Source organism: Strigops habroptila, chromosome 4 (assembly GCF_004027225.2).
Source record: "Strigops habroptila isolate Jane chromosome 4, bStrHab1.2.pri, whole genome shotgun sequence".
NCBI classification, from domain to species: domain Eukaryota; kingdom Metazoa; phylum Chordata; class Aves; order Psittaciformes; family Psittacidae; genus Strigops; species Strigops habroptila.
Window position 1 is genome coordinate 52,188,381 of NC_046358.1, and position 481,157 is coordinate 52,669,537.

At 42.0% G+C, this 481,157-nt stretch overlaps 11 protein-coding genes and 6 long non-coding RNA genes across 68 annotated transcripts; 10 read left to right on the top strand and 7 right to left on the bottom strand.

Annotated features, from left to right (window-relative positions):
* Positions 1–11,377: 11,377 nt before the first annotated feature.
* Positions 11,378–85,088, bottom strand: PTPRJ (protein tyrosine phosphatase receptor type J). 6 transcript variants are annotated; one of them, XM_030482750.1, is made up of 24 exons: positions 84,821–85,086; positions 36,079–36,097; positions 34,761–34,928; positions 34,060–34,326; positions 33,236–33,502; positions 32,342–32,608; positions 30,952–31,218; positions 29,531–29,797; positions 28,361–28,627; positions 26,284–26,571; positions 25,899–26,033; positions 23,027–23,234; positions 22,765–22,883; positions 22,089–22,176; positions 20,963–21,004; positions 20,133–20,141; positions 19,954–20,041; positions 18,702–18,792; positions 17,913–17,986; positions 17,635–17,769; positions 17,069–17,188; positions 16,150–16,310; positions 15,501–15,636; positions 11,378–14,706 (listed from the first exon to the last, which is right to left on the bottom strand). In XM_030482750.1, the coding sequence occupies exons 1-24, from the start codon at positions 84,872–84,874 to the stop codon at positions 14,548–14,550; spliced, it is 3,696 nt and encodes a 1,231-aa protein (XP_030338610.1). In that variant the 5' UTR covers positions 84,875–85,086; the 3' UTR covers positions 11,378–14,547. The 6 variants fall into 6 exon arrangements, with proteins under 6 accessions (XP_030338610.1, XP_030338612.1, XP_030338611.1 ...); XM_030482752.1 differs by lacking the exon at positions 33,236–33,502 and having other exon boundaries at positions 84,821–85,087; XM_030482751.1 differs by lacking the exon at positions 20,133–20,141 and having other exon boundaries at positions 84,821–85,087.
* A 46-nt stretch (positions 85,089–85,134) lies between these two features.
* LOC115606587 lies at positions 85,135–88,337 on the top strand. The gene is made up of 2 exons (XR_003990937.1): positions 85,135–85,441; positions 86,542–88,337. It is a non-coding gene; the product is annotated as an uncharacterized LOC115606587 (long non-coding RNA).
* LOC115606586 lies at positions 88,015–133,640 on the bottom strand. 3 transcript variants are annotated; one of them, XR_003990936.1, is made up of 4 exons: positions 133,368–133,640; positions 132,160–132,291; positions 89,439–89,536; positions 88,015–88,293 (listed from the first exon to the last, which is right to left on the bottom strand). It is a non-coding gene; the product is annotated as an uncharacterized LOC115606586 (long non-coding RNA). The 3 variants fall into 3 exon arrangements; XR_003990935.1 differs by lacking the exons at positions 132,160–132,291; positions 133,368–133,640 and adding an exon at positions 124,514–124,779 and having other exon boundaries at positions 88,015–88,136; positions 88,233–88,293; XR_003990934.1 differs by lacking the exons at positions 132,160–132,291; positions 133,368–133,640 and adding an exon at positions 124,514–124,779.
* A 2,944-nt stretch (positions 133,641–136,584) lies between these two features.
* Positions 136,585–219,797, top strand: PTPN5 (protein tyrosine phosphatase non-receptor type 5). 7 transcript variants are annotated; one of them, XM_030483419.1, is made up of 15 exons: positions 136,585–136,864; positions 140,408–140,553; positions 141,522–141,682; positions 184,679–184,857; positions 185,806–185,925; positions 187,826–187,909; positions 190,807–191,045; positions 194,367–194,556; positions 197,637–197,721; positions 202,026–202,105; positions 202,603–202,740; positions 205,956–206,066; positions 210,286–210,446; positions 213,872–213,985; positions 217,735–219,797. In XM_030483419.1, exons 4-15 carry the CDS (start codon positions 184,699–184,701, stop codon positions 217,826–217,828), a joined length of 1,575 nt encoding a protein of 524 aa, XP_030339279.1. In that variant the 5' UTR covers positions 136,585–136,864; positions 140,408–140,553; positions 141,522–141,682; positions 184,679–184,698; the 3' UTR covers positions 217,829–219,797. The 7 variants fall into 7 exon arrangements, with proteins under 7 accessions (XP_030339279.1, XP_030339282.1, XP_030339283.1 ...); XM_030483422.1 differs by having other exon boundaries at positions 136,586–136,992; XM_030483423.1 differs by lacking the exon at positions 136,585–136,864 and adding an exon at positions 137,181–137,387 and having other exon boundaries at positions 184,694–184,857.
* A 2,184-nt stretch (positions 219,798–221,981) lies between these two features.
* On the bottom strand, positions 221,982–228,671 carry LOC115606859. The gene is made up of 3 exons (XR_003991030.1): positions 227,625–228,671; positions 222,753–222,832; positions 221,982–222,664 (listed from the first exon to the last, which is right to left on the bottom strand). It is a non-coding gene; the product is annotated as an uncharacterized LOC115606859 (long non-coding RNA).
* Positions 228,672–238,134: 9,463 nt separating this feature from the next.
* On the top strand, positions 238,135–274,774 carry LOC115606858. 2 transcript variants are annotated; one of them, XR_003991029.1, is made up of 6 exons: positions 238,135–240,859; positions 241,766–242,056; positions 258,505–258,571; positions 263,704–263,894; positions 264,890–265,045; positions 267,848–274,774. It is a non-coding gene; the product is annotated as an uncharacterized LOC115606858 (long non-coding RNA). The 2 variants fall into 2 exon arrangements; XR_003991028.1 differs by having other exon boundaries at positions 238,135–242,056.
* On the bottom strand, positions 250,011–280,155 carry TMEM86A (transmembrane protein 86A). The gene is made up of 3 exons (XM_030483433.1): positions 279,820–280,155; positions 261,177–261,441; positions 250,011–256,940 (listed from the first exon to the last, which is right to left on the bottom strand). Exons 1-3 carry the CDS (start codon positions 279,838–279,840, stop codon positions 256,513–256,515), a joined length of 714 nt encoding a protein of 237 aa, XP_030339293.1. The 5' UTR covers positions 279,841–280,155; the 3' UTR covers positions 250,011–256,512.
* Positions 279,612–308,576, top strand: LOC115606862. Its single transcript, XR_003991032.1, has 2 exons — positions 279,612–279,745; positions 306,425–308,576. It is a non-coding gene; the product is annotated as an uncharacterized LOC115606862 (long non-coding RNA).
* Positions 308,577–311,260: 2,684 nt separating this feature from the next.
* SPTY2D1 (SPT2 chromatin protein domain containing 1) lies at positions 311,261–331,078 on the top strand. Of its 5 annotated transcripts, none has more exons than XM_030483414.1 (7): positions 311,873–312,456; positions 313,128–313,199; positions 320,416–320,530; positions 321,981–323,642; positions 324,448–324,610; positions 325,260–325,337; positions 327,448–331,078. In XM_030483414.1, the coding sequence occupies exons 2-7, from the start codon at positions 313,128–313,130 to the stop codon at positions 327,542–327,544; spliced, it is 2,187 nt and encodes a 728-aa protein (XP_030339274.1). In that variant the 5' UTR covers positions 311,873–312,456; the 3' UTR covers positions 327,545–331,078. The 5 variants fall into 5 exon arrangements, with proteins under 5 accessions (XP_030339278.1, XP_030339275.1, XP_030339274.1 ...); XM_030483417.2 differs by lacking the exon at positions 311,873–312,456 and having other exon boundaries at positions 312,775–313,199; positions 321,981–323,330; positions 323,364–323,642; XM_030483418.1 differs by lacking the exons at positions 311,873–312,456; positions 313,128–313,199 and adding an exon at positions 311,261–311,359.
* A 6,909-nt stretch (positions 331,079–337,987) lies between these two features.
* On the top strand, positions 337,988–363,534 carry UEVLD (UEV and lactate/malate dehyrogenase domains). Of its 7 annotated transcripts, none has more exons than XR_003991024.1 (18): positions 337,988–338,069; positions 340,206–340,290; positions 340,930–340,992; positions 341,750–341,913; positions 342,915–343,050; positions 344,393–344,517; positions 345,135–345,240; positions 347,779–347,949; positions 348,083–348,160; positions 348,893–349,066; positions 349,656–349,740; positions 350,358–350,481; positions 351,818–351,978; positions 357,015–357,099; positions 358,914–358,979; positions 359,556–359,719; positions 360,687–360,813; positions 363,488–363,534. XR_003991024.1 is itself a non-coding variant. In XM_030483427.1 (14 exons), exons 1-14 carry the CDS (start codon positions 338,028–338,030, stop codon positions 357,031–357,033), a joined length of 1,533 nt encoding a protein of 510 aa, XP_030339287.1. In that variant the 5' UTR covers positions 337,988–338,027; the 3' UTR covers positions 357,034–357,754. The 7 variants fall into 7 exon arrangements, 3 of the variants coding, with proteins under 3 accessions (XP_030339287.1, XP_030339289.1, XP_030339288.1); XR_003991025.1 differs by lacking the exon at positions 337,988–338,069 and adding an exon at positions 339,047–339,558; XR_003991026.1 differs by lacking the exon at positions 348,083–348,160.
* Positions 353,879–372,866, top strand: TSG101 (tumor susceptibility 101). Its single transcript, XM_030483430.1, has 10 exons — positions 353,879–354,078; positions 357,015–357,099; positions 358,914–358,979; positions 359,556–359,719; positions 360,687–360,813; positions 363,488–363,554; positions 365,191–365,282; positions 369,472–369,674; positions 371,117–371,356; positions 372,529–372,866. Exons 1-10 carry the CDS (start codon positions 354,037–354,039, stop codon positions 372,616–372,618), a joined length of 1,176 nt encoding a protein of 391 aa, XP_030339290.1. The 5' UTR covers positions 353,879–354,036; the 3' UTR covers positions 372,619–372,866.
* A 1,679-nt stretch (positions 372,867–374,545) lies between these two features.
* LOC115606855 (L-lactate dehydrogenase A chain) lies at positions 374,546–381,186 on the bottom strand. 2 transcript variants are annotated; one of them, XM_030483431.1, is made up of 8 exons: positions 381,090–381,186; positions 379,428–379,562; positions 378,549–378,666; positions 377,637–377,810; positions 377,006–377,179; positions 376,070–376,187; positions 375,525–375,648; positions 374,546–375,349 (listed from the first exon to the last, which is right to left on the bottom strand). In XM_030483431.1, exons 2-8 carry the CDS (start codon positions 379,551–379,553, stop codon positions 375,185–375,187), a joined length of 999 nt encoding a protein of 332 aa, XP_030339291.1. In that variant the 5' UTR covers positions 379,554–379,562; positions 381,090–381,186; the 3' UTR covers positions 374,546–375,184. The 2 variants fall into 2 exon arrangements, with proteins under 2 accessions (XP_030339291.1, XP_030339292.1); XM_030483432.1 differs by having other exon boundaries at positions 379,428–379,559; positions 381,090–381,171.
* A 24,006-nt stretch (positions 381,187–405,192) lies between these two features.
* Positions 405,193–430,471, bottom strand: GTF2H1 (general transcription factor IIH subunit 1). 8 transcript variants are annotated; one of them, XM_030483441.1, is made up of 17 exons: positions 430,174–430,428; positions 429,545–429,666; positions 427,132–427,205; positions 425,922–426,090; positions 423,550–423,742; positions 420,906–421,068; positions 419,145–419,238; positions 418,301–418,450; positions 417,168–417,247; positions 415,694–415,821; positions 414,453–414,540; positions 413,051–413,136; positions 412,105–412,222; positions 411,142–411,232; positions 409,531–409,646; positions 408,537–408,629; positions 405,193–407,938 (listed from the first exon to the last, which is right to left on the bottom strand). In XM_030483441.1, the coding sequence occupies exons 3-17, from the start codon at positions 427,138–427,140 to the stop codon at positions 407,852–407,854; spliced, it is 1,665 nt and encodes a 554-aa protein (XP_030339301.1). In that variant the 5' UTR covers positions 427,141–427,205; positions 429,545–429,666; positions 430,174–430,428; the 3' UTR covers positions 405,193–407,851. The 8 variants fall into 8 exon arrangements, 6 of the variants coding, with proteins under 6 accessions (XP_030339301.1, XP_030339297.1, XP_030339299.1 ...); XM_030483437.1 differs by lacking the exon at positions 430,174–430,428 and adding an exon at positions 429,124–429,214 and having other exon boundaries at positions 429,545–430,035; XR_003991033.1 differs by lacking the exons at positions 429,545–429,666; positions 430,174–430,428 and adding an exon at positions 409,983–410,075 and having other exon boundaries at positions 427,132–429,528.
* Positions 430,472–430,773: 302 nt separating this feature from the next.
* HPS5 (HPS5 biogenesis of lysosomal organelles complex 2 subunit 2) lies at positions 430,774–457,377 on the top strand. 12 transcript variants are annotated; one of them, XM_030483444.1, is made up of 23 exons: positions 430,774–431,271; positions 432,525–432,691; positions 433,451–433,561; positions 434,255–434,319; positions 434,957–435,149; positions 436,397–436,530; positions 437,733–437,948; positions 438,279–438,350; positions 438,560–438,648; positions 440,282–440,460; positions 440,686–440,844; positions 441,975–442,134; positions 444,175–444,298; positions 446,077–446,223; positions 447,385–447,459; positions 447,961–448,568; positions 450,109–450,232; positions 450,410–450,565; positions 451,122–451,241; positions 451,572–451,685; positions 452,013–452,119; positions 452,796–453,081; positions 454,132–457,377. In XM_030483444.1, exons 2-23 carry the CDS (start codon positions 432,584–432,586, stop codon positions 454,190–454,192), a joined length of 3,408 nt encoding a protein of 1,135 aa, XP_030339304.1. In that variant the 5' UTR covers positions 430,774–431,271; positions 432,525–432,583; the 3' UTR covers positions 454,193–457,377. The 12 variants fall into 12 exon arrangements, 7 of the variants coding, with proteins under 7 accessions (XP_030339304.1, XP_030339305.1, XP_030339303.1 ...); XM_030483445.1 differs by having other exon boundaries at positions 430,774–431,268; positions 432,522–432,691; XM_030483443.1 differs by lacking the exon at positions 430,774–431,271 and adding an exon at positions 431,317–431,826 and having other exon boundaries at positions 432,522–432,691.
* LOC115606870 lies at positions 442,521–462,055 on the bottom strand. 2 transcript variants are annotated; one of them, XR_003991041.1, is made up of 3 exons: positions 461,822–462,055; positions 446,241–446,363; positions 442,521–444,285 (listed from the first exon to the last, which is right to left on the bottom strand). It is a non-coding gene; the product is annotated as an uncharacterized LOC115606870 (long non-coding RNA). The 2 variants fall into 2 exon arrangements; XR_003991040.1 differs by lacking the exon at positions 446,241–446,363.
* LOC115606869 (serum amyloid A protein-like) lies at positions 459,188–461,801 on the top strand. Its single transcript, XM_030483459.1, has 4 exons — positions 459,188–460,155; positions 460,502–460,620; positions 460,947–461,085; positions 461,577–461,801. The coding sequence occupies exons 2-4, from the start codon at positions 460,518–460,520 to the stop codon at positions 461,716–461,718; spliced, it is 384 nt and encodes a 127-aa protein (XP_030339319.1). The 5' UTR covers positions 459,188–460,155; positions 460,502–460,517; the 3' UTR covers positions 461,719–461,801.
* A 65-nt stretch (positions 462,056–462,120) lies between the features above and the next one.
* On the top strand, positions 462,121–472,243 carry SAAL1 (serum amyloid A like 1). 8 transcript variants are annotated; one of them, XM_030483458.1, is made up of 12 exons: positions 462,121–462,292; positions 462,575–463,246; positions 464,006–464,089; positions 465,550–465,629; positions 466,022–466,081; positions 466,256–466,371; positions 467,463–467,646; positions 467,905–467,987; positions 468,132–468,320; positions 469,174–469,370; positions 469,910–470,002; positions 470,574–472,243. In XM_030483458.1, exons 3-12 carry the CDS (start codon positions 464,051–464,053, stop codon positions 470,664–470,666), a joined length of 1,134 nt encoding a protein of 377 aa, XP_030339318.1. In that variant the 5' UTR covers positions 462,121–462,292; positions 462,575–463,246; positions 464,006–464,050; the 3' UTR covers positions 470,667–472,243. The 8 variants fall into 8 exon arrangements, with proteins under 8 accessions (XP_030339318.1, XP_030339311.1, XP_030339312.1 ...); XM_030483451.1 differs by having other exon boundaries at positions 462,133–462,370; positions 462,575–462,688; XM_030483452.1 differs by having other exon boundaries at positions 462,133–462,370; positions 462,575–462,688; positions 467,466–467,646.
* Positions 472,244–481,157: the final 8,914 nt, after the last annotated feature.

Genomic DNA, 481,157 nt, shown 5'->3' on the forward strand with positions numbered 1-481,157 from the left:
TGGTCAGTGTGGAGACCACTGAAATCTTACCTTTACTTTATCTTCCAGAGCTGGACCTGCTGCAGTGGCAGCATGAAGCCGTCCTGTCCCCAGAACTACACGTTCGTCCTGGACTTCATTGCCCTTCAGAGGAGCCCTTGATTTCACCCTGCCAGTCCTACGGCAGCAGCAAGATATCCCAGCATGCCACAAGACTTTGCAAAGGTGGCAGTCGGAGCTGGCTGACATCAGGGAGCATCCAGGAAAGCTTGGGTTTTGCCTTTACTAGGAAAAACAAAGAAATCAGTCTCAGTATGTGTTAGCCAAACTTCAGTAAATCCTAAAGATGACAAGGCAGTTGTTGCAGTTCTGCATGTTAGCAGGTCAGGAAAGGCCTGATAGGCCATCACTTCTAAGTTAACCAGGAAGACCAGGCCTAAGCATCACCAGTCTGAAAATGTGTATTTTGACAGCAGATGACCCATTTTGCTATGAAATCCTAATAGAGATGAGGTTGTCTCTGCACACCGTCTTACTCCCTGGCTGGCATTCACCTCTCCTTTGAGGTAAGAACTATTTGAATTTGTTCCCACAGAAGTTTTGCTCCAAGGTGCTTCATCTGCAAAGCTGACTCACCATCCAACCTGAGGGCACTCTAGGCTAAAGCCCACATTTCCAGCAACATTTATTTCAGTCTCCCGACACAAGTGAAATGCAAACACCATCTAAACTTCACCGGTAACATTACATACACTCACCTGCACGTATTAGAGGACAAAGTTGTCCATAGTGCAGGCAACTCCTAAAAAAGTTAAGACTTTGCAAAAAGCTATACCACACCTTGAAATGGGAGGGCTTCTTAATAAAAAAAAAGTGTTATATTAGAATAGGGTCAGCAAGACTGTCACTAACAATAACCACTTTTCCCTTTCATGTGCCATTGCCTTTAATCTCCTGTTCTGGTATGGATGTGTTTTCTCTTATTTATGCAAAACAGCGCTACATCTGCTCTCTTCATATGCTGATACTAGAGCCCTTTGGAGGACCACAAGCCAAACATCTTACCCCCAGAACTCTGAGGCTGTGTTACTCTGGAGGAGCTGGAAAAGAGGCTCCTGAAGAGCCATAGTATGCTAAAATCAAGCAGCACAGAGGAACAGCCTCTGTTGAATTCAACAGACTGGACTTTGCGCCCTGATCTTGAGAAGCTACATGTGCAAGAATTTACATGATCTGGATTTTCCTTTGATGTAAATTGGCATAGACTCACACTGATTCACACAGGCTGAGGATCTTCCAGCTGCGGATCTTCTGCTATGTTTGGAAAACTTGAGGTTTCATTTGAAACTACTGTACACTGCCATATTGCCCATTCAATGGCAATTCACCACCCTGAAGGCAATTACATGCTGGGTGCTCCCTCAAAGGGGGCCTTGGTGCTGGGGGAAGAGGCTTATCGAGTAGTAGCTTAGGAAAATAGTGTCTTGGCTGCAAAGAGGAGCTGGACATATACTGGAAGTAGCTATCTTAAGGAAACTAAGGGAAACATGACGAGTGAGGAGCCCCCACACCTTTGGGAGTAGGAGAGCACAAAGCCAGCAGCAGGCCAGGGCCCACGTCAGCGGCACAAGAAAGAGGGGGATGCCAAGCAGGCTACCGCAGCAGTCTGCCTCCAGGACCTTCTTCATTTTCATATAGCTGATAAAAGAAAACTCAGTCAGCCAGGCAGCTGTGCTGGTATTCCGTCCCACTGGCAAGCACTGGGTTGATTTATTCTGCCAGTTGTGCACATTGCCCTAGAAACTTGGTAAATACCTACATTTTCTCCTTCTGTGTATTTGGAGTGTGGTCAAACTGCACAGAGAGCTATTGATGCAGGGTTTGGTTTATTATTCATCATAAACTTTAGTTTCAGTGTTTAAATGCAGTAATGGAGAGCATTTTCTAAGCTGCTTTCAACACATATTTGAGGTGGTTTTGGCTCTAATTAATTTGGAACAGGGCAGGGAGTTCGGAAATTTTCCTTTTCTCTCTCACATCCCTGTGTCCCACTTTACTTTTAAAGTGGTAAGGCTCATCTAGATTAAGGAACCAGAAGGAGAAGGGAGACAAAGAAAAAAATCTAGCTGAATTAAAGACAGCTGACAGGGCATTTCATCATCACAGTCTTGTGCTCAAAGCTTTTCAGAAACCATCACATGAGTGGCCATGCAAATCAGTGAGTCACTGCAACAGCTGAAGGGGAGAAACCTTACCAAGACCAAAAAGACAAGAAGCAAGCAAATTCTGCTCACCTGCTGAACCTGCTCACTGAGGAGTTTCCATAACATGCTCTTGCTTTGACTGGCCATAGCACATTTTTATTCTCTGTAGCGCAGTTACCCTTAGGATGGCTTTGTGAAGTAGGACGTTACTTCTGGGAAAGTTACATTAGTTTCTTACCACCAGGAGAGTCCAGCAGCATGCAGGAAGCCCACGACACCTTAAGGATCTAAAGCATATCTTTGTGGTTGTGGCTAAGGCTGTTAAAACTGCATTGGACTTCTCTGTAAAGCAAGATCAAAAGCTGCTTCCCTCTTCCCCATCTCTTCCAGCACTTGAATATGCAGGTGCATCTGCATGTCCTCAGAGAGGAGGTTGTGCAGTCTTAGCCTTTTAAAGGCAGTCTTCTGGTTTTGCATATTTTATAGGCTGAATATTTGCATGGAGTTTTTAATTTTTTAATTTTTTTTAATATAGATGACCTCAATATTTAAAGAGAACATACTGAATTTGGGGGGACAGCTGTATTATATTCAACCCTTCACACCTACTTTGTGCACAAGTGACAGCGGGACAGTGTCACTTTGCATAGCTTCACCGTTTCTAGCAAGGAATGACGAAAGACCACATATAGGAAAAAACAGTAAAACAATCAAAGAACTCAGACTAGATTTTCCCTTGCCTCATGTCCAAGCAGTGCCTGCTTGAGGGAACTGTTCTGTCAATTCCAGAAACATGGAGAAATCTAAGTACAATCAATTCACACAATCCTACTCCACATGCAGCCCATGCTGAACAAAAGGGATGAAGCCAGCTGGGGTTTTGTGTGTGTCAGAGTAGCTGTACCAGCTATCTGTAGTGAACACTTTCTGTGTATCGCGTCCTGTGATCTGTCATGACAAATACCTAGCTTATTCATTAACACAGGAAAGGAGACCTGAAGTGATTCATAGTGGGGGAAAAAAAGTCATGTTGCTCAAAACTCACTTTGTTTCAGATGAAGCAACTTTGCAAGTCTAATAGTGCGGCTTTTGGCCTTTAGTGTTATTTACAGGAAAACTGAACTCGAACAGACCTGCCAGGTTTGCTTAAAAAAAGGGACTGGGGTTTTATTTACACACACATGCACAATCTTAAATCAGTTTGACACTGCAGCATAGAGTCAATGCCCTCTGGTTGGCAGCCTCATTACCATCTCTAAGGAATGTAACATCTTAAAATATAAATAATTTATGTTGTAATAGCAAATACAGTTTGAAAGGAAGACAACTGGGGAAACTGGGATCAGGAAAGGCTAGCATGGGTCAACACAGGCCGCTCTGTTTCCATGGAATGACGGGCATTACCCTACCTGCCTTCACAGCAGTCAAACTGCACAGCCCAAATGACTGGGCCGACTCTTAGCACGGGAAATATTGCATCGGATTCTTTAATAGGGAAGTCTAATACTAAGCACGGGGGGAGGTCTCCCAGGCGGGGAGCGTGCTGGACCAGCACCCCGCAGGAGCCAAATTACTTTCCAGCTCAGTTGCGGATCTCTGTCCCACTCTGGGCAGAACCCCAAACTGCGAGGCGGAGGGATCTGTACAAATAAATGACAAACTTCAGCAAACAGCTGTTCTGGCATAAACACCTTGTCACATCCTTGAAATAAACTTGTTGAAATAAACTTTACCCTTGCCTCCTCTGCTGCGCTTGGGCTAATTTATCATGCATTATGTATGTTGCTCCATCTCAGTGTTTAATTATTCATGAATTCCTCCACCCTTGCCCCTTTTCCCCTTCTACTTGCATGAGGATCAATCAGCACAATTCATCAACTCAAGCCCTTCATCACCAGCGCTCTCAGGGGTGCGAGCCTGCACCCCCCAGCTTGGCTCAGCTTGGCTGAGCTGAGCATCACCTCAGCTTGGCATCACCTGAGCTGGCATCACCTCAGCTTGGCTCAGCGCTGAGCATTGCTAGCGTCTGCCACAGAAACCAGAATCCTGCCTTTACTGACCAGCGTGCTTCAGACCTCGGGGAGGTGTCAGGGCGCTGTGAGAGACGAGGAGGCTGATGAATGGAAATGTCAGCCTCGTGTGGGCTCCCTAACATCCCTCCAGCGCCCCAGGGCCGGGTGACAACCACAGGGCTGTGCCCGTCCTGTCCCCAGCAATAGACTGGATGTGACGGGCAGGTCAGACAAGGAGCTTAATGGCAGTGTGGTGGCAAGGAAAAGGTCGGCACTGGGTACTGGTGCTCAGGGAGCTGGCAGCTAGGGAGCTGTGGGGCAGCCGCTGGGAGGAGAAGGGCCAGCCGGCTCCAGCCGGTTCCTCAGCGGCCCCACCACAGACACCCCCAGCCCGACGCCAAACGTGCTCCAGAGCGGGAACAACCCGCACAGCCAGCGAGGAGCGAGGGAAGAGCGTGAGGAACGGCCCTGCCGGCAGCCAGGCGGAGCGGGGCGAGGGGCAGCTCGGCCACCAGAGCAGGGATCCCCCTGCTGCTGCCCGGGAAGGCGTGAGGAGGAGCGAGGGTGGGGACGGACCGACATGGCTGGACACAGCCCCGGTCACCTTCACCCTGCACTGCCCCGGGCACAGGAGCTGGGAAGGAAGGAGCAAAGCTGAGCCCGCGGTGAAAGCAGGTGGTGGTGGGGTGTGTTTCAATTTGTCTTTGCTTCTTGCTATCGAAACCTATTTTAATTGTCCCCAAGCCGAGTCCATTTTGCCCATGATGGTAACTGGTGGGCAGTCTGCCTGTCTTTGTTTTTACCCACAAGCTTTTTTATCTTATTTTCTCCCCATCCTGTTGGGGAGGGGGGTGAGAGCAGCTGAGTGGGGGCCACCAGCCAGCTGAGGTCAAGCCACCACATATTATTATTTATTAAACTTGTTATTTTCTCTCCTGTTAACTTTATGGTTGTCTTTCCACTATTTATTCTTCTTTAGGTTTGCTTTACATGTTTTTGTGGGCAACACGGACAGTTTCCCTGTGTGTTTTGCTCTCTCCAGTGCACTTGGGTTTCTCCACATCTCTGTATCTCAAGGTACAAACCCACAGGGTGGCAGCTACATCTTTGCTTCCACAGTAGGACCACCTCTGTGTTTAGTCAACTGTTTTCGGGACATGCTTATGCATAAATCCATGGAATAAAATATTATGTACAGCACAGTAGCTTTTTCTGTGAGATAGTATCATCTTAAAAGCTGTTCTCAACTACCAGTAGCACAGGATTCTTGCTTTAACTCACATCTCTCTCAACAGGATCATTCATGGGAGCCATGAAGCCTTCCTTAGAAGAAAACCATTGATGCTAGCCGGGTCCTCCTGCGTCAGCTCCTCAGCATGCAAGTCCATAAGCACAGGCAAACAGAGGAAAAGTGAGAAGCTATTACTGGCTTCTGTAATTTAAGCACCAGATACCATTGCTTGCATTTTATTCCAGCCCCTAATTCCAAACAGCACACATAGATTTACGTTTTAAAAAAACCCTTTCTCCTCCTTTTAGTAACGGTGATGTACTGCATTGTAGAAGAGGTATAAATCTGTTGTCACCACTGTTCTGCTGGCCCAGCGCCCTCACCTGCACTGTGCTGCAAGTTCATTTAGCACAGAACACCTCAGTCAGCATCACCGGTGAGTGCATCAAGTATAATGTGCTTTTTTTAACTTTTAAGGCTTCCCCTCCAGCTTGCATAATATTACTCAGCTGATCTCTTAATTTCCTACATGCGAAAATGGAGCTCTTTGTTCTGAAGGCGCATGGCTTTCATCTGCTGCCAAATGGGAATCCATCTGGGTGCCGTGACTTCCACCCTTTGAAATGAGTCCTCCCCACGCCCGTTAGCAGGCAGCCGGCCTGTGGCCGCATGCAGGATGCCTACCTGCTTTTGGTTTATGGTTTACCAGCAGAGCAGGGAGGATTCAAGGCAGCAGACATACTCGGGCTGCTCACAATCCCCTCCTTGCAACTAGAACAGTCAGCTTCCAGGGCACAGTGATTTGCTCAGGTATGGCAAGACCCTGATCACTGTGAAGTTACTTAGGAGTAGTTGGCATTTCATTTAGCTGTATGAGTCATTTTGGGTTTTCCCATGCATTGCAGTCCTATTGTATCTCCTGCTTTCTTGTGTTGTGCCTCTGCTTGGCGCAGAGGGCCCTGGGCTGCTCTTTGGGGCTGGCCCACGACAGGAAGACAGAGCCCTGCCAGCAACTTTGCCAGACTGGCAAGGCACCACAGCGAAATGCTGCTCTGTCCACTGTGACTTCTTGGGCTGGCCCCTCAGCTCCTTTTGCATAGCAAGAACCAGATCAAAGAGCCAGGCACATCTTCAGATAGCTGATATACCCCAAACATCTCTTCCCCCACCCACATTCTTTAGCACCGGCAAGTCCCCTCAGCCTGGCCACCCTCACACCTGCTGCCTGGGACTTTACACAGCTCTGACACTCACCTTATGTTTCAGTTACATTGTTGAGGTTATTTATTGCTGTAATTAGTCAGTTGATCCCCCATATGTGAATACTGAGCCATCCTGACTAATACTGTCGCTTCAAAGGACTTTTGTCAGATTTGTCACCCATAAGTAAACTGTCTCCACCCAAGCAGACTGCGCTTTTGATCAAGATTATGCAGTTTGTGCCTGACTGTGGGCCAAGGAAAGCCATGATTTGATCACAGTGCTGGCAGCTATCCTAGGGAGCAGGGGACGCTCACTTTGTTATGCTCAGCAGCTCCTGCCTTTCAATCACGGGAAATCATAATTTAACTATTAGCATGTAAGAACTTTCCTTACATGCCAGCAAAGTTAAAAGGCTACTGTCACCTTGGAGCATGATGCCTTCCCTACGGAGGCTGATGAGAGGTTCCACACTAATCTCACCCTGCTGTTTGCCTGCCGGTTTCTAGTACAGTCCCAGCTTATTAAGATGTTATATTTGCTGCAATGGAATTATTTAATTATGTGGAACTGCTTTATTTTTCCCCTTCTTGGTGGTGTGAAACAAGAAGAAAAGGCACCACAGCCTCACTTTTGCAAATATTTGCAGCATACACCTGCAGCGAAACACACAGGTTTTCCCCACCGCAGCCCCTCAGCTCCAGCACAGGAGTGCACTCTGCTTCCCTCAGCCCAAGGGACAGTGCGTCAGCCCTGCAATGCAGCTGCAGATGAAGATGTCAGTTCATTTTGCCAATCCTTTTTGTGGTATTTCTTAGGTAATTGTGTGCCTTTGTTAATGATACCAACGTTCGCTGTCCAGGTTTTGAATCACCCACACGCAACTCTCTGATTTTATTCCCACTCCATCCATTTTGCTGAAAGGAAATAACTCTGAACATTTTTCAAAATTGCCTTCAAATGTCTCCTAAAAATTTCCTATCCAAGAAGTCCAGAAAATGGTAGACAATTCCAAATGCTGCTTATAAGGGTGACCATTGTCATCATGCTGCTGTCCTGTGCCTCACTCAGCCGCTGGTTGTATTTATCTCCTGCCTTTGGTCATACCACTGATTGCAAACTCTCATCAGAGAGATGGTCCTTCCCTCCTCAGCAGCTCTGTTCTCAGCCCAGAAAGCAGCCAGCTTGACTCCTTCAGAGCCATCCTGCCTTTTCTAAAATAAACTAAGCAGCAAAGTCCTTGAAAGTTGAAATGTCCACTCAGTGAAAGCCCAATCCCAGGAAAAACTGCAGAGAGAAAAGCCTCTGCAGACTGTGGTGCGGGTGGTTGAGTTTTCACATAGATTCTGGGTCTGCCTAGGAAAAGCTCTTACAACATATTGATTACTTTATATAATAAATTGGTCTGAGGTACTGCAGGAAAGCTGGGCCCTTCTCCAGGTCTCCCTCTGAGCACAGTGAGGAACGGCTGAGGGAAGTGGGGGAATTCTTTAGCCTGGAGAAGAGAAGGCTCAAGGGGGACCTTTTTGCTCTCCGCAACTACCTGAAAGGAGGATGGAGCGAGGAGGGTTCGGCCTCTTCTCCCAAGTAACAAGTGAAAGGACAACAGGTAACAGCCTCAAGCTGCCCCACGGGAGGTTTAGGCTGGGTATTAGGAAAAATTTCTTCACCAAAAGGGTGGTCAGGCATTGGAACAGGCTGCCCAGGGCAGCAGTGGACTCACTGTCCCTGGAAGTGTTCAAAAAACATGTAGATGAGGCCCTTAGCGACAGGGTTTAGTGGTGGACTTGGCAGTCCTGGGGTAAAGGTTGAACTTGATGATCTTAAAGGTCTTTTCCAACCTAGTTGATTCTATTCTGTTTTGTTCAAAGAAGAAGATAATCAGTTTGCTTGAGGCAATACTCTGGGTGTGACTGCGTTCCCTCTCTTCTGCCTTGCAAGGGTAAGGGAGCAGAGATCAGGTCACATTCCACACGTGACTAAAATTGGTGCCTTCTATGGCTTTCTCACTATTTCAGTCCTCTTGACTACAGAAGACATTTTAGAGAAACAAAAATGGAATATACTTTTAAATCCTGATTGAAACAGTCAACATTCATCTTTAAATTGCTTTAAGAAAATACCTAAATAGTGAAAAAATAAAATGAAAAGAAATGCCAGAAATGCCCAAGAAAGATTTTTTTCAGGTACTGTGGAACTGCTCAGGTCTTTGGTTGGTGGCATTGTTCAAAGGCAGTGCTTTCCAAAAACGCTAAAAAGCTCATTTTCAAAATACCAAGTGGCAACATCAAGTGACTTAGCAGAAATAACATGGCTGGTACTAATGTGCTGGCAGTGAGCTTGACAAATGAAAATACTGATGGTCTCACTGCAGCTAACACTATGAAATCTATTTTGCTGGCATCTAGTCATTTTTTGAGATCATCATGCAGAGGAAAAACAACTGAATAGCCTTAGACATGGCTTATTATTAAATTAAAATGGTTTTAAGGGGTTGATTGATTGTTATTGTTCAGGATTTTTCCTCAGTATTTTGGTCGCTGGCCTCCAGAGCCCAGCTTTCCTCCAGCACTTGCCAGCCTGGCTTGGCCTGTCACCCTCAGTGCTGGGAGCATCGCTCAGGGCAGGGGCAGCAGCTGAGAGCGGCTCAGCCTGGCCAAACCCTGCTCAGAGCAGGTCTTCCACAGGACCGGTGCTGACAGATGAGCACAGGAAGTTTGGATGTGAAGTGTTTTTTCTAGTTCTGATTTATTCCTCATTTTATTCCTCGTTCAAAGGCAGAAGGGTTTGTAAGCAGCTGGTTAGTTGTAGATACATCTTCCAGTAGATTAGAGCATTTGCTGAAGCTCCCTCACACACCCATTATAGCTGTGCTGGTACAAAAACCTAGCGCTAGAGCTTTGCATTGAAATCTCGCTGTATTTCAGGCTGGAGATGGAAGAAGCCAAAGTAACTCAGCAGATGTTGCTGGATGCTTTAAAAGGTGAATTTAAAACCTCCCCAAGGACCTATGTAGAAAGAGGCACAGAAGAATCATGGTTAGTGTTAGACACACAGACATAAACAGATCCATTAACTGAAATAGCCTTTTAACTGTTATCCATATTGAGCAGTATGAGCAAGCGCATTGCTGTTTGCCATCTTTATTGATGTATCTGCACTGTGTTCAGTACTCCTATAAATCTGGTATTGCTGAGAACAGCTGTGGAGCAGACTCGTAAGCTGGGAAACGAGCACACAACCAGTAATGCTGAATAACCAGCTCCAGGCTGGTCCCAGCCAGAGCCCTTGCACCTTGGACTACACGCACCATCAGAAAATGTCTAGGTATCAGCAAGACTCAGGCAAAGGGCACTTCCAAGAAAGCAAAGGATTATTTGGCATTGGCAGGCTGCTGCTGAACTTAAGAGTTTCTGAAAAGTTATCTGATCAGGTGTACAGCACTCTATAGCTGTGGTAGACAGCCTTTCACAAGCACAGCAGTCTGGGCTGAACCACTGACATGGGCCAGGGCCGGAGGCGACATCAGACAGGGCTGAGGAGACAGGCTTTGCACCGACACCATGGGGAAAGGGAAGGGGAGACAGCAGAAGGAATGGAGAAAGGTTATCGGGATCTGGGAAGGAAATGAAAAAGTGAGCACGCTGGCAGGAAAAGCTTTCCCGGGAACGAACAGTGGTATCATGTGCCATCTGGAGGCGTAAAGCAGAAACGAACATGGTGTATTTCTTTTCTGGAGAGACAGCAGCCATCTCTTGGGTACATACATACTTTAATCAGGCCTAACATTAGATCAGCTTTTATCACAGACCCCGTTTTCTTTCCAACAAGACATTCCCAGCACCTGGAATCACCACAGCGCAAAACTGCCAGACTGAAAAAACAAGGCAAACAAGTGTCCAGATAAACATCTTCTTGCCCATCCTGCCTTGCATTGAAACCAGGGGAAAGACATGGCATAGCGTCTGAAGAGTGCTCTGTCCACAAATACACTAGCATCACATCCAGAACATTGTTCCAAAGAATCTGGCTTTTCCCTGCTCCCAGTGGAAGATGGCGAAGTCAATCCCATCTCACCACACTGTTTTTGCCAAAACCACAGTAGTTAATGTGGAGGGTCACAAGATTTTAGAGTGTCAGCACCCCGTGATGAACTGGAGAGCTGCCGAGTGCCAGTATCACCCCCCAGGCATGTGATCCTGCTTGGGAGCAATTCAGATGGCAACCAGGAACGGAGACTAAGAATTTTAGAAGAAAGTGGCTTAACTGAGGTAATCTGATATGCACCTACAGTAAGGTAATCTGTAATCAAGAAGCCAGCTATAACATTACAAGGATATTTCTGCACCCCCTTCTATCAATGCCCCCTAACAACAGAAAATCTCCTTCAAGGGCTGAAATAGTCCTCTCTTGTTTTTCTGGAAGTAAATGAGTCCCAGAAACACTGGTCCTTCCCCAAGGCTATTTTACTGAGTGGAAATCTTTTGATTGACTTTGGACGAAGGTATTGTTCCTTAATTGGTACAAAGCTCTTCATTCAGAGAAACCGCCTCAACCACAAATTAACACCCTCGAAGGGAGCCCCAGTGATGGTAATACACATCTGCCTCAAGTGTCTGCCCAGGGGATGGGAGCCCACTTTCATTATCCATTATAAAGCCCTTCTACATGAAATAGGTATTTTGGCAAATTAATTTTATTCAAAATTACCTGAAAAGAAAACCCTGAGAAAGGAAAAACAAGACAGAAAGTGCTCTAGGATGATGCATTTTAATTGTTATTTTTATATCTTTAAAAACAAATCAAACCATTAAAAACATTATAGACATGTGCTGAAATTTCCTGTACAACAAATATGAAAACAATAAAATTTGTACATCATTTCAAGATATTTGACAGTCACTTATTTGAAACACATTGTTTCCCTTCTTAAGCAGGCCCCAAATGGGAAAGAGAGAACAGAAACACGGGAGACATAGTTGCCACACAGTGAGGCTTTCAGCCTGGAAAGTGGGTAGCTTTAGATAAGCAACAGTGAGAGAAAACAGTGACCAAAGAGACAGACCTCAGCAATTATAATACAGAGAACATCAGAAAGCAGGGAAAAAAAGTATTTGCAGGAATTCAAGTCGCCTTGACCAAGACAGATCCACAAGGCAGTAAAGCATTACCTGTAATCCTTCTGCTGAGACATCCTATGAGGCACATCCTGCTTATTCAAAGCAACACTATGGCCACCTTTGTGATTACAACATTTTAAACCTTACCAACTTTTTCCTCCTATACCTGGGATCAGCAGGTCATTTACATCTAACTTCAGTCTCTTTTCACAATGAGTCAGTTTTGGGAAAACACATGTATACAGTTGTATTAAAAATGGATACTCATTAGATGATGACACAAGTGAGAATCTGGTGCCTGCTTCCAACATCAAAACAATGAGACAGATACATTTGTTTTCTGTAAGAGTATCTGGGCAGTGGTTAGGTAGAAACACACACCATTCTAGCTAGTTTTCTGATGTCCTGCTGTAATATAATGCAAACACATGATCTAGCGTAGGCGATTCATCTCCCTCTCTTCTGTGCTATACACAAGGGCCTTCTGAAGCAAGAGAGTATTCGCCACCCTAAGGCAGCAAATTCTTGGGTGACCTGGATTAATGAATACTGGCTCTGTGCTCTGCACAGATGTGCAGTAACTGAAAGATAAAGAGAGGAAAAAAACATAAGGGGCAGACTTTCCTCCCTCCCAGTTCCTTTGGAATGCTTCTGTTTGGTCCAAGTGGTTTATCTTTGTCATCTGACAGCAGCTTAAGAAGAATGCCGGGTGAGAGATCCACTATGTGGACTGCCAGTTTGGATGGAGTTGGGCAGGATCATTAACCTTGTGGGTTTTTTGGGGTTTTATTTGTTTGTTTGGGGTTTTTTAGATTTATTTTTTAAAAGGTTTCAAGGAAAGGAAAAAAAAAAAACCAAAAAACAAAAACCCACACAAGTGGCTGCTACAAAACCAAAAAAACCCCAAAAAATCCAAAACCAACACAACCCCAAAAAACCACCAAAACCCTCCAAAACCTAACCCAAAACCAAAGCCGAAGTACACTGTGGTTTATCCTCCAGTTTTGCTCACACACAGCACACCACAATTTCACACCAGGTTGTAAAAATTTCCTCTGGTTATCTGTAAAGTTACAGTTTGTGCATCAGGAATCCTACATTTTCCTTCAGCTGACAGCGGATTCTGTGAGGTTGCCAGGTGCCACTAATGCCACATATACTCCTAGTATTTGTAGCTTTTCCTGACAACTCTGCTAAAACAAACAAAACGAAACGAAACAAAACAAAAAAGCAGCAGAATTCCAGGGACTCTGGTTATTAAACCTTCATAAGATTTTCACCGCTTTAGAGCTATTCTATAGCATTATTCATAAACTTCATATTCCTCTGCAATGCAGCCAGTGCAATGATCCGAAGACCAAAAAAACACCCCCCACCCCCCAAGCTACTCAAGAGGTCCTTCATTGGCAATGCCTTCGTAAGTCTGACAGTTAGGTACCAGCAAAATAAATCCCGTCTGATCCTTGACTCGTAAAATCAGCGACTAGGGGCTTTCTGCTTGCTTGATCTGTTTTCAAAAGGACCAGTTAAACCAACAGCAGCAGTACATTGCAAATAATTATAAAACAATTACATTAGATAAATGAGATGTAGGCAGGTAAGATGTGTCTCAGTTTTGAATGGCTAGAACAACCAAGAAATTGGTCTCTACAGCAGAATTTTGTGCCATTTGTTTTGGTAGAAACAGTAAAGCCAGTCAATCTGTTTGGGAGTGCTTGGACACTTGGAACCTTGGTTTTGACATTTTCACAGATTTATATATTTGAGGAAAAACAACAACAATGATAAAAAGACACCAACCTGAGTAAAACTCTATTAGAATAGAGTTATCATTATTCAGTAAATCATATATTGCACCTTTAAATAAATCATTATAAATTGTATAAAAACAGGAATTCATCAGCCAGGAACAGGGAGGAGCTATTCTGTCCTTCATACACACCCACATGCACCCCCGCACACACATTCACATATTCACTTGCTCAGGTTTTTTTTACTATAGTTAAAGCTCGGAGTGACACACCACACTCCTTTTCCTCTAGCAGAGGCACCGAAACATTAAGGCAGGGGATATTTGTGGTGAAATGCAACAACAAAGCTCACCTCCAAACTTCTGGAGAGTCCTGCCAACAGTGCAACTACAGTTCAGTTTGACACAAGCCTTATTTAAAAATCTGTGTTCTCATTAAGAGTTTCAGTACAAAAATAGAATCTCTGCTGTTTTTTTTTCTAGAGTATCAACTAGAAAAGGCACAATTTCCAAGTATAAACGTCCATTTGAAGGAGCTGTTTGTACTCCTTTTTTAAATAAAAAGGAACACAGAGAAAAAAAATCACAGAGGCACATACCTATTAGCTAAGTAACCAGATACAGTAGATAAAATACGTTCCTGAAACTTATAATTAAATATATTAAAACAGCCCACAAGCCTGGTGTCTGTAAATGAAATCATATAAAATTGTAATAAAAAGCTTGTGTTATTATTTTAATATTTAAATTCTAGTTCACTGTTCATTCTGCAAATGCTATTTCACCTATCAGTACTGTTAAATTCCCAAGAAAAAGCAAGATTCCTCTGTTAACTTTAAATAGTTTTGCTTGTTTTTCTGTCTTTTTTAATACCAATCTGCGGCTCCTGCCAGCATTGTGTTTTTCCTCCTGCAGATCACATCTTCGAATGTAGACAGAACCGGAGAAGCCAGACACAAGACACTGCACACAATCCCAGAGAACATGAGTAGAATATCTCCCTTTCCTCTGCGCAGGTAACACCTCCTGGAGACACCACATTCCTCCCAGGCTATGCGTGGTAGCCATTGGCCTTCCCAAAGCCTGGCCCAGGTGTGACGTTTTCATAGATTGCCATTGCTGTCATGTTTTGGTAAATAAGATCGGTTTTCCTGTCTTTCAGTGATCTAATAATATCCATAACACACTGGTTTAGGAAGACATACTGGTCCTAATGGAAGGAAAAGAGAGAGTAATATATTTCTAGCAAATACCTGATTTTGCAAGTAATTCTGCCCCTGAATATAACCCATCCGGGGATTTGGATCCACTGCACTGAATGTTATCACAAAGTACTTTTTAGATGTTATATGTTTTGGTATATATATATATATATATACACACACACACACACACACACATATATAGAAGTTCATAAAAAAACAGGGCTGGAAAGGACCTCATGATGTCATCTGATCAACCCCCTGTAAAAAACTAGAATCAAGTTCACCATCATGCCTAACACCCTCTTAAAAGACTTTCATGATGGAGCTTTTACAGCCTTTTTCGCATCCACTGAATTAGTCCACACACCTTTTTGGACCAAAGTGATAACTTCAGCAGGAACATGTGTGTTCCTGCAGAACACAAAAGAAAAGATGCACACTGAGACCGCTTGACTCAAGATAGTTCTGGCTCACAGCTGTAAGGATAAAACTCACATGAGTAAAACAAGCTGCAAAAAAACCCCACCCCATTTTTTCAGGATTTGAGTCTTTCCAGTTGCAAATGCCAGTCCTACAAAGCACTCTGTAAAGAGATTGCCTGGACTTAGTATGGCCCCTGGCTGCGGCTACTTTTGTGGGAAGAGCTGAGGCAGGAAAGAGGGAAGTTAAATGAAGAGCAATTTCCGATTGCTCCTTAATATCTTACCTTCCTGCAATTCTGAGCTACATCTTGAGTCCACCCTTCCTGGATTATTAGGCCCAGTTGAAAAACATGCTGCTGGATGGAAGACAGCCTTACCTCAGTTTGCACCATTAAAGGCCGGTGCATGCGAAGATCATATACCACTCCATACACATCCACCGTATTTTCCATTTCAATCTGCTGAATCAGGCGGTCAATGGCAATGAATGTCCCTGTCCTCCCGACACCAGCACTGCAATGACACAGGGAAGCCATTTACTGCTTTCTCACAACCACCTGGTTGTATCGATGGTGGCCTGATAAAAAGCCAGCAAGGCAGTAAGATGGTTTCTGTTATTTCAGTGGCACAGGTATTAAAAGTCTCTGCAGCCCAGAGGGGTAGTTCTTACCATCACCAAGAGGGAGGGAGGACATGCTTCCAGGCTTCCCAGTCTTGCACTTGCACAAGGTTGCATATAAGAACACTTGAAAAGGCAACTATTTCAGTTAAGTTTTCCAGGCTAGGAGAGATTGTCTATTCTAATGTAGTTTTATGTCTGGCACTTTTTTACCTATGTAGTAGCATTGCTATGTTTCTGAAGCACAGGGCAAAGGTTTTAATTTGGCAGGGTAAACAGCCCATGTCTTCAAGCAGAGACATATTTTTCTTTTTCTTTTTTTTTTTTTTAAAATCACACTGAAGAAGAATTGTTCTTAAAAAAGCCACAAGACACAAGTGTGTCTATCACAACCACGTTCTTCTTACCTGCAGTGCACCAGAGTAGGAGATTCGATTGGATTTTGACTGCTGTACTCATGAACAAGGTGTCGAAAGTTGATGAGAAGCTCTGTTGTCTCTGGCACTCCGTGATCTGGCCAGGAGGTGAAGTGGAACTGGCGCACCGTGTGGCCCTCTGCTGTGTTGGACTAGAGGAACACACATTAAAAAATAAGAAAACTGGCTTCAGAGGAGCAACATTAGAGCTTCCTGATGCACGTACTGGGCAAACTTCAGCTTCGTTAAAGAAGCCTGTTACAGACTGCACAATAATTTGATCAATGGTATTTCAGTTTCCCTCTTCCTTCTGCTCTGGTAGAGAATACTTTGAAATAGTTTTCTTTCACTTTTCACTTTACTCCAAGATCATCTCTGCTGCATTAAAATTGCTGAGAGGGAGCTAAGTGTTTTCAGTCCAGCAGATACTACAAGTATCTGCATGAGCACAGGTTTTGGTACAAGTCTGAGGGAAACACCAACTGCAGGATCACTGAAGGGGCAATCAGGAATTCCCATGAGCAGGCCGGATTTGCTGGCAGATCCTTTTCTGCCACTAGAAGGGTCTTACTGACAGTCAATCCCACCTCTGGATTTGTTACTAAAACACTGTTGTGAGAAGCCAGGGCTTATGAACAAATGCATGCACATCACAGGAATCTCGTTGTCAGTAAGAAGGGTGAAAAATTTTAAAATCAGACTGTTGGCAGAAAGCAGATCAATATATTCAAAGCCTCAAATTAAAATAAACCACTTTTACTCTTTTCGCTCAGATAACTTTGAATTTGTTTAAGTTTTAGTGAAATTACTGTATTCTTTCACTTCAGTGTTGCTTGACATGTGAAGTCACAGTGATACAATAAACCATACCTACAGATACTTCACTAACAGCGACCAAGGCGGTACTCACCTTTTCTACAGTGAAGTCCCTTATTGTCCATTCTGGAAGGACAACCTCTGAGACCATTGTCACAATGATGTCACCATAGCTCTTGGGCTGTTTGTCTGGCCAGTATTGCTCACATTTTGTCTAAGAAGAGAATTACAAGGTTAGGCACATTACACACAGCAATGCTGGCTCTGAATGACACCACCTGAAGCAGGGCTAGAAAGCACATCACCCTTCCCAATAGCCTGGCCCAGGGCAGGAAAAGCTCTCTCAAAATCATTCCTTAGGGAGAAGAATCAATCCTTAAAGATGGCGATTCCACAACCCTCCTGAGACAATCTATTCTGGTAGTCAGCACATATTAAAAATGGGAAAAAGCAAAAAAAAAAACCAAACCTAAAAAAAAAAAAAAAAAAGAAAAAAAGAAAAAAATATTAAATTTGGCTTATTTAATTTAGGAAACAGCCATCCAGTAAGAGGATGGTTGTTAAAAGACAGTTTTCAGTCTCCAACCTACTAGGGTAACAAAAAAATTAGAAGAGATACAACTGTCTTCAAGAGACAGTTCAGTTTTAATAAAAACATACCCGGGCTTGTTCAACACATTTTGTCAACATAACAATAGAGTAGATATTCTTTTCCCAAATCATGGACCAGAAGTCTTCTATAGTATTGGGTAAAGGACCCTGTGCAGCAATAAACGCCTTCTTTGAGTTATACCCCTAAGAAAGAAAAAAAAAAAAGTAAAATATATACACACACACGCAGAGGCACAAAAAGTGGATTTTAAACATCATTATGAGCTGTTAAGGCTATATTGTAAAATTAAGTATTATATTTCATTTCAACTCATGAAGCAACTTACAGGCATATAGTTTGCATTAATATAATCATCAGATGCAGACCTCTGGTCTGAAAGTTTAACACGAGAAATATCATCTGCAGAAAGAAAAAAAGAAAATGATGAATTTTAGAACTAGAACCTTTCAGCAAAATACTGCTTATCTAATGCATGGTTTCTAAATAAAAGGCAATTTAAGAATAAGAATAAAGTTTTAGGAATCATAATTAGCAGTAGTTCAGAATTTTTATCATGAAAGTCTTCAGAAAAATGACTGGCCAAGATAAAGATTGGGAATACTCAATCACAGATTTTATTATTTTTTAAAAATGGTTTGGTTTTGCATATTTATATATTTTCAATCCAACATGGAATTTACTATAGTTTTAATTACTGGAGAAAAAATGGGTAATTTGTCTCCTGCTGCCATTGCAGCTGATGTTTTCCTTCCAAAGCATCCCCACGTACCCACCACTGTTTGCTTCCAATTCCTCCTTACACTCAGCTAGGCAGGGATGCCTGCAGACAGCCCGGCTGGGTTTACATTCTCAGTTCACCTGCAAAGCTGGCCAGCAGGGCCTTAGTATTTTGCATAGCTCTGCACATCTATCTGTCCGTAGCCAACAGTTAACCTCTTTTTCAATCTGGACTGCAAGTTTCTCACAAATGGAAAATTAAAATTATTTAATTACAGGAAAGTTCTTTAAGGAGCTTTCTTCAGGGAAAGCTCTTTGGGTTTGCTTACACTAACTCAAGGTTTTCCATCTAAAATCTCAACCAGTAGCACATGCAAAACCAAAGAGAGTAACTCACACGGTAAGACGTTGTTGTATCTATTTTTTCCCCTGTTCTCAGGAAGTTCAGCAGCAAATTTGGGCTGATGAACACCAGCAGACTTGAGTTCCTACAATGAAAGGAGGATTCATGAGCCCCTGGGTCCTGGTTTAGGAATTATACAGAAACACTTGACCGAAAGACAAATACTCCGAACACTTTCAGCCTCTGCTGTAAAAGAAGGCGTGGTAAATGGGATAAATGATGATAAAGATCATCTACTCTACTTCTGTAGAGTAGAAGAGTGACAGTGGCAAAGAGACAGATAAAGGATTAATGCAGAATGTAGGAACAGTAGCATGTTTAAAATCCAGAGATGGGCTTTAAAGGCCCAGAAACAGTTTTGCAGAAACACAGGACACTGGTATCAAGGGCACTCTCATTCTGACCCCAAGACAGGGAACTACTTAGCATAAGCTTTGCAGACATTACAGGGAGAAAGGGACCAAGTACATCAGAAAAGGACTGCAGGAAGCAAAATCTGAGAGGAAGGCAAGGCGAAGCACCAGCCTGCAAAGCAAATGAAAGGGACAGAATTTGATCTGGAAAGAAGAAGGAAGTCAATTAATAGCTTCAAGGAGATGGAAACAAACGAACGAATGAACGAACAAAAAAAAAAAAAAACCCCAAAAAAAAGAGAGATTCTTTAACAGCAAACATGACAACACAGAATCCTTACTGACACTTGACTCCTGTCTTTTGTGCCTTATAACAATTGAGCTTTAGCACATTTCACAGAAAAACATCTATGTTTTTCATAACTGCTGTTTCTCTAACTGCTCCTTCAAGCTATTCCACAGGTGTGGTTTGCAAATCACACCTACACACTAAAGAAGTCAATGACATTAGCAAGAAACCTGTCTTGCTGTGTAGAAAAACAAAAACAAGATTAAAAAAACCCAAAGTGCAGAGAGGCGAAATAGCTTTCCCTAGGCTGTGTCATGTGACTAGGGCAAGGGCTCAGGAGATCCTGTCTCTGGCAAGAGCTTGAAACAGCAGGCCATGCCGTAAGCTCACAGGTAGAGACAATAGTTCAGGATGTGAAGTATTTGTCATGCACTTCAACTAAATTTGGAGTTGAATGAGGGAAGGCTGTACATGCATCTTAATAATCTCTGTAATAAAGGTCCCTTCTCTTCCCTCCAGTAAGCCTCACATATGCTCCATAAGAAAGCTGAGCTGCCTTTCCAAAAATATTTGTCATGAAGTGCTCTCTACTGAGGGCACATACCTCATATTCTTCAGCAAAACCACAGTTGGAGTCAGCTTGCTGCTTCTTAAAGTAGGACTCAAAGTTCTCCACTTTAATCATCTTTGATCTAAAATGAGAAAAGCCATGTAATTGGTAACTGGTACTACGTAAATAAGCCATGAATTCAGTTAATGTGTTAGAAAGTGCGCTTTACTTACTTCTTGACTCTTCAGGGAAGGGTGGGGGGAAGAAAAAAAGGTTGATTAGACACATGCAGCTGTGGTTTTCACTATGTGAATCTAAGAATGAAAGCATGACTGTAGTAGCAGCCACAAAACTGCATTTAAAGGGGACAGGATACCAAGCATAGCATTTGACTGATCTGTTAAACCAAGGAAAGAATAGCACATCCTTCAGGAGAAGGTTATCACAGCAGGTTTCAGTCAGCTACTTCTGCACTCCCATCAGATTAGCCCCATTCCCTGCTATATTTTGTGGGAACTAGCAAAGTCTGCACAGGTGGGACTTTATGGGATGCTCCAGCTATGCCTTTCCATCAGCACAAAAATTGTAGCAAGAAACCAATAATGTGATTCGACCGCACTGCCTGTGACTTCCAATATATTACGGTTACCCTCCCACAGTCAGCTTTCACAATCTCAACATTATCTGAACTAATGGTTCAGCACAAAGTAGTCATAAAGCAAAGGAAAATTCAGGCCACGGCCCTTTATCAACAATTTGAATTGTTTCCTCAGTGTGCACAAAGTCTGTATTTCATTCAAACATCCTGGTTTTCAAAACTACATGGAGCATTTCTGTGTCTAATGGTGATTCATGAAGCAAGCACTCAAAGCTCTGTGGCAGCTCTAGAAGTCTTGATCATACTGATTTTTAGTCTGCAGGCTGGAGTCTTTAAATTCCGCAAGAAATTAATACTGCAAAATTCTATATAAAACCACACAGAAAATGAGTATCGGGGTTCAGAGCAAGTTTTGCAAATATCACTTGAGCTCAGAAGACAATGTGTGAAAGAACACAGACTTACTTAATTGGAGAAAAGGACACCTCGGTATTTCTTTTATCTTTCCTATAAGGCAAAAGAAAACAACACAATAGGTTCACAGCAGAATTTAATGGAATGCGGATGAGATTCCTGATGACAGCTATTTCCTGTGCCTGTTCAGAACAATTTCGTTTAAAGCATCTCATTTGGTGGAAAAGAAAACCCTCCCGAGGCAAACCTTACACCTGGAATAGAACTAAAATACTTCATCCTTCCTCCAGTGATGTTGTGCAATGGGACTGTTTCTTTCAGCTGGGACCAGAGCACAACACAGAGTACAGAACAAAAACCACAGTTTGGTGAAATAAGTACATCTGAGGGATCTGCATCGCTAGCTAACATCTCAGGAGAATTGCTACTAATCCCAGAATATCTACGTTAAGAGTTCAATAGTGATGTGTCAGTGGTACTGAAAGTGGTAGTTGAATGAAAGTAAGTACTTCCAGCTTTAAAGGAAGCTCTTGTCATTATTGTCCACAGTTATTAGACACACTTGTAAAAATAACAGCAGCTCATCAAAGAAACTAAGAAAACTGGACTAAGGGCCCTGAGCTAACTCTTCAGAGAGGATGCACCACACGATCAGAAGCAGGAAAAACCCTTTATGGATTCTTAGGTCCTAGATTATTTGGAAAAGATTGGAGATTGAGACCCCAGCTCAAAACCTAGGCAACTCATCAGCTTCTGGGAACTCCAGAATGGAAGTTTTATGTGACAGGCCATCAAGCAATTAACAAGTGTGATTAATGGGCGATTTAAAATAAAACCACTTAAGATATAATTATATATGTCTTTTAGCACTATAACTTGTGATGGTTGCTCACTTCTGACTGAATTACTTCATCAGCATAAATGAATTCAGAAGAGAAAAGCAAAACAAATCTTAACTCATTAGTTTGTAACTATGGGGTTGAACAAAGTCATTTAACTAGTCTGATACATCAACTCTAATCTGTAACACAAACAAGATTTTTAACAAATGTATTTCAAAGCATGTCTTTAAAATACATTCTGTATTTTAAACAGAGAGGCCTTTTTAGAAGAAAGATACAGAAGTGAAATACTGGTGTTCCTTATCACAACAAATACAGTAATGAACACATATTACCTTCTCCTTCTCCAGAATATGAAACCCCCTATAGTGACTACAGCCAATATAGCTAAAAGGCATCCAATAATGGCTCCAGCAATAACACCTGATAGGAGAGAACAAGTGTTACTCATTACTGATTTACCTTTCTGGCAATGATCTAACTCAATCAACATAATACAAGAGAACCTCACAAGTGACAGAGCATACTCCACTAAATGTCTTTTCTTACTGTGTCCTTTGGCAGTACCAGTATTGAAAGCTCACAAAGAATAATAAACCAAGGGTGATAAATTAATAAAAAATTGGGAGCAAAGGACTGGTATTTGCATTCCAATGCATCTGCTTTTAATTTACCAGAACTGTTAGAACATAAGCTGGTTTTGCTACTTGTTTCTGTACCAAAGTCTCACTGTGGCATCCAATCCCTTTCAGCATGCCATGCGTAGCACAGCTTTTGGTTACTTCCGCAGTGGAAGGCATACATGGAAAAAAGAAGTCACTCACAGAACTAGCAAGGTGTGAATTTACAGAGCAAAGTCACTGTAAATTGTCACTGCGAAGCTGGACGGAAATAGTCCATCACAGAGAAACCAGCAGGCGTTTTGTTGTTATGAAACTCGCCATAACTAAGGGATCTCCACACAGTGAGCATGTGCCAAGCTGCCAGTTCTATACTTGACATTAACTATACCTGGATCCTGCGGTAGCAAAACTGCCTCAGAACAGGGTGTAAATGATACATAACTATCTTCTGCCACAATGATGCCGTCCATATTAAAGATTATGTTAGTGAAACCTGCAACACTTGCCCTGTTGATAAGGGAGAAGAAATAAAAAAGTAGTACATTACATGGTTTTAACAACCTTAAGCAAGATCTGTGATTTTTTCTTAAGATAATCTTTTAGATTTCAACCGCAAAAAAGTTTACCGAACAGTGGTTTGAAATAAATACCTGTATGAACGAAGAGGAATCAATGGTCCATTTTTGTAGCCACACACTTTCTCTCCATTGCCTACGTTAACGTTTAATGTTTCATTCTGAGAATGAAAAGGTGATTTTGCCTGCTCTGTAGCTACAACATATGTTACATAGGTGACTGTGATCTTCTTCTTGAAATCTTCATATGTATTGTTCAATTTAGACTTCAAAGACCCACAACCTTCAGGAAAAAACAAGGATATATGTGGTATACACCATCCGCCGATTTTTTACCAATCGTCGCAGTGGTGAGATGGTCACATTCACCACAACTGTCATTACTCCATAAATGCCTGAAACGAAAGGCTGAGTGCAACAATCTTGAATCTCATCTGCTGCAGTGCAATCTACCGAACTACCTCCCTACCCCCCAGCGTTATTTGGTTTAATCTCCTTTTGGTTTTATTTCTGCCATGTGTAGTGGAGCTTCTCTGTAAGGATACATTAGTGGTTGATTCTGATGTCCCCCTGGACAACCTTCACTGGGCAAGTCAGTCGTATCCATACGCACTTTATCAACTATCACATGTAGAGAGCATGACGCGAACTGGTATTTGGTAATGTTGTGCTACCCAAACAGCATCAAACCTCATTCAGGGTGACACTAAACTCGTGCTGACCTATACTTCCTTGCTGTGTCTTATAAGAAGTCACACACTCAAACTGCAGGAGACCAAGGAGTTAAATTCTGCCTTTTCTTGACACAGACAGAAGATTAGGAAGAATGGGCTATCACAGTGAGTGACCAACAGGACACCACCTGCAGAAGAGCATCACTTTACAGTGTCTTTTGTTAGAAGATGAACCCTAGAAACTTCATAGAATCAAAGAATGGTTTGGTTTGGAAGGGACCTTAAAGATCTAGTTCCAACCCCCCTGCATGGGCAGAGACACCTTCCACTAGATCAAGTTCCTCAAAACCCTATCCAACCATTCAAACTTGAGCCAGATTATACAGTTGAGGCACATACAACCTAAGAGGTAATAAAGAAGCTCAAATTACCAGTTGTCCAACAACTCAAGAGCAAGCAAACTGATGTTACATATTCAAAGTATTACAGGAAGAAGAAGAATCTTTCTCATTTGAGTGAAGTTTGCATAAATTGTTCTCTACTGACTGCCTTTGCAAAACTAAAAGCTCCTTCTAAAAGCAGTATATCTTGAATTCACGTTTAAAAAGAAGCCTTGCAGGAGCTCTGAAAAATGGAAAAGCTCTAGCAAGTTTTCTACAGTTATGAAGACAAGGTTTGATCTGCCACCAGTGAGCTGGTGGCTCACTGTCACCAGTAGCAAAGCTCTCACCAACTTGTAACTGTGCAGGAACAGGGTGCAAGACAGCTCTTCTAAAGCACTAGATCAGTTATGTTAAAAGCAGCTGAGGTTGCAATTAATTCAGTTGCCTAGAAATGGGTGTTCAGTACTATCTGAGATGCGTTATATGTCTGTCTGGTCCCTATCTTCCATTCCAAATTGATGTAAAACCCAGGTTATATCTGCAGCTCGTTGAGGATATCTTGGGTATCACCCTTGGACATCTCAAACAGCCTTAGACACCATTGCTTCCACAACTGAAGAAAGTCCCCTCTGTCTATCCTAAAGGAAATGATGTCTGTTTTAAGAGAGAGAAACACACCTCAATCATATTAATGCTATTTCAACACTATAAAGCTGAAGTGATGCTTGGCTGTAAGGATAGTTTTCTGCTCCTATCAAAGTACTCAGACTCTATATTATAAATACAGGAGATCTTCTTTCCTTCTTTCTGTCAATCATATCTTGAAAACCTTGCAATCAAAACCACATAGAAGAATGTGCTGAATCTCATCATGACTAAACAGGACTGGCTGAAGGTACAAGCAGAGTTGTTACTGCATGCAAAAGACTGACAGTCAAATCAGCAACTCCAGGGCAGCTGAGCAGGCATGTGAAAACCAGGAATTTTCTGCACTGGTGTACTACATATATATGGACATTTCTTGGTTGTATATTGTATGGAAAACCACAGAAGAAAGATCCACAGTCTAACTGCTACAAGATGAATTTCCAGTGTTAAGACAAAGGATAGGCATGAATGTCAAATCTTGCCTGGGGAAAACTATCTCCATGAGCTGCTCTATTCCTCCAGTGCGCTGGCAGAAATTAAATGAAGTTCAACTGGAACCTACACTGCAAAGGTAAGTTCCTTAACGTCCTAGTTTATCCCTGGACATTCACCGATTAAAGATGTATCTCTGTTCTGATGCTTTAAAGATGTGAGTTTGATAGACCACCCTCTAGCTTTCATGGTGTTCAACCTCCCATGGCATGTAATGCTGAGAATGCTGTTCAAGCCTTCCATCTGTACCCTATTTCTCTCAGTTACTAAAGTATTTTAAGCAAAATGAAGGAAGGAAAGCTCTCTTCCTTTTTTTTTTTTCTTTTTAAGATCTTATTGCAGATATCTTACAGCTGAAGAAGGGAGGGGGGAAAAGCATTCCACATTCCAAAGCTGCTTATATTAGTAGCTCTGAAAATTATTCTCTGTGGAAAAAAGGGATACTACGCAATCTTGTGGCAGGAATCACTAGCAAATCAAGATGGCAACAGCACAGTGGCAACACATATGAGACTTTTATACAAGGATAAGGCAGGGTGGAAAAGGTTGAATAAAAACAGTGGCTTTCTGAAAACAAGGAGTGATCTGGCTTAAAGCAAGCAAGGTATTTGCCTCATGAGTTTTGAAAGGTGACTGAAAATAGTGAGTCAGCTTTTTCTCTATCCATTTAACACCTGTTTAGAGTTTAAAACATAATGCTGTCTGATAAATTATTTCACAAAACTACAAGATAACATCATAACATCTTACCTTGTTCTTCTGTTGTGATCATTACTGCATAGGCTTTTAATGGTCCATTCACTGACTCAAAGTCAGAGAATTCTACAGACAACGAGTTGTGACTGACTGCCTTGACTAAAGGAGCTTTGCTTGGAGCAGGTGGATCTATAAACAGAAATATGTTTCAGTACCTGACTGGTAAAGAAGAGTTTTCTAACCAGTAAAATGCTGTAACACTGATGCTATTCATACAATGCATATTTATTGTGCGTCACATTAGACTTTGCATGAACGTTGTATTTTATGCATAATGTGTAGGATGATAACGTACTGCATTCAAGTTTGCTGTTCTGCAATCATGAAGTTAACATTTTAGTCCTATGAATATCTTTAGTTCTCAAATCTTAATGCTTACCAGTAATGCTTGTATTACACATTTTCTGCACTGGATCACTTTCAGAACCATTTGAAAGAGTTGCAATAGTAACAGCATAGGTGCGGAAATAATCTAAAGATGATGTTGTGAAGGTTTCTGCTGAGCCTTCTCCCGTGCAGGATGGAGCCCATTCTTCTATTTCCCATGTATCATTAAATATTTTAATTTTGAAGCCAGAATTGTTACCAGGAGGACATTCCCACTTCAGCATTAGAGAAGACTCCTTGAGCACTGGTTCACATTGAAATGAATTCACTAAGGCAGGAACTGTTAAAAAAAGAAAACAAAAAATAAAACCAAAAAACCCAAGAGGAGTAAGAAGTCAAGTATTGTAGTATATATAAAAAGCTGTCAATATTTAAGTTCTGTGTATAAATGTTTATAAAACTTCAATATTCCTTTCCACTTTTAAAAAGACAAAGCTACTGCACACAGGGACTTGTTACCCTATAAGGAAGGGAAGTATTTAGCATATTAAGTACGCTGACCTCTTCTGTGCTCTGTAACTCCCCTGCAGGCAGGTTTACTGAGAAAATTTAGGTAGAGTATGTGTCAAGATGAGCAAAGCTTTCAAAATACTGTTCAGTCACTGAACATAGCACTCAAAGAACATTTTTAAAGTAGTATGTAAATTGACACTAACTTACTGTATAATTACTTAAAACTCTTAGGTGCCAACAAATACAATGAATATAAGCTTTGTGCATCAAGAGCAGAGGAGTAGCCATCCTTAAGAGCAGCAACTACAACATGTCAGTCTGTGTGACATTTCTATAGTACACTATTAAAACTGCAACCTTATGACCATACAGAAAAAGTTATTAAAAAAGTTAATGTAACAGTAACACCAAGCAGAAAGGTCCCTCTAAACTAAATACCTTCTAAAACTTGGCCTTCAAGACCAAAACTCTTATAGCTTCTACAATTGTAACACACAGCAAATTTATTTCCTCTCTTGATGAAGAAGTATTTGGCACTTCCAAATACAGGGGTTAAAAGGCTCATGGATGAAATTATTTTGTTATTAAGAAGGGATATTATTTTAAGAAACTAAGGAGAGGTAGAATTGTGTACCAGAGGAAAGTGATTTATTTAAATGACAAATGTGAATGACTGGGACTTATTTCTACTGCATTTTATAAATATTTCTTTTCCTTCAGTAACACTGTCAGCTAATCCTACAAATAAGGTGAAATTATAGAAGGTTCCATGGTTTATGTCTGTAAACAGCTCTGGTGATACTGGATATCTGGTTTCTAGAAGAGGAACCACAACTTTGGATGTCTATCCTGTAGGTGTAGTGAGAAGTAGTATCACCTGTGCTCCATGGCAAAAATCAGAGACCAGCACACTCCACCTGGATACGGAAAATGGAGCTGGGCTCTGTGAAAGTCAAGATGAGACTCTTCAGCACTCACAAATATTTGCTGACAGAGACAGAAGAAGCAGAGGCACAGCCACACTTCCATGTTTTGATCTGATTAGGCATTATGAGTAGCCAAGCAGCACTTTCACAGTACAGAGACTCTCTTAACAGCTTCATCCTGGGGCACATCTGGAAACTGTCCTGAGGAGCTCACCTCAGACAAAATGGGACAAAACAGAGGAAATGACACAGCAGCTCATATTCGCAGTAAGGGGCAAAAATGGTCACAGTGCCCAGCACGAGGAACACAGGAGTACCTCAACCTTCTCCTCTCAGCTGTTAAGCTGAGCAGAGCAGTGTGACCAAGAGCTACACAGCACAGTGCTGGCCAAAGCCCAGCTGCAGCCACAGGCTGCTCCAAAGGGGACATTTCCAAGGCACAATGCCCTCTCTGTGGGACCCCTTTGAAATAAGGACTTGAGGGCCTCATCCACAAGGAGTGAAGGCAACAAACCCCCCCCACAGAGCCCTCTTCCACACATTAACATTGCCGACTGCAGGCAGGCTGTGTGCAGCACTTCTGCCTGAAAAAATACTGTTATTTCAGCCCTCAGGCAGGTAGGCAGAGCCCTGTGCTGCACAGGAAAATACAGATCACCAGGAAGAGGGCTGCAAGAAATTGTGACTTACTTGTATACAGGCTTATGGATACTCCTTCTCCTTCTGTCTGACCATCAGCTGCTACTGCAAACACTGTGAAATTGTACATTGTCCCAGGGATTAACTCCGTAATTTCAGTTTTGGTGACATTGGACATCAGGTTCCTAGCAGAGGTACCATTTACAAACTCTATCTTGTACGTGTAGGAGTCGGAAGCAGTGTCGTTCACTGCCCAGGATAAGATGACCGAAGTCACACCAACATATTCCGCCTTGAGATCAAGCACTGGGCTGGGCTCTGTGAAAGGCAAGACAACATCTGTCAACCTGCAAGAGCATCTGTTCACATACATGGACAGAAGAAACACAGGCACCACTGCTTCACCCTCTTCACATCACTCATTGTTCAGAGTGCAGGAGCACCCCAGCAACATCACCAGATGCTCCGGGAGGCTTCTGCGCCAATGAGCAGCTACGAGAAAACTGAAGAAAAGTCATTCTGAGTGGGACTGATCTCCCTCTGGCACTCCAAGGCAGTAGCACAGGTTGTGGTGCCAGCAAGCCCACTATTTTGCTTCTGAGTTGTGGTCATGAAAGATACAAGGTTGCAGGGGAAGGTGTGGAAAGCAGTTGGTGGTATATCCATGCACAGCAAAGGATTAAGAAACACACCAGATATCACTGGCAAAGGAGCAGAGGTGATGACCAAGGCACCCTGCTCCTTCATCACCATTCATGTCCTGAGCTCACCCCTGAGCTTGTGCTACCTAAAGTTCACCCTCCTGCTGCAGCCCAACGGCAGCCACAGCCCCCTCAAGGTCCCTGGGCACAACCACCTTTCTCTGTGTGGGAGTCCAAAATAAGGGCGTAAGGCCGCCATCCTCCATAAAGCAAAGGCAGCAAAACTGCCCACAAATCCCAGGCCAGGCAAGCAGATTCTCAGTAAGTGTTCCTTCTTTGTGCCACAGGCCTTGGTGACCACCTTCAACAATCACTGTTTTTTGAGGAGGGCTGTTTATTTTTTATTTTTTAGAAGACTATGTCTCTTCCACACAAACAACTCTGCCTGCAGACAAGCAAAGCACATCACCTCTGCCTGCAACAGTATTACATTTCAATCCTTGGGCAGGTAGGCAGAGCTCTGTGCTGCACAGGAAAATACAGACCACCAGGAAGAGGGCTGCAAGAAATTGTGACTTACTTGTATACAGGCTTATGGATACTCCTTGTCCTTCTGTCTGACCATCAGCTGCTACTGCAAACACTGTGAAATTGTACATTGTCCCAGGGATTAACTCCGTTATTTCTTTTTTGGTGACATTGGACATCAGGTTCCTAGCAGAGGTACCGCTTACAACCTCTATGCTGTACGTGTAGGAGTTGGAAGCAGTGTCGTTCACTGCCCAGGATAAGATGACCGAAGTCACACCAACATATTCCGCCTTGAGATCAAGCACTGGGCTGGGCTCTGTAAAAGGCAAGACAACATCTGTCAACCTGCAAAAGCAACTGCTCACATACATGGACAGAAGAAACACAGGCACCACTGCTTCACCCTCTTCACATCACTCATTGTTCAGAGTGCAGGAGCATCCCAGCAACATCACCAGATGCTCCTGGAGGCTTCTGCATCAATGGCTGGGTAACAGAAAAATGAGAAAAAGTACAATTCATCTTACTGTCACAATCAAAAGCAAAAAGCACAGATCACTACAGCAGCAGCACTTCCAGAGTTTCCCCCCGGCAATCCAGAGAGATGGTTAGGAAGGAGAGAAGAATGGAGGGGAAAGACAGCGGTGGTGCATTTCTGCACAGCAAAAAGTAAGGAATATCAAATATCACTGGAAGAGAAACAGAGGTGATGACTCAGGCACCCTGCTCCTTCTCCAACCTTTGTGCCCTGCACTCACACCCATGGCAGAGAGACTGTCTCCCAAGACCCTCTCTCCAGCCCCCTATACTCCGTGCATCTTCAAAACAGGGCAACTAGCCATCACAGTCAGGTAGCACAGGAGAAACTTGTGGGAATCAACTGGAAAGGTAGGAGCACACATGCAGGTACATTTCAGGACAACACAAATGACAAACATCTGTTTCTTTTCAAATACACCCTGTAGAATGACCAGGCTGGGCTACAGCCCTGCACGCCAGCTCCAAAATGGTCCCTCCAACACCAGGTGTCAAGACTTCTGCAACTCAACACGGCAAGGCGTGGAATGGCCAAAGCATGTCTCCGGAACTAATGCTACCTCCTGATGGCAGCTATGGGCCCCAGATAAAAGGATCCCCTGGCACAATATGCTCTGTCTGGAAGCCCCTTAAAATAAGAATCTGAGGCCCCCATCCTCTAGGAAATTAATGCAACCCCCTGTCCCAAATTTAGAAGGGAGGTCTCTGTATTGCCAGCCTTGGGGACAAACTTCACCAACAGCTTTCACCAGGGCAATACTTCTTATGCACTTTAACATCCCATGCTTGGTAGATTGGTCATCTCCAGGATCAAAACATCACCTCTGCCTGCAACAGCATTAAATTTCAGCCCTCAGGCAGGTAGGCAGAGCCCTGTGCTGCACAGGAAAATACAGACCACCAGAAACAGGGCTGCAAGGAACTGTGACTCACTTGTATACAGGCTTATGGATACTCCTTCTCCTTCTGTCTGACCATCAGCTGCTACTGCAAACACTGTGAAATTGTACATTGTCCCAGGGATTAACTCCGTAATTTCAGTTTTGGTGACATTGGACATCAGGTTCCTAGCAGAGGTACCATTTACAACCTCTATCCTGTACGTGTAGGAGTCGGAAGCAGTGTCGTTCACTGCCCAGGATAATTTGACTGAAGTCACACCAATGTATTCCGCCTTGAGATCAAGAACTGGGCTGGGCTCTGTGAAAGGCGAGACAATAATCACTGAAGACAGAGAAATGAAGAAACAGCAGCCACAGCGAAATTTCCCTATTCTACATAGAATGAGCATTATTTGTAGCAAAACAGTACTTCTGCAGTATCAATGTTCATTTTCAGACATTCATGCTGAGGGATCTCTTGAAAGGCCACAAGACTTTGGGGGTTATATTCTATTTCATTTGATTTCACATGCTAGAATTAGTTTCCACAGTGGGTTTCCAGAGAGCGAAACAGACGGAAATCACGGAAGGAAGCAGAGTGAGGGTGATCTTGGTCTATTAATTCAAAATTGTGCCCATGAATCTTAATCTGAGCCTTCAGACAGCCTCTCCTCAACATCAGCAGAAGAAAATGGGCTCCTTGAGCAGGTCCAACAGCCCTATATCTGCAAGCTTGATTCAGCATCAGCACTGGGCAGACAAGACTCACCTCAGGCAGCTTAGACAAGCTCATCTACTCAGTAGCAGATCCAGGACACACTGCTCCTATTTGCTCTGTAGGGATGTTACCTGTTCCCCTTCCACTTCAGAGCTAGATACAAAAAAAAAGATCTTCTCCTCCCATCTGTCCCCCTCTGATCTGGGAAAAAGGTGCCATAGCACAAAGCCAACAAAAATGGCACCACATTCAATGATGTGTCCCTACGCACTGCCACAGACCACAGGAGCCCCAGGACAGGGACTTTGCAAAGAGCTCAAAACAATCTTTAATAACAAGAAGGCCCTGTGGTCCTAGCCAGAACGCTGCACGCCATGTCGTTTGGTATGAGCTCTGATAACCTGCTCCCAGAAGTATTGTAGGGTGCCTATTCAGCCCTCAACTGTAGAAAAAGTCATATTGCGGCAGCAGCTGGATATTACATAGTCTAGATCAGTGAAGCTAATGAAGCAACTGCTTAACAGGCAACAAATGACCTCACAGTGACACATGCAACCCCAACCCTTTTCCCTTTTACCAAAGGCCACTTGCATTCATACCTGCATGAATCTAGCACAAAGCAACATCACAATAACAGCACAGGGTTGGAAACCCAAAGTAAAAAAGCAGCACAATTTGGTACAAACTACACATTCAGTGCAATTGAGAGGCACCATTTCCTTACTTGTATACAGGCTTATGGATACTCCTTCTCCTTCTGTCTGATCATCAGCTGCTACTGCAAACACTGTGAAATTGTACATTGTCCCAGGGATTAACTCCGTAATTTCAGTTTTGGTGACATTGGACATCAGGTTCCTAGCAGAGGTACCATTTACAACCTCTATGCTGTACGTATAGGAGTCGGAAGCAGTGTCGTTCACTGCCCAGGCTAAGTTGACTGAAGTCACACCAACATAGTCCGCCTTGAGATCAAGCACTGGGCTGGGCTCTGTGAAAGGCAAGACAACATCTGTCAACCTGCAAGAGCATCTGCTCACATACATGGACAGAAGAAACACAGGCACCACTGCTTCACCCTCTTCACATCACTCATTGTTCAGAGTGCAGGAGCACCCCAGCAACATCACCAGATGCTCCGGGAGGCTTCTGCGCCAATGAGCAGCTACGAGAAAACTGAAGAAAAGTCATTCTGAGTGGGACTGATCTCCCTCTGGCACTCCAAAGCAGAAGCACAGGCCATCACTCTGACAGGACTCCCAGGGTTTTCCTTAGGAATCTAGAGGTGGGCAAGAAAGGGATGAGTATGGTGGGCAAGAAAGGGGATTTTTTGGCTGGTTGGTTTTAGTTTTGTTGTTGTTGTGGGCCATTTTTTGTTTTGGGACCAGGTGGTGGTGGTGTTAAACAGGGTTTGGTGTTTTTTTAAAAACAAACAAACAAAGCAACAACAACAAAAAAATGGGGCTATGTTTCCTCAACACATTAACACCTTATTCTTAGTAGCCAGCCCAGGTAAGGTTTGTGTTGTATTTCAGCCCTCAGGCAGGTAGGCAGAGCCCTGTGCTGCACAGGAAAATACAGATCACCAGGAACAGGGCTGCAAGGAACTGTGACTCACTTGTATACAGGCTTATGGATACTCCTTCTCCTTCTGTCTGATCATCAGCTGCTACTGCAAACACTGTGAAATTGTACATTGTCCCAGGGATTAACTCTGTAATTTCAGTTTTGGTGACATTGGACATCAGGTTCCTAGCAGAGGTACCACTTACAACCTCTATGCTGTACGTGTAGGAGTTGGAAGCCGTGTCGTTCACTGCCCAGGATAAGTTGACCGAAGTCACACCAACATATTCCGCCTTGAGATCAAGAACTGGGCTGGGCTCTGTGAAAGGCAAGACAACATCTGTCAACCTGCAAGAGCATCTGCTCACATACATGGACAGAAGAAACACAGGCACCACTGCTTCACCCTCTTCACATCACTCATTGTTCAGAGTGCAGGAGCACCCCAGCAACATCACCAGATGCTCCTGGAGGCTTCTGCGCCAATGAGCAGCTACGAGAAAACTGAAGAAAAGTCATTCTGAGTGGGACTGATCTCCCTCTGGCACTCCAAAGCAGAAACGCAGGCCATCACTCTGACAGAACTCCCTGGGATTCCCTTGGAAACCTAGAGAGGTAGGCAGGAAAGAGACAAGGATGGAGGGGAAAGTGAGGAAGGAGGATAATTAGAAAATAAACAAAAACATTAAGGCTGTGCTTGTGTTGCACGCTAACACCTCATCCTCTCCATATAGCCCAGATCAGGCTCTAAGACTAAAGTATCAGGTCTATACGCAGTAGTATTGAATTAAAATCCTCACACAGGTAGGCAGAGCCCTGTACTGCACAGCAAAATACAGATCAACAGGAAGAGGGCTGCAAGAAATTGTGACTCACTTGTATACAGGCTTATGGATACTCCTTCTCCTTCTGTCTGACCATCAGCTGCTACTGCAAACACTGTGAAATTGTACATTGTCCCAGGGATTAACTCCGTAATTTCAGTTTTGGTGACATTGGACATCAGGTTCCTAGCAGAGGTACCATTTACAACCTCTATCCTGTACGTGTAGGAGTCGGAAGCAGTGTCGTTCACTGCCCAGGATAAGTTGACTGAAGTCACACCAATGTATTCTGCCTTGAGATCAAGAACTGGGCTGGGCTCTGTGAAAGGCAAGGGGAAAAGCATTTTAAAAGATTCACACAGCTCTCCCCCCATATACATGATACAGCACCTTCTAAGCTACGTAGAGTACTCCAGCTGTACTCTTATAAATTTCAAATCTATATGTCCCAGTATGTTTGAACTGTTGCAGCTGTAAGCTAAAAAGCCATAATAGCAGGGAAGGGAGCCCAAGTCTAAGAGTGGTAAAAGTACTTCAAGACCACGCGCCAATCACGGTGTTAAATTGCACTCCCATTCAGCCGCGCAGATACATTTATTTGGCTCATTCCCTGCTCCAGTAAGGCAGTTGGATCCATACCCCTGCAATGCTCTTTGCACTCTGGACTAGAGTCCAGGTTGAAAACGCTAAGTCAGCCTAAAAACAGAAAACAGCCTGACAATTCACATCCCAGTCACATTCCAAACCACTTACGTGTTACATTGTTCAAATCATTTATTGCCCTTTTGAACAGTGACACATTCCTGGTCCATCTTCCACCTCCATAGGTTTTGTTCCCACTTGTAGAGTTTATTGATAAATTATCATTACTACTGGTTCCTCTTCCTGCAGTTTCATTTGTTGAGCTGCAATCCTTAGCGCCTGAACGAAAGAGTACAAAGCAATAAGTATCTTTACAAAATTTCTGAGTTTCCCATTGGCAAAAGTATAATCATTTATAGATCTCATGCAGAGACCACAGCCACTTCTGTTTTTCCAGTTTGTTCTCCTGCAGAGATTTTACTGCATGTTTCCTGGTTTTACCATGTTTAACTTCTTTGAGATGATATAAATTAGATTAAGAGATTGCCACTTTATTTCAGCCATTCACTAACTCTACTCATGCTGTGGATGAAAGCTACCATTATCTGCTCTTTTATCCCCCCATGCAGTTTTCTTTGAAAGGAACTGAAGAGACTTGCAGCCATATTCTGCATGTATTTTCTTCATGTGCTATCAGAAGCTAGCTGCTTCACTTAACCTGGCATGGCAATTTTGTCTCTTCCTCTCAGTGTACCAACAAAAAAGTTCTTCTAGTCCCACAGTGTGTTCCCACAAGTAAGGGATACGTGGTATACCTACTGAAAACAAATTTATGTTGATGGAATACTAACAAATATAACAATATATAACAAATATATAAACAAATATAACAAATAATACAGCCCAAACTGTGGAGAGAATCGATTCAGGCCCTAAAATTTCAAGGCTAATTCATGCAAGTCCGATGTTCAGTATTAAAGTAGAACTCAGCTGCAAGCACTTTTGAGAATTTCTGCCAAATAATGTGTCATCTAGCAAGTACAGCAGTTGCTATAGAAAATAGTTGCTTCAGAAAATCCTTAAAGCATCACTTTGGGGTCTATCTTTGCTTTGTATTGCCTTTAAGTATACTTTCCGGTCTTTCTAAGCACATTATATCTGTACTTGACTTTACCAGAACTCTTTACAAACTGAAAAGCAAAGGGATTAAAGTACACATTTGTATCTTTAAATATCTTGAGATGCACTACAGGAATTACAGTCACTAAAATAAGCAAGTTTACATTTTTTGAATGAAATTTCTAAATTTTTTTTCAGGCACGTTTGGTTTTGGGTTTTGGTTTTTTTTTTTTATTTGTTTTGTTTTTTGTTTTTTTTTTTAAATCCTTAGATGATACTGTTCAATTTTTCTTGAAAGAAATTAAGATAACAAGAGCTCTAAAAAAAATAAAAAAATAAAACCATGATTGAACAACAGTACGATACTTACAGGCAATTGTACATCTGACCTGGAAAACAAAAATAAATTATAGAAATTAAAACTTTAAAACTATTGGAAGCTCAAATAAAACAAAGACCAGTTTAATTAATGCTTGAGGGATGGGACAGGAGAAATCAGTTTTTAAAAAAAATCTAGACTTTTCAACCTGCAAAAGAGACACCTAAAAATCTATTGAGGAAAAAAAAAAAATGTATACCAAACTATTAGAGAAAACCAACCAACCAATCAACCTATGCTGGAAAAATGTTAGTTTTCACTTTTTTATAAACTAGTTTCTTTTGTCACAAAACCCAGCCTGCAGAACATATGCTGATTATTTTGCACATATAAACTTAAAACAAAACCTACAAAAACTTAATCAAAAGACACTTTAGTTAGCACCTTCAACACCATCCCACAAAAGACGGCAGATGTGCATTAGGTCTTTTTTCATTGATAAGCTTTTTCCTTTCATCCTATTGCTGTGTAAATGTTCTTATTACTTCTCAGAAAACAATATTCTTTCAACTTCATGCTTTTACTTACAAATAAACCATTTCCCTTTCTGCTAGTGGGCAAACTGGCCTGTGAATTGTTGTGTTCATGTCCTTCCAGGTGGCAGCACAAAATGCCCCTGTAGGAGTGAAATAAAAGCCCTGGCCTGAAGTCTGCAGGCACTTGAGAGGACAACCATGATTTCCTGGGCCTCCACTAGCCAGCTGATGCCAACTGACGGCAGCAGCCACTCTTGTCACGAAACAAATAGATTACTTCGGCAATTGTACCAAGGATTAAATACAACTATTCACCTTGCAAAGCTACACACGACAAGGCAAAACCAAGCATGCAGAGATATGTTTACATTTTCACATTTTACCAGACCCAAGGACTGGTAGGTCCCTAGCCTGGTGCTGGAGATGCACAGGTCACATGCCTTGTACCAGCTAGGCTTGCAGGCATGGAAGTTTTCTGCCATGCACCTCTGGGTCTGTTTTTGGCATCACGGTACAGGCAGAGGCAGTCTCCACCCCAGCAGCTCTAACATGACCTGCAGAAGGGCCAGTCTTTTGGTTGGACCTTATACCGTGTGGTTCCTAAAAAGCCCAGCTTAGCTTTATGCCAAATGGTGCATTAGCCACGCAACGTACCAAGCTTAATGATTGCAGAGGTTGACACATTTATCTAAAGCACTTGCAATTGTCTCATTTTCTCTTTCCACCATTTTCTTAGACAGTTTCTTAGCTGCTTCTGTAATTCCACAAGCTCACTCAAAATAAGCAATTATATCACAAGAACGGAATGCAAAGCTTGAACCCCAAATCATTCACACCTCCAGCTCTCAAGTTGCCGGTGCCACAAGTAGCTCCATCAGCACTAGTTCCTTGCATTAGGCATGGGCCCAAGCAGACACACCCTCAAAAAGCAGTCAGAAGACACCATTAAATCTTGTTCTCCATACAAAAAGCATTCTCCGCAAAGATGAGGCAGGCCAGCTGACTATAAGCAACCCCTCCAGCTTTACAGTAAGGAGAAGTGCAGCAGAAGGAAGCTACAAGCCTTCTACTCTGCTTTCATGAGATGCTACCTGGAGTACTTATGCTCAGGTCTGGGGCCCCCAACGTAAGGAGTATGTGGGCCTGTTGGAGCAAGTCCAGAGGAGGGCCACAAAGATGATCAGAGGGCTGGAGCACTCTCCTATGAAGACAGGCTGAGAGAGCTGGGCTTGTTTAGCCTGGATAAGAGAAATCTCTGGGGAGACCTTCTAACAGTCTTCCAATACCTCAAGGGGGCCTACAAGAAAGCTAGTGAGGGACTTTTTACAAGAACATGTAGTGACAGGACAAAAAGATTTAGATTAGATGTTAGGAAGATTAGATATTAGGAAGAAATTCTTTACTGCGAGGGAGACACTGGAACAGGTTGCTCAGAGAAGCTGTGATGCCCCATCCCCGGAAGTGCTCAAGGCCAGGTTGGACAGGGCTTTGAGCAACCTGGTCTAGTGGAAGGTGTCCCTGCCCATAACAGAGTGGTTGGAACTACATAATCTTTAAGGTCCCTTCCAACCCAAACCATTCTGTGAATCTGTGATTCAAGTAGAGAAACCCCCTTCAGCCCTGTGATGGTCTCGATGCCACAGCAAGTAGAACTTGGGCGCACTTCCCAGGCAAAAGAGCACTTGTAAGCATCAAAGAACTAACACCTGGTCTTCTCTAGCACAGCTCTACTGACAACTCAGCACACAAAGGACATTTCTTGGGATACAGGTATCCTGTGTACAAGCATGAGGCTCCTCTTCAATCTTTCTGAATATTTGAGCCCAGCCAAACTGCAAGGCCATTAGGAAATGAAGAAACATTCGTCTGCACTCAGGTTCTAGAGCCCTTCCATATGCTTTCGCAAAAAGGTGGCCAAGGAAGAAGAGGCTGTAAAGGAAAAAGCCGCTCTTAAGGCAGGAAAATGCTACTGTGTAGCATTCAGAGAACTGCTAAGCTATATGGAAACAGCTGCTGAATGATGAGCAAGAGGTGACATTCCCTGAAAAGCAGAGGTACCTAAAAGCAAAGCCAAAAAGACTATGTTTAATAAGAAAGGGAAATTGCAAAAAGAACAAAACCAAGAAACACTACAGAACTGAGTAAGTCTCTGTGATTTCTGCAGCCCTACAGACAAAATAGCAAAAGCCTGACACCATTCACAACCTGGCCTTCAGTTACTTTATCTTCTGTAAAACTGCATGAAGATGACAAAGTTTCTTGTCATCTCCTCCCCAGGTTTTGAGCCCAGGGGCACAGCATCCTTTCCTAGCAACAGGAACAACAAACATCATATAACTGAGGCTCAAATAAGTATGCCACTACTTATTACAGTCCCCTGCAATCCTGCTTTTCACCTCTCCATCTCTTCCCTACCGGCTCAAACAAGAAGCACGCTGATTCCTTGTTTACCCCCAGCTACAGCCATCTAATCTAACAGCAAATTATTACCAAGCTGGAGAAACTTGTTTGTACTGTCACCTGTGGGTTTTGTTAATAATGCTCAAACAACAAAAGGAAAATTATGCTGAAACTCCTTTCGCATGATGAATGAACAGCTTCCCATCTTTTTACTTGCTTTTGTTTACCACACACTTTGGTAATTCCCCCTCACAATACCACTCGGACTTTCCAGAACCCTATGTGCAAACCAAATTCAAAAAAAGCACATCCTGTCAGCAGCAGGCAGGCCTCCTTCTGAAACCCAAAACCGCGCAAAACAAATGATCCCATTCCCAAGCGTCAGCCTGCCTGACTCAGTCATTCCGTGCTGTATTTTTCAACATGAGCCATGAACTGAACTGTTCTCCAGCCTTATGTTATTACTTAATGAGATGCTATTTATACAAAACATTTGTTTATTATTTCAGAGGATATTTGTACTGAACACCTGATTCTCCTTGTGTTTGTATCTAATATATCAGGAGCCCTGCCATCTCCGCTTCTCTTTTCAATGACACAAAACTGTATTATTCATGCATAGAGTTGGGTATTTTTTTTAACCAAAAAACCTGGAACTTGGAGTAGGGGTGGAACATCATTCCCCAAGAAAATTAAAGACAGTAAAATGCTGAACATTGAACATTTCAACTGAACAACAAGAGAGATGCATATATACAAACTCATCGCTGTCATCAGCAAATGAATCTTAATGTGTCACACAGTACATTCCAGAGACACCAAATAATTCACCTGCACTCGCACAAAGTCTGTCCTGCGCTCCCTATGCATGCAATTTATTACTGACCAGGAGCTGGTGCAGTGTAATAGATGCAGGATTCAGATTCATCCTTCTCAGGTATACAGTGAGGAGCAGGATTTAAAACATGCCTCAGGGGAGCCACAGGAGCAGGTCAGAAGTGGGGAAGACAGCAGTGCCTCCCCTTCTGCTAGCCGCAAGACTTCAGGTCAGCTTGACTCTGCTGCCAAACTGTACCCTCTAATGATGTTAGGGTTCCTGCACTGGGGGGGCAGTGGGGGTGGGGGGGGAACCCTTGTTGATAGCAACCCGTCTGCCTGGGGTGCTCCAGTTTCCAAAACAAACAACGTGGTTTGGTTCATGTAAATACAAGGTTAAGAAGCTGGCTAAACAGTCAAAGCGAGCAAACCAAAAAATCCTAGCAAAAAAACCCCTTGGCCACAAATCCCTTTTGAGAAGGCTACTTGAGACTGCTGCTTACTATATCTTGTGTGCTCACCAGTGCATGCCTTGTGACTCAGATGCAAAAAGCCAGGAAATTAATCACGCCCCTCTCAAAGTGAATAATCTCTCACGTCTTCTCCACCTACCCATCCTTACAGGTTTGAGGACCTCCACAAAAACACCACCAACCTATGACAGTAGTCCCCAAAGTCATAGAATGGTTAGGGTTCAAAAGGACCTTAAGATGATCTAATTCCAATCAACCTGCCCAATTCTTTCTCAACACCCTTTCACAAAAGCAGTAGCATAATTAAGAACACTGGTCTCACTTCCTTTTTAATTCCTGGTATGCCCAGTTCCCATTAGTTGACCCACACTCATAACTATGGGCTTTAGAGCAAGCCACCACACTAAAACCATCATAATGGTTTTAAGAGTCCAGGCTTTGCTTTGCTGATGTTATCAGTCATCACCACTCAGCTGACAAACATTAACCAGCAAAGACACAGTAACTTGGCCACTTGCAGACCCCTGTCACCTCTGATATTTCATACATGGCATAGGTTTATTCAGAAAGCAATCCCACAGAAAGGTCTTATTCAAGGTTATGCAAAGTAAGTGAAAATTAAACCCTGGAATGCCACTGGGAAGCCCCACAGTAATGGAAGTGGGATTGCCCAGGTATTGCATTCACAAACTGATATAACCTAGGATTTCCTAGAATTTGTAAGGCATTGACTGCTACCCCAGCTGGTGACATCTTCCCACTTCACTGGGAGTGTGAAGTCTAAATCAGCAGGGAGTGACATCTTCCTGCAGGACACAACAGTCTCAGGAACAGGACAGGTCTGGAAAGATGTAGTATATCGGTCTCTTGCGCCCATCTCAGGGCTGTTTCACCTCATTCCTTTCCACATTATGTCCAAACTAATGAAGTTTATAGGCTTGTACTGGACAAGAAAAATGAGATCACCTGAACTAGGACATAAAAGCATTTGCCTAAACCTCTATCAACCTAGTTCAAGTAACATGGCTTTGGCAATTTCTGCATCGGGAGGGGGACCAAAAAAAAAAATCAAAAAAGAAACCAATCATACTGGAACTGAGCTAAAATGTACTTGTGTAATATTTAGCTCTATCTTACAACTTCTTCCTAAAATGTCGTCAGTCTTCAATTGCAAAGCATTTCTCTGCATTTAAGCAGACAACTTCTAAGCATAAATTGTTACACTATTGTAAAATGCATAGAAACTCATACACAATTAAAGATATGCCAAGCCAAGAAAAGCAATGTTTTCCCTGTACTTATTGCATGACAAGAAAAGAGATAACATAGATTAAGCCTGTGTGCTTTAGACTTGCTCCAAGCTACACCAACAGTCCAGTTATCAATTTCAGCAGTATTTGTAAACATTAGGCCCTCCTGTATCAGGTCCTTACTACTTGAAGGTGGAAATAGTCAACAGAAGGCTAAGTCAAAAGCTAACATTTAATTATGTTATATAGTTTCATTTAAGATTGATTACTTTCTGGATTTGGTGCTAAAGTTTGGAGGGTTATGTGGGTGGTTGTTTTTGTTCTGTTTGTTTGGTTGGGTTTTTTTGTGGGGTTTTGTTTGTTTTTCCTTTCTCCTTTTCCAGTATATATTTACTGTGCCAAATGCTAAATTTTAACTGTAAACCACAACAGGTTTTTTGATTCAAATTAACTCTTGATGATCTCAATAATACGATACATTCATTTCCCATGAAAACCTGATAATATGCTGTGGCAAGTGTCAGCTCCACATTTTCCCTCTGGTATCTTTAGGCAGGAACTCACAGCCCATCCACAAAACACCATTTCACAGAACATTTTGGTTAAGTGGGTTTACCCTGAGAGGAAAAAAACCCACAAACTAAATCTAATTTTAGATGTGCCACTAAATTTTTGCAAGATCTTTGAAGTCTTCTTTTAACCCTAAATGAGCAGCTCTGCTGAGACTCCATGGGACCAGATGGAAATCCAGAACCCAGAAGAAAGAAACATGATCTGATGGTTTTTATTAATTGGGTAGGGTTGGACCCTCTTAAGACACCACATTGTATTAGGAAGCTATGCAAAAGCTTAAAGCAGCCAACAGTCATACACAATTCTGCACAAGCTATTTTGAGCTATTATGCAGTTACGTGAAAGAGGAAAGACCATTTCCACTTAGCATGTATTTATGTTTTACCCCTGATATTTCTAAATTCTGTCTTTCCTGAAGCAAGTTTTTTCCAAAGAGGGACCAAATATTATTTTTTCCATTGTTTTTTATGAAAACGGATGAGGAGATTCTGGTTTGTGCAGCACCTCCAGAAAACTAAAAATGCTGTGGGAGAGAAAGCCTTGTAGGAAAGCCAAGATGAGACATCAAATGAAAATTTGTGCTGAAAGATACTGGGCAAAATTCTTTCTTCCTCTCCCAATTTTTCTCCAAATTTTATGTGTATTTGCTTCTCAGATTGCTAGCCTAGGAGTGAGGAGGTTTCTGGGCAACATACCCACAATAAAGAGAAAAATATAAAATGGATCTCATCTGAATTGTACCTGTTCGATCTCTTTCCCGTTCCTCAGTCCTACCTTCAAGAAAAGATTTCTCAAATATGTTTTCCTGAGGTTTGGTACAAGGAAGTGATTTACCTACTTGTTCACATAACAAAACAAAAAGCAACAGAAATACCTAAGACCAAGCAGCACAGATTTTGGTAGGAAGCAGGCTGACAACAGTTCCACACACCAAACACAACTACATCGCAACTCTCTCACCACAGACCCTAGGAAGCACCATTAGACTTTTTTCCAATGGCTTCTAGAGCAAACATCAGTTTAAGACTTTCCCACACAACCCAGTAGTTCTTCTGTCTCCCCCAAACCTGCAGAACCTGATGAACTACGGGCAGAAGGTGCTGCAAACTACCTCACAGTTCAGTAGTATCCCTCCAAGCACCCTGAAGGATGAAAAGTTTCAGTAAGTTTAAATTATTGTAATGTCTCTTCAGAGATGATTCTGCTGAAAGAGTTTATGTCAAGAACTGTGTGCTTATTTGACAATGGCAATGAGTAATATTTAAAACAACTACTTACTAAAAACCCTAATTGTTATCCTACTTGAGCTGCATATCATACCGACATTGGTCGTGTAATGAGCAATGCCTGTGAAAAACCTCATCTTTTAATAATAATTTTCAGTTAACACCGCCAGTCATTTTCTTTCAGAACTAAGAAAGCATCACTTTATGCGAACAAGGCGCATTCCTGCATGTAGCCTAACAGCACTATTTTTTCACTGTGAGTCATTACTCGGGCACACCCTGGAAGGACGAGGATACAACAAAAAAAGGAGCCAGAGAGAGACTCCTGTGGCAATGACACAATGCTAACTGTCCACAAATCAGCAGGGTTGGCCACCCAGGCAACATGGAAAACATACTACAGCCAGCAGCCACCCGGCCTTTGCAGCACAGTCATGAAAATGAGGGACACTTCCTGACAGGGCCCTATTTCAGATCTGCTTAACTGAGAGCAGTTGAGACTCTCAAGTTTCTCTGTTATCACAAGTAGATCTCACTGTCCTGAGCTGGACACTTTGGAGACGACAGTCTTTTCTCAGGAAAGTGTTAAAAAGATACTTTACAAGGAGAACAACATTGAGCTGGAATTGGGTTGAGAGTTTTCCAAGCAAACCTAGGTGTAAAGGGATTTAAAAACTTACACAAAAGCTGTAATACAACATCAAGAAAGATGATTTATATTGAAAATAAAGACCAAATTTTTGATCTACAACACCCTGCCTGAGGGCAGGAGAACCATGTCCTTTGAAAGCCTCCAGCTTGCTCACGCAAAGCTCAAAACTGCCCTGCTAGACAGAAAATCCTTTTCGTATAGCAGTCTTGATGCTGATACATGAAGGGGTTGTTGTTTCATGCCTTACTTCTATACTTGGAACAGTTTATAATCTTTTTGACCTTACCGGGATCCCAAAAACTTTCTAATTTAAAACTCAATGAGGTGTGCAGCTGGGAGAAACTGGCCTGTGGCTACTGCCCAGCACAGTGACCTCCCAGGCTAACCTTCATCTCCTCCTTCACGCTCTGTTAATGTTCATTGCCATTTATTTATACTCCTTCATCATGTTTGGTTCCACCTCCACATAAAATGCCCCACAAGAATGCAAATACATCATCTGTGTGGCACTGCCCTTGCCCCATTGCTGGGTAAATGTACTCAAACGGAGGAAGAAAAGCAATCCTTCCCCACCACCACTCCCAAACAGCAGCTCCGGTTTGGTAATGCAGCCTCGAGACCACTAGAGGCCCCAGTAAAACCATCAACCTTCAGCCTGAGTGACTAACAGCAGTGAAATATGCCTAAATTCCCATGAATTCTGACATATTCTGGAAAGTACAAGGCTGAGGATGACCACACTAGATTGTGAAGTGTGGAAGTAGATGTAAACATCAGCTCAGATGCAGAATATGGGAGCAAATGACACCATGCCAAGCTGGCTAAGGCAGACTCTGTGCATCTTCAAGCATCACAAACCTGCCACAGGCAAATAATTTTATACAATAAATTACTGGCTGGACCTCCGAATTTCTTCATGGTGCTTATTTACTGCATCTCGCATCTTCAGCTGCACTGTTTTGTAGTGAATCTATATTTTTTTTTATGACCCCTAAAAGCAAAGCACATTTCATCAACTTCTTCAAAACAAATGCAAATTGCCTCACAGCAAAAAATGTGCTACTAAACCTTTTCCAACTCTAAAATAAGTCAGAGATCTGGCTGATCTACAAGGATCAGATTATCACAAACACAAACAATGTGATTAAACAAACAATGTTTTCCCATATGCGGCTTTCACACACAGCAACATAGGGCTGAAGGAACACTCTTGAGGTTTGCCTGCAACTGTCAGCCCATTTATTCCTTTAAGGAATTTAAACTGTAGCAAAAGACAAATGGACTGCAAGTGTTCAAAACATGTAGTACTCCTCCCAGGAGGGAACAAAAAATCTCATTGTGTGGCTCCAGTAAGTTCATCTAGGGCTCTGGTAGAGTCTCTCTTTTCCTCCTCTTTGAACAGAAGCTGAATAGAAACAGGAATGAGAATTGGCTCTGCCATCACCCCATCACCAGACTCCCCTCTATGAATACACTGAGGCTGCATGAGAAGTTATTCACTGACAACAGCATGGGCTCTCTCTCACTTACCAGTCAATAGACATGTCTATCAAAGGTCAACTTCATGGCCATCTGGGAGGACCAGCTATGGTGGAAAAAGGCTGCATAGTTCAGGGTCAGAACTGGAGATCAAACTGACACTGCAGCCTGACCAGCTGCAAAACTTTTTATTCTAGAAAAATAATATGCATGGCTTCTTTGTCCTTCCAAGATACATGAAGGAGTTCCTGCTGATGTGTATGTTTGGCTTAGCTCTGATACAGATTAAGTAGGTAGTAGCTCATTTCAAGCTCTTATATTTAAGAGGAAGACACGTATATATTATTTGAGTCTTGAAATATGTAATTTCAAATAAATTTTGCAGTGTTTGCTTAGCCTTGTACATCACTTGAAAAAAAGAGGAAGCTTTTAAAACTAAGAGTCAATTTTTACAACATTATTTTTACAACATCATTTGCTTAGTGCAGTAATACCACTGATATGGCTTCCCATAGCCTTTGCTATTTTCATGCAATTACGGATTTTCTGTTAGCCATATCAGCAGAATACAAAAACATACCTCTTGCCATTGCATGGTCTTAACAGATGAATATGAAGTTTTCATAAATGATTACTGAAAACAATCTTTAAAAAAAACCCCACAATTAGGTGGAAAACATTCCTGAGTTTACCAAATTTTATCCCAACTGGCTGTGTTACCACTAAATGCAAATCCACTACCAGCAAGTTTAATGATGAAGCACAATTATTTCAGTCAGAAATTCACATTCCACTTGATGATGGTCCTTGCAAATTTTAAAAACACAACATTTAAAATAGAAAATGTCTATGATATGCTCCTGAAAGCATACATATATATATTTTATACTGGCAGCTTTCTGTTTAACAGCTTGCTTTGGAAAAATATTATAAGGCACTTTGAAGATTTATTAGAAATAGTGGTGCACTAGTAAGAATAATTTCATCAGAGTTCTCCAAAACATTTGACAGTGTTACCCCTAATGGAAAACCAGGAAGAGGCAGCAACAAGCGCAGCATCATCCCCCAAGCACTTCCACAGAGTCTGCAGTAGCAACTATTGCCTCAACTGTGGCAGAAAAAAAAAAAAGTGAGATATTATCAAGGACTGACACTAGTCAGGCACTAACACTGCAGAAGAGACTGGGGGGAGGGGAGGGCTTCATCAGTATTCTCTGGTTTTCTTATCTCTTATTAACCCATTTAGTCAAATTATTTTTAAAAAAACCATATTTGGGCCAGTTGAAAATTCAAGCCGAAAGATGTCCCCCTGATATCCTCAATGTGTTTTAGACAAGCCTCTTAATACTTACATAAAAAAATGGCAGGACGAAAGAAGATTAGCAGGTAAGAAAATCAATCGCAATTCCTCATCCTGTTTCATCTTCAACAACAACTAAACAGTTCTTTCAATTAGTTATTCTTTGACTCAAACTGAAAGTGACAAGAGTAGATTTTATTTTATTTCACCTAGATTGTACGTTCAATGCCTTTGAAACATTAGATGTATTCTCTTCTGCTTCTATGTCCTCAAAAAAAACACAAACAAGAAACTGAAAAATATCACTAGTTCTTACCTAGAAGCTTTATAACCTTGAGTTAAAATGTAGAAACAGTTTCCCTGCACCACCACAAAATGCCTTGGAAGCCAAGAAAGACATGAACTTTATGATTTATATACATACAGGTTTATATGGATTTCACATGTTAAGGATGATGAAACAATGCCTTCAACAAACAGCAAAGCATTTCCAACCAAGAGAATAACAAATGGTAGTAAAACATTTCCATATCAGAGACATTTCTTTCTGGCCTGATATTTAGTGTTTAATTTTTTATACTTTGCAATAGCAAAGTATAACATCTCTATCATTTTCAGGAAAGAAACAAAGAAACCAGCTAGAGCACAATCACTGCTATTAATTATTTAGGGGCGGGGGAATGGCGGAGGGAGATAATGCTCAAGTATTGCATTAAATTGTATCATCTAGTCCACCAATGGGATTTTGACTGACCTGATAAAACACGTCTCTAAACTTTCTAATGTGCATGTTTAAGGCTGACAAGTACCAAAGCTTTGAATAAAAAAGCCATGTAAATGTGTCCATATGCTTGGGGAGCTATGGAGAAGGGTAAAGGAGAAACCCTTCAGTTCCCTGTGATGCATTTCACTATGCACACATGGGCCAAAGCTTCATCTTTCCACTAAAATACTAAAAGCCACAGCAAACTACCATTAAGACAAAGATGAAACTAAATCCTCCATGCCTGCATCATATTTTATGTGCGTGTCACAGAACACTAAGTCATTTATAGTGTTTGCTCATGTAATAACCAGATTTCCCGCAGATTAGGGGGATAACATACATATTTGTAAGTATCTACAAACTGCAGCTTGCCAACAGTGAAGCCTGTAAAGCAGCAATTTTTTAAAACAGGAGTTAACCCAACCTTAAGTGCTCTGCATCACGCTGCTGGGCAGGGTCTTCTTAGGTCTTTAAAGTGTAGCACATTAAAAAAATACACAAGAAGTCTGGGTGCTGACTCCGAAGTCAAAGCCTTGTATCAGATGACATAAATAATTAACCTTTGCTACCTGCCACGTGGCTGTTCACCTGCACGAAATGTGCAGGTAGGGGAGAGAGATAAAAATGAAGATGGAGTTAATTGCATTCCAGCTGCTAAAAACTTACTATCTTGTACCTTTGAATTGATGTGGTTGTGCAGACTTCCACACTGCCTTCCCTGAACTGCTCGCTTAGTGGCTTCATGCTCTTTCCCCACCTTCCTTCCAATAAGGGTTAAACCAGGAGTGATTCACAAACTGGATTCCTTTGCACCTCTCCTGTCTCTGACAGAGATAGTCAAAATGTCACAGAGTTATGTAATGCTGACAGAAACGTGACTAACTGAAAAACAGGTTTGAATACAGAATGTAAAACTTTTGTAAGTATGATCACATACTAGAACAAAGTAATGCATCCTTCTCAGGCTACGGCAGCCTTTCATCGTCTCCAGGAGGTACCGTTTATCACCGCTTATAGCAACTACATTACAGAAGTTCAGCTGCAGAAAACAAGCTAACAACAAAAAGCACTTTGGATCAATTTGGCTTATCAGCAAGAAGTGCCAGCACAGCTTGATCCCTTGCTTACACCGCAGAACCCCCACCCTGTGTTTCAGCATCAGTGAGGAGGCATCTTGCAGACACTAACTGGGAAGAGTTTTATCAAGATTAAAGACTCAGCTAAGAAGACACATACAAATGAGACCAAAGGCATACCAAGCCAAGTCAAACTAAAGACTACTGTTCACTGTGCCCAGACTGCCCAGTGCAAAGCCAAAAGACTTTTCAAATGACTGAGAAACACATTAGCTTGAATACACCAGTGCAGACAAGGCCCTAGTTTAGAAAGATGCCTGATCCATCACCTAACTCAAGCTATGAAAATGGAAATGTACCCGCAGACTTTTTTCTTTCTGTCAAGGGAATACCATATATTGGGACACATAAGTCTCCAGATGCCAAAAGGAATGAAGGCAGATGTCTAGACGACTCCTAAGGGCTGAACATCTTTATAAAGACATTTTCTCCTTTTCTTTTCCAGTGATATATCCTGCCTGCATGACTCATAACCTTTTAAAATCCACTGTTATAGCACCTTCTCCCCTGCACCGTACAGTGAGTTTTATGTCTTATGCTACTTCTAACAGCAACTGCATGTTGTGAAGGCTGTGTTCAGAGCCAGCTTTAAATCCAGACTTCAAGATTTAGCCCCTGCTCTGTCTCTCAAAGGCACTTACCAAAGCACATTCCTTACAAGTAATCCAAACAAACAGAAGAGTGTTTGGGTAACTAAGGGGTTTCCTTGTCTTAAAACAGAGGGGAGACCAGCAAGTGTGTGCCCTTGCACTGTTCGGGCATTCAGATGCAGGCAGCCAAAAAGATGAGCTCTGATCCTGTATGATATTGTGGCACATAACAGGAAAGACATAGCATCACCCGTTCCTCAAGATCATGGTTTAAAAAAAAAAAGAACCCAATAAAACAATCAAAAAAACTCCAACAAAAAAAACCTCCAACAGACCAATCAACCAATCAAACTAGAACGTCTTATCTGGAGATAGCTCTAAAATCAAGGATATGTTTATAGAAAACATCTCAAGATGAAAGCATCCTATAAGAAGCAAGTAGGTAGGGTTTTGTAGGTGTCCCCCTCTTCCCTCCAAAAAAAAAAAAAGTACATTGCACTACACATACTTCAAACAACCATGTTTCATCATGCGAGAACACGAAGTTATCCACCTTCATTCGTTCAAACACTACTAGTCTGGAGACAGGAATCTAACATCAGCAGAAAAAACCCAACCACAGAAGAAACTAAACACCAAAGAACTCTCTCTTTACTAACAGAAGTAGATGGCATGGTCAGTCATCAAGGCCAGGGATAATCCTGCACTCAAAGTCACAAGTACTACAAAAGGCAGTAATTAAGTGGGAACATTTATTACTGAATATTTCCCAGACAATTTCTCAAAACCTGAAGTTAGATGATATGACTTATCAGAATTTAACCTTCATATTTAAATGAAAAAAAAAATTAATGACACTTGTGGTGTTGTTAACTCTCACTCAAAGCATTTATATTGCAGGTTCACTATAACTGTCACCTTGAATAACGTCCTTTGTACCCTACATTCGAACTACCTGCATTGGAGACTGTAGAGTGAAAGAGCTGAAGGGGATAATATTTTATTCTTTCTACCCCTTATCCTGATTTAGCTAGAAGTTCATCCCAAAAGATAGTGCCAATTTTCCTAATACCTCCCTCATCCCATTTCAACATATGCTGTAGGAAGATCCCACCATCTCCAACTATTAGGACAGTAACGTTTTAAGCTCTTACATTGTTCTTTCACATACCTCTACCAAGTCACATGAACACTTCATGTATCTACCAAGTCTTAGCTCCTATAATATGCAGCCCATGAGGTTTCTTTCATTAATTTCCTCTAGCATAAATTTTATTGAAATTCTGTCAACAGAACACGGTGTATTTACAGATACTATCAGAAAAGATGGGTTTAAATGGTGGCTCAGTCACCCCAGAAATGCAGTGCCTGCACAGCTACGCAATCCAAAATAGACTGAAACATCATCTTCCAACTGAGCTGATGTTCTGCAGAAACAAGCTTTCCAATAAAGCACCAGAGCTTCCTCCTTTATTCCAAACACTGAACAGACACCCGAGAGCCAGAACAGCTTTGAATAAGAATGAGTTTAAAATGACTAATCGTTTCCTCTATTATTATAGAGAGTTTATGTTGCCTCTTAGATATCTTGTTTGTGTTACCATGCGAGCTAGTTCCTTCTACTGCAGTACGAGAGCTTTTGGTGCAAAGCTCTGGTTTTAAAGCTATAGGCTTATTAAAAAAAACAAAAACCCAAAAAAACCCACACCATCAAAACACACAAAAAACCAGAAATCACAACTAAACAAAAGCCCTCACTTGTCTGAGGGAGTCAAGTTTGCTTAGAGGCTAAACTAGATCCACACCACTCATGACCAGCCCAAAGACCATAACAATAAAGAAACAGATCTAGCGGATTTTAATACTGCTGTTTCTGGATGGAACTTTTTTTTTCCCTTGCTGAATAATTTATTCATTAAAGAACACAGTTTCAGGGAAGACTAAACTATTCATGAATTTGGGCTGAACTTACAGAAGAGTTCATTCAAGGACAACCCCCTCTGACTTGCATCAAAATGAACACGGAAGATCAAACTGAACTATTTTGATCATGACAAAAACATTCAGATGCTGGGTGCAGGGAATAAAAGCCAATGCAACAAAGGGCTACATTCAGCCATAATACGGTGAAAGTAGTTCCCAATAGCCAAATGGTTACAGCACTCTGCTGGCATGCGGTAGATTCAGGTTGAAATCTCCTCACTGCCTGGCCAACAGACTAATCCTTCTTTATGCAGGTTTACATTTTGGACGGGCATGCTGAGCTGGCTGCAAGGCCACCCGCCCACTGGCCCACAGAGCCGATGGGGAAGCGCAGAGCAGGGCCACAGTTTCCTCTCCAGGAGCCATCAGCGTGGCTTAGACCAGTCCTCCACCGTGTGCCTGGTTGCCCTTAATTACTGCTGAGCTTGAAACACGTTCCTGCTCCAAGGGAGACCTGAGGTCAAGCCTCAAAGAAGAAAAAGGGGTTCAACAAAAGGCGCACAGGGACACGCCGCTGGGGAAGAACACAGGCTGCCCTCCTTTCACACTGCCTTCCCATCTCTTTCCCCTGTGGCTCTTGGTTTTAAAAACACAAACCACACAGGCAAGAAGCCGAAGCTAAACCACTCAAATATGAGGTCACACCAGTCAAATTAGCTTGAAACCAGCCAAATGGGGGTTTTCTGTGTTTCTGTGCAAGACAGTCGTCGTTTCCCCCACAACACTTTGTTAAATTGCCACATTTTTTCTTAAAAGAAAAAAGGAGTATTCCCACATGTGTGCCACCAAATGCAAAAATAAAGATGTAGACTTTTTGTTTCTTTTTATGTTATTAAAAAAATTAAAAAAAAAAATAAATCCAGTCACTGCAGAACTTTGGGAGAGGGCATGTCTGGGCCACATTCACATTTTATTAGCACCTAAAAGCCAACAGCCCTGGGAGCAGAAATACTGTAAAAACAATAAATAAATGTTAAAAAGAAGCACCAGGGAAAGGCATCTGTTTGCACACTGAGGTGGGGAGGCAGCAGAGTACAAACAACAGGCAGAAATTGTTCTTTTTCCTTTCTGTTTAGCTTTCTGCATAATCCCATTGAACAGCAGTAATTCGGAGAACAGGGTTAAGTTCCTCCAGCACAAGCCACTTGGTACATTCCCCTCATTCAAAAGCAGTTGGAGCACAATGGTAGGAACGTTATTCATTATTTCCTATTACTTAGGGTGGGACTAAATGCTACTCAACAAGCCTGTATATCAGATAGAGACAACTACAATATGTTCACTGAAATTAAAATCCAGGGGAGGAAGGGGTTTGAACCATTTAATGCCAGTTTTGTTTATAAGATAAAATAGTAAAAAGTTAGACCCAGAAGTCATCTAATTAATCAAAGTTACGGGCAGGAGAACACTATGAAGTGACAGCAGTGAGATCATGATGCAATGCTCTGATTAACACCAGTAAAGGCGAACCTAGGTATGCACAGCAAAGCAAGATTCCCAGCCCAGGGTATTTTGGGAATCCATGTTCTAATACATGCTCTAATTGCAGCATTCCAAGCCCTCAGAAGTAGGCTCAAACAGCTCCTTTTATTACGTAATCTTTATTGGAGAGAAAATACTGTGTTGTAGGTGTAATTTCGTACCTAGAAAGTGGCCATTCATACATAACTACTCTTTTAGTACACACACAGCTTTCATGAGGCGTTATACCCAATTATGTACCAGCAGGGATGCTGTTAGTGATTACTCAAAAGACTGGATGTTTTCAGCTCTATGGCTTCAGACACAAACTTGCAATCAGCTGAAAACGCTGCCCCATTTACCCAAGCTTGTCCATCTCTTGCACCTTTCTGATCAATCTGCAAGTTTAGACCCCCGGATGACAATGAAAAATAAATAAATATAAAAAAGGAGCCAGCCACTACAGTTGAGCTGAGTTTTGCATTTCTCCCATATGACGGTTTCTGTGAACTGCTTTTCCCACCCACCGCTGACGCTGGCCAAGCTGGCAGGACCCCCAGCCACATCTCCCAGTCCCAAGTGGGTGCATCAGCAGCCGCTTTGCACACGAGAGAAGGCAGAAGCAGAGGAAAGCCTCCACCCTGCATCACAGCTTTTTCAATCACCAGCCAGCATCAAGACTTCTAAAAACAAGATTGAGACAATGAAAGATCTCAGTGATACGATAGGAGCCAAAATTGCCCTTTTTTCTGTGTGTGTGTGCGCGCACGCAAATGAATCCAAAGTTCCTGTCTGATAATGTCTTCCAGCACACAACTCCCAGCCAGTGGCACATGCCAGGCTGGGGTGGAGAGCTGCAGGCATTCACAGCTCTAGCTGGAAGGACACTCAGTGCTTGTCAGGATCAGTCTTACTTCCCAATTTCCACTCTAGTAACAGCTACTGCAGAAAGAGATGGGAGAAAAGAATTTTATATATATGTTTATTCTTACTATGCATAAGAAAATTTGCATGGTTTAGTAAAAATCAGTATTTGAGGTACCTTTACTGCTGTTGATTCTGGATTAGTGTTCTGCACAAGCAGCAAACCTGTTTTTTGCAGGCACAGGGATCTCTCATTCCTCGGTACAAAAAAATCAAACCAAAAAAAACAACACAAAAGAGAGCTGCTTTAAAATAATAGGGGAAGAAAAAAATGACGACTTTTAGCATTTTTTCCCACAGTTCCCCCCCAGTAAGAGCATGGCTCTAAATATATAAATAGCCTGGCAAGTGTGTAGTATAAACCACACCCCATCTCAGGGCCACTGTCTTAAAGGAAACTATTAATATTGAAAAACCCAGGGAAGTGGAGAATGCGATAAGGCTTGCACTTGACATATTTCTGTATCTACTTTCGAAGGGCACCAAGTACCTCTCATGAAAATGTTGTACCAGTTGCTTCCCCCTATTTTATTTTTCATGGGCAGAGACTTTTCAACAGCTCTCCCAGCCCCACTATTATTTCGCTCCTCCTGAAGCCATGACAGTTTTTAATGAGGAACAGTGGCTAACAGGACATACACCCTGGGGGTTTGGGAGAGGAACAGTTCCCCCCAAAAAGCCCCATACACAGAGAATTCCAGAATATTAAGGCACGGAGATGCACAGAGCACATCTTTTTGCGTGACCCAGGTCCCATCCCACTGCAGAGGGGTCCACTCCAACCCAAGAGGTACGTGGCTACCCCAGCCTCAGCTTGCTCCAGGTTTCCAGAGCAATGGTGCCAGCAGGAGCTGCAGTCTCCCCTTGTGCAAGGGGACATTTGACATCCAGAGGGTACCACACACTATTTCTACAGAGCTCACTATTATAGTTATAGGAAGTTGCCACGAAATAAGATCTCAGGAAGCTGAGAAGAGGAACCAGAGATTTGTGGGACTAATAAGAATCAGAAGAGTTACAAGACTGCTAAAAAAGAAAGAACAACAACAACAGAAAAAAAAATCCCTTAAGGGCAGGACTAAAGCTTGCACTTGAGCTATAAAGACAATCCGTATGTTCAGAAAAGATGGGGAACTAATACAGAATTTCTCTCCATAGCTGAATTTTAAGTTTCTTTGTTCTGCCAGAGCTGGATATATCTGCCTTTCACCGGCACTTTCTCCTCTTGCTGCACAGTTTAACAGATGGGTGAATGCCAGCCTCAGCACCCCCATAAAAGCAGTTAGCGTTTTGCTGTGCATTGAGTGAACGATGGGAAAATAGAACAGGACTCCCCAAGAAGCCACGACTTCACTAGCTCTGCTGAAGCTGAAAACTACAACCTCAGCCTGTGCTGTTCTGTGTCTGCCGAAAACCTTTGAAGTAAATTCTTTGAAGTTGGCCAGAAGCAGCTCTAAACTGGAGAGAGCGATGAGCAGGGTGGCTGGGGGGCCAGCTGGGGGCTCCAACTCCCACACAGTCGAGTCAAAGTCAAGCTTGGATTTAGCAGATAAAATGTGCCCCCCCCCCCCTTTTTTTTTTAAGTAATTGTTCCTTTTACAGGTAAAAGGAGACTTAAACCCTAACTTAGGTTCACAAGATGACCAGTGGGTCAAACTGCAAGTTTCAACAAGTGTAATGACACATGGAAGTGTACACTTAGTTCAGTCTCTCCCACTACTGCAAATATCATCTCTTGAAAAACCACATCTATGACTAGGCACCAAAAAATTGTGCACTGTACATATTTCTGCAGAAATGATTGAAACATCCTCTCTCTCCACTTCCAAAAAAAAAAAAAAAAGCCAAAAAAAGCCCTCCCTGCAGCATTTCTGCTACAAGAACAAAAGGAACACTTCATGCAGGTTTGATTTTCTCAGTGACAAGTAAGAGCTGGAGCCATTTAAAACTGGCCTTTTCTGGGATTTGTCTGCAAAGGACATCTCTGATCCTCGCTGTCAGTATGTAACCTACCACACAGTCTGTAGTCTTAAGGGTTACAACTTTGGAGAGCCGAAGTAAGAAGTCTGGCTTAAAGTAACAGCCTGCCTGAAAACAACCCCGACGCACTGGGGCCCAAGTGTGCATTATCCCTCTGAGCAAGGGGCAAAAGAATATGATGATAATAATACAAACATCTGAAAGTATTACACATTAGAAAAATTTCATCCTCCTTATGATGGCTGAGAACCAAGGGAATGGAGGCAGGAACTGCAGCGCTGAACACACACAGGCAAACAGTTTTTCAGCAAACTGATGGGAATTAGTGAAGTTTCTCTTGCACTGAGTAAGGAATCAGGCACAGCAGGCAGTCAGGCTTTGGCCAACAGAATGATGAAAGCATTAGACACATTTTGATTCTTTTTTAAAATAAATTACAAAAAAATAGTTAAAATGAAACCAGTTGCATGTAGAAGACTGCACCAGGAACAAAGTGCAGGAGATTTCAAGACACTGGGTTTAGTAATACTCAAGTATTGCTTCTGGTTTTCCTTTCCCAAAAGCTATATATTCTTTAATGCAACTCATTTCCCTCTTAATTTAGGGCTTATTACAGAAGTGTTTTCCATTCAGTCCCCAACCAGCTGCATGTAAGAACCAAGAGGAGAGATCAAGATTTTTTTTCCCAGTGTTAAGGTTCTCTTGATGTGTTTTATAACCACTACTTACAGGCCATTTTACAAGCCAGTATTTTTAATAATTATGGTAAGGAAGAGGAACCTGTCAACACTACTTCCTCTTTATTTGCTATGCTAGTTTTGTGGCTTTCCACAACAGTCAAAATCAAATCATTTTCAATTTTGAAATCTAAAAAAGTTTTGGTTTGTTTTTTTTTTTTCTTTAAGGTCTGCCATACAACATATTAAGCTTTAGAGTACACTATTATTCAAAACATCAGAGCATAAAAAGCAGCAAAGTTTTGTAGTGAAAGGAAAAAATTTCCCTGTGATAAAAAAAACTATGCTGGATTTGTTGTACAGCCCCAAATGTAAAGTTTTTGTAAGGCTGCTACAAACAGTGCAACAAGTTTCTATGTTATTGTGGCTTGGCGATTTGTACATTCATTTTACAGAGTTTGCAAGACAAGTTGCCAGTATTACTCCATTTAACCTCACTGCTTTGTTTTTTAATTACTTAAGATCTGCAATTTGAAATGACTTAACAGTTCCACTGAGCTGCTTTTAGGAACACTTCTTCTCAGTCACCTACCTACAGAAGCATGACTTGTGAGAAATTACATGAGGAAATATTAGTGTTATATTGCAGGAAAAAGAGATTACTCAAAATAAGCACAGCAGCATATAAGTAAAAATATGTTTAACTGGCCTGCTGAACACAGCCAGATACTAAAGCCACAGAGATCTTTATGCAAAATAACTTCAGTTAACATCACATTAAAACCACCTAGTACTATTTTAACAGCTTTCAGTTTCAACAGTGTTTAAAACATGGATCTTAGCATTAAGGTCTCCAAGACAGCCTCCAGACATAAGAACTTATTTTCCTTAAGGACACTATTACACATGAATAAAAAGACTTTGAACTAGACCCTGAGCTAAGCCCTCCGAAGTCACTTCCTCTGCGCTTGTGTATTTAGCATGTCATCAACACAATGAGCCAATAAATTGCTACCCCTTCCTTCCATGCTTTGTTTTTAAAAGCTTCATTGTATTTTATTTCAGTTTATTTAAGCAAGATTTCTATCACTGCTGGTAAAGAAACAAGCAAATCTTGTTATCTTTGCAAATATTAAAAAAGTCTCTGAAAATACATCTATGTGTGTTAATTGCTCTGACCTTAAAATTTAACAACTTAAAACTTGTTTGTTCACTCTAACCAGCAACCACCAATCAATAAGCCTTTAAGCCTTGACATGTTATGGAAATTAATGACATCATCAGGAGCAGCACTTCATGTTTTCACTTTTTTCCTGACAGTCTCAGAGATCAGCGATAAAGCCAGGCAAAACCTCAATAGTAACACTATTACTGAGCGTGCAGCGCTTTCCTGAACATGCAGCCTCCGGGAAAACCTTCACACAAGAAGAAAAAACTTCATGTTAATGAAAAAGTTGAAGTCGAGGGGACTTCCTGCAACCCCGCAGACACTGCAGTTGAAGAATAGATCTGACAGTAGCTCCCAACCATTTTTTGGATCAGCTGCCCAGGCTCCGATGCATACACCAGAGTCAGCAAGAATTGTTTTGACAGACTTTCTCCTATTGCATATGCTTTCTGAATTACCCCAGGCACCCAAAATAAAGACGTGTGAGATTTTCTCAACCAACTGCTTACATGGATTATTGCTTTCACAGATCATTAGATATGTTCCTGCCCTTTTTCACTGTTTCTGTTGCAGAGTGGGGATGGTAGTTCAGCACTTCCAAATTAATTTCGAATTTAAGAGCAATGACAGAGGAGAAAAAGGGAAAAAAAAGGGGGGGGAGGATGGGAGGGGGAGCAGAATACCAGTAGTTTTAGCACAAGTATTCCCAAAATACAGAGGAATGCCAAGCCACCCCTCTTCCCAAAGCACCATAAGGCAACAGCAAACAAGAGGAGGAGTTGAGTTTGGTAAGGAAAGAGCTGCAGCAGAGCTGGGAACTGTTTGCTGTTTGCTTCCCTGGTTGTGGGTAAACATCCAAACATTTGTATGACTAACTGAGCCTCATCATTAGAGTTGTATGTAAACTTCCCTATATCAAAACATTTCATCTGCATATATTTAGAAGAGAGGTTTTTGCTGCCTTTTTTTTTTTTTTAAATTTCCTTCATAAGCATAAAAGAAAAGGAGCACAGGTTACTTTTATCCTCCGATTACTTTTTTCAGGTATAAATTCATAATTATAATATGGTCAACAATACCTCAAATAAATGAAAATAGGTTTAATACACCTAACCTACATCCAACTACAAACAAAAGGCATGCTTATATTATGAACAACTGTATACTATCCTTTTCTGCATCAGCTCAGTACTAATAGTTTGGCAGTTCAAGCAGGAAGAGATGGCACGTGGCAATGGGAGGACAAAACTTCTCTTTAACTTTGTTCTTCCCACTCAAATTTGTGATTATTATTTTGGGCGTTTTTAAAGGACCAGGTCTGCATTTTGTGGTCTGCTCTACGTGAATGGATGAAGCACCTGTCTCTTTAGGAGATTATGGACAAGGGGCAAGCTTGCCTGATTACACATAGCACTTCAACGCCTGTCATTGCAGCCAGCCTGGTGCCCCATCAGCCAGGTCCAAATTCCTGCTGTCTCGGATGGTGCCTCTTGCAAACCTCTGCTCTGTTCCCCTGCCACTCTGCTTTCAGGTGCTGGATGTGAGCAAGCTGAGAAGTGGCGAGTTTCACTGTGGAAATTTACATGTTACTGAGCCCAGCTACCAACCTGGCCCCTGACAGGCAATGTAGTAAAAAATTATCACAGCAAATTTTGTGAAAGGACATTTCATATCCTTAGGAGAATCCCTTCTGCATCCCATCTCTGACCACTGGAGCCCAAACACAAGTCCCAGCTCAGAAGCCACCCGCAACAGCAGCCTGGGAAAGGAAACTACACCACAAAAAGAGCCCCAGGTTCACCTCATTTAATATCCCTCCTTAACCATCTCCCACCAAACCAAGACACAAAAGCCAGACTGGGTTTTTCCTACTACTTTTGTTCAAAAAGTTGCTAGGATCACATTGCAAATGGATGCTGTTTCCACAAAGAAAAATTCAAGGATAAAAAAAAAAAAAAAAAAAAACCACCCAAAAAAAAAAAAAAAAAAAACACCAACAAAACACCAACCCAAAAAACCCCACAAAACACACCACACTGAAGAAAATTTACACTATCTCCATTAATTTTTGCATAGCACTTTTTCATAGGTACAGATAAACACAAAAGAAAGGTGGAGTGGACCCATATGGATATAACATTTACAAGTGAAAACATCTGGAAACAGTAGCTTAAGACTGTCAGAGCTGGAGAGAGGACTTCAGCCTGCTTCATAGTTTTTACTAACTGGTAAAGACTAAAAGGCTTTAAACTCTGTCTCCTAACTAGAAATCCTTGCCAGCAGGACTACAAGAAAAGTCTAAAAAGCACTTTTTTTTTTTGTTAAAATGTGTAATAAATGTCTCAGACAACACGAGTATTAAGCCTCAAAAGAAACAAAATGTGTTTGGGGAAACAGATAAGAGCCTTCGGGTAAAATAAACAACCAAGAAACAAAAATTAATTCCCTAATGTAAACTGAAGGAAGAAGAAGAAAGATTTTGCCAGTAGATTCCCATGTTCTGACCTCTGTGTGAACCCTAAGTAACCAGTCTGCAATTTCTAACAGCAACAAGAATGTAAAGTGCATAAGAAGATACTGAAGGATCCCAGCCCTTCCAAGGTTTACTAAGCAGTCAAGGCACAAGTCAACTGAAGAAAAACACACTGCGCAAAGTTGCAGTCCTCTGTTGCAAATCACAGAAATACTTCACTGCAAGCATTACAGGTGGAGAAACACAAGTCACAGACCTTTATATGCCTTAGAGCCCAGGGCCTGATTCCTTCTGCAAAGATTTCTGCCAAAAACCTAAGCTGTGGAGTTTAGCTAAATTACAAGGTCACGGAAAAAAAGTTTGATTTAGAAGTGCCACGAACTGGAGAATCTAATGCACCCCCATGTTAATGATTCCACAGCTTACTCAGTTTTAGCATAATCACCTGTATCTACCCCAAAAGAAAATGTGTTGACAGTCAAATATTCAAACTATTTTAGTATACTTGAATGCATGGATTTTTTTCCAGCTCATGCTGAAATAAAGAACAAAGCCCATCACAGGGACAAGCTGGTGTTAAATAGAAGTGGGATAAATACTGGAATAAGGTAAAAGTTACAACTACAATGTCTAGATTACACTATACTCTTATTAAGGGAGTTATTTCTAAACAAAGAAATTAACCATTGCCACTAATCTCAGGTTTAGCAAGGCACGAACACATACTAATGCTTGCTTTCTCAATACCACATGGCTAAGAGCAGCTAACTCTGCAGAAAAAGCTGGTAAATTCACTTTATTTTGGCTGATAGGAAATACTTGCTTCTACTACAGAGGTGTGCAACGCTGCCACCACATTATTTCTGTTTTCCTCCAAAAACCAGGTGCAGAAATTATTTTGAATAAAACTGGTTTTTATGCTTGAAAGAGCTTCCAGTCTTTGCAACTGTAAGGAAAAATCTGAAGACTGAAATAAACTCATTGATCATCAGCATATTGTCATTACCATCATACTGAGCTTTGATTTGCTCTATTAAAATGGTTCAGGCATCTAGCTCCAAAATTGGCAATTGATTCTAGGTTTATGGAGATAGTTTCTTATGTGGTGCCATATCATCTCAAACATTATGAAGATAAAACTTTACTACTTCTATTACAGAATGTAGCTGACTCTATCCAATTTTGGTTGCTGCTGAAAGGCGCAAGCCTGCCTCCTGTGCTCAGGCTGCCCTTACTAAGGCACAGTCACTCACCTGACTGCACAGTGAATTTGTTTAAGGAGATAATTTGGCAGAGAACTTCCCCGCCAGAATTACGGGAATAGCTTTCTGCTAGTTTAGCTATCTCACCCAGCCCAGCATGAGGTCAGACATGGGTCAGCAGAGTGAAAGGGAGCAGCTCACGTCACTGGATGACAGCAAGGAAGTAGATGGCCATTAGATTGGCTCAGCTGTTTCGTAAAGCCTCACCCTCTTACAAAAATAAAGGAAAAGATCTAGAGCTTATCCATCTGAATAGCAACTGAGGTGGGAAAATGTTTACCTTCCAGCAGCAATATACATTTCATAGAGGTGACAAATATTTCAATGAGGTAAAGAAAGTACACGGAACAATTTGCCTCTCTTTCTGCCTGATGAAAGCTCTACCAGATGCCTACAAAATGAAAGCATATTCTTTACTGACCAGGAATCTCAAAAGCATCACTTCTACAATACACTCATCCCCTGTCTGCCTTACTTTTCCTTCTGTTGCCTGTGTGGCACAGTTGAAGGCCTCGAGAGGTACAAGGGACTTCTTTAAAAGTCACACAGATCAAGGTCCTTTTGCTGTAACAGCGTACATTTCTCAACACGAGCATATGATTTTAGAAAAGCTATTATCAAAAGCACTCACTATTCCAGGCACACTAGTTTATTATTATCATTACTAAGATGCACAAGGTATCCGTGGAGGGATTATTCTCACAGCAGAGGAACAACTCATCTTTCAGCCAGCACCAAGAGTGAAATGAGTGAACCAGTTGGGAACCACATGATGCAAAATATTTCATTAGATAACCTGCACTACTCCTTAGTAGAGCTTAGTAGCTTTTATTCACAACAGAAAAGGTATCATGTGTTCTTCAAGTAATTGCTATAAATACTGCACAAATTAACTGCTGTGAAATACTTGTTTTTAAATAAACTGTCCTCATTCCTCTGTACAATACTATTAGCAGAGAAGACGAATACAGCAGCTTGAAATAGCAGAACTTGAAGAAAGCAGGAGGAAATTCAACACTCTTTATTTTAACTCCTAATGCAAATTGCATATATCTGCACTTGAGTAACACCTAGAAACAGCAACCAAGGCCCTGTTCTGCTGAGAACCATGCTCACATCTAGCAAAACCAGCTCCTGCCGATTGTCCTTCCAACCTGACTACAGTAATATAGCAGCGTCTTTCAGGTTGTTGGCATTTGCAAAGGATTCCTCCTTTCCCCCAGAGGAAAACATTAATTCTATTTCTAGCAACACATTTTTGAAAGATGAATCTACAGCATTCACCAGACAAATACTTCATGGTCCACCAAAGGCTCAGCAATGATTAACCTTTTGTGGAGCACATGGAGGGTCCGAAAATGATTCTTCGGTAAGAAGACTCAAAAAAGTTGCTAAGATTCAATGGACCAAGCTTAAGAATGAAAGAAAACCCAGCTTTGCAAAACAGAAAATTAATTCACATGCAGAGATGCAAAGCTAGCAGAACCAAAAATAATAATAATAATAATAATAATCTCATTTCCTTTGGCATAGAAAGAGAACAGGCAAGTGAGATGTCAGAAGAGCTAAGTGCTCACAGGCTGCAACTCCCATTCCCATCATCAACACCTAAACGTGTAATGGTTCATTTCCCTAGACAACTAGACCTCCAGTCTTCCACTAGAAAGGGAGGAAATTTCAGCCAGGGCAGGTGGTGAGGCCAAAAATATAATATGAATTCTAAGAGGAAGGACGCAGTAAAGAACTAAAGCCCTTTTGAGACAAATGAGGGAGTCAGAAGAAGAGCCAAGGAGAAATAATGACTCTGGAGCTCTTCACAGCTTTGTGAGACATTTTATGAAATAGTAATTGAACTGTACACAGCCAGTCAAAAATGCATAACATGCTTTTAGTGAGATACTGAGAATATTTTCCCTATCATTTTAATAAAGTGAATGAAAAAATACAAAGAGGTCATACAAGAAAAAGAAAAGGAAAGTCGTGATGTTCAAAACAAATGCAATGGCATAACCAGTATTAAGTGTGCTTCTTGATTATAATAGAACCTTATTATGTGTAATCACAGAATATATTCAAGCATTGCAAAATGCCACACATGCATTTAGACAGAAAGCTCAGTGCAAAACAATATCCTGTACACTGAGCCTTTCTGATGATCAGTAGCAGAATTTCTGTCCCTGTACATGCCAAACAAATTGTACTAACATAATCTTTTTTTCCAGCATATTTGTAAGTTCTCTCTATTGGTAGAGGGAAAAATACAAGTTAGCCCTTCATTCACGGAACTTGACATAAACAGAATTTTAGCTTAAAATTTGCACTACTAATTAATTTCTTTTTCTCTCATTTTAATCAGTTAAGACTACTTTCAGGAACTGTATTAATTCCTGATAATCTACAAAGACTTCTTGGTTTACAGACGTATCTTACTGTTTCTTACAGGACTTTTTCCTTCCTTGTTTTGTGCCCAACACATGCAACATGACTGAATACACAAGGCAAAAGTGACACTGACTTGGCCAAGGTGCTGCCAAAAGCTCCAGAAGAATCTACATGTTTTGAGGTTGCTTTGGTTTTTAAAGAACTTCCAGTAATCATCATGCTAGTGGTCACAGCAGTAGAAAAGCATCATAAAAAGTAAAATCAAAAGAGATGCTGCTGTATGACTTCATAATATCTGCTGGATTAGGTGCTAGAGCAATTAAGACTGTTACTGATTAAACCTGCCCCAAAAGAACTCCCAACAGACTACACCAAGTGGCAATTTTTAACTCCCAGAAGCTGTAATTGTTCTGAGGTGGATCTAAAACTTCTACAAGAACATGAAGACAAGTTACAGTCACCAACACCTTTATTTCCTTTTCTGTATACACATTTGTACTAAACTAACCTCTCAGGACCAGGGTGGAAAACTGAACTGGAAAAGTAAAATAGAGAAGAACTTCTGAGTGTATATTCATACATCCAAAAGGAAGGTAAGGTTACTAAACATTCATAAGCAACACTGAAACTCTGAAAGCTAGAGCATATACCCCAAGCTGAATGACACAGTAAGACTGGAGTATGCCTTACTCTGCAGTTTAGGTTTTATTTCATAAAGATTCGTAAGAAAAACATGTATCTCAATATTTAAGCTTTCCTTAGTATTTAAGGAAAACAAAGAAGGAGATTAAGCCAGATCTACAAGAGCTCAGTGAACACACGCAGCTCTGGTGAAATGAAGAAGAAGGAGAGGTAAGAACCATTAGCCCCACCATTAGCACTGGTGAAGGCACGGGAAAGGATGAGGCAGTGATTTCAGCCGAGAAGCTTCCAGCTGTCATTTACACCAGCATTGTCCACCATGAGGTCAGCTGGACTGTCCTTGGAAATAAGTGTTAGGTGAGACATGGAGAGGTTGCAGAATTAGAACACCACAGCACACAAAGCCTCCAAATCCAGAATAATCTTATTTTTGTAGGTTTGGTATGCTGAGAGCTTCTCTGTGGCTGATGCAGTGTGTACTCATTGCAACCCCTGGTTATTACAGAGTACTGCACGACAGGTGCTACTTTGAAGGACTAAGGGAAGATAAATGCTGGGGGTTGTTGAGAACTTCTTCTGTTTAATGAGTAGTAAGTAGTCCTTCCCTAATTCCTTCCACAACTGAAAAGCCAAGGAAGAAAAGCAAACACTAAGTAAGGTTACTGTTTTCCAATTCACCTGTGCGTCTTCTAGTTACTCATTAACTTTCACACATACTAACCAAACACTAAAAGAGAGACAGAAACTGGGATGTTTCTCCCTTCCCACCAAGAAGCAAATGAGGCAAATGGTAGGTTCAGAAGAAGCAAAATTGCTCAGGGGAGACGCATCCTTCTATGGACAACAGCAGTCTAGCCCAACCCCTGCTGAAAACTCAATGATGAAACCTTACTATCAGCATGGGGCCATAGAGGCAGCAAGCACACAGTCCCCGAGCCAAAGTTTTACTTGAAAATTCACATTCTGTAAGGTAGTCAGATACAACACATCAAGTGATGCCCAGAAAAAATAAAACTTAAAAGAATTGGGTATTGCTGACCACCCGTTCTAACAATTTCATAGCCAAAGCTCCTGCCACATATGCTTCAGAAGCCAAGATTACAGAAGAACCCCAACCCAAACAAAACAAACTCACCACACACCATAAAGCACCAGTTAGCTGTCATTTCAAGCACCTGACCTATGAAAGCATTCTTGCCTGTTTGTAATGCAATCCACTACATCCAAAGCAAGAAGTCACAAATAGGTTTAAGGGAGGCTATGCCAATGCCTAAATTTTGATACTAGATTTTTGACTTTAGCAGCCCTCAGGATTTAGATTTTGCTCTAGGCAGTATGTGAGGCTCCAGTGACAGCTTAGGGAAGACTCTGTGAGCAGTGCCGCAGGTAAGAAGCCAGCTAAGAAAAGAGCAGTACTATGATGACTTCTACAGGGTCAGCACCCACCTGAGAGAGATGCCAGCATTGCCACTGTCCAACAGCGCCGGCATCCCTACAACTGCTATCAAGCAAAATCACAGCAGGTGCTAGAGGATTTGTCCCTATGAAAGGGCTTTCTTTATATTAGCAAAGAAAGATTAACAAAACCAAGACCACGAAGCACAAACCCCCCTGTTGTGACCCCTAAAATGATGCACAGTCTACAAAAGACAAACTAAAATGGACAGAGCAATGGACCTTTCACTCCCCTTAATTCAATTCTCTCCTTTAAGTCAGTGCACTGTTATTACCCTAGCAATGAGACTGTAACACTGGAGTTTTTCAGCTTGATGGTAAAATCACGTAGTGTCCATCCATCTCCAATAATAGCAATATTGAGACAATGAACTCTATTGAGGCATCTAATAAGGCAGATAGTCATTTGCATAGTACACTTTCTGTGACTCTCTGTAATACATCTCAAAGACTCAATTCAGACTATTCTCCTTTCCCACAGACATTTTAAAAAAAGGATTCTTTTACTAGAAAAAGAAACAATAACTCCTCCCATAATAGGAGAAAGCAAAAGATAGGATTTTCCTGCCCATGATGGGTGCATACTTTTGGCTGTGTATTTTTATCTGGTTGGGCTTGCCCTTTTTTTTTTTTTTTCCCCCAAAAAAAAAAAAAAAAAAAAAAAAAAAAAAGAAAACCTCTGTGTGCTTCTCAAGTCCATTGTGAATTGAATGCTCAGAAGTGTACTTCTGATTTTGTTCTAACAGGCTCCTGAGCAGGAAGCACTTTGGGATCCCCATCCACCAGCACAGGCAAATTTCATCTTTAATTCCTGTGGCACAATCTTTTCCTTCATCTCTCCACACACTCCTCTCCGATGTGACTCCTGAATTATTATTTGCTGGACAGACCTGGGCATACCTTGGTTCTGTAGATACACTGGCCTGCTTATGAGTCCCAAGTTTTAGGATGAGCTCTGCAATGTAGTACTTGGGTAAACTTGACAAATCAGTTCCTCTCCAGACTGTAATGGCCTTGAAGACAATGTACATGCATATAGTGTATTCTGTGCCTCAAAGTTGAGCTCAAATAACATCTCCGTACTGCCATATGCAGTTATGATTGTGCCCTTCCTCCTCATAGCCCTTCTACTTTCTCTCTTCCAGTAAGTAAACCTGAACTTTGTCAGTGTTTTATTTAGCACAAAGACACACATATATTACTCCTGGAGGTATCTAAGCTACCCTCTACAGGAAGGACACACACTCAAAATACCATTTTCACTATATTCAGCCAGCTCCCGCTAGTTCCTCCTATATTCAATCCAGTCTGCTCTGCCCTCTGTCCCCCAGTATAGTCACAGGCAAGCTCCAGGAAATTTTGCTAAGTGCTCCATCCCATTTCCTCTGCCAGAGCCCACAAAATGAACAGCAGGAGGGAACACACATCCATAACTCATCACCCCAACTCCCAGGCTGTGATACAAACATTAATCCATCTTCAGTTGTGAACACAAGCTCTCTGCGTTCCCCTGGCCAGGGTGCAGAGGAGACGGCCACCAAGCTACCAGGGAGCCCTTGGACACTCCCCTGCCACATCCCACAAAGTCAGTAGTGACATACTCTCCAGATAGGTCAGGCATGAGAGCCTCCATGCAGAAGACCATAGCACTACTCTTAGGTTAACCTTAGGCAACTCCATGCCAGGCCTCTGTGAAAACAAAACTAAATGGCATTTTTGGCAAGTCAGAGAAGGTCAGCGGAAAGGGAGAAAAGCTGCCATACACCAGCGCCAGTGAGGAACAGCTCTGCACTCTTTGTCCAAGTTTCTGATTTTATCAGATTATGCCACAGTGTTAACATTGTTTATGGCCCTATTTTGTGTCTGTGAATCAGCCACTCCCAAAGACTCTTCCCTCCACCCCAGTTTATAAATAGCACTACATACAGAACAGAGTTTGTAAAGCAAAGACGACTTGCTGAAACAAAATAATGTATATCACGCTGACCAAAAAAAAAAAATCTTTCAAAAGCCTCTCTCGTTTATTTATAGTGCTGGCTAGACAGGCAGATTCCCACATTTTGTAAACCCTGTAGGTCACCATCTCCATTGCTCATTCACAAACAATTCTGCTAATAAAAAAAAAAAAAAAATCCCTCCGGTTACAACCGAACTTATTCCCCAGCACACTGCTTCTTGGCACATGCCTTTTGAAAAGAAAGATTTTAAATAAGCAATATTATGTATTTTTCCTATTTGAGGGCAACATGAGCCTAGACCATGATAAGACAATGCGACATTATTTATGTATCTGGAGACATTCAGACTTTGCAACCAACCTCTTGGAGCTCTATCAGTACAAGATAAGCCATTTTCTACCATGTCATAGCAGACTGTGACTTAAATTTCCATAGATTGTATTTTCATAGGAAAATACATCTCGATTGCACACATAAAACCCATCAAGCGTTTTTTTTTAATCCCTCTTTTCTCCAGGAACCATTTGCTTGCAGTGGGAAGTTCACAGCACCATCATCCAGATAAAGCAGACAGAGATACGCAACCAAAAGCTTCAGAGAAGAGTTTCCTGGAGCCTGAATGCACATGACACCTTGTTGAGCCAACACATAATGAGCCATAGCTCCAGGGACCCAAACAAGGAGAGCCTGGGTATTAGGGAAACCCAAATTTCCCATCCCCAGATGGGCTGGGTGGAAAGCGAGTTACCAAGGCTTCACTTTGGCAATGAAAACTTTCTCTGGTGATACTGAACCCCAGGCAATTCATCCCATTTTTCTATCCCCACACTTGGGCATATTTGCAACGCATCAACTTGACACCAGTGAAGGACCTGGACTGGAGACATACCAGCCTAGCAAGGGACTCCTGAGCTCATGGACACCCATGTCAAACCCACACTTGCAAATAGACACCACTACATCATCCCCAGCAGTTCCCCAGCCCTGTTTCCCAGGCAGCTACATCAACACTAAGGATGCTGGGGCTGAAAGAAGCTCCTGATTTTTCCACCAATTTACAGAGATGTGGGTACACAAAATGCCTCTGAAGAGACATTCTGCTCAAGTCAAATTTAACAGAAACAGAAGAGCTACTGAAATAACACTGGCATGTTCTATTGATAGAATTCATTGTAAGTGCCTAAGGTGAAAGCATTCAAGTACTTCTCTATTCAATTCACCAATCTTTTTCCCTGCAATTAATCACATGGTTATTCGTCAAGCTAATGGTTCCTTAATCAGTTGTAGAAGTTAAAACCTGCTATAACAAGGCTCCTCTTTAAACACAAAGGACGAGTAAAACAGCGCATTCAAACGTGTACTTCAGGAACAGTATTAAATGTATTAATATTGTGTTTCGTTTTTGTTATTTTGTAGACTCAACAAAAATCAACTGTTTATCATCTTAATAAAAAAGGAAAATACCAGTGCCTGGAAAATATCACAGTAAGTCTGGACATCACTTAAGCCAAGTACGTATCTTTTTTTTATTATTATTCCCCTACTGCTTATCTCAACACACAGTTCCTTTTCCTTTAGCCCCTTTCAAACAATACTTGATATTAAACAAACAGAACTAAATACCAAAATAAATTATTTCTCACTAAAGGCTCACTTCTTCTCTCCTGTTCCATATTCACAAATATATACGTGTGTGTGTGTATACACAGCCATTTAGATATACACACACACGTATATGCTTACTAATGTTACTAAAAGTATCCTATTATCTTACAGTTACACAAAAGCTGACTAGCATTAAACATGACTTTCTGGCAGAAAGAGAATACAAGAGCAGGGTCCTTTTACAATTAGATAGCAGCACTGAAATCCAGAAAGTCTGAGCTGTGCGTCATCAGTTCGCTGTGTTACTTCAGACCCCCATGCCTTGCTCTCCACATTTATGAACAGAAGCTTTCCAGGGGGGGTTCAAAGCACTAATCCTCATTATCACTCTGAAATACTCACCAAAGGACTTACAGAATTAATATTTAACCTACCATAATGTCTTTCCATATAAAGAGCTTGTTTGTAATCACAATCTTTGGTACCATGTCCAATTAACACAGAGGGAACTGTAAGATCACAAAAGAGGACCATGACATGATAACAACGAAGGGGATCTCCCACATTAAGTTCTCACTTATGCACACAAAGGGGAAACAACTCTAAATAAGGGAGGGAAAAGAAATTTAATTAGAGCTGACTGAAAAGTAAGGCATATGGTTCACAGGAATTTGTACTTTCAATTAAAACACCCTCCTCCTCCTCAGCAAACTAAATAAATACAAATTAAACCAAACCATTCTGTGACATGTGTATGCAAAACTGAACAGAAGCATGACAGAAAATTTGGGTGGAAGCTGCACCATATACCACATGCAATTACAATCCAACTGCGACAAACATTTTGTCACGATATTACACAGCCTTTTGTCACGATATTACACAGGCATTTCTCCTTCTCATCATTGCTGCATGTAACCATCCGTTTCCCCCACATTACTAAAACCCATTCCACCCACGTACCTAAAATTTGACTTGAGGTGTGGGCAGAAGAGGAAAGGGGGAGAAAGAAAGGTGTAAAGAACAGGACTGAATTTTGGAAATAGACTTTTTAAAAGATAAATCATACTGTGAAGTTTCAAATTGATAAAAATGCTAAAATATGAAAACAGCCATATTTCTAAAGTAACATATAAAAGGGAGCAGTGTATAAGATGGGGCCATTTGGGAAGGAACTGCAATCAAAATGACTGACAAATTGCAATTGCAAAGAGAGAAAACTTCAGGAAACTGGATGCGTTTGATTTAGAAATGAGGAGATCGCTATGAGAAAGACCATCCACACTTGCATTAAGAAGACACAAAGATTTTACAGAATGGATGGAGCTTTCAGCTATTCTAAGTTATAACAGGACTATTTGGCCCAGAGAAGGGAGAATTTAGGGAGGGATGCTTACAACAGCAGGCTGTGGCACAGCTCTGCTGAGGCAGCCCCTCTCAGGTGTGCTCAGAGATTTCACCAAAGCATCACTGTAGTGATTAGTGTCGCTGAGGATGCCCACGCACACTGTGCATCCAAAATCATAGAGCTCAGCTGGGGACAAATGCCTGCAGCAAGACAAGAGGGAAAAGTAGGAAGAACAGTTTTATATGAAGACACCAATGCTCTGAAAATCAAGGTCAACTAGTTAAATGAAAAATCTGAATGGTAATAGCACAGGGTGTAATGTGACACTGCCCAGGGTTTCCTAGCAGAAGACCCCTTTTCATTTGCTCAGTCTTACCCAAGTGCTTCAATTTGGAGAGAATTTTTAAGACGTATTTAGCCAGATGCTGGCACATAATTTGCTTAATTATGACATGTTGCAGCCAAAATGATTCAAAGCATTAAGAAAATGAGAATGAAGGAAAACACATTGCTGTACCATTACTAAACACCCCGGTGACCTTCTTCCTTCTTATGGTCTGCCACTAAATGGACTTCCCCCAACCCCCTCAGTCTCCCCTTCACTAAGTCAGCCTTTGCTGTTGCTGGGGAAAACGTACATCAGAAACACTTGGGATATCAAAATAAAAAGTCCAAACTGATTTGTGCCTGATGGAGCCTTTGTGGAACTGCAGCAGAAGGGAACAAATGTAGCATAAAGCTACTTGCAGAACAACTAAGCTAAATCAAGCATTGAAAGATGCTCTGTAAGCAATCCTAACCATCCTACACATGGAAACAGAAGAAGAGTCGGGAAGAGGAAAGATGGTTTAAAATTAGGCGAAATAACCAGAAGACACATGCAAAGGTAGTACATGGGGAGGCAGGGAAAGGGGAGCAGGGAGCCAAGCAGGATAGCAAAGCTGGAGGTAGAGGCTCTACCAGCCATAGGTGCATTACCATGGTACCCACGTATGGCAGGCCCTGCAGTGAATGGTACCCAGGCTCAGGCCATGGTTATGATCACCAGCCATATCTGTAGAAATGAGATGGGTCCAAGGCCAAGCCAGGAAGTTGATCCTATGGGACACGATCCCAGTCAGCAGGGCACCCAGTGGGTCACCTCTGGTACCAGGCACCCTCTCAGCTGCAATGCCCCCACATCCCAGTTGGGCAGGCTCTCACCGCATCTTAAAAAGCTGAATCAAAATTGAATTGCGGAAACATGCTTCTTGGCAAGGCTGTATAAGGGGACCTGCACAGCACATCTTCCATCTTCATTGCAAAATGTATCCTGGTGAGCTGAAGCTTCTCCAACAGCTCCTTCTGATGAGGGGGCTGGCACTGAGCAACAGCAGCTAAACATGGTGAGGGGGAGAAGAGCATACACTCTGGACCCTGCCTCCATCTTTTGGGAACAGGCAGATTAAAGTCAAATGGGCTGCTTTAATTCCAACACTTCCTAGCTTTTCAGAGATGTATTTTGCAGCCGTAGAGATGTTCCCTAAATACAGACTGTGTTTGTACATGTGCATGCTTAAAATAACCTGCATTGGGGCATTTCAGAACAGAGACTGTCTTCCTATGCATTTTCTCAACAACAAGCAAGGTAACCCCACTCCTAGCTAGGGAGCTTCAAGCAATAACCTGAAATATATATACAAGCAGACAGTAATACCTATCACATCCTCCCCTCAATAGCCGTAACCGTAGAGACCGGAGACCTTGCTACTGTGTAGTGCAGCAGATGAATCAGACAGGCTCACTCCTCCTTAAGCTTTCAGATGGTCATGGTTTTGACCATCAGCAGACATCATTATCATCGCCTCATTCAAAGCAGCATACAGCTGGTAACCTCATGCAGCAAGCACCTGCAAGTTCAACACTAGCTGTCTAGAAATGCCTTCTACCACCTTTAAGCAGTATCCAAATTACAGGGGATAGTGTCATGTTATCACAGCTGTCAAGTGTGCAAAGGTCTGAGGGCGGGTGGAGTGAATTTTATCTTTCTCTCATTTCAGGAAGGGACGTCTCATCCCGAGAGGGTCTAATTAAAAAGAAAGAGGCGGGCTGGTCAGTTTTATTTCAGAGATGAATACGGATCAGCTCTGTGCAATGACAGAGCACAGACTTGTGCGCTGCTTCAACAGTTGATACATGCTGTTAACTTAAGCAGGCTGCAGCAGTCTTCCTCTTCGTATGCACTCTGTGTTTACTCATCGTCCTCCCCAACAACCTACTTCCTCTTCTGAAGGAACTTGTCTTTACTTTTGGTTTCATGGAGATGGTCATGATGAAAGAGTGCTTACACCCAAAACTCAGTTAGCCACTCATACACTTGCTCTTCCATGTCCTCCTCAGCTGCACCCACACACTGTTCTCTTTTAGCTCCCTTCATTGCATTAAAGCAGGAATAGGAACATCTCAAACTAGAGTCCTCCAAACACTACCCAATACTTACAAACCACAGACTGCCCACAGACTAGTCACTGCACTACGGGACATCCAGAAACACACTGTGGGTTTTCTTCCTCAGCAAAAAGAAGGATTTGCTGTGTAATCAAAGGAAACAACCAGGTTTGTTTCAGTTATGTACAATACACACAGTTTGGAGCTCGAGCAGCCGGATGGTAGCCGCTTTCTGCACCATTTCAATACAAGGGGTGTTATCTTTAGCTCTGATTTCTCAACACAATCTGCACAGCCATATACAATCCTTTCACAGGGTCAGTTTGCTCCCTACCATCCCAATCCCACTTGCTGCCCCCACTTGCTCCAAGTAGCTGTTTCACAACTTGGACTTGCTCCATGACACATCGAGAATCCAGAATGAAATTTGCTGTCCTGCTAAATGCCTGCCAAGGTTTTGTACTGCCTCAGTCACACTCCTACCCCCTTTTCCCAAGCACTTAAGTGGTTTACCACAGGCTGCCCTGTGTCTTGAGGTGAATGTCTATCTCACAGCACAAGAAACCCTTCCCCATCTGTGCCTGATGTAAGGAATGCCTTTTCCCATCTACTAACCCACTAAGAATTGACCAATTCACTTAGAGAAGAAAGGGACGAGACCCCACAACCCAGCTTTTGTCTGATTTATAACCCATTCATGACCAAAAAGGAATACTGTATTCACAAAATACAGGATGTTGTGCAAGGGAAGTTATTTTTTCCCTTCAGCTCTCATTATTGACACAGTTTGTGAGCAGAAGTGAATCCTGGCGAAGACAGGTGTGGTGGGGCACTATGTTGACTGCCTAAATGCGTGTGGTGACTGAGAAAGATTGCTTTTTCGAAGTCATTGCCAGGGGTCCTAACCCCATCAGGATTCTTTAGCCCTGTACAAACGCACAACATCCCATGGCATTTACAACCTCCAGGTCACAAACACAACCAGTGCAAGAAGAGCGAGGAAAGGGTAAAGAGAAGATAAGAGGGGTGGCAGGTGAGCAGCTCCTGTGTCTTCAGACAAATCTCAACAGCACAACCTACTGCAAGTCCTAAAACTCCTAATGAGTACAAAACTCATTAGCTTAATCTTCTGAACTCCAGCAGGGTTTCAGAAGTCCTACAGACTCCCTGGAAGATGGAGCAGCAAATGTCTGACTTCAGGACAGCAAAAGTAAAAGGCCTTTGCTCAAAAGGGAAACTGAAGTTTGGCAGTAACTTATCTCCTAACTTTTCCACACATTTCTACAGGAGGAGACAAAAATATTCAGCTGACCAGTTTTCACTGTAAATCTCAGATTACCATAGCTGGAATTAATTTTGATGCAAGCTGAAGACAATAGTGACAAATACTGCATGTAGCAATGACTGAGTAAATGTCTGCACATGAGGCATAGATTTCTTTTTCACTTCCCTTCCCCCTCCCCCCTCCCCCCCAAAGGAAAAAGACATCATTCAGAAGAGAAGGTAGTCAATTTGCAGGAACAGGAGTGCAGGACACTCACATCACCTGCAGCAACTTTGGCAGAGTTGGGCATTACAACTTACTATTCTTCTTACCTTGAAGATGAGCTGGTAAATAAATAAAAAGTAGCAACTGTGTCAGTTGTCATGAATAGCCTTAAAATTCGGGCATAGGGAGAATCACTGCACACACTGCTTACAAGCCAAACCATAAATGCACTGCACAGAATTTTGCACATAAGCATAACCTATGAGGCACAGAGAAGGTTATCAGAAATGACCTTTCGGCTGGTAACAGCCTAGCAAGCAGGCAATGGGTTTGCTAGGATGGAACAGGGGCTGTTCTGTGAATCACCCAGAACTGCTGCTGGAGAAACAGCAGTCCCTTCCTGCAAGTCAAAAACCAAAGCAGTGCAAGTGAATAAAAAGGAGAAATGATTCTGGGTTTAGGTTTAGTTTTGGGGTTTTTTGTAGGCTACTCAAACTTTCAGAATTTAGAAGAGAACCATTTTACCTGCACCTCTCAGAAGACACCCTCACCAATTTCACCATAAAGAGAACTAGGCTCAATTACCAGGAGACCGCTGGGGTGGAGAAGAGGGAAAAGTACACTCTGCATAGCAGCTCTGGCTTTCTGCTCACTGAACCAGGAAATAGTTGAACAGATACATTCAGAAGTATGAAGACTGAGTCAGAAGACAATAGTTAAATAAATACCAGTTAAACCGCATACCGTAGTCCTGTCTTGTAGTACTGGGAAATGAGTACTGCTTAAGGCTGTTCCAGATATTGCATCCACCTGCAAATATTTGCTGCTGGCTAGAGCTCAGCACATATACTCTTACCAGCACAGTCAGTACTTCGCAAAACATTACAGACAAGAAAGAAAAAGAAAGTTAGCTTAATACAGAATACAATAAACTAAGTATATGCTTTAATCATCAAAAGCATATAATGCCTGGTTAGGGGATTATTTAGTTTTGATTATTTTTTTTAAAGCAGGTTATATGATTATAAAGTTAGTTGAGGATATAGCTGCTTTTTTCAAACATTTTAAGCTTTCAATTTCACGAACATAGAGTGCTAATTATTAGCTTCTTTAATGTGGATCTTTTACTACAAGTGTATAGCAGAGATCAGAAATTAGAACGTTACAGAGGAATTGGGCATGCATTCACAACAAAAGCACAGAAGCAATTACACTTGCATTACATAGTCTCAAATCCACATAAAAAAATTACATTGTCTTAAGACATTTATATTTTAGATCAACTATCTTTCAGCAATAATGAAAAATCATTACAGCTGGAGAAAGAGACAAGAAGAAGAAAAACACACTGGCTTGGTGCTTGAGGACATTGCCCATTAAGGTTTTGTCTTATGAAGAAACAGCTAAACACTTTATAACAATATTTGATCTGTAACTGTTAAGCTGGAAAAGATACCCATTTCCAAATGGATTCGACACATAAAAGAATTATTTTTTTATTATTTTTTGCTTCTGTTAGCTGGCTAGCTTTTTTATTTGTAACTATCTCCCAGAAATTTTAACATCTCCAAATGCAAGTCCTTGATAAGTCACAGACAAAGGAAAGATTTCTTTTCTTTAATAGGGACAAAGGAGAGCATTGTTGAGATTTGTTATATACATACAATTACCTACATTGTTATGGAGATTAAAGGACAAAGAGCCAAGAGATCTAATTCCAGATTTTACAGCCTTGTCCTTTCTCATAATTATGTCTTAAAATTGAAATTCAGTTAACACGTTCACAATACCAACATCTACCAATGTTTTCATGTACTTAGAGGTAATTTAAATTCTTTTAACATGGGTGTGGCAATACAGTTAATTTATCATTGATCATGCAAGTGAACATGTTCAATTTAATAGTACCACAGTGCATTTTTTCAGCTGGTTGTAAGAAGAGTCTTAAAACTAGTACAAGATTCATTAGAAGAACAACTGGCTAGTCTATGAGTCACTTAAAAAAAAAAAAACTAAACAAACTTTCACAAAGATCTTCCCATTTTTTCTTTCACCTCAGAAATATTTCCAGAAATAGGATTTTGAACTGCAGAGAAACATTGAAAAAAGAAAGTATTCTCATTCTGCAGATGTTAATGCTGCCCCTTTATATCATGTGAGAGTATGTCAGCCTCCTTTCTTCAGCTGTCAGATACAACATTTATTGGAAATTCCAAGTTTAAAATATCAGGCTTGTGTCTGTGGCATCCACAGTATGCCAGCTAAAAAGGCCAGATCCTGACCTCAAAGCTGGACTGCTTATTCCTCCCTGATGCCCAGCTGCACGGAACTAGATCTTAGAGGTGAATTCCCCTCAAAGAATTATGCAAACTGAATTAAAAATAATGAACTTCCCCAAAGAAAGAGCTTGCTTTTGGTTTGGGTTTGGTTTTTGGTTTTTTTTGTTTTGTGGTTTTTTTTGGGTTTTTTTTCCCCCCAGTTTTCTTGAAGATACACATTTACAAAGACTGTGGGAACAAAACTGTGGCTACACTTCTTGTATTTCCCCTGTACAAAAAAAGGTATAAATCCATAGAAGGCGAAACCACCAAACACCTCAGTTAACCAGACACAGCCTACTTTTCAAAAAAATTAAATTGCATTGGAATTGACCAGAACAAGTACATTTTAATAAGTATTGAAACTGAAGCCAAGTGGTAGAAGTGGCTGATCCTACCAGAAGACTGAAAGAACACTAGAATTAGAAAGCATAATTCACATAGCAGGAAAGCCATGAGCTGTCGATTCCCCCAAATCCAAATTTGGTTATAAATGGGTGATTATGATGTGTGCGGCACCAAGATTATATTAGAACTCCCATATCTGCTTTCACTGGAGAAAAATAATTAAAGAAACCAAAATTTGATGACCTAAAAGGACCCTACCAAATTATCACCATTCATTTTATTTCCCCCTCAGTTTGAAGCATTTATAGGTATATAAAGTTCCCATGGGATTGGAGAAAATAACTGAGCATGATCACAAAAAGAGGAAAACCCTAAACTCCCTTAATTAACATAATACAATTTTGCATATGTAAATTGGATGCCAGCCACAGGCACCCATTTTTTCCCTTCACACTAGTTTTCAGAACAAGTCGCATTTTAATGTTTAAGAAGTACATTGAAACCATGTCATGCCTAATATTGTAATAAAACCAGTGGCAAGGCTGAGTCAATCTCTTTTGATGGTTCTACACTGCTACTTTCTGCTACAATGGAACTACTAATGTGCGCTTCTTTCGCCTGCATCCCAGAGGGTAACGGTGGACACCCTTCTCGTTCTCAGCCAAAGCTGTATCTTGGTCTCACCCTAGCATCCTCCCTGCCCTCTCCACTTCAAAACACAAATCAGAGGGGATCAATTGGCTAAGCCACTTCAGGCATGAGGAAACCCTGGGGAGGAAAGGCAGCAAAAAGAAGCAACCTCCATTTATCTGCAGGAACTATTGACATCGCAGGCAAAACAAGCACTAGAGGGAGGCAGCAGGAAGCTTTCAGAGTCTGCAATATCGCAGATGGTCCCATGCGTTGCTGCATATGCAGGCTGGCCTGCCCCAAAACGAAGCTGCACCTTTCTCTGGCCACAACCTGCTGTCCATCTTTTGCAGCATCCTCCTGTCTCGTGAGGCAGTACAGCACTCCAAAGCCAACACTCTGGCTGGGCACCCACCCGCCCTTTGCCTGCCACTCTCCTTATTTCCGGGGACAAAGCTGGTAGAAATTGTAATTGGAAAATGAGGACTCAAACTCAGATATTAGAAATAACAGGTCACTGCTGGCAAGTCTATGTGTATATATAAGAAAATAAACAAGGAAGCTTATTAAAAATGCTCTAACTTAACAGAATCCAAGTGCACAAGAGGAAATAATGAGAGAAGGCTCAGTCTAAGCTCCACCATGACGGGGAATACAGAAACAAAAGTCACTGGCATTCCTGTGAGAAATCACCCTCCAGAACCATCTCCCACTGCAGAGATGAACCATCAGCAAAAAAAGCAAGATGCGTAACATCACAACCTTGGCTAGGAGTCTCCCTGGAGGTATGTAGAGTCCCCCATCTTACCACCCACCCACCAACATGTCCTGAGGGGGAAAAAAAAAAAAGTCCCACTGAACTAGTAAAAGCAGAGGCTTCAAAATATGCATTTAAACCCATCGGAACATGCCAAGCTACAATCTGTCAATGACCAGGGACGGGCTGGGCTTGTACAAAGCTGATCTGCACAAATAACCCCTCTTTAGGGAGCAGTGCCATTCAAGCTAGGTTAAACCCAGTTCTTTACAAGCTGGCAGACAAAAAAACTTTTATCAAAATATTACCAAAAGGAAGTAAGGAATTAATCTGAGAATACACCTAATCACAGAACCAGCTGTGTTTTAGATACAAACTGTAAAATCCTAACTAGGAAAAGCTCCCAACCACGTAAGTCCGTCGTCTCACCTGGGCTGTGACAGGAGAGAGGGCTCCAGCACCTTCTGGCTCAGAGGAGAATTACTCACAGAGCACGGGCCAGATGTCACCCTCGCCCTTTCTCAAACACCCACAGCCTCCAACATGGATATGCTAAGAGACTGCATCTGCTTACCAGGCCACAACAGACTAATTTTCAATAAAGCTCCAGACCTGATGTTCAAGTCTTCACTTGATGTTTTTGCAGTCTCAGAAGCAGAAATTTCTTACCTTCAACAGGGGAAAGAGGTGAAGCTCACACAAATTATTCCTCAATCCCTGGCCCATATGGTGCACAGTAAGCAGTATTACGGTACATAGCATTCTCCTGAACACCACAAAGCCAAACCAATCAACCAAAAAACCATGAAGTCTTCCCAATAAACAAACACCCAATCCAACATTTAAAACCCCCCACATTCTAAAGCTTAAAGTAGAACTCCAGATGCAGTACACAACAAGAATTTTGCATGCATTAGGAACTTACCAAATACTACATATTTCTTTTATTCATTTGGTTTGGCTAAGACTGTACAAAACAATGAGAAAAGTTCAGAGCATACCAAACAAATGGGAGGTACAAGAAGAATAGGAAAAGGAAACTAAGAACAAGCAGATGTGTAGCACTGGAGAGGAAGGTATTTCTAGTTGGCTAGATCTTAAAGGTAATGCTTCTGGTGGTCACTTATCCTCTACAAATTAGGACTCGCATCAAAGACAGGCCTTAGCCCCCTTCTCCACACAAACCAACTGGGTTTGAAGCACCATGCAAAGCCAAGATCAGTTACAGACTCCACAGGGCTGGTACCAAAGCAGATGCCAGCATCACTCCTTCCCCTGTTTGTATTTGTAGGTGCAACTTCCTCTATTCTCAGACACAGTTTAAAGCACAGTTTCCTTTTCTCCCATTACATTTCTACAGGTGGAAAAAGAGGCTTTTATATGTTGGCCCTAGGTGTCTCAGGGAAAAGAGCGATGGTTAGACTGTGTGGCTTCTAATACCAAGGGATTCTTCCAATTCCCTGGCGACAGTAGGAAAATAATCTTAACTACATTCAGTGACACGCCAGATATTGACAACATTTATGGAAAGATATGGACATTACTCTGTTGCCCTGCCTTTCCACTGAGTGCCCATGAATGGCATAGAAGATAACTAAACGAGGCCACAAGTTTATCAATCCAGCTCTGGTTGGACCACATGTACATGTCCATTTTTTGCTGGATTACAGAAATACCTTTCCCACTTAATCTTGGATTTTCTCCTGGAATTTTGGATTAATAGACCCAGGAGGCCTGTTTATGCGCAGATACATTTGGGAACAGCTGGAAAGCACTTCAAGAAAAGCCTTGGTGCAGCCTTCCAGAGAAGTGCATCTGTTTTGTTCTTTTCTTCCTGCACATGCCTGATCATTCTTTCCCCCCACACGCCGCTTTCTAACGTTTCATGTTAGCACATGCTCACCTACACTTAGTTGTCTTTTACCCCCCATAATTAAAGTCCTCCCCTGCACAGTCATCTCCTGCTGAAAGTTAATTTCCTACTGATGGTTCCATTTAAGGCATGGTTCTCTTTCACTCTCCCCTTTCTACACAGCAGTAGGCCCTCTGTGCTACAGAAAATTCAACTAGCTCCTCCTACAGTTCCAGCGACCTTTCATGATGTTCAAGGTACTATTTACATTCAAATTTTGGAGTCTAACTAAAAGCAGTGACATCAGGCTAACAACCAGATGTGCAGCCAGTGACTGTTTTAATAGCTTCTCTCTCCTTTGCTCATATCAGGAATCTTCTTTCAATCAATCAAGCAAAAACCCCAAATTAATGACATGAGACAGGTTTCATACCTACAAACATCAAATTCCCAGTCCCCAACCACTCTCTAACGTTGCTGAAACACTCGCTCTATGATACGTTGTAATTCTAGTAGGAAGAAGGAAATGCATAAATTAAAATGATATGGATTATGCCCTAAGCAATAAACAACCAAAGATTTTTCTAAAACAGTAGCAATTTCTCTCTCTCATATTTAAAAACTCCAACCAAAAAAATTTACATGCCATGAAAATCCTCAACAAAGACTTGCATGTAGCTCACATAATTGAGGAAGTACTAATAATAGCGCGGCTGTTTGCACAGACAACATTTCCACTGTGGGCCTGAATTCTGATCTCAAACATGGAGAAGAAGATATTTTGTTGTGTGTTGCTGGCTGAAGACTAAAATCAAAGTATTGGAAACCATCTGAATGTGCTGCAATGTGCAGTCGGCCTATGCAGCTAAGGAAGTGCTACGCACATCCATGCCACACTGAAACAAAGCATGTATTGAGCATGGCAGAAGGTGCTCCTGTTGTGTACAGGAAAGTAACCTGTGCTACAGCTTTAAACAAAAACGAACGCCTTTTCATTTCAGCATCAATTGTCAGTCATCACAGAAAAATAACTTGTCCTGACAGGTGAGAAGTATATTTCTAAGTTCCTCCGACACAAGCAAACAGTTCACAGCCACAGCTTCTCCTTGTGGCCTATGCTATGTAAGCCCAAGCCTGCTCAGGCCTCCAGATCAGTGAAGGTATTTGTTAAATGGTACTTAAACCTTTTTATTTTTATTTCATGTGCTAAAGATTACCCAGAATAATTTCACAAATGAAAATTTAGAGTACCATACAAGAGAAGAATCAATGAGGATGATTAACAGTGACCAATATATAGCAGAAATTAACTGACATGCAAAATACATACATGGCAAGCCCTCATTTCAGATATGATGATGCTTCATTTAAACTCCTTAGCTGGAAATTTGGTTCAGTAATTAAGTCATAATCCTATATAATTGACTCTCACAGTATCAGTATGAGTTCTGTGCACAGAATAAGCTGTAAGAACAACCTATTAGGTCCACATAAAAGGCATTTATAAATATAAGGACCAAAACCCTTGCGTAGTAGATGTTACGTTGTCACATCACTAATACCATCATCATCAAGTCAATAGCTCCTATAAAAAACACAGACCAAGGTTTGTTTTTTAACAACTCCAACGTTGCCCACTATGTTGTAATTCAATAAAAATAAGGAAGATGCTTATTCTTGAGTAAAGGACACCACAGAAAGATCATATGCCTGTCACGCCACCCAGGAGCTGCCATGACACAGCCGTTCCACAGCTCGGGACGCTTCCCAGCCCTTGTGTGTGTTCGGGCGGACAATGCTGTCTGTGTTAGAAGCACTGTCCTTTTACTGACTCCACAATCATCTGAAGGGCAATGTGGAGGCCAGATCCAGCCAAGAGCCACTTCCACCCACCTTGCTGCCTTTTCTCTCATGAGCTAGCAGGGAGACAGTAGACAAGAGGCAAGAGATCTTACTGGTAATGGATGAAGTCCAGATCATGCCACATGCCAGACAGTCTTGTCAGCTGCTGACATCTTACACCAGCTAAATACCTCACCAGGTAGTTCCAGTCTGTGTCCCACACCTGCACACATGCCACACCATGACCTACAGTGGTCAGCTCTGACATCTGCGTTAACCTGAGCAAAGAACCCACCACAAAGCAAAACTGTTCCCTATTAGAGACCATCCTGATTTTCAGGGGGCAAGACCACAGGAACACTACTTGGAACAGGCAACAAGACTTTTGTTCTTAGGGCAAACACTCCCCCCAAGCAAGGCTTTATTCTGCGTTCTTACTGCTGACCTTAATGAGCTATATAAACAAACCACAATTTTCTCACATAAGTGAACACACCAAAATTTAGTGTTTTCAAATGAATGAACAATTTGCAGAATCACACCACCAGTGACAACTTGGTTTGCGTCCTACTCCTCTGAGGAAAAAGCTCCGAAGGGGCCTTTCCCCCCAACGCCTCTCTCTGTAAAGATCAAGTGCTCCTAACATTCAAAACTCCACAAGGTGCTGATCAGCACCAGTTAAGAGGTCTGGTGAATGAAGTCCTCCTTGCACCAGCCTTCACATACAGAGGTACACCTAAAGTCACAACTGAGGCTATCAAATACTGCAGTCTTCCAAATTTTCAGTCCATGACCCCATGAACCGGGGAGCTCCCATGTAAAATTCTGAGCCACACCAACGTTAGCAGATCTGACTTGTGTGCTGTAGCACGTTAATGGGAGCTCTGATACTATCAGTGGATGACAGGACCTACTCTAGCGTCCCACAGGGAGTCAGTGGTGTGCACAGCTGGGCCCCAAGATAGTGAATATATAAACGTAACAACATGTAATTGAGGAGAAGGTCTTACTTTTTTTATTATTATTAATCACACATCACACCAATAACGAGCCAGTCTTAGAGGACAAGTAGATCATTATGTCACAAGATTTCATACCCTGCTTGAGAAGAAAACCTAAAAACAATAGAGGTCATGGCTGGCAGATCCTCACGATCCTCACACGAAGGCTCCTCTGCTTCAAGGATGCCACATAAGGTTCCTGTTGCCTGGACAAGCCTGCAAGGCTATACCCAAGAACAATACAGGCCTTCCCTGAGCTTTTCCAAGATGCTGGAGTACTTTGATTCCTGAGTCAGTCTTAGCTCTTATTCAGAAGAGATTTTTAAACCTAGGCTTGGTACAACAGCAAACAGAGATGGAATGACAAAACACTGCAAGGTACCCCAAACTCAATGAGACATAAAAGGAAGAGGAGCCAAAGTTTTAGAGTAGCCATTGGCTGTAATCACAAGATGATGGCAATGTAAGATAAGAAAACGAATAGTTAAAAATCCAGAACAGTGGTATAGTTCTGCTCTGCAGCTCTAAGGGTGGGACTGAAACACAGACCAGGAGGAACTGTCACTCCTGCAAATTACTGAACACCTTGGTCCATACCAACACATGTTCACACTTCTGCAGTGGAAACCATCGAGGCAGAGAGGCCAAGCAGGTCCATCTGAAAACTAAAGTTCAGCAAGCCCCAAAACATTACAATTCACAGCAGTCACAAAATCTTCCTATGGGAATGTGAGGAAGGTATCAGCAGGGAGAAACCCGGGGTGAAAGTCTATGCCAGCACACAATCAGTAGGTCACCTGGCAAATGATTCTGATTTACATCACTCAAAGGTGTTCTTGGAAGAGTATCTGCAACACACCCGGGCAGGCACAGAGGGAGGCTTGAAACAAAGTGTGCCGGCAGAGGCCTCCTGATGACCTGCAGCCCTACATCCCCAGATCTGCTCTCTCTGCACCACGGTGGGATTTTCCCGTGAAAACTCCACACAGCTCCTGAAGGTTGTATCCCAGTGAGCGATGTGCACCACTAGCACGGGCAATGTACAAATAACGTATTACTAATTAACCAGCAGCGACACGACGAGGGCAGGCTACAATAATCAGTGAGGAGACAGAAGCCGTCCCGGCTCTACCTAAGGCAGCTTTCAGCTAGGTAAACAACCGGGGCAGCCCCATGCCCCGAAAGGAGCCACACGGCTGTACCACAGGGCCGTACCCCCACCACATCCCCGCCGCTGCCGGCCAGCGGTCGCCCCACGCTGCTGGCAGGCGGGGCTCAGACAGACCCCCGAGCAGCAGGCGGAGAGCGCCAGGGGAGGCCGAGGCCGCGGGGATCCCGCCGGCGGCCCGCCCAGGTGAGCGCCGCCTCCGCCGGGCCACGCCGCGGCACCCCCCACCTCCCCTTCTGTGCCCGTGCGGCCGGGGCAGCGCCGCTGCGGGACAAAGCCCGAGCACAGCCGCACACCTGCCCCGCCGGCTGCACACCTCTCCGCGGAGCAGCGGGCACCGCCGCCGGGGCAGCTCCCGGCGAGGGCAGGTGCGGCAGCCAGCGGCCACGGCACAGCAGACCCCCCGCCTCCCGCGCCCTAAGCCGCCACCCGCACCGCGCTCTCACCTCGGCCAGCAGCAGCAGCAGCAGGCAGGGCAGCGGCAGCAGCAGCCGCCTCATGGTGGCGGAGAGCGCTCGCCGCTGCGCGCACGGCCACTCAGCCCTACACCGCCTCCCCCGGAGACATGGCCGGGCTCCGCGCCCCGCACCGCCCGGCGACCCACCCCTTCGCCGCCCTCAGAGGCGGCGGCGGCGGCGGCGCCTCAGTCTCCCACCGCTCCCTCTAGCGCTCCTTGACAGGAAAGGCGGGTGGCTTGGAGCCGCCGCCGCCGGGAAAGCCCTGTGCGGGGCGGAGTGAGGGGCGAGCAGCAGAGCCGCCTCCGGAGGGCCGGGCTGGTCACCTCCCTCCGCCGCCGCTCCCGCCAGCCTTTCGCCCAGGGCATAAATGGCCGTCTTGCAGCGGGCGGGGGGGCTGTGGCTGGCGCTTCCCCGCCTTCAGCCCTCCCTCTCGGCATCTGACATCTCCTCCCGCCGGGCTGGGCGAGAAAGTGGCTGTCTGCGAAAGTTAACCGGCCTCCCTGCGCACTCTGGAGAAGCGGCGCCGCGGGCCGTGCCCGACCGCCCGCCCCGGCGTTGGGGTGGTGCTCAGGGACGGGCGATACGCAGAAGGGTCGGTGGTAAAATGAAGTAAGTCCTGGCCTCGGGGTCCTCTACCACCCTCGCCTCCTCCGGCGGGAGGGGAGCGCGGCAATGGCCGCGGCCCCGCACCGCCCCTCGGGGTCCCGGGCGGGTGGGGGGCAATGAGTGGCTCCGCGTATTGCGCCATTCATCACCGCCAGGCAGTCGCCCCGAAAAGTCCTGTCCCTCTCCAGGCACTGGTTTATACATGTTTTGTCCGTGTCATCAAAAAGGACATGACAGCATGAAACGCAATCACTTTTATAACTTGAACTTACTTCCCAGGATAATGCACTGTTTCACATTTCATTCATCTTGGGTAAGGGAAAAGGAGAAACAGGGTCAGCTTACATAGCATATCTTTAATTATGGAAACACTGGCAGTCTTCTTTTTCTCAAAAGTTTTGAGCTCACGTGTTTGTAATTTCCCTGTCTTTCCTGAGCCCTCAAAACATATGCATAGTATTAAGGAAGCAACTATTTCCACAGGAGTTCACGGGAAGGCTCACAAGAATAAGGGCATTGGGGTTGTTCAGCCTCAGGAAGGCTCCAGGGAAACCTTATTGTGGCCTTTCAATACTTAAAGGGAGCTCCTAAGAAAGATGGGGACAGACTTTTTAGCAGGGGCTGTTGTGATAGGGCAAGGGGTAACGGGTTTAAGCTGAAACAGGGCAGATTCAGACTAGATGTAAGGAAGAAATTTTTTACAGTGAGGTTGGTGAAGCACTGGCACAGGTTGCCCAGAGAGGTGGTAGATGCCCAATCCCTGGAAACATTCAAGGTGAGGTTGGACAGGGCTCTGAGCAACCTGCTCTAGTTGAAGATGTCCCTGGTCATTTCAGGGAGGTTGGACTAGATGACCTTTAAAGGTCCCTTCCAACCCAAACTATTCTATGATTCTGTAAGCACATACCTTGCTGCTTGGGAAGCCAAGATTTACATTTGGAGTTAGATAAACAGTGTGGGGGCATCTCTTCATATCAATAAGATTTGTGGGAAATAATTATTTCAGAAAAGTACTTTTAAGATGTTAGGGAGCATTCAAATAAGGAAATAAACACTATACAAAAACCACTAATAAATTCACCTTTTCTACACTTTCCATTTAGCACAAAGCACCTGAGAATTATTTTCCAGTGAAGGCTCCTCCTGGTAAACCACACACATGCCAGAAGTCTCACCGGCTGCAGTGAAGTTATTACGCTGAGATACGTTCTGCAGACCAAACCATACCATTTGGAAATTACAGCTCTGACTCTTAAAAAAAAAAATTCCTTGTTGCGGCTCCTCGTGCCTGGGCAGAGCCCAGTGGGTCTAAGTTGCCAAACTGCAGCTTCTGGCCAGGCAGGGTTTCACTTGCATCTAAAATGCAACCAACTACCTTTGTGGTGGCAGATCAGGGTTGCACTGCACAGCTGCACTTGAGCAATCATACTTGGTCATCCTTGGCTCCAACTCAGTGAGAACAACATGGCTTTTTTAGTTGCGTGCCTTTCCAGTACAACAACCTAGTAGCTACTCCAGTTACCCCTGAAATTCAGTGGGAATCTCTCCAGTGATTTAAGCAGTAATGGCAGCCAGCCCTGAGAGAGAAAATCTAAATTACAAAAAAAAAAAAGGGGGGGGGTAAATAAAAAAGAAAAATGCACAAAAATGCACTGAGACAGCCAGAAATGGGATTCTGACCTTTCTGACCTGTTGAAATTTGTAAGTATCTTCAAGCTGATGTTGCCATCCCCAGACTCTATATGACCCTGGACTCTCAAGTTCACTCATTCTTCTTTCCTTAATAGGCCACATGACCCAACTCAGAAGCAAGGGCATTGTGTTTCTCAGGCTATGTTAATTCCTTGCTCCAGAGAGGAACTGGGCAGCTACACCAATATTACAAGAAGCTAAACTTCTTTCACCACACCATGTCTGTCTGGATCCGGTATAGCTGGTGGGGCTTTTCACATACAAGCGACATGGAATCTGCCATTTATTACTTTTTCAGACAACACTTGTGGCTGAGTCGTCACAACGACTCATATGTCAAGTACTTGAACCAGGAGGTCTATGAAGTTCTGGGAGACAGTCTCATTTCTGAGGCATCCAAAATAGTACAGGACTGCACTACATTTGCTTGTAGAAATATCTACAGAGAGTATGTCTAGGACTGTAGTATAAAATGACCTTAATGCATATCTTTAATTATAACCATAACTAATGCCAGTCACCAGTAGGATTTATACATCATAGGTTAAACTGGCACAAAGAGACCACAGGAGGTTTGTCACTGGTTTAGGGTACATCTCCGACTATTACCAGACCTCAAGGAAAGGACTAACTCCTTTCCAGAGATGTTTCTAGGGTGCAGGAAGTATGCTTATATCAGGGACATAGCTGTGTCTGCACTGAAGGAGTGAGCTACCAAGATTCGTGGATATTTGAACAAGCTCAGATATGCTGAAGAGGATGGTCACAAAAAGAGAAAAAAGTGCCAAGAAACACAGGGCACTAAAAAGTGTAATTATTTTGTAACGTAACACAGAAGTGTGATTTCCATTTGATTCATTGAAAAAAACAAAACCAACCCAACCTAGTAGCAATCAATTTATTTTTTTGTACATTCAGATTCTGATGAAATGTTTGTCTTCTCCAGATTGTTTAAAGTTCTTGGAAGAATGTTCCAAAAAGCTTTTCTGATTAGATTTTGAGAGCTCTGTGGAGAAAGAATCACACATGTACCTGATTGCTTCCTTGGATCAATGCCCCTGCCCTTTATAGCATGCTCTGGTTGACTGCTAGCCATGCAGACCTCAGGGAAGAGCTGGATGGCACAGAACTGTGATTCATGCCAGAATCAGAGACTTCACATGCTGAAAATAGAAAAGAGAAATTAAAAGCCAAATTTTTTAAAGTCTTCCAGGTGTTAATTGTTCAGCAGCAACAACCATCACAACACAAATAATTTCCTAGGAATTAGAGGCTCAAGGTTGCATTTCAGGCCACAGGCTCTTCACAGCTTGTTACTAATCTGCTGAAAATTTCCTGAATTACAACTGCTTTTGCCTGATTGTTTCTGTAGGTAAGTTTTGTTTATTCTACAGCCTTTTATTAAAGCTCTATGTGTGACAGGATGATAAAACCAGGTAGGTGTTGCTCCTGGGCTAAAGCTGCTTCTATACTTTCATCTGGAAGTTAATTTGTGCATCTGAGTCATAAAACTTCTTCAAAAGGAAGCGTCAGAAAGAAGTGTTTCCTCATTCTTATAATCGAGTTTTTGAACAAGAGACCTAGGTTTAAAAATCACCTTGGGCTCTTGGACGCAAATACAGGAAGAATGTGCAGGCACATTACTTCATGGGTGCTCTCATTTATGCAGTAATGTATATATTGCTAATGCTCTGGGCAGAGAGAAAGGGGAGACTTCAAAAATAGAGTGGCCCAAAGCTGTCCAATTTGGAGCAGTTGCCCTGGCTAAGAATATTTTTCTTTCACTGAGACTGGTAATTAAATATGGTTTCTAAAAAAATAAATAATAAAAGCATTATGGCTATATTTAACTGCATACCACAGCCAGCCTTGATCACAATAGTATATTCTCATTAGTTATTCACAGTTTCACTCAGCAGCTCAATGAGCAGTGTCAGCCAAAAGAGGCATCAAATTGTTGAGCATCATCAGGAAGGGTGTTGAGAACAATGCAGAGAGCATCATTTCGCCAATGCCTAGAACCCAGGTGCACCCCCATGCTAACGTGTGCCACTCTGCTCTTAGCATTGCAAGGACATAAGGGACTGAGGGAAGGTACTGAGAAGAGCAGTTAAAATGATGTGGATGTGGATGATGATGCAGCTGTCTTACCAGGGGAGACTTAAAAAGCTGAGACTTTTCAATTGAGCAAGGAGGCTACCTGGAATGAAGTGAATTAAAAACTTGTTCACTAAATCCCATCTAAAACTAGGGATCACTAACACTAGTAAGAGATTTGTTTGACAGATACAATAAAGTGCTTACTTACATAGGTAATGAACTTGTGGAATATGTAGTCACAGCAGATTTTAAAGGCAAACAGTATGAGCAGTAGACACAGGGTAGACAAATTCACAGACAGCATGTCTAGAAATAGAGAAAAGGCAGAGATGAGTCTGTAACATCCCTAAATGAGGACTGTGGATGATGGGAATGGGCCTCAGATAGCAGTCAGGTTTGTTTGCTCTTCCTGAACAGAATCTCATAATGTCACTGCTGGAGACAGGATACTGGGTTGCATGGATTCATGGCTGGTCCGACCAAGTAGGGCATTTCTTAGCTACTTACAGTAACAAGGTTCAAAACAGAGCTTCACTGTGCAAAGTACTGTATCAGCATATAGCAAGAAACAAGTTTGCTAGGATCGGCTTGCTATTTCAGTAAGACAGGTAAAGTGGCAAGGAAAGTATATGTTACTATTGTCATTCGTAAGAGAAGCAGCACTCTGTATTATTGTTTCAGACTGAGGTCCCAAAAGCACTGTGTGTTTTTGCTTGCCATTGTAAGTTCTCAGATTCAGACAAGATGCGATCTATGTCACTCACTCAGAATGACAAATAGACTTCTGTCCTGTCCATCATTGCTCCACACCCTGAAGTTACGTAAGCCCAAAGTGCTCTTTCTGGTTGACATTGCTCTGGTTCTTATTTACACCACTTCTTCCAACCCCAAAAGGGTCCTTCAGGTTTCCATGTACTACTGAACTCAGAGGTGAGTCTTTTGGGAACAACTCACAAACAGAACTACAAGTCCCTTTTACATTGCAACAGAGGAATAAGGGGAGAATAAACTGTACATGAACACAATGTACAGTGTTGCCCCAGGAACAAACACAGTTCTACTACTTTTAAATTAACCTTGAAATTAAAAAGATTGACTGAAAGGCTTGTAGAAGAGATAGTAGAAGAGATTTTTTTTGAACATATACACAAAAGCAGTAATAAAAGAAAACAAATTGGCACAAATATATTCTGTTTCTTATGTTCTTAGTTCAGATGGAGATCACACACAATTCCATCTCTTCACCTGAGCTCATCAGGGACATGAAAAATACTGGACATTAAATTAGAAATCCTCCTTGAGAGCAGAGCAGTCCATGGGAAAGATGTTACGCTCAGGGAAAGGTTATTGAGATGAATGTCTTCATGAGTGCTGAGCGCCTTCCTGGGGTGTCAATCTGCAGGCAGAAATTGAACAATTTACAACAAACGCTACATTAGCCTCTGTAGCAGTTTGGTGGAAAAGCAGAAAGTGGCTAAATACTGCATCTGTGGAGAGTCCTACCACTAGAAGTGATGCAGAAAGGTTTCAGATGTTGGATGTGGCTCTGCTGGTACAAGCTTTCCACCGCCTGTAGCTGCAGGAGGCACTGGCTGGGAACTGCTGTGTAGTATTTTAACTCCTAAACAGTACCTTCCCCCCCCCCATTGTTCATCACAAGGAATTAAAGGTGTATTGAGCTGCTGGCAGAGTCATCTTTCAGATGGAGGTTTAAACATGAGCAGACAGGATATTCAAAGAAAACATGCCACTTTTTAAAACAAGAGGAAAGCTAACTTGAGTTCTGGTTAGGCTGGGTTTGGGATGGTTTTATTTTGACTGAGGAGGAGGAAAACGACAGTTTTTGTTGTGGTGGGGGCTAGCAAAGAGAACAAATTGAAAACAAGCTTTTTTGGGGTTTTTACCCAACTTTCAATGAGACTTCAAAGTACAGTAACTGAAAATGACTTCTGGAGGTGGGTAACACTTTCAATCTATTACATTCATTCAGTGGCCAGTTTCCTCTGTGTGGGAAGGCAGGTGGGTGGGAGGGTATCTTATACATAATAATTGAAGGGAAAATATGCACTAAAACCCCACAGACTAGCATACTTCAAAGCACCTGCAGCGCCTGTGCTACTTCCAACACAACAGAACATTTCTGTAAGTGACTCAAGTTCATAGAGACACCAGCCTTTTAAACAGGTCATCTTCTACACAGCAACAAATGGCCTATGTTTCAGTGGGAGCAGGGAAGATGTCATGGTCCTATAGCTTGTCTCACAAATGCAAGGTCCCATGTAATCACTGGGCTTCTGCCAGGAGTAATTTCCTGGGTTACAAAAGGCTCTAGCACAATAAATATACATCAGAGTTTTACTCAGACCTGTAGAAAGGACAGCAGGAAGGCAGTGTTCATGACAGGCAGGCTCTGTAGGGATTACCAAAGGGCACGTCCATGGCTCAGCTGCCCCACACAGGCGAAAGGTCTGCAGTGGCATAGAGAGCAAGAGAAAGCAGTGACTGCCAGGATTCTGGGAAATACCAGAAACTGGCAGCCTGTGTAGCTGGCAGAAAGATTTCCTTCCATCTGCCAATTTTTTTTGTTCTTGGCTCCCTGCTCACTAAAGAAATCCATAGATGGTATTCAGCATATAAAACTTCAGTGGAATCACTTTCAATCAGTATTTAAGTCCCCCAAATTAAACCGTATAATCAAAATGGAATAACAGCAAGCCAATTTCTAACTCATGCTACAAAACATTACAATAGCTGAGACTGCTCTAATGAATGAATGGAATCACCTGTCTAATGTAAACTAGCAGGTGTGTTTATGACTGGGGACCTCTATCAAGGGCAGTAGAAAAGGGAGTGGCTGGACAACTTATGTTGTCTGGAAGTCCCATCTTCCATGATCTCCTACAACACATCCTGCCACTTGTAAGAACTGACACCTGAAGAAACTTATCAGCAAAACCATGGTTCTGTGACAGCCCTTGCAAAACCGCTGATACTTTAAGAGCACCAAGATTTCCACATCAGAGGATCATCTTTTCTAGAGTCACAGATGACCGCTCAAATCCCAAAGTGACAGATATCCATTAAAGAAGAGGCACATTAAAAGATTAAAAATTAAATGTGTTGAAAATTTTCATAAAATGACTAGGCGTCCTTTTACCTTTCTTCTGACATTATGAATTGGGGGGTGGGTACAGTTTGAATGCTGAGCTTTTATAATGTCTTTTGCTTATCCTCCCCAAGAAACATAAATAATAATGTGGAGAAATGATGCAAAATTGCAGGTGTCTTCCAAGCATGATGCATATCAACTATATAAGGAAAGGACCATTTATGGACATCCTAGGAAAGTAATGAGAGTCTTCAGGGCCATTTGACTCTGCTCCATTGCAGAGATTGCCCCTAAAGGCAATGTAGAGACATCTTCTTGTATTCATTTCACACATGGTACTGATGCATGGACTATTTTCATAGTAATCTACATTTGGCAGTACTGTAGTAAAGTGGGGGAAGCAGTTATTTGAACAATAATAACTGGCCTGTTTTACATATAACCAGTATTCTCCTGCACAAATACCTGCTTTAAGCTAAATATCTCTTGCTTTGTACAAAAGTATGCAAATAATGTCAGGAAGCAAAAAGTAAGAGGTGAGATTGAATCCCTGGAGTGTTCATATCCATCACTTAGAGACCAAGATTAGCATGGTATCCTGGGTCTCCTCTCAGGTCCTATTTACTGTGCTCAAACTGCTGTGGTTGAATTGGGATGGTTTCAAGCATCTTGGCAGTAACACCTAGCAATTGAGCTAGAAAAGGAAGATGGCAAGAAGGCTAGGAAGACATCTGCCTGGGAAGAAAACAAAAGCTGACATCAAAGAATTATCAGTTCGCATTCCAGCTAGCATGGCTGAACTCCCTGGCTCTGAATTTACATCCCTGCACTTGCAATTCTAATGCCTGGTGATGTGCTCTGATCTTTGTTCATTTACTTGTCCTGTCTGACTGGAAATGATGTTTTCACAACAACCTGCTATTTACTGTGGCACCACAGCCCTAAATATCCTTTAAGACTTGCTGAGGCTTAGCTGGCCAAATTCTTATGCTGGCCTTTCAACTCTCAGTGACAGCTGAGTGCCTGGCTTGCATATATCCTTTTCAAAAATACCAGGTTCTGTTTTTCAATAGCATCTTTATAAATCTATTTAAAAAAAACCCCCAAACAAACAAAAAAACCACAACCAAAACCAAAACCCCAAACTTCTTGCTATTTACCTCTTGAACAGTCAGTGCTATACAGCTTCCTGATGCTACTGGGAAAAGCTCTTATGCTCACTGAAATCTAGTAAATGAATTAATAAGCTACAAATCAAATAATGAAGTATTCCTATTGATCTTCCTACATGTTGTAATACTATGCACTTGCATAAGAACAAAAACGATACACCAGCAGATTGCTCTTTGGATTAAGAGTTTCCATGTGTGATGCTTCCACCTGCAATTCCTCAGTTAAACAACAGGCTGTTCTGAACAGACTTCTGTTCCCCAAGAAAACAAGAATCCAAATGGCAAAGAAGCCACATCAACAACTAACAATAAACCCTGTGTGGGGTATAGAGCATTTTAAAAACTGATGGATTAGATTCAACCTGCTTCAATAGGTGCTCACCAGCAATAGTTCAAGTTAATTTTACAGCTGACAGCTTAAAAAGGTTGGGTGAATAATCTGTTCTCTTAAAATGGAAAACTTCCATTTTCCTTAATATCTTGAACTTCCCAAAGCACATCTGAACAGATTCATGCTGTTGCAGCAGCTTTGCAGGATATGAAAACAAGCAATCATTTGTTGCTTTCTATACTTGTCCTTGCAATTAGCTGTGGAGTAGGGTAACTCCAAAGCGAGTTTGAGCACAGAAGAGCTCAGGCTCTACAGACTGTATTCTCTGCCAGAGGTAATGTGGGCTTGTTCTCTCTTTTAGCCCCCATGAGTGATTGGCTAAGGAGCTATACCTGTTGCTTCTGTTGCTAGTTGAGAGATTAAGCACATAACTCCTTTCAAGTATATAACTATATATGGTTCTACAGCAGTACAGCTACTTAAATTAACTGTGTCACTGTAAAAACATGTATTTTTGGCAAGAAGTAACTTAACAGTGGCCAGGGAGAGAGGAAACCATTAGAGAATAGGGTGAGGGGGAAGCATATCAAGGGCATGGCAGAAAATTACTGCCTTATTTCTCCACAAAACTCATACTGCCAGGTGATACCAAAGCAAGGAAATAAAGATTTGAAGAGCTGATCAGGAACAAATCAAAAAATTCAGAACCCCAACGTGAAAGCAGCAACTCAAAAGCAGGAAAACACTAAAAACTAGGGGATTTTTTCTGCTGAAGGAGCATTGCTGCTGCTGCACCATCAGCCTAAGTAGAGGTAGGACTCAATCTGTGGCTGCAAGCGCTGCAGAAGTGGCCACAAACACATTGCATGGGTTTTCTGGCAGACTGTCCTGTCATATTCCACAGATCAGACAGCGCTGAGGCTTTCTGCTAGGACTAATCTCTTCAATTCCAGTCGCTGGCTTTCTTGCTCTAATGCACTCTGAGACAGTCAGCAACTGATACAGGGGAAATATCATTGTCATGAGAATACTCACTATGCCTATCTCACAAGGATTTGACCAGCCTTGCCTGGGTCCCAGGCATGAGGGTGTCTTGTAGTTTCAAGGTGGTATGTCCTTTTGAGAGATTTATAATCCCTGCAGCTCAGGAAAGCAGGAGATAATGAAAGATGTGCTTGTGCTTCTTAGTGATTATCAGAGGGAATTGTAATGGAGCATTTGCACAATTAATTCATTTCCTATATCCAGCATACCTAATTAATCTAGGGAAAAAAACTGATTATGTTTCTCTTCTAGAACTCAATCTTGCCTTTATTATTAATATATGGTTTGGTGAGTTAAATGCCATCTTTTTTTTTAGTTATTTGTCCCAGCACCAGTCTTACCTAGTCTATTAGTTCTGATTCTACAGGGAGTATGTAACTCCAGGATGCAACAATTCTTTGTCTAAAGATGGAAGTTTCAAAGTTAAAGTTAAAACCACAAATGTGTTAATCTCAGTAACCAAGTTATTCTGCTTAACTATTAAAACTTCTATTTGCTTCTCTCCTTCTGAAGAGGTCCTCAAGCTTTAGTTTATCCACGTCTTGAGAGACCCAAGGATTAATCTTGACTGCTGTCTACATGCTTATTGAATGTTTTGATTTTCTAAACTAGCCTTATAGTTAAGAGAGATCATTTAAATTTTTCTTTACTGGATTTAAGATAGGAAGGTAAATAATCTACTTAGTTTGGTGCAGTAGTTCTTCCCTTTCTTGTAGGAACTGTGCTTAATGGTGTGTCTTACTGGAGTTTGGGACACTGTATACAAGCACGGGCTGAGCTAAAGCTTAAGGCATGCATAGGCAAAAGAAAGAGTAGCTAGAGGAGAAAAACAGAAGAGATGGGAAATTTATTTAGCAGTCAGTGGTGGTGCTATTCCTTTCTAGAGGGTATTTGGCAAGTAGATTCCCTAATTTCTCTCCCTTTGTTCCTCAGCCCTCTTTTTCTGGACAGCGAAGACTGCTATATATGGCCTATTAATTCTATAACTCATTTATCCACAAATGAGGGCTATATTCCTTCCTGGTATCCCACTAACTACAAAACACACTTTAGCCATGCAAGCTTTACTGCCTCATCTGTCCTCTGGCAGAATAAGCTGGAAGACAGCTGTTAGCCAACAGATAACCTTTCTCTCAGGATGCCCTGCCAGTCCCCATTCCCTCCCCAGACACTATCAGTTAGACACCGTATTTTCTAAGAGACAACTATTGGCTAGTAAAGCTAGTAAGGAAGTAGAAGCTGCCTAAATGCAATGCAAAGTCTGATCTTGCTTCCATCCAACTATAAATAATTGCAGTCATTTCAATTTCTCTGATTTAATTTTGCTTTAAGTACAGCATCACCACCTTTAACAGTTTGACTGTCAACCTCACGACATGGTTTTTCTCCTTGAAGAAGGCCCTGCATTTGCATCACAAGCAGGAAAGACTCCCAGCTTTTCTTTAAAATGAAATATGGTTGGATTCCTTCGACTGCAGGAGTAAGCCTGGAAAGATGATCCAAGAGCCTCCTAAAGGATCATAATCCAGAAGAGCTGGGTTGTTTGTTTTGGGTTTTTTTGTTTTGTTTTTGCATTGGGTTTTTTTTTTTGTCATTGTTGTTTGTGGGGGGGGAGGGCAAGAACACATGATTTTTAAGTTCATCTTGTGATCTCTGAACACCTGGCAGAGCCAGAATGAAAGTCTGTCTTTTAAGGAGCTTGTGACACTTTAGAGGTCATGGACTGTCATTCAGTCCTTTATCATCTTTACCTTGGATTGCAAATGGACATTCAAGATGCATAAGGTAAAGAAGGAGCACCTTGAATTCCCATGTTCCTGCCACTGCTAAAGGCATTTAGTATCTGAACCCTTGACCCTAAAGGCTTGGCCTGGCCAAACAGTGCTGTTTGGACAAGGAAATTATGCCCAGGTGCTTTTAATTATTAGGAAAGTAGTTTTCCAGAAATAGCTTGCTGGCTATTTGCCAGATCTATGCTTTCCGACAGGAAAAGCGAGAAGTAAATGACCGGCACTTCATAACAGATCACAGAAGTCTCCCTCCAACTAGAGCTGGATGCTGGAAAGACTGTGCTATCCTCTCACCTCTTTTACAAAACCCTGGGCTAGCTCATAAGCAGAATTATCTCACATACCTTAGCAAATTGCTATAGGGAGATTCTGAGAGCTACATCAAACTGCAGGAGACATTTAAGTGCTGAAGAAATCTCCTGAGTCTTAATACAGAAATGTTCCCTGGGGGCTTGTGAGAGTAGGGCAAGTCAGGAACTGGTGCTAAGCAAACACTTATAAACCCTTTGGGTAGAGCCAAAAGAGACCAGTCCCACCCAGTTACCTACAAGGGGCAGAAGTGGGCCCAATTAAAACTGATTGAGAAGGAAGGTTAGTGGAGATATATGTCTGCTCTCTTTTGTTAGCTTCTTCAGCATTTATTCTTCTTCATATTCAATATGGCTACTGTCAGATTTGCCTGAACTTCAGAAGAACTACTTTTTAGTTACATGGCAGTGTGCTTATTGATGACACAGACATAGAGGTACCTCATGTGTTGTAACCTTTCCCAGGCTCCAAAGATAACTCTTTAGGGAGTATTTCATCTTCCTCTACTTTGATCTGTAGCTGCAGATGTCTTACAGGAGGCAGAACCTCAGGTGCAAATCCAGTACAAAAAAAAAGTATTCCCTAATAACTCTAAGCATGACACACATGGGGAGGCAAGAAAGCATATTTTCTGGGTTCTGCCACCTATGCACAATACTCTGGCAGGAAGAAAATGAGACAGAGAATGTTACAGTGAATAAATAGAATTTCATTCTTTGCAGTAACTGCCAGGCAGCTCATGGCTCCAATTCTCCCTTTGCAGCCTTGTTCCCCACCAGCATAGCATCTGTGCTCAGTCTTTCAGCATTCAAAGTTCCCTATTTTTGGAACCTGTAGCCAAACTACATGACAGAAGATACATTCTTATTAGTGCTTTAGTTCCAAGCTTGGCAATTTTTAGAAGACATCCAGAGCACTTGTTTAACATGGACTGTAGGCTTAAATAAGGAAATGGCATGCTTTGATTGCTGAGATATTACTACTTTACTCTTCATTCCAGCAATGCCTAGGGATTACCAGGAGCAAAGTTCCTTTGCTGGTAAGTGCTATACAAATATGTCAGATAACATTTGCAATAAAGAGGTGATGGATAAAGTAGGAGACACAGAGAAGGGAAGTTTTTTACAGATGGCACAGTAGGCAATTAAGTAGCTTGCCCAACGTTGCAGAAAGAAATTGCATGAGAGCTAGAAACTATGTCTGCTGAGTCATAAAACGTAAGTTTACTCATCTGCATTTCTTCCCATTGCATAAATGCCAAAGGAGCTTGAACGTGATATAATACATATAAGTTGCTTAAATGTAACTGAACTCAGTAAGCAGAGAGTGATTTCATTAGCTTTAAGAAAAAAAGACCTTTGTCTTACAGAGGGTGAAAAATAAACTACTCATTTGCAAGAAAGGCAGTGGCCCAGTCTTCTGGGTCACTGCTGGCCAGTGTCACCATTGTGCTTGGTTCCAACAGGGAGATGACTCACTAGGACTGACACTGTGGCGCTGCTGTTGGTCTCTCTTGCACATCTGACTTCCTTGCTTTGGGCAATTTTTATAGATGTACCCATCCTCCACAGTTCTTCAGCTCATTCAAAGTTTCCATAGCCAAACTCAGGTCTGGAGGGAGCTATATGAAAATACTGCCTATTTGCTACAGGTACAGGCAGATGCCAAGGGAGGCTTGCAGCTAAATGGTGACATCCTTGTAATTTACAGCAAAGAGAGGAGGGAAGAGGGCATAAGGAGGGAATTGCACTGCAGAGTGAATCAAGAATTTCTCCCCTGGAAACTGGCTGTGAAAAAATACAGGATCATCTTGCTTCCTCTTCACAGGAGGTCAGACAAGGCAGAGAGCTGGTGTCAGCCCCAGCCAGCTGAAATTAGCAAGAATTAGCAAGAAATAGTGTCCAAAAGTAACCTTTATAAAAATTAAGACCCTTATATGGCACTAAAATAATGCAAAGGATAGCTTCCAAGGAGAATTGTGGAAACATCAGCACTGTCCCATTACACAGCCCTTTGCATCTGCCTACAAAGCAAACAAATACCTAATTCAGTCAATAAAGAGATTTGATGCTTTCCATGGGGGCTTTGAGAAGTGAACAGGGGGGTATGACACAGGATGGTAAAGAAAGAAATAAAGGTGGGGCAGAAGGTCCCACTGTGTAGGAAAAAGCCTCCAGTTGGCAGGTGTTTGACTGTCTGCCCTGACTGTCAGCCTCTGATCTGGCAGGTAACTCACAGCTATTTAACTTGCAGTACTTAAGCAGTTCATTGAAGGAAATGTGGCTGCATCTGGGCTTGGAGTGTAACACACAAACTGATGCTCTATTACATTGCTGTTGTAAACTACTTCCTGAAAATGTAAGAATGAGCCTCTCTGGCATTGCCTAGGCTAGATTTTTGCTAAACATTTCCCACCACTCCACATCAGTTCTGATGGAGAGAGAGCAGTAACATGGACTCTTGAGCAAAGCAGACTTTGCACTGGAATGTTAGAGGTCTGACTTTATGAGGAAGGGTTTTTATAAGGCCTAAATGCAGTAGGAGCTCAGATAGCATTGATTTTGAACATTCCAGAAAGAAAATCTGTACCTCAAAATCAATATATAAGTTTCTAGAAAAGTAATTTTACTGTTGTCATCTGAAATGGGATTTACACATGCCCAGAACTTATGAAAAAGCAATATATTCCTCTGTGGGAGGCTAAACCTAAACATTTATTAATATAACTTTCAACATTCCCATTTGCAAAATGTTGACCTTCCTCTTAAATAGTGTTTTACTAACTGATTTTTCTCATTCTCTAGAAGTTGTACTTGTAGTGCTTTCTAACTACACCGATAGGTGGGGTGTGAAATGAAGACGATCTGAAAACAAAACTAGGAAAAAAATTCTTGAAAATTTGGGGCTGTTTGGGTGGTTCCCGCAATTTGTCTTTTCATAAAATGGTCTCTTTTGCCTGGGGAAATATGTAAATGCTCTTAGTTTTTGAATGTTGTCCAATGAAAATTTCTGAAGGTTATTTTTTTCCATTTGAGAACAGAAACATGTCTGCTCCATGCTCCCCTGCCCACAGCTGTTAAAAGATATGTAAAAGCCCAGAAAAAAAGCCCAACCCAAAACATTAGTTATTAAATTTCCCCCTTCCTCTTATTTTGCAATAACAGTTCAGAAGCATGCACAGTTAACTTTTCAGCATGAAAACTATTCTCATCTAGGTTGCTAATACACCCATAGAACTGATAAGCTAAGAATATTTCCTGAATCTTTTTTTTTTAATTTCCACTTAGTATATATTTCCATGCCAAGCAAAAGTGTGTTCTCTACCCACTCTGAATTCATACCCAAAGACACATTGCCTGCAGAAAGGCAGACTTTAGGAGGCTTATTTTCTTGTCTATTTTTTCCTATCTAATGCTTTTGCTGTTAAGGAAAGTTGTTCAAGACTGATCACTCAGAGTGCTCTAAAAGAACTTTTTTTAGTAACAACCAAGGCTAATACGCCAATGCAGCACATAAACAAGAGGTTTCTTCTTTTAATATCAGGATTCCTAAACAAAAGGATCTATTGATCTCCTAAACCATAATGCAGACCACTCAGCTTTCTATATTTTGCCTACAAAAGCTGCTCTAACTTCCCGCCAGGAAAATGATGCCAGGCTGACTTCATAAAGCACCCGAAAAAGGTTTGAGCTCTTATGAAAACTGGAAATTCTACAGCTATTTTTAATCCTCTTCATAAATATTATTAATATTCCCTGATTTTCTGTTAAGAATATTCTGTTATCTTCCTCTATGAGTTTTTACTGAAGTAGCATTATACACATCCTTACTACATAAGCACACTTGGGTGGTGGCAGGAAAAGAATTTTGAGCACCTGAGCACAGACACTCACACTACTTGTCACAGGACCCTAAGATGACCTCAGTGAGTGGGAGCTGTGTTTCTGCCTGAAGGGCAACTCTGCTGATCTTTAGTCTCATTGCTAGTGTTGGACTTGCTTGAGTAAACTGTCCACGTGTTCACTCCCTGCTTTTAAGCATCAAGCCGGCTAGCCTTGCTAGCCCAGGCACAGTGTTGTGCCACCTCAGTGATGAAGTGCTTGGGATTTGAGAAGTTTGGTAGGACTGGCCACACTAGAACTCAGGTAAATAGTGAGAGCTCTGCTAGCATGGCAGGAGCTTGTGTTATGCAGGAAGTGAGACTTGACAGATGATATCAAATCTCCTATTAGTCCACTATCCTGTAAATGACAGTGGCCAATAGCAGAAGCCTAGGGAATAAAAGAAGAGAGTAACAGCATGCTAAGCATAATAGTAATGCTTTCCCAGGGTCTCTCCAGCAGGTTTTCTCCAGCATCCAGCAATTTGCAGCTCAAGGCTCTAGGATGTAAAGGTACAGGAATCTGTAGTGCATCTACACAGTTAGACCCTGACATTGATGCTTTTTGTGGGAAAGAACACAATTCATCAAGAATCAAAATACAGCTATTTCTTTCCTCAAAAGTTAATTCAGACTTATAAACACCAGAATCATTTTATGGAAGCCTGGAGAATTTTATACAAAAAATAAATTAAAATACAACAAAGAGGGTCTCATATACCCTTGTCTGCACCCCACCCATTTGGTCCTGTTGAGCTAAATTGGTATCAGTGATATGGAAAACTGCAAAGTAAGTGGAGTTATGCCAGTGGTACAGTCAGTCATCCTGTCTTAGCTAAACCTTTTTCAGAGAAGCAAGAGGAAGGACTAGGAAGACCTTTGTAATGTGCACAAGTATATCAGTGCTTTTATGGCCTGCTGACTGGAAGCCCTACACATGTTTCAGTCGATAAGGTGATCACAAGGTTTTCATTCTCATCTGAATAAGAATATTTAATCTTTGCAGCATTAAGTCCTATGTGCTAAATTAAATTTCCTGCAAGCTCAGCAAACAGTTTTGATACTTTGAACTGCATTGTACATGCTTTCCTTTCATCACAGGATGCATTTTGTCTCAGCATCAACAGCCAAGAGGAGAAACACCCCTTGGGCCAGGGAGCCAAGTCTGCTTCAGCATAAGTACTGATATGCTGTGTTCAGTGAGCTGTGGTATTCAGAACTGCCATCAAACAGCAGGCTGTTGGGGTGGGATTCAGATGACCAAGCAGAGGTTTCTGCAGTGGGGGCAGCTATGTCTGAACTAGTCATTGCAGGCTCTTTTAACTGTCCACCGAGATAAAAGGCTAGTTGGTTGGCACAGTGCAGCTCATTTGATGCAAGCAGCTGGGCAGACAGCATCCTAAAGGTGCCTTTTGCTCTGCACTGATTTTTAAGGCTGTACAGAGAATTAGCTTAGGTGTAAACAAGCCACACTGCAAATCTCTGTGATCAGCAAGGAAGAATCTGAATTTTAGTTCCTTCCCAGTTCTAAGCTAATAAAAGTCTTTGCCACAGTAGGTTTGGGGAGGCTTTTCTATGCCCCCTGCTGCAAATCACTCATCTGTGAGTATGCTTCAAAATGCTTCATTCTTATAGGCTAAATTTTGCATCTTGGTCAAGAGTCGCCTAAAGCAGAGAAAGCTGGTTATATTTTTCTTTCACGGGAACAGAAGGAAGAGGAAGAGAAACTGATGGCATTATTGAAAAAGCAGAGGATTTTTTCACATCATAAATTCTCAACAAGTTTAAGACATTGCATTTTGGTAAAGCGCATCAAATACTTGTGCTGCTTTTGTAAACAAAGTTTAAACTATTTTAAATCTTTGTTAAACTTTCCTTATTTACATTTTCACTAAATAAGAGTGGGTGATGGTTGTGGTTAAGAAGATTTTAAAGAAACAAAAGTTCTATGGATGCTACAGCATCCATACAGTACAAAGTAAAAGGTAGACTGGGGGAACAATACACAGTGGAAAAAAATTGTTAGGGGACAGAAATTTAGATGTCTTTTGCTCAGCTCTATTCAGAGCTCAGTCCTTTCCCAGCTTTTCTTGCATCATATGGAATTCATAGCATTTTAAAGATTTGCTGGCACAGGTTCAGAAGTATAGGGCGTTTAAGCTATTAAAACCAACTAAAAAATCCACTTTTCTTTGTTACAGCAGTGAAATGTCACAGGAAGTTGAGTTTGACCTACAAACCTCAATTTCCCAGTACCCCAACCTCTAGCCTTACTTGATCAGAGTAACTGAACATGCCTGAAGAAGAAAAGCATAATTTGCTATAAGATGGAATTAAATGTGTATAAACAGAAACTAGGTTTTGGCAGGCTATCCTCTTTCCTAATGCCTCAGTATTTCCCCAATTACTACACAGCCCAATCATTCTACATAAGTTGTTTTTATTAACACTACAAGAGGCCATCTGTCTACAAATACCCAGTCAAATAATAGAAACCAACACAAAAATAATCAAATTCAGCTACTGACAGATCTAAAAGATTTGTATGCAGAATAAATATTTACTTTTTAGGCACTTCAATAACATTCTGGGAGTTTTCCAAGCAGTTATCATTTTAGGGTGGCAGGGAACTGTAACAATTCTTTCTCCACCCATTTCAAGAATTTTTACTTTCAATCACCAAATATGATGTAACATTAGGCCTTTCCAATCTGCATCACCCTTTTATCACACCTCTAAAATACTGTGAATGTTACAGCTTATAGAAAACATAGCAGCACATTCTGATCCCCAAAATTCTGCCTCTCCTAGAGGCGTCTATTCTGAAAGATCTGAGTTCCTCTACAAAACTATGGGTGTAGCAATGGGTGGGTCTTCTGGATGGGTCCCCTGAATCAGTTCAGGTGGATTTGGTTTAGTAATCTAAACTAAAATACTTGGAGTAGTCAGTTTCTGTTGAGAACTATTTTAGATTTGTTTTTAAATACACCAATGTGCATGGAAACTTCCTTTAAAAGCTTCAGTTTGAAATCAGCATTGTTTGTCATATTTAATATTCCTGTTGAAAAGGAGGGAGAAGAGGAAGAAAAATGGGGAGGCTGCATAGAACTAACCTGCTGGCCAGCACTAGCAAATATAGCAACTTGTATCATATTGTGCTGTTATTTTCTGCTATCCAAAGTTTCCATGGGAACAGAAGAGATTGAAAAGATTAACTATGAGTTGCAATACATCTCTGAGCAATGAACATAATAAAATTCGTGCAAGTGTGGAAGAGGGTGGTTTCCCTTCCTGTTCAGCAGTCTAAGATATGACAATGATCCAGTAGTGTGTAGCTATTTTTCAGCTACTTCTCAGCTTCCATGTTTCACCACTGCTCATCCAGATGCCTGAGAGAGAGGAATTCCTGCTCACCCTATGAAAGAAATACCCTGGTAGTTACAGTGCCTCCCAGGGGAGGCTGTTGCTGCAGTGTACAGCTTTGCCACATGTAGGCTAAAGCCTCCAGCCTGTTAGTAGTGCAGTTACTTGTGTCTGGCCCTGATGCTGGGAGGTAAAAATTCAGAAATGTTGCAGGCACATATGATCCCTCTGTTTATATTGATTTACACCAACTTGCCTCAGAACTGAATTTGCCTCGGAGGCCATAAGAATTCTAATCTGTTAATTGTAGATTTTAAAATATGTGTCAAAAAACCCACCAACCAAAACAAACAAAAAGCCCCAAACAAACCAGCTGATCACAATGAAAACAAATTTAAATATGATGGAGAAAGATCAAGAGAGTTTTACAGAAATGGACTAGATTGCCTCTTGAATTATTGCCTCCGCTTGAATACACAGACACTTTAAATAAAAGCCTGTCTTTCTTACAAAATCTTGCCTTCAAAATATATCCTGGGATTTATAGTTCTGAAGATAATGAAATATACATGAAGGATGTCTTTTCATAACCACTTTATGTGGTAGTTATGATATACTGAGAACAATGACCACAGTAATTAAAAAGGTACACATACAGCAGGTTTGTGTAAAAAAATTAACATAAATGTTTGCAATATGGTCCAAAGTATTATCATTACTGCTTAGGAAACTAAAACATTTCACCAGGGATAACTACAGCAGCCAAAAATCAACTATTATGTAATAGCTGAAAAGAAAGAGGGAGAGGAAAAAAAACCCAACCAACACTCTGCATCTCCTCATGGTCCCTTGGGGTATCTATCCAGACCAGATGTTAGGAGGGAAGGATGTGCTTGTGCAGCCTGCTGAACAACAAATGACACAAGGACTACACATTTTGCAACAGGGTAAGTAAAGAGGTGTCAGAAATGCTGAGGAATTCATGCTCATGGAAGGCAATGGGGAAGAAGAAACTCCAGTGCTCTCACCTTCAGAAAATGAGAGGCCAGTTCCTGGCCGTGATGTTTGATAAATCAACTCATCTCTTTTTCTGCCTTGGCCACCCATATGATAGCTTAAGCCAAATAGCAATTTTGTATCATTGAGAGGCATGTTAAAGAAAGGAATCATTAATTTTAAAATCAAATAGTCATACTAATAGATACCAGTTACTATATGTTGCTGTACAATAATATAGTTGTTATAAACTATACTTGTATCTATCTTGCAGATAAAACAGTACATTTGGAAAACAGCTCTTCAACTATGAAAACTACACTAATAAAAGGTATTCCCCTTCCTGCATAAGCTACAATGTTACAAGGCACTTACCACCCACATAACTGTGGCCACATTCAGTAGGATTTGTTTCTTTTTCTACTGGCTCACTGGAGTGAACGCAGTATGAGTTCAGACCACAGAAAGGACCAGCAATAAAAAAACGTTCCTCAGCTGTTAAACCCACACACCATTTTGCTGGGCCTGAGAAGAGGATGGACAAGTAGCAGGAGAGTTAATGTCAGGAAATAATAATAACACTAATACTTCACTAATTACTCTTTTCCTCTGCACTCGATCAAAAGTGAGATTAGGACTGCAGCTAACCAAAAAATAAACCCCCAGAATTTATGTTAAGAATAAGAGGATACATCTGTTTCCTGTCTTAGCCAGATCTACTCACCCTTGTCATCAGAATAGCTGCACTGAGATGCAAAGTTCTGAAGATTAAAGCTGAGGGTCACTATTTTTACCCAGAAGAGCTCAAGAATATGCGTAAATGTAGTTCATTATGTCATCTCTGCCTGTGACAATGCAGAAATACTGCCAAATGGGGAAACTCCTAATTGTTAAAAGCTCATCTGAGTGAATGCAAGTGAGAGATTAAGGAAATATCTGGCCCAAAAGTGAGTTTTACTCCATTTCTGGAAGTCCAAAAGACAAGCTTAATATGGATTTAACTAAGCACAGCACTGACATTTGGCTTAGGCAGGGCTTTGCCAGTATGTCCAGTGTGTCTCAGTTCCTACAGTGGGAAGGCCTTTCTGTATTTTAGAGCTGGGAAAGAGATATTTAGAAAATGGGCTCCTTCAGTGAGTTTTTCTTTTACATACCTCCAGTTTTGGCCTCTTGGCAGGGTTTTTTAAAAGATGAAATTTGCTACAAAAACTATCAGAGTGGGAATACCTGGTCAAACTGACAACTGACTACCATCTGTTCACTGGTTACTCATGAGTGGTTGGAGTCCCCTTTGTGCTAAGCACTGCATGTATGCATAGCAAATGAGAAAGTGCATGCCCCAAATAGCTCAGAATAGACAGAGCAAAGATTTGCCCAAGACTGCAAGACGTACATGGCAGAGCTGGCTCTCTCATTTCAAATCCAATTCCAATTAATCTTTCTTTCTGAAATGGATTGGAAACTGTGCTATGCCTGTAAGGAAAAAAGGTCCGTATCATTAATACACACAGGAGTTCAGTAGTCTGTGGCTAAACACAGGAGGATGTACAGATGCTGTGAATGGAAAGGCTAAATTATTAAGTTGAATGAAGGTGGAGATTTTGCTACAGCCTTCACTGTTCAGAGTGATAGCAGCAGAAGTAATCACTTTGTTTCACAGACTTCTCTCCCTGAGAAGCCTCCTGTCCTAGAGGAAGTAATGGTTTGGTTTTTGCCATCCTTTTTCTCTCTTCCCTAATATAACCCCCAACTTACTGTCCTTCTAGAAGCCTTCTATCTTCAAAATGCCTGAGCCAGGTTTCTACAGATCTGAAATTTACAAAAGAAAAATACCTTTGGAACCCTTTTTAGTTGTCTTGTTTGTCTTTTTGTGCCCAGTATCTCAAGACATAGTTGGGAGATCTCAGCAGAGAGGAAGAAAGGGAGAAAAGATCCCTGCTCAGATAAACGGCCTGTTCCTGCTCTTCACTGGTCCCTTGCCCAAAAGATCTGCTAACATCACAGAATCTATGTTGTAGAAGATTTTCATGACATCTTAAAATCATAGAATCATAGAATGGTTAGGGTTGGAAAGGACCTTAAGACCACCTGTGGGCAGGGATGTCTCACACTAGACCATGTCGCCCAAGGCTTTGTCCAACCTGGCCTTGAACACTGCCAGGGATGGAGCATTTACCACTTCTTTGAGCAACCTGTTCCAGTGCCTCACCACCCTCACAGTAAAGTTCTTCTTTATATCTAACCTGAACTTCGCCTGTTTAAATCCATTACCCCTTGTCCTATAGCTACAATCTTGAACCATTAACCTACAGCACCTGGTGTTACTGCACTCCTAACCCAGGCATTCAGCTAGATGGAACATATCCCAGTCCAAGTATATGCCTGGATTACTGGTGTATTGGAGCCTCAGAACCAGGGAGGTGCAGAAGGCCAGAGAAGCAACGTGTGGAAAATGTACATATTCATGCAGCAATTCCTTCTGTAGCAAGAAAACAGCAAAACCTGTCATGTGCCTAAGGAGACAGGTCTGTGTTTGTCCTACTTATCTGCAATGAGGTCTGTTTCTCAAAGTCCCTCCATACAGGAACATAGACGAGGCCAAAGCTACTACTGCAGCCAGGGGCCGTGGTGATGACTATGCAGCTGCTCTATGCTATGTCTGCAATAATATACCACCACCAATTCTGAGCCCAGGAGATCCTCGCACAGAGCTCTTTTACCATAGCTTTGCAAGGAATTAGTTTTTGGACCAAAAGACACTTAATTATAATGTAAATGAAGAACTATAGAAGATGATGCCTAGGTTTTTGACAGCATGATTCATAGTGGTTACTTTTGTCCTTTTAATGAAAGCAATGTAATTAAGGAAAGCACAGTCAGATAGAGTTTGCCTTGCAGAAGGAGAAAGAACTATAGTCACTGAAGCACATAACAGAGTGATGGAAAATCAGCACTCCTCCACAGTTCATGCAAAGAACCACTCACAGTGCCAGCTTTGAACTATTCCACAGTGTATTTTGAATAACACATTAGTTATATGCCTGGAATAAAACATAGGAATCTTAACACTACATTGATTTGACTTTGTAAGTGTTTAACTCATAAATATTCTTAATCAAACAAATGCATCCAGATTTTTTTTTTTAGGATTTTTTTTTTTAAGTCTCAAATTTCAACTGTAAGGGAAGGTATTATATGTGCAGTTTCTAACATTACTGCTCAGCCTGCAATGAGATTATGTTATTGTTAAACTGAAGGAATTCCTGTTCCGTGGTGTTGTTTTTGGCTGATCCAGTATTGTGGGTTAACTTCATGTGATGTATTTTCTTCAGAACAAATTTCCTTCAATTCATCTGCAGAGGTTCAAGCTGCTCTGCTAAGTGTTCGTGACATTTTTTTGGAAGTAGCTATGAACATGCCAATGAAAAGTTAACAGATTGTCAGGAACACTCCCTTGGGAACGATGTTTCTAATTTTTCTTTATTCTTTATCTTTTGTTTATCCTCTTTTGCCTTTCAAGACTGTATCTTTCCAGCCCAGCAAAACTGTTGTGTGGAGCTGTCTACTTATGACACAATCCTGGAGAGCTGCAGAAGAACCCAGATCAGGGAAGAACAATCTAATTATCTGCTAGAATGGAGGCCTGGAGCAACAAAGATTCAAGAGCAAACCCGCAGTTAGTGGTTACTGTAGACTCTCTTCCTGGCTTTCTCAGCCTCATTGGATAACTACTGCCGATTGATTACAATCAGGTATTTCAGACCCAGCCATAAACATCAAAAGGTTAGCAGTGATGCAACTGGTGCAGAACCACCAGCAGGTCACCTGTGGAATTTTCTCTAAACAAAAACGTTTTCCTATGTTTCACACAGGACAGAAGCAGCCAACACACAGAGTAAAACTGGAATGAACTCTCTGACAGAGTCATCTGGATCATGACAACAGTATACCATTAAGTATTTAGTCAGTGGGAAGGGGCATGTGATTGTAACATAGCTAAGTCATCAGTCTTGGTAATTACAGGTAAGAAACAGAATACTCAGGCAAGCAGTGGAGAAAGATGGGTTAAAATAATATGATGTCAGTAAAGACGGGTGGGGACAAATTCTTTTGCTTTCAAGCAAAAGAATGCTTACTATTTATTTTCCTCTGAAGTTCTTTATATTTTATAGAAACGGACCATTTTGAAAAATTCTCATTGGCTCAAGAAATATGCCTGTCCAAGCCTCCTTAAATCCATTGAGAAGCAGAGAGGACTATTAAGGAGAAAGAAACAATTAATGAATGACCCTTGTCATATAGCCCTGTTCAAACATACACTTTCCTCAACAAGTGCAGTAAACTGCAGCTTTGAATTGGATGCAAAAAGAAATATCCCCCCCAAAAAAGTCATATTTAGCTCAGCCATGAAAGCTGCTCTCTTTAATGTGGCAAGAACAGGAATACAAGAGCTTCACATTCCCCTTTTATATGTTTAACCTTTGACAAGAAGGTTAAACACTTTCCTCATAACTGACTCACATCAGGAAATACAAGAACTATATTCTCCAGATGAAGCCTGGCTAGCTGCAAAGTGCAATGTCAGCGTCTGAAGTGGAGTAAAACAAGGATTCCTTGTGCAGTTCTTAGTACTTCTACAGGGGCAGGAAGTGGGTCAGCAAAAGGGTCTTTTCCAGACAGGAGAAAGCTAAAATGGTCATGAGAACAACAAGGAAGTTCAGCGCAGGGGGAGAATTGGCTCCAATTTAAAACATCTCACTGAGACCTATTTTAAATGCATTGATGTATTAAAATCCCTCCAGCAAAATAGCAGGAAAGTTTACAAAACATTAAATGGAATATCTATGAAAGCTTTCCGTGTTTCCTGTTCTTTGCCTTACAGATATTTTAGGGCCAGGTTCTCATCTGGTGTCAATGCACCTAACTCCCTTCACTTGGCTGATGAATGTGAGCTCAGGTTTGGCTGGATGTGTTTGTTTATTCATCAGAAGACTGGTGGCCAAACTCCTGAACCATAGCAGCTCCAAGCAAAGTCAATCAAATTTGCAAGTACTTAGCACTTCTGAAATTCAGGTCTGGGGACCAGACAGTGCCACTGATTCTTACTTAGTGCCCTAACTGGCTAGAGATGTACTTCAGGTTAAACACAGGTCCTGTGAGGCAGGGCAGAGTTCTTGTGGAGTGCTGAGGAATGAAGGCTGTAGGGAACAAGTGAGTGCTGAGTAGTGACCTCTCCCCAGGATAAAGCATAAAGAAACAAGCACAGGTGAGTCTAAGGGTGACCCCCCTCTTCTGCTTAGTATTTGGAGGGGACCACCCATGCAAGTAAGAGTGAGCCCGCAGGGCCCATCATAGGAAGACCCATGAGTGCAGTTCCTCTACCCAGAGTATGTTGGGGAATAGGAAGAGAAATCACTATGAACATGGCAATCAACATTTCTGCATCCATGGCCAGACCATAGCTGATATGACAGCTAAGCAACAGAGATCCTGAGAAGGTCTTGGTGGGTGTGGATGGTGCTACTCCCTTTCCCCATGGCATACTCTGGGAAGGATAGGGAAATGTAGGATGTGAAGAACCAAGCACTTTTTTCAGGAGCAGATCCTCCCTGAGGTGTCCCCTAAGCACTGAACTTACCATCTGCCCCGACTTAATCCCTCTCCTACACCCCCCACTGCTCTGATCAGCCTTCTTCCTTCTACATTTTAATTTGACTTTGAGACATTCTTCTCTAGCAGGAGAAAGCCCACTAGAAAAAGTCATAGGCTCTAGGACTTCTTGCTCTTCCAGGCTTCCTAGCTGCTGCATCTTCCCTTGCTGCTAGCAACCAAGCCACACCATTGCTCTGTTCATCCCTCTCATGACATCATATGGCCTCATGCTTTTGGTGGTGGCAGCAGGAAGACAGACACAGGAGCCTTCTCTTGCCTGAAGCATGCATTTTTGGGTAGAAGGGTGAGCTGGCACCTCCGCTTGGCCCAGGACACAACAGCTCTTGCAAACCACAGCACAGTGTAAGGAGCTTAGGAAATGGTTGTGGCAAAGTTCCCGGTTCCCTTCTGCACAGTAAGGCAACTGTGAAACTCTCTGTAGCACAGAACAGCATGGGATGGTGTCCGGGTGTTGTCCAGAAGTATTCCCTTCAAGACAATGTGCAGAGAGGATGTGAGGAAGAGGCCATTCCGGGACACTCTTGATTGAGAGGGAGCAGAGTTGCCTGTCACAGCAGCACAAACCCCTTCAGGCGAGTTTGTGTGGATGCAGGCTTTGCAGCACATTAGGGCATAGAAATGGAGACTTCTCTGTATTAAGCCTGGAAGAAAGTGATCCTAAACCATGAAATAAAATTATAGAATAAAATCAGATCTGTAGGTGTGATCTGTCCAGCATATATAGAGAGTGACAATGCTCTACTACCTGATGTCCTGAAGGTCTATCTCCTGCTTCCTTCATTGTATGTGCAGTATAGCAAAGGGTAAATCTGAGCTCTGGAACCTTGGGGGACTTCTCCCATGATCAAGAACAAATTCATTTTAAGGGAAGCAGATATTGTCCCTTAATTAGTAATTCAATTTCCCTCCAACACCAAAGCTTAATAAGAGGAAACTCTTCTGCATTTGAAGAGTAATCAAAAAAATCAAGAGTTTTCTTGAACACTGGGATAAAGAGGGTGAAGAGGTATTGCCAATGCACTGATCTGCAGCACATGTTGTACTGCACAGTGCTAGCAGGGGATGCAGCCACCACCTCAGTGTCCCCCCCAGGAGACCCACCCCTGAAGTAAACTATGGGGTTACACTAGGTTTACAAATGGCAGTGAGGACTATGTCAACCAGCACATTCCAAAATCATCAGACACTCAGGCCCCAGCATTTTGGTATCAACCGCGGCCATCCTGCCCTTCTCACAAGAAACCTTTCAAGCCAACATTTTACATCAAATCCACAGCATTTGCTACAGAAATTGTCATAGAAACACTGCATTTTCTGCAGCTTGGTATGTGATGCTAACAGGCACCAGGTGGCGATGTAATTTCAAGATTAGTAGTGGTATCCCAAAATCATAGAATAATAGAATCATGTAGTAGAAGTGTTAAAATTATATTCTAGACACTTTCATATATCATTATTGATCCAAAATGAAAATTGTATCACTCTCTATCATGTCAAATCTGACTGATTTGACATACACTGACTCTCTGATCCTCTGTAACAGGATAGATTTGACCTTTAAAAGACTAAAAGGAAGGTTACCTCAATGTGGAATAATCAACAGCTTTCAGCAGGAGTTTTTGCAACAGATCCTGAGTGAGTTTGTGCATATTTTTTGTATGCATGTGTGTTTCAAAAAGCAGGAATAACTTGTGAATGGGCAGATTGAACTCCTGCTCTCCTCATGGAAATGGCAGACACTCTGCATCACTGTACTTTACAACGACTCTCCACTGGGGGAGAAAGAGGGAAAAAAAGAAGTGGGCAGAACAGGCATGTAAAGGCTGACTCAGTGAACAAATGTTCACTTAGTGGAACAAACAGAAGAAAGTAATAAGACATTAACGAACATCCCAGCTTGCTGACTGGAAAAGTTGGCACTAAGTGCTCAGACCTGTAGCACTAACGGGCTTCCTGATTGAGGATCAGGAGCAAACAAACCTCGGGCCTATTTTTCCTCTCATCAGGAGTAGCACATTAAAGTCAGCAGAGTTATTCTGACATACATTCCTATATCTGGATGCCAGATGGGAAATAAGTAACACATTTTTAAGAGTGAGAGTGACTAACCATTGGAACAGACTAGCAGGGGAAGCAGCAGATTCTCTGTTTTCTGAGCCCAGACTGGATGTCTGCTTTGTGCAGGCTGTGTTTTAGTGAGACACACAAAGCTCTCTACAAGGACAGGAGTCTACAGTCTGTGATTAGAGAACATACTATTCAATTTGGCTCTTAATTTTATTAATCTGTAACAGTCAGAGCAAATGAAGGGAGGATTTGGCCCTATATTATTGTTTCTCCAGCGAGTGCACAAACCAAGCTTCTGGTGATATAAATACTTGCAATGCAGGATGCAAAGGTTCTTTTTTTTTTTGTAACTCAGCTGCTGGTATAATCACATTATTTGAAATTCACATTAGCTCATCTAAATTGGTTATAATACAAGTGAATTAGTTTCCTTTTTGGAATGAATACCTTTGCTCTGCATTGTGATTTTGGATAATCAGGATCAAGCCTAATTTACAGACAAAATCTGTGATTCCAACACTTTAGTTTTACTATTGCATTTCTGCTGGTAAATCCCACTTACAATTCAAGCTAACTTGCAAGAAATGGACACATATCATTCAAGTAGAATTTGCCTCTCTCTGCAATAAAGTACAACCTTGGAACTTCAAAATAAATAATAGTGATATCAAAGATTCATTTGTACTTAATCTCTTCCAGGCAGCAAAGCCTGTGAGATAGTTTAAAATTATTTCTCATCAAAAAGACATGTATTTCTCTCCAAACAACTAATAGAGTATTTAGTTTGGCTGTGCGTCCTGAGACACACACATTTACGTCTAATGAACTGTGCTATGAAAGTATCCAGTGAAGATGGATCCATGCTACTGTAACTGGCCATTGGCAAAAGTGATTTGGAAAACTTCATCAGCTGAGTTTTGTAACAAGCTCTAGGTGAGCCAGCTTTTGGTAACTGGGCTAGATTGTGCCTATGCTTTAATTTCTTTTAACAACAGTGAACATGCCTCCAGCCATAAAGTTCTGCACTCGTTTAATTAATTCTGATAGTCTAGTACATGGAAGAGCTAAGATACCTCTAAATGGGGACGTTTCATTCTTGGTGTTCCATTATTTATTCAGTATTCATTGCAATGCATCTCATCTTGATTAATGCAGTGGATATTCCTGTGGAACTCCCTTCAGTTAAAACTGTGTTTTAATTCATGTCTGGTGTAACTAATTGAAATAATGCTTCCTTTTTCAATCATGTAATCTACACATTACAAAAGCATATAACAGTGGTTTTGTCTGCTCATTAGTAAGTTTCATAAAAAGAATAGACCAGAACTCTCTTTCTTGAGATAAAGGAGATGAAAAGCTTATTTTCTTCTGCTGTTTAAATATGTAGATGGCTATGAATAATTTGTGAATTTCCTGTACACGTATGTGCCCATCTCCAAACATCGCTGCACATAAAAAAGGAACAATCCTGTTCAGAAAGCAGTGACTCAGAATAGTCCCAAGACACCTCCCTGGACTGTATGCAAGAGAACACAGCAAACTAGCTCTTTGTGGCTGTCCATCAACAAGCTCCATTTTCAGTCACTGTGCCATTCTGCCCCTAGTGTAAACCCACTGAAACGATTTGGGACCTCTGCTGCCTTTCACCTTCAGAGCTCACCATAAAAGACAACTTTGCTGCTCCCAGGCAGAAAAGCCCGAATCCCAAAAGGACTGGCTGCAGTGGAACAGGACAGCCCTGCCTGGCTTCTCCCTACCAGAACAGGGCCCAGCCTGCCAGTACTGGTATTCAGGTAAAGCTGACTCCTTCTAAAACCCTAGGTTTGGGTCCCAAGGCATTAGTGCTTTTCCAGATTTTGAGATCAGACACAAATCTCAATAATAGAGATCAGACACAAATCTCAATAATAGATATCTTTTGAGGATTAAGTTATGTGTCACAGTCAATATGGTGAATAAGCCTATTTTTTTGGTGCCCATTTTACATACTGCTGCAGAAAATGGACTCTTCTGCTGTTCTCATAATTTTAAATCATGCCTACACATTAGCAGTCTTTTGGGTCATTGCCCTTTTTCTTGAACAGTGTGTTTTGTTCTGCATCAAACAATAAACCAAACTAAGCACTTCCTCACAGTACTCTTCCACTTCTTCATTTCCCTTTCATTCAAAAGGATTTTAAAACATTATTTCAAACCCCTTTTTGACACACTCTTGTACTGCACCAAAGTCAAATGGTACATTCTCTGGGGTAGACAGATACTTGTTCTCTCTTCAGTTAGTAGTGCACTTTGTAAAGCACAAACAACAGCCAGCTATTGCAGTAGACCCAAGCTTAAGCTGTGTTTTCCTGGAAAAATATATTACCAAGTAGTAATAAACACAGCTGTCTGGTTTTTGTTTTGGATCAGGTGGTAGGAGATCTGAAATTAATTCAATCTCCAGGATTCAAATCCTGAATGAACATAGATAATATGAAAATCTACCACTGAGGGAATTAGAATATATATTCATTTTTCACTGCCTCTATTTTAGGGACAAAGCCAACTTCCTATTACACCACATAAATGCATAGCAATAGCACTGGTATTGGTGTTCTTGCACTGAGATATACCCTTGTATATCAAATTAGAGTATGGTATTCCATCCAAAGGTGGAAGGAATGGTGTGAAAAATGCTGATTATTTATTAACAGTGGAGTGCCTGCAGTGTCTCATTACCAGCTGAGCAAATACGTCTTTTCAAATTTTTGAGGATCATTTATGAACAAAACTTTAAAAAATATTTTAAGATACGAGTTTAAAAAATTGAAATCACGAAGAAAGCATGCATTGGTTTTTAGTATTTCTCCTCACTACTCTGAGAAATTTGCTCAAAACTCAAGAGAAAAGCACTGCCCTGCTCTGTATCCCTTCAGATGCACTACTATGTGCTGGCCAACTGACAACCCACTGGCATGGGGGTTCCAGCAGCCAGACCCTGCTGCCTCCGCTACCATGACCTGCCCCTCTCCTAACCTCTGCCTCTGATCTCTCTATCCTGCTCCCTGCACCTATATTTAAACTTCAAGCTGGGAAAGTATCACTGTTTGGGGCAGTCTTGAAAATAAGTCTCGAGAACAGATTGAACGAAGCCTGTGCGGAAATGCTTTCTGGGGACTGATGAGTGTATGTTTTATGAGCACAGCCTGTTTGGCCACGGCCTGCCTCCAGGAGCCATGGCCAAGCTCTAGCTATGCTGGCAAAGCCCCTTGCAGATACTTGTCATGCAAAGACTAAAGGAGTTTCTCTAACACCATTGCTACATCAGGGTACCTTCCTCCCCTCCTCCCCACACCTCCAGCTAGCAACTACTCTAGCCAAATACTGTAGTACAAACCTGACCTCAACCTATCTGCTGCTTCTTATAAGCACAACAGCAATCAGTTACAGCTTTTCTCCATTGATGCAACAGAGATCAGTTGTGCTCAGAGCCCTAAGCAGGCATCTGATCACAGGAGGCAATAGAAACTCAGTACCACACCGAGTACGTGTGGGTGGTGGCACAGCCAATGCACAGCCACCCTCCCCAGTGCAGCTGCTCCACTTTGGACTCAAGCTGAAATCTTTGGCATGTTGCTGTAGAACATCCAAATTGAGTTGTTAATTAAAGACTCTATGTTATGCTCCAAAAACCTCACCTCAGCAAGCAAACCCATCTCTTTGTTCTCCTCCCACCTTGCCCTATCTTCACACCTTTGGCTCCTTATGTGAAGTTAGCACCTAAGCCATCCTCTGTGATAATCTAAAGGGGTCATTTTCCTTCTGTACTGTGTTTTTGGCTCTTTTTTGGAACTGCCCTTGCCATTTTGCAGACAAGTTCCCAGCTCCAAGAGAACAGTGCATGCCTGCTGTGGGTGTTATGTGAACAGAAATTATGTGGTTTGGATTTTTACGTGAGAATTCCTGGAGAAGGCAAAATGTTGCAAATAACCTCCATAAATCATTTTAAACAAAGCTCAGGAAATGCCATAATGATTTAGCTGGTAATATCTAAAAAGAAGTTCACACTGTTCTCTGACTCCTGGTAAGTATGTTTGCTTAAGATGTAATTGAAAAAGTACTATGTTTCTGCTTACATTTTCCATTTTGTATCTCCTGTCTAGGAACAGCTCACTGCTGGCAGCTCTTAATTTGTGCTATGGAGTATTTCATCAACCAAACAACAGTTCTTCTGGGGCTACAAAATAAATGGCTGGAGGGAGATAGGTACCAACCAGAAAACAGCTGGGGAAGTCTGGAGTGAAGAGCTGGTGACATCTATAGGCTGTGGAGTTCTGCCATTTCCTTTGCCCTTCACCTTCCTCAGACATTCAGGCTGATAAACGGCAACCCTTTACTCAGTGTGGGATTCCACACTTAAAGCACCAGTCTAGTTATTTATTGTCCTGTACTACCTCACACATTTTTTTATGTCACTGCAAAATCCTGCCTAACCACATTGCTGTTTTTTAAGAAATGCTCTTTGCAGGTGAATAGCCAGACTGAGGAACCAGGCTAGTTTAGGCCAAATCAGTGATGAGTATTGGGTGGGGAAGAAGATATATTCTCTACTGTAAAATAGTAGTTTTAATAAACAAGTATAAGGAAACAAAGTTAATATTACTAACCAGAGACATAGTTTCAAGACAGCAGCAGTAAAATCTGTGAACATTCCCCTTACCAATCTTCCATTATCCTTAAAGCTAGGACAGTGGACAAGCTGTTTTGAAGGTGCATGCAGTTATAGAATTCTCTCTTGCCTCATTGGTTTTGTATGAAGAAAATAGTTGCCTACAGTCAAATCTACTTACTTGATGTCTCTCAGGTAAATTTATACCATTCAATAAAAGCTCACCTGTCTTAATACACAGATAAATATTACTTATTTAGTATATAAAAATCAATACCAGGACATCTCACATTAATTCCAAGATGTTAGAAATCACTTATTTACCCATTTTCTACTAGGTTTATTTCTATTTTTATTGCTTAGCTGGGGTTCAAATGCATTTAGTGAAAAATGGCCTCAGTCTGGTACTGCAATACAAGATAAAGACGGAGAGAAGAAATATCTTTTTCCTTTTTTTTTTTCCCCCTCATCAGTAGGAACTGAGGCACATGGTAATTTGCTCATACACTCCAAAAGTCTGTGTCAGAGCTGGAATTTTAATTTAGATCTCCTGAGTCTCTGCAGTGCCATTTCTAATGTCTCAGTGAAAGCAGACTTGAATTTCTGTCACATTTCTAAAGGCAGCAGGCCTCAAACAGGGCTCCTTCACCTTCCATACATGACTGCAATGCCTCAGAGAGTTGCTCTGACTGACAGGAGGCACTTTCTTTCCCAGCTGGCAAGGTAAGCATGTTTATTATTTTCTCAACCTGCGTTTTGGAAGGTTACTTATACAGGCTTAGAAGTTCACGTGTGACTCTTCTGTGCCAGTCTTCAGAGTCATGATCCCTGCTGCTGAATATTTGCAATGCTCATTTGATCCACAGCTTTGAAGAGAGATCTATCAGAGAAGAGAGAAAATTGCCACAGCTGTCTTTTCTATAAGTTATTATTTATGCTTAACAAACCAGATGGGAAAGGTGCCCATCCTATACCCTAGGCACTCTTGATGATTATTTAAAAGTGCAACATAACAGAAAACCAAAATCAATAGACATACACACACAGCAGCAAACTTTGCTTACAGCCTACTTCAAAAGTGGGAGAGTAATAGGAGAAAGGAAAAACATCCAGACCTCCAGGGTGAAAAAAAACCAACCCAAACAACCCAAACCACCACACTCCAAGAAACAGCCATGTTTCCAAAAGCCCTAGAATTTGCCAAGTCCTAATGTGGGACTGAATCGCAACAGATTGGGGAATTTTGCACAGAGATGGGGTAGAAGTACCCAGGTCAAGCAATATGACCACCACAGACCAGGTGCCGAATGAATCCAGGATATGATTTATCTATGTAAAAAAAAAAAAAAAAAATCAACCAAACAAACAAAAACCAACCAAACAAACAAAAAAAAACCCCCAACAACAACAGTAATTTTTCTTGAGCACTGAAGAGCTTCTAAGAAATTCTGACCTAGAAAGCTCAAGCAATTTGCACATGATTGGTCATGAGTATCGACGACTTTATAAAAATCTATCTCTGGCTTCTCTCTCGCTCATGCTCCTAAAGGTACCACAGATAAAATACAGCAGCTTCACAGTCTCTGTTCTGATCCAGTAAAACAGCATTCAAACACAGGATGCAACCATTTACTTTAATGTCACTCGGGAAAAAAAAAAGCTAACAATAAACCACAAAAAACCCATTGACAAATGTCTTTCCCCACCTCCCTCTCCTTCTGAGGCTTTTCTAATCACTCAGTGCCATTCACTGGAGGCTGTTGTTTTCTCCCAGGAGGTGACAGCTGCCTTGAGAGAGTATTTCTGAAGTACCTTAAGTGGCTTTCAGAGGAAGCCGTGACATTTAGATGCAGGCAGGACAAACCAGGAGGTTTAGAACACCCCACCAGCAGGGTAGCTGAGAGCTGGGCACAGAATGCCTCAGAACACAGAATTACAGCCCTCCTCAGCTACCAGGCAGGAATTGAGAACCCTTTTTCAAATACCACTGAAATCTCAGCCACTCCAGTTACAATTCTTTTCCTTCCTGCAGCTGAGTTGGCAGCCAAAGACTAAACCTTGTACTGCAAGAAAATATGCTATTATTTTCTTAAAGAATCATGTCCTAGTTCATATTCTCCTTAGATGTTCACCTTCTAGGAGGTCCAGATTGGTTTCTGTGGGCTCTGTGTATTCTAAGCAAGCTTTTTGAAACATCTCCGCATTTGACATGTTGCAAAATATTAGGACAGCATAAAGGTTCACTGAATTTACACTTCTTAGAACTATATAAACATCTCTCAACTGATGACCATATCCCCTTAACAGGATGGGGACAGCTTGCTAAAGTCACTGGTTTAGGTTTTGAAAGGCATTCTCCTGGTAGGAATACAGAGTAGCTTCAGGCATCATGAACCACTTATGCCATGGGTCTGTACCAGAGCCTGTGACAGAATTGCAGGCTTCTGGAATTTTATGTTAACCATTTTTTCTTCCACAAGGCACAACCATTTCACCCCATCCAGGTTTCCAAACTCATATTAGCACTGTTCTTTAGTATTCTGTGTTATTACATTTGTTCTGCCCCATGTTCTATTGGATTCCACCCCGATACATGATATACCCATCATGGTTTATGAAGGGATTGCTTCAGTCTTCCGACGCCACAAGCCCTGGTCTTTGCTCCTTCTCACCAATAAACTTCAGGTTGCTGAGCCAAACCGGAATGGTTCCAAGTCACATCAATATTAGTTTGCACATGTGTCCGCTGCTGTGGTGCCTCATGAACTGCGGTACAGCTGCCTTGTGCTTCTTTTCCCTTTGGTCCCAGCTATCTGAGAAATCCTGTTGATACTGAATGGGCACAAGCTTGGGCAACTAAAAACTAGGCCCTGGGACTCACCCGGCCCTAGGCGACCCAGTGGGTTGGCATGACAATCCCAATTTATTTAGATGACACAGAGACAAGTCAAACTGAATTCAAATAAAAATGTACCTTTTCTGCTCAGGAAACTATAAAAGCAATTCATTTCAAGGCTACAGAAATATCTGAAGACTCCATTTCCTAACCAGCATTTATTGGAACTTTTCAACCCACAGAAAGAAAAACATATCAATATTATTATGTTTGGCCCAATTCCTGATAAACACAAATTTTCAAATACCAGAATTTCACGTGGGACAAAATGCTTACATTTATTTGCTCTTTTACTGCAGAAAGTGGGAAAGAATCCTAAGCATAAATAGATCAACCTCCAAATTGTTTCTGCTTTCAGACGGAAAGATGGAGGCATAAAGTGACTGAACTTTGACTGATTCAAGAACAAAAAACAACAGTAAATCATCCAAATTACTCTCAGGAGCCAGGAATTCTGACTCTTTGTCCACTGCTGTAATGATTAAATGATGATGCCAGTCATGATAAAAACCATCTAACAGGAGATGGTGGGCGTCGGAACACCTGTAATTGGCAACAGCTAGGCTAATCATACGTAGTCTGTGTAATCCCAATACTTAAAAAAATACTTTCTCCAGCCCACACAGGAAAACTGGATCACTCCATACTCCTACGAAGCATTGTACTATATTTCTTCTTGTTAAAACTGTATCAACAGTCTGTGTAACACTCTTGCTAACATAGTCTTAAGTTAGAAATAGGAAGTGAGTAATAACGCAAGCAAGAGCATCTCTGGTTTTACTTTTGTGTGTGCATGCAAGATATAGTGGCGTCACTACTCTGAATCAACAAGAGTGAGATTAGACTGCTTGATTCCTGGGTGGCATTAAATTAAAACTGAAGGTGACCCTTTTGTTGCTCTCCTGCTTTTATGGACAGTGCATCAATAAATATAAACAGGACTTCCATGTCATAAAAGAGTTTATGTCTAGAGAATTGACATTCAAAGGAATTGATTAAAATGCTGTCATTTTAACAAGCAAAGTGGATCTCGGATACAATTTACTTTGAAATATGGATCTAGTCATGCGTTAGTACTGCTTTAGGCTAGTCTCTCACCATCACATTGCAATGAAAACTGGAAAGGGAACTTTCAGTTGATACTTCAGCAAACACACAAAAACTTATTCTTAAATCTTTTGTTTCCTAGTTGTTGAACTGTTTCCAATAGCTACTTGAATTCAAACAGCTCTGGCCAGGCATACAGAGAACATGGAAAGAGAAAAATCAAGCTTTAGACCTTTTAAGACTTAGTCCACCCTGGATTTAAGCACACAGAACTTGATACAGCTTCAAAAAGAATTGCCCTGGCTTATACCATGGACAAGCGTGACCTTAGTATATGTAACAAATCTGCTCTAAGTCAAATATGTGCAGGTATGAACTCAGAATAGCACCTTTGAAGTTAGGGCCTGAGGGCAAGAGGTAAAGGAGGCTGTAAGGCAGGCTTTGTCCACAGCCACACCATCTTAATAAATTACAAAAGTTCAAAGTAAAGTAAGCTCTGAAGAGTTCAAGAAAGAAACTCCAGTATTTAAAAGTTTTGACCAATCATTTAGGTATAGAAGGGATTTTCCTACTACTTCAGCTAGGATTGCTGATATATTTGAATCTTCAATGACACTAATACTCAAAATAGTACTTCAGCCTCATCACACAATGCCTTGACCCTCCAGATCAGGAATGAGACAATCTCCAGGCTGTGAGGATTTTTATTTCCCTCATATACCATCCACTCCACAGAGAATTGATCTCGCTGGAAGCTGAAATCTCCTCATCCAGAATTTTAGCACAATGACTGCATTGGAGCTCCTGCTTCCTTAGACATTGTGCTTCACCACAACCCTCCACCCTGCCTTCGTTTGTGACACCCTGGCACCAACAGGTAGCTACTGCCCCAGTAGGTATAGAAGCTCTGGAACTTCACTGAGAAGACGGAGGTACGTTCCATGAAAAAGAGCCATTTCCAGTTCCTTCACCACCTTGTTGCTAGAGCTAGGAGGCTACCTTGCTCTCTTGAACAGTCCAGAGCAAAAACCTAGGCTCTCGAGAGGAGTTGTGGGGAGGTAAAAGCAAGAGAACCTGTAAAGGTTCAGTCAGAGCAGGATCAATACGGGTCATGCAGAACACAATAAAAGGATACTAAAATACTTAAGAAATGCTGTCACCTTGTCCTTTTGGTACCACTTTAAATCATGTGGATTTAGACTCAGGATACTGAACTCCCACCATTTACTGTTGACTACCTCATATACCTTCTCTTGCTTCTGCTATTACGCTTAATGAGACTAGAAGATCCATGGATAAATGCTGCTGTTTGCTACAGCTGTGTAATCCTACTGAAATCAGCAGGATTGAAAGCATTCAATTAAAAGAAGAATTAGCCCATTTTATGCTAATATAACGAGAGTCACACCTGATGTTGTATTTTATTGTCCTGCTTCAGTTTTGGTCTCATATTTCACTGCAGCTGAGCAATCCAAATCCATGACAATGACAGGGGAATAAAAATATAACACATTTTTAAATCATAAACTGTGGTTCTTTTCCTTCTGTGTTTTGCTCCCCAAAGACTCAGACCAGGAGAAAAATTTATTTTTACTTTTAAAGTTAAGATTTTTATAATGTAGCTATGGTTTAGCCGTAACAGCATTAAATGCTGCCAGACCTGCAGCAAAATGTTGCAGTTTCTTAACACTGCCTTTGAACACTGTCATATCACAAGTACTGACTCATGGAAATGCCTCTCTCCCAGTCAGTTCCTGTAGGATAACAACCTCCACACAAAGATTCCTTTCACATCAACAGTTAATCAATGCAACACTTTTCTGAGCTAAAGCTTCATCAGTATTCCACAGTCAAATGATATGCTGAGAGATTAAGATTCAAGATCATTTCCCCTCTCCAGACACAAACTTTGGCCACCTCCTGGCTGAGTTGTTATCTGGGCAGGTGCTGTTTTCCACTATCCTGCTTACCTGACAAACTGATTTATACGGAGGAAAAAAATAGGCAGTCAAGCTTAAGGAAGGACAGAAGGATTTCCAGTCGGGTCCCCTGTCTGGGGCCCTCTCTGGTAAACACTGAGAGTACACCAAGTCATTAAGCACCCTTTGCTATTTGTCTGTCTTCAGAAGGATTTGGTGGCACTATGTGAGGAAGTCAAGCTACATTTCCAGAGACAGATTGCTAGATTTGCAGCTTGTCCCCTTGACAACTCCAGTCAGAAGGAGACTTTTCTCAAGAGGTAATAGCTAAGACGTACAGTACTGAAATGAATCCCTCCCCTTTCTCCTCCAGTACTAAGGTATTAGGTGGGCATTAACAAGCCAGGTAAAAAGTTTTCAACAGCCCACTTTCAATTAACAAGGCTCCATTTCCTTGACAAAGTAGCACTTTGCTATAGGCCCTAGTAACGACCACTCACAGATCTCAAGCTTGTTTATTGCTTTGTTCTGATGACATTGGTTTATATAGAAAATAGATAGAAAGATGAGATGTAACTATTGCCACTCAGGAACAGAGCAATAGTCCAGTTTGCTCTGAACCCTGTCTCTGTATCTGGCTTATACAGAATGCTTAAAAAGAGGACATGACAGAGAGTTTAAAAACTAAAAAAAAAAAAAAAAAAAAAACCAAACCAAAAAACCCCCAAACAAAAAAAACAAAAAAAAACCACAACCCAACCCCAACACCCAAACCCCACCTTCTTACTCTCCTTGGTGCCAGGGCCTTAGCCACTTCTCTTAGAAAACTTTTTATCTGACCCCACCTGGTCATGAGCTGGTACTGCAAAACACAATGACCACTGTTGTGGCTGACAACTACCCCACACAGCCACTCGCTCACTCCCAACCAGTGGGATGGGGAAGAGAACCGGAAGGGAAAAAGTGTGGGTTGAGATAAAGACAGTTTAACAGGTAAAGCAAAAACTGCATGCACAAGCAAAGCAAGGAATTCACTCACCACTTCGCATCAGCAAGCTTGGCGTTTAGCCACCTCCAGGAAAGCAGGGCTCCATCATGTGTAACAGTTACTTGGGAAGACAAATGCCATCACTCTGAACATCCCCCTTTCCTTCTTCCTCCAGCTTAATACTGCTGAGCATGGCATCATATGATCTGGAATACCGCTTTGGTCAGCTGGGGTTAGCTGTCCCAGCTGTGTCCCCTCCTAACTTCTTGTGCACCCTCAGCCTACTCACTGCAGTAGGGGCAGAAGGGAAAGCAGAAAAGGACTTGGCTCTGTGTGAGCACTTCTCAGCAATAACAAAAACATGCCTGTACTATAAACACCATTTTCACACAAATCCAAAACATAGTCTTGTACTAGCCCCTCTGAAGAAAATTAATTCTATCCCAGCCAAAACCAGCACAAACAGTAACTGTCAGAGCTGTATAGCCTGGAGTAAGTGCACTTGCTCTCTTGAATAATAACTGTTCACTTTTTACACCTCCTCCTCTGAAGGACTGTGATAGTCTACCCCCTGCTTCATTTTAAGAAGATACAGCAAGATACCCTACCTTTAAGATAGGTACAGGGTAGGGTTACAGATGTTATACCACTATGTATAGTGATAAAAAATTACTTAAGATGACGCTCACCCTTCAGTTTAAGTTTGGATGACCTTTCAGTTTCTCTCGCTGAATTCTGTGCTAGAGCGCCATATGGATCCTATGTCAATTACTCCTACTGTATCATACACATCAACTGGCATGCATTACCCAAGCTCTAAATAACAGAAATTGTTTATGACTTTCTCAAATGTTTATTACAGAAAATTAAAATTCTCTGTTTCTTGAAGTATATAAATTTTATCAGCATTCATATTTTGCATGTAGAGAGGTACTAAATTACATGGCAGATGGTACTGTTTAGCAATAGCAATAAGGCTTTTCAAAGACAATTACTCCCAACTGGTTAGTTTAGGTAAAGAAGACTCAAATCAAGTATTCTTGGAATTGTTTTATTGCTTGTTTGTTCTTTGTGTTTGGGTTGGGGTTTTTTTTCCCAACCAAAAGTAAGTCAGACTTATATTATGGTTATTTGTGCAGAAATAGTTTGTGTAATGGCAAAAACAGGCTAAGAATTAAAAATACATGTATGCATTAAGACAGATGACATTAACAGTGGGTTCTTCCACATATTCTGTAAAGCATTCTAGAGAAATGATCAGTTCCATCTTCTGCAAAAGGAGTATCTACCCAAGAAAAAGGCCAAAGTTGTACTAGAAAACTTTCACCTGACATAGGCTATTGCTACTCTTTTTTTTCTTACTGTCATTATTTATTATTAATACTCTTCAAAAGGAGAAAACTTAATTCATAAGCTCCCATATGTCACAATTTGGAGTAACTTTTGAGCACTGCCTGATGAACTAGGCTTTGTCACAACACGCAGAAAGAAAGGCTGCTGCTGCTGCTGGCAGTTCAGTAATGCTAAGTGACAACGAGACTGGGAACGAATACCAACTAGAAGAATTCAAAGAAAAAGCTTGAAAACAGCTTCAGGTGCCAGACAAAGCAGTCTTGCAGAGCATATGCCAACTTCTGATGACTGCATACAATATGCAGGTCCTTGGTTTCTTAATCAAGTTATTTTCAGCAAAAGGAAATATATATATCTCTTGTCTTTATGTTACCTGCCATGACATGCAAGTTAAAATTCTTCGCTGATTATATGCACTGAAACCTAATTCAACCAGAAACAAATCTCGTCTTTTTCCAATATACTGAAGGCATTTTTAAAGCCATCAAGATACTATTAAAACCAAAAAAGTTACTTTCTATGCTGGCAACCTCTTAGAAATATAACAGTGAACTCTGCTCAAGGTATTGATCATAAGGCAGCCCTAATCAGTTTGTCTGCCCTGGCGTAGATTTTTGGCGTGTCTTATGGTGATCCCTTGGGGCCACCATTATTCATATACATGTCTCTGTACAGCCGTAATTGCTGGTACATTCTGGTAATGAATGAACTTCAGCAGCAAAGGGTATTTATCCCAGACACATGGAAAGCTTAGGAAGTATCACTGAAATGATTCTTTAATGAACGAGTTATCTGAAATCCCATGTTTTCAAATATTTCTGACCTTGGTAGGACTATTCCAAATCAGAAGATACTTTTTATGAGACGTTTTTCTGTGGGACTCCTGGACCAAATGTGCATGCAGTCTCTTGCTACCAGAGCTTGTATTTATGTACCCAAGAAGAATTTTTGACATTTTCTTCAATCTGGAGCAAGTAGACTACTAAATCAGAGAGATAAACAGGTAAAAATCTTTAGCCATACCCAGCTATATAGACTTCAGCTATCTCAAGTGTCTATCAATTCTGCGTAGCAGCAGTGTTTACTGTGAAATGCTTGTTTACTAATATTTGCAAGACTACAACAGATGTACAAAATCAGGTAGGCTACAGAGAACATTAAGAAAGGGCAGATGATAGTTTAATATACATAGAGAGAGAATTTGTTAGAAACACCACTAGCTGTTTGCTGACATGGGATTTTTTGTAGTCAAGAGGCAACATTCTCTACAGTGACAGCCTTCCCTCTCAGATTTGTGCTTTTGCCCCCTTTCATTTCTCCTGAAATCATAGCAGCTGAAGCCAGACTGTGGATTTTTACATATAGGGAGAACTGGCTGGTGAATACTGTTGCTTTTGGCAAATCTTTTGTGATTTGACTATTTGTATGTAAAATATGCTTTTTGCATTCTTGCTGTAGCATACAGAGCCAATGTTTTGAATGCTAGATGTGGACAGAAGGGATCCTGCAGAGGTCAAATTAATCTAGGGATAACTGGGGTGTTTCAATGCTTTGGGAAGCTTGGCATGTATTAAAGGGCAACATTTTAGAGTCAACTCCATACATCTCATTGATTTCTTTATGATTAAGCTTCCACAGCAGCCTTTTTCTTGCTGGCTAATACAAGAAATTTCATGGGCTGTGAGTATATATAATGCGACATACTGTACTTCTCTATGGATTGCATTTCTGTTTGCAAAAATAGATGTCTTTTAAGCATCTAAAATTCAGCCTGTGTAGTTTCATGCTTTTGTAAGAGTCTCACCTGCTTTGTTATGATTCAGCCCTGTTGAGTTGCTGTAGAAAACTGCAATCCTGACCTCAGGAATTTACTGTCTAATTTAGAATAAGATAATTCAATCAGTGATAACAAATATCGGGGGAAAATGGAGGAAGAACAATACAGGCGATATGATCAAGCAATTACAGAAGGTAAATAAAATTATTTTGATTTTAGAATTTCCCCATCAGATCTTACTACATAATATTTTGTTAATATTTTTTCCTACCTTTTCAAAGTCAGCTCTGCACAAACTGAGCAATCCTGAACTCACAAGAGTTCCAAAAGTGAATTTGAAATCTTAAATGTCTTGCATTTGTGGATTCTGTCTTGAACTATCTCCCAGGACCTGACACTGACAGCGCACAGAATGCCCACCAATTTCCTTAAGCAGTCTTAAGATGAGTAGTTACACATACCAAAGGTCCCATGAACACCAGCTACTTTTGAAAATACATGCATTGTCTATTTTATTTTTGTTCCTTCTCATATTCATACATAGAATGATCTAAAGCTCTTCCACTTCCCATTATCAGACCATTTTCAAAACTGTACAATCTCACAGTATCAAAGCACATGTTCGTTCTCTCCTTCAGCAAAGGTATCTTTCATGCTATACCCATAGAGGTCTGCAGGCATGATCCCATGAAATCACACTGCCATCAGTGCACTTCTTGTCCTCAAACAAGGAATAGCAAGCTGCCATTATGATTTCCTCTGAGCCATATGCTTGGCCATCCAAGCCAAGACTTCTTTTGCTTTTCTTGAACCTCTAAAGTGAGATAACCTCACAGTCCCAATCTCAAACTTTGAGATTTTTCATTTCTGACTTTTGTGCAAATAGAGGTTTTTACCTCAACCAGAAATTATGCTTCCAAAGTTTTGAATATAACCATGTTAGACTTCTGCAGTATGTGTTTATCAAAATAGCTGCTGGTGATACAAGCTGAGAGAGGGGAAACCCCAGGACATGCACCATATGGTGACAGGGACAGCAGCAGAAACAGCAATTACTAATTAAAACAGTTCTTCATGGTTTCAAAATGGCTTTTGCATGAAGCATTAACAACTGCTGGTTAATCCTTCCTTATGACTATTTAATTCTGAATAAACACATCTCTTTCTTAACTTTGGTTGAAGTTGGAAAAAGTTTCTTTCCTCCTTCTCCCTTTTTTAACATTTGAAATATAAGTATTATAGTAACCATGGTATCCTGATGACATAATGGTTACCATGAGAACAAAGCTGAAATAGTGTCATCAGAGCCCCTTCTCTCTACTGTCTGTTGAGTTTTATATTTAATAGAGATAGCCAAATCGCTGCCATCCAACCTGGCCAATTCTATCCTGCTTCACTTGGGTTTCAAAGCTTCTAAAAGCAAACCTGTGCTGAGCTGCTTCCTTCCACCTTAGCACAGTTAGTTTTGCTTCAGGGCAGCAGTACCACCAGCTTATAAAATAAGTCAGCATAGCAGCTAGGTAAGAGGGTAACTATGTTGCAGCAGATTCCCCTAAGACAGTCATGTCCCCAGGGCACACAGTATAGCCTTTGGCCCTGTGTAAAATGGCAGTTCTTGCTCTTTGCTTGCCAGACAAACCCGATTTTAAATCACATTTCCTTAACTGGAAGATTTCTTTGCTAGGTTAGCAAAGGGTCTCTCAATGCATGATTGTGTATGGTCCAGTCCTGCAATAATCACTGCTCAGAGTGCTTTGTACCCACAAAGGGATACACTGGCTTCAGGGGGTACTAGCTAAGTGCAGAGATGCAGCCTGTTACAGGACAAGAGAGCTGAAGCAGGCACCAGGACTCAAGACAACACTGACTCAAGTTGGACATGATTCATCTCTATGAGTGCTCCTGTGTGCTGGCAATTCAGAAACCAGTTCAGATTTTGTGTTACCACCAGTCTGATTTGCTGTGAGCACCAAGTGCTACGCTCCCCTGGGGCCAGCACATCCTATTGCTACAGGGCAAATAGGCACTGCCAAAATGCTGTACCCAGAGGGTAGCTCCAGCTCCAGATAAGCAAAAGCTATCCCCAGTTAGTTTCCTCAGAGAAGCTCCCCTTTCTTTTATTGCAAGAACCGCTGGACATGACTCACTGCAGATTGTTTGTTCATTTTGCTATATATATTTCCCAAATGCTATTTTAAGTCGCATTTCTCCCTTATGCTCCTACCAAGTTTACTGCATGAAAACAGCTCCCTAGTTTTAATTTCATATTTAACCAAAACAAATGTGGTGTGGTTCTGTTCAATTCAGTAAAGATATCTTGATTTGTATCATGCATACAGAGATAAGAAAAGTGGTCGGAGGGGAAGACATGAAGGGTACTACAAAACAAAGGGGTCAACTAAGCAGGCAGCATACAAAGCTCCATGCATTTTGCCTGTTTAACAAAATGTTTCCACATCAACCCAAGTCAGTTCCTGCAAATGGCTCACATACATTTCTTTCCTCCTCTGACCAGAATCCACTGCACAGGCTCTTCCTAAATCTTCTACCTACTACCTGACTTTTTTACCCCACTGTTTCACACAGTTCTTTCTGTTCCTTTGCCTTAACCTTACACACCTTTCTTGGAAAATCAAAATACAGAGTCATTGTCAAAGACTAACTGCAAAGATTCCCTCTAAAACCACAGAATAATTCAGGTTGGAAGGGACCTGTAGAGGTCATCTGGTCCAATTCCTACTACAAGCAGGACCAACAAGAAAGTTAAATGAGGTTGCTCAGGGCATTATCCAGCTGAGTTATGAGTACCACCAAGTATGAAGATACCACAGTCTCTCTGGGCAGCCTGTGCCAGTTGTTAATCATGCTTACTGTGATAGTCACAATTTCCTTGTATCTGAAGGCAGCTCTTGCTACAACTTAAGAGCGCATGCCTCCTGCCTCCAGTTCTTTTGCAATGCAGAGTCTGATTCTGTCTTTATTACTCACTGTTAGGTAGGTGAAGACAGCACTATGATCCTTCCCCTTGCCTCCTCTTATCCAGGTTTGGGGAAAAAAAAAAAAAGAAAAAAAGAAAGAAAAACAAACCAAACCAACCAAAATCCACCTCAAAAAACCCAAACAACAGCCAATCCTCAGCGTTTTCAACCTGTCTTTGCAGCAGTGTGCTCCAGCTCTAACCATCTTAGGGAATCCTCCACTATACTCTCTCCATTTTGTTAATCTCTCTCTTGTGAGGCTGCATCTGGTGTTACGAGTTTCCCTATACAAATACCGTACAGAGGGCAGAAATCCCTTGTCTCAACTGCTGCCTATGCTTTTTCTAATATATAACCTGGTATGCAGTTGGCCTTCACTGCTGCAAGAGCACACTGCTGATTCCGGTTCAACTTGTCATACACTGGGACTCCCACATCCTTTCCTGCAAAGCTGCTCTCTGGCCAGATGATCCCTAGCTGGTACTGTGTCACATGGGATTACCCCAATACAAAAAAATATAGGACTATACAAGACTTTGCACAAAAGCACAAAACTCTACATTTGCCTCTGAACATCACGAAGTTTCTGCCAGCCCATTCCTCAGTTTCTCAACACCCCTCTGAACTGCAGCCTCAATTTTGTTTCATTCGTGAAATGAGGGTATAGTCTGTCCCCTCATGTAGGTATTGATAAGGCTATTAAACAGCAACAGCCCCAGAGAAACATCACTAATAACCAGTCACCAGGTAAATTTTGAATTGTTGACCACTACCCTTCAAGCCCTGGGGCTCAGCCAATTTTTCTCCCATCTTGCAGCTCACCTATCATTCCATACGTCTCCAATTGTCTACACAGATGCTATAGGAAACTAAGTCAAAAGCCTTGCTAATGTCAAGGTAAACAACATATACTGTTTTCCTTTTGTTCCCTGAACTAAACTTCATCATACAAGACAACCAGACTGGACAGGTATGGTTTGTCTTTGGTAAGCCCATTTTTGATGTTCCCAGCCACCATCTTCTCTCCTTCATGTGCCTAAAAATTACTTCCAGGCAAATCTCCTTCATAACGTGCCCAGTGACTGAAGTGGAACTGACGAGCCTGCGGTAACACAAATCTTCCTGCTTGCCCTTTTTTGGAGATGGGCATCACACTTGCCTTTCTCATGTCACTGGGGACCTCCCCTCACAACCTTTGCCACAACCTTTCAAAGATAAGAAAAAGCATCTTTGTACTGACATATTTTTAGAACAGCCTTTCGTAGAAACAAACAAACAAAAACCACCAAAAAAACCCAAAACAAACAAACAAACAAAAGGATAAAGGAAAAAAGAAACAAACCCCCAGTCAAACAAAACAAAACACAACACAACTAACCCTCTATCACTGAAGGATCTGCCCTCGGTAGTTTGAGGATACTTGCACAGAGTAAGCGCACCTCCATCACTTCTTCCTTGCCTTACCTCAGGACAAGAAAGAGATGAGGAGATAACACCTGACTTTAAAGCCAAATGTAAGCTGGCCCTAATATGGTTTGGAGAAGCCTTAAGGAAATGTGGATATGTTCATTTTGTATGACTTCACATACCTGATGCAGAACTATTGAGCTGGGCTGGAAACATTTCTCTCATCAGTTTACAATGGAGCTCAACAGCTCTCTCTGCCATCTCTGGTTAGCCTTCTGGTTCTTTTATTCCACCATCTCTGTGTAAGATCTGTCCTGTTTAAAAGATGACCATAGCTGAAGTAACCAAGAGGGGGAAAAGAAATACAAAAGCCTGCCAGGTTTCACTGGTCTCTTCCCACTAGAAGCAGGATTAATCTTCTCCTTAGAATACAAAGTGAAAAAAAAGAATAAAAAGGATGCAGCCCATATGTAGCAACATGGCCAGATAAATGCAGCAGATTTGGCTAATTTGAAAGAACTGATCCATTTGGGAGCAAGGCCCAGAGGTGTTGCATTATTTATTAACTGCTACTTCGCTCCCTTCCCCCAAGACAATGCAAGTCCACTGTGACGTTTTATCTGCTATGTTGTCAATGGGACCCTCCTCTTTTTAAAAATAACAACTGAGTGGCACATGAAGCGTCAAAGCTACAGCTGAACAGCTCATCATTCTTCTGAAGGTGTCACCTTGGTGTTTGGAGAGGGTTTTCAGTGGAGAAAGCTGCTCCTACTCTCTCTGCCACAGATCCTCAAAAAAAAAAAAGAATTACTGACAATGGTGCCTGTGATTCCACAAGGCTTGCTCTTACATCCAAGAACTGGGCTGCTGTTAGGTCATAGTTGCTAGTGCAGGTCAGCTGTTTTTCTGCAGATGAAATGCTGGGAAAGGAAGCAACCTCACCAGTGCACCCCATGTAACACTTTGACCTCTGTAGGTCTATCTTGTCATAAAATTAAAACCCTCATTGACTTTTTACCTCCAGAAGGCTGATTTGCTTGTGTGAACCTGAGGTTTGAGGTTTAAAAACAAAAATAAAATACCTCTGTAGCAAAGGCAGTCCCAAAGAGCAGCCTCAAGTCACATGCCTCATCCACTAACAGGAATTTCACCAAAAGCAGCATGTCGTGAGGGCCTGACTGCTCTTTGCTGCAAGTAATTGGAAGGTCAAAAGGGAAATAAAAACCAAAGTCATTTAGAAACCAGCTGAACTAGATTTTCAATGACTTTCTGAGCCACAAAATCAAACGGACATACAGATTCACAAGGACACAAATACGGCAGTGTACGATCTTCAAATGTTACAAATTCCCAGCTGTTCCCACCTTAACCCTTACCCAGGATCCCTTACCTGGTCCAACAGCAGCCCCAGACCCAGATTAGCGTAAGTGCATGCTTCACTCTCAGCAAGATCAAGCTTTAACCCAAATTGCAGCTACAGCCTCTGCTCCACAACCATACAAGTAGATGCCTCAAAATTATTCAGTGCTGAAACACTATCTCAAACCTGGCTCATCAGCTGTGCTTCACCAACAGTTCAATCCTGATCCCTCAGCTGTAACCCTAAGCCAGCAATCTCTGCTGCCTAGCAGAAAGCTGCTGCCAGAGTCAACAGTGAAGTCCCTAGCATAGCTGGCAATAAACCCAGCTGACTGGTCACTAAATCTCTAATCTTCACCCTCTGCCTCATGTCTGGTGCTAGCCTCACCCCAATCTCACACTTAAATCCTTCCTAATTGCAGCAGCTTGTGATTTTGGCTTTCCCCACCCATCACTCCTTCTCACTGCCCTCCGCAGACTCAAGCTAGGACCTAGCCCTGCTAGAGCCTGACTGGCTGGGTGACAAACCTTAATGCCAGACTGCAGCCAGCCGAAATTCAAGCTAATCATGCCCTAATTGCTTCAGCCATATACCCAACCCTAAAGGTTGGCCCCTTCTGACATAATTTTAACAGAGTAGCTGATTGACCAATTCCAACATGCTCTCTGCAGCAAACAGTTGGCAGCTTACAGGGTACCCAAATTTTGCTATCCAAAACCAGCTGGGGCAGATTTGGGCTGTTTTTCAGAAACCAACCAACCCCAAAACCCAAATGAAACTCCCAACCCAGCGTAGAGAAGCACACAGCAGTAGCACGTGTGAGTTTAATGTCATACCTCCTGCACTTTGGTAGGCCCAAGAAGCAAAACGGTTCCTCAGAGTAAAGCAGAGAAGCCTTGCTGCCTCCCAACTATTCACTGTTCTGGCCGCATTCCCTTGCAAAGCTACTGTGCACCCCAAAGCAACAAGCAGCAGATGGCTGGTACAGTAGCTAAGAGCATTTGGGACCGAGGAGAGCCAATTCCCTGGTCCATGCAGTCTTTCTGAACTCTAAGAGGAGATCCCATCACAGGCTCATTCCAGGTTTTCATGCCACTGACTTTTGAAGGGAAGAGGATACTGAGCTAGTCCTGTAGTAACTGAGGAGTCCAGTTTTGCCTCTTACATCAAATTCTGACTCACCATGCACTGATACCAAGTCGCAATTCTCTCCTAATTGGGAAAATCACTAGGATAGTACTCACTGCCAGAATTCTGGGTCATAAAGTCATTCTCTGACTCAGAAAAAGGTTTACAACAGCTGTGGCAGTGATATGTACTGTAGGTGAGTCATGTTGAACTGCTAGCACAAACATAAGAACCTTATAAAACAAATACATAATGAACTGCATTGCCCCATCTAAAATATAATCTTACATTTGTTATTCTATAGCAAAGGACCTGACAATGTTTTATTGTGCACTCAGTTTTCAGAAATGCAAAATTTAAAAAGTAAACTTACTAAGACACTTCTCATCATATGAATCCAAAGCAGCTTTTTAAATTCAGAGGCTAAAATTCTAGCTGATATAAATTTCCTGGCAGGCATTAAATTTGTGGAGGCATACAGATTTAAAACAGCTCAGAATCTGATTCTAGATTCATGGGATGAAAACCAATGTTTATTGATTATGTAACTGCAAATGCAGATATGTCTCAAGTACAGCATGCATATAATGTCTCTAACACTATATAACAAAATATTCCATGCATATTCCGAAGTGGAACATGCCCTGTTCAATTTAAATTGTAGGAGAGATTTAGATAGATAAACACTCATGGGTTTTCCAATCAATAATTCCAGTAAATAAAATTAAGAAAATATATATGAAGTAACTCAGTGGAATTACTGACCTTCAGTGAATGGACACTGAGGTAATTTCGCTGACCTGGTAGGCCCCCATTACCTGAACATTTAATGCTTTGACTCTCCAGTAAATTAGGCTAGTAAAACTAACATCACAAATGAAACTGTATGATATTCACGCCAAAGCACTGGGAAAACCTCAGATCCCCAGCCAGAGGTTGTGAAGTATGTGTTTAACAAGTTACAACCTTTATATGGACAACTGATCTGAGGAACAAAAGGATTACAAGGCTGCCCCACAGAACCAAGTAATCACTCGAAAAAAACCCCAAAGGGGCTTAAAATAGTCTTTGAGATCCTTTCCTCCCTCCTATTTCACAACAAGAGTTCTAGTTCAGATACCAGGTGCTGGGGTTTTAGCAGGACAAAATGGGTTGCCTTTGGTCAAGCAAAGTAGGTTTATGGGAGATGAGGAATCAGCCATGTTGCCTACATATAAGGCCACAGTCATAGCTCTGGTTCTAGAAGGCAACAACCTTCCACCTTCTGACCTAAGTTTTTTCACCCAAACTTCAGCTGATGGGGGGCAGACTCTTCATCTGCTTGAACACATAGTCAACCATGCTAGCTAATGCATTTGCACCAAGCCACAGGGACCCATGTGCTCTAGCCACTGTTCAGATGCAGGCCCAGGAACGTGGGGACTGAATCAGAGAATGGTTTGGGTTGAAAAGGACCTTAAGATCATCTAGTTCCAACCCCCCTGCCATGGGCAGGGACACCTTCCACTAGACCAGGTTGCTCAAGGCCCCATCCAACCTGGCATTGAACACAGCCAGAAATGGAGCATTCACAACTTCCTTGGGCATCCTAAATGGTAGGAACAAACCCCTGAGGAGGGACAACTGCGTCTTAAAATGGCCTCTCAGCCCCCTCTGAGGAGGGAGACAGGAGGCAGCCGCTGGCAGCCTGCCGCAGCCGGTCCTGAGCCCTCAGGAAGCGGCAGCAGCCCACAGGCGAGGCTGGGAGCACGGCCGCCCCGCCGCAGCGCTGCCTGCGGCACGCCGCCCTACCCACCCGGGCCTACCGGCGGAGCCCACCGCCCCCATGGGGCCTCGCTGCGGCGCTCCGGGGGGCGGGGGCCGCCTTCCCTCCGGCCGCCGCTGAGCGCTCCCGCTCGCCGCCTGTTTCATTCATGCTTTCTCCTTCGCCATCTCCCTCTCCGACTGAGGGGAAACGGGAGCGCGCGTGGGCGGCCGCTGGAAGGCTCCCTGTCAGTCAAACGGCCGAGCTGAAAAGAAGGCGAGCGAGGGAGAGGGAGGGAGAACAGCCTTCCCGGGGGCGGGGGTGGCTGTTGTCGCTGCCGATGCCAGCCTCGCAGCCCTTCCCGGGGGCATCCGCAGAGACGGGGTGCGGGGAAGGCGGGAGCGGGTTTGCACCACACACCTTCCCGCCACTGCGGGGGGAGCACAGTGGCGGCTCTCCTCTTGCTAGCTCATCACCTGTCCCCCCTCCACCACACACCCCCACTCGACGGCGGCGGGCACTCCGTCTGGCGGGAGCGCTGAGCGGGAGGGGTCGCTGCCTCCGGTGAAGGGGAGGCAGGGCGCTGTGGTGGTCAGCCGGGGGCTGCGGAGGAGAAGGATCGCCTGCCCCCGCCGCTCGCCGGAGGGCGACCCCGGTGTGTGTCAGTGGCGGGGGGATACGTGGGGTGGCAGGTCGCGCTCGGCTCTCCCCGGGGCTGTGGAACTTCCTCACAGGCTGAGGGGCGCTTCGTGGTCCCGGGTACCGACCAGCAGGGGGTGCAAGGTGTGCGAGGGGAGGTTTGCGGAGAGGCTCGGGGCAAGTTGTAACGGTTTCAACGGTCGTAGCGGTTTCGGGGGGGGAGGACGGCCAGCCGGCGCGCGCGCCCCGCAGAGGGCTGAGGTGGGCAGGGCGCTCAGTAGCGGGGAGGGGAGGAAAGGGTGCGGGAGGCAGCGGGCGGCGGGCGTGGGGGCGCCGGTGCAGTGCGCGGCAGGGCTGGGGGCTCGGCGGGGGAGAGGCGCGGCGTGTATGGCCCCGCTGCCCCCCCGCAGCGGGCGGTGCTGCCTTTGTGCTCCCTCCGCACCTGAGTGCGGGGCGGGGAGGGACGGCGCAGGTGGGGGCGGGCACGGGAGGCGGCGGCGGCGGCGGCGGATGATGATCCCCGGAGCCAGGGAGGTGAGGTAAGGCAAGGCTGTGCTGTGCTGCAGCGGCCGCTCCCAGGGCTGCGGGGGGCGGCTGCACACCTCGGGCTGTGCCTTAGGCCGGTGGCGGGCAGGGCAGGTCCCTTGCTTGGCTTTCCCTGCGTCCGCTTCCCATCGCGTCCCGCTGCACAGAGAGGCATGCAACAGCGGCAGCCCGGTCCCCTGGGGAAGGACGATGCTCGGAGGTGGGCAAGCCGCAGTAGCCTGGCCGATGCGCGGAGGGGCTGCTGGGCGAGGGGCTGGGGCGGGGGAAGCCGGCGGTGGTGCTCCTGGAGCTGCGGGGAGCGCTGAGCCCGTCTCCGCCCGCTCCCCTCCCGTCCCTGCCCCCGGCAGCCGCTCGCCGGGCCCGGGGCGGGGGGCGGCGTGCACAAGGTTGGGCGCTCGCAGTATGAATGTTCATGTTTTCCCCCGCCGAAGAACACGCCAAGACACGCGAAGCAGATGCTGGTGTATGCGCTTAGCGGATTTCGGCTGGGAAGGACAGGGGGATTTGGGGGAGGCTGCCTTCTGACCGCTATAGTCAGTAGTTAACTACTGGCTGCAGTTAAAATTTTAGCAGCAACAGCTTTCGGTTGCTTTTCGGGAATATTGCTGCCTTTGAGCTGATGTGACAGGCAGCCGTGGTGCACTGCCACTTTCTACTAGGTGGCAGTGCTGAGATCAGGATAGTTGGCGTTGTAGGTAATAGTGTTGGGAAGCTGGAGACTTGAGTGCAGCTGGATTTTGGTGGAGTTCTGGGTGGAACAGCAGAGGCTTCACATATGCCCTGTTGAGCTTATTTGCAATTTTATTTTTGTTTTTCAAACTTTACATAAGATTATCTTGTTACGCAGTTACGTTCTAGTGAGAATGTGATTTTTACATGATATTTTGAAAAGAAAAATAGATTTAGTAGGTTAAGCCTTTGTATTACAGCATTATTTACAAAGTTTCTGGGGTTTGGATCCAGCTCCACAGGCTACCTACTACCTGATTGGCAAAGATTTACAGATGAGGATCAAATTCTGTTGCTTGTGTGAGAGCAATAACTGATGAGAAAGAAGTGTGGCTGCATTGGCCTCTTTATTTCATGAGTGTTGTATATAGTGAGGAAGCAGGTTTTTTGTTTGAGTTTGATTATAGTGTTTTGTTAGACAGTTTGAGTGAACTCTTTTGTTTAAATAATTAATGGATCAAGTTCAAATCTTGGTTAGACCCAGAGCTCACACAGACTTCAGCAGAAGTTGTGAGGTACATGACAGAGTGCTGAATTTTACTGTATGGAATATCTGAAGTAAAAAAAAAAATTCTCTCTGCTTGCCCTATGCTTGTTTTGCAATTTTTTCCCTTTGGAGTAGCAGAATGTAGTGCTTTTGTCAATGTTTTCATTGCTATATTTGAATTAGGGTTGTATATCCAAAGCCAAGGATTGTTCAGGGACTCAAAATGCATTCATTGAGAGAAAGTTTAGCCTATTGGTTTGAGTGTGAATAAGGTGGACACCATAACTCTCATTTTAGATTTGCATATAATGAGTCCCAACATTTTCAGTAGGTATGTTCAGGAAAGTAAGCACGTGTTCATTTGTTTAATTCATTTTGTTGTAATTGAATAGGCTTTATTCTTTGTAATATTTCATTGATGGTTTTGTTGTTTGGATTTTTAGGGTTCTTGTTGTTTTTTCTTTTTACTCCTCATTTTGCATTATCCTTGTGGTTTAAGGGCTAAGCTTTAGAGTGTTTGTCACTCCACTGGAGACAGAGTTGCCACCTGAATGTTGTGCATGTAAAACAAGAGTCTTTAAATAGCAAGACCATTAGTTTAGTAACAATTTAATATATAAATGGTAGAATACACAAGAAGAATGCAAATCTCGATGATTATAGCATGCATCTTTGGATATTAGTATTGATAAAGTACAAAGCACAAAAGCAAACACATACATTCAGCTTTTAAGGACCTAAACTGTTTTGAAATTAAAGAGCTGTTTTCTATTACGCAGCTTATGCTTAAAAAGGGAGAGGGGGCCCCTAGAAAAGTTATCTGTGAACATTTATTTTGTTTTATGGATCTCAAAATCCATGTAGCAGGATGCTTTCCAGTATCTGCTTTCTCAGTATTTGTAAAGGCAGATGTTGCTGCAGAAGGAGCAATTACACTGATTTGCAGCACGGGGTGGGGGTGGGGGGAGGAATCGTTCTAACTTTCTGCTTCTTCCTGAAAAGATCAGCCATTTAGCTGTTTTGGGCTTGGGAGAGAGATGAGATAGGGAAGTTAATGTACAAATTAGGAAATTTCTGTTTTGAAAATGAGTAAATTTGCCTATGAGTTTACTTTAAAGAATGCCACTTGCTTGGCTTTACCTCCCAATTGTCCACAAACAAACCCTCATCAGAAGCAGGTTTTGTTGGTTGTTAGTTGCTTCACCAGATCACTCTGTTATGTGGGATGTTAAGTCAAAAGGCAGAAAGAGGCAGTGAAGACTACAGCCCTGTCGGCTTTTGCAGGGGAGGCTTTCTGAATTGTAGCTTTTTAAAAGGTGCTTGATAAAGTCCCATCTTCACTAAAATAACTGAGAATTTTGCTATTGGAGTTCTCTTTCAGTTTGCTTCTTAGCCTGTGTGAACCACAGCAAAGTGTGACTGATGGGACCCAAGATTTAACCTGCGACAGGGCATGGGTTCTTGGTTTAAGCTGACACTTCAAAGAGTTTATTTTTAGTTTTCAGATATAAAGAGTTCCTACTTTAGAGGATATTTGAGACTCCCTGCCAAAAAACCCCAACAAAACCAAACACGTAAGTGAAAGTTAAGAACTGAAGAGCTGATTTGTACTAAAGCATCTTTAGCAGAATAAGGCCAGATGAGATGCAGAGTATGTGTATGCCGTATGTATGTGTGCTACCACATAGCGAGCGAGCTATGAGAAAGGCAAGAGTCTTGGATGTCTGTGGAAGGTGGCAGATTTTTTTATCTCACTATGGGGCTCAGGCACAGTAACTCTTTTTTGGCTCTTTTCAGACTCCTCCCTTAATGGTATGGAACCAACTTGACCTGTGATCTTGAGCGGCATTTTAAAGAGCTAGTATGTAATAATTTGCACGTTAGAAGTCAGAATTGATCTCCTGTGTTCTAAGACTCCTGATTTGTGACCAGCTAGAATTACAGTAAGTGATACTGTATGTTCTTGGTTTGTATCTTTTTTCCTTTTAGTCCTTTCTTGCTTAGAGTTCTGCTGGATGTAACCTGACTTTTAACCTGTTCAGGGCAGGAGCAGTCTTTCATAATTTGTTTCAGTGCGGCTCAAATCCTTTTTTGCATGTCTAAGAGATGGTTGAAATGAAAAGTAACAGACTGACCCTGGTTTAAGATCAAGGGTAGCTGCCCAAAATATTTAGTATTTTTAAGAGGCGGACCTCTAGCACAAAAAAATTGTTTCTTGTTTTCTTTGTGATTTGGTATCATAACTGCTTTCATTCTGTGTTTTACTGCTGTGCTTATGGGTATAACAGCTAGATAGTGCAACCTGCATTTTTATAGCAATGCTGACCTGTGGACACAATAGCATGTGTCAATGGGAACTCTTGTTTTTGACACAAGCTCATCCTTCAAGTCTAAGCAACTCACTTAAGTTACGGAGAGTCTCTCTTATCTATTGTCAGATAAACGCCTTCAGAGTAGCCTTGTCAATTATTGCAGTATAATAAAGCTATTTAGACCATCTTTTCTAAAAGAATTGAATAAATTATGCTAGGCTCAAATAGTAATGAGTGCAAGAGTGACAACAGTATGTAATATCTTCTATGTGCATGAATTTGTTCAGGATGATAGCTATCTTCGTAATCCTGTGTGCGCAAACTTGGTGCTTCCAGGTGTGCCAGATGTTGAGACAGATTTTCAAAGTTTCAATAAAAAGTTACTAATAGCTGCAGTGTGCAGAGCCTGCTTGCTAGTTTTGCACTCTGTCACACAGCTAACATGTCACTATCCAAACTGATGTCTGTCTGCATATACCACTTCATTAAACAGCATAACCTATGACACAGCTGGTCTTAATTATACTGGGTTTTTTAAATCATTCAAATGTTGCAATTCATATATCACTAGAATTGTTCTATCGCTCGTTTGTCCACAGGTCATGTTTCATTAAAAGTGCTGATGAGCACCCAGGACTCTGAAGACAGCAGTTTTGTGCAAGATAAGAATGTTTCTTAAAGAAGCTGATGGAGGATAGAGCTCAAGAGTTCCTGGCAGACACTGACAGCATAAGATGGCACCATAGTCTAGTCTGAAATTGTAAGTCTTAAGAAGGACGAGATGTCCTTGACTTTACAAGAAGTTATTGAACTGATGAAACTTAATAGTGGGCCAGAGTCTGCTTTCAGGACCTGTGCAGATGTGTTTGTTTCTGTTCAGTTGCACTAATGTGACCGTGGAGCAATTATTTTTTCTCTACATGTGAGTGTGAATTTAATCCCTCTACATTAGAGGAAGTAGTTCTATTTACCCTGGTGAACCATGAGATCTGCACCCATCATTCTTGAGCTACTTGTTTCCAGAACTGCTAGGAGATCTAGGAAATGGTAGTGTAAACTCACAGCATGACTGAAACCAGTGGTTACAAAGGAATCTTTATTTTGAAAGCTGTGTGTTCTGAAGATCTCAGTTCATTTGCAGAAGGCTCTTTGAAACCTGAACCTGACAAAGTTCATGAAATCACTGATGGCATGAAATAGGCAAAATATTTCATATCAATGATGTCTATATCCTTGCAAAGTCTTTTTGACCGCTGAGGCTTTTTGCAATATAGGGTCCTGTCAATAGTAAACAGGATACAAGTCAGGAGACTAGGATGCTAACATTGCGTTGTAAGTGTTATGTCTTGAATACATTACACAGTTGTAACTCCAATATTAAATACAAAAATAACACTGCTTGGTAGATACAAGATTGATAACTGCTCCTGCAGGAGGGGGGGAGGTAATCAATGTTAGTGGATATTTTAGTGGACAAGTCCAGCAGACTTAGATTTTCCATTTCAAAAAGTGAAAGAATCTCCAACTTCCATTTCATTTCACCTTCATTACAGAGTTCCTGTAAGAAACACTAAATGCGGAAAGTGAAGCATTTTTTTACTTGTAAGTAGGCAGTGATCAAATCCTGTCTTTCGTTCCTCTGTGACCCTGAGAGATGCAGGAGACGGATGTATTTTGTTGGGAAACGGAAGGCTAATTTCCATATGGAAATTTGCTAACATTAGTGTACCAAGCTTATTTTCCACACATGCACACCTTTTACAGAAGCAGACTATGTACATGGAAATGTATATGCCTAAATATTCAGAATGGCTGTTCTGGTAGGTAGTCCTGTGTAGACAGACTCTTAGATGTAAATTACTATCGCAGAAGTTCATGAAATCACATCTAAACTTAAAGGGGAATAAAACGAAAAAGGAGCCCAATAACAATGGAAGTTGAAGTGTAACAAAAGCACAAAGATCTTCAAAGTACACGTGCTTTGGTAAAAATGTGTATTTTCATCTGTGAACTCAATATGAAAAGTCAAGGTTAAATATCCTCTTAAGATATCCGCTCCTTTGTTCCATATCTATAGTGAACAGAACACTTCTATTTAGAAGAATGTTTTCTGTTTACAGTCATAGCTGTTTATTCAGGTAACAGTGCATCTTGTATTACTAGTGCAGCAGAGAAGTGACTCTGTGACATTCATTACTTCTTGAAATATATGTTTACTGAAATAAGAATTAGAACTAGAAATAACAGTCTCCCTAGATCCTGAGAGTTGTGTGTGTCTGGAGATGCATATACCCTTTATTCAAATGCAAGGGGTACAGGTAAAGATACCTTGTGTTATGTGTCATTAAAAATTATATGTTGAAAGTGGGTGTAGAATAGCACTAGTCTGTAAACTTAAGTCAGTAAAGTATAAAATTGCTTGAAATAAATGGCAGAGGAGCAGTCATGGGACAGCGGGGGCTGTTGATGCATGCAAAGCAATAAACGGGATGTGTGAAGGAAATAGTCTTTTAAAACAGTAAATTATTTGTAGAAATTTTGGTTAAAATTGATAACTTTTAAATTTTCATTGTAGTACACAAGTCGTAAGTTATGTTTTTAATGTCAAGCTCCTAAGTATTTGACGGTGGAGTATTTGCACTGTGGGACCATGTCAGCCTATGAAATCATTGCGAATTAGTCTCAAAAGAAGTATTGCAACAAATTCAGTGTTGTCCTGTGACTTAAAACATGTTCTAAAATTGTGATTGAACTTAAATTTAAATTGAAAATCTTTTAGAAAATAATATTTTTAATTGAGGTGGAGGAGAGATAATTTGGAATGTTCTGATTACCTTCAGTTAGTCTATATTTCTTTTGGGGTCTTTTTTTTTTTTTTTTTTCATATCCTACCTATATTGTTTCTAACATTTGTAGAAGCAGAAACTTGAAACTTTCGTATCTTTAAAACAGGACCATTTGTAAATACTAATATTAGGTTTGTGCATACCTCCTTTCATACTGAAACTACAGCATACAACTTACATTACTGTTTAATGTATAGTTTAATTCTCTTCTGACTTCACTTCTTAGCAGAGGTGATCTAGATGAATTTAGATGATGAATTCATTTGGATGAATGTAGATGTCACTTTCAAAATGAGGTTGTATCTCATTTTTTCCTGAATTCCACGCCCCAGAAAGTAGCAATCCTTGTGCTTTCTACCCCGAGATAAACATTTCCTTTTCCCCTGTAGGTTGTTGCTACTCCCATTCAGTGGGAAGACATATTCAGTTTGTAACACCAGCAATATCATGAGCCTCTAATCTTATCTCAGTTTGCTAGGAAATACAAATGCTAGTATTTTGTAAAGGTGCGTAGAGCTTTTTCAAATATCCTTTAATAACCAAAACTACTAAAAAAAGCTCAGAATTTTGTAAGGTGACGGTATTCTGAACTATGTCTATCAGGTGCTATAAATAATAGTTTTCATAACAGATTACAGTCTGTAAAAGCAGGTCATTTCAATTGCTATGTTCTTTCTCTTCCTGCTGCTTCAATGGCAGGAGATTTTTAGCAACCAACAGCATTGCAGACTGTTTTAGGGTGCAGTTGAATACTTTATGGAGGTGGGATAAGGGAAAGACTCTAATGGAGTATAGCAAGCTTTGGATCCTTTTGCAAGGCAGGATTCAAAAAACTGAGGTGTGCTAAACCAACAGAAATTAGCCCTTTTTTGTTTGGTGGGTTTTTGGGTTTTTTGATTAGTTTGGTTTGGGTTTCTGTTTGTTTGTTTTTGGTTTTTTTTTGGTATGGTTTGGTGGTGTTTTTTTTTTTTTTTTTTTGTAGCCCCATTCCTACCTCCTACCAGCTTGCCAGGATCAGAGTTTTACTTCATGTGTGTAGAATGACTGTTGTAAGTGGGAGAGAGGAGTTGAAAAGTTTCTTCTTTAGCTGGGAAAAATACAGGGGAACAGAACAGCCGATTGAACCTGCTCACTGATCCCAGCTCAGCTTCAAAAATTGGGTTCTCGTAAGCAGTGTGTGGGTTGTAGGTTGGCAGTTGTCATGTGCAGCTGGGGTGACAGCATGCAAACACCACAAGTTTTTCCACACAGCCACTCTGGAGACCTATTCTTACAATTCTACTACTAAGTAGCTACTTACTCAGAAGGCAAGCAGCTGGATCTCCTTGGATGCATTCCATGTGTTTCTCAATCAGTAATGAAATTTTGCATCTCAGCAGTGTCTTGGACTTGACCAAACTTTGGGTATTTAAAATTCAGGCATATACTCCCATAAAATAATACGGAAGACAGTCTATTGCAGGCCTGCTAATGGCAGTGAGAAAGAATCTTTATGGGCTTGAAGTTTCATTTTTCTCTACTCTTGCAAGATTTAGGTCATGCTGTTTAGGTCAGGACACTTAGAAGCAACCTAGGCATGTTGATTCGCCCTCTCTAAGACAGTACTTGTTTTGCAGGAGATGTTATTTGAAGCGTTCCCTTGGGTATATGATACCACTTTTGAATTTTCTGTCAGCTCACTGAATTACACTTGCCTGTTTGGTTTGTTTTTTTGTTCTTGGTTTGTCATGGGTTTTTTTTGGGGGGGGATGGTGGTGGTGGGTTTTTTGTTTGTTTGGAGGGCAGGTTTTGTTTGGTTCATTTGGGGTTTTTTTGTGTTGGGTTTTTGTTTTGGTTTTGTTGTTTGTGTTGTTTATTTTATTACAGGTAAATAAAATATGCTTCATATTTTTTCTAGCATCATCCAGAGATTCTGGAAAAGGGAATCCATTTTATTCATCACACTGTACATTTTTTCTGATGGTTCCACAGAGCACTTGTTACTTCTAGAAACAAAGACTTGCTGCTTCCTTCCTGTACCTTGACTTGTTGACTATGGCTAGATTTGTTTATTTTCTTTTCCAGAACATCTTCCATTTGGTGCTCCAACAGCATCTGTTCCCTTATTTTCAGTAACAGTGCATATTACCAGCCTGGGGCTTGGCTGTAGCTGTCGTCTTTTGCATCAGAGCCTCCCTTGCCAGTACAGATTACTGACACCATTCCATTACAATGACCAAAGCATTTGCTCCTTAAGATTGAGAATAGCAAGACAGGGAGGTGGAATAATTTAAGTAGTTGGCTTGTTTCAGTCCTCTTCTAAACATGGAAATCTGAGCCTGCAAACATTCATAAGATGAAACATTGGCACAGGCATGATCATTTCTGTGAAACTGCAGATGTGACTACTTTGTTATGAAACTGTTGGGAGCTTCATGAATTATTGTAGCAAATCCTGTGACTAAAAAGCATGTAATAGCTATTTTATTCTGCTGGTGATTGTTTCTACGTTTCAGAGCCCATTTAGAATGCCCACATAATTAAAATAGTTAACATTTTCTTTTAAATTAGAGGGGGACTTCTGACATACTTACATGATGCCTAACATACTGAAATACATAAGGAGTTGAGTGCCCAGATGCTGTATTTTAGCCCTTTATTTATTGTTTTAAACATGTTTCAGACCCTAAGTGCTCTGTTCTTTGAGGTAAATTACTGCAAGCATATGTAACATTCTCAATGCTATGTGTATTTTATAACATCTCTGGTTTCTGAATTATGTATTTTTTCCCTGAAATTGGCACTTCCATTTTTTTAACTTTTATCTCTTTTGAGCTTTGAGCATCATTTACAACAGTGTATGTCCTGAAATTTTGGGGGAAAAATATGGCCTATGTCCCTTTGAATTGTGTATGTTCTCTGGCACTCTGACCCATTAGAATCCTGATTGGAAACACTGTAGATCTTGATACTGAATTTAGTTTTGGCTCTTTGTCATGGTTCTTCATGTTGCCAGTGGGTAGCAGATCACGAATGGAGATACAATGCTCTATAATTTTGTAGTGATGCTAGGTCATATCACAGAACCCTAGAATGGTTTGGGTTGGAAGGGACCTTAAAGCTTATCTAGTTCCAATCCCCTGCCACAGGCAGCGACACCTTCCACTAGACCAGGTTGCTCAAAGCCCCATCCAACCTGGCCTTGAACACTTCCACTGCCACAGCTTCTCAAGGCAACCTGTGCCAGTGCCTCATGACCCTCATGGTAAAGAACTTCCTAACATCTAAATCTACCCTCTTTTGTTTAAAGCCATTACCCCTTGTCCTGTCACTACATGCCCTTGTAAAAAGTTTTATCTGCAGTGTATTGTGTGCAGCCTGAAACATCAGTTTTCAGGCTCTGAAACATCAGTTTTCAGACTCTGTTATGCTTAAGTGGATTAGATTACGTTATATTAGTTTACATTAGATGAAATTGAGAAGCATTGCTTCATGTTAGTTGTGGGCATGACTTTAGTGGTACATAAAGAGATTTTTAAGCCAAAAAATTATGCCGGTGGCAAGATGCTGATTCAGGCATGGTGTTGGTTTCTCTGTTTGGACAGAGGAAACCATTACCTTTGTATGAAGGATTTAGAAAAAGTTTCTGCTTGGCAAGCTTGCTTAAAAGTCAGGTCCTGCTAATACTGTTTCTGGCTTTACTGTGTTCTGTCACAGCTTAGTGGCATTTATCTGGTGCCCTGGGATTTGTAAAGCTGTGCCTATGAGATTGCTGATTATGCTGGGAAGAGAAGGCAGTCCAAGGCTAGCTGGAATATGAAATAGTTTCTGTGGTCATTTGGGAATTTGCTTTATTAAGCCATCCTACTTACTCCCTTGGTTGCTGATACTGAACAGAAGTAGAAATTGAGAGCAGATCTCTAAGCTGATTTACTGTCCTTGAAACTGGATGTTTATTCCAGCTTGGAACATAGTTTTCTATCTATGCCTACAAGCTTTTCTTCCTTTGGTTTTTTTTTTTTTCCCAGCTGATACCAATCTCTGCTGCTCTATGCATGCCTCTCATCCTTTTCATCTGTGTCTGTCACTTCTCCAGCCCAAGTGTCATCTCCTAGCTATGTATGTTTTTTCCCTCTCTCTCTCTCACAAAGAGCTGAGTAGCCTTCTGCCACAAAGGCTTCAAACCAAGGAAGCACATACTGCCCTCTTTGTCCACTACATCCTCTTAAATTAGGAGCTTCTGTTTTATGTTGTCAAGGTATGAAAGGAGCAGCTTTCCCCTGGAAGCTACAGAATCCCTTATTTGCGAGGGACTTTGTCATGGACTGAAATGAGCTGATGGCCACCACTAAAGGATACATAAAAGAATTGTTTGGTTCTGGTTTTTGTTCCTCTTTTGCAACTGATTGCTATGGACATCATGCTCTGTGATTCTAAGAACACAGTGGGTATTTGGAAATACCATCTTGAAACCAGCATTGGTGCTGGAAAATGCCGTATCAATCCATCCAGCCGTTTCTAGGCCATTTCCTGAAATATTGGAGCACTTAATCATTCTGCCTACCTGCTTGTGATTGCCAGCTTTCTTGTTTGGTTGCTGCATGATTTTAGGAACTGATGCTTCATAAGTTACCAGAGCTAGAGATGAGCAGATATCTGAGATCCTGCTAACATGCCGAGCAAGATAAAGCCTTGCTTGCTAGTGATAGTGATTTACATGATACTGCTTCTTTGTCCTAGAGGAGCACTTTTTTTCCTGTTGTTCAAGAACTTATCTCAGACCTTAGATCAGTGTAAATTTTAAAGCTCCTTTTCTGTGCTAATCCCTTCTTGTGTCATTTTGGAGCCATTAATTGGTTATAATTCTTAACCCATTTTGAGGATTTCTAAACCTTTTTCTGGTAAACTATTTCTCAGTGACACTGTTTGATGTGGAGAGTGGTTTTGGGGAAGCAAAGGGATTGGAAGGCAAAAGAAGCTGTTTTATTTCTGCATCTTTTGTGTGCAGTGATGGCATGAAAAGCAGGGGCTGGAAAGGATGAGAAAAGGGTTGTTCCTATACCCCTCTGCAACTGCCAGGCATTTGCATTTGAAGAATATAATGCATAAGCAGAGCCCCATCTGCTGTTGTTCCCCTTTGTGTGAGATAGTTCTTTAAAGAAGGGGCCTTACATAAATGACTGCTGTCCTGTGTATATGCCATATCATATCTGTGGGTGTGTTAACTACTGCACAGAAAAGGAAAAGTGAGAAATCAAGTTAGAGCTGGAGAAACTAAGCACCCCCTTCAGTTGTTTGCAGGTCGTTATTTCTAAGTAAGGTTTAGCATCTTCACAAAACTTGGACCAAGATAACTTCAGAAGTTATCCCAAAATGAATTTTAATTTCTCTTCATGTTGAACTTGATGGCAGAAATCCCCCAGATGGCAAAGGGAATAAGATCAGACTACATGGTGATGGCTTTCAGGTTGTGAAATTTCAAGGCCTGTCCACACAACCATAGGTATTTTTTTCTGTCAGAAAGGATCCTGATACTCTGCTGAGGGGCAAAAGCTGCCCTTCTGTTTTTGACTTGATGTGGTGTCTAGGGAGAGGAAAACAGTATTGGCAGCAGCTTTTTTTGCTTTGAGCATTATGTCTTTATACTCCCTAGAGAACTCATTAGTTTTTAAGGCTGTGTCAGCAACAGGCTAAATGTATATGGTAGTGATACACTGATGATTTGAGGTGCTGAATTCATCATTTTGGAATAATCAGTTTTGCTTTGTTCAGTGATGTGTGGCACCCCAAGAGCAATGGGGCAGTTCAACCTGAGAAGGTGGCTATTTAGCAAGCAGGAAGATGCCATTTGGTACAGTGGTGGAAACAAGAAAACTGTTCTCTTTCTAAAGCATTGTCAGCTCTCTGTTCTATTCTTTCTTAAGACTGACTTACCATGCTAGTAAACTCAGCCTGTTCGTGGAAAAAGAGGAATTATGTAAGAAGGTCAGGCTCACCATAGTTCATGCTGGGGAGACAGCAGTGTGTGAAGGCAAGGTTCTGAGTCACAGTATGATTTCTAATCAGTAATTGCTAGTAAGATGAGTGTCTTGATTGTTCACTTATAGGCTTTTAATGTGGTGAATGGATAAGCTTTTCAAACCTGGGTACATTAAGGTGATCGTATTGCATGTACATGTATATATATAGCCCTTTTGTAGCTTGTAGTATCCAAATAATTAAATAACATTTAGACAATACTGTCTTAATGTGGGAAGTCTTATACTGGACAGGGTGGGTAGCTCCTGAGTCCTGACCTAGGACCTGAGTTTTTATACTTGGCTTCCTCTCTAAGCCGAGTCATAGCAGACTGCCACTGCCTTTTGAGCTACAGCCTGGGCTTGAGAAGAAACGTAGTGTTTTTAACATGGGTAGGTGCTTTGAAGGGGTAGTAATCAATGCTGAGCTGGTAAAGCCCAAGCAGGGGAGGCTGTGACATGGGCCCGGGGCCCTGATACCATTTTGCTGTCACCTGGGCACAGAGCCACAATGCATGCAGCAGGATAAAAGGGGGATCTCCCATGCTCCATTGCCACTTGGCTGGGGTTCACAAGTGGTTGCAGCCAAGGCCTGAGGCACTTTGGCCCACGTGCACCTCTGTGAAGGTAACAGAAATATTGAAGGATACAGAGTGGAGTATCACAAGACATTTAGGGACACCAGTGCCTGGACCTCAGGACAATGAAGGATGGGAGCAGCCAGCAAGTGGGCCTCTGTTTGGTACTGAAACCACTTACTGGCTTTACTTTGGCTTTACCATCCTTACTTTTAAAAAGACCCTACTGGCCTTACTTTGGTACTGAGATCACATACTGCAGACTTGGGCATGAAGTGCCTCCGCTCTCTCCACTCTCTTAAAACTGTCTAATGCTGCTTCCCCTCCCCACTACTGCCGTCCATTTCCAAGAAGTAGAAGTCAGAGGCATGCACTCTGCTCCAGCTGATGGGTTTGGAAGCTGTAAGAGCTCCAAATCTGATTCTGTATATTATCTATTTAAAGAAACAATGCCGAGATATTGTGAAATATACCATATAAACATCAAGGGGAGAATAATGCTCTATCTAATGCAAAGTATATTATGTGCGTAAAGCTCTTCTATATACTGCATATTTCATCATGTTTGAAAGTTTCTAGTGCTCACCTTCCTGACATCAACAGCCCTGGGGTGGAAGCAGGACCAAGCACTCTAAACTGAGAATAACAGATCAAGTACAGATAGACAGTGATCCAGACCCCAGAAACAGCTATGTTCTTTAGCACCCATTGATAAAAACAGGTACTAGACACTGGTAATCCCTCATATGTCCCACTATGATTAGATTCAAGGGCATTTACAACCTCCAGGACTTGGCCTTAAATGCCTGCCAAAATGTTCTCTGCTTTTGGAACTTGAAATGTTTCCAAGCTTCTCTCTCTCTTTTTTATTTTTTAGTTTTTATTATTTTCAAATAAAACATGAAATCCAGTCTACCCTAGTTACGAACACTTTTTCCTCACCTCCCTCCCAGAGTCTGTCTTCCCAGACTGGAACCCTGTATATGAAGTTTCAGTAAGTTTCGGGATTGTTTTACTAACATATAATTAGGGATTTATAATGTAGATGCTGACACAACCTTAACTGGCCTATTCCAAATGTGACACTATTCATTAAGGACTCTCTAGGGTGCAGTATGCTCCTTGGTGGATTAGCTTCCTGGAAATTTAATGGCAGTTTGCAAACTGGCATTCAATTTTGGTTTTAGTCTAGTTTTCATTCTAGTTGGTTTTAGTCTGTTTAGTCTTGCTGCTGTACAAAGCAATTTTCATTCTGATAATATGAGAGATTCTGTTTTACTTTGGTTTACTTCCATGCTGTACTTCAGGCAGGAGGATGAGTCAGCTGAGGAGATGCCGGAGAAATGGTACAAATGCTTTGTGTCCAGTTAGTCTTCTATAAATTAAGCAGGATATTCATGCCTAGCCCTTAGTAACCAACTGAATTCCTATCTCACCTGTTGGTGAAGCTCAGATTCAGAAAAGGCACGTGAGATGTATATGTAATTCTAGTTTTATTTCCACCCAATATTTTTATGGAAGTTCAGATAAGCATTATAGGGCGCTGTGAGATTTGTTTAGTTCTTGGTATATCTGGAGGCTAGGTTATTTAGCTTCATCTTAGGAAAAGGTTGAATTGTTTTTTATTGTGAGATGCTACAATAGTCTGTACTATTTGCAGGTTATCCATGTAACATAACGTTCTAAACAACTTCACATACATCCTCATTCCGGAATAGGTATTCTTAAAACACTCGTCCTACTATACTGTGATATAACTTGGATCTGTGGACAAATTCATAAAAGTTTAAGAGTTTTTGGGAGGTCTAATTATAAGAACCAAACTGGCCTATGTAGAGGAAATTCTTTTGTGTAGAATTGTTAATCTAAAATGTCAACTTTTTTTAAAGATCAGCATTTATTTAGCTATCATATACTACCTTTCAAAGTGTGACACCCTGGAAATTGCCATTTGGTTTTCAACTTGATTGCCAAATACTTTTCAGCCACTTCATTTAAATACTGAAGTGAGACTTACTCTTTCTTGTGAAAAAACCTGGCTACTTATCTCTCTTTTTCATTTATTCTTTTCTTGTTCTTGAGAGTAAATGAATTAGTGGGTCCTTTAAAATGCTGCTTCCCCTTTCAAGCAATTTTATGGATTCAAAATATGTGCCTCCCCCAATCTAATATTAACCATGAAAATAGCCTTTTTTTTATTTTTTCCTTTTTTAGTTTTTTTTATTTTAGAATACTACTGAAGACAAAAGCTTATTTAGTGATGGTATTTACATTCTTCTGTGTATTCTGCTGTGGGCTGACTTGTGGATGTACTTGACCTACACTGTTTGAACTCTACAGATGCTGGGAACCATGAAAATTTTGACTACCTTTACTTATGCCATATGCTTTGCTAGTATGATGCTTGCTCATAAGCTGATCAGACTGTTTTGATGGAGACTCAATGCTGAAAGATCATGAATCCACACTAATATTGAATGATTAAACATTCTTCAGAGTTATATTTTATGTGAGAGAAGAAAAAAATATTCCAAAATGAAATACAGCTCTGAAACATCCTTATGAATGCATGAAGACCATGCTTTGAGTTTGCTGGATCATCTTGAGTAACCCTATAAACCCCACTTACAGCATGAAACAAAGGAATATCAAGCAGATTCTGGGCTCTTTAATGTAGCCAGTTCCTGCAAAGGATAAATCTAGATGAGGCAGTTAGGATCTGCAGTGCTAACATAACCATCACTGGAATGGGGGTAGAAGTATGTCCAATGCTTTCAAGTTAGGCTGGTATGGGGACATTTATAGTTTGCTTAAAAAAAATCCTCACAGGAATGGGTTTGATGCAGGTTCTTAATGTGAATTTAAGATGTCTAGCAGAAGTGGCTCTAAGTATCTCTCCATGTTTCCACAGACCATTTGACAAGCTCCTTGGACATACATTGAATTCAGAATTACAGCGCTAGCATCTGTATGTTGCTTGTGATCTGTTTCTTCTCTTTCTTACTTATGACATGTACTCTGGCTCACCCAGAAGCATACAAACATTTCCTTATCTGAATCAACTTAGAATTTCATGAGCAGTGCTGCACTACTTTTATTGAGATTCGTGTGGGTGGGAAAGGGGCATTGTATCATTTTAATCCAGCGATTAGCTTAAGGGGGAGCTGATGGCTGTGCAGAGACAGGGATGCAGAGCTGAGTAGAGTTGGTAGGAGGGTGAAGGGCTATGTGGCAGGACAGTAACTCCTTTTTCATATCAAGTTTTTGATGCAGCTGAAGCATATAGCACATGGGGTAGTTCTAATAGCCAGAAGGTGTTTACCCCCTCTTTACCATTTTAAAAAGATGACCTTGAAAGACTTCTGTGGATTTTGGTAGGGTTGTGAGGCTGGACTCAAAACTGTGCACTCTGTGGATCTGGTATTCATAATACTCATGAGAGTTCCAGGCATGGAAGAATGTAGTAATCCTGATGCTTGCTGTTGCGCTTCATGAAATCCAGTGAGAGGGAATTATCCTTACTGCCCGAAGACTTAAGAGCTGAGAAGCACATTGTGACCACATGTAGTGGCTGGTTCTGTAGCAGGGTTTTGTCTGTTATGTGGGAGGCTTAGGTTTCATCAGAGCAGAGAATTTAATTTCCCCATTTCACTGAGGTTGGATTTTTACAGAAATGTAACTCTGTGTACCTTGAAAAATCTGCAGGAGAGCAGAGCTGATTTGTGTTGAGACAGATCTCCCACACGGCTGTGAAAACAAGTGCACAAATTCAGAGTAGCTGGGTGTAAATCTGAAGTAACTGTCATGGAGATTGATGTTCTCTCTAGGAGTTAATATAGATTTACATCAGAGTAACTGTGACCAGAATCTCTCAGGATTCATTTTTGTTAGACTTTAGTAGCTCACTAAATTAATTGCTAATTAACTTGATATGGTTGATTATTGTGGATGCTTCCCACATATTTCTTCTGTCTTACAATCATAGAATTTAAAGACAGAGCTCCACTACATCAGACCAGATCTTACCTATTCTGAACTCTTGCTTGTCAAAAGCTGTTCCTTTCAGCTAGATACTAACACACTGAGTGCAGTCAGCACATATTACACCAAAGCATTGCAGTCTTCAGGAATCCAAACTTGTGCACATTTGGGGCAAAAACAGCAGAGGCACAGCAGCCCGTGTTGCTGAAGGCACTTGGGCAGTGTCTTCATAATAAAGGGGTTAGAAGAGGTCCTGCAAAGCAGTCCCAGACTGCCCTTGAAAGGCTGGCCTTGCCAGTTTCCACAGTGGAGTGGGACAGCATGAGACTTCTCCTTGTCATAAATACAGTAATCAGTGTTAAGTGGGTTCACAACTGAGATACGTAAGAAACAGTGTGAGCTACTTCCCCTCAAAGCACTTCTTCCCTCGTGTGTCAGAAAACAGTTGAATTGGTGCTTTTTTAAATTCTATACAAAGAAGGTTGTAAAATGAAGTATCTCATGGTAAAAAAAGTAATTTGCAGCATCCAGGGCCATTGGGAGGGGGAATGGCCGGAGTCACTTCTTCAAGGTCTGACAACATTGAGGCACCTGGAAGTTCTGCCTCCTCCACTTCCTCTTCAGGTTTCATTGTCAATGTTACAGTAAAAAGGTGTCTACCTTTCTTGTATGTGTTTTGTATGGTTTAAATGAAATTGGGGTGCCAGAAGGGTGGGATCTATGTGACCCTGCTATAGTCTGGGCAAGGAGGTCTTACGACAGCCTTACTTGAAAACTAAATTCAGGTTCTGCTCCAGGTTCCTCCAGAATGGAGGCAGAGAAGGACAGTTAAAGCAAAGAACCTGAGAACCTCTAATGCCCTTGAAGACAGTAAAAGGATCTGTGTCGGGGTTGAAAGCAAAACTAAATTAGGCTTCTGTTCAGTAAAAGGTCCTTATTCTCAAAATAAACATTTTGTTAGGTCCCACCAAAACATGTGTCTAAGCAGCATCAAACTAAAAGTCCCCCTTGTCTTTATAGATGTGCTTAACAACCTTCCAGTCCTTGGGCTTCACTTTGAACTGGTCTATCTCCTAGCAGCTTGTAGTTTGAACTGGGAAGGCCTGGCCATACCAACTGATGAACATGCAATGAAGATGTAAGAATACAGTAAACTGATGATCATCTTTCTTGCCTGCATGAGAAAGTAGAGGCATTATGCCAAGCAAATATGCGCATTAGATGACTAACAGAGCTCCCACACTGTCAGTGTAGGCAGGGAGTATGCAATGCAGCCACATATGTGTCTCAGAACCATACTGAGTGCTTTTTATTCTTAATGTTTGGTTTTGTTTTTAAATAGGAGTTCAGATCCTTGAGCAGGATGTTTATCTCTATGCACAGAAAACAATATTGGTCATAGTTTTTAATATATAATCAAGTTTTTGAAACTACCAGATGATGGATCTATTGCAAATGACATTAGAATTTCAAGTAACTGTTATAAATGTGCATATTGTAATTACCCGAGTTTACCCTTTTCTTTTTTTTTTTTTTTTTTTCAGTGGCTGGAAAAAAACTTTTGTTTTTCCAGTGGGATTGTTGTTGGAAAGTTTTGTATTTAACTGCTCCGATTGAGGTTTGATCTCTTTTTGATAAAATTAATGCGAGGTTTTTACAAAAATTAGTATGCTGTAACAAAGGAGTTGAATTCCATTTGATACTTGCTTAGCCATAGTTTTAAAATATCCGTGCAGATATTACTAACCTGAACACCCAGGGAAGTTCTGTAAATCCCTGTCAGCAGAATGCAGTTCAACTCTGCATTTAATCTAGCAGTGAGCTTCCACAGAAGATGGTCCCCTTTTCACTCCTCCAATGATGAGTAATCCACCCTCCAAATTAATTATTTTTCCATCAATTCTGCAAGCTGAAGCAGCAGCCTTGCTGCTGCATAGATAGATAAGATAGCTGGGTGTGATGCAATAGAGAAGACTGAGCAGGATGAAACAAACCATCTCTGCAGCAGTATAAGATTAGATCACTTTAAATGCAACATGAAGCTAAATTAAGTGTTGGTTGTTTGGATGCTAGTCTCATTTAAATTCCCCAAGAGAAATTGAGGCCCCTGAGCTAAGAACTCTGCAAACACAGAATGCAAGACAGTCTCTTCAGCCGAATATTAAAAAAATGGAGACACTGGAAACTAAAGACAGAACCCCAAACCACCAAGTTACATTTGTGGCCTTCAATGGACAGATCTTGATCGTTCACAGAGCTAAAATTTTCCAAGTTTATCATGCTTTTCACTGTCTTATCTCATAAGCATACAGTATTTCAGAAAGCAGGCTTCCAGAGTACAGGTAAACAAAGACAGAAGTCTTCAGACTCTTTCCAGGACTGTGGCAGAATCTGTCAATATCCTTTTAGTGTTGAATAGTTTTCTATCTGATGAAAAACTAATTTCTGTGAGTTAAAGAAGCTGTATTTCCATTACAGAACTATTTAGCGGCCTGTGCAATATGGATTGCTCTCTATTTCCTCTGTTTTAAAAATCTGTTTTTTCTTTCTTGATCTCTGTGAAAGTTGGAATATAAATCCCTCATGCAATTATTTTATTTTTACCAGGAAAAAAATGTTATTACATGGAGTAGCAGTTACAAGGGGTTGTGTGGAATGACTGGGGTGAGAGTCCACAGATAGTCTGCATTATATAAACTGTGCTTTCCATTCAACTGGTTAATTAAACTTGGTTTCCAGATTCCAAGACAGAAACCACTTATGTGCACGCTTTATTTTAATACAATATTTCTGTTCCTTTGCCCCAGGAGACTTGGCCCTGTCTTCAGGTTTGTCCATTCTTAAGACAGAGAAAAGGGAATATAAGGATGAAACGAGAGTGTGTGGCCCTGAGTAGTCCCTTTTCAGGCTACTGTAATTGCAAACAACATTATGTTAAAAACTAAAAAGTGTGATCAAGTTACCTTGTGTCAGCTGAACCACATTAACTATGTGTACGTATTCTTAGTCTGCTTTTGTAAAAGCACTAAGCACTTACTACTTGAATTTTAGCAATACTCTTGTCTGATTTGGGGTTGTAGATGGAGTGGGGGAGCATCTTGCAACATGTTACTACAGATTGCCGGGATGATGTGTTCTTTGGATTCTACGTCCTTCTAAGAACAGAGAAAAGTGAACAGTAGCAATAAACTATCTTAGTGTTTTGTGTTATACCCTCTGGATTCATTTTGCTGTTCTATGATGACACTCCTGCACATTAACCTGCTTTGCTGCTCTTTCAGTGCCAGGCTGTATATTCACGTAATTATGTGCACAAGTTTTGTTTGTGTCTAGGCAGACAATGACAGTTATTTCAGCAACAATTAAGCTGGTAGCTTAAAAATATGGGATTTGCTCATACAGAGCACAAGATAAAGTCACTCTGCTTCCAGGAAGTAGTCTGAATGTGCTTCTGAGTACTTGCTACCAGAAGTTTTGCAATTGTTTATCAATCCTCTGTGACACATCCTCTAGGGGTTTCACACGGAGCAAAATGAAGTGCTAAAATCTTAACTTGGAGCCTGATTTTGCTGGCACTTACGCATTTGGCTAAGTACCCCTATGAATGGTTTTAGCTGCTCATGTTAGTATAAAAAAGGACATGCAAGAGTTTAAAAAGGAAGGTCATGCAGTTGTTTCGCCTTTGTTGTTTAAGGTGACTGGCTTCCTGTAAAACTACTCTGCCTTCAATGATTTCCTCACAGTCATGGGCACAAGGAAGCATATTTCTTCTACATCAGTATAAACTAGGTGCAAAATGCTATCGAATCTGAACATTGTTTGCACATCAGCTGCAAGATGTAATGTAATTGAGAATAAGGCTGTATACATATTCGGAGATAGGAGTGATTCCAGACTATCCTTGCTTTACTGGTATTTTCTTCTGATCGTTCACATGCTGTTGGAGAGACAGAAAGATGGTGAGTGTTAGGCAATAGATGGGCTTCAACAGTTTAAAACTACTGCCTAAGTTTCATGGTGGGAGAGAGAGGAGGCTGAGGCAATGTAGAGGAGGGGATTAAGTGTAGAGTCTGGCAAAGCACTTATACTGAAGGCAGGCTACAACAGTTGCATATAGCTTAAGAAGAGGTAGCTCCTTCCTTCCAGAAGCTACAAGGACCTAGAAATACAGACCTTGTGGTTGCGGTTTCAGCATTAATTCTTATTCATTTGGCCTTTCTGGAAATGTCATGTTACCAGGTTCCTTCACAGCAGCGTGTGTAAAGAAAACCCTTTTATTACCAGCATTTGGACATGTGGTGCACTGTAAGCACTAAGGGAGGTCAAAGAACAGCATTTGGGGTTACTCTTATTGCAAAAAGTATTATGTTAAAAACTAAGAAGCATGATCAAGTTACCTTGTGTCAGCTGAACCACAGTAACTATGTGTACATGTTCTTAGTCTGCTTTTGTAAAAGCACTAAGCACTTACTACTTGAATTTTAGCAGTCTTGTCTTCTGTTTGCATTAGACTGAGAGCATGCGCAGTCAATTATACTTCCACTTAACAGAAATAATAACTTTATATACTGGGCAAACCTGTTCAGATATCAGAGCCCTTCGTGTTAAGATAAGGTAGCATAGGGAGAGCTATACAGAAAAGCATAGCATCTTTTATTAGACCACTTGATGTAGTTTGGGAATGTAATTGGCCTTCAGTAGTGAGTTAAGAGGCACCAATTCCTTTTTTTCCAGTGACATTCACTTACAAAATCCAGTTACTTCTTGGTTGTATTCTTTATGGGCATGCTGCTGGACTGGAGTGAGTGCCTTGTGAAGCTTGTTTCTTGGGAGCTGTTGCACAGGGCTGGCGATTAGGTCATTGGCAAAAGTTTCAAAGGAGCAGTGAGGCTGCTGATAGTGGGCTTGGAACTATCCATGGTTTTTTATAGTGTTTGTTAGTTGTTTTGGATGGTACCTGCACTGTAAAAGAAGGTTGGCTCCCCCTGGGACTTGCTTCCCCTTGGGACTTGCCTGCAAGACATCTTTTCTGTGTTTGAACTTTGACTTAAGAAAACAGAAAACAAACAATAAAAACATTTAGCTGAAAATAATTGGTTGTCATCTTTTCTGGTGAAGGAGGGAGAGGTGTTTCTAAAGTGGCTGTAAAAGTATAAATACCATCTGTATGCTTTATGCCTGATTTTTCTAGTTTTAAGAATAACTTTTTGATTATGTTTTGACACACACCATGTACACAGGCAGTATTTCTTATTCTTGGACCTACGTAGTTCCTCTATACTATGTTTGTATTACAAGTGAAAGATGCAGTACGTATCCAGGCATTTACAGGAAGTTTTCTGCCTTGACTTAGTGGTCCCTTGTCCTGAGTAGCAGAGGATTGTTTAATGCTAAGATGTGCTGTATTGATTGATGTGATTTTTGGAGGAGTGCCTCGCACATGACTGCCTACTTGCTTTTACCTGGATGCTGTCTTGTATCCTGGTGTCTTCCAAGTATGTGACTTGCTTTAAAATATGTTTTTTCTTGAACATGTAGATGTGCTAATCTATATGTAGTGGTCACCTCATGTCCCAGTGTCAGAGTCTGAATATCTAGGTGGTCTTTGATTTAGTAGCCTGTTCAGAACTGGAAAGATAGTTTATAATGAAATGAGATCTCTGTGATTTCAACAGGACATCTATAGGAGAGGGCACTTTCGCTGTTTAGTCCTTCATACTTCTTCAGGATTGAGCCTTTGTCTCCTAAAAGCTCCTTAGAAAGTCCTTTAAAATTCAGCCCATAGCTGTCTCAAACATGTTTTTTATTTATTTGTATTAAGCTGTAAGTAAAATCAAGGAAGTGGATGTTTTCAGCTCATTCTGGACTTGGTTCTAAGCTTATTCTGTCTCTTACCAGAAAGTCTTGTTTATCTGTGCAGTGAGGGCTCTTAGAGCTACTGGTCTCTGGACTTTCAATTATGCAACTGGTAAAAACAAATCTTTCTTTTCTTTTTATTGGTTAGCTGATCTATTTATTATAGCCTAAATAAGCCTTAATGCTGTATTGGACCAGCCTTTCATACCATCTTGCAGGTATAGATGTCTTGCAGACTGTTGCAGTCTGTGGTTGTTTCTACAGTACCAAAGCCAGTTAGTTCAGCTGATGAGAGTGTACCTTTGGAATCAACTTCACACAGTGAAGGAGGCTCAGCTTATGGAAAGAGGATGCTGAAAGCCTTTGTTAGAGAGTGTTTGGAGGGCAAAACCATGTTCTGAATGCAAACAAGCTGTAAGGTGAATGAGTTCATTTCATATGCTGTATGCTTCTGAAAAGCCCTTTAGGAGCGGTGACCTTTTATTACTTACGTAAGAATCCCGAGAAACTTCAGGTAACCTTTCTCCAGGGTGTTGACATTTTCTTTACAGATTAGATACAAGTGGTCAGCTTTGGCCAGCTGGTAGTCGGTGCTTGCCCCTTATTTGATGACTACAGAAAGGATGCTCTTTCTATAAGCTCAGAGACTCATGCTAGTGTTACTTACAGCCTTTGTGTTACACAGTCTTGTCCAGATTCTTTGAGGCCCTTGTAAGCCTAGGCCATAAAACATCAAGATTGTTTACTTTTATACTGAGGCGGTGTGAGGTGTGCCAGGTGATTTGAAGCCTTTTAATGTTAGGACATGTACAGACATGCAGTAAATGGCAAACATACACTTTTTGCCTCAAAGCACTTACTCTTGATAGTTTGGCATAAGTAAAAGCATAATATTGTATATTACCTGATCTTTACAGTCATATATTAATTTCAAAGCAAGATGTAAATGCCATTCAGCTGGTTATACAATATAATGAATTTAGAAATAATTTTGCAGAGTTTATCAAATTTATCCCTGCACTGAAATTTGTAGTAAAATGTAGTTAAAAGTATGGAGTTAAACCAGGAGTGAATTTGATCCAGTCACCAATACAGAAACACACACATCCTATTTTTACTGGGTAGTTTTAAAATATATATATATATGTGCTATGAATCCAGTATATGATTCTTATGGATACTGAACATGTTCAGAGGTCTCTCGCATTTCACTCTATTTTCTGTCCACCGCTATGGCTGCTTTGGGGGGAAATGTGTGAATGGTTGTGTCAGAGTAATGCTTTTTTTTTTTTGTTTGTTTGGGTTTTTTTGTTTTTTGGGGTTTTTTGGGTTTTTTTTTTTTTCTTCCCCTTCCTACCTCCCCCCCATTTTGTATGGGACTACTACTTCTCCTTGTGTTTTCACTTAGGCTTTGACACTGCCCTAAGAAAAGTGTTCCCCTCTTTGGTTGCTTCTCCTCATCTCTATTGAATTCTGCTTGGCCAAAGTATCGTGTGTTCATGTACATAGCTTGCAGGTTGTTTGTCAAAAAGATCTTTAATTCAGCAGCGATACTCGCTTAATTTTATATGTGGGCAATACAAAGGGAAGTTTTTCAAACAGTTTTGTTTTTATTGCGTGGGTAGTTCTGCCTTGCAGAAAAGCTTAGCCTGGGAAAACCTGATGTGGGAGGGGAGGAAGAAAAGATCGGCAATCATTTATCGTGTGACATCAAAGTGGAATAGTTCCAAGAAAAAGACTTGTGGTAAAGCTTTTCAGCTGAATGTGAGCTGAAGGTCATACACTTGCCTTCATTTTAACATAGTAGTATCAGCATGGAAGCATTGGTAAAATATCATGGAAGACAGTCTGTTTTCGTAGGCTGCCTCTGGCAAGTGTGCTTGCTGAAAATTTACCCTGGAAAGACCTCAGTCTGAGGTGGCTCAACAGACTAGTTTTGGCACAAGAGGCAAAGACCAATGTTAGAGTACTAATGATGCTAACTTGAGGAAAGGGTCAAGAAATGATGTATGAAATGCAAATTTATGTCTTTAAAGTTGACAAAAGATGCTCCAATAAATGTTTGAAGTAAAAGTCATCATCCAGGCATTGTCACAGACTGTAGACTGGCCCTTGTCTCAAATTTGGCTAAGAAAAGGGTATCGTTATGTGCCTCAAATGCGCTGATAAACTTCAATATTGCAGAAAATGCTATGTAGAATGTGGCCGAAGGTTTCCAGTGTTTTAGTGCTTAAGTTAAGCCATGAGTACAAAGCAGATATTACCATTTTCATTGCAGGGTGTGTGAGCTAATGAGAAACTTCTAATGCCTTACTTGGTTAGGGTAGATTGTTAAACCAGTGTTCGCTTTCAAATTCTGAAAAATGCCTTGGGAAGCTGTTAGGATGTGTTTGTGCCAGCCAAAGAAAAGGGATAGATTGAAGTAACCAGCAGGCTATTTATTTCACAGAACTGCCTCGTAAGATTTTGCATGTACTTGCATCCAGTGTAGCATATGAAGCAAAAAGTGTGCAGACTGAAATAAAACTCACTGGTGTTCCCAGAGGCTTGAAAAGTTTTGCTGTAGCTGTGTGACATAGCCATGAGCTGCTGTGGTGCAGTGGAAACCAAGATACAGATAAAAGAGGTCACATGAGTCTGTGGGGATGAGCAAAATTAACGTGCTATTTCTGAAGGAGTGTGCGCTTGGGTTGACAGTTTGATGTTGAAGTCTTTCAGTTAAATCTTTGTTAAAGCAAGTTTTTTCTGCAGTCTGTACACAAAAGCACTGTAGAAAATTAAACTGATGAAAATCTCGGTCCATCTCTGAACAGCATCTAAGAATCAGAGATTACGAACATGAGGGAGTTTGCAGTGCCAAGGTACACTGCATCTACAGGGAGCCTGATTACAACAAAGAGTTAAATTAAAAATCAGTCCGTTCTTTTTGACAAGTATCTATTTGGTAAATTACCATGTGCCAGTTTTAGTTCTACAGTCCTTATTGCTTTAGTAAAGTTTCTTTCAGAATTATGTAAGGCAGTTTGCCTTCAAAGAACTTTACTTTAAAAAAGGTATTATTATCTGCAATACATGGGTGTCATTGTTTGTTTTTTTCGTTTGTGGGCCAGATTGTAATCCCTGCTTCATTTGATGGTGTTGCACAAATAATCCTGATGACTTTGGGGAGATGTCTCGCAAAAAGAGTGAAGTGAATAAGAAAGCCTTAGTCTGGCTCTGTGTGGTGTATACTGCTGCTGTTTGAGAAATAAAATATAGCAATATACCCTCAGTGGAAAGAACGCTTCCCTGAGAACGTAGTGGAAGGAAGAAGAGATTATTTTCTTTACTTAATGGTTTGACAAATACAAGTTGAGAGACTGTTCATTTAACATTGAGCTTCCTTTACATGGACATTCCATGATTTCACTATAGTATTTATAAACAGTAGTTGGCATTTCTAATGAATGCTTGATTCAGAAAGAGATTTGTGTGTATGAAATGTTTGTATAGTAACATAAGCAGAGCTTAGCTAACCATATGTTTGCATGTGGAATGCAAATAGAACCATGAAAAAAGCCACTATGACTTTGCCATGAAAAAAATCCCACCCATTTTCTTGTAAGGTTGTTTTTCTTCCTGTTCCATTACAAATCATGAAGAAGTGGCATTTGCAGCACACTAGGTAAAAGTGGTGAAAATGTCAATTGCAACAACAAGGAAAATCAAAAGAAATATAACCAAGGTTGGAAAACTTAGTATTTACCAGTGGATTAAATACATGGGTAATTTGTATCTACCATGTGTTATATGCTATATGGGTAACATGGGTAAATACTCATAACAATACTTTGTCAAGATCTTAAAGGAAAAACAATCAGTGGGAAAGTAATGTTTGGAAGATGTTTTTTTCTGTGTGGCATACCTTTATGGCTGGACAAGTTCTTAGTGTTTGGGGCTTTTTTTAATTCTTCTTGGACTTGATTCTTTCTCAAGATGGACAGGTGGCAAGTGAGTTGACTTGATGCTCTTCCCTCTCCTCCTATGCTGTGCATAAAATTGTTTTCTTGCTTCATACCAAGTAAGGGATATAACTGGCATTTGTAAGTTACAGAGTTGAACCTGTTGTTGCTGTCCCCCAGTGTATGTTTATTCCTCTGCCAGCTCCATTAGCCCAGCACAGCAGTCAGGATATCAAAGGTATCTTTTTGTCTCATGCGAAATATACTACTCTGTTATTCAGACTGGGATTTTATGAGCCATTTAAGGAACTGATTATTTGTTTTCCACTGAAGTTTCAGTGGAAGTTGGAATCCTTTGGTCACCAGACATTCTGCATGAAAACACAGCAGAATCCATTTGCTGGTAGATCCCTGGGTCTCTGTGTCACTAAGTGACTTCCTAGGTCAGCATGAAGAGATTGCCATTCATCATGTCACTCTAGGAAACTGAAGCTGGCTGGTCTCTACCAGTGCTGACAGTTTGGTATTAGTGGAGTATGCATTTCAAATTATGAATTGCTACAAAGGTTTGAACTTCAAAATGCCTAGCAGGCCACATCAACTGCATTAGAGCACACATGTTTCTGCAGGCAGCAGTTTGTAGTGGTGTGTGTTGTCATTTTTCAACCTAGCAGCCCAAGCGAAAGATATCACAGGCTGATCTAGCACAGTGTTTTAGTGCAAAGCTCCAGCTTGTGATTTGGGTTTCCACAGCAGGGTATTCTAACCACTGTGCTACTGCTTCTCCAGCAACCAATTTTTTTTCTTGATTTCAGCAAGGATGTACATATGTGTTCCTCTGGATGCATTCTACGCTGCCTCTTTCTTTCCCAGATAAACAGTCCGTTTCCAATTGCAGTGCAGAGTCATTTAGATTTTTTTTTCCCAAATTTATAAGATGAAGCTGTCTCTTTTTTGCTTGATAATGCTTGCAATTTAAAAATAACCAAATGAAGTGGAATGCACCTGAGTTTGGGCTCATGTATTCATTTGACCTTACCAGTTATTTGTTCTGGATTCAGACTTTGGACCTTAATACGAGAATGTCACTTGAGAACTTTAAAGATTTATCTGGAATCACAAGCATATCCTGACAGCACGTTGGGGCATACTTAATATGATCTGGTGCAGGAGTGCTAGGCCAAGTAGGAAGCTGTATTTCAAAGGTGGATCATGGAGTTTGTTTTTTATAACAGTTTCTGGTAGTCCCTATGAAGACTGGGATCCTAAGTCCAAGGTAAGAGTACATTCTACTGTATCTCCGCTACTACACAGGCAGCAAAATAGTATATCCGGGCTATCACTCTCCTCCAAGGATTATTCAGGACTTTTCTGACAGTTATATCATAGAATCATAGAATGGTTTGCGTTGAAAGAGACCTTAATGGTCGTCTTAATTCCAACCCCCCTGCCACGGGCAGGGACACCTTCCGCTAGACTGGGTTGCTCCAAGCGCCATCCAGCCTGGCCTTGAACACTGCCAGGGATGGAGCAGCCACAGCTTCTCTGGGCAACCTCTTCCTGTGCCTCAGCATCCTCACAGTGAAGAACTTCTTCCTAATATCTAATCTAAATCTACCCTCTTCAAGCTTAAAGCCATTATCCCATGTCCTGTATCTACATGCCCTTATAAAAAGTCCCTCTCCAGCTTTCTTGTAGGCCCCCTTTAGGTACTGGAAGGCTGCTCGGAGGTCTCCCCTGAGCCTTCTTTTCTCCAGGCTGAACAAGTCCAACTATCTCCTTCACAGGAGAGGTGCTCCAGCCCTCTGATCATCTTCATGGCCCTCCTCTGGACTCACTCCAACAGGGCCACGTCCTTCTTATATGGGGAGCCCCAGAGCTGAGCACAGTACTCCAGCAGATGAGTCATGAGAGCTGAGCGGAGGGACAGAATCACCTCCCTAGGCTTGCTGGTCACAATCCTTTTGATGCAGTTGGCTTTCTGGGCTGCAGGTATACACTGACGGGTCATGTTGAGCTTCTTGCCCACTAATACCCCAAAGGTGGTGTTCTCCTAAGGGCTACTCTAAATCCATTCTCCACCCAGTCTGTATTTGTGTTTGGGATTGCCCCACCCAGGTGGAGGACTTAGCCTTGTTGAACTTCACAAGGTTCACTTGGGCCCACTGCTCAAGCCTGGCAAGGTCCCTCTGGATGGCATCAACTGCACCACGCAGTTGATGTCATTGGCAAACTTGCTGAGGGTGTGCTCAACCTCACTGTCCATGTTGCAGACAGAGATGTTAAACAGCGCAGGTCCCAGTACCTACCCCTGAGGAATGCCATTCGTCACTGGTCTCCACTTGGACATCAGGCTGTTGACCATAACTCTTTGAGTGTGATCATCCAGTCAATTCCTTATCCACTGAGTGGTCCACCCATCAAATCCATGCTTCTCCAGTTTAGAGACAAGGATGTTGTTCGGGATGGTGTCATATGCTTTGCACAAGTCCAGGTAGATGACATCGGCCACTCTTCCCATACCCACCAGTGCAGTAACCCCATTGTAGAAGGCCACCAAATTTGTCAGGCATGATTTTCCCTTGGTGAAGCCGTGTTGGCTGTCACCCATCACCTCTCTGTTTTCCGTATACCTTAGCTTTGTTTCCAGGAGGATCTGCGCCATGATCTTGCTGGGCACCGAGGTGAGACTGATGGCCCTGTAATTCCCTGGGTCTTCCTTTTTTCCATTTTTAAAAATGGGAGTTATATTTCACCTTCCACTGGACTGCCACAACTTCTTAAATATGATGGATAATGGCTTGGCAACTTCATCTGCCATTTCCCTCAGGACCCATGGATGTATCTTATCAGGTCCATGGACTTGTGCACTTCCAGGTTCTTTAGATGGTCTCAAACCTGATTTCCTACAACAGGCAGTTCTTAGTTCTCCCAGTTCCTGCCTTTGCCTTCTGTGACTTGGGTGGTGTAGGTAGAGCTCTTGCTGGTGAAGACGGAGGCAAAAAAGTCATTTAGTACCTCAGCCTTCTCCATGTCCCAGGTAACCAGGTCTCGCATTTCCTGCTGGAGACTGCCCACATTTTCCCTTGTTTTATTTTATCCCCAATGTACTTATAAGTGATTTTCTTATTGCCTTTAATGTACCTGACCAGATTTAACTCTATGAGGGCTTTAGCTTTCCTAACCTGATCCCTGGCTCCTCAGACAATTTCTCTATATTCCTCCCAGGATACCTGTCCTTGCTTCCATCCTCTGTAGGCTTTCTTTTTGCGTTGGAGTTTGTTCAGGAGCTCCTTATTCATCCGCGCAGGCCTCCTGCATGATGTTCTTGCCTGACTTTCTCTTTGTCAGGATGCATCAGTGCTGAGCCTGGAGGAGGTGATCTGTGAATATTAACCAGTTTTCTTGGGCCCCTGTTCCCTCCAGGGCTTTTTCCCATGGTACCCTACCACACAGATGCCTCAAAAGGCTGAAGTTGTCTCTCCTGAAAGCCAGGGTAGTGAGCTTGCAGCACACCCCCTTGCTGCCCTGAGGATCTTGAACTTCATCATTTTGTGGTCACTTCAGCCAAGACTGCCCTTGAGCTTCACATTCCCTACCAGCCCCTCCCTGTTGATGAGAACAAGGTCCAGCATAGCTTCTCTCCTCGTTGGTTCCTCTGTCTCTTGAAGAAGGAAGTTATCATCAACGCATTCCAGGAACCTTCTTGTTTGCTTGTGCCCTGCTATGTTGTCCCTCCAACAAATGTTGGGGTGGCTGGAGTCCCCCATGAGGACCAGGGCTCCTCAGACTGCCCAGTCTGTAGTATTTGATGTTCTAACAACTGCAACATGTTTCCTTAATTGTGACTGACAAATGTGTGTTTTATTCACAGGCACAATTAAAGGAAGTAAAAGCATATGGTAGGCAGCAGTTTGAAAAGCATGCCAGTCTGTTTCAAAAGCAACTGTGCAGTATTGTCTCACTGTCTTTCAGTGTGAAACGGACTCCATATTTTTAAGCCACTTTTGAAAATGGAACTCACAATGGCAACTGGGAAATGGCAATCACAGAGAAGTTTTACTAGATTTTTTTTTTTTCCTTCATTAGAGTTTAAAGCAAGGTATTCTAGAGAGGGAGGAAAGACTCTGAGGTTACTTAATCCTGCAGAAGTTTTCAGTGTACCGCACTTCTTGCATATGGTGCTGTGTTTGATTTGAGCTACTGCCAGATGCTGTTTTTAGTCTCCACTCAGTCCTTCTGCCAGGCTTTCACATTCCTCCTCCTCCTCCTGTGGGCTTCTCTTCTATGGCCTTGTATTTATTTTTCTTCTTTCATCAGATATTCCCATTTCCATTATTCTCAAACAAACTCACACATTCTTTTGTCACTTTTGTCATCTGTATTTTATCTTCCCCCTTCTCTGCTTGTTGCTGCTAGTCCATTGTCTAGCTTAACTTTTATCTTGTTACCTGATGAGAGTGATTTTGCAGGCCCTGGTTTAATGTCATACAAGAGATATTTTTTTAGAGATGAAAAATACCAAAAGGCCTGTTTCAGCGATGTGGGATCCAAAATGGTACAGTGTTTTGAATTTGGCACGTTGTTACATATCAAATTTTGTGCATGCTTCCTGGTCACTATTTGGGTTGGTGAACTGAGTGATTAGTGGGCTAAATAATCACAACTACCTGCTGAAATAAGCTGAAAATCAGCCTGGTGAAAATGCTAGTAATTTTTGAGAACAGAACCTTGCTGACATGTGTCTGCAGAAGTCTTAAACTTATTATAGCTGAAGCAAACCACCCTGTAGAAGTCTAATGCCTGTTGTCACGGTGTCTCAAACCTCTACTTGAGGTTTGCTTTCTAGACCTCTGCCTTACCAGTTTTCAGTTTGAGGTTTCATGCTTTCCTTATGCCTGCTGCTGACATCTCTGTCACCATGGGAAAATGCAAGAAACCTCAATGAGAAAAATATTTCAGTAAAGGTAGCGTTAAGAAGAGAGTAGGAGGGGAATACCATCCCCAAGAATTAGAGGTTTTAATGATGGAATGTTTTCTTCATTGTATCACAGTTCTCTCTCAGAAAAGAAGTCTTGGGAACCTGAGACTTGCTTTATCTTTGTGCATTTTATATCTTTCCACCCACTCATGATCTCTGATCTTTGTTAATCTGGATCTGCTCTGCATGTTCACAGAGAAAAGTTCTTAAAGGAAAGAGAAGGGACTGCAAGGACTGAGAAGTCAGCAAAACTGATGGAGAGAAGGCATTGAGTCATGCTCAACTGTCCAAAAGCAGTGAGGAGCAGTCTCCCAACCCTGCTGCCTAAGAAGAGCTGTCAAAGCAGGGGTGACCATGGCATGGTCTCACCTGGTTGTTAGATTTCCAGCTGCAGTGTGTTGCACTAGGAAATCTGGCTAAATGCAGCCTAGAGTTCCCCATGGTCCTTTCACCACAAAATGTGCCTTCCATTTCAGATCTGGCTATGTTGCAAAAAAGAGCCATATGCAGGCATGTTATTGAAGGAAAGAACAGGAAGGGAAGTCTGTCTTGGGGAGCCTTCCTTTAGAGCATTCAGAGTGGAACTGAGGACCTTAATCTCTCAGATTTAGTGGAGAAATGAGAGATTCTGGCACTCAGTGAGAAGAGCTTTTGGGAGAACAGAAGAGGAGTTGAGTAAATATTGATGCATTTGACTTTTTTTGGGGTGTATTTGAGCAATGTCTATTAAGCTTCCTTTAAAAATATCCAGCCAGCTGTGGCTTAATTGTGGGCATTTTCCATACTTAATTCCCAGTGTAAAGAATTGACATTTTAATTTCACGAAGAAATCTATTTGCTTATTAGATTCATCCACCCTCTCATGGAAATGGAAACCCAGTAGGTTGAGTTTCTTCTTATTTTCTGTCATAGCTTTTTGGTTGTCATCTAAGCTTTTCATAGTCTATTCTGTTCAGGTTTTGTGCTGCTTTGTATTCTATATAATTTCACCCCTGAAATTGCCCCCACCACTGCAACACATGCTAGCACTGGGTTGTTAGACTGTTCTCACCATGAGATCTGAATGCCTCTTCACTGTGGTCTATCTGGCTTCTTGTGTGCTGCACCCCATGCTGTGGTAGCAAGCTGCCTGGATATTACTATATTGTGGTTCTTTGCACCTACCAGAGAGCATGAATGCTTAGCTAAAAGAATGTGTTATTTAAAAGAAAAAAGCAATTTCACCTGAAACTAAATGGCCAAATGGAATTTTATTTAGTCCTGACAATAGAGGCCATTTGCTGTTGCTCATTGCCATCATGGCACACTTTAAGTGAGAACAAACATGCTACCCCCCTTCAATACACACGGGCCTTTTTTCCTAACAGATTTATTCATTAAGCATATGTTCAAAGACTACAGCTATTACCACTTTTAAATAGAACCATTTTTTCATTGCTTTTCGTAGATACAATGCCAGAGTGTTATGAAAAACCTATTAACGTTCCAGATTTAATTAACATATTCTGTTAAAACTCCTTTCTACTCCAGCAGTTGTTTGACAGTAGGCAGGTAAATAGTGCATGTTGGAGACTGACCTTCAAATGACAGTCCAAAGAGACTTGCCTTCAAATGACAGTCCAAAGTTGCTACTTTGCAAAGTCTTTAGCTATTTGAACACCTTCGTCTTCCCCATACATAAAAAAAAGTCTCTTCTGAGGCCAGGAATTGGAGGGGAGGTGGTGAGGCTGCAAGACTTGGTCCCAACTCCCCACACAGGTACATTCCTGCTGAAATAGGTAAAAGTTTCATCTTACCAATTTTGCAGGCTTTCACAAAGAGAGATGGCACTCCTGAAAGACACTAAATGCCTTCCATTTCATATGCCTTCAGTGGGAGACAAAGATAAATACAGAAAGCTTTTTCAGAATAGGTCATTTTTCTTTGTCATGTTCATGCAGGAGCTTTCAAAATGGCCCCTTTTAGCACACTGTGTGCTCACTGGTACTGGCAGGTTCTGAATATCCTTTGCCAGGACATTGAAGAGCCTGTGCTATTTTCTATAGGGGAAAATGCTTGTGCAACAGCTCTTAGGTGAAGCTTCCTTTGTTCTTGAGGTTTTTCTGCATGCTGCTGAAGTGCTGTTCGTATTGAATGCATGTATGGGTTCAGTGATGCTATGTCTTTTCAGTTGGTAAGACCATTCCAAGATCTGTAGAGAATGAAAGGATGGACTATAATGTTATAATTATCCCCCAAAATTAGGACTAGGTATTTTCTTGATTTGTCTTTTTGTCTTTGCTCAGCATATCTGAAGTAGATGACAGTGCTTCTATCTGAGCCATGCATAAAACGTAGCTCTTGTCCATTCTGCTTAAGATCTTCCCAGCATAATTAATGCTATCTTCAGGAAAAAGGGTATAGTTATTGCTGGGAGTTGAGGGGTGCAACGAAAAAGATCCTCTGCTAGAATCTGGTCTCTGTGGAGGAAGACAGGTGGGGTGGGTTGGAAAGTACTGCGTTGGTCCTTAGAAGCTAAGAACGAGATTTACAGGATTATTCAGTGCAGGTTTAACTTCTTCGTATTGAAGTCAAGTGTATACCTCTGTGGGAAGAAACTTGGCATTTCCTGTTAATGCAGATGAAGTGTTCTGGATAGCATAGCAGGAATATAGCTGTGTAGTTGAAATTTTACTTCCAATTGACATATTCTGTCACCCACAGTTCATAAGAAACATGCAATGGAAGCGAATTGACTACCTGTATTTCAAAGTAGCTTACATACACAGTAGTGTTTCAGCATGGAGACTGAACAGTAGAACTACTAGGAGTCCATAAGGATATGTTTCTTGCCTTTGTGGTGACCTGAATTGTAGATTAGAAAATCAGGAGCTCCTGAGAAGGAAGAAATGCTTTCATCAAGGCCTAAGAAAACAATGTTTTTGAACAGCCACAATTTGTGTGGCATAGATGAGGCAGTAAAATAACTTGCTTTCTTTTCATCCTCAGAATAGAAGATACTGTGAGACTATTTATACCTGTTGCAATAGGAAGTTTAAAGTGTGCCTCCTTGGCAGGAATGCCTCCTACAAATGCAGCATACCTGCCACTTGCTTCCATTAACATCAGATCATATTCAAGTCCTCTCCGTAATGGCCTCAGTCTAAGGTATCAAAGAACATTTCTGTGCTGTTTGCTGGAGTACAGAATGAAAATCCCTAGGCCAGCTAATACCAAGCTGGCCCTGGAGCTGGAAGTGCTATGCTAATGCAGGATCCAGAAATGGTGTCTCCACGTCACCTTTTGCTAGGTAATTCAGCATAAGGATGTGTGGCATGAGGTACAGTCACCTCAGATCAAGTGGAGCCTTGAGATGCATGCGTCCATGAGAGGTTTGTTTCTTGGGGCTGTTTTGTAGAGTGAAGCTCATGACTGCAGGCGAGTGATGCAAAATCCTCCCAGAATAATTGCAAAGCTCATCATCAGTGTGTGCTTTTTTTATCTCACCTTCTTTGACATAGATCCATAACAACTTGTGCATGTCTGCTTATCTATCTAGACAAAACATTGCTCTGTGCATCTTCCCTCACTGGGAAAAGGATGAGAAGGCAAGCTGTTGTATTTTTTTAGTTCACTGCTTAAGGCTGTGTAACTTTTGTTGATGAGCACTGTACAGGAACGCATGTAGACTACATCTAAGGAAACAAAGTGGACTGTTACCTTCTACATGCACTGTTCATTTTTGTGCTGCTATGTGGTTAGCTTGGGAGAAGGAGAGATTGAGACAGTTACACTTACCACATTTTAATAATTTAAGCATGCCTCTAACATGAGGGGACTGCAGTTAGAGGTAACAGAGCACTGAACTGAAAGCAATGATATTTAGTTGTGCAGGCTTTGCATTTGGGCCCATACTGGAGTAGCCCTGGGTGGAAGTAGCACTTCAGTACTGAGAGAAAATTGAGCATGGTCATCCTGCTTCGAGATGTCCACACCCTTATATATACAAGTGCTTACTCTGGAGCCTAAGTTACAGCATCTGAATTGATGCCATTGCTTTTCGAGGCAGTCAAGCAGTGCAAGTATAGCCTTTTAAATACATAAAAGAAAGCAAAATGCTTATACTTGGGATAATACTTTTGAGGCATGTGTCAGGTTTGTGGCTGAAGATGGTTGTTGAGACTGGTCTTGATATAATTTACTTTGCTCAGGAAGGAGAATGTCTTTGAAATAAATGTTGAATGTGATAGTGGCTTTCCGAAATGTTTTTGGTGAAGGCTCCAGGGCATAAGATTTTAGTCACTTAGTAAAGCAGGCTGTCCCCAAATGAGTGACATCAAAACATTCACATTTGAACCTGGCAGGAAGCCAGCATATCACCCGTTTGCTTTAGGGTGCAAACCCTCTCATTCACCAGAGCAGAAACCACATTTAATACCTACAGGACACCAGGCTGGTAAGTCACTGAAGAGAAATTAGAAACACATAATGGTATTGGTATTGGAGCTGTAGAAGTTATTAATTTATGAGAAGAAATATGCTTTTTTCAAGTATGCTAACAGCAATTGAGATGGTAGTAGTATGAATAGTAAATACTTTCAAAAGTGCATGAAACCAGAATGTGCTTGTTGCTTTTAATTATCAGATTCACTCTTGTATCACTGAGGCCATTTGATGGGTTTTAAATTATTGCTGCTATTTTTTGATTATGACTTCAGGCATGTTTACGTATATCCTGTAGTTACAGGCTAAAGGCACAAAAAGTATAATTTGGGTTTGGGAGGGAGAGTTGGTTATCCTCTTTCAAGAAGACAGTTCAACCCTGTGCATCTGCATCATTGAGCTGTTGACAGTCCTCCCTGGCTATGTTGTCTGTGCAGAGCTGATTCATGAGCAGTCAAAACCATATCTCTTTAACTGTGGAATTACAGAGCTGCTTTGTGGGTTTCCATTTTCAGTGTTAAAGGGAGTTTGCAGCCTGGGAATCATTTGGGGCAGCTAACTCCACTGAAAGTCAACTTGCAGTATGTTTACAAAAGCTCAAGGCACTTCCAGAATTAACACCAGACACTGGAAAACTTTCCCTGAAGAAAACAGCGTAACCAAAAATAAGTGCTCTTTATTAAAAAAAAAAAAAAAAAAAAAAAAAAAAAAAAAAGAGGCATTTCATTGTTAAGCTGTAATGAGATGGACCTTTTCTATGGGGTTTAATAGGAAACAAGGAAAAAGCCTTATAAAAATAACAAACAAAAGAAGCTTTGAATAGAGCCCTGATTGAAAGATGGCAAATGGTAATTATGTGTGGGTGTGATAGAAGTTAACATTCGCTGTCTCTGCCCGCTGAGGGTCTCCATTCACTTAAGAGCTGTAATTTGATACCATATTTAATATTTTGTTTTGAAGCAAACGCTGCTCTAGGGGCTGTAGCTGCCATGAGAAATAGCATATCCTTTAACTGGACATGTTTCACCAGAGAAAAAGAAAAAGGGCAGTGCCTAACAACACATCTTGTGTTTAAGATCCATAAGCATTAGTAGAGCCATGAAGAATAAACCTCTTGTGTATTTGATTTAGTAGTGGGAGTACTATTTAGATGTGGACAAGAGCATAACTAATCTCGCATTGGAAATTAAGAGCAACTCCCCCGTTATTACTAGAGACACAGCAGTTTATAGTGAGTATTGGAGGAGAACCGGACCCCAACAGATGGTATGGTAGCTCTTATGCTTCCCATATGGTTGTTTTTCTGACAGTCCCTTGCTGCTTCTGATGGCTCCTAGCAGTTCATCTTTGCTGAGCTGGGAGGCCTGTCTTTCTAGAACGGAGAGCCTAATGATTTTGTTTTCTTCTCCCTCTCATGTAAGTGAGGCTTATACCTGATTTAGAATGGTGTCAGCCAACTATTGCCTTTTGTATTATACTTTAGTTATTGGACTGTTCTTACCTCAACCTGTGGGGTTTACATTCTTTCTTTAATGTGAACAGCTGCTTTGCCCTTGCAACTCTGTTTCATGTGAATTATTATGGACTAGAGATTTGGTGAGATGATTGTCTGAGTTACTTTCTCTGCTACTAGATGGGCTAGGTATGTGAAGTAGTCAGTAGCACTGTGCAGGGCTTCAGGTCTAGGGGGAGCGCTGCCTGGAGCATCTGGTTTCTTCCAGGAAGGAAGGGTTTGACGGCAGGTCGAGTGAAGTCTCCCAGTCTCTTCAGTGAAACAAAGCCTCTGGTGGCAGGCTGCATCCTTCTCTCTTCAGGGATGACTTCATAGGCTGGAGTCCTGTCTTGTAAAATTATGTTTTGCAAATTCTTTTGATTATTTGGAACGAAAAACTGTATGGAGCCAGGGAAATTTGAGAAGACTTTGAGTTTTGCTTACATCTTTTCCATATTTATTTTCCCCCACAGTTATATTCTTTCATGAACTATTTCTTGAGCAACATGATGATGAGCCACTCTAGAGGGTGGGGAGTGGAAGTTATATTAATGTGACATGTTAATGTGATCTCATCAAACTCTTTCAAGACCAGAGTCTTTGCACTCCAGGCCTGTAGAGCACAAGCACATTTTCAAGCAAACAGATTTGCACCAGAAGAGTTACTGAGAAGCAAGGGTGAACATTACCTAAGAACAGACTCCTTCTCACAGGATAAAGCAGGCTTACTTTTAGAATTGCTAATTCTGCTTAATAAAACAAAATCCTTACTTAGTTCCTAATAAGCCCTCAGTTTTTCTACTGAATACTGACAGTAGCAATAGGTTAAGAATTAGTCTGAAAATTAATCACAGTTGTCCTGCTTTAGTCTGAAAGTCGGTTTCAGAAGCGCTTTTTCAGACACTGATTTCATAAAATACGATGCCTCATGGCATTTATTCTTGTCATGACCTATAAATTGTACTGTCCAGAAATCTAATTACAGAAAAAAAAAAAATACTACCTTGTAATTTAATGAAACGTATGTTTCTGTATGTACAGGCTAACTTAAGAGCAATCTGGACCCTTTGTAAGCATGCTAAACAAGTATCCCACCACTGATACCTGAGTCTCTTTTCTATATAAGAATTTAATAGATAGTACAAGATGTTGGCTTGTGTTTTGGTTGGGTTTTATGAAAGCTGCAAGAAAATGGCTATGATTTTTTCTCGATCTGGAATGGTGAAAGTTGGGGTTGGTGGACGTTTCCACTGCAGCAACTCAGCTGGAGATGCCCTTAGGAACTGCATCTGTCCAGATGATATTGGTCCTTATCATTGTGGTACTTTCCTGTGGCACCCAGTCAATTACTACACAGTACCTGTTGGTAGCATCTTGAAAGCTCCTCTAAGCCACAGAAAAGAGGGAAAACCTCTGATCTGAAACCTGAAATTTGCAGAACATAACAGCAAGCACATCACCTCAGTGACTGAGAATCAGATAAAAGTTTGCAGCTTGTTTGATGGCCAGTCTCTTCTTGTTGAGTAAGAGGGGGAGGCAGTTTGTCTTGGAATCTTCTCTTCTCCGTCCCTCTCTAGCAGCTTGCAGACTTGCTTTTTTATATGACCCTGCAGCACTGTAATAATGGACTTGGGTGAACATGAACGTTTTTTCTGACTTCACCTCTTTCTCTCCTCCCACCCATCCCAGATGAAGTGGCAGGTGGACTGAGTAGGAGTAGTGTGAAAATGAATGCAGAGAAAATGTGTGACTCAGCAGTTCAGTAGGGAGCTGCTGAGTGGAAAGGCACCTATTTTCCTTGCACACTCCGGCAAGGAGAGTGTGCCAGAGTTCCCTCAGAGATGAGAATAGGCCATTTATGGATGGAGCTGTGCAGCCCACCAGTAGGGAGAAGAGGTTGCATATTCTTTTCAGGAGAACTTAATTCAAGTAGAGAGGAAAGTTTCCTCTCCAAGTTTTATAAAAATGTTGCCAGTTGAAGAGGAGAAGGACTAGAAACACGTAGACCTTGGTTTGCTGCCTGGCTTGCTCACGGATTCTCTGCATGACTTTCCTCCTTGCTTGCTTGCTTTCTTGATGCATCTTTCCATTTTGGTAATCAGAGCTTGGCTTAAGCAGTAGACAGCCTCTACCAGCGGAACTTGAGAAGTGCAAGTCTCCAGTGCTTTCCTTGACTAGTAGATGACATCCATTTCCCTCTCTGCACTGCCCTTTCAAGAACGCCACAGAAAAAGCTTGCCTTTCTTAGGATGAGGCTGCTGGCTATAAGCATGCTAACTAACACTGATGGACAAGCAAGTGCAAAGGAAAATTAATATCTGTGGGCTGTCCTCTGCCAGATAATCATAAATTAACCTGTTTCTCACTCAGTATTAGGGACGGGCCATTGCAGTGTCTTTCTAAGCAGTTTTGTAATGATTCAAGAAGTGGTATTTTATTATCAGGTTCTGTATTTTTCTCTCAGAAGGTAGGACTGAAGCAGATTTTTCTTTGCAGACTAAGTAACAGCAGGTAGGCATTTTTATATTTTATATGGTTATACTTACTACAAGCTCGGTTTTAAAATTGTAGTGTGCATCGTTGTCACTGAATTTTCCAGACTTGTGTTCCAGAGTTTGAGCTTTCAGATGAAGTTTTTCCCTTTCAGCTGATGTCGCTAACGTGCAAAAACCTCCAACACTCCAAACCACCTTAAAGGCACGGGGTGGTGTTCTCTTGAATGTTCAGAGAGCCTAAAACAGTGTCACTTGAAAGCTCCTGGGCAGCTGAATTCCTTGATAGGTGTATCAACGCAGGAATCGGAGTGCATTAAACACCAATATTCTTGGCAACTTTCAGTGATCATTTTAGCAAAAATATCCAGCTTTCCCAAATGGAATCCCTGAGTCTTAGAAATTTTGTTTGTTCCTCACACAGCTATGAATACCTGTAGCTTGGCCCAGCTAATTCTTATGGTCCAGGATAGACACACTTAGTGCAAACTGAAAACATTAGAAATTGTAAGCTGAAGTTCATCTCAGAATGAGTAACATGGGAGACTGACAACCAAGTTGCTGGTATGTAGGCCGAGTCTTGGTGAAGAGTTTTCCATTGCTCTGTAATATGTTGGAGATGGTAGTTACAGTTGCTTGGACCTCTTAATTGGGTTGGTGCTACGTCAGGCTTATTTCTTCTTTAAGCTCTGTTACACAGAGGAGAATTAAGGCTGCAGTTACAGTTTGCTGTCCTACAAAAGACCACTAGATAATTTAACTGCCTTACGGTTAGGTGCCAGAGTGATTTTTAGAATTGCTTTGGTACAGTGTTTAGTGGTCAACTTAGTGGGATATGTGGATCTGTCTGGGTTGTTGCTAATGTTTGAATTAAGCTGGCTGGTATCTTCTGAAGTAGCTCTCTATGTGGTTGTGCATTACAAATGCAAGATCTAGCAACCACAAGATCTTGGCAGCTAAAACTTGGACTTTTTCCAGAGTGGATTTGGAAGTATGGAGGCGATTACATTGTTGTAAATCCCTTCTATCTCCAGTCATGCAGTAGTAGGTAGCTGTAGGGTGCATTGGGGAATGTTTTTCTTTGCAGCTCTTAATCTGGGTGCTTTTAGGGATGAGATACTCTCTTCCCAGTCAGTGGTTTATTCATCCATTTGGAAAAGGTAAATGTATCAAACTCTTATAAACAGAGCAGGTCAGGGATCAAGTAGAGCAGAAGTAATCACTGCTGTGCCATGACTGGAGGAGCCAGAAAGAACAAGATGCATTCTTAAGAAAACAGCAAGTGTTGGAAATAGCATTCCCAGCTTTCAACACAGCTCATTAGATCTGAGTGTAATTTTTAACATAACTTGTCAGATGAGTTGGGAGTGCAGAGGGTGTCAAGAAAAAACAGACTTTTCTAGGTGGTGAATTGTATCCCTCTGTAAACAGTAATGATGCAGCTTCTGTCATCATGCTTAGTTCCTTAGTATCTGAGAGTACTCAATTACAACGGTCAGGGAAAGTTTCCGAGTTGTAGAATGGTGACCCACCAGTTGGTTTCCTGCAGAGAGAGTAAGTGTAAATAGTCAGGTTGTGTTTGCCTTGCAAGTATGAAAGGTCCCCTTCCTCTAGCCCACTCCTCTCATACCACTGAGGTGCAAAAGAAAGATTGGCTCTTAGTCCAAAAGATAATTATTTTGTTTCCATTCTTCTCATGTTGCAGTGGCAAGCAAAAGAGAGAATGTCATCTTAGCCAGTACCTTTCTCCTAAAGCTCCGTTCTTTAATTAGATGAGCTGTCTTTTTACCGTCCAGCACAACCTACCTCTCATTCATGTGCACTCTTAGGCACTCCTTCAGCTTTGATGCAATTAATGTGTCTTATGACCTGCAGATTTAACAAGGTCTTGACCAGATGCATGAAATACAATGCCAGGGCTATCCTGCATATGCAGTTTTTTGATGTGCGTGAAAATAAGCAGTTGATTTGCAACCCCCTATCAGTAGTATACATTCATCTACTCTTCTCTAATCAACAGCAGGTCTCCCTGGCGTTTAGATGGAAATCAGTGACAGTGATTTCAGTAGGCAATTGCTTTTTGATATCTCTGGTGTGAAGTGTGGGTAATCTTGATGGATGTGAAGCGTTGCTGGTATGTTCATACTTTGCAAAGCTGTATGCCATGCACAGCTATCATAAAGATATAGTAAGGTTCAGAGGGATATGGATCTCCGCAAACATAAAAATGTGGAGACAACACAGCTGAGCTGCTGTGGTGTGTTGACTGCTGCAGCTTGAGAGTTGGCGGAACAGGAGAGGCCTGTTTTTTCCCTCCTATCTTGTGTGTCTGTCAGGTAGTTCCACAGAGCTCAGGGATTCCACCATGAATGAAGAAGCAGCCACCATTAAAAAAATATGTATTTCCCAGTGAAAAGGCAGTACCACTCAATTCCCCAGAAGCATAATTCCCACAGACACAGTGTGATGAATGTAAGGAAAAGTCTAATAGCTGTATGAGTACTGTATTTTCATTGCTGGGATACATTTTGTTTCCTTTTGGTAAGGAACCAGTCTCTTTTTCATCTCAGTAATACATTGTTAACTTAAGTCTGCCAACAGAGCTGTGTCAACTCCTTGGGCATTGCCACCCGTGCACAAAAGAGGACACAGGTTCCTTTTAAAGTGCTAACTTCATTAGGAAATACAGCCAGGATTCATGGTCCTGCGGACGTGGTTTTGGTTTGGTTTTTTCTGGAAGCTCGAAGTATGAATCAGTTGAGTTAGAGAGCTGCTGATGCCTCGCCCACAGCAGCATTTCAGAATCACAGAGTCGCTAGGGTTGGAAGGGGCCTCTGGAGATCATCTCGTCTGACCCCCCTGCCCAGGCAGGACCAGGTTACACAGGAATGTGTCCAGGTGCGTTTTGAATGTCTCCAAAGAGGGAGACTCCACAACCTCCCCGGGCAGCCTGTTCCAGTGCTCTGCCACCCGCAGTGCAAAGTAGTTCTTCCTCATGTTGAAGTGAAACTTCTTGTGTTTATGGGCATTGCTCCTCATCCCGATTTAACTGGATCATGGCATATTTGTTACTCTGAGGCATTGTTGACTTTACTTATCACTAGTACAGTGCCTTTTGGTGTTTCAGTTAAGTCTAATACTCAAAGCATGTGTTTCTCTGAGAGTGTATATGGGCATTGTTTCATTCTTCTGCCTTTTATGCACCCACATAAAGTCAGGAAAAGAAAGAGATGGAGGCACAGGGGTTGTCCGAATTACGGAAGTCAGCTGTTACCTTGTGAGTGGACAAAGATGTTTCCTTGTATAGATTATTCCATAGCAAAGTGTTGTGCCATTTATTTTTGGCAACTTGTACTGGTGGCTGTGTTTAAGGGAAGTATATAGGATGAATGGATCACTGGCTTGTTCCAGAAAGTTCCTTTCCCTAAACAGCAAGGCTGAGGTCATGGTGGTGTTTTGAAATTTCAAGTTGCTTTAACAAGCCATGTGGCTGCTACAGATGTCAGACCTTTTAATTCTTCTGCCAAATGGGTTTTTCTAGCAAGCATAGTCCTGTGTCAAAGCGGAAGTACTTGTGTAACTTGAATCCCAATCTTCATGATGCAGGAATTCATGAGGATATTACATGGATGTTAGATTTTACTGTCGGTGAAATCACTAGCTGCAGAGAGGCTTCATTCACTCCTCCTGCATGTAATCATCCTTGTCAGCTGACTCAAGACCTTCATGCTGACCTTGACACAAGAAAACTTTACTGGTGTCTCATTTATTGCCTAATCTGTGCACTGAAATAGTCCAGGGTCCATTAGGGCAAATAGTACAGGAATATAGGATTGCACAATGAAGCGTGAATGGTAATTGAAGTATTGTTTAAAGCTGAGATAGTTAAATCAATACAGAACCCTAGGTGGGCATCATGATGTTTGCTAAAATCTAATCTTTTGTGATTTTAAGACTTTCCTTAATTCAAGGCACTTTCTTTGTATACCCAACACCTGAATCATGATCTGTACATCTGTATATATGAATACAGACAGTTCTCCATTGTTTTAGTTCTTGCAATCATTATCTTTTACCATATTAGTGAAAATACCTGTTGATAACAATATCAATTCAGCAAAGCTGGAATCCTGGGCTCCTAGGTCCATAGGTAAGATCCCTACCTTATGCAGTGAAAGTAATTGAAAGTAGATATAGGCTGTTGTCCTTCATATAGGGCAGTTATAAGAAGGAGAATGCGACTTGTACGATTGTACAGCTGTTGCTAGACAACACTGGAATAGTGGGAATTGGGCTTCTGGGGTGTGGAGAGGCATAGATCCCCATGGTGACAGACTCAGCAGTCCCCTAACTTTGATGTCTTTGTTCCAGAAAGCATGTGGTTAAGTGGCCTTCACGTCACCATATTAGTGTCAGGATTCTGTTTCCAACCCAGACAGAAGTGACCTTGTAAAATTTCAGGCTGTTATAGATATGAAACAAAGAAATTCTGTTTATGTGCTGCATAAGGCAGGTGAATGTGCTTTTGGTCAGTTTAAAACAACAAAAAAAAGGCTTTCTGAAATATGAAATATTATGACTTAAAAATAACTGAAAGCTGAGCTTGAAATCTGCATTCCCTGGCTTCTGGTTCTGGTTGTCTTCTCAGAATGTTTTAGTTCTGCTCTGTGTGTACTTTATCTTTACTTTGGGAGGAGTATCCAAGAAAGGAAGTCCTTAGGTTTTGGAAAAACAGTAAATAGGTTCATTAGCCATTCTTAGGGACAGACATGCATTATTTAATACAGATAAAGAAAAAGTAGAACTTAAAACATGATTGGTGAAAATGAAAATTTAGAGACTTAAGGAAGCAAATCATAATAAACTATATGTTAAAAAATACTTTTGAAGGTTTATATCTCAGCCACAGGTGCGTGTCTTTTTGCATGGGTGGCAAAAATAATTCCTGACATCAAGATTCTGTTCCTGCTAGATTTCAAATTCCTGTTCCAAAACACAGCATAAGCATCCCACAAAAATAGCAGGAAAAAAAATGGCAATCACTAACAAGGGCTTTCTCCTCAATTCCTGTCCAAATCCAGCGAGACATGGAGCAGTTTGGAAGCTTGAAAATTTTCCGCTTTAACTGCTTAGTTTTAGCACATTATAGAAAATGGAAACAAAGGTGAGCATTGAAAGTATTTAGGCAGCTTAACTGTGGCTGCTTAATGTGTCCACTGTGTTGTCTTCCTGGAGAACTTTGAGTCCAGCTCCATGCTCATGGTATCAGAAGTCAAGGTGTTAATAATATGGTCGGTGTCCAGGGACACCAAAGACTGCATGTGGTTTCTCTGTTTTTTGGAGGAGATAAGGGGGACATTGTCATGGACTGTAGATTATCAGTTGGAGCCTGAAGGACAAAAAGGTAGAGCTCCCATGATTTCTTGAGCTATATTCTAGAAACTAACTGCGTTTCTTTAAAAAGTGCTGTTTTCAAGCGGTTGTCTTCTAGGTTTAAAGATGAGTTGTTTTATCCCTGTGAGAAATAAAGGCTGGATTGTTGACACTTCTGATTTTACCTCTTTAGTTCCATATTTTCCTGTTTTATTGACCTTAATATGTACTTACTATGAAATTTTGATAGTGTTTATGCAAAAAGTACAGAGTCCTTCCTGGCAAATAGTTAATTTCAGCATATACCTGTGGTATGACACATATAGGTGTATGTCTAGATGCACGTTCTCTGTGTTTCCTGAGAAATACCTGTGTAACGACAATGAAAATAGCTACATATAGCCAGTTACACCCAGCATACCCTGCTGAGGCCGCTACCCCTCATAAACCGACTGTAGATATTTTGAAAAAGAGCAACCAGTAATCTGAGCTCCTGGGAGAGTACCCGGCAGTACCTTGCAGGTGCTCTTCCTTCTCATTGCACAGTGATGACCCTCTTGTTCCTGGGCAGCTGTGGGAATGGAGAACCTTGTAGAGGAAGCCATCAACATTTCCCAAACACCTTGTTCTTTGATACAGGGGTGGATGTCCTAAGGTCTGTTTCAGTGAGGGGAGGAAGAACAATCACAGGTTGGGAATAAACATCTCACATTCACATTCCCTCTCGCGTCTGTGTATTTTAGAAATCATAATGGGATATTTTCATGAATCCTTACTGTAACAACGGCCAGACCCTCAGCTGATACACGGATCCTATGTTTCATTTGCCTCATGAGAGCTGTGGCTAGTTAATGGATGCTTACCTGACTTAGGGTTACTATTGTGAGGCATTTAGAGAAATGTGAGGAGAGGAGCATTTTGTAGAAACTAACCTCAACAGACCATGGAAGGGCCAATGACGTGGCCATTCCCTGGAGCACAGGTGGCTGGTTTAGGCTTAAGGCTGGTGTTGTACATAGGACAGCCCAGCCTTGGGGCTTTGTTCATGTAGAAAGATGGAAATAAGCAGTACTTCCATGAAACCGATTTGATTTTTCACTCCTTTTAGCTTGTAAACTAATTTATCTCTACACAGACTGTGTTCAAAATACTGTTAGTGAGGGACTAGCCACTCCAGTGCATATTTCCCCTGAATTGAATAGCATTACAACATTATTAAATAGTACTTGAGTATGAATTCATCCAAGAAGTAGGTTGTTAGAATAAAGTCTATTTTATTAGTGCCTTAGGACACTCAGCCAAAACCCAGAGCCCTTGAGCTCTATTCAGGCACATAGCATGAAACAGTCTCTACCTCAGAAATTTATAATCAAATTAGACAAAGCAGACAAATAAGTGAAAATAGACGAATTGAGGCAGTGAGGGACAAAACATTTTCTCTGTCACCATGTAGCTGGGAATGTGGAGCTAGGAAATAGCACAGATGGTTCCTTTTAACAAGTAAAACCGAAAAGGTGCAGTGATGTAAATGTGAATTTATTAACAACAAAGCCCAGAATCTGCACCTCCGGAAAGAAAGGAAAAATAATTTATCCACCCACACTCACTTTTTTCTGACGAAGGCAGGTGAATACAGCTGCACTAATAGAGTGTGACGCTCGCAATCCTGAGCCGCGCTTACTGATGCAGAACTGAGAAGTAACCATCGTCTCTAGCAAAACAATAGCCCTTGCAGCCTCTGCGGTGGCTGCAGGGTTACATGCTATTCATTCCCTGCATATGTCGTTTTCACGTGAAGGTCTTTCCAATCCAGCTGTTATGGAGTCAATGGATAAAGCTGAAGGACAAGGGCAGCTGAACAGGAAGGAGCGGTACCTGAAAACCTCCCAGAAAACAGCACCGCTTGGTTGGGCTGCATGGTGGAATGGATTAATGCCTGGAGACAGCATGTATCTGTTTGTCCTTTCACAGATACTGGTAAGGCAGCTTGTCGTTGCTTTGAAATGCTAGGACCCTTCTCTTAAGTTTTGTTGGCTTGGGAGGTTTTCTCCTTGTTCGTTATAAGTGGAGCAACTGGCACAGCTGCAGTACTCTTGTTTCTGGGACCACCTCTTACAGCCTTGCTTTGCAGACAGCCCCTGCCTTTTCATGTCCCAGACTTCCATCCTGTTTATTCCCTGCCTCTCTCTAAATGCCTCCCTCTAAATGCCTCCTTTGCCAAATGACACATCTCCCAACAAATCTGTATTCTGCAGCTGAAAACGTATGGGGGTAAATAACTATCTTGTTAACAAGTCAGTTGAGAGGTATATCCTTTAAAATTGCAGTATGCCCTTTATGGTCAGGGTGCGGGTGTACCTCTCTGTGAGGGTGATAAATATAGATAGCATCATTGCTTTTGTAGTGGTGTAGTATGTGCAGCAACTTTAAGTGGTTCAAATGAAATGTTTCAACGTGTGCATGTCCCTCTGTATGTGTTTTTATAGGGATGCCTATGTGAACATGTCTATTTGTGAGAGGTTTGCATAGATGAGATAGGCCTTATTAGTCTTCTAATAATATACAAAGTTCATTGAATTACCAGTTTAGATCAAAAAGTAGTAATACTGAAAGCTTGGAAGTCAGAGGAATCTGTTGCTTTTCTAATGTACAGGCTACCATGGGTAGTCCTTTTACTTGTGTAGATTAGAGTAAGCTTGCTTAACTCAGTGATACGTATGGAGTTAATGGTAGCTGAGCATTTAGCCTTCAGTCTTTTTGTTCTTGTTCATTACAGCCTAGAAAATACCTGACTTCTTAAAGCAAAAATTATTATCAACGTGAAATCAAAGAGAACTAAATTAGTTAATTATGCAGTCTTGAAATGAAAATGAATGTTTGTATAATGAGAGATGCTCATTATATATTTTCTGATTGATTGCACAGCTTCTCGGCACGATGCTGTGGTACAGCACTTATGGGACCATCCCAGCAGCTCAGAATGCATTCGACCTGCTGTCTTACTTGCTTACTCCATTTAAGCAGTTTTTGTCAGATCAAGGAGAGGTAAGACCCTGTACTCCTTTCTGATTATGTAGTTGATGTCAGTAACCTTGGGTGGTGCTTCTAATATCTCTTCTTATTAAAAGTATAATACACATGTACTTCATATAATATAGTGGTTGCTGCATTGTATATGTGTCCTGAAACAGTGAAAAGAGTTTTCTGAAAATAGGTCCATATTTTATCTTCAACATACAGGGCTGAATTTTTGGCTATGATGTCAGATCAGCACAGCAGGGTTTTTTTATGATGTGCAAATGATTGCAAATGAAACAAAGCAATAAGAAATCAGCCTACTAAGGTTTAGTCCACAGTAAAGGGGGAGCTGGAACTGAATTTATTAGGATGGATAGAAGCTTACATTTTGGAAGAACAGATCAACCCACATAAAGGGTACAAAATCACAGGATACTCAGTCACAAAATTCTATTTTTGTTGAGTGTGTGCATTATCTGTGTGCAGTAAAAGTATTTCAGGTATACTAGATGTACAGATTCAACGATACCTATAAAGCTACCCCAGTAAAACCGCCTAGCTTCTCACTATGACATAATGGCATGTATACCAGTATGATTCATTGGATAAATTACTGGGGTAATTATACCCAGTGCAAATTTCTCAGGTGTGGACAGAACCTTGATTAAATGGTGAGCAGCTACTTTCAAAAATCAGGTGAAATATATTTGTTATCAGACTGGTTGGATTCATTGTACATAGTCTTTGTAGCAAAGGCTATGCAGTACAAATAGGAAATCTGACTCAGTGCCTCTTGTGGCTGAAGTACAATGGAGACTGTTTTCTGTGTTCTCTCTACCAATGTTTGAGCTGCATGTCACCTGCTCTTTTGTTTATTTGAAAGAAGCACTTTTTCTTTGCCCTTTCTCAGATGGATTTATTATGCATAATCAGGGCTATTCATAGAGTTTTCAAGATACATTGCCTGTATCTTATTTATAAGGGGTCAATTATTTACAAATTGTTCCTTGCAGAAAATCCCTGATATATAGGATTTTGACTTAAAATAAGTGTTCAGCGTGGAGGAAACTGATTCTTAGAATTCACCACAAGAACGCTCCAAGTATGACTCTGTGCAGATGTTCATGCATCTCTTTGAGGACTTCTTATTATAGCAGTATTTATTGTTCAAAGTTAGGCTTGAAAACAATAAAGTAAAAAACACAAAACACAAAAGCCCCACTCCAGTTCTGGCATTAAAATAAGCAAATGAAAGGTTTTAATTCTGGATTTCTCTTTGGCTAGCTGTACTAGTGGGTCAGAAACAGGAAAATTCCTTGCCCACTGAAGCCCATTAGAACTGAATTTTGCACCTACTACTGAGAATAGGCTGAGCTCTAAACTACTTAAATATGCTTAAGACATCAGAGGGAATTTCATTGCCAGTGCTGTGAATGAACCTGATGGTATTTCACAGAATGTGCAGAAAACATAGGAAAGTCCCTTGTGGCTGGGTTTTATGTAAGGACCCACAAACACGGAAACAGTACTAAACTTTGTTCAAAGCCGTTTGCCATAGTATAAAATTACACTGCCTGTGGCAATGAAACATTGGTCCAGGCTGCGAAATGGAATCGTGGATCCAGATGTCAGTTTTGGCAATGCATGAGGGTAGGAAGCAGATTTCCTGTTTGCCTTCACAGTGAAATCTGGTTTTTAGACCTTCTGAAAAGCTGGGGCTTAACGGTGGTTTCAGTTTCAGTCTTTTCCAAAGCCTAGCATTTTTTCTGGTGATGGTGGTGTCTTTTCCATGGACAAGTGTATGGTATGGCTAAACCTGCACGGGAAATCCAAGAATGAATGCACAGTTTGCCCAGAACATGCATGCAGATGCTATACTGTGCCCCTAAATACTTTATGAATCATTGCCAATTCTGTTGTTTCACAGGACCTGACTAGAATCGGGAGCATTGTGGTATCATACATCCTGCTGTCTTTAGCTTCTCTAGGACTGCTATTTGTAGGATCTCTGGTAAGTTATGATACTGTGCAAACTATGTTTATGGCCTTTCTCAGTGAATTTTGATAAGATGTCTAATTTACCCAAAGTTGTTGAGGTTATGCCCAAGTTGATTGTAAGAGAACATTTTTGGGGGCTATTTCTATATAATTAGCTGCTTGCTTTTATGTAAAAGAATCACAGCTACACTTACCCTTACTCAATTTCTTGATGAATTGGGGATTACACTGATGGTTTTTATGCTTTCCATCCACAAACGGGATAAATAGAAAGGATATGGTCCAATAACGGGACCATCTAATATTGCTGCCTTATGAATTGCTGCAGAGCATCCATTGGCTTACGTGGCAGAAAGAGCTGTTCCAGAGCACCAGTGTACTTAAGTGTAATGCCCTTGTAGATGTAGGCCATGAAAACAGATTTCTTTATTTTCCCTCTTCCTCTCATGGGCTTTAAGCAATGTGCTGCCTAGAAGGGACCATGAAGGGGTATTTTACATCAAGGATGCCTTTATGTACTAGGTGGTATACCAGTTGAAAAGCAGCTTATGCATTGTTTTTTATTCAGCAACTGTGGTACTAAAAGTAATGCTTTGGGAGTTCCTAGGGGAAGGGGAAAACGTGCCTGTTTATACAGGTGCTTTGTTGCTTTAATGTAGAGCAATAAGTGTTGGTCCATGTAAGAAGGCTGAGAAATGGTGATCAAGTGGATTCTTAGAAGTGATACCAAGAGAACAGAGCCCTGTCTGGTCTGTGCGCATGCTAAAGTCCAGCTCATTCTTGTATTGGGGAGTTTGCAACTCTAACACATGTAGAGCAAATTTTTCAGGAGAGCAGACCTCAGCTGATATTTGAAGCACTTGGCTGAGAATACCCAGGTTCCAGAATGCATTGGGAGGCTAGGTTAGCAATTGCAGTGAAAATAAAAGGCTGATAGAGTGCTTGAGGCTTATAGTAGTAGTGTTGTCTGGTTTTTGTCTCATGTAATGGTGTGTCAAGACCCAGGCAGCTGCAGAGAACCAGCATTGAGCTGTCTAGTCTTCCTGAACTAGATTTTCAGAGCTGACTATTTTTCCATTATTTAGTTTAACCCCTATACTTGTAAGTATAACTTAATTTCTTCCCATGTCTTAGGCAGCTCCTTATTTACCACACACTTCTTCCCACCTAAAGAAAAACTGCTTTGTTTTTAGGGTGAACTTTTTGTTCCTTTGGATTTACAGTATGTTAAGTCACCAGCTCTAGAATCTGTGATATTTGGTACCTAGACCTTACCCTTGGCCCTCAGCACAAGTGTTCATTTCAGTAACAACAGGACTCTCCAGCAGTACAATGTAGTTGAGTGGATATGTTTCACTGTGAACTGCTCAGCTATTACAGCCTTGCAGTATTTGAGAGAACCATGGCTAGTACTGTGGGACTGTCAAGCTCTAGAAGCCATCTTGGGAAATGAAAATGGAATCAGACCTTCAAGCTTCTAGCTTGTCATCCAACAGGCTAGGCATGTAGGACAAGACTCAGTTCAGACTTGGCCCCAAATTTGTGTAAAATAAAAGTCTAATAATCATGTTCCTGTTTGCTTTTGTAATTACTGTGTACTCTGATTAACTGAAACAAACAAAAAAACCCATTTTGTTTGAAGTAACTGTGAAATGAGAACTGCTGCTTTGTGAGAGTCTAAAACTCGCTAAAGCTGACTGTGGACAGAGATTAAAGCCTACCTCACTTCCTTTCGTTCTTTAGGTCCAGAGAAATGAGAGTACATAAAGATGCACAGGCACAAGAAAAGTTGTGTAAAATCCTATACAAGCTAATGTGCTTTAGTAGTCTAGGAAGAGAAATTTGGCCTCTTTTAAATGGCATGTTTTCCAAATTCAGCTGCCTGTTTCAAGCCAGATATGAAAAGGACAGAAGACGCTTTACTTTGGGGAGGAAAAAAAGACCTGTTCCTAGTCTCAAAAGGATGCATGACAATACAAGATAGTTCATATACCGTTTAACCTGTTCAATATTGCTCCTAATTCAATGCTAGAGCAATGAAGTTGGCCTAGGGTTCTGGATCCTGCAATTCAGAGGTAGGCTTGAAATTTTTAAGTGAGGTCTGTGTGGAGGATTAAACAGTTTACTGATATAATCTCCAAATCAGCTTGTCTGCCCAGTATCCATGCAAACCAATGTGATGCAGTCATTTTTTAGATTCATGACATTTCAACTTATAGATTTTAATATTACATTTATGTCCTAGGACTTCACAGGATTGATTATTTAATGTCTACACCATGTTTAAATCAGATAATTAGGTTACAAAATGGTCTGTGTCACTGGCCAAAAACTGATATGGGCATTCTGAGCCTCAGAACCAGGATATCCAAATCAAGGCCTCTTAAAAAACAAAATGATTGATTTATGCATTAATTCAGGGTGCAGTGGCAAATTATCAAAGATACGCATTTCAGGAAAATTGTATTTATTTAACCCAGCTATATCTAAATTTTAGATTGAAAAACAACTAAGTCAGGAGAGGTTCTATGATTTGTAAAGTAGTATAGTAGAATGTTATTTTGTAAACAAGCTTAGGAATGGTAAGAAACTGAACAAAAGGACAGGAATATCACATTGACTTGCATGTGATGGTCACAAGCACATTCTGCTTCCCCTGTATCCACAAGTTAAGCCTGGACAGCTCTGTGGAAACCTCTGTGGCTGAAAGCACGTTTGAATGGGTAGATGTGAATCCTTGTAACATGCACCACAAAGCTATTTAGCATGGAACGTTCCTGTCCTCTTCAGTACTCTCCAGTTCTAATATATGACAGTGAGCTGGGATGCTGCCCTAAAGACCCATCCTCTAGGCTGTGTGGAAGGGCTGGCAACAAACCAAAAGCTTTTTCAAATGTTTGTTTCCTCCAGTTTTGGCATCTACTCAGAGCCCGTCCAGACCCTGCTTTTCCACTACAAGAGGACAGACGCCAGTCTGTGAGTCGGCAGCCTTCATTCACATACTCAGAATGGACTGAGGATAAAAATGAGGATGACTTCCTAGATTTGGATCCTGTACCAGAGACTCCGGTCTTTGACTGCGTAATGGACATTAAAGCGGAGACAGATCCAGCTACTCTAACTGTTAAATCCGTGGGCTTGCAAGAAAGGTAGGGTAGATGTGACTAATAGGAGAAAGTCTGGTCCCAGATTTTGTGGATGTAGGAGTTCTGTGCCTAGTAGGAAACTTTATTGCCTTCCGAATGTTTTTGCCTTTATTTCTTGTTGTGTTTTCAGTCCACTCATAAATATAAACATATTAGCCAAAATTCCAGTTTCTAGATAGCTGTCCTTTGAAAATCCAGTTGTGTTTGATCAGTCTCTTGCCATTCCTAAAGATGGCAACTGCACAGCATGAAATCTGCTATGGGACTCTGAAAGCTTGTAATTCTGAAAGAGGTGGATCTTGTTTGTTTGGTTTTTTTTTTTCTGTCACTCATGCTGAAGGATCAGTCCTTTCTCCAAAAGCAAACCATAAGACAAGTGGTAATCTTCAATAATTCTTATATAAATGGGTTAGTCCAAAAGTAAATTAATTCCTTTGAAATTAACACAGTCGTGAAACTTTGGGGTGAGCTAGTGTTCACTGCTTGAACCATCAGAGCAAAGGAGCTTCTCTAAGAGCTTCATAGATGAGAAAAGGCAGTTTTAAGATGATAAAAGGAAGATATTTTTCTGATTTGTGTTCTTTCAGTTGTCTTAGTGAAATAGAACAAAGATCTTGATCATAGAAATCCTGTGAAGAAATTCTACAAAGGTGATGGTCTTATGAATAAGAATGAGGTTACTGAAGGGCCCAGCATGGCAAAGTATCACCCTTCTTTCGATTTTCAAGCTAAATTGGAGTGCTAACCATAGTTAATTCTCATATCGTAACTTAAAGTGCAGAACTTAGATTTTTAAATGTATGATTCTGAGTTTCCAAAGCTCCACATGACACAGTAAAAAGGGAATGTATCAGAAGAGGCTTCTATTTTGCACAGAGGTGGTAACCTCTGTGGCTTGTCCCTGAACCTGCTGCTGTCAGTGAGTTTTGCCATTGTTTCTTATTATGAGCAAATTGGGCTTGAAATGCATCAGTCATTTGTGCTTTTCACTATCCCTGATTTCATTGCATCTCTCTCATTTGCTGACATTTCTTCTCAGGTGACTGCTAGCCTGTAGGAAAGATAATCACTATTTCGAGAAAGTTGGGGAGAATCAGTTGGGGAGTATCAGTTGGTTCAAGTAATCATAGAATGGTTTGGGTTGGAAAGGACCTTAAGATCATCTAGTTCCAACCCCCCTGCCACGGACAGGGATGCCTCACACTAGACCATGTTGCCCAAGGCTCTGTCCAGCCTGGCCTTGAACACTGCCAGGGATGGAGCATTTACCACCTCTTTGGGCAACCTGTTCCAGTGCCTCACCACCCTCACTGTAAAGAACTTCCTTATATCTAACCTGAACTTGCCCTGTTTAAGTTTGAACCCATTACCTCTTGTCCTATTGCTGCAGTCCCTGAAGAAGAGTCCCTCTCCACCATCCTTGTAGGGCCCCTCCAGCTACTGGAAGGCTGTGAGGTCTCCATGGAGCCACTTTTTCTCCAGGTTGTACAGCCCCAACTTCTGAGCCTGTTTTCCTATAGGAGGTGCTCCAGCCCCCTGATCATGCTTGTGGCCCTCCTCTGGAGTTGCTCCAACACCTCCATGTCCTTCTTATGTTGAAGACACCAGGACTGGACACAGTATTCCCAAGTGTTTGACCTGCTGGTCTCGCTTCTTTTGGTGCAGCCCAGTATACAGTTGGCTTCCAATGAATTACAATTAAAAAAACTGTCAAAGAAATAGAGATGGGGGTGGGAAAGAAAGAGAAAGCAATTGCTTGACGTTTTCACACTTAGTAGAACGTGTACACTTAGGATGTAAAATAAATTTGTTTTCAACATACATGTGTGCTTGGGAAGCCGGACGTCATTTTAGGTTTGGGCTGTGCTCTGACAGATTTCATTTACACCACATATTGGTCATTTTTCCTTTGCTTGATATTGTATTGAATTGTCTACCTATCCCTCTTTTGCATCCATTCTTCCTCTCCATCTTGCTTCCCCCTCACTCTTTAACCACCTATGCCATTAGAAGCATTCAAACAGCAATTCTTACAAAGAAACAATCTCATTTCCTCATGCTGAAGAACTATTAATACTGTTAAGTATGTAGCCTCTTCTACCTTAAAAGAACCAAAAGCATTTGTTATCAAATGTAACTGTTCTTGGGGAGGAATGTAGGAGCTATTCAACAGCACACGGGGTCAAAGTCCCTTGAAAGGTGTCACTAAAGATGCAGTGTCTACCACTAGTGATCATGTTTTATGCAAAATCACTTCCCCACAACTGTGAATAATAGCAGAAAGCTCGCTGCACGTTGTTTTGGAAAAAATCCTGAATCCAGAAAAGGGCTGTGATCCCAGTGACAACTTCTACTGTCTTCTCTGTGAGCTGGTCATGCCTGCGTGTTTACTTGGTTTTTCAACAGCTTCTGCAAACACCTCCCAACTAGACTTTGCTGGTTCAGAGTCATCAAAAATAGATTTACTGTGTGGATGCATAGAATATTACACCTAGCAATCATCATGTTGTGTGCTTTTATCGTTATCTTAAAGGTATTTGGCATTTGACTCTTACTTATGTCTGTGGTACAAGATTGACAAAAGCTCACAAATGCTTTAAAACTGCATTCGGTAAACAGTGCAGGCATTTTGAATTTTATGTTTTGATGTGTGGCTAACTTACAGTAAAGCCACTAAAAATTCTATGCTCAACATCATTGGTGTTTATAATGTAACTGTTAAAATATTGAGACCTTCATTTTATCCTTCCCAGGATGTACTGTTGTGGAAAGCAAGTTTTTCAGGCAGAAAAATGAACTGTAGTGATTGGCTTCTCATGTCTTTATTAATGTTGAACTGGTAATGTTTATCCCAAGATCTTATCCCACTGATGTTTGTGCTACTTAAAAATGGTTATTCAGTAGGGTCTGGCCTGATAAGACCAAGATTTTTACCTATGGTGTCTAAAATGTAAGTCCATATTAAGGCATCCAAAAGCATGATGTGATTGGCAGAAGTATGAAAACTTTCCTGCAGTTGCCTGCTCAGCACCTTTGACAAGTGAATTTCTTCTATTTAGGTGACAAAGTAGACAGTTACCTCACTACAGGCAGTACTTTGAAAGTGTTGGCCTTCATATTCTAGTATACAAAATCAGCTTCTGGTCTTCTCTATTCAAGAAGCATCACCCATTTTTTCATGCTTAGTGACCCAACTGTACACAGCAGAATGAGCTGGGTGCTTTTCTAAAGCTGGTGTTTATCTGTCATTGGGACTGTGTCCATTGCTGACCATGGTGGGTCAGTCTGTTCTGTTGTAAGCAAACTTCAATCGCTGTTTTGCAGGAGAGGTTCAAATGTTTCACTCACACTGGATATGTGTACCCCTGGCTGTTCTGAGCAAGGTTTTGGCTATGTCATGTCACCACGGGAACAGTCGGCCCAAGAATACCTTCAGACGGCATCAAACATCCTTACTGAAGAGGAACTGCACAAGAAAGCATTGGATCCTTTCATACTCCAGGCAGAGTTCTTTGTGAGTGTTTGACCTCTCTCTTCTAGGAGCATCAGAAAAATTGGATATCGTTTCTCTTCTATGAACATTGCTATTATTTTCTGCAAATCTCTAATTAGTTCGTACAAACTCCACTTCCGTCAGTGAAGCATTTAATGCAATTCCCAAATTTGTCATCTCCTGAAATGGCAATGTCTGAAAGCTTTCAGTGATACTGTCACTTGAAAGCTAGAGAATTGGTTCTGGTAACCAGAAAAAAGCTCTGTTTCCACGAGTTTCTTTTTTCTGTCAGCATGCCACTTTTTAACAAAAACAAACCCGAACTTTTTCATTAGACTAAAGAAGAAAACCCAAGTTTTCTGTAGGCATAACTTCTGGATATGTGTCTGGAGTTGCCCTAGGAGTGAAATCGGTCCAAGTGCATGCTCTTTGCTGTTGAATGCTTGGCATGGGCCTACTTTCCAAGCTTGAATGTTCTCCAATTGACCAAAGCACAGGATGGCTATGTCACTCAGCAGAAGCTGTAGAAAGTATGTCTTGCTGGGTTTTCTTCTGGACAAAAAGTATTTACTAATTGTAAGCTGCACTATCAGTTGCTTTCAGGGTTCTGAAGTATGTTTCCTTGGCTCACTATATCCACTGTTGTTTTGGGAGAATTATTCAACTAATTTTGGAAAAAAATATACATATGCAGATGAAGCAAGCAGTTGAAAATTGGATTTCTAAGTAGCTTAGGATAAAGGCCAGATACATTTCAATGTAGTGAGTACACTGGCTTTTCAGATATTTGCATTATCTGAGTCTCTTCCCTAAGTGCCTGAGTGTCCCTGATAGGCATTGTCATATATGTTATATCTGGCAAAAAAACCAACAACAACCAAACAAAAAACCCCAAACAAACAACAAAAAAACCCCAACATGCAAAAGGCTGCAGTGGCTATAAGTATGATGCCTACTAGGCAGGACTGTAAGTTTGTGCACAAGATAGGAGGTAACCAGGGTACAGTTTTGCATTCTGGAGTATTTCAGGGCAGTTGAAAAAGTTAATGCTGCCAAGACAAATACTCTCTTAAGCATGCAATCTCAGCAGAACAGGAGGAAGATGATGTTTTGCAACGCAACAGCCCTTTCAGCCTGTCCTCTTTATGACCTGAATGGGCCTGAAAGGGTAGGAGTAACACTTTGATTATCACTTGCTGTCATCCCTTCTTGTGCAATTTCAGGGCTGTTGTTTGGTTTTTCCACTTTACAAGCACAGGGGGAGATGAGATAGTCTGGACTTCTGTTTCAAAACAGGTTGCCAGATATCTATGGTCCTTAATTCACTTAGTGCTGTACAAGTTGGAAAAGAAGGCAGCTTTTGTATAGGCATACCCTGATTCTTTTAAAGTCAAGCATATATTGCTGTTGTGGGAAGGAAACGTTTACTTGCTGAGTGTCTGAACTGTCTGCTGAACAAGTTGACATACAGTTTCATCAGTCTCTGAGGTGCAGTGTAGCTTTCTTTCAAGCAAAGAAAATAATGTCAGAAGTAGGAAAAAAATATGCTTCATTTCTCTAAAAGGTTTTTGAATTAGTTTTCCTGGCATTTAGAAAATCATTCAACAGCCAAACTATCCCAAGGCATTTCCATTCTTTAATGAAAACTGAAAAAGCATAGATAAAAATGCTGTGTAATCAAAATGTCATTTCTGTAATTAAAAATTGTAAACCAGTTATTATTTTACAAAACAGTTATCACCAGCTAGCTCTGCATCATATATTTTCCTTCTGTCTAACCTACTTGGTTTTCAAAGTCCAGATCCATGATGAAGCAAGCAGCTGTGTTTCATTTTGCAAGAAAAGTCAGAGGGAACATCACTTGCATGGCTAAGCCCTGAAATTCTTTCAAAATTTAGAGTTTTTGCTCAGACAGACCTGCTGTTGATTTCACCAAGAATTTGCTTGAGCAGTAATTGACTAAGTCCCCAAAACAGACTGCGGAGCTTGGCTCAAGAAGAGTTTTGGGTGTCTAAATACCAAGTAATTGAGGAAAACATTAATGTTTCATTCCCATGCAGTTCTCCAAATGGATAGGAAACTTCTTCAACAAAACGTTTTTATCATTAATTACCTCTGGTTAAGCCCATTTAGTGCTATGTAAGAGGCAGAATGCAGATAGTCGGTATTCTGAAGCTCCAGAATTTAGTATGGTTCATAGCTCTGCGCATGTTAATTTCTTCCCAGAGTGAGGCTTGTTTTACTCAACCCTGACTCCTGTTACCAGTATTTCTGGTACTGGCCACTCAAATCCAGTGTGCAGCAGATGGGATGACCAGCTCTGCTCCCATGAACCTTTTCTCTGCTGAGGCTGGATAACACATCCTGTCTCATCACATGCCTACTGACTCCAATTGGTGGGATGTTCCTGTTTGTTCCTTGCTGGCATTGGCCACTTTCTTTCAGGAGATGAGTAATGGAGAATAAGAATCCTCTCCATTTTTGTGCATTCTTTGCATCAGCAGTGTAGAGAGCAGGTAATCCCTGAGCACCTGTTTGATGTCCTTGCCCATGGAGCTTTAAAGTGTGCTGAACAAAAAGAGTGATGTTCCCTCAGCTCCACAGAGTCAGGTCAGTACACCAACCTGTCATAATGTGTGTCATAATTTGTTGCTGATGAAAGTCACTAGAAAATTACTTCCTTCCACCCTCAGAGAGGAAGGAGGAGTGTGAGTCAGAAAGGATAGTGTCTGAGGTCCATCACTTTTGGAGCAGAGTATCTTACGTACCACCTTTTGCTTAGTTCTGTGCCTACACTTGCAATACAGTCCTAGTAATACTAGGAACTAGCATAACGCTGTTGAACGTATTACTCAATGAATTAGTCACCCTGAGCATTTTCATTTTAAGGATTTCAGAAAAGAAAGCCAGTGATAGTACAAGGAAACATCAATCATGTTTTGGTGGTAAATTGCTGTAAGTATTGTACCATATGTCAGTTGACTTCATCACTTTGCCTCCATCACAGGCGGGACGTAATGGGCGTGGGGTTTTTTTATTCCTCTTGTGAATCTAATAATACTACCTATTGTGTTTTGTGGTTTTGTTTCTTTTTTAAACAGGAAATTCCAATGAACTTTGTTGATCCAAAGGAATATGATATTCCAGGCTTAGTGCGTAAGAATCGCTACAAAACAATTCTTCCAAGTAAGTTTCTGCTTTTTAAGTCACTGATGCAGGATGGTTTATTCCACATGGTGAAGGGCCTTGGACTTTCCTTTTCAGAATGCATGAAATGCGCTGTCACTAAGATGTATTGTCCAAAGGCCATATTTATGAAGCAGCAACATGGCTTCAAAGCAAAAATCAAGTTTCAAAAGAGGTGCAGAGCACGAAGAGCCTAAGATTCACCGAACAGCAGCAGCACTTAAGTTTTAAATCATTAGAATTGCATCATTTGATGCTGCTTAAAAATTCTACCCAAGAACTCAGTGTGTTTATTCAGATGTTAATTAGTGGTTTCTTTGATTAAACTCCATTAGAAGGACTAAATTCTAGCGATGTTATTTTCTTGACTGATGTTATTCTTGAAATCATGCCTCAAATGCAGTCTGAGAATATTGGGAAACTATGGTCTGATGGCATTAAGATGATACAGAAAATCAAAATCTCTTTCTTTTCTCCTACACTGTTTTTATTTGTAGCCAAGAGCAAGAGTTTTGAGACACATTTTGGTACAAATTTTTACAAGTGTTATCATTTCCCCTCTGTCATACTTGTATCACTTTTCAAAGTAACTTTAATTAGATGTCATGCTTTTAGCTCTATATTTGCAAAGCCCATAAGGTTCAGTGTCAGGTTAGCAAAGATAAGTGCAGAGAAGTAAAAAATGTCCTCAGCTATACCCATCATTTCAGTCAATAAAGCCAGGTTGGAAGTGGTTCCAGAAGAGGTTTATTAATCTAGACTTACAACTGTGGCAGTTGCAGACAGTGATCCAATGTGCACAACTCTTCTGATGACTTTGTACTCCACTTTAGACCAGAAGTGCAAAAACATTCAAATGCATTTCACTATTGCTGTGCTAATGACTGAGGTGAATCATTCAAGTATTAATTCACTGGTTTTGCTGTAATAGAAGATTGTAAAAGTGTCTAGTGATTTCACATGCCCAAACAGCTAGGTTTTAAAGTGATCTGTATGTTCTGAATTTGGTATCTGATGTGTCCTTTTAGAACTGGATCCATTTTAAACACCTTGTATTGGATGTTTAAACTGAAAATGAGAATTTCTACTGTTTTGAACACCCTGTTCCAGAGCTGCAAACAGATTTGAATTGGTCCATGCCATAGGGACCGCCATCATATATTTTTAAGAATCATCACTTAATTGATTTATTATTTGCCACAAACTTCATCTCAGTCATATGGGTATCTGCTAGCAGCCATTGGTTTGTCACATTGACCTCTCCAGAAAACTAGTTTCTACCCTACCATGCCTCCAAGGGTTAATAACCTTATTCCAATCTCACTTGATCTGGAGGCAAGATGAGGGTGACTCTGCTGCTTTTCAGGCTTTGATCATCCACTGACTTCTGCTTCTGAGTTGACCAAACATAGCCTATGCTACCTTGAGTATCTGTCTACCTAGCATTCCTCCAGGTTCCAGCTTTAGAAAGCAGTAATGACAGGAACTGCTGAACAAGTTGCAGTACAGCAGACTCAGACGACTCGTTATCATAGGGAACAGCAAAAGCTTGATTATCAAACTAGAATCAAACCCAAAATTGGAATTTGAAAAGTAAGTAAAATTCCCTTACAGCTGTATCACCAGAAGCAAACTAGACAGTTATCGTTAAAAGGTAAGGAGTCATGGTAATATGATAATCAGTTACTTGCAACCCTAGAGTTGATTGTAGTAAGAGACATGATAATAGTCTATAATTCATCCTATTTGTATTTCTTTTGGAGAATCTGCAAGAAGAATTTACTACAATTTTGCTGTTAGTAGTAAAATGGCTTAGAAGGTGGCTTTTTGATGGGAGAAGGGTGTTTCTGGGAAGATGCCAAGCTAAAGAAGTTGATTGGGATATTTCATAACTACAAATTTGTTTGTTTGTAGGTAGTTCTCTTCTGGGGATGAGTCCTATGGCATTTTCTGGAAAATGATGTTTTTTCTCTAAGATACAGGCACTTTTTTAATATATAGAAAAGAAAGTTCTTGTTACAGAATTCTAGAGGTGGCAAGAACTTACTATAATGTTGTATATCAATCTCATAGAATCCTTTTCGGAAGAGTGATGTCTAGACAAGCTTTTTAGATTTCTACATAGCTCTGTTGCTTCTATACCATTTTAAGTTATACAAAACATTTCAGTTAAGTCTACTGAGTTCCTCTTAAGTGTCAGACATAGTATAAACACAAAATGGCCATCGAAGAGGCTGTAGAAAAAGTAGCTGATATATCATTTGGTTTCTTAATGATACAGACTGCTGCTGGTTTTTTTAAAGGTGTGGTGTCATCTTGGACCTGGCCTGTGCACTGGTTTTGTTCTAGGATAAATGTTTTCAATAAGACTAGGATCTGGTTTTGCTTAAATGCCTCTTTACTGAAAATTTGAAATTCATACTGCAAACTCTTACATTAAAAGTCTTATGACTTTTTTTTTTAAAAAGGAGGAGTTATTCCTGTGTATATATTTCTAAGAGATGCAATTCAGCTTCAGCTACACTTTCTGCCAAACAGCGTACATTCTTGTATTGACAGTGTGTTAATAGGCCTCTCTTACATGAAATAAGATTGAAACTGTTCACTAACGCGCTACCACAACAAATGTAAATACTACATTAAAAGAAAAATCACTTGCCAAGTATTATAATTTAAAATAAAAGCATATTCTGAATAATGTTTCAATATTTGTGGATACAGCAATAAAACAGTCCACAGTGAAAGGTAACTTAAATTCTAATGCAGTTGAAGAATACTAAAAGAAGCCTAAAAAGTCATCTTAAAAGTCTCACAGTGCTTAAAAGTCTGTGGCACCCATTGATAGAGTTCTTTTCTGTTTTATTTCTCCCTAAAGAGCCATTGTGAGATGGACAAAGTAGGATTATTTCAATTATTAGTAGGACAAAATCATGGAATTGTTACACAAACTTCAGCAGACCCCATGGATGACTGCATAAAACCCAGGCAAAGGGGCTTCATGCAAGGTGTCTAACTACCCTGTCCAGTGACATTTGAATAAACATCTGGCAACCAATATCATTCATCTTTTTAATGGTGTGACATGTTGCAGGCTATCGGAATCACTGATAAAAAAGCAGATTTTATCTCTTGTCTCACCGTCTCTCCAGTACTAGAGGTGTGAGCAAAGTTGAGCGGGAGAGAACTGTATTAGAGAGGAACTTGCTGGTTTCAGTACTTCTGTACTATAAAACAGTATCTTTGTTAATATTTTTGCTTTGCAGATTGCGATTATATTATCACATAATAGATAACATGAATCTGCTCTTAGGACAGCGTTTCATGCTGAGTCTGTCTTTGTAGTGCTGTAGAAATTACTGTGTGCTTAGACGTTAGTGTGATACTGGCTAAAGCGCAATTTTTTGCATATTTTTTGTTTTGTTCTGGTTTATAAGCAATCTGGATATTTTTTACGAAGAAGTCATCTGTGATTTGTTTTTAATATTCTGGTGATATACACTGTTGCTGTTTGCTGAGGCCTCCGTCAGGAGAATGTTTCTTGTTGATGATAACAAACTGTGTAGTAGTGATGAAAGTGGATGAACATGGGCCTGTGTCAGCTCGATTAAAATCGGTGGAACAGCTCCCATTGACTTCAGTGGGAATTGGACTGAACTTCACAGGTGGAATAATGTTTTCATTTGTTGTCTTATTCAAACAAGAATAATGCTTCATAAACAGCCCCAATGTGGGAAACTGAAGTACTGAAGAGACTTATGCAAAGTACAAGAGACTGTTAATGTTCTTTAATTTCTCTTTAACCATTAACATTTATTAATAGCACATCTTGGAGTTTAGTTCACTAAAAGATGAAACAGGGAAAGAGTTATTGTCATTTGGCCTGCCTGTGTGCAAGAAATGTGTGTTTATGGTTTGGGAGAAAAGTTGTTTGTTGCCATTTCACAAACTATATTCTAATGTCTTACAAGCCAGAATGAGTCTGTTGACCTAACAAATTGAGAAATAATTTCCTGGAGCAGAAAATTGCTTTTCCAGAGTCACTCTGGGACACTGACTTTGCAACAGGAACAATTAAGCAGGCTTCAGAGAGTAGATAAAACTACCAGAAGCAGCCAAATTACCCCAACTATCCTTTCCCCTTTTTTTTATGGTAAGGTTTTAACATGGGGACTTTCCAAGGCCACTCGCATCTGTTCTGATGGCCGTGAATGCATGTAGATGTTTCGCTGTACAAAATAATCTTTTGAGTCTCTTTGTCTCCTGAGCAACTGATGAATTATTGCTTATCTCTTTACCCCTTTCAGATCCTCACAGCAGAGTGTGCCTTACCTCAGCTGATCAGGATGACCCCCTCAGCTCTTACATCAATGCTAACTACATCAGGGTAAGAGCTCAGTAGTCTATTGTGTCTGCCTAGCCTCTATCAGCCACTGTTTATATTAACAGAATTGCAACATCCACTGGCTTTTAAAGGCATCCTAGCTGAACTGATTGCTCTGCTCTCCTGCTTACATTAACTGAAAACCAAATCTCAAGGTGCAACTGTACAGGTTCAGACCAGACAAAACCACATTTCTGCACTTCTTGATGCAAATTGCTTGTCAGCTGGCCTGACCAAGGCACTGGATAATAAGTCTGAATAAGGCTCTTGACCTAGCCAGAGTCACCTCAAGGTTGTTGGGCACTCATTGCTGGAATTACGTGAGTCCATCTTGTGCCTTTGCTCCATGTACACATGTGCAGGAGAGATATAGAGAGGGGAAGAACTGATGCCATGAAGTCACCATTTCACCCAGTGGTAGCTCTCTGTTTAAAGACTGAACCATCATGGCTGTGGTGGACATGCCTGTTAAAATTGATCTCTTGTTGTTTTGTTGGCAGGGCTATGGAGGAGAGGAAAAGGTATATATTGCTACTCAGGGACCGATAGTTAATACTGTCAGTGATTTCTGGAGAATGGTGTGGCAGGAGCGTTCCCCCATCATTGTCATGATTACCAATATAGAAGAGATGAATGAGGTAATGGTGTTACATATAGTGTCTATTTTTATCTGTACTCTAGCAGGTATTTTCGGCATAGATGCAAGACAGCAATCAGAAGTTAGTTCAGTGGCCTGAGCAATCAGAGCCAGATTAAATTCTTCAGGACCAGAGACGACATGGGCTTCTCTTCCAGTTCAGTTTAAGTCTTGTTTTGTTGTCTGACTTAGCCTGCTGTTGGTTTTGCCATTTTAATTCTCCCAGCTGTCCTAAAACCTCTCCAAACCCAGCTCTATTTGCAGACACTCTTTCAAGTTCTCTGTAAAGGAATCAAAAACAATAGTACCCCATAACTACTAAGGTTGAATATCTTTAATCAACAGAGTTGGTGCAGCTTTATCTTGCATTACTGTGATTCAGTGTCTATATCCACATTTCAGTGAGGCTGTCCCTGGCTTGTGAAAGATGTTAGTTACAATAATCAACAACTAGAGCTGACTTGGGTATGGAGGACCTTTTTCTGAATGTGTCTAGAAAATGCTTTTGAAATATTGAAATTGAGATGCTGACAATGTCTATTCACCACCTACTTCCTGAATGTAAACTGTTATGGTGTTTCTGCTAATCCACCTAACATGATCCTTGTTTGCAGTTTAAAATACTGTTACCCTCCAGCTGTTCATTACTTACCTGCTGAATTATTTGCCCCATAGCAGAGTTGCAAGAGCCATGTGCCTGGGCTTCAGTTCACAGACAGGTAGCTGAGCTTACATCTGCTTTTATTGGCAGTGTAGGATGTGAGAAAGTGATCTAGGCATGTGTTGGCTCTGCATCCCCCTTCCCGCTGGCAGCAAGGTGTACTGGAGAGATCCAGATGGTGTTTCTTAAGCTGCAGCAGCAGCATTTGTCAAAGCTTTTCCTGGAGAACCCATTAGTAATTTGGGTGAGAGAGTTTCCTTTGGGGAAGAGGCTTTAGACACTTAAAAGCCCAAGAATAGGGGCATACCTCCATCATACACGCAGAATTATAATGGCTTAACTGTTAGCTGGAAGCTTAGTGCCCATAATTATGCATGTGCGTAAACCTTTAGCTTTCCCCAGTTGTGAAGTAAATACATTTAATCTTAAGCTTTAGTCGAAAAAAGACATGAACAAGACAGACACAGAATTATCGTGATTTGTAAGTTAAAAATTGTCCGTTGTTACAACTGGCTGATTGGACACATACTGTCAAGACATTGCTGATGCAAAATACAGCATGCTGCTGATATAAATGTTTTGTTTGCACTAAGATTTTAAACTCATGTCTGCCACTATCTGAGAGGCAGCACTGAAGTAATAACTTGCTCGTTGATCAGTTGCCAGTTTGTGGCAAGTAAGATGTTAAAATGTTGTGACACAGTGTACCAGAATCATTTAAAGACTTTGAGGTTTAAAGAAGGTAATGCAGAGGAAATATTGGTCCTGGATGACATATCTGCTGGTAAGTTCTTCCACTATAGTCTTTGTAGCAAGGTTGAATAATAGGAATGTAAAATAACCTTTTACATCTGAATTTCACCCATTGTATCAGCCTATGCATCGTAACAGAGCTGCTGAGTCTTTTCTGATACCTTTTTGTGTCAAAAATTAAATGGTGTCAGGAATCTCTGCCATAAATATAGGGTAAGTCCTTTCATGTAAATGTTTTCTATATTTGTTTCCTTTCTTCTATAACACATATATGAATAAGAGGACTTAGAAGTACATAGATTCAAAACCAAAACATTTGTTCAGCAATGGTGCTGGTAACAGAGGCTCTGTGTTCCTCGTCAGTGCAAGGACTTTGCTAATGTGCGTATTAAAAGCTCTGTATCTCAGCCCTCTGTCACATCTAATCTGAACTGACAGCCTACAGAAATGAGTGGGCAATCTTACTCCACTCCTTTAGCAGAGGAGCGTCTGTGCTATTGATAGCTGCTAGCGCTCTTGAAAATTTTGACAATGGATTCTGCAGTTTAAGAGTAGAGGAATAAAAAAAACCGCAAACTGCATAAATAATTTTACAGAGACACAGTGGGCCACACTACCAGTGGGTTATTAACTGATGCACTATGTAGATAGAACAACACTGGTTCTCCCACACAAAAATTTTGACTCAGTAACTTTGCAAGATACTTTTCTGTTTCCACTTTCTCCTGAAGTGGAATTATTTTTGGTGGGGAAGAGCAACTTGCTTCTTTCAAGGTAGCATATAGTTATGTAAAAGAGGAAGCTTAAAAGCATTGTCTTTAACTGGGTTTGTCCAATAGCAGATTCTTATTCTCCTGTGATAATGAGATTGCTTCTTCCATTATCACAAGGGAGCCTTTTTCTCAGACCCTGCCTTGTTCATGTCATTCCTTGTCCATGAACTAGTTCGTGCACTGTGTTGAAGTGCCTGCCTCTTCCTTTGCATATTGATTAGTTTAAGGAGAAACTGCACACAAAAAAACAGTCTGTCAGCCTTCCTTCCAGGATAGGAGTGCTTACAAATTCTCACCTACTCATCTCTAGTGTATCAGTACCACAGTGTACATTTGCAAATGGACTGTAGTTTCTGCTTCTCTAATTGTCAGGTTGTGCTGGCTGCATCTCTGACTGGTTTAGGGCAAAATCAAATGTAGTGTCTAAGAGCTCTCACAGCTATTGCTTCCTTTCAGTTCCTTAACTTTGAAAGATTCTCAGTGTCCATTTGAAGTGGATTTTGGTACATAATCTAATTCCCAAAGCACCCGCAGTCATGTTCTTTTGTACAAAAACCTATGCAAATTATCATCTTAGAGAGCATTGACCCATTATAAAAAATAGAAAAGATGTATTTTGTTTCATATCAGTATACACACACCACAGAAATATTGATTAACTAGTGTATATTATACTAATCATTATTATATTAAGAAAAGGATTAATCTAAAAACACAAGCACATTGCCACTGGCCTTTCTAATGAATCTTCAAAATGCACATCAGTTGCACAAAGATAAATAAGGATGTGTGTATTTAAATCATTGGTTTGTCATTACTTGATTTATGCATTTTTAATCACGCAATCAGACTACTATGAATGCAGCAAAAATCAACTAAAATATGGTCTCTGTTTAGAAAGTAAAAACTTATTATAGAAACAAAGTTTGTTCATAGTCATCTATGCATGTGCTACATCTAGTTTCAGAGGAGTAAAAATGAACCTCCCTTGATATCTGCTTAACTAGATTTATTTTATATTGCACACAGAAATGTACAGAATATTGGCCAGAGGAACAGGTCACCTACGAAGGAATAGAAATCACGGTTAACAAAGTCATACAAGCAGACGATTACCGTTTAAGGCTCATCACCCTAAAGGTAAATCATCCCAATGTACTTACAGTAGTTTAGCTGTCTAAACCCTTAAATAGAGATGTTCATGGTGAGTTGCTTAGAAATCTTCTGTGCATGTACTGCTGTACAAGTACTACTTTTCCTTACTGAAGTCATTACAGCCTTGCCCAGTTCACCAACATACAAAGAGTGCAGTAAAACAAGCAGTCAGAGATTTAGACTGGATATGAACAATCTGAAAGCTACCAGGCCAATTGTAGTAGTATGGAGTTTGCTCAGTGGAAGGAATCAGTGACTCATTCTGTGCCTGTGTCGTCTGCATTCACTGGCCATTTAGAGTGGCATGTTAGCTCACAGATGGCTTCTTACCAGTCTTTGTAAGTCATACCACAGCACTTGTGGAATAATCTGCTAAACTCTGTGATGGTGTTCTGTAGAATTCAAAGGCTTTTTTTATTCTTTAGGCCATGGGCTTAGGCAAACTTATTACTAACAGGGAACTTTTACTTGCATGCCATCTTAGACATTTTGTAGTATGGGGAGACCCCTAGGAAATTATTAGATTGTGCTTGTCTTTTTAGGGTTGTTATTAGGATGCTGTCAGACTGCTGGATACCCATCACCTCTTTGTACCTAAGATGACTTGTGCCACTAACAAGAAGTGGGACAGTTGAGAACTGAGTAAAAGGCATTTTAATTTTGCTTACCTGTCTTCAGTTTCTCTCAGTGCGACTACTGGTCTGCTTGGCACTTGTTAGTGGTGTAGTAGCACCACTTCTGTTCGCTATGACTGAACTCTCATGCTAATTTATTCCTAGTGATTTGGCTGACATGACTTTGAAGATGCTTTAAGGGATCATCCCACTTCAACACCCTAAAACTGTTGATGACCTTGAAAAACACTTTCACTACAGCATTCTCCGTGCTTACATTTCTAAATATTAGTCTCTTTCTAACTACCTGTATGTGTAGTTTTACGTACCATAAACCATTCTATCATCTTGTGGATAGAAAGCTTAAACACAGGTTTAATTTTCTAAGTACTTAAATGCTACTTAGTCTAAAGTAAGAGTCCTGTTTTACAGCTGTTTTCATTTCTAGGTTCTAGAATCTCAAGCTACATTCTTTAATAAGAATAGTCTATTTACATAAATTTCATACATCTTTCATCTGCTGTATCTACCCCTGACCTCAGTATAACACCACAATTTATTTCCAAGCTGAAAAAACTCTCCTTTTATCCAACCAGTTTCAAGTCTCTTCAGCCATATGTTAATAGGCAGAAAGCCAGCATATGAAATCCCATATCTGGATTGAGAGTGTGGAAAGTCTGTCGCTCGTGCTTTTGGCAAAGGCAGCAAAGAGAAAATCACGCTCCGTAACAAGTAGGAAGTAAAAAATATTTACAAGTGTGTTGCAGGCTTGCAGCTCATCCCAGTTTGTTTTTAAGTTAAACAATGTGTTTGTTTTCAGTACTAGTGGGGTAACGTCTCTTTTCCCCCACCCCCAAATGACTTGGTAGTGAAAACTAGAGAAGCCATAACTTGACTCTTGTTTTCCCTTAGATATGAGCTGTCAGAAATATATGGTATCACCACCAGCAATATACGATTACTGCGTAAGTTACAGGGTGGACTGTCATACTTCTCTCAGAATAGGGGGCAGGATTTGGCAAGCTTTAGGAATTTAGAAAAATCTGAGGCAATAGGACAAGGCTTGTTTTCTTTTTTTCAAAGGAACCTGGAGTGTCTAGCCACCGATTCATGATCTCAGCCTGTCATGGTTTAACCCCAGCTGGCAACTAAATACCACACAGCTGTTCGCTCAGTCCTCACCCCTGCCAACCCCTGGTGGGATGGGGAGGAGAATTGGGAAAAAGCTTAAAAACCCATGGGTTTAGATAAGAACAGTAGAAATAAAGTAAAATATAATAATAAAAGGAAATAGAGGAATAACACGCACACACACAAAAACCCCAAACAAGTAATGCACAGTACAATTGCTCACCACCTGCTGACCAATACCCAGCCCAACCCAAGCAGCGACCCGGCCCCTTCCCGCCAACTCCCCCCAGTTTATATACCGAGCACAACGTTCTTATGGTATGGAATACCTCTTTGGCTGGTTTGGGTCAGCTGTCCTAGCTGTGCTCCCTCCCAACTCCTTGTGCAGCTCCTGGCTGGCAGAGTATGGGAAACTGGCAAGTCTTTGATTTAGGGTAAGCATTACTTAGCAACAACTAAAACACTGGTGTGTTATCAGCATTATTCTCAGACTGAATCCAAAGCACAGCTCTGTACCAGCTATTAGGAAGAAAATCAACTCTATCACAGCCAAAATCAGGACACAGCCTCAGCTACAGCATACGTGATGGTAGACTTCAAACCACCAATTAAATCTTGCTTCCTCCTAGGTGTTCCAGAGTCTTCTCAGTCTCATGGAAACACCAATAGAGAATATTTTGTTAAAGTCAAAGCAGAAGTCTACAGAATCACAGAAGTCAGGCTTCTCTAAGCAGAAGCATGAAACTGGTAACAGCATAGACAAAACTAAAGAAATGCAGAGTTCATCATTAGAACTTTGTCTGTTTTCTGTTTCTGTCAAATGAGTGACTTTGTGTAGCGATTAATGTTTTTCTTCAGATGACTTATGTTTTACTTTTCTCTCAGTATTATTGCCAACATTTTAATTATAATTTTTCACAACTTAAGAATCCAATGGCCCACACGGTGTCACACATTCAAAAGCAACTGTGTATGTTCATGTTTCAGAGCAGTGTTGATCTGATTTACTCATAGCAGATCAGTAGTGAGCTCAAATACTATTCATGGCAACTAGTTATGCTCTTGTAACTAGAATATCTTCCCACTAGGGTAAATAACCTAAGGCCAGGCTCTGTGCTATGATAATAAGCCTCTCTTCTTAAACTGTACTTAAACTGAGCTTAAGGTTCCTATAGCTGTGTTTCAGTGAGCACTTTAAACCTAGTATAAGCTGGAATAGCAGTTCAATGAAGACCAGCCTCCCCTTGTCCGGCTCTCTTGTTCCTATGCTTGAGCTGTTTCCCATGTGCCCATACAAGCGTGTATGTGACTGTGTGGTAAGCCAAAGGGGGCAACTGATCAATCCATCTGAAAATTAATCTAGTATGAGAAAGAAAATAGATTTTTCTAGATCACTTCCCTAGTCTAGTTCACTGTGAAGCTATGCAAAAGCCTTGTTGACCAAAGAAAAGGATGGAAAGTGGCACAACCACAGAGCTCTTTTAACATCTGGTGGCTGTCATAGGGGCTTAGAAGTGTAGATGACAGAAACTATTTCCAGATTTTTGTATCTGGTTCTTTAGAAAGAACCAAATTTGTTCCATTTTATCTCCCCTCTTAAACTCAGCCAGCCAAGTGTTTAAGAGAAGGTTGTGGAAGCTAACACTTCTGTTCCCAGACCTTTTGAAGACATTTGCTTAGCCCTATGCCAGCTGGCTGATGTAATGGCTGAAAGGGTAAGGCCAGTTCCCTGAGCTCCGTGTTAACTATTTGGCTCTTTTAGAAATCAGGCAGAAGGATGTCACTTTGAACACACAAAATCAGAAGCACACAGTACTACTTGGCACTCAGAAAAGGTAACAGCTTATTTGCTATATTCATAGCCATGCTGAGACAAAGAGAATTGGAATTCGTGTCTCTCAAAAGCCCTGGACTGCAGCTAGATACAATTCCCACCTTCCATAGTGTCTCTGAATTTCTCACCATGTCTAAGAGAAGAGTAGAATTGACAGAAAACTGATATGAGTCTGTCTATCAGAAGAGATAGAAAAATAAGCTCCTATCTATCTATCTATCTATGACAGAGATATGGCTCCTGGCTCTTTGTCTGTCAAATACTTTATGAAAGCAATTATGTCACAAGCACAACTCTGGCTTTGCTGAATGAATCTGTCAAGAGAGAACAGACTGCCTGGAGTGTTTTGCACACAGTTCTTGGCACTAAAAGAGCAGAATACTTGGCAGTGGGGAAGGGGAGGAAAAGAGGGGAGGAATTACATTTTTTAAGGCAGTTTACTGAAGTGGAGACATGATACTTGAAATCCAGATTCCTGCATTTTGTGGCTTGCCATTTGAATCTCCTGTTCCATTAAGCATTGACCTAGTCATCTCATTCTTAAAGGGAAGGCCAGGTTTTGGTATCAATCTGCAACTAGAAGTTATTCTAAAACTTTGTGCTGTTTATTTTAACTGGATTGCAGAAAGGAGAAGAAGTCAGAAACTTGAAACATTACTGGTACACATCTTGGCCAGACCAGAAGACACCAGATCAAGCCCCTCCTTTGTTACAGCTAGTACTGGAAGTGGAAGAGGCCATGCAGAGCGCAGAAGAGAATAATGCACCAGTGATTGTTCACTGCAGGTAAATAAATATTGTGTCTGACTTCTAAGGGCTTCTTCACATACAGTGGCATAGTGCAGATACTGTCATATTGGCCATCAGTCAGACATGGGAGATCTTGCCCAACTGCTTCTGTGAAATGCTTAGAACTTCTAAAGTTTAATGACAGTAATTTTCTATTAGCAAGTGTTGCATTCAGATACAGCCTGAGCTGAACACATAAGCTGGTGGTGGCTCAGTTACCTGTAAGAACAGTCTTGTTTCATTTGCTTTACTAGTAATATATGCCTTTAATGATCCTAAAAGGGCCAGGTTACCAAAGATTAACGTGCTGTGAGTGAAATTGAGTTGGAAGACACATGCAAGCAGAAAAATGAGACTTTCAGCCTCAAAACCCCATTTTGTAGATTCCTTCTTTGATTTTAAAAAACCTTTATTAGGCTGAAGACAATAATTTAAGTTTAATACGTAAAACAAATGAAATAGCAGCAAAGCCAATTGCAGCAAGTACCAATCAACCAAGAGGAAATGTATGCAGTTGATAGTAAAACTAAAGTATCCGTGAAAAGGCCCTGGCAAAGATGAAAACTTTTTAGATAAAAGAAGCAAATCTTTGTAGTCACTTGAAGCCTGATGATAAAATTGTAATTACCAATCATAGAGCAGGAAAAAAAGCATGTAGGTAGATACTTCTGTCTTCAGAAAGAAGTATGTGCTTACCACTTGTAGACACGATTGTACATTCTTTTGCACTGCTAACTAGGGATCATGTTAAACGACTGCTAACCATTATTAAATCAGCTATACTGGATGATTTTCACCCAAGAGTGTTCAAAAAATTTGTCCACACACTCTGAAACATTAAAGTTTAGTATAGCTGAATTCTAGTTCTTAAAAAATTGGAGAAGTTCCAGAGGTCTAAAAGCAAGTCCTGTTTTGCAAGTGTTTGGAAAAGTTAAATGTGATTACTTGAAAACTACGAGTCAGTTCTCAAAATAATTCTTCCAGGTAAGTAGCGGAAAGCCTGATGAGCAATGCAGTAATCTTGCCAGGGTAATTTTCCATAATTTCAATAACATACATTTTGCCAAATTTATCTTTGTGATTTTTTGTAAGGAATTTTACTTAGTTTTGCATAACATTTTCTAGGAAATGGCAGATGGTTGCTATCCAAAAGCCATAGTAAATGGGGTATTGTCATGCACTGGAAATGTTTTTAAAGAGAGTCTTGGCATGAATGGTTGGTAGCCCGGTGTCATCAAAGATCCACCTATAAGCTAATATGGAGTAATCGCTAGTAAAATGTTCGTATGATGCCACATGTCCAGTTTTTCTGCCTGTTTTTTAAAACAGATTTTGACAAATTGGGGAGAGTTCAGAGAAAAATAAGAAATGGTTTGTAAGAAGGTCCCCTTTGTCCTTGGAAATCTGTGACTCTCTAAGAGCTCCTTGAAGTATTATGGTATTTGCTGCAGGTAAAGATTCTGGTCACCATGTCACTCTTGCTTTGCATACTTGTTTTGTCCTCTTGTATAGTGTCATCCCCATGACACAGTAATAATTTGGGGGGAAATGGGGCATTTTTATTTGAAGTAATTACTAAGAGACATGGTGATAGGATTATAAAGTATTATATGTGATAAGTGTGGACCAAAGCCCTTTCAGATTATTCCAGTTGCAATCACTTTTATCTGAAAAAGGAATTTAATGCACTGCCTCTATTTGAGAGTGGTATATGCAGCAAGCCATTAGCCAAGTCCCGTGTTACACCGAGTAGCTGCTTTGACCTTTGTAGGATATCCTCGGTAGAACATAATCACTGTGGTTGAGGCCTTCAGTGATGTAATGTCATGCACCTTAAAGAAAAAAAGATACAAACCTCATCATGAAGCTATTCTTAAAAGCAGCTTCATGTTAGAGGCAGGCTAATAGTCCTGTTAAAGGTCCTGTGGGTAATGTGCCACTCTTGGGCAGTCTTGGAGGGATTATGATTTTATCTCAGCCACTGAGAGGCCTGCAGCTTGTCCTAGGACAAGTGCTTTGTCAGTGCTGTTTGCTTTATCTAAAAACAGGTGGTGTTCCCTCCCTTTGCAAAACACACTGAGGTCTATGGATAGGAAACAGTGTACAAGAGGTGTGTACTGTGACTTGGGTTATGGCATCAATTAGAAGACATTCCCCCCCCCCTTTTTTTTCCCTCCTTTTTAACTGCTGATGTACATCCACATGCAGCAAAGAGTCCCCTGAAATATTTGAAGTTATAATGAACAAATTAGAAGTAGTAAAGAAAAGAGTCAGGACATGAAGTATAGAGAGCTTTGGGGACAAAAATTTTATGTCAGGTAGGTTCCTCCGTCACAATTATTTGAAGACTGAGATGAGTTCTTAATAAGACCATCTCCCAAACTTGCATTGTATTGCCTTGATCATTCTGTACTAGAAGTTAAAATGATTCCAGTGTAGCTGTTTTCCCGAAAAGCATAAACTCAGAGTAAAAAATGTCTATACAGTCAAAGAAGCAGTATTAGGACTTTGCAAGTAGCAGCTAACTGCAAACTCCATTGTTCCTTGTAGACTTGTTGCCAGTGTTTTTGTATTACGACTTCGGCACAATTTAAATGGAAGCAAGATTTCTTGCAGTTGTGTCAAGTAATTATTCCTGAGTATGCTCACTTAATTATTTAACGCATAAGAAGATGTTTCAGCTTTTGCTGCTGTTTTTTTATTAAGTGATAAGAAGAATTCACAGCTTCAATAGCACTGTGCCTTTGAGAACAAAATCAATTTTGGTCATTAAGCAAGGGCTGAATCAGATATAAAGGTGTTCAGGAAAGACAGAAATTTCTTTAGTAGTGAATTTGTTGTATCCTGCACTAATTCAGATAATTACTAGATTGTAGATCTGATCGGCAAATGACTTCACATTTGCCATAGTGCTGTTAACTCTAATTATTTAAGCAAGGGTTGTTGCTTGGTTTTTGTTTGTTTGTTTTCTTTTTTTTTTTTTTTTTTTTTTTTTACTCTACATGTGAATGAAAATAGCTTTCAAAGAAGCTATTAGGATTAAGAGTCTCAAAGCAAAGGTTGTCTTCAAAGCAAGATTTGCCCTCAAACTAAGTCTAACTAAGAAATACTGTTTAACTGCTTATTTACAGTGGTTCAATGACATATTGGGTCAAATGATACCCATTAATATTCCATTTTTAGCACCGTATGTGCAGTGTTCACTCTTTTGCTGTGAGTGGCTCATGCTTAATTCTGTTCTCCCGTTGAAGTTAGTATCTTTTCCTAGTTACGGGTTTATATTTGAGAGTATCCTGGCAAAGGCTGGTGGGAGGAAAGGGATGATGGGGTTTGATTGCTGGTTTAATGGCGCTCATTTAACAAGAAAGTTCCAAAGCCATTCTAACATCTCCACTGCCTCTCTCTGCTTTTCCTTCCCTTAGTGCAGGCATCGGGAGGACTGGCTGCTTTATTGCAACTAGTGTCTGCTGTAAACAGCTGAAGAGCGAGGGCATAGTTGACATATTGCGAACAGCCTGCCAGTTACGGTTAGACAGGTAAGAAAGCCTGTTTCCTTTCCAGAAAAATAAAAAGAAAAATGGTAATCTTTCCCTTTACTGAAGGAGAAACAAATGGGAAGAGAGGAGGAACAAACATAGATGGAGGCCAAGAGAGAATGTTCCTCGAAGGATGTTCTCGTGTTCCAAGCAGTTCTGACTTGTAATCCTTCTCTATTTTATGAGCAGTAAGCCTTAATGAATAGCCGTAGAAGTGAGCTAGATTCACAGGTGGCATCAAAATCAGCACAGCTGCACAGCTCGGTGCAGCAAGGGATGATCTTTCACCAGCTGAGGAATTGGCCACATGTTCATACAGAAGCAAAGGCTCAAAGGTCTTCTGTACTTAAGTTCAGAGCCACAGATCAGCATTTTGTTCCCAGGGGGAGTAAAGAAAATGGCCTTGCGTATGTGGAGCTGTGAGCATTGTTGGCAGGGCATGGCTGCTTGGGACATTGTGAGGAGAGGAAGAGTATGCACAGCCTGGAGTGTTTGCATACATACGAAAGGAGCTGTGAAATTCTCCAGAAATTCAATGGTTTACAGTTAAGCATTTCTTAACACACCACCTTGAGTTTGATTATAAAGTAAACAGACTTGAATTTTGCACCAGAGATGTTATTTTTCCTCTCCCACTGATTTCAAGTGCCATCAAAACATGTCTCAGTGCTCTCTCTAATGATAATGATAAATGTAGTTGGGGGAAGAGATGTCACGAAAAACATACCAGAAATTTTTCTGAGGGGAAAAAAATAAAAAGAACCTCAACCCCACGCTGAACTTTATTTCAGAGGAGAAATTATGCTCAGTGGGAGGCAGAAAATTAAATGCTTGCCGCCCTGCTGAGGCTCTGATAGACAAGGACCTGCAGGGGCTTGGAGGTTTGGCTCTTTCAGTGGATTTCAGGCCAGACAAGGAAAGGCTTCTTGAGAAGAATACCAGAATATGAATATTGAGTGCTGATTATCTATGGCCCAGTGAAATATTTGTCTGGATCTGGAATATCTGTGTATCTGTGACTAATGTTGCAGAGAAAAAATAGCCATACAAGTAAGGGTTGAAGACACCTGCCTACAAATGTGCGTGATACAGACTGCCAATTAAAAATACTAGCTTTGCAGGGTGAGGGGAACTGGCAGTCATTTACAGAGGCTGAAGAAGGGAGATCACACTTCAAAGAATGCTGTGGAAGGAAAGAAGTACTACAGGGACCTCTGTAGCACTTCTTAGGAGTGGGATGGGATAGGAAAAAGCCATTTGAATGTCATGGGGAAAAATACTCCAGCTGGAAAGCAGTCAAATCACCATCCTTGCTACAGAAGAGCATGGTTTCTTCAACATCTGGAAAATGGGCCTTGTAATTTCTTGGCAGTCATGTTGCCATCCACCTTCATTTCACTAACCACCCCCCAAAAGCTCTGAGTGAGTTCAGAAGCAACAAGAAAGGACAAGGCAGTATTCGAGCAGCTATAGGGAGGAAGACCCTCTCTGTCTCGTCCTCTTGTCTTGTGGTTACTAGCTTGAGAAAATACGGTGGGTGGGAAGGAGTCACTAGAGACTTAGGCAAAGAGGACTGGGTGTAGACCAGAGCAGATATATAAAGGAATGTACCTCACTGCTTCACAGCAGTACTGGGGTTGACATTAGCCCTGAGAATCACCTTTGAGATTGCTGTGGGGGTGAAGATCCCTTGGAAGAATTCGATGCACTGGGCTTTGCACCAGTGGCCAGCAGTTGGTCCTAAAATAATCCAGTATTGACTAAGGAGAGGAAGAGATCATTCCTGCATCCTTCCCACAGTGCTGAGAGACATATGCTGTCATTTCCCACAACGCAACTCAGGTGTGAAAGGTTTCTGTAGCAAGTAGGGGTGAAAATATAATTTCTCGGTTCTGTGCCAAAGCCTGGACAGCAAGCACGTGCCACGATGTTCATGTGTGTGGGAAGGGGAGGAAGCCACCACGTAGCAGGAAACCAGATAAAAAGGAAAATAATTTCCTGTGGTCTGAAACTCAGTGGCCACCCTAGTGCTTCTGTTGCTACAACTTCAGGGTGCAACCCCACTGTTAATGGAATTGCATGGAAAGTAATTGCCAGATATGACTAACGTTCCTTGTGTGTCATGGACTCATGTAAATGTATTTCAATGCTGTGTGCAGCACAGAATGGCTCAGAAACAGCTTGACTGTGAGCTTGTAGTAAGTAGAGGAGATGGGAAGGAGATGCTCAGCTAAGAAATAGTTTCTTTTGAAACACAATGTATGTTTCCTACCTTTGCTTGTTGATGAGAGGTTGGAGCATGGATTCCTGCCCTTCCCTGCTCATTGTCAAGCGTTACTTCAAGCAGCCACTTAACAAAATAACTTCAAAAGGCTGAAGGAGGAGGTCAACTTGCCCACTCATCTACACCTTACTGGTATGGTTATTGTGTGACCCACAATTGTGAAGCTAAGCCCTACAGAAAAAGATAGTCCCCAGGGAGGCTGCTAGCAGTCTGCTATCCATTTGGCCCAAAGGAAGCAACTTTTCATTCATTTCCTCTGGTGAAGGTTTCTGATGGAATGCACCACATGGTTTCCCTCAGACTGACACAGTCTGGTTGGCTTTGGTTACCCATGGGTTCCCATGTTCCTCAATCCTACTTGTTTCAGCCTCCTTTGGCATTGTGTTCTTGGCATATGTGCACCAGCACCAATGCTGGCACAATTCTACATACATCTTCTGTGAATTTGAGTCATGGGGTTTAATTATAATGGGTTATCAAGAGATCTTATCACTGTTGCTGAGGTACTCTTTGCAGAATTTTAAATGTTAGTAAAAATCTGCTTAAAATGGACAACTTTATCCTAGTTCTTTTTGTTCATTTCTATTTCCAGTTGTAGTACTCGTGTTGATTAACATGCTACTTGCAAATATACAGAGGCTAATATATGGAAAAGCAGACTGTTCTGCTCCTGCTTGCATTTCCTTTCATGTTTGCAGTTTTAAAGAGAACAGCAAAAGCTGAATTAAAAGCTGAACCAAAAGCTGAACCAAAGCAGCTTTCTGTGCTGGAATCTTTTACCGATCAAGATGTGCATAGCAGTCAATTCAGTTACAAATCTGAGTGTCTTTCATGAAAGTTCCATTGTCTGTTCCAAAACCTGCTGGCCGGCCCCTAGTTCCCTGGTGAACTTGCCAAATGAACAGTGTAGGATGGCATGGAGAAAAGAACCCTCATTCCAGAATGCAGAAGTTGTATGCTACATCAGTTGTCTGAGCTGGCCTGGCCTGGCCTGGCCTTCTATGATCCTGAATTTAATCCTAATACAGCCGTGAAGTCTTGGATAAGCTACTTGCCCTCTTTATTCCCCCTGCTCCCATCTATCTATCTAGAGCATTGAGGTGGGATTGCTTTTCATGGTGTTTAAGATGGTGCTTGGACTGTAGGTGCTCCAGTGATATGAATGTAAATGGCAATGGTGTTGCCTTACTGGATGAGGGCCTCTGCAAAGAAAAGTGAAGGTAAAGCTCCATTCCTATTCTGACTACCTTCTGTTCCTTGGTTAGCAGAGACTTTCAAAATGGAGCTGGAAGTCAGACTGTAAGCTGGTTGTAATCAATGAATGGGCACTTCTCACTTATTTCAGGAAGCTTTGGAAGAGACCTTTTGTGTGTAACACAAGCTTCATTTTAGCTGTGCCATTTCCTCATATGTTTGCATGTAATAAGGCTACTGTTTCCCTCCCCTTTTTTTCTTTCCTTTTCAGGGGAGGAATGATCCAGACTTGTGAACAGTATCAATTTGTCCATCATGTCATGAGCTTGTACGGAAAACAGCTTTCTAGAGCTGCAGAAGAATAAATGTTCATGATATTCCTAAAGGCTAAAACCAAGAGAACTTTTGACTGCATTCAGATATATTTCAGATCTGATAAGAGACATGTGGTAACCTGGCTGTCTTAGCTGGAAAAATATATTATTTTACTTTGATATTGCTTTTATGCTCTTGTTTGCATTGACATTTAAGAGCTGAGGTACACCTTGTCTTAAACATATGTGACAGGACATGATCTTCACCAAAAAAGGCTTATTTATACTGTAAATAAGAATAGTAGCTTCATTTGTTACAAAAGCAAGAAAAAAAATCAGAAAAAAAAATCCACTGTCTTCAGTTTGCTATTTTTAAAAGATCATTGCTAATATATTCAAATACAGTGTGAAACTTTTTGAATTGTCATGCTGAAATGTGGTGTATATTGACTAAGCTTGAAAGTAACCTTTTGCCTATTTCTGATTGTTTTTACATATAAAATTACCGAATACTGTGTATATCGTAAACCTTCTGAGCCTCTGCGTTGAAAGATTCAAGTAGATTCACATTGAAATGATGTTTCACACATCATCTTTGCTTGTTTATTTTTTCTAAAGCAGTCCGCCACCAGTGTTATCAGAACTAAAGGGGAGAGGGGCGAATTTTCAATGATATTAGTCTAATTCTTACCTCTAGTTCTTACCAGCAATGTGCCCCAGTATCATGACAGCGGGGCGAATCTGAGGAGAATAGTAGAAGTTAATCTGAACAGAAATTCTTCATGCTTTACCGGTATTTTCTTTGTCAATATTTTGGCATCTCATTCTGCCACCAGATTTGATTTTTGCAAATAGTTGCTCTTTTTACGTAGTCAGATGACAATCCGAATACAATTTCCCCTGAAATTTGAGGTTTAAAATTGGATGAGGAATTTTCAGAGTTAAAAATTAAAATAGTTTCAAAACTTTGAGGGTGATCAGGTGCCCAGTGCGCATTAAAATTAATGCAAATCCCATAGGGAGCTTTAAAAAAAATAATTGTGAATGTGTGGGCTGCTTTCTGATAAATTTGCCCATAAATGAAATTCAGACAATCATTAGCCCATTCTAATCACTAGTCTAGGCAGCAATGTTTCCTTTTCAATAATACAGACTGCTGCCCATGCTTTTCTTTTCAGACCTCAATCAGGCTGCGAAGACTTCAGTTTGTGTTTTTTACTTAGAGGTAAGCACATGTTTAAGTGCTTTATTGAACACAGAAAAATGGAGGTACATGGACGCTTAAGATGAAAGATGAGTGGTTTGTGAATAGAAGCTATAATGATCTACTAAAAATATTTTTGCTTCTCTTTATTTGTAACAATAACCAAAACCCACTGCTTTTATTAGTGCAGGAGATTCTGAGAACTTACTGCACTTCCTAATCAGGAGAAGGTAAAGCAGCTCTCAGAACAATAAGGGCTGATCCTGCTCCCACTGAGATTTTGCCATTGACGTCAATAGGTGCAGGGTAGGGCCTGAAATGTTATGCCTACAACTTCATCACTGTGGGGAAAGTTTCCCAGAATCTCAGTACACGTTTGTGTTTATTCTGTATCCATGAACCTGTAAAAAATCCTGTCAGCAGGGTTTGCATGAATGTGTGGCAAAATGTGTTATCTTTAAACCACTTGATTTTATTGCTGTATTTAAAATATTTCCTTCAGTGACAAGCTAGCAGGAAGAACTGGCATTCTTTTTAAAAATACTGGTGGTACTCATTAAATAGAGCAATAAACTTAAGCTTTTGAGCATAACATGACTGTTAGTTTTATGTAAACCTTGCTAGCTGTATTCTCCCCACTGCTACTGATTCTTTCAAAGGGGTAACACTATTCCGTCTAAGTACTCCTTAGAAATAAAAGAGGCACCACTGATCTTCTGAATAACATTGTAAGTGGAACTCCCTACAAGCATTTTCAGCTGTTCAGTGCCCTTTAGTGTCATAACTCAGTGAATAAAATTACTTGTTCTGTCATCAGCTTCCTGCGCATCTGCTAAATCATATTTGTTAATGATTGATAGGAGTGTGCATATAGGAGCGAAGTTCTATGTATAAGTTGCCTCCTGTATAAGGAGACTGTCTAGCAGTGAATTGCTTTATGGCAAACAAAGCATGAAGGGCTCTAAGATAAACTTTTAGAGGTCCTTGCGCAGATGTTCAGCAGGTATTACTTGGCAATACTTCACTGATTTTAGTAGAAGTGAATGATTTATACTGATGAAGGAAATTTAGCCTGCTCTCCACTCCCGCTTTACATATGTGGAATGTCCTGAGCAAGTGGCCATTGATAGAATCAGGCTGCTTGGCATTCATTCACTAGTACAAAGCAAATGTCAGCCTAGTTGCACAGTCTGGTTATGAGGGCTGTGCTGCAGCCATCTCACACCAGGCAAGAGCATGCCACTTGGTCGGGGTCAAAATATTGAAGTGCCTTGTTATTTTGTCTAACAGATTTGGAACTAATCCTCCTATTTACTCTTCAGCCTTACTGTAAATAATGTATTCTTCTCTCTCTGTTTTTCTTTTTTTTTTTTTTTTTTTAATAGAATTTAGGGTCTGAAGGACCTTATATCAGCTGTTCTCATCTGTTCTGACAGCAGAGGTAGTTTTAAGAAGTGCTTAGGATTAGCAGAAAGAAGCTGTGGCCACGTAGAAGCACTTGAGATGAGTGAGGCTGCTGCTTCTGTAATCAGTAGGTTTGAAACTGAGCTGGCAATAGGAATTAAGTGAAGCTATGTGTCTTATTAGACTTCTCTTTTTACTGGGCACTCTTTCTCTGTTAAAAGAAAATTCCTAGCACTTAATTCATTCACTATCTTCCACTCACTGCCTAGGCCTCTTTGTTCCGGAGACTATAGCGTTAATGCCTACAAAGTTGTTTCCCAAAGGACTGAATTCCTCTCTCCAGGTGGGTTAGTATATAACAAAACTTGAGATTATTTTATTTAGAATCAACTGTGATGTCTTCTGTTTCATAAGCTTTTTCATACTTTGTGAACTAGGCAAAGCCTAGCTCAGTGCCTCACTTGTTTGCTGGTCATTTGGTCATTGGCCATCACACTTAAGCAGTGTTACCCTGTTTATGCTTCTGTCATGGTAACAGACTAATGATACACTCTGTTCTTTTGTAGGTACTCCGAGATCAGCAGATAGAGAGTTATGTAAGAACAAAAACTAAGATTGCACTTGAGAGTAAGAGCTGTCCCCAGGTAAAGCTGAAGGATCCTTCATGTCTGACTGAAGGATCAAGATAAAGATGACTTAGTCAAATTATTCTGAAACATCAACTACCTAGCAGTCATGTATAATAGAGTGTCATATTTACTTGCAAGACTTTCAGAAGTAGCTAATAATTCTGCACATTTCCACTACCATTAGTCGACTTTGGAAAATCTTAACCTGTGAACAAGGGCTTGCAAAAGGGCTTGAGGCTGAACATATCACTAAACAGGACCTACTGTCTTTACAGTGGAGGAACCATGCAGCTTGCACACATGTGGTCTTAGAAAGTGTATACCTCTTGGTTGGTGAGTTTAACAGGTTTTAGAGGTAGACCTGCACTATTATTTTTTATGTGTTCTTTCCCTGGAAACCATTTTAAATGAAGAGAAATGGTAAATTTACAGTTTGTTAGCCATCACTGTGTTTGTCTCTATTCTTGACATGAAACATGCATTATACATTTGCTAGAGAGAAAAAACATAATGCTTTGAGATACACTGGGGATAACTTTGTTTCTTCTGCCAAGTCTGTAGATGTGTATTTGCTGATGTCTATGAGAGTGACTATCAACTCAGGATAATGTAGGGCAGCTCAGGAGTCCTGTAAGGAAATAGCTCCATTCAAAAGCACAGAAGAAATATGTGAATGAAAGCAGCTTTGTGAGTAAGGGACAGGCAGAGAGAACTGTGTGCTCTAGACAACACAACCATTGATTTCTAACATCTCCAAGTGAATTTCAGATATTAACAAAGAGGTGAATTCCTTCTGCTTCAGGCAAGGAAAGAGAAGAGTCCACTCTCCTCTGAGTACTGATACAGACCACACTCCAGCACCTGAATACAACCAATGCCACATCCTCATGGCATGGTGTGAAAGTCACAGAAGGGGATACAATTAACTTTGGTTCAGAAGATCTGCCTAAGCTTGTGCACCATATAATTCTCAGCAGGGCAGCAGTGCCAGGTTTATTCAGTTGATAGTAAAGATCGATGCAGAAAAAGGCTAAATTATTTACTCAAAAGCTGTGTGGGCAACAGAGCTAGCCTTATGGCTCATATCAGAGAAGATAAAGCTTAAACAGTCTGGCAAAAGACTCAGGTATTGCAGTTCCTGGCCCTTTCACTCTATGGGATCATGCTACTCAGCTTGTGTTCCCTATTGCTTCTTCATCACTTAATCTGCATATTGCTTCTTAGGCTTAAAATTAAGTTAAATAAATCACTTTATTGCACTAGTTTTAGTCCAAAATGTTGATAGCCAGTGTTTTCTGGGGATCATATCTTCCCTTGAAGAGAGCCTGTCTTGCTAGATGCTATTCAGACGGCTCAGCCTCTTCTGCCTACTTTTTAACCTCAATACATCTCAGAAGTTTTGGGACAGAGAAGTCTGCAGTGCTGTGCATCTTACTAAAGGCATTTATCCTTTGGGAAACAGTAGTGTTTGCCTGAGTCAAAATTTTCTTATTATGTCTGACCTTAACTCCCCTAGTCCCAGTAGCAGCCACAAGGTGTCTGCTTTCCTCTAAAAAGGCAAAGGAAGCACTTCTCTCCAGAGAGCAGAGGGAAAAAATCCTGCATAGGTCCTTTTGCTCTTTCTTCTTTGCATGCTTAGCTTGTTTGTCTCTGTAGTGGACACAAGGAAGACTGTCAGGAATTAAGTCAGAACTAATAAGTCACAACACAACAATAGAAACCTCCTCATGTAAATTACCTTTGACTCCTGTGTCAGAAGAAGGAAAACCAGATGTGATTAGTTTCACTACATCCACTGTTGTCTTCTTGGTCTTCAGGCTGTTGTGAGGAATATGGAGAGCAAACACTCAATCACCACAAAGGTCAGGGTAATGAAAAGGTCATCCAGAGTCACTCCTCCCCTTTTTGAGGTCTATGTCTGGCAGTATGGCCAAACTTAATAATCCAAAATGAAAGATCATCTCATTCATATGCATTGGTTTTCCCCCACAGCAGGGTATGTGCGTAAGCACATGCCCACTCAACCTGCCACAGTAGCTGGAGTAAGAACAGAAGCATGAGGGAAGATTCACAAGCACTGTGAAATGAACATAGAAAAGGGCTGCCTGGGTTTTGAGTCAGTTTGGATAGTGGGAGGAATTGGATTGGTTTGGCAGTGTTTTGTTTTTATTGGGAAAAATGTGACTTCCAGCCCAGATACCAGGTTTCTCTGTATCTAAGCTGGGCTTTTGTTCCTGAATTAGAATACTGAAGAGGTAAGTGAAGTTTTGTTCCTTTGTAGATTCATTAGACAAGAAATAAGAAATACCTTATCCGCTTTACAGCATTACCAATCCCATTTCCACACACTTGTGATTTGATAAGTGCCTCTGTGTTAGTAAGAACACTAACTTCTAGAGAAGGGAGCACAGAGCCTCTGTCTTGCTGGAATCCTTTTGCCTGTGAACTACAGCATGTATTTATTTTGGCTGTCTGTATATGGGGGTTTTTTCTCACTGGAAAAGTTGATGATGTTTCAACCCTTGCACTTTTTTTTTTTTTTCATCGTTGTTGGTTTTGTTTTTATTTTTTTACCTTTCCATTTCTTTCCTAGACTAGAAGAAGTCATTTTATAATCATCAGGAAAGATGGCATATTCCTAGAGGGATAAGAGGGGGGTGTTGCCATTGCTTTTCCCCAAGTTTACCCCTAGCATTATTCCTGTTAGTCTGTGGCCAGATTTTTGTGTTCTTTGGTTTTCTAAGATCCTGTGTTTTGCAAAGCATAACCCATGTGCTTAATGCACTAGACTCCCTCTTCACTTCACTCTAATTTAATAAAAGTACAGAATAGATAATAGCAGTCTGTTCCAAACAGAAATCACATGGTCAGTTCAGAGAAGCAGTTCATTGCCACTGGTTTAGCCTTTTTTGCAAGCAATATACGTAGTTTGTGTCCTTCAGAGTGGATAGACCAGTATACACATAATGCAGCCTCCTGTACCTGCACTATTTCGGCACTGCTGCTGTTTACACTTGTAAGAGAGCTAAATACACAGAGTGGGACCTGTAATTCATTCTCTTGAGAAGTACCTTACTTGTTGGGAATGAGGCCCTTCTCCATATGACAAAGGGTGACAGAATCTCAGACTTATCAAGGAGTAAACCAGAATTGATTAAAGAATGACCTCTGTAATCTAAAGTTGTGAACTAATACCCTGAAGAGCTTAGTCCCTGACTGAGTAACTGAATGAACTGGCTGGATTTGGAAATGGTGGCAACTGCTGCCAGTATAACTTAAAAATAAAAAAAGCCTGGCCGTTTCACTGAGGTGTGAAAGGAGCACGGGGGACTGACTTAAACACCAAAGCGGGATTTGCTGAATGTTTAACTGTGTGAAACCTGGACCCACATATTTTTCTTCTAACATGACTGGTAAATTGTTTAATAGTCTGCCTTTGATCAAAGTTTTGAAATGGTGTCACAATCAATTGTAACAAAATCTGGGCTTGGGGAAGTAATGTTTTTTTGGTTTTTTTGTTTTTTTTAAAAAAAGGTATCCTTTCAGCCTACGGAAGGTTTATTCCTTTTAGGCTCATACTTGAAGTTTTATCATCCTGTAATTCCAAGAATGAGAAACTGCAGAAGCCAGTGCGAACAATGAAACAACATAGCCCAGAAGAGGCCAGTACGTATCTAAATTTTGAACTACTTGAAGCCATGTTTGTCCAGTGTAAAGGAAGCCAGGTATCTTCCTAGGAATGCAACAATCTACAGGACTTCGTGTGAGCTGAGAACACATAAGGGTCACTAATGGCCTTGAAAGCTTCTGTCTTTTTGTAGGAATGATCAGGACCTTAGCAGCTGGGAAAAAAAAGGTAAAATATACATAAGCCTATATTCTTAAGAATGTCGTAATACTTCATATTCTATGGCTGTGGGCGGACAGGGTAGAAATTGGCTGTGTGAGATGAATAGCTTTCATCTCATCTGCTTTGCTTTTCCATGCCTTCCTTTCCAAGAAAGGAACCTTGTGAAGTACCGCTCTCAAGTATAACTCCTTGAGGCACTTAAAACCAAGAGTAAAAGAGCTGCGAAAAGAATGGTGTAGGGAGGATTCAGTTAGCTACGAAAGAATTAGCCAAACTTGTCAAACTCTGTCTTCTGTAACTGAAACTAAAATTACAATTCACTTGCACCAAGTCTCTGTTGTGTGTACTTCAGTGGTACTGACAAGCCTTTTCTTTCTTGAGATCTGGTTTGCCCTGTAAATGTGCACAGATTCTGTTAATAGCACCCATAGGAAATACAGTGCAATAGCCCCATCCTATATATATGTGTTATGAGTGAAGTTAATCTTTCTTCAGGGTGCCTGTTGTATCTGTGTTACTAAGCACAGAGCTTTGCATTATCATTTTGTTTTCTTTCTTGCCCACAGTCAAGGTATGGGCGCGTTGAGTCACGGTGATGGGAAGTAAGAGAGTGTCGCATCCTTCAAGCACAACCTTTTGGACTCTTGAAGTTGGTTCCAGTCTCATCAAGAAACAGGAACTCTTGTAATTTGACAAGGCTTCCAAAAGCTCATCACTTACTCTTAAGGGCAATTTTTCAAACAGAGTGCTTGCTTTCCTGACTGAAGGATAACGAAAGATAATAGCCAGCCATTTAGAAAAAATCTGTTTCTTACCAGCCATTTCTGCTCCTTAGCTGGCACAAACTACTGGATCTTAACCTGTAATATTTTCATGTTCAGAAAATCTGTGGCCAAGGATGAAAATGTTGATTGGGCGAAAGAAATTAGAAGTAAAGGGAATTCCATTTTTAAGATGAAAGGAGAAACTGTTGAAATGGCGGGTCCTTATTGATTTAAATACAGCAGTTCTTGTTTCTGCAAAACTCGTGATCAAATGATTTGGCTGGGGCTGGAAGAGTTTGACCTTTAATGCATATGTAAATAAGCCTTTCAATCATGTATAATCTCTCCCATATGACAGATTTGTGACTGTCTATAATGACAGAAAGATCATATGAGTCTTTATTATATATCACAAAAAATCACAGATCATTCCTGTCATTGTGCAGAGTGCTGCTAATGAACAAACTTCATTCCCAAAGTACTATCTGTGATAGAGGTAAGGTTGTAAGAAGTACAGTAAGTAAAATAAACCAAGGTTAATCTAATCTCCTCCATAAGGCAGACAGGAAAGAAACCATGTATTTAAAGTAAATGTAGACGAAGTAGGTAACAGGCCTCTGTTCTATTTCACGCATTCATTCATTAGTTCCAAAGTTTCTTCTTGAATTTTAGGAGACAAAGCAATATTCTGAGCTGAGGTCCAATGTAAACCAAAGCCTGATGTAACATGGGAAAGAGAGAGTGGGTACCAATGGCATGTATTTTAAGAAGTATGTGCTAAGGTAACACACCTTTTTTTCTTGCCATTAGCGCTTTTTTTTTTATTCCCACAATAAAAACTGTAAAAAAGAAAAACTTAAAAACTTAATATATTATTCCTCAGCAGTAATAAAAATATCCCTGTTTGCAGTCAGTCTACTGCAATAATTCTACTTTAAAATAATTTTTTCAAATACTTTTTTATTTTCAATCTAAATGCTGCTTCTGAGATGAGACAGGTAACTACAAGTGTGTAGTGTCCACTGATGCCATCTACACTGTGTCTTGAGTAAAGGTAAGCTCTAGAGGTCTGGCTTGACTAGTGACTAATAAATGAGCTTGGAAGAATTTTGAAGTTAGACAAAATTGAGAGTCTTTGCAGGGCAGATTTGCTGCAAGTAGAGTGCAAGAAGAGCCTTTGTGTTCCTTGTATTTGATGAAAAAAAAAAAAAAGATATGAAGTGTATGGCTATGAAGTACATGGCACCACCAATGTGAATGGGAAAGACCTCACACCTACAGACCTCTTGTGGCTGACAAACTCTCTATTAGGCTGAGAGTGATTGGTAATCTTTGTTCTCAGATACATGAGGTTCTGTATACAACGTCAACATCTGAAACAAACATTCAAGGGTCAAAATTGGTGGGCCAAACTGTGACCTACTTTCTTTTCTTATATGTCTTTGCAAGATTCGTGATTCACTGGTCATTTTAGGCTCAAACAGAAACACAATATTGTGCAAGTCATGGACCAACCCACAATTATGAGAGTACCCATGTGAAAATACCTTTCATGAGATAGCAGTTTTCAGTTTGAAGCCTAGTTGTTACACGTAATAAGCCAAATTCTCCACTGACGTCAGTGTGGCAGGGGGGTGAGTCACTACTGACTTTGGACCAGTTTTAGTGGAGAAGATGGGAAAGATAAAATGCACCTTGGCACTGTTCTTTTAGTGGAAGTGAGCTTTGCACAAACAACGCTCCAGGACTTGGGAGTGAGCGGATAGGCCTGGGCATAATGACGACATTCCTTATTCATCTGCATATGCTTCCTACAACCAGCCAAGTGTGTGTAAGCTGTCTGAAAGAAACCAACCACATTATATACAGCAAACTTGCTTTAAATTGATGCCAGGTAAAACTGATGCTGCCCACCTGCCTTACCTTTCATTGCAGTAGGACCTTTTCTTAAAGATAAGCTTTGCCATAAGTACCATTTTTTAAGTATAAAACTTACCTTTTTAATAAAGCCTCTAGCAGGGCTTGGGCACAGGCTGTTTGGTAGTATGGTAGATCACCTTACGTAAGCCAAATAGTGATCCTGTGCCAGGCACTGCAGCACTCTTGATGGATAACGCAGGAAGATGGCAGCCCTCCTTCAGCTTGCCAAATGGTTCCAGGTATGCTTATAGAGATCATCTGCAGTTGCCTGAAACCATTTACTTTACAATGACCTACAGCAAAGGAGAAGAAACAGCAGAGCTAAGACAGAAGAACTGAACAGAAAAGCAGTGTGTCTGTTGGTAATTAGCTTTGTGGGATTATGTGCAACTTTTATTGAAAATAATGAACTGTGGCTTAATTTCCACTGAAGTTGAAGGAATAAATTGATCTTTCTGCTACCACTCAAGAAAGAAAGCAAAATTACTTCATTGATGTCTTTCTATTTAGTGTAGGAAATTTGAGATCAGGAACTAAAAATAGTAGAGTGAATGTTTATCTTTTTGGTATTTTAGCAGGTGGGCCCCTAACTCCTGACAGAACTGAAACCACTGAAAGTGACTGAAAGACAGACAGCACTGTTTGAAATCCCCCTGCCAAATAAAGTGCAAAACTTCACACAGAAGTTCAGTGGGAAAGAGTTGAAGTTTGATGATAAATATGAAATTACCACATCTGGTGATGGCTTGACCCACACTGTGAAAACTAGGAGTTTTCAGTCCAGTGACTTTGAAGAACCCAGTGTTGAGACTGGAGATCTAGTGCTGAACACTCTGCTCTTCATAAATAATGCAGATTAAGTATCTTTGGGCAGTTGGTGGATCAAACACAAGATAGCAGGATTTGAGCTGCAAAATCCGTAAAGCTAAAACACAAAACCCCAGAGACTGGGCTGAGAAAACTGGAAGCCACAGTCTCATAAAGCTAGTCTGTGGACTAGCAAGCAGAGGAGCATCAAGACCTTTTCACACTGGAAGTCCCAAGCCTGGAATCTCTCTGACACAGAAGCCCATGTTATATCTTGCAAAAGCAAATCTATTTGTTTTGATCTATAAAGTGCTTACTGGTATGTGTCATTTTTTTCTTGCCAACCCCTTGCCCTTTTCCAGGGTTTCTAATTCAGTTTTTCAGTGATATTAAGAATACCCAAACAAAAAAGAAGGGAGAAGCCTGGCTGGAGTGTGTGCTGACTCCTGAAGAGGATGAAGAATGGACAAGTGATTGAGAGGTCTCCAGAGTACACCATGAAGCATGAAGGGAAGAGAGGAGAGCTTATCGTTAATCTGCTGAGCTGAGTGACTCAGGAGATTAGCACAGGAGATCATAGGCTGTGCAAGACAAGTGACCCTGATGAGCAGTGCAGCAGTGCCAGTGTAACTGTGGAAGGTAAGTGTGAATGACTCGAGGAAGAGTAGGACACTGAAGAACAGTGTAGAGAGACTGCTCTTCAGTGAGCTCTGTAGGCAGAGGAGCAGTGCTGCTTTGCTATAACAGCTAGGAAACTGATGTGAAATAACACTACCCTGTAGTCTATTTATTGTTTAACGTGGAATAAGCCCTTAGTCTGTGCCCCCTCTTGGTAGCAGGAAGGTAATAATTAAGGACTTCCCTTTGCTGTATAAAGTGGTAAAAGCATAAAGCAGTAAATCTTCCATTTAAGTCCTTGCACGTCACCTAAACCAGCCTAGTAAAGTGCCATGTGTTTTATTTTGATCAGGGTTGTCCTAGTGAATTCTTATCCTATTCTTTAAAGTGACCAATGGGACATTTGATTGCAGTCTGCTGAGGACCAGTAGCACCACGTGAGGCTGGTAAATATTTAATATAACATTTGTTTGGGGAATTAATTTTTCAGTAGCATTATTTATGTTGTAAATTTAAGTCCATGATTTTTACAGAAAGACATAAGGCTATTAAGATCAGGAAGAAAAGTTGGAAAGCTTAGCTTCATTCTGTAGGCTGGAGGAGAATTTCAAAGTTAGGGCGTGGATTTCAGTGGCTGTTAGTATTTGAAGTTACTTCTGTTGGCTGCGGACCAGCTTTGGACTATACCAGAAAGTTTTTTTTATTATGTAAAAAGTGCAGCATTTTAAGAGCATTTTAAAATGAACTACGTGGAAGGAGGATAAAATGGTACTAGTGTATCATTCACAGGTTCAGGAACAACTGAATATTCATAAGTAGGTTCATAAGTATGAAGGAAGCTTCAGGGCCAAAAGAAGTTCAGCTGTGAGGTCAAGCAGATTTTCTCACATGGAAGATTAACATGCCCTCGTGCCCACTCCTGACAGATGTCTCTGTGAGGCTGGCTCTTCCTAATAGTGCTGCATTTTCTGTGACAGGTGATGCCCTGCAAACCCTGTCCTGGTGTACAGACTTGGGTGGAGGTCACTCTGTTACATTTTGGCCATGTATTCCTCATTTTCTTAAAACAGGCCAGAAGGGAGTGGCTTCCCAGTGGTATCCCTTAACCCTGGCTTTCCAGGTGTGAGGATTCTGTGGCCAGGGTTAAGTGTGGCTGGTGGTGGTGAGCAAGGAATCCCTGACTCCTGGAAGATGGGTACCAGGCCTGGTGTGTGAGTGCCCTCTGTGAGCCATGGCCAAGGTGGCCTGAAGGGACAGTGTGAGCAGGAACCTTCTCTGACTGCTCCTCTGGGACAGAAACCACTTCAGTGGCACAGGTAACCTGGAAAGCTGTGGCTGAGCTGCCTGTGACTCCTGTGCACACTGGAATTGCAGCCCAGTGCCTTAGTTTTATAGATTCATCTTTACCTATGCAGAGTTCAGGTTCAGATACCAATATTATATAGGCAGTAGAGGAAGTGTGCAGCTGGTTTGACAGCTCCTCTGGACCAGGTACGAGTCTGGAGCAGTGCCAAGAGGCTGTCCTCTGCTTCAGCTTTTGGGTTCCCATCGCTGCATTCCCTCCAGTGAACACACATAAAGAAGGGTAAAAACTACTTAGGAACAGCCTTTCTCCATCCCCTGTTCTTCCCAGGATGTCTAATTTATTGAACTGCTTTTTTGAAGGCCTGTCCATTTTGTTAGGAGGTCTCCCTGCCATTAAATACCTCCGTGATGTTTGAAATGCTCACCTGACAATCATTCTGCACAATGTTTCTGTTCACATGCTTCCACCAGGATTTCTTCTAGAGACATTTGCAACCATGAAGAGTTTGTGTATGATGTTCATGCTCTAACTGGAGGATCCTGCCGAGCTCTGTGTTGTCCCAAATGATGTGAAGGTGGAAGGAATGTGACTCAAGGATGGTAAATCGTCCTTGAGTCATATTCCTATCCTGATGATACCATGGGTATGCCATGCCCATAGTAACATCAGTAGGGTTGCAAAACCCTAGTGGGAACTTTCCTCCGAATAGCTACTGTGAGGCTTGGACTGGTGTTAATAAAGGGCTTCTGACTAAGGACAAACAGATGGACAGCTCAGACAAGAACATATCTAATCCTTCCCAGTCTACTGCAGCCTCAGTCTTACTATGTTTTCGCTTTGGATCTTGGCTTTTTCAAAATTTTCCTTCCCAGTCTCCTGTAAAGACACGTTCACATTTGCTGACCCATTTTTCTTAGCCGATAGACTCGAATTCTTTCCCACAAGGTTGACTTCTCACCACCCACTGTTCTCCCTCTTCCAAGTCTCTGCTTTTCAGAGTAATGAGTAACTGTGTCCTTTGCATGATAAAGCACACCCTTCGTTACATGCCATGTGGCTCATCTAGTCAGGTGCACAGATGACTTAACACTGAATTTGTTTTATCCATAGATCACACAGCATTTTACCAGAACAGGAGCTAGAAATCCTGACCACTTAGTCATTATAGTAGGAAATTGATCAGAGAATTCAGGGACAGGGTTGGAAAGAGTATTTGTTGCTTTCTGCCTCAGTCTTCTTGTCACATTATGGACATGAAAAGCATCTGGGTAGTGAAGCAGCGAACTGGATAGTGAGGCAGGGAGCCATTCACAAACTCATCATTGACAGAATGGGAGAGGAGTGTAAAGGGAGGTAGACATTCAGAGCCAAGGGGACAGTTGCCATTAGAGATAGCCACCCCATCTCCTTTACTGCTTTTTGCCAGGTGTACGCAAATACATGCAGAATCAGTGCTTCACCAGGTCTCCTTACCTGGGCCTGTACCATTTTACTTGCTCATCTATGTGCATGAGCAAAACCTCTTCTTTCTGCTTCTTTGTTCCACACAGGGAGAAAACTGAACAGTTGTACTGATTGATTTTAAGTGACTAAGCATAGGTTTCTGTGTTTATAAATCAGTGATCAAGAATTTTGGCCCGAGCCTTTACTTCAAATGTCTTGAGCAACAAGAAAAACACCTTTTCTGAAATTACATTTAGAAATATATAAATATGTGTATTACTCAGCTCTTGGCAGCCAGATGGCGCCAGATGGACTTTCAGACTCGTCTGCAGCGTGGAAATAAGCCTCTTTCTGTCTGCTCGATCAAGGCAGGGTGGATAGATACTGCTGGTGGATAGATACAGCGGGACAAACACAGCAGTAAGGATGCTGTGTCTGCAGCACTGAATATTTATTATACCTGTGTTGCAGTAAAAACCCATCCACAGCCTCAATACAGGGAGGGTTAATTTTCCTGCATTCAAAGATATTTTTCAATGCCTTTTATGACTTTCAGTAGAAGATTTTAATTTCTAAACATACAGGTTGTGTAACAAAAATAAAAGGAAAAATGCGAATTATGTTTAGGAAACTAGTTATATAGCAGAATGTTCTTATCATTTTCCTGTACTACTCTAATGAATGAGGGAGCATTTTCTTCAGCACCAGTACCTAACCTTGACTCTACTGTCTTTATGATGAGCATAGATATATATCCCAGTGTGGCCTTAGGGAATAACAGCACAAAGGACTGCTTCTCGTGCCTTGCAAAACTGAGAAACTGCGTGGAGTCAAAACTCCAGGCACTAGGGAAGTGAGGAGCTCTGGGGCTTGCTATTTCCCAGAGGTCCCTCTTGCTCTGCTGAGCTGAACAACTAAAGGAGGGCAGCCAGCTCCCTGTACAAGAAACAGAACTAAATTAATTGAGGCAAAACATACAAAGATTTTGAGTGTCCCCAAATAGTTTCACGAAATACAGAACTTGTACTCCTTCATGGTTTTACTGTAAATGAAGGGCCCAACTTTAGACACCCTTTTCTGGGAACTCTCAGACACAGGAAAGATGTTAGGCTATATTTGAAGCTTCAGCTTTCAAATGTCTTCTTTCCAGATTCTCCTGTTATTGAAGAATTTGTCCTCAAGCTTTTACTGCACACAGCCTTACTGTGAAGACTAGCATACAGCAAGCATCAAGGTGCCTTTCAAGGCAAAGCCAATACCCAAAGTCACATGGTTCAACAATGGTGTTGAGGTGACAGAGGAAGAGAAAGTGGTGATGGAGAAAGCCACTGACTGTGTTAAAATCAAAACCAGAAGACATTGCAGCCATTATTCTGAATTTGAAAAATCACTGTGGCTTGGCTTCTGACAACCCTTACCTCAGCTTCACTGGTAAGTCCTAAATTAATCATTTTATAACAGGACAATCACTGGTAGATATGTTTGGTTACACACACTGCAATTCAGACTTTCTATTTAGAAATCTTACAGTAGGGCAGAGACTGAGTTATCAAATCAAGTTATTCAAATCAGTTTAGTTTTGTTGTAATCTACACTGATTTACCATGTGAATCTACCATGATTCACCGTGAGAGGGTATGACCCTCTAAGTAATAGCACACCCCATGTCACTCTGGTCAGCTGCTCACACTGCAGACAAACCAAAACCCCCACAGGGAAAAGCAGAGTTCCTGCAACACATGGGAAAAATGTGAAATGAGATGGAAAGCACCCAAAGGCAAGGGAGGAAAGAAGGTGACTCACTTCATCATGGAGAGGAAGATGGCTGGAGGAAAAATTGTGGATCGAAGTAGGGGTGGTGGAAAGCAACTACACCACATTTACTATGGAAAAGGTGGAGGAAGGGAAAGCCTAATAATTCAGAATACGTACTATCAACTCTGAGGGCCTCATTGAGCCCCTCAAAACAGAAGATTTTTTTCCTGGAGAATCTATTAGCCAGCTGGTTTTTAATGGGGTTTCACAGTCCTCTTTCCCATAGTTTTTGTCCTTTTCCTTCTTGCCAGTCCCCAAAAGAGCACTGTCCCCTGTGCTTCAGGGGACAAGATTTCAAGGACAGAGCTTAGAGGCTGCTTTGTGTTTGGGCTGATAACCAGGATCATAGAAATACCCAGGTCCTTTCACTGCAGGTGTTTGTGGACTCAGACCCCCCTCAGCATGGACTGGCCACAAAAGAGGACTGACTGACACACTGTTTTAATGTCAATTCTGTAAGCTTCGTAGAGTACAGCAGAAATGAAAAGTGTCTTTCTCTAGAAAATATTGTGGGGGAGGAGAGAAGATAATTTAAAAGAGAATGCTCAAAAACATCTGGTTTTATGTCAAAAAAAAAAAGAAAATGTCAGCAAAAAACTATCTTGGTTAGAAAACGCTGCTGAGCTATCTTCTGGGAGTTATAGTTTGGGTACCTCTTGTTCCTATTTTTCCTTTTTGGACTGGGATCCCCAGTGAAAGGAGATTTGCAGTCCCCTTTCCCCAAGGCCAGAATGTAACACAGAAGATACAGTGCAAAAGCAAGTCTGGCCTATTGAAATTACCGACTTGTAGTAATATATATATATATAAAAAAAATTTTTCACCTGAAACATTGCATTTCTGTCCAAACTTCCTATGGATTAGGGAAGGCGTTTCTGAACTGCTCTGTAATGCATTGCAAAAAGAGCTAATTTTGGAATAAGTGCAAGAATTAAAATGTTTCAACATTTGAAATGACAAAAGCAAAGAAACAGTGTTTAGAAAAATGTTGTGGCCATGAATAAACCAAAACATGCAAGTTACCTTTCTTGGCTTCTTGGCATACATACATACATAGATACTTATACAGATACACATAACACATCACACAATTTGGAGTCAATGAATTCTGATTGTACTCTGCTAATTTGATTTTCTTCCTTTTGTAGACCCTCTGAGACAGGTGTCTCAGCCTCAAGTTGTAGATGTCAGGAAAGAATCTGTCACCATCACCTGGAACTCCCCAGCCCTGGATGGAAGCTCCCCAGCGAAAGGTTACATCATAGAAAAAAGGAAGAAGGGCAGCATCTTTATTTCCCAGCCACCAAAGCGCTAGTCCAAGGTCAGACCAAGATTACTATCTGTTTTATGTAGACAGAAGGAAAGTTAGATAAGCTTTGAATGAAAAGTGAAGTATTGATTAATCAAGGAAAACTTAATCATGACATCCAGCAAGATATACATTTTGAAATACACTGTTCAAAATGAGATTTTCAGCCCTCAAACAGGAATGGCTTGATACCCATTAGTGACAGTGAGGGAGCCAAACACTCAGCAGTTCTGAAAGTCACATCTGTGGATTTGGGTGCCTAATTTCAAGCATATGTATTTTACATTTCTCCCTATATAAGTTTGACTGCTTTTCCCCAACTTAGACCAGAACTGAATTAAACAAGTGACTGATTTTGTTGTACCCGTATATTGGGTTTGAACGGCAACATTTTGGTAGCAGGGTAGGCTATAGAGGTGGCTTCTGTGAGAAGCTGCTAGAAGCTTCCCTTATGTCCGATAGAGCCAATGCCAGCTGGCTCCAAGAAGGACCCACTGCTGGTCAAGGCTGAGCCGACCAGTGACGGTGGTAGCACCTCTGGAATAACATAGTTAAGAAGGGGAAAAAAACTGCTGCGCAACAGCAGCCAGAGGAGAGGAGCGAGAATACGTCAGAGAAACAACTCTGTAGACACCACAGTCAGTGAAGACAGAGGGGGAGGAGGTGCTTGAGACACGGGAGCAGGCTCCTGGCAGGACATGGGGACCCATGGAGGGAGGAGCCTGTGCCGGAGCAGGTTTGCTGGCAGGACTTGGACCCTGTGGGGACCCACGCTGGAGCAGTCTGCTCCTGAAGGACTGCACCCCATGGAAGGGACTCGCACTGGAGCAGTTCGTGAAGAACTGTAGCCTGTGGGAAGGACCCATGTTGGAGATGTTTGTGGAGGACTGTCTCCCCTGGGAGGGACCCCACGCTGGAGCAGGGGAAGAGTTCAAGGAGTTCTGTGATTCTATGATTCTTCTGAGGAGGAAGAAACAGCAGAGACAACATGTGGTGAACTGGCCACAACCCCCATTCCCTGTCCCCCTGCACTGCTGAAGGAGAGGAGATAGAGAGTTTGGGCATAAAGCTGAGCCTGGGAAGAAGAGAGGGGTGCTAGAAGGTGTATTTAAGATCTGGTTTTATTACTCATTATCCTACTGATTTGATTGGTAAGAAATTGAACTAATTTCTCCAAGTCGAGTCTGCCTTACTCATGGCGGTAATTGGTGAGTGATCTCTCCCTGTCCTTACCTTGACCCACAGGCCCCTGTCTGTTTGAGGAGGAGGAATGATAGAGTAGCTTTGGTAGGCATCTGGCATCCAGCCAGGGTGAACCCACCACAATCCATCAGATAGCAGCCATATGATCCATGCTTAGCACAGCTTGTATAACACATGGGAGTGTTCCTATCAGCAGCAGCATCTGACTAACAAGACTTTTTCTTTTCCTTTTCTGTTAATATTTAGTTCTTTCTTGGATTCTTTCTCTGTCTCATTCAAAACGTTGGAATTTAATATTAAATTACAATCAATCACACTATCCAAAAATATCCTCCTTAAGACACCAACATTATTCATGGTAAATAACGGAAACACTTTTTAAGATAAATTATTCAAGAGTTTTTTATCCTTTTTATCCTGAGGGGTTTTTTTGGGTTTGGTTTTCTTTTTAAATCAAATGGTGGTTTAACCTCGGTTGAAGGCTTGGCCACTCTATTGAGTTGTTTGATCATGGGAAGTCCCACTGAGCTCAGTGGAGCAAGACATGAAAATATTTTTTCTCAGCATGTATGATTACACCAGGCTATAGACCATAATCTAGTGGAAAGCAAATTATACATTTTTCCTCTTATTATATGTATCAAATTTCCATTTCCTCCTTAGGGAGATACACAAATGGTGCAGACCACTGGAGAAGTGAAGGTTAGACCTAGTTAAGGGGCTCCCTAAACCCCTGAAATTTGTTCTCCAGCAGTCTGTGAGTTGAAATTTCTTCTTGGTTTATCTCAGTCCAAAGGCAATTAAACAAATAAGAAGATTAATGACCACTGGGAACACTTTTATGGGTGATTAGAGAGATGTGTAATTGCAGTGTGTGTCTCTAGATACCAGATTCAAAGAGGATAGTTTTCTGGAGCATACAGAATGAGCTCTGTGCGGTAGCTGTGAACTGTGCAGGCCCTGGACTTCTCAGCATGCCCTCAACCTGTTATTGCAAAGGAACTCATCAGTATGTTTCTCTCACTATTTAATGTCTAGTTTTCCTAAACACGTATGCCATGACCAGGTCTATGCATTTACGACTGAAGCCTGAGGACTGTGGCAATCCAGCCTGGCTCAATGTGGAGTATATTGTGTTTATAGCTTAATTAAAGATTAAGGAAGGCCTTAATACTGTTGGCTATAAATGTAATTATAAACGCCTGGAAGTATGATATTATTCACTTACAATATGTAACTATTAACATAAGAATGTGGTTAGAGATTCCCACCCGGGGGGAATTGAGTACATGCAAACAGCAGAGATCGACATGATAAAGGTGCTCTGAGGTGTAGATACCTTTAGTACTTAATATTCACATGCAGGTTGCCAAAGGCCCTAATGTATGATGAAGAAACTTTCATCTTACTATGCTCTTTCATCAGTCCCCCATCACCTCTTTTAAAAGAAGAGAAAACTCTTGCAGAATTCATGAAAGTTGGTTGCCTTCTTTTATTTGAATACTGGATTCAAATAAAAGTATTTTTAGTATTCAAGAATCTTGTAGTAGATGCAGGAGTGGGCCTTAGGAGCTGCACGTAACATAGGAAAAAAGAAAAAAAAGCACCTGTCCAAGTGTGGAAGCTGATATAGCTAAAAAATGAGAGAATTCTATGTAGTAGACAAGAGCCTTGAGGGTAAATAGTTACTCAGATGGGAAAGGGATTCGGGTTCCTTTGCATCAGAAGACACACAAAACCAGTTTAAAGCCTGAAGGTAAGATTTTTCTCCCAGTTGAAGACTTGGATTATCTCACATTAGGCCTAGGAGGATATGTGCTGTCCATATGCACCATATTCCTTATGACCCCGTGTGCTCATTTGAGTGTTCTGTATGAAAGCAGTTAGCATCAAGTTTGTCATGGCATGCTGTACTGGTTTACTTCTTTGGCTTGGGGTGGGGGAGTGTCGTATTTTAGCTGAGACTTTCAGAGCAGAACGTGGATTTGCATACACAACCTGCTATTCATTTGATTAAAAACATACAGATATTTTTTAATATTCTATCTTTTCTTCTTCTTGCATATTATGGAGATCCAACTAGATTGCTGCAAGAGTGAAAAGCAAGATCTGTATTTTCAAAAATGGCTATTAGTTGATGTTACTGTTATCTTTGGCAAATAAACTTGAAGGATATTAACAGGATCTCGCAAGCCAGTAACCAAATTCACTAATCCAAGCAGTCCAGATAGCACCAGACCACTTCACACAGGACTATAAGAGGGATTTATTAAACAAGGCACTGAAAGCCATAGAAGACAGGTTATAGGAAATGTACTGCAGAGCTTATCAGTCAGCTAGGAAGAGGCAGAAGCAAAACTTTACTGCTAGACACCTCTCCCAAACACATGTGGAGCATGGGTGGTGTTCAGTGCTCATAGAAGAGACCCTTTCCAAGCTAAAATCAGATGCTCCTGTGTCAAATGTTGTGAGGATTTTTCTTAAATGGCCAACCTTGGAACAGAGTCCTACAGTATGTGCCGTGTTAGGAACTGCATTGTTCTGTTGGACAGAATTTGCTGTGTTTACTAAGGCTCCTTTTACCCTAAAACCTTGCAGGTTCAGCATCTTGAAGTAGGAACAGCTCTGTATTCACATATGCAAGCATAGACCTGCGGGTAGAGTTGTGTGTTACAGCTCTCCTGCTGTCACAGTGCCTCCAGGACTGCCAAAGATGGTGGATTTTTCCAACTCCAGCATTTCCTTAGCCTGGCAGGAGCCAGACCAGGAAGATGTGATATCGGGATACATACTAGAGATGTACCACTTACACTGTGGGAGGCTTGTAGGAGAAACAAATACTACTTCTGAACCCAATCTTTGAATGAAGCTGGTATGGGAGAAGCAGTGGAGTTACAGGAAGGAATTCTAGCAATGCCACCTTCAGGTGAGACCTGCAGTATCCATCCAGCTGGAACTCCCATCTATCAGCTGTTACTTTCTTATTATATACTGTGTTTTGTAAAGGGTTATCAAATTAATCTTGCACAAAAGAACATTCAGCATCCCAGCTCTGCTGCTTTTTGCTGAGTTTTCAGAGGTGCTGAGGGGAGATGGAGAAGTGCACAAGCTGTGCTTGTGCCAGATTAAAATCATCTGCCATCCTTCTTGCTGAGCTGTTCCCTGAATGTCAGGTGTAACAGCAGTTGTTTCTTCCACCATCTGACCTTTCACATCGCATCTCACATGTGATTACAGAGGTCACTGTTGGACGATTCTCTGATTCCTGTCATGGATACTGTAGTCTGAGTATGGGTTAGGGAGGTAGGTACTACAGCAAATAAACCATCATGTTTGAAATGGTGTTTGTTGTAAATATGATGGTGCTGAGACAGGATTATAATTCTTTCAGGCTCTCGGTTTGAATGGGGTGAACAGTCAGGTGCCAGCATGCTGAAGTTGAAATAATATTATCAGAGGTCATGCTTCAAAGACACTAGTTATGTCTTGAGAATGAATGTATCATGGCCTGCCATGAAATCCCTAGATAGCTTACTTTTTGAGGTAGCAAAGTATTTAAATGTTTATTGTTTAGTACTTACAATTGCTTAATTATTAGGAAATTCAGACTTTTTTATGTCTAAAACACTCCCAGGTAGCAAAGCATGGTGCTGACTGCCCTCAGTAGCAATAACACCAGCAAGAAAAGATTCATCAGTCACATTACATAGCGTTGATTCCTATACAGTAAAAGGACAATCAGGCTTGTCTGAGGAAGTCTCAGAAGTCACATCCAGGTGATACTAGGAAAAGAGCTGGCAACATTGCAACCCTTACACTAAGTGCCTTCTGCTGAAACAGTTTGAAGGTTTCTTCTTCCAGTCTCCAGGCATAATTCAGCAGTTTGAAGAATTGCTTTACCTTACTGTACAATCTCTCACTCTTTTAATTTTTAATTTCTCTCTCTTTGTTTTAATTTTATCCACCCCATAGGTTTGATATGACTGTGAGGCTGAAGAGCCACATGGTGGTTGGTGCTGGGACAGCACCATGCATTTTTTGAGCATGCAACTACAGTTAATGCTAACTGAAGTGAAATCATTCTTGCTTAAACCTCGAGTGTTCTAGGGGAGTCACTGGGTTGCAAAGACAATGCTTGATGTCCCAGCACTGTCCTTTCTGAGGTACAATTTCTATTAACTTGGATGTTGATCTCATTTCTGTAGAGGCTAAGGGCAACTTCTGTGCTTTCCTTTTTTTTGAAGCCTAGACTACTGCATGAGCTGAGGCTTTACAGTACTTTGCAGAATCAGCCCCAGTGTAAGAATGTATCTCTTAGTCTAAACTGTACAAGTTTATCTGTATTCACACCAGCTGTTTTCCCTCAGCTTTCAAGATGATCAAGCTAATGAACTGTAGTATAAGGTTTATGTGGCATCTCCCAAGCTAATCCAGCTCTGTGCTGAGTGCAAAACCTTTACAGCTTGAAGAAATTTCTAGGATTGTTGTCCTTGAAATATTTTTCTATCAGGCTGATCATGCACAAGTGGCTCCTGTAGACACAGATATCTCTTTTGTGCTCAAAGATGTAGCTTGTTTCTGTTGCCTCCCAAGCAGGAAGCAGAACACTATAGCCGTATGTTTGTTGTGGCCAGGACTCGCCACCACCGCCAGTGATGTGGCAAAAAGAAGGCATATCAGCAACAGGGAGAACAAGAACCATTCTCAATCCTTATTCACAACACCATGCAATTTGTTTCTGACCTGTACCAGGTTATCCTCAGGAATAATCATGGAGAATCCCTTTATGACATTCAAATGCAAGTTGCAGGTACAGTATAGAGCAAACTTGATCATCTTGGTCACCCCTGGGTACTTACAAGAGGTATTCCTCTGCTGACAGAAATTTCACACAATTTCTCCATCAATACTGGAGTTGGGAAGGTTGGGTTTTCCCTTGGAGAAAGAAAAAAAAAAAAAAAAAAAAAAATTATCCCAATCATACACACACCTTATCTAAAAAAAGCCACAGGAGTAATCCAAAATGTTTCCATTCAAGGGGAGAAAGACTTCCTGGTCAGAAAGGATTTTCCTACGTTGTCACGGTGTTTCCTAAGTCCCATCTTCATGCTAGCTCAGAGCCACTTAGCTGAGCCAAGCAGCATGGTTCAGTGCCGAGGGGTAAGGAAGGTACTTCTAGGGCTTTGGTCACTCTGTCCCATGTGGAAGGAAATGGTGAAGCAGTCATTGCTCCAGGCATCACCAAATGCTGCCTTGTTTTTCATGCCATTATTTGACTGGGCAAATCCCCCTAACAGCACAACACAACAGTGTTTGTCTGCTCAGCAGTCTGGTGACACCATTTCCACCACAAGTGGGCCTGTGACAGCCAAGTGGAGGCAGGCTGGCTTGCTCCTTATAGGGACTGCTGTTACTGTAATGATTTGCTGGGGGTTCGAGGGGACCTTTGCAGTATATTTGGTACTTGTCAACTCTTCAGAGAGTGCTTTTCAAAACTAACAGGCTTATTTTTTCATGAGAAGGGAACTACATGCACAGGGAAAATTGGTCCTCAGGTTACTCAGGCTAGAAGAAATCAAGGAAAGAAATACTTCTGTAGACACACAGGGGCTACGGAGGGGAGGAGGTGAAGTGAAAACTTTTTGCCTCAGAAAAGTACAGAGGGAGGGTCCCAAACAGAAGAAGCCACTACTTAAATGTGCTCATTAATTCTTAGATTTCCCCTGACCACCCACTGATGTGCAGCTGGTTGAAGAAATCCCAAATGCTGTGATCATAAATCATAACTCAGCGGTAGAAGACAACTAGCAGACAGATTATTGTGTCCTGAAATGTGATGTCAGTTCTGCCACACGGTTCACAGCTGCAGAGAAGGTCTACAGCAATAAGTACATTGTCACAGGCCTGCTCCCAGGGAGGAAATACTTCTGAGTCACTATCTGCAATGACAATGGGAACACTGACCCTCTGGATTCACAGGAGCAGGGGTACATCTCCAAAGACAGAGGTAAGCTTAAAAAATCACGACAGCACTGGAGGAAGATAGGTTCTCTTGTACATAAGGCTGTGGACTTGCTCAGGCTCCCTCTGTGGCCTTAGGTATATCACTAAACTGTTCTGCACCTCAGGTCCCCACCTGGGGAATAGATGCAAGAATACCTCCTGGCCTATCCTATCCATTTGTTGGTAATCTCTTCAGGCTTCCTTTTACTACGTGTATGTGTAGCACATTACGTCACAGTTCATACAGATGCTGTTTAAAATTCAAGGGGCCATCCATGTACAGAGAAGGTGATACTGTCATATCTTAACATAACAGAAGATTGGCATTACAAGTCTTTTGTCTTCTAGCGTATTTCCCATCTGTCTTGGAATTGTTTCCTAAATAAAAAGCAAACAAATCTGTCACATGTAGGACACTGTGTGACAGTCTTTCTGGGCCAGAAGCTATAAGAAGTCCTGAAAAGCACATTAAATTAAACACTCAGAGATTATCCCATCAGGTAAACACCTCCTTTGTTCAGTCGCTCCCTGCTTAGGCCTAGTCAATAATAAGGATGTCTTATTAGCGGTAGTTCCCAAAAAACGTGAACATGCCCCAGCTCATCAAATCAAAACAGTAAGTGATCCTTCTGCCCAGCCTGGGGGGCAAAGCAGAATGCAGTTACTCTGAATAATGAGATCCAAGCCAAATTTTTTTGCTTGGCCTATGCCTGTTATAATATAGTAGTATGAAACAAACTATATATTAATACATGTTATCAGACAATGCATATATTTCTTCAGAAGCCTATCCACATGCTGCTACAAGTCTTCTAATACCATTAAGAATAATGGACCATACATTAAAATAACAGAATAAGTAGTACCTTAAGGTGAGTAATCAGGTGTCAAACTGTGTATTTGTATTTAACAATCAGTCTTCCTTGATAAACATAACTAGACCATAGGTATGTTACTTCAGCTACATGTGCAGCTGAGAAAGGGCACTTCCAGTTGTGTGGCTATAGTTGTGTTCTTGTGTAGAGAAGTACTCCAGGCCTGAATTTTACAGCATCTGAAATAAATCCAGTAACTTCTTTGTATGTAGGCAAGCATAGGAGAGTAGTAAATGGAGGAAAGCTGGGTTGTTTGTACCTTGCAGTGCATTCCCTTGAACATTCCTTTGACAACAGCCTGCCTGTCTTTAGGCAGGACAGCAGGACACAAGCAGATGAGAACTGATTTCCTATTCTTCATTATAAATGGCAAGTCACATGGTTTATTTGCACAAACCTGAGAGATGGTAGAAAAGCTCTGAAAGAGAAGGAGGAGATAAGTTGTTTTCTGAGAATGAGGTCTCTCAGAGAATTTGCTATGCATTGCTACATTTAGGATCCAGGGATTTACCTAAAGGGTCTCCATTCCAGTGCAAAAGGAGATAATAAAGACTTCAAGAAATATGTTTAAATACGGGCTGGAAGTGGAAGTTTTGCAGTGGACACTGGAAATTAAATTGCACACTCACTTCCCCTTGATTCCCTCAGGGCATTCTGTAGATTATTAATGCCTCAGAGCGACACCAGCAGAGCAATATCCCTTCTTTTACAAGATCACCTGCTTTGGTTTATAATTGGGTGTAATTTAATAATGCATTTCTAAAGTGCCGTGGGAGCCAAATATCCAAAAGCACTTTACAGTTTAAAGGCATTAGTGAGAGGAGCATCAATATATCCCTATGGAGCAAAAACATGATACCTTATTTACAGACCAAGAAACAAAGAACTTAATTGCTTGCTTACAGTTGCATAGATTAAAGGGAGAATGAGATTTCTGATTCCTTCTGCTCTTGCTTTTCAGTTTGTATTTGTTTACATGTGTTGATATAGGTGTGCTGGTCAGATGCTAAGAGTAATGTGGTATATTGTTTGTTCTTCCCTGAATGAAGTCATTTCCCTGAGTTTTCCTTGGTGGGAAATAAGGCCCAGGTCATGAAATGTCATACCCAAGTTCTTTGGGTTTGTACTCATGCAGAAGACTCTGTCTTGATGGTGCTGGCTCTGCATTTGCATGTGCAACAGACAGTCCAGTGCGAAGCATCCCACAGTGACTCCGTGCTCAGCAGAGTATTTTGGCTTCGAGATGGAGTATTCGAGGAAGATCTCTGCTTGCTTGTTTCATCACCGCATTGAAGAATCACAGCATGAGTCGTGGCAACGACTGTGCCATGAGCTGTGCTTTCATCAGCAACCCCTACCCAACAATGACCCTGTACAAGAGCAATATTAGCATCAGATCCAAGACTAAGTTGTGGTTCAACTCAACAAGTAGGATTGTCTGCTTATCATCCCTACAACTTGCAGCTGCAAGCTGATCATCTGTGGTAAATCAGTTTTGCAGCCACTGTGATTTTTTGTGTGTGATTCCCTCCAGGTTGAGTTAACCATAGGTTTCATGTCTGAGTATAGTTTACACCCTGCTGCTTTCCAGGGCAAGTGCACTTACTGGGACTGGCACTGGGGATCACACTTCCCTGAGCCAGTATGGCTCTGATCTTTGTCCACAGAGGAAGAGATTGCTCAGCTTGTAGGTACTGCAGCTACGTATCCAAAAACCAGCCTGGTTCTGACTTTGTCTTCCTCTGAAGTTACTGAGGTTTGTCTTCAGTTGCTTGAAAGCAGTAGTAGGTCCCTTAAAATGGCGTATTTTGGCTAGAAAGTCTCATGAATTCCACAGATAGCTCAAAAGCAAGTATGGGTATTTCTCAGTTCCTAACCCACCTGCACCTGTGGCATACTTAGCACCTCTAAGCAGTCAGCTGATACATTCTGACAACAGCTTTGTGGTTTTTTTGCAGATACCACAGACACTGCATGGGGTAAAGCAAGTAAAAATTTCTAAGATACAAAATGGAAGAAAATCAGACATTCCATATCACACTCTCCCTCCTTGAGTTTTTTTCCATGCTGGAAGCTACCACCCACTGAAACTTTAAATCAGGTTGTAACACCTTGGTTCCAGCTGTCTCCAATTGGTCCTGTAAGACTGAACACTTCCAGGAGCATGGGGTGAGGTTTTACTACCAATAACTCATGTCTTCATGCCACCATGCCCAAACTTAGAGCTTTCAGAGTGGTTTTACAGTGTGCACAGCAGTGCCTCGAAACAGCTGTGTCCTGTGAGTTTCATCAGGCCCTGCTTAGCTCACCCTGCTTATGATTAACTAGGGAGCATTCAAGGTTAAACATTTGAGAGCAACAATTCTCCATCCTTTGTCTATCATGACACCATAATGTTTCCTCAGTTCTCCATTTCTAGAGAAAGGCCCTGGCGCCTCAGGACTTGTTGGTGGTCTCTTAAAAGGAACCAGAGAGAGACACTGCCAGGCACAGCATGAAATGAAAGTGATACAGCATCAATAATGAGGGCTATATTTGGAAAGATCTTTTAAGGTTATTTTTGTCTGTGATCATTGCTTCTGGACAGCCTGCTGACAGCTGCTGAGCCCTCCCCCCTCCTAGGTTTAGTTCTCTCTGCTAATGCGGAAGTAACTCACTGGGGGCCAGTGGAGGGAAAGGATGTGCACGCTGGGTTTCCTGCTCCGATTTTGAAGCAAACTTATCTGTCTTTATGCATAGGATACATGCAACGCACTTCTTTCACTGAAGCCAGCCACTAAATGACTGAAAGCAATTCTTTACTGTTTTTTAAGAATTCCTGGTGTTACTTGGTCTCTCACTTCTCACACTCCCTGATACACTCCTCCCTGAAGCCACAGTTTCAAGCCACAGCTGGAGGACAGCTTCCTTGTCCCTAAAATCAGTGGGAGCTTTCCCTGGTCTAGCATTGGGGCCAGCAGACTGAAGGAAGAGAAACCCTGGCAGCACTGCTCATCTAGGTTCAGGGAGGGCAGGCAGGCCCAAGGGGCACAAGAACAGCTTGCTTTCGCGTAGATCTGATTGTTCGTAAGTCTTACCTTCTGCCTTCCCACACAGAGCTTGTTGAGGTGACACTGTTACAATAGGAACATACCTCTTCAAAGGTATTCAAAGCAGCCTGTTTACAAGCAGAGGCTTGTGAAAGCACTGTGTGAGATGCCAATTTATATTCAGATTCTTTAATGGGAGCCTATTTCTGAGGCCTCCTGAGGCTCCTCTTTACCTTGACTTGGGCAGTCTCCTGGGAGGGTCTCTCTGGTAGTGCTGTTTGCAGCTGAGGTGGGAAAGCAGGGATCACAGAAAGAGACTGTAAAACTGACTTTAGGAGATAGCTTAATTGAGCTTAACTGCAGGTTTATTTTAGATCTCAGGATCTATATTCTTGCTGATTTTAGTTTTGGAAGAGGGGGCAACTACTGCCTGGAGTCAGGTGCTATAGGACATCATACCAAATGTGAAAGAGGTAGTTGTTAGGCTCCTTCAGATCAGGACTTGGAAGACTTCTGTTAGGGACTGTTTTGTAAGAGACTTGCAATGGCATTTACTTGGTTACAGGCTTTCATAAGGGAAAGGAGTAAGAAGCGATCTAAGGGATGGGCAAATCTCCTGATTCGAATAGCTGTGCAGGAGTCTCAGTTGCTGATTTCTATGCTGATTCCATGAGACCTATACCTCTCTAATGCCTGTCTATTCATCTGAATGTATTGTGGTGACCCTGGCTGGACGCTAGGTGCCTACCAAAGCTGCTCTATCATTCCTCCTCCTCAACTGGACAGGAGAGAGGAAAACATAACAAAAGGCTTTGTGGGTCGAGGTAAGGATAGGGAGAGATTATTCACCAATTATTGTCATGGGCAAAACAGACTCAAGTTGGTGAAATTAGTTAATTACTAATCAAATCAGAGTAGGGTAATGAGAAGTAAAACCCAATCTTAAATACACCTTCCCCCACCCCTCCCTTCTTCCCAGGCTCAACTTTACTCCCAAATTCTCTACCTCTTCCCTGCAGTGGCACAGGGGGGCAGGGAGTGGGGTTGTGGTCAGTTTACCACATGTTGTCTCTTCTGTTTCTTCCTCCTCAGGAGGACTGCTCGCACTCTTCCCCTGCTCCTCCAGCATGGGGTCCCTCCCACATGAGAGAGTCCTCCACAAACATCTCCAGTGTAGGTCCTTCCCACAGGCTACAGTTCTTCATGAACTGCTCCAGCATGAGTCCCTTCCATGGGGTGCAGTCCTTCAGGAACAAACTGCTCCAATATGGGTCCCCCACGGGGTCACAAGTCCTGCCAGCAAACCTGCTGCAGCGCAGACTCCTCTCTCCATGGGCCACACGTCCTGCCAGGAGCCTGCTCCAGCACAGGCTTCCCACAGGGTCACAACCTCTTTCATGGAGCCTGGGGTCCTCCATGGGCTGCAGGTGGAGATCTGCTCCACCATGGACCTCCATGGGCTGCAGGGGCACAGCCTGCCTTACCGTAGCCTGCACCACGGGCTGCAGGGGAATCTCTGCTCCAGTGACTGGAGCACCTCCTCCCCTCCTTCTGCACGGACCTTGGTGTTTGCAGGGCTGTTTCTCTCATGTATTCTCACTCCTGTTTTCAGCTGCAGTTGCCCAGTTGCACAGCAACTTCTTCCTCTTCTTAGATATGTTATTATATCAGCAACCACCATTGCTGATGGGCTCAGCCTTGGCCAGTGACAGCTCCATCTTGGAGCCAGCTGGCATTGACTCTATTGGACATAGGGAAAGCTTCCAAGAGCTTCTCAACAGAAACCACACCTGTAGCCCCCCTGCTACCAAAACCTTGCCACGAAAACCTAATACAGGTATGCTCTTCTGTCTCTCTTCTTTAAGGAAAGACACCTGCATTCTTCCGCTTAGCCGTGTTTTCAGTTTTAACCTTTTTCTTAATATCCTCAAAACCAAATAGGACATTGCTCCACCTCTGTGACACACACCAGCATATTTCCTGTTGTTGAAGCTCAGGAGGGATGAATATAATTTTCCTTAGGCTGGGAAGTGGCAGGCTGCAGAGAACACCAAGCCTGTTAGATCCAAAATGAATTATTAGGAACAGTGATGAACTGACCAAGGGGAAATGAGAATGAAAATGAGAACTCCCTAAATTTAACTGTTCACTTCCTCCAAAAAGTGTGGCCAGGCAGCTTTTTTCTCTGTATAGTGGAAAGCTTTATAAAGCTTTATACAGTTTTTTAGTCAGAACTTCATGAGACTTGGACTCAGAACATAGCGTTGGTTGCAGTAACTATGGTACTTTAGTCTCATTTTTCCCCCTTTTTCTTTCTTTTTTTTTCTTTTTTTTCTTTTTCCTCCTGGACACAGTGACAGAAAGTTTGCAGAAGTCAAAACATAAGATGTAATTAGTGGAACTTGCTCTGCCCGGTCCAGCATGCAGAACAACATTGCTGTGGCTGCGTAGTTTGTTTGTGTGGCTCAAAATGCAACTGCCCTTGGCTTCTGTCATAGTTAAACCATGTGGTAGAGTGGGGCTTCTGCTCGGCAGGGATGCTAATGTTTCCATCTTACCTCCCTCTGAGTGGTTTCAGACAGCAGGGTACATGTTAGTGATATTTCTAATACCATCTGCTAATGTATCTTAATGGTAATAAAAGGAGACAAAGATTGCAGTTTTCTCTTCGATGTATCAGTTTGCTTCTGTGCTGGTCTATGAGAATCCTGCTTCTGAGTTCAAGAGGAGACTTGGGTTCTGTCTCCATGTCTCCACATAGCTCAGCAGGACCTCCATGATGATCTAGGCTTAAATCCTTGCAATACCAAGAAAGTAAATACAGTCTGCAGCTTTGCAAATGAGGGGATCACTTTGTGAAAAAGCTGGCTGTAGAAAAGTAAAACTTGAGATCCAAAAGAATCCAGGAATCTCCATGCTGGTGGCCAAGACTACATAAGGAATTCCAGAATATCTGAACCATTGTAGGATTAACAGATTGACAGATAGATAAATATGCGTTTATATACATTGGTGCTGGTTCTTTTAGTGAATTCTTCCAGGAGCCAGCTGTGGGATAAAAGCATAGCAGTGGCCAGTCACAGCCATACACTCAGTCTGAGAATATTTTGCCACCTTTGTTCCATGTGGAGCTAGGAAGGAGGTGTGAGGAAACAGGATGCTCCTCCCAGCAGGTGTCTAATACTTTAAAGGAACTGTAAAAGATCAAATTAAAGAAAGAGGGAAGAAGCACCCGCTTTACCTGCCATTAACCCCTTTAGGCTGCTTTGAAAAGAATTTGGTAGTATATCTGCCTGGAACTGGTTCATTTTCAAATCAGGAACCACTCTACTTCAGAAGAGGAACATCAAAGGAGTCCATTGAATGGGCTGGGAGTAGTTACACACACTGTGTTTCTATGCTGTAAATCTTTGAAACCCATTCCACTGGTGACAGATGGCCTGGTTCAGGATTATTGAAACCAAATATCTGTGCCACTGCATCAAACAGCTGAAGAAACTGGTATCATACCCCAACCAGAGAAAAATGTCCATACTACCCTACTTTTTCCTCCTGGAAATTTTCCTGGGGGGAGGACAGAGGTGAGAAAGATTTGGCCATTTGTCTGGGATTTCTGGGCAGCGAGCAGCCTTCCCAGAGCAGCCCTTTGCAGCAAGCTGCCTTCTCCTTGGAAGTGTGGACAAATGGCTATTGTTTGTGGGACTGGCTGCAGCAGCAAGGGGTGAGTGTGCTTCAGGGCTCCGCATCCCAGGGCACCTGGGATGTGTTGTAACAAGAGCTAGGCGCCATCATCACAGTGGTGCATGGCCAGTTTCTGTTGGATGTGCTCCGTGGGATTCATGTGGCTGTCTTTCAGTGTTCCCCAGACAGAAATACTGTAGCTTTCTGTGACAGTCAGTCAGCTTCAGTGGGACACTGGGCAGCTCCAGGGCAGAGCCACACAACTAATCAGTGTAACAGTGGCACAAAACTGCCCACCACAAAGGTTCAGTTGGCTACTCCATTCTGAAACTGTCACAGAAACAAAATGAAAATAATTAACAAGGAGACATTGTATCTGGACAGTAAAAATACACAGTAAATTAATATTTTTAATTGCTGTTACACAGAGAAGAAATGAGAGAAAAATACATTCCAAACAAAGAATTAAAATAGTAAAATCAGCGTAAAAATGTGTTAAGAAAAGATCCCAGATCAAGTGGCCGTACTGCATGTGGTGACCTTTACAATCACGGTAAAGGAAGTAAGTGTTAGACACTTTCAGACCTGGCAAAATGCTTGACTCCTGGAGGAGAGCAGCTGCTTCCGTCACATCTTTCAGTGCACTCTGTGTGGAATGCATGGGAGAGGGGCTGGAGCCAAAGGCTCGCATGGGCACAAGACGTGGAGATTAGTGTTCAGGACAGACCAGCCAGTCTGTGGTCTCAGCCATGCAGAACTACTGCTTGCCAATGGCATTTGCTCTTTCCTTCCTTGTTTTCTGTAGTTGTTGTTTTGGTTTGGTGGTGATTGTTGTGGTCTTCTAGTTTTTGGAATTTAGTTAACAAAACAGCAGGTTCTGCTGGCCTGACTCTGCCAGCACCACAAGCTTGGAGCAAACCTCCCTAGGTAAATTAGGAGCCAGGCCTCCTGGTCCTGCAGGAGCCTGCACAAGCAAGGTCTAGGTACATGTTTGTACTGATTCAGCACCGTCGCCCAGCAGGCTGGCTTTGGCTTCTTGCTTTTTATTTGTCAGGAAAAGGTTTCTTTTATTTCCTGATGCTCTCTCTGTCTTCTGACTGATCCAAATTGGCCCAGTTGTGCTCCCACTGCTGCCTCAGTGGCTCAGCCCCTGCATCCCTCTTACATGAGGCTGGCCTTGTGCTTCAGCCTCACTGTTGAGCCATCACACCATTCCAGTAGCTCATCCTACAGCAGCGTAGTGTCACCACAGAAACAATACAAGCCACAAAAGTTTTGGCATTCCTGCCAACTGGCCACCTTTTTTCATTTGTAGTCTATCTAGAGTTGTTTAATTTTATTCTTTACAATAAGAGCAAAAATAAAATAACATTAAGAAAACTTTCTCCAAACTAGGAAAATTAAAACCCATCAAACATATTAAAGAAAACATAAAAATTTGCATTGTGTTTGCTTCTGAGTTCATATTAAGATAAGATTTTACTGCAGCTGCTTCAAAATTATGGTCCATTTCACATGTACACAACTCATGTTTCTTGGTGTGTAATTCCTCTCCTTCATTTGTGTTTGTACAGCAGCTAGTGCTACTAGAACCAAGTAGCTTCTAGCTGTGGTCCAGATCTGAAATCAGTGAACAGTGGTATTTTTATACTAGTTGAGAGCATGGTGATGGTTTAGAGCTGTATTTCTGATCAGCTTTTGTTCTGGGCCATAGAACTAGTGGTACAAGCACTTCCTTCATGACGGAACCTGCTATTTCTTTGATTCAGGTGAAAAGGAAGTAATTCGAGAAGGATGTGCTGACCTTATTGATTCCACCAAGGACTTCCCTCTCCTGATTTTAAAGCCAGAAAATTTACAATCACAGAAATTAAACATCCCTTTGCAAGTTGTCCCATGAAACCTAGCTGACCTTCTGCAGAATGAAGGTTGAAAAGAATGACTTCCTTTTCTGTTCCAGTCTTTTCAACAGCCATAGCAGACTGTGAGAGCACTGTGTTTTGGCTGGATTAGATTTATTTTAGCTAAGTCAGGGATAAACCAGACTGCAAAATTTGGATGCAAGATTCATATCTAAGAATTTGGCTTTTAAAAGACCTAAAAACCATCTGCAAAACTGAAATTAGAGTTCAGGCTTTTAAGCTAAGCCCTCCTCAGAGTTCAAATGCAGCTGAACCCATCCCGTTAACCAGTATAAATAAAAATTTTGCATTTTCTTTCCATCTGATGCAAACTGAAAAGGCAGTCACAAATTCCGTGCTTGAAGGGAAGTCCTACAGATCCCTAAAAGCGTTTTTAACACTAAGGTAGGATAATACTTGGGACTTACATAGTACTTTACATCTTCAAAGCACTGTATGAGCATTAATCCTCATAGCATCCTTGTGAGGTAGATAGGTAAGTGCCAATACCCCCATTTTAGAAATGGGGTGAGGGCCTGGTCCCCTGCTGTTGTAACTTGGCATAGCACTGGCCCTCATACACACATGTCTTTTTACACCAGATGAGGACCTGGCCCTAGAAAATTTAAGTGACTTACCCAAGGCCACAAAAGGAGAAAGCATGAATCAAAGGCAGGAGAAGTACCCAGGAGCACTTCTGTCATGAGAAGTTGGCAACTTCCTGTCCTCTTCCCAGAACACAGTTATGATGCCTTTGCTTAAAAGAGCCCCTGTCTGTATCCAGAAACTAAGCAAAAAGAAAAAGGCACCTACCACTGAGCTTTACAGTTGCTGTTTGCTTTGATCTGCTTCTTCCAGAATTGCTCCCAAAATTACCATGATAGCAAGCTGAAAACTTAGTGTCAAACTACAGGACCAGAAAACTTTGAAGAGTCACTAAAAGTTCTGCAAAGTTTGTCCTGGGAATTTTGTATACTTGTGTAAAAACTATCTCCATGGATTACAACATGAAACCTTCAGCAATCTATTTAAAAGCCATGTTAGAACAATTTTTAAACAAATCAGCCTTAGAGCTGCCTCAGTACAGAGGAGTATGAAGCCGGGTATCAAGCATGAATACAGTTTTCTTGTTAGAGTAGGAATAAAGCTGTTAAAATCCTCTGTCTTTGTTCTTCTCAACCCACCATTTCTACACCAACTTCATCCTGCTGACGTCAGTGTGACTGGCACAGCCCAGAAGCATTACTAGTATTTAAAAAAGAGTTGCAATTAGTATTGCTTCTCTGACTTCATTGGAGTCCTGTGTGAGGAGGATGTATCTACAGAGATACAAAGCTGAAATAAACATGCTACATCTTTTATCTGTCCGAATGAGGAGCCAAAGGATCTCAAAGAGGTTAATAACTACAGAAAGGAAAGAGAGCAAAAGTAATCAAACCACGCGTAGAACCTCAAAAGACCATAGACAGGAATTGCAGAGGGATGTTTGAATACAGCAGTGTGAAAAGAAAGCCTCTGTACTTAGCAGGCAAAGGAGCTGATGCCGCTGGGGCCAGGCACACTACACCACTGGGAAGCTTCGTTCCCTCTGTGATGTACCTGGGCCAAAGACTGGGTGCTTCTCAAAGACTGTACCCCTGAAAAGGAGAAGAATGGATCAAACGTTGCAGTTTTACAGTGCAAAGAGACAACAGGAAGGTCCACAAAGGCAGTGCCACAGAGAGTCACGTCGTTCCTACTTCTTGTTTGCTCCCTTTCAAAGTGAGATTGTCCTCACTGGGGTTGAGGGAACAGCTTTAATCCCAATAAAAAGTATTTAATGGACTGTCAGCAACTGCTTAGTGTTTCTCAGGGTTTATGAACCTCAGAGATGTATCAAATAAGTATCCACAGCAGCTGGTCTCTTCCCAGCAGGAAAGAGCCTCCAGGAAAATTATTTCATTCAAGTACATGGATTAAAAGGAGGAATGCAGAGTGGGAGAGAGAATTTGAAGACTGAGAGTGTTTGCTAGCAAACCTCAGAGCCAGCCAGGACTCTGCCTGACTTTGTATGCTGAGGGCTCTGCCTCATGTTCCTGGGAAGTCTGAAGCCGTTGCAGCACTGGAATGGAGCCAGTGTGGCTGACCAGGATGTGTCCCAGCCAGCCTACTCCAGATGAGGGGACAGTGAGGGAACAACAGCTCACGTGAGCTGCATGTGTTTGCTGTCCCAGCTGGAGCTACCCAGAGGACTCTGCCACCAGAAACTGCACCTCTGCTGACCAGTGGAGGGGAAAGGGCAGGCCTCCTAAGAGCACTTAAAAGATCCATTTCTGCAAGTATCCAGTGGCTGATGGTGGAGCAGGATAACAAAGCCAGCCAAGATGAAAACGGACCCAGAAAAGCAACTTGGCCATCTCCAGGAAACTGAAGACTACTCATTTCTAGAGATGAAAGACAGAATCAAAATTCTAACTTTTAAATAAAGCTTACTTTATCACACAAGCATTCTCCTCAAAGCAAAAGGAAGCTCAGGGTGCAGGGGACTCCTCTGAAGAACTGCCAGCTAAGGACCAAACGTGCTGGACTGACCAATGACAAGGAGCTGTAAAGCAGACTGATATGTGCTGTTTGCTCCCATGCTGGGAGAACAGTGGGGTTCACCCCAAATGCTTAGATTTCTTCTTAGCTGGGTCAACCTGTTTCAGGAGGAGATTTGTAAACACTCAAGCAGAGTTAACAGCAGGTGACATCCGCAGAGCTACACTGCTGGGTTCAAGCTGTGGCCAGGAGATAAGCAGTGCTGATGAATGAAGATGTTTTATGGCTCTAAATTCCCTTACTAGTTTACTCTAGGCAGGCCCTGGTGCACCGGTGAATGAATCCTGACAATATTACACAACAGCATTAAAGGGAAGAGATTACACAGAGCTGTGCTATTTACTATGCTTTCCCTCTCAATAATGCAGCTGACCTTTCTGTCTCTCTCTGACTGAACAGCAGCAGAAGACTTCACGGGGTCAGGATGGTTAACCTAGATTTTTGTCATACTGGCTGCATTTGCACTAACGCAGAAATCATGGGGAGGCAATGCCTATTGCCCACCCAGTGCCACCATGCAAGGCCAGGGAGGAGCAGGAGACCCATGGAGCACCTTTTGACACCAAGGGAAAAGCTAGCAGGATTGGTAAGGTTTCCTCAGCTGCCCCCTGACCCTGCAGCACTCTGCAAAGAGGAATTCCTGCTCTGCCAACTGTGCCAGGGACTCAGTGCCAGGCTTTAGCCTGGAATGGTCTGGGCATGCTAGGTATGGAGACCGTGGTGATTTTCAGCCCACAAGGCTGGTCTGGAGGGCTGCCCCTCCTGCTCCCTCTGCCTGTGTGCAAGGGGCTGTTGGGGCACATGGATTAAAGTTGTGCAGTCTGCACTGGTTGTCCCTGTTTGCCTGCAGGTCTGAAGAGGTGCAGGAACCCCCAGCAAGCTTCCTTTGCACACCTGAGTACATTCATGTCTTAAATCACTGGGGGAGCATCTCAAGCCCGTGCAGGTGGCTCTAGGAAAGGGCCAGAAAGAAAATGTACATTCAAGATAGTTTCAAACAGAAAGAGTGTTTGCTATTATATATCCTAAATAAGAGGAAAAAATACACATATGATCACAAATGAACTTAGATTAAAAATCAGGGCAACCTCTTCCTTTATCTTTTTAAGAGTCTGAAGTCAGAAGTAATCTTGCTTCCTCAGGTGGGCAGACAAACCCAAAGCATTTGGATCAGAATTAAACAGGCTTTCCCAGCCCTGATAGCACATTCTCACTGCATCCATGTGAGTTTAAGAAGGAAGCAGCAGGCACTTTGAACATACTTCAGTGCTTTTCAGGAAGCTCTGCTGAAAGGGGCTTTCCAAAAACAAGTGGTGCAAAGCTCACTGTTACCACCAGCTGGCAAAATACAACAATATACACTCAAAATCGGGCCTTCTCCACAGGAAATGCTCACGTGAAGATTCAAGAGAGATACTGCAAGCAGTGGTATTGTAAAGCTTAATGAGTATATGGAATATTATTTGTTAGGATACTGGGAAAGAAAGGCGTAAAAGTCAGATTCCTGTCTGCCATACTAAGGACAATTAGGACATACATTAGCAAGACACAAAGTTCCTCATGTGCCCATTACATCTCAGCTGACACTGGTGGCTGCAGACACTATGTAACTGCACACGAATGACAGGGGAGAACGCAGTGACCTGGCTACCTAGATGTCCCTGAAATCTCACCAAACTCCTAGTTCTGCCACACTTGACAACGCTGACTTGCACGCACAGACCTGCCGTGCAGCAGTGATGAACCGCGATCAAAGCACACAGCACTGCATGTGAGCGCACCTCTTGGTCTGTGCTCTCTGATTGGTGTTTTGCTTTCATTCTGGTGCTGCTGGGGGCTGCCCCACTTCCTGCTGTTGACTCCAAAGCTCATCCCTCATCTGGATTATGGTGTTTTTACTCTAACTCCAGGTTTTCTTTCAGCAGAGGCAATAGGTCCAGTTTGTATACTAGGTAATACACAAAAAGAGACAAATGTTGGTTAGATTAGTTTTCACCTATGATTTTACCAGAGATCTGTGCCTGTCTGTTTACTACTGAAAGCAAGTCTTCTAGCACAGTGCATGCCCAAACCTCCTTTCCATCAGCCCTCCTCATCCCAGACATTCAGCGTCAGTTTCAAGACTAACAAGTAATGCAGTAGTACAGCACTTCCAACGAGGAAAAGTTGAATGAGTTGCAGGGGCAGTCTAAGTTTTCTGATGAGGACTCCACACTGAAGTAAGCTGTATTCAGAGAAAGCCATTGGAAAAAAAAATCCCCAAAGGTAATGCTTCAAAGAAGCAAAATCAACATCACCAATGTGCTTAAAGAAATGGAGATCTCTCTCAGGGGTGAATGCAGCTGCAGCACCTGAGATATAACCCACATTGTTCACAGACTATTGGCACTCCACCTAGCTCCTCTTTCTGAAGTCCTCTTCATCTCTGCTCTCTACAGCTGACAGTGCAATAAGCATTTGGGCTGCATAGTAGGTAGCCATGATGATGAAGCGCGAGTAGGGCACAGGAAAACAGAACTTGTTAAGTGCAATGGTCAGATCCGACACCATGAACAGCATCGCCCCGATGCAGGCCGAGAGCTTGGTCCATGTCCAGAGGTCGTTGCACAGCTGCACGCCAGCGACTGCTCGCCAGCCCATGAAGCCAATCAAGGCAATGTAGACAGCTACCAGGTAGGTGAATGGGCCTGAGAGGTAGGAGTACAGGAAGGCATAACAGGAACTGGAAACAAGGCCCATCAACAAGCCGGCTTTGAGGTCCAAAGGCTTCATGCCAAAGGCTGAAGAGTACAGGATGTGTGTGATGGCAAACATCAGCAAACCTGGAAAGAGGCATTGACACAGCAAGTGTGACCTTTTGTCAGTGACTGGCAGTTGGTAGCAGAAGAAAACATGTAACTATATTGGGTTTCAAATACACCGCAATAAGCACAGGCTTAGGTGTCCTTGTAGTGTTACAACTCAACATCTTCAGTGGGAACCATACTGACCACTTGGGATCATTTTAGCATAAAAACCTGTTCATAGGAGATCAGCCTTAGCACAAGCTCCCGCCCTAAGAAAAAACCCCAGCACATATACAACTGCAGCCATGTACAGCTTTGGTGTGATGCAAATGTTTTTCTTGAGAGGCCAGATGAACTAGGCTGCTGCAGAAGGAACAAAGCTGTTTTTCAGGTGGTTCCTCCTCCCCTGCTTTGGACAGAAGGGCGTGAGTGAGGCAGACCAAAGATCACTCCTTTAACTATCCAAGTGTTTTGCTCATAGGCCACATGTGGAACAGGAAGGCTGGAGTCAGAGCAGTGTAGAAACAAAATGTGAAAAAAGATACCAATCCCTCGGAACCCAGACAAAAAGCCCAACCGTATTTAGCCACAAACCCAAAGGCACTCAGGGACTAAATCTGGCTTCTACTCCATCTCTGCCCATAGCTAGGAGAAACCTAAGCTGGAAAGAAGCAGCTGGCATATTTCAGGGACTGCACCAATGGGATCTGCCAACAATTTTATGGCTATTTGTAAGATTCAGACGAACCTTAGCTGGAATCAATCAGTTAAAATAAAACACCAGATTCTCTTTGAAGTGCAACACCCCTGAGAAATGCCAGATGTGGGTGTTGGAAGGTACTACCCATATGTCATTCATTTGCCACTAATCCATTTGACAAAAAATGTCACAATGTATTGGTACAGCTGCTGACTACTAGCTGTCATGCCAATTGTAGATAATGGGCCCCAAACTGAGTCCAGCTCCTCTGGTCCTCTGATTCTCAGACCCATTCTCAGACATCGTACAGCTGCAGGCCGTCCAACTTTATCCTGGCAGGGTTATTAGAGTAGCTGGAAGTTTTCATGCAGCTCTAAAGCATGAAATGGAGAAAAGGAACTGGGAAGCTGAGTCCTCCAGCAGGACACTTGTTTACATTGAAAGCATGCTGCTGTGGTGTAAAGGGCAGTCACTAAAACCTTCTGCTGGCAGACATTTCTTCATCCTAATATTCTTGTGCTGGGGCAGCTCAAAGAAGTGAAAATGTCTCCCTCAGCCATGGTGGGATGAGAGAGGAACCTGCAGGAGGGAGGGGATCTGGTCTGCGAGATGAGTCTAGAGAAAATGGACAGTGAAAAGGGGAAGGAAGAGAAGTGCAAAGGAGAGCAATGAGAAGCTGATGTTTCACAGAGCTATTACACATCATGGGCACAGCACTGAGGAAACCAAGGAGGGATTTAGGACAAGAGCTGTTTATAGTGTTACAGTACAAGAAAGGTTAGAGCCCTGGTACGGTAAGGAGAAGGTCACTTTGCCTAGTAGTGAGGAGTGGTTTTTCCTTAAGTGGCATTATATGGAGAGTGGGATGGGGAACTGAAGAATGTGTTGTTCTTCATGCAGGCAGCTGGCAACAAGGAGAAGGAGGAGAGGAGGACAGGATGTGGCAGCCAAGCAAAAGCCCAGAAAGGTAGGAGGAGTTTTGTGATATGTGGTGAGGCTGGTCACAAACAAGAGAGTCAGCTTCCAGGATTGCTCATTCAACACATATAAACCAAGCCAGGAACTGGGGAATCCTGTGACGGCTGCATGTGGAGTGGGGGTGCATTTCTCTTGTATTTCTCAGCCTTTGGCTTGATCCCCCCAATCAGGTAGATAAGCTCTTCTCCTCTCTGTCCGCTTCCTTCTCCTGGGGTTTCCTTCCCCCTCCCTGCCCCTGGAGTTTCCTCTTAGGCTGGCAGTAAGACCTTTTTGTTAGTCCCTGTGTCCTTCATCAAATGCATAAATTGTTTCTAAGTGCCTGCTGTCAAAGGAGGTGGATGTTAACCCTGTAAAGTATCTTGTACAGATAAGACACTAGTCAGAAAACAGCGTGTTACTAGTGGACTGAAACGGCAAAAATGAAAAAAAGCCAAGCCTGCCAAGAGCAGTTTCCCAGGCTCTCACTTCTCTAGAAAGTAATGAACAAATGTCCTTTTACAAAATCATTGTCTCAAAAGCCATTCAAATCCGCCCAGTTCCCAAACCTTTTTTTTTCCATCCCAAAAGCTGGAGAAATTGAACAGAAAGTGCATTTCTATCTAGTATTTGCTCTTATTCTCCTGAAATTTCAAATTCCTGCAAACAATGATGTCAAAAGGTTGAATATTGTCAGCTGTCAACAACAGCAGCCTGCTGAGTTTTAAACTCAGCAGAAATAGAGACTAGAGAAAATACATTTTGCAGGAGAGGTGAAGGTTGAAGTGGGGTAGTGCACTTTATCTGCTAACAGCTGAAACGCAAATGTTAACACCTCACTACAGAAGATGGTAGCTTGGATTAGCACAGACTGAGGCAGGCAGGAGACAGCCAGGATGAAGGCTGAGATTTTCAAAATTCTCCAAGACAGCTTGTCTTCTCCAAGAGAAGAAAAACGTGTCTAAACTCCCAAAGCAACACTTCTTAGTTGTGAGACTAGGGTTGGAAATATGACTTATTTGCAGATTGAAACACATCATTAACCAGATATGATAAGTGATTAACAGATACTGAATTGCTATAACTGGTTGACCTTCCTCTAGTGCTAGACTGTAGAGAGAACTCGGAGATATCCCAGCTACGTGGGAATGGAGAAGCTCGGAACAGTCCATGTATATAAAAATGATCATGGTGAGAATCAGGCCTTGAATGTTTTCCAAGCCACAGCTCTAGGAGCAACCCCAGGAGGCAAAACAGAAGCATAAACTGTTGGACTGAAGCGACCTACTCCATGCTGGCTACCCCTGTTAGGAGGAGGCCCATTGGTGGGAATGCCAACACTCAGCACAGAAGGGATGCACCTCAAGAGAAGGTTAGAGCTCCACAGCAACATGCCCAGATAGATCCAATCCTCAGGGCCCAATCTAAACCCCACCAAAATCTGTAAAGGTTTTTACGTGGACTTTTAATGAGATTGGGATAAGCACTTGGGAAGCAGAATTAAAACTAGATTCAGAGCATTTGGCCTTTCATAACTGGCATTGCACACACTTCCCTCTCATAAAGAAACAGCTTGTGGGAATCCCAGAATAAAACTAAATACTGACCTCAGAAGAGGGGGAGAAAATAAGCCTTTGACTTTCTGACAACAGCACAAGTCAGAAAAGTTCCCTCATCTCATCACATTTTCCAGTGGGACAGTCACAGCAGCCAGTTAACGATGGGTGTTACATGAGATCCGTGTGCTGGTTGGATTAACTTCAGAAACCCCATCAGTCAGTTTAGCGAAGGACTTAATGCTGCTGATTTCTTGTGACAGTCCAAAGCCAGGGAGAGAGTTGCCGCAGGCAGGTCCAATGTGGCTTTAAATTATTAAATCATTATGTTCTAGGCTGTAAACTAGGAAAATAAAACAAGCTCGTTTGCTCTGAGAGATGTGGATCTTTCTGTAGAGAAGACAGGCCATTGTGGTAAGATTTGTCCTGAATTCCCCATCATTTACATGTCTTGCAAAACAGACATGTCTTGTACAACAGGCTGCATGATTCATAATGATGAACATGCAAGTAGGACAAGATTTCTGATGTTCTGGTTTCTAACATCCATTTGAACACCTCCCCCAGGCTACAAGCTTGTTTATCAAAACATAAAGGTTCTCTTCACCTGCTCTGCACTGGGGACCTTTGCACCATGTGACCTATTTCTGATTCTTGTAGTGAAGGGCTGACAGATCTCCTTGCAGAGAGATAGGAGGTCCCACACAACTTCCCATAGCTTCTTGGGAACTGCCAAGTGCCATGAGCATTTCCTTCTCTCCCCCAGGGTTTCTGCCCATGCCACCTTCCCAGCTCCAGCCAGCTGAGATGCCGTGAGCATGTGCCAGGGAACCAAACCTACCCCAATTATCTCTCTAACCTCAAGAATACTCAAGAGAAAGACTCATCCATGCTGTGTGACTCCTCTAACCATGATGGATTTTAGACAAAGGATGAGTGCTTTCCACTGCCCGGGGCTTAAGCTATACATTAATAAACAAAACACGTGGCCCAGCAACTCATAACTAAATAAAAAGCGTAACAGCTGGACACTGTGGCATCCCTCTCTGACACCGCACTCACCGTGAATGAAGTAGCCCTGCTCCTGCCAGATGAGAAAGGCGTCTCCCACTGCTGAGAATATGAGTCCCGCTAGGATGCGGCTGGCGCTCCGGTGTGACACTAAGAAGTTAATTCCATGAGCCAGAAGGAAAACCCACAGGCAGAAGATGGGCAGGCATTTGATGAGGGCACTGAACCAAGAGGGGCTGGAAGTTGGCAGCCAGAGGACAAAATAGACACAAGTGGCTTTAAAGAAAGGCACCAGTTTGGGACCTTCACTCTTCACCTAAAAGAAACAATAATTCAAAAAAGAGAAATTAATGGGAAGATTTCAAAAGCATCGGCGGGATTAACTGCGTAACAGAACTGTCTCTTTCTTTCTGAAAGCTGCTCTTGCATGTATACTCTCAGCTAGCAGCACTTCTACCCTGCAAAAAGCTGGTTGGACTTGACCATGATCCTCAGCCTAGACCTTTGTGACCCTCTCTGCTAAAAACTTCTTGCCTGGCAGGATGGATTTTGGATGGTGGAGATGGAAGTTTTAGATATCTTTTCTCATTATTTGTTCTCCTAAAAACATTTAGGTCACCAGCCATACTCCTCTGGTGATTCTTGCCACCTACTTGTGTTTAGACTAATGCCTTTTATACACCTTCTTTCCTGCAGCTGCAAAAATACTGTACTCCCCAGGAATATCTCAGCAGTAAACATGCCAATAAAAGTGCAGATCTTCCCTCCCATTTTGGCAAATCCTCTTGCTTAGCCAGTTGCAGATTATGCCAAGGATAGGACTTCTAAGCCATTATCTCTCCTGCCCTGTAGCCTCATGCCTGGAGCTTGCTGTTGGCATCACCACATGACTTCAAAAACCACCACATCAACCTCCCAGGTGAGGATGTCACTTCCTCAGCTGATTAATACTAACATCACGTGTGGCTTTATTCTAGCATTACACTAATAATATACTGCCCATGTTGCAGGAAATGTTTTGACTCAGGACTCTATTGTGTAAATCCAGACAAAAAAGCATCATGAGCAGTAGGCTACTCATAACAAAGCCACAGCAGAGGCAGGGCACAGAGCTACAGACTCCACAAGCTGGGTCTGCTCGTAACATATGTTTACCTGAGACCACTCTGGACAGTGATAATATACATATTGTGTTCACCTGCCCTCCTGTGATACTTCTGTATCAGATTTAGTGCAGGTGGGGAAAACTCCACATGAGAAACAAAGCTATGATTTTATTTTCTCCTTAGTGTAGCTGAGAGCCAAAACAAGGAGCAAAGGAGAAGACTGATTACTTCATGTGCCTGCCTGAGCTATGTCCTAGGGTCTTTTACAAGGCCTGTTTCCTCCTGCAGCTAAGGCAGTACAACCTGCAGAGCGCCCCTGCAAGCCAGGGGTCTCTCTCCATCTTCTCATTTCTTTGGTCAAGCAAGATTCAGTTGCTTAGTGTCACGATGACTTCCCACTACTCGTGCCCAAAGCACAAAAAGGCCTCATGCCCTGGAGGACAACACGGGAAAATTTAGAGGCATCGGAGCTGGCATCACAGTGCAAAGTCCCATCAAAATCTGAACGTCCATGCGTGACACTCTGGGGTTGCTTATCTCACACAAGGAGCCCATGCTCCAAAAACCTGCAAAAGAAACACTGGTCTTTTTTTTTTAAATCACTTGGCCCTGTTTCTGTTTCCTGCATCATGGGACTTTGCCATGACACAAAACCACCATCCATCTTCCTTCGATGCAATGTGCTTTGGTGCAGACACCTAGAATGGCTGAAGACTGCACAGCAAATATATCCATGCTTACGGTGCTCAGTTAATAAAGCCTAAACTCATTGAAATTCAGGAGGTTTTACAGACACAAGCAAAGAGAGTCAGGTGAAGCTAGAAGACGGAGGCAGAGGCAGTGGAGGGCATCTTCACATGCAGTATCTAAAAAGGGAATGCAATCTCTGAAGCAGCAAGACCATAAATAAAGGGCATCCCAAGAAGACAGTGCTTTCAAAATTGTTCTCACATCTGATGGAAATTTCCCCAGCATATCAGCAGTTTCTTAGCAGTAAGGTATTTCATTATACATTATTCATAGGCTATTGCCAACACAATCTTTAAACACTCCATTAAACAACCAGGCTACACACTTCACTCACAAAAGGACATCAGCAAGCCGTTAACTTTCTTGTATTACATGGGGAGCCCATCAGGAGTCCTCTACTGAGGCTGTCTAAATTAATCACCATTTACCACTTCTTGTCTACATTCCTTGGGAGAATTCTGGCAGCAAATAACAAACGAACTTGAAATACAAGTCATAAAAACCTCCATAGTCTCACAGCACTGAGGGTGCCTGGAAACTGTCAAGTATCATACAGGGGAAGAGTGGAGCCAAGCTTCCCTGTCCTTCAGACCCAGCACCTTGCCCTTCTGAAGAGACACATCAGGCTCAGACTACCCAAAGCCAGAGCCTGCCTCCACCTCTGCCTCTTCCCCTTCTCTTTTTTATTAAAAATGTAGTTGATCACATTCATCCTTTCACAGTTGCAGGCAACAGATGACAGTGCTTCTGGCAGGGTTTTCTCTTCTCCTGCATCAGTTGTGGAGGATCCCTACCACACCATAACAAGCCTGAGATCTTCAGCACAGAAAACTAACAACCTCCAGAGCTACAAAGGGCAAAAGAATTTGCAGCATCAACAGTGCTCCAGGTGCTTGTAACAGCCTCAGCTAAGGTAGGTAGGTAGTTTTGTACCTCTGAAGACAAAAGTTTATGCTGAAAGATATAGTTCAGGTTCAGCCTTGTTTGCTACACAGCACAGAGACACTGTTAGAAGCATACAGGAATGTATTTGGGTTAATAAACACAGGAAGTTTTATTTAATACTTCATATTAAAAGCACGGCACCTGCTAGGAGCGGTTACCATTACAGCCACAGCTTGTCCTCCCCTGTGTGCATGCATGATGAGACAGGTTTTAATTACACTTGTCATTTTCCCCAGGAACCTTGCCTTACTGAATATAAGACATGCACTTGCACAGAAAGATTATGTTTGCTTGATAAACTTAAAATTACTTACTATTTGAATGGGAATTTTCCAAGCCCAGCCAGCATTATTTTAAAATAATGGTTTGTATTATTTCCATCCTAATAATAATTAAGGAATTTTTCAGGCATAAGAGGTCAGATTCCAGTCTCAGTTACTCGTAGCTCTGGAATTTAAAGTGTTACAGAGTCCTTGTGTAAAAATAACATCGTATACCTGGAAGGGCTCCAGGCTTCTTATCATTAACACTTTGCTCCTTTACCTTTTTTCTACAAATATACTTCAAATGAGTTATTTCTAAACATGCCCTTGCCCATTACTGAATGCTGCAGCTTATGAGAGGGCTCTGACCAAATTGAGTGCTCCATGAGGGACACCACTTGATGAGACAGAGGTACTTGCACAGCTGAGGGCTGGGCAGCACATCCTGCTGGGATGGTGTGGCACTGGAAAAATGTGGGAGAAGTCTCCCAAGGAAAACTGAGGCAACCAGAGGGTGATGCTGGGGGGTTGCTCTCTGTTTGGATATGTGGCTGAGGCTTAGGAAGAGGTCATGGGGCAACTTGCCATCTGGAAGACAAGTCAAGGCTGGTATTGGGAAACCATGTACCAACATGAGTGTAGGCTGTGGCTTGAGGAAATCCAAACACCTAATCTATGACTGGGCTTGCCTGTACCTCAGGGAAGGAACATTATTTCTTGCCTGCATGGATAAATTGCATCAAACCACCTATCTCCTTTGCACCTGTGTCTCAAGAGACAGAATGTGAGATGGTGTTGTGCTGTGGTGTTGGAAAAGGAAGGACTTGATGCAGGTGACAGGATCCTTTTTGCTCAGGTATGTGATTGTCATTCCTTTAAGCAGGGTTTTGCCATTTTGTTACAAATTCTATGGCATTTTTGTTCCCACTTCTTTTCTTATTCCACTGCTAATTTACTTTGTGCTGAAATGCAGTACAGAAAACATCTTGAATATAATGACAAGGCAGTATTTCCAAGATTTGAATTTCTAAACTGAGCATAATTTAGGGCATTTTCTCAACTGCTATGACTACTAAGTTACTTAGAGTCTTTAAAAACTGGTTTAAATTGCTGTAAAGCCACTATCTCTGTATTTGTGGAGTTACAGTGAAAGTATCATTTATTAAATTATCTGTATCCCACCAAACCCAATGAAGCCCTCCAAGGCTTAGGCAGACTAGGAGGAAGTTGTGTCCTGGTTCTCACTAGGAGATTTTGAGCCAGATGATCTCCAGAGGTCCCTTCCAACCTCAGCCATCTTGTGATCTTCAAACAGAACATGGTATTGCCACATGCAGCTCTCTGGAGGCTCAGGGCTTGGATGTCCACCTCTCTGTTAGGGATTCATGTTTTCAGTATCCCTTCTTGTTTTGTCTGTTCTCATTCTGCTCCAGTTTGAAATATTGCTCATTTCCTTGTTGCCGTTGCAGTGACAGATGACACTATGACATAAGTATTCCAACCATGCTGCGATTTGGTATTGGGGTAAGATGTCTTGAGAGGTTAGGCTAGCCAATGAAGAAACACAGTTACAGAAGTGGCAGACCTGAAGAAATAACTCTGGGTAATAAGGACTGACAAAAAGTTCCCAATGTGCAAAATACAAGATGTAGCACACAAAGATGACCAAAAGCTTCACACAACAGCTTCTAAGCTATATCCACAAATTAGTTATTGGTGCCTCACAGGGGTCCCTGCTGGATGATCTCCTTGCACGTCCCCGCTATGCAGCAGTAGGGAATGCTGATGATCCATGTCTGTATAGGCCAATAGTCATTACAGGGTATGACCTGGGGAAAATCTATGTTGCTCCTCAGCAGCACAGATGGCCTGTTCTGACTGCTGCAGGCACATAACCAAGCCAAAAAATTTACGGCTACCTCCTCTACCCCAAAATAAGCTGTCTCCAGAGAGGAATGGCTGCATTTGTAAGACAGTGCCCTATTTTCTTCAACATTTTGGAGCCAGCTGTCTGTATCTACATCACAAGTGGCATGCAGAAAATCCAGCTGTCACAGGGAGGGAGACATCCTGCTCCTGAGGTATAGAAGAACATCAGAAGCTTGTTGCTTTGAAACACTGAAGATGGACAAAGTTCACTGTTTGTAAGGCTCACACTTGTCCCAGGAAACAATGTAGAGTATCAAATAATGCTCTTCTTTTCACAAGTACCCTAAATCAGCCTGCACAAAAAACAAGTATACAGCCTCCTCCAGGCACCAGCTGTGTGCCAGCCTGCTGGGCTGAAAAATGCTGCTTTCCAGGAAAAGTGATTGAAAAAGAATACCCCAGCCATTTCACTGAACAACACTTGAGCACACCTGTGTGCACTGGCCAAGAAAATCTGGGTCATTGTCCTCCACCCAGCTCTCCTGGTCGCCTTCCTGGCTGAGTATCATTTTATGTATCCATGGCTGAGCTGCTTTTCCTGGCTTTTGGCATCCTGCATCATGGATCCTGCCCTGGTTCTGCCCTACTGTGACAATAGTTCTTACCCCTACTTGTGTGCCGATAAATACTTATGTTGCTTTGTTGCCATGTACTGTGCTGCCACTGCAAGCCCACGGCTCATCTTTCTCATTCCCCAGACTGTGTAGCTCTTTTCCAGGCTGACAATCCTCGGTGCACTTTGAGTCACAGAGGGAGAGCTGCTTCAGTCAGGACAAAGTATACATATGTGCAACAGGCTCTCATCTACGGAGCAGCAGTGAACCAATGCAATTCCCCATGAGTCTGAGCCTACAGAAAACCCATGTTTGTGCTTAAGCAAAATGAGTAGACCATAAGGAGAAGCCTGTGTGTGCACAAATCCCAGCTAGAGGCAGCCAATTTTCCTCTGAATTCAGCAACCCGTCAGCTTTTGCTGAACCAAAAAGGAACACAGCAGTGCTGGGCAGCTCCTGGTCACAAATTCGCATGAGCTGTCTGCAAAGCCCTATCTTCCTGGGTTTGCATGTTCCCACCTTTGCTCAGATGGTGTCACATCAAGCTTTTTGAATGTATACACACTGAAACTGATATAAAAGAGGGAATTTTTTGGCAGGGGGACAGATGTGTGTGTAATAGGGAGGATTGAGCTGTTTGGTACCTAAATTCACTATTTACATCTTCCCTATCTTGGGTGGACACAGGAGCTGTCACAACGACCAGCCCTGGTGTGGGCCCTCAGAGCAAAGGCTCCAGTGGCCACTCTGGCGGCTCAGCTCTGTGTCCCTCCTGGGCAGAGGTGAGAGGAAGAGATGGATAAGACATAAAGAGGCCACCCAGTCCATGCTTTTCACTCCACTGGGTTGCTGAAATACTGGGGCTGGCTGGGACAGCCCCAACTGGTCTGGTCTCTAAGTGTGGGTGGGTGCAAAGTGCTTCATCTCCAACTCTGCTCTCCTGCTGGAGCAAATTGCTCCTGGGAGAGAACTGACTGCCTTTGGTCAAGGACGGCACTGGCCTGTGCATGCCCCAGGTTGTTCCTGAATAAAATTCTGAGAAAAAGTGCTTGTTTGTGGAGGGTGGTAAAGAATCGACTGGTGAAGAACTGAACCAGCCAATTAACTTGCCTGAAATACTGTGTTGGTGCAACATATTTGTGCAATTGATAAGAGGGTTTATGTTTGTTTTGAAGGTGCCATGGGCCAGGCATCCAAGGCAGATGGCTCCTGAACAGGCTCCACATGCTGCAGGAAATTCAGGGTGGAGACAAGATTGTAGAGGCTCCATCTCAAATGGACTTGTAAAATAGCTAATAAATCACCCAGAAGATGGTACATGACGTCTTTGGAAGAGTGTGTGTTGATAATCCTTTGTCTCCATCATGCTTATGCCATGCAATGAGTTTTGCCAGGTCTTGCAGTGCTTTATTGCAGCTACTGGCATTCACCAGCACAACTCAGGGCCTCCATTTCTCTGACAAGGGTAATGAAGTGAAACTCAGCTTGTGCTTGGCTGTCCAACCAGACCTGTTTGCAAGTGGTCAGAAAATCATGGTTTTGTTTCACAGGAGAGCTTCCATCATTCAGCACAAGCCAGAAGTAACAGGGCTCGGCCTGAACGCTTCCCACCTGCAAAAGGACCAACCTTCAGCTCAGCCACATGTGGCAGGAGCGGTGGGTCCAAGGGACCTTTTCCACCTCCAGGATCTCTTCAACTCCTCCTGCAAAATAAGGCTGGTTTGCTGGCTTCTCTCATCCCTCCCTTTACTCCAGCCACCTGGGTACTCTCTTCCTTCCCCTGGTTAAGCAAAGTAAGCTTCAGATGCACTTTCCAGCTTTGCTCCACAACTGACAAGGGTTGAGAGCTAGAAATATTCAACTTCTTTTTCTTAAGACCAAGCTGTGGCTATTTTCCAGAAAAATACAATTAAAAATTTGGCACAGGCCCTGACAGTCCTTGGGTGGTGAACTTGCTGCACTAGTTCTTGGCATGAGAAAAGTTGCCTTTTGGTGGAGGCACAGGGGAGCAGGCAGTGGGTGAGGATTAATCAAACTGGCATCTAACACAGGCCCCTGTGCAGGGCTGGGCTGCTCCACATACAGCTGCACACAGAAACAAGAACCACAACAAAGATTTTCATTTCCAAGCCAAAAATTCTGCCTGACTTGCAGTCACCTAATCTCCAGATTAACCGTGGCGGGGGATGGAAACCTATCAGCACGGAGGTTAAAATGTTCCAGAAGGGCATCTTGCCCCCGGACACAGAAAGAAAGGAGGACATTTGGAGCAGCAGCTTCCCCACAGCCACCTGGCAGCAAGGCACGTGCCTCCTGGCAGCAGGGCGACGGCGGTCTGCACCAGCCTCTCCCAGGGGAAACCACAGCTCAAGTCCCTGCAGCGCGGCAGCACGCCTGGGCACAGGAGGGGCACAGCACAGCCGGCGAGCGCTGGGAAGGAGGTGTTTTGTACCAAGCCAGCTGCACAGCATGTGAGCGAGGCTCATCGTGCCGCGGGAGTGCCAGCGATGCAAGGTGGCAGACGCAGGTGTTGCAAAGGTCTCTTTCCTCGTGTTTGCTCTCCAAGTGTGATTTTTCCACCACAGGCTGCTGTCTGTCCCTAGCCATAGATACTGCTCAAGAGAAGTCTGTGCTACCATGTGCTTTACCTTAGCCATGCTGTGATCTACTACCAAACCCCAATCATCTGTGTGGGATCTGTTTTGTACGGCAGTAAATTTCTGAAGGGGATCATCCAGGGTAGGTTTTAGGAGAAAACTGCATTGAACACACAATGTGTGAAGGATATTTAAATAAATGGCTTGGGAAGGTAAAAGAGAGAAGGCAAGCTCTGCGGCCTTCTCCAGAAGACAACAAAATAGCTACAACCATGAATCCTTGTGCAGTGGTAGGGAGGGATGTAAGATAGCATGGGGAGAAGTCACAAATAGGAAACAGGAAACACTTCAAAAAACTCCTTGCAAGAGTCCTCGGAAATGTGAGAGAACAGTCCCATAACAGCCTAAAATAGAGGCAGGTGGTGCTGGAGCCAGTGAAATAATCCCCGCCACATCAGGGCACTGCCTGTGCCACAAGTTGCATAGGAAGCCCATTCCTGCTTCTTGCCTTTTAAACCATGACATTGCCCAAAGCTATCTTGAGACACTGGTCCATGTTTTTTCCTCTAGCAATTAAGGAAGTTACAGCATCCATAAAGGTATCTCCTGCACTGAATAGAAGAAATCGTGTTAGCTTAGCTAATTGTGGTCAACAAGCTATACAACAGCGTCTCTGGTACCTGCTGCTACGAGGTCAGGCAAAGTAAGATACCACTACACCAGCCAATACCTTACTTACAAAGTAACTGGGGTATGTGCCTTTGGCTTTCTTGCATTGCAGAGAAGCCTTCAAGATAGTGAACCCTTTCATTAGCAGTGTTAACTGATAAAAATCAAATTACAAGCAAACACATTTCACCCTGAAGACTCAGCTTGGGTGTATGTAGTTTTGCTAGGGCTTGTTTTGTTGGGTTGATTTTGTTTGTTTCCATTACCAAGCATCATCTCTCCTGTCTACCAGACTGGCACAGGACCACAAGCAGGGCTACTTTAAAAACCTTTTCTTAACCCGTGGTAGTAATGATTGACTCCACATCTGTAGCAATCCTATAGCTGTCAGCAGTATTGGAGAGTTCCTTCTGAATATAGTCAGCAGTGTACCATTTCCGATGACAGCAATGTTCAGCCAGTCCAGAATTCAGATGTCTCTGCAGGGCTGTAGGAGCTGTCACAGGCTACTGCTTTCAGGGTAGTCCATTGGGTCTCAGAAATAAAAGCAAAAAAATAGCATTTGCCTGCCAGCATCTTGTCTCAGAGCAAAGATTGCTTTTCCCTCCTGCGATTCCAGGTCTTCCTTTTGGTGTAGCAGAAAGCAAGCCTCTCCAAACATTTCCTTAAAGAGCCCCTTCCAGATGTTTAAAAACCTGAACCACAGTGGGCCAATCTTTTCATTTTGCTCATCAGAGCTGCATTGCTGGCACCTCAAGGGCACACACCCTTTCCCAGAGAGTGAGATCACGTGAGGCTATGTCCCCCAGTGCTGCCCAAGACCTCAGGAGGATGCTGTGAAGCTGCAGGAAGCTTCGGGAGCCAGCCAGCACCCTGAAATGCACAGTCAGGGGCTGTCTCAGACAATTCTTCTCAGGGTGGGAAGGCGCATTTATTTGGCTTGTCACACTAAAATCCAGATTACAAATTTCTACTGCTTATGGAAAAGTCTCCACAGCTCATCCTGGGGGTGGTCTCCAGGCTACAAGCACACGTTCTCAGGAGACTTGTCATTATTTATATCACACTCCTCTGTGAAAGAGAATGCAGATTTCTGTCACCCAGGAAAAAATAGTGTTAGGTTTTATGTTGCTCTAAGCATTACCTTGGAGGGGCTGGGTAAGCCCGACATGCTGGCTGTGGGGCACAGGGCCACAGCAGAAAGCAAGTCCTGTTGCCACAGGCAAGTGCCGCACACTGACATCTGCTCCACAAGCTGTGTGGCAAGACTGGGGCCTCTCTCCAGTCTTTCTGATATGGGTGCAGACCCAAAATAAAATGCCCCAGGGAGAACTGTCAGTTCCCTCCGTTCCCTCCTTGTCAGCACCAATGGCAAACTGAGCCTCTAGGTAACAAGAGTGAGGGCTTTGCACACAGAGTGTTTTGTCCCCAGGGCTGAAATCCATCTTTTGCCTTCCCTTTCCTATCTCCAGCTTTATTTGCACCCCACAATCCATCACATTTATATACTTGTTGGAAGGCCCCAGCCACCCCATATTTGGCTGCAGCAGAAGGGGATGCACAGAAGAATGGGCACTCAGGAGAAATGGGCACTTGGCAAAGCTCTACCCTGTCCCATGTGGCTTTGCCAGTAGGGATTGGTATTTTGGAAGGAAGGAAGGAAGGTCCTTCCACCCAGATGCAATTTCTTCAGCAAACTTCTTCAGCAGAGTAGACCTCATTTTACCTACAATCTACGGGGAATAACGCAGGCCTGAATGAAGAGCATTGCAGGCACTGTTGTCACAGCCTTTATGATAACAGCTAAAGAGCCATTGGTGTAGCACAGAAGGCAGGTGGCATGTGACAGGCTGTACCAGCCCTACCAGCCATTCCCAAACACATGCCAAGGCTGAAACCGCCTCCAGCACCCAAAAGGTGCTTTTGCAGCTCTGCTTTCTGGCTCACACAACAGATCCATGCACACCTGGCAGGTGAGGATTTTGCAAAAGCAACGGGAAGGCAGAACTGAGAGGAGGGGAAGGAGGCTGCCAGTGGCTCAGAAAGCTGGCAGATCTACACAAGAGACTTGTCCTACAAATCCTTGCAAGGGGCTGCAATAAGATCAGCAAAACCTGGCAAAAGCAAGCAGGGCTGTGCTGGGAAACCCAGGAAGGACAGCTCAGCTTGTCTTGTGCCTAATGGAAAGCTGAATGAAAAGCTCCACTTGAGAAACATGTCCTGCAGGCTGAAAGCTTGTGAAACACTGATGTTAAAGAAAATGAGAAGGGAAAATAGTGATGTGCCCCAATAAAGTTGTGGTTTTAGAGAGGTGCCACTCTGGTACCTTATAAAAAAGCAGCAGCCCTCCTTATGTAATCATGAGACGAATATGCTTAAGGAGACGGGAGGATGTAAGGTCAAGGTATGACAGTGGAGCCACAGATTTAATTTCCAATATCTATTTTTGTGCCAAGATGGTGTGACCTGGGCAAGTCAGTATCAGGCACATATTACATGAATTTGGACTTTCCCAGCCAATCTCAACAGATGTGGAGTGTGCAGGTGCAAACATTGGCCTGTGCAAACACTAACCCACACAGTCCAGGATTCACACTTAGTCATCAAGGGTTTCACTTGCAAACCCCCGCTGTAATTGGGCTGCATATATAAATGCGGATCATGCTCACAAATGAGCATGTAGCTGCTTATCGGTGTTATGCCCTTTATTTTGAGGGTGCAAGTCCACAGGTGCATGGGACATTAGCCCAGTGGAAATTTCACAAATGTCAATTAAGTGCTAAACTTGTCATCATGCTCCTTTTATATCAGGGTTGCAGGAAAAGCCATGAAACTTGTTTAGTTTTTCCTGCAATGGAGCACAATCTGCACTGCTATCCCAGCACCTGGCTGGCTCTGATTTATGCTGTAACAAAACCAAAAGACACAAGCAAACAGTGATATAGGAACCAAGCTATGGTCTCAGCCAGCAGAAGCCCAGTTCTGCTGAAGCCATGGGAGACAAAACGACTCACATAAAGCTGAGGATCTGCCCTGTGTGTCTAGTATGTGCTCAAAATGTGCAGCTGCTTAACGTCAAACGTACCCTCAATCTCAAGCAACGATTCAGTCAGCGGCTATTTGCAACTAGCAGAAATGTACCCATTTTGATGCATAATCGGAAATTTAATGTCTGATGCCAACTGGGGCCGTTATCTGTCTCCAAAGCTGGTTCTGGTGAGGGGCAAAAAGTGAAACCTCACCATTCAAACCTGACAAAAGTCCAAAGGCCAATTCAGTAACATGGCTCATCTCATCTCCCCTCAGTCCTGGAAAGTATGTGTTTTGCAGTAATCTACAGGAATTAGTTTTTGGGAGAAAGTGTAGCCTGCTGGTAAGAAACAAGGCATTTCCATAAGCTCACAGCAAGATGAATCAAAACAGCCACCATCCTCATTAACAGGCAGATCTGCAACACAACAGTCAACCTGCAACACTAATGCAAGAAGAGACACAAGTTGCACTTAATGCAGAGAGAAACTGTGCCCTGTGCAGTTCCGGGTCAGAGACTGTGGTGAGCCCCCAGGCTCTCTGCAGTTATCTGAAATCCCTCCCACCCTAGCACACTTTAAATCTTCCAGGAAAGCTCTCACTCAGCCCGTCTACCACCTTTCAGCTCTGGTGGCATGTAATCTCCCAGACAGTTTTCTGCGCATGTCACCTGGATACTTGTTCACATTCAGCATTACATGGAGCGATGCTCTAGACTGACACACTTGTCATACAGAAACCTGTCATGAGCTTAAATGCTATTTAGATTGTGGCAGCATAAGATAGGGATATAGGAAGGGTGCCAACAGGCTAGAAGAAGAAATAGCCATCATCTTGATTTTGGGCATGCTGCAATAAGCAAAACCTACTCTCTACTGTAATGACAAATCTACTGGGCATTGTATGACATAAAGGGCAGTGGAAAAGTTAAATGCTAATGTAACAGCCACTTAGGCCTCCAGGAGGGAAGGGAATTATATAACTAATAATCTTTTTGCTGTTCCAAAGTTTCCACACGTTAGCAGAAGACAAGTTCCAGATGCCATCTTTTTCCAAGAGCCTAATTTCACTGGAGTTATTATTTCCTCAGTATTGCGCAGTTACCCACAGAGAAAGATAACTTCTGTTGTACTTAGTGGTTTGGATATAGATACTTGAAAAGAGAATGGAAGAAATTATCTCTGTCCATTCTGAGGAATTATGTGTAAGTACAGGCTTCTGAACTTGACCCATAATCTTCATGCACAAAGCACACTTTGAACAACAGACGTGTGTGACTTGAGTGACATATTTGAGTTACTGAAGCCTTTAATCTACAGCACTGCCTGCAGCAGTGATTGGAGCTAACTGCTTAATGCAACCACACTGGAACACTTTCTAGCCTCCAATTTCAGTTACCCGTATCTCAGCCCACCCTCTCACAGCAACAGCTACAGCAAAGAATGTCAATGTCATAGCAAGAATGCACAAGTTCAGTCTGAAAAAATAAATCATGGCATGTAACACTATGCCTAGGCTCTAGCTGGCATAAATCAGCACAGCTTTTTGCTCAGTAGGACCAAAGCTTTTAGGCTTCTCCCAAAAGGTGTGACTGACATAAATATTAATAAGATCCTGCTAAGCTTACCTAAGGTGATGACTCCCTCTCTTACTTCAGAGAGTTCAGATGTTTAGAAATCTTTTCTATAATTCATTTACATTGGTTTGGTTTTTATACAAGTGCCATATTTCCATAATTGTCTATGTGGTGTATAAATGTGTGTGTTTACAAGCTTCCTGTGTAATAAAATCCCAATTCATGATGTATTTAAGTAATGGGGAAAATTACTTGAAAGCAAAATGAAAGCAACAATGTTGCACATAAACAAAGAGAACAAATAAAATTACCCTCTCTACAGTAAGAGTTTCCTCTGACTTAGATGGTTGCTAGCACTTTATTAATTAATGCAGAAATAATACATCCTCTATTTAAGAAGCAAAGGCTGAAATAGTTTAAGTGTGATCTGGCTTTCTTGTTTTCAACAGCGGTTTGAGGATTAGGAAGCACACTTTCTAATAATAAACCTTTAGAACTATGCTTAGACCTACTACTGCTACAATTGCCCATAGAGCAGAGTCTCTGAGCAATGTGATTTATATCATGTTTCTACACTCATCTGTATCAGTGTGGTTTGGCCCCTCTTCAGAAGTTCAAACAACATCTACCCCATTCTCCAGCCCTGTTCAGTATTTGTTACTGGTGAATACCTTTCCAGATCATACCTTTCAGGATTTTCACCCAGGAAGTGGCCTTCATACTCCCCCACAGTGACAGCCTGCATCTCTCCAGGAGGTCAGCAAGGGCTGTTCTCAGGAGGGTTGCTGGCTGCTTCCAACTAACGGGGATGGGACCAAGGGCTCGACATGCTTGATGCAGCCGAAACAACATATTCTTCCCCAACCCAGCTATCTCAGTTTAAAGATGCAAATACATCAGAGTATAAAAGGGAAAGGATAGGGATTGTTAAAATACAGCTTTTAAGCAAAAACCTGTCCCATATAGGGAGGTTTACCTCTCTCCCGCACATAGGATTGTGTTAGCCCAAGTAAAAGTCAGGTGCAGAGGGGATGTTGTAGACAAGAGCCCATAGTTTATCTTGCTCAAAAAGACACACTGATACCACGTAAAATTGCCCCCCAAAAGAGACCTATTCTCAGGCAATTAATGTCTTTATATTTCCCATGCCCTGTTTTCCTCAAGGAGGTGCAGAGCCTTATGCTAAGTTTAGCCCTAACTTTAGGGAAAAAAATTGTGTCTCTTTGAGCAAGGAACATTATGTAAATGCCAAAACAACTGTGTGTCTCCAGGCTCATCTCCTGCACACTTGTGGCCCTGCAATCCCAGTGCCTGCTGGGCAGAAATGTCCTTAGGGCAAGGGTTATCTCCCACAAATGCACACTAAAAGCTGCTTAACCAATAGCAGGATGGAAAAAACAAAATCAAAACTGGACAAAAATCACTAACAAAGCAGTCTTAGAAAGGGCTTCTACTAAAATGGGACCAGTGGTGATTGAACAAGAACAGAATTAAATCTCATAGAATGGTTTCGGTTGGAAGGGACCTTTAAAGGTCACCTAGTCCAACCCCCTGCAATGAGCAGGGACATCTTCAACTAGATCAGGTTGCCCAGAGTCACATCCAGCCTGGCCTCCAATGTCTCCAGGGATGATGCATCTACCACCTGGGCAACCTGTGCCACTATTTTACTACCCTCATCGTAAAGAATTCTCTCTTCACATCCACCCTGAATCTCCTCTCTTTTAGTTTAAAACCACTGCCCCTCCTCCTGTCACAACAGGCCCTGCTAAAAAGTCCATCCCCATCTTTCTTATAGGTCCCTTTTAAGAACTGAAAGGCTGCAGTAAGATCTCTCCAGAGCCTTCTCTTATCCAGGCTGAACAATGCCAACTCTCTCAGCCTTTCCTCATAGGAGAGGTGCTCCATCGCTCTGATCATTTCTGTGGCCCTTCTCTGGACCCTCTCCAACAGGCCCGTATCTTTCCTGTACTGAGGACTCCAGAGCTAGATGCAGTACTGCAGGCAGGGTCTCGCAGAACAGAAGGGCAGAATCACCTTCCTTGACCTGCTGGACTTCTTTGCATCTCACATATCCATGAAACAAATGCACCATTTATTAGTACTGCTTTCCAACTGCAGGCTGCCAGCATTCACGGCTTTATGCAGAAAAAACAGCTCTTAATCAAAGCAGTATCAAGAAGAATAACTTGTAAGCAGGATGCTCCTGCTTGCCTAGCAGAGTAAACACTGAAAGCTTCCCTCCAAGGTGACTTCCAACCAGAGTGAGCATTGCTCACCAGCTGGAACAGGGCTGGCAGGCGAATGCATCTTCTCTGCCACAGCCCAGCACCATGCAAATCTAGACTCTGGCATCAGCAGGACCCCAAAGCTTTATCCCAGCTGAGGACCTGGCACAATATGTTAAAAGGTATTTTGGCCCCAGACTTGTTTATCTGTGGGCATGCTCCCTGCACAGCACATCTGAATTGTGCAGCATCACAGACAGCAGCTTAGCTAGCTCTGCACGACGACGAGGTCTCTCCTTGTGCATGGGGCAGACATGCCAAACCCTCCAGGCCATGATGCACGCCTGGCAGCCAGCACAAACAAGCAGACCTAGCCATGATCTCTTCCTAGCTTCCTCTTCATAACCCGTGCCTCCTTGTGTGCCTTTTTCCAGCTGTCAGTTGTACAGCAGCCCTGGAGCTCACAGTTTCTGACTCTAACTACAAGAATGTCCTAAAGAGGAAAGGGGGGGACACAGAGGAGACTAGGTTGCATGTAAGTAGTCAGGGCCATCTGTTGCAGTTATGTACAAAGCCCATTGCTTTGAAAAGAGGAAGCAAAATCGTGTCACTCTCAGCTGTGCTCTTCTAGTGTCCTCCCCACTGAGGCGGATGCTGCAGTGTACTGGGAGAGGACATACACTGTAGACAAATCAATTCCTCTGGCTAATTTGGTTATGCCTCAGGTGGTGCCCCCAAAGAGAGCATCCCCGCCATGTGTCATACCAGCGATAGCCATGCTGGCTCCAAACACCTGGTCTTTGCCTGCAGCAAAAGGCACCTTGGTACAGAGGTAAGGCCTGGGCCCTGAGGGTAGCACCTAGCTGCAGCCAGACTCAGTGCTGTTCCCTTCAGCAAGTGACCCTGCATCTCACCGCCTGCGCAGCTCCAGCTGGCAGCTGTGCACAGGCTGCACCGTGCTCCCGGGCAGTGCACGCTGCTGCACGACACCGTTTCAGCCTGCCCTTGGCAGAGCACAGCACAGCCGGTGCCAGAGCAGCACAGTGCGCTCCTTCGGAGGAACAGCGATGTGAGAACACACTGAAGGTGATGTGCAAAGAACTGCTCCTTAACAGACTGAAGGCTTGCAGCTCTTTCTTTATGAGCTCTTTGGAGGATCAGTTATCCTCTCCTCCGACCTCTACAGCCATGGTAAACAGCTGCAGCTCTGGTCTGATCATAGCTGCCAGTCTTATCGTCCCTCCAGCTCTCCAGAGCTTCACACCTGCATTAGTTGCCTTTGCTGAAGCAAAGGGTCAGTATGTCAGGGATGAAACCAGAGCAGAAATGTGCTTTGTTACATGCCAAAAGGGCAAATGAAGAAAGCAGGGTTTTTTTATTTTCCTTCTGAAGTTACCTTCCTAAGTTGTAATTTCTGGTGTAGGCAAACCTTCTGGTCTGTAGGATGTACACCCTCCCCAATACACACTCATGCTTTAGTCCTTGCCACCTCTCAAAGCTCGGTTCAAATATACTCTGCAAGACCACCCTGATTCGCTAGCCTTAACAGCCAAGTACTGCCTCCTGTGCATTATGGAACAAATCCTGCCACGTTTTGAGCCATTCCAGTATTGTCCCAGCACAAGATTTTAGTTCCAACATACATGTATGCAATTCACTGTAACCGAAAGCGTTACTTACGGTTGAATTTATCTTATGGCACAGAAACATAAAAATACCAAAACCTCTTTAGTTACTTTTGAAAAGCACACATACACACAAAAAGAAGTTTGGCACTACAGTGGTATAATCTGCAAGCTACTTCCCTCTGTCTCTAAAGATAAAAAGTCACCCCCAGGCTGCTGATGAACTTACCAGGTACATGTTAATAACTGGGGGAAAATTCATCTGAAGTATCAGACAATACCAGCTGCTGTGCAGAGCTGGCAAAGCAATTTAAAAGTTCTGAACCCTGCCTTTGTGAGTTGGGAACAGGGAAAGGACAGGATTTCTACCTGCAAGGGAGAACGCAATGGACTGGCCATTAACCAAAATATTTCCAAACAGGATGACAACGGATCCAGCAGTAGGTGTTCAGTGCTGCAGCAAAGCACCAGGCAACTTTCCCACCAACAGTTAGCTCTCCTTAGTTAGTCTGCTGGGATACTCAGACAAATCCCTCGCTCTCTAAAAGAGGAACACGCAAAGCAGCATGCCTGACAGCACAGCTTCTTTGCCATTCTCACTGAAAGTACTTTCTCTTCTTTCAGCGCTGGAACACCCCTCCACACCTTCACCTGCAGGGCCAGGACCTGCCGTTGCTGGCAGGAGCCACAGCTACCTCAGTTACCAGCTTTGCTCCATCAATCCAGCTGCGCTCCTACACACGTCACCTACCGACAGGACAGCGGCAAGTCGCTACTTTATTGCTGGTTACATTAATCAAGCATCGTGACTCCCCCATGAGACAGGCAGGTGACACCATACCTGTCTCATGTCATTAGATGCTGGAAGCGCCAGACTGGGTTGTCTGGGGCGGCAAGGTCTCGGTGGGAGGTCACGCAGCCTGTGGAAAGGTCTGCCCAGCGCGGTGGCCGGCACGAGCCTCGGCCCAAGCCGTCACCTGAAGAGCAAAGCCATCTCGGGATGGCGCGGCGGAGGTGCCTGTGGGGCGGGGAGGCCGCGGGGCAGGAGGATGCTTCCTGGCGCTGCCGCGGGGCGAGCCCAGAGGGGTTCTGTGTGTGGCAGGCGAGTTACGGTTTTGTTCGCACACAGATGTCGGGAGGAGCGGGCGGGCCGCAGGCGGGGAGGCACACCGCTGGAGCAACAGCTGCCGGCGCGCGGCGACGGCCGCGCGAGCGCGCAGGGGGCGGGGGGCGCAGGGGAGGGGGCGTCTGCCAACGGCCGCTGCCTGACAGCCGGGGCGCGGCGGCGGGAGCCCGGAGCGGAGCACCTACCGCCCTGGGGGGGCAGCGCCGCGGGGACGGGGACCGGGTAGGTGACAGCGGCGAGGAGAGGGGAGGCGAGAGGATACCACCCGGGGAGGCCATGGGACAGGGCGCACTCACCACGGTGACGGGGGACACCATGGCGGCGGGGCGCGGTGGTGATGGTGGTGGTGGTGCTGGTCGCGGTGCTGCCGCCCGCGGTGGTGCCGGTGCCCGCGGCGGTGCCGGTGCCCGCTGCCGCCCGCCAGGGCGCTTTTTTAGACAGCTGTGACGTCACCGGAGAGGGGGCCCCCGCGGCGAATGCGCTGAGGGGAGCGCGAGGGGGCGGCCCGGCCCCGCCCCGGGCCCGCTGCCGGGCGGGCGCGCGGCTCGCTCGGCCCCCGGCCGCCGCGTCAGTGGCACCGTCCACCCTCTGGCGCGGAGCCCGCCGGGCAGCCGGCAGTGGCCGCGTCCTGCGCCGCGGCCCCGCCCTGCCCCGCCCCGCCCCGGAGGCGGCCGCAGCGCGGACGCGGCCTGTGGCGTGCCGGAGGGAGGGGGCGGGGTTGCGACAGCCCCTGGGAGCTGGGCCACGGGGGAAGCGCGGCGGCCTCCTCCGCAGCACCAGGCGCTGCCTTATGCATTGCACCTCCCTGCTCTGGCCGCTCGCTCCTGGCCGAGGAAAGCGCCCGCCCGTTTGGCAAGACGGCTTCCTTCCCCGCGTGCCGAGGGGTGCCAGCGGCCGCGCGTGCCATCCGCCCGTCGGTTAATGCCGTGCGACGGCAGCGCCTCGGAGACTCGAGGCCATCGCGGGCAGGGCAGGCCCGCCGAGAGCTGCCGGTGCCGGCAAGACCAGGCAAGGGGCAGGGTTGGACACCCCATACCCCTCGGGCTGTCTCACGTCCTTCCAGTCTCGATGTCCTCCTCCGGCACTCCTGCCTGTGCCTGCACACCCCCAGCACCAGCCGTTCTCCTCCCTTACCTTCCTGTGGCTTCCTGCCTTCTGCTCTTCTGCTCCTGCCCATTCCTTTCACAACCTCATTCCTTGCACAGACCCCTGCCGCCTTCGACGCTTTCTGCTCCACCTTTCCTTCTCACCACCCACCATTTCCCCATTTTTCCTTTTCTAGGGGCTTCTCTCAGTTCACAGTTGCCTCCTTCCCATTGCGTCCATCCTAAGACCCGCAAGTGCTTGGCAGACCCTTTCCCCTCAGAGCTGGCCATGTTTTCCTGCCCTCTCCTTGCTCCCAGTAGCTGGTGATGGTCCCTGTGTCCCCCCAGGAGCGGGTCCCTCCCAGCTCACCTCCCCATCCCCATCCTCCTGCCAAGGTCATCCAGAGGCTGAGAAAACGTTAGTGTTGGCACAAAGACAGGGTGAGGAACATGTAATGTGGGGTACTAGAGAGTGGGACGCAGAAGCTCAGGCTTATTGAAGTGACCCTAGGACTACCTGTACTAGTCTGTTTGTACTTGAGGATTAATATTTACGGATGCAGGAAGCTGCTTTACATGTAATATGATCTTGATCAAAAGTTTCACTTCATAACAAAGCAAACAGGTACTTTAATAGCAGATGATTAAGTAATCTGCTATTTGCAGACTGAGCAAAAGTCATGCTCAGTATTTGTCACATCAAGGGAACATTTTCTTCTATAAAGTGAAAAAAAAAAAGTAATAAAAGCTGTGCAACTCTTTGCACTCTCTGTGCAGTACATCGGTGTCCTATTTCCAAGGACAGAATGTATACAAACAACTGTCCCGAGACCCACAGGGGCACCCTGGTTTGTATCAATAGAGATGTGTAAATAGAGAGCAGCATTTGGCCCATCACCATCCGATGGAACTGGGGTGGACACTGGAGCCTGTGCCTCATTTACCAATCTGAGAGGATTTCTACCCAAACAAAAGAAACTACAGATCTGCGCTATTAGGTTAGAGAGACATTCAGTGAAATCTGTGGCAAGTAAACCTGAATCAGATCAAAGCAAACTGTTCTCTGTACAGAAAAGACCCGCGTGGCCACAGCGGGGGGGTTGAGTGCTGTTCTTACAGTTTCAGTTCAGTTCATAGGCAGTAACACTTTCCTTAAGCAAGAAGAGAAGGGTAAGCTTTCCCTTTCAGGAGGGAGCTAGGTGAACTACAGAGTGGGAAGAGATTTCACAGCTTTTCACAACAGAGACTTTGCCCTGCTGAAGTCAAGGTGGACGGTCACTAGCAGAAGCAGCAGAAAGAAACAGGGGTATTTGGATGTCCAAGGATGCAGTTAATTTGATACCATACAGGGTTTTCAGAAGGACCAATGGACTCTCAGAATTTGGGTTCCTAACTGCTTTTGAAAATCCTTCTGGGAGCTGGATTATGTCTTGGCATTTAAATACCTAAAAAAAACCCCAAACCCAAAACCTGCTCCTTGGTCCTTAGCCAAACTCTTCCTCTGCTTATTCTGCCCTTTATTTAAGAGACTAGCCAGGCAGTGCAAAGGGTAGGGGCGTGTTTGCATTCAGGTAATGTCTGTGCTGCTCCAGAAGTGGGCGATGATTTTAGGATGGATGCAGCTTTGCACTTGCTCTTTTTTTCTAAGGCAGAATCTGTCTTCCCTGGTTACCAGCTGAAGCTTCCCCTGGTCTCACAAATGAGGTATTTCTCTGTGTCATTCATGCAAGCATTCAAAATATGTTAACACTGGGGTGGGTTTTCATGCTATGTTATTAGTTCAAAGAAACCTACCAGAAGTGAAACTGTGTGCATGTCCTGACTTTTCCATCTCAAACAGGCACTGGGGAACTCAGTCTCAACAGTTTTGCTTGGCAGGGAGTTGACCATTTGTGATTTCCAGACAGTTCCTTCCACAAACCTTTTTAAAATAGAGATTCAGAAGTCCTTATAGTAAACAGGGTATTTGCATGTAATAAGGAGATGGCTCCTATGACAAAGATTTCGCAAGCTGAATACAAGCTGAAAATTGTTGTTGTTTATTTAATACTAGATTTCATTTCATGTGACTCACAAGGTTATTCATGGGATATGTCCATTTTCCCACTATCAAAACAAGTGCTGTATGAAGGATAAGTAATTCCTTGTAAGTGAGTGACACCTGGGAGTATAAATTAGGAATTTGGATAAAGCAGGAATATTTTACAGTTCATCTAAATCCAAGCTCATATAGTCCAGGTCCTGGCACAAATCCATTCCCACTGTACAAACTCCAAGCAATAGACAAGGCAAACAAAGAGAATACAGCATCGATGGCTTCATAACGCAGCCAAATTTGTCTTGGTCTGTGCATGCCACACTTTTGGTTGGTTTTTTTTGCTAGTGGTGTTGCAGTCTCCTGACTAGTGCAGGCAAGAGAGATCTCAGGTGGCTCATCACAACATATTGTTCTGTATCAACTGCAGGAATTTAACAAAAAATAGAAAATAGTTCTAATTTGGGGTGTGTGGTATTTTTAACTTGCTATCAGTAGGCAAACAGAGCAGTAATTACTTGAGCATAAATTTATGGGGGTTGGGTATAGCAAAACAGTGCATTAATTATTTCTGTGCATGTTTGTGCTTGAAAATGCTTCTGCTGGGCCATGTTTGTGGGGTGCAGGGGGAAAAAAAAGAAAGCAAGAGAAGTCCCATCTTCAGCAAGGCTGCTCCACTGCCATTTTTTTTTCCTGAAGGATCCCATGTTGTTCAATCTAGTGCAGTAGCTCCATGGCTGTTTTATTCTCCTGATGGAGTAATGTCAGCCCATGGACCCCACCAGTCCTTAGCTGGGACCCCCACCCAAGCCCACTGTGTCAGGAAGGATCAGAACCTCGTGTTGTTAAACGCAGTTCAAACACATCCAAAAAAGACAGACTTGTCCAAAAAGTGATTGCCTTTGCAGTGAAGGGTCTGTGGATATTTGCATGACATAAAATATATGTGTGTTTATAGGAACATGTTGGGACCACTGTAAAGCTCTCTGTTTTCTAGCTGTTTCATATTCAGGGAGGTTGTCCTACCTCCAGCAATGGCTGGGAGAGCAGCAAAACATTTCTGATGTTCAGGTGCCTCTGGAACGAGGCAGGTCCCATCTGCTGGAACAGGCTTTGCCAACGGGCTGTGGAGCACATGCTTGGTTTTGCACTTTTGGATTTACTATTAATACAAAAGTGCCTGGAATTAAACTACTGAGGAGCCAGACACAAGTGTGTCGTTAAGTGCTGGAAAAGTTTTATTTGAGACTGACCCAAATGTAAGATGTTCCTGAGTCACCTCCTTGCTGGCTGCTCAGAGCACAGTGCACCCAGATCCTGGGATGGCAGTGTCCCTGTCAGCCACTGCAGGATACATCCAATGTGCCTTTCTGTTTTGTCTTATCCAGCTCTAGTTAGGCCCATTTGTGGTTCGCATACTGGACACTGTGCTAGTTCCTGAAACTTCTCATGTCAAGTAATCTCGTGTTTGTTCCCCCTGCACATGAGTATGTTTCCTCTCTATACTGATTTATTTCCTGATGCCTAAAGAAATTCAGAAAGTGCCTTTGCCTCCTTCATGATGGCAATTCCCATAATGATAATAAACATAAAGTATTAAATTTAGGTTGCAGAATTAATGTCTCTGTGAAATAAAGGGGGGACACAGCAAATTCACGCCTCCTGAGACTAATTTCTCAGGCTATTTACTGAGCCAGAAAGACAACACATCATCTATTTATAGGCTTTGGTTTTGAAAGTTTTCTTCCCAGGCATAAAGTCACTTTTGTGTTTGGGCTTAATAAATGCTGTGTGTATGTGTGTCTGTACACATATATGGAAAAGTTAATATTTCTAGAGATGAGCATCTGTATAGCTAAGCAGGATCCAGAGTGCAGGTCCATTACAGGACATTTCTTGTTTGTGATTAGTTTATATCCTAATAGCCATCAAAACAAGCACATTAAAATCTTATAAAGATTAATAAGGAAGGAAAAATATTCTCCATTTTAAAATTCTGTATTCTACAGCATAGAAGTAAATAATGAAATCTAAAATGTTTACAGTTTATAGAACCAAAGAATGGTTTGGGTTAGAAGGGACCATCAGTCTAAGCCCCCTGCAGTAAGCAGGGACATCTCCAACTAGAGCAGGTTGTTCAGATTCCTGTCCAACCTGATCTCGAACCAGGGGTGGGGCATCTATCACCTCTTTGGGCAACCTGCTCCGATGTTTAACCACCTTCATCATAAAACATTTCTTCATTATATTTAGTTTAAACCTACCCTCTTTCAGTTTAAAACCATTACACCTGGCCTATTGCTATAGGCCCTACTAAAAAGTCTGGCCCTATCTTTCTTGTAAGTTACAATAAGGTCTTCCCGGAGCCTTCTCTTCTCCAGGCTGAACAGCTCCAACTCTCTCAGCCTTTGTTCACAGCAGAGTTGTTCCAGCCCTCTGGCCGTTTTTGCGTCCCTCTTCTGGACCTGCTCCCAGACCTCCGTGTCTTTCTTGTACTGAGAACTCCAGAACTGGCTGCAGTACTCCAGGTGGGGTCTCACGAGAATGGAGTAAAGGGGCAGAATCACCTTCCTCAACCTGCTGGTCACGCTTATGATGCAGCCCAGCATATGTTTGGCTTTCTGGGCTGCAAGTGCACATTGTCAGGTCATGCCCAGCTTTCCTCAATCCCTTCATCTCCCAGTCTGTCTTGATACCAGGAGTTGCCCCAACCCAGGTGCAGGACCTTGCTCTTGGCTTTGTTGAACTTCACAAGATTCAGAGCTTGTCCAGGTCCCTCTGGATGGCATCCCATGCCTCAGGTGTGTGAACCACACCACTCGGCTTGATGTTGTCTGCAAATGTGCTGAGGGTACAGTCAATTGTTGATGAAGATATTACTGGTCCCAATACCAACCCCTGAAGGACACTACATATCACTGATCTCCACCCAGACACTGAATTATTGACCACTACTCTCTGGATGTGACCATCCAGCCGATTCCTCATCCACCAGTCCATCAAATCCATATATCTCTAGTTTAGAGAGAGGGATGTTATGGGGGCCATGTCAAAGGCCTTACAGAAGTCATGATAGATGACATCCATAGCCAGAGGACATAGACCTTCCTTTGTCCACTGATGTAGTCACTCCATTGTAGAAGGCCGCTAGGTTAGTCAGGCACAATTTGCTCTTGGTGAAGGCATGTTGGCTATCCCTAATTATCTCCCTATCTTCCATATGTTTCAACATATTTTCCAGGAGGATCTGTTCCATGACCTTACCTGGGCACAGAGATGATGCTGGCTGGTCAGTAGTTCCGAGGATTCTCCTTTTACCCTTTTTTTAATGGGTAAAATGTTCCCTTTTTCCACTTGCAGGGGACTTTGTTTGAATGCCATGACTTTTCAGATATGATGGAGAGTGGCTTGGCAATGACATCAGCCAGTTCCCTTGGAACTCTATGGTGCATCTTATTGGGTCCCACAGACTTATTTAGGGTCACATTCCTCAAGCTGATCTTCACTTATGATGGAACAGACTTCATTCACTCAGTTCCTGCCTTGAGGTTCAAGGGTTTGAGAGATGTGAGAAGAGAGATTACCATTGAAAACTGAGACATTGTGTTCTTCCAAGGATATATGTCCTTGGTTCCACTGCCTGTGCCTTGCTTTCTTACACTTCGGTTTGACGGGGAGGTCCTTAGTCTGCCATGCTGGTCTCCTATCTTCCTTTCCTGATTTCTTACATATGGGAATTAAGAGCTCTTGCACCCTAAGAAAAATGCCCTTAAAGAACTGCCAGCTCTGTTCAGCTCCTTTGTCCCTGAGGGCTATTTCCCATCCACTAATTCCATAAAAAAACGTAAGTTTGCTCTCCTAAAATTCGGGGTCCCGATTCTACTCTTCATTTGGCCCATAACCCTCAAGATTGTGAATTTTACCTCTGTGTGAACACTACAGCCCAGGCTGCCACCCATCTTGTAATCTGTAATCAGTTCATCTGTGTTGGTAAGCAACAGGTCTAATAATGTTCCTCCTCCGGTCAGGCTGTCTATCACCTGAATTAAGAAATTATCCTCAATGCACTACAAGAGTCTCCTGGGTCTCTCATAGCTTGCTGTGCTGCTTTTCCAGGAGACACCAGGGTGACTGGCATGCCCCAGCAGGATGAGGGCATATGAGTGCAATGTTTCTTGTAGTTGAAGTAAGAACGCTTTGTCAGCAGGCTCCCCTGCTCGGGTGGCTCGCAGTGAACACCACCCACAAGGTTTCCTCTGTCGGCTTGGCCCCTAAGTTTTACTCATAAACTGTCAACCCGTTCATCGCTGTGTTTCAAGGACAGTTCTGTGCAATCAACCCATTTTTTTACATGGAGGGCAACCCCCTGCCTCTCCATCCTTGCCTGTCCATTCTGAACAGTTTATAGCCATCGACTGCAGAGCTCCAGTTTTGTGACTGGTCCCACCACGTTCCAGTGACAGCAATTGACAGCAATTAGATCATAGCTTTCTAGCTGCACAGTAGGTTCCAACTCCTCCCGTTTGTTACCAACAAACTATTTTATATCTTTTTATTACCTCTTTAAAGCTATTGCTTGTAACATGTAAGAAGTTAAAAGCAATTGAGAAGGGTTCAACAGAAGCTCTTAAACAAAGTTAAAAATCCAGAACAGTCTACCTCAAATAAAAATTCTGATGTGGTTACAATTTCTATTCCTTACTCAGGTGCCCCATTTCCCAGGTTAGAAACCCACCAAAAAGAGCTCTGATTTATCTAGTGATCGATTCACATGTGATTAGTGATATACTTCTCTACAACCAGGAGGTGATTTATAGCTGGAGAGTTACAACATGCACAAAAAAAAAAAAGAGGTGAAGGCTAGTCCTGGGAAACATCAAGAGATTATTTGTAGGGAAACAACATGACACAATTAAATAGTTAGATTACAAAACAGAATATAGGTAGGGCAAATGCTTTAATGTTGATTTTCATTAGAGCAGTCGAGCTGAGCATCCAGCAGAAAAACTGTACTCATGATAGAATCATAGAATGGTTTGGGTTGGAAAGGTCCTTAAGATCATCTAGTTCCAACCCGCTGTCATGGGCAGGGACACCTCACACTGTACCATGTCACCCAAGGCTCTTTGAGGAAGAAGAGGGAGAGGATCCGCTAAGTGCCGGTGGCTGGTGGGTAAGACCAATTTTTGGTAGCATTTCAGGTTTTGGTGGGCTTACACCCATCATGAACGCATGGTGTCACAGGGGATGAGGGCCAGCCAGAAGCTGGCAGGGGAGCAAGGAAGTGGCCTGGAAAAGACCAGTCGTGGTCATTAGACCCATAGTAACCTGATGTTGTTCATCTCAGGTTTTCAAAGGCCACTGGTGGCTTTCGGTGGATGGTCTAGCTACCTGAAGTACCTGCTCTGTTATCCAGCATCTTCCAGTGACCCACTATAAATTGCAGTACCCAAAGTCAGTTGTGACTTCCAAGCCTTGTCTGTGGGCAACAGGCATTTTCTGAACTACTCTAAAATAAGTCTGAGCCACTAATGAGTTCAGATAAAGTTTTTTACCACTACGTTTATTTAAAGACAATCACTGTTACATTTCCCAAAGGAAAACACTGCCAGCACTGTCAGCAAGCAATACATTGATTTTAAATCAGCAAGACTCCCATTGATCTTAGCAGCTATTTATTGCACATGTTCCCAGCAGCCACTTTCTAATGGAATTTTAACAATTCAGTGGGGTCGCTTGAAGGTCTCAAAGAAGCAAGGGAAAGTTTCATCTCTTGCAGGAAAAACCTCCCTAAGATGGTGTCTTCACTCACAACCATAAGACAGTAAGAGTGGTGCACTTCTTGAGTTTTATTGAATCCTAATGATTCATTTTCAAGACATACATTTTCAAGCAGCAGTTCCTACTTTATTCGGCTTGTCCTGGCAATATATACATAGTTTCCCCTCTCTCTCATTAAATCTCTGCACTGCTGTTTACTGGAGGCTGGGAACATACAAAGCGAGTATGTCTAGCTTCTTGGCCTCTTCTGGGTTCCGCAGCAGTTAGCTGCTGTCAGTCTCAGGATAGTTAAACCCTTAGACTGGCGCAGTACATCTGCCCCTGCATTAGAAATACTGCTGTAAGAACTGGTCTGAATATGGCTCTCTTTATGCTTTCTTTCCTGTAGAACATGGCCTTTTTCATTTGGGTTAAAATCTTGCACCAGAAGGACAACTTTTTGTTTGGATATTCCATTTCAGTGGCTTAGCAAGAAACAACATGCCAAACATTCTTCTCTGACAAAAATTACGGTTGTTGCCAGTCTGACCCCCTGTTTTCTTGCGTGTGATCTCAGCTCTGAAAGTGTTGCACGGATATGCGGGCAGAAAAGAGAAGAAGTAGGAAGGGAACAATGAATGTAAAATATTTAAGAAAAATGTTAGTTTATGGTAAAACTGAAAGGGATAGCGCTTGAGCGGGGCTGGAAGAGGTGGCCGGTGTGCACTTTGAGTTGCGCTGGCGGCCTGCCTTCGGTGCCAGAAAAGCCATGACCAGCTTCAGGCGGCAGCTCCCTTCTGTTTTGAAACCGCTGCATGCGCGGCAGTACGTGTTGGGGCCATTACATCCCTGTACCCCTCGGGCAGGTGTCCTTATCTCCTTCTGGTTGGCCGGGCCTGCTGAAAAGCAGTATGCACACCAAACGGCACCACAGGACACAGAGACCCTCGTTGACATCAACGAGGTAATACATGGCCTCAGGTATTCCTGAGGAACAACGTAAATGCCAAACCTACTGAAAGGGTTCATGAGGTCTGTACAAATAGCATAACCACACTTTCCCTCTTACACACACATAATGCACATTACCTACAAACTACAAGTAACATGAACACTTGACACGTGCCTGTAATTTTAGCTGAGATGACCTGTAAGTGTGCTGTGTTGTATTTCTTTTTGCATCCTACAGACTACAACATCATCCAGCAGATAATGAAGGATGAGGGCAAACTCACACTTTGAGTAAGTGGTGGTGTCCATCACTTGCAAATCTCCACCACCTGGTATTGAGCAGAACCTAGTGGATGTTCTGAGCCACTCTGGCATGCTTCTTATGTGTTATGGCGAGGACCAGAAAAATAATATGATTGTGTGAGATTTCTGAGCTCCTTTTGGGAGGTCTGGATTACACGTATGGGTGGAAGTACACCATATGACAGATAGCAAGAGGGAAGGTGGGAGGCAGCGTGTACTAGTAAATGAGAATTAAATGGAACCTGGGCTTTCAGTTGGGCTCCTTTACTGACTCGCTGGATGATCATGAGCACACTCTATATTTTTCACACCAGTCTGCATCAGGAAACAATGGTTGAAACCTGTCTTCAAAACTTTCTTTTCCCTTTTACGAACTAATCTTGAACACAGCTAGCCCAGCCAAAGCATATTCCTTTTTTTGGAATCAACACATCGTTTCACCTGTGATTAAGCAAAATTGTAGTGCTTAGGGGTACAGCCCACAGGCAGCTAAAAGTGTGGCTGGTGGGCAGGGAAGGCGTTTGAAGCAGAGTCCCACTGTGAACACAGCAGGGGCTGGGGGCAGCTGCTCTGGAGCTGGCCGCGCTGCTCAGTTTCTGGCTAATACCCAACTGTGGCTTTTTGGACCTTCACAATGGTGCCACAGTTCACTGTCACTATGGAAACTGTTTTTTGAAAAGGGACTAGTTTAAAAAAAGTGAATTGAAACCAAAATTTGTGCTTTGTCTCCCTCCCTGGCTCTGGGGTTCCCCTGGGAACAGGAGAAGGCTCCTGGAGGCTGGCCTGCCTCCTCAAAACCCAAATGCAGGTTCCCCTTTGTGAGAGAGCCACAGATGAATTAGCAGCTCATTTTTCCACATATATGGGCAAAAACCATGAGAGCTGTTAAGTCAGCAGGAAAGACCCCCAGAATAGCTTGAGAGGAACCAACACCACTGTCAAAGTAACACACTGTCTGTCCTTCCTGCCATTACATGGCCCAGCAGGGACAGCCACAGGGCATGCAATAAAATAGTGTACAGCTCACGCAGGTTCATCTGAGAGTGTTAAACAACTTCAGGAGATGTTTCTTTAAATTGCTTTGTTTTCTACAGTCTTTGCAAAGCTGAGATATGGGAGCAAACACTACTGTGCAGTTATTGAAGGAACAGGATAACAGTATGGGGGGGCTTTCCCCTGTGTATGTGCTCAGCACACCTGACTGCCTGGCCTTTTACAGTCTAATTCGAACCCAGCAGGGATGGGGGGTAACCAAGAGGGGGTTTCTTTCTGTGTGGGGGCTATAAAAAGGGCCTTATTGAAAATGGCTTTGTCTCGGAGCCTGCGGTTCAGACTTAGCTGCCGCCATAATGCTCTGGATAGGTCATGCTTGGCTACAGTGACCCAGCCATGAGAAAAGAAACCCAGCATTTTAGGCCTCACTGCAAAAATCACACAAGAGACCTGCATGTGGGTGCTGGTCCCACATGGTGGCACAGCCCTCTTTTTTGTGGTCAATATGGCCACTGCCCAGCATTAGAGAATCACAGCTGAATCTTGACACTAACACTGTCACCTGGGAATCACAAAGCACTTGCAGCCTGTATTTTCAGCCCTTGAGGTATTGCTAGAACATAAAAGCCCTTTGCTCAGTGACAACAGGCACTTCAGTCCATGCCATTCCTGCTCCTTTCCTTGATTTCATCATTGTGCCCGTGTAACTCTCTGTGGCTCTCTGCTGAATTAAAAACTAAAAACTGAGGCCTGGAGAAGCCCAGGAGGGGGCAATGAGCAGCCTGAGGTGGAGAAAGGAGGGAGAGAGGTTTTTGAGTGAACTTTGGCACTAGAGGAAATCCTCACATAACTACCTTTCTGGGATGAGTTCAGGAAGCCCTTCATAGGGCAATACCCCACTTGCGGCCCTTACAGACACCTAATTAGAAGGTGCCAGGGGCCAGGATGTGAATCAGAGTGATTCATTTCAATATACAATTGTCAGAAGGAAGTGAAGACTCCCCTAGGGAAGACCCAGAAAACCAAGTAATTATGAAGAGCTGGAAAGACAAGGCACAGTATTTCTTTCTCCCTCTGAAATTTCCGCACCCAAACCCCACTCTCTCATCACATCCTGAAACAATAAATTCATGTTTAGGACAAAGAAGTGGGGGAATAGAAATGTCACAGCCCCATACAGTACCGACCCAGTAAAACCAGTAGAAGTAGCAGCTGGGCTTGTTTTTTCCAACAAACTTAATGCTGCTCAACTATCATGTGGCCATGCTGGATTGCTTGGACCTCTCAAGCCTTTCCACCACCCCTTCCCGCTTGCTGTGTTAGCATCTTGCCATGGAGCCCACGGCTCTGCAAATACCCTGCAAGAAGCCTGGGGAGAATCGTGAGTCCATGTGGGAAGGTGCCACTGCAATGAGGCACCTGCTCCTGCAGAATTATGGTGCAGACCTTGCTTCAGAGCACAAGGGCGATTCCCAGCACAAATTTTGAAGGCTGGCCCTTATCTAAGGGCAACACACCATCTCCAGGGCGGGTGGGAACCTGTATGATGCAGTCAGGGACTGCTGGAGAGGACAAAGTCAGTGGCGGAAGGGGCTTTCTGAGCCCCAGGTACTCCTAGGAGCCCTTGGACCTAAGGCATGAGCCAGCAGCTATAAACCCATGTAAGGGAGCCTTTGCAGGCCCCTTCTGCTTGCATTTATTTTTGGTTTGTTTTGCTTTCTGTCCCTTAGGGCTTTGTCTGTTGCTGGGCATGCTGTCCGGCCCTGGGCACGTTGCCAGCAGTGCAGTTCAGCATTGCTGGTCACGCTGCGCTCCAGCCTGGGAACTTCTGCTCCCAGCATGGTGGCTCCAGGCTCCTCCAGCCAGAACTACATGGTGGCAGTTTTCAACAAGCAAATGCAGACGGACATGCACGCATGCAGTCTTTGTGGTGATGCTCATTGCTCATCCTATTCAGAAGCATGTTTGGAGATAGAAGCAAGGCAGGGTCCACAGCCAGCTCCTCTCAGAAACTACCAGTCTGCCAACATATCAGGAAAGAAGAGACTAGAGGGTAGCTTAGGGTAGCTACTAGCATTGTCCTTTTACCTGGAATAGCGCATTTGTCCTTTTACCTGGAATAGCATTGTCCTTTTACCTGGAATATGAACGTCCTAGATGCTGCCATACACAAACCTGAGAGGAGCTCCTTTTTCATCAACACTGCTCCTGTGCTTCACCTGTTCTGAATTGCTAAGCTGGAGGGCATAGCCTTGAATTTGGGCCAGCATTTCTTTACCATAAATATCTGTGATAGAAACCTCAAAGACAACGATTTCCCCTGCCACCCTTAGTGGGGTTTGTTTTAAACATTTCGGTATGCTACTGAGCCTTAGACTTCAAAGTACTTGAGCGCTTGTGGTTCCCATATCTGGACAGGAAGGACAAATACTGCAAATAGAGGGCATGAATCTCCTGATGGGAAGGAGAGACACTGACGCTGCTACCAGTCCTTTCCACCTGGTGCACCAAGGCTTTGCTGTAGCTGCCAAGAGCAGATAGTGAAGCCAGTAGGAGATTTTAGGTTAAGCAGCAATGCAGTAGCACCAGGCTGGTACAACAAGGCTGCTAGGCTGCCTCACCACCCCACCTCCTGGGGCATCAGCTAGAGGAAGGACAGCAAGCTCATGTTTGTCCTCATATAGGCTCTGTCCCAGGACATGGGAATGTGAGGTAATTCAAGCTGTATTTTTTGTTCTTGAAAGTATGGAAATATTTTAAGCTCATCTGGGACTTCTTCAGCTCTTTCAGAGGTATACCTTAAGAATGACCAAGCTTCAGACATTTGCCAGTGGGCAAAATGCAGAGGAACATTAGAAATAAGATCAGAAGTAGGGAGAGCTGACATTACTTGATGTCTTTGGAAAACAACTTCAGGCCCTGAAAAACATAAAAATGTGGTTACCAGTGGCTGCCTCTGACTGTCGTACCAGAAGACTGCTTTTTAACAAGCACTTTTCATTTTAGGAAAGAATAAAACAGTTGCACCTTGCTCACTGGACCATCGCCAGTCTGTGTGATTGTTGCCCTTTTGTTTGTCCTGTGCCTCACCTTCTGCAAGACTGAGATGGTTAAACGAGAATTTTTATTTAGACAATTGAAGATTTTTAGCTAAAGAATAAAAATTATTTTACAGAGGAGGATCTGGATCATGCCTACAAATTCCTGTCCCTATTACTAACCAGCTGTAGGAGGCAAGTAATTTAAAAATCCCTATTTTAGCAGTTGAGAATTAGGCAGCTTTTAGGAACTGAAGTCTAAGACAATTATTAGGAAGCATGAAGTCACTCTTATTGATCAGGTAAATAATATGTCCTTGTAATTACCATCTTCTGCATGTCTGCTAAGCACAATGCTAGGTTGGCTTTCTCCTAATCTTTCCTCCTTAGGGCAAAAAGAAATGCAAATAGAAGATAATGAAGATTATCTTCTTTAGGAGAAGTCCAAAGTGCTTCTTTGCAGTATTATCAGTATTTTATATCAGGTAAATAGGATTTACAACTTCTGGAGGGCGAACAGTCATTTGTTTTCCTGAAGTGGAAACAGTCAGAAGACGACAATGTGGTTTTGTTGTGAAGTAAATGTGCTGAGAGCAGCTCATATGTCTGTCCAGAACTGCTGACTTTAGGGTACACTGCTAAGTGCCTGCTTTTCATCTCATGATAATTCAAGTGTATTCATGTCGCTGATGTTAAAAAATACAGCTCTTTTAGCAGTTAAGGATAATGTATTTATGTGAGAGCATGGTATACTTTCCAGCAGGGACAGTGCACTAGCACTCATGTTTTGGTTTGAGTAATTAATGGGAACAAGGATTTGCCTCAACTTGAGCTGGAATTTTTATGTGTTTCTATACACTCAGTCACAGATGGCTGCTTTCTAGCAGGACTTCTGGGCAGCAGAAGTCCCTTCAACTCAAGCCTCTCCAAGGCTGGATATTGCAGTGCATCTAATAATGCTGAAAAGTGGAATGGCAAAAGGATTAGGAAACTTTAAACCTTGTGAGACATGGATGCATGATCTCTTGCAGACACTCTTCTTATCAGGGAAACACTGGAAAGACTTGTTCATTGCTGTCAGTCGCTGAGTCCGTAATTGCTGCGGTGCAAGCAAACAGCACTGGGATTGACAGAAACACCCAAGGGTGAGCCCTTCCTTTTGGATTAATCTTCTGCCTCCTGTAACATTAGCAGACAAGGAAATGATTAGAGAATCTTGTACAGGTACACGTGCTGTTGCGTCTCAGCAGAACAAGGCATAGGTGGGAGCGGGGAGGGGGACAGACACTAAACCTGCACTTATGTTATCTGGATTTGCATCTCAGTTCTGCCACAAACCACCCATTTGTCTCTCACTGTCTGTCTCTTGCTGGGTACGTGAATGAGGCACAGTGCAACCTGTGCCGTGGCTGGAATTTCTAAGTGCTCTTGTGACAAATGTAGTATAGGCTTTTACATTCCAGTGTTGTGCCTACAAGGGTTTGCATTTCTGCATCAGTATCACTAGTTCAATGAAGCCAGCTGAAGTAACAATAGAAAGACACAGTAAAACAGGTGTTCTCCATGTCAAGTCCTTGACCCGTGCCTATTAAAGCATTTACCGGAGGTCTGATCTGTAGCCTACTCAAGTTAATGCAAGTCTGTGCATTCACCTCCATAGGCCTCAGATCAAGACCAATGAAATTAATTACAGAAACCATTTTCAGGAAAGAAACAATAAAAAGAAAAGCATAGTACTGGAGGATGTAAAAGAGAAAAGCAGCAACAAAGCCTAATCACTCACAACTGCTTAAAGGCTTTTTTTAGTTAAATATCAAAAATGTTGGTGTAATTAATGTGAATGTGATGACAAGAAAATGAGATTTTGTGTATAAAGATTATTAGATTAGATTAGACCACTACACACTGACTTCTGAATAACTGCATATAATTGACTTTAAAGCAATAAACTGACCAAGAGAATAATCAGCTTGTTGATAAGAATAAGGCTGTAAGCAAAGATGTAAAGATGGGACAGCCTTGCTAAGGTACAGGCCACAGGCACTAATTCCACTGCTCTCACCCAAGGCAGTGGCTGCTGAAGATACAGTATTTGGCAGCAATATCAGTTAGTGATATTTTCCTTCCCAGCTCCTGGGGTTGCTTCATTTCACCCCTTGCTCCTGCCTGCCCTCATGCTAGCACAGACCTTAATACAGCCTTTCGTTGAATCACATGGGGAAACTGAGTCCACTTTCAAACTTGTATACACAGAGACAAGCAAACATGTTTTGCTGGGTTATTTTTTAACCCAAATGGCACCCCAATCTAGCTCAGAGCATGGGCTTTCAAGAGCTGGTGGTGTCACCAGCACCAGGATAGCACAAGGTGAGGACAGGCAGTGACGAGCATGGGGCAGGGGCTGGCAGTGCAGCCCTGAGGCACCAGCCAGCCTTCAGCATTTCAAGTCAGCCTCTCCTTTGCTAACAGGTCCAGAAAGCTTTCACATGATCTAAAGATCACCAGAGAATTCTTGGTTTTCCATTTGTTTATTTGTTTTAAGGCAGCCAAGTGGTGTTTTTACAGTAACCATTTACTTTAAAAATTGTTTAACCTTGTAGGAAGTGATGGAGTGTTGATTACTCATTCACTGAAATTCAGGAGTCTGGATATAAATTCTCCTCACACTTCCATTCCTAACATGTCATTATTCCAATTAGGAGAGTGTTTAAGGCATTTAAATAATCTCCCATTCAGCTACATGTATGAGAAAATGCATTCACTCAGTACAATAATGCAATTGTGCCTTTACTCTGAGATGGCAAAGAGGGTTCTTGGAGCCATTTTGAGAAACAGTAACTGAGAAGCAAAGGCAGTTGGACAGATTGAGCATGAGAAAACATTAAAATCAAATAGCAAACATATGAAAAAGCCCCTCTGCATGTGCAGACAGCAGAGAACAAAGCAACCGTGTGAGATGAGAAACCACATCACTCCACTAGCTAAAGAAATATGTCAGTTTGAGTTGACTCTTTCAAACTGGCCAAGAGAACAGAGCGTGAGTGGACTGATGCTCTTCTGACTTTCACTGATCAAAGCAACTATGCTCAAGCAACTCATTTCAGTACAGGAACACTAACGTAAAAATTATCTAAGTGAAAAAAAGGCTCAGGCCCAACAGAATAGGTGCAAAACCTGGCAGCCAGCCCTTGTACTTTGTAACAGCCATAACATTTTTGTGGTGCTGACCTGAAAAAACACAAAGTCTCAGCGACAGTTGTTCACAGCACAGGCGCTGGGACATTTACTGTACAGCCAAAAGATAAGCATCAGAGGAGGTCTATATTTTAAGGAAAGGAAACAAAAAGACATTTTTGCAGTTGTTTATGTTTGTATGTGATTCCTTCTGGGCCAGTCTGCAGAACCAATTAATTTGTTTTTCAGTTTCATTTTTGTGACTATAAGTTCAGAGGTGACTTAAGGTTGCAATACACAGCAACCACAGCTGCTAAAAATAGACCACAATAATGCAATAGATGATAGAACAGTGTTTAACCACCTTATTTCCCTATACCTCAGCTCTTTGAAGTTCCTATACTTAGGCAGATCTGTGTATTTGAAGGCATGTAAACCTGCTGTGGTTGTGAATTATCATGTCCAGAGTAACATGGGGAAGGAGATGAAAACAGCTTGTCTAAGAGGCATCCTGAACTGCCAAACAGACACATGGCTAAACATTGTCCTGTCCCATAGTGATGGGTGGGGAAATATTTTCCTTTGGGAAGGCTGGGATTTCAGCCTTTCCAGTGTTGCATGGCATTGATTTCAACTGAAAACAGTTATTAAAATAGCAGTCTCTAAAATCAAGACAGAAAAGAAAGAAAAGGGTGTGACGGGAATCAGAACGATATGTGATTTTGATGGATTTTTTCTTGCAAAGTCCCAAGCCTAGAAATAGATTTTACAACGCAAAGTAAAAATTCTGCCCCTTCCAATAGTGGGCCATGGCCATTTTTATCCTTCAAATTTTCAAACTATCAGGTATAAAATAGCTCTGAAGAAGAGCTAGTAAGTCCTTGCTGGGCCAGGGGACTCCAAGCAAGGTCTTCAATGGACATCCTGAGCAGAGGACATTGCATGAATGCCCTTGGAGCAGCTCAGTGAGCAGCCTGGGACCTTTCCAGCTGCTTTCCAGTGGCAGTCAATGTTTTACCCACTCCCTGATGCTCTTCTCTAGATAACTGAGATGCAGAGGTGGCCTGGATGGGGCAGAAGAGCAGCTACTAAGCCAGGGTGTTGCGCCAAGAGGGACAGGACAGCTACAGGAGGTGGGGATAATGCTGGATAAGTCAGCGAAGGGCTAAAATAGTGGGGATGGGGCCGTTTAATCATGCACGTGTGTCAAAGTAGTCACAGGAGAGGCCAAAGTAGGAGCAATTAATGGGACCTCCTGCCCTAGAAGCTACTTTCTGATATTGCAACTAGGAGCAGTTTCATGATGAGCAAGCAAGGGTCTGGGTGATATTATCTCACCTAATGATGCTATTTATACCATTCTGCTTGGCATGTTCTCATTTTCAGACCAAGAAAAGAAGAGGCTTTCGTAAGAAAAGCATACAAGGTTTGGTTTTGTGCAAGGAAAGGCAAGATTTATAAGCTGGAAGGATGCCAGTCAGTAGGGTAGGGATGCAGCAGAAATCTCTGCCATTAAGGGTGTCTCAGTTTTTTCAAGTGGTGCCTACCTAAAGTTACTTGTCCAACTTCATCAGTAAAATCAGCAGCAGTGCAGGAGGTAGCTTGTGTTTCCTTGCTCTCTGACGGTTGTCATCTTCTTCATTACTGGGGGAAAGGCAGAAATTTCTTGGCTGGTGGAAGTGAGGCAAACTAGGCAATACTGTGTGACAGCCTGACAGCATGGCAGGACAAATATGAGGAAGCTCAGGCTCTGCAACTCAGGAAGTGAGCAATGCAGTACCTGTCATGATCCACCACGGCAGGGCTTTAGGTTTTTAGCTGCCTCTATTTAGGGTTTTAATTTTATATTTAAGGCCTTTAATTTTGTGGTTATGGCACAGATTTGGCATTCATGCAATTCTTCTGGTGACCAGCTGAAGTCCTCTTTTCAGCCCCTCTTTCCTGGCACTTTTCTCATTCTCTCTCCATCCCACCTCCATGCCTGGCTCTGCCAGTCCTCCCATGATCCCACAAGATCTCAGAGCAGCTGCTGGCAGGTGGATGGAGATCCCTCACATTTGGTAAAATTGCAGCCTTACCTAGATGTGACATATCTGACACAATATCCCATTCCTCCCAGACAGCCCTTTGCTCTTGTCCGTGTCTCCAGCGACTGTCGCCTAATCCGTTCCTGCCATATGACTTCCTCCATGCAGGGGTATTTGCATGAGGTGTGCTTGTAAGACCACATTGTGTGATGTGTTTGTACTCTGGATTAGTTTAATGGAACCTGCAAGACAGTTTGCCAGCTGGTAAATCATGTTTAAACAGTGAAAAACAAATATACTTTCTTATTGCTCCAATCTTTTTACATCTGGTTGCTTAGCATTGTTCCTATCTCGTGTCCACTTTGCAGTGCTTCAGCAAGATTGCCAAACAAACTGGCCAAAAATCAATATAACAGAGATCAGAAAAAATTAAAAAAAAAGAGAGAGATAGCAGTGACTGATGGGCTACACAGACATATCAATGTGGCACCTGCTCAAACCCCTCAGAGCCATCAGTTGTGCTCAATACATGCCAGAGCTGTGAATTTACCCCAGACCTTATCAGCAAAGGTTTGTACGTGTCCCAGCTTGGTTGAAAGAGATTTTCTTCCCCAAATTTCTGGTAAGTAAATGAATGAGATGTCAGTAGCAATTCTATGCCCCAGTTTTAGCTCCAGAATCAGATTTCTCTGCCACAAAGCCAGGTTGTAAATTTTCCTTTATTCCAAATCAAGATAAATCTTCTCCCTAAGTATTCACAGGTACTTCTCAAGCAGAGGCTCCCAAACCATAGAGATTTGAATTTAAATGCCAGTAAACTTTATTTTATAATGTTTGTTTATACAGCAATGTAAGCATTTATATAGACACATTTGCCTTAAATCTTTTACCCTACCTTGCAAAAGTGATAGAGCTTCTAAGTGGGTTTTGGTGGTTTTTTTGATGTGGAAGATTTGAGAAGCAGCAAACTTTCTGTAAACACTCAAACTCGGAAAGAAAGATGTTGCCATTACTGGGTTTTGTTTTCTTTAGTATCACAGCAGCTCATGTATTACATGACAACTGCCAGGAGGTGACATAAAATTGAAGACAACTAGAGTGAGGTAGAGAAAATTTAATTCTTCTAGAGGTCAGCAAAGAAAGAGCAACAGCTCCCTTCCCCACAGGCACTGCTGAGCAGTGGGGGAGAGGGCATGGCCAGCACAAGAGAGCTCCCTGCCCCTGTTAAGTTGCTCTACTCTGCACGTCAGGAGGTTCTCACTGCTTTAGGTTCAAAAAGCATAAATTAGAAGACCCAGTGGCTTGCTCTTTTGTGTAGGCTTTGGAAAAATTTGGGGACTTTATACTGAGCAAACATCAGGAAGGTCGTCTTTTTCGCACCTGACGGGGCCTTGACAATGATAGGATTTAAGCGAGGTATTATTCAGATAACTTTACAGAAATCAGTGAGGTCTCCCACTGACAAACTAGTTACCCAATGTGGCCTAGCTTGCAAAACACGCACTTGGCTAAGAGCTTTACCTCACTAAGGACCTTGAGATTTGACCTTTAATTTTGAACGTGTGACTGTACAAACAAGCCGCCACAATTTCTCTGCACTGCACTTGTCACAAAAAATTCACACAGAAAGGAGCTACAGGTAAGTAGCAGGCAGAGGCCATTCTTGTAACACCCTAGCCTGGGATTTCTCTGAGGGTAGGAGACCTCCTTACCTTACCACACAGATGGAGAGGTGCCCAGCTTTTATAGCTGCGGCCCTAAGCACTCTGCAGGTCCCTCGATAGGACAGCCTTTGACTTGGATCTTCACATACCTGGGCATCTGGGACAATGTTCAGGAGTGAAGCCTCCCCCTGTTGAAGAGATACGGTTGCTTCTGGAGTGCAGTGTCACTGTTGTGTTAGGTAAGAGTCACCATCAGTCTTCTGAGTAATGCTGCCTGCTTATATCATGTTTCAAACCATGCAAACAAATCTGTGGCCTTTGCTCCCAGCAGAAGTGGTGTGTGGATTTCAATGGAGATGGGGAGACTGGCTGGTAGGAGGGGATCTGCAGACCAGCTAAACCATGCACTACTGAGCAAGTAAACCAGGGAGCTTCTTAAGAATGAAATGCCGATGTCAGACACTGCATTTCTCTAGCCCTGGACCCAACAGGGATCAGTATCCTTCGTTCCATTGCTCAAACGTGGCAGCACCTTCAGGAGGAAGTGGCATTTATTAAGTGAATGCTGAGTAGCATCTGCAACGTATATGAGACTGGTATCTTGGATATTATTATCAATATAATAATAGTATGACATAAAAAATATTAATTATTTACCAGAAAGGAGGGTATCGATTCTCCACCTCTAGTATGCTAATTATCAGGGAAGAGTTAAAACTGTAACTGCAACCTCAAAATCTGCAGCTACTTGTACCTTGTTGTTAGGTCAGCAGTTTGCCTTACAAGGAGCCCTCGCCTCCTCACCTGTAGAGGAAAGTCCAAATATGTATTCAGAAGGTTTTGGGGTAGTTCACCAAAAAGCAGAAGTGCAGAAACCCACATAGGGAGGCAGCCTGGGAATACAGGCCAAAAAAGACATTGTAACATGCTGGAGACCTCTGACTCCCAGGAAGCGAGTCCAAGTCTTGACTCATAACTTTGCAATGCCCCTCAACCATTTGAAACCCCAACTCATCCTTTGAGTGACATGAACGGAATCTTGCTGAATCTACTATTCAGTGCCATGGCTGCACTGCTTCCTGCAATCCTTCTGATGCTGAAGAAAATGACTTGCCTATTATCTTTACTGCTAAAGCCTGGATTTCCTGTGCAGGGGAAGTCTTCATGTAAAAAAGCAGACAAAATGCTTTAAAGAAGGAGGAAAATGTGCTCAGATTGTGAAGCGGCTGATCTAAACGCAGCAAGAGCCTTAGGGAACTCTGGGCCACAATAGTTGACATTTGAAGCAGGAAATGATCGTTTATTTAACTAACTGAACTGAAAACTACCAGGGAATTTATACAAGGGAAACAGAATTAAGAAGAGCGTTTAGTTAAGACAGACATGAAGGCCAAAACCCCTGTGGTCGTGGGAAAGACTAAGATTTTTGCCATCTGTAAGTGAAAGTGGCCTCTGCTTTGTGATTAATCTAAAAGACAGATCAGGTGGGCAAGAGATCCCCCCGAGGGTGTTCCTCTTGTTCATCAACACTGCTTGTTGCAGTGTCTGCTGCTTCTCCACAGTTTCCTTTCCAGCCACAGACCTGCCTTGAAGTTTCTGAGATATAATGGCGCAATTCTGCAACTAGGCTATTCTGCTCCTATATATGCATGTTTTTCCAAATGCTTCAGTAAAAATACCTTTGAACACATTTGATAGTTAAAAGGGACCTTTCTGTTCAAATAATGGTCTTTTTTTCAGAGGTTTTCTTCACTCTTTTTATCAATATGCAGTAACTGGGATTTTTCACCTTCTGTGGTAGTGAATGATATCTAGGAGTTTGACTTTGATAGAGGATCTGCAAGGTGAGAGAGGAAAACCTCTCTGAGATAACTTTAGTACCAGGAAAGGAAATGGAGGGAATGGCACAGCATAAAAGCATTCATTATTCATCAGTTAATACCTGGGGGTGAGGTTGGGGGGAAATACCTGTGACCATTTTTTGGGTTTCACAAGTGAAACCTGACTTTGCCAGAGCCTGGATGGTCTCAAGGCAGAGATCCTATAGATGAAGAGCTTGATCTATGATCTCGTCCATCACTGCCCAACAGGGACATTCCCATGGCCCAGGTTTCTCTCCTGTGTGTCTCTCCCCTCCTCCCTCTAGCCCTGCTGAGGGCCAAGGAGTCCGTGTTTCGGGACTGGAGTCCATTGTCTCAGCTGCACTTGAGCCCATCCAACAGGGAAAATGGCAGGTAGCTGGCCTTCTGCACAGCTGTCCTGGTTTCAGCTGTAACAGCTATTTTTTCTCCTTCCTAGCAAGTGGTCCCAGCTGCTTGGCTTCCTTACCCTCAGAGCCCTGCGCGGTTCTGAGTTACTGGCTGGGTTTAAACCACGGCAAGAGCAGTGACCTTAACCTCCTTCTCCAGCCCACTGGGGGAGCAGAGTTCAATGAACGACAGTCTGGCTGCACTGCTGAAAGCTGTGGCCTTAGGGGAACTGACTTCTTGTTGTTGTTAGGTTTGCTTCCAGCCGAATGGTTCCCAGTGTCAGCTTCATTGTGCAATCATACAAATCCTGATGCCAGCACAAATAAGGGGTGATGGAAAAGCCAGCGATGCAGGCAGAGAGAGCAGAGGTTTCTTCTCTCAGCAGCTGCGCTGGCTTAGGCCATCCACAAACGCTTGTGGGATGCCTGCTCCAAGAAAAGCTTGTTGCAACCATGTTGAATGTGAAACCCTGTGAGGTGATTATTCAGACTCTCCTGCAATTCTCACAGATTCTATCACGGGCTTGCTCCTCCCTATACTGCACTCTGCTCAGTGTCTGTTCTGCATGCTCTTTAGATATTCACATGGCACTATCTGGAGGAGAGTGCTTCAAAGGGGAATGAGTCTGTTACGCCGAATCATCTTCTGCTGAGCACCACCAAATCATCGCAACTTTGGACAACCAATCAACTGACTTTGTGTTATTTATGTTGTTCTAAAGGCTATGTTTCAAAACCTGAAATGTATGGATTGGAAAAGCTGACAACAATTCATTCTGCTCAAGCTGTTTAATGACACCACACAGACTTCATTTGAAAAGCTTGCTTTCAAGGGAGGGAATTTAACTAACTTCCAGATTAACTTCCTCCTCAGTTACAGTGAACAAGAAGTCTTCAAATATTTAGCATCTGATTTACTCTAACAAGTCAAGGAAATAAGTGTTAAAACTCAAAACTGCTGCTTGATGGTCTATTTGTAGTTCATCCAGTGGTAATGAGCCAGATTCTTGCCTAGTATAAATGGACAGAAATCCACTTAAGCCGTGCAAGAATGTTGATTTATGCTAGCTACAAATCTGACCTTTATTTTGGTATTTCATGGTAAGCTCCAATCCTCTTTGCACTGCTCATTTATTGAAATTGAATTAGATTTACCAAAGTATGCTCTGACAAAATGGATGGCTTTTCCCTTAACTTTTTGTGCCAAGGATAAAATGGTGGTCTATTTCAATGCAGAAGTGTAAATAAGAGTTTTGTTAAAGGAAAGTTGGAAATGATAATAACATTCATTACAATGCCACATGTTTTTTATTTCTCAAAGTTACACCAAGTGTGTACAATTTGCTCCACAAATTACAGCATCTTTCTATGAAATCTGAGATACACCTCCAGAATAGAGGTTGAAATAAGTTTAGCTAACAAGCAATTACAAGAAAGTTTAAATATATGAAGCCAAATGATTTGCCAACAGTGTATTGGAATGAATATACCCTTATGTTTGCTTAACCGAAACTACATTGCTCCAAATGACCTTATGTTCTTTATTTCTAAGTCCACAATCTCTGCACTGAGGCACAGCACACTGCACAAAGCCAGACTTACCAAAGATGATAATCAAGAATTTATTTTATTAGTTTTAAATATCACACTCTTGATTTTTGACTATGCCAACTGCATGGTAAATACAGCTTAGCACTGCAGAGAACCATGCTGAGAAAATTGCGTGTGAGATTACACTACTGTGACTTGCTCAATATGGGGGCTACACTCGAAAGACAGAGCTCATGTAGGAGGCAGCAGCCTGTTTGCTAAATTCTGTTTCACACAGGTAACATCTGACGATGCTGTTTCCAGTCTGCACAATCGGCTTTTTATTAGCTTCTTGATGAAGTAGTTTGCATTGAATCGTTTACAACCTGGCCACTAGGTAAAGACTTCTCTAACGTGATAGTACACCCATAGGGATTTGACATAGAAACATGAAGTGTGACATGAATGAGGTATGAATGGCAATGTACTAATGTGAAATCATCAAGAAACAACAAGAATGGGCAAAGGAATGGCATGTGCCGCTTCTAAAGGCACTGGGGTCTGGAAAACCAAGGGTTGCCTCCTTGGTGGATCTCAAACCTATGCTGGAGGCAGTTTTCCTCCAGCCCTGACTCCTAGATCTGTACCAGACCTGGCCTGTCTCCAGCCATGTCTCCTAGGTGGACCTTGGACATATGCTGCAGCTTCATCTTCAGCCCCATCTCCTGGGTGGACCACGGACCTGTGTTGCAGCCTCATTTCAAGCTTTGTCTCTGGTCCCATCTCCTGCTACTCCTGGATAGCCTCTGGATTCATTAACTTCCCCTTGTTTGAGTCCATTGATGGACCCTTTAATCAGTATCCAGATCTGCGTGCCATGTTAAGGGAATGTACCCGGTCAATGAAGGCACTGCCTGTGCTGGGTCACCCTTGGTTCCTGGCTTGCACCGCGGAGTCCTGCCTAGGCTAAGAAGCCACGTGCATCTCCATGTTCTTTCTTCTCTAAGTGTGAAAGAAGGAGTGAGAACAGTCTGTGAGAGAAGGTATGTGTGAAATCAGTTCAAGTATTGTGTCGAGCTCTAGGACCCCCAAGATAAGGACGTACCTGTCGAAGTGAATCCAGGCGAGGGCCACAAAGATGATAAGGGGGCTGGAGCACCTCTCTTGTGAAGACAGGCTGAGAGAGCTGGGCTTGTTCAGCCTGGAGAAGAGAGGACTCTGGAGAGACCTTAGAGCAGCCTTCCAGTAGCCAAAGGGGGCCTACAAGAAAGCTGGAGAGGGACTTTTTACAAGGGCAAGTAGTGACAGGAGGAATGGCTTTAAGCTGAAACAGGGGGATTGAAACTAGGCAATATTTAAGGTCTTTTCCAACCCAAACCATTCTATCATTCTATGATTCTATGAAAATAAAATAATCTTCCCTTCTGTGGGGTTTTGCATTGAGCTTTGCTACATTAGGCAAACATAAGGAAAGGAAACACTCAGGATAACACTGATCTAGTAGACAGGTGCAGGGTTTTTTGTACTCTTGATTCTGGAGCTTGTTCCCTGATAATATGCAAAGGAGATTGATTTATTAATCTTGGAGGGTGAGAGGTACTCAATAATCTGGGCATGATTTTCTTCAAGACAGGGTGTGGATGAGATGAAGAGATGCAATAGGTAAAGGAGCAGAGTTTCAAGAAACAGCTCGTTTTAGGTTGCTACCATTTAGCAGCTTATTATATTGTTTTTATTTTCATGTGTAATATAGTAGAGATCTGTAAAACCAGCTAGGAGTCTACGTTGCAGAAATGCCATAGCCCCCAAAAATGAAGTAGATCTTCAAATGAGGATCTCAGCACTGTTTGGGAAATAAATCCAAATATTTCTCTAAGTGTTTGAAGAGAAGATGCTTTGGCTCTGCAGCAAAACGAGAAAATGTACAATCCAATTGATCTGCTTCAGATGCCACAACCATCTGCAACTGCATGTGGCAAACACACACTTCTCAGCTTTGCAGGCATAAGTGATTATGAAGAACCTTGAACACTTTCAGTAAAATAGATAAACCTTTCATATGTTCTTTTGGTTGTTTATCTATGTCTCAGCAGCACTCTGTGGAAAGATCTCCTCCTGGAAGGCTCGGGGCGGGAGGCTCTGCGAAGACATTGTCTACAGAAGTGCCTGAGAAGCAGCCAATATGAACAACAACGGCTGGCACCAGGGCAGGGTCACAGATGCTTGTCTGAACATGCTATTGTGCAACATCTCCACGCAGTGTGGGCGCCCGCCGCTGCTGTACCAAAGACACGACCGCCATCTGCTGTCACAAACCCAGCCCGAGCCACGGAGCGCAAAAGAGAAGCAGAAATCCCGCTGGAAGCCCCATGTCCTCCTGGCCACCAGCGGCTCCCGTGGGCTAGCGCCTGAGTATCTCAACTTCATTATTTCTAGCGTTGCTCTCAATTCTTACCTCTTATTTACTTCTTTGCTCTCAGGTAGAAAGAACAAACTCCTGTTACGGGTCGTATGAGCTGGCGTGCAGATGGGCAGCTGGCAGTGACACTGCCCTACACCCTCTGGGGATGCCACCCACCGTGTGCGACGGGGACAGAAAGGGACACGTAGTCGAAGTAACTATACAGCCACCACGTATGCATATACCTACGTATGTACATGTGTGCTCACAGCTGCTCAATAGTGCTAACGATTGCTTTCTATGAGCCCGAAACACCATTTTCTCAGAGTTTATATTCCATGCAAATACTTGGTCTCTTAGTTGGAAGCTTGGATGAAAGGCAGACAGAGGTTTTGGTTGTGGGTAGTTTCTAGGGCAGAGCGCTTGCCATCACTGAATGATGGATCTGCTGGAAACAGCTCACTGAACTGGGGCAGTTGGCTCTCAGTCCAGGTTTTCTTATCTGGATGCTCTCCCCAAAGGCTCATGTTTCTGCAGTGATCTAAATCTGCCTAATCACTAAGGAAAGCCCTTATTGCTTTGCAGACTGTCTTACATATGTTGTTTGCTTTCCTATTAACTCTATAATATCTGGGCAGTGTGCCTGCTGTTCAATATTTAAACACTGTTTTTTCCACACTTGCTATGATGGTGACTTTTTTCGTTGCTTTCTTTTTAGTAACTTTGGAAGGGAGTTTATTCTAATAAAATAATCCTTTCTTTGCCTCATATTTTCAAAATTCTTATGAATTTATTGCTTGCTTAAATAGTTCAACCTACTGTCCATGTATCCTGATACCACATATCAGAGAGGGGTTTTTGGCTATTTCCTGTGATAGCAGAAAACACACAGATGCCAGATATCTTGGTTTTAGAAAGACTTCTAACACTGCCTCACATGACCATGCATCTCACAAGCAAGTCCAGAAAAACACAAATGGATGGGCACACAACTAGGTGTAAACTGGACCCACTGAATATTTAGCAAGAGTACGCTGTTGACTTGGCTGGATGAATCAAGCAGAATCCTGCAGGAGTATCTCCATAGTACCAATTCGATATTTTCATTAAACAATTTGGCACAGGTTAGACAAAGTATCTGTCAGAAATTACCTAAATACAATTGATCCTGCTTTTTGGGTGGGAGGAAGCAGGCAATTCCCATCTCTGTTTTTCTGATACTCCTGTTTGGAGCCAAAGGTCATAATTTAGACATCAAGGCTAGATGTCAAAATTATGTATTGTCAGTACCAGCTAATTATCATCCCGAGACTCTTGCTTTCCATTGCTGTTAAATGTATCATTAGGAAAAAATATCTTGTGGTTAATAATTCAAATGAAAAGCAGTTATAAAGTAGGCTGGCGCCACGCCATGCAAGCTTGATTTGTTCAAACCTCTGTTTTCTAAGTTGTAGGCTTCTTTTGAGCACATCCTGCTGGGTTTGCTGATGTCTAGATGGCTGATGATCTAGAGACCTGTCTGTTGGCCATTAGGATGATTCAGTTCATTTAATAAAAGCCGTATTGGAACACCCATTTAACTTACTGCAGAAAGGATGCTGGATGAACAGGGGAAAGGAAAACTCACACAAATATTACTCATTCAGAAAATGCTAAAACTTGGACTCTGAACAGCCTTTGATATTTGACCTCTGCAGATGGCCTGTAATTAAGACTCTAATCCTTTTAACACTTAAGGACACTTCACTCAAAATTAATAGGATTAGTCACATGCCTGAAGTGTGCATGGTTGGGGTGAAAAACTGTTGTTGAGTACAGCTGATTAAAAACTTGCAGCGAAGACACTTTCTGCTGGAATATTGTTTACATTTTCTAAGTCTTTGCTAAACAGTTCTAGTCCCAAGTAATTTCCTAATGTGAAGATATTTAATAAAAATTAAACTTCACCAGGTTCTTGCGTAAAAAGTTATACAAAAGAAGAATAAATCGATCTGAACTTTTTCAAAAGCAGAAATTACAGGTTCTTGGGAGATTTGGGGAGAGTTATTTTGGTTTTATGGAAGACGTAGTTTTAAATTCACTGACTTTTATGATTCTTCCAAAGTATGTCTGAGGTTAAACGTGCACAGAATCAGACAAGTCAGAGTGTTATGAAATGAGGAAGAAACATTTCTATGTTGGTGTTTATTTAACAGGAATATCAGTTTGGCTCAAAAGCACAAAAGTTGTTTCTTGTCCTGCTGCTGACAGACCAGCTGTACTTGGGAATCCTGGCAAGCCTGGTCTGGATCAGTTCATCACATTGAAAACCTATGCAAAGATTATGAAGAGTGAACACAATTTGGGAAGTGATTTAAGATACAGGGAGGACAGAGCCGCAGGCATACGTGGCATGGAGGTTCCCATTTGTTGTTGCACATGTGCCGGAAAAGAGACTGGACCACATCAAGGCATTGTGCTGTTGTGCAACGTGCTAGAAGTGGATTTAAGTGCCACAGGTGCAATCTGAGAATCCTGACACAGCAGAGCGTCGCTTGCTGCTGCCCTGTAAAACGCTTGCAGCAATCATTTACACAGCACTATCATTTCTCCCATTGGCCCTAAATCCCCTCTGCTGAAGGACACGTGGTATCACACTATTGTCATATACAGGAAAAGGTAACAACTGTGGTTAAAGGCTTCCCAAAAGTGGCATGCAACAAACAGCTGCCATGCCATCCCCTGACCTAACTCCTGGTTTAGATGCAGGGAGATTTTCTCCACTCATCTTCAGGTTCATCTCCATTTCATCTTCAGCAGAATAAAGACTGCATTTAGCCAAGTATTCCTGCCAGCTCTCACAGGGACCAAAGTAAGCAAACATAAAAGCCATGGAGCAACAATCATCGCTCTGTCAGTACTGCTGTTGTTATACAGGAAGCTGAGTCATACTAAAAGCCCTCTCAAGGAAGCAGCACAGTGGAGATACAAGGAATTCAAGACAGAGCAGGGAAATTCTCATTCAAGAAGCACCGCAGCACCGATGGGGTGGCAGATAAGACTACAGGAAAATGGCATCGTATCCTTGAAAGTACCACCGCGGGTAACGGAATGTCAAAACTGAGAGAAAAGTTGGTGAACCACTCACTGCCTGTGAAGAGAGACAGACTGGAAAGTCATAAAATTTAAAAAACACTTAAAATTTAAAGAAAGTAAAAATAAAGAGGGCGGTAACCAGAACAGATGATCTAGGTCTGAGTCAGAAGTAAAAAGTCAGTGCAGTGTCTTATCGCAATGAGAATTAAAAGGGGAAAAGAGAGATTAAGTTCTTACAGGACAAGGGTTTAAATCAGGACTGTGGCCCAGGAGAAAGCAGTGAGAGCTCAGGAGGAGTGTCACCCTGCGCAACGCAATGCAAGCATCACAGAAACAACTTCGCGTCTCCCTTAGCTCAAGAACAAGAGCTCTGTGAGTTAACTAGTGCGGTGCCTCACTCCAAATACCGTCCTGTTCCTCATATCGATTAGGGTCACACTGAACATCTTTATGCCAGGCTGCAACATGGCTTATAGCTACACCCAGAAAAGGTATTTCAGATATGGAAAAAATAAGGTGAAGGCAGCAAAGAGGCGAAGGGAGACTGGGAAAGGCAGGAACCTGGGAACTGAAAGCGAAGAATGGTCAAGGAATAGCAATGTTAGAGAACTTATGTTAAAGGATAAAATGAGGGGGTGTGGGGTGGGGTGTTTCCTTCAGTGCCTGTGTTTCTATGAGAAGCAGTGTGTAGTAGAGGAATTTTTACCGGACAGATCTCAGACAACAGCTCCTGAAAAGAGCTGAAACTGGAGCAAGAGAAGAGCCTTCGGTCAGCTGTGGTTCTTGCACAATTTTCGGGGTTGTGAGAGACTTGGAAAAATATTTAAACACAGACACGCACACACACACAGAGGGTTTTGTTCAGCCTCTCCGAAGGTCAGCACTGCTCCGGGGAGCCCTGTTTATCACGAGGTATTCACGGGGCCCGGGAAGTGCTGCTACTGTAACCGCAACATCCCTAGAAGCCAAGCACTGTTTTTCAAGCCTCCATCAACCAAGGAGGGTCGCTGCGGAAACTTAGTACATACTTTTGGTACAGGGTTTCTGCTCGGCCGCGGCCCCTCGGCCACTGACCTCAGAGTGCGAGAGGGACTGGGGCAGGTGTTGGGGAGCGCATCAGCCCTCGCCCCAAAGAGCTTTTCCCCTTCAAGACCCTACAAACCTCACCGCCACCGGAGGAGCAAGAGCAGCTATTTAAATCCAAAACGCAACACTAGCGGTGTGTGTTGGTCTATTGACCTGCCCGTACGCCGGGGCCGCGGGGCTGGCGCGGTGTTAGTCTGGGTGACACCGAGGTGCACAAGGGGCCAGGGGGCACAACCCGGCGGAGAGCTACGGGCAGAGCGGCGCGGGGCGGGGCAGGAGCGGCCGCGGAGACCCTCATTAGGCCGCGCCCGCCGCCGCTCCGGGCCCCGCTCCTCCGCGGGGCTCCCGGCGAGGCGCCGCCGCCCCTCCCTCCGCAGCGGACGCGTTTCCTGAGGCGAGGCGCCCGTCACAGTGGAAGTGACGCGCGGGCCGGGTGACGCCGGCGCGAGGCGAGGTGATATAAAGGGTAGGCGGCGGCGGCCGGAAGCGAGCGGAGCGGAGCCGAGCGGCTGCGGCGGGGCGGGCTGCGCGCGGGGGGCGCCTGTGTCGGGCGCGGAGGGGAGCGGGGAGCGGGGAGGAGCAGGGCGGGTGCCCCGGCCCCTCCCGAGCCGGCCATGGATTTCCGCAATATTCTCGTGATGGCCTCGGAGCAGCAGGGGCTGAACTCGGTGCCGGTGAGCGCGGGGGTCGCCGGGGCTGCTGGCGGGGAGGGCGGGATACGTGAGGGCCGGGGGCACGGCGGCCGCTACAGCCTCTGGCGCGGCGGTGCCCCCGGCTGCCCGCGCTCTCGTGGCCCCGGGGGAGCGGGTGCCGGCGGGTCGGGGTCGTGCGGGGTGGGGCTGGTGGGCCCGGCCGCCCCGCGCTCCCCTCACCGGGCGCCGGCGGTCCCGCTTGGGCCGCTGCCCCGCGCCTCGGCCCCTGCCCCGGAGGCCGCCAGAGGAGGCCGGTGTACGGGCCCGGCTGGCTCTCGCGGAGCCTGCCCCGCCGGCCTGGGGCCGCGCCTTCCGCCTCGCCGGCGCGAGGTACTCGCTTTTGGGGGCCGGAGAGGCGCCGGCGTGCGGGGGGGGAAGGGGGGGGCCCTCCTGTCAGCAGGTCTCGGCACGCTTGGGGCTGGGAAGGGACAGCCGGGGTTTGCGCCTTCTAGTCGCCGAAAACTCCGAGATCCCGAGAGCGAAAACGGTGGTGCAGGGGTTGTGGTTAAAAGTTGGATAAGGCCTTTTGTTTGCTCTGAAAACAGAAGGCTGCCACGTCTCAAATGCAGATCGGAGACAAAGAATGTCAAGTTTGGGATGAATATGCTGTGTTATCCAATACCTTTGTATTCATTGCTAAGGAATAACAACTACGTGGGGGTGACTGGTGAAAGGCATTTGGTTTACTATGAATATTATTCTGAAGTCTGTATTTCAGCAGTTTGTATTTTAACTCAAGCTAAAAGTTTTATGTTGATTCAGCATGAAATAACTCACTTATTTGGCTGAATGAAGTCTGCTGGTAGGAAAGGCCTGTGGCCTGTCGGTGCATTCGTATACTGGGTTTCATTCCTTTGGCAGGACCCAAATTATAAGTCATGTTTGCTTGTTTGGATAAGAAAATATTTTTTCTTTGGTAGCCACGAGCTAGAGAAACACTTTTCCTGTCTGTTCTTTAACTGAGTGCCACAGTTCCGTGTGTCTATGATTAGCTTGCTTACACCAGTGTAAATAAGAGGGGTAGTTTTCCAACAGTTTATCCTAAAAAACAGAAAAAAGTGTACTCTTCTGTTCTGACACTGCAGAAATGGAGACTCTGTAGAATAGAGAGCATCTCAGTCTGTGTCACTCGTACAGCTTTGGTAATGTTCACTAATACTGTGGCCAGCCATATGGTAGATATGTGTAACTTAACAGATATTATCACGTTTTAAAAAAATCTTATAAAATGTACTTCTTAATATTTAGCTTGATTTAGTTTGTCTCTTGACTACATAGAAGTCTAGTTTGTAACACAAATATGAGAATATCAAATGTATAAATACTTTAAGATAACTAAATGTCTATTCATGACTCTTAGAACAACTTGTTCCACTAAATTGCCATTGGGCTGTTGTAGTTCTTACTCCAGATGTTTAAAACTTATCTTTACCTTCTTGGTTTGCTCTTGCAGCTTTAATGTAGTATACTGCTATTTTTTGTCACAAATAGTTACAAGCCATGACGATGAATTGATGAAATCTGCCATGTTCTCTGTTGCAGATGTGGTGGTGGAGGGAGGCAATCCTACTCGTTGCGCAGTGGATGACAGTTTTGTTACTCTTTTTAGAAAAGGCAGGATTAGGATTTGCCTACCTGATTAACTCTTGGAGCGCAATTCAATCCATAGCTGGAGCAGTTCAGTTCTAGAACATGCAGCTTTTAACTGTAAAGCTGGCCTTAGTCTCTGAGCAAAAGCGGAGCTACACTTGGCACCACCTGAGGTTATCTGCAGCTGTTAAGCTTCAAAAAGGGGCCTGATCAATGAACATCAAAGTAACTCCACTAGATTAAAGCTTGTACATAAAACCTGTGCATATAAGAATATAATTAAATGTTTTTTATTAAAAATGTCATACAGGCTAATAACAGAACTTACTGGTGTGTAAAGTGAACAGGTTCCCAGCAATGTCCGTTCCTGGGTTAATCTCCATCTCGCCAGAGTTTGTCTTTGAGAAGTTTAAAACAAAATTTACAGTGCACTAAACTAAACATTCCATGGTTCTTGTAATGAAAAATAATAACATGAACTAGAGTATATCTCTCAAAAGTATAAACTATAGAAAAACTCTAAGAAATAATATGGTCTTATATTGTGGAAGAGGGACCTGTCTAAAACAGGTATTGCATCATGTCCCTGTAAAAATGGATCTGTTTGTTCATCTCCCTGTGGAAATCCAGATTCAAAAGGAATATTGCTGGAATCAGCCTTTCAATGCCCTATTAATTGCACCAGGTTTTGTTTCTAAATAAAACAGCAGGTATATGAACTAGTGTAAAAGCTATTAATGATGTGTTGCTAATAATCTTCATAGCAGTTGCTGAAAAGAGCCCCATTTTTTCCTCACATAATGTTCCATGGGGACTCCTGTATTGTGTGTGTATATCTTGTTACATGTGTTCATGTTAGCAGCTCATTAGATTTCCAATATGGTCTTGCTTTGATTAGACACGATGCCAATTAGGAGATCTAGTGTTTATTTTAGTAAGATTTTAATACCGTTTATGTTGCTCTTCACTTCTTGGTGATACTGGTATATTCTGTTATGCTGTAAGTTTTATGTGACTTGATGGATGTGAGGAAGCACGTTGAGATGTTTGTATGGAAGATATTCTTAAAGCATGAACTTGTATTGCACTTTAAAGAAAAACACACACACACAAAACCCTCACTGGGCATAGTTGGAACCGTCGTTCTTTTATTTCACCTTCTTTCTATTGTCATTAATAATTTATTAGAAATGATCTCATGTAGCTCCCTGTTCCTTTTAACTGAGGTTAGATCTTTGGTGCACAGAAGTTGCAAAACGTCTGGTACGGAATAGCGTTCAACTAGGAACAGGTGACCCAAAACTGAACCAGCTTGACGTCCATGTCGGCACTTGCTGAAGTCTCATTTTAAGTCAGAGTGATACATAGTGAGTATGCATTGTTACAAAATACCCTTCAGTAGAGTTGACAGATACACCTAGCAACAGGAAACTAAGTATTCACAAAGTAAAAGAGTAGCAAAGTCCCAGAGTTTTAGAGAGCCCAGTGTGTTTCAGAGCCTGCCCATGACAATTGTCACCTGCAAGCTGTGTTTGCCCATAGGGAAGAGAAGCCCTGCAAGAGAAATACAGATAACAGCTGTGAAGTACTGGTTGCTGTTGTAGAATCAGACTCCTGTTTGATTGGTGTGCATATACTTATTTATTGTTAAAACTTGTCTCAAAACAGGACTTTGTATTTTATCAACATCCACACCGGGAGAACTGCAAGATATGTGATGTAGAAAGTTGGCAAGGGTGTTAGGAGGGCTTTTACTCGACAGAACTTGATAGTTAAGTTACAGGTGCTTGCAAATATTGACTAAAATGTGTAAAACCTTCAGCTTTTCCTATTCCTGGTGTGTCTGCATAAGTGGATGAAACAGGGACCACAATGCCACTACAGAAAGGAAACGATAAAGTGTTCTGTTTAATTTTGGGGGTTTTTTGTTTGTGTGTTTTTTGTGGTTTTTTTTTTAGCTGTGTGAAGCAACTTTTAAGCGAAGAAATTTCTGCGTTTTTTTCAGCTAATGGTTCAGCTTGGGTGTGGTGGCAGCAGTTGCAAAATCTTAAGAAAACTATTTTTGCATGTTTAGGATAAAAGGCGTGACCCTGTTGAATTGGGTTTGGGAGATAACAGTATGAGCTGATAGCTTGTCAGTAAAGCCTTTCTCTTGGTACGAGTTAGAACCTGCAGGAAATCGAACAATTTTAAGTGAGTGCTTGATAACTACCATTTGCTTTGTCATAACTGGATATTGAGAACAGTAGTTGAGAAAGCATTATGTGCACATGTTCTGAGAAAGCCTAACTGCAGAGCGAGCTGCTGATAAAAAACCCCAGCACGGTGTCTGCAAGAGCAGACAGTGAGAAGGCTGTAGCAGAGGCCCCATAGCTGTTAGCACAAATGACCACTTACAGTTTGGAAAGCTGCCTTCTGAGGAACTAGCATTAGGGCATTGTGAGAGAAGTGACACAAACAAGGATGTGTGTGTGGCTTAACTGGGTGAATGAACCATTCATGATGTTGTTAGCAAGTTATACCCTGAAAAGTATTTCAGGGGAGATGGAGAAGGCTGCATGTCTTGATGAATGGTAAGGAAGAACAGATAAAATGTTGTAACATCAGGCAGGGGCCACAACTTGCCAGCGAAAAACAAGCAAACGGAAACCCCCACCCTGTGGGAGCCTCTGCAAGTTGCCCATACTGGCTAGCACAAGTAGAATTGTCTTTACGTTGTGTGTGCAAGCCCATGGCAGATATTATTAGCTGCACAGATGCTCTGCCTGAGAATCAGATTTGGCAGAATTGATCACTCATATCTTGTGTTGTTACCTGTGTAAATATTGATTAATGTGAAAGGCAATACTACTTCTGTTGCTTGTGTCTGGGTCTAGGCCTTTTGGGGCTTTATTTGGATGCTGTGAAGTTTACAATTATTTTATAGAATCTGTTTTACAGTCCAAGACCTGGTACTTGAATGCTGACATCAAAAGAGCTGCAACTGTATCAGGATCATGTGCCATGTTTTAAAGAAAGTCAGTGATTTAAGTGCAAAGCCTTGGTTGCAGATTACATGGTTAAACTTGTGACCTGGAGCTTGCCTGTGGCTGACCACTAAACACAGGCATCTGCATTTCAGGGATGGATGTCTTGTGCATATGTGCACAAGCTGTATCTGATAGATATCTCTTGCAAGTCAGTATGCATGTGTGTGAATGTGTAGGCACATACAGCCTGGTGAGATTTTTAACTCCTTTACCATACTAATACCAATTTTTTTTTTTTAATTAATCTCTTTGTTTTAAAGAATACTTTTCTGCTTCTTTGTTACTCATGTAACTTTTTATGCTGTGTAGCCCGGTGGGGGTGGGGGGGAATAAATATTCATGTTTTAGGGGAAAAACAAATAAGATTTTGAACTGTAATGGACTTTCCACCATACTTTTATAATAAAAGTACCATTAGTCAGATTTGGGGAGAGCCAGATATTGGGTAGGTAGTTATGGCCAGATTTGCGGAGATGAAGGTAAAAAAATTAGAAACCTCAGGACAAATACTATTCACAGGTAGGAAAAGACTTGTTATTTCATGAGGGTACACAGTTGAAGAAAAGCATTTCCATGGCCTTTACTTTTTCCTTTGGGTAAAGCAGTGCCCACTTTGTGTATCTCAGCAGTATAGAGTTAGAGCTGTCACCAAGTGCTGCCCAGAGAAATAATCAGTGTTTACAACTCAAGCAGCGCAGTGTTCTGGGAACAGTTTGAGCTGCTCTCTCCTACAGGCTCAACTTTCCTCTTTCTCTGTTGGTTTAACCAACTTGGCAACAGCTATTAAAAGCCAGAACAGTGCAGCTGCTGCTTGGATCATAGTGATAGAGATTTACAAAATCAGTTCTCAAAGTGTGGTGAACTCTCTTGTGCAGAGGTGAAACTTGGTAAATGAGCTTGTCTGTAGCAGGTCTTTAATGTGGTGAGGCAACATGACAGGTTTAATGACTGCAGTGTACATGGATGGTGTATCTTTGTAATTTGGTTTCAGTAGTTTTGAAAATTACTAAAGGTGACTACAAATAGCTGGGATTGCAGCTGCTGTTCATGGAGCCAGTTTTGGCTGCAGCTTAGAAATGATCCTCTGAACCCTGCTTCTTAGTGCATGTACTAGATGATGTATGGGTTTGCATGTTAGTCATTGAAGTAATCCAATGATCTCTTCGTGTGCTGCCTTTTCAGTAAATCAAATTAGAATGAAGGATTCCATTGTGTGATACTGAAATCTATAGGGAGTTATGATACTAGCTTACCTGATTATTATTGCTTCTAAAACATTTGGAGGTAGGTATCTTTACCACCAGACAGTTTAATTTAATTTTTTAGTTAAGTTTCATAAGGCTACGTGAGAATATGAAGATGATATCCTGATTTGTGTGGCTTTATTAATGGTGTTGGTTTATTTGGGACCATATTTCACAGCTCTCATTTGGTGAGGCTCTGAACTTGCCATGTGGAAGATCTTGGTTTAGGTGATAATCTGTCTTACTACTGAAATAAGAAAAAAAGAAAAAAAAAAACCCAGACCCCAGAGTTGTGTTGGGTTTGTTGGGTGCTTTGGCTTTTTGTTTGTTTTGTTTTGGGGGGGGGGGGGGGGTGTTTTTTGGGGGGGGTTTTGTAGGGTTTTTTTTTGGGGTGGGTTTTTTTTTTTTTTAATGTACTCCTCTGCTTTCCATCTGCTTCTGGATTTAAGTGGCTTCAATTGTATTTACCTCTGCAAGTGTCTCTTTCTCACTGATTTTTCTTCTCTAGTCTGTTTGTGGGAAGACGTTCAAAAAAGTCTGTTTCTTTCCATGTTATCACTCCAATAATTGGAACACTTAAGAAAGGTAACATCTGAACAGGTGTAGCACACTAGTGCAGGTGTTTGTTATAGATCTCTATAAGAAAGGTGCTTGGACTCTTAACATTGATTAAAATAACATTTATTGGATATAACAAGAGAAGCAAAAAAGGGAGATAGCATAGATAACTTTATGTCTGCACTGGACAGGCATCTAGGCATGGCAAGCTGTGCAGATCCTGTCTGTGGTGAGGATTGCTAACATCTTCAGAGCTCTTATAGGATGTTCTTGGAAGTAAACAGCTCTATTGTTCCCTCTGCCAAGCAGAAGGGTGTTATATGAAAACATCCTGCTTCACTTTAAGATACAGACATAGAAACATAGAATAGTTTCGGTTGGAAGAGACCTTCAAAGATAATCTAGTCCAAGCTGCCTGCAATGAGCAGGGACATCTTCAACTAGAGCAGGTTGCTCAGAGCCCCATCCAGCCTGACCTTGAATGTTCCCACGGATGGCACATCTGCCACCTCTCTGGGCAACCTGTTCTGGTGTTGCCTCAGAGAGCACCTTTCTAAAACTTTTTCTTATATCTAGTCTGAATCTACCTTCTTTTAGTTTAAAGCCATTAGCCCTGTGCTATTGCTACAGACCCTACTAAAAAGTCTACCCCATCTTTCTTATAAATCCTTTTTGAGCATTGAAAGACAACAAGGCCTTCCGCCGGAGCCTCCTCTTTTCCAGGCAAATTACACCACATGCTGGCTTGATTGCCAGGTGCCAAATGGGGGCTGCGTATTCTGTCACCATTAGTCTGCTGAGTTCATCCAGTTGTCTCAAGTGATAAGTATAGTAGTGTGCATGCCTGCACCAATTCAGGTCAGCTGGTATGTGGATCACTTAACTCCTTAATGTACAGTAGTCTAAGATCACTGCAGCAACAACTAAAACTGGTATCACTGGGTTTAGATCCATCTACTAGTTATGTTGGTGGAATCAGTTCCCGTTTACTTTTGGAGTAATTAAATGGTTTGAGTCGATTTATTTATCCATTGAATAAGACAACCTGAAACTGAGTGTCCACAAATAAGGCTGAAAACCCTAATGGGCCTGGAAACCTGCAGCCTGGAATTGCACAGACTGTGGCAGCTTGGGCTTTAGTCTGCTTTTGTTTCCTGCTTGATCAGAGGCTAAGGCTGGACTGAAATATTTGTATTTCATTGCTGATACAGTTGTTGCATTCCTTCTCAGTCCAGTGCATTTCATTCGTTTCCCCTGGTTTCCCCACCTGCCTTCTGGTTTCCTGTTCATTCCTTCAAAAGCTGAGTGTGCTCTTGTTGCGGATGACTGGAATGCACCTCACTAGAGAGAAGCAGCAATATACTTTAGTGTGGTAAAGTAATAACTTGACAGAGCTCAATAAGTTCCATGGAATTTCACAAAGTTTAGCAGTGTTTGGCAAGGTTCAGTGAGTTTGATGGCAAGGTTCACCTTATTAATTACTGCATGGAAGAAACACTTGAAGGAAAATTTAGTTCAAGTTGGGTTAGAATGATTCACACAGACCAGAGACACAAAGAGTAAGGAGGACTCTCCCATTGAATTATAAGGTTCAGAGTGGACCCCCTTGCTTTCTGAACCACTTTTGGAGCCCAGCTGTGGCTGGTTCCAGTCTTAGTCTCAGATTCGGTCAATGGTTTAGGTCTAATGGAATTATCTATATAACATTTATAATAATATTGAATAGCTATGTGGATTAGTAATGTTTTATAATACTAATTCAACATGCTGTTAGGCACTGAGGATCTGTTGTGGGTAAGGGATCTCTCCACCTTGGGTAAGGAAGGATCTTTTAGTCTCGGGTAAGGGATCTCTAACCTTGAGAGGTGTCCATGCTCAAGGGGAGTCACCAGGCATGCAGTTCAGGGAGAGTTCAAATTGGGCCCATCCTAATGATAATATTTTTAGGGTGAAGTAAGTTGTTGGCTGCTAGTCAATAACATAGACAAGATGGATGTCTTCATTTTAGCTCTGGTATCTTGTTCTGTACTTTGGATGTCTTGCACTTTTGGGTTTCAAAACCACCTTTCAAAATATTTTTCAAGACACCTTCATGTCCTTGTATGAGAACCAGGGGCTTTCTAGCTCGCAAGTTCACCCTAAGGTTACGAGGCCTGTTGCTCCTTAGCCTGAACCAAAGTACAGCTGGGAGTCAAGTGTATCCATCACAACTCTGCTTCAGTGGGAATTCATGTGTGTTTATCCTGTTGGCCTGGGTTCAGAAAAATGACTGCTATAGCTGAACCCAGGACATCTGTACCACCCCTGCCTAAAGTCAACTATATGACTGTTATGCAGCTCATCAGTTTGAAAAACTTTAAGATTTTTACATTTCTGAATTTTTCTGACATATTTCTTTATTCTTTACAGAAAAGGTACAGTTTGGCTGTTGGTCCTCCCAAAAAGGTTCCAAAAGTCAAGGGTGTAGAGTCTGCAGCAGTGCAAGCATTCCTCAGACGGCAAGAAGAAGAAAAAAGAAAAAAAGGTAGCAGCTCCAAATATTTCCTATGGGAGACTTCCATTGCCTCTTTGAGACTCTGTCACCTTACTAAAAGCTCTAGCAAATACAGCTACATGTCTGTTTCTGGAATTTATGTACCTAACAGATGCTGAGGGAAAGCCAGGACTAAGTAAGGACTAGAAATTTTTTGCATGAGCTAAATATCAGCTACACTAGCATTTACTGTTGGAGATAGAGAAGTAGTTAAGGAGAAGAGGTGTTGCAAGAAATCATCTGGACTTTTGGTAACTTCACTTTGAAAAGATTTGTGTGTGGGAAAAAATGGTAAGAGTTCCTGTTATTGTGTCTTAATCTAGTGTATTGATACAGTCTGAATTTTACATTTTTATGGAAGCAGCTTTCTTTGGGCCACGATTTTTCCCCTGTATTATATTTCCTTTAAATAGTCTGTTAAATAAGCTAATACTGTGTTGCTTCTGATGTTAATGCTTTGTTAAAGGTAACCAAATCTGATGGGCTGGATGACCGAGGTGTTATTCCTCCTCTTCTGGTCCAGTAGTGAGCCTGCTCCTTATCCCTGTATCGTGGTCCAGCCAGAAGCAAGACCGAACATGAATTCCACATAGGCATGCATGCACACACACTCTGCACAGTCATGGCCCTTGACAACAGAATAACATAGGCAGGGGGGCGTACCTTTACAGGCACCCGAAGCATGAGCAGCCCAATCCATTTTCTAAGAATTGATGCTTTTCCTGAGTCTTTTCTGGTATCTGGCCCCCACTCCCTTGATCTCCCCAGTATCTGACATTCAAACCTCTCATCCTATTCACCAGCTAGTTCAGCCTGAATTTTATGTCAGCAGATCACACGCAGACTTGAGATAGAGAGTATAGCTATGAAGAAAATAGCTAAAAACAGTTCAGTAAAAATACAGGACAGACTGTGGAGATAGGGCACAGGGCTCTGACAGACAGATGTAGCCACCACCAGTTTGCTTATCTGTGGCTGGCTCGTCTCTCCCTTATATCCTTCTACGCACACTCAGTGTGTTTTCCAGTTCTTATCACCCCAATGCTCTTTGATTTCCTCTCTTTCCTCATCTTTCCATAAACATCTGGCAGTAAATTCTGTACCATCTCAAGGTTCTCTTACTCAGTCTCAGAACTCCTTCCATTACCCGGAAATTCCGTAAGTCCTGTACCTCCTCATGCAGTAGTTCTCCTTAGCTTGCATAGCTTTCTGGAGAGCTGCTTTGGTTAAATAACCTTAGTGGGTTTTGCAGTAGCAGTATTTGATTTAATTGTTCACCTTTGTTTGTAAGAATAGCTTGTTCAGATGGGTTAGCTATGGTCACATTTTTCTAATAGCTGTTAGCCAGATATCTAAATTACTGTCCTAAATGTCTAATCTGGAAGAAATTTAAATAGAAAGGAGTGCTTTTGCTTAACTTCCTCCTGGTTTTCTTTTACAGCACTGGAAGAAAGAAGAAAGAAAGAACAACTCTTGGCTAGACGCATTGAACTGAAACATGACAGAAAGGCAAGAGCTATGGCCTCACGGACAAAGGATAATTTTTATGGTTACAATGGCATTCCTGTTGAAGAGAAGCCTAAAAAGAGGAGGACTTGTGAGAATGTTGCTCAAGCCCCAGAGGCTGAGTATGCAACAGAAGAGGAAACTGAGCAACTTGAATATAGTCACACTGAATCAGAGCATGAGCAAGAAGAATATGAAGAGAAACCATCCAAAGCTGCAGTGAAACCAAAGGCACCTCCCAAAAGTGCACCAGCACCTCTGAACTTTGCTGAGCTCTTAAGGCTTGCTGAAAAAAAGCAGTATGAACCAGTGGAAATAAAACCAGTGAAAAAAGTAGAAGAGAGACCCAGAACAGCAGAAGAATTGAGAGAAAGGGAGTATTTGGGACGCAAAAACAAAAGAGTAGAGATGCACAGGAAAAGCGAGAAGGAGATTAAGAGTACAGGGATATCCACTTCTTCAAAAAAAGTGACTTCTCAGAAAGAATCTGTAAATGCAAAACTTAACAAAAGCTCAGTAGATAAACATTCCACACCAAAAAGCAGTCTGACATCTTCTACGAGTGGTACTCATAAGAAATCCAAAACACCAGCATTGACCGAAAAACACTCACGGTCATTATCTTCCTCCAGATTCGATCAAATGGGAAAAAACTCACAGAATGGCTCCTTAAAAAGCTCTTCTGGTAGCGGTCATGGTAAATTACCTGTCAATGGCATTGGAAAGTCTGGCTCAACTTCTCATGTGCCACCCTCAAAGGCAGCAGCCAATGGGGCTCAGAGGCCTCCGACTGCTAAAGAATCCAGCCTGAAAAAGTCTGCCCATATGAAATCAGGAAATGCTGCGGCCCTTCAGCATGGAATTAACTCCAATGCAAAGCGATCTGGCAGCAGCTTAGGGAAAGGAGGACCTGGGCATCCGGGTGGCGGTTCAAGTGCAGGACCCGGCCGATCAAGCAGCAGTTCTGGTGTGGGACCTGGAAGGCCGGGGAGTGGTTTAAGCCCAGGACCTGGGCGACTGGGCAGTGGCTCTGGCATGAAACCTGGAAAGTCAGCAGGCAGCTCAAGCACAGGACCTGGGCGACCAGGCAGCAGCTCAGGCACGGGACTTGGGCAACCAGGCAGCAGCTTGGGCGCTGGGCCAGAAAGGCCAGGCATCAGCACAAACACAGGACCTGGGCGACCAGGCAACAGCATGGGTACAGGACCTGGGCGACCAGGCAGCAGTCTGGGAACAGGACCAGGAAGGCCAGGCATCAGCCCAAGTACTGGACCTGGGCGACCAGGCGGCAGCATGGGTACAGGACCTGGGCGACCAGGCAGCAGTCTGGGTACAGGACCAGGAAGGCCAGGAGTCAGTCCAGGCATGGGAGCCAAGCGACCAGGCAGCAGTTTGGGAACAGGACCCGGAAGGCCAGGCATCAGCCCAAGTGCAGGACCTGGGCGACCAGGCAGTGGCTTGGGTTCCGCTGTAAAACCGAAGTGTACTGTTGTATCAGAAACTATTTCTTCTAAAAACTTAGGCATGAGACCTAGCAATGGACAGATAAATGGCGTGAGATCTTTCCAAGGGCATAGACCTGTGTTTCACCCACAAGGTATGAAATTTTAGAGCAAATTCTTTTTTTTTTTTTTTTTTTTTCTGTTATTTGGTTTATATTTTTAATGTATGTATTTATGTCACTGAGGGCCTTTGACAATTATAGATGCAATTAGGAAGTTTTGGACAAAACACCGTATTTAACAGTAGAATGCTTTTTTCTGCTTTGCAGCTTCTAGTTTGTTTTTACCAATGATCATGTTTCTTGAAATCCAGGGGTGTGAAGTATTACATGAAAGAAAACTGAGCAGCCTATGATGGATGTTGGTATATGAATGCTGTTAGAAGAAAAGAATTGAAGGATTCACTTCCTTCACTTCCTTGTTTAATTATGCTTAGTCTTTAAAAGTCTAGTGTCTTAAATGACAGGTGTTTAAAATGGTGCATAAAAACTAAAATCATGCAGCAAACCTGTGACTGAAATGTACGTGTGTTGGAAAATTGACCTTACCAGTAAGCAAACTGTTCTGGAAAGTTGTTTCTGAGCAGGAACAAGCAGCATGAACTCTAGCAAATAAGTGCCCAGAAAACCCTGAACAAGAACATAGACTTCTGCCTGGTAGTTTCCTCAGGATGGTGTCATTGGTGATACTAAGATGTAATCTTCTATAGCACAACTGAAGGGAAGTGTTTCCTGTTACTGTGTTTCTGAGAATTGCTGGTTAACTTGGGGCAAGAAGTTTTCCACCTTGAAGCCCAGAACTGTAAAATTGCTGTATCCAAGGCATAAGGAGAAGCACTGTCAAATTAAGGTTATATTAACGCTATTAATTAGTGATTTTTGTCACTTCTCTGTCATTTAGGTCTTGGGAGACCACCTATTAGTTACAAGAGACAAATAGATGATGACGATGATGATGATGATGAATATGATTCTGAAATGGATGATTTCATTGAAGATGAAGGGGAACCCCAAGAAGAAATATCAAAACATATTCGGGAAATATTTGGCTATGACCGGAAAAGGTAAGAAAATGTTAATTTTAAGATATTGCAGAACAAGCAACAGAACAACAGAAATTAATATAGTTCAACAAATACAAATGTTTTCGAAATAGAGGAAGTGCTGGTATCCAAAAATGGGTTTGCATCGCGGAAATTTAACAATCATTAGAGCTGCTTCTGTGCTGAAGGGACCTTGAACTTTCACACTGCTGCCACACTCAATAAAGTTTGATGCAATAGAACACAGTTGGAAAACAACGCAGCTTCTTCAATGTCTCACCTGTATAAATCATAGTAATTCTTTCCTGTTATTGGATGTTAAAATGGTTTCTATAGCAGTCTGCAGTATTTCAGAACTCATCAGATGTAGCTGCCTGAATATGAACTGCTAAATGCAATAGTGCTAGCTGCTCTGTAAGAGGATCTAACTTTGTATGACTAGGAACTGCTGGGAAATGAAGGCCGCTCTTTGGCTTATTTAAGTACTTCCCTCTTGTCTGACAAAATACAGGAAAGCAAGCATTTTGAAGACTTGTAATTTAGATTCTTTCAAAACTTTAAAATCTGTGTGTGGCAAGGTAATTCTTTCTAAGAAGTGATGCGAACTCATAACTGAATGGTACAGGATTGTGGTTTTTTACTGTGCTGAAAACTAATATTTGATTTCCAGATACAAAGATGAAAGTGATTATGCCTTACGTTATATGGAGAGCAGCTGGAGAGAGCAACAGAAAGAAGAAGCTAGGAGGTATGCAAGGATTTAAAACTGATAGAAAGTGAGAAATTTGTTTATTGCCTAAGTCATGGGGCTAAATTAGAATCGATGTTTGCCGCTTCTTGTGGTGGAGACAAATAAGCCTTAGCATTATTTGTAAGAGAGCTTTGGTAAAGCTGAAACTCAGCCAGCCTGTGGTGGGTACAGTAAATAAATCTTGTATGTTCATTCTCGTGCATCACAAACTTTGCTTATTAAGGACAAATAAACACACACACACCCCTCCTCACACAAAAATGCCAACTTATACCCAAAAATATTTTTAAAAATACTTCTGTTGAAATACAAAACCCATCAATTTGTCCCAAACTTTAAAGTATTCTGCTAGTTTGAGGACTGGAAGGAGGGGGTTTTCTGGGGGGCGTTATTTATATACATGTGTTTGTGTGTGTATATTTCTTTGTCTAAAGTACTCTGACAAACTTTTGTAGTCAATGATTTAAAATACAAATATATTTTCATTTGGTTTTGCCCTCTAGACCTATACAACTCTTGTTACTATAAAAGCTGTTGTTCATAAAGTGATTTACTTTTGATTTTTAATGGCTGATGGAACAAGCTTTGTGTGAGTTATAAAAGGTTTTTATAGACAGTGGAAAATATTGGAATATACTGAGTCAACAAATGGTTTTGTTCAACTGAAACTTCTATTTTCTTATTTAGAAGGTGTCTCGAGCATTGGAAACTTGCATCTTTTTAAAGTTATAGTCAGTGTCCTTATTTCTCCTTGTTCCTGGTGAATAGTTGCAGCTCATGCAAAGCTATAGTCTGTTAAATGGAGTAAGAGGAAACAACTGGAATATTAGAATGATATTGCTATTAACTGTAGTCTGTGAAGACCTGGAGTGAGATTTTGCAGAGTTGGATATCTATGCTTGCAGCATAAAGGAAGGGGAGATAAGAAACTTAAATAAAATTGAGTTTAACTACTTTTCCATGCTCAGCTACTTTTTAACTGAGAGTCTGGTTAAAAGCATCCTTGAAATGAGGAACTACTTCTAACCAAACAATCCCACCAAAATTGTAGTTGTTAAGTTCTAAGTTGAAATTAAAAGATGTTTCAAGCCAGTTTTATCACACAGACCCCTGATGTGTTCGTTTCTATTCTTACTTGGGATGACTGCAGTTTCCTGAATTCAGGATGACTTTGCTGTGCTTGTTTAGGCATAAAATCCATTTTTGAGCCTCTATTGGAGCAGTTTAGCTCAAAAGAGTTGAATCCTCATTGTCATTGGCTCAACCTTTTGCATTGAGGTGCATGCTATGCTGCCTTATGTTGCTTCATAATGAGCTAGGAATACACAAATGCACTTGGTAGGGCTGCAAAAGAGGCAGTAGCTGATCATGGAATGGTGACTTTGCCACACCCATTCCTAGTATCAAATCAACAAGACTATCCAGCCCTTTTTTGTTGAAGAAGAGAACAGTGATTGCAGATACTGTTCTCAGTATCACTTTCAACATTCTGACCTCTAGGAAGCTGAAGAAATTATGCAGGGGTGTAGCTAAACATGCTGTATTAGCGGAGTTTCTTTCGTGGGCCTATTCACAAGAGTCATGGCAGCTAGGTGGGGTGAGGATGGAGCAATGTTGTGCTTGTAGCTACCTCAATGGTGCCTCAAGCCAGGAAGCTGCAACAAAACCTTTTGCTTCGCTAGTGTTTGACATTATCTATTGTCTCCCTTGCCAGTGTAAAAGGTCTATTTAGGTGGCTCTCAGAAGCTAATGAGGGTCAGTCCTGCTACGACTTGTATGTAAGAGCTACATTGGCAGGAATTGATGGATGTGTTTCAGCAGCTTCTTTTCAGAAAAAAATTACTTTTCATATAAAAATCACTATTATACCATCTTTTTAAAAGTAACTTTTCCTGTGAAATATTTTATTCTAATTTAATATCTTGATTTCTTAAAGCTGTATTCTTGCTATAACTAAAAAAAAAAAACCCACCAACCTGATTTTTGAACTTACATAAAATTTTTGCTCAAATCAGATGTAATTTTAGGATTTTTTTTCTCGGGGGATGGGTAAAACTCAAGCTTCATGTTTCTTGAGTAGTGTAAAGGATTTAATTTTATTTGGCAGCTTGAGACTCGGTGTTCAGGAGGACTTAGAAGAATTGAGACGGGAAGAAGAAGAATTAAAACGCAAGAGACAGTCTAAGAAGATGAGGACACATTAACTGACTGATGGTGTTGACTTTGTCATGTTTCTGTTACCCTCTGCTTCCATACATCTCTTATTCTACTTCAGTTTCCATTTGCTTATTAGAGGCAAATAATATTTAAAGGGATAAAGTACTGAAAAGCAAGGCTTTAGTTTGACTTAAGTAAGATATTTATTTTTAATACTTGCCAGGGTTGTTTTTTTATGAAGAAATTAATGCACTAATGCATATTGAGTGGAATAAAATGAATAGATACTTCCATTGATTAAACCCGTTCAAGATGCCAGCAGAAATATTGACTAGCTATGCACTGACTCAGAACTGTTGGGCATACAGCGGTAAACCAATTTTACATTCATGTGAAAGAATAGCGTTCTTGTTCCCTAATATTTCTTGACACTTAGAGAAATTGCTTTATATCCTATTCTCTCTCCCAACTTGAGCCTCGAAGTATTAAGATGTTGTCATCTGTCCAGAAGCAGCTTGGGTGTAAATTCGGCCCTTGCCACAGATGTTTAAAGCAATAAAGTGCTGCATATATTCTGATTTGAGGACCCATAAAAATAATTTGAACCTCTTTACTTCTAAACAGAAAAGTGCATGTCATTTGCAAACTGTATTGTTACAGATACGGCCAAAAGATTACGTTGGGTTTTGCTGTGTCTGGAATTCCAATGCCAACCTAATTCAGGATGATAAACACACACCCTGAGAACAGGAATTTCTAATGCTTGTATGTAACATGTGCTTTTGGGCTTAAGCGTATGCTTGGAAGTTCTTTTCCTGCCCTGTAAATCTTCACATTTGTTTAACAGCTTCTGCTGCTTTTACAAACTGTGTTTGGTGCACATGTTTTTTCTTGCATTAAACATCCGATGTGTTAAATGATATAAAATGTGAAGCAGTCATTTATCTAATTAGGTTTACTATTTAGAAAGCACATCAGAATTAAGTTTTGTTAGAAAGTATTTGCAGCTCTTCAATATTAACAACTTCTTGTTGACTGGTTAATACTTATGATTAATTTCATCAAACCAAAAAGCTAAAATGTTCTGTATAGCAGGAGATCTAGTTCAGTTACTTACCTTAATGCCCATATTTGCACATTATTTCTAACTATGCACTTAAAGACTGCTTGTTTCAGTAACTGAATTTGTTTACAGTCAGCACAGGGCTCATGTAAGTCTACAGGAGTTGTACTGCAAGTCTGAAGCTCAAATCTGATGTTGCATCTACTTTTGATTTCCCCAGGTTGCCCTTCAAAGTTCAGCAGTACCACTACTCAGCTTTGCCTCAAGTTCCAGGACTCCATTGATAGTACCTCTGGCTTCAGCTGCTGAGGCTGTTATATTTTAATGCTAGATGTACTTGGAAAGGTACAAAAAGGGAGGAAGTAAAGGAGTAAAAATGAAAAATTATCCCATAGAAAAAGAATAAAGGAACCTTTCCTATCAGGGCTATTCTTGACAACGCTGATTTTAGGAAGCAGTTCAGATAGCAACCTGTAACAATCTTGGAAGCTGCTGAAGCTTAAACATCTGACTCTTAATGTAAGAAAAAACAGATTTGCCTTTTTAAGATGTTTTCTGTCAATGGTGTAGCATTTCACTGCCTCAGTAAAACACTGACATGAGTAAGCTATTGGCATAGATTCTATAAACTAATTCAGTATTATCTGACAGGGAGCCCAGACAAAGATACCATCATCCTTGCTCTCTATGTATTAACTTTCTATATTAATTAACAAAAAACGTTTATCAGTGTATGCACTTAAGACCATGCAAGATAGCATAACCTCTCTGCTTGTCTAGAAGTGTGTTGTATTCACTCTGCTTCATTGGGACCATCTGAAATTTTCTGTTGTAGTTCCTAGAATTATCCATTCAAGACCATGAACACCGGGACCATGATGAGGTTATTGGGTTTTTTCCTTTGTAATTCTTTTTAGCTGGAGAAAGGCTCTAGGTTTGCCAATGCTGACAGCTAGATCAGCTGTGAGCAGCTTCCTGCCTGGTTGGGAAAAAAGTCTCTTATGAAGCAAAAGAAATATATTCAAAATTGGTTCAGTTGGGAATTGAATCTGCATTTCAGATAAATATAGGTTAAATAAAACCCGGTTATTTCACCTTCCTGATTTTTTTAACCATGCAAGATCAGTTAAATTTCTTAATCTGTAAAGCACTTTGTCATTTGTCTTTTAGATGGTGACTGGAATGTACTCTGCTAGCCTCCCTAAGACACTGTTACAACTCTGTTTCTTCACACAGTCATCATTGCTTAAATTTTGTCTATTTCATGTGAAAAATTATTCAAGGACACAATTGTAATTTTACAGTCAAGAAGTACTTTCTCATAATTGGCATGGGATGCTAATGGTTTTCAAATTTTGTACAAATATTTGGGTTTTAATGTGTTTGCATTTGCTGCATATTTGTAAATCAGCTATGAAGGAACTAAAGTTTTGGGTTTTAATTCCCGACCTTGTATCCAAACACACATTTACTGTTTGCCAGGTTAATAGTATTAACCTAACGAGAGTACTTCAGTACTTGTCCAAAGTGCATCTGAATTTGAAGTTAAGAAAAACTGGAAGAATGCTTATATTGGTTTACAAGGATCTGATGTTCAGCTAATGATTTAATTGTATTTAATGAGATTCTGGTTTGGTTTTTAGATTCTTAATTCACTGTTTGACAATGTGCCTTTTTTACTAAATTGCATCAAAAAAAAAAAAAGAATGTAGTAGTATAAAAAGGTTGGTTGGTTTCTGCTATCTCAGATTCTATATCCTTAAACTTGATAGTATGAAATTACATACTTTTCATAAAACCCTTCCAGGTCTGGATTTGATTGCACAATTACAGTAGCTACTTCCTTACTGCTAATGCTAAATCAAATGAAGGGCACTTTCTATTGATGACTACTTTTTGAAAATGTCTTGTATTTACACTTGAGCTGTATTTCACTTTACAGCGACGTCTTTTGGAGGCCAGGGTTTTGCATATCACAGGAAGCCTTAGTGTGCAACTCTGTGCTGTGCTTTAAAATAAAAATCTTTCAAGAAGTATATGAGATCTCTATGGAAATCTGGATTTATTTTTGTGTAAAGCCCAAAATATTGTCCAGGAAAACAAATTTTCTATTATTTTTGCATTTTGTAACATAATCTAGTAGCTAATGCATATTTCTAGATAGAGCATATTTCTGGAGACCAAAACATGTCAGAAAGAAAATAAATATATGGAGAGACTGGTGTTTAAATTGTGATGAATGTACTTCTATTTATTTTGGTGAGTGGGTGTGATGCAATATAAAAGTGTTAGTGTGTAAATAAGGGTGCTTCTAGTTTTAGCCAATGATATTTTTTTTCCTTTGGGGATATCATTTGTGCACAATGTCTTTTTACACAATGTGACAAATCAGGTTAAAAAAACTCTACATGGCTTAACTGTTTTCTGGTGCTGTCAAGAAAGTGTACACTTTTGCACACACCAAATGCATATAAGTTTTGCAGAGTATGTATACAATAAATCACAGGCATTAAACATTTTACTGCTATTTCTCATTGGTTTACTTTACGGAAGAGTTTTCAGAATTCTTCTCTGCTGGTTTCCTCTGAGCTGTCACATACAACAGCGTTAGGCTGAATGTTCTCCAAGAATTGTTCTCTTGTTCTCACGCAGCCAGCAAGAATGTATGAAAAATTAATGGAGTCACTTAAGCATTCAGGAAAGACCTGAAAGTCATCGACATCTCCTGCAGATCAGGCTTGTGACACAATATATATTTGGAGGTATATACAAGTGTACCAGTTGCCTTTAAATCTCTTCCATTGGGGGTGGGGGTGGGGGTGGTGTTTCATCCTGTGGTTTCACAAGCAGTGTCTTTCTCAGATTCTCTTATTCCCATGGAACAGTTTACTGCTTCAATGGATGGAGGTACATACCACTGACTGTTCTGATCAGCTAGTGCTGTGACCCACTTCCAAACAGATAAATTAATGCACATCAAAGAGAGCCCATCTGCTGTTCCTTTGAAATGGCAGCATTTGCACACTCTTATGATTTAAAAAAATACTACTTTTAAATCATATTGCAAATTAGCATTCAGTCAGTGTCCTATGAATGCCTTGTTTTGAAGGCATGAAGTCTAACCTTGTTTGGAAATACCTGGTATGGATTTACCTTGATTTTTTTAATGTATCTTTAATAGCTGTAGCCAGTCATTATCACTCATTATTTCAAAGCAAATACATTCTGTTCAGGTAAAGGGTGATTCTACACTGTTATTTTAATCCAGCCATTAAAGCTGTGCTTCTCTTGGAAGCAATAAATTTATTTTACTCAGATTGGGGAGGGACGAGGGGGGGAATACAGGTTTCCTTTGTTTGAGGGCAACTTTTAGTTGTAATTTATTTGAAATCACATTTTTAGTTCCACAGGACAGAACTGCAGTTTAGCCATCCCATAGACTGCCTTTTCTTACCACTTGAAAAGAATATGGAAATGTTTTATTTTTCCATGTGCCTATGGATCCAAAAAGCCTGTGATATACCATGCTTCACATACTTGTGGGATGAAATCAAAGACAGAAGAAGTTCCTGAAGTAATACAACATGTCACCAGTTTAGGCTGAACTTCTCTGTCCACAATGGATGAATGGTTTTGTTTTCCCAAATCATGTTTAATTTGCTTTGGGGACCTTCATGGGAGTCTTGGTTTCTACCTATATCCTTTTCCCTGGCAAAATCATAAATTTGTTTTTTTGTATGCTGGGTGCAACTTCTGCCCAGTTTCTCAACATTCCTCAGCTGAGGAAAGGCAAGTATCCGATGCCATCTCCTCTCATACTACCTGTTGGAAAGTTGATATCAATTGACAATTTAAAGAGAATTGAAAGTTTCCATGTTTTGGGGTTTTTTTCCTTGTTAAAGGAAGGGGCTTGACTCTTGACTTGAAAAACACTTGTGTAGTGTTCCAGGTTTTATAGTGCACTCAGAATAACTATGAGAGCATACTTGTGCACACACTGAGTGTAAAAGGATTTTTTTGAATGCCTTACATGCGCTTCTCAATTTATTTAACCTCTTTTGTGGGCTCCGTCATGAGAGGTAAGAAGCTTCCTTGAATGATACAACTAAGGATATATGATGTTTGATACGGGTTTGTCCTCATCTCCCTATCACAATAATTCTCCTCCTTGCCAGCTTCTTCTAGCTGTTGTGTTACAAGAATGCTCTGTGGTCCCTCAATACATGGCATTCTGAATCCTAGCACTTCCAGTATGCCATGAGGCATGTCCAGGCAAAGAAGTGCTGCACATGTTAGAGCGCTGCATCTGTCAATTGGCCTGCTGCTCTGCAATTGATAAAGGACTCTGCTTATCATTGCTTTTGCACAGGATGGGCACTAATGTGAGTCAATCTACTTCACCTGGCTCTTGATTTCCAAGGAATGTGCAAGAAGTCCATTTTTGAGATCTCTGCAATGGTGTCAAATGTGACTATAACTGGTGGGTGGATGGGCAGCCCACTCATGTAAGGTGACTTCAGAGTTCATGCAGAGTGATGTGCTGTTGTTAGCAACCCTCTTCCCCCAGCCAAAATGAGTGAACCAGCAAAGCCTTTATTAACCTGGCTTCTGTCTGCTAGCTGTGCATACAAAGGCAACGCAGTGATGGCAGCGTGTAGTCTGTGATCTGGCCCAGGGCTATGGGGAGCCTTGTTTGTGAGCAGTGTGAGTTGATTTTTCCTGCAGGATTCAGCGTCTCTATTTTGTGGAAGAGTGTTTGCTGCTGTATGCAGTTGGCAATGAGGTCTGATGTACATCAAAACTGCTGGTTTATATCCAGCCTTGGCTGGGCGGTGCTTTTGAACTGATAGTTATGATGTATAAAACGGTCACAGTGTAGTTCACACAGACAGGTGACTTAATGGTTGTTCAGAACAAAGGCGAACACTGAGATAAATAATGCTCTTGTGATATTTCCTGACCTGAAGCCAGTTTGGGTTTTGTGAGGAAACTGGCTCCTGCCATTTGTGTTGCAGTTAGTCTTCATTTATTCCTCAAACTTCAGTTTCTGTGACAATCACTCAAGCATATGTCAGAATTGCAAATTTTGCCCACACATTTAGTATTTGTATGTTCAACTTGTAATTCCCATTCCATTACTTGCTACTTAATTTGGACAACTTATAATATTGCATGATTTTCTCCACTGGAGAAAATTCTTTGAAATGCTTCCTAAATCATAGTTTCAGGCTATTGAGGACCTTTTCCCTTGGCTTTGCTCTAAGCTCACATACCTACAGATACAGGATGCCCACAGTAAGCAGAAGAATGAGACTAGTATTTAGAGTAGTATGGGAGTTTAAGACAGTGAAAATTATGCTGTTTTGTGTTGGACTGAATAAAACTCAAGAGCTACACTGTAGAACTTGCTCCATGTTCCATGAGATGGTCATTTTATTTTGCCTTCTCCCTTAACACCTGAGAAACTGCAGCCTATTTTTTCTGTATAATTAAGCTATCTTTTCTACCATGTCTCAAAGAAAACATCTCACTAAGAGGACCAATACTCCTGGCATAATGCTATGTTTTTCAATATATAGGGTGAGCTTTTATGGAGAAAGGAGTTATAATAAAATAAGAGTACAATGTATTGCTTGACAAATGCCCACTTGAGGAATTTTCTATAGCTTGTTTGGTAAGAATATATACAAAATGCTATGGCCTCATTTGGAAGAACACAGCATTACCAGTTGAACTGGCTTTACCAGTTTGTATTGAAAGTGTTGATAGGCATTCAAAAGCTTTTCTAGAGCAGAGACAGTGTTTGATAGTATATAACTTGATCCTGTGTGATGGATGGACTCTCAACTCCCTTAAACAAACCCAGCAGCAGTTTGGTGCAGGCTCCAAAGGAGGTAAAGGCCTGAACCCATAGCTGAGCCAAGAACTCCTCCAGGAAGCTCACAAAGGGGCAGAGTGACCCAGTGAGCATCATTGTGATGTGTACAAGCTTGGAACACTGATCATGCAATTAACACAAGAATAGCAGGTGGTTTTTCCAAGACTCGTTTATCAAGGAACAAAGAAAGCTGTGGCTACAGGGAGTCTCATGCATACCTTTCCCATTGTATACAATTTGACTACAAGCCAACCACTTTATCCCACTGCATGGCAGCCTTCTTGGAGGTCTCCCTGTGCTAGGCAGCATGGCTGTGTGGTGGTGATCTCTCCTTGAGCTCAAGGTTGCAGATTTCTTCCCTGAGACTGGAAGATCTTCCCTACCCAAGGCAGAGACCCCCTACTTGCTAACAGGTCCTCATTAAGCTGCTGACAGCATGCTAAATTAATGCTGATTAAATCCATGTGGTTAATTCCTTTAGACATAAACTGTTGTCCAAGTCTGAGACGAAGATTAGACCTAGCTGCATCTAAGCTCCATCAGTTCAGAAAGCAGGGGCATCTACTCTGAACCTCGTGACTCAACAGAAGAGTCTTCCTTATCCTTTTGTTTCTTTGGTCTCTGTGTAAATCATTCTAAATTCATTCTAATTTGACTCTGTTAAGTCTCACTTTTAAAAAATTCATATTAAAACCGCTTTTACTGATACCTTTGACAGTGATTCTTCAGGTAACCTAAACCACTCATTCTGCAAGAAACCGGCAAAGTCGTCAGGATCCTAAATCAGGATTCACAACATCCTGAAAGCTAAGTTTCGTATTTTTACCACTAGAAATTATATAAGCTCAGAATTCACACCGAACCAAAGATATGTTAGTCAGCACCCTGACCAACAGACAAACAAATAGAACAAAAGAACGAACTTTTTTGTCACAGATTAAAATTTAGTATGTCCAGTAAAGGACATCTCATTACTGCCTTGTTTGGCGTAGATGGTGTAAGGTGTGTTTATCTTTAAGACTGTATTTACCAGAACACCCTCGCTGCTCATAGAGCTATTGGTATCTCTATCTGGCCATGTTCAACTTCAGCACTACCCTGAGTGCTTCTGGCTTGCCTTGTACTATTTTGGCTGATTGAAGTGAATGAGTAAACATACACAGATGAAGTAAACAACTGGCAGAAAATATCTTCAGAATTAACAATTGTACTGCTGGCTTCCTCCTTGATTAGTGCCTGGGAGGTGCTGGGCAAGGGAATTAGAGAGATAGCTTTAGAAACAGAAATATAAAAGCGAACTTTAGTAACAAAAGCTAAAGATCAAGCGGTGAGGAGGAGAGGAACTACTAGAGGACCAGTACAGGGTGGTACATGGCACAGGAAGGCTGTGTTCTGTGTGGGCAGAATGTTAACCTGATAGCAAGATATTCAATTCCCTAGAGATTAGTTGGCATTAAAATCTGTTAATTTAATATGGAATTATTCATTGCAAATTACATTTAGAGCAGATTTTAAGCCAGAGGGCACAGGCACAGAAGAGTTTGAACAGTGAGTACTGAGAAATGTGGATCTGTAGTTTGTGTGCTCAGTTAAGGGTGACCTCTCAGCCTTGCGCAGAAATGGTATTACCACTCTCATTCTTGAGATGATAGTGGTATAAGACTACCAAGAGTATGTTGTTACTGTTCTGGTTTCTATGATTATTTTGGTTATGCATGCACATAAAGACTTTTAAAAGTGTTTCCAAACACCTAACCTACCAATAACCATAACTATCTATCAGACTTTCCTGGTTGGTTTTATTGTGAAATGGGGAGAAATTAAAAATTTATATGCTTGAGATCAAAAAAATTGAAAGGAATGCTGTGTTCTCAAACATCAGTCTGTGCCAGGACCCCTGCGAAACAAAAATGATTTTCAAATTGTCTCTTAAAAGGGTTTAGATAAGTGTTTGTGCAGATCATTCTGTAACAGCTCGTCATAGGGTTCACTATGTTTCAGCCTTTAAAAATTCATGAGGCTGCAGAGTCTGTAGGAGGTGGGGTAAAGGCCGCTGGCATTGCTTGTGTCTCAGACCAAAGTTCTTGAGGTCCAAGTAAAGCTTTAATTTCCTGTTCCTCCTACCACAAAACTGAGGTTGCCCAGAATACTTTCCCCTGTTTACAGATGGTCTCTACCACAGCGACCACCACCCCAGAGAACACAGTGTGTGAGGTTATACTGGTGACAGACCCTGAGACAAACATCCTCCTTCCCTTCTTCAGGGCAAGGGCTTCTCTGGGCTGGTGGGTTTAGGGACACAGCACCTACGATGCTGCTGGTCTCACATGTACAGCGCAGAGCAGGGCCAGGGTGCTGCTGGAGTTTCATGTATTCTGCCCTGCAAACACTCTCCTGGAGGTCGACAGCTCCTTCACAAAAAAGGCCTCTAGGAATAATAGGACCAAGCAAAGTGAGACCACCAGGAAGGAGGAAAGGCATTCCTCACCATATCTCATATTCAGAGAGCCAGTCCATGGTAAGTCTGGCATCCTACCCCATGTCTCACTCATTCAAGAGGCCTCATAACCCTTTTCCCCTTGCCCTGGGGTTCACAAAGCCCTAGCTGTCATTTGCTAGCAGCTAAGCGTCAACTTGGCTATTTCCACCACTCCCACTGCTCCTGCAGCCAGCGGATACTGTCCTTCAAAATGCCAGACTATGGTTTCTGCTTCTGGATGGGCTTTCACAGCCCTGGATACAAGAGACTGTTGTGAATCCACCTAGCTGGGATTCTCAAGTGAAGGAAAGACCAATATGTAATAGTCCTAGCATCCTACAGCAGGAAAAGGTGAGGTCAGTGTTTCTTCTTTAAGCTGAATTGGCTTTTAGTATCTCCTTCCTGAAACTTAGTTGCATTGAATATGGGCAGCTGAAAACTAAAGTATCTGTTCTGCATTATACATCAGCCTCTGATATGGAGAGCATCATGTCTTAGTAAGCAATATTCAAAAATGATCTGATGCTGATTCATTGGCAAAGCTCAAAGGGCCAGAAAGGTTCTCTGTAAATCATTCTAAGCCTGCAACTTATTGTAGTGGAGGAGAGGCGCTCCAGCCCTCTGATCGTCTTCATGGCCCTCCTCTGGACTTGCTCAAGCAGTCAAAGAACAACATTGATCCATTGATCCACTCTTTGATAGTCCTGACCCATAAGCTCTCAGTTTGTTCTGTCATGTCAGATTTCTGGTATATTATAAGCGTAGGACTGGCGTTTGTCTCCATTTACACAGTGGAACCCACTGTGTTTTTCACTGAAGTGGTTGTCAGACTTGCACGGACCCCTGGCCAAAAGGCAATTTTTACTGTGTGGTAGGCTTAAAGGGGGGCTTAAAAAATGAGGCAGAGTAATGCAGGGAAAGACGTTAATTCCAGATTTTTATTTACTTATTTCATGTGCTTATTTGGCTGCCACCTTGAAGCGCGCGTGTGAGTCCTTCGGGAAGGACACGCCGCTCCCCGGGCAGGGCCGGGACAGCCGCCCTGAGGGCGGGCGCCCCCGTCCCGCGCAAGGGCCGCTGGGAGGCGGGCGGGCGCGCGCCGCCGCCGCCATGGCGTTCTCGGAGGAGGTGCTGCGGAAGCAGCTGGGGAAGGTGCGCGCGCCCGGGCGGGGAGGGGGCGCGCGGGCCCCGAAGCCGTTGAGCCGCGGCGGCCGCGCGCCGCGCTCGGGAAGGGGGAGGGGGCGGGGGTGTGGAAAATGGCGGCTCGCCTGGAGCAGGGGGGCCGCGGCGGGCGCGGGCGATGCTGTGCTTGGCGGCACCCCGGCCGTGACACCGCCCGCGAGTCAAAAATGAGGTGCAGGGAGGGGACGGGACGGGCAGAGCGGAGGGAGTGCAGCAGCAGCAGCAGCAGCAGCAGCGGCGGCGTCGTCGTCGTCGTCGTCGTCTTTAGTTTCGTGGTCATCGCATGTAGAAGGCTTCTGTCCCATTCAGGGTGCAGGGAGAGCCGGAGTTGTTCAGCCTGGAGAAGGAAAGGCTGCGGGGAGACCTTATGGCAGTCTTCAGTATCTAAAGGGGGCCTACAAGAAATCTGGAGAGGGATTTTTTACAAGGGCGCATAGGATAAGGAGTAATGGCTTTAAATTGAAGGGGGATGTATTAGATATTAGGAAGAAATTCCTCTCTGTGAGGGTGCTGAGGCGCTGGCACAGGGTGCCCAAGGAAGCTGTGGCTGCCCCATCCCTGGCAGTGTTCAAGGCCAGGCTGGACGGGGCTTTGAGCAACCTGGTCTAGTGGAAGGTGTCCCTGCCCATGGCAGGGGGTTGGAACTGAATGATCTTGAGGTCCTTTCCAACCCAAACCATTCTATCTGTGATTTACATTCACTTACTACAGCTGAGTTTAGATTTCTACTGTGCATAATTTTATTCCTGTGGTTCAGGACACAGTAACGTGGGATGTGCTGCATGCAATTGAAACTTTACTCTGTAGGAAGAGTTACTAATTTCCTCGGATTTTTTTTTGTTTGTTTGTTTGTGACAACGCCTGCGTTAGTATCTCCACGCTTTATAAACACAGATTAATTTTCACAGCATCCTTCTGAGGTAAAGATGTTTTAATTTCAATGTGAGAAACTGAGGTATGCATATTTAAATAATTTTAGGTGCAAAGTGTGAAAGGTGATTTCACAACCAGCTGTATCGACCTAAATGTGTTAAATTTAAGTTGCGTAGACATTCCTAATTTAGGCACTTTTGATTATTTCTTTTTACCACTTGACTTTGCAGTACCCTGTAAGACTGAACAGGGAGAAGCTAACTAAAAGGTGTTTCTTTTCAGCAGCTTTCTGTTTTCTTGTATGAAGCAGAAAATAATCATGCCATCCATGTAGCCGTAGTATTGCTGCTGCTTCTGTTGGGGTGCCTTACTGAAAAGATTAAAGATTTTAGCTACTACTTAGTGACAAGCAGTGCAGTGCAGTGGGCAGATCTTTAAGCCACTCTCAGGCTGCAGTTGTGTTTGCTTAGGCAAGGGCTCCAGGACAACTCCAGACTTCCTAAAATGAGAAGCAGATGCCCTAATCTAGGAAATATTCTTCATAACTTTTGGATGTGGGAGGATGAAAAATCTCTTGGAAGTGCAGGTATTGGACCGGCTGGCTGGAGACAGGCTAAATAAAGTAGCAGTGATTCATGCGTGCTGATAATTACTTTCAAGATCACATTTCAAGCACCTGTACTGCAGTTAATCTGTAGGCAGGTTTTCTGCAGGCGGGAAAGAGGGATGTGTTTTTTCATTGGAATTTTCTCAGCTCTCAAGGGCAGTTTAAACATGGAAAAAATTTCCCAGAGGCTAACGACTTACATTTAATATGTTTGTGGATATCGACCTTATGAAACTAATAACTGTGTCAGTAATAAGGTGACTTCTTTTGTCTAAGAGGTTTATATTTTTATATTGTTTTTGATTATTGAGTGTAGAGGAGACTAAATTTATTAGGCTTCTGCTCATACAGCTGTAAAGGGGAAGAAATGCTATATAAGGAATGATGCTCAGAATTTGAGCTCTGTTGTAGGAACAGCAGACTTGTGACACCTTTAAATCTATATATATATTTTTTTTTGTATAATTTTTTTGGAGAATTTATTTCACACAAAAACTATTTATAATACTACAAGTAATTATTACCTTCCCCTTCCTGTGTTTCTACCTTCTCTTGGTTCCTTTTCCCTATCTCTGGTAATGAAAGAAGCTTTTGAAGTTCAACATTTTTTTTCTCTCCCTTCCCAGTACAAGTTCAGAGACCTGACCATAGAAGAACTGAAGAATGTTAATAAGACCTACCCAAACTTCACATTCTCCATGAACACATACAGTAAGAAGTGATATGGTTACTTTGAACTAATTGTGGGGATTCTTAGTTGCCGTAAATTCAGGCTGTGTATAATAGAATCTAAATAGTGTTAATACCTTTCATTGTGTTCCAATCTTTATTCTGACTTGCAGTAAAATTTCTTATGCCATGTGAGTCTTTTTGAAAGTTCTTCCAAGAATGCATACATATGAAAAAATGAAGCAACTCGTTCACTAAATTTCATTTTATTTTAACTTGTCAGTAATTACAGAAGATTGATATTCTTTTAAATTCTTTATATGTAAATGCATTTTTCCCACATCCCCTGATTGTACTGAAAGGATTTTGATGTCTTTGGCTTATCAGGCATAACTTCCAGAATCCCTCAGCCTGAGTGAAAGTCACCAGAAGTACTTAGGACAAGGGATATTCAGACATCAGACTAACGATGTGCTTAGTTGTACCAATGCAATTTTCTTCAAGATTCCTTTAAGGAATTATCTCAAAGGGGAAGGGGAGACCTTTGTAACATTAAAGCCTTGGTTCTTTCAGCAGTGGATTTGATTTCTGAAGAAAAAATTGTTCTGTATAGTGGATTGCTATGCCAGATTCAAAAGGATTTATTATTATTATTTTTTTAAATCACATTTTTACTTTCAGCCTTCAAGGATGGATCGCAGAAGGACCTCCTGAATTTTAGTGGTACTGTTCCAGTGAAATATGGTAAGATAAATAAAATATAATCTTCTTACCAGTTATGAACCTAAATATAAAATGTGTTGGGTACTGCCTCTTAACAATACACTGTGCAACTTCATTAAAAGTGGCTGTAAAGGGTTTTGCATGAATTGGCAGAAGCCACTTCTACTGCAGGTGCCTTCATGCACACACAGGTGCTGAAATAAGGTGGTACTAATTAGATGAGTCAATTAACTATTAAAGAAATCATGTAGTTTGAGGCTGTTCAGGCAAACTCTTTGGTTCTAATGAAGGTTGCATGAACTCTACAAGCCTTATGCTTGTAAAGGCAGTGTCTGAAAATAGCTAGTAGGTAATTCTTTATTTTTTGACTTAAAGCCTTTGAAGTCTGAGATAAAGTTCTTGGTAGATGCCTCTCTGCATCGGTTGTTGAGTCCTAAAATAAGTATGAAATGGGTAGCTGTAAGAGATTTCTTTGCCCAGAAAAGGAGATGCATTAGATAGATAGAATAGGCTGATAGAATAGTCTGGAAAGCAAAACAACGATGAAGCCTTATATTAAGAAACACACAATGGCAGCACTTCAAGTTGATCTGGACAAGTCTGTTCCTATTAACTAGCCAGAGTAACATAAATACTTTCCAGTGTGAATCTGGAAAGTGATCTGTCAGGCTTTTTTATTTTGTTATTACAAAGTGTGAATCACATGCACACATGCCTGGTTCTTAGTGCCTCTTGTCAATGCAGAAGCTAGTAATGGCTTTTATTTTGTGTTGAACAGGTAATTCATATAATATACCTATTCGTCTGTGGATTCTGGATTCTCATCCCTTTGCTCCCCCCATTTGCTTCTTGAAGCCAACGGTGAACATGGGCATTTCAGTAGGAAAGCATGTTGATGCTCATGGCAGGATTTATTTGCCCTACCTGCAAAACTGGAGCCATGTAAGAGGTGGAGCGGCTGACAGGGGAGGGGGAAGTATTTGGGAATAATGCATGGTGTCTTATGGAGATCAATGGGGAAGAGTGGGTAGGGTTCCTGGCCTTTTTGTTTTCTGCATTTTTTGGATAATCTTAATTATGTAATGATTCTGCAAAGAGAAGCAGAATGTTATGTCTCTTGAAATTACAGCTTTCAGACGGTCTGAAACAATTGTAAAGAAGTTTTAAGTGATTGTAAGGAAAATTGTTTTAAGCTGAGGAAAAAGGGGCCTGACTTTGTTACAAAGCAACGTAAGCCTTGTGATACTTTTTTGTTTCTATGAATAGTAAATAATATTATTAGACCAATTGAATGTTCCTCAAGAAAGTTCAATGGAAGTTTCTACCTTTTGGATATGTCTCAGCAGAACTCTGAAATGTTAGCATAGAGGTTCAAAAGCCAGTGCTGTTCCCAAATGATTTTATGCTCTGTATTAAATAACTTACATAAATGTGGCTGCCAGGCCAATAAAAATTATTTAATGAATGCTAGTTTTCTGAAATGGATGGGACATATTTCACATTATTGTTATAGAATGGGAGCTTTTACTGATTTCTAAATATGTTTTTCCCAAAAGAGAACTGAATTGCCAAAACGCCAGACAGTTAAGCTCATCTGAGAAGACTGAGCTAGCCTGCCTTGAGCTATGATTTGTCCCATTTATAATATATCAAAGACTTCCATATGTTCGTGGATGCCTTCAAAAACTAGTTGCACTAATAATTTCAATTTTATAATTACTTTTTGTTAAATTCCTTTTAATCCTTTCTTCTGTTTGGAAAGTACCTTCTCATAAAGTAGTGCTTTTCTTTCCCTCACGTGTTTGTGTTAAGGGTGTCAAGATTTATAATTTGAATAAATTTTGTATAGCTATGGATCTGTATGAACTACTGCTGGTTACAGCTGATACCACTATATGGAATAGCTACTCAACTGTTTGGTCTTCTATATTGCTGTATTACAGCCTAAATCAACTGTCATTGGATTAATCAGGGAAATGATTGCAAAATTTGAGGAAGAGCTCCCTTTGTATTCACTGTCATCTTCCGATGCAGCCAGGCAATCGGAACTTCTTTCCTATATTGCAAAGATTACTGCAGGTGCGGATGTTTTCATATATTTGTTAGGAATGTTCTTACACAGTATATGCTTTGTTTATTGTTATTACTTGATATCACAAAAATGCCTACACAATTTTAATATCTGAAGTTTTGGTGTTCGCATGTCCATAGCGTTTGGTATTTTCTTCATATAATCAAAAGTGCCTCTTTTTGAACAGAGAGCTCAGATTCTCTTCGTTTGAGTAAGCAGCTCATTTTGCATTTAAGCCTACTGAAAAATGCTGTAGACTTGGCACTACTCATTTGCTGGAAATTACTGCAGCAAAACTCAATATGAGATCTTGTGTAAAAGAAATGTGATTTTATTGTAAACAAGTTGATTTTACCCAATCACAATCATTCATTCTCTCAGGTCTCATTCACTCACACTCTCACATCCACAGTCGCAAGCCATGAGAGCTGTCTGGCCATAGTCACTGGTGTGCAACACTGAGGACAAGGAGTGCTGGCTGTTGAGTCCGTATCATGTCTCTTGGGTTCTTCTTGTTCAGTGGTGACAAGCTGATTTCGGACTTGTCTTTTATACCCTTCAGGAGTGGATGCCATTTGGCATTTTTGCCTCATTACTTTATCTCACCCATTGTAAGTCTTGGGCAAAATTCCTGATTTTCACAGTTCTCATGTTTTCTTTATCTGGGTATTTTATGGGTCCAGTCCTGTTGTTGTTCATCCTGACACATTTTCTTTAGTTCAGTGTTTTCTTCTTCCTTCTTTTAGTGAAACCATGGTGGTTATCTGTGGCACCTAGTGCAAACCTTCCCCTTAAACCCTTTTCTGCTGTTTCTTCTGATAATTGTATACACACACATGCTTGTGAGCGCACGTGTGTGTCCACACAATTCACATTCCTAGGCAATCAATGTTTCTGTTACAAATCTCTCTGCCTTATACTCAGAACTGTTGTGTTACCAGTAGCATTGGCTAAACAACCTCAGATCATTGTATTTTAATCAAATTCCATTTTGCATATCTTTTCAAAATATGAAATCTTTGACAAATGTTATGACCATGGTATATATTCACACCTGTAACAGTAGCAAAGGGATTATTGTTTGTATGGTCTTAATGCCTAGCTTCTTGCTGTTGTTATGCTCATATTTTCTGCTTAGTGAAAAATCATTCCTATCCAGAGAGGAATATTTGTGTTTTACACCTTGCAAGTTGTGATTAATTTTCTGTGGTCACACTTTACCACTGTTTTGAAAAAGTTTATGTAATTTGGTTTGACTGTGGCACAACTATGATCCTTTAAGAAGCAGCAATACTTGTATTGATATATTGTGGACCAGTACCTAAGTTTGTGGTTCTCTTTTAATTGTAGGAGAGACTGACTTGAAATCAAAGAGTAAAATTGGTGGAAGCAAAAATGAAGGATGTATTAACAAAATTACTATTGTTGGAGCTGGAGATCTTGGCATTGCATGTGTGCTAGCAGTTGCAGCAAAGGTATGTAATTATTATAAATAGCAACAGCCCTAATTAATAGACAGGCTTCAGTTTAGTTCTTAGTGTCTGACACATAGAAATAACTCAGCAGTTTCAATAACTCGTAAGCCATGTGACTCCTTCTCTCATTTGCCTCATCAGTTAACTTATGGACACACAGAAGTGTTAGTTTCTGCCCTGTTTTCTCAGTCACCTTTTAAATACAAGTGTTGAATATTGAATTCACATATTTTGAAAATCTTTACTTGAAAGATTCTTGCCTAAGTAGTAGCCTCTTACAACTAGGATCTTCTAGTCCCCTGGAAAAGGATAGCCTGTAGGTGGTCTGCACTTCATTATGGCTGTATGCTCAGAGACATCAGTAACACCAACATTTAGAACTTCCCAGAGATGGTTTTGTGAGTTTATTGTTTGTTTCATAATAAGTTATTTTGCAATTAAACTCACTAAACTAAATTATTGTGATTTGACAGTAATTTTGATCAGCAATTTTGTTTGTTATATACACAGTACAACAAACACTGGAATTGGAGCAATACAGGGATATGTTCCTTGCCCCTACAAGAATAAATTTTTGTTTGCTTTATTGTTCATCTGCATTACTTTTATTAATACAGGGTACTGCAGACAAGGTGGTTCTTTTGGATCTTTCTGAAGGTGCAGCAAAAGGAGGAACCATGGACTTGGACATCTTTGCTTTGCCGAACGTGGAGATCAGCAAAGGTATTAGATGTTGTTTTTGGAATGGGAGCAAACATGTACTGTGTGTGGTTGTGCTCATTTTAATGAGAGCAGGACACCTGGGGAGATACAGAGATTCTGGCATATAGGCCATCTATATAAAACTAGGATGTCATCTTCCCATAGCTTCTTGCTTTTCTTCTTCTTTTCAGGGTAGAATTGTTAAGGGAAGGCTCAGCAAAGCTTGCATTGCTTTTGTTTCAGGCTTTTTTCATTCCGTTTATAGACGTAGAGGTGTGTGAGCCTGTACTTCCAAGGTAAGAGGCTAATGCTGAAATTGGACTCGTGCAGAAATATAGAGAAACGAAGCTATTGCTTCAGAGCCATAAGCAGAGAGAGGGAAGGAAGGGGGGTGGAAGTATGCATATGCAGAGCAATTAGAGATAGCTGTGACAGCAGTATTTTTAAGGCTAATAAGTAAATTTGAAAGTGCTGCTTTGCTAGATTGATGTTCATTAAGCACACACATGGCCAATAGTTCTTAATCACCATCACTGCATATTCAGACAATTAGTTCTTAACAATCTTGTCCTCAGCTGTGAGCGTACAATTCAAGAGTCAATACCATGTCTCCATAACTAGTGGTGATGGCTAGTCTTTGATGGTCTTAGTAGCAGAGGTTGAGGTGCTGTGGCTCGAAAGCTGTTCCACAGGGAAAGCTGGAACTGAATTGAGCAACTTCACCATTCTTCCTCACTTATGTGTTGTGGTTTTATGTCCTTGTGCCCTCTGCAAGATGAAATGGTTTTTTTTCCTGTGCTTCTGATATACTTTTTTTGGAGACAGGGACTTGTTGTGGTTCCACCAAGCATCTTAGCTGCTTATTCCGCACCTGTCATTGCCTGCTCTACATCCTTTCATCTATCTTGCAGGTTTTACTGCTAGCACACTTTTTTTCCTGAACCCTGGTTGTGTAACTCTACCACAAATCTCTGTGCCTTTGTGGTTACCTGTTACATAGCTACATTTAGGTACAAAAAGCTTGTTGCTGTCTATGTTGTTAGTAGTGTTAAAATATTACAAAATGCTTATACAGTCACCTGTTATTTTGGTATGCTTACATCTAAGTTTGGGGCAAGGTGGTATTAATTATATCCTGCTTAGTATGCTTCCAATATGCCGCCAATGCAGTAGGCCTCTGCTTTGGCTTCAGCCGGTTTCAGAAGTGGTGTGACAGTCAAATTACCTTGTTTCTGTGTCCAAGCTGATCATCTGTATGGTACTCAGGTATTCAGAATTACCCCCTCAAGGTGTTGCTGAAAGTCAGGAGAATAAAACTCCTTAATACCAATGTAGCATTAAGAAGCAGGCACTTCTTTATTGCAGCGCTGGGTGCTATGTGGGATTTCCACAAATCGAGCACACCCAATGCTGATTTCGTCATTACATTTACACACAAAAATTACAAGGTAGTACACTCCCAGTTACAATGAGTGGTTAGTGATTTGCATACAATTATAATATCTGCCATGTCATTCTCTTCTGTTTCTATGCTTGTGTAGAGGAAGGGTCTTCACCTGGGCAAGGGTCTTCTTGATCTGTGGGTGTGTTTTTTTAGTATTATAATGAAGGCAGTTTACTTCAGGACACCTTAAAAATAAGTGGGTTTTTTTATTGCCAAGTTGGGTGGCTAGATATCTATCTTGCCAAGTTGTCAAGTAACTCATCCTATATACAGTAGACCCTAGGTGCTGTGGTTATGATCTAGAGAGTGAGGACCAAGGCTAACATGTTATAGAGAACAGGGACTTCAAGCAATGCAGCATTGGATTTCAAGCAGCACAGCAACCCATGCTAACATAAAGGCTAACTTAAATCAAGATGTTCCTATAGCTAACTGTTTCACAAACAAACACAAAATATAGAAAGATTCAGTAAAACTGAAGATAATCTGTAACAAAGGCAGCTTTGACTTAAGAATTTCTGCAACAAATATGGTTGTGTCTTTTCTTGAGCTAATAAATACATGTATGTTACTTGAGTTAATAAACAGACTTTTGGAACAGTTTTTATGGTTGTCTACATGTCCTTGATTGAGCTATAAAATAAAAAAAAAATTATAGAAACCTCAGATAAAGGAAGTCTTTTCCCTTATTTAAAAATTTGAATGAAAATGAAGGAGCCTTTTCATGGATGTTTTTTTCATGGGTGGTTTTGGGTTGTTGTTGAGTTGTTTTGGGCTTTTTTTCTTTCTCTTGCCAAGAATACTTGGAAAAGCATATCTGTCAACCCCGTACAGATGTTTTCTGGTCTCTGCTCTGTAACCCTGGACAAACTGCAGTCTGCTTTCTCTGTTTGCCAGCTATGAAATGGGAAAGTAGTTCTGCAGGAAACCTGTGTTTTACAGGTGCTGTGGAAGCACCGCAAATTCCACACTGGGGGATATGGGGAGAGAGAGAGGAGGTGAAGAATCCCTAAGCTGGATGCTGCAGTTCAGTCTTCAGGACGCCTCTTTGTTTTACATCCAAAACTCAACAGAATGATGTGAATTTTAAAAACCTCTTTTCTTTATATTTTCAGATTTTTCTGCTTTGGCTGATTCAAAAGTTGTGGTACTTACAGTTAATTCTCTGGGTAATGCTCAAACTTATCTTGATGTCATACAAAGCAATGTGGATTTGTTCAGAGGAATTATCCCAGCAATATCACACTACAGTCAGAACACTGTTCTCCTTGTTGCTTCTCATCCAGGTATGTTGGTACTTCACCTATTGTTCTGTCCCTCAGCTGGCTATCTTTTTCACCTGCTTCAAAAATATGTTACTGCTGAATACATGCAGTAGTCAAAAATTCTTGCTACTCTGAAAGATGTTTTCATTTTCAGCTTTGAGCAGGACACTCTTTGAGGGTTTTTTCTTTACTGTTACCAAGATAAAAGAAAATAGTGTACTTGGTATAAAAGGTATGTATTTCTGTGTGTTTCTGTACCTAGTTTCAACCTGACTGTATCTACAAGATAGCATCCATTGGCTGTTGTCTTGTCAGTTGTGAGTTTTATGTATATGTTTCTCCTGTGCAGTAGGGATAGATGTATGTGTCATGTGCCATATATGATCAGACTCACAGACTACTATGTCCATAATACAGTGTTGATAGTAAATATCGCATCTATGTTTTGGTGGAAAGTTTAAATCTGTTACGCCAGTGAAACTGTGAACTAAGACAAAGCAAAAACACTACTTAAAAGGGAAAGAATAAGTGTGAGCCTCTCTGTCCTGTAAACACACTGAAGACAGCCGTTCTCTATAGCTCAAGTGCTTCTTACCCTTCCTGTCATTTAAAGCTGTGGAGATGGAAAAGAGAGTGCTTGCCAAATGGAAAGAAATTAAACACTGGCTGAATTAAATTTAGAAGCATGTGAGATTTTTGGTAGAAGGAAGCATGGTGACTCATTCTGAAGTTCCACTAGATTTTTCTTTAAGCTTTACTTGGGCTGTGAATTTTCTTCACCTCTTCCCCACCTGACTTGGTGGTTTAGATTGAAATAAACTACTGATATGTCCTACATGCTTATACCTTTTCTAAAGTAAATTTGGTCCTGAGTTTTTGGTAATTGTGAGTCGTAGTTCACAGTTGTGTTGAATTTTGAGTGGTGGTCTTTCATTGTCAACCTATTTTTCTTTTTCACATACAGTTGAAGTAATGACATATGTGTCATGGAAGCTGAGTGGGTTTCCCAAAAGCAGAGTTATTGGAGTAGGTGCCAACCTAGATACTGAGAGATTTCGGAATATACTGGCAAACCTTTTGAAAGCACAGGTGCTGGCAAAAGATGCTTGGATCATTGGTGAACAAGGGGAAGACAAAGGTAAAGTGATACTTTATTATGACTATGAGTATATAATGTCCTGGCAGTGCTTAAGTAATTGAGTAATGAAAGAATAATTGAAAAAAGTAATGCAAGTGGTCATAAGCAGGGTAGCAAATTTTCATAATAATGGTTCTCAGTAATGCAGCTTTGGTGTGTGCCCAAGGCTGTGGACCTGGCGTGATAGCAAAAGTATTTGACATTTGTCATAGCAGAAAAAAAAAAAAAGGAAGATACAACCTCAGATGCTTTTCATTTGGTAAAACAATACAGGTTATAGAGGTAGTGAGAGAGGAAGGAGATGTAGTATAATATATGGTAGGTTACTGCTCATGTAAGAATTATTACAGACTACTTAATTTTTAAGCAAGTCTCTAGCCAGGTGCTGCTATGGAGTTTATTTTAGCAGTCCAGGCAGCCTTAGAAGGTCATTAACTATGTTTGGGTTGTTGTGCAGGAAGGAAAGTTTGGAAAGCTTGAATTTATTACTATTTTTTTTTTTTTTTTTTTTTTTTTTATTCTCCTCACCTTATCTGGTACCTATTTTAGTCACTGCTTAGATATGCATTTAAACATTGTTTCTATTTAGTGCCAGCGTGGACGAGTTGTAATTCAGTTGCAACTCAAACAGAAGGAATGGCTGCTCATAACTCAAGGGAAACGGTGGCTAACAGGTAACGCCACTACAATCTCAATTCTCTTTTCTTCATGTTTAGGCACTTGGTGTTTGCAGAGTTTTTTTCTTCAGCTCCTTATGAAGAGGAGGAAGTTTGCCCTAAAATGTTCACACATTGAGTCTGCAGGAATTTGTAGGTCTGGGTGTTACTCACTTTCAGATATGTGTATATGGCCCCTCTTTTTCTGAAGTTCTTAATGATATGCCTGTGACGATCTAAGGACAAAACAAGCTTTGTAGAATATACACTAAAATATCAGAGCTGCCAGGTCAATGTGTGGGTTTTTCTTTAAAAACAGCCTTCTGGCACACTTTTCTCAGAGCTTCTGTGGAAGCAGTTTACTTCAAAGAAAAGCACCTGATTTAATTAGCCAAATAGCAGTTACACCTCTTGACAGAAAAGAGAATTATTACAAGTGTGGGGAAAATGTACATAAATTCTTTAAAGTAATTCTTCATTCTCCTTTGTCGTTTTCCAAACCAGAAATCATGTTTTTATAGTACACTTTACTTGATATGGTGCACTTAATCTGTATTTTGGGTTTTACATATAAACCAAATAGGAACAACTGAAATCTAAGCATCATGTTTTTCTCCTTTTCCTGGTTTATATAGAGCTATGGAAGTTCTAAAGGGAAAAGGTCAGAGATCTTGGTCCGTTGGGCTCTCAGTTGCTGATTTGGCTGACAGTATACTGAAAGATAAAAGAAAGGTTCATTCTGTATCCACTCTGGCAAAGGTAAACGTCTTTTGGTTGGCACTGTAATTATATTATTTATACTGGATATGGCCATTAATTTTAGCAGCACAGACATCTCACTTAAAGAACTGTTCTGAAGTAGCACTACTTCCATTACTTTCTTCCAGCAACGGCTTTCAATTCCAGTCCAAAAATGAACAAAGTCAATTATTGTGTTAATCTGAAACCAATATAAAAAGTGGTTTATTCTCCCAAAGATACAAGGCTCCAGGGGGGAAATATGTTCAGGGTTGCTGACCAGCTCCCCCAGAACAGCTGGATTTGGTAAATGAAGAGAAATGTGTGTGTTGCAGTCTCCCAGTGCTCAGTATTGAATGTAGATTTGTCCAGGGGCCAAAAGAGTTCAGTATCTTTTATGAAAGTATAAAATGCATTTTCTGCCAGTATTTTATTTGACCAGCTTTGAAACAGCTGGTTTTTTACTCAGTGATACTTTACATTGAGGAGAGGATCATGAAGCTACGTTTACCTTTAAAGTTCTGTCTACAATTTTAAGTTTATCCTAAGAGGCTTCGTTGAAGCATGAAGTCATTTCATGTGAGGAAAAGAAAACCCATGTAGAAACATGAACTTGTCACTTCTGTTTGCAAGCTTCAGAAAGGTGATTTGCAGGTCGCAGTGCAGGGAAGCTGGGCAAGCTGCTTATTGCACCAAGTACAGAGCTATACCTAATTTCATCATCATGTTTTCAAGTAAAGTTTTTAATCATTTATGAACTAAATGCAGATACAGAGCAGTGACAAGTCTCTTAAACTGCAGAGTAACTACAGAATGTAAAATTTCCCATACAGATCCTAAGAAGACACCAAATTTACAGTGTAAACTTGAATTACAGGGATAAAAGTTCACTGAAGGCTCTCACAGAATGAATATGGGATCAATAATTGAAAAATATTCCCTGGATAGCACACTCTGGCTGCATTTTTTAATTTCATCTGTGAAGTCCTAAAAGAACTGATGATAATGTCCTAGCAAGTGTCCCTGCTTCTTCTACCTAAGAAACTGGTTAAACAGTTTTTTTGTAGGATAAACTTTTCCTGCCGCGTAGACGTCTGCTATACCTGTATTAGGAAACTCCTTCAAGGGTGGCATGGTTCAAGATGGTTTTTTTTATCTCTACAATAATATTTTACAGTTTCTATTCAGTAACCTATTGCACAGGATTTAAAATAACTCACATTTGACCTATTAAAAACACGCCATATGGTGGAATATCCTTGCATAACTAAAATCAAGTTATTCTATGTGGTTTCATGCTTCAGATGGAGCTGAAAATAAGTAACCGTGTGACAGTGTACTTTGCATGTTGTTTCAGGGATGCTGCGATATAAACAGTGAAGTATTCTTAAGTCTGCCATGTGTTCTTGGAACCAACGGAGTGATTGAAATGGTCAAATTAGAAGAAGATCCACTAGTGCAAGAGAAACTGCAGAGCAGTGCAGGATCAATTCATGACCTTCAGCAGCAACTGCAACTGTAAGCAAGCGCAAGGGAAGCCACAGTGTCTGCTTGCAGAAGTCAGGGATTTGCTAGGTGGAAAGGGTTGCTTGGTATATATGGATTTCTATGTAAAACAAGGTGGTTTGGTTTTTTTTACTTTACTGTCAAAAAGTGCTTTCTCACTTTTGTTTTAAATTATTTAATACTGCAATAGTAATTGCTTACTTGATAAGTGCACTTTTGGTAGCCAAAATGAGGAGGGTAATGCGGAAAAATGTTTTACCTAAATTCAGGTGACTTCTGCCTGTGTTTTGTTGTTGCTAATTATAGCCTGGTTCTTAGGTTATTCTTAGCTGTTTGCACCTTATTAGGAGACAGCCTAGGAGTGGGGCTTACCCAGCTCTGCAGAAACTCCAGTGTGCAGAGCCCGCCAGAATTCTTCCTCCTGGTATTTAAGTGCTTCACTGGGGGCTTGTTTAGAACATGGTCATACTCCAGGTCTTCAGGGCACTTGGAGATGCAGTGTGATAGCTCGACCTTCCATGCCTATTGCCGATGCTCTTATGTGGACTCCTGCTTGCTACTAAGGGATAAAAAGGTAAAAGCATGACATCAACAATATCCTTCACACCTGAAGTATTGGATATGAATTTCTGTGTAATGATTTCTGAGACTTTCTGGTCATGATTTGTTTGCTCTTATTTTGGGAGGAAGTTCAGAGCACTAAAGCATCTGCAGTTCTTGGTACATACATGCAACACGCTTACCCTGTGCAGCACTGGAACAGGTGCTCTTCCTGAGCAGGAGGAACAGGGGGTGGGCTTCAAATAAAGAATAAAATCTGGCAATGAAGTAATGCAGAAGTATCTGTTCAGGCCTTCGTCCTAAGCCAGCTGATGTCAGTAAGCTTTACATCAGCCGAAGGAGAATACAGCTGCTTGAAATGGGAACAGAACCTGTAACCTTTCTCAGGGGAAGCCAAGTATGAGGTGAAAAAGCAGGATGTGGACTTTTAGGTAAATCAAAGAGCAGATGTTTTTCAGATGAAGGGTTTATTGGGCTCTAACCTCTTGATTTGCTGCACTGGTAAAATACTGTATTCATGCTGATCATACCTCAGTACCACGCTGCAGGCAGAGGAGGCATGTGAGCTCCGCTCCTGCTGTGGGCAGCGTAGGAACGTCATTCCACATTTGCATCTTGAGCAGTGACTGGTTAAATACTGATGAAGCTTTCTAAGCTAAAGTAGTATCTGTGTCAGTGAGAGATCTATTCCTTTGTGCCTTCCAGTTGTGTCTCACAAAGAGCCAGCCTTACAAGGAATTCTGAGTTATATTGATCTCTGAATTAAGATAAAAATATAAAGGGGGGGAAAAAAAAAACCAAACCTTAAATAATTCCAATTTTTTTCTTCTAATACTCAAATTTCCTCTTTGTGGTGGTCTCTGATAGGACAAAATTAGTGATGGCTACAGGTGATGAACTTGTTGCTGTATTATATCCCAATGCAATAGCTGGACTTTGGGGGTTGTTTTTAAATCTCTTCAGAAAAAGCAGCATAAAATCATGTGCTTATACTGTTCTTCGAAGTGTTTTGTTTATAATGCTGAGCATTTATTCTCATGTGAATAGTTGAGGGTTTTGTTCTTTCGGCGGCGTTTTATTACTACTTTTCATCATAACAAGCTGCAAGCTGTTTCAGCTGTGTTTTTAAGATCGACGCTTCTGCTCGTGGCTTGTCACTCGTGTCTATGTCGAAAAGCACCCGAAGGGCCGCAGCACTCCCCGTTCTCACGGGGAATGAATCCCCAGACACACTCTTTAACAATAAGCCGCGCTCAGGCCCGCGCTCCGAGCCCTCTTTTCCGTGCCCCGAGGCCGCGCCTGCCCCACGGCTGCGCGCGCCGCCCGCCGCCGCCCTCTTACGCGTCGCGGAAGTGTCGTCAGGGCCGGGTGGAAGCGGGGTCGCTGCCGGAAGCGAGCTGTGGGGCGCTTCCTGTTTGTATGTAGGGGAGGCTGGGCCGGGTAGGGCCGGTGTGTGGCGGCGGCGGCGGCAACGGGAGCGGCGGCTGGGCGGAGGAGGGGCCGGCCGCCATGGCGGTCTCCGAGAGCCAGCTCAAGAAAATGCTCGCCAAGGTAATGGCGCGTCCGCGGGCACCGAGAGCCCCTTCCCCGCCCCAACGGCCCGGCTCAGTGGCTGCAGGCCGCCCCTGCCCGCCGACTGCCCGGGTCCGTCGGGCGGGGCGGCCGCTGGGCCGAGGTGGGCGGAGGGGCGCGGGGTCCTGCCCGCGGCCTGGTGCGGGGCGTCCGCGGGCACTCGGCGGGGCCCTCCTGTCTCCTGCGGCCTCTGCGCTGGCCCCGGGAGCGGTCGGGTCCCTTTAACCATTCTCCTCCCCACGGGCGGTCACGGACTCTCACCAGCCTGCACGGAGCTCCGGGGTAGTCGTGTCGGAGGCCGGACCGAGTAGTGTAAAAAGGTCGTGTCCGGCCACCTGGATACTGTAAATTGAGTTAGTTTGTAAAGGGAAGCATGGTGCACCGTAACCTCAAATATAGCGTCACTTGTAGTCCTGTGAAACTTTAGTTCTGGGTTAGGATGTTACCAGTAAAAGCTGACTGTTTGCCTAGCTGGGGCTGTCACACACTGAAGCGGACCAGAGCTGCAGTGTGGGTTGTTGGGCTGTAGGGCATCATGTGCGTTCACTGCTTAAACGTAGGTGGAAAGCAAGTTCAACTTCACTGACTAGGATAAGGCTGAGCTTTTTTGTCATCCTTGTTTAAAGAACCAAGAAAATTTCTTGGAAAGTAAATCATTAATCACTGATTCATACAGAGCCAAGCTTCTAGTGAAAACAGGGGTTTTTCCAGCAGCCAGAAATGAAAATCCCTATGGCTGAATACTTAGGGGGAGTCATGGTTTTGGTTGGGGGAATTCTTTTAACAACAGTTAATTATCACATTTGCACAACTTTAAAATGAAATACATAGATGAGGATCTGTTCAAAACTGAAGAAACCTTATTAAATGGTCTTTCACCTGCATGGAATCATAAGTAAATTTTTTTATCAGCTTGAAAATGAGTGCTGAATACTAACTTGGTGTCAGCAAATGAGATCGTCAGTATAGTTGTATACACCTGACTTCCCTAAATGAATTACTGCCATGCGCAGAAGAAACAGGATGGAAGGTAGTCCCATGTCCTCTTTCCCCAGTGCTTGCCCGTTTTATATGTCCATCTGACTTTCTCTAGGCAAGTTCAAAGTACAGTGTACATAATAGCTGAAGAAAAATGAAGTTACTATTTCTCTGTTTTTCAAAAGTAGTTACACTTTCTGTTCTGGAGCAGCTTAGTGATATTTCCCATATTGAATAGTTCAGTGTGTGAGATAATGAAAGACTTAAGCCCTAGTTTGGGTGGACATTAGTGTTTAAATTTAACTTCAGGATTTATCTGCTGTCTGGTCCTCATAAGGGAGCTTCATCACTCAGTGATCTGTTTCCTGATATGTAAAATGAGGAGGATACGTTTGCCATCTGAGAATGGAGGAGGATAAAAAATTAGAAATGAAGAATTGAAATTAATTGGGTTTAGTTACCTCTGTAGAGATCACTGAGATCTTTTGTTTTCCAAAGAGATTTTGACATTTCTTGGAAACGCACAACTACTTATGATATGAACACAGGGAAAAGATTGTATCGTTATATACTCCAGTACTCTTTAGAATGGAAAAGAGAAATAAGCACAAAATAGTATACTTCGTGCTTTAAATAATAAAAACGAAATTAGAAAAGCCATCGTGCTTGTTAGGAAAAATGTCTTCGTATGGCATTTTAATATACAGAACTTCAATCTTCTATGGTTATCTGGATCGAAGTACTGAAATTAATAGCTGATGTAGCACTTGATTTTGCTTGTAGCAGTAGCTGGAATTTTACAAGCTTATCTCTACTTTCTTAGTTTTAAGAATTTTAAGTTTTTAATTTTGAGGTGTTTGACCTAATTTTTAAAAGCACCCCAGATAACCAAATCGGTGTTTTGTCAGCCCTAACAACCATCATGCACCAGACTCCCGGTATGTCTGCTGAGCAGGCAGACATTGTTTTATCTATTCCTTGAATAAACTGACTTGAGACACTTGTGCAGATGTTGTTAACATCTGTGTGCTTTGGGCATCAGATGTTTCATTGTGTTGGGCCCTTTGTCTTCCTGCTATGGTTGAATGAAAGGATGCTGTTAATGTTCCTTAAGACATCTAAAGATTGTAAAAAAATTTTTTTTTTTTTTTTTTTTTTTAAACTTCATTACAATGAAAACACTGTCAAAGGACTACGTTTTTGCTTTTCTTTTTAGTGGTGGTTACCAGGAAGTATGGCCACAAGGTTAAAAAGCTGCACAGCTTGGTGAACCAGCTCCCTGTTGGCCAGGAGCATGCCCTTTGTCGTCTCTGGATTATGGTTCTGAGACTGTTAAATTCTGTAGCAGTGTATCTGGTTTACAGAACTTCTGTGCTATGAGTTACTCCCTGCTCCTGATTAAAGGGAGGGAGTGAAACCAGTATTATGACAGGTGATATTGTGCCTTGAAATGTCTGCTTTCTAGTTGATAAAATGCAGATCAATGACTGATAAATACTGTGGTGCTCTGCAGAGTGCTATGGAAGATACCTATGCAGTTCAGATCCTAGACAGCTGTGTATCAGGAATGTTGAAAACACTGTATTTGTTTGGAGGTGTGGAGATTGGGGTTTTTTTTAAGATCCACATACATCTCTCGATACTTTTGGTTATGATAGAATGTGAATGAAAATGCTTTTCCCCAATTGCTTGATGTATGGACCCTTATTGAAGACTAAAAACACCTTAACACCTTGTTAAAGTTCAGTAAGTTATATAGGTAGTGTTCAGTTAAGTAATATGGGAAAAATAAATTCTTATTCCAAAAGAAGACGGGAGAAGAATGTCCATATATCAGTGTAAACTCTCATAAATCCAGTCTGTTGGGTAAAATAGAAGAAATTAAATTACACTGAAAATTTAGTCTCTAAAGTGATTCTTTCTGTTTTGTTTTCCAGTATAAGTACAGAGACCTAACTATACAGGAGACAGCCAGTGTTATTACTCAGTACAAGGACCTCAAACCTGTCATGGATTCATATGGTTAGTCTGTGCAATGAGAAAGTTTTTGTTATTGAATTGTTGATGGTTTAGATATATTTGGTAGGTTTTGTGGGGAAAAGCAGATTAAAACTAGAAAACATAATTTGAGTTTCTCTTCTTGATTATTAATACTTCCTTAAAAACACAGACAGTTATTTTCCAATATATTTTCTAAGATAACCTTTTTATATTACTGAGTCAATGTAAGTTGCTAAGAAGTGTTACATTTTTCACAGCTTAACTTTAACTTGATTGCTCAGTGATGTCATATCAGTTGGTGTCCTGAGATTGCTGGTATCTTACAAATTCAGCTTTGCTGTCATATAAAGATATTTTTAGAGTTCTATTTAGAAAGAACTGTAAAACGATGAACAAATAATTCATTAAATGGAATTGTGGCAGTCCTTAAGACTATGAGAAAACACTGTCAAATATATAGAAAATTGGCATGAAGGGTTTTGTAGTGTAAATTAACGATGACAGTCAGTGTTTGTTAGCTGTTTTAAAAGCTTTGGGTAAATTTGAGTGCATTGAATGAAGATGATATGTAGGGTCAGCTCCAAAGGCTGAGAGCATTGTTTTACAAGTGAGCCAGCATAGCTGCCGAGGTCATCCTCCTTCTGATCACCTTTTTTACACTACCATCTGTGAGATTCCTCTGCGAGCTCATTTATATTACTAATATGTCATCAGAGATTTTAATGTCTTCTGCTTTCAAAATTCTAAATCTGGATTGAGAAGTACTAAGAAGGAACATGGACAGGTGAAAAACATATTAGTTTTAACTTGAATAGCTGCAAGCCAGCAGTTGTCACAGTGACTGGAGAATCAGAAACAATAGTGTGAAAGGACTGGGGTTGGAATAGCGTACAGGACACAAGTTTGTGTGTACAATACTGATCAGAATTCGAGATCACTTTGACCTGTAGCAAGAAGCCCATTTGTGTTACCTCTTTCTAAGCTGCCTGGAAAAGGCTGAGCACAGACCAGTTACAGATAATTGATATTATTTGGAGCAGTGAAATGAGCAACAAGAAATTGGTTACATTGCTGTTGAGATAGTTTTCAAGTTTATATTAATAATTAAATATAGAGCCCCATGTAAGTAATCTAAGACTAGAAACTTTCAGGTGAAATTAGGAAAATTAAAACTTTATTGCCAGAAGTTGATTTATTCAGGCAAAAAAAATGTCTTGGATTGAAAGTATGGGAAAACTAAATACAGCAGTTCAGAAAATTGAGGTCAGGGTTCCGGTTCAGTTTGTGAACTAAGATTGAAGCTTTGGCAGCAAGTCAAGTGCTATGCATTTCTGCCTCTTCAGTGTATTATTGTTAGGTTAAATTAACCTTTACTGATTATATAATAAATGTCTATGGCCCAGAGACTGTCAGTATTCTTGCTGACTTGTTTGTTTGGAGAAAGCATAAGGAATTCTTTGTAATGCTAAAATGACAGGTGTTTTCTAAATTAAATTTGAGTTGAAATTATCTTTGCAGCAATTTGTATGCTTTGCAGTTTGTATGGTTCCAACATGTTTTACTTCTCTGAATAAGGAAGCAGTTTTATTTGCAGTGAAGGAAGTTTAACAATAATGAGTCACTCATTTCTCAGAAATACGTTATTCATAAGAAGTTACCTGACTACAGACAATCATTTGCTAGTCTATAAATGTGCAAGAGCAGAACCTTTCAAGCTGAGTTTGTATATGTGAAACTTCTGAAAACTTATACTAACGAATGGGGTGTAACCTGAACAGACACTAATGTTGTTTGTTTTAAAACGTTTGTTTTAAAAATACTTTGTTCCCTTTCAGTTTTTAATGATGGTTCATCTAGGGAGTTGATGAGCCTCAGTGGAACCATTCCTGTGCCTTACAGAGGTATGCATTAACTATTATCATCACCATCATTATTTTCCCAAATTACATGAAAAACTATTTAGATTTGTCGTGATTCAACTTCACTACTTCAGTGATCACTGTTTTCTCACAATCCTTTACTTGTCCAAAGTATAATGTTTTAAAGAAATTGTTCAGTATTTTTGCTGCAGAATAAAATTTTAATGTTAAGCATTGCTTCTTCAATCTTGTGCAGCTCTGCAACATCTCTTTTCTTTCAGTACTGTACGTTTTTCGAGCTTCCCAGTTGAATGAGGTTTGCAAACCATTTATTGCTGCAGTTAACAATTCAGGTTAGGGTCTAATGTTGCATTGTAGAACAAATGAGATGGTGTATTAGTGGTAAATGATAATTGTAAATCAAAGGTAAATTGTTTTGAAAATGTTGACTGCATGGCCATGTTTTGAGCTCTTTATTGGATGTTACTGGTAGAATTAAGCTTCAGCTTCCGACTGTGCAGTTGAAATTACTGGGTTTAGGAGTTCTTTATAAATCTGATACAAGAGGACAGTTGAAGTGTTGGAGTAACTTAAAATCTTTCAAAATATCTTTTCTAGGTAACACATACAATATCCCAATTTGCTTGTGGCTGCTGGACACCTACCCTTTCAACCCCCCAATTTGTTTTGTTAAACCCACTAGCTCTATGACAATAAAAACTGGGAAGCATGTTGATGCAAATGGAAAGATATACCTTCCTTATCTGCATGAGTGGAAATATGTAAGTATAGGGAACTTGAAATTCTCAAATTGCTCATTTCTGAATGCCTTTAGATTGTTGTGTCTTCTTTAGCAAAACCCGTAATCCTCTTTGTTTGAGATCTTAAACCTTTTTTTTTTCTTTTCAGCAAAACCAACTGCTTATTATTTGTAATGTCTTAAAGTTCAGGATGTTGCATTCTGTAGTTCAGCACTTGCATGGTAATAGTGGAAAATGACTGCCTAGATCAGGATGCAGGTCTTGCACAAGCAAGAGGACCTTCTAAGATACACGTGATACAGAATTCATTCAGTTTGAGAGGCTGGTAAAAATAAGTAAGTGGATTGAAGAGCTAAGAAAATTTGGAAATAGGATATTTAATCAGGTGATGCATTCGTGATGCTTGTCCTTATTTTGTCGAAATGAAATCATGCCTATATTAAATATAGTTATAAACTGAGAAGCCTGGTTTAGCTATATTTAAAGGAGGTTTGTGCCACTCCTTTGTGGGTTAGAATATTTTTTTCTACTGAGTCATTCTGAACCTAAGCAAAAGCTATATGCTGTATGAAATCAAAATGTCTGCAAACTTAGAGAGCTGTACTTTTTCATGTTGGAGAGTGGATTTAAGTTTTTTTAAAAATAATTATAATCCATCATTGCACAATCATCTTCAGTCCTTTATTGCCATGTATTACCCAGTTTATTCTGAGTGCAAACACTGCTGTAGCTGTACTTTGCTATACTGTTTTGAATGCCAGCTGGCTAGGTTTGGTATCTGTAAAGGAATCCAGAAAGGAAGTTAAAAATGCATGGATATATATACAGACACACACACACACATGTATTAAAAAGATTGAACAGACCTCAAACCACACAAATAAAAGGATGGTTTTGAGAGCTGATAGAATAGTAACATTTTGTTGTTATAATTAGTTAAACTGTCTGTGAGCGAAATCAACACCTTGTAATTTGCTTACCCTCACAGCCCCAGTCGGACTTGCTAGAACTGATTCAGGTCATGATTGTTGTGTTTGGTGAGGAACCTCCAGTCTTTTCTCGGCCTACCGCTTCATCAAGCTACCCACCATACCAGGCAACAGGCCCGCCAAATAGTAAGTGGTAGTGACTACTCATTTCTACAAATACTCGTATTCCAAAGTGATATTTGCTCCGCAAAGTTTGTCAACAAATTATGTATTCTACTCTAGAATGACCTTCTATATTACTGGCTATTGAGGTCACCTGTGCCGTACTTGCCCTGTTGGAAGAATGTGTGCAGTGTTTTGGCTTTTGGAAGAGAGAGAAAAGTTTGTATTTAAAACAAACAAAAAAACCAAATAACAAACCAACCAAGCCCCCCATAAACACCCCCCCTGCAAGCCCTTCAAAATAACCAGTAACCTGTCAACACTAGCATTGTGATATCATTGAAAAAATTATTCAGATAACTATCTCTGGGGGGTTTTTGGTTTGGGTTTTGTTTTTTTTTTTTTTTAATTCTGTTAATACAAGTCCTTTTGCTAAGTTTCCTTCAACCACGGATTTCATAAGCAGAATCACACTGCTTGTGTTTCTTATGCCCACACTTCTGGGTTTTGTTTGGGGTTTGTTTGTTTGTTTGTTTTTTAATAATTGCTGGCTGAATATAGGAATAAAAACTGCATCACGATTTTTTCATTGTTCTCTGTTGATGTGGTACTCTGACGTGGTACCCAGTCTCACCTTCTTGCACAAATTCTCAAGACTTATTAGATCCTTTACTTATTTAAACTTCTGGAGGCATCTTATTTTAAAAACTGAGGGTAGGTGGATGGGGGAAAAGAGGAAGTGGGAAACAGAAAATCCTAGAAAATCTTCCGAGACTCTGTCTTGGGTGGAAAGAACTGCCAGTAGAGTAGACGTACTCAAGCCAAAGACTGAGGCGGGAGGGGAGGGGAAGCAGGTTAGCTGCAGATTGTTTAATGATATTATGACAGTTCTACATGAATGTAATGGTAGAGTAGCTGTATTTAGGGTTATATATTATTGCTGTATTGATAAGCCTGTGTCTGTTTTCTGTTGAAATATGGCTTTTATCACATCATAGTGTTACGTCTGAAAAGATGAAGTCTATTCATTACTATTTCCAGCAGAAACCATTTTTAACAAGGTCTTAGGTTCTTAACATGTGAGCAAAAGGGCAGCAAATATAAATGGGACCATTAGGGATAGTTGGCTGAAGGTGTTTGGGACTTTTTAGTTTGTCCAGAACTAGCTTTACGTATAAGAGCACTAGATAGAGCGCAACAGCAGAATAGAGCTTACGTATAGAGCACAACAGCAGAATGCTGCTGTGATTTTCCAAGACCAGAGGGTGTCAGTACAAGTATGGTTTTAGTAGAGAATATGGCCTGTATTGTGCTTCAAGGAAGGACCATCAGTGGAAACGGGCTTGGTTACTTTTGTAGTCATTCAATGCTAGCATAGCTGTAGTAATTTTAGTGGAAATGTTTCAGGATTTTCGAATTGTTAATAGCTACTTTGATTTACTAGTGTAATCAGTTTTTCCTTATCAACAGATATTAGGTTTGTGTTTTAAAGTTCTAGATGCAGTGTTTAAGAAGAAATGAAGCCCAGGTTAAAAAATTGAATCATTTGGAAGTGTTCAAGGATGAAAGTAGCTTGGCTCTTAAGAAAAGCTATTTGATATAATATTCCTAAAATTACTAGAAATATAGAATGAATATATTCAAAACATAATTTTTATGATAGAATTGTCAGATTTCCAAGAACAAACTTAAAATTGCTAAGGCTGTTGAAGCCTTAGACATGGATATGTGCTGATAATTTTTTTTAAAAGTATAGCTTCTGAATAGCAGAAATGACTTGAAAAGCACATGGCTGGATTGTTAAACAGCTGATCAACTGTAGTGAAGTCTAGCTGCTCTGAAGGTACAGAAATTACATGCTCGTTATTTAATGAGTAGAGAACAATGGCTACATTTGAAAGGTTATTTTGTTTTTTCAGCTATTATATAAAAAATGGAGACAGCTCTTCAGGTGTGTCAGCTTTAATAACATGTTTGGGGTTTTTTTTCCTGAATTCCCTATCTGCAGATACTCTTTCTTATGTATCCACATTTTACTTACAACTATTTGTTATGCATTTTTAAATTAATATCCATTTTTACCCATGCAGTGGCTAGTTTAAAGTAACGATTAGGGAAAAAAATACACAGTGAAAGGTGTTCTACCTATTTGATCTAAGGAATGTGTAAATTGCTTGAATTACAGTTCTCATACTCTCCCTCCAATCAGAATACTCTTGAAAATATTTTAACCACAGTTGATAGGTGGAGGTTGAATCTTTGGACATGCAAAATTTGTCTGCATTTTGTGAAAATGTGCTTGGCTACAGAAGGGAAATTCTAACTGGTCAGTACGTGGAGGCTGGGTCCGCTGCAGTTTAGTCCTTTACATGGGTGGAAACAGCTGCTTGGTCAGTTGACACAGAGGTAGCTAACAACAAACATCTGCATTGTATGCCTCTTGCCAAGCTGCATGACAGCAGCATGGGAAGCGTCTGGGAGTGTTGTGAAAAGTGATGGTGTTAGAGGATGCAGGGTACATGTTTTTGAGGGGGTTTAGCCACAGCATGACTTCTCTTATTGTTTCACTGTGTTATACTGTATTTACTGTTCAATAATATTTTGAAAAGCATCTTACTGCAGATTAATATATATGTGACCTTAATATATTATTAAACTCCTGAAAAGTAAAAATATGCAAAATCATTATTTTATTTAGCTTCCTATGTACCGGGCATTCCAGGTGGAATAACTCCCTATCCAGCAGGAAGCACTCCAAACCCCAGGTAAGAGCCCCTTGAAACCATCATCATTTACGTGATACACAGTTTCGCTGGATAGTATCTAGTATTAGTGTAATTTTGGCTATGGTGTATTTCTTGTATAATTATTGCATTAGCAGGTTTTTTTTTTTCAAGTGAGGACTGAATTCTTGCTAATAGCCAGAAGAAAGTTTGAGAAAGATTTAGCTTTCTTAGTGCTGCTTGCTTCAAGTACAATATACTTGGGTGATAATAGATTTTGAAAGTTATTACCTAATTTCCAGATGTAATCTTGTTTCACTCGTGTATCAGATTAGTTTTTGTAAGGTTGATGTGTTTACATGATGTAGAAAGAAGTGTACCCCTACAGCTTGGGTGGTTTATTAGCATTGTTAGTGTTGTTGGGGTAATCAGCAACTTGAAACATTGAACAAAACGATTGCTGGATTTACACAAACCTTGACTCCAGCATAAATATGGATTTAATTCAGAGCACTCCAAGAGAATTTGAAGGGCACAAAATTATTTCAAAGGCTTTTTATTAATATAAACCAAGACTTTTTCGTTAAATATATTTTATAATAGTTTGGCATAAGGCTTTATCCAGAAGACTTGCAGTTCTGTCTTAGCAAACAGTAAGATGCTGATTACTGCCTCCTAGTGTGTACCTACATTTGTTCTACATCATAATTAATTCTTCTTGTTATTAGTATCCTTATGTCCTGATTTTGTGTTAGGAACATATGAGAAGTTGCTCTAGTATATAACATTTTGATTAAAAAATAAAATAAACTCCTGTAAGAATTAGGAAAGTGGGGTGTTATGTTTTCAAGAAGTGAAAAATAGGGTTTTTATAAGTTCTTATGGCAAGTTATTTCTTCCTAAATACATTTATTTAAAGTGATCTTAATGTTTGAACAAAAATGAGTACTAGAAGAACTATTTCAAAAATAATATAATTTAGTAATGAACAGAAAAGTCTGAAGAACTATAAAATTTTCAGTTATCTGGAGAGGCACAGCATATACTTATTTTATATTTCACATTTTTTCCTGGACCATTTGTTTTACTTACAGCCGTGGTTAATACTTTGCTGTATGTAGATGTTTGTTAGTCTATTACTGGTTAAGTTGAGTCCTAGTTTCAGTTGATATTAAATGTGTTTTAGAAAGGTAATGTAGCCTGTCGGGTTATATGTTATCTCACAATTGTTTTAGTGAACAGATGAATACTTCCGTTTCCTTCATCCTTCAGAGCAGGGCTGAGAATTTCTGGAGGAGTTTCATCTTGCAACTGTATTTTGCACAACAGTTTCAGGTTTACATAAAGCAGTTCAGCAGTCATCTTGTTAACTATTCTCATATTAGAATTATTAAATTGAAATTGCTGTTTGGGAGTTTTAACTAGAATAATTTCTTTTGGATCCATTTGTATTTTCATATGGAAAGTTGTAAATTGCATGGCAAGACCAGGCAGTAGCTAGATAGGGTTTCAGATAAAGTGATTTATCTTCTGAAATCATACCAGAAATATAAGTTGTGAAAGATGTTAATATGAACAGGAAAACAGAAGTAGTATAACTTGGCCTGCAATTTAAACTTCCTGGTGATATTTCACAAATAGTTACATAACATTAGCATATCTGTCTTTGTCAAAACAGCTACCCAAACTATCCTTTTGCTGGTGGAGTTCCATTTCCAGCAACCACTAGTGTTCCGTACTACCCTTCTCAGCCTCCTGTGACTACTGTTGGTGAGTAGCTTTGAAAGGATTCCTCTGAAGTGAAGCATTTCTCTAGAACTGATATGTAAGGAAAGAAAATGGAAAAAAGATGTATTGTTCTTAATCTGGCCTTCCAAAGCATTGATCTTCAATTTTCAAAGTTATTCAAAGGAAGAATAAAATTCAGTTTATGTCCTTCACCTTATATTTTATTCATTTAGGAACTTGATAAATTCCTGGGTTTGTGCAATGCATTGTGTATGCTCTATGAATATTTTGAAGAACACTGCATGTAACTACCTTGAGTATTTTATTCTCACCCTTTAACTGTAGGTGACTTCTGATTGTCTGCATTGCTCTGTTCGTGGTCATGGTTTATAAAAATGCTTTTGTCCTCATTTAATCCTCTACTGGACTCATTTTATTTACTTTATTTATACTTTCCTTACTCCAGAAGTCATAGCTATCTAAAGCAGAGGTTTCCAGTGCATTTGGAATGAGCTTCATTTTTACTGAGTTTCTTCTCCAGCCTCTTCAATTTTGCTTCTTAATGGTCTCTTCTCGTCACTTCTTTCTTCCCTTCAGCAGCAAGATCTAGAGTATTAACATGTGTCTTTTCCCAGTCTGCTGCTCTGTGGCCCTTTGCTGGCAAAATACATTAGCTTGGTTTCCACTCAACACCTCAATTTTAGTGTATGTATGACAGATTGGGAACCAGTGATAGAGGTCTAAGTGATCTAGTTAGGTAGGAAGTTAGTGCAGTAGCTTTCCAATTAGATGATAGTCCTTTTGGAGCAGTTATGGTAAGGACGTAGACTCTTTTGTGACCTTGTTCAGAGTGTCTATTATTTGTAGTCTCTTGCACCATAATTTAAAAATGCATCCACAGGTTCATCATTCGTACCTTATTAAGAGTAGCTTAAGGTTTTAGTAATAGCTGTTTTTTCAAATAGTCCTTCAGGATTTTCTGTCTGTTCAACCATCTGCCATTAATTACCTTTCTGGTGCAGTTACTAGTTTGAAGATTCTGTAAGGTCACTTCTGAAACTGGACTCCACCTGGTAAATGTTAAGGGTTTCAGTGCTCTGTGGGTTTAATGGCTGTGCCATAGAATTTTCCCCAAGCTGGGCTAATTATAGAAGTGACAGGAAATGCTAAGGGTTCATGCTCTTTAAGAAGATACATAAAATCTAACTGAGCTGTATTAAAATGATCCTTTATATGTTCAAAGACCTCTTCCCTGTCTGTTGGCATTTCTGTGTGAATTTCCAATGTGTTAGGTGCATTGTGATTTTAGTTTTTTTGTTCTGTGTCCTACTTTACTGTTAAAGTGAGCCTTGTATAAAATTTCCCAGCATGAGGGATATCAGAAAAAGGGGAAAAAAGTATAACTGGTGGCTGGTTCTGACTTTGTGTTAGAGAATAATTCTTTATGTAAAGTAAACAGTAACTGAAATTATGCTATTTTTGGAGTGAAACTGGACCTTTTTGTTTTGCTTTGGAACATCCATATTTACAATTATCTGCCTTAAAGAGTGAATAAACAGTGAATAATTCCTAAACAGTGAATAAACTCTTTGTCCCAGATAGCTTGACTGACCTGGTTTAAGTTTTACTTCTCAGTATGGAAAGTATGGTTCTTTTCTGCTTTCCATAAGAAGTGGAAGTGGCGAATTCCTGGTTTGTGTGATTGGTGCCATTTGACAACTTATGTTGCTGATTCTGCTAGTTAGTTAACCAAATATTGAAAATTATCTTATTGGCTCGTAACAGGGTGAATTGCTTAAGACAGAACTGTAAATCAGGTTAAATGTTTGGATATTTATATTTTCATAAGGCAATCTTTGCAGCAGTTGATTAATAATTGAGTCTCTTTTTTCCAATAGTAATTAGGGGTTTTGGGGAGGCGGTTTGGGGGGGGGTGTGTTTGTTTGTTTTTAAGTTACACACATTCTGGTGCAATTTGTATGTAAGGAAAGTGCTCACATTAGTAATTATCAAAATCTGATGCTTTCTTAATTTTAGAAGAATTTGGTGGATTAGTAGTGTGATGTGCATCTTCCCATAGTTACTTTCATGTCATTTGCATAGCTTTATTTTTCCACATATCTGGCTTGCTGTAGGTTTTGTGGTCAGGAATAGAGTAAAAGGCATAGGGAAGAGAGGTGAATTTGTGCAGTCCTGTTCTGTTAGCAGCAGAAGTGTAAAAAAAATCCACTGGATATTTGAAGAATTCTCAGGTGTGCAGTCCTGTCAACAGCAGTGTGCATTTGTTAGTAAAACAATAACAACAGGCACTCCAAGTAGTTAGTTAGTTAGTTAGTTTTATAATTATGATGATGCCCTAACAGAAAACTCTGAATTTTTCCATTCAGATTCTAGTTTCTGAAGGCAGTGTTTAGATTTTTAAGCTTTGTCCTGAATTGTTGCTAATTATCGGGAAGATACTACCCCAATAACACTGTAACGCTGAAATTTCACTGAATAGCCCTTCTCCTGAACAACTGTAGTAAAATTATTGAATCTTATTTGTAGTTAATCAAAGTTTGGTTACTGGTCACTGTCAATAACATTCAAAATTATATTTAGTGCTATTTATATTAGTTTAATTTACTCTAAAAAATACAGTTTTGATTTACTCTAAAAGTACACAGTCTTTGAACTATTGTGTTTAAATGGCAAAATTAATGTATGGTTTGAGTTGCTTGTTTGCTTTTGCTTCTTCTGGGGGTCTGTGATTACTAAGAAAGGTGAAGAGGTTGATTGGATTTCAACTGACTTCAGACACTTTTCTGAACCTTTGGGAAGAAACCCAAAAGAAATGCTAATGGGCTTGTCTTTAGCTGTGTAACTATCATGGGAGCCTTGATGGCTGGTTTTTTACGTTGTAATTTTTTGAGATGTAGGCTCCTGGCAATTACAGCATATGTTATGCCAAAACAGCTTCAGGGTTTTGATAACTGTCTCAGAATAAAAAGATGTACTCTGGGATCTTTTGCAAATTTTCCTTTTAGTTACAAAACTCCGAATCTCCTTTTTTCATCCATAAAAGTTGGAAAGCTTAGGCACAAAACCTGATATAATTCTTCCTTTATTAGTAGTTCTTACAATTGAAATTTCACTGGTCTAAAATATGTAAGGCACAAGCGTGAGGAAACTGTGACATTCTGGTTTTTCTTATAGCAAAGTGGTTTAAGTGGTTTGTGATAAATACAGATACAATTCTGCAACCAGTAGCCACTTCACATTCTCTAAAGCAATCAGTTTCTTGGTCTGCAGATATACAGCACTTCCTGCGACAGACATCAAGGCTTTACCTTTTTATTTAAAAATGTTAGTGACAGGCTCTTGAAATTAGGTAATCTCATTGAAAGGCTGATGTGCAAAAACAATAGTAATATTCAGGCTTAAATGTGAAAGTCTCTGGTGCTCCAAAGGGAGAGGGACTATTATGTTTTCTAATATTGCTGCATCAAAATGTGATTTAATAAACTGAAATTACAAGTTGTACCTAGCACTCAAGGCAATCAAAAAAGGTAGTAGCCTCAGTTTTTGTAACTCGGTTAGATCTGATTTTAGTCTGCTATAACGTATCTATAAACCATGTGCCAGTACAATATAATTGATTAACATTTCTCTCTCTGCTTTATAATCTTTTAGTAAATGTTAATTTTTAAAGTAAGATTACCTCAGCAATAAATGTTCTATATTAATGCTGATTATTTTACTGGCCTCCCATACCTGCCCTAGGATGGGTGATAAATAATAATTGTAAAAACAACCACACCAAAACAGTCATTGGCAAGCCTCAAGATAGAGTACCTATAGGCAAATTCACTGTCTCAAGCCAGCCATTACATTAATTGTGCTCAAATATATTCCTGTAGAGTTTACCAGAACTGAGTCTTTTTTTAAAAGGACTCAGACTAACAACGTTTGTAGACTTCAGGGGAAATGGCCAGCCCGTGTTTAAATCAAAAAAAAGATTGTGGATATGGTAATAGTAAAGTGAATGAATGGATTTACTTGTGAACATCTTAATGTGTTTTATCTCACTGTGGTCTCTTCACTGTTTCTGGAAATTAGTACGGAAAATAGTTTATTTTACTGTTATTTTACTGTCTCATATTGCTAAAGTACATACAGCTTCTGAAAATTATTGCTAAAGTAGATACAGAAGAACAGAGATAATTTTCTGCTTGTGGATTTTCTTGTGTAGGACCCAGTAGAGATGGAACTATCAGTGAGGATACCATCCGCGCTTCCCTTATTTCAGCAGTCAGTGATAAACTGAGATGGCGGATGAAAGAAGAAATGGATCGTGCACAAGCTGAACTCAATGCCTTGAAACGGACAGAAGAAGACCTGAAGAAAGGACACCAGAAACTGGAAGAGATGGTGACTCGCCTGGATCAAGAAGTGGTAAGCTGAGATGAAACACTGCTCTGTACCTTGAGCATTCCTAGTAGTGAAGAGAGGCATGTAATTAATTCATTATTAAACATGATAGAAATATCAAAGCTTCCAGCGTATTGCTTTTGAAATATATATTCTCTTTCCTAGTTGAGGTGCATGTCAGAAATAGCAGTGACTGTAAGATGCATTGTCCTGCCCGTATCTTACAAACAGCATTGTTCAGTGGTAAAGGCACAGTAGTATTTTTCCCCATTCTCTGTGTGAAAGATGTCAGTGGTGTGAGATTATTTCATAATTTCTGGATAATAATGTGTAACAGCAGCACCGGAGAACATTTCAGTGCCTTCGTGCAGAGATGCTGATTTTAGCCACAGCCTCCTTGTATAACCTACAGTTTTTACCTTTTCCAGACAAAAGTATCTCCTACTCTGTACGCTCAGAAATTCCTGCAGTTTTTCCTTAAGGCCTGACATCTGCTTAGTCCATCTGCTCCTTGCATTACTGCGCAGAAGTAAGATTTTTGAGATTGGTGATCAGTTTCTGAAACCAGCTCAGTGCTCGCATAAGATTAAAAAAAAAAAAAAAAATTAGAAATGATTAATCAGGACTAGAGAGCAGGGGGTACCATTATTACCACATAAATCTGAGATGTGCCCACTTTAAATGTAGTGTGTAGTTCTAGACTTTCCTTTCTTGGAAGAAAGGACATAATAGAACTGCAGATACTTGATGCAAAGGCAAGAAGGATGATCCAGCATGTCAGACAGCTTCCATGTAAAACAGGACTAAATAAGCTAGGATTTCAGTCTGGAAAAAAGACAGTGAGGACAGAGAGTGAAATATGATAATAGTCTGAATGGTATGAGAAAAAATGCAGTGCTGTACAGTCTTTTCCAGTGTGTTAGCTGTTGGGACATCAAAAATATTGGGAGGCAAATTCAAAAGTAGCAAAAGGAAGTACATCTCATGCAGATGCAGTTACATTATAGTTACCATTAGTGGGTAAAGCCGGTGTATTTTGTTTCCTGTCCACACAGTTATTTGCTTGGTCCGCAGTCAGAAAACTTGTATAGGAAGTTACTCCAAAAGGCATATTTCCAGAGAAATATTTTTTTTGCTTTTCTTTTATGATTGTTAGCTAGTTTGAATGGTTATTTTTCCTTATATGTGGTATATTCAGAATACCTAAAAAAACTGTTAGCAAGCCTTGTCTACAGTGACAAATTGCTAGTGGATTGACATTAACTAAAACAGCTTTTTAAAAATGAAAGAACCCAAGATCTGTAGATTGGTAGCTCTTTCTTTTGCAAAAAGTCATAATGGAGGTGAGTAGAGGAGGAAAGAATCAACCAGCATGTCTAAAAATCTTTCATCTTGACAGCTCCATCACAAGAAGACATTCAGCTCTCAAGACCTAAGAAATAAACAAACATCTTAATTGTTTTTAGGCTGAAGTTGACAAGAACATTGAACTTCTCAAGAAGAAGGATGAGGAGCTCAGTTCTGCCTTAGAGAAAATGGAAAATCAATCGGAAAATAATGACATAGATGAAGTTATTATTCCTACAGCACCGCTTTACAAGCAGATCCTGAACTTATATGCAGAGGAAAATGCAATTGAAGATACCATCTTCTATCTTGGGGAAGCATTGAGACGTGGAGTGATAGATCTAGATGTCTTTTTAAAGGTAGGTTTTCTTGGGATGTTTTTAAGATGTGCAGTTTAAATATGTTTAAATACTTTGAACTCTTTTGTTCAGCTTATTAATGTTAGTGATTTCTTCACTGAAGAGTAAGAGCATGAATACTTCTATGTTGATACAGTTTTGAAAGAGGAATTTCAGAATTAAGATAAAAGACCAATTGTAAAAGCATTATAGATACAAAGTCATCTCTCATTAGACAGGTGCAAGTGTCAACATAAGCTTTCCATTTGGTGGGCATACTAATTCTGGAGAAACCCACTTGAAGAGTGATGGGAGTATTCAAACAGCTTTTCACTTGCAGTCTGTGGTTGCCTCTGCTGAGGCAGCCAATGGAGTGTTAGAATCACAGCGGGGGGAAAAAGTCAGCTAGTTTTGTGTCTCTAGTAGAGACCTTCTTAGACATTTTCTTCCCTTTCTTTGCTGTCCTTAATGCTGAAAGTTTTCATACAATGAAATGCTTTCTATTTTCTAATAACCTTCCTTTATTTTGAACTTACGTGCATCATGATGGCTCATGAAATAAAAACAGATCTGTTGTTATTTTGAAAACATTAAACCCACTTTTTAATGTGGAATAAAATTACAGAAAATGTGTATCTCGGTAATTAATATTGCCGTTGGATCTGGAAAGATTAGCATGCAGAAGTGTTAATGGTCTGTAGTGGGGCCACTGGGTAATAAGAGTTACCAATCCTTCCTTCTTTTAACAGCTGAAGTTCCTCCCAAGTTAACACTTAAGCTTTGCTTTTAACATCCAGTGTACAATGTCTACATAGAGACATCTTATTTCGTTCTTATGTAGTTCTGTTTATCTGCTGTTAAAAGAACTGTTCTCTGCACCGTGAGAAGTGCATTATTCTGTTTTCATCTCAGAGTACATATTTCTACTCTTCTTTTTGGTAAGATTATGTGCAGAGTTAATAATTAAAATCACAAAAAATATACTGTAGTGATTGCATTTGGTAGCCCTCTGCAAGTCATTTTAAGCCAAGAAAATGCCATTTAGTAGACAAATACATTTACTGTTCCCAAAAAACTAACATCCTGTTTGGGTCATGGAATGTATCATACTTCAAAAATTTGTTTTGCAATGTAATTAAGATTTTATCAGAACTTTCCCAATAGCCACCTGTTCTTATTCTTTCTTTCTGCAGCACGTACGTCTTCTGTCTCGCAAGCAGTTCCAGCTGAGGGCATTAATGCAGAAAGCAAGGAAGACTGCTGGACTCAGTGATCTCTACTAAATTCTCAGACTTTCCCTGGGAAGTTAGATTTCCTTACGAAGCAGCCATTCTCTTGGTATTTCTCTTAATCAGTAGGTGCCCAGAATAAGTTATTACATCATTCGAGTGTAAGATATTTTGAATCAATAATATATTTTCTTTTTGGTAAAGACTAGCTTTTATTAATGCACTTTCTATCTCCTGTAATCTTTGTGCTGGTGGACTTAACGCTGAATAAAACTCGTTGCATATTTTCTTCCTCTACAGAACTGTGTACAATGTGCTTTCTTTACAAACAAGGCCTGGCTGTGCAGTGTCATCTTAACCATACTTTCACTTCTGAGATTTGGAAGACATTTCAGTGTCCTGAACTGGAAAAATTCAGGTTTCAGTGTAACTAACCATTGTTAATGACCAGTGAAAGCGGAAAACTTGAAATTTCAAGTCCCTCTTGTTTGACCTAGCTGTCAACATCCAAGGATTGTTTGAAAGTGAGCTTAGTAACTGTTGTATTGACTTGCCTATTCTGCCATCATATCATGGTCACAGTGAAGTGTACCTTGTGGTGCAGTAAGAAGCTTTGACGTATATTGCATTTTTCCACTGGAATAGGCAAAAGAAAGGCTGCTACATTTGCTGTTACAGTATCTGCAAGGCAGAAAACGCAACACACCAGCATGGCATAGAAAGCATGGGTTTGGGCTGTTTGCTGGGACAGAGCTTGTAGTGACAAGCCTGGTGGTTAAACACTGCACTGTCTGCAAAAGAGGGTATGTTGTACAGGGCATCTCCCAGCATGGAGTGTTGTAGGGATTCACAGTGCTGCTCTTGTCACCTCAGCAGCATGTTGTTGTCCTCTGCTTTTGTAGGCTGCCACGGCTAAGCTAGCTTGAAAACTGAAGTGCCTTAGTCTCAGTGCAGTAATCGCTGCGGCTCAAAAGTGAGTGGTTTTCATGTTACCACTGGATCTGAAGAGGTTGGATTTCATATTAAAAAGCTGGGTGAGACCTCATGTAGTAGAAAAATCTAAGTCCTGTGGACCTTCCAAAAGCTTTGAAAATGGCTTCATATCATGTTTCTGTCACCTGCATAAAATGTGACTTCATAGTCACTACTGCTATGTACTCTCTTTCCAGATGCTGTTATTTTGGTCACGTGGATACAAGAGAAAGCAGTACAGTAGCTACAGCTTTTCCTTTGTTACTGAAGTTGCTTCATGAGCACTTTCAGCTTGTTCTGAAATACTTTGTTCTGAGAAGTATCAGCACCTGCAGTCCATACTGAAAAAAAACTCAAACCAAATCTGCCCTGGACTTAATCAGGTGATCTGTTTCCCTTTTAGCTACATGCTGTGTCCTAATGTTAGAAAAAGCTAAGAATAAGGCTTTTTCCTCTTAATTGTAATGAGGTATGTTTTAAAATATTATTGACAGAGATGGTGATTAATTCTTCCTTATCTAACTTACCATGGGCTTTGAGGAGTAACTCCGGTCACTGTTTCTGTGCATGCCTGCAATTGCAGAGGAGATGCTTTTTTGTGGCTGCAGCAACTTGACATTGTACAGCTGTAAAGTACTTGATTGGGAGAGATTTCCTCCTACATGCATTTTTGTGTGTACAGGTAAGGAATACACTTCCTTTAGTTGCATTGTTTCTCCACTCCCCTAACACTGGCAATAGAGCCCATTTCCTTTGTATTAAGATGGAAATGAAGTTTAAGTTCCAAGTATTTAAATACTTCTGTTACTGTTTTCTTCATTCCTACTTTGAGTCCATTAAGAAAGTTCACTGCATAAATATCTGATCTGGAGGCTGCAACAGAGTAGCTGCACACAGAACATTATTACAAAGGTGAGGTTTGAGTTACTGTGACTGAAGAAATAGAATTGTTTGATTTAGACAGGTGCATTTTAGAGACAAAGTCCCATAAGGAACAAGGAGACAGAAGTAAGAGTTTGTGGTTTATTTGGTGTTGGACAGTCACTGTCTTGTTGCACACAGAAACCTTAACATTTTTTTAAACATGCTCAGGAGACAGACTTACAACTAGGCTGACATAGTACACAAAAATAAGATTCCCTAAAAAATTATACACAAAACTTCCAAAGCAGTGTTAGGAAAATACATTTGGACCTACCAACAGTGAAATATTTAAGCTATTTAGCTGGCAGAGAAGGTTGGTCAATTGGCTTGACAATTCTTTAACTGCAAGAAAATAGTCTTTGGCTTCACATTGTGTAATAATTAGTTACTTACTGTTCTGAAGCAACATTAAGCAACATGAGGAAAAGGCAAGGGCTTTTCTAGGCAGTGGTGCTTTGAATGCTGGATTTCTGTCATACCGCATCACTGTACAAGACTGACTAGGTTATCTAGCTCTGGCTAAGAACATGGGTATCTGTGAACAGGGAAAACCCTAGAATAGTTTCCTAATGCTATCTTCAGGAAACTCATTTGTTCAGATTTCAGCTTTTCGTGTGTTCTAGTTGAGATACATACATTGAAAGATTTGACCTACTTGGAAAGTGCAACGTAAGACAAACCACTAAACCCATTAAACTGCAGAGAGTAAACTGCATGGGCAGATTTAAAACTGTAGTTCCTTCTGGATCCCCCAGAGCGTATCTGCACTCTTCCTTAGTTTATCCTCTTCCTCAGGTTTTAGGATCATCTTCACTACATCAGTGATGCCAGTGTTGCCTAGTACACAAGGAACGCTTAGGAAGACATCTTCTTTAATTCCATGCATGCCCTGAAAAGTAGGCAAGGACAGTTAGGCTAGGTTGTGTATGTATGTATTTTATAGAATATCCTACCAGGAAAACTCAAATTTAGTTGAAATTAAACTGGAAAGTGATCACTGTTCTTCAGAATTCCCAAAGTTTAGTTCTCAGGAAGACAAAAGTTATTGCAAGAGGGCTGCTCACCTTAACAATTGTAGAAATCGGGTGCACTCTTCTCAAATTCTTCATAATAGTTTCGGCTAGATCTGCCACAGAAAGGCCAATAGCCCATGATGTGTACCCCTTCAGTTTGATGACCTCATAGGCACTGTGGAGAGAAAGTTACTCTTTAAACAAACAAGTACCATCAACTGCAATATTTAAAGTTTGTAAGAAGGGCTTTTGAAGATGTCTTAATCTGAAAAGATCAGAAGTTTGGCTGATTTGCTGACAGAACTAAAATGAAGACGGTACTGAAGGATTCTGTTTGAATTTTATACTACTCCCTGCAGTTACACTGAAAACTCAGAAGTTAATGAACTCTAGGGAAGTGCTTTAACAGTGAAAAATTTAACTCTGCCAAATCTGCATTACTCCCTAAAATACTAGTTCAAGTCCTATTACATCTACATCTTGACATTTGCTTTGTGCTACTACAGTGTTTGTCAATCCAGATATGGATACTGCAGTTCAGAGATACTATAGCTCATCAGCACTTGTTCTTGTGTTAGAAGAAAACAAGTATTTACCTATCCACCACCTGCTTGTGGACCTCCTTCCAGTGTTCCTTGTCTGCATCAGTTCCCAGGTCTGGATGAAGAGCCTTCAGGGAGACGCCAGCAACATTCACTCCACTCCAGACAGGTACTGAGAGTTGGACATAGATTAATTATCTCACAAGAAAACTTAGTTTTGTTGTCCTCAAATTAACAGTTAACACAAGATCTAGTTGGATTAATCTGCAACACGCATGTCGCTACGATTTAGACTTTAGAGACCTATGAGGCCAACTGCAGGCTGAGAACCTAGGAGCACATGAATATTTTTATATATGATGTCACAAGGTTTGAATGTACCTTTTTTAAAGCAAAAAGCCCATGCAACGTGAACAAAATGACGATAAATGACCTCTGTGTTTTGCAGACGTTTCTCAAAATAAGAATTGATTCCAAGTGAGTCCTGAGTGTCAGGAAGCAGACAGTACTGTTCTGGTGCTGCTACAGAAAGTATGGGTTAAGCAAGGATAAAGTTGCACATCCTGCTGTCCTCTAGACTTGCCTCTGCACTTCAATTCCTATATATAGTTTTGAAGTAATGAAGAGATGCCAGTAAAGACAACTGAGTGACTACCAGGAGGTCCAGTGGAGATCTTTGGGAGTTCCTTGCACAGACCTTTACCCTCTTGCTGCCTTTTTTTTTGAGAGTTATGGGAACAACTCAGCCTAGAACTTTTAAGCCTCCTCACGTTACAGTTATGACCTTTTCCAAGCAGAGAAACCTGGGTCAAATATAGATCATCTAGGGTTACTCTCTGCAGCAGAAGACTTAAAGCAGGACTTGCGTATGTAAGGTGCTGCAGTACAAAGGTTTGAGCAACATTTTGCTGTAGCTTTTAGAGATGTTTCTTGCAAACAAAGTATCAGAAAAAAAATTATGTGTAACAGCCAGGCAGATTTCTCCCTTACCACTGGAATCTCCATGCTCTCCAACAATCCATCCGTGGCAGCTCAGAGGATGGATGCCCAGTCTTTCTCCCATGAGGTGGCGGAAACGGGCAGAGTCCAGATTGCAGCCGCTACCAATAACACGGTGTTTAGGAAAGCCACTGATCTTCCAGGCCACGTAGGTCAAAATATCCACTATAAATAGAACAGGGAGGATAACAAATGCTATTCATGAGCAGTTTGATAACTAGGCTGCTATCTTCTGTTCATCTGTAGGGATTTTATCTGCATGCTAGTTACGCTGAACAGAGTGTAAAGCAATGCCCATGGCCAGGCCCTGCAGTGAGCTAACATAATGATCGTTTTCAAGGCAGAACTGAGGGGCTGTTTATGTTATGCATGCAGTTATCGGTGCCCCTTACTGTGTCCTGTGCTAACACTTAAAAGCAGTGAAGACCCAAGCAGGAGGGAACTTCATTTCTCAGAGGACCAGCCTGCTGAGTGTAGAGAGGGAAGATGACACTTCTTGCTACATGGCATAAGTATTTCCTAAAAGCCTATGCTTGGTCATATTAGTATACTAATGCCACCTTACTGAAGAAAACACTCTTCTCTAAGCCAAATCCTCTTATTAAGGCAACACAAGACAAACCTGGGTTTGAGACAATAAGCAGCTTGCAGTCAGGACTGTATTTAACAACACTGGGAATGATGAATTTGAAAATATTCACATTGCGCTGGACCAAGTTAAGGCGGCTCTCTCCTTCTTGCTGACGGGCACCAGCAGTGACGATGACCAGCTTGGAGTGTGCAGTCACACTGTAATCTGCAGACAAAAGGTTGTGTCAAACATGACCTCTTTCTGCACATGGTTCAGAACAGGAGTTTGTGGTTCCTTTTGTATTGATACCTATCTAAAATTCTCAAGTTTGAGAGTGTGGAAATTCTCTTGATAACTGTTACCCTAGATTTTGCTTCTACAGAAAGTTCCCTTTTAGAAGACCGGCTCATTGGCACAAGTGGCAACCTTAAGCGCACTTCAAAATGCAGAACATGGCAGTGGTATTCCGTTACTTCTCAGGCATAGATGGGTACAGGGGTAGCCATCAGGATAGTATCCAATGCAAGTTGCTGGGTAAAAGAGGAAGGCGGCTCTGTGGACACTGTAGCTGCACATTAACTTGGGTATGAGGTGGCTAGTATTTGCCTTAGTCAGTTTTTCACTAAACTTAAAGCTAACAGACATTTGTAATTAAGAAGCAGTAGTAATGCATTCAGAGGCCAACTAGCTGTGAAATAAAATTCTCAAAGGTGCAGGAGTACTTAAGAAATTCATCCTTCTGTACTGAGTGGTGAACTCTGGAAGAGGATTCCTAGTTGGACAGGCCTTAAGGTTCATGAAACAATGTCAGCTGGGTAATACTTCTGTAGGAAAAGAAATCAAATGAGATTTCCTCCTAACAATCAGGATGACAGGCTAAGTGCTGGACTGGATGACCAGTTTGAGATCTGAACTGGCTATCTCCATTTGGAAAGAATGAGCACATTGGAACCAACTACTTGCCTTTGCCAGAGACAATCTTTGGCGTTCTAAGGAAGAGGCTGCCATGCTGGAGATCCAGCATCTCTCCTCTGAGCTTGTCCTCCACAACATCAACAAGGGCAAGTTCATCAGCTAAGTCCTATGAGAGACCAAGATTAAATAGCAAGTTTATTGCCTCTGAGCAAAAGTACCCAATTCGTAAACTGTGAAGTTACAATTGCTTTAGAAGCAGTGATCTATTTAAGCAACTTTGCTCATCTGTAACATTTTACTTGTTCCCAGAGTGCTTTAGTCTCCTGGGATATCCACTTTGTTGAGTTAGTTTTGTACTTTTCACACCCACATTTTATGTGGAATACTTCTACAGTTTAGCGGGACAGTGATGAAGAATAGTAATAGCTGTTCATAAACAACCTATTTTGCAGTTAAGAAAAGCAAGTGTGGTGTTTACCACAGCATTTTCAACATAATACAATGAAGAGGACAAGTCATTCAGAATGTCTAGGACAATTTTTTCCAGTCTACACTATAAAGAATTATTCCATTGCACACTGCTTCAGACAATATGACTCATCAGTCCTTAATCCTTTTGTACATTTAGAGTGCTAGAGGACTCCTACTTAGAATAGAGCATGGAAGTCATTCAAAGGTAAATGCAGCTCTTAAGTCAAAACGATATATAAGGCATGTTCTGTCTGATACTGGGGTAAACATGGTTTACAATGTTTGTTCTCTGTCAATTGCTTAATGGCTGCTGCTTCATTTCAGGCTCAAAGGAATGTACAACCAGAAGTTCACCTGGTGTGCTAGCCCAATTAGTCTAACAAGGGAGATTACTTTTCGCCACTCTTTTAGGCCTTAGTCACAACTGTGCTGCTTCATCCCAAGCTTGATGCTTACCTTCATCAGGATGCTGATAGCACAGGCCATTCCAACTGCCCCCACACCAACCACACTGATCTTATTGTGGGCATGACTCTGCTCCTGTTTGTGGACATTGTGGATGAGCTGATCCTTGAGAGACATGGTGCACTGCTGAAAGGAAAAGCAACAGATTATTTCTCAATTTTTTTTACTGATGCCAGAGTATCAAGCAAAGATGGACTCTGTTCCAGGATAATAAGAAAATGGATATAAATCACGTGCCTAAACTGTCTGGCAGTACTGCAAAATGATTGAAAAACTGAATTATTAATGACAATGCACTGTTTAAGCTCACTGTAGCTTTCCCTTTTACAGCCTGAGAACCACTGATTATATAGCTGGGTGGCACTCCAGCCGCATTAGTGGAATGTTCTAAATGACCATCCATATTACATTTAGGTACAGGAAGCCATTTTAGTACTTCTAAGCACAGCATGGTCTGGCAATCTGCATTCTCCTGCCCTGAAAAACCAGTACTGCGTGCCCTGAAGCCTTTCCTGAGGTGAAGCTGTTCAACACTCAGGCAAGCCCTTCTCAAGTTCAGTGTGATCCTCAAAGTCAACATTTATGAATTTGTTTTAAAGCAAAACTGTAGAGTCTCATGTTACCGTCTCTCCCATCCTCAATTATTTTTTAGCGACCAGCTGCACAACAGCCTGGTTATATGGGTTCTAATCCGACAGCCACACGTGCTGAAATGGCACAATGGTGATGGAGTATTGAGCTTTCACACCAGGCTCCCTGCAGGAGACGACACAGTGCTTTCCTGGATGGTGCTGGCAGCAGCAGAGCTTCTGCCTTGCCAGGAAGAGCGGGAGGCAGCAGCAGCCTCACAGACAGATGCAAGTACTGACACAACGTGATTCTCAAGTTAGTGTGAGCAGGCAGCAGCTCGTTCAGAGCACGAAAGGCCAGGCAGCGTTGGCAGCGCAAGTGAGGGCTGTGAGCTGGGGTGAAGGGATGGGATGGGGTGTGGGGCAGGAAGCCAGCAGTGCCCATATTTAGGAAAATCTAACCGAGATGCATCAGGGTTCAGTTGCAAAAGTCTCCTGAAGCATGGCCTAGCGCAGTGCGCGCTCTCTCCATGTGCCGAGTTCTCCCTTTGCGCTTCAACGTGTGGGGCTGGCAAAGCAGCACATGCTCAGGCATCTCTCAGTTACACTTAGCACTAGAAATTTTGGGCGTTTAGAGCACTCTTCTCCTGAAAGAAGCACGTTAGAGGAGAGCCAGGAGCAGGAGGGTATATTTCAAACGCAAGCGGCACTTCCTTTGCAGAAGCGCTCCCGATGAGGGGCAACAACTTAATTCATGGAGGCTAAAAGGGGATGGGGGGGGAAGAGACGTGTGGCAATCAATCACGCCTGTTGCACAACGCCGCCGAAGCAAGGCGTGGTGCCTCCCCACACCGCACCGCACCGCACCCAACAAGGCGCCGGGATTAAGTCCAGGGCCCGGTAGCGCCTCAGCCGGGGGGGGACTCGGTCGAGCAGGAGGCGCCGAGCGGACCGCGGTCCGCTCGGCGCCTCCTGCTCGACCGAGTCCCCCCGGAGGGTTTGGAACAGCGGGTCCCGCATCCCCCCTTCCTCCCCCCATCTCAAGCACCCCCCTCTTTAACCCGCGAAACACGATCGCACATACCGAGCGTCCTCAACCGAGCGTGGCGGTGACTGTAGCGGCGAGGCGGGGAGGCGGCCGCCGCCTTAAATAGGGGCCGGGCAGCTGACGTTATGGCGGGCGGGCCGCCGCTGTGGAGACGTGCCCGCCGACACGTCGGGGTGGAGAGGAGAAGAGGGGGAAGTTGTACCGGGCCGGCATGGGAGCAGCGAAAGGGGCGGGGGGATGCATGAGGTGAGGCGGACGGTAGCGTTCGGCTCGTTAAGGACCGCTCTGGAACGTTCGGACCGTAACGGTCGGCACCGTGAAGGAAGCTGAGGCGGGCTCGTCCCAAGCCTGAGGCGGAGGGCGGCCAGCCTTGTGCGCCTTCCTCCTCAGCAGCGCCGCAAGCCGTTTGGGTTCCGAGTGGAGCCTCTCGACTGGTGGCTAGAAAACTGCTTCTCATTTCCATCCAAATCTATAGATGTTCGGGGGTTTGTTACAGACGAAGCCTTCTCTGGTGTTTACTTGCCCTTTCCATTTATTTACATATCCTATTCCCAAACTCGTTGTTAAGTTACATAAGCTAAACCCTTTCAGTCCTGCATGAAGCAGGCATTGGAATGTCCTTTCTATGGGACTCTTTCCGTTTGAATGGTTTTCTCCTGAGAGAGCTGGCTGCAGGCAGTGTTTTAGACAGTCTTGTCAGTGATGCCTCAGACAGGAACACTCATGTTTTCCTGTCGGTACTGGAAATACTGTGGCTGAACTCGGTTTTTTCAGTCACGCCACACGCCATCCCCCTGTGGTTGGTTAGTAAAGCCAAGTCCTTCTCCACTTGCTCCTTGCTAGGATACCAACAAAGAGCAAAAATATTTTTAGTATTTCCTGGATGCCTGAAGTTACAGTTTTGTACCATGCTACAGGCTTGTCTCACAAAACTGGCTTTTATTAAACCCATGCGTGAATTTCATGTTTGTAGTTAAACTTCCCATCGCAAGTTTTCCTGAAGAACTGCACACACATAAAAAGCACAGGCCTAACCTGCTTCACCTTGGCTCACTTCTTAAATACTTGCTGTTCTCTGGTCCCGTGGTAATGCCTCCAAGTCAGTAAATTCACTTTCAGCCTTTGCATCTACCTGGGTTTGTGGTTTACTGTGCGTCAGTATTCTGGGGCTGAGAATGACTGGTTCCTCTGGTTGGAGCACAGTACATAGACTCTGCCGAGTTTTGCTCGCCAGCTGGCTGTGTTCATTTATTATCGTACATCCATTTATCCCTTCTACCCATCCTCTTAGGCATCCCATCTTCGTGGATTAACATGTTCATCCTTAATGAAAATCAGGGAAGCATTAATTTAATCTTGTGTGAGTAGCTGAGTTACCTTTATTTCCCTGTCCTTGTTTTACAGTGATCCCATTGTTGGTTTTTTTGATTTTTATTTATTTATTTGTTTATTATTTCTTGTAGCTGTGGTACCTTTGTGATGTTTGTCTTTATCTCTTTTTGGGATTCTAACTCTAGCTGATTTTTGTCAATATCTATTTGCAGTTTCTAGGATGTACTTGACTTCCTTTTTGAGGTTCTTATTTTGCTATGGCAGAAGGCCTTCCTTGTCAATTAATTCCTTTGTCTTCCTCTTCCCATAGCAGCTTTTCCATTTTTGTTTTGTTTGGGATGTCTTTTCTGTCTTCTAAAGTCACTTTAGATAGTGTACCTCTCAGTCACTAGACTTAGCTAATTTACCCATGAGGAGTTTGCCATGGAGGTCCTGATCTCCCCAGACCTCATCCCACTCACAGTGCATGCAAGCATAAAAAACAAGGCCTTTGGTCATGCTAGACCAGAGCAGAGGGTGTGAAGATGGGTATATTTCATCACACCTAAGGCTTGTACTCATCTACCAAACTCTGCTTTACAACTGAAGGAAGTTTCTGCCGCTGTTTAAGGCATGCTAACACCTTGTCACAGCCTATCCCAGTGACAATTCCCTTCTGCTGTGGTGATCTGACAGGAATGGTAGCCCAAAGCCTCATTGTTTCTTCGACAGTCCATTGGCAAAACAAAAGAAACTAAAAACAAAGGTGAGAAAACATCTGAAAATGCTTGAAACATAGAATAAGGAGGTTTGCATGAAACAGGCCAGAAAAATATGGAATTTTGGTTCTTATTATAACCATCAGCACTTCCACCAAAGGAAATTAAATATAATGACCCATCAGCTGAAAAACTAGAAGCGTTTTGTTCCCTGCTGCAGCTTGAGGAATGAGCGATGCTTGTGAGATGTATCATGGAAGAGAAGACTGGGAGCTAATCAAGGGAAAGTACAGGTGGACGCTCAGTAGGCCTAATACCGCATGAATGCAGAATAAAAGGAAGCCATATAACCTAGTTCTGTTGTTCTGTGTTATGCTGGGTTCACTGAGCGTCTTGTATCAGAATTCTCAAGGATGGATTAGGAAGTTTAATTTTGCATCCCAGGAATCTGTATTTACAGTGGCTTTGTATGAATGGGACTAAATATTTTATCCAGAGTTTGGGTTCCAGGCATCTGGCAGGACAGAAAATGAACATTTGACAGAAATGATGATTAAGAGGAAATATTTTCTACCTGTAAAAAATTTTACTTCTGAAGAGTTTAAATGTAAAATAAGAGGTTTCTAAGACAAGACTGACTGGATATATTAATGAGCATTTTAAAAATATGTAACTAGTGCAGAGCAAATGGTATTTTCACAGAATCACACAGAATCACAGAATGGTTGGGGTTGGAAGGGGCCTCTGGAGATCACCTAGTCCAACCTCCCCCACCAAAGCAGATTCATCTAGACCAGGTTGCACAGGATCGTGTCCAGACAGGTTTTGAATATATCCAGAGAAGGAGACTCCACAACCTCGCTGGGCAGCCTGTTCCAGTGCTCTGCCACCCTCAAAGAAGTTCTTCCTCATATTCATATGGAATGTCCTCTGTTTCAGTTTGTGCCCATTGCCCATTATCCTGTCACTGGGCACCACTGAAAAGAGGCTGGCTCCATCCTCTTGACACCCCCCATAAGATATTTGTATGCATTGTTGAGATTCCCCCTCAGTCATTTCATCTCCAGGATAAATAGGCCCAGCTTTCTCAGCCTTTCCTCGTAAGAGGGATGCTCTAATCCCCTAATCATCTTTGTAGCCCTCCGCCAGACCCTCTCCAGTAGTTCCTTGTCTTTCTTGTACTGAGGAGCCCAGAACTGGGCACAGTACTCCAGATGCTGCCTCACCCGGGCAGAGCTGAGGAGGAGGATCACCTCCCTCAACCTGCTAGCCACAATGTTCCTTCCTAATGCAGCCCATGGTACCGTTGGCCTTCTTGGCACATGGCTAGCTCATGGTTAACTTGGCCACCAGGACTCCGGGGTCCTTCTCTGCAGAGCTGCTTTCCAGCAGGTCAGTGCCTAACCTGTACTGGTGTATGAGGTTATTCCTCTCCAGGTTCAGGAGAGGAACTTGCCTCTCCTGCACTTGCCTTTGCTAAACTCCATCAGGCTCCTCTCTGCCCAACTCTCCAGCCTGTCCAGGTCTGGCTGAATGGTAGCACAGCCTTCTGGTGTATCAGCCACTCCTCCCAGTTTTGTGTTTTGAAGAAGGCTGCAACTGCCAAATATTTCCTTTTATGTGTCCTTTGTGATCTTAGTAGCAGCAGTAGATGCTCAGGAGAAGAGCAGTTATCTGGCATGGTTGACATCGATTTTCTGCCTCAGAGAGCTTCAATCAGAGAAGGCTCAGAACTACACAAACAGAACTCAATGAGTAAATTAAGGGTATTTTTCTTGCACTTGGAAGATGGAGGCCAGGTCTGTTTGGATTTCTTTTAAGTGATTGACTTTGATTGTAGGGATGGAGCCGACTTTTCTCACTTGTATACATAAGGAGTTTCATTCCTCCTCTTCTTTTTCCACTGCTGCCTTTCATCACGGGTGGGAGGTGGTGTTGATAGAGTGATGGGAATGTTTGAAATGTGACAGGCGCTTGGTCCTTCTTCAGCCTGCTTGCCCTCTTTTCCATATTAGCTTTCACAGATTCATAGAATCATAGAATGGTTCAGGTTGGAAAGGACCTCAATATCATCTCGTTCTAACTCCCTGCCATGGGCAGGGACACCTCGCACTAGACCATGTTGCCCAAGGCTCTGTCCAACCTGGCCTTGAACACTGCCAGGGATGGGGCATTTACCGCTTCTTTGGTCAACCTGTTCCAGTGCCTCACCACCCTCACAGTAAAGAACTTCTTCCTTATGTCTAACCTGAACTTCCCCTGTTAAAGTTTGAACCCATTACCCCTTGCCCTATCACTACAGTCCCTGACGAAGAGTCCCTCTCCAGCCCCCTTCAGATACTGGAAGGCTGCTTTGAGGTCTCCACACAGCCTTCTCTTCTCCAGGCTGAACAGCCCCAACTTTCTCAGCCTGTCTTCATACAGGAGGTGCTCCAGCGCCTTTATCATCCTCTGGACTTGCTCCAACAGCTCCATATCCTTCTTATATTGAAGACACCAGAACTGTACACAATAGTCCAAGTGGGGTCTCACAAGAGCAGAGTAGAGGGGCAGGATCACCTCCTTTGACCTGCTGGTCATGCTTCTTTTGATGCAGCCCAGGATACGGTTGGCTTTCTGGGCTGCAAGCGCACACTGAAGCCGGCTCATGTTCGGTTTCTCATTAACCAACACCCCCAAGTCCTTCTCCTCAGGGCTGCTCTGAATCTCTTCTCCACCCAACCTGTAGCTCTGCCTGGGATTGCCCCGACCCAGGTGTAGGACCTTGCACTTGGCTTGGTTAAACTTCATAAGGTTGGCATCGGCCCCCCTCTCAAGCATGTCGAGGTCCCTCTGGATGGCATCCCTTCCCTCCAGCACATCAACCAAACCACACAGCTTGGTGGCATCAGCAAGTTTGCTGAGGGCGCTCTCAATCCCACTGTCCATGTCACTGACAAAGATGTTGAACAGGATTGGTCCCAGCATCAACCCCTGAGGGACACCACTCGTTACTGGTCTCCATTTGGATATTGAGCCGCTGACTGCAATTCTCTGCATGCGGCCATCCACGATTAAACATGAAAAATAAAGAAGTTGCTGAATGTGGAAACATTTATATTTTCATTCCAGGAGTTACAAATGGCCTTTTCTCTGGCCTCAGGTGGCATTTGATCAGGCATTGTTTGATAATAGAGGGAAATGATAACACATTCTCATTTAACAATGTGTTTGTTTTTGAACTATAAGATACTGATTTTATCACAAAAATAAAGTCCAGAGACAGCTGTACAAGGTGAGTTCAATGTGTGTGTCTTGGTATTTTCAATAAAAGTGTTAGTAAATTTCTCTCGATATTGCTAATAAATAAGAGGTTTTATATGGTGATATTTAATTTCTACATTTGCTGTTTGCTCAGGTCCTGACTCATGACAGACTAAGTCAAATCTCGTGTGCTGCTGTGGTAAATAATGACACCAAACCATGACCTGCACATACTTGCTGTATGAGCCACAGCTCAGCTGCGAGGTTAGCAGTAACCCAAAGCCACCGTTAATGCTGGACAGCTCTGGAAAGGTTAGTGGAATCTCCCTGTTCTACCTGAGATTTGAGGTCTAACTTGCCCCTAAAAATCATAAGTGTTATTCCCAGCATGATCAGTCCTGCTTTTGCTCTGACATCATCAAGGGCTTTGCTTTCATATGTCAGTGTGTGAGGGAAAGGCCTGGCGCTAGACATAACCATATCATGTTCCAAACCTGTCTTTCCTTTTCATTTATTCTGAGGCCTAAACAACTTCTTTTAGCTTTAATGGCTTCATTTCTTCTTTGAAAAATGGGAGGGGTCTTTATGTACCAATCTGATGGTGGTACTGTAGGGATTAGGTAATTGTGAAACACTTCAGCTTCGTAAAGCAAAATGAAAATGATGGAGGTTCTTTACCTAAACCAGAAAGGCCTGGGCTCCAAAACGGAGGTTGGCACCAAAAGTTTGTTATATTCTCCTATATTGTCCACATCATGAAAGCTCCCAGAGCCAGAATTCTTGCTATTTTGAAATACTTATCAGGATAAGATACAGGAAGTTGGTTCCTACTCCATAAAAATCCATATTTTGTGTTCTTCAAATTTGGACAGCATAGCCACATCAATCCATTTGAACCGACCTCCTAAGAAAACTAAAAGCTAAAAGAGGAGTTTCATCTTGGCTTGCACTAACAGGTATCTCTGCACATAACTGATTAGCCATGGTCCATGTACCTCCAGGTCCCTCTCCTTGGCTGCTTCCATGCATGCATGTTATGGTAAGGATGCCGGTACTACAATGATCCAGTGCTTTTGCTGCTTCACATCCTCTTTTTCTTTGCACTGTCATTATTGGGGAGCAGCTAGTTGATGCAATTCTCATTTCCAGGTATTCATACCTATATGTGTTGCTGCAACCTACTTTTAAATGTGCACCAGTAATATACGTGGAGACGTGTGTAAATAATTGTCAATTTCTGAAGATCTCAGATTTCCACAATGCCCTTTTGTCAGATGTATGTTTTTGATTGCAAACTGCTTTCTAGCAGACATGTTTCAATACTTGGAACTTCCAAGTTGCACCAGTTTTTCTTTTGCCCTTAAAAGGTTGGTTATGTTTGCAAGTACAACAGCAATGGGTTATGCATTCAGTTAGATAAACTAGATATAGATAGATAAAGCTAGATAAAACTGTATTTCTTGCAATGATTTTCTCAATACAAAGCTAAAGAAAACTTTTTCTATCAATAGCTTCCTAAACCATCGCTCTAGGTAGCTGGACTAAGCAGAATAAGTGATTTTGCCTTGCTTCTCTGAGGAAGCTTAGAGAAGCAAGTTAGCTTGCTTACTTGCCTAACTTACTCATGGAAGTGTGAGTCACCATGCAGGATTCTCCAAGCCAAACCCCTTTCCCTGATGCAACTCTGATTACTTACCAGTTACTTAGGAACTGAAGGAAATGGGATGCTGGGGTAAATCACATGGTCAGAGAGATGGAAAGGCACTCCTGTGGACGGGGGCTGCTATTCAGTCTTCACCTAACAAAATCACAAAAATATCTCAGCCAGTTCAGCACCTGTTGAATGTCGAGAGGAGTGTAACCATTAATGCATCCTTGCTGCTGCCTTCTGAACTGACTGCAGCAGAACTGTAACTGTTACCTAACTTGTACCTGAGTGCCTAGCAGGGTGCAGTAAGTGGAGACTTTCTATAAATTACAGTAAGGAGCTGGAGAGATATAGGAGGAGAGCTGCAGGCTGCTGCCTGGCTACTTGCCAGTCAAGAGGGCAGGTAGGTTCAGCAGCAAAAGGTCAGAGGCATGTCCCTGTGCTCCGTCTGGAGCAGAGACTCCCTTGCCCTTATTTTAATATGCATATTAATTCCACAGCTGTCAGGTTTGATTTCCCCAGGATCCCTGCTCAGCACATCACATGCCAACAAGCCAGTTAGCTTAGGGTAAGGAGCTACAGAGTCCTGCAAAGACAAGCTGTTAATGACACAATATTGCCTCCCCTACAGAGGGAGATACTTTTCTAGCATAGCAGTCCTTTACATACCTGTTTGACCCTCTGTGTATTCAGAGTTACAGCAGGTTATATATTCTCTCCCATCCGAAAATAGCTGTGGCCAAACTTTCATTTCTGTAAGTCAAAATTCCAAGTTACATTGCTGGAAACCCAGCATCCTGTGGCTGAGAAGTTACTGGGCCATGCAACCACCGTTGAAAACTATGAGTACATCTCAGCATTACAGACACACAGACTTCATGCCCTGCCTGCTCTATAGAAACAGCGCTCAACAAAGATGTGAATTCATCCCTTTATCTCTTTCATCCATTTAAGAGATGGGAGTGTCACAGTTGGGAGTCTGCAAAAGGAGGCTCTTCCTTTAGCAGTATAAAGTTACAGGATCAAGAAAGTCCTAGACGTTGAAAACAGTTTGGCCTGGGCTTTCATGGAGGACGCACTTCAGCATGCAGGATACCTCTCTTCAAAGCTTTAATTGAAGATATCAGTGCTATAATGCATAACTTTTACAGCTCCTGACATTTTCTGGAACTTGTAACACATGGGTTAGTGTCTGTAGCTCTTTGTGGGTCCTGGTGAATAAAATCCAGTTCTGTGCCTGGAGTGAAGAGAGAAGGCCAAAGATCAAGAGAGAATTGCATTCTAGTTTTGCAGTCTCCTTTTGGAGCCTGGATGCCACAACAGCCTCATACTCTATCCCATGTTGGTGTTCTCAGGTAACGCCCAGTGAATATGGAAAATGTGTGTGCCTACAGATGACTATATCATAAATGACTGTCTGGTCCTCGGAGAAGGAAGATGAAGTTTAATTTGCAGTTCCACAAACTTAGCAATAGAATGGAAGTAGGCAACCAGCTACTTTCATTTCAGTGCCCACACTTGGTTTGCACCTGAGGTTCTTTAAAAGAGCTGCAGCTGGGCTGGTGCAGCCCTAAGATAGCGGTCCTGAGGGGTGATTTTGGTTTGTGTTACAGAGTTGAGCTCTTCTGCTGTTCTCAGATAGGAAAAGTAGGTTGACTGTTTCTGCACAAGGTACTCTTTTAGGTCTTTGTTTCTGTGGTGGTGGTTGTTGGCAGCAATGTGGGTGAACACAGAGCCCTTGGAAGGGGGGGGTGGGCACACTTGACTGTGAAAGGCAGGTACTGCACCGAGAGGTTACGAGGCAAAGATTTTCAATACTGTTTATATCATATGTATTGCCAGCAGAATGTACTGCTGGGATGGACATGGAGCTATCCGCCAGGGGAAAGATGTTGTCTTATCTCTTAGAAAGCTCTACTCCCTGGGCTTTTTAATTTTGTTCTGTTTAATTTTATTTTATACGCAGAAGGTAGCTAAGGGGAAAAAAAGATAGCCATCATTTCCCTAAGGACTAAGTTCTCCGAGCTTGCACTGTTAGGGATGTAAGCTGTCATCTAGATGTGTTGTAGCTGTATATTAGCTGGCCACTGTGGGTGTTCAGTGGCTTGTGCTTTCCCCAGGCTTGCAGGCTGGTGCTGAAGACCTCATCCTACTTACAGCAAAGTTAGATATGAGCCCTGAGGTCACATGGAGGTTCAAAGTGTGGCTTGGTAGGAAGAGCAGGGTGATTGCCTATCCTTTTCAAGAAAGATTTTTCTTTTTGTGGTGGTCTTAATTTTCTTCCATTATTATTTTAAGTGCCTGTGTTTCTTAATTGAAATGTGATACACTGCCCCATGACTCAGTATCAAAGGTCTAAACTGTGGCAGTGATTCCAAAAGAAAATAAAAGTGGATAGAGAGGTGCAGCCTACATTGCTAACATGCAGTAGTCTTTTGACTCAGCTTCCACTTGCAGCCGTAGTGAAACCATTCATATACTTCCTGCGGGTGTCAAGCTGAACATGTGTGTTGGGAGCACAGCATCACAGCACAGGCACTGTAAAGACACACAGCAGTTCTCAGCAAAGATTCATCAACTGAAGGGGCAGAACAAACCAGGGAAATGAAAGTGGAAGCACTATAAGGCAGAATGATTGCCAAATATGGTGCTGGTCTTAGTGCACTGTGTTTTTCAAGGACATTACACAAATACTCTATCAATTCAGTTTTCTTGTTTGCACTCTAATTTTAAATAGAAAATGAAAGGTTGCTGCTTGCCTATGGACTGCCTATGAATCATTTTCATAGTGCTACATTAAATGTGGAGTTTCTGGCTTGTGGAACCTCTGTTCCTGTATTTGGATTGAGTTGCACAAATGTTTAGCAAACATTTGCAGGGCATGGCCTCATTGTTTTGCAAACTACGGTGAGTCTTGTTTAAGGAGGAGGATGTTACCAAAGGGAACAAGCACCTGACTTTGAGCTCCTATGGGGGGAATCCTGATACTTGCAGAATCTGATTCTTTGGCTTGGGCCTTACAATAGGAGGAACAGCATCCGTGTGTCCTGGGTGGTAAGTGCAAGGTATGTCATTTTTCACTGGCTATCTTCAAACTTGTGTTGTTTTTCTCATAACTTTATCTGGGCCCATTTATATCCCTAGCCCCTGTGCAGCTCTGGCCTTAAGGGGCAATATCTCATTGCAGGTACCCCTTTAAAACATGACAATATGAGGAAAATGTGAGGTGCTGGGAGAATGTCATGGATTCTGTGTGTGCATGTGCACATATGTGCACAAGAGCTGGATTTCCAGAGGCTGGCTCTCCTGAACACTTCATCCCCAATATATTCTCTGTATCCTTTCTCCTAGTTGTACATTACTTCTGCTTTATAAATTCTATAGTCAATGTAGGGCTTAGTGTGTGTTTAGAAGATCTTTGATGGATGCTGTGATGTCAAAAAGGGAAAAGATGCCAGCATGTTTTAGCTTTTTCTCACTGTGTGAGGGTGAACAATTTTTGGAGTGGCAACAGGGGTATGCAGTCCTCTTGGTCTGCGTTAACTCTTTGCCAGGTGACAAGCCCCTGGACTGGCTTTTGGGGCAGTGGGGCTCACCCGTCACATCACTCTTGGCCTCTGGACTGAAGTGTTTGCAGACAGGGTGGTGCCAGTTTGATGGAAGAATGTCAATGTTGGGATTTGTGAGACCCAGGACAGAGCAGAGCCCAGGTTTCTGAGTGCCAGGATGTAACATGGTGTATTTGCATGTTCAGGCAGAAGGAGCTAGGTCTGTTATTTACTTTAGGGAGTACCGTTCTGTGTGTGTGTTTGGCAGCTAACTTGTGTTCCTTCATTTTTCGTTTCATCAACTGTTTGTGCTTCCAGAGTAGTGCAATGAGGAAAATAAATGTGTTTCACTTTGAAGCTTCTGGAGCTATGTAGTATTTCTGTCTCCAGGTTTGGTCTTCAGAAGTGATGGCAACTGAAGGCTGAGGGTATCAACAAACTTTGGAAAGTTCTGGATTAAGGATATTTTCTTATTATTTTCATGTTTGTATATGTTTAGCCATAATGTTGGAACGTACTGGTTCCTTAGGTAATAACCTCAGCCTTGCATTCCCTTTTAAAATATGGTCCTTTGCAACAACAGCATCTGAAGATTTGGAGTCAATAGGGTGTTAGGTTACAGAGAGAATTATAATAATAATAAACCCCTCTGCAACATTTCATATCTCTTAGGCAAAGGTTACTTGAAGGCCAGTCAGTTCAGTGCATGGCCTCTGTAAGGGTTCTTAGGTGTATAAGAGCAGCCAAAAATAGCTCCTTGGAAGGTCATGCATCTTTTCTGCATGCGTATAGCTTGCATTTCTGACCTGAAACATCTGTATGTCTTACGGTAAGCAAGCAAGAATGGATGAAAAGAAAATAGAATATCAAAAATGGACTTGGAGGGGAGCCAGAGCCTGTGTAACATGTTCCTTATTCACATGAGCCTGTACGAACTGCTGCCAGCCAGAGATTTTTCTGTACACGCAATGGAGAAAGCTTGCATTAACTCCTAAACTGTGCTTCAAAGGCAGCTTAGCCAAATAAAGACTGGATTCAAACTGTCAATAGATGAACAATGGCAAGAGGCATCCTTATGTTTTAAAATGGAGCCACAGGCTCACATCCAAGTGATTTTAAGCTACTGACTGACTCTGGACCCTAAAAGACATTTCAGCTTGTCACACTGAATGTTCTCTTTCTCTTGATATCTGCAAGCTGAGACGGAGTTTACGAGAAGCTTTTATAGCAAATGCCAAAGTCAGAGTCACCGCAAAACACTTTTAGTATTGAATAGGCAAGAGCTAATGTGAGAGGAAAAGGCTCTGTGTTTCTCTGCATATTAATCTCTCCCCCGCCCCTTCCTGCCCAAATCCCCTTGTTAATCAGGTTATGTTTGCCCTATTTCTCTCAGGGAGTACACAGAATGCAGCGTTGCTAGAAGTGGAGGAAGGGAAGGAAGAGAAGGGCATGCTGAAAGGAAGAGTGGGTTGAGGATGCTCCGGAAATTAAAGCTTTGCTTTGGCAGGGTTCCTGAGGTCACAGCAGGATGCCTTTGGGCTGTGGGATGTCTCTGTGACCTGTCACACTTGCTGACATGCATGATCTCGCATCCCAGGCCATGTGCCAAAGGACAGTGAGGGGAGCTTGCGTGTGTGCGCTCAACCTGGAGGCACTGCTGGTCTGCGTGGCCAACAGCTCCCTTCCCGAACACCCACTCAACAGCCTGTTTCAGCCAAGAGCCCCTAGGAGGGAGAAACTGATGTCCCTTGGGGAACACCCTCTGCCTGACATTGCCCGAAGTGCAGTGCTTAATTCGGGGGGGGGATGGAGGGGGGGGCTGGGTGCAGGCACATACAGATCTGTTACATGCTGCATGCTTCTGTGCAGTCGTACAGCTTTTAACTCTCACTGCACCCATCCTCTTGGACTTGTGGCCGCAAGCCACAGAAAAATAACTCAGGTGGACCCACCAAACTGCAATGCAGCTATGAGAAGCAGGGGGCCAGCACACACACAGACAGCACTGCTGACCTGGGTGCTGGTGAATCTAAAGTTTCCTTTAAGTGTGGTGATCCTGGAATTTAGCTCTGAGTGTGCTGAGATTTGGGGGGGTGTCTTCGTGGGGGTGCATGCCTTGGAAATGCTCTTATCTCCAATTGTAATGGGCAATAGCTGACAAGGAGACTGAGGTTCAGAGCTCTTTAGACCAGTGTCTAAACCCAAAGCTTGCAGCTGAAACTATTCCTGAAATGGGAAAAATTGCTTGGTCTGGGTCTGGGAGAAATTAGGAGAATAGGTAAGTCTGGATGGGAGAATTAAGTCGGTGACTTGGGTGATTTTTGCAAATGTGGCAGATAATTCAGAAGGATGTGGATCTGCGGGTCTGCATCTGCAGTCTGTCTTTTGGGATTGAATTTATCCAAAAGATCCAAACCAAACCTTTCTAGACCAAATCATGAAGCTGCAGGGAGTTTATATGTAACCCTACTTCTCTAATGCTCCAATTCTGGCTCAGGATCAATTGCATGTCAGCCTATGCTTGCACTTCAGTTTTGCCAGGAAGTGCCAAGCCACACAAGCATTGTCTAATTGTGCCAGCTTCTTTGCTTGGATCATGGTCCTCTGACACGCATGTATTAGAAGAGATTTTTAGCACCCCTCTTTAACAGCATGGATCAGAAACAGTCTTGTAGCTCAAAGCCAGGTGAATGCTAAGACATTCTTCAAATAGCATAAGCATCGGCAAATGCAGACCTGAGCTAGTACATCCCACAGGATGACATGATTTTACATGTTCCCCAGCACAAAGCAGAGGTAACTGGGTGGCCACAAACTCCTGTTCCCACAAGAATGAAGGCAGGCAGGAAATAAACCCCCAGAACCCGTTCCTTGGCAGGAGAGAGCTGTGTAACAAGCCCTGGGCTGTTGCAGAGCCAGGCCTTGCAAGTGCCTACAAGCCAAGTGAGAACAAGGCATCGGGATCCCACTGTGCAGTGCTGGCTGGCAAGCACGTGTTTTGGAACATGTCCAGAATTTGCTGATGCCCCAACACAGTGTGCTGTCATGACCTGGTTGCTAGCTGCTGTAAGATGCTGGCTGGTGCTGTACGATGCAGCAGCTTTGCTGTGCTTGGGCCTCCTCTGTGCAATCCTTTGCAGCAGTGAAGAGCAGGAAGGCTGCTGTTTGGTTTAACTGCAGTAGGTGAGGGGAGGGATGGCCACAGCATTCCCCTGCCCTGCAAGAGTGACAGTCGATTGTGTGTGTGTGAGGAAGAGGGGAGAGAGCTGAGCTGCACGACGTGTGGCTTTGGTTGAAATCTGTGCTTAGGTAGGAGCCTGCCTTGCCAGCCTGTGCGTGGGAGCACTGTTGGAGCAGGTGGTTAGCGACCCTGTTGCTGCAGGGTTAGCTGGCTGGTGGGGAGCTGCCAGCTCTGTGCAGGGAGGAAGGCATCCTGCCTTTGGAGGAGGAGAATGGTGCACGATGAGGAAGCTTGGAGGCGCACCCAAACACACAGGAGTCTGTCTGACTTTAAGGTTGAGCAACTCCAAAGATCCAAAGAGCAGATCTCATAAAGTGTTTGCAGGTTAACAGGCAGCTTTTACTATGCCTCGCTGACACTGCCAGTAAAAAGCTGTCAGTTGCACTAATATATACAAAAATCTCTTCTCCCCAGCCTCCCCCAAACTAGGCTTAGGTGCCCAGAGTTATGTGGCTGGCTTAAAAATTCTGAATCACAGGATCATAGAATAGTTTGGGTTAGAATTTACCATCTGTTGGACTTCCATTTGTCTTACTGTCTTCCAAAACCTCAATTCCTGTTTTCAGGCTTCTTTTTTTATATGTTGGTTAACAGTCTGATGACTCCAGAAACAGGAGCATTAAGGAGAGCTGCAGTGGTTGCTCAGATCTAGTAGCTCTGACAGGAAGGTGAGAGCCAAAAACCGGAGCTGAAAAGGTGGGCCAGGAGGCAAGGCTGAAACAGTGGCTCCATTGTTCGGCTTTTGCTGTGGCTGGTGGATATGGCTGCATGTCCCAGGGCATTGCGTATTACAAATACGTGGCTCGTGGTGTGCACAGCAATCAAATCACGAGGTAGTTACTGGGCCAGTGGGAGAGGCATGCAGGCAGTGGAGGGTGTTAAAAAAATCAACACTCCAGATTTTAAAGTTCAGAACTCTGCTCCTATCATCTGGTTTTAGATGGGAAAGAAATAGGAAGTTTAGAAATCAAGAATCTTGAGAATATCTGCCTCAGCTTTAATTGCTGATAACAATTTGGATAGGGTCAGTAGCTGTACTGACTCCTCCCAGACGGTTAAGTTTTAACCAGTGAAGACATTAGCATCTAATGCATTGAAGGTCTGATTCTGCAGAAAGTAGTGGTACAAAACACCCATTAAAGTCAGGCCACTGAAAAGAAAAAAAATCTTTAAAAACACTGATACGACAGCATGGGATCTCCACAAGATCCATAGGGCCTTGACTAATAGAAATTGGGCAATTCTAATCTAAAGTCTTTCATCCTTTCCCATGCTGTTCTGCTGAACATATGACATGGAATTTGGGGAGCGAGGCATGAAATATTAGGATTTTCAAATGTAGCATACATTAACATCTCAGTTCTTATGTGCAGTTTGAAGTACCCTACAGAGATCAGGTTCTTGGAAGTTGGATACTTCATGTCTGGACAGCTTGTACTTCCTCTAAATCCAGCCTTTTTAAGCTGTTGCACAGTGTTTCTTTGAAGTTTATTGTCCCTGGGTTGACTTAATCTGTCTGGAAACCTTGAGCAGAGCAGTAAACTGTTTATTTCATAAGTAATTTTTAATGTAAGGGTGTGATAAAGTTGGTAGATGCCTAATACTGGCTTATACATTAAACAGTTTGTTGCATTTCTAGTACTTAAGGATGCAAGTGGCTTGGTTGTGCTAAAGCAGCTGTGAGAAATTATTCATGTGCTAAGTAGAGACAAATTGCTTTTCATATGATTTGTATCCTTTTGAGGATACAGCACCTTCTAGTTTCTCCGGAACAAGCATAATTACTGCAATCTCCTTTAATAAAGAAATCTGGAAATGAAAACTCGTTTTCCAGAAAGTATTGATGACCTGCCCAGTTTACCTGAAAATACCTGTAATCTCAGCCTTGAACCGGGACTAAACAAGTCATTAAAGGTCTGCTGTAAAAATGGTTGCACAAGACCTTTAATAGGGAAATTAGTTTGAACTTTGTCCTGACGCCATTTCCTGATTCTATGTAACTTGCTAATTATTACATGCAAATAAATAGAGGAGAGGAAAATATTACATACCCCAAAGTGAGGTCAACCACTGGACCCTGGACTGCTTGTTGTAGTGGCTGCAAACATGCAAAAAATATTTCAGGGTTGAAGATTTGCCTTTGCAATTCTCCTGTGAACTGCATATGCCTAATGAGCCTGAGGAGATGCTCAGAAAGGTTACCAGCCTTGTAGCAGTGGCACTGCCATTAGAGCTCCTTCCACAGCCAACCGAGAGAAGTTGCTCTATGGATTCATCCTCTGGAAGAGCTGAAACGGGTGTCTTTTTTTGGAGTGGTTTTCACCTTTAGAGGTGCATGTGTGGATCCCTGCACTGCAAACAGAAGACAGCTTGCTTTACCTGAGACTTCTTGTGCATCTGTTATTCTGTGGACCTTCAGCGGTTACAGACATGATTCCTCTGCAGCTGAGGTTTTACCTTCTGTGAGACTAAGACAGAGCCCAGCTTCAACAAGCTGAAGTTGGGCTTTGTCAGTGTCCTTCCTACTTCTCATCTCATCCACTCCATCTGCTATTGGGTATCCTTAAGTATGATGTTGGAATTCAGCAACAATTTAAGAAAAAATAGCCAGTCCCTCTGGGACATTTTGCTGAAAAACAAACCTCTGTCAGTGACCTAGATCCAGTTAAGTTTTGAATTATTTAGATTCCATCTTGCAGATAATGCAGAAAACTTGGGTTTGGGAGAAATCTCTCAACTTTAGGTTGAATTAGGCAATCCTCTTTGCTTTAGAAAGTGTGCTGCTGACTAGGGACAGCTGAAGGACTGTGACCATTGGTACTGCTTTTTGATTACATAAGTGTTCTTAAGTGGTTATCTTGGGAAATGACACATCTCAAATGTTGATCCTACTTGGTTTTTTTCCTCCTGTTGTTGTTTGGCAGATGTAGATTCCAAAACAGCTGTACAGGTTGGCTGTGCAGCTGGCAAGGTTTGGGCTCTGTACCATCCGGTTAGGCTCTTGCCAAGTAAAGTCAGTAGAAGGGATGGCCCCATGGCTGGATTTTTAAAGAACCAAGAAGTATTTTAATCCTGCTGCATTCAGTGGGATTTAGATGCACAAATACTTGGTTATAAACCATACCAGGTAGGTGGGGGAGCTGCACACAGAGCTTGTGGCTCTGTGGATATGTCATATGGCTCTTGCTGCCACCAGGATCTATAGGCGTCCTGCAAAGCACATGCTGCTGCAGCATGGCATTTCTTTACCCCTAGTCCTTTATAAAGGATGGAGCTATCAATGTGTTAGTGAGCTGAAAATGAGTAATATAAATATTTGTCGAGTTTATTAACATTACTACAGCTTCCTGGTGCTGCTGTAGGAACAAATTCAGGCAGGAGCTTGCCTTCTTGATTCTGGGAAGAGAAAGCAGAGCAGTGCTCAGCAAGAGCTGAGCAGTGAAGCCTTGGAGTTTGGAGCTGGGCTTTCAATTTGAGCTAATCTTTTAAATGAATTAAAGACGTTTCTTGGTCTGGCAGTAGTGCTTGGCATTGAGATTTGCACAGGACTGTGACTGGCTGTGTCTGCATTAACAAGCTGTGTTCAATAAATGGGGTCAGATATTGAGCAAGCAGTTGATGCTAAGGACCAGGCATCCCTTTGGTATGTGTGCTGGAGGTTTTACTTCTGGCTAGCTCTATCCTAGTCCTGTGGACTGACACGCACTAGTGACTGGATTTCATTTCTAGTTTATTGTCAGACCAGGGAAATCTGTTTGCATGCTCTGAGATGGCCTCGTCTTCTGAACCAAAGCTCATAACCAAGAACACCTGGGAGGCTTTGCCTTAAGAGTTTGTTTGTGATGTGAATAAAATGCTAATATGGCTTCACCCGGTACGCAGGAGCTCCAAGCTGTGTTGTGTAACCCAGCAGTGTGTGCGTAAGGGGTCTCTAATTATAGCATCGGCTTCTGGTTTCAGATAGCTCGATATTTATTATTTAAAAGGGGAGTATGTTTGGGGGAGAGTAATAATGGAATAATGTAACTTGAACCTGGGCAGTAGCATGAGTGCCGAAGCCGCAGAGCTGCCTCACTGGCAGGCTGTGTAGCCTGTGCGCTGATGTGGCAGCGCTTCTTGCTGCACTGAGCCATCGCTGTCTGCGCAAGAAGTGGAGCAGTGTTGCATAAAGGGAAGACACGGCTGTGAGTCAGGGCTGGCGCGAGAGGCGTTCCTGCAGGGGGAGAGCACAAAATATCAACACTTGAACGTGGGGTGTCTGGGCATGGCCATGCTGTGTGCTGTAAGATTGAATAGGAGCCTGATAGGACAGAAATAAAACTGATTCTTGTGAGCTTTTCCCCCCTCATTTCTGTGAGTTTTTCTGTGGTGGAAAAAGCATTGGGTAGTCCTCAGGTAGGAGACATGAAACATGATGCTTCTACCATCCCAGGAGCTGCACTTTAACCATGAATTGAACCAAATTGACAGAAAATCAAGACTGTATTGTAACATAGAGCTGCTCTGTCTGATGCGTCTTCTAGTGGAAGATTTCCTGGTCACAGTCAGGTTTATTACTATTGCGACTGCCACATTGAACGCTGTGGGTAAAGATTTCTTTGAGCAACAGGATAAGGCAGAGCCCTCACACCTGCTGGCAGGGACCTGTTTCTGGCTGCCTGATGCCAGCTGCAGCCTGTGTCTTGAGGAGAGCATGAAGCCTCCAAAACCACCCTTGCTGGAGCCAAATCCAAACCAATAACAGGCTACAAAGGGCACTGTTAGGTGCTGCTATGTCTCTCTGCTGCAGATCCCCCAGGAGCAGGGGCTGCGGATGTGAGCGCCTGTGCCACAGAGCTCTGGCTGCACCCTGCGGAGATGCAGGCAGGGGACTGTGTGTCAGGTCAGCTCTGCTCGCTCTTGCTGCTTGCGTGCCAGTCTCCCTATGAATATGCTATTTCTGAATGTAGGACAGTGCTTCATAAGCCTGTGCCATTCTTCGCTTGGGTACAGCAAACAGCTGCAGGGTGGAGGGGCCTGCTTTTGCACTCGGATGGCATGATGTGGTAAACTTCCCCAGAAGTAGCTCTGCACAGGGAGAGGGTTTTTTCTGGCTGGTCTCAAATGTGGTCAAACAGTTACTGACCCCATGGAGCCTGGACTGTGCCTTTAGGTCAGCTCTGCTTCCACCCCAGGCAGCAGAGAAACTAGCTGTCTCTTCTGCGGCTCCTCCTAGGCCATGTACATCAAGACAAAGGGCCCAAGATAGGAATCTAGGGGCTGGCAACGCTTTGTCCCAGCTCTTTCCCAGCTTGGGCACAACAGGAAGCTCTCAGGGTGGGGTCCTGTGCCAGGCAATGTCAGAAAGTGGCCTCAAAACCAGGCTTCCCACACTTAATGGGTGGGGTTAGGGATCAAGGCCAGGCTCTGCCAACCATGCTGCCAGGGAACTGTCTGGCCTCATGGCTCCCCCTGGTAGCCCTGAGGCTGTGTTCCCATCACAGCCCCATGAAAGGCATTTGCTTCTGCAGGGACGCTGGGGGAGCAGAGAGGAGACAGAGCAGCTGTTTCCCTTTGTCTGCTGGTGGAGCAGAGTAAGAACTAGATGTCACGGACTAGATGACTGTCATGGTACTTACCCAAGCAGGGGCTGGGAATCACCAGCACCAGTGAATGTGGAGCTGGTAGGGGAGTGGACACTCTATTTGGGGGGTTGGTTTTTCTACTCCCTACATGCTTTGGTATGAAGGGTGCTTGGCAGTGAGTCAGCTTGTCAGTTGTGTGCTTCGAACCTGCTGATGGTGGAGTCTCTCATCGTGAGAGAGAGATCAGCACCAAGGAACTGCTGGCAGCCTCTGCTTTCCAGCTGAGAAGTGCCTTGGGCTGGCTGTGACCTGGGGATCTTTTCCCGTTCTAGAACTAAAGGGGGATTGTCTGTCTTCTATGGTATAAGGTCTAGAAATTGTGACATGAAGTGTTTGGTGGGGGGAGCATGATGAAGAGGAGGGATTCCACCCCCATTTCCCCCATGAAAAATGTTACCCCTGGGAGAAATCTCCTCCCTTGGGAGTAATGGATCTTAAATCCCTGGATAGAGATCCCCATTACTTTAGCTTAATAGGGCCTCATTTAAGGAGTGGATCACAGCTCTGACAGCTGCTTTGTGTTCTGGTTTATTGTCACCTGAGCATGTTTATCATAAAATCTAGTAGTAATTCTTGTGTTTGTCTTTGGACTTTTGTACATTTGCTTTTGTTAAGATAGGTTGAGGAGCTGTGCCCAAGGGAGTGGCAAGCCATGAAGAAAGTCACTTCCATTTCTGCAGCTCCCAGGATCTCCATCCATGTCTGAGGTCCCTAAAGAAGCACTCCGCAGACTGCTGTAGATCAGCACAAACCAGTTTGGGAGCTAGTGACAGAATTTGACATGGGAAAAGTGACATTTTGGTGAATTGGAGTTAGCTGGAGTGCTGGAGAGGAGAACATCTGAGCTCTCCTGAGTTTTCAGTAGTTTCCAGTGTGCTTTTGATCAACGTAAATTCTAAATTATGGCAGAACCCCTACTTAAAGTGCATTTGGAGTCCAACAGAGATCTTTCTTCCCTGTCCCTTTTTTTGAGGGACTGCTCTCTTTCCCCATAACTGCCCCTTGCTGTCCACATGTCCCATGCAGTATGGTGCCATGCTCAGCCACTCAGCATGCAAAGCCTAGAGATCTCCTTTTCTTAAATAGAGGAGGTGTTAGTGAGACAGACAAGCCTTGGGAGTCTGAGCGAGCTCATTCCTTATGGGTGGTCTTTATCAGACACTGTCAGTTTGGTAGTTGGCCTTTGCTGTGACTCCTTAAATTACCAATGATACCTCTGTCATCTTAATTCCACCATTTCCAACCAGTCAACTGGCACCTTGTATTCCAGTTACAACACTTGGTGTGTTTTGTCCCATGCTCACCTTAACAGCACCAACCACACTCCTGGAATTCTTGTTGTTTGGAATTGTGGCAGGGTGTGCACAAGCCAGGTTTTATGGGGCAATTCGGTCACCTGAAGGTTAGGAAGGCAGAAAGCCTTTGAGTGAGTAATTTCTTGAGCTCAGCAGGGCTTCAGAGCAAAAGGAAGCATTCTGCTTTTGGTGCCATAACGTCTCCACACAGAGCTTGTTGAGGTGCCTGTGCTGTGCTGTTGTGAAGCATTGCTATTTTTCATAGCAACATGCTTTATGTGGCATGCTCCTGCAGAACAGGGTGCCTGGTGCTTACCTGCCATGTTGTTCTGGCTGTGCAATCTTTGCCCCTGCTCAGTGCTCACCTGGCAGAACCATGCAGGTTGATGCCAGCAGTGTCCCTCCTTGGCCCTTGCTGCTGAGGTTTCACTTGATCAGCTCGTGGCTGGGAGGGGAGGGGAGCATGGTGCCTGGCAGGTAGCAGGCGGAGACACTGCATCAGGCTCAGGTGTTGTCAGTCAGGAAGCACGTGGTTTTACATCTTGGTGCTTATTTCCTTAGCGTGCTATCTGCAGAAGTAGGGCAAAGGTGGAAACTGGGGAGTGCTTACAGGGAAGTGGTTACCCTGGGGCTATTGTATCCAAGTTGTCAATTCTGATCATGGGACATGCCACATATCAAATAAAGCTATTATGAATGGTCTCTTATCTGGATCAGCTCGTCAGCTGTCAGTGCAGAGCCTGCAGGTTAGGTCAGGGAGGAAGTGAACATGCTACTTGGAATCATGCGACAGGCTGGAAGTCCCACCTGAGGCCAACACTCCTTGCACAATACCTCAAAAGAGGCAGCTCCTGCCCCAGAAGGTCTCATCATCTGTGGTCAGTTCCCAAAGTGTTTGTCTTGCCTTTTTAGCACAAGCTTAAGCTTGGGTATGCTCAAGTCCTTCCCTCTTTTCTCTGCATCCTGCAGTCAGGATCCTGTTGGGATGATGGCAGACTAGTAGTTGTGGGGTAGAAAAGGGGAGACAAAAGTGTTGGCAAGAGCAGAACAACACTTTCCCCTATTGTTTAGGGGATGAAATGCACAACTATGGGTACACGTAGCTTGTGTTGGCAGCCGAGTCCTGGGGAGGTTATACTGGAATCTGGGAATCTGGGATTCCCAGGCTGCAAGATGCTTGAGCATGGCGTTGAAGTGTGGCAATGACGGTGTTGTGCCAGAGAGGTGGTGGGCAGTCAGGTAGGTCAGCAAGCATGAAGGGCAGGCACTCGCTCCACAGGGTGCTGCAAGGAAGTGGCGGCTGTCAGCAGTGCTTGGGGATGCTTCTGCTGAGTGTGGCAATTGTAATAAAGGGATGGTTTGCCACGCACTCATGAATGAATTTGGGTTGGAAGGGGATGGAGTGGGGCTGTGAGGATGCTGATGCTTTGGAGAACAAAATTATGTCCAGGTTTAGCTGGTGTTTGGGGCAGGGGACGCTGCCTTTCAAAGCTTCAGATTTTATTTGTGAGGGCTGTGGGTGAGATAATAAGAAAGTAACCTCGTTAAGGGGGTCCTAGCAGGCAGGGAGGATAGGGTCTGTGTACATTCGGGACACTTTTTCCTTAGGGATATGCTGGCAGCTGGAGTGGTTTGCCTTTACAGGGATGAAGGATGTGTGGACTTTTGTGGGGGAAAGAAGACCAGAAGGCTGTCACGTTTTGGAGGGGATGGGGACATTCATTGTGTGGGAAGCACAGCAGCTGAGGGCATGTGGGCTGGGATCATACCAGCAAGGAGCCCCAGCCTCGGCGGCGAGGCTGTCTTCCATGTCACTGTTGTGGCACTCTGCCACTCGGTTGTGATCCTAAAGCTGCCTGGAGGGCAGAATAAAGGTGAGCTGGCATTCTGCGGCCTGGCGGGAAGCAGGGTGCAAACGCCTTGACCTCCCTCGGTGGACGAGCTGGGGCTGCCCGTGGGGTGCTCGCTGCCCCTGGCTGGACGGCGGCGTCTGGGCTCTGGTCCATGCCCTCTAGCGGGCACTGTGCTCCAGCCAGGCTGCTCCTTGTCAGACCAACCGCTATGGCTGCATCTCGCACCTTTGAGTCTTGCCTCTTCCACGGCAGAGAGCCCAAAAGAGCCCGGATATGTTATCCTTTATCTAGGATGTTATCGAGGAGAGTGGTGAATTCTCTTGCTCTCACTGTTACAGACAAGGACTTGGATATCTTTTGGGGAGATGTGATGTGTTCAGAGATAGTTGAGGGGAAACGCAATGTCCTGATAAAGATCCAGGAGGTTGGGTTAGGTAATGTAACAGCTCCCCAGGCTTTAAACTCTACTGCAGGAGCACATGTAACACTGGTTATCAGGGTTTATGGAGGATCAGTGTTAGACACCAGTGATGTCTGATTGCTATTCAAACTGAAGTCACTGTGTGTTGTTTGGATCGAGCTCCAGTTCTTGCTGCAAGGTAAGGGAGAGCTTGGAGACAGGTTCAGAATATCGTGGCTCACACACTGAAAGTGTGCTGCAATACAAAGGTTCCAAAGCCACTTAGTACGCTGCCTGCAGATAGCAGGGATGCTTGGGTAGGCTTTTCTCCTTAAGAAAGGGAAACAGGATGGACACTGGAAAACTGAATCGTAAGCTTTCTTATCACCTCCTCTCCTTAAACAAGTGACTTTCTGGATAAAGCAGCTGTTCGATAGCAGTTTTAGCAAGGATAAGGTAAGCTTTCTAGCTAATAACAGTACCCCATGATAGAAGTTTTAAGGATTTAGTTACAGTATAAATAAGGGACAAAATAGTTGTAGCTGTAAAAAAGCATCTTAAAGGGGTAGTGGGGAAAGTCTAACCATCTGGGAAAGCACAAGGCCTTGTCAGTGCTCTGCTGCATTAAGAAGCTGACGTACATAGTCTAGAGGGCTACTCTGTATGCATGCTCTGTGACCATGCAAGAAACTACCGGCAGGAATGGCTCCAGTGAAAGATGTCACTTTCTGTCCTTGACTCGGATACAGCTCTTGTGGAGAGAGAAATAGCCCAGACTTTTTTGTGGTGCATCTAAGTATTATCATCTGCTGAAATTCACAGGCTACAGATAGGCTGAGCCAGACTGGTCTTAGTATCTGCGTTAAGTCATCCTTTCTCCATTACTAGCAAAGCTTGGATCTGAATGGCTGGCAAAGCAGCCTGTGCAGCTCTCCTGAAACAACAGCTGCTGGATCAATATATAGAACAAGCAGGGTACTAGTCCCTTGAGACTTAAACCGGTGTGATCAGGAGCAGAAGGACAGTAGCACTAGTAATGGTATAGATTCCCTATGCAGCAGAAAAACTTCTCAACCCCTAAAAATGAAGTAATTTGACAGTAACTGTATTGTAGCCCTCTTGCTCCTGACCTCTTCTACCAGCATGAAGGGACAGCTGAGCTAGGGCTATACCCAGCACTCTCAATTTAGACCTGAATGGAGCCTGTTTGGGATTTAATTGAACATGAGAAAACACAGCCTAAGCATTAGAGAAGACTTCACTTTAGAATTCAGTAGGGTTTATTCTACAAATCTTAGATCAATGCCAATGATACAAGTTTTATGAATTCTCATTAAAAATACAAGTCAGTATAAAGATTCCAATAGTAATATAATGCATGATGATTCAGTTTCAAAACTTAAGGAATGAATCTGGGTTTTGGACCGTGCTGCAGAAAAGGGGAACACAATGTAGAAGAATATTTAGTTTACCTCCTTCACTTTAGGAGGGGCCTGTGCCTTATTGCCACAATACCTGAAAAAGCAATATGAAGTGCATAGCAGCCTTGCCTGCACAGTCCGTAGGCAAAACTGTTGAATTTAGTATCATAGTCGTCTCCCCCCCCGCCCCCCCAGTTCTGTTAATTAAGGTCCATTTTGATAGCCTGATATCGCTATAATAACTTAAAGCTATTGCAACACCATCCCCCATAATGATTATAAACAGTCCTTTGAACTGTAAAACGCTCCTGTGATGCACTGAAACACTTCCACTGTGTCGACCATCTTGCCCAGTCTTTCCAGGAACACTAAATACTGATTCAAATAAAAGGTGAATATTCAAAACTCTCCTGTCTATGATTTTTTAAAATGAAGTCTCAGTGCAGTCTCATACTCAAATGTGTTGTTCATAGCTTCAGGCACAGTTAGAATATAAACCAGATGTATTTTCTTGAACCTGGCCCTCTGATATGATGAAAGGTGTTACAGCTTTGACTAAACAGTTGAAATTTGGCTGCAGAATTGCTAGATCAAGCGCTTTGGAGTGGGGGAGAACAAAACTACCCTTTCTTTCTGGGAGCTGCCTGCACTTACAAAAGGATTAGGCTTAATAAAGCCATACCTTAAACCTAAATTTTAGACAGTTTATTTATCACAAGAGGTAACTCTTGACAAGATATACACCTCATCCCCCAATTGCTGTACATACATCTGTTTATTCCTAATGACATTTTCACCCTGTCAAAAATAACTCGTTGAGCCCAGTCATTTCTGGTAGCAGAACCACATGAACATCACAGAGCAGGTATCATGTATCTATCTGCAGAAGCAGACAGGGAAACTAGGCTTAACAATACGCATTACATTTCCAAACAGAACTTTGATGCAGACAGTGACATTTACTGAAACTCAGCTTTTACCAAAATATTAGCATAATACAAAAATAATAATAAAAAAAAAAAAGTTAAAAAGAAGCTGCTGATTTCCACGCACCAGTTGAAAAAAACCCCTCTTGCATAAATGGAGCAGCAGCACAGAACAAGCACAGACTTGGCTATACAAATACATCTTCTGTAGGAATTTCCAAGTTATCCACCCAACGTCATAATACCATGTTTTAGCATCATGCCAATGGTGGCAAAATCTAGTATTAAAGCCATCATGCAGGCTAAGGGAAGTTTCTTCTGCCGTGCTGAACACTGCTGTGCTTGCTTTGAATACATACTCTCACTCTGATTTGTCTTTGTAGTAAATGCATCTTATACTCTAACAGTCACATTTAGTCAGAAGTAAAAAAAGTTCTGTAGCCCATACTGGGCTTTAGTACAGTCAAGATGACAACAAAATACAAGGATGTCATTAAACTGCATATATTATAGAAAACGGGTTCACTTTGCATTTAAGTAAGTCACATTTAATACAAGACATGTTGGTCTGAAACTGTGAACTGATTCGATTTGGAATAAAGTATGGCACAGATGCCCAGTATCTATGGACATTAGGTAAATAACACATTTTTCTCTTTGCAATGATTATCAATTCGCCAAAAATAGTGTAACAGTCAAAAGGGAAGAGTGAAGGAAAACAGATTTAGGAGAAGAAATAAAAAATGTCTAAGAATTGAAAATAAATGCCGCCTTTTGTAAGAAACTTTATTTAACTTCATTTTTAAAAATGCATTCTCTCCTCAGAACGAGTACCACCTTAAAAAAAAAAAAAAAAGAAGAAAAAAAAAGACTGCAGTAGCACACAAAGGAAAACATGCAAAACCCATGGCTGGAAAAATTCTGCATAAAAATCCAAGACTCTGGGCAAAAGTTTGCCCCCATGTGCCTTCAGGGACCCCAGACCACAAACAGCTTTCAGTGCAATGTCTCTTGCTTCCAATTGGTGGGGAAACATGGCAGAAGCTTGTCTTCCGACAGCTACACTCTCCCAGATGTTTGAAGCAAAACCAGTCTCAGCTGTACTTCAAAATATCATTCTTAAACTGTTGCAGAAAGTACAGAATTCAGTAAAATGTCAGAATCCAGTGAAGGAAAGGTTCTGAGTTCTACCCTGTGCCATACACTTCTTAAAAAAAAAAAAATTAGACAGAAAAATGGATTTTATTAATACACCCTCTTTAAATTTTTTATTTCTGAAAGCAGCTCTTTATGCAAATCAAAAGCAGTTCCTGAGTAACTGCAGTAAACAGTGTCTTTTAAATATTTTTGCGCCTTGGCTCTTCTGTTTTGGTTCTTCCTTGGTTTTCTCCCTAGTTTTCAAGTTTAATCTCAGTTCTTTTTCAAAAATGTGCAAGTTCAGTTAGCATCATTTCCAGAAGTCCGCAGCTTGCAGGTCTTCCTGCAACAACTACAAGATCTGCACATATGCTAGGTTGTACTCCTACACCTATTGCAGATTTTGCTTTCAAACCTGTACAGCATGCACTTTCACGTCTTCTTCAGCATACGCCGGGACTGCCACGTATGGAACTTATTGTAGGCCGTCTGCAGCATCTCTTCTATATGACTTACCAACTGAAACATTAAGAGGGAATTAAACATCCCAGCTACTGGAAATCACATCCCCTCCCCTCCCTTTGATCAGATACTGTTGGAGTCTTCCTTTTATCCAGCCAAAGTAATCTTGCTAAAATGACAGAGGTATGCCAAACAAAGAGAAAGGACCTGAAGCTCTATTGCAAAGTATCTGCAGAGGGAGCAGTTCACATAGCTACTAAGCTGGGAAGGTCACAGGGAAGTAGTGACACTTGACTGTGCTGTCTGCTCCAGTATTTAGTCAGACCACTTCAAGTCTGACATGGTGTGAGACAGTTTTGAAGTTGCTATAGTTCTGCTTCATGGTGGAAGTGAGAAGTGAAACATGACTTCCGCTTCTTGCTGTCTCACTTGGGCAATTTCAAATTATAGTTCTTGACAGTTTCTGGTATCACTCAAAGTTATATAGGGAGAGGAAACATGCCTAACTGTGTACCCCATTTCCCTCTGCCTATTTCCTAGTTAACAAAAACCTTAAATGCCCTAGGATAAGAAATAACAAAGCTACCATCCTCTGATAATTATGATTCAAACTATTAATAAGCACCCACATAATTAAAGAGTATTTTCCCCTTACATTTGTGCTTAAATACTGTCTCCGAATCTTGTCTTGGAATGGGCAGAGCTTTGTAACCTGAAATCTTTCCAAGTTGCTCTTCATTTTCACAACCTGAAAGAGACAGAAACCAGTATTATAATCACTTTGCACAGAAGTTTCCTTTCCTTTAACAAATTGTTCTTCAACCAAACACCTCATAACTAATCCTGGGGGCTACTTTAAGTATGTATAGTTTGAGGAAGAAAAGTTATTAAAACATCAGTGTCTAATCATTCTGGAGTGCGTGCTTATTTTTGAGGCGAGTGCAATGTGACTGAGAAGTGCAGTGTGCCACTGTGATCATTATTACTTTGTCAGTAAATACTACAAAGAAAATAGACACAAAAACATGGTTTTGCTTCAGGCAAAGACTGTACCATGAATTTTCAGGCCATGTTTTGCAGCACAAAATCCAACATATCTGCAAATTTTTATCTTTGTGATCCACGTGAGGTCAAAAGAAAGAACAGCAACAGAAAAATGGTTACAATCACATACCTGGTTGCAGCAGACATGTCTCCTCGAAGGCAACTTTGTTCTAAAAGGCAGTGTATGTTTTGAAGCTACGAATCAGTGGTTTTTGCAATGGATAGAAGAATAAGGAAAACTTTCTTGTAACCGTCACTGTGGAGGTATCTTAATGTGGGGGAACGGGGGCTTTACTTTTGTGTTTTAAACTGGCAATGAGAAATCTACAGCTGGAATACAGCTGACCATTCTGTTGAAATCAGCTTGCAGCAACTGCTCCTGAAGGGTACCATGAGGCATAAGCTTGATTTTAATCAATAGTGCCAAAAGAACTGCTGAAAAAAAAGTAATATTTTACATTGTTTTCTGACCTTCAGTTCTAGGGATGACTAACTGCTGCACTGATTTAAAGCACGTGTATTAGTTCTATACTTCAAGTTAACACCAGTCATCCTAAACCATGATCCGGCACACTGTAATGAGGGCCATACCAGGAAGTTCTTACCTTTTCTTCTAGGAATGGCGTGTTAACAGGAAAGCAGGACCAGAAGTGTCGTAGCAGTTCCCCTACTGCCACATACAAGTGTTTTAGTTCAGACTGAATGTCATTTGGCACCATCTCTGCAACAGGAAAAAGATTTTGTCACATCACTCAAAACTATCCCACGAAAAAAAGAGAATGTAAGGCTAACGAAGGAGACCAGCAATATGCATTTCTACTAGAATCCCAGAAAGGTTGGCTGGGAGGGAACACTGAGGTGCCCCACACCTGAAGTAGGACTATCAGCAGCATTAGATCAGGTCAGCTGCTATTTATGACTATATAGTTGGAAACTTGTATATTATATAGGGAGATCTATGTCAGGCAAAGAAGGGACATAAAACTTCATCCAGGATTAGAAGCAATATATTTGTACTGTTCTAATGGTGTGGCAGTACTGCTTCTGGGACCAGCACCTTGTTCTCTTCATAGCACAGTGCTAAATACTGTGTGGTGGATACTGCAAGCTCTTCTCTCTTTTACAGTGGCAATGAGAACATGGTCACAGCCTGTGGAAGATGAAAAATTCAGGCAGGAACAAGGAACTGATCCCAGATAGTCTTAAAGAAGAAAGGGCAATGGGGTTCAAGAGCAGGGAGGGAACCACAATCATAAAAACCAAAGAAAAAAAAGCACAGGCATTGAGGATGACAGGAGCACAGTTATTCACTGGGCAGTGAATAGCAAATTCTAGGACGAGGCTGGGTTTAGTTTCTGTTTGGTTGGGTTTTGTGGGTTTGGTTTTGATTGTTTGTTTGTTTCTGTTTTGATTTTTAAATTAAAAAAGAAAAAGGTGGTCAAGCTCAAAATGGAGTGTAACACACAGTATGTCAACTGGGATGGGTAAGAATGCCTCACTACTGCTTGCTGACTTCTTTTCTTTCAGTACCATAAAAAACTTATACTTGCCTTTTCAGCTGTCTGCATTAGCTTCTGCAGCTCTTCACACCAAGTAACACAAGTTAACTGGAAACCTGTTATAAACCCTGCCTTGTGAGAATAGGGATTCACCTGCTGAGATGCAAAAGGAAACGAACTTGGGAATAGCTGAATAGAGATGTAAGAAGGAGGGGTTGTCTGTTTCGCCCTTGCAGTCTACAAGAAAGTTGTCCTTTTTCACAGCAAGCTGTGGATCTTAAATGCAGGCTGCAGAAAAAACCTAGTTCCAGACAACTATCCTGACCTCACCTCCTTTAGAGCTTTCCCTGAGTATGCCTTTACTTTCTAAAATCCACACGGGGGGTGGTGGTGGGGGAATTGGCAAAGAGAAATGCTGAACAAGCAAACCCCATTATCTATAAGAGGACTTGATATCAAGTGCATCCTTCATCACTTGCTTTATACAATTTTCTCTCATTCACTTGCCTCAGCAGCGGTGTAGCCAGCACCACCCTCATGGTGTGACTGGGTTGTTGCTTTTTGTTTGCTACTGTAGCCCAGTATTACTCCAGCTACATGTTTCCATAATTTCCTTTATCACTGTAACATTGTAAGAGGCAGATGAAATAGCAGGCCACGTACTGCTGTATAATGCAATAAGACATGATTAAAGTATTACATGTCCTAAATCCTTACGGTTTATGGCTTGCTGTGTTCCACCCTGCATAAGTGCTCCTCCAGGTGACAGGGCTGCAATAGTGCTAGCAGCATCAGCACTTGAAAGGACCTGAAGGGAGAGGGGGAACAATTATTTCATATCACTTTCTCCAACAAAATCTTTTTAAAATGAATTGTATTTGAACTCCAATGGCAAAGATACAGTTGAGCAGACACAATGGAAGTTCTGATGAAGAGTCTGCTCAGTACCTTCAAGTGCTATAAGCTCACATTTTCAGGGGAAGGTCTCCAATTAGTTACAAACAAACCTTTTCTTTACCTAGTATGTGAACTGGCTATGCAGCTGCTTTGAAATGAGACAGAGAATTACTGTACAGAAAAGTGACACATTTGCATTTGTGGCTGCTTTACATCAGGCCAAATCTGGGTTTACTAACTGAGGAAGTTCAGATACTGGCTGGGGAGATTGGCTACCTGGCTATGCTGCCCTCCAGTTGCCAGAAGACAGCTTCTGTGTAGCCCACAGTGAGATCTACATCCTACCTAAGTGCATTTAGGAGCAAAAGACCTGTCCAGTTATAAATCTGTTTACTGCTGACCTCTTAAGACCATTACATACCACATTTCAGAGGGTGGGATCAATAATATTGGCCTGTGTTTCACGTTGCATGACTGTCTTGCATGACTGTCCTGCTTTACTACTTTATACCTTTTACCATTTCCTCAAAGAACACAGTAACAGTAGAATATAACTCAGAGTATCAGCAATGACTGATTCAGATCCCTATTGTTTAGATTTTAAACTCAGTAACTCAAAAGGTATTGCCTGAAGTTGTAAAATAAATTGAATAACATAAAACTATTAGAGATAATTAAGTTTGCCCTGAAAAATTAAAATTCCAGTAGACACGAGGCACAAAATTACACAGAAAGCAAGATGCTAACATCAAAAAGGGTATTTTTTTGAGTATTCTTCCATACCTGAGTTAGTTTGGGTACATATGCTTCCATTTCTTGCCTAATACTATTAAAAGAATTAATTATATCCTGACTGGTTGCATATTGCTGCGATTGAATTGGAGTTGGACCATGATAATACCTGTGAGGTGAGAAAAGATAAATGTATTAATAGGAGTGTTGGTAAAACAGAGGCCAAACTCGGTGGACAGTTCTTCAAATGTTTCCAATTTTAGATGCTTTGTAACTGTTGACATTATTATCTAAATCTTATTTATTTGACAAAGTAAAATACATTGCCACATGGGAAGAAGTTGGGTCAGGGACAGCAAAATAAGAGCTTCTGTTGTCGAATCTGCGAGCATCATTTTGCTAATAAGAAGCTATCTGTGCCACTGAGTTCTGGGAGTATTATTAGACTGGAGGAATTCATGCCACTTTGGATTGAAACTAAGCACATTTGGAATTGTTTTTGTCCCTGTAGTACCACTTTTTTTCTGAAGTTACATTTATGGCTTTCAAACTCAAAGGTCTAGAAAGCAAGAGGACTATTGCTATAAAAACAGACCAATGAGCACTCCAAACTATCCCAATTCCCCTTTTTTTTTTGCCTGGGAATGGATTTTCCTTGGAATTGAATATATTTTCCCATGTAACACATTTTTCCACTGTAAGCTGCAACAAAGTGCTGAACTGTGAATGCAGATCTGTTAGCCTTTCACAGAAATTCCAGGTCAGAGCTCTTCAAGCAGGCTTACAGAGACTTAGCTTGCTGAAAAGCAAGATGAAATAAAAATACAAATTTATTTGGAATTACTTGGAAGCTGGAGTTCATCTTAGGTTTCTAAACTTAGCCTAAACACACTCGAATGCGGCACAGTAGAGACTAAATCAGCTGGTTCTGTGCAGGCTGTGATGAGAGACCTTCTGTACTGAATACACCAAAATAGCCGTGTATATTTTAACTTACCTATCAGACTTCAAGTTTAGTGCAATAGTTTTAATGCTATTATTCTTTGATAAATCTTCATATTCAATGGCCTCCTGCAGTTTCACCTAAAATAAGCCAAATAATTATACACATCACTAATGAGGATACAGTTTGATGCATCCAGTGCTTTTATCCAGTTCACTGAGTTTGAGCAATAGGGTTACTACAACCTTAAAGAAAACCAAAGTGTGGAATGATTCATGCCTACCCTCCAGAGGGAGCAGCGCCCAACATTGCTTAAAGTGTGCACTTTGGAAGTCTTGGCACTACCGCTTTTCCTGTGGGTTCTGGCCAAAACGTGCAGTCCCTGCCACTTCAAAATATGTTCTACTATATATAGATCATTCTTTGTGCTATGTCCATCTAGCTCCAGCTTAGTAGAAACAGTAATGCTTTAATGGCTGTAAGGAGTGTAAGACTAAAGAGTGTACAGGAGTGTAAGACTAAAACCCTAATAATTACACAAGCTATCTGTTGACTGTAGAACTAGAGCATTAGTGGCAAGAGGTAACAGCACAGTGGTATTAGACTTTGTACAATGAGAAAACTATTTTTGAAGTCTCCTACTCTCTCCTCTTTTCATCACATTTATTCGAGTCCTGGTGTATTGTTTCCTCTTCAGTAAAAACTGCAGTTTTCAGGAAAGTCAAAGCGGTTGAGTAACTACATTTAAACAACATGTGTATTCTACCACCTTTTCTCACAACATACGCAGGTTTTAAGTCCCCTTGACATGTTCTATTTGGGCTGTCAACTCTAGAAAGAGTATTCAATTCAGTTTTGCAGCAATTACAATACTCTCTTCCACTTTGTACGCTGCTATAGTTAGTCTAAAACAAGCTGTTACCCCATATTTCAGTGTACCAGGTGTCACTCCGCTTTCAGTTTAACTTCACTTCAGCTTATGACCTTAAGATGAAGGCTGCAATGTGCCAGTTTAATCATCCCCTTTATAAATGATACATTTGATAAGTTAATATTGGTGCTTGAACACCAATATCCCTTTCAGATGGATGTTCTCTAGAATTGTTCCAGCATTTGGGGGAAAGGAAAACCAGAAAAAGGGGGGTGGGGCAAAACTAGAACTGCACTGTATGGAAAGAACCAGATTTCTGGGTCCAATCAGAAGCATCTTGGAAATTTTTTACTTTTGTTAGGCACTACTGAAGAGATGAACAGCAATACTTCAAGATGTAATTTATTTGTGTTTACTAACAGAGCATAAAACTTCTTACAGGCCCTCAGGTTCTTATTCTAGGTACTTCTAAGCAAAGCCGAACCACGTTAGATGCATCATAAAACACGTAAGGAACCTTTGGCAACTTTCTGACAGACAGCTTCCAGTTTCATTCAATTAGAATTGCATCAGCTAACTTTATACCTTTTTAATTGGTGGCTGAAAGAAATCTGAATCCCTGGAGTTTCCATCCGTACTGCTGGTCTCACTGTAATGGTCATTTTGTGCTTCTCTTAAAATAGAGAAACAGCATTAAGAAGAATTCACCTCACAGGAAACTTAAGATACAAGCTAGAGGCAAAGTAAATACATCCGTTTCAAAAACTTTATATGCATGTTCACATACTGTATGTCAACTTTTTCCCCCCTTACATCCTCATCTCTAGCAGTTGATCTAGATAGAAAGAACCAACTCCTCAAATAACCCTGTTTGTCAGGAGGGAAATTCAACAGCAGGGGAGGGTGATTCTTCCTCTCCTCAGAAATAGTAGCATGCCAGCAATGCAAGTGGGACACAGCAAAATCATGACTAAATTAGAAACACTTGGCATACACACTTATATCAACCAGGTGTTCACAGAGATATGGGAGCCCTGAAATGCTACTGTTGCAGAATGAAAGCTATTGTTTTGTCTTTCTGAACTGGAATACACGTTACACGGAAGAGACTGTTGAAGATCCAGTGTTCAATTAGACAGAATAACAACATGAGGGAGGACAGCTACACAGAAGGTATTAGGATTTATCACAGATAAGGTCTGCAGGATTTGGGTAGAGTAGTAATCCTTTGGTGTTTGTCTATAAACCACTTGTAAAGCAGACTTCACATCAAACCCGTTTCATTCCTCTTTTAAGAAGTTTCATTTGTGAAGTTCACTGCCAATATACTAAACCACCTGGTTATTCTTTTCTTTTTAGTCTGGGGCAAGGTACTGCACTAGAGGAATCTTTCATCAGATCCCCCTATGCCACACTGTTCTTTTGCTTCCTCCTTTACTTATGTCCCTGCACCCCACTACAGGAAGCCTCAGCAGACCTGCTCCTGGAAGACAGGCAGTAGGAACTCCCTATGCCAGACCTTCCCTCCACACACAGCAAATGGAATACTACTTTTGCAGCCTTCACCAGGGCTGGAGAACTAAGGCAGAAACATCCTTTCCTTTTTTCATCTGCTTTGTATGCTAACTCAGCTAAAACTAGCATTTGTCATCTCAGAACTTTTGTAAAGTAAAACGGAACCTAAAGGTATTTTCATTTGTAAAGTGAAATACTTCATTCATAAAAATTACAAGAAAAGGCTGGATGCGTAATTAAGGACTTATTTTCATTTTGGAAATTCCTTAAAATTTGTTACAAACCAGCTTTTACACAACAGTGAAACTTACTGTTTCCTGAGGCCAGCTGCAAGGACCATGGCACTATGATGATTAAAGCGTTTTATAATGGCAGTGGTGCTACTTTCTCTAGCAGATTTTGAGGCATTTGATGTAGAGGCCATAGAAGCAACATATTCCTGCAAAGAAAAAAACATTAGCTACCTCCTGCCCCAAAACCAGAAGGAAAATTCTATTTTTCACAGAGTCAGAGATCCTGCATGTCACCTCCTCTGAGCTCTACTGGGCGATACTGCCTCATCATGTGAAGCAGTATTTTTCTGCCTTGCTCCACCATCACATTATGTACTTTGAAAAATCTCCATAGACTATTTTATTCTGCTAACACTGGGCAGTTTAGCTGTCTTGAGAGAAGAAAAAAATTCTGTTTTTTAAGACTGTGGTCTAGTTATAAGTAAAACTGGCTTAAAAATGTGAGGATCACCTGTATGAAACACAGGCATTGATGACAAATAAGAGTTAGCAATTGTTTTATTTACCTCTTTTTTTACAGCCTGTGGGACACCAGCAGCCCATAGGCTAAATGACACCTGTCAGGAGGATGCGATACCACTGGGAATTCAAAAACCCTCAAGCCTTAATACTGGCAGTGTTCCTTGGTTGCCAGGTGGCTGAAGGCAACTCGCTTTGCCCCATGTGCAGTTTCATGCTTGCAGTTAACCGGCCTCAAAAAAAACTAGGGCAGTTTGCATAGCAATTCAAACATACCTAGCCTAATCTCCCAGTCCAGTTTCAGAGTGTTAGCTTTGTACAACTCTTACAAAAAACAAAACCAACTTAGAAATGCAGCATCATTAATTAAAACTCCAAAATTTAAGCTAGATCAACTGCAGAAAAGCACATTTTTAAGTTATTCCACATTATGGTACACCATTTTTAACAATTGTTTCAATTTGTACTTGGAGGCAGGTAACAGAATCATAGAAGAGTTCAAGTTGGTCATATATTTAGCAAAAGATGGTATATAAAGCTAAACAAAGAAAACTGTATACAGTGTCCTTAAAATTAAGCTGAATCAAGCAAATAGCCATGTTTAAAATGAGAACAAATGCAAAGACTTTCTCCTGTTTTGTGCTACTCTCTGTACATTGTCACAGCTTCTAAAGGGTAGGAAGAAAACAAAGTCCAGACAAAAAAAAAAACCCAACCCAAAACATCCAAGTGAAATAATAATTCTTTAAAAAAAAGGAATTCCTGCTTTTATAGCCAGCACACTAAGGCAGACATGAGACATACAGGACCATGGGCAGAGCCCCCATTTCTTTACACACACACGTACGACTGTGTAAATGTTGACTACCCAACCATTGCAGAAGCCTAGTAAGTGATGTGTTTTAGAATTAGCATTTGTAGTTATTTTAACAGGAGAGGGACCCTCTTTTTTCTTAAATGAAACTAAGGTGGGGGTTGGGTGTGGGGTTTTTTTTGTTTTGTTTTTTTTTTTTTTTTTTCTCCAACTACTTACTTCATCTAATGTGTAATCATCCAAAGCTGTTAAATCTATCAGGGGGTTTTTTACTCCTTGAGACACCATTGCTTTTAACCCTGTATAAAACAAAGCAAAAATCATGAAAAACTGTATCTAAAATAGGCATTATTACATTATATTTAAAGGAGAAGACAAAGGTTCTGCAGATCCCCAAGTATCAGCACAGCTAAAGCTTTCAACCCTTTTCAGAGTTCCATTTAAAATAAGCAATAAAAGGTATTGTTAAAGATCATCCTACTAATTAGCACAGCTTTCATCAACTTCTACATATCACTGTTTGGTAACAAAAAAAAAAATTGAATAGTCTATTAGTTAGTAGTGACATCAGTCATATTAATATGGGAACTGGGAAGCCTTAGTTGTGTTTCTTCTAATTTTGCCACTGTTTTGTTGCCTTGTCTTGGGCAGAAGGGCAATTTATATCTGGTGATAGCTTTTACTTGTGTAGGGTTATGGACTTCATTAGTCAGAATACGTCTTAAGGAATGGTGTTAAGTGATCTCAACTCTGCACATTTCTGTATAATTACAAACCTATCTCAAAAGTTCAATAAAAACTTATGTCAGATGGTATTTAAGATTTCACATTAAAAAGGCTGACAGAGAACAGGGATGGCAACTCCTCTGGAAAATTTTAAACGAGATCCATATTTGTCTGTTACTAAAAACTGATCTATAACAAAAGCTATACGTGCTCTAAGTTGTGCACATACCACAGAATGAAGCCTTATGTAAACAAAATTATTCCACAGGAACTGATGGCACAGAATAATCAGTCTAGCATGACAGCACATTATAGAATTTATCACAGATTTTCTGTTGCATGAGTTGCAATAAAGCTGGTTTCTAGTGCTAGCACTCTCCAAAGGCTACTTTGTTTCAAGAAAGGCACTCTCCATGAAACATGTTACGAATAGGAAAGCTATAGCTAACTTTCAGTGGCCATCTGTACCTTTCACTTCACAGCTTGACAAACAACATGCCTAGTGAACAAATATAAGAAAACTTGACTTCAGCTTTGCTAGGTTTACTAGACAGACCTCTTGAGTGTTGGGTTCTATGAGGCAGCTAAGACTGTTGCAGCCTATTGCACGAAGTCAAAAAGCTTACCTTTTTCATCCAGTTTGGCACACTCGGCAAAGAGGTCTTTTGAGCCTGTATTGAGCCTGTCCCGATGGAAATAATGAGACTGAAAAAATCGTGTCCAGAATTCCTTTTCAGTCATGTTATGTGGAACATTTTCTGCATATTTCATTTTTACTGTGAACAAAAACCATAGTGATTGCAAACTGTTCTGCAAATCTTAGTACGGTATTTTACGCTAAAATTTCCATGCTTGCTTCCTTGTTTTTTGTTTAATGCTGCCTTCATTCATTTCAACTAAACGTAAGGAAATGCAGTAGTTAAGCATAAGCAAACGCGTACTCCTTTTATGCCCTGCAATGCTAGCTAATGCTTTGAAATAAATGCACGTAACAGTGGTCTGAATACTCTAATTTGAATTGCACACACACAAGAAGTCTGATTTGCCAGAGTTCTAGTAATTCAATATAGTGCAGGGGCATGATGGAAATCAGATTATTTTCTTCCCAAAGGTGATTTCATGAAAAATAACAATTAATTGAAATTCTGAGTAGGAGAGTGTATGAGAACCAAATACCTACTCACAATTTAAAAACCAAAACCAAAACCCCAACCAACCAAAAGTTCAATGTACAAGTTAAAATGTTTTCATTTAACAAAATCAAATTTTCATTTCAAAAGCCTGTTTTAACACATGCTTCTTCCCATCCCTCAAACAAGGCAGGGAAAATCACCTAGAAGACTGAATATATGGTGCTTTGTATTTCCAGGCTCAGACTAACGTTCTAGTCTTCCCACAGCAAGATCGTAAAAAACCCAAACAAACCAAATCTTAAATGCATGTATTTGTTACATAAAGCACTATTCTTACCTGCAGGATATGTTCGAAATATGGATTCAATGATATCTGAAGTCAAATTATACCTCAGACCATTGCAGCCATCTGTTTGAGGCCGTACATCAGCCTAAGAAAAAGCATACAGGGAGGAAAACCAGTCACATCTGAATGCCTCTGTAACTGGATAAGGAAAAAAACTGGCATCTTGCAATCAAATTCTGCTGCAGATAAAACAATCTTCTTCCTCCAATAATCCATAGCATATTTGATTATAAATAGGTATTTTTAGAATTACTACACTTGCCACTTAAAGGCAAAATTCTACAAGTAGCTTATAAGCTTTAGAAGATGAAAAGCAAAGACCATTCTATCAGTCAAAAGAAGGTGTGCTTAGTGTAATATATCCTTGTTTCACAGTAAAAATAAGCATGTTAACTGTATAGGCCTAATCTACTATTGTTCATGCAACAATTCAGCTAGTGAATAATCAGTGATGATAATGAAGTGACAAAAAAGGATTTATGGTTCTCACACCTTATTTGCTTACATACTGAAAGCATCTCGGTATAATTGACAAATAGCGATTAATTTAGAAATTGAGAGTAAGCCTCAGTCAGAACTTGCAAGTTAGATCTCAGTGATCTCTTTAGGAAGCTCTGGAGCAAGCAAGTGCTCAGGCCAATTCTCAATAACAGGAAAAAGTACATGACTGCATAAGCTGCCTTCTTTTCTTCCTTTTCCTGTACATCTAAATTCTAGGTTTTGTCCCACCTTCTTCCTAGAGAAACACTAATTCTGAGCAGAGCCAGACAGTTATTTTAACTTGAACTAGCACACACAAATATATGAAATTCTTTTTCACAAATGTAGAGTACACAAACACAACCAGTTATTTAAGAAAGTTTTGGTTTTGAAAGTCTCGGTGGGTGTGGTGGTTTGTTTTTTTACTGTCAAGGTGTAAGAATAATGGGAGACAGGAAATCGGAGCCATCAAGTTCATTTGGTAAATGATTCAGGTATTTCTAGGGGGGAAAAAACAAGTACAGCAGCTAAGTCATAAAGCTGCTCCCGCCTCCTGTTTCCCTCCCAAACCCTTGATGTGTGTGCAGTCATTACAAAGGTGGAAATGGGATTCCCTCTAAAGAGTCATAGTATATATTCATTTTGTTGCAGAAGTAGAAATACATCTGCAGGAGGAATCTGAAGATTGTACCTAGGTTACTTTTAAACTGCATTGAGATTACTGAGGCATGGTTTCTACAAATCGGTAACATAACAAAGATGGGAAAAGAGAGAGAAAACAAGTTTTCATATACAAGTTGTTCTTCAAGTACCTGAAAGCATGTACTGGTTTAAGAAAAAATGGGGAGAGAGTAAAACCGTTTGTGTGGAAAATCTCTGCAGCTTCATTTATGTACGTCCGTGCTGCAGCAGAGATACTCTTTTTGACTTACGGAGTTAATACACATCACCTAGTGACTGTAAGTTCACCGTTATTCCTGTTTTACAGAAGGCAGAAGCATAAAGAACAACTGCCTATTGTCAATTTAAACTTCAAATTGAGCTGCTTAAATTGACAAAATGCTGAGGTTGCAGATTTGCAACCTCAAACCTTTACTTTTGTTCTTTTTTCTCCTTTACACTTGCAATAGTCTAGCCAATGTGTGGAAATATGTGGAGGAACCAGGAAAGAACAACATTAAAGTATATGGGAATAAAGTACATGAACAGAACTCTCACTTTTCCCCAATTCATTTGCTCTAAAATCCTTTAAGTTAGAGAGGTTCGACGTACCAGAAATGCTGCAGAGATGCCCACATCCTGCTTACTAGGTGCTGCAGAATTATCCCCTGCATTCATGCTTAAACGGTTGGCCCAGAATTCTTCAGCACTGATTACTTGGCTCACAACAAGGTCTTTATAGAGCTGAAACAAAACAGGATCTTCTTGCAGCATTCTGGTAAAAGAATGTATTGAATAGAATTGAAACGCTGCAGAATAAGTCACTAGGATTTCCATAACTAACATGAGTTCACAAAAGGAACAGAAAACAACTTTTCTTTCAAAATGCTGTGCATTTCTTAACAAGACTGTGTAAGCAAACAACTTCAATAGCTGTATTTGTCCTAAAAGACTTAAGAAAGGGCTAAAAAGAAATGTTTAAGGAATAGTATTAAATCCTAGAGAACAATAATGCCTAGGAAAAAGTTAATATGGGATTAACATCTTATCCTAATATTCTGTGGTGCCCTTGCGTCTTTGCACATCCGGCACTGGAGCCTCCTGAACTGTAAAAGCACAATGAAATTTCTTGAACTTCTGTAATAATGGCCTCATGGGGCAGGAAGAGATTTCAGCAGTGTCCAATTCCTGTTTAGTATCTTAAAATTCAGTAGTTACATGCCTCTATGCTATTGCAAGAGCACAGACAGCAACATGTGTGAGATAAAGATACCTTAAAACATGTATTATCCTGAGTTGTTTGTTCATTTGTGTTTCTGTTGGCGACAGTAGGATCTCCATCACTTAACTATCACATGCAGCACAAGTACTACAGAAACATTCAGTGTCACTACTCCCACCAGGGAATAATGTTTGCAAAAGTTATCATCCAAATATAAAGTATCACCCTTACTATCCAAAATGCAAAGAATGTATGCGCCAGAAACTTAATTCATGTTTAAGCAGCTTTTCAGACAGCCGTGTACCTGATTTGAGACCCACTAGCCTACTTTCAGGGAAAAATGCATATGTGTTCATAATCAGCCAATAACCGCAATGATCTTCGGCCTGTACCTAAGGGTCTTGACCATTTGCAAACAAAAAAAATAGGCATCTTATGAATACCTAGTAAATGGTCTAGGGAAGAACATGGATAAACTGCAATCTGGACCGAATGAAAGTCTGTAGCTGCTCTAAGGATGAAGTAGGATGAGGTGGAAATGAAAACTTTGCGCAGGATATCCCTATTACATTTTAACCACCAAGGTTTTTCCAGTTTTTCTTGTTGGTACAAATACGGATTTAGTGGTCATTCTTACAAATTAGTGCAGCAGGAAGCAGTCTTACTTTAATTATTTCATTAAAACTTGGAATATTGACACATACCTGACCCCTACATATCAATTAATGGAGGAAGAGTCATAGGGACTCTGGATGTAGTATCCTTCTAGAACAGGTTGAAACTTTTTTTGCCTTTCAGTTGAAAATTAAGTTAATGAAGCTCCGCCACTAGACTTGGACTTCTAACCATCAAAGTAACAGACTATGACACAGTATGTGCAGAGATTCTGGCTTCCCTATAACTAGAAAAGCTTATATTGCTGCATGGCATAATACTGTAAAACTTCATTTAAGGATACAAAGATTCAGAGCTAAGGCTGCCCATACACTCAGCATTAAAAGTGTTAGAAATAAGGCATGTAGCATAAAGAAACTAGCATGGTGATAGTGCCAAAGCAGTCTGCACTGCTGTAGATCCTTGTGGTCACTGCAGTACTGGAAACAGTTAATCCTGCACAGTCAGAGCTCCTGCACAAGGGCTCTTGCCCTTCTACTGGGAAATCTCCTTGTAAAGATCCGATCTGCCCCATGAGGCAATGCTCCTAGGTTTTAAAAAAACCTAGTTTTAACTTACGTAAGTTCAAAGCTAGAACAGTCTCTGGAAATGGAAGGGAGTAGACAGAGGATTCACAGCAGATGTAAGAATAAAGTGAAACTCATCTGGGGAGATGCAGAGAAGTGCAAGTGTGCTCTATGGCCACAAGGACTGGTTTAACACAAGCATTTTAAAGGAACAGAAGCATATCTTAAAAGCCCTTCTGGGAAAAGGACTTCAGTCCTGAACGTCTTCTCAAAACATTTTTAGAATAAACATCCTGTACACCAAGTAACAAACTACTGCATCTCAAGTGATGCAGCATGAAAATACCTAGTGGTTTAGTACAGCATATAAAACACCAGGAAAGATTTGAGGGGAAAGAGGTCATACAGGGAGGGGAGGGGGAAGAAATTACAAATCAAAGAAGGTGAGAACTTCTGGAAAAGACCAAAAAAAAAAAAAAAAAAAAAAATCTTTAAAGTAGATTTTCTGGCTGATACGTATACACCTAAGAGACTAAAGAGACAGACTGCCAGTTGGGTGCTTTTGTCTCATAGCCATGGATAACAAAGACTGGGTGGCAGCCAGGTTGGCTGCCTTTACACCTCAAGAACATGTCGCTGAGAACACAAGTATAGTCTCAACATGTCACAGTTATGTAATTCTCAATGAACTGCCTCTAAATTGGAAGCAGAGAGGTTTATACTAGGGAAACGAATGCTGTATCCCTAACAATGCTGCAATAAAAACTTAGTAAAAATACACTACAGTTAGGTAACAATTAAAAAAAAAGGGCAAACGAACAAAAAAACCCCATTAAGGCTCCTTTCCCTTTACCTGTTCTTCTCCTCAAGTTCTTTATTAGCTTTCCTTTTGAACTTGGGCAACAGTTGTTGAAGAAGATCCTTTACCGCATCTCGTTCCTTCACTGCTGTGCTTTCATTGGAGAAGTGAAAGTTGGTTGTGTCCCCTGCATGCAACACTAGCTGAAGCTGAATTTTAGCTTTACCTTCTGGACTGATTTTCTGGCCTAGATTACACAGAGAGTATTAATTAGCAACAGACAGTAAGCTTATACAAGGAACTCTCTTCCCCAGAGTATTTGCTTATAAGCAGTTATCCTCATCATCCAATTAAATACTTTTATCCTGTGTGTGAATTCCAACCATAAAAGTGGAACAGACAGTCTTCCCCTTAAATTAGTTTGAACCCAGCACCTTGTTCGCTCTAAAACACAAGACACAGAAACCAGCAGTCTACTGCTCGGCATCCTTCAGCTACTGCTCAGGAGCCCTCATTCATCTTTACATTCCCCACATCTTCCATTAGAAAACTGCTGCAAATTAGATTGCCATCACCTGGACACTTTAACCTGGTACCAGTCCACGCTGCTGCTGAAAGGTGACAACCTCATTCCTCCTTTCCACTTCTTCCTGCTGCCTTTCATCTATGAGTTAGTGTTTGTGCAACAAGCTGAACCAAGGAACCAATCAACTGAGAAGTGACTCCCTTTTGTTTTTCCAGCTGGATCAGGTCCCACAGAAGAAGAGTGGTAAGAAAGCAGATGCAGGGTGGGGTAACAGCATGTCTGTTGACAGCAAAGGTATGCTGGTCTGAAGTGGTGTGGTAAGCACATTTAGCTACTAGTACTGCCAGACTCGATCACCAATGCCTCCAAGGTGCTATTACACCCTCATGACTCATTAAAAAACCCTAACTCCTGCTTCCTTTCTCATAACCAGAGGGAGCAGAGGCTAGAACACCTGCTTTTATGTACTGCTGTGCTAACTGACTTCAGTGTAGCACTGCAAATGGCACTAACCTAACTTCGAATCTTACCCCCTTCTCCAGTGCAACTGGGAGACAGGAACGAGATGTCACCACTGAATCACCATCCCTATCAAAAATTTACAAATACCTCCCCCCCTTTTTTTTTAATTTTAGATGACAAAAAGAGCATCTTTCATCTAAGTTAAGACTTCAATGCCTATACATGTACATTTTTAAAATACAAGCTGTTGAAGTCTAAGTAAATGAAGAGTGAAAATGAAGAGTGGACTCTTCATTAGGGACTGTAGTGGTAGGACAAGGGGTAATAGCTTCAAACTTAAAGAGGGGAAGTTCAGATTAGACCTAAGGAAGAAGTTCTTTACAGTGAGGCTGGTGAGGCACTGGAATGGGTTGCCCAAGGAAGTTCTGAATGCTCCATCCCTGGCGGTGTTCAAGGTCAGGTTGGACAGAGCCTTGGGTGACATGGTTTAGTGCGAGGTGTCCCTGCCCACGGCAGGGGGGTTGGAACTAGATGATCTTAAGGTCCTTTCCAACCCTAACTATTCTATGATTCTATGGTTCTAAATAGCTAAATAGAACCTTCACAAAGTTGATTACCTGAGGTGAACAGAGCTTCTAAACTCCTTACTATACTTGTGTCTAAGAAAACAGCATATTAGTTCTGATTCTTCACACACACTTTTGATATGGCTGCAGTACTTGTATATGACTTCAAACAGCAATAATCACTAAACCTTTACCAAGTGACACATACAACTTTATTTTTATTCCTTCTTTGGCATTACAGCACATGGAATATGAGCACTAATTGGAGCCAGAAAGGCAGCATGCTATAGACATTTACTGTTCAGTTTTGACTTGCAAGTACTCTGCTATTGCAACAGCAAACGCTTCTTCAGAATGTTACCAGTTAGGCCAAGCTACAGAAGCTACTGCTTCTGAAGCTATGGTCTGCTGGATGAAAATAAAACGGTGAGGTTCATTTTATGTGAAAATTGGAACAGCTTTAGATGCATAGTTTAACAGATGACATGCCAGATAGTTTCTGTGTTAGACCCTGAAAATCCTATACTCTTCCTCAACCCTCCTCCCACCCTTCCCTCCACAAGCATATGGCATGGATTATTTCTCTGTTCAATTTATTGCAGAAGTTTATCAAAATTTAATAGTAAATGAAGTATAACTTTCACAGTTGGAGACTACAGAAGTTCTGCAGTAGCATTCTTAATAAATTGGGTGATACTTCAGCATGGTCCTGACCTCCGCTGCTACACAGAATAACCTAGTCAAAGCTTCAGACCCTTGCAACCTTCCTAACCTATCCACCAGTGTTTTATGGCAAATATGCTTTGGGTTGTATTTAAATGTTTACCAAAATACTGCTTACTGAAGCTGGAATAGGGAACGTGTTCACTTACATTTTATGTCTGCATACATATGGCTGACTGTGAATCGGTCTTTGCCTTCAGGTGCCCATGCTATCCTTTCAGCCATAAGGTAGAGAGCTCCATCCTGCTTCTTCTGACGTACCTTCTTTACAATCAGTAACACTTCTTCAGATGACGTTGCCATTGTGGCTATAAGGAGCTATTAAAAACATACAGTTGAGCTGATTAGTATAATTATATTTTCTGTAACTCTTTCACTACTCCTATCTATATCAAAGTGTTACAACCTACATTTTAGTTGTTAATCATCATTTTTGAAACATTCCAGATAAACATGCTCCCCTCTGTCACTGCACTCAGGAAATTTATTTAAACAAAATACTGCCAGCTACTTAACTAATTCATCTTATTGCTGATACTGCTTTTGCTTCAGTAAAGGACCTGCAAATATTACATTTAAACCGATAACAAAATTTTCCTGGTTTAATGTTCCTTTACTATTTCTTCAAGTTCAGAATGATACTCAAGCTAAGAAATGGCACAAATTCCAAATCTCCTCTGGCATTTGGCAGCAATTCTCTTCTTCTATGTGAATGGCAGATGTTAAGTCATTTCAGAAAAGGGAAGGATACAAGGTATGTGAAAAATAGCAGTTCCCTGTGCTAAAGATATGGTAGCCCAGCTACAATCCTGTTCTTACTGTGGTGGGTTTTTCCCAGGGCTCAAACAATGTTTTGTACACTTGGTTCCAGCTGGGCAGTTTCCTGTCCCTCTCTTCCAAAGTCCAAGGGACTAATGTTACACCTACTTCATCACAGTGGTAATTTTGTCACTAGTCTCACATCAACAAGCCTTTTGCATTCTTCTCCCCAGCAGTCACCATCATTCCTCTCTGCAGGTTTACTCTACAGCCTTAAATTTCTCAAGAGATAAAGGACACCGCAAGTATCACCACATTCTATGAAGATACTGTCGTATCTGTTACGTCTAGCAAAAGATTCCATCTTTGGTACGTTTGCTGTAAATGTTTAGTCTGTCCAACTGCTGTATTTTGTACACCACAAACTTTACTATCAATACATAAAACACTATGTTCAAATGCTGATATGCATGTTCTTGGGTGACATGGTCTAGTGTGAGGTGTCCCTGCCCATGGCAGGGGGGTTGGAACTAGATGATTGTAAGGTTCTTTCCAACCCAAACCATTCTATCAGTCTATGTTTCATGTGCTTTAGAATACCTGTAACATTTGCTGGGGTCCGCATCAAACTTCCATCAGCAACCTGCATCAGCTATCGCACTACTAGTAGGTATCTTAAAGAAAAGCAACAACGGCAGCAAGATAGGATATTTTACTGTGACAATCTGGACAGTAGCAGAGCATTCTCTTCAGCAAAAGCCTTATACACCCATCTCTGAAATTAGTTAAGTACAATATTAAATGGAAAGACTTAATGACAAAAGGGCTCTGCACTTAAGCTTCGCTTCTTCATCATTTTAGTCATTCAAACCTTTGCCAGAGACTTCAGTGATGCTCAGCTGAATGTGGGGTTGCACATCAGCACTACTGCAGCAGTCACTAGACCAAGTTGTGCCACATTCAGAACAGCCCTGCTAATACTTCTCTCTCACATAAAAGTGTATGGCATGATTTCAGGACCGTTTCCTAGCATGATGCATTACAGTCTCCCCAGAAGCATTATTCTCTTCCGGTGCTACTCACACTACCATTTTATAGTTTCCTGTTGCATGTCTGTAGCCTCTCATCAGCTCCTTATCTTTACTGGAAAAAGGCAGCTGGCCACAGACTAATAGACAATATATGCAAGACTAAGCATTTTATATATATATGTATGTAATATACATGTAATCAATATATATGTTTTATATATACGTGTGTATATATACACACACACCTCAATATATGCAAGAGTAAGGATTTTGACTTTTTTCTCCCTTTGTTACTTTACAGTCCTTTAAGGTCATTATTACCCAATGCAGTAGAGACAAAGCCACAGAATGCAAGGGAATTAAACCTGTACTGAACAGAAAGAAAAGGTAAAGTGTTTCCATAGCCTCATTCTGATGCAAGTTGCTATTTCACCCACCTACAACCAGTCTTTCTACTACGGAAGAAAACGATCAGCACCTAGCAACTTCTCCTTTACAAGCACAGCCTTCTAGAACAGTACCCTGCAGTGTGCAATCTGCGAACTCAGGATTATCCCAGGAGAAGCTCATTCTACCTTCTGAGAGGGTGAACACACTGGCTCACTGCTGTTCTTATTTGTGTCATTGCTCTGAATCCTTTTTCATGCAGAAATTTACAGTGGCAGTAGGATGATACAACTCAGAAGCTCAGTAAGCATTATCCAAAATGGAGAAAACCCCAGCTGTCTTTTGAAGAGTACATGAGAAAGAATAAAAAATTGAGGAAAGTTACCGTCTCTCACTAATGAAAACAAAATGGATTCTTGTTAGAAGTAGTACAGGAAAAATTCTAAACTAGAAATCTCACCTAGCTGCTAGAAAAGCATGAGGATGATCTCCTACCAACTGCACAGGGGAAGGCCACGTCCTCGCTAAGGACACACAGCACACAATTTTTCCTTTTTGGATGCTTAAGGCTTACGATGCAGTAGGGTGAGAGCCATCAATGATCTACTTGTGCCTGCCCAAATCTCCTAACCTCTATATTTAACAACTCGAGTTTCCAAGAATCAGTACTGCAGATGATGACACTGCTGCTCAAAGGGGCAAGAACTGCAACATGCATACAGAGAAATTCTGTTATTTTACGGCATTAAGTATAATGTTAATCTGCTGCTAAAACCAGCAGCATTAGAGTTCTTCAGCTGCAGATTTAGGAAGACAGATGTTTCTCTGGTTTCAGTATTTTCCAGAATAGGAAAATCAGACATGCTTGATTTTGAATTCTCCAGCAGTAGAGCTTTTGAAGTGATGATTAGTAGTTCTAGCCCTAACCCATGGGGTATGACTTGTCATCATGCCTGTCTTGAGGGTGCATTTACAACTGGCAGAGTCCAGCAGGAAGCCTCAGTATTGGCATAAAACACCACCACAAGGTCCTCCTGTTTGCTCACCCACCTATAACCCCTCCCCTCCCAGCTCTGTGAGAGTGAACACAGCTTCTGGAAATACCATCCAATTCCAACAGCTGCCCTTTCTCTTAATGCAGCAACTCTTTCTAACCACTTTTAAAATCAGGTACCTCTCTTCTCTGTTCTTTATAACACCTGTTCTGAATGCTCTCCATTACCAGCATTTCACTCCAGTCTCTTCCCGTGTGGTTTTGCTGAGTTCTAATCAGAAATAAAGGAAACATTTACACACTGTAACAATCCTGACTCGGTCAGGGTAGACACAGGCTGGCAGGCGAGCTCTGACAGATCTGATGCAGGCCCTGCTGCTAGGTTTCCACTCCCTGCAGGGAACAGCAGAGTATCTACGCTAATGGCCCAGACTGAACCGCAGTGGCACAGGTACGCAGCAGAACCCCGACAGTTTGGCCGCGCAGCCCAGGGTGGGGCCGGGAGCCGGCAGAGCAGCACCCCGAAGGGCAGCACCGGGCCTGCCAGTGGAATACAGCCCAGGGTAAGGGGGAGCTGCGAAGTGCCATTTGTCTCTGATACCGGCAAGCACGGCGATGAGCTGAGGGAATCCACATGAGGTTTGTGCCCCTGAACGCATCTGAAGGGTCGATCCGGCCTTCCTCCGCGATCCGCATCACCTATGCTCCGTACAGCGTTTCTGCCTGCAGCGAAACGTGCCCGAGGACACACCGTACGGCCCCGGCCGGCCACTGCCGGGGCTCTGTCCGGCTCCTGGCGGCCCCGGCAGACAGTGGCCGCGGCCCGGGAAGGCGCTGCGAGGGCACCTCTTTGTCTATCGCCCGCACCCGGGGCTCAGCGCTCGGGTGAAGCCCACTGACCCCCGCAGCGATCCCGCCGGCGCAAAGCTGCCTTCTCCCCGCCGCCCCTCTCCCCGAGGGGCACAGGCCGGCGGCTGCCGCGGCGCCTCCCGGTCCCGTCCCCACGGCACCCGCGGCCCGCCAAGCCACCGCCGTTAAACAGCCGCGGCCGGGACCGGGCATGGACGAACAGCGGGAGGCCAAGGGCCGCCGCGCGCCCCAGCAGGCGGGAGGGACGGAAGGAACCGCCGGGCAGCGCGGCCGTAAGGCGGATCGGGCCCCGCCGCCCCCCGACAGCGACAGTACCCGGCCCCGCCGCCTCCCCACCCCTGGCGCCGGCGCGCTCCTTACCGTGCGGGCGGTGCTGGGCGCCGGCTGCCGCCGGCAGGAGGGGCCCAGGGCGGGAGCTGGCGCTATGGGGGTCGGGCCGCCGCCGGGGCCATGGGGCGGGCAGCGGGAGGCCACGTGACCGGAACAAGCCGTGGGGCGCTAGGAGGGGAAATGGAGCCCGCCTCACGTGACCGGGGAGCGGGCAGTCGCGGCGCATCCCCTGCGGTCACGTGGTGCGGGCCCCCTCCCCTCCCACCTCCTCCGCGCGCACGTGACGGCCCCTCCCCCGTCGCCATGACAGTAGCGGCCGGAGGGGGGAGTGACGGGGCAGTAAACAGCGCCGCCGCCGCCCCCCCCACCCTCCCCGCACCGCCCGGCCCTCCCCGTCCCCCGCCGTCACCCGGCCCCGCGGTACGCGGGCCCCGCTCGTTCCCCCGCCATCGGCCCGGTGCTCCGCTCCCAGGTCGGCGGCGCCGCCGCCACCGCGCTGCGGGGGAGGGGCCTCCCCTCGGCAACGGCCCGCGGCGGGAGGGGGCTCCGCGCGTCAGCGTCACGTGGCCGGGGCAGGCGGGCGCGCTTGACGCAGCTTCCTCCCGCACGGGCGCGCCCGGCGTGACGCTGTCTCGAGCTCCGCACGCCCCCGCCCCGCCCGCGCGTCACGTGCCGCGCTGCTCGCGGGGCGGTGCCGCGGAGCGGGGGCGGGCGTGAGGCAGCGCGTCGGGCCGCGGGGAGAGCGGGGAGCGGAGGCGGGGGGGGGAGCGGCGCTGCCCGCCCCTGGGTGTGCCCGGGGCGGGGCCGGGCCGGGTGCCTGCCGGGGGGTGCCTGCCGGGGGGTGCCTGCGGGAGGGGAGCCCGGCCCGGTACCGCCCCCGGGAGCAGTCGCTGCCACCCCCGTGGTTTCCTGTGTCCTGGCTCCCGGGCGGCGGCAGCTGTGGCGCTCGCGACCGGGGCTTTGGGAGCGCTGGTGCGGTGCGGCAGCCGGGAAGCGCTCGTTCCCTGGCGGAGCCCCGCTGTCGGCCCTCGGGCGCTCGGTGTGCTGGGCTTTCCGCGGGCAGCTCTGGCTGGGGGCTGAGGGGTGCTTTCGGGCTCTTACTTCGCGTGTCTGAGGGAAAGCAAGGTGGGTTTGTGGGTCTTCGTCAGGCTGGAGGCCGGCGGGCGGGCAGCCCGTGCTCAGGGCCGGGGCCGGGGCCGGGGCGGTTGTTGGCTGCGAGAGCAGAGTTCAAGGAAGGATTTAATATCCTAGCCTGGCTTTCTTTGATCGAGGTTATCTGCCGCCGTCCGTATGACTGTGTGTAAGGCAGGCACGGGGGTGACTTTCTGGACCAACTACTCGAATCCGGAACAAAACAGTTTGTTGTTTGTTGGATTTATTTTTTTTTTTTTTTGTCATCAGGGACGGTCTGGTCTTTACCTCTGGGGCGAAGTCGTTCTCAGATCCCATCATTTAAAATTTTAAGATGTTTTTGAGAATTTTGAAGAAATAGTTTTCAGTCTCTGTGGCTGAACGTGTATCTTCCCTTTTCCTAGTGCCTGCTAAGAGTCAAAGTTCACTTTTCTTCTAAGGAAGTGTAAGGTTTCACATGGTAGTGTTTCTGGGAGGCAGTTACTTAATTTATGGTACTGCAAACTGAACGTTATTTAGAAATCCAGAGGCTTGAGTATGAACTATATCAAGGTGAGTTTTTTTTTAAGCAACATACAGGCCTAAACTATAAAAATTCCTCAACAAGAGATTATTTTAAAGTATGTGCTCTTTAGGAAAAATATATGAGGTTGCAGCTTTGATAAGAGGGTGGAAACCAAGAATTAAATAGTTATCGATCTTCTATCCTGGAAAAGAGGTGCTGTGGAAAGGGTAGTTCATACATGTTTATGAGTAGTTGTATTAAAAATGCACAAATGCAGATAATTCTAAATTTGGTATCAATTGAGGAAAATACTCCTTAAATTTAGTTTTGGGGGAGAAGACGATGTGGGTATAAAATGCTAATGCTAGATGTTTTCCTTGAGAAAATGAGTTTCAAATCAAGTGTGTGTGTTGTGGGGGGAAGTGCATTTTGCCATAAACCAAGGCTTTTTCCATAGGTAGATAGAATTTGTTTCACAGGCGGATATAAATATATCTTAATAGCTGGAATTTAAGTATTTCCAAGGTTGGTTTCTGATAGGTTAAGTTTTCTGAAACGAACTTCCACAAAGACTCCTCATAAATGAAGCAGGAGTCTAATTTTGCAGCCCTTGGGCCTTTTTGGCAAACTGAAACCTGGTGTTCTTTGAAGGAGAAGACGTTCAGTGGTTTTTTTTAACACAGAAAAACAAATGTCGTGCTGAAAAATAGAACTTATCAAGGACTGACTTTATTTGTGGCAGGCACCGCTGAAAGCTGAAGCTGTAATACACCCATAAGCAAGTAGCACCGGTCGTGTACATCGATGGCCTCTGCGCCAATAATTCCAGACTCTTACAACCATGTGTTGGCAGAGCTTGAATGTTTGGATCCGTTGCTTTCTGCACTCAGGCTGGATTCTGGTCGTCTGAAGGTGAGTTTGTGGTGGGTGAGCTTTTTGGGGGGTGTGTGTTTTGGGTTTTTTTTTTCCTTGATTCAAATAATAACCTTATTTGGTTTATTATCTGATTAACCTACAGGAATCAGACCTGCCTACGAGAAATTTGGAGAGGGATTATTAAAGGGCATGTAGTGACAGGACGAGGGGGAATGGCTTTAAGCTGACAGAGGGGAGATTTACATTAGCTATTAGGAAGAAGTTCTTCCGTGTGAGGGTGCTGAGGCGCTGGCACAGGTTGCCCAGAGAAGCTGTGGCTGCCCCATCCCTGGCAGTGTTGAAGGCCAGCCTGGACGGAGCTTTGAGCAACCTGGTCTAGTGCGAGGTGTCCGTGCCCATGGCAGGGGGGTTGGAACGAGATGATCTTTACGGTCCCTTCCAACCCAAACCGTTCTGTAATTCTATGAATCATCTTGTCCTTTTTGTGTGTGTGCGTGCTAGCTTATGGAGGGGAAACTTTGGGAAGAAGAAGTGGTGAAGACAAAGGGTCTGTGTATGTGTTTTCTTAATGCAACTGTGGGTAATAATACAGCTTTACGCAGTTGCCGCCTTATACCGTTTGCTCCGGTAGTGGAGTGTGTTGTTTTAATATCTGACTGTGCTGCGTGTTTCAGGAGTGGTACACAGCTGGCAAACAATGAAGCCTTTAAAAATAACATAAAAATGCAAGAAAAAGATACTCTTATTAGTACTTACACGCAGCCGTGTTGTGCATTCTGGTTTTTATTCCTTCAGTGCACATGTATAGATGTATCAAAGAGATGGCTGGCTCTGGGCAGCTCAGGAGGAGGGCTGAACCTTATACAGAAAGATGGCTGGAAGCAAAGGCTTTTTCTCACTCATAAGGTAAGGGTAAAGAATTCTATACAAAAATTTCTGGGGAAAATGGGACTGGGAAAGAGACATTGATTCAAGTTAATTTTTATGAAGAGTCAGCAGGCATTTTCAGCTTGCTGAATTGCCCACATAAGGTGAAGTTTTGGACTGCTCCATTTAGGAAAGTTTGTGGCACTGGAGTGTATCCCCAGAGTGTGTGGTGTAATAGATTTCATTAGGTGTGAAAGAAATTACTTGGGGAGGGTCAGACCTTTATTTTTCAAATTCTTACTTCTAACAGCAGCAAGAAAGTTGCCTAAATATTTAAACCAGAGCAGGTCACCTGTAGATAACAACAATGTTTGGATGTCCAAACTATGAGCTACTTCCATAAGCAAAGAAAGGATAGACTGGCTTTTAAGGTTGGGAGCATCTCACTTTTAGTTCTGGCAAAACAACTTCCATAGGTGTGAGGACAGGAGACCGATTTCTGTGTTTTCCAAATCAGAGCATGAACTACAGTCATTCCTCTTGATGATGTTGTTGGCTGCCTCTTTCTAGAGCAAGCTCAGTGTTTGCAAACAAACTCTAAACTGCATCACAACAAAGTGGTAGCAGCTGTCGACATGAATCTGTTCTCTATCTTAAAGATGAAAGTTGCTTAGTGGTAAAGGCAGTGTAAGAAAAACTTCCAGCTGCACTTACTCCCATACTTGCTTTCAGGAGGGTGCCGTTTCCCGGGTTGCCTGTTGTTTGCATGATGAAGACTATGTTGCTGTTGCCACCAGGTGAGTGATATACTCACAAAACTGAATGCTGGATAAATATTTTGAAGTAGCTTCTAAGTTTCACATCTCACATCTGCTGAGAACTTAGAGGTGGGCAGAGAATTAACTGGTAGAAGCCCCTACAGAATAATTCTCTGCACAGACAGTTTGCTTAACTTTTTTTCTGGAATAATGGAATAATTGTTTCAGAGTAAGTATTTTTTCTGTAACAGAACATGTGTGGGAGAGCTAATGCATATGAAGTTATGATGATAAATTGCTCTTTTAGACCTTTCAGCATCAAAAGAAATATCTTGATTAACTTGGCAGAATGAGATCGGTAGTTAATGCCTCTTACATTGTTTAAAATCCATTTAAATGCTTGTTTTTCTGCATCCTCACTGGCAATTCCAGTAAACGTTAGAGTAGCCTTCCAAACAAAGCTGCTGATGCACTGTGATGTAAGGAAGGACACTTATTCTTCTTGAAAATTAAGAATGTGACACTTCTCAAAAGCATGCAGCCTCAAACACAACCAGCTCTGAGATGGTCTACTTTCCTTAGATTTTCTGTTTCTTTGGAATAATGCATCTTCATCACTGATAAAACATTAGAAGACTTAGTCTCAGATTTTATTTTCTTTTTTTAATTGTTGTAGCCAAGGTCTTGTAGTAGTCTGGGAGCTGAACCAGGAACGTCGTGGGAAGCCAGAGCGGATTTATGTTTCCTCTGAGCACAAGGGCAGAAAAGTCACAGCTCTGCGTTGGGATACAGCTGCTCTTCGTGTTTTTGTAGGAGATCATGTGGGAAAAGTATCAGCCATCAAGATTAACACATCGAAGCAAGGGAAGGTAAAATGTTTCATACTTTGTTTGAGAGGAAGAGGTTCACAGGGGATGATGTGTGGAATTTTTTTGTTTATTTTAGTAAAGCAGAACAGAGGAAGACTGCCAGCTGATAAATTTCTGGTAGCTTTGACTGTTGAGGTGAAGAATCAGTCTCTTGAGACAAATTACAGTAGTAATCCTGACCCATGAACTTCCTCACCTCCTCTTTTAGCTATTTTAGTAATGCAACATAAAAATACTTCCAAATGTACAGAATTAAAATCTGGAAGAGCTTCTTTCTCTTGGAGTTTGCAAGTATACACGTTCAGAGTCTTGATGTTTCTGAGCCTGCTGGGTTCCTTAGACTCCAACTACAGGTTCAGCTGTGTGTTACAGTGGAAGTAGGTGTGTTCCTCCAGGTCCTTTCTAGCCCTTATGAAAGATTTTGAGAGAAAGTTTGCTTAAAAGTAGCAAGACAACAGCATTTAAATAAGAGCAAAAAATTCAACTGTGAAAAGAGAAGGAAAAAAAGAGGAGAGAAGGGCACGGCTCACAGAATATGTCTGCTCAAGTCTGATTCTGGACCGTTGAATCTCTCATGTCACATACTTTGTCACTTTCCTAACAAAGAAAACAGCTTTAAGCTGTCAAAATGGTGACAGGTAGAAAATCTGCTAGAAGAGTGCAGTTCCCAGTAGATTCTTCTAAATAAGAAGTCTGCCTGTGACTTTGTTCTGCCACCCATGCAAACTGAGACACTTGTATAATAAATAGTATTCAGGTAATTCGCTGCAGGGCAATAGAGAAAGTGAGTTAATGTAAACCACTTAAATCCAGTGTAAGGTGTTTGGTTTTTTTGTATCAAGTAGTCAAGTCTGTCTCAATAAAACTGTTTGCTGTCTGAAAGTACCTGTGGGGAGAATTATGAGAATTTACAGAAGCACAAAGCTTACAAAAGCAAGAGTAAAACCCCTCTAAATGTTATAGAAAACACACTCTTTATAAAGTGTGTTTATTCTACACACTTTATTCTACAGGGAAGTGATCTTTTTTCTTAAACCTTCAGTAACAGTTTTGGGAAAAGGAGGATGTAGACTTGTATGCCTTGAGCATTGAAGCTTTGTTTTGTGAAGAGAGAAAAAGGGAACTGTTCTGTCTTATGCTGTGTATTCATAACATGCGTGAGTCTTTTCTGAATTTTGCAACTTAATGAAATAGTCTTTACTTTGAACCGACGACCAGTACATTTTCTTTCTTTTTTCTAACTGTAGGCTGCTGCTACTTTTGTGATGTTTCCTGTTCAGATTATAACCACTGTAGATTCTCGGGTTGTTCAGCTCGATTATTTGGATGGACGACTGCTCATATCTTCACTTACACGCACTTATTTGTGTGATACTGAGAGGCAAGTTACATTTTACTTGTAAAATATTGGACTTGACAGAATCACACAGTTTCTGAAGTGACCTCACTAGTCATCTAGAAATCATCTAGTCCAATTTTCTTGCTCACGGCACGGTTGGGTGGAATGGATAGATTGTGTAGGACTGTGTCTGGTTAGATTTTGAGCTTTTTCTTATGTTGAAATGGAATCTCCTGTCTTTCCATTTGCGTCCATTGCCTTTTGTCGTTTCACTGGGCACCACTGAGACTAGTCTGCCTCTGTCGTCTTTACTCCCCCATCAGGTATTTATACATGTGGGATCAGATGAGTTTCTCCCCCAAGCCTTCCCTGTTCCAGGCTGACCAGCCCAGCACTCTTCGCCTCTTTTAAGGCAGGCGCTGCAATCCCTTAATTGTCTTTGTGGCCCATCACTGGGCTTACTCCATTATGTCCCTGTCTCTCTTGTACTGGTGAGCCTGGAACTGGACCCAGCACTCCAGATACCTCACCAGTGCCAAGAAGAGGGGAAAGATCATTTCCATTGACCTGCTGGCAACACTCTTCCTAATGCAGCCCAGATTGGCTGCCTTTGCTAGAAGAGCACATTGCTGGCTTATGGTGAGCTGCTTGTTCACCAGGACCCCCAGGTCCTTTTCTGCAAGCTACTTTCCACCCAAGTGGCCTGTACTGGTGCCTGGGGTTCTTCTTCCTCTGGTGCAGGGCATTGTGTGTATCAATGTCTGTTTATCTAGCCTATGCTTCCTCCGTTTCTCTGTGAAAATGTTAGCAGGGGCAGTGACAAAAGCCGTACTGAAGTCAAGCTAAACAACATCCACTGCTCTCTTCTCATCTGTCAAGCCACTCATCATGTTGTAACATGATTTCCCCTTCATAAATCCATGCTCACCATTCATAATCACTGCCTTATCTTTCATGTGATTGGAAATGGTTTCTGGTGTTATTTGCACCATCACCTTCCCCACCACAAGGTTGACCAACTGGTTCTGCTGTTAAAAAAGCTTTTAATGATCTACGCATCCATTTAAACTAATGAATATTTCTGCTTTTTCTGTCTTTTATAAACTTCATGCAGGCTTTATAATATCAATGGCAGATTATTTTAAGCACCAAAACCAATTCACCAATTAGGATTTAGTATTTTGGTTCTTCAAGAAAAACATAAAATTAATTAAAGCCTTAACAAGTACATTTTTTTTCACTAGAGAGAAGTTCTGGAAAATTGGTAATAAAGAGAGAGATGGAGAATTTGGAGCATGTTTCTTCCCTGCTGGAAAAAACAGTGGGAATCAGCAGCCATTAATATATTGTGCTCGACCTGGCTCAAGGATGTGGGAGGTGAACTTTGATGGGGAAGTGCAAAGCACGCATCAGTTCAAGCAGCTGCTGTCATCACCACCCCTCCCTGTTGTTACTCTCAGGTAGAAACATGAGTGTTATCTGTGATAAACTTGGTTGAGATTTCTAGACTAGCTGAGAACTGCATTAATACTGAGAAAGTTAAATAAACTCCTAGTGCAGTCAAGTGTTAATCCTAGTTGTTATCTTAATACACTCTCCTCTAATAATAGAAGCCAGTAGTTATCAAAAATGACAAAACTTTGGTCCTGCAGGTATGTCTGTGTGACTACCACAGTGAATGCTGCTGTCATAAGACCATGTTTATTTAGCCAGCCTTGCATTTACAGGGTTAAGAATATTAAGAAAGTGATATTACTGTAGTTGTAACAGATAATAATTTTGCTTTACAGGCTGGATCCTCATTATACTAGTTCCAGCTGCTCTCCACAATCTTTATCTTTCCCAAAGCTGCTGTATCTGACGTGAGTATTTGTCAGCATAGGTTCCTGTTGATAAAGTAGAGTTAAAAATAGAAAAGTTCTATATTCTCCTAATTTATACTGCCAAGTTCATCTTTTTGCATAAGAATTTTCCAAGTATCAATGCTGAACAACCGTACCGCTTCTCGCTTGCTGTACTTGAGCCAATGCCGAATTAACTGGTGCACAGTTAAGTTTTGCTTTGCTTGCAGTGAGCACTGTGTGATGACCTGGACAGAAAGAGGCATTTATATTTTTCTTCCCCAAAGTGTTCAAGTCTTACTCTGGAGTGAAGTAAAAGGTAAACTTTAAGAATCTTTGCTTTGTAATATTGTCTGTTAAGTTTGTCACTTCTGAAGTCCTTGCCTAATATGGAGCCTTTTCAAGCTTAATTTTTGTAGCTGGATTGTAGAACATTGATCAGAAAACTTTTTCGTTGTCATTTGTCAGGTATATCCTTCAATATTAACTCTTTCCCTGCCTCTACTAGCCATCCCCTTCCTCCATACTTCTGAAAATATGCTTGAGAAACAAAATGTGGTGTAGAGTGCATCTTAAAATACAATAATCAAATAGTGAGAGGTGGTAACCTGCAGTATCCTTTCCTTGTTTGTGTTTATTCAGATTGTCCCGGTTTTGGCTGGGTTAGAGTTAATTTTCTTCCTAGTAGCTGTGCAGTGCTGTAGTTTCAATTTAGTGTGAGGACAATGCTGATAAAACACAGACGTTTTACTTGTTGCTCAGTAGCACTTACCCTGATCAAGGACTTTTCAGTCTCATGCTCTGCCAGTAAGGAGGGGCACAAGAAGGGAGAGGGAGCAGAGACAGGACACCTGGCCCAAACTAGCCAAAGGGGATTCCATACTACAGCACGTCATGCCCCGTATATAAACTGTCATATATACTGACTGGGTGGAGTCACCTGGAAGGCCCAGATGGCTGCTCTGGTTGGGCTGGATATCAGTTGGCAGGTGGTGAGCAATTGTGTTGTGCATCACTGCTGTTTATTGGTTTTTTTCCCTTTCCCTTTTTAGTTTTATATTCTCTTTCCTTGTATTTCCCATATCATTATTATCATTACTAGTAGTAGTATTATTATATTGTAGTTTAGTTATTGGACTGTTCTGATCTCAACCTGTGGGAGTTACATTCTTTCAGTTCTGCTCCCCATCCTGCCTCAGGGGGTGAGCAAGCGGCTGCATGGTTCTGAGTTACCAGCTGGGCTTAAACCATGACACAGGTTTATTGTCAGGTATCCTGTGAAGGATAATCTGGCTGCTGAAAGCTTAAACCCTGTTTTTTTTTTTTCTAACACCTGTCTAAACCAGAACCAGAGAATGTACTTATTTGGCAGATGAGTGAACCCTCAAAAACGGTTTTGTGTGTATGGGTATAGACATAGTCCTAGAATGGTTTGTCATTGTCTGTCAGTCTTTTCCTTCCCCTTCTCTCCAGTCCATTTGGTGTTAAGTTTCCAATGCCTTTGTCATGGAACATTTGCATATAACGTAACTATTTCATTTGGAAACTGCTGAAAAGTCAAAGCATTTTTCTACTAGCAAATGTTTTCCTTCCATTTCAAAGCTAACAATGATGTATTTCTCATCTTTATCAGTCTCGGGTTTTTCGTCCTCCTTCAGAGGAAAAGGGAGCTTTTCAGTAACTTCAGTGTGCTTTTTGAATGCTTTCTAGAAATGCTTTCTAGAAGTGCATCTCTGCAAAGCTTTGATACTTTGACTGTGTAGTCATTAGATGCTAGCTTAGCACTCTTCAATGTTTGTTTTTCCCCATGCCACTTATGCTGCAGTGTGTTAGGCTTTTGTACGCATTTACAGTCAGATGGGAAATACCTTTTCACATTCTTTCAGGAACAGAAAGGAATTTTGACTCATGATTTCAGTCCTTTAGATATGTCTCTGCATCTGGTTTTGCAGATATTCAGGATATTGCAGTTTACAAAAGTGAGTTGTTCTGTCTGCATACAAATGGAAAAGTTGTTCATCTCTCCCTTCTGCTGGTAGACCGCTGCATAGACCGTCTAATGAGAAGAGGGTTCTGGACCCTTGCTGCCAGGGTCTGTTGTCTCTTCCAAAATGCAATTATTTCTTGCAGGGTAAGTACATACCTCTTTTTAAATGTGCAGTGCAATTTCACTCTGTTTCCTGTCACCGTTTTCCTTTGAGTTCCATAGGTTTCTGAGATTAATTTTTTTGAGCTTTTAAAAAGTATTCCAAACATTATACTTTTGGGATGAAACTTAGCCTGCATGGATGGTGCCTTTTGCTTTTCACATGTACATTAGAAATAATAATATTTCTATTTCACTGTGTACTTCTAGGCAAGAAAAAATTTGCCTTTAGACAAGCTGGAGCACTTAAAGTCTCAGCTGGATGCCTCAACCCAACAAGATCTTACTGTGCAAGTGGAAGAACTGATTTCAAAGTTGGAACCTGTAGATTCTGCATGCAGCAGTAGAAGGAGCAGTATTTCATCTCATGTATGTATATAGGTAGTGCCAAATATGTTACCTGCAGATTTTATCTTTATGGCTTAAAATCACTTTGAAGTTGAGGCTTTCATTTTTACCATGTCTACTATAGCTGATAATGCTATTTTCTAAAATTAGGTGGGGTAGAGAGGTATGAAATACTACTGCTTGCATTCTTTAGGCTCTCAGATCACTGCCTTTTTTCCATGTTATTTTGTGGCTAATGGTTGAGATGTAGACAAAGATTGATCAAAGGCGGCATTCTCCACAGCTGAGGTTACTGTCCTAACGTGCTTCAGTAAAGGTCATCTTGACTGTAACTGTAGTTTTCTGTGGTGAAAACTGAATGTCCGAATGGTCAGAACAATCCTAGCCCTATTTAAAAACATTGTCTCACTCTATGAAGCTTAACCAGAAGACTCTAAGGAAAAAAAATCAAAGCATATTTCTAATGTTCTTTTACATGTACAGCTGTTTGGGTTTTGTCTTAGCTTCTCAGCAGCTTTTCAAGAAAAAGGAAATCTTTCATAGTTAATACAGTATCAGTTGCTGCTTTCACTTTAACAGTGAAAAGTTAACTTTACTTTGGGTTTTTTTAACTTTACTTTTTAATGTAAATTCTATCTTGATGTGGTAGACAGGTTTGTTTCATTAGCAGATGGGAAAAGTAAACCACATAAACTGATCATGAGTGAAAGAATGCGTGTGTGTCCTGGAACTAAAGTTTAGCAGGGTCTAAAGGTAAGTGTGCTCTCTGGGTATGGTTAACAAGCAAGAAGGAATATGGACTCTTGGGTACACAGGTGCAAAGGGGTGAAGTGACAATCTTGGATGCAGGACTAAAGCAGAGATGATTTTACCTTGTACTGAGTACACCAGTTGTTTGCAGGCTGTTTTCCTAAAAGCAGTTGCAACATACACATCTTTATAAAGTCACTGGACTGCACACTTATTGCCACCCGTGTACTTTTCCATTCTGCATATGTCAAAAATACGCTGTTATATAGGGCTTTTCCAGACAGTGAATTGTGAAGTGCTGTGAGGTTATTTGTGTGGGTATGGTTGGTTGAGTTCATTGCAGGACGTTTAACAAGGAAGTCAACTCGTGCAACATCTAACTCCTCTCCCTTGTCTGACAGGAAAGTTTTAGTGTCTTAGATTCTGGAATATATCGTGTTATCAGTCGAAGAGGCAGTCAGTCAGATGAAGATTCAAATTCTCTCCACAGTCAAACATTCTCAGAAGATGAGAGACTTAAAGAATTTCCTGCACACCATGAAGATGAGCAAGTAGAACTTGGTAATGTTTCTTAATGAAAATGATGTTATTTGGATGCAATTTCTGTTTAGTTTATAATAATTTGGTTGGGTTGGCTCTGTGTTCTTATTTTCCACTATCAAGATATCCATGATTTAAATCCTCTAATTTGATCAATGGGAACAGTCACCTCACCTTCCAGTCAAACTCCTTCTTGAACCATTGGGGTGAAATGCTGGCTCCACAAAAATCTAAGCTTAAAAAGAAACAAAACCCAGAGAAACAAGACAAAAAGATCCAGAGGGCTTTTACCAAGCTAGGACTTCACTCAAATTCCACCCTCCCAACCACACTCAATGTGCAATTCATCATTAATGCTAAGATTCTCTCAGCAGACTATGTCAGTGTTAACTGGGCTTTGATTGAGGTTTTTTGCTGCTGCTATCCTTACAGTAATATTTGTACCAGGAAAGAATTCCTGAATCTTGGCTCTGGCTTTATATTTCTTCAGGAAAAACAGTAGGCTTAATGTGCTCTTAACTTTATTCCAAGGTTTCATTTGCACAGGGGATCATCTCTTACATGTGTTGAAGGGATTATAGAATGTTAATAACTAACATTTAGACCATCCAGGGAGCTTTTTTTTTTTTTTTTTTTAATTTCCTAACAAATATCTGTCACTGGATGAAAGCTAAAGAGACACTAATGGTCTTGTTCTCTGCTGTGGCTGGGATTGGGAGGGGATGCAGAAACCCAGCATGATGAGTAGCTGGCTTAGTTCCAGGTATGGTAGAGAGGCTTTCCAATAAAAAGGCTGCTTTTTAGCTTCTGCAGAGAGTAGATGGCAGTTGAGGATGGAGAGAATTTGGATGCTTTGTCGGGGAAAACTGCATTGGGGAGGGAGAGCATAGAAATTAGTATTTACTTCCCTATTTCTTAGTAGTGTTGTCCCACTGACTAAGCTGCATGCTGTTTGTAGCACTTACTTTTACATGTGCCTCTTTACTTACATCACCATAAAACCAAGAAAACTTGGAAGGACGTGTATAATTTCCAGTATGAAAACTAAAATGAAGGGATGCAGTTTTTGAATGAAGATCAAAAGTTCTATCTGTTAAACAAGAGACAACAAATTTGCTGAAACTTATTTCAGAGTATAGAAGGCCTAGATGCTTCTTGAAGCACGTGTACTTGAATTGATATTTAAGAAAATGGGTTTAGTGTTTCCCTGCTCACATTTACGTAAGATGTCATAAGGTTTTAGGTTTCTAATCTGCATAATGAACAAAAGCAGCCTTATATACAAGCAATCATATAATCACTTGTGACCTTTAGGCACTATCTAGAATTTCTGTAACTGCAGAGCATCTTTTCCTCTCAACAGTGCAGGTAGTGCTGACTGTTGCAAAATGCAATGTCATCCTTACTTAAAAGGATCCTTTTTTTCTTTTTTACATGACTTAAAGATACAGTGTGTGTTTGTAGCAGGAAACGATTACTCAAAACACATTGTAGATACTGCTAGGGATATAAGAGAGAAAAGGCAATAGTCAGTGATTTTGTATTTCCTGTGGTTCTTATCAAAAGCCAGAGAGCTATGGGCTCAATTACATATTTAAGTCTGTTCAGATAAAAGGGTGATTTATATCTTAACCATGGCTTATATGTGTCTGTATGCTCATGTGTGATTTAGGTTTTAGGAAATCATACAATGTAAATTTATGTATGCCATACTTCATTTTCCTAGGTGTTTAAATAACTGGCAGTAGGTTAAATCGAGATTTTGTCACCTAAATGAACTGTAAATCTACTTGTAGAAGATCATTTTCATACAGTTGTTGATCATCATTTGCCTTGTTATAGAGCCAAAAGACTGTTAACAAAGCAGACTTACTAGGTCCAAAGTCAGTAATAAAATGGCCCTTGAAACCAAGTAGCACTTTTCTGGCTTCACACGTTCCTGAGTATTAAATAGGAAAAAATCGTATGCAGGTTATCCATTTATGAATTAGTGACTTGCAGTTTGTTTCACTGTTCCATTTTTGTCAGGTCATGACTCTTTATTTCACTTCCATTTGTTAGACAACGTATCTCATACATCTGTGGCGGTTGAGGCTGACCGGAATGAGACATTTCTCCCATTCAGTATTCCTTTGTCATTTCGTTCCCCATCTCCTCTCGTCTCTCTCCAAGCTGTCAAAGAAAGGTAAAACTTGCAGCAGGTTCACTCATCCATTACATCTTTCCCTTTTCTGTCCTCTGAATTTGTAGCGTTGTCTGGTTTAGTTCATGCTACGTTCTGCAAAAACATAACATCTGAACTGAAAGACTGGGGATGCAGTCAAGTTTGCTAGACAGTTCAGAGCTTCCCTCTTGACTCTAATGAAGATGAACTGCTGTTAACTTCAGTGGACCCAAGATTTCAACCTCAGTTTTGAAATGGCTGAGGATGCTTAAGTGACCAAGAATGCTTAACATTGCCCTGTAAACTGTGGTTGTGGTTTGTCTTCAAAGCAAACTTAATGAATGTTGGTTTGGGATTTTGCTTTTCTGGTACTTAGATTTCTTATGAATGAGTGCAGGCTTCTAATATTGTTTGGGGACAAACATTAAAATATTGAAAGCATGCTAGATGTTGCTAAAACACAGTTGCAAAGTATAGCCCATGGTCTGCTGTCTCCCCATACACACCTTTCAGTGAATCTAAACAATTTCCCGAGTATTCCTGGAATAATGGTAGCTTATGCCCAGTGCAAGTAAATACGGTAATGTCTGTTCTATGCAGAAATCAAATTGCTGTTCTAAAACCTGCTGTAAAAACCAGGGACACGGGGACACACACACACACACACGTAAAGGAGATGGTGTTAAATACATAACTTAAAAATAAAAAAAAAAAAAAAGATGTATGTTAGTTTCTTAGGTAAAATGTTGCTGGCCCATAATGATGGTGTGAAAAGTTGCGTAGCCCTCCCTTAATAACTTAGGTATGTGAATCATGTCCCCCAACAGAAGATTGTAGCTGATATCAATAGTGTGAGGATCTCAGAATAACCTTGTTTTGAATGTTTTGAATTCTTTTTAAACTGTAAGCAAATTTTTGGACTTTACTTGTAATAAGTGTTTCTGTTAATAATAACTAAATATTTGAGTATTTACTGTATTCAATTTATAATTAAATACGTTACTATCACACTTAAAATTAATGTTTAAGTTTACCTTTAATCCTGCTATACATTAAAGTCCAATCGTTTTGCACTCTTCTGCGGGAGCCTTCAACTTTTGCTATACTTCTGTGTAGTAAAAGATGTCATATGCTCTGGCAAGCAAGTAAAGGGTTGCTTTTTTTCTTTTTTCTTGATGCTTTTAAAGTAGTTCTTGGCCAGAAAGCAAGAAGCTGATTTTTATGATCAACTGTGGATAACATAGTTCTCTTCATGGCAGTGTTAGAAATAATTAGGTTTTGGTATGTTTACTGGGCTTCCCCTTGAAAAACATATGTGAAGGGCTAGGGACTGATGATGTGAAAAGGACATTTTTAGTGAGCTTTGTAATCTGAAGAATTAATTTGGAGTATTGTAAAACTGTTTCTTACTCTCAAGAGGGACATAATTTCCTAATGATGCTTTCTGTTTATAAGCGTTAAAATGCACCATGGCTGACCTGCACTTACTTGCGTTCAAGTACATGTCCTGATATAAGCACTAATGTTAATATGTGATCCTGTTTCTCCAACAGCAAAAAACCCCAAGTCTTCAATACTGCAGGTTTTTATTCTGTGCTGAAAGTATGGACCATGACTGAAGTAAGAATTTTGAGCAGCTTATTAGTGAGTTTTGTTCTTGTTGGTCATCGGTGCTCTCAACCTTTTCTCAAGAATTCTTCAGATTATAAAGTTTTCTGAAATCATGGTCTGAATGGAAAGAAAATGATTTGTTCATGTTTGAACTTCCAATTTTAAATGTTTGAACTTCTGACTCCTAGTGTTTCCAGCTTTGTACGCAAAACTACTGAAAAGATTGGCACACTTCATATAAGCCCTGATGCTAGGGGGAGGCAAGAAGCCAAGGATGATGAGCAGCTGCAGGAGTTGAATGTTAATCTGGTAGCACCTCCTCAGGAAGAGAAAGAGTGAGTGCAAAAGTTACCTTTTCTTAGCAATTGCATTTGCTGAATGTTCTGAGGATAGCAGAAAAAACATTGTTTCAGGTAGAACAAGGAGTTGTCTTCATTACTATGGTGGGTTTGACTGGTTCTCCCTGACTCCTTTCCTAGAAGCGGATTAGGCAATGAACACTTCTGAGTGGTGGAGCACACAGTCTCCACCGTACTGTAATGACCAAAGAGCATGAACATAGCGTATTCAGCAGTTCTTATGTAGTGTATCTGTGATGCTAGTTATAGTTACGGGCATGAGTCCAGCACTTCATTTCCTGTCCTTTCTGAGTAGGGGGTAAACACTTTTAGCTCCCTGAAAACATCTTTCTATTTTATTTTTTGTTCGTGTGGCTTATGTTTGTTGGTTGGGTTTTGTTTTGTGTGGGTTGGGTTGTTGTTGGTTGGGTTTTATTTGTATTTAATAATGGTAGCTTTAAAATGCTGAACTTCTTTAATGGTTGTCTAATTCATACAAAGCTAAGTTATTTCATATTCCAATGTTCTGCTAATTTACCATGTTGGACTGATTTTGATATAGTGGCATGATACTGATTTTTATTCAGTACCTGCAGAAATCTACTGTAGAGCAGAAGCCATTATAGAAGGCGGCTACAAAAACAGTATTATAGGTTTGCTCTTCATGCCCATTCCTAATTTCTGTTGAGCTGTTCCTTCTTTAGAAATGAAAGTGGTTTGGGTTTGGGCTTTTTTGGTGGTGTGTGGTTTTTTGGGTTTTTTTGTTTGTTTTTTTTGGTTTTTTTTTTAATGAAGGAATTCATATTGTTTCCTCACAAACTTAAGGAAATTTGTGAGGAAATTCGTCATTTAAATATTAAAGATAATCATAGAATCATAGAATGGTTTGGGTTGGAAGGGACCTTAAAGATCATCTAGTTCCAACCCACCCCACCCCCCCCCCCCACATGGGCATGGTGGGGTTGGAACTAGACCAGGTTGCTCAAAGTCCCATTCAACCTGGCGTTGAACACTGCCAGGGATGGGGCAGCCACAGCTTCTCTGGGCAACCTGTGTCAGTGTCTCACCACCTTATAGTAAAGAATTTCTTCATAATGTCTAATCTAAATCTACCTTCTAATACTTCAGATAAGACTGAAATAAATGTGTTTTTTCTAGGTTAGAACCACAGAGCTGCCAACTTCCAGAGGAGGACCATCTAAGAGATCTCAAGGCTGCAACAGCAGAAGCTATGTAAGCAGGGAGACCTTTTAGTGTATAGATACTGGGATTTGTTAGAAAAATTATTATCTTTTTTTTTTCTTAATTCATTACATACATGTAAGAGTAATGCTCTTAGTGTCTATTAACGTGATTTGAAATGATCTCATTTGGTTAATGATTTGTTTCCCCCGTTTAAAGCTAAGCAAAACCCACTAAGGGCTTATTTAGACACTCTAACATTACCTTTTTGTCCTAACTACAAGCACAGTTTAAAAAAAACCTGAACCAAACCCATGTAACAAACAAAAATCCATTCTGAAAGAAATCTTGGGGAACTCGGAATGTACTAAGATCAAATGTAGACAGCATGAGGAGCTTAAATTCTGTTTGATGCACTCAAACCCACAAAAACCCAACCGACTAAGTCAAGTTTAGGAGTATACTTTGAGTTACACAAAACATACATAATACTTCACTTGTGGCATCTTATAACTGTTAAGCAAATTAGCAAACTTCTTTTTTATGCTGCAGAGCCAAACTCCAGGATCCCCTGGTTTTGTTAGAACCACAGTGTATGAGAAGGGTTTTACAGGAATGGCTTGTCTGTCTAGAAGCGAAGTTTGGCAGCAAAGAGCATTCTGCTTCCTCTGTCGAGAACTGCAAGACTGCGTGTGCTGAAGAACAGAGTGCAGTTCTGGAAGAAAACCTACGACTAGGTCCAACTGATGGAGACCCAGAAGACAAAGAACGGAGCAGTATCTTGGAAGACTACACTGAAAAGGGAAATACTGAAGAAACCTGTGTAAGCAAGGCCATGTGTGAAAATAGTACTGATTTGAAGGGACCTTTGGACTGCGTCTTTCAAGTGTCTCCTCCATGTGTCATAGAACCGGATGTTCAGAAAGATCTTGTTGAGTTGACAACACTGTGTTTTGAGATGTGTGTGTTTTCTTTTGGAAGTGGTGATGCTGAGGAAAGCTCTGATGGAAGTCTGCCACTAGCAGCTTCGTGGACCTTGGCTTGTAGATTTATGCGAAGCTACTTCTTTCTTTTGGATTTAAAAAGACTAAAGCAATGTATTATAACCATGCATGCAAACAGTCCTAATGTATGGGAAACATACATCACAGGCTTGAAAGGTAACTAATGACAATTTTATTACTGGTAAACTGAAAGTAAGACTGCTTAGGAGAAAAAAGCAAAAAGCTTGAAGACACTCCCATTTGTGTCTGCAAATTTTCCTTCTGCAGGTGTAGGGTGGGAGGGGGAGGATGGTTGGTGTGTGAGAGGTTTTGTTTCATTTTTGGTTTATTCAGTTAGCCGTTTTTCCCCCAAAGGCTAACTTACAAAGAACTGCTGTTCGTCCTCTCCCCCCATTTTGCAATTTTGAACCTTGTAATTAATATGGAGCTTGTTGGTTGAATGCTGTAGTGATTACAGACCAGACCTATTTAAAAACAAATGTGCTTCAAAGAGCAAAGCATCTAAATTAGAATCAGATGTCTGTAGAAACAAGGAAAAAGCGAGGGGAGCGGCTTTGGTGTTTGCACTGGAAACAGAAGATTCTTCAGCTTCTAGAGAAATGCAGTTAAACAAAACTGAATGGAGTAGATGGTTCTGTGCAAATGAGTGCCTTGTGATCACTTCAGACTTCCTCTGTCCACAGAAATCCTTTCTTATCTTTCTGATGCCTCTTTAGCTTTATCGAACCGAAGCTTCCTGATTATGTTAGAAAACAGAACTTCATCTGTTGTCTACATTCAGCTTCTGCTTTATGCATTTCTTGTAAGACTGAATTAAAGTTTTAGCATTGATTTGGTGCAAACAGTAGTCAAACAGCAGAATCTTGCTTTGAGGGTTGGCATCTAGTATTTGGGTTTCTGGGAACCTGTTCACTATTTGGATTCAGACAGCCTTATAAGTGAAAGTAATGTATGTGTTCCCCCTTGTCCCCAGTTTGACTGTACTTGTGCCTGTAGATTAATACCTGCATTTCATCAGGATGGAGGTTCAGGCTGAATTCTACATTCTGTGAAGTCAGTGTCCAAGCTGAAGTTTTTATTTATTTATAGAAGCAAATTGTACAATACAAAAACTGCTGCAGATCTGCATTATATTCAGCAAGCCGTATGTCCTGCAGTGGGCTATTTTTTTTCCACATGAGAGTAAAATGAACATTTTAGCAGTCTAAAGAAAAGGAAAATACGTCTAGAATATTATTCCATGCCTTAGTTGTATCATTTCATAACTGCAATTTGCTGCAAGCACAGATGAGTGATGTTGATTGCTGTGAAATGAACACGTAGGATCTGTTCACTGTTAGCTGTTGTTAGCTGTTGTTAGCTGTTGTTAGCTGTTGTTAGCTGTTGTTAGCTGTTGTTAGCTGTTGTTAGCTGTTGTTAGCTGTTGTTAGCTGTTGTTAGCTGTTGTTAGCTGTTGTTAGCTGTTGTTAGCTGTTGTTAGCTGTTGTTAGCTGTTGTTAGCTGTTGTTAGCTGTTGTTAGCTGTTGTTAGCTGTTGTTACTACTGTTAGCTAGAGAGTTCCATGAAAGCAGTGGTAACTCTTGTCCTTACGCTTAGCACCAGCTCTGTGTGTGTGTGTGTGTGTGCGTGTGTGTGTGTGTTAAGAAAAAAACCCAGCTTGCCCTGATCTTGTAACTTGTGCACTGATTTATTTCAGAACTAACTAGTCACAGCCCAGTGGCTTTAGCAATGGAAAATGAAGATATGTTGAGAATACTGAAACAGCTGCATGACCTGGGGCCTTGGGATGATAGCCCGCTCTTACTGGTACATGCTCAAAGGTTCGTGGCTAAGTGGTTTTTGTTTGGTTGATTTTCGGTTCACTTAACATTTCCTGGAGCTCTCTAGGCATCTTTTAAAGAGATCACCTTTCAGTGCTATCTTGAACTTGCAAGAGATCTTGGAAAATTATGATTTGCTGTTTGGTAGTGAAAACAGTTTTTATCCTCTCTCTCTAGGCTTTATGAAAAATTTGGGGAAACAGCTCTTCGGCCCTTAATCAAGTTCCACCCCTCCCTGTTGCCTTCTGATATCAAACAGCTTTGCAGGAATAATCCAGCTCACTTTTTAGCGTATTTAGATAGTTTGGTGAAATCAAAGCCAGAGGATAAAAGGTAAAGGGAATACAGAATCTTTTTAATCTGTCTGCTGTCTGAATTATGTAGCTCTGGGGGGGGTTTGTTTGGTTTTGGCTTTTGGAGGCTTTTTTTACTCTTTCTGTATCTCTCTTGATGTTCTTCAGCAATAGATTCCAATTCATTCTGCCAGTTTTAGTTGGTCTCAGTGTTGGTTAGTTGGTTGTTTTGTTTTGGTTTTTTTTTTTTTCCCCTTAGATTAGATGCTAGTTTTAAAAGGGTTTTTCTAAATAATACTTGCAATGGAACTATTGACTATTTTTGGTCCAAGATCAGACATCATTTAAAAAAAATAAAACAACCCCCTGGGAGAACCCAACCTGCAAACTCAATGGCTTTCTGTAGTCCTCTCCGTTTCTAAAAACATAAATCATTCCATTTTCCATATTTCATATTATCTCCCTTTTGTTTCTTCCTTTTTTTATCTTTTTTTCTCCTTTTGTCCACACACAGTCTCTACTCCTCCATGTTTGGTATTTTTAAAACTGGTAGTTTTTTCAAGCTGGTAGTTTTTTCCTGTGTGGTTTTTTTCTAGGTCATCTCTCCTTAGATCTCTTCTGCAGCCTGAATCTGTACGACTGGATTGGTTGTGCTTGGCAGTTTCTCATGATGCACCACAAAGAGCAAATACTGTGGATGCGGAAGGAAATCCCAGGTAAAGTAGGGGTCACCCAAAGTCCTGAGTGCAGCAAAAAGTTTTAATGGGTCTGCAGGCTTTTTGTATGATAGATTTTGTATGATATGGATGATTTGGATGTCACCGAATCCTTGGAGCATTTTGTGTGTTGCAGAGTTCAGCAGAAGCAACCAGATGATTAAATAACTTTCTGTAACACTTCTTAGAGTGACTGCTCTAGTGAGACTATGCACAGTGTTTAATTCATTTTTCCTTTTTTCTTTTCATACACCTGCCTTTCTTCTAGAGAGAACGTAACATTCTGAAGAAAATCATTAATGCTTTAAACCTGAATTTCTCATCTTCTAGGCCACGATCACATTTGTTTACTTGGGGCTACAGCCAGCTCATTTTGCTTTTGATTAAACTCCCAGCTAACTTCGTTACAAAAGAAAAGATGACTGACATCTGTAAATCACATGGGTAAGAAGAAAACTTACTAATTCTTGATTAGCTAGCATTTTGACCCCAAAAAGATAAAAATGAAAATGACCCATCTGCTCCTTACTTGGACAAGTTTTATTTAAAAACCTATCCTGTTTTGAGAGTGAATATTGAGTTTCAATTTAAGTACCAAATACCCCTTTTGTTTAAAGGGTATTTCTGTGTCCCCACTCTGCAGTGATTTCTGGCATTCAAGAAATTCAGTTGCTTCTGTCTTCACTGATATTTAAATGAGCATTTATTTATTGTTGACTTTAGTTTAGACTGAGTATTTGATTCCTGGAAATCTTTACTCTCTTATTCAAGATTTTGGCCTGGATATCTTTTTCTCTGTCTGGAGCTGGATAGAAGAATAGAAGCCTTTACTAGTATTGCTCATTTGGATGATTTGAGCCTGTTGAATGGAGAAGATGGTTAGTGAGTCTTAAGCTGTGTAATCATATGTGTGTAATATAGGAACTGCCCTTATTATGTACTGATTTGTCCAAAGTTGAGTTGAATTTTCATTTTTTTGAAGTGTTTTGGTAGCACTAACTGTCTGGTGCAGCATATCTGAAACACATAAATGTGTGTTACACTCATATCTTCACACTGTGCTTTGTGAAATCAGTTGCGCTAGAAAATGCTTAAAAGTTCAAGAATGTAGGGTTGATTATCAGTTGAGAGTAAAAGCTAAACTTGGAGTGGTAGATAGAGGAATACGTAGCCTCCCTGCACAGCGTGAAACTCCTCTGCTACATGTGCGCGCACACACAGTTACGATGAGTAAAGCTTTTTATAACATGGCAGAACTTAAAAGAAAATTCCCAAGATGGACATAAAAACCAATTCTTTGTCTCTTGACTTAGTGCAAAGCCTTAAATGCTGAACTATTGTGAAGCTTTGTGTGTAGTTCACTGCTGAATCTTTATACTGAGTCAGCCAAGGCAATACACTTCTGTACACAATTTGCTTGTTGGTAACGCTTGTTAAACTTTCACAGAGAAAAACAGAACAGCTAGCTTCCCTTTTAAGTACAGATTCATTTAAAAGAGTAGGCTCAGAATAATCCTTGTTTTACAAATAATGTAACATTCATTTTACATTTAGGTTCCATTCCAGAGACCATAGAAGAATGGAAGTTTCTTCTGCACCTCGCACAAAATCACAGCACAGCTTTCCACCACTATGGCCCACAGAATGGGAATGCTGTCAGCAACAGTAGCCCAAGCTGCCCAGACTGCATCACTGTGGAAAACGTAGCACTCTTGCTGGCAAAGGCCATTGGCCCAAACCATGCCTTGCCTCTCTTGCAGGAATGTGGCTTGACACTAGAATTGTCTGAGAGATTTACTGGTGTCTGCAAGATACTGAGAATTGCTGAAAAAAGGCAAAGGTAAGATGACATATCAACAAAAGATCCACATTATTCATTTTGGATCATCTTGGTGCTTTAAACTCTTTTCAGTTAACAAAAAGATAAAATACTTCACATTTTATCTCAGATTTTAAACTCAGCTGAAAGCTTTTCTGTTATTTAAGAGCTATGTATTGTGCAATATAGGCACTTGAAAGTGGAAAATGAGGAAACAAGAAATCATACATTAAAGATGTGAAGGAGATTCTGTGAAGGAGATAGCTGTATTGCTGAGTCTTGCACAGACTCTGATTTTTGCCTCTCCCTTCCAGAGGAGGCATGCATGGTGATGTCATGATATTACTTCTGAAATACAATCAGTTGTCATAGTTTAACACCAGCTGGCAACTAGGTACCATGCAGCTGCTCGCTCACTCTCCACACACACAGTGGATGGGGAGAAGAATTGGAAAAAAAGTTAAAAACCTGTGGGTTGAGATAAGAACAGTTAGAAATAAAGTAAAATATAATACTAATACTATTAGTAACAATGATAATGAAAAGGGAAGTGACAGAGAGAGTGAAAACAAGAAAACCCCAACAAACAAGAGTGTTGCACAATACAATCGCTCACCACCCCTGATTGATGTCAGACCCATCCCTGAGCAGTTATCAGCCCCTTCCTGCCAACTCCCCCTGTTTATATACTGGGCATGACATGCTGTGGCATGGAATACCCCTATGACTAGTTTGGGTCAGGTGTCCTCTCTCTGCTCCTTCTTGGCTTCTTGTGTCCCTTCTCACTGGCAGAGCATAGGAAACTGAATAAAGTCCTTGACTTGTTGCTAAGAAGTGCTTACATTTAAAACATGAGTGTGTTATCAGCATTATTCTCACACTAAATCTTAAGCACAGCTCTGTACCAGCAGCTAGGAAGAAAATTAACTGTTCCAGACAAAACCAGGACACATGTTTTTGACAAACTTTTCTTTAAAATGCAAACAAAACCTCAGTTTTTCTTTACGTGGTTATCTTTTTTTACTGTTTGACTGTTGTTTAGTTTTTTTCTCCCCTTTGTTTTAATTGCAGAGCGCTGATTCAGTCCATGTTGGAAAGGTGTGACCGGTTTTTGTGGTCTCAGCAAGCATAGGAAACAGCTTGGAAAACTCTGGGAACATTTTTTTACTGTAATGATTGTGTATTAAATTGCCTCTTAAACTTAACAGGCTCTTAAAGAAAGGAACTCCTGTCTAGAAGTTCAGATGTATTGAGCCACTCTCCATCTGGCAGGTATCTGACCGGGAACTGCTGAGGGTTCTTCCTCGTGCCTTTGGAGCTGAATTTTGAACTGTAGAACTTAAATCAAAACAATCCCATATTTACCTTGAAATTAAGCTCACAGGTTTCTGAGATGGAAATTCCTGAGTTTATTTTCTGAGTTTGTATGACTGAAGTGTTAATGATGTGAGCTCTGAAGTATTAAATTATGGTATAGAAGTTTTTTTGTTTGTTTCCAAACATGAGAAAACATTCCTCAGAAATATCTAAGCCAGTATTTGTTTAATTTTCCTGTAAATGGTATTTACATTTTCGAGTTACTGTAGAACTGCTTGTTATTCTACCTGGTTTATTCTCTTCTTAAATTATATGGACTGGTCTTGGCCATTTGAAATGTATGAATTAAACCAAGTCTTAAAATAGGAGGGAAATATTTTGCAGGAGTGGATTAATGGTTAAGAATGCTGATTAACAGAACTTGTTAAATGAACTCAGTGTTAAACTATAAGCGTGATCTTTCCAAATTGCCCCATTCTGCCTGTGCAACATGACTATAGACATTAGTTGTGATAGTTCAACAAACTTCCGGTCAGTGGAATTAGAATCACAGAATCATTTAGGTTGGAAAAGACTCTTAAGATCAGTGAGTCTAACCGTAAACTGCCAAGTCAACCATTAAACCACATCCTTAAGTGCCACATCTATACTCCAGTGCTTCAACCACTTCCTTGGGCACCCAGTTCCAGTGCTTAACAACTCTTTTGGTGAAGAAATCTTTTCTAATCTCCTGTCTGAACCTGCCCTGGTGCAACTTCAAGCCCTTTCCTCTTGTCCTATCACTTGGGGAAAGCGAGTCCAACACCCACTTTGCTACAACCTCCTTTCAGGTAGTTGTAGACAGCAATAAATGTCTCCCCTCAGCCTCCTTTTCTCCAGACTAAACAACCCCAGATCCCTCAGCCACTTCTCATAAGACTTGTTCTCTAGACCTTTTGCCAGCTTTCTTGCCCTTCTCTGGATGCACTCCAGCGTCCCAATGTCTGTCTTGACCAAAAGTGAACACAGTACTCGATGCGCGGTCTCACCAGTGCCAGCTGCAGGGGCGATGATCACTGTCCTGGCCCTGCTGGCTATGTTATTTCTGATACAAGCCAGGATGCCGTTGGCCTTCTTGGGCACACTGCTGGCCCATATTCAGCTGGCTGTCAAACAACCACCCTGGCTCCTTTTCTGCTGGGGCAGCTTTCCAGCCACTCTTCTCCAAGCCTGTAGTGTTGCATGTGACCTAAGCACAGGCCCCAGCACTGAGCCTTGATGAGCCTCATAAATTGGCCTTGGCGCATCGATCCAGCCTGTCTACCTCCCTCTGTAGAGCCTTCCTACCCTCAAACAGATCAACGCTCCCACCCAGCTTAGTGTTGTCTGTAAACTTGCTGAGGGTGCATTTGATCCCCTCATCCAGATCATTGATTAAAGATATTAAACAGAACTGGCCCCAGTCCTGGAACACCACTTGTGACCGACCACCAACTGGATTTAACTCCATTCACCACCACTTGTGCGGCTCCGCCATCCAGCCAGATTTTTACCCATCAAAGAACATGCCCATCCAAGCCATAAGCAGCCAGTTTCTCCAGGAGGATACTGTGGGAGAATGAAACGGAGTCTCTCAAGGGCTTTACTGAAGTTCAGGTGAACTTTGGTATTTTTAGATGCGTGCTGTCAAGATCTATGCTTTGTACCAGCACTCTTTCTGCACTTAATACATATTTGAACAAGTTTCTTTCCGGGCTTCTAGTTTTGGCCCTCTGTTGGACTTCCATTTTCAGCAGAAGGCCACGGTGTCTGGTCAATACCTGATATTCATAAATGTTATTTAAAGAAAAAAAATCATGCATTGGAACTAAATTTTTTTAAAATCCATAATTTTGTCATGAAATTACTTGAAAGTATTTCTTTATAAAGCATCTTTTTATGTAGTCTTGCAACACTTGTAGTACTGCAAAATAATGCTTTTATTTTCATGTAAAATAGGATTTAGTAATACAACTTTCAGACTTCTGAAAGGTGCGGTCTGACTATTTCATCTCAATTGCAAGAAAGAGGGTTGGTTACTTCACTAGAGGAATCAAGTTACAGGAAGACAATTAGTGGCAGGCTTTCATTTGTTAGCGTTGCTGGTGGGAAAGCCAATGCAGAACTACTTCTAAAGAAAACTGTAAATCTTTGGGGTTTGGATTTTGATATTGGAGACAGCATGGATCCTTCTATCAGAAACCCCCCATGCTCTTACAGTAAGACTTAGGAGCCAGGTGCCTCCAGTGTATGGTGAGGTTACACGGACCAGATGATGTAGGTGCCTGTTCTCTTGCCTGCTGGATGCACACACTGTTACTTCCATGACTTGTGCTTAACTAACTCTGTTTCATTCAGTGCGTGAATGTAACACAGTTTTAGCTGAGTACTCATGTTGCCCTCATGGGAATTCAGCTGGCTTTCCGAGAGTATACCTGGCTTGTCTCTTTAACCTAAGGGTTCTGCTTCATTTGCTCTGTGTACTTTGTGTACACAGCAGTCTCTTTTTTGCTTCTGTGGGTTTTTTGTACACTTGGTTAACTTCGTGTAAGCGTTGGGGATTTTTACCATTAATGTTACTTTCCATTCAGAGTTTTTTCAAAAATTTTGTCTCGGAACAGTTATAAGTAACAATGGGAACTGTTTGTTCAAATATGGTGGCTAAAGTGAGCTTGTTCTCATGAGTTCAGCTAACTTGGCTGTCAATAAAGTGTAAGGATTTACTTTCTGAAGAAGAGTTGGAAAATCACTTGTTACATGTGTTTTCATCTCATATGGGTAAGGTGAAGGGATTGCGTTACTGAGATGGTCTTCTGTTTGGAAGTTACAGTTGTACAGAGCAGTGCTCTCACCCTAAAGCTACAGCCCCTACCAGCTCTTGGTAGCTGTGCATACACCACTGACACTTGAAGCCAGCCTGTGCTGGAGCAGGTTTGCTCCAGCTCATCTTTGGTTTAAGTGGCTGACTGTTGGTGGAGGGAAACCTTGAAAAGCAGAGATTAATAAAGGGGGCTTTGCTCTGAACAACTTCAAATAGAAGCTGTGTTGAGTTTGTTGTTTCTACACCGCCTTCCTCCCCCCCCAAAAAAAAGTCTCATACCTACCTCAAAATGTTATTTCACTGTTAGAATCATCATCAAAACCTACAGGGAAATCAATTTTATTTAAGATAAACATCTGCATATGCAATCTGTTTCTTGAAGAGGGGACAAGTCTGCAGCCATTCTATACATCTATAAGCCTGAGGTCAGTGCTAGTAAGTATTCCATACAGCAGCACAGCAAAATTCCTGAAGTGAATTATTGCCCTTGTAACCTTAATGTGCTGTTACTTCCCAGAATAAGGGAAGTAACATTTTTTACTGTGCCTGAGCTGGGAATTCACCTCATCCCCTTGCTCAATCTGAGCTTTACTTAGATTGTGAAATACCTACATTGCATAATGTTTGCGGGACGTAGCTTGCATTTATAGGTATTTAGAATTAAAGGGTAATCAGTTGGAGGTTGCTTTTTATTTTAGCTGTATCAGAATGTACACTATATGTTCACCCAGTGTGCACATGCAGCCCATTTCAGTGCTAGGCCAAAAAGGAATGTTCCATTCAAACTCTTCTGCATGCTCAGAGGCAGCTTGCCTATTTCTGTCGCAAAAGCAAAAGTTTTTGGCTGCAGCTTGTTTCCGTGGGCCAAGGGCTATGATCTGGAATGCAGGCCAGGAGGATACAGGAAAGCAGTGCTCAGGCTGTTACGTGCTGGGGCACAAAGTGTGCTTTATCCACACTATAGGGGGGTCCAGCACTGTCACTGCTGCTGCCTTCCTTGTTAGAGACCAGTCAAGGGGATGCAACCCAAAATCTTCTAAAGATCCCCTCCAGTGCCTACCTTCTTGCAATTATCCTCATGTTTGTGCTCTTTGCACAAAATTTGGGTTTGGAGAAAATGCAAAACACATCAGACCACATCATAAGACTCAGAAGATATCCTTTATGGTCCTAAATGTCTGACCTCTTCTAGGGAGATTTTCCCAAAGTCAGTTTTGAAGGCAATGCTTTGTTCTAGGTCCCTGGGCATAATGACCCATGCGTTAATGAGTCTCTACTCCAACTTGCAGGAATAATTTTCCAGTGGGGTTTTTTTGTGGGGGTTTTTTGTGTTTTTTTTCTTTTTTTTTTGGGGGGGGGGAGGGGTTGTTTGGCTTTTTATTTTTTTTAACTCAAAACTAAAGAGGTGAGCAACAGGACTACTTGTGGCCACAGAAAAGGCACTTGAGCTGACATACTGTAAGGGCATAAGTCATCACTAGGATGTGAACAGCATTGCAGCAAAGCACAGCACTCCATTCTCTGCAGTAACAGAGCTGCTACACTGTTAAGTATCAGGATCATGGGTGGTGGGGGACAAAATTACATGCCTGGCCTGCTGTGTTTTGCAAGGTTTCGTTGTGCATTGGCTTAGGGTTTAGATTCTTGTCTCAAATTGTTCCATTCAGAGATAAAGTGTGGTAGATAACATCTGTCCTGACACTCTAGGCCTGTTTGTGGAAAATGTCACTTCTGCCCTTAAGCTAAATTCTTGTTTGAAGTCCAGGGATTCCCAAAGAAGTTACCTGCTGGCACTTTATTAGCTCACTTGGTTAGTGCCCCTCTTGTACTTCATATCTCTGCTCTTCATCTCCAGCAGCTAATAAAGTGACAAGGTTGTGAATGGGGCAACTACACATACCTCTTCTGCAGAGAATTTAAAAAAGCTCTCTTAGACTTTTTAAATCATGTATGAGACCACGCAATGGGGAGACATTCTGCATATTTATTCTACAGTGCAACTGCACTCAAACCAAGAGCTTTCTGCAGGGGAAATAATGTGTCAGTTATTAATCAAGGGAAGCAAGCAGCAAGCGTGCTCCTAAGCAGAAAGAGCGCAGTGGGTGCTCAAAGTGTGAACCATGGCAGTAGGGGCTCACTGCTTAAAATCTAGCAGTTGCGACTGCATGGATCTGAACTTCCCCTTAGGTATAATATTTACCACTGCATCAAAAACTCTCCTTACTTCAGCCAGCTTGGGCCCCACTGTGCTCAACAGGAACAACAGGATGGCTGGAAGTCCCTAAAGAAGGATCTGTGAGAGCAAGCAAAGGCACGACGAACCATTCAGGCCTCCCTTACGGTCGCGTGTGTGTGTGCTATCTTAAAGCATTATCAGCAGGGACAAATGGAGTTAAGAGCAATACTTCAAGTTTTTCATTCCATCAACTCTGGGATCCATCATGTTGTCCCAGCATGCACAGGAATTTCACTTAGCAGTTCCTGCAGCAATTCTGGTAACGCAGCTGGCTGTTCCTTGTGCACAGTTGCAGACCCGACTTTGTGCTTCATGGTACAGCACAGATGATCAGGCACTGACTGCTCTGAGCTCTGTCCAGCACAAGAGCTGCACAGAAGTGTCACCCTTAAGCCAACTGTAACACTTCAAGCACACAGAACACTTTAGTCTTGAGGCAGTTGCAAACAGTCGTGTGGACAGCTGACAAAACACCACATACTTTCTAGAAATTGTGTAACAGGAGCCATGAGCTTTCAGTAAGGACAAGGACAGGCTTACTGTAATTTCTCTTTCGGAAGTGGAGTGGTGGGGGGGAATTCCCAACCAATGAAAGGTATCCTTTCCAATTTCCTCTTTTGAGGGGTTTGAATTCCTTATAAATACCCTCTCTGAGAGCACACAAGACAAGCTTCATCTCCTTTGGCTTTGCCCTTCTGCAGTGGTGAGTGACATTCTTAATTTGTGAGCTCTTTGAATTTGTTAGCTGGTATTTGGGAACAGGACTAATGCTTTAGTACGTGGGGTTTCTCCGTATTCATGATAGGAGCAGCAGGGAATGCTAAAATCCAAGCTCCTCATGTCCATCTGCCTCTGTTGCAGAACTGAGCTTGTGGTCGCACAGAGGGCATCACTCCTTGGGGTTGGAGGGAGTGGGTTCCTGGGCTAGCCATCAGTGCTGGGGCAGCTGCCTGGGCACAGCTATGGGTCTCATGGATGCTGGGGCAGCAGTCTCTCAAATGTGCTCCAGAACTCTTCATCTCTCTGATTGTCTCATAACTCTCTGTCAGGCTTGGGCCAGGAACCATGAGGCTCTGTGTCTGCTTCGTCCTGCTCTCCATTATTCTCTGTGCAAGTGCTGACTCGGCACTAGCCCGAGGTGGACGATTTGTCTGGGATGCATTGGGAGGTAAGCTGCTGTTACCACGGGCCCCTCTCTCAGGAACCCCCTGCCCGAGCACAGGTTACTGGCAGTCAACGGACGCAGTCCTCGGAGCTGGGAGGTCCACAGCTCCACATTAGGGACCCTGCTGGTTTCTGCTGCTGGAAAAGGCCTTGATCATCTGCCACAGGTCCTTTCCATGGGCACACCCCTGTGCAAAGGCCAATGTGCAGAAGTGCTTCTCTGTGTAACTGCTCCTTGGGCCTTTGAGTTCCTGGCTGAAATGGTACTTAACTATTTCTGGGGATGATACTTTAAAGTTAACATCACGGCTGTTTCTCTGCTTTCCTCAGGGGCAAAGGATATGTACAGAGCATACCGGGACATGCGTGAGGCAAATTACAAAGGTGCCGACAAGTATTTCCATGCTCGTGGGAATTATGATGCTGCCAAAAGAGGACCTGGTGGTGCCTGGGCAGCGAGAGTGCTCAGGTAATGGAGCATATTTGTTTTGCTTACACGAGTTACTAAGGATCTAGGCATTCCAGTTAGAGTGACATCCTTTTTGACTTGTACTCAGCTTTTGACCTAGAAGGACAGTGAAGGGGAAGCAGTTAATGTCTGTGCAGCCTGTCTCTACAGGAATGGTGTCTCTCCTCCATATGAGAGTGAGCCTTTCTTCTTGTCCTCCCGAGATTCCTTACCTCTGCATTTCTGGTGATAAGGAACTCTTTCCTTGCTGCTTTGTGTCCCTGCCCATGGCAGGGGGTTGCAACTAGGTGATGTTTAAGGTCCCTTCCAACCCAAACCATTCTGTGATAAGAGTTGTGGATGCCACTGTGGTTTTCAGACAAGGACGGAATACGTGCTTGCATCTCACTTTGAGAAGTACTGTGGAAAGGTAGTTTTAAACGAGTGAGGAAGTCAGCACAAAGTGTGGTTACACACTGGTTTGTTCACGTGGCCTTTTTTCTTCCTGCTAGTGATGCTCGGGAAAAATGGCAAAGCGATGTGAGTGGCAGAGGTGCAGAAGACACCCGAGCTGACCAAGAGGCGAATCGGTGGGGTAGAAACGGCGGTGATCCCAACCGCTACCGACCTGCCGGCCTTCCCAGCAAATACTAACGCCACCCCGGCAGAGCCCATCCCTGCTTCCCTGTTACAGCTATTCTCTGCAGCCAAATAAAGAGATTCTCTTGCAAACCGTCCCCCCTTGCTGCTGCGTTACCTTGTGGGCTGTGGGGACCTGGGGTCACAGCGCTGGCTTCGAGGGAACCAGGGTAACTGTCACCTTGTGGGGCGGTGTCAGGGCATCGCGGTGGCTACCGGCGCGGCCTCCCTTGGCCCTTCGGCTGCTCTGGGAGCACGGGAGCTGCTTTCCGGCGGCGAGCGGGTTCCGCCGCCACGGGCTCGGCGCGGCCGCGGGGCGCTGAGGGCTCCTAACGGCCCGCCGCACCGTTGGGCCGTGGCCTCCCGGCGCCCCGGTCCGGCAGGGGGCGCTGTGGGGCGCCGCCCGGGCTCCGCTCTGGCCGCCTTCGCCTCGTTGGCGCCGGTGGGGCGGTCGCTGTGGTGGTGGTGTGCCGCCATGGACCGTAACCCGTCGCCACCCTCTAGCGAGGCGGAGGAGGAGGAGGATGCAGTGGGGAACACGGTGTACAGCAAACACTGGCTGTTCAGCATCCTCACCCGCCTCATCGAGGTGCGGGCCCGGCGGGGTGGGGGCGCCGTGAGGGAAGAGGGCGGCGGGCCCGGTGGCGGTCGGCGTTTCGCGGGTGAGGTGCGGCTGTTACCGGGTCCGTGGGGGTAAACACAACAAATAGGTTTCCTGCTTGTGTGTTTAGGTTTTGATTTTGTTTTTTAAACTGTGACTGAAGCGGTAGGTCGTTGTTCGTATTCCATGGCGGATCTCGATCGTACCTTCATACTGCCGTACCCCGAGTGCACACACCCCCTGTCTGCCCCCTGCCCCGTTTTCTCTCAGGTCATTAGCCCTGAGAAGACGGAGCCCACCGCGAGCCCCGAGGGAATCCAGATGGAGCTGGACGAGGAGATGGAGAATGACATTTGTAAAGTGTGGGACATGTCGATGGATGAGGTAGGAGTGATGTGTGGAAGTAGACCTCGAGGGTGGTTCACAGCTTTGGGTGGCTTCTGCCCTGTGTGTTCAGTTGGAGCCCTTCTGGAAGTGGGAGAAGGCACAGAGTTATATGGACTCGGCCAGCTTTCTGATTTGGATGGTATTGATTATTCTGTTTTAGCTGACAGTGTGCTGTGAGTCCTCAGGCAGTGCAGGTGTGGTGAACTGGGATCAAGCGTGCTCTTCACCAAGGTTGCTTTACAAGATGAGCAAGTATGTTGTGTGCACTCCTAAACCCAGCACTAGTTTGCAGAAGCAGGCCTTCTGTTGTGTCCTAGCTGCTGTTTGAGGATGTAAAGCAGAACTATGTTTGAATAGAAAAGAAACAAGGTGGTCTGTCCCATCTTCCCTCCAGGTATCTAATGGATCCTGCGGTGCTGTTGTTTAGGGTCAGCTGGCTTAAATGGGGCCGTGTTCACACCTGTTGGTGTTCTACAGAAAATCATGTTCAGGAGTTGAACCAAAGCTCAGCGTAATTAGAAAACGGCACCTTAGCTGTAGTAGAAATTAACTCAGATGCATAGCCTGTATCTTCAGCAGTTTGATTACAGAGGTAATATTGATGCCATCTCTAAATAGGCGTATTTTTCCTCTAGCAATTGTAATGCATCCTGCTGGTAAGCATAGTTTCCTCTGAATGATAAACAACCTTTTAAAGTTTAGCTAGAGACTTGTAGTGGCACTGTGACATAACTTTTTGGTATTTTTTTCTCAACGTTCTCAGATGCTGGAACTAATTCTCAAGTAAGAGATACACATATATGTGTAATTATTATTTTCTAGCTCTTTGAGTATTTTAAATAAATGTGGAAGATGTTTCCTTTGCTCACAAATAGAGAACTAATCTTGTGTTTTAATGTGTTAAGATACGAAGCAGATTTACTCTTTTGTATGGTCTGATCAAATATTAATGGTAATCCCTACCCTGGTTTCTTTTTGTATGGCTGTGTCATGTCACTGTCTGAAAACATGGTATTTGCTGAATTCTGAGTTGGTGTCTCTGACCCTATGTGGAGACAGAGAGCAAAAGACATTAAATGTGGCTTTTTGGCCCATTGAACAGTAAATCACTGGCACTCTGAATCACCACAGGGGCTGGCTGATCTTCTCTCATTGAAAAGCAAGGATTATTGGTATTAACTGTTGGGAAAGAACTGATCTCTTTTAGTGAGTTTGACATCCCTTTGATCCAGTCCTTGTGCAGTGAGAAAAGGTTTGATTTTGCGTTTGGAAAACGCGGAAGTCCATTTACTTCTTCATTCACTTTCTCCGCAGGATGTCGCTTTATTTCTTCAGGAGTTCAATGCCCCTGATATATTCATGGGAATTTTTGCCAAGTCAAAATGCCCTCGCCTTACTGTGAGTATGGGCTGTCAAAAAGCTGTCCCATATTAATAGCAGTAGTAGATAGTTCTGTACATGCATTTGCACTTAGCTCCCTCCTCCTCCCACTGCGTGTTTGAATACATTTGGGGAACAAGAAGAAAATGCAAAATCAAATTTTAAAATTCTTTTTTTGCAGTGTTTTTAATACAGTCTAATCAGTAAGTATTTCAGTGATGCTGAAGCTGAGATATGTCATTATGATGAAGGACTAAGTTCATGAAACCTGGTTATAAGGCTTGTTGTAAAACTCGGTAAAGATTGGCCTTTTTTTTCTGCATTACTTCTTTCAAGATTACTGAACAGAAATGGTCATGATTTGTTTAGTCAGACCTCCAGAAGCGTGGTGTGTTGACCCTGGCTGGGCACCAGGTGCCTGCCAAAGCCGCTTTATCACTCCCCTCCTCAGCTGGACAGAGGGAGAAGAGTATGGTAAAAAGGTTCATGGGTAGAGATAAGGTCAGGGAGATGACTCTGCAGTTACTGTCACAGACAAGACTCGGGGAAATTAGTTTAATTTATTATAAATCAAATCAGAATAAGGTAATGAGAAGTAAAGCCAAATCTTAAAATACCTTCCTCCACCCTCCCTTCTTCCTGGGCTTGACTTTACTCCTGGTTTCTCTCCCTGCCCCCACCCCGAGCAGTGAAGGTAGATGAGAGTAGGGGTTGCGGTCAGTTCCTCACACGTTTCTGCCACTCCTTTCTTCTCATTCTCTTCCCCTGCTCCAGCATGGGGTCCCTCCCGTGGGAGACAGTTCTCCACGAACTTCTCCAAATGGGTCCTTTTCATGGGCTGCAATTCTTCACAAACTGCTCCAGCACGGGTCCCTTCTGTGGTGTGCAGTCCTTCAGGAACAGACTGCTCCAATGTGAGTCCTCCATGGGCTCACAAGTCCTGTCAGCAAACCTGCTTCAGTGTGGGCTCTCCATGGGGTTACAGCCTCCTTTGGGCATCCCCCTGCTGTGGCATGAGGTCCTCCATGGGCTGCAGGTGGGTATCTGCTCCACCATTCACCTCCATGGGCTGCAGGGGGACAGCCTGCCTCACCATGGTCTGCACCACAGACTGCAGTGGAATCTCTGCTCCAGTGACTGGAGCACCTCTCTATTGCTTTAATAATAGGGATGCCAGGTTAGCTTCAAAACAGTATACATAGAATTTGCAAGCAGAATTGATTTCAAGATATATTTGCTTTTATGGAACACCTTAATACCTAAATATCTGAATAGTACCTGTCATGAGTATATTTTATGCCAGTCTAATAGCATCCTGTAGAAAAATCTGTACTGTCTTGAAATCAGTGCATCATAAGAACTTGGAAATCAAACTGGAAAATGTCTTTGAATCTCTCTTACCTTTGTCTTACGGTTGTGGAAATAAAATTGTGAACTATGTTGCGGTTGTCTCATTATACTATGTTTTGGCTTTTCAGGAAATCTGTGTGGGAATATTAGGAAATATGGCCTGTTTCCAAGACATATGCATGTCCATTAGTAAAGATGAGAATCTTGGGTAAGTGTATATGTGCTATATATATACGCATGGTGCTGCTTTTCTGGACTCACAATCATGAAATATACATTAAAGAAGGAACTAAGTTTGCCTGCCATGCCTCATGTTCATTCGCACCTTTTTGGCTGACCATGTTTGTGTAGGAAGTGTTCAGTGAAAGAAAAAAAGGATACAGAACCAGGTTTTGTTTGTTTGTTTGTTTTCAATCAACAGTCAAGTTGAATCTTTAATTTCTAGTTGGGCAATCTAGAAACACTGGAAATGTGTGCACAGTCAGGAGAAGCTGGTTTTAACCTTGGAACATGACTGCAGCTATGAAATTCACCTTTTTATAACCTTTTCTAAACAAAGATACATTTTATTAACTTTTATCTTGCATTTTCTCTTTAAAGCCAGGTGTTACTGCAACGTTTGTGTGATTCAGACTCCCCAACTCTTCTGGAAACAAGCAGGTAGGACATCTCAAAACTTAATGCATCGTTGGTGTGGTTCTGCTATGTCCTGAGGCCTGGGAAGAAAACTGGCAATGTTTCTGTCACATTGTTCTCATTATTTTGGATTTGCACTTGTACAGCTAAAATGAATGAATTGGCTTCTACTTTGTTAAATGGGCAATTCTTGTCTAGGTTGTTGTTAACTTGCCTCTCCCAGCCTGAGGTGGCAAATATCTGGGTTGAGAGAATCCGAGAGAACCCTTCTGTGTATGACTGTGTGTGCTTTATCATGTCCAGCTCTACAAATGGTAAGTTGCCAAAAATTAGTGGGTGTTTGCAGAACAGAAAAAAAAAACCAACAAAGTGTGCAATTTCAAAGCCGGATTTTCCATTGGGAATACAGAATTTCTTTAAAGTAAAGTAAAACTCATGGATTTAAAGGATACCAAAATAAGCTTGTCCTGCCTTTGTGGGTTCACAGGTATATCTAAAACCAACCAGAAAAGCAAAAAATAGAGCAAAAAAAAGCTCAGGGGGGGAATCGGAATAAGTCTGATAGAAGAAATTGCTATTTGGCACACTAAAGGAAAGGACATCATCCTCATTCAGGAATATGCATATGTCGTTTTTGATCTTGAAAAAAGACCTCATATAAATTTTCCTTCCCCCCCCCCGCCAATCAGTTATATATGTGTGTGTATGTATATGTGGAGATAGATGTATATGGGAACATATATATGGAATGTGAACTGGAAAAATGATTTAGTTACCCTGAATGGCAGCTGAGTACTGCACAGGCTTTGGTACACAAACCTTCTGTTAGAAAAAATTTATCAAAAACCACACTAAGCACCTAATAATGGAAATACATTAAATAGCATTTGTGTTTTGCATCCAACTCCATTTTAGGAGCAGTTATTATTTGTCTAGGAATCCTAATCATTTATCCTTTTCAAATTTTTGTTTTTGGTTTTTTTTTCATGAGAATGCTCAGGAATCCTGCTCCATCCAGTTGCAATCACAGACCTACTTAAGTAAAATGCAGATTGGCAGGTGTAAGGTTAGCAGAAAACTGCATGTTTATGGGCAAATCTTGGCAAGTTTTGCTTCAGTAGCAGAAGTTATGACTTTTCAGGAATGTGAATTTTCTTTGCAGAATAAAGTTCCTGTTTAATAAATGGCATGATAAAGTAGAAGTCAGTGTACTTTCCAAAAATTCCTACTTACCAAGCTCTTCATCTGATCTGTGCCACAAAACCAAATTGAACAACCTTTAGTAGGTCATGAGCGAAACTAATATGTTTCAGCTCTGAATGCTTTTATATATTAGCATTTTGAGAGCTAATTTTTGCTTTTTGTTTTTAGTCTTGTTGAATTTTATACATTCTCTCTTGTGCAGTTGAATTGCTGGTAAAAGTGGGTGAAGTGGTGGACAAACTCTTTGATCTAGATGAGGAGCTAATGTTGAACTGGATTAAAAATGGCACTTGTCCATCTGTGGGACCATCTGTAGATGATTCCCCTGAAGAGCTTCCAGATTTTAAGATTGTGCCTTGTATACTTGAAGCAGCCAAACAAGTCCGGTATGTGATATTTCTTTACGGTTGCATGGCTGGGGAGGTTCATTATAACCTTGTTAAGGCCTGTGTCTGAACATCTTGATTTCAGTGGGAGCTGCATAGTTTGACAGGTCACTAGAATACGTTTTCCTGTACTTACAATTTGAAGTGAATCAACTAGTTTATTAGCAAAAAGAATGGCAGTGATTGCTGATAGTCTTCTGTGTGTCCAAAACACACAGAATGCATAATTTGTCTTTGTTTTTTGTTTGTTCTGTGTAGATCAGATAATCCGGAAGGACTTGATGTTTATATGCATATTTTGCAGCTTCTGACCACGGTGGATGAGGGTATTCAGGCTATTGGTAAGACACTTGACTTGCTACATACGATGGTACCAAGAATGGCAGTAACTTCTAGATCATCAGATATTTAATGGGTAGGAAAATAATTCATGTACCTAGATTAAATTTGTTGGGTTGGTGGGTTCTTTTTCTTTCTTTCTCAAGTGCAGGTTCCTGATGGAGGAAAAGAGACTTGGAGTTTGCTATATGACCTTGTTTGCCATGAACTTTGCCAGCCAGACGATCCACCGATCATTGTGCAGGAGCAGAAGACAGTATTGGCCTCTATTTTGTCCGTGCTGTCTGCTATGTTTGCTTCACAGACAGAACAAGAATACACCAAGATGAGGAAAAGCAAGTTGTGCTTTTTTTTTTCTGGGTTTGTGGGTTTGGGTTTGTTTTAGCTTTTTTGGGGGGGGGGTTCAGTTATTTTTGCAACTGAGTCTATGTATGTGGGGCAAAGGGTGATTAATTTATTGCTGTTTACTAGAGATCAGTTCAGAACACAGAATTCAGTTACATGTTTGAACAGTAAGATTCTTTGCTGGTGACTAAAAATCACAGCTAGCTCAAAGTTTGGTTACTGGATCTCTCTGAAGAGTTATAGTAATAGACTCTACAGATGCGTTCAGTTTTCTCCATTGGATAAATTAAGGAAAATTGCAGAATTCATCTTTCATAAAATACGAGGGCTTTGTAGGGGTTTTTTTTGGTTTTTTTTGGTTTTTTTTTAGAAGAGGGAGATTCTGCACTTAAATCTGTCTTTATCACTTGTTAATTTTCAATCTTTTGTCAGGCCTTTAAAATTGAAAGCCTATCTTGGGAATGGGAATCAGGGTCATCCGCAGGAGAAAGACACTGGCAATTTGCTTTATCAGACAGGACTACCTGGATGCAAATTTAACATTCTAGCCTCTGAGTTACTACTGGAGACATTTTCCTTCTCATATTCCTTACCATTGGAATATATGTTTTATAGATAAAGGTTAGCTCGCAGAAAAAATGGCTTGGGTTTTCTGCTACATTTCTACTTGCTTCTTTAAACAGTCTTTGAGTGGCAAAACACAACAGTGTCAGTATACACATTTCTTTAGCTTTTGTATAAAATCTGGTTTCAAAATTCTAATGTTTCAAAATTCTAATGCCTTGAAAAGACGGGGAAAAATTTTCAGTGTTAAGCTTCCATTTTCTTGGTACTTTATATTAGACATGCCTCTGATTGGCAGCTTGATTCGTATCTTACAATACATGGAGGGCTGTGGGAAGAGAGCTGGTGATAGCTCAAAGGAGTCTGAACAAGAAGAGACTGGAACAGCTGATATAAATGACGAAGATTTCCATTTAAAAATTTTGAAGGATATTTGCTGTGAATTACTTTCCAATATGCTTCAAGAACTGACCAAGGTAAGAACCAAATTCTGAGAGGGATTTCTGCAGGGTAGGTAAGAAAAGAGACACTACTATTAATGTGAATATTTTTCTGTGCAAGTGAAGTTGCATAGTGGAAATTCATTAGAAAATCAATCAGAAGGTAGGTAGCAAAATGTGTGTTAGATGGCAGGGACACAGGCTTTCTTAGATGTGTGCCTTTAGGGCCAAGATTCTGTGTGATAAATTCTGTAAGTGTATGTTGCCCTTTTGTTTGAATGAAAGCTAGTTTATTTAAGAAAAGGTAAGAATCTGAATATGAAGGAGAATATGTAAATTCACGTTCTCCACTTTTACTTATGGGAGCATTCAGATTAAGAGTCTTATGGTGTGTGAGCTTTCACACTTTTTGTATTTGCTATGGCTGACATTCTCTGAGAACTCTTTAAGTTCTGGTTGTTTTTCCCATTTTTGAGAGCAAAGTACATACTGTAGAGACTGTGTGCACCGTTTTGAGTTTATTCGTTCGCAGCTGTTCATGACATGCTAGTTGTAATACTTATTTTATTTTCCAGGAAAATACATTAGAAGGACTACAGCAGGGACATTTAAATGAGCAGACATGTTCCTGTGCATTTCAGAACCTCTTACCTCTGTATTTCGCATCAGTGAGTATATCACCAGGTCTTTAATGTAGTTGAAAAAATACTACTTGGGTGGCAAGACCTTTCAGATCAGATGTAGAAGTAGGACAGAAGTGCTTGGACACTGATTACATGCCATTCTAGACAGTCTTACCCTCTCTGTCTCTTCTGGCTTACTTCAGCCAGAGCTTTGTCTAGATCATCAGCTGATGTAAGGGTGAAACTGTGCTGAAATGAATGGATAACTGAAATTTATGGTAGCTGAAAATTTGTCCTGTATATTTTTATAGAATAATTATTCTAAGTATTTTTTATAGGGAGGTTTTCTTTGTGTACTTTTAAACATTAAAATAAGAGTTTGGGGAAGGCAGTAGTATTTTGAAGTTTAGACCAACTGAGATTGTGGGGTTTAGGAGGAAGGTGTCTACTGTGGGGCTTTATCCACTATTCTTTGCAGTAGCTGCTGCTGGCTACTGTTGGTGGGAAGGTACAGAAATAGAAAGACCCCCTACACCAAGTGTAAGAATTTTGTGTCCCATGCAAGTTAGTTTTTTGTCTTCCCTTTCTCCTTCCCTCTTTGTGTTTGCATTTCCAGGTGGAGAGTTTCCTTGAAGTGCTGCGTGAGGCTGATCAGACACTTGCTGATAATCTAGAAAAACGTTTCCCAAGCCTGAAGGTTCACTCCTAAGAAAGTACATGAAATATTTTCCTTCTTTGGAATGAAGATTTTAACTGTTTTATTACAGTGTTTGAGAAATCAAGTTCTCAGTAAATGCAGAAGAATGAGGCAACCTCCTTAGCAACAGGTGGCTTTTAAGAAATCTTCCAGGTAGCCCTGATTAACCTAGGGTTGATCTGGTCTTTATGGGGAAGGAAATTACTGTAAATTCAATTCTGTACCTTCCATCCTATTTGCTCTGGTGATGAGAGACTGTTGATTTCTAATTGCTCTTCTGCAGCATAGGTGGTTGGTTTTTTCTTTAATAGCTCTTGAGTCTGCTTTTCAACTGAAGTTGAAACAGCAACATGAATGAAATGCACTGAGTAGTTATTTTTAATGTGATGCTGGTTTCTTCTAAGTTGCTGTTGGCAAAAGGAGGATTGGTTGATAGGAAATCCCAGGTGTCCTCTGCTTAACGGTCTCCAAGCACCTGATAAAAACAGAGTTAGATTACACAGAATTATTTGTATTTTCCTTTTTTGATTTTCTTAGAGATCATGTCAACACCTTGAGCAGGTATTCTATCAGAAATGTTTCATCCTGGTCCTTTAAAATCTTCACACATCTCACACTAAAACCTCTTCTATATTGCAGCTCTGGGTTGTGGCATCAAGGTCCTGTGCAGTTTAAAGGACTTGAGAATATAGTTACCAATGGTCTATGCTGCAGCTTCCAACCACTGCAGCCAGTTATCTAGAGTTAGACTTGTAGGGCAGGTTTGGTTTTAACCTGTGGCATACTGGCAAACTTCCTGCCTTTTTAAAGCAGTCTGCACTTCAGTTTCAGAATGTAACGTGTCAGACACTTCTTTCCTCATTCATGTGTTTTATGAATTATCTGTGAATGACAATAGAAATGGCACCTTAGCCTTGTTTTTTTCAGGGGAGCTTAAGGTGTTAGGTCCCTTGCAGTAAAGCCCATCTACATTCTTCTAAAAATCCCACTTTTAATTATATTATGTTTTAACTGCATTACATTTTTAGATCACGTGCCTGCATGCAGTGCAACGTTTTCTGTGTCTGAAAAGACGGTATAGTAACACATCAGCTTCACTGATTCTGTAAATGAAAATGGAAAACAACTGGTCTTTATGAGGTTTGAGATGTAAAAGAAAATGGGAACCAGAGCACAGAGAATAACTTATTACCATCTACATATTCTCTGGCTCTCCAGGTTTTTATAGACCTTAAGTGCTGGGCCGTGTTTTGTTTGCCCTGAGTTACCTGTACATGTGGTAGAATACAGTACGTGTATATGTATATAGCCTTTTCATCCAAACTTTCAGTTTTCAAAAACTGCTATTTAATCATTCCTTTGGGCTGCCAGCAGCATCTTAGTTGTCAGCAGGGGATTTAGAATTACAAATATTTGGCTTGGGTCACCAAATGGAATTGCCATGGTTTCTATCCATTTTTGTATGCTATGTTTATTGGAGAAAACTGGTAACTGTGAATAGGATGACAGCATTTTTCATACTACTTTGACAGTTTTGGGATATTTTCTTAAACCTACCGATTTGTAATAAAGTTTCTTTTTAAAAAACACCTGTACACTTTTCTTCATTCTGAGTGTCAATTAGATTTGTTTTCTGAGCCACTGGAAATGTCTGTTACTCTCAAGTATGTAATTTGTAAGAGGAAAACTGAACCTCTTCATACTGTCAATGTCCTGTAAAATACGTTATCCTTCATTGGACATTCATTTTAACTGTCCCTTGCTTGCTTTCTTAGCAGTTTCTAAGGCGTGGAAGTTAATGCGTCTTTCATCCAGTTGTTAACTTTTTTCTGAGCTTAGTTTGTCCCCCGGTGTATCAAAAGTATCTTTATGATAGTCCACCATAGTTAAGAATTATTGCGTCTTTTGAAATTTGATGTAGTTGTTGAAATTTTTCAGTAGTTGTTTACTGTAATACACAAAAAAGCTGAGCCAGGATCTGTTATTTTGTTCCTTCTTCGTTTCAATAACATAAATATCCAGTATTGGCTGATTAATTGTTAAATGTGGTATCACTAATTACAACAAGTAGGAGAGATGCATGGTTTCCCTGATATAATTATTGCTTGAGTGGAATGATATCTACTACCTGTCATGCAATACAAAAAATGACCAATGTTAGTAAGTGGGGAAACCAGCTGAGTCCCATCCTCCTGCTCTTCTGTGGCAGAAGAAGCTGTAGAAATGGGTCAGTCAGCCTTTCTTCGGCAGGATGATAATTCAGGTGTGCCAGGAATTTTTATCCTTGATAAACATGGTGAAATGGAAACTGAATTCCCCCTTTCCCCCACCAGACAGCTGCTCTTGTGTGGTCTGTGCTGCATGGGTGGGCCACCACTCTCTTTGGCGCTGGTGCCAAACTGAATGCAAGGTAAAGGCACAGTGGTTTTGGCATTCAGGCTTGGAAGAAACAGTGGTAACGGGTGAATGGTGTGTTTGGAAATGTTGCGGATGTATTTCATCATCTTGCCAGCAGGGACCTCCCTTAGCCTGTGCTTCGCGAACATGACATGCCTGTGTTTTTTGAGGGAGTGAGGAGTGTGGGTTGGGGGCATGTTTGGTTTTTTGTGGTTTGGGGTTTTTTTGTTCCCTCTCCTAGCCGTGCTTTGACACCAACTGGCAAGCCAATCTCTCTGAGCTAGCTGATTCAGAGTGGATGTGTATTTACAAGTAGGTGAGCAGCTTTCTTCCAGACCAAAGATCTGATTACCTGCGTAACATTGTCCTTTGGGGGAAAATGAGAAGCGCTTGTCACTGCAAAGCTCTGAACAAAAAGCAAGTATCACAAGTATTGAACTAAATTAACAGGAACTCAGTCCTGCTTGGATAGAACTGGATGTCAATTGTGGCATGAGAACACCTAGAAAATAGAGGTAGAAATCGGACTGGAAGGCTTTATTTTAAATTAGGCTTAGTAGATCCATTTAATAATTTCAATCAAATAAGGGATTCTAACTTTTTTTTTTACTTACATTTTATGTATATTTGGCATCTTTATCCCACATAGTAACTTTTTTCTGGTGGGGCAAAGCACCATAAAACCAAATAAATTTAGTATGTGGGAAAAAAACCCAATTATATTAGAATGTTTCATTTATTCTCTTGATGGTGTGAGGTTGCTGCTGCTGTTGATAACCTAATGCTTGCCCAATATTCATGTCACAAACCTGTCCTTTCTGGTAGACTGAACCATATTCAGGTCACTCTTTCTTTTTTGCCATTACTTTTTTAGTTCATATTTTCTTGTAACTGCTATGGTGATTAATTTTTCTGCAAGATTATGTGTTGTTAAGATTGACCTGTTATAACTACGTTTTGCTGTAACTAAGCTAACTGAAAAAAAAACCCCACCCCAAATCCCAAAACAATCTTTATTTGTAAGTCACCCATCTTCATAGTTAATTACACTGGTATGAAAAGGGATAGATGTTACTGTAGTTTTGTTGGTTGCTTTGAAATCCCACTATGTTGGCTGTTACCGAGAGTTACAAAAGCAGCAGTTACCTTTTACACTCAAGAATTTGCTTTTGTTTCTAGAGCAAGAATCTCTTGGTCACAGCAGTTCCTTAGCATATCCTTTATTTTCCTCTCAAAATTAAATGTTGGCCATTTCTTTCTCTTTTGATGCTTGTTTATTATTTTGTTCTAGATGATGATGAAATTCATGTGCTCTGCCAAACTCAATCAGAAAGGAAGAACCAGGTACACCTGGGGCAAGGACCAGCCTTCTGTGATATTATTCAATTTCTCAAAGCTCCTTCATGTGAAGGCAAACAAACAAAGTGAGCAGCTGTGTGTTTGCTCCCCAGTCACAGCCGCCTGCATCAGCCATGCAGTTAGTGTGCCCCTCAGTTGGAGCTGACAAAGCGTGTGCTAAGTGAACCTGACATCACAAGGTTTGAAAAATAAACCAGGTTATTTCTAGTAGCTATCAACAGAGGTTTTGCAATGGGAAATATGCCTCCTATTCCTCCTTTTCAATTTCAATTCTTCCTGATTCAATTATTTAGCTCTTAAAAAGGTTTTATAATGCAAGGAGCTGACACATCTAAGATTGGTAAGAGAAAAGCTTTGCTTCTGAGTTGTTGTGTTGTGGTGAAGAAAATGAACAAACCTAGGAAAAAACCACTGGGGTTCCATTTGCTTGCTTTCTTCCACTTCAGATCTTTGGGAGTTATCTGCATGTCTTCATCATGTGTCAGAAAATTCTGAGAGGTTAATTTTATACAAAGACTAATGCAAAAAAGAATTCTTGAAAAGGTAACAGTGGTAGGATGCTGTGAAGAGAAGTAAGACATACTAGAGAAGGAAAAGAGATGAAGAAGGGATGCTGGAGAAAGAAAGAAAACAGGAAGAAAACCACAAGAATTATGTTAAAGGGGATAAATAGCAAGTAAGTGTGATGTTGAAGAAGAAAAGAATTGTCAGTAACAACGTTAGCATTGTAGGTCTGTCCAGGTGGAATAGTTAGTGTGCAGTCACCTATCAAAAAAGTATGATATTGTTTACTTTTTCTATTTTCAAAACTGAATCTCCTTTGTAGTTTTTCCTGCTCTCGTGTAGATGAGACAAATTTAAGGTGAAGGTGGGGTCTTAAAAACCACAGCAGGTGGGCAATCTAGTATTCCTTTATTACATTATTATTGTTACTATTTATTCACACTCCCACATTCCCCTCCTCTGTTTGGCTGGCTGGCTGAGGCATCAGGGAGCTGTTTCACAATGGAGGTGAGTGAGGCAGGTTCAGGTATTGCATGCCCTTGCCTTGCACAGGTCTTGAACCTGCCAGAGGTGAGATGTGAAAGCAGAGTCCTACAGAGTTGATGCTTGTGTTGCACATTGGTCTGAAATGAGCACAGCAGACTGCAGCCTACCCCTGAATTTGATAACTAGTTAGATATTGAGGGAAGGGACCTGCTTGATGCCTGCCTATTTTTACTCGAGGAGGACAAAATCCTGCTCAGTCTGTAATAGCAGCCAGTATGAGTACAAATCTACAATCTTGCTTTTGACTTCAGAATTTTTATATGAAAACATATTTATGCAAAATTAAAATTTCTGTGTGATTAATATGTTCTGCTACTACTGGGATTAATATCCAAGCCTTGATTTAACATGCGCATACATCCATGGTAGTTTTTTCATATATGTGGAGTAGGCATAGTGACCAACTGCATGTTTTTGCCTATAATAACTGAAGTCCCATGTCTTTGATGCTTCCCCCAATTTATGTCCCTTCATCCAATTCCCAAGGAAACCTTAGGAAAGCAAACGCACCTTGATATTCTGTGTTGCAGTAGTGGCAGTTATTTATTCTGTGCTTTGGGTTATGCAAACTCCATTTTAATTTTGTAATGAGCTTATATCAATATTATTTTTGTTGTCGTGCTCATCATTTTTGGTGACAGCTTTGTTTAAAGAAGTTGTAACTTTAACAAGCCATCTGTTAACCTTACTGTAATGAAATCACAAAAACCATTTCCTGGTCTCCAGTTGTAGACCAGTCATCCTATCTCCTGTCAATAGGAGGATATTGAAACACACAGGAAAATATGTGCACGCTTTTATCTTGCCCTGCAATATAGCCACAGCGTCATACTTTAGCGCAGCAACTTGTAATTAGCCAGTGATGTCAGGAAGGTTTATTTTCCATTAAAAATTTTCTATAGTGCACAAACTTGTAGTGGACCTGCGAGAGTTTTCTCAAATCAGGTAGGAAGGCTGGGCACAGGAACCATGGGAAGACATTTCCCTGATTAGTGAAGATCTTGATTTCATGAGTTAAGAGAGTAGAAAGGAAGGAGAAGCACTTCATCTTCGGTGAGAATAAACAAACCTGCAAAATAACTCAAATTTTGTCACTTGATATGAGGCCACTGGAATGGCTGAATGGAAGGAGGAGAAATAGTGGATAGAAAAGGCTGGAGTAATGGGAAAAGGAAAAATGAATAGTGAAAATGTGGAGGAGTAAGAAAAGACTCCAGCTTTGTGAGCTCCTTAGGTAGAAGACATTTTTGAGGTGATGAAGACAGACATGGGATATTGCCTATGAGCTGGCAAATCATGTCAAGTCCAAGGTAAGTCTTTGATGGACCTGAAAGTATTGGCACTGTCCAGCAGGCACAATGAGAAAATCCCGAGCCCAAATGGAGGGAAGATTTGTCCTTTTTCTCCTCTTGGAGAGGTTTGGCAACTCCTAAAAGAAATTGGGAGATAGATGCAGAAGACACTGTAATGGAGTTGCTCTGGAGTTGGAGTTGCCCAGGCTGATTCTTGCATGGTGCATGTGTTTATGGATACCAGGGACAAACCCATCAGGAGCAGCCAGGTCTAGAGCCAAGAGACAAACTTCTTGCAGCCTTCCTGCTTCTTCAGCCTTTCTGGATGCCAGAGCAGCTGGGCAAGGACAGCATCCAACACTGTGTTGTGGCAGCATCTGTGTGTGTCTTGGAGCCCACCCTGCTCACTTCCCTCTTGACCAGTGCTCTCAACTATCAATTTAAGGATCAGAATCAGATCTTTTATTGCAATGTTATCACTAAATTTCACCAATGGGTCTGGAGCCAGCCCTCAATATGGAAAATGTTGAAAAGATGTTGAAAATAATCACAGTGCTACTCCACAGCTGTCTTCTTTTGTATTAGAAGGGCTCTTTATACTGCAGTACCCTCTGCGTGGTAGACTTGTATTTGGTCTATGGTGTAAAGGTCGAGGGTGCTGTTTTGGAAGAACCTGCTGAATGCGACACAGCATGATGTGGTTGCCCTTATAGGGTAAAGGAACTGCTGTCATGATTTAATTAACCATCGTTCTGCTGATCCCGGAGTTTACTTAGACTTGAAAGAAATAAACTTAATTAAATTAAACAAAGCTTTTTCCTTCCCGCACATGCTCTAGGCCCTTTGACTTCTTCCGAGAGACAACAAAAAGCTTATGAATAACAGATGCAGTCTTTTTGTTGTCGTTGGCCTGTTGCAGAAGGCTAGCAGGAGAAAGATTATGGACAGGTGCAGTATGTGCATGGCACAGAGGAAGAGGATGTATGAGGGTTTGAAATGAGTTTGTTTGGGTTTTTTAAATTTAAATTCCTGTGTTAGGTTGGCAGAAGGATAAAAACCATCAAGGCTTCAGTGTTGCCTGTTGCAGGTCAAGGTAATTTGACAAAAAGTGGTAATGCTTGAGTTGAAACCTTCTCAAAACAGAGGGAAGAAGTAAAAGAGGTTTGAATTCAGTTCTCAGCTTATCCAAAGCCGTTTTGAATTTAACCACCTTTAGCTGCATAACTCCTTGGTGCCTTGTGATGTGTTTCAGCAGCAGATCTGGATTACGTGTTTTCCACCAGCCAGAAGTGGCTGCTTGTTCAGTTGTACTGCTCAGTCTGTGCATTTTTGAAAGCATAGTCACAAATTTAAAGTGGTTTCTTTGTCCAGCCACAGATGAAGAGCGTTGCGTAAAAGCACGTCTTTGTTGCAATGTGGGCTTTCTGCCTCCTCTCAAATGGAGCACTTCCTGACAGCAGCTTAGGCCTGCCCTCTCCTAACACCGTGTCTTCATTTCTAGTCTTGTGTATGTGCTGGAGAGGCTTATGGAGGGAGATGCAATCATGGGAAAGACAGTTCCCTTATGTTCTACTACATACGCTTATGTCACGTGTTCGTCATTTCCAAATGACACAACATGTGTCTATGCAGATGTCATTTATGGTGTGCTAGGCCAAATTTACCAGCAAATCTCTGATAACTACTTTTACTGTGTGATTTTTTTTTTTCGGGTGAATTTGTACCTGCCTATCAGCAAATTCATTCTAAACTGTATTTGCTTAATTGTTTGTACTAATAGGGTAAGAGAAAGTGGATGGGGTGAAAAAGATTAATAAAAGCAAGAAATAAAAGCTGTTTAATCCCTTTTGTCCTCTGGAGCAATTCTCCCATCAATTGAAAACAAAGTTGATTAAACTCAATTTGTTCTTGCCTAAAAACTGATTTAAAAATAAGCAAATATTTTGTCCAGTTAGTTTGCCAGATATTAAAATTAGTTTGACTGATCCAGAATGAACTTTTTTCCCATCTTTCCAAAAATTAGTACTCTCTTTTCCCATTCCTAGCTCTTTTCCATTTAATTCCAAAAAGCACTGTGAATAGATGGGAGGTGTAGCGTTAATTCACTAAATATACTGTTGTGAATTGTACTAAGCTCTGCATGCACAAACACATCTTTGTTAAATCTTCATTAACCCGTTCTGGTCTACTCTTGCATCCTCTTGTCAATGTTCAGTTGTATGTCTGCTCACAGTTTACCACCCTGACTTTTTATCCATTATCCTGGTTACTGTTTAGCTAATGCTTTTGACACTGAATATTCTTATAATGCAGTATTTCTCCAAGACAGAATTTTGCACCAAGCATTACTAAAAGCAAAGCCCTCTAATCAGGCAGATGAAACTCGTTAGTGTTACATTTCAAGGAGCCTTTCTTTGATGCAAACTAATTAATTTTGGCCTATTGCAAAATTGACCTAACTATAATGGGAGCTAAAATCTAATAAGATGAAAGAAACTCAGAGGGGAAAAAACGCCTGTCATGAGAACACAGCGAGATGAACAGCTTTTGCCAGTCTTGGAAATGATGATATGTTTTACAGCTCGAGGCTGAACATTCTACAGTTGGTGATATGTTTAAAGTCCCTGCTGTGAATTGATGGGTTTACATTGCTTGATGGTTTTCATCCTTACAGCAGAAAGTAACTGTGATTTAATTTACTTTGTTTATGCCTGGACCAGAATCTGCCCTCAGTTGTCTGCTTTGCTGTGTGAACACCAGGATTTCACTGGAGAGGGGGGTGTCTAAAGTTTGCAGTCTGAGAATGGTCCTCCAAACTCTTTTCTCTTTGAAACACTGATGGAACATAACAGATCAGCTAGGAATGAAAAATCTGGCTGTATCCTCTATTTCACAAAGGCTGATCGTTTACAGCAAGGAGATGAAATGGATACGAAAAACCTGCTGTAAACAGACAGACCAAATGTCTTCTGTGATTGTTTGGACCTTACAGTCAGTTCTTGATTTCCCTTGGCCTTGCTATTTTTAAGGTGTATGAAATAGACCAAAGGCAGTCTTTCTGCTTCTTACATTCACCAAATCTAATGTTGGATAAATTCTAAATGAATATGATAGAGTCTGGTTACTGGCAAATGCTCATGGTAAGGCTGTGTTGTCAGAAGTGCCTGAAGAGCTCTTGTTCTCTTTTCTAAGTGGATCAAAGTCTGCTGAATCGCTTTTTGAGCTGTGCTTACCCATATCATTAGCAAGTACAAAGCTTTCTCCTTTGTTAGCTTGTTTCACCTCACTTTGAATACAAAATATGCTACTGTTATATTAATTAGGCCAACAGGCTGAGGTTAACAAACACTCGGTCATGTCTCTTATCAGCAGGCTTATTTATGCATTTGACTATTTTGCTTTGTGTTTGCCTATGATGTGAAAGAACTGGATAATTATTGAGGTTTATAATTAGACATGATACTGTGGTAGCAATAGTGCTAACCGGGTGATTCCTCAATGAATGGAGTCCACTTCTACAACACACTCTGCTGGTTGGACAAGTATGAGGACCTGGTCAGAAGTAATCCATGACTTTGGATCTGAATACAAAGAGTGGCTGTTTTCAGTGCTGGTGGCTGAGGTTGCCTATGGCTCTCAGACACTGTTCTCTTTTGGATGCTTTGTCTTTCATATTCAGGTTAAGCATTTTGCTTGCTGTACTCTGAGCTCTCTGCAGCTCACAGCAATGGCAGCTTTGATGCCAGAGCCCTCAGCGCTGAGCAGCTTCTCAGCCTCTGTCCCTTTGCCGGGGCTTTTGGGCTGATGGCCAGGATTGGTGTGCTGCAGCTACATAACCTCAGCTCAGCCTGCTGTGTGAACAGCTGAGAGCCTCCCCTTCACCTTGCCTGAGCTATGCAGCAGGTAGGCTGTGCCTGGGCACTTCTCCTGGTGATCCCAGCTTGCCAAATTGACCTCCCAGCTTGACCTCAGACCTGCTTGCCACTAAGGACTTGTCTGGAGGCGTGTTGGCTGCACCCGGGTGCCATACCTGGACCTGCCCTGCTCCCTTTGCTCGGGCACAGTGGCACTGCCCACCTGCCTGGCTGTCATCTTCCTGCCAGCAACTGTAAGCAGGGCTGCAAAATCCTGAAGGAGGGGACATGGGTGCATGACCCTTCAGCTTTACCATCTGGGTAGTTGTTTAACCATCCTGCCAGGAGGGCAGGATTGGTGCGCAAGCCTGAGCAGAACAGTATTGTAAGACTCGGGTTGTACTGATGGAAATGCAGTATTTCCTTGTCCTTTCTAAGCTGTGCTGTATTTCCAGGCAGTATGTAGATCAGTTTGTCAAGCTTTCAGCTTGGCATTCCCCACCCTTGGTTGATGGTTCTTGCTTGACTAAATCCTGTTTGCTGTAGTAACA

Excerpts from the sequence above, each read along its gene's own strand:
- HPS5 (XM_030483444.1), top strand. The coding sequence starts at position 432,584 with ATGGCCTCTGCGCCAATAATTCCAGACTCTTACAACCATGTGTTGGCA. Across the intron at positions 438,649-440,281 it reads ACTCTGGAGTGAAGTAAAAG|ATATTCAGGATATTGCAGTT; the intron begins GTAAACTTTAAG and ends CTGGTTTTGCAG. Across the intron at positions 444,299-446,076 it reads CTCCAAGCTGTCAAAGAAAG|TGTTTCCAGCTTTGTACGCA; the intron begins GTAAAACTTGCA and ends TCTGACTCCTAG.
- SPTY2D1 (XM_030483414.1), top strand. The coding sequence starts at position 313,128 with ATGTGGTGGTGGAGGGAGGCAATCCTACTCGTTGCGCAGTGGATGACA. Across the intron at positions 323,643-324,447 it reads ACCTGTGTTTCACCCACAAG|GTCTTGGGAGACCACCTATT; the intron begins GTATGAAATTTT and ends TCTGTCATTTAG. Across the intron at positions 325,338-327,447 it reads CAGAAAGAAGAAGCTAGGAG|CTTGAGACTCGGTGTTCAGG; the intron begins GTATGCAAGGAT and ends TTTATTTGGCAG.
- UEVLD (XM_030483427.1), top strand. The coding sequence starts at position 338,028 with ATGGCGTTCTCGGAGGAGGTGCTGCGGAAGCAGCTGGGGAAG. Across the intron at positions 343,051-344,392 it reads TATTGCAAAGATTACTGCAG|GAGAGACTGACTTGAAATCA; the intron begins GTGCGGATGTTT and ends TTTTAATTGTAG. Across the intron at positions 350,482-351,817 it reads CTGTATCCACTCTGGCAAAG|GGATGCTGCGATATAAACAG; the intron begins GTAAACGTCTTT and ends ATGTTGTTTCAG.
- LOC115606869 (XM_030483459.1), top strand. The coding sequence starts at position 460,518 with ATGAGGCTCTGTGTCTGCTTCGTCCTGCTCTCCATTATTCTCTGTGCA. Across the intron at positions 460,621-460,946 it reads TGTCTGGGATGCATTGGGAG|GGGCAAAGGATATGTACAGA; the intron begins GTAAGCTGCTGT and ends TGCTTTCCTCAG. Across the intron at positions 461,086-461,576 it reads TGGGCAGCGAGAGTGCTCAG|TGATGCTCGGGAAAAATGGC; the intron begins GTAATGGAGCAT and ends TCTTCCTGCTAG.
- SAAL1 (XM_030483451.1), top strand. The coding sequence starts at position 462,179 with ATGGACCGTAACCCGTCGCCACCCTCTAGCGAGGCGGAGGAGGAGGAG. Across the intron at positions 462,371-462,574 it reads GTCGGCGTTTCGCGGGTGAG|GTCATTAGCCCTGAGAAGAC; the intron begins GTGCGGCTGTTA and ends GTTTTCTCTCAG. Across the intron at positions 466,372-467,462 it reads CATGTCCAGCTCTACAAATG|TTGAATTGCTGGTAAAAGTG; the intron begins GTAAGTTGCCAA and ends TCTCTTGTGCAG.
- GTF2H1 (XM_030483439.1), bottom strand. Across the intron at positions 415,822-417,167 it reads ATGATTACACATTAGATGAA|GAATATGTTGCTTCTATGGC; the intron begins GTAAGTAGTTGG and ends TTTTCTTTGCAG. Across the intron at positions 408,630-409,530 it reads CGCCATTCCTAGAAGAAAAG|GTTGTGAAAATGAAGAGCAA; the intron begins GTAAGAACTTCC and ends TGTCTCTTTCAG.
- TMEM86A (XM_030483433.1), bottom strand. The coding sequence starts at position 279,840 with ATGGTGTCCCCCGTCACCGTG. Across the intron at positions 261,442-279,819 it reads TGGTGTCCCCCGTCACCGTG|GTGAAGAGTGAAGGTCCCAA; the intron begins GTGAGTGCGCCC and ends TGTTTCTTTTAG. Across the intron at positions 256,941-261,176 it reads GCAGGGCTACTTCATTCACG|GTTTGCTGATGTTTGCCATC; the intron begins GTGAGTGCGGTG and ends GCCTCTTTCCAG.
- TSG101 (XM_030483430.1), top strand. The coding sequence starts at position 354,037 with ATGGCGGTCTCCGAGAGCCAGCTCAAGAAAATGCTCGCCAAG. Across the intron at positions 354,079-357,014 it reads TCAAGAAAATGCTCGCCAAG|TATAAGTACAGAGACCTAAC; the intron begins GTAATGGCGCGT and ends TTTGTTTTCCAG. Across the intron at positions 365,283-369,471 it reads GCCTCCTGTGACTACTGTTG|GACCCAGTAGAGATGGAACT; the intron begins GTGAGTAGCTTT and ends TTTCTTGTGTAG.
- PTPRJ (XM_030482750.1), bottom strand. The coding sequence starts at position 84,874 with ATGAGGCGGCTGCTGCTGCCGCTGCCCTGCCTGCTGCTGCTGCTGCTG. Across the intron at positions 31,219-32,341 it reads ATCCATAAGCCTGTATACAA|AGCCCAGCCCAGTTCTTGAT; the intron begins GTAAGGAAATGG and ends CGCCTTTCACAG. Across the intron at positions 28,628-29,530 it reads ATCCATAAGCCTGTATACAA|AGCCCAGCCCAGTGCTTGAT; the intron begins GTAAGTCACAAT and ends TGCCTTTCACAG.
- PTPN5 (XM_030483419.1), top strand. The coding sequence starts at position 184,699 with ATGGAGTCAATGGATAAAGCTGAAGGACAAGGGCAGCTGAACAGGAAG. Across the intron at positions 184,858-185,805 it reads TTGTCCTTTCACAGATACTG|CTTCTCGGCACGATGCTGTG; the intron begins GTAAGGCAGCTT and ends TTGATTGCACAG. Across the intron at positions 187,910-190,806 it reads TGCTATTTGTAGGATCTCTG|TTTTGGCATCTACTCAGAGC; the intron begins GTAAGTTATGAT and ends TGTTTCCTCCAG.
- LOC115606855 (XM_030483431.1), bottom strand. The coding sequence starts at position 379,553 with ATGTCTCTCAAGGATCAGCTCATCCACAATGTCCACAAACAGGAGCAG. Across the intron at positions 378,667-379,427 it reads CTATCAGCATCCTGATGAAG|GACTTAGCTGATGAACTTGC; the intron begins GTAAGCATCAAG and ends GGTCTCTCATAG. Across the intron at positions 377,180-377,636 it reads GCTTATTGTCTCAAACCCAG|TGGATATTTTGACCTACGTG; the intron begins GTTTGTCTTGTG and ends TTCTATTTATAG.